This window comes from Stegodyphus dumicola, chromosome 2, assembly GCF_044657685.1.
Source record: "Stegodyphus dumicola isolate Sdum_Otavi_A_Nest chromosome 2, ASM4465768v1".
NCBI lineage: Eukaryota > Metazoa > Arthropoda > Arachnida > Araneae > Eresidae > Stegodyphus > Stegodyphus dumicola.
This window is the reverse complement of record NC_140769.1, coordinates 232,713,291-233,290,006: the sequence shown is the minus strand read 5'-3', so window position 1 is coordinate 233,290,006 and position 576,716 is coordinate 232,713,291. Positions and strand designations below refer to the sequence as shown.

The 576,716-nt window shown below is 32.6% G+C and overlaps 7 protein-coding genes, 2 long non-coding RNA genes and 1 pseudogene across 14 annotated transcripts; 6 read left to right on the top strand and 4 right to left on the bottom strand.

The window, feature by feature from the left end:
- Positions 1-106,559: 106,559 nt before the first annotated feature.
- Positions 106,560-107,564, top strand: LOC118194981 (TD and POZ domain-containing protein 1-like). Its single transcript, XM_035366206.2, has one exon. It carries the CDS (start codon positions 106,560-106,562, stop codon positions 107,562-107,564), a length of 1,005 nt encoding a protein of 334 aa, XP_035222097.2.
- Positions 107,565-137,846: 30,282 nt separating this feature from the next.
- Positions 137,847-375,638, top strand: LOC118194980 (uncharacterized). The gene is made up of 28 exons (XM_085810268.1): positions 137,847-137,850; positions 138,101-138,387; positions 164,906-165,412; positions 180,822-181,188; positions 188,805-189,100; positions 197,259-197,405; positions 250,202-250,417; positions 253,543-253,833; positions 264,509-264,643; positions 270,295-270,402; positions 271,888-272,170; positions 278,922-279,111; positions 285,481-285,687; positions 288,871-289,116; positions 296,642-296,918; positions 305,400-305,502; positions 313,270-313,565; positions 316,685-317,075; positions 320,465-320,557; positions 342,356-342,520; positions 351,777-351,872; positions 355,420-355,530; positions 361,261-361,457; positions 364,404-364,549; positions 364,648-364,690; positions 370,377-370,563; positions 373,741-373,876; positions 374,255-375,638. Exons 1-28 carry the CDS (start codon positions 137,847-137,849, stop codon positions 374,304-374,306), a joined length of 5,577 nt encoding a protein of 1,858 aa, XP_085666394.1. The 3' UTR covers positions 374,307-375,638.
- On the bottom strand, positions 201,839-221,009 carry LOC146998903 (uncharacterized). The gene is made up of 2 exons (XR_015039814.1): positions 220,603-221,009; positions 201,839-203,464 (listed from the first exon to the last, which is right to left on the bottom strand). It is a non-coding gene; the product is annotated as an uncharacterized LOC146998903 (long non-coding RNA).
- A 24,743-nt stretch (positions 375,639-400,381) lies between the features above and the next one.
- On the top strand, positions 400,382-454,141 carry LOC118186024 (palmitoyltransferase ZDHHC6-like). 5 transcript variants are annotated; one of them, XR_015039811.1, is made up of 11 exons: positions 400,382-400,578; positions 400,771-401,019; positions 405,761-405,852; positions 410,894-411,050; positions 411,497-411,628; positions 419,211-419,264; positions 426,804-426,956; positions 429,759-429,946; positions 440,835-440,878; positions 449,202-449,306; positions 453,709-453,845. XR_015039811.1 is itself a non-coding variant. In XM_085811896.1 (10 exons), exons 2-10 carry the CDS (start codon positions 400,780-400,782, stop codon positions 453,858-453,860), a joined length of 1,212 nt encoding a protein of 403 aa, XP_085668022.1. In that variant the 5' UTR covers positions 400,382-400,578; positions 400,771-400,779; the 3' UTR covers positions 453,861-454,141. The 5 variants fall into 5 exon arrangements, 4 of the variants coding, with proteins under 4 accessions (XP_085668022.1, XP_085668025.1, XP_085668023.1 ...); XM_085811896.1 differs by lacking the exon at positions 449,202-449,306 and having other exon boundaries at positions 453,709-454,141; XM_085811899.1 differs by lacking the exon at positions 453,709-453,845 and having other exon boundaries at positions 449,202-451,425.
- A 298-nt stretch (positions 454,142-454,439) lies between these two features.
- On the bottom strand, positions 454,440-456,858 carry LOC118186021 (uncharacterized). Its single transcript, XM_035355999.2, has 2 exons — positions 456,716-456,858; positions 454,440-454,910 (listed from the first exon to the last, which is right to left on the bottom strand). The coding sequence occupies exons 1-2, from the start codon at positions 456,725-456,727 to the stop codon at positions 454,521-454,523; spliced, it is 402 nt and encodes a 133-aa protein (XP_035211890.1). The 5' UTR covers positions 456,728-456,858; the 3' UTR covers positions 454,440-454,520.
- Positions 456,859-462,443: 5,585 nt separating this feature from the next.
- On the top strand, positions 462,444-467,001 carry LOC146998902 (adult-specific rigid cuticular protein 15.7-like). Its single transcript, XM_085811900.1, has 3 exons — positions 462,444-462,560; positions 465,049-465,150; positions 466,711-467,001. The coding sequence occupies exons 1-3, from the start codon at positions 462,549-462,551 to the stop codon at positions 466,780-466,782; spliced, it is 186 nt and encodes a 61-aa protein (XP_085668026.1). The 5' UTR covers positions 462,444-462,548; the 3' UTR covers positions 466,783-467,001.
- A 499-nt stretch (positions 467,002-467,500) lies between these two features.
- LOC118186022 (uncharacterized) lies at positions 467,501-473,956 on the bottom strand. The gene is made up of 2 exons (XM_035356000.2): positions 473,801-473,956; positions 467,501-471,624 (listed from the first exon to the last, which is right to left on the bottom strand). The coding sequence occupies exons 1-2, from the start codon at positions 473,954-473,956 to the stop codon at positions 470,491-470,493; spliced, it is 1,290 nt and encodes a 429-aa protein (XP_035211891.2). The 3' UTR covers positions 467,501-470,490.
- Positions 473,957-473,983: 27 nt separating this feature from the next.
- On the top strand, positions 473,984-476,273 carry LOC118186020 (adult-specific rigid cuticular protein 15.7 pseudogene; annotated as a pseudogene).
- An 8,841-nt stretch (positions 476,274-485,114) lies between these two features.
- LOC146998901 (uncharacterized) lies at positions 485,115-520,617 on the bottom strand. Of its 2 annotated transcripts, none has more exons than XR_015039813.1 (3): positions 520,075-520,617; positions 499,407-499,724; positions 485,115-497,623 (listed from the first exon to the last, which is right to left on the bottom strand). It is a non-coding gene; the product is annotated as an uncharacterized LOC146998901 (long non-coding RNA). The 2 variants fall into 2 exon arrangements; XR_015039812.1 differs by having other exon boundaries at positions 520,389-520,614.
- A 182-nt stretch (positions 520,618-520,799) lies between these two features.
- Positions 520,800-574,134, top strand: Cdk1 (Cyclin-dependent kinase 1). Its single transcript, XM_085811895.1, has 7 exons — positions 520,800-520,916; positions 528,987-529,031; positions 534,474-534,630; positions 538,769-538,892; positions 546,588-546,922; positions 572,143-572,284; positions 573,091-574,134. The coding sequence occupies exons 2-7, from the start codon at positions 528,995-528,997 to the stop codon at positions 573,208-573,210; spliced, it is 915 nt and encodes a 304-aa protein (XP_085668021.1). The 5' UTR covers positions 520,800-520,916; positions 528,987-528,994; the 3' UTR covers positions 573,211-574,134.
- Positions 574,135-576,716: the final 2,582 nt, after the last annotated feature.

Sequence of the window (576,716 nt, the reverse complement as noted above, 5' to 3'; positions counted from 1 at the left end):
TTCTGGAATAGTAATCAGAAAGTTTGTGTTGCCACAAATATTTTTATAATTTAATCCGCTTTGTGACAAAATGTTTCGTCATGTTTCCACCTTGCGCGCACAGTTTAAAACATTCTGTTGCATAATTTAATTCCATATCTAATATATAGCTTTTATAACATTTGGAAACTGCTGTGAACCAAAAATCCTAAGAATTTCATGTCAAATTTTAAATTTATTTGGAGTTGAGCTTATAAAATGTATTTTATTAAAAAAAATCTGTAATGTTTTCGTACATATAATTTTTAGTATTAAAATATTCGTAAAATTTTTGATTCAGTTAAGAAAAAGTGCCTATATAAAGACTTCCATTAAATTTCAAGTATGTAGCATTAGCCATTCTTAAAATATCATGCGCGCAAGGCGGAAACATGACGAAACGTTTTGTCACAAATCGGATTAAATTACAAAAATATTTGCGGTAACACAAACTTTCTGGTTACTAGTTCCCAAAGCAGCTATATTATGTAGTCAGCTATAAAAGGTTGAAAGTAATTGCTTTTAAAATAAATAAAATATCTCAATTCTTGCAACAGTCACATATTCGAAGATCATAAGGGGTTTTAAGGTGTATGAGCTCCCTTAAAATATCCTCCACGAAGGCATTCCTCCCCTTAGGCAGATAGCCCTAGTGTACTCTACCATAATCAATATAATCAAGACATAGATAAAGTATTTCCTGTTTAGCTATAATTCAACAAAACATCACAAATTTCATCACCAAAATTTTAAATACCATCTACCCAAAAGAATCGTTCTTAAATGTTGCAAGTCTTAACGCGCATAAAATTTTACATATCGCAAAAAACATATTACTTTAAAGAATATCTTTCCACTTAACATATTTCTTCTGGAATTTATTAGCAATCAAAGAGATGATCTGAATAATATGTCAGATGTTTCCGCACTGGAATATTTCTGAAAAATATAAACACATTTATGTCTAATGGATATATATATTTATGTCTAAGCGGGCGCTTCATTGAATAAAAGAATGATGGTTTTCTTTTGTTTTAATGAAAGAAAAATATCCTGTGAACTCTTTCACAATTCGAAATTGTATAAAACGAAGAGGCACTTACGAATAATTTATGAGAGAGATGTATTTAAGTTTCTAAAATGAAAAGGTAGGTCAAATTCATTTAAGAAGATCGAATAATAGAGATATAGGAAACTAGTGAGAGGAGAAAAGGATTATACATTCACGTTTTACCCCGGTACTGCAGGCGTTAGCATAATTTGTTGGTGCACATTGGAATCGCAACTGAGGGACGAACCAATTACGACGGTATTCTTTATTATGTCACTTTACCTTTGCTGTAGTTAAGCAAAGTGGTTGAAATTTTTTGTCACCGAATTTCCTCTAAAAAGTAATTAAAATATCATGGATTTCTTTCAAAAATTTACAATGCGAAATTAGATCAAATGTCATTAACTGTAAAGATTTCATTGTCTGATTGAAATAATTTGAAAGGAATGCAAGTACTTTCCGGACACTGAATAACGAATGCTAAATAAAATAAGATTAAAACTCAATGTGACGAGAGATTCAATGCTAGAAGAGCAGTAGAAGCCCATTTGTTCGTACTCAAAACCCCAACTTCGGTTGCGCTATCGATGTGCGCTTAATTAATGACACTTGAGATCTTATTTCTGGGCTATCTATTCCCTCTTCACCCAGTATCGGATATCTACACCATCAGCTGCTGCATCTACAAAGTTCTTGAAATGCAGTAGTATGTTTAATTGCATAAACTCATAGACTCATTCCTCTTTCTATTAAATAATTCAGCGATGGGGCTCACTCACAAAGTGTTTTAACGTGTCCGATCTTTTACAAGTAAAATCAAATTTCTCTTCCATCAATCCACAGAACAAACATCGATTGTGGTTTCTGCACAAAATCAGATTTTTGTTTTTCTAAATTGTGTATTGTTTTTGCTTTTCGTCTTTTCCTTCAAAGTGAAAACAATTTTGCGTTTCTTTTACTTAACAAAAACAGTTTCTATTTTATATCCTTCGAAAAAAAAATTAACATAAATCTGAGTCTTGCAGAACGGTGGCAAACCAGTGCTCCAAATAATTTTCTAAGGCCACTGGAATAAATATTTTCAGGAAACTGGATATTCCAGAATAGTGAATAGTGAAAAACATTCACTATTCTCACATTCCAGAATAGTGAATGGTGAAACATTCACATAATAGTGAAAAACTATCTTCTACTACATGTACTTGCACAAACAGAAAAATAAGAAAGAAAAAAAACCATATTATAATGTACTAATTGCAAAACACCTGTACATTATTAAGAACAGGAGTACATAAACTACAAAGAAAATTTTTTTATTCAATAACCAAAGAGTAAAATAAGATTTCTTTGAATCAGAAATCAGCTGCTGCAAAATATATCAATTTATATTTTCTATTGTAAAACGTTTATGATGGGAAATATTTGAAATACCAAGCAAGTACGTCAGCCATCTCTGATCTCCACTGCACTATAATGCCAGGGATCAAATAAACAGAAAAATTTTCAACGCATTATGCATATAATATTCACGACTCCCATTTTTCTATGTTAACGAGAGGTTACTTGTAGCTTAGTGATGACATATTTTATTCTTCTTTGCAAAAGTGAAAACGTTAAATCTTTCAAGATTACAATTTTTAAATAGCCCCTTACCGGGATGCCCAAAATTAGAGAGCCGCATTTCACTGTCCAAAACTTCATTTTGATACCATCCACTGACGAATAAAGTAGGATAAATATGCAACATGAAGCGTCGGCCAATCATTACGCCTTCCTAAATTATCCCCTGAACCTGCTAATTAGGGACTGGTCGATTTACTCTTGAGGATCGCTGATCCCTAGAACGGAAGATAGGTGACTCCGAAATAAACAACCGTTCATGTTATCCTAAAATTTAATTAAAAATAGTGAAATTAGAGGAAGCTAAGAAAGGTAGTACGTTTCCAGTTTTATGCTATAATGATGTAAACATAGCTGAGATAACTAAAGCGATGGGCTTTCATGGTACTTGTTAATGCTACCAATGGAAGCTGAAGATTAAATTTGCTGTATTTATATTTGATGTATTCAGACACGTAATCCATGTATACTAAGTGGAGTTTTGTGTTCTTAATGATGAGCATCAAAAATGTAGAAAAATAAAAGCACATGTGATAATCTCATCATCAGTTGCTTTATGTCATTCTTGAACGTTAATATGCGGTTCGCGTGAATTTAAAGCAAAACCGAAAGGAAAGTTGAGATACAGAAGAGAATTCGATGACGCTTTAAACTAATGCAGCAATTCTAAAGGATACGCAGTGAAAAATATACTATATGTTATTTCATCATACGAGTTATACTAATGTTATACTCTAATTAATTTAAAATGTTATCTATGAGAACGTATGTGAAATAAATGTAAATATTACGTACGTTCAGTATTATTTACCATAAAATAAATAATCAAAATGCAAACGTAATGGAAAAAAAATCTATGAATTGTTTACTTCAATTTTTATGAAGAATATATTTTAGCATTTTTAATGGGTAACTTAAATAATGATAAAACAATGCATAATAATTCCTTTTTTTATGACCTTGTAGGGATTATTTTAATTTCCTAATAGTTATTATTTTTTATTTTGAAGCCCTTACTTTTAAATTCTTGTTTTCTACCTACAACTCTCTGCCAGAATGAGATTTCAGTATCACGTTTTATGTAAATGAAGTAGAACCACTAATGGGAAAATTTAGACACTTGCCGAGAAGAGCTCAAAGGTTCTCAGTGGAGCATGTTCTGCCTTCGGGCCAGCCACGTCGTTGCTTTAAGCCTATCTTATTACGCGCGGGCGTATTCTTACGTGCTTGTTACTATTTGCCGGTGAAGTTTAATTACGAGCTAACTCGGTTAGTTATCTTTGTACAGCTTGGGCTAAAGTTTAGCTAGCTAGAATTATTAGTTTTTTATTTTCTGTCTGAAGTTAAAGCCGAGGTGGAGGATTTCCTGTAAGGCCGAATAGGGTCTGTCTGTGAGTGTTGAGTAAATGAAAGAGTATTTTATTCCTTTTTTGGACTTACAGTTTAAATTTGAAAGAAGGCCAGGGAATACTCGCTAGACATTTCCATAAAAGTTCAAGTACCCAAGAACACTAAATTATAAAATTTTATAACCCTAACATATATACAAGGAATACAAAAATGTCTGTCAAAACGGAAGTAACTTTTGAAAGTAGACGGCTAGAACTACCTTTTGAAAGTAGACAACTAGAGCTGTGCTGTATCTTATGAGGCCAATTGCACGCCTGTAGAGGTGAATTTTTGAAATAACCGATACTATCATAAAATCTGCACGAAAATCTGCCGTTAGTAAAACCGTAGAGCATCACCTATGTAAATAGGAAACGATGCTGTATATTTGCCAGTAACTTAAAAAGAAGTCATGAAATGTAGTTGCTTTACACTTTTTTTTAATATACATATTATTTAACTTCGTTTCAAAAATTCCTGTCAGATTTTTCTTTCACTTTTACCTTGACGCTCACAAGCAACACAAAGAATAACAAAGAAGAAGATTCAACTAAAAGGGACTGCATTCCGATACATTAGTGATAGAAATATTGAAAACATCTTGTAGATGATAGGATTTATTTCAAACATTTGTCAATGTAAATAAAATGAACTTGCATTATTCCTCGATGTAAAACTAAAAAAATTGCAAAGTCAGTGAAAAAGAATCAGATTATTCTTTCTCTTTTAAAAATACTATTTTTTAAACGTATTCAGTAACTAAAGAATCAGATTATTCCTTCTCTTTTAAAAATGCTATTCTGTCTTAAAAGCATTTATAATTAAGTTCTGCAGTATTTCTTGCTTTTGTCATAATAGTAATGCTCAGAATATATCATCATTTAATAGTATCTTTGTAAACCCTGGATTTAACACATTTTAACGATTGTTCTACCTTTTTTACTTCGAAAGTAAGATGAAAGACATAATAAAACTTTTCGAAAGTATTTGTTAATTACTGTTCTCTCAGTTCAACACTTAATCTCTAAATCAAACCATACTCTGACCTCTAAATCGAAACAGACACTAGAAAGTCTCCAAACTTACAGTTTCCAAAACCACTCGTACAGTGTGTTATTGAAAGCCAGCTATCACGCTAAATGGCTTAGTTTCAAGTCAGGATAGGCTGTGAATACTTGTGATCACGTAAAGCAAAGGAAGCAAGCATTGTTAGTTGAAATAGCAGTGTTAGTTCTCTCGTATAATTAATGGAAAGGAAAGAGAGACACGAAATATGTCTACAGCGTGCTTGGGAAATCATCCGCCAGACACGTAAAAGCAGATAGAGGAGATCTAAACAAGCCGTAGGCCAAAATGATGGTGGTACAGAGCACTAAATAAGCAGAAGATACACTACTTAAAGACATACAATGCTACTTAAAGGAAAGAAAGCATCTGTGCTTTAATTCTATTTACTGAAGTGTTAATATATATAACTAATTATATAATTTTGTGAAACATTTTAAAACTTAATCACAGATCTCTCTCTATATATATGTATATATATATTAATAATTAGCATCGTAATGGAATGTACCAAGATTTAAATCAGCGTGCAGTATTCGTCTTTATCAAACAGTGCGTATTCGAACAATTTTTAGTCTTGCTTCCCATGGCTCGTCTGTTTCAGACGAACAGACTTGAGCAGTGCATATTCGAGCGTTCCGCAGTCTTCCTTCCTGCTGCTCATTTGTTTCAGACAAACGGGCTTGATCAGTGCGTACTCTAACGTTTTCCAGTCTTGTTTCCCGTTGCTCGTCTGTTTCAGACATCCGAAATGTCTGATCTGAACACCATATGATATTTTAGTATCACTTTACTGATACTTTAGTATCTATTTTCACTATATTATAATGTCAGATTCAATTTGTATTGTATTAAAAGACTAACGGACTTGAGCAGAGCATACTCGTACGTTTTTCAGACTTCCTTCCTGTTGCTCGTTTGTTTCAGACGAACGGGCTTAGGAAGTGCATGCTTGAACTTTTTTCAGTTCAGCGTCCGTTGCTTGTCTATTTCAGAGGAACAGACGAATGAATATATATATGTGTGTGTGATGATAAAATTTACCTTGACAGTCGGTAACTTTTCAAGAATCACAAAATCACTTGATATTCCAAATATACCTTCATTACTTGTGGCATTTCACAATGGGGGAGAGGCCATCTGCACCCCACAATTTTGATGATGGCGCAATACATTCTAAACAAAAGCAGCAAAGCAAGAGACGTCCTTCAGCCAGCAACCACAAGCAGAGAAAGACGGTGGGGTAGGATTGCAACAATATTTATAGTAAATTTTTCGTTAATCTGATTGGCTAAAACTTATAGGCAATGCAGAAGTTTCAAGATGGCATAATGCGGAATACGTTTTCAGATATGGCGCAGTTTAGAGAATGTTATTACTTGAGACAAAGTATCCAAATTAAAAATGAGCAATTAAGAGACATTTTAAATTATAATTTTGATTTTAATTTTTTTTATCTTACATATCACCCCTCCAAAGAAGAAAAAGGCTTGGCGACAGAAAAGCCTTTTTAAAATGCATTAAAATAGTAGCTAAACAAAGGAAATACAATTTTAAAAATATAATCATAAAATTTTGGTGTAAATGTTTTAAAATAACAAAATCTTGCAAACATCATTTTTAACGAGAAATGTAAATTAAAAATGCTACTGAAATTTTGAAAGTCTGCAAGTTCCTTTTTCTGTAAACATACTGTAAAAAAGTTCTAATTTTTTCAACAAATAACAGTATTTCATATGTGTGTGTGTGTGTGTGTGTAAGTAAAGACGTATAGCAAGAAATTTAGAACCAATTTTTTATAAAAACCAAAAACTGAAATTCATAAGTAATAAATTTCATAAAATCCTATAAAGGTAAAAATAAGTTTAATAAATGTCAAAACTAAAATGCTTCAAACAAGTAATACTCTAATTTAAAAAAATCACTGAAATGAAGAGAATAAAGAATATAGAAGTAGATGCATTCAATCAACTTCAGTGCCAGTTCGTCAGGAGGAGGAACATTAAAATCAATTGAAATCTCTCTTCTATAAAAAAATCCTTGCTTTTCTGTATCCAGAATTAGCCGATGAACCATTCCAATGTATTTTAATTATAAAAGGTTACCAGAAAATAGGTTTAAAATGGAAATTGGATGTTTATTTCATTTATTAACCTGTTTAAAAAATCATGCTCGAAAATCAAGATATTGTAATACTCCGAAATTACGCGAACTAAAATGCTTCAAACAAGTAATACTCTAATTTAAAAAAAATCACTGAAATGAAGAGAATAAAGAATATAGAAGTAGATGCATTCAATCAACTTCAGTGCCAGTTCGTCAGGAGGAGGAACATTAAAATCAATTGAAATCTCTCTTCTATAAAAAAATCCTTGCTTTTCTGTATCCAGAATTAGCCGATGAACCATTCCAATGTATTTTAATTATAAAAGGTTACCAGAAAATAGGTTTAAAATGGAAATTGGATGTTTATTTCATTTATTAACCTGTTTAAAAAATCATGCTCGAAAATCAAGATACTGTAATACTCCGAAATTACGCGAACTAAAATGCTTCAAACAAGTAATACTCTAATTTAAAAAAAATCACTGAAATGAAGAGAATAAAGAATATAGAAGTAGATGCATTCAATCAACTTCAGTGCCAGTTCGTCAGGAGGAGGAACATTAAAATCAATTGAAATCTCTCTTCTATAAAAAAATCCTTGCTTTTCTGTATCCAGAATTAGCCGATGAACCATTCCAATGTATTTTAATTATAAAAGGTTACCAGAAAATAGGTTTAAAATGGAAATTGGATGTTTATTTCATTTATTAACCTGTTTAAAAAATCATGCTCGAAAATCAAGATACTGTAATACTCCGAAATTACGCGAACTAAAATGCTTCAAACAAGTAATACTCTAATTTAAAAAAAATCACTGAAATGAAGAGAATAAAGAATATAGAAGTAGATGCATTCAATCAACTTCAGTGCCAGTTCGTCAGGAGGAGGAACATTAAAATCAATTGAAATCTCTCTTCTATAAAAAAATCCTTGCTTTTCTGTATCCAGAATTAGCCGATGAACCATTCCAATGTATTTTAATTATAAAAGGTTACCAGAAAATAGGTTTAAAATGGAAATTGGATGTTTATTTCATTTATTAACCTGTTTAAAAAATCATGCTCGAAAATCAAGATACTGTAATACTCCGAAATTACGCGATACGTAGAACCGCTGAAAAGCGTGGTAAGTCGTATTTGCGTAAATTGGGATCTAACTTCGTACTTGGGTATTATTTTAGCTAAATTGAATGGGGGCTTCTAAGTACTGGATTAGTGTGAAAATTTGTAATAAACAATTGTAGTTTTCTTACAAAAACGTTCAACACAAAACAGCATTAAAACAAGAGTTCTACATAAAAGCAAAGTAATTTCTATGCATACGGCTTCATAAAATTGAATCAAATCCTTTGTTGATAAAGTTTATAATCATAAAATAATATAATTAAAGAATATTAAACTCCGTTCTTCGCTCTTTCTGAATAAAAGAATAAAACAGTGATTGCAAGTTACCGACAGTAAAAATGAGAAAAAGAGCAAACGCTATTCGAAGAATGGCTTTATTAGCGATCATACTGAGCTATAAAACATTATCGACTTCAACTCTTCAAATCCTAGCAAGAATGATTCCATTGGATATTCAGCTGGATATTGAAAGTTATACCCAAAGACTGAGTAGAAGATGGTACGATTTTGAACTTATTAACAAAGGGAAACTTGAAAATCCAATTTCGAAATGGTCTCAAAATCCAGCCAAGATTAAAACTTACATATGGAATTCATGTTTCCCTCTTAATAAAGGTTTGGAATTATATTTTCGGGTAGATCTAAAAACGAAGATGGTACTATTGCAAGATTCTGCATTTCTCCAGACGGTATACATATCGAATGATGGTCCTTCTCTCTGGATAATAGATGTTCAGTATGTCAGGCTGAATCAACGGCTTTGCTAAAAGCCTTATAATGGATTAAAAATAACAAAATAAGTTCAAGGATGAATTTAATAATAGTCTAGCAGTTCTGAAGTCAAAAGACACATTTAATATTATAAATAAAAATTTCAAAGAACTTAAAAAGGTGCTATCAAAAACAAATACGAAACTGTTGCATTGTATCCATGGATACCAAGATACCACTGGAAATGGAAAAAAACGAACGAACTTCAAAAATTAGGTATTTATTCAAATGTTACAACACAATGCAAAATCCCACGAGGTTATCTAAGATTAAAAGCCAAGAAAAGGGGATTAGTGGCAAGACATGGACAGAAGATGACACTGGAAGAACAACTTTTAAATTCTCCCCAAAGGTTTCTGAAAATAGGATTTCTTTTGAAATGAAGTTCTTATAAACCATGGAACTTTCCCAAAATGCATCAATAGATTTAATCTGAAAGGATCACGCTGTTCCTGCAGCTGTGGATATTTACCAGCGGGTGCAACACCCATGATTGTAGGATGCCCGAGAATGCTGAAATATCAAAACTGATTTCACAAAAATCGTTAGAACACATGTTGTATAAATTATCAGAAACGAATCGAGGATGATCCGCAATCTCCCGATTCATGGAATGTTTATATTTAAAAGAAGCTGAACTGTATCACTAATATCATTTTGAAATATTGTAATAGTATGTAATTAATTGTATGTACTGCATAATCATCCTTAAGTTTACAATTTACTATATTTGATATTTACGGCAATGTTTGACTTACACTGTAATGAACTATTAAAATGTATTACTTTATCGTACTGTAAATATGTAAATAACGATCGCATTGTAATAAAGATACTGGCAAGGTCAACAAATCTTTGCAAATAGGGAGAATATAAAATTTCTTAATTAATTTTATTCTGAATTTTGGTGTTTACCTTTTACGTTTTCAAACTTTTAGCCTCTAGCTCCAAAAATACCTCTTGTATTGGAGGTGCCAATCGGCTATTCCAATTCTTATGCTGTGTATAAGTGTAGAATAATTACATTGACTGTGAATAAAATTCTAATGTAAGTGCAGGTTTTAAAGATGGTGTGGAGTTTTAAAACATTTAATATAAATTATTGTACTTCAAAGCATATAATTCATTTAAATCTGGTCTGACATATAATTCATGTCTAAGATATATAATTCATTTAAATCTAGTCTGACATATAATTAATGTCTAAGCCATATAATTCATTTAAATCTGAGCAATGTTTTGTTTATCAGCGTTTTCTCAGTTACTGGCAATTTCAAGTGAAAATTAATGATAAGGATAAACATGTAAAATAAAATATCAAAAATACGCAAACGCGTGACTTCGAATTCCCATTAGTTGGAGTATTTCAGAATTTATTTTTTCTTTCTACTGCCGACAATGCTGGCAACGGTTTATCCGAAAAATTTTCTCAATTTTCTCCACGCCGCTCAGTTCGGAATAAAGGGGATCTTAGTTGTTTACTATATTTTCTCCCTCTTTCTAACATGCTTTCATGGTGTAATGGTAGCATATTCGGAGCGTATTCGAGAGGTCCAGGTTCGACTACCGGCGAGAGCATTAGTTCCCCCCACACACACACATCTCCTGCTTTTTTGCCATTTTTCCATCTCCTGCATAAAAATAATCTAATAAATCTACAGTGGCGCCGGTAGGGAATAATTCGTTTGCACCAGGATTTGGCGACTAGGTCATCTCATCCCCAGTCGCTAGGGAAAGTGTATAATTTTCTCCCCGCTTCCAGCATGCCTTCGTGGTGTAACAGTAGCACACTCGGTGCGTATTTGAGAGGTTCAGGTTCGATTCCCGGTGAGGGCATTGCGCTTTTTTCACGTCTCCTTCTTTAAAATAACCTAATGACTGTACAGTTTTTCGCATAGTTACTGCGAAATGTTCCATAAATTTGCTTGCCCAATGTAATGTTTTTATAACACAGATAAATAATATATGATTTAGAGAATATGAATCAGATTTGCTGCAGAGTATGACATTACTTTTTATGACATTACACTGCAAATGAAAAATTAATATTGAATCGTGCATTAGATTTATTTTTGATTGGAAAATCTCTGCATAAGTGTGTTGCAAGAACGCTTCTGACATTGGCCTGTACATCTGCTATTAGAAAACATACAGCAGATAGCAAGCCCAGTAAACCAATCAATTTGTTGCATAATGCATAGTATGTCTTCTAACCAGATGAATACGAAAGTTTATTTTTTGTATTATTGCTATTATGATATTTGAAACTGTTTATCAGAAATGTATATACTTGTGGACACTCATATAATATGTCCTTATATAATGTGTGTGTGTATATATGAGCTAGGAAAGCAGTGGCACTTACGTCTTACCTCTTCTTCAAAGCCATACGCTTTTAGCAAGAGAATGTGAAAAAATGAGCGATGCCCTCTCTGGAACTCGAACCTAGAACTCTCGAATACGCGCCGAGTGTGCTACCGTTACACCACGAAAGCATGCTGGATGGAGGGAGAAATTACCTTGACATGCATTCAGTTAAAATAATACCAATTTAGGTATGAATTTATGAAGCTGGCTTGCATCACTGCATAAGTTAAATTCAATTCTGTCTCATCAGTAGCTGAGTTGAACCCGGGTTCGAACCTAGGCGAACGGACTGGCCGCATCAGTGCGTTTCCTGATTTTCCCCATGTGTAACGTGAATACAAATAAGGAAATCCTCCACTAAAGCATACCTTGTTTATACTGGTAAACTTTTGTATGCTTTGCCATATCCAAATAACCTAAGCTAACCTTAAACTCAATTCCAAATTTCGAAAACTTCTGTGCAGCAATTTTAACCAAAGAGAAAGTATGGAAAGTATGCAGCTTATATTTATCATCTATTTCTTGCCCACTTTATAGCCCAAAATTGTAAAGGAGTGTTAAATATTTTACACTGTAAAACAAAGTTATAGTACATTTAACTAAGCAGCGTACAAAGACTTTAAATCTGTAAAAAAAATTATTCATCTAAAGATAGAACTTAGCATACATTATGAAGAATAAAATATTTCATAAAATTTTACCTTCAGCTACTTCGTGTTCCGTTTACAGCATGAAGTGAAACTCGCATATTGCATTTGACAGAAACAGACAAAAGATCGCCTCTTCTTCTATAAAAGACTTCAAGTGGCATTAAAGCTGCTTGTTTTCAATCCCTGAGCTTGTGGAGTTTGTTTTCGAGAGATTTTGCCTGTCACTCCGATAAAACTTTCTGTCGTAGGTATAAACTGATACTTTTATCTTCTTTTAAAGAGCGATAAAATTTATATTTTGATCGAATTAATGGTTTTTTAAAGGGTTTTCATGTTACAATACTTTAAAAAGGTGTAATTTAACTTTCATTTAAGTTTACAAAAAGGTAAATTATGTTGATACAGTTATAGAGTGATGTTTACTTTTTTTATGAAATTGATAGCCTACAGGATCTAACAAAAAATATTCTGAAAAATATCAAATAATATATAATCTTTGTCAACCTAAGTTTGTCTGCATTCTACGGAGGAGAAAATGTGAAGTTTAAAATTCAGAATATACATTCTTGAAAAGAGTCTGTTCGACAACAAAATGATTCTCTTAAATAGTATTTAGATTTTTTATATTAAAATCAGCAACATGAAGTCATTTCAAATGTTTGGACATCATGTTAAGGGCTGTTTCCTTACCGCGTGCTTTTGTGGTATAATTGGAAACACGTCCGTCTGGCAATTTAGAGGTCCGGAGTTTGAATCCCAGCCAAAGCACTGATGATTCTAAGACTTAAAGATTCATTAACATGAGTTGCTGAATGGGGAAACATAATCGACTGAAATAGCATTTTATATCTCAGAAGATATTGTTACGTTATTTTCTTCCTTTACGTTAGTACGGAGTTCGTGTGGATTTGGAGTGAATAACGACGACACTTGATGAAGTATCGAAACACACTTTATTTACCAATATTAATCAGGACAGCTCCAAAACACTTCTACAGTCGTTGAAGATCTACAATAAACACGAACAATCAGCGATACATCCTTCACACTGTCAGGCAATAACGGTGGAGACAGCTTCACTGCAAAGCACCAGAGTACAACTCCCGACTTTGCTCGGCCGTTCTCGGAACTCCACGTACTCTCGAGCCTCTCCACGCTACAACTCGCGATACACTCGACGACACACAGAGCACAGCTCCCGACTCTTCGGTTCAGTCGTTCCCGAAGCTCAACACGCTCTCTCGAAGATGCAATAACCGCGATACACTACGAGACTCTTTCGGTGCATTCGACGACCCACTCGACACTCGCTGGCCGGCTGTCAACTCGATCGTCTCCGCACGGAATAACTAGATGAGACACACTCTCTCGCACTCTATGCGAGGCACTCATTCGCCCTCTCGACGAGGCACACTCATTGCTGACTGAGGACCAGCAGGGTTTATATAGCTTTCGGTTAGTGCTCCAGCACATTCTGGGCTAAACCGGTAAGAATTCGTTCCAGAAGATTCTCCATCCGTCCATTTTGTCGCCAAACGGGCGATTTGTCGCCAAATGTGGCAACTCTGCCATTTTATGCTATTCCTTGCCATTTTATGGCACCCATAAAACTGCTTTGCGGAAAAGCCAACTTAAGGCGCCTGTACATTTCCTAACGTTATTATAAAATAACAGACTAAAACTGAAAAAAAAAAAGTTGAGAATTTACTTTTTCAGAAATATTGCATTTTCAGTTTTTCTTGTAATATATCATATTGTAAGAAATATGATATATTTGTCATAATGTATTTATCATCCATGTGCCTTCGTCAAATATTGCCATTGTTGTATATTAATTCACTTTGCTTAATGAATTCATGAATGTTAATATTTGTGAACTAATTCTGAATGTGTTAAATTAGTATCATTTAAACACAATTTGCTATTGAATGCCTGAAATTTCTTAAAAAGCTAGAGAAAAGAATTGGCGGCTTTTACAGCTATAAAAAGCGGATGATTTCCTTTCCCAAGCTTTCCCGGGCTTCTCTGCTTTAGGCTCACAAGTCGGCGGACATCTGAGATTCCCCCCCCCCCACCTTAACTTCTAAACTGTGTATGTGTTTCGCTCGTTAGAAGCGAGAACATTTCGGCCTTGTCTAAAATGGAAAATTTTCTTATTGTTTACCACAGCCGTTGACGTGCGAAAACAGGGTATGTTACATTTAAAAGAGGGTTAAGACTTCGAAATTTGGGGGGGGGGGTAAATTATTACTCTTTTCTTGTTGTATGGAGAGAAAAGTAATAAAATAGAATATTTGATTGGATAGATATTAATTTACAGTTAATTTGAGCCAATAGTGAATTTAGAGAATGTTCTTATTTTTAGAGCTGCCGAGCTTTTAAAAGTTGTTGCATGAGAGGAAGGAGAGATTTTTTTGTTTACTTTACTGAATATTCCAAAAAAAAAAAAGAGAGAGAGAGAAATAAGGTTTCGACCGAAATCCGGCGGCCCTAGCGACGGCCGCGCTCTGCGAGTTCAGGTTTCCTGGCGAAAAAGAATGCAACTGTTGCGTTTCTTCACAGCCGTCCTGACCACATATGAAAAGTCATATGAGAATTATTAAAGAGTGACCGTGTACCCGTAGCCGACAACATGAGCTCCTTTCGTGTTCCCGGAAAAGCTCATACTAGCCACTGAAAATTTTTGCTTGAAATTTCGGGTTTTTCATGGCATTTTCTTCTTCTAAGACATACTTTAGAAGCAGGATTCACAGTGTCGCTAACAAGACAATAAGGATGAGGATTATTCGATTTGGACAGCGCAATATGCAACTGCACTTCTTCCTTTAGAGAGTGATGGATATGAAGGGAATTTAGCTAGGAAGAAGAATATTTGATTTGCATAGTGCAACATGCAGCAGCATCCCTTCCTTCACAGACAGGTGGACATATAGGGAATTTCGCTAAGAAGATAACAAATAGTGAAGAATATTTGATTTGCATTAGTGGGACCATTCTCGCTTTCAGAGACTGATATACATCTGACTCTGTTGAGGCTTATCAAGTGGGATATTTGTAATGGAGACCTTATGTGAGTTTTCTTTACAGTATTTTCTAATGCCATTGTTTTTTCTAGTTATGGTCATTTTATTTCTATTTCAAGTTAACTGGTAGAAATGGTAATTAAAATTTTAATTATAGAGAAACTAGATTGTGCTTAGGTGATTTTAAAATTTATGCTTGAAAAGGATAATTATTTACTTATAATTTCTTACGGTAATTGAAAATGATTTGCAACGTGTAAGCTAAGTATCGATATGTTGTAGAAGTATTTAATTATTTGAGGTTTTAAGGGTTTTTGAAATCCAAATGAAATTTAATTATGAAATGCAAATATCTTTTCGGTATCAAACAAAATATTGCACACTAATAAATTATGTTGAAATTGGTAATTCATTTTCTCCCAATAGTGCGTTTATAATAGAAATATTATTTAACAAATTGATGTAGGGGTAATCTGGACAGCTATCTTATGTTAATTATTGATTTATGAATGTGTTTTAATTGTAATTTTTTTATGTGTATTTTAATGGTCTATTCATTTCCCCATATGATCCTCAAGTGAAAACATGGATTCTATCAAAAAGAACGTGGGTAATTTATGGCGGTAGTGTATTAGTGGGATAAATTACTTAAATGTGTATTTGAACTATATGATCGGATTTATTATTTTATTTGATTTGCCGACAGACTTCTTACTTGTTTGGATTATCCTTCACTTGTATTGTGCGGTGTTACATATGCTTACTCGAAACAGCTAAGTATAGTGTTTTGTTTTGATTAACAGCTGGCAAATTTGCAAGTTTTTATCCTTCTTAAGCAAAATGTGAGTAGATATTAAAATTTAGCTACTGTATCCCGTGCAATGTGAGCCAATGTTAAGTTCAACAATCTATGATTAAAATAGAAGACATTTGGAGCCAAAAATTCCGAATATCAAATATTTCTCCTGTCCATATGACACAGAATCGTTCGAACTTATTTTAAAAATTAACTGAAGTTAATGTTATTTAAAGAAATGCTCCTTTCACACATATTATCATTTATTATAAAATTTCTAGGTATAGCTCGACCGCCTCATCCGCGACCATGAGCGCAAACACGTATGCGCCATTCGGACCAATTTATTCTCAAAATAGGGTGGAAGGACGGGGACTTTCTTTCCCTCCAGCATAGCTCTTTCCGGAGAAGATGAGACCTTTCACGTCGCATCAAGTAATACCGTCCCTTTTGGACGAGTCTATGTGTTTTGGCAGAATGCCAACCAGAGTTGCGCTTCAGACGGTCGAACTATACAATGATTTTTAGAATGAAAGTATGCTTGAATTTCATTTTCGAATAATATGATAAAATGTACAAAAACAGATGATTTCATAATTATTTTAGTGTCCTGAACTCATTAAAATATGTTTGCGGGGTTTCTGAGTTCTTCGCAGCAGTGTTCTCTAATCAATTAAGGATAAAATTTTCGGCATGCGAGTTTACCAAAAAGTTGTTTCAGCCACCTATTTGTATAAGATAAAGCGTGTTATGTTTTCTGCGGTAGGTATTACAATAAAGTTATTAATTTGGGAGAAAAGGGTAGACAGAACAAAAATTTCTTAAAAACTCCCCGTTCCCTGGGGGAATTAAACTGAGTCTTCCTGTTTTGTATGTGGGTATGCTAATCATTTCACCATAAAATCGCCAGCAGATTTTTTTTAAATTTTATACATTTATTTTTTTTATTGCTGCCCAATCGGTATAGTGCTTAGCGTCGCTGACTGCTGTGCCGAAGGGCCCGGGTGGAATCCCGGAGAAGGCATGGATGTTTGTAAATGTATAGTGTCGGTGCGGCATGGCGACACTTTAAATATGGGGAGAGCCGAAAGACCTCTTGTGTGGTTTTGTGGAAGGGGAGAGGGGTAGGAGACCCTCGCACCCGTCTCCCCGGGGTGCTTTCCATCAAAATTGGGGGCGGAACTGAGCTAAATCGCACTGTCACCTGAAAGGTGCTCAAGGCTGCTCCCAACGGCAGGCGTATTCTAGCGCTCCTTGCCACAAGAAATTTCGTGGACTTGGGCTGACAACGTCAGACAAGTGAGCATAAGCAACAAATCAACAACAACACTTTTTAATTATAATTAAAAAATTTTGCGTATTATAAGAAAAACGTACTATTCCTTTTCTACATTTGCAGGTTCATGTTTGCTAATGCAAATTTCATTAGCCGATACGAATAATGAAGCCCGGATAATTGTGATTCTGTTACATTTTAAATGCTTAAATGACCTTAGTGTACCACAAGATACTTCAACATTAATCGGATTTACTGTTCACTGCTGCAAGTTTAGAACGAAATTTATAAAGCGGTCTTTTCTGTTATCAAATACATAACAAAATGCACCGCTTATACGGCTCTAAGTTCAGATAAGCTACAACGCAGATCAGTATGTTACATTTCGTAAACCGCTTACTTTTATTATTTGGAAAGAAAATGGCATAGAATGAATAAAATTTTACTAGGAAATATAGCTACTGGAATAAAAGGAATAATTTCTACTCACTCCTGGAGTTTAGACAGAGATGTGGTTACCCAAGCTTAAACATAAATCAAAATGAAATGCTGCAATCCTTTACAGCAAAGAAAAATAAGATTGAACTGGGGTTGCCACAGAGCTTAAGAAAGATCACTTCTAAAAAACAAGTAGCAAGTTGCGCTCACCATTTTGTACCACAGTTTCAAAGAAAGCATGAAGACTGCAAAACTTGACGTTAATTACTAAGTGCTTTTAACATCAGACTAATACTCTAAATTTAACACTTGCGATTTAAATCCAACAAAATAGTACAACAGATCTTTATAATTTTAATTTTCTCTACGTAGTGTGAAATTTTCTTGATGTAAATATTCTAACGTTACAAATGCTTTTTTGTTGTTTAACTACTAACTTGCATACTATCGAATTAATTCTATTTTAATGAATTTGCCGTAATTATTATATTTAAATAATTATAATTCGTTTGGTTAAGAAACAAAATTTTGCCTGTGGTCCGAAGTGCTACAAAATATGAATAATTGATAATATATATAATAACCTTAATACATGTTTTAACCATTGTTGTCCATTTCAGGCTATGGCTGAGAGTGAGATCAAATTGAAAAGTAATATTATTTCGAGTCAATGTAGTACTTTCTATAGAGTGTGTAAGGATCTTAAGTTTTACTAACGTTTATTTTATTTTAAATCTTTACTATCACTTCTTATTTTCTACTTCCGGCCAGAATTATAAGCGTTAACGTAATTATGCAAAGTTTGTCTGACGAGCGCCAAGTATTTAAGTTGTGGCTTTTTGCCAAGCGAGAGAGAGGAAGCAGTTAGTCGAAACAGGCCGCTTACCTTAGAAGTTTTACTCAGTTGCTGGTTGCCTTCCAGGCCAGAGGTTTAATCCTCTTGATAACTTTAAACGTATTGTAGTGTTCACAGTTCTCTGTACTACATACGGCTTCCTGTTAATATAAGGCCAATCTTCCACGTTTATTATTTCAAAGTTAAGAGTTTAGTTTTATTTTTATATTTTTACGTTTAGACCACAAGTAGTGGGTCTTTGTATTCCGAAGTACGGAAGTTATTGTAAATAGAGAAAAATAAAGGGTTTTGTATACCCTTCTTGTGTATCCTGTCTACTTCCCACAGTTATTGAACATAGCTTTAGTAAGCTCTCTGTTCCGAGTCAGGTCCTTGCATGTTCCCGAATAAAGTAAGACGGAACATTGAACCTGATAAGTGAAACTGAAAACAAACGTGTTTTGTTGAATCAAAACCTTTTTGTAAAAGCCATCTGAAACAATTATAAGTCGAATTAGATCAAAAGCATGTTAACATAAATCAAATGTTTGAATTGTTGTGCTTTTAATTTTCGTCCAAAAGTCAGTTTTCGATTCAGCTTGATTTCATAGAAAAAAATTCTACTGCACTTAGAAGCGACCTGACAGAAGCCATTTTTATTTTAATTTTGAGAAACTCTGTGACAACACCTATTGCATATATGCTGTAGAACGCCTTGGCATCAGTCTACATGAGTATCAAACGATTTGAGTCTAATGTCGAATTTTGCTTGTGAAAAATATGCTATTCCTTTTGTGATACGTGTGAACTTGAATACTTCTAAATACTTTTAAATTGCTCAATAAGGAATATTTTACTATTAGGGAAACTTGTCCAGTTCATTTATTTGTCTGAAGAAAAATTCTCATGCAATAATAATTCATTATTTATTAAATCATCTGCTTCAAACAGCAAATATATTTTGCACTATTTTGCTGAAAATATAACTATTGCTGGAAAAAATAATAAAAGATTAGTAATAAAAGGAAGAAAAAATTTTAGTTGGTGTTTTGAAAAGGACAGAAAGCAAATAATTGTAAAATAATTATAAATCTTAAGCTGGTTCTTTGGAAACAAGAGCAATGGATATAAAATCATCGCCTTTTTCATTAATCATTTGACGATTGGTTAAAATTACTGATTTGTTTAGTTAAAGTTGACAGATTTCAATGAAACCTAAGTCACCACCGAAGAAAGTTTTGAATAGTTTTAGCAAAGTTAAAGAATGTTTGAAGGCTGGAAGATTTATTACTCTTTTTGTAACGCATTTTGTTCTGTACTATGAAATCTTAATCTATGTACAAATTGACTGATGTTAAAGGCAGCATTGCTATAAATCTTACTATTACTGTTATCTTTATCGTTGTTGTTGCTGCTAAGTGTCATAAGAAAGGTTTTTCTTTCATTTCCCACATAACGCCTTGAAATGTATGTAAATTATTTCGAAACACGTGTTTGACACAACTTATTCAAAACCTTTGCTCTCTCTAAGAATAATTAGTTCTTTGCTGTCAAATCCGAGACGGCTATTTCTTTTTTAGAAGAATTTATATACATCTTTACACTACATTTTACAAAAAACAAAAATATATTAAAATGTTTTCTTCTAATTTAATCCAATTTGTTGTCACGTTTTTAAAACAACTGTATTTTCTAAAGATTATTTTGCATAAATTATGTAATTTTGCCAATGAAATCCCTCGCGCTTTCGCAGATTGCTGAATACAAAATTATTTATTTAATCTTTTCCAGGCTTAATTGAAAGAAAAAAAACATAATTATTTTTAAGTATCTCAATTTCCGACCATGTAAGACTAATACTTTTAATTACATCTGTGCATTATAAACAATTTTATTTTCTAAAGCAAAGAGATTTTGATAAAATTGATAAACTAACAATGCTTAAAAGTATTTTGGAGTATAAATTTGAAAGGAATGTTGCCAGAACTTGAAATGCATATTTAATGTGCATGCCTGTTATACTTGTATTTTGAGTCTACAGGCAATACAAATTCAATATCAAATTTTTTATTTAAAATGTTTTGTATATAAAAACAATTCAAAATTATTTCATTTTAACTTTAAAAAATTTAAGTTTTTTTAAACATTGATACTTCTCAAAATTTTAGTTAAATGTTTTAAGAATAAATGTAGGAGTTGACGGGAATTAAATAGAATAATCAGAAATAAATGGCTTTCGTTTTGTACACCGATATTTGTTTGGTACATGATTATCCATATAAATTCTTCTGAATAACTAAATAAAATTTTTGGGCAAAAATAACATTTCGTAACCGACACAGACAGCATATATTAAGTACTGATTCAGAAGCCTTAAATTTCGACTCGTATTTATATAATAAGTAGAATTCCAGAATTTTGTTATCCATAGATGCATTTATTTAAGTTTACCTATATTGGTCTCAAATAATCTTCCCACATTACACAGATGTAGCTTATAAAAAATAGAACACTGACGTTTAGTTTTTTCTAACGTTATGCTATTAAACTCAAATGACGTTATTATAAATTGATCGCTCTTGCCGTTAGGTGGCGTTCTGAGCGTCTTTTCTCTGATGTTATTCGATAACTTAACTTTAGTTTCTTGAACGAGAGAAGATTTTAAGCCTAATAATAATTAATAAAGGCGTGTGTCTAATAATAATTAATAAAGGTTTGGTTTGGTTTATTTAATTACGGCAAAGCACACTAGGGTTATCTTCCTGAGGGATGCCTTCGTGGAAGACTTGCTAAGGGAAACTGGCTCATGTACACGCTACACATGGAGAAAACCACGAAAACGCCCATGCAGCCAGCCCGTTCTCGGGATTCGAACCTCAGACCGAACTACCAGTGTTCAGCGACTTTACCGATCGGCCGCTGGTGGGCTAATTAATAAAGGCATGTGCCTAATAATAATGCTTGTAACCATTGTATTATATGTAAATAAATTTTGTGTGTATTAATAATGAACTGCAATCTTTACTTACCTCTGGATTAATGCTCGAACAGAAATCTAATAAATGGTAATGAAAATAGTTACTGCAGACGTCATTTAATAATATGTAATTTTTGCTTCTATGGGAATTGACATGTAATTCAGTGTTCTTGACAGAAGAAATTTTCATTTTCGCTGCTTTAACATTTATCAAAAAAATCTGACATCATTGGCACTATTTTATGCTGTAACGTATGTGTATGTGTGATTATGGCATAGCCTCGAGGGCTATCTGCCTAAGGGAAGGAATGCCTTCGTGGAGGACTTTCTAAAGGAAACTGGCTCGTATACACGTTACACATGGGGTAAACCACGAAAACGCCCATGCAGCCAGCCCGTTCGCTTGATTCGAACCTCGGACCGAACTACCAGTGTTCAGCGACTTTACCGCTCGGCCGCTGGTGGGCTTTATACTGTAACGAATTTTAAAATAAGATACAGAATGTGAAAAGATTTCATTATTTAAAACTAAAAATTTCTTGGCAAATGTAGAAAACCGGCGAAGTTTAGGTTAACATTTTAAATCCTCTTTTCTTCCTTTATACAGATTTTTAGAAATTCTCATTTTAAGAAGTTTCAATTAATCTCTTAAATTTCATTAAATTATTCACCGTTTCCATGGGCACGTTCTGTAAAATTAATTTTCTCCCTCGAATGCCACTCCTGCAAAAATAACGAGTAATTTTAACCATCCTTCTGTTCCTGACTTTAAACAGCGAATATTCAAGCAGTCTTGTGCGCGAGATATTTATTTTTCTGTGCAGGAATTAACCAGCTTGCGAATTAACCGGATCCCATCTAAAAAAATAAGTTTATTTACTGCGAAACAAAATTACGAGTGAAACAAAATTACGTACAAGAAATGCAAAACGTAAAGGAAGAGTGCTAGAATAACAGTACTGCTGACGGATGATACTATAATATTGCGAACTAACTCTTCGTAATCCGAAATATAAAATCATTGTTTAACCTAGAGTTTCTCATACTGTGGATCGCGACACCCATGGTGGTCGCGGGACCTGCAACAATTTTAGCAGTTTTAGTATTTCTCATTATAAAAATTTTACAATTACCAAATATTTTACACAATGTATATGAAAATGGATAAGATAACACAGACAAAGAAAAAACGAAAATGCTTTGACGCATTCGTTTTATAATATAAACGTTCATTTTACTTGCTTTGCACGTGACGCTGTCATTTCGTCTGTTACTTATTTAAAAAAAAATCTCAGTGATAAAAAGGGGTCGCCACTGAAAAGAGTTTAAGAAACCCTGGTTTAATCCATCCGTTAAAAGTAACTTACTAAATCATAAATATAAATTAAGTGTACAGCTAATTAATCTTCTATTTAAGACTGACTCCTAGTGAAGTACAAAGGTAATGTAAACAAATCTAACAACAGGTGATTTTTCTGTTAACTTCATCACTTTCACTTTAGCCCTGACTTATGTTTTTGAAATTTTTATATAAATCACGCCATTTATGCATATTAGCTTTGGTTTTGTTTCACTTTCACGTTTTTTCGTTATAATTATTGAACCTGCTAACTGTGAATTATTGTTGCTGATTTGGGCAAGACAACATTGTCCTAAATGACAAGATGACGCTTTGTAAAATAATGTCACGGATCTTAAAAAGAAATGTTTAAAAAAAAAAAAGAACAGCTTTTAACCAACTATTTTATGCAAGTTTGAGATCAATCGTATGGTTCAAGTTCACTTGTAAATATTAATTTTATTGCCATTATAATTCAGCTTCTTCATTCTTAATGATTGAATGATTGTCCTCTTCCGTTAATTAAAACTTGTTTATTCTGCTTTGAATACTGATTTAATTTGCCTAATCAAGTAAAATTATGCCCCAAATTAAACTGCTAAAAATACAGGTAAAATCTTTATAACATTCTTCGATTACTTATAATATTAGTTATTCCTCTTTAACCTCTATTTTTAATTACCTTTGGATTAACCGTATACGTTATTCCCAGTACATTCCTGGATAATCAGACGTCTACTGTATTTTGATGCTAGTGATTTACTGGGTAGAGGCTGAAACAGAAATCAACAGTAGCATTAATCTTCACAGATCAAATCAACAGAGATCGAAATTCATGTTTTTACTGCGGATACTCATTGCATGTTGAAAGACCATAATACTTTCTTCAGAAATGATTTCATGAGCGACATATACCACAGTAATTAACAATAGAAATTTTACATTTAGATCTGGAGTATCATTTTCCAGGAAGTGTAAAGGTGGCACAGAAAAGCAGGAACATTTGAAAACCCAATAAAAATAGTAGAAATTCCTCAAAAATTTTTGTTGACAGCAACTGAGCCACTTCAACTTACCTTTTAAAAGTCAATTATCCAGCTTATCAACGTTTGCAAATTACGTCCTGTAGATGGCGTCCTCCTGTACGTATACATTCTTCCAATCTGCTTATGAGGTTCCCCATTGATCGCTGCAAAATCATAGCTGAGACATCACCACTTTCGTCTTGAATTTTTTGTTTCATCCAGTGTCCTGGCCGAGTCGTGTATACACGACTCTTCAAGACAGCCCTTCAAGAAAAAAATCACAAGAGGACAAATCTCGTGATCTTGAGGGCCAGAGAATGTCACCAAATCTTGAGCTGAAAAGGTTACCGAATAATTCTCCCATAGCTGCCATTGATTACCTTGCAGTGTACGAAGACATACCATCCTGCTGAAACCAGGTTACGTAAATTTTTGGAAAATTGTTCAATGAATCGTTGTTTTTCTAAAAATATTTTAATGGCGTAAGTACGCTGTTAATGTCCTACTTATCCATGACTTATAAATATCAAGACTACTTACAGGTCAAGGTCCCTATAATGCTGCAAACTGTACATGGCTGCCCCGAACTGCATTTCAAAAGTTCTTGTTTTTCTGTGTTCCCCTGTATTTTCAGACTCTAAATCGGATACTTTCTACCGTCTCTAAAAACGTTCAAATTTGCACTATTGGTGGAATGTAATAAAAAGATGAGCCGTTTTTTGTGATATATTATAAAAATTGAAAATATTGAAATTGAAAAATAATCGTTGTAAAATGTAGAGGTGCTACTAAAGTTTTCCAGTTCTTGTTTAGATGATTCGCGTTAGTCAAAAGGTTGAGAAACGCTGCCTTTAGATCATATTGAATTGCATACACTTTAAGAAATATTTGCATATACCTTAAGAAAATATTCATTAATAAGATAAAATTAAAAACATGAACTGAAAATCAATTTAAAATCTTAAGGTTATTCGGACATTTTAGTTGCCATTGACTACATTGCGGTCGGCCGAGACAATTGCGGTGGTTACCAGAGGCTGACGGCCATGTCCTTAGGTTCGGATTTGTATCCTAACTGCTTTTTGTAGACCTTCAACTTACAGTAATTTTCTAGCCATTCTGACTTTTGTATGTTTTTACGCACATATGAGAGCTGTAGATTCAAACATGCTTCAGACTATTTAGCAAGGAATAAGGCCGAGATGCTATCTTTCAGGTTACTATTTACCAAATTTGGGGAGATGCTGAAGCAGATTGTCTTTCTATCTTTTACTTTGATTTAAAAATCTAGTTCAATCCAGTTTGAAGGCCAACATGACATTCTGACATCGTAACGAATAAGTAGTCTGCATAAATTTTGAAGTAAGCCTTGTTTAATTTAATACTAATAAAGTTTACCTTTATTTTATCCTCGGAACGATTACCACAACACTTTCATTATACTTGAAGAAAGAACTCGACTTTTGGTTTTAAATATGCATATTCCATGACCTAAAAAAGCTTGATAATTCGTGATAAATGGACAATCAATCATCAGAAATGAAGACACCTTCACGATAACGCAAATTTATTTTACACATACACGAATAAAAATATAATAAGTAAATTTTACGTAGTAGAACACCGGCACACTGTGCCGGTTCACGTACACACATCACCTCCTCTTTTCTCTCCGCTCTCGCAACTGCCGATTTTGACAAAGTTCTGTCACTGGCGCTTTTGGCGAAATTCGCACACTTGGTGTTTCTATCAGTTTTTATACTCATAAAACCGGACAGCTCCTGAACCTAAGAGAACTTTGGTTATCTTTATAAATGAACTGAAACTTAACAGTTAAAAATTAACAAAATCTAGCATTTAGTTTTAGGTACTTTTGAAGCTATAACTTATTTTGCGACAGGATTATTGTTATGGTGACGCAACGATCTCTGAGATTGGGATTATTCAATTATGGCAAAGCACACTAGGGCTATCTCGGGAAAAGATCAACCTTCATGGAGAAGGGAAGGGAAAAGGAAGGGATGCCTTCATGGAGGACTTTCTAAGGGAAACTGGCTCGTATACACGTTACACATGGGGAAAACCACGAAAACGCCCATGCAGCCAGCCCGTTCACGGGATTCGAACCTCGGACCGAACTACCAGTGTTCAGCGTCTTTACCGCTCGGCCGCTGGTGGGCCAACGATCTCTGGAAAACACTGTTATGCAACAATGAAATCTATGTCAACATATCAAACGTTCTTCAGAATGCATAACAGAGATTAAATAAATATCACAAATTGTTTAAACAAATGCGACCGTTATGTTTAATTATATACATATTTCAGATAGTTATATTCAAAATTACTAAATGTTGAGTTCATCTGATGCTTGCTTAATCAAATACATTCCGGTAGTATTCAGTCTTATTCATTCATTCATTGTTTATTCTTTGGTGTTTGAAACGTCTGTAACCAGATGCTTCAAAATTTTCTGGATCTTTGCACCACGTCACCTTACATTATGTCACCAAGGTAATTTACCATCCGTGTGGCCTGACAAGTGTTGTTGCTGCACAGGGCGTAAAACCTTTTATTCAGCTTCGGTTTTATCCATAATCACAGCATGTAAAAGTTTACTAAGCAGTATGTGGACTTACACTTGACAGAGATCTAGGCCGTAGGAAGAGAGTCGTTGCATAATTTTCTGAAACTTTGGATACTGATGTTTATCTTTAATTAAAAACCTTTGGAATGCCAGGAGATCAGTTCTTGGGGATTTTATGGCTCCCCTCGTGAACTTTATAAACTGCAATAAACCAATATATCTGAAATAACCCATGGACACCCACTTCTTGAGCATTATTATCACAATTCATTTTAACATTGTGTTGCCAGTACTAATTATAATTATCTCATTATGTTTATCTGCCTATTAATTATGTTTATCTCCTATTTTTGTTGCACCAAATCAGATGTTCAATTTATCTTGTGAATCTCAAATTGTATTCCGACTATTTTGTAATCTACTTATGTCTTACATCATTATTTTAGTTAAATACTGGATGCAGGGCGTACTGTGAGATTGCACGATGTACCATAATAGGCAAACTCTAGACCTTTTGGAAAGCTTCAGTCTATGTAAATTCCTATAAAACTTGCAATTCCCCTCTTTTTTTTTTTAAGAGTTAGTATGGGAAGGCATTACCAGTTGGCCTATGGTACATCGCTGGTGTCCCCCATACTTTTACCTTTACCTTTACTCAGCTTCCGTGCAGAAACCAGATAGCCAATTCGTAAGTTTAGCCATTCAACAGAGATTTAGATTTTTAATTTATGTTTAAATTGTGAAGAAATTGCTTAACAAACTGTTTACTTAAATAAACCTTCTTTTTAGTAATATGACATCCTCATCCTGATATCCTCATTTTGTTTTTATTCATTTGGTTAATGCTATAATTTATAATGTTTTTATTTGCCTATTTGTGCTACTGTAGAGACATCAGGTTATTTCGAAGCAGGAGACATGAAAAATGTGCAATGCCCTGAGCGGGACTCGAAACTCGAGCCTCTCGAATACGCGCCGAGCGTGCTGACCCTTACACGAGGAAGGCATGCTAAGAAGGCGGCAGAAATACCTTATGCTATATCTAACTGCTAATTTTATGAACATTTGCAATATTTTTGTAATTAATAAAAGAAATATCTGATACTACATATTGTGAACACTTTCGCACAAAATAATCGCCTTTTTTTTAATTACGAAACTTATATGGTAACCAATTTTTTAGAACAAAAGAAGACTTCATAATTTACTAATGAATTAACTGTTTTTTTTCAGTTTATAAAATATGATTAGCTTTAGTCTTGTCAATTTATTGAGTTAATCAAAATTTCAACATGTCTCAGAAATTTTGTTCATTTAAACAAATAGACATCTACGAAGTGACTTTATAAAGAACCATTGATCAAATATTTTGAGTACTTGTAACAATGCGTTTAAAGGTGGTAAAAGATGGATGACTGCAGAGAACTTTAGAATTCCATTGCCATCCCAAAGATTTCGTTAGATCGCGCTGTCATGGTTGCCATCCTCTTAGGAACCCTTGACTTCCGGGGACTGTTGGTAATAAAGATTCGAATTTCCTGAGTGTAGCATTTCATGGGAAAGTAATACTTTTTTCTTTGGCTGTGCGGATTGATCCGTAAACTACATTTTACTTCAAACTTTATTACTTTCCATCAAAATTTATTATTTCCTCTTGTTTCATGATTGCAACGTGACATTGTACATGCACTCGAATTTCTAAAGTTTCATTAAAATTTATAAGGCCTTGTAATGAAAGTGATTGCTATCTGTATTGTTGTTCTTTCTTTTTAAGTGTCTTTAGTGTAACGACGGGAATACATTTGACATTACATTATAGATTTTGACTTTTTTTTTGTTTAACATAAACTAGCATCAAACTCCTAACACACTTGGAGCGAATTATCGCTGTGTCTGAAGTTAACAACAGAAACTTCACGAGGTTAAAACAATCTTTCTTTTAAATCAGAACTCTAACATTAAATGCACTTCTCGTGCTAACAGGATCGACCATCACCTGTGGGATGTAACGTAAAGTAACAGCCAAAGTTAAACTTAGTAGTCAAATGACAATTAATTTTAAGTTAGCTCAGAACGTCTCACTGGAAAATGTGGGCGGCAATAACTCAAAACCGAATAATTACAGTTTAATAGAGCTACCAAAACAAAATAACGTGGCCTCCATAGGCAGAAACACGATCTGCCTTACAATCCAAAAACTTAAATTCTCTTTAAATAATTTGCATTCTGATGAAGAAACGGAAAAGAGAAGTGGTAGTAAAAGCTGAAATTATAAATAACTGGTTAATACCAAATAATCGTTATAAGGTATTTCTCCCGCCTTCTTGGCATGTGGTGGTCTGCACGCTAGACGCGTATTCCAGAGGTCCGTGGTTTGATTCCTGGTGAAGGCTTTGCACATTTTTCAACCGCTTTTGCTTCGAAAAAAACCTAATGTCTCTACAGTGGCGCCCGAATTAAAAGTGTGGTGGATGATGATTCTCTCCACCCAGGATTTGGCGATTGGGTTTCCTAAAAATCCCCAGTCGCTCTTTAAAAGGGGGAGCATATAAGTTATTTCTCCCACCTTCTTGCATGCCTTCGTGGCTAGGTGGTCTGCACGCTGGGCGCGTATTCCACAGGTTCACGGTTCGATTTCTGGTGAAGGTGTTGCACATTTTTCAGTTTCTCTTACTTCAAAAAATTTCTAATGTCTCTACACCGTAACCGAACAACCTAATCAAAATAAGTCAAGACAGTCAATCATATTATCAATTTATCACGCCATAAATAATCATAAGGAATTCGTAGATCAGAATCAACAAGAAAATGCACCATTAGATGTTCTGGCTATCCTCAAAGGTGCTTACGAGCAAAAAGAGCCTTTAGTGATACCAGACAATAAATTCGTATAGGCTTGTGTACCTGCTTAAGCATGAGGAAAAACATACGAAAGCTAGGAGAAGGAATGCCTTCATAAAGGACTTTATAAGGGAAATAACTTGTGCTTACACTTCACAGAGAAAAATTGCTAAAACACCATTTACCTAGATCGTTCATCTAGATTTGAAACAAAAGTCTCGAACTATTACTGTTCATCGGTCTTATACATTTCGGTCGATATGGCTGGGCCTGGAAATTTTGTTGCGCCGTGTAGTAGCACATTTTGCCACCTTCTTCCCTCTTAATTATATAGTTTCGGTTCATTTTCTCGGTCTGTGCAAAGTTGGTAATGCCGCCTTGTTACACTGACGGACTCAAAATTTTGATTAGGGATGTCTAACTTGCGACATAATAATGAATCAACCCAAGCTTTTGTAATTAAAGGATAAAATTTTTTTTATGGTCGTTACTAATCCTCTGAATCTGAGCCTCAGCCAGATCAGGTCGACGAATTTTACCATGGCCAAGATGCAAGGAGTAGCTCCGTAGGTGGTAGTAAAATTTTACCATTTCTGTCCCAGTTAGATGAAAACTCCTTTCCCCAAGCAACGTATCCAAGAATCTTCTGCCACCAGTCTCTTGAAAATACTTTCAGCTCGAGGGTATATTAAATGCTCCCATGCCACAAAATATTAAAGTCCCGGACTCAAGACCATGAACCTGGTTACCCTATACGATGCTAATAGGGCGAACTGTAGTATAATTATATAAAAGAACTAGTCTATTTTAGTCTATAACCATAACATATAATATTGGTTCTAATGGCTCTAAGTGTAAATGCAAAGGAGGATATAGAGTATAAATTCATTCAGAAACTTTTATGTTTTTCATATAATACTTTTATATCATCTTATATATTATAATGTATTTACTCCCTTCTTCCAGCATGCCTTTGTGGTGTAACGGTAGCATACTCGGGGCTTATTTGTAAGGTCCAGGTTCGAGTCCTGGCGAGGGCTTGCACATTTTTTACGTATCCACCTTCAAAAGAACTAATGATTCTACAATACGGTGTGTTCATTCTTCCTCTTAGCTATTACTGTTAGTGAAAATTACTTCATGTCCAAATCAATCCAATGCCGTTGGATGAAATGTAATTCCTTATATTATGAATTTCTTTCAGTTAAAATAGTTTAGGGCTATTGGCTAATGGAAAGATTCTGGTACTTACGTATTATCGCAACCAGGTCAAAATTCGCATAAATTGCGAAATTTGACAACCCTACGTGTTATACGTAGTTTTGTGAAAAGAGCATGTGGAGATTCACAAAATTTTCCTGCATTTTCGTGCAAATTTTTACAATTTATGAGAAAATAGCAGTGTACATGGATAAAGTGAAGAGTGTGCGCAATGCCTTTTTTGTGCAATTCTGGGATGTTTTTTAAGTAAAAATAAGTCGATGTGTACATGGTTATGGCGAATACGGTTTTTAATCAGTGCTAAAAGCAATAGCCAAAAGATTTCCGCCGAAAAAATAATTCTGCAACTTATTCAAATTCGAAACCGGAAGGGTTTAATTGCTATTTATATTTTAAAACAAAATAATATAAAAAAAACTGTATTAAAAATTATCTGTAATTAATAAATGTACATTTTCTTTCTATTCATACTTTTTTACTCAAACTTACAAATAGCGTCAAAACTTACGAATAGCGTCAACCTGGTTGCGATAATACGTAAGTACCAAGTTTCTATATTTAAGAGTAAAAGTACTGAGTTCATAGGCCCCCGATTTATTTCAAGCCTAATACGATAGAAACTCTGAACAGCAAATTTAGAATTCAGCTAAAAAGCTAAAGTTGTTTGTTTTGAAGATTAATGGTTTCATCTTGGATACATTAACATTCTTCACCAAATTTGTACGAGGGCAATCCCAAAAAAAAAGGTCTCCTATATTTTTAGATATACAAAGAACCGTTTATTTTCTATAACTGCTACATCACTTTAAAGATTGAAGAATGCTTTATTTTTCAACATAATCGCCATTTCGGTCGATACATTTTTGTAGACGCTGTGGCAATTTTACAATGCCCATGTCATACCAGCTTCCCGCCATGCCCTTCAGGAAGCGTTGAATCATCAACAGTTCAATCTTCAGAAGAATCAACCCGTTGCTGTTTGTGGTCTTCTGTCAGCATACGTGGCACCCATCTTGCACACACCTTCCGATATTGCAACTTTTCCTTTAAAATCCTGTGGATGGTGCTTCTGGAAACCTGAGGAACCAAAATGCAGAGAGTATCCAGAGTGATCCTCCGATCTTTACTCATGAGTTCCTCAACTTTCGCGATTGTCTCGTCGGCAGTTGATGGCCTCCCGCTCCTTTCTTCGTCATGAATTTCAGTACGACCGGCTGTAAACTCTACACCACTTGCGAACGTTTTTGACATCCATGCACGACTGTCCATACACTTCCGTCAGGCGGTGAATTTCAACCGGTTTAACGGTTTCCTATAGATAACTTAACACCAATATAAAATTAAATGAATTTCAGTTCATTGTATGTTTAAAATATAAATATATTAGTTGTAACACATACTTAAAGACTGTTGTCAGAAGAGACAATAGTAAGGTTGTAGAGTCAATAGGTTTTTTTGAAGCAGCATAAGGTATTTCTCCCACCTTCCTAGCGTGCCTTCGCGGTGTAGGGGGTCTCAACGCTGAGCCGGTATTTCAGAGGTCCGTGGTTCGATTCCTGGTGAAGGCGTTGCTAATTTTTCATCTCTTCTGCTTCCAAAAATTACTTAATGTCTCTACAGGGGCGCCCGAACTAAGGGTGTCGTGGATGATGAATCTCCACACCCAGGATTTGGCGATTGGGTCCCCTAAAAAGCCCAGTCGCCCTTTAAAAGTGGGAATATATAAGGTAATTCTCCCGCTTTCCTAGCGTGTTTTCGTGGTGTAGTGGTCAGCACACTGAGCCGATATTTCAGAGGTCCGTGGTTCGATTTCCGGCGAAGGCGATTGCTTGTTTTTCCTCTCTCCTGCTTCCAAAAATTCTAATGTCTCTACAGCAGGATACGTGAAAAATGTGCAATCCCCTCGTCGGGACACAAGCCATGGACCTCTCAAATACGCGTTGATTATGCTTTCACCAAAGGCATGCTGGAAGGAGGAAGAATATACCTTCTAAAGGATGACTGGGGATTAGAGGACCCCAACGCCAAATTCTGGTGGTGAGGAATCATTGCCCACCACGTTTTAGTTCGGGCGCCATTTGTAAATTCATGGGGTTTTTTGAATCAGGAAGCGTTAAACAATGTGAAGTGCATTCGCCGGGACTCGGATCCTGGACCTCTCGAATGCGCGTCGAGTATGCTACCGTTACACAACCAAAGTACACTGGAAGGAGGAAGAAAATACCTTATAAGTTCGTCCGCAGAAATTTCTGATTTATAAAAATGGTCTCCGCATGAAAAAACGTTTTAGAGTTTTAGAAAACCATTAGCTTCCATGATAGGAGTTCTCCCAAAAATTACGATCCAGGGAATTAATTATCAAAGTAACTCATCACAAGAATTTTTTCGTTAAAAATACAGAAGCTGCACATAAACAACAATTTATTCTGTCAGATGTGCTCAAGGATTGGTGCGAAAGGAGTATTGCGCTTTTCAAACGTATTTTAACCACAAAATTTTTGCAGTTAAGGGATGACATCTACTGACCCACGGTAAAGCACTGGTGACCTCGGATAATCTCATTTATTAACTATCCTGTGCAAACCTTTCGGTTAAACGGCGGTTAAAAGTTCATCCATTCGCTATATATTACTTTCGAACAAGCCACTGGAAACCAGTCCTAGCTGAAAGTATTAGATCTTTTACGCTTTGATGCACTGTCTGGGACATGCTCAACAGCAAACGAAAGAAGGCTATTCTGGCGAGTGTCGATGGTCACATAGCTATCGCATAAATATCCAAATTACTCATTTCATTTTAAAATATATCGAGTCTATCAACGTCTCCAAATAACTCACAGAAAGATGCTGCAAGTAGTGAAGCAACCTTTTGTGATGACAAAGTCCAGAAATTAATCCATAAAAATTCTAAAGATCCACGATATTGATTCTTCCTAAGAAAGAGAAAATTCTTAAATTATCTTATCTTGACAGATGTGAAATTTCTCTAGAAATTCGAAAAAGGAAAAATTGTATAATTTGTTTTGCAAACTTATGGAAGTTAATTTCAATATTTTATTTTACGAACAAGAGGATTCCTAGGTAATTTGCTCTGTAGTACGTTATGACGTTATAAATAACACTAGAAAAGTATTTTGTTAATTACATGTATTTTGTGCACATACATTAAATTTTGAATAAGATATATGATTTAAAAATAAAATAGTCATAAAAAGAATCAAGCATAGTATTTCGGATATGCTTAATGTATTACACTCAGAAGTTGCATGGAACACGTCGCTCTTAAAATTTGGAGTTTTAAGAAACAGAAATGATGATTGTTGCTTTGGTTTTTTTCAAAAGTAGGCTGCTGGAAATTTTAATCTTAAACTTCTTTTTCAATTATTTCATTTTTTCTTCATAATGTATTCATTTATTTAGTTCTAAGATTCTACACTTTTCACTTTAATGCGCACAGGGGTATTATATATTTCCATACTTTTTTCCGCTATGAAACCTCCTCATTTAGTGTGCTTAAAATTACTAAGCAATTTTATAAGACATTTCTCCCGTCTTTTTGGGATGCCTTCGTGGTGTGGTGGTCTGCACGCTGGGCGCGTATTCCAGAAGTTCGTGATTCGCTTCCCGGCGAAGGCGAGCGCGGGAACTAAAAGGCTAGGGGATGGTGATTCTCCGCACGCAGGATTTTGCGATTGGGTCACCTGAAAACCCTAGTCGCCCCTTAAAAGGGGGAGCATATAGTATATAAGGTATTGGTCCCGCTTTCTTAGCATGGCTTCATGGTATGGTGGTCTGCACGCTGGACGCGTATTCCAGAATTCCGTGGTTCGATTCCCGGCGAAGGCATTGCTCATTTTTCATCCATACAGCTTCGAAATAACATAATATCTCTACAATTTAAAGAACATAAATGTAATGCTTCTGTTGTATCGCATAAGACACCCGCAGAAATTAACAAAAATATTTTAAATATAAAACCCTATGGTTTGGAAGATGCCCGGTAATTATCTTAAGATTGGATTTTAATTTAATTTTTAATTTAATTTTTAATTCATTTTACTTTTTTCAGTTTTTATTATTTAGTTATGAACAGTAAGAAAATGATGCTTGATTATTTAATTATCTTTTTGTAAACAAACCATTTGCGGACAATTCTTGAATTGCGATTGCCGAAAAACTATATCCAAATCTTTAAATAGCTTTCCTTATCAAAACATTACTCCTTTGAATCAGAGTAGCAACAAAATATGTGATGTCACCTTTCTTTCTAATGGTTTTGCATATATATGGTGAGTAAGTTTAAATTTAATTCATTTAAATATTTTTTTGACATAAAGATTTGATCTTATCATTGCATAAAATTGTAGAAATACTAGCAATGAGCTTGAATTTAAAACCATCAGTTGCACCATAGCTAAAAACGTGAAAAGATTTCTGTAGAGGCGATAAACTTCGCCAACTCAGGTCACAATGAATTTTATATGGACGGTTATTGTTCGGTCGGTCCAACAATGCCAAGATTGAAATTTAGTAATCATTAACTTCATCAGACAGTAAGTAAAAATTTGAGTTAAGTAAAAATTACACCTCAACATTTTAAAAACGTCGCTGTAGAATATCGCAGTTTTATCACGAATACGTAAGTGTGCAGGATTTAAAAGAAAGTAGGGAGCGAAAAATAAATTTCAATGTTTGAACCCAAATAAATATTTAAAAAAATATGTATGGGTCACTTTTATCGGCGTTTGATAAAAAGCAAAACCAATGTCTCCGAAAATAAGCGGAAGCGCCCACTAAGTCTCGGTTAAACGTTATTATAGGAAATATACTGAAATTGCTTTTATTTAATGAAGGCGTTCCAAACGATTATGCATATATAGAGAGATATGAGAGAGTGATAAAAAGGAAGAAATTTAGAACCTGTTTTACAAAAAGACCCCCCAAAGAGTTAAATTCAATACCAATAAATTTTAAAATATCCTATAAATATACAAAATAAGAATTAAAGAAATATCAAATTAAAACCCAAAAGAAAAACACTTGCGTTTCTCTATTCAAAATCAGCTGATGAGCTATTCGAAAGTTTTTTTTTTATTTATTTAATAAGAGTTCATCCTAAAATTTTCCTCGTCGACGCAAGAAAACTTCAATGTGCAATCAAGTAAAAGAATAAAATTAGACCTTTTTCACTGAATTTAAAATTGAACTACAAAAAAATAAATAAATAAATAAATAAACCGAGAACATGAATTTAAAACTTACTTAGATGACGAAGTAGCAATTAAAATATGTTCTACATTTCTTACTTTTTGTCTATACTGATCAATTTTCAGCTGCTTACTGCGCAAAAATACTTTGAATAATTATGTTTTTAAAACGTTTTGGTGATGATGTAAGGTTTATGTTGATTTGTCTCACAGTTAATTTTTAGTTTCCTGAATTTTAGCTTACAACTTCAAGCCAGAACGTATATTTAGAATCGCGTTTGAATGCAAAGGAGGGGAAGTATTTAACTGTAAAGTTCTACTGACTTCGTGAGAGAGCTAGATATTCTGACTAGCGCGCGTTCGCCTTCTTAGGCTACTCTCTCTCTTAAGCTATTATTACGCTTAGCCGTACTTTATGCCTTAATAGCTTCGCCGTTAGTTAGCATTAAGGGGCCAACTCACTAACTAAAAGAATCTTCTTCAACTAGCCTCTTGAAAATACTTTCGGCTCGGCAGTATATTAAATGACCCCCATGCCACAAAGACACTGTACATTTACAACATACAAAATTTCTCTAAAGGTACAGGGTTCAAGACTGTGGGAGCTGGTTACCCTACTACCATGCTAATAGGGAGGAGATTTGAAGTGTAATTATATAAAAAAAACTATAATGTTTGTTTATAACTATGGGTCCTAATCGCTCTATGTGCAGATGCAAAGTAGGGTATATAGTATAAAATAACTTCGAAACTTTTCTGTTTTTCATATATGTTTTAAATCATCTTATATACGGAGGTCATTCTTGGCCTTAGCTGTTCCTGTTAATTACAATTACTTCAAATCCTGTCGAAATTAATTTCAAGCCGTTGCACGAAGTGTAACTGTCTCTATTGTGAATTTCTCTCAGTTAAATGAATGAATTTCTTTCAGTGAAAATAATTTAGAGCTGTATTGGAAAGGTACTATATTAAGAAGTATAAGTGTTAAATTGGCTCATATATTTTGTTTATTACAAGCCTGATAGGCATAGAAACTTTAAAAGACAAATTTAGAGCTCAGGAAAGAAGCTAAAGTTGTTTGTTTTGAAAATTAATGGTATTATTGGGATACCCTATTGTTCTTTATCAAATTTGTAGATAGATTTGTAGGTTTGAACATATTTATTGAACTCTTCTCGTCGCTTAATGCACACAAAGCCATGGCAAGTTTTGTTTCTATTTAAATGCCTAGCTGAAATTTTTTCCTTCGCGTACGAGTCAATAAATTAAATTTTATTTCTTAGAGATGTTTTTCCCTACACCCTACACTCTTGAGGTTTTCATGAAACTTTGCTCTTTATTTTAATTGTAACTGTAGGTACATGTCTAGAGTCAGATTTCAGAAATTGAAGTGTGGTGTTATTTTGTAGCCTGTAATCACTTATTACTAAAACCATTTTTAACAATATATATATGGAAATAAAACAGTTTTTTAAGTTTAACATACAGATTTTCCTTAAAGATTATAACAAAAATAATCGCTCTTGCGACATAGAAATAGCGCTGACACATGTAGGTTTTATCGTTTGTTAAAATATTTATTTTTGTGCCTGAATCTAGAAATAAATAATGAAATGTTTAACAAAAGTCAGTTTACCAGTTTCCAAGAAGAATTGTTTGGTTGCATTGTCAAAATAACTTTCTACGTCTGTTTGCAGTGCAAGCGTCACTCTTAGCCGTTAAAAAAGAGAAGGAAAAAATGTTTTGTTCTTTCCTGAGGGTTTAAAAATGAAGGACATACGAACAAAAAGAATATGAACTTTATTTTGTTTACTCTACGTACTTTGATCTATAAGTAAAAAATTGTGAAGATTTGGTATCACCCAAATTGCTCAGAATTTGAAACCCAAATTCCATTGGGCAACAGTGTTGGGAAAGAACGAGACCAAAGGTTGCGCAATAAGATTTATTGTTTATTCAAAAACTCACAGAGTGTGCTCAAAATGCCGACCACGCGTGTCGTTGCACAGTTGACATCGGCGAAAGAACGACTGGCGCACTCTCTCGAAGATTCCTGGTGCCGTGTTAATTTTGTACGCGGCAACAATCGAGACCTTCAGCTGAGTCCACAGGCGTCTCGTACATTAAAGATTTCATCATCATTCAGATTTCTCGTACACTAAAGACCCAGAAGGAAACCTCCAGTGGGTTGAGGGCCCACCAGCGGCCGAGCGGTAAGGTCGCTGAACACTGGTAGTTCGGTCCGAGGTTCGAATCCCGTGAACGGGCTGGCTGCATGGGCGTTTTCGTGGTTTTCCCCATGTGTGACGTGTATACGAGCCAGTTTCCCTTAGAAAGTCCTCCACGAAGGCATCCCTCCCCTTAGGCAGATAAGCCCTCGAGGCTTTGCCATAATCAGACATACATACATACATACCAGTAGGTTGAGGTCTGGTGAGCGAGGAGGCCAAACCACCGGTCCACCACGTCCGATTCATGGTGCGGGATATGTGGCATTCAAAACGTTACGGACCGTCACGGAAAAATGTGCTGGGGCTCCATCGTGCATAAATCACATGTCTTTCTGGATGGAGAACGGAAGAGTCTGCAATAAACTGGAAAGCACCTGTTCCAAGAAAATACCACCGTACTTCTGGGATTCATACGGTAGTATCTTCTTGGATTCAAGTAGCAACTGGATACCCGTTGGCATGTTGTCCGCGATCACGCGCATAAAGTTTATTGGAGGAAAAACGTACCGTAAGTATCCCTCTTTCTCTCACCCGTATAGGAACTAGAATGTCGAGGATTTCGGCTCTAGGATAAGGTGACTAGATTTTAACATTGGTAAAGCGGGACACCATTGACCGGGGGCGGGTATTGATAAAAAATTTGGTCATAAGGAACAACTAAAATTTCCATAGAACGCAAAAATAGTATTGTAATATATATTTTTTTATTTCAACATAAGTACAATTTATAAATATTATATATTAAAAAATTATGTATAGTATTATTTTATTCTTTGGCATATTTCTCATTTGAGTGACTGTGTTTTAGTAAATTGCTATCGTTGTTTAAAAGGTCATGAAATTTTTCACAAAAATTTGTTAAATTGTATTTCACACACAAAATGGCTTTCAAAGTTTTAACACTTTATTGTGATATTCTGATGTTCACAATTTACTTAGAAACTGAATTTACTTAGAACGTAAAAAAATACGTTCAGTCCCAGCAATTCCTGGTAAGGACAGCGCGTATTCCACAATTTTTAGCGCATTATTCTATGGAACATGGTTTGTTTCAAACTGATGAAATATTTGTAACCATTTGTTGTGTATTGTGATTTTTGCTGATGCCCAAGATTTAGCCTTTTCCATATCAATACGATTTTTTAATAATAATACCTCATTAAAAATATCATTTTCGGAAATATTAATATATGGGAAATTTTGAGTAATATGATAGAATGATTTTTGCACATCATTCCAATTAAGTTCTTGTTTTAATGTAACCCATTGAAAACGTTCAATATCATTTGTAATGTTCTGTCCATTCGTCTATATAATTTATACAGTTACCAGAGAATTTTTTAATGTGATTCATGATATCTGCACGATTTATTGCCTTTTTTTTTTCGAGCCGGCTTATACTATTACGGATAGTTAACGGAAGAAAATTATTTTCTAACCGTTCTTGGCACTGAAATTTTAAATTATTAACTTCATTTGCTACTTCGATTTTCGAAATTTTGTCACCTTCAATAAGTTTTATAGCATTTTGAAAAAGAGCTGCTTGATTGTGTTCAAACTGTAGCCAAAACTGTAGCCAGCTGTTTGAATAGCATTTCATATTGTGCGCTGCGCAACCAGCATTAATTTTGATTAAGGTTCTTCTTTAATTTATAAAAGATATTATACCACTTCTCGCTTTTCCTCCAAAATTTGCGTTCATGTTGTCTGCACAATATGCAATCATTTTACGTTTTAAATTGTTTTTTTACAAAATATTAATAATGGAACTGAAAATTATTATAAAACTTAAATTTTTTACAGAAGACACTTAAAATACTACTCTATCTGAAAATGTGACTAAGCTTATAAAATACTGAATAATGCTGAAATCTATATGGCACTTTATATAATCTGAAAATGTAATATCAGCTTGCGGGCAAGATTACTCTTAAATTAGATGTTTTTTCAAAATATTTTCACCTGTAATATATTTGTTATAGTCTTATTATAATTTTGAACTTTTAAAATTTTAAATATGTATAAATTTTATATTTTTTAAAAACAGTGGTTTTATGTTACTGAAAATAGCATACTTTTTATTACTTTGAGAACCCAGAAAAATAACAAAATATAAATGGAAATTGCAAATTTTAGGTTTAGGTTGTAGCAAATTACATACTGTATCTGTGATACAACTTTCATTAGAATATATTGAATCTTTCAACTGTTATGATTCGCGCAATAATGAAAAATCATGTTTTGAGAAAAATGACTTAAAAGTTTTTTCACACATATTACCTAATAACCATTATTATTGCACCTTAATTTTATACAAAATGAAAAACTTATCACCTAATATTGTTTTCTTTACTTATTTTGTATTTGATAGAAATTTCAACTGCTTACACAACATTCACACTAACATGACAATTCATGTCGTGATGTGAAATTACACCGAATAGCAAAAATGCACAAAATATATCAATACAGATTCATCATATAATAATTATACACACACTATTAGCATTAAAATGCTCCTTAAAGGTATGTTACTCCTTCAGCTTTATGAGTCTTTTTAATTTCATGCAGTTTTGCATGACGCTTGGCGCGACGAGCATCAATCGTACGAGCTATTACTCGTTTCTTCGAATAAGTTACACGTTTATAGTCACTCCTGAATTGTGCAGTAATGCAGTTAATTCCAAGGTGTATATTCAGGTATCTCAGAGTAGATAATCTACCCTTTCTAACATCATTAAAAAGAGTAACTGCTTCATGAACTGCTATTCTGATATGATTCTGCCACTACCAGATGTCTTTGGACATATTTGCCAAATCAAGTTCAGTGACTCATTTGGATTTTGAGTATGAGCTCCAAGACCAGGAGGAGACCAGGAAAGAGAAGGGCCTAGCTCATAGAGCTTTTCCCCCTGAAGCAGAAAGTGAGAAGTGATGACGTAGCCATGATGACACTGAGCGCGCCAATATAATTCACAGCTTGGAAATTAACGCTTTTGAACCATCGTTTAAAATGAGCTGTGTGTGAAAGATAGCTATAATTTGGAAAAGGCAATGTTACTGCTTTGTGCATTTTAGACTGAACCATTAAAAAATTTAATAATACTTACTCGATTTTAAAATAATAGATAAAATGTGCTACTCTTTTAACATAATGTTCCGTGGTTTTTTTTATTTTTATTTGCAGGTTTTTTTATTTAATGCACGTTTATTTCTAATCATTTCTTTATTTGCATGCTAACTGAGAGAATTTTTATACTGCTTCTAAGATAACTATAATAGCAGCTATTTAAATTTACTCAAAAAACAACTTTACATTGACATAGGTTTAAACATATATGACATATATGGCAACATTTCTGCTAACCTACGTTTGATTTTTTGCCTAATTGTAAATTTTACATTGTTATAATTCTCTTCCGATTCAATATAATAGATATTTTTAAATAATTTTGTAATTTATACTTATATCTATATTACAATTAAATAAATGTATATAAGATTGTTACCTTAATTTTGACAAAATAGCTTTATTCAGAGCACCTAAAACAGTTATTTAATTTTTCAAAAGTGTGAGTAAAGGAAGCAGGTCTTTTTATGCCAATTACTTTGATGTTTTATACTATTATATTTTATCAACAATGCTAATCTAGCACAAAATCTAATCAATAATTATTTACAAAGGATACAATAAGAATAAGTTTAACAAGATTAGTTTGTTAAATACTTGTTATTCTTGTTGGTACTATTTTGGTACTATTCATAATACCGAAGATATTATCGATTAACTCATAGATGTCAGATGCTTTCTGATTTCCTGTGGGGTATAGTATACCTTTCGCGGTACTTTTTGAAAATAATGTTTTCTCTGGAGCGACCTTTTGTCTCTCGTTTCCCTTGACCATTAAATAATTTGGTTTTAGTTTGTGACACAATTTGATTTCTTCTCAATCTCTATTTAAAACCTCTTTAATAATATCAAAATTTAAAACAGTTACATCTTCTAAAACAAATCCTTTATCTAAAACGCGGTTTCTCATTAATTTGAGACAGAGCGCGAAATGAGACCTCTGATTAAAACAAACTGCACATTTTGAAAAGAACCAACTTAGTCCAGTTTAGAGTCTTAGCAGAGTTTTCAATCTATATGCATTTCGTCGAAACTGAGAACGCATATTTTTTCTACAGAATACAAATATTCGCCTCTTTCCTTCTTTAGAGTAAGAACATTACTTTGAATTCTTGGACTACACTAAAATTTAGAAAACACTAAAAAATAAAATAAACACCATTTCTTTAATTTGATAATACTAGGTAAAGATATTCCAATTTTTTTCTTAATTTTTTTTCTTTCCGAAAATCATAGCTTTAAGATGACAGAGCTCTTCTTTTTCAGTAATGCATTAATCTGCGTCTTTATAAAAATAGGCTTTATACATTTTTCCAAATTCTCCGATTTGTGCTCCCCCCCCCCAAATTTCGCTATTTGAGATTTTAATTTCTGATAACAATTTCTGTCTAGATGTCGTCCACCTTCTTTGTCGCTGAAAAAACATTCTAAAATTTTTCTTTTCTCTATTTTTCAATACTTTAATACAATTTAATACAATTTTCTAAGGATATTATTTTGTTCTTCAAATTATCAATGCATTCTTGTTTATCCTTAAACATTCAGGATGATCTACATTTTCATTTGTGAGTTTTATTTCAAAATCATTAAAATTTGATTTATTATTGTCATCATCAATTTCGATTTATTATTGTCATCATAATTTACTTTCGGCACAGCATTCCATTTCAACAGTTTCTTTTTGTGGCTATCCAAACAAGCGATTTTTCATATCATCTTCATAAACACTGTATAGAAAATGTTCGCTGCAGATTTTTCCGCTCTTCACATTAATAGAATCTTCTCTTTGACATTTGTGTATCCATTCTTTCGTCAAAAGCAAACTCTCATTTGGATCCTTTGGTCCCATGAAATAAAATATCTCATCCTTTCATACTTCTGTAAGTGCTACGGCACGTTACTGCAGCGCAAAAAGTCATATTACGTAAACGATACTTTACAATACAGAATTTAAAATAAAAACTGACTAAAATTACATATATATAAATTATTTTAAATATATACATTATTAGAAAACAGATATATATATTATTAAAATTAATTTGGGATATGTAACCTCTAGAAAATCGTCTCGCAGCTCGATGAAACTACTGTTTTAAACGCGGGAAATCAGGACAGGTGGCATCACAGTGACGTCAGATAATTGCCTGTTACGTCCGCCCATTAGGCTCCATGGAGGTAGGAAAGGGAGGAGGGCCATTCCGCGCTAGAAGTGAAGCACTGCTTTGAAGCTTGGGTCACCAGACGGGGTGTTCTTTGTTTACATTCAGAAGCTCGCTTGACAAGATTCTGATAGTATTTCGATACACGACAGTTCCATAGAAATCGAAAATGGGACACTCTCTCATGAAAGAAACATTCATAGTGTGATGGATAATAGCAATTTGTATAGTTTACTCAGGACTAAAGAGAAGGGCTAGCTCATAGAGCGTTTCCCCCTGAAACAGACAGTGAGGAGTGATGACGTAGCAATGATGGCACTGAGCGCGGAGATGCAATTGACAACATAGAAATTAGCGTTTTAAATTTGAAGAATCAGCGTTTAAAATGAGCTGTGTGTGAAAGATAGCTATAATTTGGAAGAGACAATGTTACTGCAGTATGCATTTTACACTGAACATTAAAAAATTTAATAGTACTTACTCAATTTTAAAATAATAGATAAAATGAGCTACTCTTAGCATAAAGTTCCTTTTTTTTATTTGCAGGGATTTTTTTTTCTTTAAATGCCTGTTTGTTTCTAATCATTTCTTTATCTGCATGTTAACTAAGATAACTGTACTACTGCTAAGATAACTATAATAACAGCTATTTAAAATTAATCAAAAAAATAACCTTAAATTGGCATAGTTTTAAACGTGTAAGGTTATATATGGCAAAATTTCTGCTAATCTAAGTTTGAGTTTCAGCCTAATTGGAAATTTTACATTAGCATATTTTTCTCCCGATTCATTATAATAACAGCCCCACCAGCGGCCGAGCGGTAAAGTCGCTGAACACTGGTAGTTCGGTCCGAGGTTCGAATCCCGCGAACGGGCTGGCTGCATGGGTGTTTTCGTGGTTTTCCCCATGTGTAACGTGTATACGACCCAGTTTCCCTTAGAAAGTCCTCCACGAAGGCATCCCTCCCCTTAGGCAGATAGCCCTAGTGTGCTTTGCCATAATTAAATACACACACATACACACATTATAATAACATATATTTTTTTTAAATAATTTTGTAACTTAGGCTTACATCAATATTTCATTTAAATAAATACATGTAAGATTGTTATCTTAATTTAGACAAAACAATTTTATTCACAGTACCTAAAATAATTATTTAATTTTTCAAAAGTGGGGGTTAAGGAGGCAGGTCTTCTTATGGCAATTACTTTAATATTATACTTTATAAATATTTTATCTAGAATGCTAAGCTAGCACAAAATCGAATCAATAATAACAGAGGATAAAATAAAAATAACTGTAACAATAACTTAACAGAATTAGTTCTCATTTGAAATATGCTTTACGCTATTACTTCTAAAATGCAATCTAGAAATATTTCAAATCAAAACATATTATATATACTTACTTTTTGTCTCTCATTTCCCTTGACCATTAAATAATTTGGTTTTAGTTTGTGACACAATTTAATTCTCTTTAATAATATAAACATTTAAAACAGTTCCATCTTCTAAAACAAATCCTTTATCTAAAAAGTGGTTTCTCAGTAATTTGAGCCCACCAGAGGCCGAGCGGTAAAGTCGCTGAACACTGGCAGTTCGGTCCGAGGTTCGAATCTCGCGAACGGGCTGGCTGCATGGGCGTTTTCGGGGTTTTCCACATGTGTAACGTGTATACGAGCCAGTTTCCCTTAGAAAGTCCTCCACGAAGGCATCCCTCCCCTTAGGCAGATAGCCCTAGTGTGCTTTGTCATAATTAAATACACCAACACTCAGTAATTTGAGGCAGTGCGCTAAATCTGCAAAAACCCATATTTTTTTCGTTTGGAATACTGGATTTGGAAAATGAGAACTATTAATCGAAATCTGTAACTCTTTCCACAAAGTAGTAGATCCTCTTAAATCAGACACTATTGCTTTCACTTCTACTCTAGATGATTGAATATGTCTTATGAGTGAAAAAAGTTTTCTTCATTGGAGTGTTAAAATAAAAAAATATTGGTTGTTTCCACTGTGAAATGAGACCTCTGATTAAAACAAACTGCACTTTTTGAAAAGGACCGATTTTGGTCCAGTTTACAGTCATAGCAGAGTTTAGAATCTATGTGCATTTCGTCGAAACTGAGAACGCATATTTTTTCTACAGAATTCAAATATTGGCATCTTTCCTTCATTACAGCAAGAACATCACTCTGAATTCCTAGACTACATGAAAATTTAGCGCACCATCTCTTTAATGTGCTAGTGCTAGGTAAAGGAATTCCCATTTTTTCTTTCCAAAAATCGTAGCTTTTAGATGACAGAGCTCTTATAACAATGCAACGTGAAATATCTTCACTAGTCCACCGGATTTTTTCCTTCTTTTCTAGCAATGCGTTAATCTGCGTCTTTGTAAAAATATGCTTTAGACGTTTTTCCAAATTCTCCGATCTGTTCTCTTTTTTCCTAAATTTCGCTGTTTGGGATTTTAATTTCTGAATTTCCGATACAAATTTCTTTCTAAATGTCGTCCACCTTCTTTGTCGCTGAGCAAACATTCTAAAATCTTTCTTTTCTCTATTTTTCAATATTTTATTACAATTTTCTAAGGATATTATTTTGTCCTTCAAATTATCAATACATTCTTGTTTATCTTTACACTTAGGGCACTCAGGGATATTGTCACATAGGGCATTGTCACTTGTGAGTTTTATTTCAAAATAATTCACATTTGATTTATTATTGTCAGCTTCAATTTCGTTCTCGGCCTCAAAATAAATTTTCTTTGGGCTTAATTCATGTAGTCTTTCAAAAGCACTCTGCATTAGTTTTTTCAAATGTCTCCGATTTCTTGGTGTTATTTTGTTTACTGCACACGATAAATTTATTTTCGGCACAGCATTGCATTTCAACAGTTTCTTTTGCGGCAATCCAAGCAAGCGATTTCTCATGTCATCTTCATAATCACTGCACAGAAAATGTTCGCTGCAAATTCTTGCTTTTTCACATTAATAGAATCCTGTCTTTGACATTTATGTATCCATTCTTTCGTCAAAAGCAAATTGTCCTTGGGGAAAGCATGAAATACAATATCTCTTCCTTTCGTATTTCTATAAGTGTTACGGCACGTTGCTACAGCACAAGAAGCCATATTTCATAAAGGATACTTTAAATATAGAATTTAAAAGGAAAACTGACTAAAACTATATATACACAAATTATTTTAAATATTTGCATTATTAGAAAACAAATATGTATGATTAAAATTAATTTGGGATATGCGATCTCCAGAAAATCGTCTCGCAACTGAATGAAACTACAGTTTTAAAGGCGCGAAATCAGAGCAGGTGCAACAGAGGTACGTCAGATTACTTTCGGTTCCCCCCCCCTCTATGAGACTCGCGTCGGCGAGGAGTCGAACAAAGGAATGACCTAGCCCTTCTATTTATCCCTGTAGTTTACTGACATTTACGCAAAAATCACATCTTGGTTATTTTTCGATAACTAACAACAGCGATTTTGATTATGAATTTGTTTTATAAAATTCTAAACTGTTGCACTACAAAAATATAGATTTTAAGAAAATTGCTAAAAGAGATCTGCCAAAATTTATTTTCTAGAAGATTTGAAAAGTTTGAAACTTGATGGCTAAATGTAAATATGAAATTATGTATGTTAAAATATTTGTAATTAGGCACATAGGTCAGATTAAGTTTTTATTAAATAGAGTAACGCATGCAAGGGCTATCTGCCTAAAGAGAGAGATGCCATCGTGGAGGAATTTTGAAGAAAAACTGACCTTTGAGTGGGTATTAAAAATAATACTTATAATTTTCATTCAAATTATATTCATATATATATATTATGTAAAACTTTCGGGTGTATGCTAAATTAGTGTAAATTACTTTACACGAAAAATATAGTGAATGCACAGAAATTAAAGATTTGCACATGCCGGAAATGATAAATAGGAAATATGTATGGGTATTTATATGCATGTGCTTGCAAAAAGCATGTATCTGCCTTTGACAAAATACTTAAATATTCAATAAATTATTTATAAATGTATTTGAAATGAAGAATTTATTCACTTATAAACAACTGTGAAAGTACTGTGAAGAAATCTAATGATTAAATGTATCTAATTTATAATGATTATAAATGTTATCTAAATATAAAAATACCTTAATATTGAATTGTAAACATAAATTGAAATCCTGTTGACAAATACGTTATAAAACTATTTAAGCAAGAATTGTTCGTATTGGAAAGCAATCTGTTAAAAGGTATTGTAAAGCAAATGCTATGAGATGCGCACTTAAGGACGTAATAAAGAGTTTTGGAATATGTATTGTTGAAATGAAGGGTAAAAATAATCTGATAAGTATAATTAAAAGAATTATTCCCTTTACATTTTATAATAACTTAGTTACAAGTTTTAAATAATGCTTAAAAAAAAACTTATTTTTTTTTCTAATGTAATTAACGAAAACTTGTGAAAATATTTCATTCAAATTAAACCATTCTGAGAAAACTGTCCTGTGAAAAGTATAGCATTTAATTCCGTTCAGAATGAAATGTTGTTTAAAAATATGTTGTTTTCACATACTTAGGACTCTGAAGTGTTGTAGAAAAAGAAAATATATACATTTATATGTATATTTGCGACGTAATTACAAAATATTTACACCCGAACGCGTCAAATCCCATAGAACTCAATGGTAAATGACCCAATGTTTTGGTCACCACGTAGGGATCGCCGGTGCTTCAGAGCAGGGTACGGAGAAACTTGTTTAGGGCGACTCCATCTTACTTCCTACCTCCATGTTAGGCTCGCGTCGGCGAGGAGTCGAACAAAGAAATGAGCTAGCCCTTCTATTTATCCCTGTCCAAGACAGCGTTTTAGGAGGTCTGGATGCGACAGTGAGTTGAAAACTGGTTTGATCACATCCATGACTGCCAGTGGTAAGGTTTCTTTATGGCGAAAACCATTCACAAACCCTTTCGCCGAAGCAATTTGGTACTTGCACCATGAGGACTCACCAGTTGAACAAAAATTATGTAATGGGTCACTGTCTGTAGACCGAGTATGAAAATACAAAGCTCAGATAGCATTTCGCATATCTTTCAGTGAATCTCCATATTGGCAAAATTGCATTTCCATAATACAATGACAGTCGACTGATTGCACTATCTGTAAGTCGACCTTTTCCAGATAGACTTTTGCCATCTGAAAGCTTTCGTCCCTTATAATCAGCTTTCAATTTACGTAAGCGAGTGCCCATCCTCTTCTGGATGTGCCCTACACACTCTAGTTTTGACACAGTCACACCTTCATATGGTTTGCTTTCTGTTATGGAAAGAAATGTTTTTGAATCACCAATATAATTGATGTATCTCACACTCCTTGCACTTTGAGACCTCTGAAAAATTTTAACCATTCCGTCAGCTTCCATTTTGGCAGATGAACCGAAATGATTTCTCCTGCAAGTGCGAGAATGGGTTTTCTGCCACTCATCAAAGCCTTCACCAGATCGAGGACCCTTCCACAATTCGCATCCTTTACATGGCCCCTACGAATAAAACCTCTACGTCGATAACTTTTCCACTCTTCAGCACCAATAACCGTACATACACCAATTTGAGATGTATGGCCTCTTGTTTTCCAGGTGTCATCACCACTTATGTCTCTAGAATTACTGAGTGATACTTCTTCTGCTGCTGCATTTTTCATGCTTTCAATTGCAGTCATTTTTGTTGCATTATTGATTAAGTTATAGAATCTGTCATAAGTGTTTTGCATCACAGGAGGATCTAAATCCATTATTCCACAAAATGTTTTCAATGGTTCAAGACCTTGACCAATACAACGCATTGCATAAATAATACGACGATTAATTTCTGCAATGTTCCTTTAACAAGTTTAGTGTTGCTTGTCATCACAACATTTTTGCATCCTTGACATGTCAAGATCATTCTGGAACACAGCCCTGCAGATCTTTTCAAAGTAAATTTTAATTTACCATGGCATACCTTACACACAGTGTTTTCTTCCAAAAAGGAACACGGAATATTTTTATCGACAATCATGTTGCCATCAAATCGATTGCTTTCACTTGAAAAATCAATGTCTATTACATTTAACTTTTTACAAGAAGCATTTGTATTTAGTTCATCTGAATTTCCAGGGAAACTATGTGCAGCTGTAATTTCACAAATAAAAGCTTGGTTTGGGGAAGAAATAGAAAATCCATTATTTATTTCATTTGAAACTGTTGATTTACCAGTTCTGGTGAACTGGTTTCCATGAAATCGGCGCTTTTTTGAACGCTTTCCGAGGCACGTTTATAAGCATTATCAGTCATTTTACGGAGCAGTGCAACTGTTCTAAAATCACAACTGAATGATCATAAGTGACGGAAATAACAAGTGGAGTGATATGGAACACTACTAAAATATAATGAAATGAAAGGAAAAAACAGCAATAAAAATAAAACGCAAGAACCGTTAAGAATGTAAACAAACTACCGAAGAGTTGAGAAATAATATTGCTACTCCATAAATATATCATTAAAAAATAAATTATTAGGCTTGCTACATAACACTTCGAGTAGAAACTGCTGACGCTTTTCGCTTGGACCTTTAAACCTTGTTTACATTAGTTCAGCTGATACAATTTCCTTCATAACTCATGAAATTGTACGAATTTTCGCTTGGGGTTTTTTTTTAAACTGCGCAGAAAGAATCAGGCTATAACATTTATTTATTTTTTTTTTTTTCAAAAAATAAAAAATTTTGATGGTTTAAGGGAAGTATGACCCCTTAAAATACTATGCTCATAATTTTAAGTCGTAAATGTTTCCAAATTTAAAATGTTGAGTAATCTGTTTTAAAATTATTATGCTTAGAATTTTAACTCGTTTATGTTTCCAAATTTAAAATGTTAAGAGACGAACTGTAAAAAACATTCTTTGCATAGATAGAATTTTCAGTGAGTTCGCGTACTGCTTTGAACACGCTTGTCTTAAATGTGCATTAATTCAGTTTTTAATCTTCGGTTTTTAATACTATTCATAGAATTATCTTTTTTATCTAAAGTGTATGAAGTTTGTTTCATTAACCATGTGTTTATTCATTTGCTTTTCGTTCTAGTGCTGAAATAAGGTAAAAGAGTATGAATGATTTATGGCATACGTAATCATCTTATTTTCTCACTGAAATTTATAATTTTTCTTAATAAAATTCATTATATTTCCTTTTTCTTTCCAAAATGTTTGTATTTCTGAATTAAATGAAAAATATAATGTTTCTAAATAAACTTTAAAATGACTTTAAGATGTCGTAATTATTTCAAGTGTGAATAATTGGATTACAAATATAAATCCTCATTTATATTTAAAGGTATGAGTTCTTTATTTTCATTCTGTTATGGTTATGAAATATTATCACTTAAATTTAAACTCTTTCCAATATTCAGAAACTTATTTTTAATATTAGATAAATCTTATTTAAGACGTATTTTCATTCTCTTATGAACAGACTTACCAGACTTCCCGCTTAACTAAAACTATCTCGGTTTGTCATTTTGTTTGACTGGGTCCCGGTCAGTTTGTCTACCTTGTTCTGTTCATTGGTTAAATTTTAAAAGTGCCAAATGTAAAAAATTTACATTTTACAAATTTTAAAAGTACCGTTTTCATAAAAAAACGCTCGCTTTCTAACTTCTTTCCTGCGTGAGTTTGATATTTTGAAGGTCAATGTACCTTAATTGTTTAAATTATGTGCTATGTGCATGAAACTATACCTGAATGTTTTTAAATCAGTTACATTTAGTGGTAAAATCCTTGTAAGGGCGATTTTGAAAATTGTGGAAAACACCAAAATGACTCGTTTACTGCTCATCATAAATACTGCTTTAAGTGCTCATCATAATGTTGCTAAATCCCTTGTGTACCGTACAATAGGATTAAACACATTTACTAATTATTTTTCTTTTATCATTCACTAATTTTGGTTAGTTTGTTTGTTCTCTCAACATAAAAATTAAAGGCTATCAGATAATCTTCAAAATAGGGTTGCCTTAGGTGCGCATTTAAAAGAAACAAATGTTCTAAATTTGATACTATAATATAAAATTAAAATGCGGGGGGCGAGGTTCATTGAACATAACAACTGAATGGTACTTGATTAATTATTTTCATATTAGGGTTGCCATAGGTCTGTATATAGAACGTTCGTAATCCTGGGATGGAGGCAAATGCAGTTCCGATATTTTAAATTTAACGTAGCGGTTTTTCTGTAGATATTAACATGGTAACGGATTCGATTTCTGTTTATAGCGTAAATTTCTTAAAACATGCGAGGAATATCTAGTATTTCTGGAAACATTCTTATTATATGAAATAAGGCGAACAATGCGATATTCCTTGTATGTTCTGTTACACAAATGAGAAATTGTGGAGCTTTTTTGCACTATTCTCATATTTTCCCTGGAATATCTCGAGCATATCCTGTTCAATGTTGGACATATTTACATCCTCGAAAAATCAATTTATTAAAACATTAAGAGAAATTGATAAGAGGTTTTTGTCTTTCTCTTATGAACAGGTTTACCAGGCGTCCCGTTTTAATCAGAAATATTCATGTTAAATAATGTCCCTGAGTATGGATTTCTTTGTCATCTTTCCGTCGGTTATTTAGCAAAATGTTTAAATTGTTGAATATACAAGACATTTGATTGTTGTCAGAATATAGCTGGCATTCCAAATTATTTCTATTCCCGATTTTAAACATCTGAGCAAAATAGGTTTTTATTGTACAGGAAAAATTATTTTTACTATTTGTCTTAGAGAGAAATGGAAAAAACTTTCATTGTAAAGTTTTGGGCTGAAGTATTGAGACTAAAAGAAGATAATAAGCTGTTATACCCAATAGTGAAAAACATTTATTAAATTTGCTTTAACTTGCTTCCGTGGACCCTTTGCTGTATGTTCCTCTAATTATATGAGGTATATATGTCAAAAAGAAGAATTTACTTGAAAGGTAATAAGTTAGATGTTCGCACAAACTGAAATTTATTGATTTTAAATACGCAAATCTACTTATGAAATTTGTGAGTCTGATGACTACTGGTAAAAGTTTTAGAGATAATTTATTATACTTTTGGACCAGCTTACTTTACAGGAAACTTCTTTACAATTTATGAACCATTCTACGATTTCTCACAATTACTATTTCCAAACGTTTGTGATGCATACAGCAAATTTAAGTCTAATACATAAGAATTATGTAAAAAGCCTTCTACTTCAAAATACTTCAAAATGTCTTGCTATTTATACAAAATTTGTAGAATAGAAAATATAAACGCAGTAATTTCCTGAAAATATATACCTCCTTACCCCCACGAAGCAAGCTTAATTTAGCATTTTTTTAATTATTGAAAATCCATGTAGATGGGCACTAAGGGGTGGCAGTCCGCCAGGGGTAGTACACTTTCAGGGGCGACATTTTTTGCGTGAAATCTTGTTAGAGCGTTCTCGTAAGATGGATCGTCAAGGAAGGTGAGGAATAATTAATTTTCCATATAGAATTAAATTTAGGAAACGATATTGTATTTAAAGAAATCACAACGTGATTTCCAAAGGTACATACATTTGTTGTACCTGTTTTACACTCAACATTTTTAAATGCAAATTACGAATATTGACTAACTTATGATCACACTTACATTAACGAGACACAGTTCATTATTATGAAAGATGTATTTCAGTGTTATTTCCATTATTGCCAAAAAATCGAAACATGGAGGAGCAGTCCTTCTGAATTTTTGCAGTTTATTCTAAAATATAATATCCAGAACAAAGTTAAAAATATTTACTGTTGCTAATTTTCGCTTGAACTGTGATAAGTGTCGCTATTTGTGAAGAGCGGTTTTTAAGTACACGTAATTTCGGAAGTATGTAAAAAATACGAATGTATGTTTTCATTCAAGAAACCTTTCTGTACTGTTTAAAATACAGCTAAGTAATCACATAGATATACGCAATGTAATTGACAGTTTTGCGAACCTAAAACAAACAAAATAATAATATAATTTTAAATTGTTAGATTTAAAAATAAGTTTCTTTAAGCAAATTTTAATTTATTTCCCTGCATGTTTTTTGGCACTTTTTGTACTTATTTGTTTGTTTACAAGAGGGGCGGTATAATCAGGGACCGCAGTGGACGGAGAAAGTTATAGATAAGCTAATGTTCTATTGCATAAGTATCAACACTGAGAACGTGTATGAGTGATACAGAATTACACTATCTCAAGCTATTGATTACTTCAATAGAAACATAGCTTTGATTTAAAACATTTTGTAAAATGAAGCTCTTATATTTAACTGTTACTCGTTAACAATTAAAAAAATAGGATATATTAGTGTGATGCAATTAATATTTGTCATTCACGAATACAAATACCTTTTCAAGCCTTACGCTTTTCGTATGGTTTCGCTTTCAGTTAATGGGAAAAGAGGTTAGAAAATTAAATTGGAGAAGCTGATTACATGATTCATTAAATTACTTATCGTGCATAAATTACGTATATTAAATTACTGTATCATATGTATATATTAGCCTGTTCTATAATTAATTATAGAATGGGCTGAAATATATATATATATATATATATATTAGCCTGTTCTATAATTAATTATAGAATGGGCTAAAAATATATGTGATAATACATGATTTTCCTGCATCTTAAATTCAGTCTCACAAGTCTCATTATGTGTATGGAAATATTCAAGATTCGAAAATAACTGATATTCTAAGCAGATCTAGTCTTGAGCATTTTCAAGTGAGATGTACTCAAGGAGCATGTATTTCTTCACTGTTTTGATACATGAGACTGCGAATATTATATATCTCTACAATAAAATAATCAAGTTGCTTTAGCAATTTACCGCTTTATTGTAACCTTACTTTGAAATCTATCCTATTATTAGGTGCGTTCGGCTTCCTAGTGGACTGAAGGCACACCAAACCGATGAAACTTTGATGAAATTTAATTTCCACAAAACACTTCACAGTTTTGAGACTTTTCACACAAAAGTAATCGGACAAGTCTCCTCGCTATGATAGAACTCAATCAGTAGTTACCACTTCAAACTACTGAGAACGTTGAACACAGTGCAGTGCAAAGTGCATTAAAATGCGGAAGCTCGCACGGTAATTTCTCAGTGCCTTGAGCTAAATCTGAAAACGGGCACAGGCATAGGTAGGCTTGTCAAATTTCTGAAATGTTGAACGGGGACACGGGATGTCGCCCCCCCCCGCAACGTCACGTATATTCAAGGGTGCACATCCTTGGCCGGTTTTAGAGGGTAGTTTATTCTCAGTGTTATGAATAAATGGTTACTGATTAGGAACGTAAACCAGGGTTTATAGTAAATGATACAAACATATAAATTTTTATTTCTTACATGTTAATATTTATAAGATCTTTAAGTAAGAAGAAACACTTTGAATGAGGAATGAAACTTTTACATGTACTTTTCATTAGCTAGAACGTTTTTTAGAAAGTCGTTTTTTGTTTTTAGTCTTGTAAAACTCTTTAAAAGCTAATCCAATATTAATTTTATATCTCATCAAGCCTTTGACCGTAAATTCTTTCATCAAACTCCTATCATCAGTCTATGCGTTGTTCATCAAAGAATATATTCTCTCAACTGGTGCTGATGTCCCAGGTCAGCAGAAAGCATACTCAGAAATCTTGATCAGATTGGGGGCTGCTATGTGATTCTCCTTGAAGTGACCAAACAGCCTGAGCCATTTGTCTTCACTTGAAATAATCACATCTCTGGTAGTCTCTTCTTACTTCCGCTGTTCCCAATTTGATTGAGAGCTTTATGATCTTCAGCAACCTCAAAAGCTTCAGTGTTATCTTTTTTCATTACCAGGATGGCCTTGTAAACAGTGTTGATGGGCACATTTCTTGGTCTAAAGAAAAACGCTTTCAGAAACAAAAGAGGAATTTTAATTGCTGTAAGTGTAGTTCTCATTACGAGAGTAGATTCATGAATTGAACAGCTCGCAAGAATCCGCAGGCTCATCCCTCTCAGGAATAGAAGTAGCAACAGTTATTATATTTTTAGTTAAAAAGATGATTAAGATTATCCGAACACTAACAGACTTCAATTATTAAAACCAAATACAAATTACCTGCAGTTAACGTAAAATTACCTGCAGTTACCAATGTAAAATTAAATTGATTTCAGTCCGTTGTATTTTTAAAATATAACTATACTAGTTGTAACACATTATCAAAGACTGCTTTCAGAGGAGACAAGACTAAGGTTGTAGAGTTAATGATTTTTGAAGTAGAATACATGAAAAATACGCAGTGCCCTCGCCGGAACTCGAACCCTGGACCTCTCAAATATGCATAAATATTCTGCCATTACACCACGAAGGCATGCTGAAAGGAAAGAGAATCTACATTATATAATCTTCCTTTTAAAGGATGACTAGGGATTAGAGGACGCAATCGCCAAATTTTGCTGATCATGAAATATTCTCTACAACCTTTCAGTTTGGGCGACATTTGTAGAGACACTTTTTTTTTTTTTTTTTTTTTTTTTTAACTGGAGAAACCCTGGTCCTCTCAAATACGTTTTAAGTATGTTACCATTACACCATGAAAACATGCTGGAAAGACGGAGAAAATATACTCTTCCATTTAAAGGGTGACTGGAGATTAGGGGACCCAATCGCCAAATCATGGTGATAAATCCAGGATAACGCTAAATCCTGGTGATTCACCAATTGTCCAGTTCGGGCGCCATTTGTAGAGTCATTGGGTATTTTTTAAACAGGAGACGTGAAAAAGTGCAGTGTTCTCGCCGAAATTCCAGTCTTGGAGTTCTCGAGTATTTCCACATGGAAAAAACGTTTGCGAAACTCTGCATTAAGCCATTAGCTTTTATTTTACAAGTTCTGCTATAAAAATCTAACCAAGCAATTAATCATCAAAGTAACTCATCACAAGCATTTTTTCGTCAAAAATACAAACGTTGAATATATACAACAAATCCAGTCTCGCAGATGTGCTCAATAATTGGTGCTGGAGAAGTAATGCACCTTTGAAAACGTGTCTTACTCACAGAAAGTTTGCAGTCATGGAGCAGCATCCATTGACGCACGGTAAAGCGCTGGTGCTCTTACTGCTCTCATTTATCAATTATCATGGTTAATCTTTTCGGGTATATAGCGGTTAATAGCACCTTTCGTTCGTCCATTCCCTTTAAAATTTCTGTTTTACGAAACTGAAGGAATGATTGCTGCTTGTTTGGAATAGAAGACTGCTGGAAATTTTGATGATAATTTTTTTTCTCTTTTCTGTATTTTAATTCCTTTTAATATATTGAATTATTTATTTCTTCGTTTCTACACTTCTCTGTTTAATACACACTGGGGTATTATATATGACTTAACGTTTTTACTGTTTATTGTGATCCTTATTTAGTTTTATTTACTAAGTAATTTAAAGAGCATAACTCTAATTTTTGTATTGAATAGCATAGAATCAATGCAGATTTTACGTGTAAAGTACACAAACTATAGCTTACTTCTCCCACTTCGCCCCCCAAAACTTTTAAATGCAGTATAACTATAGCATTAAAATATAGTCTAATAAACTTATAAATAGGCCTCATATTTCAAATAACTTAAAGCCTATTCAAGTATAAATCCAGACCTACATATAATAGCCGTAGCAATTAACAAAAATATTTTAAATATAGAAGCCTAAGGTTAGAAGATGCCCGCTAATTATCTTAAGATTAAATTTTAATTTAAATTCTTAATTCATTTTAATTTTTGAGCTTTTTATTTAGATATGAACAGAAAAAAAACGTTCTTTGATTATTAGTCCAAAGGGGCTTTGTCCCTAAAGGACTATTGTTTTCGTTTTGCGATTTTGCGTTGAATCACTATAAATGTCCGTTTCACTTTTCAAACAGTTGCCACCAAATGTTAGAGTCCTGCATTATATTTGAAGATATTAAAAAATGAAAAATCTGCATAAATGTATGTCTATTTCTCGCATTGTGATAAAACAACGGTACTTAGAGCCATCGAATTTTGAATGACGTAATCCTCCTACGAATATGGGCATGTGGAAGACCAAATTTGAAATTTGTTTTATTATCGATCTCATATTTTCTAAAACTTTAAAGAATTTTAGAGTAACAAACTTCACGATTTAAAAGCAAGCAATGGCAACACTCTGCATGGAAAAAAAAGACCTTTTTATCTCCAGCGCCCCCCCCGCGGAACTGTGTATCGGAAATTCTAAAGATATGCTCATTTTTAAATTATTTTGAGACATTGCTATTGAACTGAATTTTATGGTTTAAGTGCAAAGAGTATGATATTTAATAAATAAAGGTAACACACAAAACGTTAAAAAACAGCACATCTGGGACTCATTTTCTTCTCTGGCGTATTCCTTCCTCTGAAAGGAGTGAGTAGTTATTCGCTGACTACTGACAAAACATTTTCTTAAAATGTATCATAGCGGCAGATGAGATCTGGCATCCACAATATGACTCATGATGAAAGATAAAATGCACAGTAGAAAGAGCTGGTAAGACTGAGGTAATGCTGGTTGCATTTTATAATTAAAAGGGACTAATTCATCATGAATTTATTCCTGAAAGTCAATTAGTATCAGTATTTTTACATACTGTTCCTGAAAGTCAATCAGTAATCAGTAGTTTTACAAGCAGGTTATTTTTCAATCAAGAAACAAGATAAGGCGAGCCAGGAAGGAACGTTATGATTCTGAGCAATGATTTCTTTTACACGAAAAAATGCTAGGCTCCATGCAGTATTGTCTGTACAAAAATATCTTGCTAGGCATTTAGTTTCAACGATAAATATCTCATCATATTCTTCTGACTTATCCCCATCTGATTTTTTCCTTTTTCCAAAATTAAGATGATCATGAAAGGACAGGAATTTGAAAATGCCTCGGATATTATATGAAATGCTATGCTTTGATGCTTTTTATATTCTGGTTTACAGCGGGAATTAATTCCCTTCTTACCAGAGCTTTTCTCAGAATCCCACGAGGGGCCTCTCACATAAGGGCTCATCAAATTGGTCCACCATTAAGGTGTGTACCGTAAGATAAAATATAGTAAAAATAAGAACACATTGTCTCTGAAATCTCACTGGGGAGTAAGGATGTGATGACAGAAGACTAACATTGTCCTATCAGGGGTGTGGTGGCAGTTCTGTGACTCCTGAGCTACTGAACGTTTTTAAGTCCAAACTTTGCAATAAAATTAATACGAAGGTTACATATGTTGATCTTGCTTTTGCGTGTTTGCGCTAGCTAAGAGAAAAAGTTGCAAATGGCCTATTATTCCTGTCTTCTTCAAGTATTTCGTAAGCGAAAGTATCTGCAAAGCCGGCGGATGTGTTCTGTGTAGCTTTATCATAAAATTTAGTATTTATTCTGTGCAGAAAATCAGAAATAAGTTCCACTTTCAGATCAACACGCATATTTTTGTTTCTAACGTAGTATGGAGCTCCGGTGATTATCCGAAGTATCTTGTTTTGAATTTTTTGTAGGGAATAGATGTCTCTTTCGCTGGCGCTTGCCCAAAAATGCTATGAGAATCTTGCGAACGCTTATATACAGTGATCTGAAAAAGGGTTAGGAAAATTGTATGCACTTTTCCTAGCTATTATTTTAATGTAGATTAATGAACTTCAAGATAAGTAAGCTTTTTCTCATTTATAAGAATTATCCGGTTACTTTATTGACGCTCCTCGTACATAAAAAATGAAAATAAAATAAACGATAAATTCATTCTCACTTTCAAAATTTCTATTTCGCATGCTTTCAGCGATCATGAGCATAATGTTTATAGCGGAAGCAGCGGTGCATAAGTAATCCATCCTCATTCTCCCGTTTAGATGACCTTGGTTTTGATATCCTAGCGAAAAGACCGGAATACGTCATTGCTACTCTTACGCAATATGTAAATACGATTTGAAACTGGAAAAGAGTGTCTACTGCGCCATCGTTTTTTTGGTGAAGCCTAGGATCTGGTAAGTTGTATTTTTTCTGGGTAAGGCTTCAATGGCGTGTGAACGCTTGCGTATCGATTGGACCACTACGTATTACGAATGGAAAACTTTTACAGATATAAGTTCTTCTGCAGAATTTCGAAGTAATCCTTCTCGTCCAATAATGTCTACGAAATGGTACCTGAATCACACCGCAGTTTACCAAGGTATGAGCGACTGTGGTCGTTACCATAAGTCAACGATAACTCTGCAACTTCGTCGGGAAAATTATGGTAAAAAACTTCAGATAAAAGGAGTTCTGTACCACGAAAATTATTCTAACATGTCGTTCGAATTGGATTGCATTATTGACAGCGATAGTAAACATGTAACTGTTTTTGTAAAGGATCGAAAATGTTTACCTTGTAGTACCGCAAAGATAATTTGTATAGCATGGATTACGGAATTAACAGAAACGGACGAAAAAACAGTGCTGACTCTGCCAAATTTCTCTAAGTTGTTGTGCGATATGCATGGAATGTATGAAAAGCAGATTCACTCCGACTTAATTGTTAACTGCAAAGGCGTAGAAATCCGTGTTCACAAGTGCGTCCTTTCTGCTAGATCTCCAGTATTTGCTAAGATGTTCGAACACGTCACCACTGAAAGCAGCGACAACCGAATCATCATCACTGATATCGACCCTGATATCCTTGAAGAGCTGATGAAGTTTCTTTATTGTGGTAAAATAAACTCGTCCATGTATTCGAAGATTCATGATTTGTATTGTGCAGCTGAAAAGTATTTGATAACGGATCTCAAAGATACGTGTCGTGATTTTATTACATCTTCTTTTGCGTCCACTACGACAGCTGTGGAAGCGTTAAATTTAGCCGATAAGAATAAGGATGAAGAAATGATGCAAAAAGCCGCCGCTTTTATTGTTTCTTCATTTCAACATGTAAATTCAACATAACTGTTTACTATTCTTGTGTGAGAAAATTGCCCTTTAGCAGGTGAAGTGTATTAGTTCAGTGTATCTGAAACATCACAGTACGAAAACAGTGAGTCACGTGTTTGATATTCCATTAATGTATCCATGAACGCCATTTTGTCACTGAAGAAATCTATCATCCCGGCTAATTCATCGTCAGTAATTGTTGAAATATATACTGATGAATGTAGTGTAATTTTTGTAATTACAAAATGTTTCCCCAATTTTTTTTCGTGTTTACAATTAACTAGAATGCTTTAAACTTGATTTATTTGCAGTTATTTGGAAGTACGTTTAAAAGCAAGTTTTGAACATTATAATTTTTTGCAATTAAGTGAAGGTAAATTATCATTTTATTGTAATATGCGAGTTCCATTTTAAAAATATGCTTATAACTTAACACATAAATGTTTCCATGTTTAGAATGCCACGATACGAACTGTTAAAAAAAAAGTCTTTCGAACTGTTAAAAAAAGTCTTTGATTTCTGATATGCTCGCGTATTGCTTTGAATACCGTTGTCTTAAAAATGTATTAATTACAGTTTTTATACTTTGCAGTCCTCTAATTCTGTTGATAGAATTATCTTTTTTTATCGAAGGTGTATGATGCTTTTTTCATTAATAATGAAAATCATCTGTTGTTGAAATACGGGAAAAGAGTATGAATGAAGTTTGCATATGTAAAATCATTATCTTTTGTCATTGCAATTTATAATTTTCCTTAAGAAAATTCATTATATTTTTGTTTTATTTCCATAATGTTTGTATTTCTGAATTAAATGCAAAATATAATTTTACTAAATAAACAAACTTTTAAATAACTTTAGAATGTAGTAATTATTATAAGGTTGTAATGGATAATGTAGATAAAACTGGGATTTATATATTATATAAATTCTCATATAAATTTGAAGTTATGAGCGTTTTATTTTCATATGATTATGAAAGTATGTTTCAACAGTTTGAAGTCTTTCCATTATTCAGAAACTTATTTAATATTTGAGAAACTATATTTAAGACGTTTTGTCGTTCACTGGAACTGTTCTGGTTTGTCAATAGGTTTGACTGCGTCACAGTCAGTTGTCATTTTTATCCCGGTCATCTAGTTAAATTTTAAAAGTGCCAAATATGCAAGAAATAAAAATAATGCAGCCTCGGGTAAAACGGAGATTTTACAGTTAAATAATCTCTTATTACACTCGCTGCTGCCAATCTAAATATTTCGTATGTAGATCTAAATACTTGTGAACTTTGTTATGTAAACTGGACAGTTATTTATAATTTCAGAAGTTACTATTCTCGCCAAGGGTGTACTCCAACTGCGCTAATGAAAGTTTCCCCCGGGTCCTGCTATAGTCCAACTGCGCCGATCAGAATTTCTTCCCCCTGCTGTTGCAATTTAACTTTCCGAAGCCAATTGTAGCCAAGAGGAAAATAAAAATAAATAAATAGAATTACATATCACAAGACCAAGAAAAAAACTATCTAACAAGCAGGCTAATTACTTGAATAACAGTAATAAATGCGAGAGCTAACAAAGAAAATAAAAGGTATTGGTAAACATACATATTAGCATTACAAACATCTTCCATTTATTATAATAATATCATAAATTAAATAATTATAAAGCATACAAATTATATTTTTAATAAATTACATCAATAATAGTCAAGATGTCTGAACTAGATTGGAAAATTTAATAGAGTGCACTAGCGTGCAAAAAATTATTCCATATAAAAATGTAAGTCTGCTTAAAGTATTTTTTGTGTATTAAAGTAATCATGTGAGTGTTTGCAGAAATTAAATTTAGTTAAATTTAAAAAAAGCTTAGCATGAAATCTATTATAACAACATTACTATGCATTTGGAACACTGACGTATAAATTGTAAATAAATTTAAATTATTATGCTAAGAAGTTTATTCTAAAATTTATCTAGAAGAAAGGAATTAGATAAACAATACTGCAAATTAATATAATCAGTCAGGCCTCTCAATAAATAAAAGTTTATTTTTTTAACCAAAAATTAATTGGGATGCAAAAGTTTGAATAATATACTTGGAAATATCTGAACATAGAATTAATTAGAAATATATAATTAAATTAATAACAAGCTAATTAACAGTACATTAAGCTTAATTTCACTCAATCTAAAACAAGCAATCGATGAGCTCAGCGTAACTGAAGTTTTGATGCTATTTTACGTAGATTTGCGTATAAAATAAAAGTTGAACTTGTGAAACAAGTGAATAATGTACTGATAGTCAACAGGAATTAAAATGCAGTGGTTAAAAATATAACTACTTGTCAGAAGGTATGCAAAGTTGCCATGGCTAGAGAAATTGAATGGTTATAGAAAACTCATAAAGTTAAGCGCTACAGTGTGAAAAGTAAATTCTGGAATAAACATGTTAAGAAAATTAGATGGAGAAATAATCCTTAATTTATTTATATCCATATAAACTCTATGCTTTTGGAAAAATGTTACATATAATTTCCACCGAGGTATCAATTACCGAAACCGAGTTAATTTCTTTCCTTATTTTTTCTTATTAGAGGGATTTGTAAAAAGATATGCTAAGGTAAAGGTGAAAATTTTTGCAATATTTTTAAAGAATAAATTTAAAAAGTATTTTTACTTCATGAACTGAAATTTTTACGCTACATATTTACACAGTAAATAAGTAAAAAAAAAAAAAAAGCTGGAGGATCTCTGGGATTAGAAACTCGGATCGAACTACCAATGTTTAGTGACTTTTCCGCTTGATCGTAAGATCTTTCGAAATTAAGCTGAACAATATATTAAAGAAAGTAGAAGATACAGCACATGTCAAAACAAAAGTGTGCTGAATGATAGATTAACATGTTTGGTGAATGAGTTAAACATAGATAAGTATGCCATACAAATAAGTATGCCATTATGAAATATTAGGAATGTAGCATAAAAGCATCAATGAAGAAGGCAACAGAAATCTAAAACACTGTAATCTATGTATAATATTATCAGTATATGCTATTAATTTCAATACCGCTCAAAAATTTATAAATGAATAATATTATAAATCGCACGAACTCGTTGCATTATAAATTACAACAGTTAGAAATATTATTAGCGTGATTTAGCGACCATCATTGTTAACAAATAATTTCAAGTAATTAATTTTACAAATAAATCAGCCTGAAACTAGGTTAGAAAATAAGCTACATGCTGGAGATTAAGCTATGCCAAGGTGTTAGAAACATCTTCTGTTAACTAGAGTTGTGATGCAAGAATTTTTAAAAATTATCATTTAAATATAAATTCGCGGTTGATCTTTGGATTATGGTAACTTGGTGATTTTTTGGCGAAATTTTGGCGACCAACTCTGCTACAGCAACCCTCTATTTGTTTTTCGCCGCCCTTCACGAAGTAAAGACATGTTTCTTTTCTTTTTATTTACTGAACACTTTTTCCAACAATCTACTAGCCGAATTACACTTATGCTAGAAATTTTATGTAACAAAACTGCTTAATCATGACAAATATTAACTGTAAAATTGGGAAAAAGTGCACAATCGCAAACTCCTTGCGCGTTTTTCAGAATAGCACATACACATAAACCATTTACACGTCGACTTATTTTTACTTAAAAAAACATCCCAGAATTGCACAAAAATGGCATTGCGCACACTCTTCACTATATCCATGTACGCTGCTTTTTTCTCATAAATTAGAAAAATTTCACGAAAATGAATGAAAATTTTGTGAATCTTTAAATCCGGTAAAAAGAACATATATGAAATTACTTGATCGCAAAAAAGTATATACCCTTTCCAAAGATGAACATTTCCACGTATAAAATAAATAAAATATCCAAAAACTTTTACGTCTAAATTATCTATTATATTATAAACGTTACCAACGAATTCATACCGCAAACATTATAAATGGTTACAAATACTTAGTGTCAAATATTTAAATTATTTCCATGCACGTTTACTTCCACTGAAACATATACCAAATTCCTACAAACATATAATTCACAAAATAACTATCATTTAATTAAAATATAATTAAATTCAAAAACACTACTTAAAATATAAATAAGCACATACATTAAATTAATAAAAATTAGCTTACAATCCTAATTACTTTAAACTAAATCATTGCTAATAACAATTTTCCAATAATACCATATTACTTTATTTACTCCTTACATTTAGAACAACGCATAAAAATAATATCTTCAAATAATTAAAAATACTAACTTACCTAATCTTCTTCAGAAACTTGATTACATGGCGGATAAACTTTTCTTATTTCCTCCGCTAAATAAAAAGCAATCGTATGTGCGCCCGTTTCAGGATCTTTAAAATCATACTTATAGTTCACAGCAAGGTACCAAGTAAAATAAATAACTTAATAAAACATCTTTACTTCTATCTCGCACAACCTTAAAAAACAATTATTACTACCCCTTTCAATCCCACTAAATACCCATTTCGAATTCACTTTAGTTAGGGCCATGGGAACCAAAAATTAACCAACACTGTTTCACACAACACAGAATAAAGCTAAATACAAAATTTCCAGATTTTTTCCCGATTCCCCCCCTTTTCCGATTAAAGAACCGTAATTCGTCCATTAATGTCACATGACATATCTCATGATCTCTCATTTCCCTCACACAAAATAATGCGTAATCGGAACTGAGTACTTCTCACATTATTACCAAAGTCCTAGATAGCAACCTTTATCGCCTCCAAAATGTCACCAACTACCAGTTACCATATTCCAAAGATCAGCCAAACAAACCTTTAAATAAAATGTAGTAATTATTATAAGTTTATATTAGGTTATAGATAAAACTGGGTTTTATATATATAAATTCTCATTTATATTTGAAGGTACGAGCGCTTTGTATTCATATGGTTATGAAAATCTGTTGCAACAGTTTCAAGTATTTCCATTATTCAGAAACTTATTTGTATTTGAGAAACCATATTTAAGACGTTTTGTCGTTCCCTTTCGAACAGGCGTAGCAGAAGTCCCGCTTTAACTAAAACTGTCCTGGTTTGTCATTATGTTTAACTGCGTCAAGTCAGTTGTCATTTTTATCCCGGTCATCTGGCTCAATTTTAAAAGTGCCAAATATGCAAGAAGTAAAACGAATGCAGCCTCGAGTAAAACGGCGATTTGGCAATCAAATAACCCTCTTTACTGCACTCGCTGCTGCCAATCTAAATATTTCGTATCTAGATCTGAATACTTGTAAGATCTGTTATTTAAACTAGACAGTTTTTTCAGCTGTTACTATACTATACGCCGACACCAAAATGACCTGTTAAATTCTCATCGAGATGTCGCGTGTATTGCTCACATGGACCTTATAAGAAAGATCCATGACTGCTCATCATAAATGTCGACAAATCCCGTGCGTACCCTCACCCCAGAATGTAAATGACTTACGAGAGCGCTGAGATTTTTGGATAGTAAGACAGCGTATTTCTTGCCACTCGAGGCCACATTACTTCAGTTCTGCCAGCTCTGATTAAGCTTATATATATTTGCCTTTGCGTTATTACTGCCGTTATTTAAATTTACTACGCGGGTTAGAGCGTTTGAGCCATCTTATATTTAGTTGTGTACTCTTTGACTACTAGACAAAGTTTTAAATTTGAGTTTGACTTACTTTTGTTACATTGCCACAAGTGGTGGATGATTCTGTTAGCGCAAGAAGTGCGTTTATGTTGAAGGTGCTGTTTCTTTGAATTTTTATAAATCTCTGTAGTTAATTCAGACTCGGCGATTTTTCGCATCACATCTGTTACGAATTTGGAACTATTTTATGATCCCAAAGTAAACCAAACGCTGTATACTTTTTAATGTTGGCTTTATGTTTTGCCACAGAATTAAAGCATGTAGTCTAATGAGTTTAGGTTTTATATTTTCGTCCAGGTATTTTTTCCCAGAATTTTTAGTAGCATGTGGCTTAATGAATTCATATTTTATTCCTTCATTCGGGTATTTTTTCCTAGAATTTATAATTTCATGTAGGATATGATGGTCAAATATTTTATTTCACATTTAGATTGTTTCATTTAATGTTGGTAATGCTTCAACTTAACGGTAAGTGGTAGATCATTGTTGCGGTATGTTGAGTTCAAATTTCTATTCATCATTTGCGATTATTTTTTTACTGTACATTAAATTTCTAAAATTCCGAAAAGACACTCTTTTCACTAATGAATTAAAAAAGGATTATCCGTTTTGGGAAAAGCGGTTCCTAATCTTTGGATTATGGTAACTTGGCGAAAATTTGGCAACCAACCTGCTACAGCAACCTGCTAGTTTTTCTTTGGACGCTCTTTTGTTTTCACGAAGTAAAGGCATTTCTTTTTACTCAACATTTTTTTCCAACAATCTGCTAGCCGAATTACGCTTATGCTAGAACTTTTATGAAACAAAAGTCCGTAATCATGACGAAGATTAGGTGCGAAATTGGGAGAAAGTGCAGAATGGCACACAGCTTGCCGCGTTTTTAAGAATTGCACATACACGTTATCCATGTACACGTCGACCTATTTTCACTTAAAAGAAACATCTCAGAATTGCACAAAAATGGCACTGCGCACACTCTTGACTTTATCCATGTACACTGCTAAAGTCCTAGCTAGTAACCTTTATCGCCTTACTAAAATGTCGCCAAACTACCTGTTACCATATTCCAAAGATTAGCGAAAGTTTCTATTCGTACTAACAAAGCGGAAGATGAATTGTGCTTTTAAAAATTTTGAAAGAAATTTCACAGTAATGAGAATTACGAATAACTTGTTAATAATAAGATATGCTCAGTTTAGTTCTATTTTTAAGTCTTTGCTATCGTTTGTTAACCCCTTCAAGCCGGGTAGCGAAAACGCGCGCTTATCGCTGAGGCCGACAGTGTCTTACGCGAGCGTCTCTCCAGGGCCGGGGGCTGTTTTGCTACTAAGCCTAAATCCATGAAATTTCCGAAGTATCAACGCATTGTTTAATAATGCTCTATAGAGTATTTAAACGGCTTATGCTTTATAGATATTTTTATATATATACTTTAATTACCTTATTTCTTGTTTAAATGCATATTTGAAACATTTCATTTTAATTACTCACCATTTTATGAATTTTAACATTATACATCTGAAAACTAAATATATTACTTAAAATTCTCTTTTCGTATGAAAAATTTGAAAACAGGGATCTACACACAGTCCTACATTACATTCCTTGCACTCGTAATAACTTATTTGCCGTTTTGGAGGATTTTTCTGGGAATGTGAACAAACGAAGCATCGTCGTCTCATTTTCTTATCAGTCTCTTCTGAACAAAGTTTTGGAAAATGTCGGTACTTTTCCGTTTTGCCTGCGCAAACGATAAAGTCGCCAATAATGGTTTAACTGATGCCAGACGAAATACGAGTATCTTCGCTGGTAACCTTTTACGCCTCAGTTTCAAAACAAGTTGAAGCCATTTCTTATCAGATTGTTTCTTTCAATACTGGCATATAGAATTTTTACACGATATTTAAATTTTATCCCCTAAGGCAATTCACGGTAATAAGTCAATTAGTTCTAAGTCAATTAGAACGCAATTACACCGCTCATCCGAAGGCGAAATCAAGTGTTAAATTCATCAATTCTAATGAGAATGGACTAGCGAAGTAAAGCACTGCGGTTTTACATAATTTCTGAGTAAACTATTCGTACGAATTGAAATAATTCTTGCATTTAAAGTTGTATTCCAAATTAAGATTTAACTTGAAATTAATGTAGATAATTACTGAGCGAATTAGATTTTAATAGCGTAGTTTACGTGAGATGAGATAACTTGGGGTCACGTGATACGAACCGGCGAATCAGGATTTTGAACCATGAAATCATAGTAAATTCTTAAATTAATGTCTTTTTACAAATTTATTGTCTTTATTTATTGGCTTTTTACAAAATTTTAAACCATATTAAAATGTTTATGCCTTCAAAATAAAAAAAAATTCTTAGAATTAACATTTTTTATGTGTATACTGTATGTTGTCGCCAACAAAGTCTGCTTGGTGAGATTTGCGCCGGCGAAACGGAAAAGTACCAAAATGTCTTTCAGTTAATCTTTCAGAATCAATATCAGAATATCAGAATTTCAGAATCAATATCTGAAATATTTTGCATCATTTCTGCTATTTCATGCTCTGTTAAACATTTTCGACGCTTCGACATTGCAACGGTAAAAACAAAGAATTCACGTCTAACAAGATCTAATTATTTTCTAAAAACTGAACTGCAAACCGAAATACCCAACGCTTTAGAGCAAATAAAACTTCTCTACTTACAGTAAACAACTACCACGTGCGAATAAAGTGCGATTTAAAGAGACGTCATAAATCACGCCATTCGGAAACATTTATTTCCCCGTTTGTTTATATAATCAAAAACACGTGTATGTGAGTCATGCTTCTCTCATTTCGAGTAGAAGGTCTAATTTACATGTATCTGAAACCATATGGACATACAGTGCCATCTTGTGGCAGAAATTATAGTTTGAAAAACGTTCCAAAGTACTGGCACAAATACGTGACAGTCGGTAGAGAATGGAACAATCCTCTGGCACGCCTGCGTGTCGGCCGGTAGGTAAGTGCGTTTGTTGCTGCCACGTATACGTGACAGTCGGCGCGAAGGGGCTAACAACTGCTTTATTTAGCATTTCATCATATCAATCATATATACTTATCCTAGTAGGTTTGGTTATTTTTTTTTCCAAAATTGTCCCAGTTTAAACTAAACGGTAAGCCTACATATGAATATAAAAATTTGTCATAGCAGTGTAAATATATTTCTTGAGAATTTTATTTAATATGTTGATTACATTTCATTGCAGAATGTTTTATGTCGAATAGTAGCAATACAAAATATGCGTGAAATTAGCAGTAAGAAAACATCGCCATTACGTAAGCCGATAAAAGAAGACGTATTGGCCCTAATGTATAGCTTTTCGCTCAGATTAAGGCATTGCTTTTTTTTTGTTGTTGTTGTTGAACGCTCGCCTGACGCCTTTGCAGATGAGTTTGTTTTGAAGTTCAAGGTATCTTAAAAGTTTAAATTCTGTGCTATGGGTACATGGAACTACTTGAATAGGTTAAAATCACTTATATTTACTAACTATTATTTTTTTTTCAGTCCGAAGGGGCTCTGTCCCTGGGAATTATTGTTTTCGTTTTACGATTTTGCGTCGAATCGTTCTGAATGTCCGTTTCACATTTTAAACTGTTGCCACCAAATATTATCGATTGGTTTTATATTTGAAGAAATTAAATAACGAATCTACATAAATGTATGTATGTTTCTCGGATTGTGGTAAAAAAACAACGGTACCAAGAGCCACCAAATTTTGAATGACGTAATCCTGCTGCGGATATGGGCATGTGAAAGCCCAAATTTGAAATTTGGAATTTGTTTTATGATCGATTTCATATTTTGTAAAACTTTAACGAATTTTTGATTACCAAACTCAAGGATGATTTCAAAGCGAGCCATGGCAATGTTGTACAGAAAAAAAAAATTTTATCTCCAGCGCGTGAGTTTGTGTATCGGAAAATCTAAAGATATGCCCAGTTTAAAACTAGTTTGTGATATTGCTCTTGAACTGAATTTTATGGTTTAAATGCGAAGAACAGGATATTTAACAAAGAAAGGTAACACACAAAATGTTAAAAGAAAGGCCCCTTTGAACGTAATTTAAAATCTGAAACAGCTGCAATTCCAAATTTTTACTATTCTGGATTTCAAACATCTTAGAAAAATAGGTTTTCATTGTACATAAATTATTTTTATGATTTGTTTTATAGAGAAATAGGAAAAAAAACTGATATTGTAAAGTTTTGGGCTGGAAGTACTCAGACTAAAAGAAGATAACTAACAGAAACACCTTATAGAGAAGAAACTTATAGAGAATAAATTTGTTTTAACTTACTTCCATTGACCCGCTGTTGAATGTTTCTCTAATTATAAGATTCCCAGTATGTCAGAAAGTAGAACTCTATTGAACAGTAAGATAGTACCTTGCCTCTTTGCGTACCACTTTTCTCTTGCGTACCACCGGTTGAGAACCCGTGGCTTAGATGTTCGCATAAACTAAAATATTATTTGTTCTCTTTACACAAAACTACGTATGAAACTTGTGCGGCTGATGACTATTTGTAAACGTTTCAGATATAATTTATTCCATTTTTGGACAGGTTAACAAACTTCTTTGAACCATTCTTTTCTTTCTCACATTTTACTATCTCCCACTTATGCTGATGTATAACTGCAAGTTCTAATCGAATACTCAAAGAATTATGTCAAGAGCCATCGATCGTGTTATATATACGAAATACCTTGCTATTTAATATGAAATTTTCAATTTGTTAGCACAGAATATAAATGCAGTACATCCCTGAAGAAATTGTACACCCTGTACCCCCCACTCAAAAAGTAAATTTAATTTAGCAATTGTTTTTAACAAACGTTAAAAAACGGAGTAGATGGGCACAGTAACATAGCTCGAGAGTGACGGTCCACTCCGGCTGGCACTCTTTTAGTTACGATATTTTTGTGTGGAACTTTCTTTTTATAGAGGTTATTAAGCTGGATCGTCAAAGCAGGGTGAAGAATAATTAATTTGCACATAGAATTAAATTGAGAAGAAAAAGAGTATTTAAAGTAATCGCCACGATATTTTCATAAGTACATACTTTTGTTATACATTTTTATAATGTAGCCATTTTGGTTGATCTTTAGATTATGGTAACTTGGCGATTTTTTAGCGAAAATTTGGCGACCAACTCTCCTACAGCAACCCTCTATTTTTTTTTCCTCGCCGCCATTTTGTCTTCACGAAGTAAAGACATGTTTCTTTTCTTTTTATCTACTGAACACTTCTTCCAACAATCTACTAGCCGAATTACACTTATGCTAGAAATTTTATCTAACAAAACTGCTTATTTATGACAAATATTCACTGCAAAATTGGAAAAAAGTGCACAATACCATACTCCTTACGCGTTTTTCAAAATAACACATACACATAAACCATGTACACGTCGACTTATTTTTACTTAAAAAACATCCCAGAATTACATAAAAATGGCATTGCGCACACTCTTCACTATATCCATGTACACTGCTTTTTTCTCATAAATTAGAAAAATTTCACGAAAATACATGAAAATTTTCTCAATCTTTAAACCCGGTAAAAAGAACATATATGAAATTACCTGATCGCGAAAAAGTATTTACCCTTTCCAAATATGAACATTTCCACATATAAAATAAATAAAATATCAAAAACTTTTACCTCTAAATCATCTATTATATTATATACGTTACCAACGAATTCATACCACAAACATTACAAATGGTTACAAATACTTAGTGTCAAATATTTAAATTATTTCCATGCACGTTTACTTCCACTGAAACATATACCAAATTCCTACAAACATAAAATTCACAAAATAACTATCATTTAATTAAAATATCACTAAACCATGTACACGTTGACTTATTTTTACTTAAAAAAAAATCCCAGAATTGCACAAAAATGGCATTGCGCACACTCTTCATCATATCCAGGTACACTCCTTTTTTCTCATAAATTAGAAAAATTACACGAAAATGCATGACAATTTTCTGAATCTTTAAACCCGTTAAAAAGAACATATATGAAATTACCTAATAACGAAAAAGTATATACCCTTTCCAAATATGAACATTTCCACGTATAAAATAAATAAAATATCCAAAAACTTTTACCTCTAAATTATCTATTATATTATATACGTTACCAACGAATTCATACCGCAAACATTACAAATACTTAGTGTCAAATATTTAAATTTTTTCCATGCACGTTTACTTCAACTAAAACGTATACCAAATTCCTACAAACATAAAATTCGCAAAATAACTATCATTTAATTAAAATATAATTAAATTCAAAAAGACTACTTAAAATATAAATAAGCACATACATTAAATTAATAAAAATTAGCTTACAATCCTAATTACTTTAAACTAAATCATTGCTAATAACAACTTTCCCAATAATACCAAATTACTATACTTCCACCTTACATTTAGAACAATGCATAAAAATAATATCCTCAAATAATTAAAAATACTAACTTACCTAATCTTCTTCAGAACCTTGATTACGTGTCCGATAAACTTTTATTATTTCATCCGCTAAATAAAAAGCAAGCGTATGTGCGCCTGTTTCAGGATCTTTAAAATCATACGTATAGTTAGTTCAAAGCAAGGTACCAGGTAAAATAAATAACTTAATAAAACATCTTTACTTCTATCTCGCACAACCTTAAACACTTATTACTACCTCTTTCAATCCCACTAAATACCCATTTCGAATTCACTTTAGTTAGGGCCATTGGATCCAAAATTAACGAACACTGTTTCACACAACACAGAATAAAGCCAAATACAAAATTTCCAGATTTTTTCCCGATTATCCCCCTTTTCCGATTAAAGAACCGTAATTCGTCCATTAATATCACATGACATATCCCATGATCTCTCATTTCCCTCACACAAAAAAAATAATGCGTGATCGGAACTGAGTACTGCTCACATTATTACCAAAGTCCCAGGTAGTAACCTTTATCGCCTCCAAAATGTCGCCAAACTACCAGTTACCATATTCTAAAGATCAGCCAAAATTTTTTTAATGCAAATTACGAATATCAACTGAATTAATATTAAAGTGAAGTTAATGAGACACGTTTCATTATTAAGAAAAGCTTATTTCAAAGTTTTATTTCCAATATTGCCTAGAAAATCGGAACATGGAAGGGCAGTCCTTTTGAATTTTTGCAGTTAATTCTAAAACATGCTATCCAGAACAAGTAAAAAAATACTGGGTACTATTCTATTATTTTTTGAGGGCCGTAAAAAAATTGCAGGGAAAATGTATGCGCAAAAGCGCCAAATCTAGCAAACGCGCCCATTTAACAGCGCGCCACATCTAGCGTATGCGTTGATTTCAGATTGCGTAAATTTATATAGTTGTATATTTCTTAAGACGCCATTGATATACTAGTTTAATTTTTAAATTCCTTTTTGATTTTAAATCCTTTTTAGATATCCTTTCTATTTAACAATATGGGAATTGCCCATGACTAAAAGTCGGCAATAGAATTTTGAGTAAAGTGCAGAATAACCAACTGCTTGACGCGTTTTTTAGAATTGCACATACTCGGTATCCATGTGCACATCGACCTATTTTCACTTAAAAAAAATTCGAGAATTGCACAAAAATGGCACTGCGCACACCCTTGGCTTTATCTATGCACACATTCACCTATTTTCACTTAAAAAGTAAAAGAAAATTGACAATTGTTTTTACCCTTGTAAAAAGCGGCAAACAAATAAGTGAGCGATTCTGCACTTTACCGAGAATATTTTCAAAGAAAAGGCATCATTCATTATAGAAAATTACGTTTGAACAACCGATAGCGATAAGTCGGTAGCGAAATAGCGATACAGGCATCCATTCAGTTATGTTTAGCAATTTTTATATAAATTATAATAATGATCTGAAATAGTTATTTACTCTTATGCTTCCATTCAGTCATGTTTTAGCCTTTTTCATATAAATTATAATAATAAGAACGTATTGTATGAAATTAACCTTTCATCTAAATTAAATCATCAATCTTAGATAGTTATTTACTATTATACTTCCTTTCTTGCCGCAATTATTAAAGTTGCCGCAATTATTTTTGGCAGCATTGGCATCAACAATAGTTTGGCGATTTTTTACGGCCCTCGAAACCGAATAGTACCAAATACGGTTGCTAACTTTCCCCTTGAACTGTAATAAGTTTCGCTATTGGTGAAAAGCGTTTTCTGAGTACACGCCATTTCAGAAGCAGTTAAAAAATACAAATGCATGTTTTCATTTAAGAACTTTTTATATACTGTCTAACGTACTAACGTAATCAAATGGATCTCTACAATATCATTGATAGTTTTGCGAACCGAAAACAGGCAAAATAATTCTTTAATTTTAAAATGTTAGAATTACAATGTTTCTTTAAAAAAAAGGTTCCTTAAATAAAGGTTCCTTAAATAAAGTTTAATTTATCTCCTTACATGTCCTTTGGATACTTTTTGTGCTTATATTTTTATATAACAAGAGGGGCGGTAAAATCTGGAACCGCTATGAACGGAAAAAGTGCTAGATACGCCACTGTTCTATTACATAACTATCAATAATGAGTAAGTACATGATTGATACAGAATAACAGCATCTCAAGCTATTCAGAACTTCATTAGAAACATAACATTGGTTTCAAACAATATTTTGCAAAATAAAGCCATTATATTTAACTGTTAATCGTTAAAAATTAAAAAATAGAACATATTCATGCATCATGAATGAAAACACCTTTTTCAAGCCTTACGCTTTTTATTGGGTTTCGCTTGCAGTAATGGGAAAGTTAAACTAGAAATTAGATTTAAGAAGCTGATTATATGATCCATTAAATTACTTATCATACACAAATTACGTGCGTTAAATTTACTGTATCGTATATTTTAGCCTATTCTATGCTTAATTATAGAACTGGCTAAAATATATATGATATACACGTGATTTTCGTGCATCTTAAAATCAATCTCACAGGTCTCATTATGTGCATGGAAATATTCACGATCCGAAAATAACTGAAATTCTAAGCAGGTGTAGTCTTAAGCATTTCAGATGAGTGTCCTGAGCCAGCATTTACTTATTCTCTATTTTATAACATGGCGAATATTATATATCTTTACAATAAAATAATCAAGCTGCTTTAACAATTTACCACTTTTATTCCAACCTTACTTTGCAATCTATCATATTATTACGTGCGTACGGCTTTCTGAAAGCTTGATGAAAATCATTTTCCCCAAAACACGTCACAGTTTCGAGACCTCACAAAAGTAATCGGACAGCTGTTTCTCGGTATGACAGAGTACAATCAGTAGTTATTACTTAAAACTACTGAGAACGTTGGACAGAACGCAGTGCAAAATGCATTAAAAGGCGAAAAATCGAAAGGTGATCTATCAATGCTTTGAAACCTGAACCTGAAAGCTGTCATAGGCATAGACATAAGCTTTATGAATGAACTATATACTGAAATGGATGGAATAAATGTCAGTGTCACAAAATGAAAATGCGGATGAATAACGTATATCAAACCCTGGTGTGGTGACACTAAAAGATGGCACAAATTACAAAATAAGCATACAGTAAAATAGAATTAATCAAGAAAGCAAAATCATACAGGTACAAAACATAATGATGCAACTACCATTGAAGTGGACTTATGTCACGAAGTTCCGTTCTGTTTGTGATAATATGAGCTGCAAGAGGCTTGATGGTTTTATCGTCTTGAAGAAACTCGTAGTTGAAAACTTGCGAATTATTGACAAAATCACTTGTATTAAGCCTCATTGAAAAATTTATCGATATCCCTTTTATGTAGTTCTCAATTACCTCTTAGTCTTTATGTTTGATTTCTTTGCGAACAAGATAGCCTGAAACAAATGTTATACCGTAAAAATATATTTTGCACAACCTGAAAATGATGTATTTGATTTTTTTTTGGCTGTACTCCACGGAGCGATAGTGTAACATAAAATAGGACGAGTACATGCAATCAAGATATGACGCTTAGTACGAAGGCTGAGGATGGAATAATTTCCAATTAACATGATTAAAAAAAGGGCTTTACTACGCGCACTCTTACTCTATGGAGTTCAAGAAAGATTCTGGTTAATGAGTGGAGACTGAATCATGGATAATTACTTTGCTGCTGGCATGAACTGCTTTAAGTTTTTTCCAGTACGTCAAAATGCGCTCCAATTCCTTTCACGATAGTTAGAAGGAAACTGCTGCTCTTTCCAATCCTATATACTTTTACTTCGTCTGCTGTGAAATATCTTGTACCTTGGAATTCGTGAAATTGCTATTAGGCATAGCTGATAGTTACATAGAGCCGGATTCAGTTAGACATTGACCGAAACCAAATTTCGCAAAGCCTTGTAACTTTTCCCAATTTCACGCCAAATTTGGCAGTAAAAATTAGTTACGAAAATCATAGCGAGTTTATCTCAATATTAACCCTTTGCGCTCAAGGCGCTTTTCTTACGGGTGAACCAGCAACTCAAGAGTAATCAGCCACTCCCGCTTATATCATGAGTTCCTTATTGTAAACTTAAAATAATTTTAGACACAATAAAACACTTTAAACTCGTATATTTTAACATGATACATATTTTTTTAACTTAATGAAACATATGTATTAAACATTACGTTCTAAAATTTTGCTTCGTATGATATTTTACAAAACAATCTCCAATATGCATTCTTGGCTTGTCGGAGCATGTGTCACAGTAGTATACAGTTTGTAGCCTTTTGGACGTTCTTTGGGAGCAAACCTTGCAATTTTTTTTTCGCCATCAAAATACTATGCAGCTTCCCATTTAGTCGGATCGCTTCAGAAATGTTGTGTGAAGTAGAAGCTGTGCTGGGTTGTTTTTGTCGAAAGTCTCCTCTCAGTTGATCCACTAAAGTTTTCAAATATTGAAGGTGGCGTTCGTTTCTCTGCTTCTTTACTGATTTATAAAGAATGTATGAATTGATAGAGCAGATCTCCAAATTCCCAAAAAATAGTTTTCGCCACCATTTTACGGATTTTCTTAAAAAACAATATGTCGGAGCCAGTTGGTCAGCTCGATCAACACCGCTCATAAATTGATGTAATTTACAATAACATTGGGCTTTTTTATAACGACTTCAATACCACCTCGTAGAGTTCTTCTTCCAGAAGTTATTCCCGCATTATTCCAAGTAGTCAAAGCCGTCACAATCCTCTTGTCCTTCCACGCAAGAACCAAAATATTACCTTTACGATATGGACATGTGGTTCCATTCTCAAATTTTGGCTTTCGTATTTCACACGGCAGGTGCTTTCTATTTGTCATGATCGTCCCAGTTAAGTGGCACTTTTGTTTGCGTAATTCTTCCGCCAATATGTAACTCGTATAATAACGGTCCGTGAACATGTGGTGTCCCTGAACACCGGGAATTTTATCCTGTATCATTTTGTATAGATGCAGCGGTATTCTGGTTGATACCGGTAGATCGGATCTTATCAAAGTCTCTGTTGTTAGAGATCCTTAATACGGCAGAATAGCACAAACGAAGCCGGTATTTGAATCTGCGAGGGTATAAACCCGCATACCCCATTTTGTAGGTTTCATTGGATTGCACGTAATGAATGATATGCGGCCTTTGAATTTGACAGTCGACTCATCCACACAAATCTGCTCTTCGGGTAAAAAATAATTCAAGAAGTTTTCATTTATATACTCGAGGAAACCAGATACTAACTGCAAACGGGTTCTAGGGTTTGTGTTTTCTGAGGGTATTGTCTTGAGGTGAAGTCTCCAAAATATTTGACAAAATCGGTCTCTCGTAAACGTGTCTGAGTAAAACGGAATATAACTAGTATCATTTTTCGACCAGTATTCTTGTATGTTTCTTAGTGGCATTGTCCCCATATTTATGATTGCCTCAATAAACGTCCAAAATTCGGTAACTGTTACATCGTACCATGATCGCCATATAGAACGGGATGATAAGGTCTTCCCTTCCACCTTCCTTGCAGCTTTATTGTTAGTTTCCTACACTATGTCAGTAACTAATTCCTCGGTGAGAAATAATTTGAAAAATCTATTGGTTCTTTTATGTGTGCAAATACATGCGGTCCTACTTGTCTTTTACCGGATACAAACGGTATTCTTCTGGGGATTTCTTCGGATTCTGTGCACACTGTCCATTCTGAAGGTTCAGTCTCTTCTGTACAGTCACTTTGGCTTCCAGATTCACTATCGATTATTCGGATTTTTCGTCTTCTTGCTCCTCTAACGTCGTCACTCTGTTTATCACTTCCGTCTTCGTTCTCATGGGCAAGTTGTCTATGTAGTGATGTAATTTCGTTCGTTATTGCCGAAAAATTAAACTCATCTTCGCTAGAAGTAACTTCTTCGTCGTGTTCCATACTTATTGGGCTCAGTAACTTTCAAAGAAATACTGCGATCGGCAAGAAGGTTAAGTTCGAACTGATGTCGAAGACAGAGTCCTACCCGAGGTCGCAAGTATTTTTGAGATAAGACATTTAATCGCATACGCATTGCAAAGACAACCTTTATTTGAGATAAGACATCCTTATAGCTATTCATACACCTCGTAATATGATCTACAAAAGACCAAGTAGATCTCTCAAGCGATATTCCTTAGGTCAAACACAAATAAACACATCGATTCGAATGGTGCCTCCTCAGGCACCGCTCGAGTTATCGCATCACATGCAGTGGTGCCTGAGAGGCACCGCTCGAGTGCAAAGGGTTAAATGAACGGTAGTCTGCTGTTATAGGGACCGGGTTCAAAAATGTTTGCATATGAGTATTATGTGTGTATACAAACACATGTACACACACATGCATACATTTATGTGTGCACACACGATGACCGGAAAAAACGTCCAAAATTTAAACACGATGACCGGAAAAAACGCCCACAGGAAAAGGGCTCACAGGAAAAATGCTCACAACCGCACACACACACATATATATATATATAGTATGTGCATATACAATGCGCAAAAAAAGAAAGAACAGTTGTAAATCTCCCGGTCCTACTGGGCTGACTGACGAAATTAAACTTGCAACAGTCAAAGCGCACTTAGGATATGTATTAGATTTATACGTAGCAGTGTCCTAATATACGTATTTTGACAAAAAGTCTTATTTTCTAAAGTGGCATGCCAGTTTTTTGCCGTATTACGATTCTACGTCTCAAATTATGCCTAAATATTAAATTTTGTAACATTTAGTCTGAAATTTACGGAGAAATTGAAAAATTTAGTTTGGAGCATTTTTTTTCAGTTTGCGCCAAGAATATTTCACTTCGTGAACTTCTTAATTTATAGCAAACTATTTTCATTTCCTTTTTTTTTTCATTCTACATGAGCAGAATGTGAATGTTTATAGTTTCAAATAATATTGACAACGTGCGAAAACCACATTTGCCATTATTGTTGCTTATAGCGAATATGCCAAACCTCATAGCTTGATAAAATGTAAGTTCACAAATATCTTAGAAAATTTTGAATTAAGAAACCTCTAATTTTTACAGGTATGTTTAGAAATAAATCTACTTTAAGATAATGGTAAAAATGTTATAGTTATAATTCAAAACGTTTTTCGAAAAATTTATAAAAAATATTTTAAAATACAAATTTCAAAAAATAAAATATAAAACATGTGTGAGTTATATTTGGATTAAGCCTAAATTTCGAGTTCTGGGTGAAAGAATCAAGTAAATTTATTTTAAAAAAGGTATATTAATAAATATATATTAAGTTCAATTAAAATAGAGGAGCTAAAATTTTAACAGCTAATTTTTTAAAAACTACTCTTCCGATTTTTATAAAACTTTGCAAGTTGGCATAATTTGGGTCCCAGAATTAAAATATGAAAACAAAAACACTGGCAGGCCATTTCAGAAAACGTCCGATTTTGTGTCAAAATACCAATGTTAGAATAATGCTATATATAAATCTAATATATATCCTAAGTCGCGCTTTCGATACATGGAAAACGCAATATGAATTTCGTCAATCGGTCCAGTAAAACAGGAGATATAGAACTGTACCATTTTTTTTCGCAGTGTAAACGTATATCCTGTCCTGATAACAAAAGAGAAAGTTCCCCTATACCTTTATTTTTCCAGCAATGCTTCTCAGCTGAGGCTTTTCATGTTACATTACACAAGGGATACTACAATTAATGTATAATTTTACTAAAAGTATTTACATATGTGCAAAATTGGTAGCACTGCCCGTTTTCTAGGACATTGAGCAATATATGTGATAGTAAGATACATGTGATGTTAAACTTATACGTGATAGTATAAATCCATCCCAGTTAGATAAATAAACTCATTCTCCCAATTGACGTATCTCAGAATTTTCTACCACTAATCTCTTGAAAATACTTTCGGCTCGACATAATATTAAAACAACCCATGCCACACAGACACCGTACATTTACAACATACCATATTTCTCTGAAAGTTCGGGGTCCAAGACTATGGCAGCTGGTTACCCTACTACTATGCTAATGGGCGCAAATTTGTAGTGTAAGGATATAAAACAACTAATGCTAGTCTATAAATATAACTTATAAAGTTGGTCCTAATCGCTCTATGTGCAGATGCAAAGAAGGGGGTATAATATAAACTGACTTTGAAACTATTACGTTTTTCATATAACTTTTCATTCATCTTATATGTGGAGGTCATTCTTGGCCATCTATGTTACTGTTTAATAAAACTACTTCAGTTCCTAATCAATTCAAAGCTGTTCTACGAAGTGTAATTGTTTCGATTATTAATTTCTTTCATTGAATACAGAATCCTTAGCAGTACATTTAGTCCTAAACACAGTATCCTCCCAATATAGCACTAAATTAATTGGTTATTAACTATATTGGGAGGCTACTATATTTAGGAGCAAAAGTGTTGACTTTTTTAAATTTGTGCCCTTTATTTTAATTGTAACTGTAAGTATATGTCCAAAGTCAGATTTCAGAAATTAAAGTTTGTTACTATGTTTATATAGTATCCTGTGCTCAGTGAATACTAAAATTCAAACCATTTTGATCAAAATGCATATGGAAATAAAACAGTTTTTTAAGTTTAAATTATGGATTTTTCTCAAATATTATAAAAAAATGGGTTTTGCGGAACAGAAATAGCGACAACAGATGCATTAAGCTTTGTTAAAATATATATTTTTGTACCTCAATCTAGAAACAAGTATTGACATATTTCAAAAGAACAGTTTACCAGTTTACAAGAAAACCTGTTTGGCTGCATTGTCAAAATAATTTTCTACGTCTGTTTGCAATGTAAGTGTCACTTTTACTCAAGCACTAAAAAACTGGAGAAGAAAAAAAAGCGCTCTTTATTGAGGGTTTAAAATGAAGAAGCTTTGGACAAAAAGAAGGTGAAATTTATTTTGTTTATTGTACATATTTTGGTCGACAAATTAAAAATTGTGATGACCTGATATCACGAAAAATTATTTTTCTCAACATTTGCAACCTGAATTCCATTGGGTGAAACATTCAGAAAACATTACATTTTCAAACACAAAAGTTTTGAATTATTTTTATCTGGGTTCAAAATATTTCTGCAAATTCAGAAAGACACCAAGAGTTTTAGCTTTTTTCCTCAACTGCTAGAAAATGCAAAGAGTGTTTGAAAAGACATAACATACACTGCAGATAATAAAGCTGTTAACATTTTACATTATTCCAAAACTTTCTTAATTCAGTAGCAAATGTTTCTACTCAACACCGCCTGAACGTTAGGCTAACATGTTTGTCATTTTAATTATAAATGCGCTACAAAATATGTACAAAAATATCTCATTTTTGAGACTTAATATTTCAACGATTCATTTTGATAACTGTACGTTTCGATTCAGAACATTTTCTGTTAGATAACTGAAAGCAGGAAATACCGGACATTCGTATTCATTTGGAATTTCTCGGTAACGAGACTATCCAGTCACAGTCACAATCACATCACCTACTCAGAGTAAAATTACATTTGTCTGACAGTGAAGAAAAAAATTTCCTCCAGCTGCTTAAAAGTTTTGGATGGCTCTGTTCTTGAAGAACTTATGCACAAACAGGATGCTCTGTATTCAAACCCTACTCGTGGATTCACCCTAGACAGTAGAACGTTTAGCGGAAACTGACTGTTACATCAAACTTTCCAAAGTGAATTTTCGAATCTCATATACGAGCTTAGTGCTTGTGTATATGTTTTCTCTTTTTTCGCGGCTACATTATGGATTTAATTATGTGTGCATTATAAATAAACTCGCGCCAGATTTCATTTGCGATGAATTAAGAAACTGTCAACATTATATATTTAAATTCCTACTAAGAGAAAACTCCCGCATTCTTCACTCATCAGAAATAATTCCCAAATATATAATTTTTCTCATAAAAAGGAAAACCTCCAGATAAAATATCATCAAAATGAAGCTTTTCCATCTGAATAAGAAATGTACCAGTTCGCCAAGTTTTTCCCCGCCTTTTGTCTACTCAAGTCTTTTGCAGCGTAGAGTGTATTAAGCCAGCATTTCTCAAACTGTGGTTTGTGGACTACACGAGGTCCTCCGATCTTGCCCTTGCCTCCGAGATTAGCAAAAAGAGCGAAAAAATAAATTCAGATAAACTAAGCTGAAAATCTTAAAGCTTGGAAATTACATATGGAAATTTTCTATCAGTTTTTCTATCAAGACTGATAATTTATGAAATTTAAAACCAGTTACTTTGAACGTGGACGCAGTCCCTCTAGTCTTTGCAACAAAAGAGAAATTTAAATTACTTCAAATGTATTTATCATTCTCAGAGCAGATCCATTCTTGAATAGTTGCGCAAGAAATGGCAGGCTCATCCCTGTCATAAAATATGAGCAATATTAATTTCGTTTTTAACCCATTAGCCGCTGGTGTTGCGTTCACGCAACGGTCACAATAAATGCGTATATAAATATAACTACCTAAGATATTTTATACCAGCAGATGATTTTGTGTAGTGAATATTATGAAGATTATTTCTGTAAAAAAGTATTTGCCTTCAACAATCATTTTGTTTATAATAATTATTCTCATACTTTAAGCAAAATTTTCGACCGGGTATTTTTGCTGAAAATATTTACCAAAAGAATCGCCGTCTTTATGAGTGATCTATTTTCAGTCAAGGACACCGTTTATTAGAACATTACATTAGTCAGATGTTTATATTTGTGTTGGGAAGGAAGGGAAAACAGGTGTTGCGTTGACGCAACGTCAGCAGGAAACGGGTAGTCAATCTCCTTTTTCACTCATTTCTTTCGATGTTCTGGTTCATTTTCTGGTTGTTTAAAAATGCCTAGAACGAGGTGTCTTACATTAGAAGAAGCCCTTCAAAGATTTTTTGGTGAAGAAAAATATGATGATAATGTTAATAATGACCAGAATGAAACTGATATTGTTGTTGTTCCCCCAGAAATTGCAGAGGCTAGTGACGAAAGGAATGGCAATGTTTTAAATAATAATGATATTTTACCAAATTATATTTGCTGAGGAATTTGAAATTCACGTAAGAAGTAAATTTCAGCCTTCTAAAAGCAGTTATAGTGATACTAAAAAGTTTAAAAAGCAGAAGACTGAAATCTTGAAGTGGATAAAAAAGGAACTGTTAGTTATGTCTCAGGAAGAACATGAAGAAAGAGATAGAAGAGAAATTATAAAAGACAAAACACAAGGTAAAACTTGTGCTCATATTTTCGATTTTCGTTTCGGTTTAGACGTTTACTCTCTTCTCGTTGAACAGACAAATATATACGCTCAAAACAAATGCCGTGAATTTATTGCATTTGAAGCCTATATGAGAAGATTTATTGGAATATTATTGTTTACAGGATATCATTCTTTACCTCAAGAAAAAATGTATTCACGTTTCCAGTACAAGAATATGAAGCAGAATTTGCATTTGACAATAGTCAAATTGACAATACTGATAAATTATATGAGGTGACACCGTATCTAAACTTACTAAATATCACCACTTTTTACTACTGGAAATAAAATTTTCTTTTAGATTTCAGACGCGAGAATGCATTATTCCTTTTGCAAACTCCTATTGAGAGTGTAGAATTAGCCAGAAATAGATCAGCAACAGGAAGACGTAGTAAATTCAGCATTCAAAAACGTTGCATGGAGATGATAGACATTTTATCGTTAAGTCCGTTGATAACAAAAGACTTTGTTGTAAAGAGTACCATAGCCAGACTGTTTATAGATGCAAAGTATGTAATGTAGCTTTACATCATGATTGTAATCAAGCTTTTCATGCTTGAATCTTTCAAATGAAATAATCTGTATTTGTAAAAGAAATACAATGTATATTTTAATATTAAATTAATTACAAGTAAAGTGATTTGTAGATTTATAAAAGTTATCCGTAAAAACGTAAAAAAAAGTAATCCTGCGCTCCATTCAAAAGAAACATCACACGAGTACAATCCTACTCACTAAACATCCGTCTTATTCCGCTGACGTTGCGCGAACGCAACACTCGCTTTTTCCACAGGTAAGAGAATTTTTTTTATTTTTAATGTAAATTTATGTTATAAATGCTTAATTTAATATTTGTTATTATTTTCATGAGAAAAGAAACATTCCTTGTAGCTTTGGCCTTGTAGTTAATGTTCCTAACTTGTTCCTTGTAAATAATGGGTTAATTAAAAAGATGTTAAAGATTATCCGAACTCTAATAGCCTTGAATTATTAAAACCAAATATAAATTTCCTGCTATTAACTTAATACCAATATAAAATTAAATGAATTTCAGTTAATTGTATCTTTAAAATATATTAGTTGTAACACATACCTAAAGATTTCTGTCAGAGGGATCAAACGCAAGGTTGTAGAGTCAATAGGTTGTTTTTAAAGCAGGATACGTGAAAAATGTGCAATACCCTCACCGGGACTCGAACCATGGACCTCTGAAATACGCATTGAGTATGCTTTCACTACACCACGAAGGCATACTGGAAGGAGGAAGAATATACCTTCTAAATGGTGATGGGAATTAGGGGACCCAAACGCCAAATCTTGGTGGTGAGGAATCATTGTCCACCGCCTTTTAGTTCGGGCGCCGTTTGTAGAATCATTGGATTTTTTTTAAACAGGAGACATGAAAAATGTGGATTTATGCCGGAGACGTATTGCACCTTAAAAACATATTTTACTCACAGAAATTTTGCAGTCAAGGGGCATTGGTCCACGATAAGGAACTGATACCCTTATCTGCTTTCATTTTATCGAATTCTGGGCAAACGTTTCGGTTATTTGGCGGATAAAAGTTCCTTGAGTTCGTACATTCCCTACATATTACTTCCCAACAAATGCCTAGCCACTGAAAAAGAATCTTAGCTGAAGAATTAGACTTTTCACTCTTCATTGCACTTGGCTGGGAACTGCTCAACATCAAACAAAAAACGTCTATGCTGCCGAATGTTGATGGTCACATAACAGTCGCATAAATTATTTAAATTACTCGTATTCCATTTTAGAATATCTAGAACGTCTCCGAATATCTTACAGGCAGATATTAGCAGAAAGATGCTGTAGCATCATTTTGGGATAACGAAGTTTCGAAATTAATCCATAAATCCTAAAGATCTATGATATTGCTTCTTCCTAAGAAAGAGAAAATACTCAAACAATCTTTTCTTGAGAGATCTGAAATTTCTCTAGAACTCCAAAAAAAGGAAAAATTTGTATAATTTCATATAAAATCTTTTTAAAATTATTTTCGTTTTATTTCACAAACAAGAGGGCTCCTAGGTATATGTGGCTCACTAGCATCCGAGCGGTATCGTCGCTGAACACTGTTAGTTTGGTCCGAATCCCGCAAACGGGCTGGCTGCATGGGTATTTTCGTGGTTTCCCCCATGTGTAACATGTATACGAGCCAGTTTACTTTAAAACGTCATCCACGAAGGCATCCCTCCCTAAAGGCAGATAGCCCTCGAGTGCTTTTCCGTAATGTAATAAACCAAACCAAACCAAACCTAGGTATATGCAGAAACGTCTTTTGTTAATTGCATGCTCTTTGTACATATTTATTAAAGTTTTGAATTATATATATGACTTTAAAACTAATAGAAGCATAAAATTATTAAGCATAGTAGTATTTAGGATAAGGTTAATTTATTGCACTCATAAAAATGAGAGATAAATCAAAGGTTTTTATGGCGTGTGAAACACATTGCCTTTAAAAATTAGTTTTACGAAACTGAAGGAATGATTGTCGCTTATTTTAAATAGAAAACTGCTGGAAATGTTTATCATAAACTTCTTTTTTTCTGTTGAATGTCTGTTATTTGATTTTTTTCTCCTTAACATATTGATTTATTTAGTTCTAAGTTTTTAAACTTTTCCGTTTAATACACACTAAAGTATAATATATATATTATTATTTTTTTACAGTTTCGAGTACTTTATTTAGTTTGCGTTACTAAGTAAATTAGACAGCATAGTAATTGTATTGAATGGCATAAGATAACCGCAGCAATTAACAAAAATCATTTTAAATATAAAACCCTAAGGTTCTGGCCAGTGGTTTCGTATACACGAAAATACGAGGCCCAGTGCAGTATTGTCTGTTTAACAATATCTAAGCATTCAGTTGCAGTAATATATATCTCACTATGTTCTTCAGACTTATCGCTAGCTATTTTTTTTTACTTTTTCCAAACCTTAAGATGGCCATGAAAGGGCATCAGTTTGAAACCCTCTCGGATATTATATCAAATGTTATACGTGTTCTGAGAAAGGTTAGTTCTAGCACTTATACACGGTGTTTCGATGATCTGAAGAATGATTGGGAAAATTGTATGCACTTCTCTGGTGATTATTTTATAGGAGTGAAGAGTAGTACAATTGTCCTGTTACTTTATAAATGCACCTTGTATGTAAAAAATGAAAAAAAAAAACGATGCAACTGATTTATCGCTTCCGAAAATTTATGAGGTTTGATAAAGCCTAAGGCAAAAGTCTAAGCCAAATAAGCGTTGGCAGGGTCCGTTGGCATGCCCATAACGTTTATTCCGTAAGCAGCCGATAAGCATCCCTGTTGTCTCATTTGTATGTCCTTGGTATTGAGATTTTGGCGAAAAGAAAGAAGTACGTCATAGCTTATCTTAGAGGGCGTCCTTCTTTTTAAACATGCCGCCTGCTCGGTATCATGACAATAATGTATAGTGAGCTTAGCATTTGAGGAGGAATTTCGGTCAAATGTAAGATCAGATTTGTGCGGTGTAATTATATCAGATTTCAATGGCGTGCAAACACTTGGGTATCAGTTGGAACACCCTGTTTTATAAATGGGATGTTGAGGCACTCGAAGGTTTGAGGGCAGAATTTCGAAGTCTCCCATCTCCTCCAACAATGTGTACGGTATGGTACTTGAACTACATCTCAGTTAACGATATTTCATCAACGATTACTGTGCAGCTGTGTAGGGAAAATTCTGGTAAGAAACTTCATATCAGAGGAATTGTATATTACCTTTTTAAATATGATACTATTTTCAAGCGTTGCTTGGATTATATTATGGACAGCGATACCAAGCATGTAACAATTTTAGAAAATACTCGGTACCAATTTCCCGAGCAACAAGTAATGGTAAACTTGGATGCATGGATTACAGAATTAACAGAAACTGAAGAAAAATCTGTGCAGCCTCTGTCAACTTTCCCTAAGCTGTTGTGCGATATGCATGAAATGTATGAAAAGCAGGATCACTCCGATTTAATTGTCATCTGCAAAGGCGTGAAAATCCGTGTTCACAAGTGCGTGCTTTCTGCCAGATCTCCAGTATTTGCTAAGATGTTCCAACAAGTCACCACTGAAAGCAACGACAACCGAATAGACATCACGGATATCGACCCTGATATCCTGGAAGAGCTGCTGAAGTTTTTTTATTGTGGTAAAATAAACCCGTCCAGTTATTCAAGGGCCCATGATTTGTATTTTGCAGCTGAAAAGTATTTCGTATCGGATCTCAAAGATATGTGTCGGGATATAATTATATCCTATTTGACTATTACATCAGCTGTCGAAACGTTAATTTTAGCTGATAAGCACAAGGATAAAGAAATGATGCAGAAAGCAATTACTTTTATCGCCTCTTCATTCCAGTACGTGAAGTCAACAGAACCGTGGATAATTCTTCAGCAAGAAAATTCCCCCTTAGCGACTAAAGTTTTATCTGAGGTTGTTGAAAAATCGCATTCCAAACACAGTGATAGTGTGTGACGTATTTTTTATTCCATGATCGATATTTTGTCACTCAACAAATCTTATCATCCAGTCTGATTCATATTGGGAAATTAGTATAATATATGGGAATGAATGCAGTGTCATTTTTGTAAATTACAGATGATTTTTAACAGGTTTCGTGTTTACAATGTTTAGATTGCAGTTATCTTGAAGTAAATTAAAAAGCAAGTATTGTACTTGATTTTTTGTACGTAAGTGACGGTAATATAGCATTTTATTGGAATATGTGTGTTCTGTTTTTACATTATTATGCTTATATTTTAACTCATAAATGTTTTTAAATTAAAAATGCTACGAAAAGAATTGTTAAAGGTATTCTTTGCATAGATATGACTTTCAATTAAGTCCGCGTATTGCTTTGAAAACGCTTGTCTTGAAAGTGCATTAATTACTCATAGTTTTTATGCATCAGTTTTTAATACCATTCACAGAAATCTCTTTTTTATCTAAAGTGTTTAATTAGTAATAAAAACCATATGTTTATTCATTTGCTTTTTCGTTCTGTAGCTGCAATAAGGTAAAAGATTATGAATGATGTTTGTATACGTATTTATTATCTTTTCTCACTGCAATGTATACTTTTTCTTGAGAAAATTTATTAAATTTCTATTTTATTTCTAAAATGTTTGTACTTCTGAATTAAAAATAATGCAATGTAAATTAAATGAAAGTATGAAAGAATGAATGAATGAATGAGTAAATGAAAAATATAATGTTACTAGATAAACAAACGTTTAAATAACTTTTAAAATGTAGTAATTATTTAAAATGTCGTAAATACAAATAACTTAATTAGATTGTTTATATACATGTTCTCATTTTTTGTAAAGTTATGATTGTTTTATTTTCATTCCGTCATGATTATGAAAATGCGTTCATCAATTTAAACTCTTTCCATTATTCAGAAACTTGTTTTTAATATTGGAGAAATCATTAAAAATGTTTGGTTAAAAATATTCTCTTATGAACAGGCTTACCAGACGCCCCGCCTGAATAGTAAATGTTTAATGATGGGGGTCCGTACGTTCGATTAGTTTCTCACTTTGTACCTTTTTCTGTAAAATTTTAAAATTGCTGAATAAAAGGTACAGATTTAATTGTGGTCCGGATATAGCCGGAATTCCAGATTATTTACTATAACGTATTTCCGAGATATAGACTCACTAATCAGAAATGTTTTAAACCAAATTATTTTCAGGTTTACTTTTAGAACAAATATATTATTCAAGGGTCATTGAGAGGCCAGTCATCTTATCCGAGAAACGTAGGTTTGTCTTGTACAGAAAAAATTATTTTTACTATTTGTCTTGCACATAATCAGAAAAAAAATTGGGTGCTAATCCGTTTTGAGGACCGTAAAACATCGGCAAACTCTTGTTGATGCCAGTGCTGCCAAAAATAATTGCGGCAACCCTAATGCAAGAAAGGAAGTATAATAGTAAATTACTATTTAAGATTGTTTTAATTTAGATGAAAGGTTAATTTCATATAATACTTATTATTATAATTTATATAAAAAAGGCTAAACATATCTGAATGGAAGAATAAGGGTAAAAAACTATTTCAGATCATTATTATAATTTATATAAAAAAAAGGCTAAACATAACTGAATGGATTCCTGCATCGCTATTTCGCTACCGAGTTATCGCCAATGCATAATTTCATCTCGTTGGTTGTTCAAACATAATTTTCTATAATGAATGATGAATTTTCTTTGAAAACATTCTATTGCAGATTTTTCGTCATGCGCAAATCCCGAATTGTTAAGTCTATAGGATATCAAAAAAGGATTTAAAAATTAAACTAGTATTTCAATGGCGTCTTAAGAAAGACGGAACTATCTAAACTTACGCAATCTGAAATCAGCGCATACGTTAGATTTGGCGCGCTGCTAAATCGGCGCGTGTGCTATATTTGGCGCTTTTGCGCATACATTTTCGTTGCAGTTTTTTACGGCCATCAAAACGGAATAGTACCAAGAATTAATATTGCATAGTTTTTGTCTGAAGTATTCAGTATAAAAGAAGACAGCAAATAGAAATACCCGGTGAGGAAAAATTATTAATATGTTATAACTTGCTTCCCTGAATGTTCCTCTAGTTATGTGAGTGATATTATGTCAGAATAAAGAACTTCGTTGAAGAGCATTAGTTTATATGTCGCACAAAATAAAATATTATTCATTCTTCTTTTAGAAAACTACTTACAAAAGATTTGGGTCTGACTATTGGTAAAAGTTTCAAGGATACTTTATTTGCATAATTGGAAAACTTACCTATGTATTTAGCTGTCACGAACCATTTTTCTTCTTTCTAACATTTATTCTTCTCCAACATTTGTTAATGCATACTGCAAGTTCTAATCTAATAAAGGACTATATGAAGAACCTTTGTCTACATCGAAATATCGCGCAATTTACATATGAAATCTTCAATTTTCAGCATTGAAAAATCTTAATGCGGAAGTTCCCTTAAAAATGTATCTCCTGCCCCAGCCTCCAGCTTAATTTAGCAATTATTTTTTAAATCTATTGAGAAATCAAACAGATTGGTACAGTGACGTAGCTAAAGAGTGGCGGCCCTACCCGAAGCGAGATTTTTAGGGGCGGCATTTTTCGCGTAAAACCTTCTTTTTATAGGATTTAGTAAGGTGAATCATCGAGGCTGGTGAAGAATAATTAATTTGCCATATAGAATTGAGAAAAACACGAGTAAAAAATATGGAAAGAAATCGCCACTTGATATCTATAGGTACGTGCTTTTTTCATAGCTTTCTTTCTACTTCGGAAAATTTTGAATGCAAATTACGAATATTAACTAAATTATGATTATAGTGACATTAATGAGAAACAGTTCGTTATTAAGAAAGATATATTCGGACCAGAAAAATCGAAATAAATACAAATGTGGTTTTTCATTCAAGAAATTTTTCTTTACTGTCTACATAACAGCTAACATAATCAAATATACCTCTACAATGTCACTGACAGTTTTGCGAACTGAAAATAAGCAAACTAATAATTTTAAAATGTTAAAATTAAACTTTTTCATTAAAAATAAGTTTGTGTTTAAAAATAAGTTTCTGTAAAAATGTGTTTTTATTTATTTTATTTGATATTCTTTTGACACATTGACATACTTTTGATATATATTTTTTGATATCCTCTTGATACACTAACTTGTTTGTGTATCAAGAGGAGCGGTAAAATATGGGATCGCCGCGGATGGCAAAAGTTCTTATATACACGCCACTGTTCTTTTGCATAGGTATCAACATTGACAATTTTACGAATGATACAGAAAAACAACATCTCAAGCTATTTATTACTTCAACAGAAACTTAAAATTCATTTAAAACGAGGCCCACCAGCGGCCGAGCGGTAAAGTCGCTGAACACTGGTAGTTCGGTCCGAGGTTCGAATCCCGCGAACGGGCTGGCTGCATGGGCGTTTTCGTGGTTTTCCCCATGTGTAACGTGTATACGAGCCAGTTTCCCTTAGAAAGTCCTCCACGAAGGCATCCCTCCTCTTAAGCAGATAGCCCTCGAGGCTTTGCCATACTCACACACACACACATTTAAAACGTTATTTTGTCGAGTGAACCTATTATATTTAACTGTAATAATTAAAAAAATAAGGCATTTTCATGCGATGAAATTCGTCAGTCACGAATGAAAATATATTTTCAAGGCTTACGCCTGTCATTGGGTTTAGGTTGTAGTAATGGGAAAATAGGTGTCAAATTAAGAAGGTTATCCGTTTCAATAATGGCCCACCAGCGGCCGAGCGGTAAAGACTCTGAACACTGGTAGTTCGGTTGGAGGTTCGAATCCCGAGAACGGGCTGGCTGCATGGACGTTTTCGTGGTTTTTTCCATGTGTAACGTGTATACGAGCCAGTTTCCCTTAGAAAGTCCTCCATCCCTCCCTTTATGCAGATAGCCATCGTGTGCTTTGCCATAACTGAATAACGCAATCCTTTGAAATAATGGGGAAAAGGCATTAAATTAGAGAAGTTTAATATAATTCATACATTATTTATCATACATAAACTATGTACATCAAATAAATATGCTTTGCATAGATATTATTTTCTATAGTTTCGCATATTGCTTTGAACAATCTATGTCTTAAAAATGCATTAATTACAGTTTTTATACTTAATTCTATCAACAGCATTAAAACACTTACTTTTTTATTAAGGTATAAAGAGTATGAATGATATTTGCATATGTAATCATTATCTTCTATCATTGCAATTTATAATTTTTCTTAAGAAAATTCATGATATTTCTCTTTCGTTTCCAAAATGTTTGTATTTCTGAATTACATAAACAATGTGATTTTACTAAATGAACAAACGTTTAATTAACTTTAAAATTTCATAACTAATAGTAAATAATATAGCTGGATTATATATATAAATTTTCATTTATATTTAAGGGTATGAGCATTTTATTTTCATATGATTATGAAAATTTGTCACATCAATCTACACTCTTTCTATTACTCAGAAACTTTTTTTTTTTACGTTAAAGAAATCTTATTTAAGACGTTTTGTCGTTCTTTTATGAACAGGCTCTTATGAAGTCTCGTTTCAACCGAAATTGGCCCGGTTTGTCATTATGTTTGACAGCGTCAAGGTCAGTTTGTCATTTCTATTATGATCATCTGGTTAAATTTCAAACCTGCTGAATATGCTAGAAGTAAAAATAATGCAGTCTCTGGTAAAACAGCCATTTCGCAATTAAAAAAAAACCCCTCTTATAACTCTTGCTGCTGCCAATCTAAATGTTTCGCAGAACTAAATATGCGTAAGTGTTTCTATTTAAATGCAATATTCATTTAAAATTTAAGCCGTTACTATAAATTTTCCTTTCCGTTTCCTCACTGTAATGTAAATGGGTTAAGAGAGTGTTTAAGCTGAGATTTTTGGATTTTGATACGGAGCGAATTTGTGCCATTCGAGGCTACGTTACTTTGATTCTGCTAGCACGAGAAGTGAGGGGGGTGTTGTTTGAACCTTCAAAAGACTATATTGTTATTTCCCACGCAGTAATTTTTCGCTTTACGTCTCTTGCAAATTTGGAACTAGTTTATGGTTCCAAAGCAAGCCAAACTCCATATACTTTTCAATGTCGGCTTCATTTTTTCCCCAGAATTGTAGCATGCAGCCTAGTGAGTTGAGATTTCAGTCTTTAATGCAATTATTTTTTACTGTGCATTAATTTCCAAGATTCCGAAAAGAAACAGCGTTTGCTGATTCATGAATTAAAAAAACAATTTTCCATTCTGGAGGAAAAGCCTTGTATTCGTACTGACAAAGCGACATACGAACTGTGCTTGTAAGAATTGTTAAAAGAAACGTCACAGTAATGAGAAAATAATAAGGGATTAATCCTTAAGTATTTAGATTTGGCCTTTAAACAGATCTCTTAGATCTTCTACGCAGCATTTGGAGATTTTTGGCGACGTTATGATGAACATTAACCAAGTCATTTTGGTGTTGGATACTTTATTTAGCATTTCATGATTTAAGTCATATAATCTTAACCTAGTGTTTCATTCTCTGTAGTATGTTTTCCAAATTAGTCTAGTTTAAGCAAAAAATACGACGGTAATCCTACTTATGAATATAAAAAGCACTGTAAAAATTTTCTTGGATTGAGTAATGTATATAGTATCTTGATAGAATTTTATTACATAATTTTTATGTTGAATGATAGGAGTAAAAAAGTGTGTGAAATAACAGTTAAAAAACATCGACGTTACGCAAGCCTATTTGCCCTAATAAAAATTTTTGCTCAGAAACACGACCCTGCATTTTCCCGTCGCTTTCTCTAAATAGGCAGGCATTCTGATTTCTCCGCTGCATGAGTTTGATATTTTGAAGTTCAAGGAATCTTAATGGTTTAAATTCTGTGCTATGGGCATGGAACTAATCATGCGTTTAAATCAGTTTCATTTTACTAAATAACAATTTTTCACTTACTTTATTTATTTTTACTCAACATAAAAACTAAAGGCCAACGCATCATCTTCAAAACAGGTTTGTCTTAGTTGTGTTTAAAACAAATAGATGGTCCAAATTTGATACAATGACTTAACATTAAAATGTGTTTTCTTAAAACATAAAAACTGAAAGGTACTTGATTAATTATCTTCATATTATGGTTGCAATGCGTCTGTACTTAGAACATTCGTAAAGCTGATGATGGGCGTAAATGAAGTTCCGATATTTGATTTAACGTAACAGCCGTTTTTCTGTAGATATTAACATGGTAATAGATTTGACTTCTGTTTATAGCCTAAACTTTTCGAGCAATCTTGAAACATGTGAGCACTATCCAGTGTGATATTTCTGAAATTTTCCTAGTACATGAATTGTGGCAGGCATTGCGGTATTTTAAGTATGTTCTGTTATTCAAGTGGGAAATTGTGGAATTTTATTGGACTATTCTCTTGTTTTTTCCTTGAATATTTCAAACATATCCACGTGCTATTTTGGATAGTTTAACGCTTCGAAAAATCTTCTTATTTAATATATAAAGAAATCTGATTTAAGAAATTTTCTTATGCTTTAATTGTTAATAGGCTTACCAGGCGTCCCGCTTTAACCGTAGTTGTCCCGGTTCAGTGATATTTTGAAGTCCCGATCAGTTTGTCATTTTTGTCCCTGATATTTGATAAAATTTATAAATTACTGAATATATAATGCAGATCTGTTTGTCGTCAAGATATACCCAGAATTCCAGATTATTACTATTCCGGATTGGTGAAATATACTCTGTAATCAGGAATGTCTTAAACCAAAGTATTTTCAAATTTAGTTTTAAAACAAATATGTTATTCAAAGTTCAATGAGAGGCTAAACATCTTATTTCAGAGAATAGGTTTGTATTGTGCAGAAAAAAATTTTTACCATTTGTCTTATAGAGAAACAGAAAAAACTGATATTGTAAAGTTTTCAGCTGAAGCGTTCAGACCAAAAGAAGACTATGAAACTTTTGGATCTCATGATTATTGGTAAACGTTTGAGAGATAATTTATTGCATTTTTAGCCAGGTTAAAAAAACTCTTTGAAGCATTCTCTTCTTTCTCATATTTACCATCTCCCACATTTGCTGATGCAAAATGCAAGTTTTAATCTAATACTTAAAAGAATTATGTGAAGAGCTATTGATCTTGTTATTTATACGAAATTTTCCAATTCATTAACACAGAAAAATATAAACGCAGTAGTTCCCTGAAACAAATGTACTCCGGGTCCCACCCCCAAAAAGGCACGCTTAATTTAGCAATTTTTTTTTTTTGAAAAACACCTGTTGAGAGGCAAAGTAGATGAAGACAGTGGCGTAGCTCGAGGGTGACTGTCCGCGCCGGCTGGCACACTTTCAGTAGCGATATTTTTTGCGTGAAACCTTCTTTTTATAGGGGTTAGTAAGCTGGATCGTCAAGGTAGGTGAAGTATAATTTGTTTGCATACAGAATTAAATTGGGAAGGAGTATTCAAAGAAATGGCCTCAATATTACCATAAGTATATACATTGGTTATAACCTTTCTTATACTGTGAACATTCTTTAATGCAAATTACGAATATTAACTGATTTTTGATCACAGTGACATGAATGAGAAGCAGTTCATTATTAGAAAAGATGTATTTCAGAGTTTCATTTCCATTATTGCCAAGAAACTCCAAGCAAGGAGGAGCATTCCTTTTGAATTTTTACAGTTTATTCTGATATATAACGTCCAGAACAAAGTTAAAAATATTATTATACAGTTGCTAACACTCGCACTGAATTGCGCCAAGTGTCGCAATTTGTGAAAAGAGTTTTCTGAATATAAATCATTTCAGAAGTATTTAAAAAATACAAATTTGTTTTCATTTAAGATATCTTTCTGTACGGTCTACAAAACAACTGAAGTAATCAAACAGGTCTCTACAGTATCAATGATAGTTTTGCGAACCCAAAACAAGCAAAAGAATACTATAATTTTAAAGTGTTAGAATTAAAGTTTTCTTTAAAAATAAGTTTCTTTAAGCAAATATTAATTTATTTCCTTACGTTTCTGTAGATGTTGTTTGCACTTACGTATTGGTTTGTGTATTAGGAGGGACATTATAACCAGGGACCGCCATGGACAGCAAAAGTTCTAGATAGTACGCCACTGTTCTAATGCATAACTATCAACATTGCGAAAGTATAGAATTGTTACAGAATAATAGCATGTCAAACTATGACTTCAATAGAAACATAGCACTTGCTTAAAACATTTTTATTCAAAATGAAGCTGTTATATTTATCTGTTAAACCCTATTAATTAAAAAATAGGACATGGTCGTGTGATGCACGTAATATTCGTCAGTCAGTAATGAATACTTTTCGAAGCCTTACGCTTTTTATTGGGTTTCGCTTGCAGTAATGGGAAAAGGTGTTTAAACTAGAATTAAACTGGAGAAGCTCATGATATGATACATTAAATTAATTATCATACATAAATTACGTGCGTTAAATTTACTGTGCATACATATTAAGTTACTCTATCGTATTTTTTAGCTTGTTCTATACTTAATTATAGCGCGGGCTAAAATATACATGAATGATTTTCGTGTATCTTAAATTCAATCTTGCAAATCCTATTATATGCATGGAAATATTCAAGATCCGAAAATAACTGAAATTCTAAGCAGGTCTAATCCTGAGCATTTCAAGTGAGATGAACTCAACCAGCATTTAATTCTTCATTACTTTGATACATAAGACTGCTAATATTATGTATCTTTGCAATTAAATAATAAAGTTGCTTTAGCAATTCACCACTTTATTTTAACCTTACTTTGAAATCTCCCATATTATTACGTGCGCACGGCTTCGTCCATTACAAACTGAAGGCACACAAAACCGATGAAAGCTTGATGAAATTCTTTTCCCCAAAACACTTTACAATTTTGAGACTTTCCACACAAAAGTAATCGCACAGCTCTTCGCAATATGATAGAACACAGTCAGTGCTTACCACTTTAGACTACTGAGAATGTCGAGTACAGTGCAGTGCAAAGTGCATTAAATGGCGAAAGCTTGCTCCTTGATCTCGCAATTCTTTGACCTAACCCGAAAACTGACTTAAGCGTATGCTTTATAACTAAGCTATTGCACGAATATAGCGTTGCCGACTATGGGAAATAATGCTCCGAGGGACATGAGAATATAAAGTTCTGGACGTGAGTAATCGAGAGGAGAAACCAGAGGCAAGGGAAGATAGAAAAATGGAAGATGACAAAAAACTCGAAGTAAGCAGAGAAAAAAATCTGAACTAACTTGAAAACAGAAATGATTTTCGAAACGGATTGGAAGGGATGGAATAAATTTTATAGTTACTAAGTGAAAATAGGGGTGAATAAAATATATCAAACCCTGGTACGGTTACACCTAAAATTTTACATGTTACAGAATAAGCATATACTGTAGAAACGCTATGTCAAAACATAACTCATACAGGTGTAAAATATAATGATGCAACTACCATTGAAGTAGACTTAGTACTCATATACTTTAAAACACAAAAGATCTTCGAATATGCGAGTTTTGCTAGAATTAGGATAACTTATTTTAAAAGCAATTACTTCCAACTTTTTACAACTGACTACATAATATTGGTGCTTTCTGAAATAATAATCAAAGTTTGTGTTGCAACAAATATTTTTTTTATTTAATACGATTTCTGACAAAATGTTTCGTCATGTTTCCACTTGCGCACACAGTTTAAAAATCTGTGTTGCATAATTTAATTCCATATTTAATATATAACTTTCACAGCATTTGGAAACTACCGTGAATCAAAAATTCTAACAATTTCATGTTAAATTTTTATTTTATTTATTTATTTATTTATTTATTTTATTTTATTTTTATTTTTTTTTATTTTATTTATATATATATATATATATATATATATATATATATATATATATTTGAGTTTATAAAATGTATTTTATTAAAAAAAACTGTAGTCATTTCGTGCATAAAATTTTTTAATATTAAAATATTCATCAGATTTTTAGTTCCGCTAAAAGGGTAGTGCCCATATGAAGAATTCCATCCTATTTCAAGTATGTATTATTAGCCATTTTTTAAATATCATGCGCGCAAGGTGGAAACATGACGAAAACGTTCGTCACAAAGCGGATTAAATTACAAAAATATTTGTGACAACACAAACTTTCTGGTTACTAGTTTCCAAAGCAGCTATATTATGTAGTCAGCTGTAAAATATTGGAACTAATTACTTTTAAAATAAATAAAATATCCCTTGCAACCGTCACATATTCGAAGATCATAAGGGTTTTAAGGTGTGTGAGCCCCCTTATGCAACGAAATTCTGGTACACTAAGTGATAATAAGGGCTGCTAGAGCCCTGATGGTTCTATCTTCTTGAAGAATCTCACAGTTAAAAAACTTGCAAATAATTGACAAAATCACTTGCCTTATTGAAAAATGTATCGATGTTCCTTTTTATGTAGTCGTCAATTACCTCTGTCTTAAAGCGTTTATGTATGAGTCCCTTGCGAACAAGATAGTCTGAATAAAATATTATACGTAAAAATATTTTTTGTACAACCTAAAATTGATGAATTTGATTTTTTGTAGCTGTGTTCCAGACAGGGCTAGCGTAACATAAATTAGGACGAATGCATGCAGTGTAGATATGACGCTTAATACGAAGGCTAAGATTGGAATAATTTCCAATTAACATGAAGAAATCTGTTCATGATTTGAAAGAGCTTTACTGCGCGCATTATTAAAGTGCGGAGTCGAAGAAAGATTCTGGTTAATAAGTGAAAGCTGAAGCATGGATCATGGATAGTCACTTTGCTACTGGCATGAACTACTTTGAGTTTTTGCCAGTAAATCAAAACGCGCTTTGAGGTCTCTCACCAATCCTGTATATTTTACCTCATCCGATCCCATCAAGTGTTTGGCGCTTTTTAATCATCTTTGATTTTGCGCCAATAAACTGTCATTCACTCACTCACTGTACCTCATCCGCTGTGAAAATTCCAGTACCTTGGAATTCTTGAAATTGCTATTAGACAAGGCTGGCAGTTACGCAGAGCCAGACACAGTTACACAGGGACCGAAGTACTTACACAGATATTGAAACAAAATTTCGCCACGCCTGACAACGTTTGGCAATTTCAGGCCAATTTGTCAGTAAAAATTAGTCTCCACAACCACCGTTAGCGTGGCGAGAGTTTACCTCAATTTTAAATGAACGGTAGTCTCAGTGCAGAATTTACGTATAAGCTACACAAGCTATAGCTTAGGGCACCAAAAAATATTAAAATATAGAATAAATATAATATTAAATATAGTTATAAAGAGCCCCATATCTGAAATAGCTTAGAGCCTTATCATGTCTAAATCCCTGGGTAGTCTGCTGTTATAGGAACGGAATTAAAAAATGTATCCAAGAATATGTGTGTGTGTGTGTACACACACATGTACGCACATGCATACATTTATGTGTGCACACACGATGACCGGAAAAATACCCACAGAAAAAAGGCTCATAGGAAAAATGCTCACAACCGCACACACACATATATATATATATGTGCACGTACAATGCGCAAAAAAAGATAGAACAATTGTATATCTCCCGTCCTACTGGGCTGATTGACGAAATTCAACTTGCAACAGCCAAAGCGCACTTAGGATATGTATTAGATTTATACGTAGCAGTGTCCTAATATAAGTATTTTGACAAAAATTCGGATTTTCTAAAATGACATGCTAGTTGTTTGCCGTATTACGATTCTACGTCTCAAATTATGCATAAATATTAAATTTTGTAAACTTTGGTCTGAAATTTACGGAGAAATTGAAAAATTTAGCTTGGAGCATTTTTTTCATTTTGTACAAAGAATAATTCACTTGGTGAACTTCTTAATTTATAGCAACCTATTTTCATTTCCTTTTTTTCATTGTACATGAGCAGAATGTGAATGTTTATAGTTTCAAATAATTTTAACAACGTGCGAAAACCACATTTGCCATTATTGCTGCTTATAGCGAATATGACAAACTTCGTAACGTAATAAAATGCAAATTCAAATATATCTTAGAAAATTTTGAATTAAGAAACCTCTAATTTTTACAGGTATGCTTAGAAATAAATAAATCTACTTTAAGATGATGATAAAAATATTATAGGTTATAATTCAAAACGTTTTTCGAAAAATTTATAAAAGTATTTTAAAATACAAATTTCAAAAAATAAAATATAAAAAATTTGTGAGTTATATTTGGATTAAGCCTAAATTTCGAGTTCTGGGTGAAAGAATCAAGTAAATTTATTTTAAAAAAGGCATATTAATAAATATATACTAAATTCAATTACAATGGAGGAGATAAAATTTTAACAGCTAATTTTTTAAAAACTACTCTTGTGATTTTTACAAAACTTTGCAATTTGGCATAATTTGGGTCGCAGAATTAAAATATGAAAACAAAAACACTGGCAGGCCATTTCAGAAAACGTCCGATTTTGTGTCAAAATACCAATGTTAGAATAACGCTGTATATAAATCTAATATATATCCTAAGCCGCGCTTTCGAGACATGGAAAACGCAATATGAATTTCGTCAATCGGCCCAGTAAAACAGGAGATATAGAACTGTACCATTTTTTTCGCAGTGTAAACGTATATCCTGTCCTGATAACAAAAGAGAAAGTTTCCCTATACCTTTATTTTTCCAGCAATGCTTCTCAGCTGAGGCTTTTCATGTTACATTACACAAGGGATACTACAATTAATGTATAATTTTACTAAAATTATTTACATATGTGCAAAATTGGTAACACTGCCCTTTTTCTAGGACATTAAGCAATATATGTGATAGTAAGATAGAAGTGATGTGAAATTTATACGTGATAGTGTAATCCATCCCAGTTAGATAAATAAACTCATTCTCCCAATTGACGTATCTCAGAATTTTCTACCACTAATCTCTTGAAAATACTTTCGGCTCGACATAATATTAAAACAACCCATGCCACACAGACACCGTACATTTACAACATACCATATTTCTCTGAAAGTTCCGGGTCCAAGACTATGGCAGCTGGTTACCCTACTACTATGCTAATGGGCGCAAATTTGTAGTGTAAGGATATAAAACAACTAATGCTAGTCTATAAATATAACTTATAAAGTTGGTCCTAATCGCTCTATGTGCAGATGCAAAGAAGGGGGTATAATATAAACTGACTTTGAAACTATTACGTTTTTCATATAACTTTTCATTCATCTTATATGTGGAGGTCATTCTTGGCCATATATGTTACTGTTTATTAAAACTACTTCAGTTCCTAATCAATTCAAAGCCGTTCCACGAAGTGTAATTGTTTCGATTATTAATTTCTTTCATTGAATACAGGATCCTTAGCAGTACATTTAGTCCTAAACACAGTATCGTCCCAATATAGCACTAAATTAATTGGTTATTAACTATATTGGGAGGCTACTATATTTAGGAGCAAAAGTGTTGACTTGTCTCAGAGGATGTCTTTTATTGCAAGCCTGCTAGGCACGGAAACTCTGACAGGCTAAATTTAGAAATCAGGTAAAAAGCTAAAGTTGTTTGTTTTGAAAATTAATGGTTTTATCGGGGTACCCCAACATTCTTTATCAAATTTGTAGATTTGAACATATTTAATGTCTCATCGATTAATGCGAATAAAAATGAAAAGTTTTGTTTCTATTTAACTGACTAGCTGAATTTTTTCCTTCGGTTATCATAAAAAATGGAATCTTTTATTTCTATTTAACTATCTAGTTGAATTGTGTTTCCTTAGGCTATCATTCAATAAATTAAATTTTATTTTTTAGAAATGTTTTTCCCTACACTCTTGTGATTTTTCTAAAACTGTGCCCTTTATTTTTATTGAAACTATAAGTGTATGTCCAAAGTCCGATTTTAGAAATTAAAGCTTGTTATTATGTTTATATAGTATCCTGTGCTCAGTGAATACTAAAATTAAAACCATTTTGAACAAAATGCATATGGAAATAAAACAGTTTTTTAAGTTTAAATTATGGATTTTTCTCAAATATTATAAAAAAATGGGTTTTGCGGAACAGAAATAGCGACAACAGATGCATTAAGCTTTGTTAAAATATATATTTTTGTACCTCAATCTAGAAACAAGTATTGACATATTTCAAAAGAACAGTTTACCAGTTTACAAGAAAACCTGTTTGGCTGCATTGTCAAAATAATTTTCTACGTCTGTTTGCAATGTAAGTGTCACTTTTACTCAAGCACTAAAAAACTGGAGAAGAAAAAAAGCGCTCTTTATTGAGGGTTTAAAATGAAGAAGCTTTGGACAAAAAGAAGGTGAAATTTATTTTGTTTATTGTACATATTTTGGTCGACAAATTAAAAATTGTGATGACCTGATATCACGAAAAATTATTTTTCTCAACATTTGCAACCTGAATTCCATTGGGTGAAACATTCAGAAAACATTACATTTTCAAACACAAAAGTTTTGAATTATTTTTATCTGGGTTCAAAATATTTCTGCAAATTCAGAAAGACACCAAGAGTTTTAGCTTTTTTCCTCAACTGCTAGAAAATGCAAAGAGTGTTTGAAAAGACATAACATACACTGCAGATAATAAAGCTGTTAACATTTTACATTATTCCAAAACTTTCTTAATTCAGTAGCAAATGTTTCTACTCAACACCGCCTGAACGTTAGGCTAACATGTTTGTCATTTTAATTATAAATGCGCTACAAAATATGTACAAAAATATCTCATTTTTGAGACTTAATATTTCAACGATTCATTTTGATAACTGTACGTTTCGATTCAGAACATTTTCTGTTAGATAACTGAAAGCAGGAAATACCGGACATTCGTATTCATTTGGAATTTCTCGGTAACGAGACTATCCAGTCACAGTCACAATCACATCACCTACTCAGAGTAAAATTACATTTGTCTGACAGTGAAGAAAAAAATTTCCTCCAGCTGCTTAAAAGTTTTGGATGGCTCTGTTCTTGAAGAACTTATGCACAAACAGGATGCTCTGTATTCAAACCCTACTCGTGGATTCACCCTAGACAGTAGAACGTTTAGCGGAAACTGACTGTTACATCAAACTTTCCAAAGTGAATTTTCGAATCTCATATACGAGCTTAGTGTTTGTGTATATGTTTTCTCTCTTTCGAAAACGCCCAGATAAAATATCAAAATAAAGCTTTTCCATTTGAAGAAATGTACAAGTTCGCCAAATGTTTCCCTGCCTTTTGTCTATTCAAGTCATTTGCACCCTAAAGTGTATTAAGCCAGCTTTCTTCAATCTGTGGTTCGTGGATTACACGAGGTCCTCGGATCTTGCCCTTGCCTCCGAGATTAGCAAAAAAGGCGAAACAATAAAACTCAGATAAACTATAGCTGAAAATCGCAAAGCTTGGAAATTACATACGGCAATTTTCTATCACTTTTTCTATCAAGATTGATAATTTATGAAATTTAAAACAAGTTACCTTGCCTATGGACGCCGTCTTTCCAGACTTAGCAACAAAATAGAAATTTAAATTACTGTAAGTGTATTTATCATTACCAGAGGAGATCCATGCATTAATAGTTGCGCAAGAAATAACAGGCTCATCGCTGTCATAAAATATGAGCAATATTTATTTCGTTTTTAATTAAAAAGATGTTAAAGATTATCCGAACTCTAATAGCCTTGAATTATTAAAACCAAATATAAATTTCCTGCTATTAACTTAATACCATATAAAATTAAATGAATTTCAGTTTATTGTATCTTTAAAATATATTAGTTGTAACACATACTTAAAGATTTCTCTCAGAGGGATCAAACGCAAGGTTGTAGAGTCAAAAGCTTGTTTTTATAGAAGGATACGTGAAAAATGTGCAATACCCTCACCGGGACTCGAACCATGGACCTCTGAAATACACATTGAGTATACTTTCACTGCACCACGAAGGCATGCTGGAAGGAGGAAGAATATACCTTATAAATGGTGACTGTGGATTAGGGGACCTCAACGCCAAATCCTGGTGGTGAGGAATCATTGTCCACCACCTTTTAGTTCGGGCGCCGTTTGTAGAGTCATTGGATTTTTTTTAAACAGGAGACGTGAAAAATGTGGATTTATGCCGGAGACGTATTGCACCTTAAAAACATATTTTACTCACAGAAATTTTGCAGTCAAGGGGCATTGGTCCACAGTAAGGAACTGATACCCTTATCTGCTTTCATTTTATCGAATTCTGGGCAAACGTTTCGGTTATTTGGCGGATAAAAGTTCCTTGAGTTCGTACATTCCCTACATATTACTTCCCAACAAATGCCTAGCCACTGAAAAAGAATCTTAGCTGAAGAATTAGACTTTTCACTCTTCATTGCACTTGGCTGGGAACTGCTCAACATCAAACAAAAAACGTCTATGCTGCCGACTGTTGATGGTCACATAACAGTCGCATAAATTATTTAAATTACTCGTATTCCATTTTAGAATATCTAGAACGTTTCCGAATATCTTACAGGCAGATATTAGCAGAAAGATGCTGTAGCATCATTTTGGGATGACGAAGTTTCGAAATTAATCCATAAATCCTAAAGATCTATGATATTGCTTCTTCCTAAGAGAGAAAAAATACTCAAATAATCTTTTCTTGAGAGATCTGAAATTTCTCTAGAACTCAAAAAAAAAGAAAAAATTTGTATAATTTCATATAAAATCTTTTTTAAATTCTTTTCGTTTTATTTCACAAAAAAGAGGGCTCCTAGGTATATGTGGCTCACCAGCATCCGAGCGGTATCGTCGCTGAACACTGTTAGTTGGCTCCGAGGTTAGAATCCCGCAAACGGGCTGGCTGCATGGGTATTTTCGTGGTTTTGCCCATGTGTAACGTGTATACGAGCCAGTTTACTTTAAAAAGTCATCCACGAAAGCATCCCTTCCTAAAGGCAGATAGCCCTCGAGTGCTTTTCCGTAATGTAATAAACCAAACCAAACCAAACCTAGGTATATGCAGAAACGTCGTTTGTTAATTGCATGCTCTTTGTACATATTTATTAAAGTTTTGAATTATATATATGACTTTAAAACTAATACAAGCATAAAATTATTAAGCATAGTAGTATTTAGGATAAGGTTAATTTATTGCACTCATAAAAATGAGAGATAAATCAAAGGTTTTTATGGCGTGTGAAACACATTGCCTTTAAAAATTAGTTTTACGAAACTGAACCTTTCTCCTTAACATATTGATTTATTTAGTTCTAAATTTTTACACTTTTCAGTTTAATATACACACTAAAGTATAATATATATTATTATTTTTTTACAGTTTCGAGTACTTTATTTAGTTTGCTAAGTAAATTAGACGGCATAGTAATTTTTGTATTGAATTGCATTAGATAACCGCAGCAATTAACAAAAATCATTTTAAATATAAAACCCTAAGGTTCTGGCCAGTGGTTTCGTATACACGAAAATACGAGGCCCAGTGCAGTATTGTCTGTTTAACAATATCTAAGCATTCAGTTGCAGTAATACATATCTCACTATGTTCTTCCGACTTATCGCTAGCTATTTTTTTTCCTTTTTCCAAACCTTAAGATGGCCATGAAAGGGCATCAGTTTGAAACCTTCTCAGATATTATATCAAATGTTATACATGTTCTGAGAAAGGTTAGTTCTAGCACTTATACACGGTGTTTCGATGATCTGAAGAATGATTGGAAAAATTGTATGCACTTCTCTGGTGATTATTTTATAGGAGTGAAGAGTAGTACAATTGTCCTGTTACTTTATAAATGCACCTTGTATGTAAAAAATGAAAAAAAAACGATGCAACTGATTTATCGCTTTCGAAAATTTATGAGGTTTGATAAAGCCTAAGGCAAAAGTCTAAGCCAAATAAGCGTTGGCAGGGTCCGTTGGCATGCGCATAACGTTTATTCCGTAAGCAGCCCATAAGCATCCCTGTTGTCTCATTTGTATGTCCTTGGTATTGAGATTTTGGCGAAAAGAAAGAAGTACGTCATAGCTTATCTTAGAGGGCGTCCTTCGTTTTAAACATGCCGCCTGCTCGGTATCATGACGATAATGTATATTGAGCTTAGCATTTGAGGAGGAGTTTCGGTCAAATGTAAGATCAGATTTGTGCGGTGTAATTATATCAGATTTCAATGGCGTGCAAACACTTGGGTATCATTTGGAACACTCTGTTTTATAAATGGGATGATCAGGCACTGAAAGATTTGAGGGCGGAATTTCGAAGTCTCCCATCTCCTCTAACAATGTGTACGGTATGGTACTTGAACTACATCTCAGTTAACGATAGTTCATCAACGATTACTGTGCAGCTCTGTAGGGAAAATTCTGGTAAGAAACTTCAGATAAAAGGAATTATGTATTACGTTTTTAAATATGAAATTATTCGCAGGCATAACTTTGATTGTATTATGAACAGCGATATCAAGCATATAACAATTTTAGAAACTACTCGGTCCATATTTCCCGAGCATGAAATGACGGTAAATTTAGATGCATGGATTACAGAATTAACAGAAAGGGAAGAAAAATCAGTGCAGACTCTGTCAACTTTCCATAAGCTGTTGTGCGATATGCATGAAATGTATGAAAAGCAGTATCATTCCGACTTAATTGTCATTTGCAAAGGCGTGGAAATCCGTGTTCACAAATGTGTTCTTTCTGCCAGATCTCCAGTATTTGCTAAGATGTTCCAACACGACACTATTGAAAGCAACGACAACCGAATAGATATCACGGATATCGACCCTGATATCTTCGAAGAGCTGATGAAATTTCTTTATTGTGGTAAAATAAACCCGTCCAGTTATTCAAGGGCCCATGATTTGTATTATGCAGCTGAAAAGTATTTCGTATCGGATCTCAAAGATATGTGTCGTGATATAATTATATCATATTTGAGCATTACGTCAGCTGTCGAAACGTTAATTTTAGCTGATAAGCATGAGGATGAAGAAATGATGCAAAAAGCAATTATTTTTATTGCCTCTTCATTCCAGTACGTGAAGTCAACAGAACCGTGGATAATTCTTCTGCAAGAAAATTCCCTCTTAGCGACTAAAGTTTTAACCGTGGTTGCTGAAAAATCTGATTCCAAAAACAGTGACAGTTTGTGTGACATATTTGGTGTTCCATTATGAATCCATGATCGATATTTTTTCACTGAAAAAATCTGATCATCCAGGCTGATTCATATTGGGAAATTATGGGAATGAATGCAGTGTCATTTTTGTAAATTACAAATGTTTTTCAAACGTTTCGTGTTTAGAATACACTAGAATGCTTATTTGCAGTTATCTTGAGGTAAATTAAAAAGCAAGTGTTGTACTTCATTTTTTGTACGTAAGTGACGATAATTTAGCATTTTATTGGAATATGAGTGTTCTGTTTTCAAATTATTATGCTTATAGTTTAACTCGTGAATGTTTCCAAATTAAAAATGTTAAGAGAAGAACTGTTAAAAATATCCTTTGCATAGATATGATTTTCAATTAAGTTCGCATATTGCTTTGAACATGCTTGTCTTGAAAGTGAATTAATTATAGTTTTTAATGCATCAGTTTTTAATACCGTTCACAGAGATAGGTTTTTTTATCTAACGTGTTTGTTTAATTATCAATAAAAACCGTAATCAGTAATAAAAACCGTATGTTTATTCATTTGCTTTTTCGTTCTGTTCCTGCAATAAGGTAGAAGATTATGAATGATATTTGCATATGTAATTAGTATTTTTTGTCACTGCAATTTATAATTTTTTGGGGTAAGGTGCAGAATTGCCCACTTATTTGTTTGCCGCTTTTTACAAGAGTAAGAAGAATTGGATTGTTGTTAATTTTCTTTGACATTTTAAGTGAAAATAGGTCGATGTGTACATGGATAAAGTGATGGGGGTGCGCAATGCCATTTTTATGCAACTCTGGGATTTCTTTTAAGTGAAAATAGGTCGATGTGTACCTAGATGCCGAGTTAGTGCAATTCTTAAAAATGCGCCAAGCAGTGGGTAATTCTGCCGTTCACCCATTTTTTTAAAGAAACTTTATTATATTTCTATTTTGATAAACTCCTAGGAGAATCCACACCCTTGTCGATATCCACACCCTTGTCGAATCCACACCTTTTTTGTCTTTGTACTGGAAAAGTGTGCACTGCTTCACGCGTTTCTCAAAATAGCCAACTTGAAAATAGCAAGTCAAAGAATTGCACAAACTAGGTATCCATGTACACATCGACATATCTTCACTTCAGAGAATTGCCCTAACTTTAGCATTGCACACTCCCTTGACTTTACCCATGTATAACATCGATACGCGCCGTATCCAAAATCATTTGCGTCAAAGATGTGGGTAATATTTCTTCAATTTTTGCACTTCTGAATTAAATGAAAAGTGTTATAAACAAACGTTTTAAGTGCAAATAATATAATTAGATTATATATATACAAATTCTTATTTTTATGTAAAGTTTTGATGGTTTTATTTTCATTCCGTCATGATTATGAAAATGCGTCACATCAATTTAAACTCTTTCCATTATTCAGAAACTTGTTTTTAATATTGGAGAAATCATTAAAAATGTTTGATCGTTCTCTTATGAACAAGCTTACCAGACGCCCCGCCTGAATCGTAAATGTTTACTGATGGGGGTCCGTACGTTGGATTAGTTTCTCACTTTGTACCTTTTTCTGTAAAATTTTAAAATTGCTGAATAAAAGGTACAGATTTAATTGTGGTCCGGATATAGCCGGAATTCCAGATTATTTACTATAACTTATTTCCGAGATATAGACTCACTAATCAGAAATGTTTTAAACCAAATTATTTTCAGGTTTACTTTTAGAACAAATATATTATTCAAGGGTCATTGAGAGGCCAGACATCTTATCCGAGAAACGTAGGTTTGTCTTGTACATAAAAAATTATTTTTACTATTTGTCTTGCACATAATCAGAAAAAAAATTGGGTGCTATTCCGTTTTGAGGACCGTAAAAAATCGGCAAACTCTTGTTGATGCCAGTGCTGCCAAAAATAATTGCGGCAACCCTAACGCAAGAAAGAAAGAATAATAGTAAATAACTATTTAAGATTATTGTTTTAATTTAGATGAAAGGTTAATTTCATATAATACTTTTATTATTATAATTTATATAAAAAACGGCTAAACATATTTGAATGGAAGAATAAGAGTAAATAACTATTTCAGATCATTATTATAATTTATATAAAAAAAGGCTAAACATAATTGAATGGATTCCTACATGGCTATTTCGCTACCGAGTTATCGCTAAAGCATAATTTCATCTCGTTGGTTGTTCAAACATAATTTTTTTATAATGAATGATGCATTTTGTTTGAAAACATTCTATTGCAGATTTTTCGTCATGGGCAAATCCCAAATTGTTAAAACCATAGGATATCAAAAAATGATTTAAAAATTAAACTACTATTTCAATGGCGTTTTAAGAAAAACGGAACTATCTAAACTTGCGCAATCTGAAATCAGCGCGTACACTAGATTTGGCGCTTTTGCGCATACATTTTCGTTGCAATTTTTTACGGCCGTCAAAACGGAATAGTACCAAAAATTAATATTGTAAAGTTTTTGTCTGAAGTATTCAGTATAAAAGAAGACAGCAAATAGAAATACCCGGTGAGAAAAAATTATTAATATGTTATAACTTGCTCCCATGGACCCGTTGCTGAATGTTCCTCTAGTTATGTGAGTAATATTGTGTCAGAATGAAGAACTTCGTTGAAGAGCATTAGTTTATATGTCGCAGAAACTTAAATATTATTCATTCTTATTACAGAAAACTACTTACAAAAGGTTTGGGTTTGATGACTATTGGTAAATGTTTCAAGGATACTTTATTTGCATAATTGGAAAACTTACCCATGTATTTAGCTTTCACGAACCATTCTTCTTCTTTCTAACATTTATTCATCTCCCACATTTGTTAAGGCATACTGCAAGTTCTAATAAAGGACTATATGTAGAACCTTTGTCTTCATCGAAATATTGCGCAGTTTATATGAAATCTTCAATTTTTAGCATTAAAAGTTGTTAATGCGCAAGTTCCCTTAAAAATTTACCTCCTGCCCCAGCCCCCAGAAAAGAAGCAAGTTTAATTTAGCAATTAATTTTTAAATCTATTGAAAAATAAAACAGATTGGTACAGTGACGTAGCTAAAGAGTGGCGGCCCTACCCGAAGGGCAGATTTTAAGGGGCAGCATTTTTCGCGTAAAACCTTCTTTGTATACGGATTCAGTACGGTTAATCATCGAGGCTGGTGAAGAATAATTAATTTGCCATATAGAATTGAGAAAAATACGAGTAAAAAATATGGAAAGAAATCGCCACTTGATTTCTATAGGTACGTACTTTTATCATAGCTTTCTTTCTACTGGCGAAAATTTTGAATGCAAATTACGAATATTAAATAAATTATGATTACAGTGACATTAATGAGAAACAGTTCGTTATTAAGAAAGACGTATTCGGACCAGAAAAATCGAAATAAATACAAATGTGTGTTTTCATTCAAGAAATTTTTCTATACTGTCTACATTACAGATAAAATAATCAAATATACCTCTACAATGTCACTGATAGTTTTGCGAACTGAAAATAAGCAAAATAATAATTTTAAAATGTTAGAACTAAACTTTTTCATTAAAAATAAGTTTGTCTTTAAAAATAAGTTTCTGTAAAATTGTGTTTTAATTTATTTTATTTGGTATTCTTTTGACATTTTGTGTACCTAACTTGTTTGTGTATCAAGAGAAGCGATAAAATATGGGATCACAGCTGATTGCAAAAGTTCTTATATACACGCCACTGTTCTTTTGCATAGGTATCAACATTTACAATTTTACGAATGATACAGAACCACAACATCTCAAGCTGTTTATTACTTGAACAGAAACTTAAAATTCATTTAAAACATTATTTTTCAAATTGAACGTATTGTATTTAACTCTAAATCGTTTAACTGTAATAATTAAAAAATAATGCATTTTCGTGCGATGAAATTCGTCAGTCACGAATGAAAATATCTTTTCAAGGCTTACGCCTATCATTGGGTTTAGGTTGCAGTAATGATAGAATAGGGGTCAAACTAAAGAAGGCTATCCGTTGCAATAATAAGGTTAATCTTTGGATTATGGTAACTTGGCGATTTTTTGGCGAAACTTTGGCGAAAATTTGCCGTTTAACCCTTCTACAGCAACCTGCTAGTTTTGTTTTGGACTCCATTTTGTTTTCACGAAGTAAAGGCATTTTTTTTTTAACTCAAAATTTTTTTTCAGCAATCTGCTAGCCGAATTACGCTTATGCTACATCTTTTATGGAACAAAAGTGCTTAATCATGACGAATATTAGGTGCGAAATTAACAGAAAGTGCAGAATCGCCCACTGCTTGCCGCGTTTTTAAGAATTGCACATACACGGTATCACCCATGTACACGTCGACCTATTTTTACTTAAAAAAACATCCCAGAATTGCACAAAAATGGCATTGCGCACACTCTTGACTTTATCCATGTACACTACTAAAGTCCTAGCTAGTAACCTTTATCGCCTTACCAAAATGTCGCCAAACTACTGTTACCATATTCCAAAGATTAGCCAATAATAATTTAATGCCTTTTTAGGCATTAAATTAGAGAAGTTTAATATAATTCATAAATTATTTATCATACATACACTATGTACATTAAATAAATATGATTTGCATAGATATTATTTTCCATAGATTCGCATATTGCTTTGCACAATCTTCGTCGTAAAAATGCATTAATTACAGTTTTTATACTTATTTCTATCAACAGCATTAATACTTACTTTTTTATTAAGGTATATGACGTTTTTTCCTTACGTATAAAGAATATGAATGATATTTGCATATGTAATCATTATCTTCTGTAATTGCAATTTATAATTTTTCTTAAGAAAATTAATTATATTTCTTTTTCATTTCCAAAATGTTTGTATTTCTGAATTACATAAACAATGTGATTTTACTAAATGAACAAACGTTTAGCTAACTTTAAAATTTCATAACTAATTATAAATAATATAGCTGGATTATATATATAAATTTTCATTTATATTTAAGGGTATGAGCATTTGATTTTCATATGATTATGAAAATTTGTCACATCAATCTACACTCTTTCTATTACTCAAAAACTTATTTTTTACGTTAAAGAAATCTTATTTAAGACGTTTTGTCGTTCTCTTATGAACAGGCTCTTATGAAGTCTCGTTTCAACCGAAATTGGCCCAGTTTGTCATTATGTTTGACAGCGTCAAGGTCAGTTTGTCATTTCTATTATGATCATCTGGTTAAATTTCAAACGTGCTGAATATGCTAGAAGTAAAAATAATGCAGTCTCTGGTAAAACGGCCATTTCGCAATTTAAAAAAAAAACCCCTCTTATAAACCTTGCTGCTGCCAATTTAAATATTTCGTATCTAGAGCTAAATATGCATAAATTTTTCTATTTAAATGCAATATTCATTTATAATTTAAGCCGTTACTACAAATTCTGCCTTCCGTTTCCTCACTGTAATGTAAATGGGTTAAGAGAGTGTTTAAGCTGAGATTTTTGGATTCTAATACGGAGCGAATTTGTGCCTTTCGAGGCCACGTTACTTCAGTTCTGCCAGCTCTGATAATCTTTTATTTATTCGGCCTTGCGTATTGCTGCGGACATTTAAATTTAGACCTACGCAGATTAAGAGTTTTTGAACCAGCTTTGATTTAAATTTAATTGTGTAATCTTTTACTACCAGTCTAAACTTCAAATCTGAATTTGTTATTCAAATGGTGGTTGATTCTGTTAACACAAGAAGTGAGGGGGCATTGTTTGAACCTTTAAAAGATTCTATTGTTATTTCCCACGCAGTAATTTTTCGCTTCACGTCTCTTGCAAATTTAGAACTAGTTTATGGTTCCAAAGCAAGCCAAACTCCATATACTTTTCAATGTCGGCTTCATGTTTTTCCCCAGAATTGTAGCATGCAACGTTGTGAGTTGAGATTTTAGACTTTAATGCAGTTATTTTTACTGTGCATTAATTTCTAAGATTCCGAAAAGAAACTGCGTTTGCTGATTCATGAATTAAAAAAACAATTATCCATTCTGGAGGAAAAGCCTTGTATTCGTACTGACAAAGCGACATACGAACTGTGCTTGTAAGAATTGTTAAAAGAAACGTCACAGTAATGAGAAAATAATAAGGGATTAATCCTTAAGTATTTAGATTTGGCCTTTAAACAGATCTCTTAGATCTTCTACGCAGCATTTAGAGATTTTTGGCGACGTTATGATGAACATTAACCAAGTCATTTTGGTATTGGATACTTTATTTAGCATTTCATGATTTAAGTCTTATATTCTTAACCTAGTGTTTCATTCTCTGTAGTATGTTTTCCAAATTAGTCTAGTTTAAGCAAAAAATATGACGGTAATCCTACTTATGAATATAAAAAGCACTGTAAAAATTTTCTTGGATTCAGAAATGTATTTAGTATCTTGATCGAATTTCATTACATAAATTTTATGTTGTATGATAGGAGTAAACAATTGTGTGAAATAACAGTTAAAAAACATCGACGTTACGTAAACCTATTGCCCTAATGTAAAATTTTCGCTCAGAAACACGACCCTGCATTTTCCCGTCGCTTTCTCTAAATAGGCAGACATTCTGATTTCTTCGCTGCATGAGTTTGATATTTTGAAGTTCAAGATATCTTAATGGTTTAAATTTTGTGCTATGGGCATGGAACTAATTATGCGTTTAAATCAGTTTCATTTTACTAAATATCAATTTTTCACTTACTTACTTTTACTCAACATAAAAACTAAAGGCTAACGCATCATCTTGAAAACAGGGGTTGCCTTAGTTGTGTTTAAAACAAATAGATGGTCCAAATTTGATACAATGACTTAACATTAAAATGTGTTATCTTAAAACATAAAAACTGAAAGGTACTTGATTAATTATCTTCATATTATGGTTGCAATGCGTCTGTACTTAGAACATTCGTAAAGCTGATGATGGGCGTAAATGAAGTTCCGATATTTGATTTAACGTAACAGCCGTTTTTCTGTAGATATTAACATGGTAATAGATTTGACTTCTGTTTATAGCCTAAACTTCTCGAACAAGCTTGAAACATGTGAGCACTATCCAGTATGGTATTTCTGAAATTTTCCTAGTACATGAAATGAGGCAGGCATTGCGGTATTTTAAGTATGTTCTGTTATACAAGTGGGAAATTGTGGAATTTTCATGTATTCTTGTTTTTTCCTTGAATATTTCAAACATATCCACGTGCCATTTTGGATAGTTTAACGCTTCGAAAAATCTTCTTATTTAATATATAAAGAAATCTGATTTAAGAAATTTTCTTATGCTTTAATTGTTAATAGGCTTACCAGGCGTCCCGCTTTAACCGGAATGTCCCGGTTCAGTGATATTTTGAAGTCCCGATCAGTTTGTCATTTTTGTCCCTGATATTTGATAAAGATTATAAATTCCTGAATACACAATGCAGATTTCTTTGTGGTCGAGATAAACCGAATTCTAGAATATTACTATTCCGGATTTGTGAAATATACTCTGTTATCAGGAATGTCTTAAACCAAAGTATTTTCAAATTTAGTTTTAAAACAAATATGTTATTCAATGAGAGGCTAAAGATCTTATCTGCGAGAATAGATTTGTATTGTGCAGAAAAATGTTTGTACCATTTTTCTTATAGAGAAACAGAAAAAACTGATATTGTAAAGTTTTAAGCTGAAGCGTTCAAACCAGAAGAAGACAGCAAACAGAAAGACCCAATACTGAAAACGTTTTCTTGCATTTGTTTTAACTTGCTTCCATGGACCCGTTGCTAAATGTTCCTGTAATTATGAGTGACAGTATGTTCGAAAGAACTCCCTTGAACAGAATAATAGCTTAGATGTTCGCACAAACTGAAATATTATTTGTTCTCATTGCACAAATCTACTTATGAAACTCTTAGATCTCATGATAATTGGTAAACGTTTGAGAGATAATTTATTGCATTTTTGGCCAGGTTAATAAACTTCTTTGAACCATTCTCTTCTTTCTCACATGTACCATCTCCTACATTTGCTGATGCATAGTGCAATTTCTAATCTAATAATTGAAGAATTATGTAAAGAGCCTTTGGTCTTGTTACTTATACGAAATATCTTGCTATTTATATGAAATATTCAGTTTGTTAGCGGAGACTCTAAACGCAGTAGTTCCCTGAAGAAATGTCCTCTCTGCCCCTCCCCTCAAAAAGCAAGTTTAATTTAGCAATTGTTTTTAACTACTGTTGAAAAACCAGGTAGATGAGCACAGTATGCCGTAGTTTGAGGTTGTCTTTTCACGCCGGCTGGCACCTTTTTAGTGGCGATATTTTTTGCATGAAATCTTCTTTTTATAGGGGTTAGTAAGGTGGATCGTCAAGGCAGGTGAAGAGTCATTAGTTTGCATATAGAATTAAATTGAGAAGGAAACGAATAGTCAATGAAATCCCCACGATATTTCCATACGTTTGCACATTCGTTATCTTTCTTCTACTGTTAACATTTATTAATGCAAATTACAAATATTAACTGAATTATGGTCACAATGACATAAATGAGAAGCAGTTCATTATTACGAAAGACGCATTTCAGAGTTTTATTTCCATTATTGCCACGAAAATCGAAGCATGAAGGAGCAGTCCTTTTGAATTTTTGCAATTTATTCTAATATACAATCTCCAAAACAAAGTTAAAAATATTATTATACTGTGTCTAACTTCCCACGGAATTGCGGTAAGTGTCACTATTTGTGAAAAGAGTTTTCTAAATATAAAATCATTTCAGAAGTATTAAAAAAATACAAATGCATGTTTTCATTTAAGAAATCTTTCTGTACGGTCTATAAAACAACTGAAGTAGTCAAACGGATCTGTACATTATCATTAATAGTTTTGCAAACCGAAAACAAGCAAAATAATAAACTGTAATTTTAAAATGTTAGAATTAAAGTTTTCTTTAAAAATAAATTTCTTTAAGTAAATATTAATTTATTTCCCTACATGTCTTTTGATAGTGTTCGCACTTATTTGTTTGTGCACCAAGAGGGACGATAAAATCAGGGACCGGCATGGACGGCCAAAGTTCTAGATACGCCACTTTTTTATTACATAACTATCAATATTAAGAAAGTATATCATTGATACAGAATTTTTAATAGCATACTTCAATAGAAACGTAGCATTTATTTAAAACACGTTTTTGCAAAATGAAGCTATTATATTCATTTGTTAATTGCTATTAATTAAAAAATAGGACATATTCGTGCGATGTAATTAATATTCGTCAGTCACGAATGAAAATACCTTTTGAAGTCTTATGCATTTTATTGGATTAGGTAATGGGAAAAGGGGTTTAAACGAGAGTTAAATTGGAGGACTGATTATATGATCCATTAAATTACTTATCATACATAAATTACGTAAATTAAATTTACAGTACATATTTAATTACTGTATAATATATTTGTCTATACTTAATTATAGAACGAGCTAAAAATATATGTGATAATATATGATTTTCCTGCATCTTAAATTCAGTCTCACAGGTCTCATTTTGTGCGTGGAAATATTCAAGATCCGAAAATAACTGAAATTCTACATAGGTCTAGTCTTGAGCATTTCAAGTGAGATGTACTCAACCAGCATGTACTTCTTTCACTATTCTGATACATGAAACTGCGAATATTATATATCTTTACAATAAAATAATAAAGTTGCTTTAGCAATTTACCGCTTTATTGTAACTTTACTTTGAAATCTATCCTATTATTAGGTGCGTTCGGCTTCGTAATGGACTGAAGGCACACAAAACCGTTGAAAGCCTGATGAAATTGCTTTTTACAAATACTACACAGTTCTAAGACTCTTCACACAAAGGTAATCGCACAGCTGTTATCGGTATGACATAGTACTATCAGTAGTTACCACTTCAAATTACGAATTAAACGTTGCCGGCTCTGTAAAATAACGTACCAAAGGCACATGACAATATAAAGTTCTGGACGTAGGTTCTGTCAAGAGGAGAAATCGGAGGCAAGGAGAGGTAGAAAAAGGGAGATGACCAAAAGGGTCAAGGTACGCAGAGAGAAGAATCCGACTTTCTCTAAAACCAGAAATAATCCGGGGAAAAAAACTGCAATGCATGGAATAAATCTCAGTTACTAAGTGAAAATACAGGTGAATAATCTATATCAAAACTCTGGTATGGTTACACTAAAAAAGATGGTACACGTTACAAAATAAACGTACAGTAAATACAGTTAGTTAATCAAGAAAGAAAAATCATACAGGTAAAAATACCATTGATGTAGACTCATGTGACGAAGTTCTGTCTTTGATAATATGAGCTTCAAGAGGTCTGAATCTTCTTGAAAATGAAGTTGTTATATTCAAAACTTGCGAATAAATGACAAAATAACTTGTAACAAGCCTTCTTTTTATGTAGTCCTCAGTTACCTCTATCTTAAAAGTCCTTATTTATGATTTCCTTTCGAACAAGATAATCTGAATCGAATATTATTCTTAAAAATATATGTTGCACAACCTAAAGTTGATGTATTTGGTTTTTTGTAGCCGTGTTCCAGGCAGGGGTAACGTAATATAAAACAGGACGAATACATGCAGTGTAGGTTATGACGCTTAGGAGATATTAAATGAGGCTGAGGTTGGAATAATTTCCAATTAACATGAAGAAATCTGTTCGTGATTAAACGAAAAGAGCTTTATTACGCGCACTGTGAATGCGTGGAGTCCAAGAAAGATTCTGGTTAATGAGTGGAGACTGAATCATGGATAATTAATTTGCTGCTGGCATGAACTGCTTTGAGTTTTTTTCCAGTAAATCAAAAGTTCTTTCACGCTAGTTAGAGTGAAAACTGCTGCTCTCACCAATCCTATATACTACTTTTCCTCGTCTGCTGTGAAATATACTGTACCTTGGAATTCTTAAAATTGCCGTTAGGCATAGCCGGATTCAGATACACATGAACCGAAACAAAATATCGCCAAGCCTGGTAACTTTTGACAATTTCACGCCAAATTTGGCAGTAAAAATTAGTTACGAAAAATCCCTGTTAGCGTGGTGAGAGTTTACCTCAAGATTAAGTGAACGGTAGTCTGCTGTTATAGGGACCGCGTTCAAAAATGTATGCATGTGAGTTATGTGTGTATACAAACACATGTACACACTTGCATACATTTGTGTTAACACACACACACACACACATATATATATATATATATATATATATATATATATATATATATACATACATATATATATACATATATACATATATACATATATATATACGCACGTGCACACATACATTTCTGAATCCTGTCCTGAAAACAGAAGGGAACTTTCCCCTATACCTTTATTTTTCCAGCAATGCTTCTCTACTGCGGCCTTTCATGTTACGTTATACAAGGGGTACTGCACTTAATATATAATTTCACTAAAAGTATTTACATATGTCCAATATTCGTAACACTTCCCTTTCTCCAAGGACATTAAGCACCTTGTAGGTGGTAGTAAGAGATTACCAACTCCATCCCAGCAAGATGAAGAAACTCCTTCTCCCGAGTGACGTATCTAAGAATCTCCTACCACTACTGTCTTGAAATCTTTCGGCTCGACATTATATTAAATGAACCATGCCACGAAAAGACACTGCACATTTACAACATGCAGATTGCTGTGAACGTCCTGGGTCCAAGACTATGACAGCTGGTTATCCTACTACCATACTAATGGGCGCACGTTTGTAGTGTAGTTGTACAAAACTATAATGCTAGTCTATAAGTATAACATATAATGTTGGTTTAAATTACTGTATGTGCAGACACCAAGGAGGAAATAAACGTTCTTTATCAAATTTGTAGATTTGAACATATTTATTGACCTAGTCTCATCGATTAATGCGCACAAAAGCATGGAAAGTTGTGTTTCTATTTAGAATTCTGGTTGATTTTTTTTTTACTTGGTCTATCATTAAAGAAATTAAATTTTATTTCTTAGAAATGTTTTTCCCTGCACTCTTATGATTTTTCTAAATTTCTGCCCTTTATTGTAATTGTAACTAACTGTAAGTATATGTCTAGGGTCAGATTTCAGAAATTAAAGTTTGTTGTATTTATATAGTATCCTGTATTCAGTGAAAGCTAAAATTAAAACCATCTTGAACAAAATGCATATGGAAATAAAACAGTTTTTTTAGTTTAAAATATGGATTTTTTTTTAATTTATAACAGAAAGAAACGCTATTGCAAAATAGAAATAGCGGCAACACATGTAGGTTTTTACATAAGTTTTGTTAAAACAATTTTTGTGCTTGAATCTAGAGATAAGTAATGAAATGTATCAAGAGATCAGTTTTCCAGTTTATAAGAAGAATTGTTTGGCTGCATTGTCAAAAACATTTTCTACGTCTGTTTGCAGTGCAAGCGTCACTCTTGCCCATTAAAAAAAAAACGTTAAAAAAAGAGAAGGGAAAAAAAGATTTCGCTCTTTCCTGAGGGATTAAAATGAAAGAGATATTCTAAAAAAAAAGAGAACAACTTTTATTTTGTTTATTGTACGCACTTTGATCAATAACGTAAAAATTGTGAAAATTTGGTATCACAAAAAATATTTTTCTCAGAATTTGAAACACGAATTCCATTGGGCGAAACATTCAGCAAATATTTCGAAACACAAAAGTTTCGAATTATTTTTCTCTGAGTTCAAAACATTTCAGAAATAAACCAAGAATTTCAACTGCTAGAAAATACAGGAAGTTTTTGAAAAAGCAAAATATGCGCTGCAGATAACAAGGCTTTTATATCTTTATATTATACCAAAACTTTCTTAGTCAGTATCACATCCTACTACTTAACAACAGCTGCACATTAGCTAACATGTTTACAATTTTATTTATGAATGCACTATAAAATATGAAGAAAAATATCCCGTTTTTGAGATTTAATATTTAAAAGATTCATTTCAATCTCTCTGCGTTTCGATTCTGAACATTTTCCGTTAGAAAACGGAAAGCAGAAAATTTCAAACATTAAAATTCATTTGAACTTTCTCGATAATGACAGCATCCAGTTACAGTGACGATCATATCACCTGCTCAGAGCAAAATACCATTTCTCTGATAGTGAAGGAAAAAATTATTTTCAACTGCTTAAATGTTTCGAGTAGCGGAACTGTTGAAGACCTTATCAGAAACAGGTAGTCCTGTATTCAAACTTTACTCATGGATTCACACTAGACAGTATTATAGTTTGCGGAGACTAACTGTTAGGTCTAACTCCAAAGTGCGTTTTCTAATCTCGCATAAGAGCTCAGTGTTTGTGCATACCTTTTCTCTCTTCTCACGGTAACATTATCTATTTCGTTTTGTGCAAATTTTAGGTAAAGCTCGCGCCAATTTTCATCTGCGATGAATTAACCTTCAGCATTATCTATTTAAATGTCGAATAAGAGAAAACTTCCTCATTCTTCAATGAACTAATTCCCAAATATTCAATTTTCCTCATAAAAAGGGAAAAGCTTAGATGAAATATCATCAAAATGATGAATACTTAGGCACAACTTTACGTCATCCCTGATGAAACATTTTTCTATCTGGAAGAAATATACCAATTCGCCAAGTATTCCTTCCCTTTTTATCAATTCCTCAAGTCTTTTGCATTCTGCCAGCGTTTGTCAATCTGTGGTTTGTGGACCACACAAGGTCTTCCGATCTTGCCCTTGTTGTTCTCATAGATTAGGAAAAGATGCAAAAAATAAAATTTAGATGAACTATTGCTGAAAATCTCAAACCTTGGATATTACATAGGGTAATTTTCTATCACTTTTTCTATCCAGACTGATGTTTTACGAAATTCAAAACCAGTTACCTTGCCTATGGACATCTCCCCTATAAATTTAAATTACTGTAAGTGTAGTTCTCATTACCAGAGTAGATCCATGCATTGAAAAGCTGCGCAAGAAATGGAAGGCTCATCCCTCTCATAAATATGATTAGCAATATTTATTTGATTTTTAATTTAAAACATGTTAAAGATTACCCGACCTCTAATAGCCTTGAACTATTAAAACAAAGTATAAATATCCTGCCATTAACTTAATACAAATGTAAAATTAAATGAATTTAAGTAAGGTTGAATGACAAAAGTAGATTTTTTTTTTTTTTTTTTTTTTTTTTTTTTTTTTTTTTTTTAAGCAGGACACGGGAAAAATGTGTAGTCCTCTTGCCAGAACAGGAACCATAGACCTCTCAAATACGCGTTGATCATGCTACCACTACACCACGAAGGCATACTAGGAGGAGGAAGAATATACCTTCTAAAGGGTTACAGGGGATTACGGGATACCAAACGCCAAATCCTAGTAGTGAGCAGGGCCAATTCTAGGGTGTCCGCCGCCTAATGTGCCGCACCTCTAGAAAACTTTTTATATTTAGACTAACACTTAACGTTGACGTTATAAACCTGTATAACATTAAATAAAAATGCAAACATTTAATGTAAAACATTAAATAAAAATGCAAATAAAATTTGAAGTGGAAAACTTTATTTTTTGGCCAGCTATTACGTTATAATGGCGACAAAATACTTTAACAAAATTATAAACAAACAAAATGATTACCTTTGAAATAAAAATAGACATTTTATAAAAGAAATGTAAAATAACAGTATTTGCTCAAAACATATACCGTATATTCTGCATATAACGCGCAACTACGATTTTAAGCTATATTTTTTAATTTTTAGATATATTTGCCGAATATTCTTTCTTTACGAAGAATCATGAAAGATACGTCTGCGATGCTCTTATTCTTGGAAGTCATTTATTTGAAGATTCGTCCCAGGCTTTCAAACAATGGTATACATATTTTTTCCAGGCTTTAAACAATGGTATACAGAGTTGACAAGCGACAAGGAGAACTATATTTGTGTGATTGATGTAAAAGGCATAAAAAAGGTTTACATAAAACAACAGATTACGAAAAATCTCACCTCTTCATAGTGCTTTAACGAGCGGTACAAAATTAAAACCCATGGTTACTTTTTAAAGAAAGATTGTGCCAAAATGTAATTTTCTAAGTGGTGTTTTCGTGTTTACAAGAAAGGATGGTGGGCGAAGACGGCGTAAAATTGTGGTGAGAAATGTCTGTCAAAAGCGTCCAGTTGCCTAAAAGATTTCAGAAAGTCTTTTATTTTGGGACATGTTCATATTCCATCTAATGAACAATATGAAGAAATTGCTGAAAGAATGTAATACAGACATGGCAGTTAGTCCAGGCGTCCATTAGTTCAGTAATATCATGTAGTAGTTCAATAAATGCGTGTATCAACAAAAATTTAAAACGTGGAATACATGGATATCAGAAGGTGAAAGACATTTACAAAAGGAGGTAAATGCTTTATGCCAGTCTAGAAATAGTGTGTCAGTGGATAATAAAAGAGTGGAATGAAATTGACACCGAAATAATTCAAAAGTTATTTAAACAATTTAGTATTTCTGGTAATCTAAATGGAACAGAAGATGATTATTTATTTATGGTTCAGAGTGATAGTGATGGTGAAGATGAAACAGAATTAAATGATACGTCTGAAGATACTTATATAACGGAAGACAAATATAACGAACTTTTCATGTAAGCCGATACTGAAAATTTTTAAACTCATAAGCTGTATCATTTCTTTTAAGTAAATAGCACTTTGCTACATGCAGAAATCTAATTTCTATATGCTCATCTTTCCCTTATTTTTAAATCTACCATTTTTATATTTATATTATATTTATATATTTATAACGCCCACTCGTAAATTTCGGTCTTATTTTTTGTATTTAAAGTGCGCTTTATATACCCGAAATTAAGGTAATCTAATGTGTCATATTATTTCTCAAGTAATTTTTAATTTACTGAAACTTCTTTCTCCTGAAGCCATAGAAACAGGTAAAAGAGCAAAATTTGGAAAACAGGGAATTAGATCATTTTTACTATAAATTATAATACCTCAATTGGCTGTTTTATTCCTGGAAAAATATCTCTGAGTGAAGTGATTTTATTAAAGAGTTGTATGCCGTCTAAAAAATATATTTCACAATACTTCCTTCTTCCTATACCTGTAACTTATTATCTATGATCATGCAGGCTTTCGTGAGATCATCATTAGAAATGATGTGAAACTCATACAGAAAGTAGAATATTGAATAGCACAAATATTTCATTTACAGAAGAAATCGCGTGATCAAGAATTGCAAAATAGAAAGCAGTCTTGAATTGCTGGAAGGGATTTATAACTGATTCATCTCTCCCTCGTAATCAAATTGAACATACCTTTTTCCTGAGCTTCGAGATTGGCAGTTTGGGATCAGTACCTAAATCTCCAGCAAGATTTCTTGCTGAATCAACAAGTATTTTAAAATTATCGTCAGATCTTGGAGAAAATAATTATTTTTTAAAATTATCTAAGCCTTCAATGCATTTCGCTATGTTTAATTCAGAATTTTGAAACATTTTACTCAATACGTCAGTTCTTGATAATAGGATTTTGAAGCATTTTAATCAATACATCAATTTGCTGATTCAGCACCTATTTTTGTTTTCGTGTCTCCACTGGTATCTTTAATTAAGGTATTTAATGCGGTAAAAATGATTTTATGTCTTGTTTTAGAGGTCTAATAGCATTGATATGACTTTCTCACCTTCTTTCACTTAACGGTTTTAAAATTACCACTTTTCACATGCTTTTTCGGGGGAAATGCAATCGATATGAGGACTCAGAGAAATAATTATATGCCTCTTATACCATATAAAAAAAACAGAAATTTCACTGCTGGAGCTGGCAGCGTCATTAACGACGAGAATTAACGTATGAGCCCCAAACGGCAAGTATAATGCTCTAGCATTGATTTCGAGAATCCGGTTTGAAGCCCTATATTTTTCCCCTTCATGTTCGATTCATTATCATAGCCCTGACCCCGTATAACTTTAACTTCGAGCTGCAAACTAGGCAATAGTTTGTCTAATAGAAAATTGCACAGATCTTCTCCAGTAGTATTCGTACTGGAAAAATTCTAAAATAGCTACCCTACCATTAGTAGTGTTCACACATCTACTTTCAAACGTTGTATGTTCTGTGTGACTAATATCTGGTGTAGAGTTGAGAATTATATATTGTAATATTTGGCTTATTTGACAATGCGTGTTATCTCATTACGAATAGATTCGGCTAAAATATAAATTATTTCATTTTAAAAATGCTGTCCTAAGTAATATGGAATACGTGCTTTATGGAATTCGTGCTTTGTTATTTTTGCATTTACTGACATTATTAAGGTGTTGAGACATAAGTAGATTAAATATGGCCAACAATCTCGACTGCCTTTACAAAATTATCATTAGTATCTCTATGTACTAATTATTCCATACTTGTTCCTCTAAATGCCAAATTTTCCTGGTTAAAAATTGTGCTACAGCAATCACACCAAAACAAACACTAATAGACAATTTTTGTTACTTAATTTATAAATAAATGTATCAGGCTAAATAGTTGGTGACAATTCAACGCAGCTTCATCAATTTAATTTTAAAAGCGATTCATACAGGAGGTTTCATGAAGAACCATCAGCTAGATTAATCTTGCTAACATAGAGAAAATAGTAAATATGGTGACACGGTAAGGGGTTAAGTGGATTAGATGATATGAAATTTCATTGGCCAAACTAAGAGAGCCTTAAAATTTCGCGTCAAGGAACATGAGGCATATGTTAGAAAAAAAGAAGCACAGAAATCTTCTGTTGCTCAGCATTGTTGGTCTGAAAAATCACACTTTCAATTTTTCTGCTGCCAAAATTATTCAAAAAACATCTTCCATTGGAGAAATGGATTTTCTAGAGGCATTTCACATTCAAAAAAATCTTTCTGTTGTAGTTAACGATCCTAATTCCAATCCAAATTTGCCTTCGGCCTTTAAAGAAATTATGTTTTAGTTCCTGTTTCATCAACAGATGGCGCCACTTTCTTATTCTTGTCCAGGCTTTCTTATCTCATTTAATCATTATTTCCTATCTTGTTCATTTGCGGTTTTGCAGCTGAGGATGGTGGTTCGGTAAAACCATCGAAACTAGTCCTGTGAAAATTTTGAAAATATAACGTTGATTTTTGTTGTTTGACTTCTGAATTAGTATGAAATTACTCTTCAACTAGGAAATGGATTTTACATGTACGCTGGCAGATATGTATAGATCATGATTAACTTGTAATACATGTTTTCTTTTATTTCTGTTGTTTAGTGCTATGTTGTGAATTTCTTGATTCGCCTATTTGATAATGTGGCATCTTGTTACATTTAGGGCTTTAAAAAACCCATAAAACCCGAAACTATTTAATATAGTACTAAAGTACCATTAAGTACCTACAACATAAAAATAAAATTTAGAACTTCACAAACTTCGCTAACATTAATAATGCTGTGTGAATATTGAAGTGGTTTTCAAACAGGCTTTGCATTGAAAATCATTTATCAAAAGCAGCTGCAAGATTTTTTTTTCAACTTGATACCAAATTAAAATACAAGAGAGTAGTAGTACTACTAGTTTTTAATAGAGGTTTAACATATTCACTAAAACGAAAAAGGGGCATTGTTTATAAGCGTTGTAAAACTATAGACACTAAAATCACTTCTGTCCTCTATTTTATTTTTCTAACTTCTAAGGCTATTACTAAATTGAAAACTTTTAATTTCCCCAAATGCATACTGAATTTAAAGCCATCTACGTCTTAGGTAATATTAACCATATAAGATAAAAACATCGATTCGCAGTGCGCCGCGCCACCAGTGCCGCTGAAACCTTTTTTATTGCAATACTGGCGGCTCTGCCACGAATATTGCTGTTAAATGAACGATGTGGGTAAAAAGTAGACATTAATGGACAATGCACCAACACACTGGGCACTAACATTCTATTTTTCTTAAACTATGCTATCGGGAAATGGGTACTTAATTTGATTTTTCAATAATTATTTAAAATTCATTATATTTATTCGACTTTGAGCAGTTCGTAAAAAATTTTTGCTTCATTGATTGAACTATATGAGGCCTGCGGCTGAACCTTGTTTTGGCCGCCAGCATGCGGTGCACGCGCTGCACACCTGCTAGGATCGGCCCTGGTAGTGAGAAATCATTGTCCATCACCTTTTAGTTCGAGCGCCATTTGTTCAGTCATGGGATTTTTTTAAACAGCAGACGTGAAAATGTTGATTAATGTCGGAGACATATTGCACCTTGAAAACGTGTTTTACTCACAGAAAGTTTGCAGTCAAGGGGCAACATTCATTGGTCAACGGTACAGCACGAGAAACCTTATCTACTCTCCTTTATCAAATCCTGGGCAAACATTTTGGTTATAAGGCGGATAAAGATCCCTTGAGTTCATCCATTCCCTACATATTACTTCCCAGGAAGTGCCTAGCCATTGAAGTACAAGCTTAGCTGAAGTATTAGATGTTTCGCTCTTCGTTGCAATTGGGTGCAACGTGCTCAACACCAAACGGAAAAAGGCTATTCTTGCCAATGTTGATGGTTGTATAACAGTCTGATAAATAAATCAAATTACTCACATTTCATTTAAAAATATCTAGAACGGCTCTGAATATATGATAGGAAGATACTGGCAGGAAGATGCTCCAAGAAGTGTAGCATCATTTTGTGATGACGATGTTTCTAAATTAATCCATAAAGATCCTTTAAAGATCCATGATATTGCTTCTTCCTAAGAAAGCGAAATTTCTCAAATTATCTTTTCTTGGGAGATGTAAAATTTCTCTAGAAATCAAAAAAAAAAAAAAAAAAAAAGAAAGAAAAATTGTATAATTTCCTATAAAAACTTGTCGAAATCAATTTGCATTTTATTTCAAAAACAGGAGGGCTCCTAGGTATTTGGAGTTATTATTAGTTTAGAATTAGATATATGACGTTAAAATGATACAAGCATAAAATTATCAAACATAGGAGTATTTCTGAAAAGTTTAATTTATTGCAGTCGTAGAAATGCTAGATAAATAAAAGGTTTTCATACGGTGCGAAACACAAGACTTTAAAAATAGTAGTTTTATAAAACTGAAGGAATCATTGTTGCTTGTTTTGAATAGAAAACTGCTGCAAATTTGTATCATAAACTTTTTTCTCTTGGTGTTTGTTATTTGATTTTTTTCTCCTTAACATATTGATTTATTTAATTTTAAGTTCCTACACTTCCCTGTTTAATACATATTGGGGTATTATATATGCAGTTTCGAGTCTTTTATTTAGTTTGCTTTACTAAGTAATTTAAAGAGCATAACTGTAATTTTTGTATTGAATAGCATAAGATACCCGCAGCAAGTAACAGAAAACATTTTAACTCTAAGGTTCTGGCCAATGGTTTCTTTCACACGAAAATTCAAGGCCCATGATTGTTTGTTCAACAATATCTAACTAAGCATTCAGTTGCAGTACTATACCTCTCGCCATATTCTTCCGAATTATCGCCAGCTGATTTTGTTTTCTTTTTTAAAAGATTCAGATGGCCATGAAAGGGCAGCAGTTTGAAATCATCTCGGATATTAAATGAAATATTACGCCTATTCTGCGAACGGTTAGTTTATAAGGTATTTCACCCGCCTTCTCAGCATGCCTTCGTGGTGTGGCGGTCAGTACGCTGGGCGCGCATTCCAGACGTCCGCGGTTCGATTCCCGACGAAGGCGTTGCATAGTTTTCATCTTTCCAACTTCCAAACTATCTAATGTCTCTATAGTGGCGCCCGAACTAAAATGGTATTGGATGATGATTCTCCACACCAGGTTTTGGCGATTGGGTCCCCTAAAAACCCCAGTCGCCCTTCAATCCGTTCATTATGGGCGTGTCATATATGCATCAGCAGCAAACATTATCTCACGGCCGGATGTGTCACATTTGACTCGCCATTTAATTCTCTCTATGGCCGGGGTACCACATTTGTATTTTTGGATAGAACATTTAATTAGTGTTTTTTATTGCCGCTAGATGGAGCTGTATGTCTGTTATGGTGAAATATATCGAAAGTTAGGTATGCTTATCTTCATTCCTACGCAATGTCTTTTATTTTTGGTATTTTGTTGCGGAATGAAAGTGAATTCGTGGGTGGGTGTTGAGCAATGTAATGTCTCTGTAACTGCGTCATTTGATATAAACAAATGCACGTGTTCTCGCTGCATTGAGGTACTTTTTATTTTTATTTTTGCCATATATTCGGATAGATGTTCTATCATTTTTTTTTTCTTATTACGTGCTCCGCCCTTAGGCACTACACGGAAAGGGAGGGATGCCCCGTGAAGGTCTTTCTAAGAGAAACTGGCTTGTATCCACGTTACACATGGGGAAAACCACGAAAACGCCCATGCAGCCAGCCCGTTCGCCGGGACTCGAACCCCGGACCGAACTACCAGTGTTCAGTGGCTTTTACCGCTTGGCCGCTGGTGGGCCGATGTTCTATCATTAGAGATTATTTTTATTACTCTTAGATTTTTCCCGGATTGAGATGAATATTTTGTATCGTCAGTAAAACAGTATCTGAACGTAGAATATACACAAATGCTAATTCGTTAGTGTTGAGTAATGTAATGACTCTTACTGCGTCATTTTAAATAATCAAATGAACATGTTCTCAATGCTCTGGAATACCTTTTAATTTAATTTATTAATTTTTCTTATTTTTATTTTTATTTTTTTATCCCCCTTATAGTGGAGTAGACGTTCTATCATTAGCGACTTTTTTTTATTACTCTTTGAGTTTTCCGGCACTGAGACGAATATTTTGTAGCGCTTAGCGTAATTGTTTTTTTTAATGGCAAAACGAAATTGCTCTCTAACCGTAGAACATACAAAAATGGTAAATGAGTCAAATTTGCTGAGTAAACTAGCAGTAGATATTCTATTCTTGTGACATATGCAACGCTGGACTTTGCGTACTTCCATGCTTCAAAGAATATCATACACTTGTCTCTTTTTGAATATCATACACTTGCCTTGAAAGAATATCATACACTTGTCTCTTCTTTCTTCATACACTTGTCTCTTTTTTGAAATATTGCTTCTTTTCGTTGTTTTTACATTGAATTTTTATGAAAGACAGTTTTAATATATTTTAATTTAATTATGTGTTGTGTTAAATAAAATCTGCGATTCTATGGATATTTTTCCATATACACTGGTTATCATAAATTAAGGAAAAATCACAAAAATCACGATTACTGAAAAAGTTACATGTAGAATTTTATCAAACTTACCCACAATATACAACACATAGTAAGGTATCAAATAACATAAAAATAAATTACCAGACAATTATGGTTGTGTAGAACTTAGCACATGTATAAAATGAACAAATCGAAGGTATCAGTTTGCTATATGAAAAGTACCTTCAATAGGGAATATGGTCGCCTCTAGAAGCAATACAGCACATACAGTGATGCGTGATGCTTTCAATTATGCAGTCTATCAGTTTCATAGGAAGCGAAAGCCATTGCTCTTGCAAAGCTGTTGCAAGCGAGGCAAGGGTCTGAGGGGACAGACTGAGAACAGCCAGACGTCTCTCTAAATCATCTCAAACGTGCTTGATAGGATTCAAATCCGGGGATCGAGCTGGCCACTCCATGCGCATAATTGTTTTCTGTTGAAAATAATCATCTACGATGCGAGCCCTGTGTGGTCTTGTGTTGTCGTCCTGTAACAGGAAAGCATCACCTATTGCCCCGGCATATGGACGCACATAAACATAAAGGATGTCATCTCTATAAACCGGACCATTCACGGTTTCCGTTGGAATGACATGGAGGTCTGTGCGTCCACCCAAAGAGATGCCACCCCAAACACAGACACTGCCTCTTCAGTATGCATCTCTTTGACGGATGTTTGACGGATGATAACGGGTTCCGGGTTCTCTCCATATCATAACGCCTACTATCGCTGTCTAGACTAAATCTGGACTCATCCGTAAAGAGAACAGCCCTCCACTGATCATTGCTTAGGCGTCCAGTGGACATGCTGTCGTGCCCACTGCAAACGGTCCCTGCTATGGCGTGACGTAAGCGGCACGCACATGGCTGGTCGTCTCGCATACAGAACACCTTCGTGAAGCCTTCTACGCACAGTTGACGTTGACACCAACCTTCCGGTGGCTGCAGCAAGGGAGGATCTAAGAAGAGTCGGAGTAGCGTTTCTATTCCTGTGTGCACATAATGTCCAATATCGGTCATCAGCGCTCGTCGTAGCAGTAGGCCGTCCTTGGCTGAACCTTTTTGGGATATCATCCCTCTCTTCATCCACCGCCTCATAGAGAAACAACTTCACCTTCTTGTATTTTAAACATTTATTTCACAAACACAAAACTAATACTAAGCTACAATACTAATAACTGAAATATATAAAGTAATAAAAGTGAATTTCGGTTTCATTAATGGCTCCCACGAGCCTTCCCTATGACCTCTCTGTAGGTCTCCCTCTTGGAAACTAAAACTTTTGGCGCTTTCAGATTAAGAGCCAGCGCCCTCTATACATCTTGTTGGTTGGCTTCACCTATACACCACACTCCTAAAGGCGGAATCTGTGGTTTGAAATCGCCTTCAAAGTCTGTGAACAGCAGAAGAACTCACTTTAGCTATCTGGCCACTTTTGTTTGACTTTATCCTGCCTCTAGTTCTCCCAACGGCTCTCCATGGTAGTTCTGCAGGCAAGGAGTTATCGCTATTTTTGTGATTTTTCCTTAATTTATGATAACCAGTGTGTGGGCTAAGGGAAAATTTTATTATTCTAGAATGAGTATTTTATAAAATCTGTAAAGAAAATATAATAACAAAGCTTTAAAATTAATTCTGACAACTACCTGAGCGTTTTTCCCATAATGTACCAAAAAATGGAACAATTGGATCAAAAATTTAATTTATACGAAATTTGTTCCCAAAGTTAGGCTTAGCAGCGCGAATTGCCCGTCCCCACAAGACGACGCATCCGGTTAACGCGCCGTCCCACGACAGCGCTTGAGTAACAGAGATGCCCGTCGTAAACGGGTTAAAAGGGGCAGTACATAAGGTATTTCTCCCGCCTTCGTAGTGTGGTGGTTTGCACGCTGGGTGCGTATTCCAGAGCCCCGCGGTTCAATTCCCGGAGAAGGCATTTCATATTTTTCATCTTTCCTGCTTCCAAAATACGTAATGTCTCTACAAGTTGTAACCCTTATAAAGAGTGTTTCAATGACCTGAAGAAAGATTGGAAAAATTGTCTGCACTTCTGTGCATTACTGTGAAGGAGATAAATTTATTTGAAGATTAGTACGTTTTCTTCTTTATAAGAAACTGTTCGGTTACTTTATAACCGCACCTTGTACGTAAAAATAGAAAAAACTATGTAACTGATCTTCGCTTTCGAAAATTGGTATTTGATTAAAGACTCGAGAAAATGTCGAAGCCAAATAAGGCGTTGCCAGGTGGGTCTGTGAGCATGCGCATAATTTTTATTCGGTAAACAACCCATACGAATTCCTGTTCTTGTTATTGAGATGGTAGCGAACGGACTATTTGATCTCTGTTGGCATAGAATTTTTGCCCTGCGAACAATTTCGGAAAAAAAGTGTTTTAAAAGATTTACCTCACACATTTACTTACGCTTAAATCATCACCAAAATAATGAAAACTCGTGTGAGAATTTAGAAGGAATAAAATATAAATTACAAAGGTAGCAAATAACCTTGGGGTTACAAAATTTAACCATGTGTTTACTGATTAACCGAACGTTTAAAGAATTCTTAAAATTACCTAAACGCTTAATGTTGACATTTTACAAATAAATAAACAAATTTAAAGTTCCAGTAATATCTTTATTACTGAAGTCTATCATTTTATGTAACTGTTGGTATTGTAGCTGGCTGAAAATCAGAAATTTCAATTCGAATCTAGTTGCGGACGAAGTCTTCTTCTGTGTTATTAATTTTTAGAGCAATATGACTTGCAAGAGCAAATTTATTCACGAACAATACCTTTACGGGCAGATTAAAAAAAGCATTTGGTGATAATGAAATGGCAAAGACATCAAACATTTATCATACTTTTGATGATTTTGGCACTTAGATGCTGAATGATGAGCTTTGCAGCCTTTTCAATATTTATATTGCTTAAAAGATAATGATGTTTCTCTGGCGCGACCAAATACTCATAAAAAAATTAATTTTTTCTTGCGCCGTTCTTGCCACATAATTTTCTTTATAAATGTTTTATTTAATTCATGTTATTTTCTTCAAACAATTTTTATGGAAAAATTTCCTTTGAGAATTATATAACATTAAAAATTTAATAGTACTTATACTAACAATGCCGCAGCTACAGTCTGTTACTTTAAAATAATACTTAAAGGCCGTTTCCTGTCCTCCCCGTTTCGATCGTAACATGGACCTCATAAGAGATAGACTAACCCAGTGGGCGGAGCGTGGATCACCCACATGTTCGCAAGAAAGAGTAGGGACGATCTGGTTTACTTTAACACGGAAACCTATGGCGTTTGTATCACATAACTGTTTTTAATTATTAAATGTGATACGTTGTATAAGTGATGAAATTATGAAAGTCACAGATTTTGAAAATAAGATTTAATATATCTCATAAAATTACTTTTTACTGCATTTTGCGCATTTTTTTCAAGCGTAATTCTTGTGTAAATTTCTTTGCTTTAGTAAAAAGGTAAAAATTCTAAACGCAAAACTTATGAACTTATTTTTGTGTACAAATAAAGAAAAGTTAAATAATATTGCTTGAAACTTTAATGATGCTTTGAAACAAATAAGGTAAAATTAAACAAGCTCTGATAATTTTCTTTGATTTTATATGCATTTTCAAGCAGTAGTTTTTAAAATTATTATAACATAACAAGACGATCATTTATTTGATTATATGATCATTAATTATTAACATTATAAGATGATTATTTATTTTAGTAATTCATAAAATTCGGAGCATAAACGTTTCTGAGTGTAAGAAGGGGGGAGGGAAAGATAAACTCTGGAAGCACTCAGATTTGATTTTATATTACGCCCAAAGGAGCGGTTTTTGTAACGTTTTGCGTGTTACCTTTATTTATTAAATATCATGTTCTTCGCAAGTAAACCACATAAAATTCAATTCAAGAGCAATATCACATAATATTTGAAAATGGCATATCTTTAGAATTTCCGCGCTGGAGATAAAAATGTTATTTTCTGTACAGGGTTGTCATTGCTTGCTTTGAATTTGTTGAGTTTGTTAATCAAAACTTCAGTTACAAAATGTGAAATGGATTAAAACAAATTCGAAATTAGGCCGTCCAGGTGCCCATGTTCGGGTGGAGGATTACGTTATTCAAAATTCCGTCGTTTTTTTCACAGTGAGAGAGAAACATACATGCATTCATGCAGATTCTTCATTATTTAATTTCTTTAAATATAATACAGGGCGATAATATTTGGTGGCAAGAGTTTGCAAAGTGAAACCATTTATAGTGAAACAAAGTAAAATGCCGTTTCGAAACTAATAGCTTTTCTGAGCTGCCGCCCATTTTGGCTAATAAAATAAACTCACAATAAGTAAGAAAACTTACGCAGAACTAGAAATAAATTAAAATGATAATCACTATAAAATACTAGCACAATTAATTATTACAATTAAATACAATTTTTAGCACTAGAATAAACGCATAAAAATTATTAAAGTGTTAAAAGTGTTTATCACTATGATGTATTATATGAAATATTATTGAAATAAAACTCCTTTGTAGAATATTATGCTATAATATTCAGATATAATTTAAAAAAATCAGAACAATTAAGAATTTTAAACAAAAACGTTCAAAAATCCATTTTTTTTTTTTTTAATTTTAGTATTTTTTTACTTATTTACACCAATAAAAAGCATAAAAATTGTAAGAGAAAATTGTTTGTTTGAATTTTTTATAAGTTCAGATTTAAAATATTATTTTTTAAAAGAAATAGATAAAAAGTTTCTTACAGCAATGGAAAAGCTAAACAGATATCCAGACCTGAAAGCATGCAACAGCTTTATAATTATTTAGAACATTAATTATGCTTGATACACATGCTAAATTTTTAAAAATCAATCTCAGTTTTAAAAAAATATTTAAAAATTCTAATTTGTGAAAGGAGGCACTATCACCAGCTTTTTCTTGAAAATTATACGCGTTGCAATAGCCAACTAGTTTCTGCAAGTCGTCCCTACTCCTCCTGATGCGGTCAAGGTGACAGCCGGGAATGCGCCAGGGCAAGGGGGAAAACCCATTTGGGTTGGTCTATTTCTTATAATGTCCATGGATCGTAACGGGTGTCGTCATCATCGCATAGCACTTGATTTCTTCACTTCTTTTTGAGTTTGCAGTTCAAGCCAGGCAAGATCATACTGCACAGGATCATTTCTATAGTATGATTTGCGAGTTCAGTGTTCAGTTGTTTTTCATGAAGCTCGTTCGCCTGCTTTCCATGAAGCGTAAGATGTTAAACGAAAATGAAATAGCGGAAAAAAAATAGGCGGCCTAAATCGTTTGCTGCAGCTGTCGTTTCTCGGTTATGAGTCACGTCGGATGGCGAAAAATAACCTTGAAATTTGTTTTTAAAGTAACAGAGTATAGATTAGAAATGAGGCCATATTATCTTCCTACGTTGTAAATTACTAAATTTTTGGCTTTTGTATCGATATTATAAATTACTAGCAACTAATTAACACTAAGAGTTTGGGAGACCAAATTTTGTGGTTGACTTTAAAATAGTACTCAACGCAAAATTTGAAGATTTCATTACGTCGTTAAAAAATACAGGTTGTCCAAGACGAAACGCTCCAATTTGAAACACTTATAATGAACATAATTAACAACCCAGGCAATTTTGTTAAATATGAGATGGAAGATTAGCTATGGAAATTTATATTTATAATGTCCTATCAAGTTCATTTTGATTGTAATTAATTTTTATTTAATTTTTATTGGATATGCTAAAAACCAAAAAAATTGAAAATTTCAAAAAAAAAAAAAAAAAAATATTGAAAAATGGCAACGAATGCTGAAAACCGACAAACCGTGTGGTGATATGCAGGATTAGAGTGCGTTACTGCAATTCAACGACGTTTCCATGAAGCGTATCACATAAACCCTCCCGATGTCAAAAGAATCAAGACGTGGAAAGCAGCATTTCTATAGACGGGATCTGGTGCTAAAAGGCATGGTAGTGGGCCATCAAGAGGAGACTGTGTTCATCGCATTTTTCATATACATTTGCAAGAAATCCTAAGAAATTCGTTCGTATGGCGTCATTGAGCTTGGTGTCCCCAAATCAAACTACGCAAGATGTGCTACGTACTACGCAAGCTCTTAAAGCTTCATGCATGTAAAGTGTAATTGTTTATGAGGTGAAACCCGACGATAAATCCAAAACGCGCAACTTTGCCGTGCACATTCTTCAGCGCTAAAGGATATCAGATGCTAAGCATTCTCTGTACTACTCGTAGGGCACATGTAGAAATAGTGTGATTGAACAAATAAAACTTCATTGTTCACTCTCCATTGTTAGTCCAAAGGGGCTTTGTCCCTGAAGGACTATTGTTTTCGTTTTCCGATTTTGCGTTGAATCGCTATAAATGTCCCTTTCACTTTTCAAACTGTTGCCACCAAATGTCAGAGTCCTGTATTATATTTGAAGAAATTAAATAACGAAAAATCTGCATAAATGTATGTATATTTCTCGCATTGTGATAAAACAACGGTACATAGAGCCATCGAATTTTGAATGACGTAATCCTACTGCGAATATGGGCATGTGGAAGCCCAAATTTGAAATTTGTTTTATTATCGATTTCATATTTTGTAAAACTTTAAAAGGAATTTTTGAGTAACAAACTCAACGATTTGAAAGCGAGCAATGGAAACAGTCTACGGAGGGGGGGGGGGGACCGTTTTGGCGCCAGCGCGCGGAACTGTGTATCGGAAATTCTAAAGATAGGCTCATTTTAAAATTATTTTGCGACATTGCTATTGAACTGAAGTTTATGGTTTAAGTGCGAAGAACATGATATTTAATAAATACAGGTAACACAAAAAACGTTAAAAAAACGCCCCTTTGGACGTAATTTAAACTCTGAAACCTTTCAGATTTTTTTAAAAACTTTTTTTTGTATGAATCTTCTTTATGTATCGAATACATGTATTGTAGACATTTTAACTTAAGACTTTTCGTCTCGGTTCCCCTGTACGTAACTCATATACAGCCTCCGGTAATTCAGATATTATACTGCTGTTATCAATCAGTCGCCTGAATATTTTTTGATTCCTCTTCACACTAAGCGCAAGGATCAAAGCTATGATCGACTGCGCAGGAAAAACCTTATAGCATAGGCAAGAAAAGTTCTAATCTTGTTTTGAGTCACCATAAATTTCAATTAAATAATTATGATATTTAGTTTTACTTTAGCTTAACTAGCTTTTTAATAAATTCTAAATTAGAGGCATTTTTGGGATGGAAATCAAGCCAAAAAATAAGACCGTGTGAAAACTTCAAATTTAATTGTTGGAAATAAATTATAATTTTTCTCTCAAGTTTCTTAATTTAGTGGTTAAAACAGCAATATTTAAATAGCTAAAAGTTAAAATTCAAAGCATTCTTTGGTAGATAGTTTCTGAGCGCAATAAAAATGAGAGACTGAAAAGAAGACATCTGTCTGTTTTCATTTTCGATTTTTAATCACATGGGATATATTTATATACTTGTTAGCAACCTAAGTTAAAAGCTTGTGAACGTGTCTTAAATACATTGTCATACATTACGTCAAGTTTTATTGTAAATATTTTCCCCTTTGAGTTTGTTTTAATTTGCGTAAACGATAAAGCCATAGTCAGATTGAAAATCATCTTAATTGAATAAATTCATATTGAAATATAATTCTGCATTTGGAAACACCCTTATTTTATTAGAGTTCTGTTGAAAGTAGCATGGTACACTGATAAAAAAACATTATTATATCATGCTATTACTAAAATAAATTTATAACGATATTATTGTAGAGGCATTAGGTTTTTTTGATACGCGCCCAGCATGCTTACCACCACACTACAAAGGCATGCCAAGGCGGCGGAAGAAATACCTTATACCATAATTACTATGCTATTTATATTGTGATACATTACTAGTTGAGAATCAAGATTTTTGTGCAGTCATTCGCCAAGTTTCTATGATTTCGCTGAGATAATAAAATAATTGACAAGTGCTGATTTAGAATGGGCAATGAAATATTGTAACAGAAGTATCGGTGTCCTTGTTAACTATTTGAATGTATCATTGATCATTATAGTAGCAGTAAGAAAGAAACAGTAGTTAGTTTGTTTCTCCATTTACATAACATAATAATATTATTTTGCATTCCTGTATTTCTTTGACTAATTTTGCATTACATATGCACTTAATATAAATCTAATGAATCAAATTCTTTTATATTTATTTATAATATTACATTACCCTTTTTCCCCCGCAGCTAATTTTATATTTCTTCTTGTCTTTGCAGTTGGAGGGTCGTTGGCCAACTCCCGGCTAACCCTAAGCTCTCGCGGGGGGACTCCAGTCTCTCTGAAGTCAGCGGGTGGTGGTGGTCCATTGGTAGACGAGAGCGTGCAAGTAGACCTCTCGGCGGACACCATCACCTACGACTCGGATGATGAGATGGTGAAGCGGCGGTCGAGCCTCGTCCTCAGGAATAAAAAAGGCCATCCTATTTACTCTAGAGAAGATATAAGAGAACAGTATTGTATCAACAGAAAAGAGGTAATAATACGTTTACCAATTCTTAATGCTCTTATTGCAGGATAGAAATAGTTTCCAGCCAAGAACATAATTAGTTCAGTGCATCGAGATGTGACTTGCTATGACGAGAAACGAGCAGGAGAAAATAACTGCAAAAGGTTTCGCAATGGCTTATACAGCTGTTTCATTTCTTGAGATTAATGCTCATTTGGCAGTAAAATCATCTTAAGCTTTCAACTCACATGCACAGGTGATATAGTCTCCAAACATATTGTGCCATATTTACTGTCTCCAGTTTCATGGTCAGACAGATGTGTGAAATGCACTCATTTGCCCAATATATCCTTGAGGTTTTAGATAGATAGGCAATGGACCCCAAAGTGCAAAGCTCTCATTCGAAAAATATGTACGCAAGTAGAGAAATCAAATGAGTCATCTTTATTAATAATATTAATATAAGATTAAATTGAGAATAAGTGTTGTGAAAGTAACTGAGATTTACTTACCAAGGGCTTATATTATCTTTAATAAGCCACTTGTTTTACCTTTAAGTTCCTTAGATTCTAACATCAATTCAAGGATGTTTAACACTTCTTTTGACGAAATGTAATTTTAACAGTGCCTGGAAAATTTCTAAAGGTGTTTTAGAACCAAACGTTATTTGTTTCTGAATCCTTCATAAAGTGTTTCTTAATGATATAATATTTTCTTTCATATAAGTATGGAATTTGATTATTTTCTACATATAGCCCATTGTTCTACTTCAGCTCTCAATCCTCCTGCAGTTAAGCTGCTCGAATTACCCGCGTCTCCAAACCAATAGAAACTGTAAACTATGTTGTTGTGTTGTGACTTATCTCACTCGTCTCGAAAGCAGCATCAAAACAAGCTTACGAAATTCATTGTGGCAATGCGTCCAAGACTGCGCCTGTCGTTAGCAAGAGCCTTGAACAGGTGGCAGTCTATACAGGTGACTGCCCGACTTTGCTAAGTTCTGCCTCCAATTTTGATGAACAGCACCACGGGGGTATAGCACCGAGGGTCTCCCACCCCTCTTACCCTACCACCAACCTCTCAATAGAAATTTCGGCTCGCCGCATTGTCCCCATATCGCATAAATACTAACCATGATTTTTCGGGAAATTGAACCCGGGTTTTTCGGTTAGCAGTTAAACCACTATCCCGGTTGGGCCGCCCTGTAATGTGTGTGTGTGTGTGTGTGTGTGTGTGTGTGATTATGGCAAAGCCTCGAGGGCTATCTGCGTAAAGGGAGGAATGCCTTCATGGAGGACTTTCTTAGGGAAACTGGCTCGTATACACGTTACACATGGGGAACACCACGAAAACGGCCATGCAGCCAGCACGTTCGCGAGATTCTAGCCTCAGACCGAACTACCAGTGTTCAGCGACTTTATCGCTCTGCCGCGGGCCGCCCTGTAAAATTTAGTCTTCATAATTTAATGTCTTGCTGCTTAATTTCTGAATAAACAAAGTTAATTTGGATCAAGTCCGTTTACTACTGAAATTTTAATATATACCTCTCCTTTCAAATCCATAATAAATCGTCATAACTTAAATGCAAGGAATATCTGATTTTCATAATTAATAACTCCAGGTAAGAGGAGCTCTGATGTATTCTAAGTGATTACTCTCTTACAGATTTATTATCAAACAGAATTAAAGCGCTTACTACCATAAAATGTCTTTAAGTCAAACTAACTCCGACAATGGAATTCTTAGACAGTAAACGATAAATAGATTAACAACAATCGTACAATCATATCTCACAATTAAGTTGTTTTTCCTACTTGCTTACAAATTTCCTTTTCACATTAACTATTTTACATACATGAGTACTATTTTAACATACTTGTGTGTATGAAATCAGTGACAAAACAGAAGGAGCTAAGAGTTAAATAGACAAACAACTCATAACAAAATATTTCGCAGCGCTTTCAATAAAATTGTTTTGGATACTTAAAATAAACGTTACAATAATTACGGTTGGCAACTTTTCCCCATTTATGCATATTTTATCTGAGGTAAACCCTCCGTTGCTATGAAATGCTTTTGTTTCATTCATAAGGAGTGAAAAATTCTAAAAATTTCTCTAGTATTCGAAAGAATATTCTGTGATCGAACACAAATAAAAAGATATATCTTTCTCATTTTATAACACGTATGCATTTTCTTTTCCGTAGAATATATATAAAATATTTCATGAAACACAAAATACCTTTTATTTTATGAAGATAAAAATGTAGTATATTTCTTTTTCAGATATTTCAAATCTCTCAAAAATATTTCCGATACTGAGATTCAGTATGTGAACTAACTTCAGATGTAAAACATGATTGTGAAGATAGCAACCACAAAATAAAATTGTGCTCTGTTTTTAAATATTCAAGTAGTTCGTCCATTTGATGAGCACATACCAATAACTGATATGAAGCTGAAAAAATTATTCCATTTTAAATATGACATTTTTCTTCAGTGTAAGACCTTTTCTTGTTTTTATAGCAGTATTTACATACCACTTTGTCAGTATGTTAAAGTGTGGAAAATTATACATTCGAATGGTTTAAAAATATTTCCATTCTAGCTAGAATTAACAAACTGTATGTTTGAAAGAATGCTAAGCTGACTGAATTTCATAAATTGTTTTAGTGATCATAAAGTGTACTGATAAATAATTTGGACAAAAATTATATTTAAATAAGTAACATTCGATGCATTAGAAGATAATTTTAATTATAACTTGAGTAAAAGTGCGTTTTCAAGATATGTTATGTAGCGATCTCGTTTCAGAAATAATACTTCTGTTTATTTTGATTCCGTGAAAGACAAGGCGAGTAACTTTTGTTGTGGCAAGCCCTGGAAAAAAAACAAGAAAATTTTAAATAAAATATCCTGGAAAAATAAACAAGACAATTTTTGATAAAGTATGCTTTCGCCTTGTGTGTCTATAGCAGAGATAAATCTTTCTATTGCTTTAAGGAACCGACTCGTTTCCGAGTAATAGCGGTTAATATACTTTGATTTTTAACATTCATTGTTGAAAACAATGATTCATACAAGTATGTGGAACCCAAAACAGTTTTATCTTCTGTAATTCTCTTTTCAAGAATAAAACTTTTGTTTCTGTCAAGTATATACGAGAAATTCTCACTGGATACATTGGAGTTTAGGACAAAATCGTATTAAGATTCAAAATTTATAGCTCCAGTTCTTCTACTCTTTCTTGAACAAATTTTGCAATATATGCATATATTTCAGTTATGTTTACTTGCCAGGTATAAGGGTTGATGAAAAACGTGGCCATTGGTTTGATAGTATTAAACTGTTGAAATCGTTTTTCAAACTAATCCTGAAGTAATTGAAGGTTGATAACAAATGAGGACAAGTGCATTTCTGCTTCGCGTGTCATTTGTTTCATATTCAGGGAATATACTAGTGTTTTCATCTACAGATGCAATATCCAAAACATAAGCTTAGTAAACATAAGCTGAGTTAACAAACTCTGTTATTAAAACTATATATTTTTCTTTTCCTTCCAGCAAAAATTTTAAATAACCAATATCTCAATTATGTGAGAAAATTTAAATCCAACCACTAGCGAAACCCCGTTATTTCAGCAAAATTTTGATTTCGGGTAATGAGATAATTTTATACTTCTTCAGTTAAATTTAGAACTCTTGCAAGAACACTTGCAAGAACATTGAGCCAACGTGCCGAATGAAATCAAGATTTTCAGGACTTTCCTGTGCTGCAAAGAGGCTACTCAAATAAAATTTACTATTTTTGTAACTTTTTCATGATGAGTTCGAAGAGCAATATTTTACCGCACAAAGCTTCTTGGTAGATGATGAAGAGATATACGTAAAGTTTGGAAATGAGTTACTTTCCTTGCAGAGGGGAAAAATCAATTAATATTACCACCCATTGCTAGTGCTTCATCAATACTTATTTCCAACAGCTTGTGTAGAGATACATCTGTCGACATTGCATATACTGTAAATATGTTGTGAATATTATCACCTCTGGTTCGTCCTTTCATAAGCAATATTTTCAGTAGGTCTTCTTCTACAAAAATTATTAAATACTATTCTCATCATAACTGATAACTGCGCAGTGTCTGATATACTTTAAAACTAGTCAAATTGTAATGAGGGCCAGTCAGATATTTCCAAGTCACGTTTTAACTGAGTTTCCATGTCTTTGTATGCATGTAATTGTTTTATGATGGCGTTATCTGCTAGTCTTGTACTTTTGACACAAACTGCTAGTCTTGTCTAATTACAAACTGCTGACATAAGATTACACTGCTAGGTAAGTCTGCTTAAGCTAAGTTAGCTCAAGCTTACGTTTGCTAGGCTGCTAGTCACAAACGGGTAACATAAGCTTACGCTTATTAGGAAATCCTTTAATTAAAGCAGTCGGCTCCAGTTAATGGCATTTTTACATTTTACCACCAACTTAGTAAAAATGACTGCTGGGCGAAAATGTTTGAATTTAGCTGATTTATTTTCTTCTTTCTTTTCAAATGTAAGTGAATAGGTTTCCTTCAAGGTGGCATAAATTGTCTGAAAGTTGACATTCAACGTTATATTTTTTCGGCACTGAAACTCTGCTGCCGCAAAGCTAACAAGCAAATTTATCTTTAAAATTGTCTAGAAAAATTTGATTCATTTTAGACAATATTAAAATTATGTTTTTGGTCTTTTACTTTAGTCACTCATTTTGAGTATAAAATAACAAAGCATATAAAAAATGAAGTAGTAGACACCATCAGTAAAGTTGGAGACAGGTATACTAAGAATGTGAGTATATAGCTAGTAGTAAATAAAATATGGCATTTAGAGGAACAGCCATGAAATGGTGATTTTCCTTCGTATATAACACCACAATGCAAAACAAATAATTACGCTTTGCGCATGGCGCCATCCATGAACAGTGGCATACAGTATAATTGCGCAGAGGTGCATCAAAATTATTTTGATGGATCTATATTTGACATTTTAAAATTTTTAACAAATAACAAGGGCAAAATGTCAAACTGGACTATACCTTCAAACTGTGAGAATTCTGATCAAACCGGGATGCCCAGCAAGCCCATTATGTTCTTTGTAATGTCTAACTGTCTCATGTATCAGCACATTATTTACTGCATTATATTTACTGTATTATATTTCGTACTGTTTTAGGAATTTTTAAATTTTTGTATGAATCAGGATTCAGTTTTCATATTGGTTGTAGTCAAAGCATTTATTTAACTTTTCATTATTTCTTCGAACTCTAATGATGTTTTCCCATTTGAAATGAACATTTATCGTTTTCATATTATCTATTGCACTGGAATAGTTTGCTTTCCTTAGTACAGTCATACAGTTGTTTGTGCTTATACTATGCTTTTTTTTTGATGTTTTGTGATTGTGTTCTGCAGTAATACCTTTCATACTGCTCTATATGCTATAGTTCGATTATTTTTAGCCTTTTCTCCCTTTAATTATTTTCTTTTCATCATCACCTTTTAGTATTCTGTTATTTCTGTTAACAATTATTTTATTCTCCTGTTATTTGAAACGGCAGAACATAACATCTTCGGAAGCTTTCCTAATGACCGTTCACTTAACTGCTAGCTTTGTTCACTTAAATCATGTTAACTCATAATTAAAATCAATTTTTAAGTGGGTATAAAATGTCCTGCCATATCAAACTATCATTTTATTTTAATTCAACAATTACATGTGTACTAAAAATATAATTAATGTTTTGAATTTAAAACCTTTGTTAACTAATACCTTAAAACTCCATAAATTTAAAAAGAAAAATACAGGATATTATTATACATAACTTGTTTAATAATTAATTGGTCTAGACTCTCTGGAGCTTTTTCTATTGATGATAACTTAATGATAGGATCTAACTTCATTAATTGAGAGCATCTTTTCATTATTATGACTTAATGCCACCGACATATAAAATTGTGTACTTCTTGACATATTAAATGTAGTATCAAATAACAGTTTTACTCCAATTTATGACGCAAGTTTTATTTTTACAGGCTTGTGTTATCAAATAAGTACGTAGATTTAGGTGATGTTAATTCAAATTTGGTAGCAATTGCTTTCACAAAGTATCTCAATTTCATTGTATTTCTTTAATTTTTCTATCTTTTAATAGTTAATTTTACAATAGAAATTTATTTTTACAATATATATTTCTATTGTAAATTGGAAAGTAAAATAAAATTTTTAAAAAAATCTGAAAGGTTTCAAATTTTAAATTACGTCCAAAGGGGCGTTTTTTAACGTTTTGTGTGTTACCTTTATTTTTTAAATATCAGGTTCTTTGCGCTTAAACCATAAAATTCAGTTCAATAGCAATGTCGCAAAATAATTTTAAAATGAACACATCTTTAGAATTTCCGTCACACAGTTCCGCGCGCTGGAAATAAAAAGATCCCCTCACACTCAAAGTGTTGCCATTGCTCGCTTTTAAATACTTGAGTTTGTTAATCAAAAATTCGTTAAAGTTTTAGAAAATATTAAATCGATAATAAAACAAATTCCAAATTTGAAAATTGGTCTTCCACATGCCCATATTCGTAAGAGGATTACATCATTCAAGATTCGAAGGCTCTATGTACCGTTGTTTTATCACAATGCGAGAAATACTCATACATTCGTGCAGACTTTTCATTATTTAATTTCTTCAAATATAATACAGGACTCTAACTTTTGGTGGCAGCAGTTTGAAAAGTGAAACGGACATTTATAGTGATCCAATGTAAACGTAAAACGAAGTCCTTCAAGGACAAAGCCCCTTTGGACTAATAAATTTATATCTTGTAGAGTATCGTTTTAATTTTCTAATCTGTTAAAACGCAGTAAATTAGGATTACAGGTCTTTCAAATCCTTTTCCTTGATTATATTCTCTGTTTTCATTTTTGATCCGCAATTCTTAGTACCATTTTTTTCTATGTCACTCTGCTTTATTGATTTAATGATTTTAGTAGTCTCATATATACTGTTTAGTTATGGAGTAGATACTGTTATCCAATCCTTTACATCCATCTTATCTTTTTAATTCCAAATATAAGGTTTCCAGTTAGTTATTTGTATTGAATTTATATCATTTGAACAAATTCTATGCTTCATATCGAAACAGTATTATAAATTTAAGAGGCAACAAATAACGAATCTTTTTACTCAGTGTGCATGTCATTCATTGTACCAGCAGTGAAATATAAGTGTTATTATTGATTCGTTGGTTCAGTTTCATAGAATGCCAGTTGCACAACTGTTATATTTACTTTGACAAAGAATGAATTCTCAAATTTCATTTCGCATTTGTTCATATAATGAGATCCTGGAACAATAAGCTTTAAATACAAGTTTTAACGGTTACAAGCACGCAGTGCTTTTGATATTTATTCAGACCATATTTATTTCGCTGTTTCCAACACACCACTCAAGGAGACACGACCTGGGTCTTTTATTTATCATTTTAATGGGCAAGTTAAGATAATTATGTGCTTGCTTGCTTTAGCCAGTCATTAGGATCTGCAAAGAGATATAATTAAATACGGCGTTAATGACAATCGTTGTTGCATCAAATGAGGTGAATTAACCCCAGGAAGGTCGTTCCTAATGTATCAGATGTTTTGATTTGTTTATTTCATTTGCAAGAATTGTTTCCTGTGTATTTACAATATTTTTGCGAAGCGGCATCTGAAAAATAATTAAATGTTTCTGAAACTGAAGAAAAGTATCTCAACTTCAATGCATTTTTACATAGATTCCTGTTGTAAATTGGAAAATAAGAGAAAATTAAATTATCTTGCAGAGTATCATTTAATTTTGTAACCCGTTATTTTAAGCTGAAGTACTTTTTCTTTCAATTCTCATTTCGCTGCCAGAATGCAGTTTTCTAGCACGCGCAATATTCAAATTAGCTATAAGAAAGAAAATATGTAAAAGAAGGTGTGGAAGGGTGAAATCAGAACGTTTTCAGCCTGCTTAAACACCACGTTGCTATCTGATTCTCTAGCGATTAGTATTCTACGACGTTGAGTTATTCTTGCCAGTAGACTTGTTTACGCCGATTCTGAGTCGGAGCCAACTTGCGCGTAGTTAACCTGTGAAGCCGTTACGCTATACTTAACTTCATTAGTTTTAAGGTATTCATTAACTTTTCATTTAAGCCAAAAGTGTTGGCTTTTGTAATCACAAATTAAGGGTTCACTAATAAAGGGTTTCTTACATCCTTCCACTGACTTTGAAGTACTTTAAAGGACTTGGTGATAATTCACCAAAGAGTCACAACTTAACCGTCTTAACCGTGTTTAGCCACCGTCATTTTATGGTAGCTAAGCATACACGACGTTACAGTCTTTTAAATCTATATGCAGTAATAACTAGCTTAAAAGGTATAATTAGTAAAAGATATATTTAAAGTATTCTAAAAACAACAGCTCCTTGTCTAGATTTGTTCATGAAAGATTAGGATAGTTCTGTTGAATATCCAAATAAAATTCAAGCAATAGATATGAAACTACTAAAATTTGGTAAACATAGCACAGAACTATATATTACGAAGCCAGGACATTAAGTGTGAGCTAGTTCTTTCTAGTTGCAGTATAATAATAAATACAAACACAAGAGGTCGTAAGTTAAATAGCCTTCACGGAAATACATGATTCTCAATTATAGAGTCTTTGTATATAAAACTTCTTGTTAATTCGATTTTGCCTATGTAGGAAAAAGCGCAGATTTTTAAAATTTAGGATGATGGAAGTCGTTAGACTACATTATGAAACAAAAATACCTTCATCTGCGCACCCTTGTCAGAGTAAAATTGCCAATTTTTGTTTTTCGCAAACCAAAATTGTTGCTTGCACTTGTTCGCCTTTCAGTTTCTGAAATGTTTTTGCATAATCATCCAGTAAAATAGCTTAATATTCATTCTGTTCCTATCGAAGGTATGAAAGGCATTGTTCTGAACCCACTATTCTTCGTTCGACATCATATTCTAACTTTGAGTGAAAGACTATAATTTTCTGTGCGCTTATCATAACAACAATTCTTTCAAAATGTTTGACTAGGTTCTACGAAAATGCAATCAGAAATAATTTCCTCTTATTTGTGCTAATTTTTACATTGAACTATTTTTGCTTTTTGTTTATATTAAATTGCTCAAAGATTTCACTTTGTAAATATTTCAAGTACAAATAAAACAGTCGTGGACTTTACACATTTTCGTCAGAGTAACTTTTTTTTGGGGGGGACAATTTTTAATGAATCATATGGTGGGGAAATAGTAGCTTCCATTTAGCAAAGCGGAAGAGAAACACGCCAAGATAAGACATAAAATTAGCAAAGCAACTATCTTGTATTTGGCATAGATTTCGTCAATAGACTAAATTTGCGCCAAGCACAAGGTTGATGAGTTGCTAATTTTATCCATTTATCCATTATTTATCCATTTATCAATTTTAATATCATTCTCGAGTACTGTTTGACCACTGGATATGACTTATCAAACTACCAGACAGGAAACCTCTCTTCGAAAGTATGCGATTTTGCATTCTTCTTAAGGGGAATATCAAGGTACTATGCCTACGAAAACTCACTACATTTCAGTTGTACCACTTAAAATGGAAAATGGAGTTTTGTCAATATCTTGTGATTTGGTATTAGGTCATTCAAAGAATGTATACATATTATGCGATGTTATCCAATCATTTGAGATGTTGAAGAGGGAAAGGTTTTGGAATAGTGCTCTAATTCTAATTGTCAGTTCGGAATATTATAATTGTTTTAATATTTACTGGTATTTAGAAGTTTGACAACCCTCCACTCTAGCAAGTGTCAGGTCCGCATTCTCAGCGCATCAGCCAGTTTTATTGCTTCTGCAACTTCAAATTTGAATATTAGATTTTTTCTTATACCGTCATCTCTGATCCTCAAAGGATGATTCGAATGTATTTTATTAATAATTTGAAATAATGAATATTGAAGATCATTATCGAATTAAATAAGATAGTATAACGTTCAGGACGGTACATTTACATCAAGAAACGCACGCTTTCGGTTGCATGATATACAGATTTGATATACTCATACAAAAAGTTTTGTTAATCATTTTGCCTCAGAAACTAAGGAAGGGGAAACGGCTAACGAGCCCGCCACCAAGATGCAAGTGACCTACCATAGGGAGCATGAGCAATTTAATATCACACTCACAAAAGCTGTACTCTGTAGTACTGGCTGTACTCTAGTAATACTCTGTACTGGCTAACGATATTCGTAATGGGGTTGTCTTATCAAAGCAGGTTTGGGTGAGAGTCACATGCTGGGGATAAGACGTACTTTAGTCTTGGCATCGTTAAATTACATTTGGTGTTGATGTATCTTTAATGGACCCCTCTGGGAATCGACCTCAGTGCGATGAATGGGCTGCAACATTTCCCGAGCGGCGAGCCTGTCACCAAGCTGCGAGTGGCCTCCCAATATGGAAAGGGGCGCTTAAGCAGATCTTGGTGGTACGTTTTAACATCTCACTCACAAGCTATACTCGGAAGTGAGTACTCTGTCCTGTCTGGTGATTCTCGTAATGAGGTCGTCTTGTCATTGGAGGTTCTTGGTGAGTGTTATGTATCAGTGATAGGACGTACTTTAATCTTAGAATCGGTTCATTCCATTTGATTCTGGTGTATTCTTATTGAACAAACTACCTTTTGTACAGAACTGGGTATAACAAAAGACATTTCATACCCTGACTCGTGTTTATATACATTTTAAAATGAAAAATGTTAGATGACTTTGAAATATAGTGCTAACAAAACTCTGAGATGAAATGCAAAATTTTGAATGCCTTTTTTTAACGTCTGGCTCTGTCTTCAAACATCACCCCATTAGCCATAAGTAATTAGCACTAAACTTTAGTTGATATCAAAGCTAAAACCAAAGTTACTGTTAACACGTTACTATCGTTATGAGGTTAATCAAATTTATGCACTGAAATGAAAACGCCAGTATAACTTATAATAGTGGAAACAGTTGCTTTAAAATACATAATACTTGCATTTATATTTATTTTTAAGCGTAATCAAAATTACTAGTTTTATAACTAGTAAAATTACTAGTATTTAGTAATTTACTTATAAAATTACTAGTTTTATAAACATTTACGTATAATCTTAAAACCTTTGTAATGTACGCTTTTGGGAAATAAGAACTTTTCTTGTGAAGAGGCAAAAAGGAGATTTAGTAATATCTGCTAACTAAAAGTGGTTAGAGATTTAAAAAGTAGTAACTCGTTATGTCACTGTCATCTAATTAGGTATCACTGCTGAAGTCTGATGTCCTAAGGGTTTTAATCATCTGGATGTTTCTGGCAAGCAAACAACTATGTCTGTCGTGAATTACATGCATCTCAATGTAACTCTCCAGAGTAAGAATATATTGCTGAAAGTCACGATCTCATTTATTTAATGTTAAATGTTTAGATTTAAGTGCACTGGGATATGAAGCTCTTTCAGAAATGAATAAATGCTTAGAGAATAGTTGAATTATTAAATAAACAGGGTAGTTATAGTTAAAATTAAAATGAATGTTCTCCTTTCTCACCGTGTTTCTTTGTGGTGTAAATGAAATCACACACGGTTGGCAATCAGAAGGTCCAGAATTCGAATCATGGCGAAGACATTGCTGATTTTTCGTGCTTTTTCGCCTCTAAAAACCTAACAGATTTTTCAAGTGGTCCCAATCTAAAATGCCTTTGATGATAATTCGTCATCACTTGTATTTAGCACTTGAGTCCCCTCCTCACCAGTCCCTTCATTAAGTGGACAGCTTAAATAGCATGGTAATAACATAGACATCTTTAAAGTTATCCAGATTTTATTAAAAATTGCTCAGTTGTAATAACAATAAAATCACATTTTAATCATTATATACGTTTTTTTAAAACACTTAGAATAGCGTTTTTCAGTCTATGGTCCGGGAACCACAGGTGGTCCTCTAAATCTGCCGTTGTAGTCCTCTTAGATTTTCAAACAAGACTAAAGATAAAAAATCAAATTAATTATGTATATCCAACTAGAGCTGAAAATCTCAAAGTGTGGAAATTACACATGGAAATCGTCTATCACTTTTGGCTTACGAGGTTTAACAGTTTATGAAATTTATTACCGTTTACCCTACCTATGGACTTCCCATTCTGGTCGTGGCAAAAGAGGGATTTATTGACTATGACTGTAATGCATGCATCCAAACATACAACAGCTATGCAAGAATTGGCAGGTCCATCCATCTTATTATTATGTATACCAATATATTTTTTTTTAAATTTTTGGTTAATACGAGTAAGATCAAGATTTTCCAAATTATCATAACAGACTTAAATTAATAAAAGCTAATAAAAATTTTCTTAATTAACTTCATTATGAATACAAAATTAACTTTAATTATTTCTATTTTAAAAGTATACGTAAATTGGTAAAATATATATGTAAAAAAATTGCTTTCAAAAGTATAGGAATAAAAGGGTCCACAGAATGCTCTGATTTTTAAAACTGACCCTAAATTGAAAAAGACTGATTAGCAAAAGAAAACCAACAAACCAAATTGAAATTAGTCTTTCCATAAATGTATGAAATTTCTTTTCAATGCTTTTATGAATACTTATTTTATAGTATAAGTCACTCACTATACAAATGAGCAAAGTAAAACAAAAGTCAATTGCCTCTTCATTTTCATTTAAAACAGCGGTCGTCAACCCTTAGAACTTCACGGACCACTACATATATAATTTTATATTTGGCGGACCGCTAATACGATTTTTTTAAAAAAACGGTGAATACATTTATATAATAATAATCAGCAAGCTTTAGATTTCCATATCACTGAAAAGGATTCCACGAAAAGCAAGAACAAACCTACAAACGCAAAGCAATATCAATAAACTGACAGTGTTATGCCGCCAATTTTTAATTATTGTTAACTTAGTACTCATCGCTTACTCAGCAATGACGCCATCGATCAACAGTTAGACAAAACAAAAACGGGAACTTCCAGTGATGCAATTATAAACAAGAATGCAGATGGTTCTCATAAAAAATCCATCAAGATGCCTTTTGACACGGAGAAAAACTGTGTTATTAACGACCACTATAGCATATGTCTGTAATTCAAAAGGAAAGAGAATTCCAGTTCGCGCTATTATTGATAACAGCAGCATATATTATTGATAACATTTATTTTAACAAAATAAAAGTTCAAAATAAAAGTTCATGCCAACTCCCACCTTCAAATGTCGCTAGATACACCTGCAAAAGTAGCTAAAAAGTCGCTAAATTGAGAAGGAATTTCGCTGAAAGTAGTATTTATGAATTTAAAAAAAAGTATAGTCCATATTCCATTAAAGGTTTTGTTACTCGTTATTTTTTAAACTCAATCTTTATAAAAATATGAATAATATCCCAATTTTTCCAATTTTCAACCATCAAAAAGTTTTCACGGACCACCAGTGGTCCGTGGACTACCGGTTGGCGACTGCTGATTTAAAAGACAGATAAATTTTCTTATTGTTTGCACCAAGGAGAGTTTAATGTTTTAAGATTTTCAATATCATAGCGTTTCACATCACAACCAAGCAATTGTCAAGATGTATTTTATGATTTGAATGATATTTCTATGCAACTCTAAATTCATTCAACTGAATTCCTAAGTGAGTTTATTTTCTGGTCTAGTAACAGTAATTTAAGGTTTATCTTTCATGTGTAAAAATATGTTCAACAGGCAGTGTCATATATGTTAAAGAATCAGAGCAGTGGCCTAATCAAGATTTCCAAGAGTAAATTACAGAATTTAATTTTTATTAATTAACAAATTATATTTAGTTTACTTTTATGATGGCTTTTCAGTTGGTTAAAACTATACTGACTTTTTAATTTGAAAATTATTTACGGAGAAGTAAACCAAACTTTTCTGTCCCAAATGTACCAGATATTAATTACAATAATGCCGCAAAAGTTCATATGGTTTTGGTATACTACAAATTAAATATATCTTAAATTTCATCAATAGGATATACAGTTGCGATCCTGCTGGCATAGCCGTAGAGAAGCTGCCTTCCATAGCTTTGGATCTGTGTTTGAATCCTGGAGAAGGCATGGATAGTCGTAATTGTATAGTATCTTTCTCTCTCAGGATATTCTCCTTCAAAATTGTGATCAAGTTTAGCTGATTCGTATTATCACTTATATTATCCATAAGACGTGAACCAAACCTTTGCGTATGATAGGCGCAAAGCTTGCCTCTTCGCCGCGATAAAATTCATGGATTTGCTCTAATGTCACTTTCAAGATAAGATTAGATAAGATAAGTCTTTTAAGATAATATTTCGCTTTATGTGCTAATTTGATGTATACTATAACATTAACAAAACGCATACATAGCATAGTTTTATCAAATGTAGTATAAAACATTCTTAAGGAAGAACAGATGTGACTTTAAAAGCTCAAAATGTTTCATATAAAATTTATGTTAACAAAATAAAAGTTCATATTTTCACAGTTATATATGCAAATTATAATAATTTGATAATATATATTAATAATCTAAATTGGTAATATATATAAACATATGTTACCGTGCAAGACCGAAATTGTAGAATGTCGACTTTCACCGGAGAATGTCAACATTCACCAAATACGTCAGTGAAAGATCGAATATTGCACTACATTCTTGTATATTCGGACTGTCACCGGTGTATGTCGACAATCACAGATATGCTCTGGTGAAAGTCGAAAAGAGAGGTTATAAAGTGCCATAATAGTTTAAGTTGTTGCAATAAATAAGATTTGAATCACATAATTTAGTAAGTTTTTTATTACTGTTATTTTATTTTCTCATTTAGAACGTACTGTATAATTAAGTTTTTAACTTCTATTCTTTTCCTTTCCCATTTTGAATGTATTGTGTGTTTTAGGTTCTCATGTTCTCAAGTTGTTATTTCAAGTTTCAAGTGCGTTTATTCGCGACTGAATTACGGAGACGAAAATATAATATTGTTATATGTTCGTGCATGTCGACATTGACCGGTGTAAGTCAGAAATAAGAGTATTTGGAAAATATTTCGGACATACACCGAGAGACTATGTGAATGTTGACATTCACTGGTGAAAGTCGACATTCTCCAGATTTCGGTGTTTCACCGTAACATATGTTTGTATGTGTGTGTGTATGTGTGTATGTAATAAAGCACTTCGAAATAATGATGGCGTAGAATATTGATGCATATTGAAAAGCAAACTCTGCAACAGCAGAAGATTAAATATTTATCTTCATTTCAATTGCCGTTTGCAACCACAGTTCACTTGGCACTCTATTCCGCCTATTGAAGAACATTTACATTTCTGATATTCTTGCCACAGGAAGACAGCAGAGAGGCAACGTCTCAGCGTGGACACAGGTAGAATCAAAAATACGCAGTTAATTCCAGTATGGCAGGTTATTAAGAGAAAGTTTCGGTGAAGTTCCGACTTTGCTACGTCACCAACGTTATGCAAGTCACGTGATATGGGCTGAGATAAAAATGACTCAGTTCAGAAATAGTTATTGCTATTTTTATAAGAGAGAGAAGAAATACCCAAATTTAAAATGAGTATTTACGAGGCTATTGATAATTTAAATTATAATTTTCATTTACATGTTCTCTCCGCCTTCAAAGAGAAAAATGTTTGGCGAGAGAAAAGCCTTTTTAAGAGATAAAGCGCTAAAGCATTAGAAAAGGAAGAGAAGTAATTTGAAAAATACAAATCATAAAATTTTGTCCAAAATAGTTGTTTAAATAACTGAAAAATAAAAGCTTTCATAATATTTTAGAGTCCTATCAAAATTTTCCATCCAAAGGTCTTTGTGTTTTAGAGTCCACATAATTATATTTTTTCAGGAAAGGCTTTTCAAACCTTGTCGCACACTCTCACAGTTATAAAACTTGTCTACACCCATTACTTATTTTTAATAATCACAACAGATTTCAAAATTTCATAACTAATTTTCATTATTGTGATTTATATTTTAACATTTGAGGACTAGGACCTGTTTCGACCCCCAATGGAAAAATATCTAATGTTCAAAAGTTCTAACGTCTAGCGAAAACGCAATGTGGAATTTATTGCAATTCATAGCAGTTGCGAATTTATATCGGCAACCTCTTCAGTATTTAGAAGTGAATCAAAAAAAAAGTGTTGTCTAAGTAACCAGCGAGTAATAAGGATAGGAACGTTCCCTAATTGATATCAAGTGCGCAGTTGAGTGGTCATTAAAAGTATTTTCAATTAAGCCAAGGTCATTTCTCCCTTCAAACACGGGTGCCTATCCGAACTTCGTGAAAGCATATTAAATATCTAAATTTATGTAATATAAATGATTCCACCAATGCTTAAATAATAACAATGTGCTGCAAGTGCAGCTGGAAATATCATATCGAAATTGCTTATTAATATTATTATACTGAAAATCTGAATGCATAATGCTGTTTCTTCTTGTATTGTATTAAAAGTATTTCCTTTTTTTAAGAAAAATCAAAAATTAAATTTATGGCATAAAAATATAAATTTTATAATTAATTAGAATTTTTTTTAATTTAATATTTTTCCCAAGGAAGATTATTAAATTCTGATGTGATTAAATTACTTTTTGAGTTATTTTTAAAATGCTCGAAATAATATTAAGAATTTTATAATTAATAATAAGTAAAATAGAATGCAGCTTAAATAGTTTAGAATACAAGCATGCAAAATGATAAAAAAATGTCTTGATTAATAATATAGGAAACACAGAAAATGTAATATTTAGCATTATCGTAATGAATATTAAAGGCTGCAATAATTTAAAAGCTGAATAATTGTGATGAAATTGAATGATTATAATGTAATTAATAAGTGAAATGGGTATAATTTCATGTTATGGTGATTGAATGTTATAATTATGGAGTGAATAATTGAAAATAAAGTATACAGTATGATGAGGGAGTACCGGTTTAGAAAGAGAGGACTATTATTAACTCTGTATAATAATTGTTCCTTTTACCCTCCACATATAAAATAAACTTTGAAGACTCCTACCTCATAATTTTTTCATATATAATTATTATTATTTGTGTTTCTTTTTTTGTATGTAATGGACTGTGGTTTTAATTTTTCATGTCTGATGAAATGTATTAATGCAGTTCACAAACCACAATTACCTTATGTAAGAAACGGATGCCTTTATAAGCAACTGCCAGAGCATCCCTTAGCTACTGATGAATGAATATATCGGTCAGGTTAAGTGGATTTGCCCATCAGGTGGATATATTAGTATTTAGAGAAAACAGTGGGGTCTTCTATTTTTAATTAAAAAATATCTTAATAATAATAAAAAGCATAATGTTAATAAAGGTATTTCGAATGATAATAAATAGAATAAGAATTAATTATAAAATTCTTAAAATGTGTTTTGATAATATACACTGACTACCAATAAGTATTTGGACACCTGTGCAAATGACGATATCTGCGGTCCTAAGGTACGTCACGGACTCCGCCGTTTTATATCGTTTAGGAAACAGCATCGACTTTAGTCGTATGCAAGATACCTCGCAGTTCGGAGCTCTCTGATTTCGAGAAAGGTATAATTATCGGGTATCACAAATATGGCCGATCCTTAAGGGAAGTTTCTAGCGATCTGAAGTACCCAAATTCGACAGTGGCCTATGTGATTAAGAAGTGGAAGGTGAGCGGTGATTGTCAGAATGTGCCCCGAGTCGGCAGACCAACGAAACTGGGAGATAGAGACCGACGAGTGCTGTCCAGAGAAATTCGGAAGAACCGCACCCAACCGATGGCCCTCATCCGCGAGGAATTTCAACAGGCATCCGGGAGTATTGTTTCAATGAATACCATCCGTAAGGAAGCACATCTGCTTGGTTTTCATGATCGTGCTGCTGCCCATAAGCCTTTGATCACAAAGTCCAACCGCGCTGCTCAGTTAATGTGATGCAAAGCACATCGAAATTGGACCGTAGATCAGTGGAAACGGGTTCTTTGGAGTGACGAATCAAGGTTCACCCTTCACCGTTCGGATGGCAGGGTATGGGTTTGGCGTCTACCTGGAGAACGTCTCCTGCCAGAATGCATTGTGCCAACAGTCAAGTTCGGCGGAGGTGGAATTATGGTCTGGGGGTGTTTCTCTGGTATGGGCTGGGACTCTTGGTCCCCATTCATGGTAAGCTCAACTCCGATGCCTACTGCACTATTTTGGATGACAATGTGCTTCCTACGTTGTGGCAGTTTTACGGGTTGGACCCCTGTTACTTTCAGAACGACAATGCCAGTTGTCATGTTTCGACGTTAACCAAGGCTTGGCATGGTGCCAATGGAGTTCATCGAATGGACTGGCCTGCCCAGAGTCCAGACCTGAACGCTATCGAGAACGTCTGGGACGAGTTCAGGGGTGCACTACCCGTGCAAAATCGGTGAAGGAACTTCTATGTCTTCTCCAAGCCGAGTGGAAGAAAATATCACTAGCTGTCATACAAAGACTTGTGGAAAGTATGCCCTGGAGGGTCCACGCTGTAATTACCTCTCGTGGAGGCTCTACCAACTATTGATTTTGAATAAAGTTAGTTTTTCTTTTCTATTGCAGGTGTCCAAATACTTATTGATAGTCAGTGTACAATTATTAACGGATGTATTCATAATTTGTATATGTATAATATTGCGTGGATAATTTTAAAATGCCTTCCCTAAACAATTGTGGAGATTCTAAACTGAATTATGACAATAATATTTCCAAATTTTATTTTTTTAATCTCACTTTGGTTTCTTTTTAACTAAAGTTTTTCTTAAAATTATTACTGCGGAGTAATGTAAAATTACGTTTAATAAATTTCTTGATTATACAACTTTAATTTTAATTTTATATATTTATTTGTATTATAAGTATGCAATGTAATAGAATTTTTATGCTGTTGCACTGAATTGAAACTTTATCATATAATATTAAAAACCAGTTACCTTTTATAAGGAATAGAGGTTTTTATGTGTCATTTTATTTAATCATCTTACAGCCATCAGTGCGTAGTCACGTTGATTCGCTTGTACAGCCCCTGTCATTCTTTTAAGGGTGATTATTATATTAGATTTTGTTTGTTTTATATATTAAGAGTTACATTGCTCTATGATAAAAAATTCCGAATTTCTTTTTTAATGCGTAAAATATAATTTTAGAACTATAATATATTAGAAACTTTTTTTTTTTGTGTGTGTGTGTGTGTGTGTGTGTGTGAGATTTTTCAACTGATTATAAAATTCATGATTCTCGAGATTCTTCTCAAGAACTCTGAACATTCTCAATGGTTGATATTTCAAATTCAGAACATTTAAAGAAAAACTTTCAACAATATTTCAAGAATTTTACAAACTTATCTCTCAGAGACTTTCAAATTGAACTTTTGATTGAAAGTCCATTTCCAAATTATATATTTTGTTACTAAATTTCTAAATTATATCTCCGTATATTTTCTATATTCAAATATGAAAAGGTTCATGAAACAAATGATGGAACTAAACTCTATGCCTCTGAAGCACTTTGTTTTCTCATTCCAATTGTAATTATAATATATAGTTTACAAAATGTCACCTTCTTTGCTAACCCTAATGCTTTCTTTTTAATAGGCGTTTCTTTCGCCAAGCCTTTTTGTCTTTGAAAGGGACGGCAATTTGTAAATTATAAAATATAAAACAAAATTATTGAATTTAATTGGAACCAATAGGACTCTTTAGACATTTAAATTCATAAATTTTTACTAAACATATCCCCGCTTCAAAGATTCACTTTGCACTATTTTGCGTCACTCTGCCGCATGTTATGTCATTCTTTACCTGTCATGTATCTGCACTGCGACATCTTTAGCCCAATCGCTGCTCCGGATTATCATAAATACTTTCCAGCTATAAATACAACCGAAGTTAGTACGCATTGCTTTTTCTCGATTGTTTGAATAAACCCCGTCTCTCGTTTCACCTTCTTTCTTTATTATCTGAAATGTAAACTGTGTATAGAGAAGTTGTGGAGCGCGTTAGCATCCCTAGTTTTATACAAGTTTTAAGCAAAAAATATATTTCTGAATAATGTTTCCTGTGCAAAATAAAAATGATGTTTTAGCCATCAAGCCAGTTGTGGCTTTCGCACCAGTCTTTATTTCAGCAACAGTCTTCTCAGCCACGACTAAAACTAGTAACTGTGTATATTACAACAATTTAACCTGCGCCATTTCAAAATTAATCCTGATGATACGATCTTACGTAACACAGTAAGTGGTCTAGATGGGCTCGAAAATCCTTAGTTATCCACTATGGAGGCTTAGTTTAAAAGAAGGAAGGTTTCGGTTTGGAAGTTTGGACTAAGTTCCAAATTAGATACGTTATCACCGTTATGTAAAGGATGGAAAGGTGAAATACCAAAATGAAAATGAAAAAGGTTACTGCCAATTAAAGTTAGAAGTTCTGCTTTGCATATTTTTATCTTTACATATTTATATATAAATTAATTGGTATCTTACTTATTCGACTTATGTCTATCTACAAAATATATATATAAAGTCTTGCATGTTTTTATGGTATATGTTGTTTGCTTTAAAATTGCATTTTCAATGGCTTGTTTATCATGAAAAATTAAACCAGTGTTTTCTATATCTTAGGAATATAATCGCAGAACTTTCTTGTCGCTTCTAGCGCCAGTTTTGCTGTAAGTAGAGTCATTTTCAAGATCAAATAAACTAATTATTTCAAATGAATGTACAATAATGCAAATAAACGCAAATATTTACACAAATCTGCAACAGATGTATATGCAATAAATTTATCACATTATAAAAAATATTTGAGTTCGAAATTTTTATTATTTGTGTCACAGGTATGTAACAGTGTTAGAAAACGTCGATTTCGACTTTTAGATGAATTTCTCTTAATTCCTTTTTTTCTTAAGTTATTTTATATGCAAGCAAAATCTGCGATGAAATAGCCTCTTAATGATGCTATTGCTTTATGCGTAAAGCAGGGATATATTTTTAATTTATCTTATGTTGTGCAGATAACCCGTTGATTAAACTTGGCATGGTTCAATAGAAAGTGAGAATGTAAAATATTGGACACGAAATGTTCCTTCACACTGTTGGCTACAGAACGCAATAAACTTCTCTGAGAAACGTTTTCGTGATACTGTGGCATTCTTTACATTCTTACTGCAACTTTTTCTTTTGAAACTGGGAATGTCTTTTCCAATAATATAAGACGATAAATCACTTTCCCGCTGCTTTTTGAGACCTGCTTTGCTTTGTTGTTTGTTCCGATCTTTTGATATTTTGCGTTTCCCACAAGGACTTGAACTTTTCATTTCAAAGGATGCGAAGCGCCATGAGGATTTCTTAGTTGGATTTGCATTCAAAATAGATGCACGTATAATTAATTTTTCAGCAAAAATAAATTTCGTAATAAAACATAACAATTATGATCAGAGCTAAATTTTACTAATTTGTTTCAAATGGTATCTTTATTAGTAAGGAAACTCTAGCCACTCCCAGACGGTATAGTGGTTAGGGTACTATACCGAAGGGCCCGGAGAAGGAATGAATGTTTGTAATGGTATAGAGTCTTTGAGGCATGGGGCACTACAAATAATGGCGAGCCAAAAGTTCTCTCGTGTGGTTTGGTGGAAGACCCTTGGACCACCTTGTTCTCCCTCAAATTAGGTTGGAAGTAAAAGTTCAGCCTCCTTGAGGTGGCAACCACTCTTTACTAATTTTAAAGGTTTAAAAATAAAACATTTTTCTTCATTACAGAAGTGCAAAAAATGCCTTTTTTGGACTCTTGTAACTGAGGAAGAGGGTTCTGTATTTAAACTTTCCAAACTAGTCCTGAAAATTTACAAATATTGCGCTAATTCTAATTGCCTTAAGCCCTCCAATAAATTCACGGACAAGACAACAACAACAAGGAAATTCTAAAAGATAAATAAGAATCTCAAAATAACATTAAATGATTTTTACCTTAATTAATTTTCATTCTATTCAAAATTTTTCTTAATAAAGATTAATTACTGTTTTGAAAATTCTTGTAAAAATATGAACCTAAAAGTGTAAGTTTTGCAGAGTATATATACTTAAAAAAAGAATTTTATTTTTTAGAGTGCAATTTCGACTAGAAAAGTCGATTATTTGATGGAAATGAACTGCTCAAAACTGCCTATTTAAGGGGCATTTTTACAAAGATCAGTGAAATCTCATTAAAATGTTAAGGGTTAACTTATCTGAAATCTCATTAAAATTTTAAGGGTAAACAAGTAAATGTACTTACTGCTCACGAAAGAAATTATTACTTTCTACAAAAAAATAGAATTTTGGATGATTTGTGTGCGCTTGACTATTTCCGAATAACAGAAGTCTCTTCAGCAAAGAAAGGCGGTAAAATAAGATAGACATTTATTGAAGAAATTATTCAGCAACTAAAACGTTTGAGTGAAGTTTTTAATAAGTATTTCCGTAATGAGGTGCAGATTAAATATCAAAATGAATTCTGGAATCAAAATGCATTTACTTAAGACGAGATAACATGAATAACGATTATTGGAGGGCTTAAGGCAATTAGAATTAGCGCAATATTTGTAAATTTTCAGGACTAGTTTGGAAAGTTTAAATACAGAACCCTCTTCCTCAGTTACAAGAGTCCAAAAAAGGCATTTTTTGCACTTCTGTAATGAAGAAAAATGTTTTATTTTTAAACCTTTAAAATTAGTACTGCACATTTGCGAATATTACGCTGATTCTTGTGGCCTTAACGCCTCCAATATCCCATTTATAGTCAATGCACCACTTTAGACCGTGTCAGCAGAAGAATACGAAACTTTTGTTTAAAATGACATCCGCTTCATCGTTGCAAGAAACATTTAAATTTATGTCATTAGTGGAATTCTGGTGCATTTTAAAAAAATGGACATAGTAACTTGTAAAAACGTTGGGTTGGCACTTTTACTGTTTGCAACTAGTACATGACACGAAGTTGTTAGCTGCGTGTGTCGACACAAATTAAACAAGAATTGATGCAACAGACGTAGCATACCTTGATGTCGAACTTGACATGAAAATTAAACTTTCATCTATAAGACTTAATATTAAGTATATCTGCGATAATAAAAAGCAGAACCACTGATCTCATTAAAATTAAAACATCCTGTTTGAACACGTTATTTAAAGAGCTTTTGGGTAAATTTTTAAATTTCGTTTTGAAGCAAATGAATATTATTTGAAATAATTGTCATTTTTGTTGCAAATAACTCGTTTACAGAATGTTGCATTGAATCCATACTGTTGCAGCAAACTAGGGGTTGCATGATAAAAATGGACATTAAAAAGTGTTCCAATTAAAAGATTAAGGAAAAGTTTTAAAAAGACTAAGAAACGCTGCCTTAATAAAGAAGAAAATTGCAAAAGGTAACACAAATGAAGCATAATATATGAAATAATTTTAAATAAAATTTGAAAATACTTGACATAGATTTTTAGTTTCTTAATTTTAATTTGATCTGTTTATGTATCTGCATAATTTTCATCATTACTATAGGCAGTAACGTATCTCGCTTTATTTATTTATTTGAAAACATACAGATTCCGCGTGCACCACATATGTACAACACGGGGCTTACAGCAGTAAGTTAACTAAAACACTAAAAGTTGTCAAATATATTTGTAGACATAACGAAGCAAAAAATATAAATATTATATTTCAATTTTTCTTTTGAAGAATGTCATATATTTTTCTGTTTGGGAGCCGTGTTGCGGTTCATTAGGCATGTTTAAACACTGAATATCACACAAAACTATTATGTCATTCAATTAAAATTTATTTTGCTGATCAGTGTAGTTCAGCAACTTATCTACATACGCCGATGTTTGCTGAAGCTCACTGTTGTTATTTAAACTACAGGGTATTTCTCTCGCCTTCTGCCCACCAGCGGCAGAGCGGTAATGTCGCTGAACACTGGTAGTTCGGTCCGAGGTTCGAATCGAGTAAACGGGCTGGCTGCATGGGCGCTTTCGTGATTTTCCCCATGTGTAACGTGTATACGAGCCAGTTTCCCTTAGAATGTCCTCCACGAAGGTATCCCTGCCCTTAGGCAGATAGCCTCTCGAGGCTTTGCTATTTATCCACACAAACAATTTCTTCCGCCTTCTTGGTATGCCTTCGTGGTGTGGTGGTCCGCACGCTGGGCGCGCATTCCAGAGGTCCGCGGTTCGATTCCTGGGGAAGGCGGTAGCTCATTTTTCATCTTGCCTACTTCCAAATTACCTAATGTCTCTACAAAACTACTGCTTATCCCTAATTTATTTATTCCTTGAATAATATTTCAAACAGTAGCTTGTGCTGAAGAGAGATTGTAGCCTTAATCTCAATAGTCATTTACGAGCCAGTCTTCCCCCTTTTCTTCATTTACATTTGTCAGTCCAAGACGTCATTAATGATTCAAGAATATCCGAGGCTGTAGACTCTTCTCTATCCAAACTTTCTAGATTATCAATAATCAATTTTTCATTTTTTTCCTTTTCTAAATTATAGTTCAGCTGTTAAATGTATTTCAATATAATCCCTTTTATAGCATTTAAACTTATGAATTCCTTAATTTCATAATAATATCTGACTCTCTATCATGAAAAGATGGTTCAGTAGGACTTCTTCGGCTCTTCTCAGTAACTGCATTTTTGGCAATTCCTTTTTGTTAAACAGTTTACTAACTTCTGGGACAAATTTCTTATGGAACCAGTTTGTAAACCTTTTGGTATTTATCCAAGCAAATGATTAAGAATCATAATAAAAAATGATTTTATTTTTTAAATTCATTTCAAAAATTTAATGATATTAGATTTTACTACAATAAAATGCTTCATTCTCAAAATTTCGAAAATATTTGTTCTGCACGTCGTTGTTAATTTCTGTTCAGATGGTTTGTAACTTTTTCCTGTTTTTGTGCTAACGTTTTAGTCGGAAACGTTTTAGTAGAGTTCTAAAAGGTAACCTTCTCATCGGCAATGAAAATTGGATGAAGGGTACTTATCGTTTTCTAACTTAATTATTGTAATTTTTGTAAGCAGTACATATACGACGAGAAAGTTTTAGCAGAAGGTGAATATTGTTCATACTTTGACATTTTCATTTCAATCTGTATTTCTCCAAGAATTCAATTCTCTCCTTCTGTGCGAACAAAGAGAGAAATTCAGATTCTTAACATTGGATAGTTTAAAATTTGCACTATTGGTCTCCGGACATAACAATATCTGATTTCTTGCTAATTTATCCTCTAGAATTCTTCAAGATACCAAGAATAGTTGCTACCGCTCCAGATTTTATCAGTATTTCGGTAGAAAATATTTATACCAATGCAGATTAGCGGCATTAGTGTGTGGGCGTTAAATAAGCTAGAGCTTTACGTCAGCGGTGCCAACCTTGTGCTTGCGAGCACAAGTATTCTCGCCGATCATTTTGTATGTGCTCGCCAGCCCGATTAGGTATTATGAACAAAAAATATTTTAAAACTAACCATTCATTTATATTTCTTAATTGTTAAAATATGGTAAGCATTTAAAGTCATAAGAGATATCTTGCGAGACGTTAAATAAATAATCGACTGCTGACTGATGAACTTGATAGCGAACATGGAATGTTACTGCTTCATTCCGATGTTGAATGGCTCAGCAGGGGAAAAGTACTTAAACGATTTGTAGAACTTCTTTCGTTAATAAAGCAGTTTTGGGAATCCAGAAAGGAAAGTTATAAAGAATTGCACGATAATAATTGGTTATCTGATCTGTATTTTCTCACGGATAAAACAGTTAAACTGAGCAAACTGAACGAAGATCTCTAGGGAAAAGAAAAAAAACCTTTTTTCAATTGACTGGGACTGTTACTGCTTTTCAGATAAAGTTAAATTTGTGGATAAACCAGATGAAAGAAACGAATTTCACCCATTTTTCAGAATTTATCAAGCCATATTAATAACAATAAGGCAATTGAAACAGAGAAATACTCGGAAATCCTAAATGCACTGAAAAATAATTTTGAACTCCGCTTCTCTGATTTCCATAAAGTTCAACCAATATTATTATTCATCTCAAAACCATTTGCCAAAATTAATATTTAATATGTATGACATAAGACTATAAATATGTTTAACAAAAATGTTGATGTTTTCGAAATGTGCTTGCGATAGGCCAAAGGTTGGGCACCATTGACTTAACGCTACACATCCTCGTAAAATGTCTTTTACAACAGACTTTCATCTTTTCTGTAATATGTTTTTTATCAATTGTAACGTGTTTTTTTATAAGAAACACAAGATATTCAAAGAAGTAAAATCTCCATTTTCTTGAAACAAATTACTAAATTGGGAACTTTGAATGAATCATAGAAAATAATCCGTTTTATTTTTCTTGCAGGTCGAAGTTCTAGAAAACGCCCGTTCCCTCAAGTTCCTTGGTTGCTTCCCAAATCCTCAAGAAAGCTCTCCTTGTACGAAGAATTCTATCCTCTTCTCCTGTATCCACAAGAAAAAGCACAAATCTCAGCACCAGCAACAGCGACGGTCCAGCAGCGATGAGAATATTTACGCCCCACCCACCGAAATTGGAAGCCCCACCCCTTACGATACCGACCGAACTTGCGAGACGGACGAAACTCGCTCCAAGGATGACATCTGTAGCACAGATGACGAGGAGTATATTCTGTCCGGCTTTCGGAAGAGGCCAAAAACCTTTTATTGTGATCCAAACAGGTCTCGAGAATCCGAGGTATCTTCAGTTGGCTCTGTCAGGGCAAGAAGGAAACTGGAGAGTTCGGCCAGTTTCGGAAGTCAACAGAGTTATGAAGAAAGCGAAGCCGAGTTTGTGGCAAGGAATGCAAGACGACCTTCTCAGCTGAACATCACAGAAAGGAGTCGGAATGACGTATGTCACTTTGAGCTTATATATGTAGTTTAGGTAATTGATTACGACAGAACATTTTTAACATGTCTGCCTTATAATGACTTGCTTTCAGAAACGAATTTCTGTAGATGAGGGCATTTGTTTATTTGCCTTGCACATGGAAAAAACTTTTAAATAACTAACTTGTTCACAAGGAATTCAATCCTAAACAAATATATCGGTATACTATAATTTTAATCCTTTGGATAATCACAAGGAATGCCTGCGCTTCAATTAATTCTTATATTTGGATAAAAGTTAATTGTCCAGTTAGCCCGCCTATAAGACGCTCTAGCATATAAGATTTTTTAATCTTTGTAATTTAACAGTTCTTTTCTCAAAGGGAAACAGGATTTTGCTTTATAGAAGCCTTCTTATGCTGATATGATGATGTGCAATAAACGTAATTATTTGGTCAACCGTACCTTTGGGGCTGATGCCCCAAGCATATTTTGGTATTGAGATTGAAAAAGCCAAAATTGAAGAACTCTTTCTTAAATTGAACTGTGCTTCATTTAATTCTTGTACTTGGATAAAATTCAGAATAATTTTCCAGCTAGCCCGTTCTCGCATTTAGACAACTTTGTAATTTAACAATTCTTTTCTCAAAAGGAAAATAAGATGTTGATTACACATGCCTTCTGATGCATGAGACAAATATGACAAAGGTATTGTGGAAAGAAAACAATAAATAAATAATTATTATTTGGTCTAGCATACATTGTAAAGTAGGTAGCGTTGAGATTCAGAAAGCCAAAATTTTTCAATTTTGGTTAATTGATTGATAATTTCCTTGATATTTTCAATTATAAATTTTGACATTCTTTCCATATAATCAATATTCCAATACAAATTATGTAACTTCAAGGACAAATTATTTTTCGGATGTGTGAATAGCACGTACAAAGCCAGCAAGTTTCAAAAGCATATTTTAAAGGAAGATGTATAATGTATTAATCGGATCATTACAGGAATGTTATGCAAAAACGTAATTTACATGTACTATTCAAAAAAAAAAAAAAATAGAACGTTCAAACAAAAATAATTGATTCTGACATTTTAAAAATTTAGAATATTGCTTATATTATTTTCAGAACCTGGGTAATAATAATCTATAGGAAAACGTAAAATTGTTCACGATTTATTGGATGAATAAATTTCACAGAGAGTAAGAAGAAACATTTATCACACTCCCATAGTTTATTCAACAAAAGAACACGATATGCAAGTTTTACGAGCTAAGGAAGTAAAGACGTATATTTGCTAAAAACAGGTAAAACACTAGGCAGGAATGAACAACTGCATGCTATTGAATGAAGAGCGATTGTCGTTGCTTTATTTTTCAGAATAATTTACACATATTCAAAATGTTAGATGGTTATTAAATTAGAATTGATTGCTTTTCAAAATTATAATAAACTATCTAAGGTTAAATGTTTAATTTCTTCTCTTGTCGAATAAATTGGAAGTAGTTATTCTCTTAATGCTTTCAATTACCTGTTAAATTCTGCTCATGTGAAATTTAGCCTTTTCGCCAAAACGCAAAATTTGTAAAGCAATATAATTTAGTTTTAATTTCGAAATATGATTAAACATACCAGGCTTGAGAACGCTTCTAACGCTAAAGCAGGTACGTTATTAGAAACCAAAATGAATGACATAAGAGCCAATATAAGTACCAAAATAATAGCAACAATTTAAATGAATTTTAGGATGCAGATAAAATCTTTTTTAAGGTTGCCGCTGATATATTGGCAATATCAAAGATCACAAAGAAGAATAAATCGAGATTCTATATATTATTCGTTTTAAATATCCTATATTTTTTTTCTTTAATGAGCTTTTTTTGCTTTACAATAATTTATAAATATGATTGCGATATTGATGAAAATCCTAACCACTCCCTATTCTCCTTACACCTTTTAAAATACTGAATATGTTTTTATTATTATAATAGCTGATGGTAAAGCAAAGCATCTAATTTCTTTATTACATATAGTGCATCTATAAGCAGTTTTAAAATTTATTCTCGTAATATATTCTACAAAGCATTTCTTAATAAGATATTTCAATTTCCTTCCTAAAATATTTCAACTTATGAACAGAATTTTCTACATAGTTCGTTACTTACGTTGATCCAATGCGCATCTTTGTCTTGGATCCGAAAACTAAAAGAAAATGTTGCTATTTTGCTATAGAGCGGAAAAACTTCAGCGAAATATTTGAAATGTTGTGTAAAGCATACATGAATCACACATTGACATAATCCAATATTTTTTGCTTGTGTAAAGGATTTAATGATGGATGAGAAGATGTTAATAACGAAACCAGCTGTGGTCGTCCTTCTCAAATGATAAGAACATTGGAAGTGTTTGATACCTGTTTCTTTGAAATCGTAGTTCATTGCTTCGAATAATAGCTGATGAGATTAACATCAGCAAAAACACTAGCCACAAAATTATTCTGGAAGATCTTGAAAAACGGAAACTTCTTGTTTCATCCCAGACGCATTAGCTGCAAAACAGAATTTTTAACATCGTAATTTAATCCAAACACGTTTTGACTTAGATGAAACTTGATGCTTTGCTTATGATTCTCAGACAGAACAACTTTCGTTGCCAAAGAAACTTCAGAAATCTTCAAACAAGATTATGTTGGGGATCTTTTTTATATTTTTTAATGGAAAACCATAATTCCAAAATAATTTGTTCCTAAGGGATAGAAGGTAAGTAAAATTATGAAGAAAACTCAATGTGTTAATAAATTAATAACTAAAAAATCTGATGTGTACACCACATGACTTCCTTGTACGGAATAATAAATTATACGCATTTTTTCTTGCAATTTATTTAAACTTATTAGATTGAATTAAACCTGCTTCGCCGACAGCGCATAAATGCATTCTTTAAAATTCACTTTGTTTACCATAGCGACACTCTGGCGCTAGCTTCACTTAACAGCATTATATTTCGTTCATATTATAACTCTGAATGCACAAAATTTATAACATTTAAAGAATTATCTAATCGTTGCCACATGTTCTATTCAAATACTATAATAAAGCTAGAACTATGTATAAAAGAAATTAAGCAAACAAAACAAAAAAGAAACAGTTTTTCACAGACGATTGAGTATTTCTCATTCAATTAATTCCGTTATCACTTCGCGACAAGGCAAAAATGCATAAAAACTCAAAATATCTGTATTAAAAATTACGAAGTAAATTTTAAACGCTTGTTTCCTCGAAAAAAGTCAAGAAAGATTAAGTATGATTTAATTGGCAATAATAAATGAATGCGTTATCTTTGTTTTGCGAAGCTAAGTTTCTCTAAATTGGCAACAAATCCGCTAGTCTCCTGTTTCAAATGTAAACATTAATGGCCGCCATCAAATTAGGCTTAGCGGCACTTAAACAATTTTAAAATTGTTGATAATTCTAAAAATATATATACAGATTTATTAAAGGCACAACCGGAAGATAAAAACAACATAATTCAATCGTTTTAAAGCAAAAAATGTACAATTTACAAACATATAAAAGTAAAGAAACTGAGATCACTGAGCCAGATAACAGAGTGGATATATATTTTTAATATATTTATATACGCTATTATGTAAAATATATATACGCTATTATGTAAATTTATATACGCTAAAATTTATATACGCTATTATGTAAATCTAAAATGTACAATTTACAAACATATAAAAGTAAAGAAACTGAGATCACTGAGCCAGGTAACAGAGTGGATATATATTTATAATATATTTATATACGCTTGGCGCGGCCGATTGAAACCAAAATACGAGGTTCACATCTACATGTTATAGTAGTCTTATATACAAAATTTCAACATTCTGAGGCTACTCGTTTTTGAGTTATGCGAGATACGTACGTACGCACGTACGTACATACGTTCGTACAGACGCCACGAAAAATTCTCTTCAGAATTCATTTTAAAGCAGTTTTTTAGCTTTTTTGGAGGAAAAGAGTCTTTTATTCTTCCTTACGTACAGATATCACGCAAAAACATCGTTAAATTGCATTCGAAAGCGGTCAAAGTGGATATTTTGGTTGAAATATGCTGCCTGAAGCTTTTCGCGATTACAATACTTCTTTTTTACTTCGTACAAGGAAGTAAAAATCTAAAAATATGAAATGAATAACTCGTATCTGATATACCATTGGCCACCTTCTCACAATTTCATTGTCATGAAGTATTTTCTAGCAAAGAAAATTGTCACAGTTTTCTGTCCCACCCTTCACTTAGTCACCAGGTTTGGCACTTGCATACTACTGTCTCTTTGCTAAACAGAAGCCGATCCTGAAAGGTCTTATTTTAATAGCACTGAAAGAAATCAGAAATCTGTAATCAATAAATCTAGATCAGTCCTACGGAAAAATCAATCAACGGTATCAACGTGCCAAGTATTATATAGACTTATAAGAATTATATGAAGGAAGAATATTGTTTGAGTATGAAGAACGTTTGTCGTAAAAACTTCGAATAGGCATTTCTGAATATTACAATTCTTTCTTATTTGTATTCGCTTTTCATTTCTTCATTCTCTACCGTACACATGATAAACGTGCTTGCCATAAAATGTTCGCATTTGTGTTATGTTCAACCAAAACAAGTTTTCGGGAACAGGTGTTCTCAATCAACCATGATTTGCATATTCCTGAAACCAGAAAGCAGTATCCTGAGAAACTTACATGCGAGTAAGAGAAGAGCATGAACGGGCAGCGGTTGAGCGTGTTGCCAGGAAGTGCATTTAAAAACAAATTATTTAAATAATTTATTTCTTCTGGATAAAACAATAACGAAATTAAAAATGGGCGAACATAAACAACAAATTAATTGATGGCAATTTTCCGAACACCCTGAGGCCACATTTTCTGATAGTCTTCGAACATAATTATTACTTTTTAAAACTAAAAATGAGTACTCTGTTCCAGAAATAGTATTTTTACTTTTTTAAATATGTCAGACATAGAAAGGTGAATTTAGAAAAAACAATATAATGAAATTAAGAAAACACAAATATTCGACAAGTAGGTTGACACAACCGTGGGCATTCATTAAATGGCATTTTTCCATGCTTAAAAATATCTTTCTTTATATCAGGCTTAAAACTTCAGAAGTTTAATACTGGAGAAATTCAATTAATTTCAACTGTAATTTAACTAAGCATAATGAAAATATCAGTCAGGGGTGGTTGGAAAAAATATTTTCATAAATGAAATTATGGTCTTAAATATAAACAGGGTCTTAATTTTATTTTTCAGTCTAGAAAGTTTAAATATTACTAAAAATTTCATAATTTTTCTTTCAATTTTCTGCATTAATAACTCCTGTCAATCAAGTAAATTGTCCAGTTCTTGTATTGAATAAATTGTTTAGTTAAATTTTCTCTTCAGCCTAAACGCGGTCTTGAAAAATGCCACCTTTTTCAAACATTTAAGCCATCTAATCATATACCAGACACCTGACTATACTATATTCTATTACGTGAAGTCAAGAGATAGTGATATATCTACTGAATATATATATATACTCATTATGTTTTAAATACATTTTAAGATAGGCATTTCAAATCACTGTGCTAATTGGTTAGCTAGCAACTGGTAGAGACCGACATCCAATCAAACGTGCTCATGTGCAGGAATCAGTGTATCAACTGAATGCTCGTCTAGACGATTTAAAAATGGCAAGTCAATGCATTGAAGTTTCATATGAGTGGCAACAAGCCGATCCTAAACTACTGAAGGCGTTTAGGATCGAAGGCGACGCGCGAAGGAAATGCAGAACATCCTAAGGCACGGAAACTAAGATCGCTCCACAGCAATGAGGTATAAAGAAACCAAATTAATGCCCATCTCGCGGAGCGGAGGTTACCAGATACTGAGAACCCCATTTTAAAGCGCTGCAATGAATGGCGGCAGTAATGGACTCTTCATCACGGGACGTATATATGGAGTTCCTTGGAAAATGGCTATAGATACAGAAACCAATGTTATCGTCATCCGAAAACTCCATGCTGATAACATTGGTGTAACTCCAAACTGTGCTCTGGGATAAAACCGACATCGATGGAAAGTTAAAAAAGAAATTTCTGATACGTCATAATGAAATATCCTAAGAACTATTAACAGCTCGAAAGGATTACCATTAGTCTCGGCACTCGTTGACCTATGGAGGACCGTTATTCGGGTAGGTGAAAGTTGCCGAGGTAAGTTATACGACGAAAGTCATTAGGGAAGATGAAGTGGTTGCAGCATGTACTCTAGTGACCTGCGTTAAACGAACCAACAGTCCTCCAGACGCTGTCTTTGTCTTTTCATGTATGAAATTTTATTTGTACACCGTAATTGCTCATCTAAGGAAGATAATAATCTGATATCATTAAAATTAAGATTAAACATGAAATGCAGTATTGTAACTCGAGCTCTGATTTTTATATTGAGTGAAAATTTATCTTCAATGTCATCATCTGACACTGAAGGCAGAAATGACCAACTGTTTGAAAAGTTGTGCCTGTGTTGACATTATGCAAAATTACTTATAAAATCTCAAGCTTTACACGTGCTCAGTTGCAAACTTTTGTTCTGTTTTGAGTGAGTAGTGTTATCAATGCAAAATGGTGGGGAATGATTTTAAACTTGGCTAAAATGTAGTTGAACATTTGTGAAAGCAGTTTTTAGAAAGTTAGCCAGCTACCAAAATGGTCGACCACGAAATCAGCCTCAGCCGAAACAGTTTTACAGCTGTCACAATAAAATCATGATGCGTTTTAACTGCTGATAAACCCTTTACAAAAGAACAGCATTCAAGAATGAGTACCCTAAAGCTAGCTTAATGATATATATGCTGGTATTTTAAATAGACCAGCTCTGTGCTTTACACTACTAGAAAGAATATGTCGCTTTGATTCATAGCGGTATGTTGCATCAGATTACAGAGTCTGAATTTCTCTTCATAGACCTGGCACAGTCTGGGAGGCAAATTACGGACATTGATTGGTTTATCACGACTAAAAGTCATTTACTCAATCATTTGGCCTAATTTTGTCCATAAAGCAGTTTTTGTTTTATTCAAAATAATCCTTTTTGTTGATAACTTTTTAAAGAGCATCGTACTATGATTCAGTCTCTAGTTCTTTGCTACGATGAAGTAACAAAATTAATGAAATTTCAAGAGATGGTTTATATTACTTTTAATAATAGCTATCAAGAGACACATTTAGATTATATCGATTTTCATTTACTTTTTCGTTTATATTTTATTTTGCTTAAGTATAGTAAAAAAGATAGGATGACAATGGGCATGTCTCAGATAGAATTTAATCTTGATTTCTCAGTCGCTCTTCTAACAAGAAGTCTACAGAATTTGTCACTATTTTTGCCTATTCCATCACCCTTTTATCCGCCGTTGCCAATTAAGAGTAACATCCTGCCCAATAATAGGTTGCTTCTCTTACTATCTTATCGATTTCTATTTCATATGTTGTTTGTTTAGCTTCTTTTCTATACACAGATCACGATGCGATTATATTAGTCTCACAGCAAATTTTTATTTATTTGTTTCTTTAACGTATGTCAGATCTGGTCTTATTGATAATCAATATCATCACACTGATGATATCAACTATTGCTTTTTTGTCGTATTCTGTCTTCTAAGCCAGTAGAGAAAGCTACAAGAAAAACATCCTGAATCTAATACCATTTCCTACAATTATTTCCCAAGAGGATTTGTAACGTTTTCGAGGATAAAAGCAACCTTTTTTAATTTCTCAATACTTAGTACTTTTACTTTTTCCAATCACAATAATATAAAATTTCATACTGTATGCTTTGAAAATTAGTACTTTCAACTATTAAGATCACCAAAATATATTATTTATTTGAAAAGAGAAATACCTTTGTAAAAGGTACGTGAACTGCATGAAATTAAACTTTAAAATTACCCTTTACAAGGATGCTAGTTTTAATTTTAGTAATAATAATTAAGCTGATTAATCTCTGGTACCTTTGTATTGATTTTTAGCCCAAAGGCTCGTTAGCACAGAAGAGCTATTTAATATCGAAACGGCATTTTGCGTCGAATAACTAAACGCGTTTAACCACTCTTCGAATTGTTGCCACCAAATAGTTATTCATGTATTATATTTAAAGAAATTAAAGAATGAAGAATCTGCATGAATGTATGTATATTTCTCCCACTGTGAAAACACAACGGTACCTAGACCCATCAAATTCTGAATAACGTAGTACTCCACTACGAATATGGGCACCTGGAAACTAGAATTTTGTATATGTTTTATTATCTATTTCATATTTTCTAAAACGTTAATTAATTTTTTATTAACAAACTCGATGATTTGAAAGTGAACAGTGGCAACACTGAAGGAAAAAAATATTTTTATCTCCAGTGCTCGAAGCTGCCTATCAGAAGTTATAAAGATGTTCTGTTTTTAAATATTTTAGCCCAAATGCTCTCGAAATGTATATGTGTGTATAAATGAAAAAACGCCAGTTTGAGCGTAATGTAAAATCTGAAGGCTTTCAGAATTAAAAAAAAAACTATAAGCAAAATTATTAGACTTACTAAAACTAATCTCTCGTAATAATAAGCTTATTTTGATTTTTTCCTAGGTCTTTGATGTTTATGAATATCAGACGTTATTTACCTTTGTTATAGTATAATCAAAGGAAATTAACCCACGTTTCTTTTTGGTTTATTCAAGACTTCGTTCAGTTTCACACTTTTTAATGTTAACTTCAATAGTTTTATAAACACTTCTTGAAAAAAGTGCAAGAATTGGCTTATAATTAGTATTTCCTCTGCTCGCAAAAATAAAGAGATTCAGACTAAGCTTTTAAAAACTTTTGTGTTGAAAGAAAATTCTCTTGGGTCATCCTAAAATGAGATAAAATAAACTCTGTCTATAGGTTCTTAGAAAAAAAAATGGAAAGGGTAACGAGAAGTACAAGATAAGTATACATATTGCACATAAATAAAATGTTGTACATAAATATTTATTACTTTCAACGTGAAAATTAATATTGATTTATGTTTAACAAAAAATTAGTATTCTGTCCTTTTCTTGCTGAATTTTGCGTCAAGAGATAATGTCAAGTTGCGAAACTTCTAGAGACATCAGGTTATTTCGAAGCAGAAGAGATGAAAAATGAGCAATGCCTTTGCCGGGACTCGAACCACGGACCTCTCGAATACGCGCCGAGTGTGCTGACCACTATACCACGAATGAATGCTAAGAAGGCGGGTCTTTCTTTTAAAGTGCGACTGGGGATTAAGAGACCAAATTGGCAAAGCCTGGTGGTGAAGAATCATTATCTACCGCCTTTTTTATACGGGCACCACTCTAGAGACACCAGGTTATTTTGAAGCAGGAGAGATCAAAAATGAACAATGGCCTCGCTGGGACTTGAAGTAAATCCCTTTCCTAGAAATTGAAATGTTTTTTATTAGTAAATGTGTGCCTACTTATGCTGCATTTTAAATTACGGCATATCTTTACTAATTCTACTTCTAGAGCAAGAACTCAAAACAATAATAAACGGGAACAAGAATACGTTACCATTATCTATCCCAATCAGGAACTAACATCCGACACAAGATAGTGAAATACTAAACCCTGCAAAAATCAAAGTACGCGTCAGAGCAGTTAGGAAAGAGGGGGGGGGTTAATACAGGTTTTAACGAAAAAGAGGAGCTAGACTTATTAAAAGAAGCCATTCTGGAAAACAAACAGTTAAAAACCATAGTAGAGACCAAACGACCGCAGAAAACAAACCCTAAGGTAGTTAGTTATATATAACATCAATAAAGATCTAAATAAGGAAGAACTACAGGAAAACCTAGTTACCCAGAATAAAGATCTGGAAAACGCAAATTTTCAGATTCTCTTTTCAATGAACGGAAAATTTGGGAAACACTGGGTAGCCTCTATTGACCACAATTCTTTCAAAACAGTAATGAGAAATAAGAAATTAAACATTCAATGGACAAGAAATAACGTTAGAGAATTCCTCCAAATCACGCAATGTTACAAATGCCTAGGCTATAAACCACTCCGCCAAAAACTGTACAGAAAATATGAAGTGTACAAGCTGCGGATCTGAAGACCATCAGAAAAAAGATTGCAAAAAGGAATACCCAATCTGTGTAAATTGTCAAAATATCAATGTGAAATTTAATGTAGGGTTAAACACCCATCACGACAGTCGCGACAGAAAATGTGCATGCTACTTAAGAGAGTTACAGAAATACAAACAGAGAATAAATTATGAGTAAAATCCACGTTCTCTAGATAACCCTACAGCACTCTCGGGGTGCAATTACATATACTTAAAAGAGAACATTTAGAACAAAATAAAGATATAAACATAGTATGCACGCAGGAACCCTACGTAAGAAACAATCATCTACAAGGATTCCCATCAAGATTCAGAAAATTCTACGCAACACAAAATGCCAAAACAGCAATCATACTTACGGACCAGGCACTTCCTGCCTTAGAGGTCATTAGCACAGATAACATCACAGCAGTGCGAATCGAAGGAAACCACTCTTTCCTGATTGTTTCTGTTTACTGCCCTCCATCGCAGGAAATTGAGCCTCGCTAGAGAACTTAATCATAACAAATGATTCTGTCTCAGTTATAATCAGCGGGGACTTCAACGGAAAATATCCATTTTGGAGTCCCACCCAGCCAGACTCAAGAGGTCTCAGGATCTGTGAACTACTAGCAGCCACGAGTTTAGCCGTCATTAACAACCCTGATAGCCTTCCTACCTTCTCTGGTTCCAGGGGTACCTCGTAGATTGATCTCACTTTATTTCGGAAAGAAAATCCAATCGAGATTTCAAATTGGAAAATCCAGGAGGAAGAAAACCCTAGTGACCATAACTACGTCAAATATGACAGCGATAATGTAGATTTACAGAGAAAAACCACCAAAAAGATGAAACTAAGTCATATAGACTGGATGACATTCAGGCAAAACCTCGCAGAACAATAATCTGCAGTTTCACTACCACATACCATCACGGAAATAGATAAACACATAAGAGATCACCACTAAACTCATCCATGAAAATGAGGACACTAAAATATCGGTAATTCGAATAAGAACAACAAACACTATAGAAGCTACCCATGGTGGAATCAGGAGCTCACGATTACAAGAAAAAAAGGTACGAGCCCTACGACGGCGGTACCATCGCACCTCAGGAGACATGCGCACCAAAAACAGAGTCATCTACAAAAAGGAATGTAGTGGGGTAGACTATTAGGAGGTGTTGCAATGTGACAATCTACCCAGATGTATATCTAGAAATCCTTAATTAATTTACATGTGCCCAATATTAACTGGCCTGAATTTTTAGTGGTAGTACATTGCGAATTTAACCCTAGCATCAAGAATAATTAAATATTTCACTTACCCAATAATCCACATGCATGAGACTTGCGGAGACAAATTTCTTTTTCTAATCTCACATTTATTTTATCAAAAACACATTTTCTGGATTAAATATATAGTAGTTATCACACAGCACATTAAATATCAAAATATCATAACTTAGAACACAAAACGTGAGAACCTAAAAATGTAACAGTAGACGAATACCGAAAAAGTGTCCGTTAGCTAATAAGTCGTAATCCACTCGCATCACACATATATGCAGTCGAAATGTTTTCATATTAATTTCGTGCAATGTCCACATGCTTGTTGTACACGTGCAAGATCTTTTTTTACCTTCACTTTTCATTAACACACTTAACAGCATCACGTGGTGACACATCGCTGGTAATGCACATTCTGGAGTCAAACACCTATTGATAATCTGCTTGAGATGTTTTAGAACATTACCGTGGCAGATGGATTTTTAAGCTGAGCATTTTCATCTAAATATATTGCAATTTTTTAGTTCTGCTTCTTTTTATTCAAAAGCACGACGACACTCCATGTGCGAATATGCAGGAACGATGAAACTCCATTAGCGAGATATGCAGGGATACAAATCCGCACAACGTGCGGCGTCGCTGATTGCCAAGTGACAGCAGAAAGAACACGGGCGAAGAAGGGGAAGAAACCAGTCTGTCCGGTGCTTATATACACACGTGCAGTTCCGTGATTAAGATTAATTTTGCGATGACAAACTGCGTGGTGTGAGAAGTTACTATTCTCACAAGGAACAAGCTATTTATAGACGAAAGAGCTTAGAGACCAAAAGAGCCTCTTGGGACACATTCTGGGAAAATCTTCAGATCTCTTCCCCGTTCAGGTCCTACAATGATATCATTAAGGGCAAAAGCCTAGGACCCCTACAACTAAGCTCAATACTCAAACCAGATGGGACAACCACAACTTCAGTTGAAGACACTATTAGAGAAATTGTCAAATATCACTTTCCCAACGATACTCAAGACGAAGACACCCCACATCACAGGAAGATAAAGAGATCAGCAAGCAGCCCTCCAAACACCGCAACTGATCTTCCCTTCACTACCACAGAAATTCGAAAGATCATAGAAACTACCAAAAGGAGCAAAGCTCCAGGCTTGGACAAACTCAATATAGACTTCGTCGAAGAGTTGAGAATCGCAAACGAAAACCAACTAACATATCTCTTTAACATATGCCTTCAAAAAGGCTTCTTTCCAGATGCGTGGAAGAATGCTGAGCTTGTTCTTTTCAAAAAAGAGGGCAAAGACAGTAAGCATCCGAACGCATATAGACCTATCTGTCTTCTCTCCGCCTGAAGAAAGGTCCTAGACAAACTATTAATAACCAGACGTCTCACTTTCCACATGGAGAAAAACCACCTCATGAACAAAGCGCAATACGGTTTCACGAAGGGAACGAGGACCATCGACGCTCTTCACAATCTACAAGAGCAAATACACCATAACAAGCAGCGAGGTCTCCACACGTGTGTTATCTCCTTAGACGTGGCCTCGGCTTTCAACCAACTCTGGTGGCCAGGCCTCAGGGATCACCTCAAACATCTTCAATGTCCTAAGAATCTCTGTCGGATCATAGGCAGTTATCTTCATAATTGTAAAGTTACCAGCGCGACGGGGTCAGTGTCACTCACGACTACTACAGAGGCGCCCCCAAGGAGGGTCCCGTATTGGCCCAATATTGTGGAATCTTATTGCAAATGCTGCATTAGATCTAAATTTCGAAGGAAATGCACAAATCCAGGCCTAAGCCGACGATTTTATCCTAATCATTAAAGGAGGCAATCGCACTGAAATAGAAAACAAAGCAAAAAAGGTATTAGATCTTATCAGTGACCTGGAGCATCAAACTCAAGCTTAAATTCAGCATCGGTAAGACAAAAATTATCACCTTTCCAGAGGGTAATATACTTCTCAATAGCCCACCCCGTATTAAATGGCAGGGCCGAGCACTAAAAAATCACTTTAAAATAACTAGGATTCTTACTTGATAGAAAACTCACCTGGGTACCGCACTTAACGATGATACGAGATAAAACCTGGAATCTCTTTAATAGCTTAAACCGCATTGTCGCAGATAAATGGAATCTAAAAGGCAAACTTTTGAAAGAACTATATCTGCAGGGCATAGAAATGACGATCCTTTACGGCTTCCCCCATCTGGATGACTGGCACGGCAAGGGTTCGTCAGAAGCTACTCCAAATTCAACGCATCACCCTTCTCAAGATCACTATCACATCCACAGCAGCTCTTCAAATCCTAACAGAGGTTCTCCCCCATAGATCTCAAAGCAGAAATTGAATGTGGTACTTATAGATTAGTTCATTTTAAAGACTCCTTTCAGCTCGATGACTCCTCATTCATAGACCAGCGCTCCTTAGAAACGCATTGCCGCTATACTCCCGTCCACCCATCTCTCATGAAAGCTATAAAATGGCCTAAACATCTACCAAAAGGACAGGACTTAAAAAATCTTTTCTGATGGCTCTAAAGTTTCAGAGCAAGTAGGTGCAGCCTATGTCGCTTTCCACAATAATACAAAATTCACTCAGGACAATTCAGACTTAGCGACCACGCTTCGGTTTTCCAGGCTGAGTCCTTCGCTTTAAAGAACGCAGTTCTCTGGGCACGCAACATCAATTTTCCATCCATCAGCTTCTACACGGACTGCATGAGTGTCCTACAGGCACTGAACAAGAACGGCACACAAGCCTTCCACATCTCTTCATTAAAAGAAGTGCTTATTACCCTGTCTTCTTCCAGGCAAGTGTCTCTATGCTGGGTACGTAGTCATCAAAGTACCCAAGGTAACGAAAGGGCCGACTCCTTAGCTAAAAAAGTCACGTCACCCTTTCAATCGACTCAGAGATACCGCTTTCCATAGTCACTGCCAAACAAAAGATCTTCTGCGCCTTTATGTCCATCTGGCAAGCTTGCTGGGGCGACTCAGCAATCGGTCGACACACCTACCCCATCTTTCCCGTGGTTTCCACCAAAAGGCTCAAAACAGATTTCTATCTACAACTAGCTTTCACAAATCATGGAAGATTTCCCGCGTACCTCAGCAGGTTCTGCCATCCAAACGTAAGATGCGCCTGCGGTGCTTCAGCTTCTTCAGCAGACGTTTCACATTACATCCATGACTGTCCACTCACTTCTCCCATCAGAGCCTTCCTTCCTCAGCTCCAGGGATCACATAGCTTCAAAGACTTTCTTCAGGATTACTACTTACAGCTAGGCGTCAGAACTATCATAGAGTATGTCTATTTTAAGAGTAACATAATCATAGCAGATAACCAGGTCTAGGCACCTGACGAAATGTAAAGGCAGCAAGCCTCTACTCACGTATATATGTAAATATCTCTAAACTAACTAACCCTTTTTGCTAATTTTGTACTAACATTCCCAAAAAATTGTAAGCTGGACACCCAAACAAAAGTAATAACTAATGTTACATCTGTTTTTCAATAATAAGGTTGAAAAGATATACAACCAAAAAAAAAAAAAGCTTGCTAGTAAAACGATCAGAATAACATGACTGGCCTGTAGTGCCCATTGAGAGGTGAAGCAGGCGGAATAATAATAAATAATAACATCTTTACTCCGATTGAAGGCAACTGTATTTTACAGTTTTTTGTGTTATCGGCAGAACTGAGTTATTTTGAGTTTCCTGTGATAGTAAAAATTAGTCAAAGACTTAGTTAGTCTAAGTGATAAGTGATTTTTAAGAGGCATGAAGTCAAACTATGAAATACATAGTTTTTGAAAAATAGTAGTATTCAAGACTATCTATTATTTCTGCCTAATTTAGCAGATTTTTATCATGATTTATTTCTATTCCCAGTATTCAGATTTCTAAAAAACATGTTTATTTATACAAGGGGCCTTTTAATTTCAGCGATTTCAACCCAGTAGGAGCGTGGATGAGTTAAACGATTCGAGTGCCACACGGCGGCGAGAAGTTGTAGACGTCGGTCGCATAGCTAAAACACCTGATATCATCCTGGATGATCGGCGGCAAAAGCACGTGAGTTTCGACAATGGATCACTGGTTCGAAGCAATACCGTGGCTGGGGGTCTCGAGGAGGTAGGAGGGGATTTTAGAAGTGGTCCTGCTGCCACCTCTACTCCTCTCAGCTCCCAGAGGAGGGCATTTTCGCCACCCCCCAGGAGGAATCGATCCCAAGAAAGGTTACTGGACGGATTTGTAACAGCTCGACCACCTCTGGAATTCAGTGACAGGCCTTCATCGGTAGCCTCCTATAGTAAGTATTAAATTTCATTTTACGCTCTTGTTTCTAAAGGTACACTAAACTAATGCCATTCAGTCGTTTGGGTTCTACTCCAGTCATACAAATTCTAGTTCCAAAATTAATACAGACAATGCTAATAATGAAAATATGTTTGTGTTTCTCATCATCACCCAAAACTTCCATAATGTGTATTGTTGTGTTTTTCTCTTCTGACACCAATTGTTACGTTATTTTCTTCCTTCACGTTCGTACGTGGTTTGTAACTTTGGAGTGAATAACGACGACACTTGATGAAGTATCGAAACACACTTTATTGGCCAGTATTGTCAGGACAGCTCCAAAACACGTTTTACAGCCGTCGATGAACTACTATAAACACGCTGACACGTTCAGCGACACAGCCTTCACAACTGTCAGGCAATAACGGTGGAGACAGCTTCAGTGCAAAGCACCCGAGTACAGCTCCCAACTCTGCTTGCTCGTTCTCGGAACTCCACGTACTCTCGAGACTCTCCACGCGATGCACTCGACGATACACAAGAGTATAGCTTTCGATTCAGCACAGTCTAAGACAAAACTCGATGATGCACTAAAAGACTCTCTCGATGCACTCGACGACCAACTCGGCGCTAGACTTCGAGACACTCGCTCAATGACTGATTATCAGCTCGCTAGACGAGGCACACACACTCGATACTAAACTATCTCTCATTCTATGAGAGGCACACTCTCTATCAGCTCGCTAGGCGAGACACTCACTAACTGACTGCGGACCAGCAGGATTTATATAGCTTTCGGCTTGTGTTCGAGAACATTCTGGGCTAAACCGGTAAGAATTCGTTCCAAAAGGTTCTCCATCCGTCCATGGCATACCGCCAATTTTGTCCCCAAATGGGCGGTTTCTCGCCAAATGTGGCAGCCCTGCCTTCCCTTGCCATTTTATGGCAACCCTAAAGCTGCTTTGCGGGGAAGCCATGTTACCGCTCTTGTACATTTCGTAACAGTATGTTAAAAATACTTACTTGAACATTATGAAAATTAACGAAAGTTAAAAAAAAAATTAAATTACCATAATTTAGTATTACGAAAATTGCGGCTTAGCTGTATTATTCTTAAGGGAAACAATGAATTCAAAATTCAATCGTGACGATTTCATACATCGTTCTCCTTCCCATTTCGGAATCACGCAACTTACTCCAAGTATACAACCGCGAATTAATGTAAAGACACAGGAGGTAACATGCAACATGTAGGTATGATACAGGAGTTATTTTGCAGTATTTTTTGGCAGCTGCCTTGTTATGCAACTGTTCAATGCCCATCTAATCATCGGGATTCGAATTTTTTTCCGGCTAATTATTTAAGTAAATAAATCTTCGTTTTTTTCCTGAACATTTTCAGTCAGCTTGCTTCTTTTCCAAGATAGGGAATCATAGTTTTGTTAAATATGAATGCATTTGTTTGCAAATAATGCTTGCCAAATTACATGCAACAAAATCCTTCTGCTCCCTATTATTATTATGTAACTACACATTAATAGCAGTTAGTAAATATTTTACCTTACTATTACTTATCAATGTGGATATTTATCCACACTGTCGCTCAGTACAAAAGATAACTACTACAGAATTAAATCGTGCATATTATGATTACATTTTCATTATTCCCTAAAGCTCGCCATTCTTTCTTTCAAATTCAATGTTAGAAAACTATCAGCAAGTTTCAGATTATTGCTTGACAAAATGTTAAAAATTGGTAGCCCTTGAAGCTTGAATTTCGCAAAGACAATTGGAAACTGAATGATGGGGTGAAACATTATCTCAATGACAATGTCAGGATTTTGTTAATGAATAATAAATAATCAAGAAAAAGAGCTATATTGCACGAAACTTTTGCAATTTAAGAGGAACTCTCAATGAACATACAAAATGTATATTTTAGAAAACATTAAACAGCTCGATATTTTTCCTGTTTATAAAAAAAACAGAACGTAGCAGTGAAATAAGAACCCTCCCTAATACATCTACTCAGATATACTTAATGCGCCGAAATCTAATTATTTATAATAAGTGCAATTTTTAACAATAATTTTAAACTTGTAAATGTACTTGTTCACTTACATTATGATACGTAAATTCAGTAAAAACTATTCCGACTTTTACAATCCGACGTGAACTAGGAAGAAATCATTAAAATGCTTCCTCCTGTGAAAAACATTTAGCAATAATTTGTTTTTCCGAATGTTTCATTACTGAGAGACAAATTGCAAATTCATCAGTAAAACATTGACATCCAGCAAACTTATACCACTATTAGGTGCAATTTCAAAATGAAAGAATGTTTTTTCCATCGAATGAAAGAATGAATCATGGCATGAAGGAAATGCTCAAGACGGCTTTCTCTCTCTCTCTCTCTCTTTTTTTTTTTTTTTTTTTTTTTTTTTTTTTTGAGAATAACGGAGTCCCTGTTGATGTCTTTTAGTTAAAAAAAGGCTATAAAACTTATAAAACTTTCCACTAATGCAATGACTTCAATATACTTCGTCCAAATTAAATACTTCCGAAGAAGCAACACTAAATATTGCTTCAACTAATTTTTTATCTTCTTTTTAAATCACCTAAGCTTGCATTAAACTTACGCAAGGTACTGCGTAATTTCCTTTCATTTTGGCTCTCTAATAAAACAAATTTTGGGAAACTTCTGAATTTTATTAAATGTCTAAACATCATAAAAATACTTAACAGTGTTTTTCATTAATAATAAATTTATTCTGAGGAGCTAAAGATCTTTAATTATGTAATGAATAATATATATGAATAATTTAATGTATTTTTCTACGTATATGATATGAAACATATCTTGTATTGTAAAAATTTAAGATGCTTTAATAACAATATTAACGCTTCTTGACGTTTTAGTATTCCAGAATTAAAATAAAGTTATAATAAATAAAGTTCATAGGCAGTACCAAGAGAATACCTTTTTACTTGAATTGCAGCGTGAATGTGATTTTATTTTGTGTTTCTTGAATTTAGTTACACACTGGTGGAGATTTAGAAACCAGCATAAAAAAATATGAGCATGTCCTCAGTTCGCTGCCCCTTGCAGTATGAGCAACGGTCTCGACGACTGTGTGACCGAAAGATTTTGACCATTCAAGACGAATGCAATAAATTGCTAGTGTACGGTCATTTGAAATGATAGCAGGTCAGGAAAATGAAATTCTAAACAGAAATTGTTAAATGATATTAAAAATTAAAATTAATTATGTCGTCATTAACAACTTGTTATTGATTTTTGCGTCAAGGGACATTTCCAGTAATTACACTTGTTAAAGGTAAACATAACTTCTGAGATTTATCTTTACTTAAACAAAAGTAAAATATAATAAAAGTTTCATTTTAAACGTAAAGCAACAAAAAGCTGAAATCAAGGCGTTTATATAACGTTGTTCGTTTAAAGTAAACTCCATTCCGATCCTAACATTGTAACATAAATAGACAGCAACTCAAATATCGTATTTTAACCACAGTTAAATTTTTCCACTAATTTTGCTCTGGTGAAAATTTCGACCTACTTCCAACAAAGAAAACACTTTCTTCTTCCAATATATTGTTAGCTGTTGAAGATTATCAATATTTAACGCTGACTTATCCCACATGGTGGTATTTGAAAGGAACATTTATGATGCTTTTGGGGTTATGGAAACGCTTAGATCTCTACAACTGCGGAACATGGAGAGTGGTTTATAATTTTTTTGACAAAATTATGAGTACACTACAAAATACAAAAATAATTTTGGAATTTGGAATAACGGTTTAGCCACATTTGAGTGGCAAAATTAGGGAAACTCTCGGGAATTTATATGACGTCATACGCTGTACATGGGCCTTATAAGAAACTTCTCTTATAAGGTATGTACTTCTTATAAGGTCTACGCTGCACGCATTGCACTTGCACAGTGAGTGGCCGTGCATCCCCACTCATACGCATTCTCGTCTGGTGGACCGTCCCGACTGCGTATTGGCAAACCGCACATTGAGTTGATCAATGTTAACGAATTTCGTTTACTGCGCATGCTCAATGGTATACCGTTGGCGTGGCAGGAAATACTGGCGACTAAGCATAAGCAACCATTACACAAGCCTGTTCATCATGTAGGTTTTATCGACTATTTACAATTACAATACTACCGAAATTTATTCGTGCTTAATGCATTTTCCTGTGTTTCATTTCATTTTGGTTTATTTTGTTCATAAACGTCGTACTTAATATCAGTTCTTTATAATAATTTCCTTTATTTTAATTCAGTAGTTTAAACTGCATTTATTCTTTAATTTGTTAAAAGTATATACGAATGGAACATATAGTTATTTACCATACGCAATTGCTTTTATTCCTCACAAGTATATTAAATAAAGATTCAGCTAATATATTCTGTAATGTTTCCTGTTTTGTAATCATTCTTAAACGAAAATTTGAGTAGTTTACAATCGATAGTTACCCTCTAAGTAATAAAAGAACTTACAACCTAACAAGTTTTAAAATCCCGAACTGTTTACGCTCAGATAACAGATTATCAACCACACACCATATTTATCTTTTTTTAATATTGTAGCAAAGTCGTAATTACGCCAAATTCTCTTCTGGGCATGCGCAGTATGCGAAATTTGTTTAACATTGATCAACTGAATGTGCAGTTTGCCATTACGTGCCCCGATTCAGTTGCTTGGTGAATACGTTCGTGAATGCTGTACTGTTTGTGAATTTCGTTCCATTGAAATTATTAAAATTTTAAAATGAGTCAACGAAAAAATATCCTCAAACAGAGAAGAAAGCGAACAGCTGTTCAGATAAAACGCTACTATGAAAAGAAAGTACACTAGGCAGCTTTTTATAGCTCTTACATTCATTGTTACACAGTTAATTATATTTTCCATTTCTCGTAACAGAATTTTTTTTCGAAAATTAAAATTCCTGAATCACGAAAAGAACAGTAAGTTTACGCACTAAACCCTAACGGCCGTTTAGAACAGACAGCCTTCCCGTCAATTCTTTTAAAATAAATGATAATCATGTTTTCATCTTTTAAGAACTAAAACCGTAATACATTTAATTAACGAAATTCAAGTAAAAATTAAGGTTAAAATACTCTTAAAGAAGTTCCTGAAACCAATATAAAGATTAAAATGTGCATAATAAAATTGTGTCTGATTTAATGAAAAAAAAAGCGTTTCAGAATAAAATAGTAAACATTTGTTCAGTTTATTTTTTTTAAAAAAAGGTGCTTAAAATTCTTACGAAATTCATAAAACTGAATTTCAAAATAACTTAATATATATATTTAATACTTTTCCTCGATTTATTTTATGCATTTTAATTTTATCATTTCCGAAAGCTGCTATGAGCAAAAAAAGAATAAAAAAAAAGGATAATTTTTTAATTCAACTTTTGCGGCTTTCAGAAGTCTGCGAATGTTTTCCTTTCCTTTTGTAAAAGGGTGCGTAATTTATTGAATATTTAGTATTCCTGTTAATAAAGTATAGGCGAGAACTCATAACTCAATGCTAAATTCTAATTATATTTTTAATATATCATGAACAGCCTGATGCTTTCTAATATAAACATTTTGTATGATTATTAACAGCTATTTTTAAATTACGAAATGTTTTAGTGCAAGATGATCTTTTTCCTCGATTATTTATTCTCTTTAATAAAAAAACTACCGATTTCCCTTGAGAAAATTTTTCTCTTAGTGTTCAGGTTCTAACTTTCTTGCAAAATTCAAAATGATGTATTATCCTAAAAACATATTTCAACAGCTTATTATATAGACAAAAAGCTAGAAACTATGACACTTTTGATATGATATCAGTTGACTTACATTATTATCATTAGATTTATGCATCCCCTGATTTTGACAGACTTTGAACTTCATGAGCAGAATTACAAAACCATTATTTTTATAGCTTTCTAATTTATGCTGACAATTATCGATGTAATAAGACGAATGCATACCCGAATTTGTTTCCCCTTCAGCCCTTTACTTTCAGATATGTATCGTATGATGTATATCTTCTATCTCTACGAACATCCGTTATTTTGAGGATAAGCTAGTTTCATAATTAATCGTAATAATCTTGATATTTTATGAAATTATTTTTCTGATGAAAAATATAATTAATAGTAATTATAACATAGATACTAAATAAAAATCATAATTCAAAAGAAGTATCTGTCGATAACTTCGAACCCAATATCAACTCACCGGGATTCGCCAGAGCAAGGAATATGTCACGAGTGATCACCTGTCAGTCGTTGTTGTTGTTACTAATGCTCACTTTTCTGACCTATAAGTCAGCCCAAGCCCCCAAAATTCCTCGTGGCAAGGAGCGCAAGATTAAGCCTGCCGTTGGCAACAGCCTTGAGCACCAATCCAACTTGACAATCCAAATTTGCTGAGTTCCGCCCCCAATTAAATTGAAAGCACCCCGGAGGAACGGGTCCGAGGGTCTTTCACGCCACTTCCTCTACCACCAACCTCTCGAGAGGATTTTCTGCTCGCCGAATATTTAAAGTGCCCCCATGTCGCAGAACACTATTCATTTACAAATGCCTTCTCCGGGATCCGAACCCGGGCCTTTCGGCACGCTAACCACTATACCGGTTGGGCGGCTTCTGACAATCGTACGTGCCTAAAGTGAAAATATAAAGCGGTAGGCCCAGGCCTAAGAAATTATCTGCAGTCGTCGAGTTCCAGTCAACGTGTCAAGACGTTTTAGAAACAGTTTTAGTTAGAGCGAGTAGAGACGATCGAGACGAAAATATTAGATTATTATTAACATATTAGCAATGTCATTATATTAGAATTAGATGAAAGAACTAGCTTTGCTTTATTCTGACGAAACACATTAGTCATCACGAGTAATTCAAGAGACACTGAGTTTCTCGAGAGGATAATTAGTATGAGCGAAAATTGGTCTGGTGAAAACTCTAATACACCGATAAAAGCAACTACAAATTCGTCAAGCTGACGGTTATCGGTAGTTCTATTATTAAGATTTTAAGTTTTTTTTAAATTAAATTAATCGTTTTTTTAAGAAAATACGTGGTTTCTAATGCCCGTTAATCTGACAGGTGTCCGTAAACCTGCTGTTCCATATAGATAATCCATATAAGATAATTTCATTTTCGAAGAATAAGACGCAAACTTAATTTAAGCTTTTTCTAAAATCCAGTCTTCGATGTTAATTTCAATAAAAAAAGGCTTAACGCATTTCAGAATAACAGTATGAATGAAGTAATCAAAATATATCAGTTGAAAAAGAAGTACAATTTTTGAAGCCCAGACCCGTTTTAGAGCATTAACTATAACTGAAATTTAAACTGGTAAGAAAGATGTCATTCCTTTTTATGCCTAAAGCAGAAATTATGCATTCACATCATTGTTTACAAAATACAACTCCAAGAAACTTCATGCAGATTGATGAAATTATTAAATTACATGAAACTGTAACTGCATCTGTTAGTGAGAATTGCCCATCTTTGTACAGGAAAGCATCATTATTTTGCCATTTCATTCATTTTAATACATTAGTCTTAATTAAATTATCCTTTTTTATGTCCAGGTTATAGAGGAAGCTCTGTACAGCATAGACCTCGTCGGGCGCTTATGAAAACACAAGCTACCCAGACAGAGCTAACATTTAAAGCAAGATTCATGCTTCCAGCGTACTTAACTCTCTCCCCCAGAGCCACTATGCCACAACTGCTGCCAGTGAATCATTATCCACCAAGTCACAGGGCTCATCGAGCGAAGCCTTCTTCAAGGCACAAAACCTCCGTTTCTTCAGGGACATCCAGGATGCTTAGCAAGAGTCAATCAGCGCACAATACGTTAGCGAGTGACGAAAGTGATGATGAGGTAAGTAATCTATGAATTTTGTAGCTTACAGAAATATTTCGGATTAATCCGATTCTGGTAATACAAGAATTTTTGGCCGTCCCTATTTATGATAATGAAGCATTCCTAAAAGAATTGATTCCATAATCTTTTTCGATAAAGGATTTTTCTTCTTCATAAAAAGAACTTTCTTATTTCTTAACGAAATAAATTCATTCATCAGACGAAACGAAATGAGATATGATAAAGTCTCCTAGAAAAAAGAAAGCCTTTATCTTTTCCTTTGTTGCGATTTAAGAAGGAAAGTCAAAAGAAACTCGTAACGAAAAAAGCATAATTTATTTATTTATCTTATATAAATATTTAATAGAATATTCTTGAAACGAAAACTTACATTACCTGTCTTTGAACAAAACAAAATAAGTACTTCTTATTGATACAACTTACACTGTTGGCTGTTAAGATTGCTATATAATAAAGAAAAGCAGTTTAAGTAATTAAATTTCAAATATGTTATAATGGAAGTAATGAAATGATTACAACTTTCGGTAATTTTCAGGTGCAGAACACGCAGAAATCAGCATTCTGAACATTCATACCTTCAACAAAGTAGTTGTACATCTGCAGCTGGTATGCTGGTTAGTGACGAATCACCGACAGAGATGACTCCTGATTTCAGGTTTTATACCAACCAGGGTAGAGTAGTTAGTGATGCTGAATGCCATATTAAAGCACCTGGGCTAAAATACCGAAGAAGGCATACATTTTTGTAACCTATAGTGTCAGTGTGGCAAGGGGCACTCAGAATACATGGCGAACCGAAAGTCTTTTCGAAGTGTTGATGGTAGAGAACAGTAAAAGAGGTAATGCAATGTAATATAATATACGGGTCCTTCTGCACAATAATAATCGGCCTCATGGTCAACGCAGCAAAACTAACACAGATTAAAACATAAATATAATTAAAAACATAAAACCAAAATTTCCAGTATTGTTTCTATTGCCATTTATAAAGTTCCTCAAATCCTTTGCAAAGCTAAACTCTTTCCAATGGTAACCAATGGTAAAAGAGGTGTGAAAAACCCTCGGGCCACTCTCCAGGGTCTATACTTGTGCAACCAATGCTGAATTTCTGGTGTTCCGCCCACTTCTTGTGCCCCTTATATTGACTAGCAGATGTTCATGTGCTAATCTTTTTGAAACCGTTAACTTTCAGTTGGTGAAACCTGAAGAAGGCCCGCCAAGGCAGAAGTCAAACACTTTGTACTGAGGAAACGTATTAAAGTATGCACAGCGTGCGATTTCTTCGCTTGAGTTGACCCAGCAGAAATCTCGAACATATGATTCAGTCCTGAATATTAAAACTTCAGTGATGTAACAGTGCTCGATGAAGTACCGGATCTGCTGACTACAAATGAACAGGATATGCACACAATGGCAGTTCATTCCGTTAATCTAGTTACCGGGCCGGTATAATGATGAAGATTGCAAGTTTCAAATGATCCTTTCTCTCCGTGTCTCCAAACGTGGATATGCCCATCATTATGTTATAAACAAAAATGGGATTCGTCAGAAAAGCGACATCACGCCATTAATGCGTCCATGTCGCTCCACACACCATTGCAGCTACAGATTCACATAGCATCAAAGATATATCCGCACGTGTGGTCTGACAACACTTGTAACACCTCATATTGTCAACAAACTGTGGCTTCAAGGGAAGCTGAAGCAATAGTCGCTAGTCCTTGATGCCACAGACTAGTCATAGTATAAGCCATTGCAGGAGCTATTGCACCGTGCGTGTTAATGCCGTGCAACGCCTCCAGTTTTCTGACCAAGATATGCAATATGGTTATTCGATCCCGAGTAACGATGAGAACAAGATGCTTATCGTCTTGGGTACTAAGAAGCAATTCGTCACTATAGCCCTCCTGTACACATCGATTGCACATTCTCTTAACAATCATTGAATCTTGAACCAATGAGAGTAACTATTACACGGTATGATCGCCAATTTTAATAGACTGCAGCTCTCGCTCAATCAAATCTGATACTTTCAGGTATCAGTTCTCGCTTTGTACACAAAGCGCAATACACCTTCTAACACAAAAAACAACGAATAAATGGAATTTCTATACGCAAAATCAGCATTTCAGTGTCACCCTTTTTTATACAGCTTTGAAGTTTCTCTACTCTTGCATGCAGTGAAATACTAACCATTTGCATATCATTGCGTCTTGTATGTTGTATGCAAATTTCAGGTTTGCTGTACGCTTTCTTCATAGAGTAGCAGTTTTAATGGTCACCACTGTCTATAATAACAGTGCAGTTTCGCATGTTGTCTATTCGCTTAACATGTATCTCATTTATTGGCTGAATAAGCAGAAATAAAACTCCAAATAGCCAGACGAAATCTGAGCAAAATTCATCACGATTATAAAATATGTAGGTAATTAAGTTATAATAAATAACTGGGTTATTGTGTTCTATTGAAAGTTGCAAGTCTTCGACCGGTGAAAATAAAGTAACATTCTTATGGATTTTTGCACTTCTATTTTGAGAACGTGTGATGTCATTTTATCCAAATGACCATCATTTCTATGCAGCAAGTCATTACATCTGCCCTGCGATTTGCATTCTTGTAGTGCACATGCTTCTAGATGGAGAAGTTTAATTGTGAGCTGAGTATTGGATTTTTCTCATTCAACAACTCTTCTTTTACAAATAAAATATACGTGGAAAAATGAAGGATAGAACATTTTTCAGCAGATTATTGCAGTATTAGTCAGAAGCAACTAAGCGTGTTAAATATATTATCTGTTTCCTAACCCAAAATGCAAAGGATATGAAGATTAGAAACTTATCATTTTCATCAACATGAAAAGCATGTAAGGTATATTTAATTTTATAAGAGTTATTTTGAGTTTATGCTTCTTTCCCGTCTCTCCTAGCTTTCGCTTACAGCTCCCTACCAGAATGAGTTTTTAAAATTGCGTTAAATGCAGATGAGAAGAAAAGAGTATTTAAATCAAGTTCAACTGACTTCGCCAGAGAGTTAGGATTCCTGAATAGTGCGCATTTTCCGGTGGGCTACGTTTCTCTAAGCTGTAACTACATCCGGCCGTAATACGTGCCTTTTGATAGTTCGCTGGCTAATTTAATATTACGGGCCAACTAATTTAGAACTGCGTTAGATTCGGCTAAATCTCTTTAGTTAGTCATTAGTTAGTTCCTATTTCTTACATTTTCAGTTTAAGCACAAGTGGAGGCTTTGCTGTGCGCCCTGAGAAAGGGACCGACTTTTTATCTTACTTAAAACGATAATAAAATAGAAAATTTTATAACTTAATGTCAGAGAATTTATTGATCTTATTACCATAATAACCGAATTCAAAGTTCTGTTTAAATTTTAGCATTCCTTACCTTGAAATTTAAGGATAAAATATTTATAGAAAAATATATTCAAAATATTTTAATTACTATTGTACTTCAAAATTGTACGAAAAGGTAATTTGAATTACATGTAAAAGTTAGATTTTGAATTAAACTGTAATTCCGGAATGTATTTTTAAATATTGACTAAACAAAACATATGCGGGCGGTTGCACCAACATGTATCTTAGATTGTCCCTCGTGCACATGGAAGTTGTCCTCCTCTGATTCATTTATATATAAAAATAGATTACAGTAAAATAAGAATATATGTAGGCAAAAAGTTCCTTCTTTGGCCTGAATATGCGTAATGAGAAGTAGGGATGTAAAAGACATCCAACATTTACAATTTATTAGATGCAGCATATTTGGCAATACCCGTATGTTATAATTATCAAGCAAATTCAATATGTAAAATATCCCCACTTTATTTTTAATTTAAAGCCTTTTAATGAACTTTTCTCATATTGAAATATCATGAAAATATTTTTAATTAAAAACAACAAAACAAAAATTATTTTTTGAAGTTATATATGTCGAAGTTACAAAGTAACAAAATGTTTGAAAAGCTTCTTTTAATGTGACTTAACAATTTTATCATTTTAAAATTTAAATTGGTAAAATCATAATATAAAATGACAATCTTTCAGTTGTTTGTTTTCTTCTAACAGCAGCTGAAGGTTCATGCCAAGCGCTGTATAAATTTTCAGTGATTGTGTATTGAACATGATCAAATCGATGACCTATTAAAATCGAAGAGGTGCTTTGTGCAAGGAAATATAGCTTTTTTCAACAATAATACTCACCTTGTAAAAATTATTTTTGCAAGGAAAAATTTAATTTTGTACCTTCATCAAATAATTTGTAACGTCATAAAATCATGTTGTTTTAGGATCAAAAGAATACAGCATTCAACACATTCAAGTTTGTAGCAACAATTGTAGCCACCTTGTAAAAACAAAAAATTAAATTATGTGCACGCAACCAACAGTTGGTAACATCATGAAAACCATGACGTCTTACAGTTGAGGAAATGCAATATTCAAGGAATTAAAGCTTGTAACTGTAATATTACCCACTTTGTAACAGAAAAATATTGCTTAAGAAGAAAGGATGTTACTTTATTCCAACTTTCGGTTTTATATGAATTTAGCCCTGAAACTTTATAAACGCCATTTTATGTATAAAGAGTATTCCATTAAGAATGATATGATTTTGAAACGAAATGCCAGCTATGTCTAAAATTTTATCACTGTCACTAATTTTTATTAGCATTTAGTATGTTAAAACCCTTTCAGGGGCGCAATGTTATGATTTTTTAAAAGTTATGAAAAAGTAAGCATAACGACATGCAATGGTCCTATAGACAACATAAATGAGTTTTAAAAAAAAATTTTTCGTTCCCCTTTATGGAAAGGGGGACCCGTTTCGCCTTGAAACCAGCCGTCTAGAGCATTTAAGACTACACATTTGCTTATTTATCTTTACTTTGCTGAAAAGTATCTGAACGCAACCCAAATTGCAGAGTATACTAGTAAATTATTGAACAACTAATGAAGTAAGTAATATTTGCATAAACACGCATTTTTAATTATAAATAAAAAATTTAAAACAGGAAACAAAAAAGTATGAGACAAAAAGTAACTAATAATGCACTAAATTACTTGCATAAAACTATGAAATATTTTTAAAAATTATGTTTAAAACTTTTACTGTGTCTCTCTATAAAAACTTTATACTGTGTCTCTCTAAAAAATAAGAAATGTTTTCCTAGCTCCATAAATCCTCATCTTTGAAGCCACTCAAATTAAGATATTGTGCAACTGTTTACAGCAGTGATCCGAAAGCAATAAACACAACTGCAAAAAATCTCGCGACTGCGTCATCTGATACTCTTTTCGATGTCCCAGAGGGGCGGTGGTTTCATTCTGAAACCGCAATGAAAACATTCAAAATTAAAAGGGTTCCATTACTTTTTTTTTTTTTTTTTTTTTTTTTTTTTGTGAATTAAGGACATTTCATTACTCATTGATGCCTACTTATAAAATATATTGTGGAAAAATTAAGAATTTTTGAGTTTTTTGTTTTTAAAATGGGTCGAAAAGAGTAGTGTGCATAAGAAGATATTTTTGAATGATTCGTATCAATTAATGGATGCACAGAAAGGTTTGCTGCTGCCATCTGTTATCAGCTTTAAGAAGTAATTTAATTTTAACAGCGGTTTCGAGGGAAAAAAAAAACCAAATTTTCTAAATCTAAAAAAATGTTGAAAATGCGGTTTCAAGGCGAAACCACCGCCCCTGAAAGAGTTAAATAGTTTAATAAATGTTTCAAGAACCAACAAATTATTTTATCTCAGATGACGCTCATTTCTGATTCATTGCATATGTAAAAACAATGTTGCTTTTGGTGTGAAAAAATGCATAAGAGACGCAGGAGAGGCCCTTGCGATGGAAAAAAGTCATTGCAAATACATTATGGCATACTGGCATCATCAGAGTATTGTGTTTTCAAAATAAAGGAAGAAATGCATTTACATTGACTGGTGAGAGATACAGATTAATGATAAAAACATTTTTGTGGACAATTTGAACGACATGTGCTTCTGCCAAGACCGTGCCATATGTTACATTGCTAACGCCATCGATATATCGCAAACCAAGTCTGATGAAGGAAAATTCCACGATATGCAGCTGTTAGTTAACCTCCCAGAATTTGCCATTTAAAACATTGAGAATAATTTTCGTGTGGTTATTTCAAATTAATGGTCTATGCAGACAAAGCAGGAACCCTTGAAACATTTAAACAAAATGTCATAAATTATACTTCAAAATATTATAATTAGATTGGGTGCACCTAAAATAGATTTTATTTCATTTTAAATTCATATTCTTACAGGAACATCCTATAAATGGTGTTTCCGTATTCATCTGACAAAACATTACTATAGGATTATGAGGTCGCAAACTACATTTAGCGGGTGAAAATCGCAAAAATAGACGCCGAGAGGACAGGAAGCCTGACGATGAGAGTGGCCAAACAAATGTCCAGACTAGAAGCACTGTTGTCGAGAAGAAACTTTTGCGTATGCAAATTTCCTATGCGTATGGGGAAAATAAAAGCAGCAAGCAAGTATTCATTAGTTGGCATTTTAGAATTCTTCATTCAGAAACAACAGGTCGGATTACACAAATGAGGAATGTTCGGATATATATCTTATTTACGGGCGAATAGGTGGCAATGGACGTCTAGCACAGACGTTGTACCAAGTACAATATCCAAGAAGGCGTTTTCCCCAACACACCATCTTCATGGCTGCGAGAAACGGGATCCATGGATCCTCATACTTGAAGCAGAGAGAGTATTGCAACGGTTTGCTTTTCTCCCATCGACGAGTGAACAGCCGGTTGCAGCTGAGCTGGGTATTCGTCATAAAATTGCAAGGTCTAACTCCTTGGCGATGGCGACAACTTCCTTTGTGTAGAGTTTGTATGCAGGATACTTATTGGCTCCCAGAATGATTCACAGTTTCCCGCCACCGTTTTATTATCAGATTGTAAGGATTATGTTAATTTTATTAACAGTTAAATTTTGAGTTAAAGTTCCTTTCCTGTCAAATTCGTAACTTCTAATTACTACTTCAGCGCAGAACGTAGTTTTGGAATTATTCTGAATACTTAATGAGGAGGAGCGGTATTTAAACCGCGAAGTTGCTTGCAGAGTGAGAGAGAATCAGATTTTCTGATTTGCGTGCGTCAAAGCTGTTATTACGCTCGGCCGTACTCACGCCCTTGATGAGCTCCGTAGTCAAACAGTTAAGGGCCTAGAATCTTGATGGCTTCGGCTATATTTCTTTAGTTAATCTTAGTTTTAGTTTAATTTTTAGTCTCTTAAGTTCAAGCCCAAGTGTCGGCTTTGATTGTACACTCCAAGGCGGAGTTTTGTTCAGTCTTATTGGAATAATAAAGGGTTAGTTACCGTCACAACCTTCATAACTATTTCAGCGATTTTCTCCCACGTGGTTTAAACGTGGTTTGTGACCTCATGTTTTATGGCAATTTTTCATCCTCTTGATGCCTGCTATCACCTATCTGAATTTCTCGGTCGAATTCTGAAACATGCTGTATAACCCATCTCATTTGCGGAAATTTCTCTTTCTTCAGCCAGGCAATTATTTTAGAATTAACAAGACAATCAGGTGTAAATGAATATTATCTGAGAATGCTAGCGTACACCCGAATAGTAAATAACACGTAAACATTTGGAGAAAACAAGCTGATTATTGTCCTACTAAAATAACTTGGAACAACTATTGTGAAAAATAATTTGGACGCAGAACTCATTTAACACATTTTTCAAAGTAATTCTGCAAAAGGTAATAAAATACATTAGTCTAAAAGAGCTTGAGTTTATTTAATTGATTTTCAGACGATCTAAACTAAAGATTTTAAGCCAAAAAACTAACCTATCTAATCATTTCATTGCAGATGTTATTGTACACGAACAAAATATTAAAATTAATTAGTTCTCTAAGCTGTCTTTAACTGAATATTGGTAATTCGATGCCGGCTTAAATCCCAGCGAATGGGCTGGTTGCAAAGGTGTTTTGTTGGTTTTCCTTGTGTTTAATGACGATATGAGCCACCAAATTCTCTAGCATAGGTTAGAGAACATCCTCTAGCATAGGTACATATACTTTTATTTGGATTGCATTTGCAGTTAACTCTTTTATTTCTCGTCATTGCAGGTGATGGAAGTGGATCTGTCCACCAAACAACAGAGGTTAATCCGGTCTTCTGCTAGCAGGGCTTCCATTCGACGCCAAAAAGCCGTCGAGGAGGAAATTATGGTATCTTTTAAACCAGCAACTTCACCTCCTAGAGGGCCTGTAGAGGTATGGATCGTAATAAAAATTACTCGCTGTTGTTATCTATTTTCATAGGCATAGATATAAATATTATTAGAATGTTAGATAGCACAACATATTTGCACTACTCATGTAATGGCAATAACACTAAACGGGATCCATAATGAATCTAATTAGAATACAGCCCTCAAAACGAGAGAGGGTCTGTCAAGTTAAGTAGCTGTACCTATATTCTTTTTACTGTAAGTGTGATCACTTATTCCAGTTTAAAAGTAGTTGGTAATAAGTCTAGGTATTAAGAGACATTGACTAACGAACGACTAAAACGCTTTTCGTGAAATTTGTCTCTAGAGGATGGTTTATTCCGCTACGGACGTTCTTACTAGCAAATATGAAATAAACATACATTTTATCTATTCAATGCACAATCACAAAAGAAAATTACATCTCCAAAAGGGAACAGAACAATAAGGAATTTTAAAATCCAAAATAGAAAAATTTAAATACAAATTACTTTATGAAGCAAACGAATTAGCGCCTGGATCTCGGTATACAGTTATATCTTATCTATAGAAAACTCGTATTACAAACGTCTCTCATTACGAACAAAACACGTCCCGTAAAATGAACGATGTCCCGAGTTACGACCACTAAACTCCGTAGCAAATCATCTTCAGAGGTGTTTTGAGGTATATTACACGGAATTAACAATCATGGACTTCCCGTATTTCCCACTGTAAATCTCATTAATAAAGAAAGGCAGCAAGTAACCGAGAGGACCATGAATTTGATTTGCAGGAACTTATAGCCCACTGTACTAATATAGCTTAATTATTTATGGCAGCACCATAATTAAGCAATATATACATACAGCATAAGTATTTTTGGTACAGCATAAGTATTTTTGGTAACAAAGCCATGCCTCAGATTAGAACATTTGAAAACGCAAACAATAACAAATCAGATTGAACAAATTTTGAGTGAAACGGAAACTCACTAGGTATCAAGCAAAATCGAGAGCGCTAAAATTTGGTTAGGTTATTAGAAAATGGCAAAGCGCACGAGAGACATCTCTCTAAGAGAAAGTCCTGCCTTCGTAGAGGGCTTTGTAAGACAATTGCTGGTATTTACGTTACACATGAGGAAAATTACGGAAAACGGTCAGCCCGTTAGCCAGAGATTGAAGCAGAGTCAAACACAAAGAATTCAGCAGTCTCTTAGCGCCACTTCGCCCATTGAGTCGAGCGGCACTAAGAGAAGAGAGTTACTTGATGTTTCTACGGAAGATAGCCCCGCTTTCAAAAAATAACATCTCTTTCTCATCCATTTCCGCGTCCTCTCATTTTCTTACAGGTAAGGTTAAGCTTTCGTCAGCTTTATCTTTTTAATATTATATTTATCTTTTTTGTGGTAGATTTAAAGATCTCCATTAGTCTTATATTATACATTTGTGTACAGGATCCTGCTCTAAACTTTAAATAAGCTGATTCAGAAGTCAAACAACAAAAATCAGCGTTAATTCACAAAATTTTCACAGGACTAGTTTCGATGGTTTTACCGAACCATCATCTTCAGCTGCAATCCGACTAAACAAAAGTTAGCTTCATTTTATTCCTATGTTTTCCGTGCTCTTCAAGTTTGCTCCTCCAAACTAGCCCTTGATGAAGAACTAAATTATTTAAAAGCAATAGCTATCGACAGGGGCTTTTCACCCAACATTATTAATCAAGCGGTTAAAAAATTCTCGTCTCAACACACTAAAAGCCACACTCTTGTTTTAGGAGATTGTAAAGATTCTGTTGTCATTCCCTTCTTTCCATCAATTAGCTATAAAGTTGCACATATTTTGCAGAAATTTAACTTTCGGGTTGTTTACTCTCCCATCAATAAAATTCCAACTTCTATACTCAAGGACCCCATTCCGGATATGAATTCCTGGGGTATTTATAGGATTCCTTGCCAGTGCGGTTTAATTTTACATTGGCCAAACTAAGAGAGCCTTAAAATTTCGCGTCAAAGAACATGAGGCATATGTTAGAAAAAAGGAAACACAGAAGTCTTCTGTTGCTCAACATTGTTGGTCCGAAAATCACACTTTCAATTTTTCTGCTGCCAAAATTATTCAAAAAACATCTTCCATTGGAGAAGTGGATTTTCTAGAGGCATTTCACATTCATAAAAATCTTTCTGTTCTAGTTAACGATCCTAATTCCAATCCAAATTTGCCTTCGGCTTTTAGAGAAATTATGTTTTAGTTCTGGTTTCGCCAACAGATGGCGCCACTTGCTTACTCTTGTCCAGGCTTTCTTATCTTATCTAAACATTATTTCCTATCTTGTTCATTTGCCGTTTTGCAGCTGAAGATGATGGTTCGGTAAAACCATCGAAACTAGTCCTGTGAAAATTTTGTGAATTAACGCTGATTTTTGTTGTTTGACTTCTGAATCAGTATTTATTCGGCGTGTTATTGTGTCTTAATTTTAAATAAGCTATTACCTATGATTCAGGAACGGATCAATTCATTTTACATTAATTCCTTTGTGGAAAATAATTTCGGTTTAAGATGATCAACGGCCTTGAAGAACGCGTTAAATTCGTGAACCGAGGTTTTACTATATAACTGGTTAGCTGAGTAAATTGGAAAACGAATTAAATACTTTGATCTTTAACTGCATCCAATTTATTTGCCGCTGTAATGCTGCTAACGGAAATCATATAGCTTCATTTTGCAGATTTAAATTTTAGGACAGAAACAAAATAATTTATCTATCGTTTATTATATTTGTAACAAACAATACTAATTATTTATTCATCAGGAATTCAATTATCTTTAGATTAGAGAATGGTCAGATATTTTTTCGAAAAAACCTTCAGCCACTTTTTTTCTTTTGCGATAAAAAAATATCTAAAATTTTTCCGAAATTTCTTCTTTCCCTTTTCTTATTTTTATCAATAGATTTCATAAAAATGTTATTTTCATTTTTTCGTTTCATGATCTCTATAAAGTACTACTCAGATAAAAGCAAAAGTCTTATTGACTTTCAACCGCTAAAAAAATCATCAGAGTGTAAACGCAGATAGCATTACACTCCCGAAGGAATCATTGCTAATCATCCAAAGGAAAGTAATCCGAGTAATCACTGCTGTTTCAATCCAAAGGAAAGAAAAAAAAAAACACCTAGCTTTTTCCTAGAAAACAAATTACAAAAATAAGAAAACTTCAGTCATTCGAAAATGCTTACTAATAACACGTCACTGCAATTTCAGAAAATTTCCTGTAAATGGATTTTCAAATAATTGAACTCGTATTCGATAATTACTTAAAAAGCAATGAGCGCTCTATCATAACTGATAGGCACACACATACACACATACTCGCACTCATATATACACTGTTGGTCATTAAAATTGCAACATCATGAAGGAAAGCAAATACAGAAAAGATATTTATTGTACATAAATAGTATGGTATGAAGACAAAATGATTAAATTTGTAAGCTTTAAGTTTAGGTATTTACAGGGGTTCAAAATTTGTAGAAACAGCTGTCATCCTCCTCAGCTAAAATGGATCTTACCCAATTAGGCATGGAATCGAACTGGGCTTGGATGACAGACACAGGCAACTCAATCCGTTCTGTTTCAGGTCTACGCCACACTTCATCTACTGTATTAGCTGAAGTGGGGTGGTGGGCCAGTCTCTCAGTAACCTATGGCCAGATGTTTCCAATGGGTGACAGATCTGGAGACCATGCAGGCCAGGTTTTTTCAGCGTGTTCATCAGAGCTTTTCGACGACTGTAACGTGTTTGGGAACTATTCTGGGTTATACTGGCGAAGAAATTGTGCTTTGATTATTCATCAAGTGTTATCATCAATCACTCCAAATCCACGAGTCCGTAGAATGCAACAGTATCATATATAGAAGAACGGTTACTTGTCCATCACCACAGCTATTTATTGCATTGTTATCTGATAACGTATTTTCCAGTTTTGGTGAAATTCGAAAAAGTGTCTTAATTTTATTACTTTTGAGCACCAGTATATATGAATCGCACAGAAATTACATTTAAATAAACATGCAATTTCTGTGTTATTCATATATACTGGTTAACGTTTAACGTTTTAAAAAGCAATATATGCTATTTATGGAAATATATAATATGAAAGATACCAACTGCTTTTGTTAAAAAATAGAGGTAATGATACTGAATTTTTTGTTTTTCTTTTTGTAGCAGAACTTAACTGAGCTAAATTATTAAATTTCGAAGACTTTTAAACATCAAATAAAGTTGAATGAATTTACAACGCATATAAAATGCGACACAGCACAAAACTACATTTTAAACAATTATAAATAGAACTGGAATGCGAGATTTACAATTCGCAACGAAATAAGTAAGAATTTTAAAGAAAGATTTGAAAGACATGATGCAGAACAGCTTATAAGCAATAAAAAATACCTTTGAAGCAAATTTTCTTTTATTAAAAGTACAAGCAGCAGTATAAGAAAGAAATAATTTTAAGTAAATTGGATTTTATTTTTAAAAAATACATTATACCATATGTTAGTAACTACAATAGATTAAATTTCTGATACTAGGAACAAAGATAGCAGTTATCTGTATAGTAATAGCACAAAATGATTACTAAGTTGAAACCATAAGAACAGTAATAAGCACAATTTTGCATTGGAAGAAAATATATTTATCTGAATTTTTAAAGTTTCACTGCAATTTCATTAACACATTTTAAAATTCGTTATGTTCTTACCAGTCGGAAATATTATACTGTTCAGCTCTCGATTATGCAGAGAACAATGAAATTGTATCTAATAATTGTAACCGATATTATTAACAGTTCTTTTTAATTCACAGTCCGAAAATTTCTTCTCAGTTCAGTTATTTTAACTGCATATAAAACCAACATAATTTTACGGTCGGAACATTTACACACATTATTTTTCTAAAAGGAGAACAATTTTTTAATCTATAACATGAAATAATTATTTTCAATTTGATTAAAATTATATAAAAAATATTATTGGTATTTAAATAAACAACATACTTTATTTAAATTCCAGTAATTACAGTAATATCAATTCAAATAATTATTCCAATTTTTGAAAAAACAAAATATGTTTACAAGAAAATCTGATATATCATTTACCATTTTAGTGAAATCAATGTATTTTATCAAAGCTTAGTTATTATTTCTGATCGAAGAGCATAAGAAAAAAAACTGTTCGCACCTGCTTAACCCTTTACGGCACGCTACCTTTTAAAGTCAAAGTTTTTATATATAAAAAAGAAAAATGTATGCAGTCTAATTAGGCCTAAAGGAGTACACAAGTAAAATTTTGTGAAGATTGCATTATTGTTTTAATTCTGTGGCACAATGATTGAATAGAGCTTCGAAAAGAGTGCTGAAACAAGCATTGTTGTCAATGAACTGACCGATGAGATGCGAAGAAGTAAAGAATACAGACTCTCAGTTGTCCTAGGTTATCGATGAGCCCGGTCTGGGCACACCTAGGGTTCGCCTTTTGATTTTAAGCAAGATTTCAGGGTAAAAATTTAAAACTAAAATAGAATAAGGAGAGTAGCATACAACCAAAAAATAACATAGACATTTCTTTTCAAACAATTCATTTTATGCCCTAAAAAATCTGGAAGATTTCTTTGAAAAATGAGGGTCTTAAGAAACTAAACATGGCGAAAATATACGGACTAGTTTGTGTTGAGCTGCCATCTACTATAAATAAAGAAGGTTCAGAGTAACCTATAAATCCTTTTTCATATAATTTTTCTGTGCAGAAGAAAATTTTTATGTGTGTCCAGACCGGACACATTATGCCGCAAAGGGTTAATCATGCAAAAGCAAATCTACTTAATGCCATTTTAGGAAAGGAATAAAAATAAAGTCTGAAGCTGCTTTTAAAAACCATCTTGTATTAAAAAAAGGCGTAACTTAAATGATTGAACGTAGAATTATTTATTCTGCTAAAATAGCGGTCCACAGTATATGTCTTGAAGACGAAAAGAAAAACTTCCAAATTATTATCCAAATTGCCTTGTAATTTTCTTAGACCTAAAAGAAAATAAGAGAACAATTGATTATTCAGAAATATTGATTGCAATAGCACAGATGTCCTATAATATACACGTTTAAAAAAATTAATTATATAAAAAAGAGCTTTCGGTTTTTACATTACTGCCAAAGGGGCGTTTTTTAACGTTTTCTGTGTTACATTTATTATTAAATATCATATTCTTCGCACTTAAACCATAAATTTCAATTCAACACCAATATTGCAAAATAATTTTAAAATGAGCATATCTTTAGAATTTCCGATACACAACCTCATGCACTGGAGATAAAAGTTTTTTTTCCCTCGTACAGTGTTGCCCTTGCTCGCTTTGAAATCGTTTGAGTTTCTTAATCAAAAACTCATGCTTTAGAAAATATGAAAAAGATAATAAAACAAATTTTAAATTTTGGCTTCCAGAGGCCCATATTCGAAAGAAGATTACGTTATTCAAAATTTGATCGTTATTCGCTAAGTATAATTGTTTTATCACAGTGCGAGAGACATACATACATTTATGCAAATTCTTGATTATTTAATTTCTTTAAATAATAACAGAGCGCGGTAATATTTAGTGGCAACAGTTTGAAAAGTGAATGGACGCAAAATGCCAAAAGGAAATTAAATGCTCTTCTGAGCCTTTGGGCGCGCGTTAGCTAAGAAAGAACGAAAATCTGAAAAAGATTCATATTTTAAAACAGTATGAGAGAGTTTGTTGAGATTTTTTTATCCTATCGCTGAGTCGTACCAGACTGCTTAGGCTTCATATAGGGACATGGGAATAGCTTTTCCAAAACCTCATGTAGACAGTAATTTTCCTTTTATTTTGTTTTAAGGTGAAATAAACAAAATTTTGCCAAGTCCGAAATAAAACAGTATGTACAAACTATGCGACGGTTTACTAAGAACTGATATTTGCTTATTTGCTTTGTTACCGGTTATGTCTTTTTTTTTTTTTAGAAAATCACTCTCAACTTTGGCCGATTTCTTCTCATTTTCGAAATATTCGCGAAAAACTGGCACTCAGCGTTCACTTCTGCTTTTAGGTTCTAATACTATTCTAAAGAGTAAACGAACACGGAACATTTTAGTAGTAACTCATAGTGAGAACGCAAGACCGCCGACGTGAATGTAAAATGGGCATGTTTACGCAAGATGGGTGTCGTAAGCAAACGTTGTAATAAAAACATCCAGAGTATAAACCCCCATGTGGTGGTTCTTCGAAATCTTATGTAAACTTATGTCATTAAAAATCATCAAAATTAAAATTAAAAATCATCAAAAGTCATTAAAAAATCATCAAAATCTTATGTCATTAAGATCGGGATAAAACTATTAATTTATATTGATTACACGCAAACAAATAAATGGACACTTCTTTGTATGCATAGATGATTTTTAATATATCAGTTTCACTGATAGGGCTACTAATTAATGATAACTGAAATGAATTCACGATTATTGCTCTTAAATCACTCAGTTTGTTAATTAATAACATAATAAATTTAGGGAAGAATAAATATCTTAGTCTTTGCTTAACGATAGTTGTAGTTGTACATGAAGTTGAAGACTTATCTCACTTTTCTGGCAGTAACATCAAAAACAAGTCCACGAAATTCATCGTGTCAAGGCGTAAAAGACTGCGCCTGTCGTTGGCAATAGCCTTGAGCACCACACAGGCGGCAGTACGAATTAACGAGCGCGTTTCGTATGACCTCAGGACCATCTTGGAATAGCTATAATTTCACCTAAAATCGCGGCATACGTTTTGCGCTTAATTAGAAACGATCGATGCCTTAAAGGCGAACTTTCAAGAGTAATTGAAAATTTTAATCAGTTAATGCATACAATGCCATTTATGGTCTGAGTTCTGAATTTAGCCTAAACATACAAGATAGAGGTCCGTCTTTTGTACACAGAAACAACAAGAAGCCAGAACAAGAAAAATCACAAGACAGATTTAATTTAAATGGATTGTTTTAAATCTTTTAGCCCAGGAATGGGCAAAAGCCGACCCGCAGGCCGAATTCATCTTTTCTACTTTTTAATCAGGCCCGTTATAAAATCTTGTGTAACGACATTTTCATATCTTCCTTACCCTATTTTGTACGCAGACTACCGAAACAGTACCACGAGTGCAGAGGTTTCTTACAAAACATATGCATATACACTATATACGCATGATGATCCCAGCGATCAGCCTAAACAGAGAATCCTAAACAGATTTGATGTATACCCATCCGGCAAAATATATAGTATCATTTCTGGCAGCTTTAATGTAGAAATTATACAATGAAATATGAATATTGTTGAGATAAAAGAACTGATCCTTTTGCCCGCTGTTTATTATACCGAGCCCCTTATTACGTTCAAATTTTCAGAAACTAAAATAAATACATACCAAATAATGGAAAAAACCGCCATTTATTAAACTCACCTCCACTGTTTATAAAACTCAAATTGGCAAAAAGATTCTAGTCTTCAGTGTCAGAATATCTTATTTATCAAAGCTTCTTATAATTCATCCACTTAACGTATTGTGAACCGTGGCTTTATCATTCAGGTATATAGTGCTTCAATAAAACGAATTTGACCGAAACTTTTCCTATCCTCTAGTTCCTGTACCTTTGAGACCGTGTTTTCAACGTTCTTTGTCCGCATTAAATTTCAAAGGGGCATAACTGCTTTTCTTAAAGTTAACCAAAACAATCCTCTACTAGCAATATATAAATAAGTGAGAATTTCTTCTCGAATACTAGTTGATACGAAGTGGAAGTATCCATCTTTTAAGCTTTTCACATTCAAAGTCTTCCTTTTGGGATGGACACATTATGTTCACAGTTTCAAAAAAAAAACTTCATGAAATGCTTATTAGCATTACCGTACATTCACAGTTTTTAAAATAAAAATGTTAATTGTGGGCTTGAAAGAAAAAGAAAAGAAAAATTTGTCACGCTTGTAATCATGAAGTGGCAAATCGACTAAATAGACGAAGGGCAGTTTTTCTGCTGACTATAAACGTCAAGTTTTGAAATTTCAATATGTCACTGGAGAAAGAAATTTTGGAATTTACTATAACCTTGATGAAAAGACTTCAGCCGAAAGGAAAAGAAAAAAAATTTTGAAACAAGAAGGAAGAGGCAGATCAACACGAGAGCAGTAACAGGGGAAAAGACGTTTTAATTAGTTACTTGTGGTAGATGAATACAAGTCACATGAAATTCATAATACAAATAAAACTGGACAGCGTAATATTTTGCCAGAACACACATTAATATTTAAAAGTTAAACAGCAACTAGTTTAAGAAACGAAATGAATGAGTTAACTGTGTTATTAACTTGTAATATGGATCAAACAATTAAGACGACAGCACTGGTCATTGTCAAAAGAAGAAAACCTCAATGCTTAAAAGAAGTAAAAGATTTACCTATAGTAATATTAGTACCTACAGAAAGAAGAATTCAGGGTTTTTTTTAAATAAAGTTGGCGAATTGGTAAATGGAAAAAGTACCTTTACTGATTAGATATGTGCACCACACACATCTCTGATCTCGTTTTGAAAAACAGTGTCGCTTTCTGCAATTACAAATTCTAACATTCTGCCTTTAGGTAATATAAAAGTGTTTCAATGTCATTACAAAAAGGATGTTAAGAAAGAGATGAACAGTACTGAATTTTGTGAAATACAAACGCGTTGAAGGATATAAGTAAGTCGATATCTCAGCTAGAAGCCATGCACATTATAGTCAACGCAAGAGGCTAGTCTACTGAATGAATTCTCTTATTTTAATGCAATACTGTACCCAAGACTCTTCTATAAATACCAGGGCTGTGGATTCAGAGTCAGATTCATGGAATGGGATTCGGAGTCGGGCAGATTTTGGGTTAAAAGGAATCGGAGTTGGAGTCGTTAAAAGCACGTCGACTCAGACTCAAGTTTATGTTGGACGGTTTGAATTTGAAATGAAGTTAAAGTATAACGATTTCATGACAAACCGAGTATTATTTTTATTTATGGACTATATACATTAATAAATAGTTATTTTCTATTTTATTGACATATTAATAAATATATATACATATATAAGGGAGGAGAATGGATGTGATATTTGCCATTATTGATTAAACTGCTTCATTTAGTTACAACTTAGGTAAGTAGAACTCCCAAAATTGAAGCCATTCTTAGAAGCCTGCAGGAAAAGGAGCAATTATTGATCAAGAAATGTGATGGGGAAGTACACATTTGATGATTAGAGATTGTTCGAATTAAGTACATTTTTAGAAGAAGTAGATTACCGTATGTTTCACAAACAGAAAGACAGTGGAATGATCTTGCAGAATTGGAAACACTTCTTTCTACACTGAAAATAGCCTCAAAAAAGCTACAATCCGAAGAATTAACAGGAGGGAAGAATGTGATGTTTGTTCGTTTTGAAATGGAGGTTTTATTGCAAAAGGAATCATTTCTTCAATGAAGAAAAGAGAAACTAGTTTGCTAGGCGCTTGCTAGGTTTAATATATGTAGATCCAAAAGACCGAATTTTGTTGGATGACAAACAAATTAAAAAGGCAAAGAAAGCCATGTATGAACATTCATTAAGAATGAAATTATTCTCAAAACAACTGGAGTATTCAAATCAGGATAGTCAAACTGCAGACATTGCAACTGAGTCTCTATTATCCTCTTCCAATGATAAATTAGATTTTGAGAAATATTTAGATAATATTGGAAAGGCTTAGGCAAAGCGAATGCAAATAAAGAATTAAGAGCCTTTAGATATAAAAATGAAAAATACAAAAAAAAAAAAAAAAAAAAAAAAAAAAAAAAAGAATCTATACGGCATTTGAAGAAATAGAGAAATATGATTGCGCTTGCAAGATACCTCTTTTAGATCTTAGAAAAATCTAGCCTAAAAAGTTAAAAGAAGTAACCCTAACAGTAACAGCTCTTCTTCCTATTCAAGTTAGTGTGGAAAGACTCTTCTTAGCTCTGAAGTTCATCAGATTGGATCTATGGTCCTTTACCTTTAAGATCTTGCCGAAGCTAAACTGTTTCTTAGAATGCCACTTTTTCCATTTCATAATAAATGCTAATTAATATAAATAATTTGCTATGCCATCAATTTTTTTCCTGTAGCATCTATTACTTCTTTTATATTAAAAAATAAGCTGCAACCCATGTGCATATGTTTATATGTATATGAGGGAGTCGTAGTCAGAGACTTTAAAATTCGAGGAGTCGGAATCAGAGTCGGTCATTTTCCCTCCCGACTCCACAGCCCTGATAAATACGAATGTAATCATTAATACAATAAAATTGTTATGACAAAATGTGATAATTCATTAGCATTTAAGCAACCGGAAAGTAATGGTTCGGATTTCTATTATCTCGCTATTATAACCGGAAAGTAATGGTTCGGATTTCTATTATCTCGCTATTATATCATAATCATACTTCAATGGCTTTGGCATGATTTCACAAATATTAATAATAAAAGTTACCGACATTACTTCTGTTCTAACTATGCTTTCAGTTTTTAGAATATTAGAATGGAACTTTAGAACGTTTTATGCTATATCAAGTAAATATTAACTTAATTACTTACAGGCAGATGATTTATGTTGTAGGTTAAATTGTAGAGACATTAGGTATTTTTGGAAGCAGGAGAGATGAAAAATGAGCAACGCCTTCGCCAAGAATCAAACCACGGACCTCTGGAATACGCGCCCAGCATGCAGACCACTACACCACGAAGGCACGCTAAGAAGGCGGGAGAAATACCTTATAAAGTTAGCTTATTTAAATATGAAAATACACATGGGCTATCAGCCAGAGGAGATGAATGCCTTCGTAGAAGACTTTCTAAGAGAATCTGGCTCGTATACACGTTACACATGTGAAAAACTACGAAAGCCATGACGTTCGCCTGGGTTCGAACCAATGTCGAATTGCCCATACTCAGCGGTCTTCACTAAAAGGCAACAGGCGACGCTATTTATCTTGTAAACAGATATTATTTGTCTATTCGAATATAGCAGAAGTTTCACTTGTGCAAAGTGCATTCAACCTTGAAAATCATATGGTATCATTTAATGCTCATTACTGATGCATGTTTTTTATTCTCTATTACACAGCCAGAAATATATCTCGTAGTTAAGTAAAGGTAGTTTACGTACGGAACCCTTGCTATAAAGTTTTATATTTACCATCGAATCTATTTAAATTCAGGGCTTTATAAATTCTATAAAAAGTATCCTTACAAAATTTATGGTTATAATATTATTCTCAATTTCATTTTAGGGTTTTTAAAACCATTTCTATTCCAATGACCGAATAGAGGTAGTCTTATCCCATCAAATAATGCATAATATTCAATTCACATACCTTCTTGGTTCTAAAAACGTTGTACTTCAATATTTACTTAAAACGTATTTACTAAATTATTCACGTGCAAGAATTTAATAAGAGGATTTTTTGAGAGGAGTATAAGCATTTTTAAGAAAGTTATTGAAGATATGGATATAAGAAAAAAAAATGTTTGTGTTTACCTACCAAGATATTTATTTCAGAATACTGCAATTAATATTTTATCAAACGAATAGTAATATTATTTTTAAGTAACTGAGTTGCAGCAAGTGTTAACTATCATCTTTCCTTAAAATGAATCTCAACGATAAGTCATCCTTCGCTGCAGGTGAAAAAATTCTCCTTTAATTAGAAGTATATTATTGTGTTAAGTGATCCACGAAAAGTATGAAATGTTGAGCTGCTAGTTGAAAAAGAAAATATTTTTGTATGTTCTGCGATGCACGAAAGAAAATCTCATTTCGAGTAAGCTAGTTATGAATGAAAACATTTTGGTTAAGTTATTTAGAGTTTATGTGATTACTGCTATTTTTCAGCAGGAGAAATTTATGTTAGAATGAGTAAATTTGAAGCGGATTTAAGTGGTGGAAAAAAAAGACTCAATAACAAAAAAAGTAAATAAATTCATTCATAAGTTGCAGAGACATGAGTAAGTCCTTGCCTCACTTAAGAAATGATAGAAGCTCAATATTGGTGCGTAATAAATTAAATATCATTGCGAAAGTAATACAATTATTTAAAATGCGAAAGCCTATTATTTGCTCTGTTGTTAAAGTTTATTAATACTGTCCAAACAACAAAAACTGTTCATCTAGGAAAATTTGTTCCCTCTCCGTATCTTTTGTTTTTCTTACAAATTTTGAACAGGTAAACCCAAATATGACATTTATTTTTCATTATGAGGAATTGGTTTTGAGGAAATCAGTCACTATATGAAATTGAAGCACTATTTCTAATTAAAGTTTTTACGTTGGTACCGTAGAAAACATTTTAAATGAGAAATACATTACTTCTAATAATTCTCTGCATTTTAAATAAATTGAATTATTCGAAAGAAAAAATCTGAAAGCTTTCAGATTTTATATTACGCCCAAAGGGGAGTTTTTTTAACGTTTTATATGTTACCTTTATTTATTAAATACCATGTTCTTTGCGCTTAAATCATAAAATTCAATTAAACGGCAATATCGCAAAATAATTTTAAAATGAGCAAAGCTTTAGAATTTGCAATACAGTCTCGCGCTGGAGATACAAATGTCTTTTTTTTCTCCGTACAGTGTTGCCATTGTTCGCTTTGAAAGCGTTGAGTTTGTTAACCCCTTCGCGCCGACTGTCACGTATACGTGCCAGAAACGAACACACTTATCTGCCGGCCGACATGCAGGCGTGCCAGAGCATTGTTGCGTTTTCTACCGACTGTCACGTATTTGTCAGTACCTTGGAACGTTTTTCAAACTATAATTTCTGCCAGAAGATGGCACTGTATGTCCATATGGTTTCAGATACATGTACATTAGACCTTCTACTCGAAATGAGAGAAGCATGACTCACATACACGTGTTTTTGATTATATAAACAAACAGGGAACTAAATGTTTCCGAATGGCGTGATTTATGACGTCTCTTTAAATCGCACTTTATTCGCACGAGGTAGTTGTTTATTGTAAGTAGAAGTTTTATATGCGCTAAAGCGTTGAGTATTTTCGTTTAGAGTTCAGTTTTTAGAAAATAATTAGATCTTGTTAGACGTGAATTCTTTCTGTTTTTACCGTTTCAATGTCGAATGTTTAACAGAGCATGAAATAGCAGAAATGATGTAAAATATTTCAGATATTGATTCTGATATTTTGATATTGATTCTGAAAGATTAACTGAAAGACATTTTCCAAAACTTTGTTCAGAAGAGACTGATAAGAAAATGAGACGGCGATGCTTCGTTTGTTCACATTCCCGGAAAAATCATCCAAAACGGCAAATGAGTTATTACGAGTTCAAGGAATGTAACGTAGGACTGTGTGTAGATCCCTGTTTTAAAATTTTTCATACGAAAAGAGAATTTTAAGTAATATATTTAGTTTTCAGATGTATAATGTTAAAAATCATAAAATGGTGAGTAATTAAAATGAAATGTTTCAAATATGCATTTAAACAAGAAATAAGGTAATTAAAGTATATATATAAAAATATCTATAAAGCATAAGCCGTTTAAATACTCTATAGAGCATTATTAAACAATGCGTTGATACTTCGGAAATTTCATGGATTTAAGCTTAGTAGCAAAAAAGCCCCCGGCCCTGGAGAGACGCTCGCGAAAGACACTGCCGGCCTCCGCGATAAGCGCGCGTTTTCGCTACCCGGCTCAAAGGGGGTTTTAATCAAAAATTCGTTAAAGTGTTACAAATTATAAAATCGATAATAAAACAAATTTCAAATTCCAAATCTGAGCTTCCAGATGACCATATTTGGTAGAAGATTACGTTATTCAAAATTTGATGGCTCTAGGTACCGTTGTTTTATCCCAATGCGAGAAAAATACATACGTTTATGGGGATTCTTCATTATTTAATTTTGAACCAACGCAAAATACCAAAACGAAATTAATACTCCTTCAGAGCCAATTGCCCCTTTGAACTAATAAAATTCAGTCTAGTCTTTTAGACGTCAGTCCAATTTCTCATGTTTCAGTTGTACAGCTAGGATATGTATTTTTCAATACAGCTACTTGCCATACAAACTCACTATCATGATGAGACCTTGTCTCGTGATTTCAAATATCTCCAGGCTTTATATTTTATGCAAATAATAAGAAAGACTATAAAGACATTCATTTTTTAAAATATACATTCAAACGTACTTACAGAAACAGCGATTTGAAATTCATTTCTCAAGATAAAATTCAAAATTTTGTTTCTAGCGTAATTCACCTTTTACACAGCCTCTGAGCTCAGCCTTTCTCAAATCCTTTTAGACAGATGAAAGTGGTCTAAAATTGTTTATATTACTCAAACCTCTAGAAGACAGAAATAAGTAAAGCGATCGATACTTATTACGATAACTTACTTAATTAGAACGTTCTTTATAGAAGGCCTCAACAAATATTTGTCATGTGTTTAAATTGTCGTCAGAAAGGCTACTTTACTTTATCCATTTTTAAATATGGACCCACCATCCTTTCATTCCTTCAAAAAAAATTTATTCGAGCAATATTTTTTAAAAGAATACATATTATAGTCTTAACCATATATAGTACAGTATATAGTTCAGTATTTTTCAATAAGAATATAACTACCACTAAGATAAGCATTTGAATTTACTTGCTTAGAAAATGGTAAATTGAACAGGCATAATATGCCTAGATTCTCCTACTGATAAAACCAAGCCTAGATTCTTCTAGATTCGGGCTTGGTTCTCCAACTGAATCGATAATCTAAGGCTTGTCAGCCTAGACTCTCCTACTGATAAAAACAAGGAGGTTATAGTGGGCGGAATAAGCCTGATGTCACAAAAGTGAAGGCAAGGAAATGTCAGCAACGTGACGTTACGACCTACCATGACCGCTATAGAGCGTACGGATAAGACTAAGAAACATATTGTAAAATAAAATGACACTGGTTTTGAGAGTAAATATTAAGCGCCCGCAGGTTCAGAAAAGATCTTCAAGCATAATTGGTACAAAGACCATTGAAAAATAAAGGCTATCGAAACTTCCATTTGGTTTTACCATACATACATTTGTTTCATAGTTACAATTTACACGTTTTCATGTACTACCTAGATTTTATTAAATCTGAAACAGTTCTTTGCAATCCTTGTTATTTTTCTATGCAATAAGCAGAAAACCCTTTAAATTAAGCATTAAACTTAGAACGGAGAAATTACAAGCGGCCCTGGTAAGTCGTGACCATTATACTGAGATGTTTCATGGCTTCATTTTCATTACAGAGAACATACGGGGAAGGCATATTCATTTATTCTAACCGCCTTGGATAAAACGGACCCTGCAAACACTGGTAGATTTTGCAAGTTGAAAACAAATTCATCCAAAAATTCCAGCACTCTATGAATTTCCGTGGCGGTGGATTCGTATTACAGAATAGAATTGCTTCGAAATTTTACCTTAGAATGGTCGTAGTTGTACTACTTTTCAATGTGCACAATTTCAAAAGATCGATACATAATGCACTTTTTTATATGCCAATATACAGCTGTATATAATACTGAATTATTCAGTATTTGCTTTTCTATTTTTATGATGTAGCCGAGGGTGATGATTAGAGAAAGACTCTGTAAGTCAGCGTTTCCCAACCTGTTAAAATTCGTTGGCTATCATAAAAGAAAGAATAAATATTTGCAGAACTCTTGAATCCGTGAAAAACTGTGATGTTTACCTTCCCTATTGTGGAATTAAAGAAATACATTATTCATAGTAATGAATAGAGAATGAACTTCCATGAGAAACACGACGTTACACCAGGGAGAGATCGCGTTCGCTTTTATGTTCAGTGAAAGTCTTCTTTTCTGCAGACTTGAACCTTGGAAAGACTCATAAAGCATAGGTTGTACTGTGACATCCATCGAATGCTAAAATAATCTATTCTTTATAAGGAACTAATGCAGTCAACAGCATCACCATCCGTTGCTGACGGAGGGGGGCTCATGTTCCTGAAACTTTTACCCCACAAAAGCATCCAAACCAGAAAGTAACCACATTTTTAAAAGCGTAGGAAGTTCCATATTTAGAAATAAATAATCAAATGTGTTTATTATTTTTTGACCACATTGTATTTTCAATCGTTCGTACACATATATATGTGATAAAAAAGACAGCAATGTAAGCAAAAATAAGTAAATGAAAATCATAATTTAAACCAGCGATAATCTTTTAATTCACCCCCCTCTCTATTCTAAAAATAGTAATGCCTTTTTCTGGACAGCGTCATTTCTAGATCAATCCCATCTAATACGGCTTGCATAATGCTAATGATGAAACTGCTGCGGAACCGAAACTTTGACGTAGAAAATTCGGAACTTAAAATTTTGAGAACTGAAACCTCTGTCCTGGTAAGCTTCCACATTGAATAACTGCGCACTTCTGCTACCACTCCTGTTATCGCTAAGACGCTACCTGTGTGCTCTCTTCCTATCGTAACAGTATCAAAAATGCAAATGTTCGTGAATAGGCACGATTAGAGTGGCAAGTAAACTGCGGCCGCAAATGTCAATTGAAATAAAAGATGAATATTTAATCTGTTTCGACTGCCAAGTTTGCTGTTCATTACGGATTCAACATTGCTATCTCTTTTTCATCACAATGAGCCGGTAGGATTACCTTATGGGAAAGTACCGTTTCACCGAAAATTTTTAATGCATGTCTGTGGCGTGCCTATTAATTTTATTTTCTGCATTCATAATCAAATTCTCGTTCGTATTCTGCGCAGTTATCCAATTTGGAATTTTACCAGGAGAAGGTTTCAGTTTCCAAAATTTTGAGTTCAATTTCTGAATTAGCTACGTAAAAGTTTCGGTTTACGTTCCGTCTTAGCTTACATCATCAGCGTTATGCAATTCATTTGAGATGGGTTGGCTTAGAAAAAGGCATTACTAGTTTTGAAATTAAGAGGTTATTGCTAGTTTCAATTATAATTCTGATTTAGATAATTTTATCTTATATTTCATATTCTTTCAAAGGTGTTTTATCCCATATTTTTATAGTATTTTGCTCAGGAATTGGAAAGGTGTACTTGTAAACTCACTTGAATTAACTTAATCGAGTCAAAATCTTAATTTAGATTTTATTAAATAAAATTTTCGCTCCAGTATACTGAGGAAACGGAACACAATTCGGATTTCTTTAATTGTTGATGAATATCGAAAAAGGCTAATATCCCTTGAAAATCAGGCCTTTTTCAATGGAATCAGCAATAATTAATTTTCTTCTCATAAACAATAACCTCAATACAATTTTTAAATTACATAAAGTTTTTACTCTGCTTTTTCCGGGAAGATACCTCTGTAGTTATTAGATAATAAGCATTTATCGGTTACAGTTTATATATATATATACATATTAATCACGCGCACACACACATACACATGAGCACAACGGCATAAAAAAACCATCTGTGATACATTTATCACTGTCCATCCGCACGTCAAGAACACTCTCTGTTTTAAATCATACTTACATTTCAAAGGTCAGTTTATTTACTAGGCGAAAAATATTATGCAATCCCAGAAATGTTTTCCAAACTACGCGCTCATTTAATTTATTATTTCCATTTCCTTTTTTTTATTAAAACAGAATTCGGATAAAATAACGGTTTCCTGAAACATACGCAGTTGTTTCGCCGTAATTTATTTTACGAATAACTGCTTTCAAGCACTACTCATTACATTACCCAAAACAAAATAATAAAAAATCTACAAATATTTTTCATATTTCGTAATCAGACAGGCTGAATTCTTAGTTTTTCGTAGAACATGTATTTTCCAATGACGGGATTCTGTCTATCTAAAGCTAATGCTTAATAAAGGGATTAAACTCGATTTCAATTCCCGGTGAATAGTAAATTAGATGCATGAGTGTTCGTGGTTTTTTTCAATATGCAAGGTTGCGCACCTAGTTTCCATGAGGAAGTTCTTGAAAGCATCATTTTTCTTAGGCAGATAGTGTTTTACTGAATGAAACAAGGAAATATAATAAAAAAATTAACCTCTTTTTCTATAGAAAATGAGAAAACGTTGTTGAGAAATGAGAAAACTTAATATGAACCAAATTTAAAGTAAGATTCAGACTCATTTTCTTCAAAGCCCTAAGTTTGGATTTATATATTTTAAAAGAAGTAGGTTAGCACCTAAAACCGAAAGTGATATAATAAGTGATATAACAGAATACTTCTAGGCGCTAAAGATTACATCTTCAATTAATGTTCTTCAATATGCTTTTTAAAGATAACTTCCGAATGCACGTTATGTCAATCATATTTGAATTCAGAAACTGAATTAAAAATATAACATCGCTTATTATTGCTAGGGTAAAAAGAAAACACTTCCTCAAAGAAATCGGTAAATAAACACCGCCAACAATGGCGATAATAGTTCAAACCTGGTTTCGCATGTTCGGAGGTAGCAACCATTCCTCTTACGTTGTTTTTCATTTCACATGTGACTACAACTATAAAATTATGTGTTTGTATTTATATATTTTAAAAGAAGTAGGTTAGCACCTAAAACCGAAAGTGATATAATAGAATACTTCTAGCCGCTAAAGATTGCCTCTTCAATTAAAGTTCTTCAATATGTTTTTAAAGATAACTTCCGAATGCCCGTTATGTCAATCATATTTGAATTCAGAAACTGCATTAAAAATATTTTTAACATCGCTTATTATTGCTAGGGTAAAAAGGAAACACTTCCTCAAAGAAATCGGTAAATAAACACCGCCAACAATGGCGATAATAGTTGAAACCTGGTTTCGCATGTTCGGAGGCAGTAACCATTCCTCTTACGTTGTTTTTGGTTTCACATGTGACTACAACTATAATGACTTACCAATTTTTTTTAAGTAGACCACTGGCAGTCTTAAACATTTATAACATGTAATCTGTATCTGAATTGCGTCTGTATGAACTGTTAATTGTAACTGTATTCCAATGTCGTACTCTGTGAATTTCTCCATATGTCGAGCTTATGTCACCATACTCCTAAATTCTTTAATAGCAGCACTACAGGTACTTGTTATGTGTTAACCCCCTTTTATTTCAGGTTCTTTGCATCAGCTTAAACGGTACAGCCTAACATTTTAAAATTATGAAATAATAATAATCCTCCTTAAATGTCTAAAATCATAACTTCATCATTACTATGTTCTAAAACCTTTTATAACTTCATTCCTAGTTTCCATAACTGAAGTATAATTAAGAAAGTTTTACTATTCGATTAAGCGGTAGGCCCTTGTAGCCCAGGTACTCGGGTGATACAGCCTTCTATAAAGGAACGGCTGCTTGTAATTTTGCATATTGTTGTAGTATCACATTCATTGTATTTGCTCTTATTCACTATTACTTTTTCTGCCGCTGATTAAAAAGCACTCGGCAATAGGAACTAACCTAAACTTAAAAACTTTAAGCGCATTTAAAGGTTATTAGGGTAATTTAATGGCATAGATTTTGGGGAAAAAAAAGAGGAGCCTTTTTCATTTTCAGGGGCATAAAAATCTGAAATAAAAATGAAGTATTGTTAGAGTTTTGTATGCGTATGCAAGATTTTTTGTTAATTCTTTTATAAATTCTGTTGAATTAATTAAGAAATATATTTTAAAAATAATGCGAGTTTTCTTAAAATGTTTTTATAACAACAGAATTAATTAGAAATGTATTTCAATAATAATTCTAACACTTTATTTTTATGTTACATATGCTTAACATCAGGGTTTTCTGCCAACCTGAATTTTATTGTGCTTAATCCTAGATTACGTAATTCTTGGGAACTGCATTAAATAGCATGTTTAATCATCTAATTTTTAATTTTATATCCTTAATATCGTGCTTTTCTACTGACTGATTAATTGTACTAATTATTATGTTGAACAAGCTAAATTTAGCTTACATGTGCTTAGTACGTTTAATCAGCTAATGTTTAGATAAATTTAACTTACATACGCATAATATCACTCAGTGCACTAAATACCATTTCAAAACATTAAATTTGACTTATATATGCTTTATATAATGTTTTATTTCAAAGCTTAACCGTATATCGCTAAAATTTTTAGCGTTGGCAAAGCGTGTCGACGAAAAAAAGAAGCATTGTCGTCAACGCGATCTCTGCGGAAGCGCCAGCGGGTTCTTAGTGGAAGAAAATTTAAAATTATGCAAAATCTTCTCTTGGTCAGGTACAGTATTACGTTAGGTTAATTGGTTAAGCAACTCGAAGGCTATCTGCCTATGAGAAGCAATGTTTTTATGGAGGACCTTTTCAGTCGAAACTGGCTGACATCCACATCACATTTAAGCATAAGCCATAGGAATTCCCTTACATCCACTCTGGTCTTTCGGATTAGGACCTGTATCGAATTACAATGTTTAACGACTTTACCGCTCGGACTAGTACCGAATTACAATATTTACAACTTACACTCTGATGTTTGCCATAGAGCATTTGGCTCTAGTGTAGAACTGGATGCCCCTTCGATTAGCGACAAATTTTGTTCAATTTTGGTGATGGAGCCCCATTCTGGTTACCATTATAGTTTTAACTTTGATTTTTTTAAGTGAAAATGGATTGATACATACATGGACAAAGGCAGTGAGCAATTCCTAGTTTGTGCAATTCTCTGATTTTTTTTTAAATGAAAATAGATCGATGTGTACATGGACACAGAGTTTGTGCAATTCTTTGACTTCTTATTTTGGTTTTGTGTAGCGGCCATCTTGAAATTGTGCCTTCCTAGCGCCGATCTTGACGTCAAAAAAGAATTGCCAAAAAAACAAGAGGCACCCAACTGTAAACTTTTACCAAGCATTTAAACCTTAAAAGATGCTTTCAATTCTGATCTTGCTTTAATCCTAGTATCCGGTGCACACGGGATTTGTCTACTTTCGGCGACTTCTGTGATGAGCAGTAAAAACGGTACATGTACAATCAGTGGTAAACGGGTCATTCAAAGAATATATATAGTTATATATAGTATATACTATGTATATAGTGATAGTATATAGTGTATAGTATACACATAGACGTTCTTTGGGTCATTTTTGGTGTTAGCGATAATTTTCAAAATCGCGCCAAGGCTGCACAGTATACTAAGATTTTACCTTTCTCTTATATTAACTTACCCCTCGCCTGACATCAAAATTAATTCCTCATGTAGCTGATAATACATCTTTTGAACAAGCGTTGAATGACAGATTTCTAATATTATTACCAAATTTCTGACAAATGTCACTTTACCATGGCACAGAAGTACAGAACCAGTTACACATTATTTCTAGAAATATCATAAATGCAATTTTTATTTAATATATAACTGATACTTAATATTTTACGGAGGGGAAAAATTATGAATACACTTCCAGCTCTTAAGACTAATTTATAAAACACTACTTACTTTTAGTAACAATGAAAAAGAAAAATCACATTTAAATTCGTAAAAACAATAATGATGAATGATGAATATTGAATCAAATTTCTGAGGCCGGTTTAATCCTATTATCCGGTGCACACGGGATTTGGCTACTTTTGGCGACTTTATGATGAGCAGTAAAAACGGGACATATACGATGAGTAGTTAACGGGTCATTCAAAGAAAATATACAATTAAACATAGTATATGCTATGTATATAGTATATATACTATGTGTGTATAGTATATATATATTTACGTTATTTGGATCATTTTTGGTGTTGGCGATAATTTTCAAAGTCGCGCCAAGGCTGCACCGTATACTAGGATCACCTTAACATAATATTGTTAATTCACTCATAAGCTATAAAATACGTAAACTTTGAATAAAAAAACAACTATAATATATTTGTTCAAAAATTAAGATTAATTCACATTATTCAAGATGAAAAAGAAAAAGATCAGAAAGATTTAACTATTATTATTTTAGTTAATTAATATATTGCTATTGGAGAAAATATCATTTAGAGTTTTTATGGTTTGCGTTTTTCAACGTGACATACTTTAAAATTTCGAGGCTTATTTTATTAAAGAGATCAATTTAAAATTAATATTAATATGTATTACGAAAAAAATCAAAAACTACTTACACTTTAAATCTTCTTGTAAAGACAAATGAACAGTTTCTACTGGCCATTAATATATCCTTTCATTTTCTTTCGCAACAATAATTTCAATTTATGTCTGCAAGCTTTCATGTGCTTTCGAATCAAAGCATTATTCCAGATCGGAATGCAATCCTGGAGACAAAACGGACACATAGTACCATGCGCAAATTCGCATTTCTCTCCTTTGGAGCACTTCTGAAACATTTCAAACTCTAAACAACTTAGCATGACAGTAGAAAAACTCACCGTTGTTCTTGATTCACACTGCAACGTCTCTTTTGCCATGATATCAAAACGAAAGAATAACGAATTTGAGAATTTTATTCTCTACTACTACCCCTCTTAATCACAGAACAGTCTCTGTAAGGATAGTTTTTATTTGCTATGAAACACATGTAAATAGCCAATAGTACACGAGTATCCTTTGGATCAGCCAATAATATGTTGATATGATTTAACGGAGCAATGAATAAGTGAATGTTGCTGCAATTCTTAGACCTTTTTTTATAGATGTAATTTATGGAGGAGGAAGGAAAACAAAATACTGTAAATCAAATATGGAAAAAATAAGCAAAGCTATTTATTACTAAGAGATCACTTTACACAACAGTGTAGTAACAGTTTAAGGCTTACGTTACTGGGACAACGTGTATAAGTCTCAAACTTCCGTTTTATATTTTTTAAGTGTGTTTGCGTGTCTCTGCGTGTTAGAACCAAAAGTAATACCGTTAAAATTTTTGAAATTACAAAACCACGAATTTTGTAAGCTTCGAAGCTATATAAAAGAAATTTTGTTTTCTAATTGTTTATCTTCGTAAATATTAAATTTCAGATCATTTTTATTGAATGAAACTTGTTAAAATTCAAAATTTGTCTTTAGTTTTCGCCACCATTCTCATCATTCTGCACATCTTTTCTCTTATACGTTCATCCTTTGGTAACTAACAAATATTTTTCTCAAAATAAATTACGTATAGTATAAAGAAAAAAATGGTTATTTTTGATCCTGAGTTGGAAATTTACACTTCTTACCATTGAAATTTCTACACCATGAAAGAAGCACACAACAAATCTGAAACTTACATGAAGGGTGGAACATGCTAGAATATGGAAACATTTAGTGTTTCATTATTTTTATATGCATCATTCATATATATATATGCATTATTCATGCATCATTACAGACCAGAGTAATGACGCATTCAAATTCCGATTTCTCAATTGAAAAATCATTTGTTGCGTGCGCACGAATTCGTAACGGATTGAATGCAAACAGCTCCGATTATAGACAAAAAAAAAATTATTTTTATCAAAAGAAATATTTCATAGCTCTTTAATTTTCCACATACTGTGAACTGTGTACAAGTATGTGTGATACTGTGAACATTTGTACAAGTGTTCACAGTATCACACAATACAATCAGTAGTTACACTTCAAACTACTAATAACGTTATACACAACGCAATGCAAACCGGATCTAAAGAGAAAGTTAATCCGATTTCAGGCTGACTAACAACTCCAACAATAACTAAACGCTCTTCTTCGGCTTCAAATAGATTTCAACCAGCTGCCGAGCTATTTCTAGTACTTTCTTCTTTCCGAAATTACTGTAAAGCAAATGACGGTCGAATTATGGTTACAACTAATATAGTGATCAATTACATTTATTCAATTACAGTACCTATTATGGTGATACAGTCACCTGACTCAAATATCGCCAAATCTTTCGGCGATTTCTTGTCAAATTTGGCGACAAAATAAGTCACGAAAACTGTTGTCAGCTTGTCGATATCTCGCCAAATTACCGGGATACCCATTTACTCAATGTTTACTGGACTTACCCCCGTATTCTTACTTTTCCGGCTTAGCCGGAAAGTCCGGTCTTAAGAGTTCTTAAGAGTTCCGGTCTTAACAGTTGTATTTTGCTGCGTAATTGTAACGCAGAACAATTTCACATATAAATACCCTAAAGCCATCTAACTGTGTACAAAATTCGTTGCACATTTATTCGTTATTTTTGCATTCGACGCCATACTATGTCTCGTATAAGATTGGCTTGTTTTCCCTGTATGGCTTTTAGGATCATGAACAGAGTTTAGTAGAATACTTGAACCACTGAAGTTAAACTCGGCTTTACGCCCAAACTTAAAAATAAATTTGCTGTTTTCTTGAGACCATAGGTCCTGCAAGCTCCAAACAAGTCTCATTATTACTACCGTTTTTAATTGATTAATAGCATATTCTTCTCCTCCAACACATTTACTAGAATACACCCCGGCTAGTACTTGTGGCTGTAGGTATTGTTCTAAAACTTATTTTTCCCCCTTTCTTTCGATTTACTAAATTTTGTACCACATCATTTTAGTACCTATCTACCATCTACAATATCTTCAAAATAACACTTTGCAGTTTCATTATATCTAAATGAGGCGCAAAATTAAGCTTAATAAGCAACTGACTATTCATCCCATGGAATAAGAATTTACAGTCTATGTCTCCGCAGACTGATGTGCAGGGTCACAACAACCTCCACTTAGCAATGGCTTATTTAACATGTATCTTATCATTAACATTTCTATTAGGGATCGAACAGCTGCATCATATACTTTGAGTGAGAAAACTGGATATGTTGCTCTGCACTAAGTATACGCACGCACGGCTTGACAACTCCTATAGTCTCATGGATTGCTAGCAAGATGAACATTGCTTCAGCTCCTCTTGACAGCGTTGTAGACACAAAGATTAGTGCCTACAACATTGCTGTAAGCATGTAGGCACTGATGTTCTATTCCACTCTGTTCAAAGATGGACATGGATGCCTCAATCGTATAATGTTGTCTTTTCTGACGAATCCCGCTCTCATTTCCAACATCATGTTGGGCGTATTCGTATTTGGAGGCGCCGGAGATAATGCACGTTGGAAGCTGAAATTCTTCATCTTCATACCGCCTAAAATCTGGATTAATGGTATGGAGTTCCACTACGAACACATACTGTTCACGTATAATGAGAGTATTCGGTACTGCCCTCAGTTGCGAAATACCTTTACTCTAACCCTCCATTTCAACAGGGCAATGCGAGACTGCATAGACAATGCGAGACATTTTGCTCACGCTGTCCTGTGTTTCCTCAGTGTGTTTGACATCTGCCACGGCTGGCGATAAAAACGAAATTTGCTGTCTTCTTTAAACGTGGGGTCCTGCAAGACATAGAACAGCCACCATTCACGAAATCTTTTTAATTCGTATTAAACTCTAGTTCTCTCATCTGATTGAAACCATCTGGTTAACCACTTCAGAGACTAGTACGATAACACTCGCCATGCAGTATGACAGATGAATTTTGTTACAGAATTAGCTGCATATGACATAACAATAAAATTGACATTGAGAAAATAAATGCAAGAACAGCAAACAGAGCTCACGTTGCTTGCTTGAAATCGTCATTTTTAAGTGCACCGATGGAAGTTTCTTCAAATTTTCTCCATATTCTCAAATGGTAAAATTAAGTGAGCGATTGAAAAGTTTGTGAACTGATTCGCTTGCCTAAATAAATGATAAAATGAATTATTAGCTGATACATTTCAATAAATTACCGGACTCCAATTCAAGTGTAGCAAGGTGTTTTCCGAATCAAAAATATTTTAGGATGTGGTTTTACCGCCTGATCGCAAGTTCCTTTCCCTAAATGGATCTATGACAATAAACTTGTTAGAAAATTTGAGGGTGTATAGAAAAGAAGGAAAGAAGAAGAAAAAAAGAAAAATGTCCAATGGCTTACTGGATTCTTTTGTGTCAAATCTTAATCTTTTTTTTTTTTTTTTTTCAAACTTCTGTAAATACGTTCACATTTTAATCAGAACATCGAAAGCAATGAGAATGCGCCCTAATCATTCTTATTTCCATCAGATGTTCGAGTGTAAGACGCGAAAAGTTAATTAAAAATTTGTAAAACAATAAATAATTTGTAGTCATTCCAAAATTCAACACCTGAGATTATGCAATATTATTGAGATAATTTTTTTTAATTAAAAAGGAACGGACTTATTATACTTGTGAAGTGTCTGTCGCTAAAATAACTGCGACATGTACCGATCACTAAAACACCTGTTTCAGATGTCCCGATCGTTTTTATTTATTTCGTTTTTATACAAAAAAAGATATTTGGCAGAAGGTAGCATTACACTGGATTTCTTCTGTGAATTTTTATACAAGCAGTGCATATTTTCATTGTTTAGCAGTTACGGTTCTACTTTCTAGAAGATACGTAGTCTTAATTAGAAGAAGGCAAAACGCTCGTTTATGGAAGCAGATCAGATCAGTTCGCTCACTGAACTGAATGAGTTCTTTTTTAGGACTAACGGATCACCTTCCTTTAAGATCGGAAACAGGGAATGGATCAAGAGTGATCTGCGATGATCGAGCGAAGAGCGTAAACAGTCGAAGGAGCAATACTATCGGGAGTGCTGACTTTTTCGAACTTCTTGGACCTTCTTTCAACTATAGATTTCCTGAAACCTTCTTTCCACATAGAAGACGGTAAAATTCTGAAATAAAAAATGCTCAAAAAGTTGAGAAATGATGAAAATTATACCCACCTTTAACATGAGAGGAAAGCGTAATGGCTATATTTCCCCCTTAAAATGGGAATTGAGCTTTCCTGACTCGCTTTTAACATGAGCTCTCGGTAGGGGACCTCTAAAAGGTAGGTGAACCTCTTAGTTGTGTAGAATGACCGTTCGCTTGCTCAGTAAAGTAAATTGGTTTATTGCATCAGTTCGGGAGCGAACAGTCCATCTCTAGTCTTAACAAACGCTCCTTGTTCTTACTCGCGATTACGACGATCAAATTTTTCGGGCCCTATCAGCTTCATTTTCCTCTCCTGATCTGGACTAGCTGATTTCTGCCATTTCCGGAAACTCAAGCCTTCTTGTGTGTGAAGATTGTTCCATTTAAGCGTTTCAGAAAAGTTTGATAGTCTCACAAAAGAGGACCTTCGGGAATATTATTTTGGACCTGCCGTATTCGAAACAGATTATCAAATGAGTATTTTTAAAAGTAAGTTACGGGATCATGGCAACAAAAATCATGAGCGTTGATGGGCATGTATGAGATAGTCGATAAACTACTTGAAAGTCGATAAACTATGGCGATGCAACTGTAATAACTGTGAAAAGTGAATATCCATTCGACTGCATCATTTTCTACAAACAGCTTGACTTATATCAGTTGGTTATTTAACTATATAAAGGGCGATCTATTCCTTCAAATTATTCCTGGTTGGAATGACTGGAGCAAATTTGGCAGGATCTCCTTTCATAATTGGCAGGAAAGTATCGAGTAGCCCAAGATAAACCGATCGCAAAGCAAATCAAATCTCTTATGTCCGGTTCGGTTTATCCTAAGCCGCACAATCAGTACCAAATCCCAGGTGACATTTGGTGATATCAATTACCACACGATCCGATACGACTCCAGATAGTCAGTATTTTTTTTGGGGGGAGGAGTTTGAAATCTGAGCATTATTTAATTATGGCTTTAATTACTATCGTCTCATAAATATTGAATATTTTAAATTATAGCGTTGAGATAAAATAAGTAAACATAATTATTTAATATTTGCCGTTTTAAGTTACTATGCTACTTTTTTCATTAATAAAAAATGTCCAATGTCTTCGATTGAATATGTTTCAAGTACTTAACGTGGCATCCATTTCATCCAGATCCATTTTCATTTCGAAAGTAACAATAAGAAAAATTATAATGAGGATTCTTTTATAATATTGGCACTTTTGAGAAAAAGGGACATGCTTTCGCAAGAATTAGCCGAGGCCTTACTTCTGGTCTTTCTTCTCTGTGAATAGATATATTCTACGTTTTCGTTATTGCCAATGAAATCTGAATACGATCTCGTCAGATGTGAAATTTTTGCATTACATTTAATTATTTATAATATGGAAATAGTTTAGTTGCCAATTTTTTTCCTGTGTTGTAGCACTACTGTTCTCTCAATGATGTTTAACTTTCTCTAACTATATGCACATATCAACCAACACACGTAAAATACGTGTGTGTCTCACAAAGAACGTATAGTCGTTTTCTTGTAATTGGAACTATTCAGAATCTTCTCTGGAAAGAAAAGTCAAGTTTATGTTATCTACTAATGGAAGATGTATCATACATTATAATTTCTCCTCTCTGTGACTTAAGGAGGGTACAGACTGTGAAGAAGGTATCTGATTGAATCAAATTTGGATTCTAGAAGCCTGTCTAGAGATTAACAAATGGTTTCAGCAGCTGTTGCCGAAGTCCAAAGTTTGCTTTCGGTTAAATGTTACTTTTACATTCTTTTTTTTTTATTTATGGATACTGTTGCTGATTTCCTCTATTTCTTTTTTTTTCGTCATGACTTAGGCAGTTTCAGCAGCAAATTAGAATATTAAACACATAATTTCAGGCAATTACCAGTTCAGATCTAAATAACTGTCTTGAACTTTTAAAATCTTTGTTTAATATTATAAGGAATACAGTTTGATTTAAGTTTTTTATAGTGTGCTGTGAGACCTCGAGAAATATTGAGGACGCTGGAATTCTTGTGATTCGAAGGCAATTTGAATAATGAAAAGTAATTCTCTCTTCTATCAAAATTAGTGCATCTATTCAAATTTAAGAAAGATCCTGCCAGATGGTATTTCTGTGTCAGTTTTTCTGTTTTAGTCATACTGCTCGAATGGGCTGTATACATTCTATACCTATTTTGTATTCTCAGTCTGGCTCAGTTCTGTTTCTGGAATTATTCTATGTATGTTTTGTATTTTCAGTCTGGCTCAGTTCTGTTTCTGGAATTGTTCTTTGTCTGTTTTGTATTCTCAGTCTGGTTCAGTTCTGTTTCTGGAATTAGAATTAGGGATACTAACAAAATTTTGTGGATGTCTATCCGAGAAAATAAAGGTGGAGACGTACCAAAAAAACTTCGAAGCGTAATATTATGAAACTGAAAAACTCCTTAGGTTGATAAGACTCAATTCCAGACGATTTTAGTCTTCCATGAAGGTTAACATTTTGTAGATGTGATTCGAATTATATTTAGATTTTTAATTATGTTTTAAAAATAATGTTCACTTTCCGCAATGAATGCCTATGAATGTGGTCACTACGAGATGTTTCTCTAAACGTTATCACATTCTCAATACTGGCTTCATCAGTTTTCGATTTTTTAGTTATTGACTGCATGTAATCTTCACATACTTCAGTAGTACTGGTTTTGCTGATTATCATAAGCTTCAGAATATCTGTTATTTTCAATTAAACATCTACTATTTTTAGTATCTTCAGTTTCATTTATTATAGATATATACGCCGTGTTTTCAGCTTAGAATTACATTCGATATTTGTTTTCCTTTCAACGATGTCTAACTATTAATGCTACTGATTTTCAAATCATAATGGCTTCGAAACGTGGAAAATCTTTCTGTCCATTTCACTTCAGTTTAAGTTTCAGATCTAACTATTGTTTAACCGTTTGACTGCTAAGCAATTCTTGCAAGAACGCAGGAAAACTGCGGGACATATTTTGACTTGATGTTGTCAAATAAAACAATCTCATTTAGACAAATATCAATCAATTTTAATCATTCTTTTTGTATTATAAAGCAACAAAGACACACTGAAACTCGCAGCGCAAAAGCGCTACGTCGCGGTTTTCGCGACAAATGAACGTAGCGCTTTTGCGTCGCGTAGCAGTCAAACGGTTAATTTTACAGCTGTTATACTTCTAAATTCAGTACTTCATTGAATAATCATACTATCATGTATCTCTCCTTTGTCAAAATATTTTCTTAGCTTTCCATCTCGTTTCTCGATTCTGCAAGTTTCCAAAATTTTGAGCATTACATTGCGTTACTACGATACCAAATACCTAACATCCATTATTACAGAAAGCGTTGCTACTTCAATAACATTGCCCGAACCGGGTTCAGAACTCATAGTTTAGTGGAAGGTGAACTATGAGTTTTCAGTGACTATAGGATTTCAGTGTTTTCTACACGTTTTCAGTCAGGAATTTTTTACATGAATTCGATGATCAAAATGTATATCAGTCAATATAATAATGTTTTTCGTTTTAGTTTGATTTTAACGAATTATCTAATTTTATTCCGTTTTCCACACCAAAGACCTTTTCTTGACCGCTAGTTATTTGAATCACTGCGAAATAATGCCGGTAACGAACAGGTACTATTGATAGGTACTTCAACAGGTACTTCAGATTATTTCTAAAATGCATTAAAATTTATTCCACTGCTCCATTTTCCTGCCCATGACATGACCTCCAGTAACTAACGAACTGTACGTCACTAGTTATTAAAATTTATATGTAATCAAATAACTATACTTATATTCGTATACTAACGTATAACTATAATAACTATACGGATATTCGTAACTATACGTGATAACTATACGTATAACTATACGTATATTCGTAACTATACGTATAACTATACGTAATAACTATACGTATATTCGTAACTATACGTATGCGTATACTACACCACATCAGTGATCTATCGGATGATTCTGAATGGTATTTTTCGTCATGAATGTCACCCTTGAATTTACCAATATGCTCCGATTTAATTTAAATACGTAATCTAAATATGCTGTATTGTAAGTAGACACAAAGTGATTCTCGACTTGTATGTAACCTGTGAATTTGACGGGCACTAGTAACTAACACCCTTGACGGAATTCGATTAGAATGAATGAGTTGACCCATCTAGATAGCAAGTTTAGGATGACTTTAATAAGCATTGACGGGCATGGCTTATCAGTGATCTTGACGAATATTACTTTACTTCTATTTAATCTTAATATAAATATCTGTCTAAATTTACAACACTGCTCCATAATAGTGCTCTTTGGGTTGACATTTCTACGGAATCATTAGCTTCGAAAAGTACCAGCATGCTGCGATTTATGTTTAAGATATATCGCGATTAACTCCACTATCCCATATCGATGTCCCATGATTGACTCCAAGGAAACCTCAAGCCATAAGGCACCGTGATCTATATCTCTGAAGTATACCGGTATTTTTTGATTGACTTAATTTTAAAATTCTTTGATTAAATAATTTTAAAATTTATTTAAATTTATTCAACAACCTTATACTAGTAATCTATGAGTTCACTTCTGTTAACCATCAGATTATAAATCACTGATAATTATAGGGCTTAAGGATTACGACAATGCTTCGATTTAATTTAAATTTATGTATATCCTTATACTTACTGCACTTCTTTTAAGTAATGACATATGTGTTGAACTCAAATAACCCTGAACTTCTAAGCTAGCGAGTTAACACTTGCTTAAATAGTTTCTTTGGAGACCGATATATCTGTTGGTTTTCATTTTACACTTTTTGTTCTAGAACCTTTATCTGTTTCCCATCATGCAGAGTGGTCCTGCAACTTTTATTGCAAACTTCCGAGATGCATTTATATTAACTACTCTACTTTCAAGCATCGCCAAACACATGTTATCCTGCAGAAGTTGCAAGTATTTCTTGCTTTCCTCTCTCCTAAGATCAAGTTACTTTACACTCGTTTTGTTCTACCATGTCGTAAGGAAATAAGAATGGAATAACGCATGAAAATTAAGTTTGTTTGAAACATCATAACATTTGCAAAGTAATATTTGCTGTACTGCACCAGATGTACAAATTATCTGAAATGTAAATAAATTCTCATACGACATAGACATTTTAAAGAAGGTAGACGATATATTAAATACGCTTTAAAGTAAAGACTGCAGCCACCGATTAACTGAATAAAATACACAATATGATAGATCGTGTTGAACGAAACAATCAGAATGAACAAACAGCATTTTAATAAAGAATATCCATTTTACCCATTTTTAGAAAAGATCAAAGAAAGTTATGCATTGTTAAAATTAGGAAATTGTTGCCTAAATTCTTAAATTCTTCCATCACTGGTGTTATGCCCGGTGTTTACAGTGTTTTTATAAGCAAGCCGGTAAACAACAGCCAAATTATATTATGAAAAGCTTTATTACTGCCTTTTTTCGCCATCTTCCAAAGGAAAAGTACTTGAGTGCCAGATGTCACGGAGATCTTAGTTTGCTTTTACAATCAAATGTCATTCTTAATAAGTTCAAAGCAGACAGTTAAAGTATCAATGCTTAATATTATTTCAGTATTATAAAATACCAGCCACCCTCCGATTCTCAAGAATAATAGAATAACGCTTTAAACTAAAATAGCCATCCAAGGTATCTGTATCCTGTCCAACGTTCATCTCCTCTTTTCAGTTGCCAGTGATCTGTCTCGAGTAATTTTTCACGTGTTAACTCGCTGAGCACTCGAATAAAATTCAATTTTTGAACTGTTTAATTATCTCTTTCAAATTGTTTTGGATTATTCTCATCTTCAGAAACATTACTTGTAAATAAAAATATTCATCAAATGATAACATCCACGTCACACGCATTTTATTCTCTTCGCCCATCTTTTTTCTTCAGTTTTTTCAGAATCATATTAATCAAAATATATATAGCTGAAAATAATAATTAAAATAACAATAAATGATAACTAAAGTAAACAATATCTTAAGCGGCGATTCATAGATCATAATTTAACAAAGCCTATAACATCCTATTGGTCGGTATACATACATACATTGGCGGTATATATTGCGTGAGTACAGGTTCGCAATAAATTAAATGTACACAAAACAAATAATACCTTGATAAAATATATTTTACTAAAAGAAACACTTCGCAGCTTTGTAACTTTCCACAAAATAGTCGCACAGCTCTTCACAGTATCATCACAATATCTTCACATTATCATAGAGTACAATCAGCAGTTACACTTCAAACTACTAAGATCGTTAAACACAAAGCGCAGCTAAAGAGCGAGGCTAACACGGATATCTCAATACTCCGAATTCAGCTCTGAACTAACAACTGAAAGCAGATGCTCTCTCCGGTCTTATATAGTTTTGACCCAGCCACCGAGAAATCTCTAGAACTTCCCGAAATTACTGGAATACATATGAGGGCTGAATACGGTTACAGCCACGTGCAGAATCAATTACAAACACTCAACTACAATACACATTACGGCGTTCCAGAGATCGAAACAAAATGTCGCCAAACTCGGCGACCTTTGGCAATTTCTTACCAAAACCGTCGCCAGCTTGGCGACATCTTGTTAAACCAGCGAGAGAGCCATCCACTCAATGGCGACATCTTGTTAAACCAGCGAGAGAGCCATCCACTCAATGCTAAATAGACCTGCCCTTGCATTCCCACCTTTCCTGCAAAGCATCACTTCTTTAGACCCTCATGCCACGTTATAAGAAAATACTACAATTTAACATATATTTTTACCTAGACACATAAGTCATAACAGTATTAACGAAATCTCAAAATTCACAAATTTAAATATCTAAAAATAAAATTTCACCTCTTTTCCATAATTATAGTTGTAAAACTCAGGATTCCGTTTTAAAGTGCTTTACTAATCTTTGCCATCCATGGCTTCAGAACAAAAAATAATTAAATTAAACACTTTGATTCTTCCTAATGCTTTCGGATGCTGAATATTTAACATTTCAAAGCCAAGATTTTCTATAACGCAAACTATTTTTTATCTTTGGGGGTTTCACTCTAATTCATATAATTTAATTAATAATTTATCATCGTTTCTCTGAACACTGCAGTATTTTTCTTACTAAAATATTTACGCAATTTACCAAAATCCGGAAACAAAGGCACGTAATACTGTTTTTGTTACTCAATGATAGTCAACAGCAAAGGTTGTGAAAGGAAACTTTCCTCCGTATTTTCATGTAATCGAATGAGAAAATCGCGTTCCAAGCACGTATTTCAGAAGATTTTGTTTCCTATGAACGTGATTGCGATAGCTCATTTTTTTATTCGATAGACAGCGAATATAGCGAAATGTTCCAAAATACAGTATAGAAAATGCTCAGGATGAAAAAGGAAATCGGTTGCTTCCAAACTGTTTAGGTCTTTGCCTCGTAAAAGGAAAATTTTAATAAACCATAATAATCAAAATCGTAAAAACAACCTTGTATTTAGCGTAAGTATATTGAAACACTCACTGATTGTCACAAGTACTGTTTAAAGGCAGAGATTATCTGTTAACCGTAAATCAAAATACGGAAATATGAAGTGGATGAACATCGCTTTGAACAGGCACTACTTGAAAGCGCTTCCATGTGAACGCTGACGACCTTGAAATACACGCTAATACTTGTTCTCTTTAAAAGTTAAATCGCTGAATATTTAGCGAACACTGCACCTAGCTTAGGACTATGAGTCCATCTATCGAACATCATCCTCGCACGATTTACCGTAATGCTGTTTATAAACAGCTAAAAACTTTACATATTTTGTATATTTGTATATTTATTTGTTATTTTGTATATTTATAGACGTTATAGCAATGTGTATTTTACTTGTCACTGTGTTCTTTGTTTTGTGTTTCTGGATAATTGCTAAAGAATAGTCTCAAATTGCAATGCAACATAATATTAAGTAGGATAAAGTATTATTGCCAAACTGTTTGAACATTAGAATAAAGTACATTTATTGTTCAGGAAAATACAGAACGTTTTGAAACATACAAAAGAAAATAAATTGTTCCTTTGATACAATGGACGGAAAAATAGAAAAATGCATATGAACGACAATGGGTACCTTTTAGAAAGTTGCAAGTACAAAATTCGTATCATATTTTGCACAGCATTATCCAGTAGCTGTTGAGCCAATTGATCCCACTATTCTGTCAGGGGACGGGTGTTCTTGTTCGTTGGAGGATACTTTTGACCATCAAGTCAACTTCCTAGATAATCCCAATTATTTTTAATGGAGTTTAAATCTAGAGAACAAGCATAGAGCCATACGAGGCATAGAATATTCTGGCTGTCTAGACTATCATGGAAAGTGAGTGTTCGATGATATTGGTGTGTTGTCAGCCATGAAAAAAAATTATCACAGAAAGCAACATGAAGAAAATGAACAAAAGAGGTCAATATAGCTTCATCAATGCATCATTGGCCGGTCATAGTCCCAGTTGCAACCACATGAAGAGGCGTGAGGCAACTGGTCATTACTCCCGCCCATACCCACGATACTGCATCTCAAATATTGGTCCCTTTCCTGGATATTTTCTGGATGATAAGCAGTAGCACTGTCACTCTAGATCAGTTAGCGTCTAAGGTCTGATGATACAGTAGACCTGATCTTATCTGAGAATAATATGGAAACCCAGTTTTTTTCATTTCAGTTGCAATCTCACGACACTATTGCCACCATTGTTCTGCAGTCGTACAATCCTCCTTCTTCCAAGTGTCTAGCTACAGTTTTTTGGGAAATTCTCTGTCCTGTGGTGGCAAGAAACTCATTCGTCACCTGCTGAGCTGAGGTGCACCAATTTCCTTTTGCCGATAAGGCAATGTACATGTCTTCGGACGACCTTCCCCGTGACGCTGGCTACAAGTTCCAGATATTTTAAATGCCTTGCAGAACTGTGCAACAACGCTGAGGACGATCTTGAACTACTTGTAATGTCTGTTATTTTTCGCCCTTCTTCGATCTTTCAAATGATACGGCCACGCATAAATCGATCTAAGTGATGCTCGGAAGCCATACCAAAAATGAAAATTGTCAATTAAATCTTACCCGTAAAACTTTCACTTGATACTACAACGAGTCAGTATGCGTCAAATCTCTTAAACCTTTTATCAGCACTTTCAAGTGGTGAATAGGCAAGGAAATGGAAAATCGCATGTGCACACCTTTTCTTACCATAATCCTGCACTTATTCTAATTTTCCGCATTTTACTTCCCTTCATTTTGTGATTGATACGGATGATGGTATTATCCATCCCTAGCAACTGCCCAGCAGTATATATATATGTAATAATCGTACTTTTTGGCGGAAGATGAAAGAAATTCACTTTTAGTCATGGCCGGAAAACTGCTGCGTAGATAACTGGACATTACGGCGTAGTGGATGATCGCATGGAAATTATAGAAGCACTACCATCTTGATAGTTAAACATCATTTATTCTTGAATGACAAACTTCTTAATACATAACTGTAGAAGACTAGGGTTGTTAAACGCGCCCCATAATTTTAGATACGCAATTACATTTTATATGATGACGAATAGTTAGCAGACGCTGAGCGACAAGCTGACAGCACGCAGGCGAAGAGGTGAAAGATAAACTACGCTGTTATTAACTATTTATACAAGATAGGTGCACAAAGTACAGCTAAACTGTGACTGGTTAAATTTTGGGTTTCAGTTCCATTTACATCATCAGAATTAGATTTTTCTGGAAATTTTGCAGTGCAAAGAGAGTTTTCTATTTTTAGAATTGAGAAAGGAAATTTAACGTTGCTAATTTAATCTTTTACATATTCTTTATTTTTCTTATATATATATATGTACATAATCTGTAAATAGCTGTGTGACTGGGCGATAGATGCAACAATGGACTGCAAATGGTGGCATAGTAACATCTCGCCTAATATGCACCCAATTTTCTTCACACCATTCTTTGAAATTTAAATCTTTAGGCAATAGATGAAGCAGAAAGATGAGTGGCACTTGTTAGTAGACCAAGGAGAAGCGGTAAAGGGATAACGCATTCAGCAAATCATGAAATACATAATTCAGAAGTCAAACAACAAAAATCAGCGTAATATTTGCAAAATTTTCACAGGACTAGTTTCGATGGTTTTACCGAACCACCATCTTCAGCTGCAAAACTAGTCCTGTGAAAATTTTGCAAATATTACGCTGATTTTTGTTGTTTGACTTCTGAATTAGTATTTATTCGGCGTGTTATTGTGTCTTAATGAAATACATAGTCAAAATTTCTTTCATTTGGTTGGATAAGAACTGTCCACATTGCAAAATTACACAAGAAAGCATGAAACAGGTTAATTTTGAAAAGACGCATTCTAGTAAAAGTTATGATAAATAATTTCTATTTTCAGAACAGAAAGAGGAGATACATAAATTAAAATGAAGAATTGTGGAGCTATTGTTAATTTAAGTTATGACTTTGATTTACATACTTCTCCTTCCATATGTAGATACGGATAAGGAACGGGGGACGTGGACACTATGCCTCTACCATACGGTTAATCAGTATAGCACCACGTCCACCATGATCCAGAGAACCCTTAAGACAACACTAATTCAAATACGTGAGCACATAATTGAAAGTGAATGATGAATTACAAACAATTGTAGTATACCTTAGCAGTAAAAATTGTTGCATGTGTGTAAATAACAGGTTACGATACATTTAACATATAATGCGATGTAACTAAGAAGGGATATGTGTTATTGCATAAGACTTCTAACAAGTGATATATAATTATACTTAATACATGATACAGCGCGAGGATAAACTCCTGAAGACAAGTCAAACATATAATTATAGAAAGATTATAATATGATAAAATACAGTACAGTATGATAAAAATGCAGTATAGAATGATAAAAATACAGTAGTTTACAGCAGATTACAGTAATGATGAATACATAGGTATGTACTAATATGTTTGCAGTAAATTACATTGAAAATACTATGCCAGTTAAAAATAAACGTACATATGACATGATACAGTTTAAAATAGTTTAAATACATAGATGTTTAAATTCATAGACAAAAATAGATGTACATATGACATGATACAATTTATAATAGTTTAAAATACACACTGTAAATCCATTAATTAATAGATAAATGATAGATAGAAGTAATGCAAGGCAGTATATAAATACTATGTTGAATATAATTGCATATATATTAATGATATTTTGTTACAAAACATTTTAGACATTTGTATGAAATGCCTAATAAGTAATATTAATACAAAAGATGTAGTAAAACTTTATGATACAATAAGTAAATGCATATGGATATACTGTAGAATATTATAACAGATTGTATATATTAGGTAATGAAGTATAGTTGTGCAGAAGTCATATATGCCGATTCGTACGGGGCTTAATGCAGAATAAAGTTCTGTGATGGTTGACATAAATCCAAGTTTAAAGAAGAGAGCTTATCAATGATACGCACTAGTGTGCGAATTAAGTGGCGTTGCTTTATCAAGAATTTTGAAAAGGTTTGCCAATTGGTGCTGGGAAAAGGAATGTGCAGTTCTGCTGTCAAAGTACAAGTTGTGAGGTAATGATCGGGTGTACCGACCTCCCCGCAGCTACATATGTCAGTGTTACAGATGCCGTGTCTTGCATAATATTGAGGAAAAGGCCCATGTCCGGTAATGTAACGAACTAAAGATGGAGAAGAAATGTTTCGTTCTGTGTTGACGTACGAGAGATGGTAGTACGTACGTTTGCCGGTCAGGCTATTGTCCCATTTGTTTTTCCATTGACTTGAGGCCTGGAGTTGTAATGTCTTCTTGAGATGTGATGTAGGCCACTGTAAGTTTATTTGTACGTCAGCATGTCCGGAGGCAGCCTCTTTAGCTAAATGATCAGCAGTTTCATTTCGTAATAGGCCAGCATGAGCTTTAACCCATTGTAGTTTGATTTGATGTGGTATTTGCTCTTTTAGATCTCTTTGAATGCCTTGTACTAGGGGTGAAGGATGTTCAGCATGTAGAAAGGATTGGCTATCTGTCTTAACAGTTGTTGAGGAAATGAGCTGGCTAATTAGATAACGAATTGCTTCAGAAATGGCAAACACTTCTGCCTGAAAAACAGATTTCCGTGGTCTTAACTGTCCTCTCCATTGGTGTATAACCGTATTGTTTTTTAAAAACGACGTATGCTGCGCCGGTGTTGTCATCTATTTTAGAGCCGTCACTGTAGATTTCGTCTCGGAATTCGAAGTAGCCGAGTCTGGTTGCATTTTAATTCGAACTCCAGCCCCTTGGAGTGATTGATGGATGTGCATTAGTCTCTCATAGTTGATCATCTGTATGTAGATAGATGCATAGATAGCTATGTATGTAACAGTTGCCTGCCTTGATATATGACAAAATCGGGAGGCTCTTGATCGAGGACTGGGCGTTCCGGGAGCTTTATGGCTACACAGCTATGGCATTTTAAACGAACTTCGTATTGACTTACATTTACTTTGTAATGCATAATTCAGTTTACTGAACTATTTATAGTATGATTTTCATGTGAAATGTATTTATATTTAATTAGATATAAGCTAGTTTTATTTCGGAATTTTCTTTCACTTTTATACTGAGAAAATCTTCAGTAATGAAGAAGAGGTTTTATTTATTGAAATATTTTTAAATACGCTGAAATAGACATAGTAATGTACGGCATATATATGTAAAATAAAATTAAATGCAAATAACAATTGAATACGAATTCATTGATTCTTCATAAAAACTTCTACAAATGTCTGCAGTAGATTAAAACAATTCAGATCAAATCAAATTTAATAAGAAAATAATGCTAAAAATCATAAGAAGTGATAATGGAATAAGAAGATTTGGTGATTTTACTGGAAACCGAAAGATATGATGAAAACCTTACAAGGTTACAAGGAAAATATTATTAAGGATTACAAGGAAAAAACTATTAAGAATATTAAATACAATGTAATGCAAAGTTCAACTCAAAAGCTAAGCTCGCACGGAGATTTCTCAGTACTCCGAAGTCAACTCTAAATTAAACACTGGGAACTGATGCTTTCACCAGTCTTTTATAGTTTCCCCCGGCCACCGAGAAATTTCCAGCACCTTACATTTCTCGAAATTACTGGAAGGCATATAACAGTTAAAGTTATATATGTGGGCCGGATACGGCTACAGTTACATATAGGGATCAGTTATAGATATTCAGTTACAGTTACAGTTGTACAGGGATCAGACGACCCTTTGGCGACTTTTGGTGATTTCTTCCCAAATTGGGCGATAATAATTAGACGCTAAAATCGTTGTCAGCTTAGAGAAATCTCGCAAATTTAGCAAGACAGCCATTTACCTCAATGTCCTCTGAGCGTTACGGGTTTAGCCCAGAAATTTCAAAGTTCCTCAAAATGTCATGAATAAGTGATATTTTCTTGATTTTAATTAAAAAATGACTCTTTCATTTTGTACCTTGATTCCTTTTCTTCCAATATACATCCAAACTGAAATCAGATACATTAAAAGCTAGCAGAAATTTTCATGTATAATGAATGTGGAAGGCAACCTTCTGTACGGAATTTTCCGGCCGTAACGCTGAGAATACACTTTCCCTGCAACCTTATTTATCCGCAGGGCATCGTTCTCTTTAAACTCTTCATGTTACAGTATATAAAATTCGTAAGGATATAAACGGAATTCGTTCTCGTAAGATAAAATTTTAATTTCCAACAGCCTCAGATTATGACATTGGTGTTATATTAAGAAAAGTGAAGTTGCTTTTTTTTCGCAATAGACACAGTGTTTGTGTAACATTACCTGTTCATAAAAGTTTACTTTGAATACTACAGGATAAAAGACTTCAGTATCCATTTTGCCATTACATAAATACGAGTGAATCGCGTTATATAGGAACCATATGAAAATGAAACCATATGGAATTAATAGTTGTCATATGGTTCCTATATACTATCGCGTTATACAGGAACCATATGACAAATATTAATTTTGAAATGAAGCACTACAAAAAAATTTACAATAAGTATTTTACTATTTTAGAATAGAAAGAGGACGCAACTGAATTTTAAAGCTTAAGGAGATGAATTAAAGTTAAAATTTTATCGTTTATATGGTGCATTACTGCCGTATAATATAATACAGATTTTGCGCAAGCAACAATTACGTTTTATCTCCAACTTTAGGAAGACTGCAGAATTATACACTAAACCTTTTAAGGGAAGCTCTAAAGAAGAAAAATATAAACCCTTTTATTTGATCCGCTTTAAAAATATGTCATCAAAAGAATACTTTGAGAGAACTTCAGGAACATCCAGTAGTTGCTGAAAAATGCATTGGCTAGTAGCCAAGTGGGGATCATAACAAGCTCTGTGAAGTAGTTGGAAAGGTTATCGAAATTTCCTATTTTTTATCCTCTCCTTTTGTACTAGAAGCATTTTGAATTCTGAAGTATCTTTAACATCCTCAGCTTTTCATTTTATGGCCCTTAGTTTTATGTGCTAGAGAGCTGGTGACATTTAATACAGTTAAAATGAGTAACTGGATGATTCGGGATAAGTTAGAATGGTAGTGGAGTCTTCGTAAAGCCTTTGAAGATATCTTCTTTAAAATTTTAGTATTTGTAATGTAAATTTCAGAAACATCGGTTTCTGAATTGTATATACTAAACTTTATTGTCAAAATAATGTGTTTTGTCGATCTCATCTTCTTTACACCTGCATAAATCAAAGAAACTTAATGTATACGAAACCTAATGTGAAAAATGTAATGTCTCTTCTTTGTTTATTTTTGAAATATTATGATCCTTGTACAGTTTAAATTCGTGCAGAAAACAAATATTTTTTTCACGTTTGGTGTAAATTACATTGTAGACCATTTGACCCATTTATTAATTAATTTTATCAGCAAAAGCTTTCTGCTTTCGTAAAGGGTCTTTTAATCGCGTAGACAATGCAGCTCTTGTTATTTGACATAACAAAACCTTTTATTGTAATCGCGAAAAGTTTCAGGCAGCATATTTCAACGAAAATATCCATTTTGACCGCTAATGAATGCAATTTAACGATGTTTTTGCGTGACAACTCTACGTAACGACAGAATAAAAGACTCGTTTCCTCCAAAAAAATTATAAAACTGCTTTAAATTAATTCTGAAGAGAATTTTTCGTGGCGTCTGTACGAACGTATCTACGTATCTCGCATAACTCAAAAACGAGTCTCAGAACGTTGAAATTTTGTATATAGGACTGCTATAACATATAGATGTGCACCTCGTATTTTGGTTGCAATCGACCAAACGTATATAAATATATTTATATATATATATCCACTCTGTTACCCGGCTCAGTGATCTCAGTTTCTTTGCTCTTATATGTTTGTAAATTGTACATTTTTTTTGCTTTAAAAATGATTGAATTATGTTGTTTTTATCTTCCGGTTAAGGTTTTTATGCCTTTAGTAAATCTGTATGCAATATTTTTTAGAATTATCAGCAATTTTAAAGTTGTTTAAGTGCCGCTAAGCCTAATAATTTTCTTGATGGCGGCCATTGCTTGTTTACATTTGAAACAGCAGGATAGTGGATTTGTTGCCAATCTAGAGAAACTTAGCTTCGCAACAACAAAGATAACGCCTTCATTTATTATTGCGAATTAAATCATGCTTAATCCTTTCTGGAATTTTTTCGAGGAAATAAGTGTTTAAGATTTACTTCGTAATTTTTAATATAGATATTTTGAGTTTTTATGTATTTTTGCCTTCTCGCGAAGTGAGAACTGAATTAATTGAATGATAAATACTCAATCGTCTGTGAAAAACTGTTTCTTTTTTGTTTTGTTTGCTTAATTTCTTTTATGCATCGTTCTAGATTTATTATAGTATTTGAATCGAACATGTGGCAACGATTAGATAATTCTTTAAATGATGTAAATTTTGTGCATTCTGAGTTATAATATGAACGAAATATAATACTGTTAAGTGAATCTAGCGCCAGAGTGTCGCTATGGTAAACAAATACTAGAGTGAATTTTAAAGAATGCATTTATTCTATTGTGGTTTATGCGCTGTCGGCGAAGTAGATTTAATTCAATCCAATAAGTTTAAATGAAATGCAAGAAAAATGCGTATAATTTAATATTCCATACAAGGAAGTTATGTGGTTTACACATCAGATTTTTTTTATTTTAGAAACTCGTAGTTAAAAATAATAAAACCGTGTAATTTTATAAAACAAAATATGTAGTAAAATTATCTAATTTAATTCAGTTGTAAACCGGCATTAATGTCATACGTATTTAGCAAATATCTGATTCAATATTCCTTTTCTAAGCGACAAAGATAATGAGAACCATTCTTTCTAACTTTATTTCGTAAAAAAAGAAAACGAAACTAGAATTAAAAGTCCAACACATGGATCTTCCGCCAGCTGCTTGCTTTAAACAGCAAGAAGCAGTATCACTTCCGGTTGATTGTTTGTAAATAAAATGTAATTTATTGTTCTAATAATCCGAAAAGTTTGTAATAGGATAAATTCTGGGTTATATTTTATAAGTTATAATTTGTCATGTGAAGAAACTGGTTTTCTAAATTTATACCAACATAATCAGATATTTCCCCTTTTAGTTTTACCCGTAATTTTTAAGAATAATGCGTTCTTAAAAAACCCATCGGCTTATTCATAAAATAAGTGGTATACATAGCATAAGTAATCAAAAAAATGATATTTAAATCAGTCTTAAAAAATCAGTTCACATATGCAACTGTAGCAGCAGTAAAGTGCTTACTTCCGAAAATTACTCAGCTTTTCGTTTAATTATGGAAACTTTGTAGAAATCAACTAAATAATCTCAATGTGTACTAGTAATGCAATAATTTTGCCATTGTTTACAATAATGAAATTTGTTACAATATTTCTGTATATTAGAGTACATATATATTATATTTCACACGATACCTACCTATAAAAAGTACTTTTCTTCCTGTTTAGTCTGTTAAAATAGTTGATTATTTTATCAAAAAAACTGAACATTGATATCATGAACTTGAACACTAAAAATGAGGATGTACTGCAACACTTAAAGCCATACCGGAAATTCTAAAGATATGCGTTGGAATTTAAGTGGCGTAACTGCAAAGAAAGTGATGGTTTATAAAAAATTGCTAAAATAACAAATAAAAAAGATGATCAATTTATTAAAAAAACTGAACACATATCATGAACGTTAGAAATACTAAAAAATGAGGAGGTACTGTGGTAATTACGTCATTAATTTGTGAATCAGATAAACTGTGTAACCAGAGGCTATACTTCTACGATCGATGAGATATTTTCAAATGAAAGTCTGAGAAGAATGTGCTTTTAAATTGTTGATAATTGTACAAATATTGCTTCCAGAATTACGAAAGGCATAAAAACCTTAACCGGAAGATAAAAACAACATAATTCAATCATTTTAAAGCAAAAAATGTACAATTTACAAACATATAATAGTAAAGAAACTGAGATCACTGAGCCGGGTAACAGAGTGGATATATATATAAATATATTTATATACGTTTGGTGCGGCCGATTGCAACGAGGTGCACATCTGCATGTTATAGCAGTCCTATATACAAAATTTCAACGTTCTGAGGCTACTCGTTTTTGAGTTATGCGAGATACGTACGTACGCACGTACGTACATACGTTCGTACAGACGCCACGAAAAATTCTCTTCAGAATTAATTTTAAAGCAGTTTTATAATTTTTTTTTTTTTTTGGAGGAAACGAGTCTTTTATTCTGTCCTTACGTACAGATATCACGCAAAAACATCGTTAAATTGCATTCGATAGCGGTCAAAATGGATATTTTCGTTGAAATATGCTGCCTGAAACTTTTCGCGATTACAATACTTCCTTTTTACTTCGTACAAGGAAGTAAAAACGAAGTTTTAATCTGCTTTCGCCTCCAATTTCTTATTCATTATGGATCAACACTTCTACGCCATCAAAATTCCTTCCGGTCATTACTTCTCAGTTTGCTTTTATCACTTATAAAACACATATCACAAAACGTTTTTTATTAAAACACAATTATTCAAATCAGATCTAATTGAATTCCTCTTCTTTATTTTTTGTGGTTTGGGTATATTTTTGATGTATTTATTATTTTTATATTTTAATTTCGTATTTTTTGTATTTATTGGATATTTTGAAATTTATTAGTAAGGAATTTCATTCTTTTTGGGTCTTTGTGTAGAATGGGTTTTAAATTTCTTACTTTTTGTCTATATATAAAACATATATATATATATGTTCTATATTTTTCATTACATTTCTACTATTTCTCTTTTCTGTTTATTGTAATTAGCAACGTTTTGTTCAATTAGCAACATTTTGTTCATTCTTCTAGAATGCTTAGTACTTATGTATATTTTTAAATAGTTTTAATACTTAGGCATTTGCCTTTTTTGTTTTTTCTTACGAGCGTATTTTTTATTTATTATTTCTGAGGGTATAAATGCATATAGAGGGTAACACTGAACTCCTTTGGGACTCGTTGTAATATTAATTATTATTACGGATATTTGTTTAAAACGGTTTTAAGTCTCAAATTATTCAGAGGAACGAAACATGTATTCGGAACTCATTAATCGGCTGGTTTAAAGCTTCAAACACTCTCCGCTTGACAAGTTCTGTTTGAAGCAGTAAACAAGAGAGATTAATATTTTATTTTAATATTTTTTCTTTTTTCACCTTATTTTTGCAATGTTTCATGTGCACTTTTCACTGCTGGTTTGATGAACTTTCATTTTACTTTTAAGTACACCTTCAGGTTTTAGTTTTTGAGCACACCTCGGTTCATGTTTCCCGTACAGTAGGCTTACTTATTACTTCACTACACCTTTTCCTTAGATTGGATAATAGGATAATCAAGATTCCGTTTTACCCATGACCTCAAAAAGTTCAAACAAAACAGATGTTCAAAGCTTCAAACAGAACTTGTCAAGTGAAAAGTGCTTGAAGCCTCCAACCAAGTTGATTATATATATATATGTCTAGGTTGAAGGGGGTAATAAAGAAATATTAACAATACGCGCTACAGTTATATTGTAATCCGTTGAATAAAACTGAAAATTAAATAGGTTTAATGTTAAAGCTATTAACTATGTATCTAACTGCACTCGCGTAACCTTCTTTGCTTTAAAGAATTATCATCTGGATAGCAAATTATATCTTCATTAATATGAGCAAGCTTTAAAAATGCACTGAAAGTTTTTTTTTAAAAGACTCCTCTTAGTTAACAAATTTCTAAAACTCAAATATTTAAATCAGTAAAACACGCGAACTAACTTTTAATTATCAACTTCACTCCAGCTATGGAGCTTCTAATCCCGATTTCTAACAGGTGCGAAATTCACTCATTAATAACCAGTCGATGAAGTAAACATCTCTTTTACTTAGCTTAATAGTTACTGGGATGACTGCCACAAGAGTCTCTAAATTATGTGCAACTTCTCTCGCTATTTAAATTCAAACTAATTTGCATTCTGATAAAGACCTATGAAGAAATAAATGGTACATAAATGTCAGAATAAATAATATAAGGCTTTCAAATATTGAGGTATATGCCAGAGTTTAAGCTTATTAACAAAATGTGATAAATTTATAACAAAAGGTGAATGTAGAAGGCTGCAAGTAAATCGAACTCACTAACCGCTCAGTTACCCAAAATCAAGAAATTTATTGAAAAAGTTTGATAATTTTAACTGAAAACAAAACAGCAATGATTCCTGGTGGAAGACTTATTAATGATCTTTTTTCTAACCAAAAAAATTATATATGTTGTTGCGTTTTTCTTCTGACACCAATTGTTACATTACGTACAGGGTTCATGTGGATTTGGATTGAATAATGACGACACTTGATGATGAAATATTGAAACACACTTTATTTACCAATATTAATCAGGAGAGCTCCAAAACACTTTTACAGTCGTCGAAGATCTACTATAAACATGCTGGAACAATCAGCGACACAGCCTTCACACTGTCAGGCTATCACGGTGGAGACAGCTTCACTGCAATGCACCAGAGTACGGCTCCCGACTCTGCTCGGTCGTTCTCGGAACTCTACCTACTCTCGAGACTCTCCACGTTACAACACGCTACAACTCTCCACGCTACACTCGACGACACACAGAGCACAGCTCCCAACTCTTCGGTTCGGTCGTTCTCGGAGCTTAACACACTCTCTCAACTATGTACTAACTGCAATACACTAAGAGACTCTTCGATGCACTCGACGACCCACTCGGCATCGCTGGCCGGCTGCCAACTCGATCGTCTCCGCACGGACTAACTAGATGAGACACACACATAGTTTGCAAAGTGGGTGAATTTTCTTGCAGTACTGTAGCACGCTGCTTAAGCTGCACATCAGTCTCTCTCATCTTTGCATCACATGCATTTTCAGATGGTTCAGTACTCGCTAACTGCGACTTCACTATCAGTTTCTACCAAATTTACTGTCGCATTTTTGCATTATTTCATCTCTACTTCAAGCATTTGAGAATCAGGAATTTTATTTACATGAATTATTTCTTCACCTCTTTCAGAAGCTTTACAAGCCACTTCATTTATGTTTTTATCTTTGCAAACAGTATTACCACTGTCTCTCAGTTCAACTTCGGACACTTGAGGATGAGAAGCGTCTTCCCCATCTTTTTCTTCATCTTTTCGTTTTCTTTCTTTAATCTCGTAAGATGTTTCATCATTTATTTCTTAAGCTTTCTCGGATACTTCACCAGCTACTTCCTTCATTTCTTCATCCTCTCATTCTTCAGATGCCACTTCCGTCATTTCTGCACCTTCTTTTATAGCTACAGTTTCTTCTGCAAGCTCCACTTTCACCTGTTGGAGTTGCTCTCGCACCCTTTCTTGGCCGACATTTATTTCTTCTCGTCGGGCTTTCTTCTCTTCCAGTCCGGCTTTCATCTCCTTCAGTGCGGCTTTGATCTGAGTTCTCATCTCTTCATATCCAGCTTTTATCTTTTCCCGTCCAGCTGTCATCTCTTCCTGTCCGGCTTTCATGTCAGACCTCATCGTATCATATCCGGCTTTTATCTCAGCTAAAATGTCCATCAAACTCTTCATCTTTGCCATGTCTTTCCTCTGCAGGCGAGTCATTGGCAATCACTCACAAACCCGTGTCGTCGAGAGCATCGCAAGTTGTAGCGTTTAGAGTCTCGAGAGTACGTGGAGTTCCGAGAATGACCAAGCAGAGTCGGGAACTCTACTCTGGTGCTTTGCAGAGAAGCTGTCTCCACCGTTATAGCCTGATAACCTGAAGGCTGTGTTGCTGATTGTTCCAGCGAGTGTATAGTACAACTCCGACGACTGTAAAACGTGACTTTGGAGCTGTCCTGGTTAATATTGGCTAAATAAAGTGTGTTCCGATACTTCCTCAAGTGTCGTCGTGATTCACTCTAAATCTACAAACCCCGTACGAACGTGAAGGAAGAAAATAACGTAAAGATATATATATATATGTGTGTGTGTGTGTGTGTGTGTGTGTGTGTGTGTGTGATGCTTTGGCCGTCAGGTACATGAGTGAAGCTTGGCATCGAATGATGACGAAGAAGTTAGCTGTTTTGATTCCACATCTTTATTCAATTCAAATGGCTAATCATTATTCTTTTTGATTCTCCAAGATTACATATGATTATATATTGGAGAAAAGATTGTATCGTATATGTAATCTTTTCTCCAAGATTATATATGCGATAGTACTTTAAACTAAATAGTATTAGCCTTAAATTTACTGCATCTTACTATTCAAACAAAGAGAGACAGACGGGAAGAGCGGCAGCAAAGATCTAATAGCGACAGGAGAAGAAAAGCGGTCTGACTAAAAATGGCGCGAACTTTGCATTTATAGCAGAGATTACATAGCATGCCAGAATATTTTCGAAATTACTGGCCAAGGGGGAAGATCCTGAAACTGCGGAATGTTAATTAGAGGTTGCCTGCTCGCGTAGAGCAAAGCTATCGTATTTTTTATATTTTACATATATATATATATATATATGGGGGGTGTATAAAATATAAGAGAAAACTAATAATTTAGGAATAGTCCTTTTAATTCTTCATTTTATTTTTTTCAGACCCCTTCCTGTCTTAAACTACTAATTATATGAATCTAGATTATGTTATCTGAAAATTAATTCGTTTCGTGCTTTCTTATGTAATGCTGCAAAGCGGACGGCTATCATATAATCAGATCAAAATTTAAACAAAGGAAATTAAGTCTTTAAATATCGCTGCTACTAAATGCACAACCTTTATTCTGTTTCGCTTGTTGCTTGCAAACACACACATCGTTTGCTGCTCGAGCTCGCCCTTTGTCTAAAAAGATGTGAACTTTATTATATTGTGGGGTGCATAGCGCTTCGTGAATGATGATGTGGGAATGTCTTTAGGCGTATCAAAGCTTGCTTTATTATGAAATAAAACTATGTTAAATGAACGGCCAACTCGTCTGAAAGTTTTACTTCTCCGTTGTGTCGTCTTATGTATATGCGCAGCTTTCCTCTAATCTCAAATATCTACAGAATTATACCGGGTGATCAAAAAGTCAGTATAAATTTGAAAACTTAATAAATCACGGAATAATGTAGATAGAGAGGTAAAAATTGACACACATACTTAAAATGACATGAGATTTTATTAGAAAAGCAATAATTAGAATCTTATCAGAAAAGCAATAATTAGCATAACAAATTAAGACAAAGCAAAGCTGATGTTCTTTACAGGAAATGCTCAATATGTTCACCATCTTTCCTCAACAATAGCTGTAGTCGAGGAATAATGTTGTGAACAGCACTGTAAAGCATGTCCGGAGTTATGGTGAGGCATTGGCGTCGGATGTTGTCTTTCAGCATCCCTAAAGATGTCGGTCGATCACGATACACTTGCGACTTCAGGTAACCCCAAAGGCAATAATCGCACAGACTGAGGTCTGGGGACCTGGGAGGCCAAGCATAACGAAAATGGCGGCTGAGCACACGATCATCACCAAACGACGCGTGCAAGAGATCTTTCACGCGTCTAGCAATATGGGGTGGAGCGCCATCCTGCATAACAATCGTACGTTCCAGCAGATGTTTATCAGCCAGGATTATGCGATTATGTAACATCGGATTATGCGATTATGTATCAGCCAGGATTATGCGATTATGGACGATGCGATTATGTAACATATCGGCGTACCTCTCACCCGTCACGGTAGCAGTTACAAAACCAGAATCACGCATTTCCTCGAAGAAAAAAGGCCCGATAACAGTAACTTTTTTTTTTTTTTGGTTCTAATAAAACCCCATGTCATTCTAAGTATATGTGTCAATTTTTACCTCTCTATCTACATTATTCCGTGATTCATTAAGTTTTCAAATTTATACTGACTTTTTGATCACCCGGTATTACGTTTAAAAAATTGATTTCGTTACATTCATTAATTTTGATGATGATATAAATGTTAACGATGAAGGCTGATTCACAAAGAAAAACAATGGCCGATTCATTATTGCTTTAATTTCTTCAGAATACAATTCTTCACACAAATGTGCATAGCTAAGCTGTTTGCGTGAAGAATTGCTTTCAGGTCCCCTTTTTTAACAAATTTTTCTATTTTTCACATTTTTCAAATAAATAAGAAAAGCGGCATCAACACTAAATCTTATGAAATTTGTAAATCTCTTCTAGTACGAAGATCTTCTGAAGAATGATTTAGTTTTGTTTTTGATTGGTTAGTTTTAATTCGCAAATTTCAGAATTACTATTGTGGTTGTTGTTGGGAGTTATCTCACTTGTCCGACAGTAACATCAGAACAAGCCCACGAAATGTTTCGTGGCTTCGTAAGATTGCGCTTGTCTTTTAGTAAGAACCTTGAGTGACAGTACAACTTTACTCATTTCCGCCCCCAATTTCGAGGGAGAGCACCTCGGTGGGAAGGGTCCAAGGTTCTCCCACCTCTCTTTCTCTACCACAACCCTTCGAGATGACTTTCGATTAGCCGCATATTTAGAGTGCTCTCATGCCGCACAGACACTATACATTTACAAATATCCATGCTTTCTCCGGGATTAGAATCCGAGGCCTTCGGTACGGCAGTCAGCGTCTCTAACCACTTTACCAGTTGGCGGCTCAGAATTATTATTGTTGGAAGAAGCAGTATGTAAAAACTTATTAACTTTATCCCTTCATACATAAATATCATACGATATGGATTAATGTTTGAAATAATGCAGTTCAAAGAAACTTCTAATAAGAAGTTACTATTTTGGGGATATAGATAGAAAATAACCAAATTAAATAAGAGACTTAAGTAACTCTTACAAATTAAAATTATAATTTTGTTTTATTTTTTATTTTGTTTGTTTTATTTTTAAATATAAATCTAGTAGAATTTCTGTTTACCGTTTTCATAGAATTTATAAACAAACATTATAACAGCACTTTAATACTCCCATTAAAAAATAACCGAAACATATAACAGTGCACCGAATGTAAATGACACTGTGTGAAATGCAACACATAATTTCCGTTAAGTAGAATAACGAAAAACAGTGCAATGCTGTGGTTGATGAAACAGAGAATGTGCCATTCTTTTTAAAGAATTTCGCACATTGTCTAAAAGCTATATTAAAACATTTTTTCGGAATGAACCCTGGCTAAAAACATTCCTCACACTTTGATAAAACTTCAAGTAAATAATATGGTTGCCGTTTTTGAAGCACCTTAATTCAGCGTTCAAAACGCAATTATACATCATACTTTAATTTTACTTTTCTTGTTTAAAATTATATTAATGGTGTTCTTGTATGTTTGATTTCTAAGGTTTTAATTGGAGATCGACCGGTTACCAAGACAGTAGACAGGGAACACAGAAAAATTTCATCCATCTGTCGAGAAATCAGCCCTCCTGTCGCTAAAGAGTCTCAGGAAGAATTTTTAGAAAGATCACACGCGGTGGAGATAACTATTCGCACGTGCAAGATTCCATCACAAACCGACAGGAGTAAGGCCGAAGAAAAGAAACCAAGTGCAGCAAAAGTAATTTTTTATCTTAGTAATTAAAATATTGTAAATACTGATAAACTTTATAAACAAATGCTGTCAAAATATGTATAACAATTTGTGGAAAATGTAAATTAATTTAAAACATTTTATTCCATATATACTAGTATGAGACACTTATTTTTAAATTTATATTTATTATCCCTATTTTAAGAAACTCAGCCCTAACACTTTGCCCTAACATAGAGCAGACATTTTGGTAACATCATAGCGAATTTCGGTACTTCCTTATTATAGCAGCCCGCAAAATTTAATCGCTGATGAACCGGGATATAACATATAGCCAGGTAGAAGAACACTTGGTAAGATTTTGGTGAGATATCTAGGTTGATCAGGGATTCCGTCTTGGGGGTTGCTTATAAGAAGGAAGTACCCAATTTATTTATGAACAAAATAAAGCAATAAGCGGTAACGTATTACTTTGAATTTAAGCTGTAGTACGATTTTAGATTGGGAAACGTATTTGAAAATTACCATCCTCCAACTTTAAGCCCAATATAATATTAAGTTTGAAAAATTATAAAAATAAAAATAATTTTATAACCGATATTATAAACTGAGAAATAATTTTACGTAGTTAAATAGTTGTTAATATTAGTGTAATAAACTACCTAATAGAAGAACACTTGGTAAGATTTTGGTGAGATATCTAGGTTGATCAGGGATTCCGTCTTGGGGGTTGCTTATAAGAAGGAAGTACCCAATTTATTTATGAACAAAATAAAGCAATAAGCAGTAACGTATTACTTTGAATTTAAGCTGTAGTACGATTTTAGATTGGGAAACGTATTTGAAAATTACCATCCTCCAACTTTAAGCCCAATATAATATTAAGTTTGAAAAATTATAAAAATAAAAATAATTTTATAACCGATATTATAAACTGAGAAATAATTTTACGTAGTTAAATAGTTGTTAATATTAGTGTAATAAACTACCTAATTTATTGCGAATCTTCTTAAGGTATATATTTCGACGTCTTCACTTTCTAAATTCTAATTTTCATCTTCATTAATACATCAAAACACATCATCCTCGCTTCCATTAACTTACTGGTAATGCAATATTTTGAAAAGGATTTTTTGATAAGTCGATTGTTCAAATCGACTTATAAATCGCCCCATCGCCGGAAACCCGGAGATCGTATAAATAAAATATCAAAAGTTATTCTTTAAATTGAAGTCTTAAATTAAGTTTTAGTTTTAATCCAAACAAAAAGTGCTGCTTAAATTTGAAATAATACGTTATTCGTATTCTGCAATTAAGAATTGAAAGAGTGAGGTTTGAAATCGCTTTTTTCGACTCTTTTATGACTTTTATCCGATTCTGTGTCCCGCATCCTCTAATTGGGGGGGGGGAGATTAGAACAAACAGCAAGAAAAGGCTTCTTTGCACTTTTTAACAAGGTTATACCAAACCACAAAATTTGATTGCGCGGTACATTACATAAATAATGAGCATAATTAATTGTAAAAGATCACGTGTGTCCCTTATCCATTTTATGAAGAATTTGTCTTAGGAATTAAGTGAAGAATGTTTTTTGGGAAGTTTGAGCTGAATTCTAGAGAGCGAGCTCCTCGAAAAATGATCCCCAACCAAATTTCAACATGCAAAGGTCGTTCGCACGTTTTTAGACAATTTTCATTGTAATTAGAGAAATATTTTACCTAAACTTTTTATGTTTTAAATATTCTTTTTCATAACCCTTATTGACTGTCTTTATACTTCGTAATTTTTAACTAGTAATTGATATCAATGTATGTAAAGAGAAGGTACTTCATATTTGAAAATTGGGTATAGAATATGTTTCTGATAATACGTGAAGCTGATCTTAGCATTTTCCTCATTCTCTTTATTTTTAATTTGCCGTTATATGAAAAACCAATAACAATCATAAATCTCTTAGAAAAACTTTCTTTAGATTCCTTGAACCATGTTTTAAGACTTTTTTCTCCTCATTTATGGTAATAAATGGGTCACCTTTTATTTCAGTCATTTAAAGTACATGCAAGATTCGTCTATTTTGACAACAGTTTTCCATTTTTGTCCGGATAAATGTTTCTTATAAAGAATTCCGCAGTGCGTTCTGCATTGTGCTATATGTCATGGAGGCACATTGCGTGTTTTCGCCTTTTTAAAATTGAAATTAGCATTAATCACTTTGTTTACAGTTGATAAGGATCATTTTAATGGTTTTGCAACTTTCCTTTTCACTTGGTGGATTTTTTTTAACATTAAAAAATCTTACTTTTGTAGCATTCGAAACATTCCGTTTTTTCCTTGGATACGTATTTGGAACAATTTTTCCCCTTGAAGCGAAATTTTGACGTTTTTTCCTTCATTTGTTTACAACGTTATCTATCGTAGCTTTAGATAATGGCAAATCATGGCTTTCACAACGTTTCTCAATAACTAGATACGAATAATTTTCTTCGGAAAGAACACAAACATAGCCTTCGATCCATTGCTTTTTTAAAAGAATGGAGTTTGCATGAAAACAAAATTGTCAAGTATTAGACGAATGATTTATTCTTTCAAAAATATACTTGCTGTTACAAGAACAAATTCCACCAGAATTTCTTTTTTACTGCGAAGCAAAATCGTCTAAAAAAAGTGCGGATAGTTAGTTTCTGTATCTGTTTCATTTATTTGGATTTTAATTTGAGCCTTTTGCTTGTATAAGGCTGCTAAAATCTTATGCGTGCTTATCAACTAAAGTTATGAGGATTTGAGCTTCAATTTATCTATAATAGTTTAACGTCATTAAAACTGTCAAAGACCAAACCAAGTTTATATTTAATTTAAAATTCTTATAAAATAAAATTGTGAAATAAGGCTCATGTTATGTGCAAGGAAAAGAAAATATACTCTGAAATTATATTTAAGCATTTTCAGTATTAATACTGAGGATTCCTTTCAGGAAGAAAACACTACAGATTTTTTCTGCTATTTAGTTACAGACTCTAGAACATCACCTAAATATATGATTACAAGAATCTGATAGGCTTAAGCGAATATTTATTAAAAATCTCAAAAATTGTTTTCCTTGTGTAACTAAAAATATTTTATTTATTTATTTACAAAAATACGCTATATTTTAGGTTCCTGAAGTACAAGCCACTGGCGATAAAGCTCTAGAAAAGACAAAACCTCCACATATACAGAGAGATTCTGGGTCTAGGGATACTGATGAGCTTCGTAAAACGTCGAGCGAAGAAAAGCCTTCACCGGAAGAGAGCTCAGAAGTTTCCGGAATGAAAAGCCCATCTGGACATGTGGTCAGACGGAAGCCGGACCAAACAATGGAAAGTTCTTCCGCCAAGTCGAGCAGTGATTCGTCCAAATTTGCCAGTAGGATGGAACAACCGGAATGGATTTCGTCCAGTGCCGAGGTACCTTGTTTTCTCTACTGACATTAAATTATTTAAAGCCGTGAATAGAGAAAGAGAAATGTTGCAAGAAATCTTAAATAGACATTTAAGTTTTCCGAAAACTGTTATTTAAAAAATCTGACGTCTACACCACATGACTTCCTTGTACGAAATTTTAAATTATACGCATTTTTTCTTGCATTTCATTTACGCTTATTAGACTGAATTAAAACTACTTTGTCGATAGCGCATAAACCACAATAAATGCACTCTTTAAAATTCATTATACCAGTTTACCATAGCGACGCCCTGGCACTAGGTTTACTTAACAGCGTTATATTTCATTCATATTATAACTCAGAATGCATAAAATTTATGTCATTTGAAGAATTATCTAATCGTTGCCACATGCTCTATTCAATCACTATAATAAATCTAGAACGATGTATAAAAGAAATTAAGCAAACAAAACAAAAAAGAAACAGTTTTTCACAGACAATTCAGTATTTCTCATGCAATTAATTCAGTTCTCACTTCGCGACAAGGCAAAAATACATAAAAACTCAAAATATCTGTATTAAAAATTACGAAGTAAATCTTAAACACTTAATTACTTGGAAAAATTCCAGAAAGGATTAAGTATGATTTAATTCGCAATAATAAATGAAGGCGTTATCTTTGTTGTTGCAAAGCTTAGTCTTTCTTTGTTGACAACAAATCTACTATTCTGCTGTTTTAAATGTAAACAACATGTCCGCCATGTTATTTAAAAATTAGGCTTAACCGCACTTAAACAGCTTTTAAATTATTGATAATTCTACAAATATTGCTTGCAAATTTCCTAGAGGCATAAAAACCTTAACCGGAAGATAAGAGCAACAGATTTCAATCATTTTTAAAGCAAAAAATGCAGAATTTACAAACATATAAGAGTAAAGAAACTGAGATCACTGAGCCGGGTAACAGAGTGGATATATATATAAATATATTTATATACGTTTCGTGTGCCGATTGAACCAAAATACGAGTTGCACATCTGCATGTTATATAGCAGTCCTACATACAAAATTTCAACGTTCTGAGGCTATTCTTTTTGATATATGCGAGATACATACGTACGTACAGACACCAAAGTAAAAACGTCATTTTATAATTCCTTAAAAAAAAAATATAAATTTTTATCAATAGTATGGGATTTCAAGTTATTGGAATGTGTTGTCCTGTTTGTTGAACTTTAAAACGTTTCAGAGGAATATTCTTTCGTGTTTGAGTCATAGAACGCTTTTAAAATGCCTTCCAACGCAAAATTTTAACGAGCATTTTCATACCCCCAAAAATCATCATTAATATAACGGAAAATAATAGAATTTTTTTTTCTTTCTTTCCTTCTTTAAAACAAAACAAGAACAAAAAAGGGGGAAGGTAATTTATCATTTTTCACACTCTTTTTATAATGTAGTTTCAGTCAACCTAAAAGGAGTGTCATGTTTCCTAAAACTGTGAGAGCCCACCAGCGGCCGAGCGGTAAAGTCGCTGAACACTGATAGTTCGGTCCGAGGTTCGAATCCCGCGAACGGGCTGGCTGCATGGGCGTTTTCGTGGTTTTCTCCATGTGTAACGTGTATACGAGCCAGTTGCCCTTAGAAAGCCCTCCACGAAGGCATCCCTCCCCTTAGGCAGATAGCCCTAGTGTGCTTTGCCATAATTAAATACACCACCACCACCTAAAACTGAGAGAACGTTGTATCGATAATACAACGGCAGAAGGAACCAAACTTCATTAAATTGCACTTACTTGAATCTCAGTTAATACAGCATTTGAAAATAGTATAAAACTACAAAATACCATTAGTATTCCTTTTCAAAATTAGCTGGCTTTAAACTTAAACGTTTTGACGCCTCAAACTTTCGAAAATTGTCTGTAACCTTTTATAATCTGTCATTTGCTTTGAGTTTTAGAATTTAAATGTTGCCCAAATTTTTCCTTTCAGTGCTACCATATTGAAATGATAATGACTCCTTAGAGAAGTTTAAACAGTCCAAAATACACTCATGTCCATAAATTAAGGATAATTAGGAGTAACGCGGAAATCGAACTTTAAAATAAATATATCACCTGTAAAATCACTACACACATCTTCAAGAAGCATATGCAAATTTCACGAAGTAACCAGATGACACCTATGGTACGTCACAATGACGAGAGTGTAAGAGAGTGATATATAAGGAATACAGGCAAAGAAGCAAAATTGTTCGCAGGCGCTTTATAAGCATTTCAGTGCAATAACCGAATAGTTATAACACAAAGGATGCATTTAGATGATTTTTTACGTGGTAGAATTGTCGGCCGTCTGGAATGTGGGCGTACCCAACTGGAAGTATCAGACGAACTTGGAATTGCCCAGAGTGTCATCTCCAGGCTTTGGCAACGATTCCAACATGATGGTAATCTGAGTAGACGTTACAGCACAGGTCGCCCCAGAGTTACAACTCCGAATGAGGACCGGTATTTGGCAGTTACTGCCAAAAGAAACAGGCGGAGCACAACCTCAGACCTATCTCGTCAGCTCTCTTCAGCCATTGGTACGACAATTTCAAGGCAGACCGCGTGCAGGCGCTTAGGGCAGATTCGTCTATATGCTCGTAGACCTGTCAGATGCGTTCCACTTACTGCAACTCACTGTCGACTGCGGTTAGCCTGGAGTAGAGAGCATGCATTGTGGACACCGTAACAGTTGGCTTGTATGATGTTTTCCGACGAGTCCAGGTTTAGCTTGCAGTCTGATTCTCGCCGGACTTTCATATGGAGAGCTCCAGGTACCCGTTACCACCAAGAAAACATCATTGAACGACACCGTTACGGTGGTGCAGGAGTGCTCGTTTGGAGTGGAATTATTCTGGGTTTCAGAACTGACCTGCATGTTCAAATTGGAACCATGACAAGCCAAATCTATCGGGAGGTCATTCTGGAACAACATGTACGTTTGTTTCGGGGCGCCATGGGCGCACAAATTGTGTTTATGGATGACAACGCCCGTCCTCACCGTGCAAACATCGTAAGCGAATGCTTTCAATCGGAGGAAATCACACGTATGGACTGGCCAGCATTCTCACCGGACTTGAATCCATTAGAGCACGTGTGGGATATGCTTGGCCGACGAGTTGCAGCCCGTCAACCTCCTCCTACATGTCTACCGGAACTTCGGAGAGCATTGCTTTTTGAGTGGTGTAATATCCCCCCAAGATCAGATCGATAATTTGATACTCAGCATGCCTAGGCGTTGTACGGACTGTATTGCATCGTCTGGGAGACATACAATCTATTAACAATCATACCAACCATGTAATATTGGTTTTTTGTACATAGGTTTTTTTGTAATTTGCTCCAGGGAGAAAAAATCGCTAATTTTTTTAATAATATCAAACATATAGTATCTTTTTTTGCTCTTTACCTTTTGTTTAATAAATAAGCTTTACAAATAAGTCAAATTTGTTTTACTTCTAACTCTTCCTTTGCCTGATTTTGCATTATCCTTAATTTATGGACATGAGTGTATATTCGGCAGAAGCCTGATGCTTTCGGCACTTGGTGCATGTGGAAAAGTCAGGGAGCTTCTATCACATTCAAGGTTAAGAGTCCAACCAGGTTTTCTAGCTGAGTACTAGTGGTAGTTGGGGGACCAAGCCATTTCGCCATGATTTGTGATTTTTTTCATAGAGTATAGCTCCAGATAATGTGAAGGGCGGAAGAAGATGAGTAAGTTAAAAGACCATAGCCCTTTTGTGCTAATTTGTTTGCTATTTCGTTGCCGTAAAGATCCACATAAGAAAGGATCCAGAGTAAATGGATATTATGGTGCCGGGAAATTAGCCGTAATTTTTGTAGTTTTACCACCTACAAGAATCCAATTATCAAGATGCTGTAGTGAGCAACGGCTATCAGATAAAATCCATAGATCACAAAAATTCTTTTCTGTTAGTATAGCCTCGAGCCCTAAATTGAATGCTATCAGTTCATTCTAATGTTAAATGTGCGTTTCTGGAATGTTCTAGAAGCTATTTATTATATCAGTTGGGATTGATGAGATAAACTGGTGCTTTGTACTTGCTTTTTCTCAGGTAAATACTAAAAGGGTTGTTGTATTGTTTGCTTTGACTGAGTATAGTGAAAACAAAGCAGAGCATCAGATTCATCTCAACCTAAGTCCTAACCTAAAATCGAAGAAACATTTTGAAAAACGTAACAAAGAAAGAATAGGCTAGATGAGAAAATTGAGATTGTAAGAGTTACAGAAACAAACAGAAGTGTGAAACTCACTTCGCGGGCAGGAAATATAACTCGGAGAAAAGGTTTTCCCCACTGTACATGTGTAAAGTTGGTGTCAAAAACATCGCCATTCAGGACTGTAAAGCAGTTTTTATTCTATCTCAAGAATGTAATTTGTCATCAAAGTGAAAGTTGTGCCTAAATCGGAATCTTCCCAGAGAAAATAATTCAGGTTAGAGTGGGTTATTTGGATTATGATAAGGAGTGACATTAAGTTAATGATTAACATTAGGATGATCCCGGCAATAATTCTAATGACTAACATTAGGACTATCACCGGGATCCGAAATTTCCCTTCCAAGACAAAAATGGAGGACAAAAGCATTTTGCTGATTTTGATGCAACTGATTATTACGAATAATATGCCTGGCCATCACTGATTCTAGATTTCTTTTTACGCGTAATCTAGTCAGTTTAAAGAAGCTTGAACTTTCAGAATCTAAGTAGAGATTTATGGACATGGGACCAAAGAAAAAAATGGGACAAAAATGGGACCAAAGAACAAATCTTACTAAAGTCCTGAACATAACAAAGTTGAATATATGATAACATTTTTTAACCTCCAAGACAATCTGGAATTAGGGCATATTTTTAGGTGATCCATTTAAAGAAAGTGGTAAAGTTTATTATGTTTACTTATCACTGGAAATTTTCTTTTCTTCCTTATTGGATGAACGTGTTATATGGGTTAAATAAAGGAACTATAGAGAACTGAAACGCTGGGAACATCTGTACCTCAGATTTTCTTTCTCAAGAGAATGATGATGATGCTCTTAGCGATGTGAATTGCTGAATCAGGTACTTTTCTTTTTCTTTATGTGAGGAGGGTATTATTGCCTGGTACGTGAAACACAAGCAGAGCAACAAAACATTTCGTTTCATTTAATCTTGGTAAGTAAAATCAAAAGAATAGAACATCTTTCGATAAAACGTAAACAAATGAAACCACAGAAGCAAGATATCGAAATCGTCAACTTCGATATCTTGCTTCTGTGAAAACGAAATCGAAAACAAGAAGAGTCAAATCGCAGCAAACAGAGCCGAAGAAACATAAAGAAGATTTCTGAAATAAAGTTTTGAGCTAAACAAACAGATAAGTAGTTAATAATGAATCAAGCACAATAATTCATGTTAACTGAAAAATCATTTGAATGCTGCTAATTTTTCGGAACAGATTTTCCTGAGAAGTATTTCTCAAAATGTAATGCAGTTAAAATGTTAAAAAAAATGGGTTGCAGCTATACCAGTGAGTTATGCTATGTCTGAAGCACATGTGTTTCTTCTCATGATCAAATCATATTTCATTCTACAGGATTTCTGCAGTATGAAAGAATGTATAATTCATTTTTCATTTTTTAAGAATTAATGAACCTCACATTTAAGGAGGAGTAGTTTCCTAAATATGAGACGGAGATTTTTCCTTGTCACGAATGTGAAATTATAGTTCTAAACTATTTTCACTGTGATGGTTGTTGAACGCATTATCCAAGGGCACATATTACTTTGGAATAGCTCATCATATCTATCAAATGTAACAAAAATTTGAAAAGTATCTCATTTTTAGGTTAATTGCTTTAATTTTATTATTAAACCATAAAGAATAATTTACGAAAATAAAGATCAAGAACAAAGTATCAAATGTTGACTATTTTTGAGTACCAAGGCGGCCATGTTTGTTTACATTTGAAACAGCAGAATAGTGGATTTGTTGCCAATCTAGAGAAATTAAGCTTCGCAACAAAAGATAACGCCTTCATTTATTACTGCGAATTAAATCATGCTTAATCCATTATGGAATTTTTTCGGGGAAATAAGTGATTAAGATTTACTTCGTAAATTTGAATATAGATATTTTGGGCTTTTATGTATATTTGCCTTGTCGCGAAGTGAGAACTGAATTAATTGAATGAGAAATACTGAATCGCCTGTGAAAGACTGTTTCTTTTTTCTTTTTTAATTCCTTTTGTACATCGTTTTAGATTTATGATAGTATTTGAACAGAACATGTGGCAATGATTAGATAATTCTTCAGCTGATATAAATTTTGTGCATGCTGAGTTATAAAATGAATGAAAGTGAACCTAGCGCCAGAGTGTCACTATGGTAAACAAATATAGTGAATTTTAAAGACTACATTTATTGTATTGTGGTGTATGCGCTATCGACGTATTAGATTTAATTCATTCCAGTAAGTTTAAATAAAATGCGAAGAAAAAATGCGTATAATTTAATATTCCTTACAAGGAAGTCATGTGGTGTACACATCAGATATTTTAATTTTAACAGTGCTGAAGTACGCAACATAATATCACATTCCTTATCAGGAAGCCTGTGTGCTTCGATGTTACAAATACTTAAAACGGATCTGAAAATTTCAGCACTTTTATACTCTTATAAATATAAATTTTTATGAGTTCCTTCACTTTATCCGACGTATCTTTTCAGGATGAAAATGTAATTTCTGTGACAAAATTTAACGATTCTTCTGAAAAACCTTTTCATTATTTATCTCATAAATCATGAATAGTTTTTGAACGAAACCTTTCCACTGAGGCAATAAAAAAATTTACAAGCACTGAAAAATTATATTTACATATCAGTGAATACTTAAGGGAAGAATGAAATTTTATGATGCTATAAAATGTTGCCTTATCTGTGCGTCAGCAATCGTTTTCAACCATAAAAGAAGTAATACAACTTTAACTTCTGGCGTTCAAATAGAGAGATAAATTAAAAAGAAATGTTGCAAAGGTAATCAGAATGACACTTATTCCAGCAGATATAGATTGTTTTTTATTATTATGAAAGATTTAATAGAAAGTGTAATCGAAAACATTAGGCCAATTATAATACATCCCGCATGCTTTATTAAAGCGCAGTGATAGTATATCAGTTTAGTGCGCGGATGGTCACACGCTCAGCTGTAGCTGTAGTTTTTCATGAAATGTTTCTTGTTAATTAATGAATTCCTCTCGTTCTTTAAAAATTGAGTAAAAATCTTTCCGATTTTTCCAGATGTAATGATTAAAATGAAAATATCCGGATCAAATTCGAGATAAAGAAAATGTTCAGTTATTAAATTTTGCTTAATTTCTGGTATTCATTGCTAACACAGCTGACTGGATAAACGTTTCGCAATTTCGCATTAAGGAATACTAATTCTATATTCTGAGAAGAGGAGATTTTCTAAATCATGTACTAATCATCATTTTTGGTCTTTCGAACACGCATTTATACTTTCTATTGCTGAGTTTATTCTAACCAATTACTTTTAGTTTGACTTCCCCCCCCCTCCTGATTTCAGTTTTCTGCCGGAATGTAAATTTTAATGACGTAGTATGCAAAATCTAAGTGTGTTCAGAAGCAGTGTTTAAGATGCGTTTCAATAGCTCGTGAGGGGTAGTAGCGGAGTTAGTTTCGAGTTTATGCTTGTGTGTTTGAAATAGCTTTCTATTTGGTGTTAGCCACCTTCTTGAGATTATATTGATATTCTAGGCTCGGCTCCGCTGTGTGCAACCGATTTAGTGGTTTAGATAAATAAGGAGCCAGTCATTTAGCCATGCTAATTTATTGTGATTTTATATTTTTATTTTCTGTTCAATTTATTAGCCACAAGTGGTGGTTAATTGTGAGCACTGAGTGAGTGCATCGTGTTACGTTATTTGAAATAAAAAGGGTTATTTAAAACCTTCTTTTGTTGTATCGGTTCATAGCAAGAATTCGCTACGCAGTCCTTCCACGTAGAATCTACTGTGAATAACTCCCGAAAAATACACATAGACACCACACTTCTTATTAATTATGTTGCTTTGAAGGTTTTGTATCCTTAAAGGTTTCACCATTTTAGTTCAATATTGTGAGTTACAATTTTTAGTGCGTCCCTGTCTTCAAATGTATTAACTTGCTGCTGAAAATTGTAAACTACTTTCTCTATATATGGATATATAGAGAGCTATATATATATCCATATATAGAGATAGATAGAGCTATATATATATATATATATATATGGATATATTCTTTATATATGGAGAGCGTCTACCATCTTTTTGCCAAGAATGCAAGACTTTTATGGTTTTTGTCATTATTTTTTGAAGTTTTATTTTGCGTGTATTTTTTGAGATTCAAGAAAATTTTCTTTTCTGTTCGTAATTATTTTAATTCACTTGGGTTTAGATGAATGTGAAATGTTTGTAAAATGAAAAATTAAAAATGAAACTCAAATTTAATATTGACAAAATTAACATTTATTTAGATGATAGTTTCCAAAACTCATATTGTAATGAACAGCTACTTGCTTTGCCATTTAACTATCTGATCGATCCAGTACTAAATAATGTAATGATGTAATGAATCGGCATTTTATTTTTATTCTTCACAATATTCTATTTAATATTTATTCTATCTAGAGACTTTGAAAATATTCTTTTTTACTGAACATTGTAGAGATAAATGCTATGAAGGAGTAGTGCTGTACGAGAGAGAGAAAGACTGTACTTTACGAATATATTTAAAGAAAGCATTTATGATTTACGATTTGAATTTTCATTGATTAATGAGAGTCTTAGAAACTTCACAATGTATACTCAGATTCAAAAATGCTTAATATATTCTAAGAAAACGATCTAGTTTGTTAAACTGCCAATCAGACGGGAAAATGGCTAGTAACTCTGAGTGTTGTACCGAAGGGCCCGGGTTTAAATCCTGGAGAAGGCATAGATGTAAATTGTCTGGTCCTTTATATTAAGCAACTGGGCCCACCAGCGGCCGAGCGGTAAAGTCGCTGGACACTGGTAGTTCGGTCCGAGGTTCGAATCCCGCCGACGGGCTGGCTGCATGGGCGTTTTCGTGGTTTTCCCCATGTGTAACGTGTATACGAGCCAGTTTCCCTTAGAAAGTCCTCCACGAAGGTATCCCTCCTCTTAGGCAGATAGCCCTAGTGTACTTTGCCGTAATTAAATAAACCAAACCAAAACCATATTAAGCAACTGCGGTTCACCTATTAGGTGCTTCCATAATAAAGTGACTACCGCTTCCGTCTTTAGTGGTGGTCAACGCCTATAACTGTTAGTGCCCTCCATTAGAAATAAAAATAAATAAATACATTTTTTTTAATTCTAAGAAAATGTGTTAGTGCTGTTACTGCAAGAAGTCTTACATAAAAAATGGTCGCTTTTCATAATTATGGCAAGCTTCAATAGATAATGAAGTCTCTAGTCTCTGGCGGAAGTTCATACGTTTCAAGAAATTGGAGAGAGCAAGCATGCTCAATTACTTTCCATATAGCTAAAACCATTCTAAACCATTTTCGAATTTACATTGGCAGAAAAGTTGCTTTTTCCTTTGCATGTGATTTATTGAAATAACAATAACACTGATGATCTACAAGAAAAATAAACTATATTTATGAGGCATAATATTTTTACCTTGTTTCTGTTTTTCAATTTCTTTTCAGCCGCCCTGATTGGTATAGTGGTTAGACTACTAGTTACTAGTAATGATTAGACTTACTAGTTACTAGTTGACTACTAGTTACTACTATTACTAGTTGCCGTATCATTGGTACCAGCTTCGAATCCCGGAGAAAATTTGAATGATTGTATGGGAATAATGTCATGAATGCATTTTATGGCGAATCTTAGGTCTTCTTGAGAGATTTGGTAGTAGATGAAGAGTTTCGGAGACCCTTGAATGCATCTCTTAGGGATTCTCTTTTAAAAGTGGAACGGAACTGATCAAAAACATACTAAAGCACCGTGCCAGCGACAGAAGCAATCTTATGTCCTTTGCCATGGTAAAATCCGTGGACTTGTTCTAATGCAATTTTCAGATACGTGAGATAAATCACTGCAACAATAGTTTACTTTCGTTTCGCCTTTTGTTCATTTCAGATACTCATTTCTGAAATATATCAATGAGCGTTTGAAATAAAAAGGCTTCAGAATAGATTTCATGATCACAATGATCTGAAAAATAGAAAGCTAATGAGATATATGAAATTAAATTGCATTTGTTAGTGAAAGTCAGCCGAAAGGCTTGAAGTAGTTGGGCATAAATATATATATATACATTATATTTGAGCTCAAATTAATTACTTCAGTAGCTTGAGCCTAAAATACTGTCCGATAAACGTTTTTCAAAGTGATAATTGTGTTTTGCCTTTATGTAAGCAAAACGCAATTATCAGTAATTGGTAAATGTGCAGGAGTCAATCTGAACGCTTCAGTAAATTTCAGTAGTTTTGAATTAAGTGATGAATCTCTAGTGATAACTCATTAAAAGACCACTCTTAAAATAGCAGTGCATTAAAAACCTATGCAGTGAGATTTGTATTGCGTACCCATTTCTAATGACAGTTCTCTTTCTCAGGGTTCCTGTTCATGTCAAGATTATGCTTCTAACGATGAATCACAGACTATGACAACAGACGACGGCATTTTACATCCGGACATCAAGCAAGCCTTGGAAAGTGCTGAGCGGAGGAGACAGGAATACCTGGATAAAGTAATTAAAATCCTTCACAAGTCGAAATGCTTTGTTTAGAGCCTATTGAATAATCCAGAAATTTTAAATATTGCACTGGTATTTCTGAAATTACTCATTCCTGATACATTTCGAATGCCTGGAAACTGGAATTCTGTAATAAACACGGGAAAATGAAGTACAAGTTGATTGCGAATTTATGCGCAAACAATACGCATAGTTTAACTATAGCAACTTTAAAAATCATATATTAATACAAAATGTTATATTTCAAACTTGTAATAAGTAAATAAGCTACGGTTACTTTTTTCGCATTGTCTCGTAAGGCATGTCTAAACTACTTAAAGTTCTCCGTTTATGCCAAGAAATCATAAGCATGTGTTTACTGTATTTTTGAGACTAGATTATAACTTGCGAAGCGCGACATATCCATATCAGTAACAATACATTTCTTTCAACACACTTCACATAGGATAAATATTATGTATTATATTTGAGGATAAATATTATATATATCACGGAAAGCTCTTCTGAAGCAGACGCAATAATTGGTGTAGAAAATTTAGTGTTGTATTTGAATAATTTCAAGGCTTAGATAAATAATATTGGCATCATTTCGACAGTTCTGAAAAGACTTTTTTACCCAAAGGTACAAAAATTTACAATCCCAAAATATAATCATCTGTCATATCTATTACTTCTGCCTAAAAGACATCGTACATCATCAAGACATCCAACAGTGACCGCCTATAACTCGGATAACCTCCTATGTACTATTTTTAGTGTACGTTTTCCGGTAATTTGTTTCATTTTGGAGAAGAGAAAATAGCCATCCGGACTCAAATCGGTAAGGGAGGAGAGTGCTCTAGTATCTTCCATCGCCACCGTCATAGAAGATTTGTGACAGCATTTGCACTATGATACCATATAATGTCAAGGAAGAGGATGGAATTTGTCACCAGCAAACGCCATAGCTTTTTCTGAGTACTGCACGCACATGATGTCTTAGGGGATGAGAGAATATATCCTATCAAACTCCATGATAATGCGTGGTATCATAATTCGAGAGTTGTCACTGATTTCCTGCAATTGTGGCGAAGTCTGATACTCGAAGACCAACCATAATTATACCGTCTGAATCCTCGTACTTATGATCTCTTCGCTAAAATGTTGAGAAGAACTCATTACAATACCACAGACGAGAGCATCCATGCTTTATATAGGGCTAACACAAATGATTCATTCATTTTGAAAGGGCTATATTTTCAAAAGTATTACGCGTACACACATGAAAAATGTATGAAAGCAACCACAAACTCACCAAGTTTTACTTCACTATTTCATCACGTTTCTCGGAAAACTGGAACGTTATTAACGTTGTTTCATCGCTGAATATCAACTTTAGCGGCGAAATATTCGTCCTCCAATGCTTCCTGCATGTTGGCGCAAAAATCTAGTCGACAGGTGTAATCCTCCGGCTTTAATTGTGGCAGGAGTGTGGTCTGAAATGCAGCCGTTGACGCAAAATCTTCCACACAGTTTTTGTGGTATTCCGAACATGCGGTCAATTGAAAAGACGAACATCTGGACAACAATGCTATGAAATGTATGGAATGAGCTCGATTACGTCTGGACGTGTCCCGTGTCACCAAAGGGGTACATACGGAATATTTGTAGAGGGTGTACAAACTTGGTGAGTTTGTAGTTCTTTTCATATATCTTTCATGTGTGTACAAGAAATACTTTTTAAAAATATAGCCTTTTCAAAACGAATGAATCATTTATGCTAGCCTTGTATTAACCGTTTCGGATCATCAACAGAAGTAGATGTGCTGATGATATACGAATAACTTGCAATAACTTCCGAGAAACTAGAAGACATGGCTGGCGATTGTATTAAGGTACTATAAGTATTTGCACCTATGGTAACAGAATCTTTTCCGAACTATCGACGCATTACCACTACGTTTCATCCAGCACTTGTAATTAATCGCACTGTCACCAAATTCATCCAACATTAAGAAATTCCTTAGATTCGTTTTAAGTTGACAAAATCAGGCCTTATCTGTCAGTTGAATTTATAGAAAAACTTCATGAATTTCGAAACCTTATACCTCTCTCTCCCCCACGAAATGCACAGGACTTCCTGTGAGTTAAATTTCAGACAAGAGTTGATTTTTGCCTACTCTGAGAGTTGAGATTGGTGGGCTTCTTTTCTGTATTACATCACGTCTTTACCATGTTACACATAGCGTCATTCGGGTCAACTCCAGATTAATAGGAAGGGCATATTAACGGGATTCCAGGTAAACTGATCCTTATTAAAAATGTTAAATTTGTTCATTGCAAACCAATGGAAAATTACTATTACAAACCTTCAGAATATGGTAAAATTTCTAAAGGAAATAAAAGGCGAAGAAACAAATGCGTGAGATATCAGCAGGGAATAGAAAATAACACAATATTTAAGAATAGGTTTTAACCAAAGCATAATGTAATTTAATTATATGTAATCTGAAATAAATAAATATTGTTAAGTGATCAACTGAAAACTGCTAAACAGCAAAACAAAATTAAGTACTTTATGTTTTTGTTAAATATTTTATGTTTTAAAAAATATTATAAAAGCAATCACTTGGATAAATATTCCAGATATTCACTGTATCTACCTTCGTAAAGGTTCAGCAAATTAATGTGATTGTATGAGTACACTGTATGCCTGTGCATTAAGTATCTCATACAGTAAATGAAGAATGACTTTTGCAATTGTGGACGAGCTCCGTCAAGCATAAGTCATTGACTACATAAAGAAAGACTTGTTGCCATTTTTAGATGAGCTGACGCCTTGATGGGACGCTGTCAATTTGCTTCTAGTTGCTTACATAATTTGTGAATAGTATGTTTGGAAGGAACACATCTTGTACCAAAATGTGCACGAAAACGTCTTTGTGTTGCCGTCGAATGTTTCGCTTGCTTGAAAAACATCACAACTTTCTGTACAATATTCTAACCCGGTTATTATTCGTCATCTTGTAAACTGTAGTTTCCTAGCAAATTACAAGAATCTCTCCTGACATCAGTTGGATTTTTCATGAACAAAAACACTCCAATAAGCGTTTTTGCATTCAATATATATCATTATATATTCAGTATTAAGAATTTGTAGGACTGTTTTTGATCTGATAATGCTAAGTTTTTCCCAAACCCTAAGAGCCAGAAAGCGAATAGCGGCTATGTCTGAAATAATAGCAAAATTATGTAAAGGTTAAATAAACCTTTTTATTTAAACAGAATGTGAACACAAACGCAATGTCTTGTGCCAGCAATATCAGCAGCTGCTCGTGGTGATGCTTGTAAATAGAACAGTCAAATTTAAATCAAGCGTTGAACACTATTCAAGGACTACACAATTAAATATTACTGGAAGACGACTACCACTGTATTGAGGCATGAACATCAAAGTGTCAGCAGCGATACAACGCAACGCTGAATAATTACAACTATCAGAGCTGGCAGGAACTTACTACGTAGCGTGCGCACGAATCCAAACACACTCTCTGTCTTGAAATTCAAAACCTCCAGTTTAAATACTGGTTAACTCATTTGCATTTTGGGAACGAATACGGAAGAGAAGTTAATAGCAACTGGTTAATTTAAAACAATAACCTTACATATTTTATGGGATGAATGAAGAGTAGAACATTTCACGCGCCACATTCTATATTTTTTCGCGTTTTTGAAGTTCTGCAATTATTCATCTTGCTTCAAAACGACTCCGAGTCGAGAACATTTTCAATTTAAGAAACATATGACTAATTTTAAAATCCATAATAATTAATACTCAATTAGTAATAATAAATTCTGTTTTCATATAAAAAGTAAAATCATTAATGAACTGTACAGCGAATAAGTTTTTTATCAGATGCATACCTAATTAAAAAACTTTAATGCGAGGGAAAAAAGTTAGGGTTGTCTGAAAGTATATTCAGGTGCTATTTCTTTCTTTCCATACTTTGATTTCAGATCTAGAATGACCCCCCTTTCTGCGTCGAAAAATACGAGTATTTTAAGCATGCATCATCTAACTATTCTCTTCAGTTACGTCTTTGTTAGAATTAGGTGCCACATTCCTTTCTTTAACCGTGCAGTGTGTAACTTGGCTAATATGTATGATTAAAAATTTATTATTTTAGAATCTGAAGACTTCAGCGCTTTTCTCTTTGTTATTAAGCAAATGCTTATATCGTGATTCTCCTTGCAAATAATAGGGAAACCGGAAAGTAATGTCGCATTTTTACATTAAATTGAAACGAATAAATTTGTAACAAGTTTTATTTTTAATCAATAATATAATCACCCTCGTTATCAACAACCTTTTGCATCTAATGTGCAGATTTTCAATCCCGGACCGATCAAAATCAATTGGTTTTTGAGTAAAATATCTCGAGAGGACATTTTGGACATCATCCAAATTTTCAAATTTTTTGCCACTAAGAAAATATTGTAGGGATTCGAATAAATAGAAATCCAATGCTGCGATATCGGCCGAGTATGGTGGGTGAGTATGGCAGTACCTCTCACCTCAATTCATTAATTTTTTCCAGTGTTCGTCTTGCGCAGTGCGGTCTTGCATTGTCGTGTTGGGGAATGACGCCTTTTCTGTTGACAATTGATATTTTTCGATTACAGATTATTTCACTCCATCCAATTGTTCACAATAAAGGTCTGCATTAACAGTTTGTCCAGGTTTCAGCAATTCAAAATGAACAATTCCGCGAATACTCCACCAAACACCCAGAATCGCCTTTCGAGATGTAAACCCTTTTAACCCCTATTAAAACTGCTTTTTGAGTTTTGGATTATCATACAGGACTTATTTTTTTGTCTCCACTAATCAAACGATCAAAGAAAGGTTCTGTATGTCGCCGTTGAAGCAATACGTTGCATGTGATGGATAGGTTGGCTTTGTTCTTTTCGGACAGATTATGGGGGACTCAAACACCTTCTTTGCTTATTTTTCCATTCTGCTTTATATGTTCTTGGATGGTCGACTGAGTTTGGTTAAGAGTGTTGGACATGGATTTGCTTCCACTTCTGCCTTTAGCGTGTTGTTGTCGACATGTGCAGAAACGACATTACTTTTCGGTCCCCCTATTATTTAGCTTTCTCCTTTCAGATAGTCCTGATCATAGTGTCTTAGCCAGTGTTATGTCATCTTCTTAACAGAGGATAAATTTGATTAAAATCTAGTTGTTGGCTGCAAAGCACTGCTCTGAAAATGCGATCCAGCTTCTTTATCCTTAGGAACAAAATAAATTTCATTTTATTTCTGATTTTGAGAGGATAGAGTTTGAGACTACTTTTATAATAACTGCATTGGAAATAGGAAGACGAACTCCTTCAATAAAAACAGAATGATAAAAGTTTCTCTTGGGGGTATTAATAGATTCCGAAGATTCTACCTTTGCTTCAAAAATATTTGTAATTTTTTATAAATACAATTTATTACGATATAACCTTATTCCTAAATACAAATGTATCTGAATATAAACATATCTCTACATTTCATGCCAATTAAATATTTATTGCTTTATACGCATAATGATTGAGAGATAATTGTACATAAAAGCATTTTATGAATTTATACTGACTAGAAGAAATTTATTTTTCAGTATCGTGAAGTGAAAGCAAAAAGTGATTCCCGAATGGATGATCCTACTTCCCCAGACAGTGATACATCGAGTAGCATTTTTACTGAAAGAGAAACATCCAGGAGTGAGGTACTAAAACATTATTTATATTACTGAAATCTTTCTTTTCCGTTCTAGATTAAATACACCATCAATCGTGCAAAACTACGTTCCTTGTTCCTGATTTCCATGTGTAATTTCTGAACCACTGTTTCATAGTTTATTTCACCATCAGTATTCACTTTCATGACACGAATAATTTATGGAATGTAGCATATCTTTCATAATATTTTCATGTAATGCTATGATGATGTATTGTCATTAATATTAAGACTGCACAACGGTTTGGGAGAAGCAGCTAATAAATGGAGTAAAAAATGCAGTCTACTTCATTGACCTTTCCAATATTAAATAGAATGAGCAAAAGTAACAGAAAACTATGTGTTGGAGACGTGGTCAATGCAGATGATTTCTTCTACTCTGCACTTATTTACATAAAAATTTACAATTCTTCTGCCACTCTGCAGATACATATTCTAACGTACAGATTTTCTCTCACCCGGCGCATACATTTCATTAATTAGTATTATTAGACATCTACTTCTAATGCCATCAGCGATGAGATGCTCGAGATCCTAGCATGTCCGCTCCTTTCAAGTTAAGCAACGCAAATAAATTCCTTTTATGCGCTGTGCGAAACATAAGAAACGAGGTAAACAGTTTATTCTCAACAGTGAAAAATTCTTTTATCAGTCTATTTCAATAATCACGTATCAGAGGAGGACAGTGTAACGTAATAAGAGTATTCTGCGACCACGGAGCCAATCAGCGCTCGCAAAATTTAAAAGAATCGTATTTCTTAAACCTAGCGCATAGAATTTCTTTTGTTCTGGAGAGCTCTCCTCGCATGAAACAAATCCAAGTTCTATACCCGAAGTCATCGAGATTTCTCGCACCACGCTTCTGATTCGACTCATATATGTTACCACAAGCAAAGCCTCCTGTAGGAACATCGAAAGCACTGAACAACGGCGAGCTATAAATCAGCATCGCTCCGTAGACTTCCACAAGTACTATATTGTATGTACAACCGTTCACACTATAACCGAAATGTACTATTTTGCTTTGAAATTAATACCTCTAAATAAGGGCTTTCACACTATGTACGTTTTTGAAGCATAACAGTGAAGTTCCAAATAGTCTTTCTTGCCGATTTTTCAATTATTGCTGAACTATAAAAACAATCAAGCTAATCCAGCTGAAATTATTGATGTTAATTTTAAAGAAATTAGTTTTTTTTTTCCAGACTAAAGTCCTTTAAACAGAATGCTAGTGTGTTACATTTGTAAACTCGAAAGTTTAAGGAGACTTAGATTAAAATTCAATGTAATAATAATCTTTTATTCCCCCTTTTCTTTTAAGTAAAAAAAAATAGTTTTTTCTTTATGTAGTTTTTTCGTGAAAAATTGAATCCCAGTTTAGCTCATATTTTAACGGCACTGCAAATTTCTTAAGAGTTTTATTAAAAGCTTGACGTATAAATGTCTTGTTGTAATATTATTAATCTTTCTGTAGGTATCCACCAGCAGTTCCAATAGAGTTGCCAAGAGTGAAACAGAAGAAGACGAAAGCTCGGATTATGTCACAGCGACAGATCACTCTCCGCATTCACCTCACAGAATGTTAGCCACAACGCGGAAGAAAGTTCCCACCGATGAAGATGATGTTCCCACTTCCTTCGAGAGCTTCAGTTCCCCATCCAAAAGCAATAGCCACCTACATGTCAAATCCTCCACATCCTCACCATCTCTTTTACCTTATGACGAAGCACCTGCTTCACCAGATCACCATCTCGACGGTAAGAGGAATTTCATTGCGACATTTATCAGTTTTTCTGTGACGAAAAGTGATAGAGGATTATATCTTTAGAAATAGAATAGACATGCATTTTAAAGGACAAGTTTTCATTTCACAGGAATTAAATTACCTACTTTCGTTTTTTACTTGTGCTTAGAGTTGGGATTATGTGATTTAAACAAGACATAAAAATATTTGTCTAATAATTTTCATCTAATCCGGGTTATCCGAATGAATAAGTTCGACGGGACGCCCATTTCGGCATCCTCACAAAGAATCATTTATGGGCTATAAATAAATTAATCATTGATCACAGAACTCAGATAAATAACTTTTGCTCTGCACTATATCTCATTAGTGATCTAGAATATTCTAAGTGCCATTACTTTTTTTAAAATAACTGAGATAAAAAAATAAAAATAAAATACAAGCTCCCCCCCCAAAAAAAAAATCTGAAAAATTTTAGATTTTAAATTACGTCCAAAGGGGCTTTTTTTTAACGTTTTGTGTGTTACCTTTATTTATTAAATATCATTTTCACTTAAACCATAAAATTCAGTTCAGTAGCAATGTCGCAAAATAATTTTAGAATGAGCCTATCTTTAGAATTTCCGATACACAGTTTCGCGCCCGCTGGAGATAAAAAGGTCCCCCCCCCCCGTAGAATGTTGCCATTGCTCGCTTTCAAATCGTTGAGTTTGTTACTCAAAAATTCCTTTTAAAGTTTTACAAAATATGAAATCGATAATAAAACAAATTCTAAATTTCAAATTTGGTCTTCTACATGCCCGTATTCGTAGGAGGATTACGTCATTCAAAATTTCATGGCTGTATGTACCATTGTTTTATTACAATGCGAGAAATATACATACATTTATGCAGATTTTTATTATTTACTTTCTTCAAATATAATGCAGGACTCTAACATTGGGTGGCAACAGTTTGAAAAGAGAAACGGACATTTATAGTGATTCAACGCAAAATCGCAAAACGAAAACAATAGTCCTTCAGGGACAAAGCCCCTTTGCACTAAAAACTACAAGAAACATGAGTGCAAATTCGTACTTACAATGATGCTCATTATGCCCAAGTTGCATATACTACATTTGCAAACTGAAATGAAATAAAAATAAAAAATACGCTTATACTTCACCCATATTCAATTCGGTAAAAACCGCATGCAGATACCAAAACAGAATAAAAACAATGTAAAAACAATTCAAAAACTAATCCAACTGTGCGCTGATAACAGCAACAAGTGACGGTAAGAATGAAAAAAATAATGATGGTAAAAAATGAAATAAAATAAGAAATACGTTTAAACTTCATCTTCTATTAAATTATTAAATTCGGAATAATTTATATGTGCACACACACACACACACACACACACACACACACACACACATATATATATATATAAAATAATAGTTGTAGGTAGAAACATTGCAGCGATCTTGCTAAAAAGTTACCAGGAGCTGTAGCTCCAAGAAATATTTTAACGCAGTATTACAAAAATAAAACTAAGAAGAAATTTGTCTGGAAAAACTGAAAAAAACTGTAAACACGCGAAAAAACCGTTTTCTACCTACTACTATTATTTCATATCATTTTGCAGCATTATGCGCAAAAATTTTTAAGACCAAATAGGTCTTACGTCTAATTACTCGTTAGCTTCACATTTTCTTTTTCAATTTTATATATATATATATATATATATATACTAAAGAAATATTGATTATATTATTTCCTAATATAAATTTAGTAGAAGTATCGAAATTAGTAGTTTTCGAACCAAGTGAATTTAAGGTCATACAACATATATATATACATAAAACATGTGTCGGAATGTGTAAACTTTTATAAGGGAAAACGCTTATTTAAAATTTTTTTAACTTTTTTGAAATTATTAAGAAATTTCTAAAAATTATTTAAAACATATTCAGTATTTCTAGTTCTAAAGATTCAGTATTTCTAGATCTAAATCAGTTCAAAACGCGTGAATTCATATTTAGGCCAAAGGGCATTAGCCCAAAAGGGCTATTAATTTCGTTTTGGCATTTTGCATTGATTCACTATAAATGTTGGTTCACTTTTAAAATTTTTGCCACCGAATATTATCGCCCTGTGTTATATTTAAAGAAATTAAATAATGAAGAATCTGCATAAATGTATGTATGTTTCGCGCATTGTGATAAAACAACAAATTATATCTAGAGCCATCAAATTTTGAATAACGTAATCTTTTATCAAATACGGGCATCTTGAAGCCCTAATCTGGAATTTGAAATTTTTCTAATTATCGATTTCATATTTTTTAACATTTTAACGATATTTTTTAACAAACTCAACAATTTCAAAGCGAGCAATGGCAACACTGAACAGGAGGGGAAAAAAATTACCTCTAGCGCGAGAGACTGTGTATCGAAAATTCTAACGTTATGCTGATTTTAAAATTATTGGCGATATTGCTGTTGAATTGAATTTTATGGTTTAAGTGCAAAGAACATGATATTTAATAAATACAGGTAACACACAAACACACAAAACGTTAAAAAAAGTCACTTTGGGCGTAATATAAAATGTGAAAACTTTCAGATTTTATTTTTTTATAAATAATTTCAAAAATAATGAATAATAGAGCCTGTTTTATTTCCATCTATCCTCTAGTCCGATTAAATAGGGTGAAACACAGCTTAGTTAAAAATTTGTAATTATGAAATAAAAGAATACCGATCTTTTCTTGGCTGACTTTGGGAGGATTAGTCTTCATGTATGTATTGAATTCATTTATTGTTTAACCACATTTCCTTTATTCAGGTTTCGAAATGTTTAGTTAGCTTTAATTTAATTCTTGTTAATTTAATCAGTTCTCTAATCTTACATTTTTAAAATATTAAAATTTGTTAATATTTTTTTTAATTTCGATAAAGTTTTTTTGTTGTACATGTTTACACGTTTCAATTCATGTTTTAATTTATGTGTATTATGCTTGTTCTCTTTGTAAAGTAATAATTTACTCATTATGTATTTGGACAGTAAGTTTTAATTTGCATTCATTATATTAACACATACATACTATGTATATATATGTGTGTGTGTGTAATAAAAGCAAATATATGTAATAAAATAATTTATTACATATATATATATATATATATATATATATTATATTCGGAATATATACATATATATATAAAATAATTTATTACATATATATATATATCCAGGTTTCGAAATATTTAAATAATAAAATTAATATTTAAATAATAATAATAATAAATTAATTCTTAATAATGTCTTAATATTTAAATAATAATAATAAAATTAATATTAAATATATATATATATATATATATATATGTAATAAATTATTTTATTACATATATTTGCTTTTATTACACACACATATATATATATAGTATGTATGTGTTAATATAATGAATGAAAATTAAAACTTAATGTCCAATTTAAATGTTTTAAAAGATTTTTTTTAAAAATTCCAAAAATATTGAATAAGTTATTCGCTAAACCACCAATAACCAATATAACTAAATACATAATGAGTAAATTATTACTTTACAAAGAGAACAAGCATAATACACATAAATTAAAACATGAATTGAAACGTGTAAACATGTACAACAAAAAACTTTATCGAAATTAAAAAAATATTAACAAATTTTAATATTTTAAAAATGTAAGATAGAGAACTGAATAAATTAAAAAGAATTAAATTAAAGCTAACAAAATATTTCGAAACCTGAATAAAGGAAATGTGGTTAAACAACAAATGAATTCAATACATACATGAAGACTAATCCTTCCAATGTCAGCCAAGAAAAGATCAGTATTCTTTTATTTCATAATTACAAATTTTTAATCAAGCTATATCATATTCGGAAATATATATATATATATATATATATGTAATAAAAGCAAAAATTCAGAGGATTATTCATGTAGAAACACTGAGACGTAGAAAGGTAGCAATGTTGGTTGGCGTAATTCATACTGAAGAATAAACTTGGTAGCCGAGTAAAATTAAATTTCATTTTTATTTCCAATTGACATTTGTGGCTACGATCACTTGGCACTCTAGTCGTGCCTAATCACGAACATTTACATTTTTGATACTTTTGCTATAGAAAGGTAGCTCAGCAAAATTACGTCCTAGCAGCTAAAGTGCGTAATTATCCAATATGGAAGCACACGAAGAGGAACGTTTTGGTTTGAGTTAGAAAAGTTTCAGCTCTCAGAATTTAGATTATCAACGTTACGCAAGCATCGTGCCATATATTAATGTAAAAGTGACGCAATCCAGAAATGTTATTATTATTTTTAGAATGAAGACGGGAGTTAAAGGGCTACTATTAATTTTTTATCTGAAAGATAAATATTTTATATGTTACATATATATATATAAATTTGCATTCTATGGTAGGAAACCTGTACGTGTTTTTCAAGTGCACTATAATGAAATTTATAACGTGGTAGAAACTGCAAGAAATCTCTAATCTTTACCATACTGCTTGCATAATGGGTTTTAATTCCGAATATGATGCAAGTAAGTGCGAAGAATTCCTAGAGCACATATACCTTTCTCCTACTTCTAACCACACTCAAAATCTTATCCTGACACGTTTTACAGACCTGTGTTCAGCGAAGACATGATACTTACAAACATTCAGACTTCAATTCAGACCCATCTGCGACAAAGTTATCTTTGATTGACATAAAAGCTTCGATTTAACACTATTGTTTCTATTAGGCTGCTTGTGTCAACGATCTTTCAGCTAGTGTCACAGGCAATATAAACACAATAAATGGGATAATACTGATAGATTCAATGCAGTAGGTCACTGAACTGAATAATGTCCAAGTTCCATTAATTCTTTTCCATCCATTACAAGACTGAGTACTAAGTTCATTGTTACCTTCAATTCAATGCGTTTAATAGCTTATGTTTCTTTGACATTGTTAACTTAATGCTGAATTGAAATTGTGAAAAGTTATTTATTTTATTTTATTTGCTTTGTATTACGTTATTTTCATAGTATTTCTGCTTATCAATTATTTATTCATTTATACCGCCCAGTCGGTATTGTGTTTTGGGAAGCCTGACTGCGATACCGAAGGGCCTGGTTTTGAACCACGGAGAAGGCATGGTTGTAATTATCTGTCCCTTCATAGGAGGCGATGGTGCCTCCATAATAGACCTATTAGGTGCCTCCATAATAAAGAGACCACCACATCTGGCCTTGTATAAATTAATGGACTGTGTTACACTGTAACTGTTCACAATCTGACATTGGAAAAAATTATTATTACATGTTATTAGATAATGATAATTCAAACTATGGATAATTGATTAGTCGCCATTTGCAAACTTCAGGATAATTAGGATTCTGCTTCAAGGATATTAATCTCGTTAGGTAAGGTAACGCCTTTAAGAGCATTAATCCCCTTAGATAATCTGCTTTAAGGGTATACAGTTAAAATAACTATGATGCAATAAAGACATTTATCTAATAAATTAACTTTTCCCGTCTTTTATGCTAGTTATCCAAACTACGTTGCATATGGGATCTATCCTTCTTTTCATAATTTTTCTTTCCAGCTCTTTGGAGTGTTTTTCCTGTAATGTACTTAATAAAGTACAGAACTTGGAAGCTCTTAACCTGTAAATGAGGATCGAAGGTGCTAAACACTGTTTCATTTAAATCCAGTCTAATACTCGTTCGCTGTCATCTTTCCATTTTGTGACTTGATGTGCAGATTGTCTATATCTTTGTAGTGAAATTAGGCTCCGAGTTTACTTTTTAAAGCTCTGAAGCCTGTGTCAGCCATATTCTACCTTGTTCCGTGAGTGCTATATCATTCCAATCAAGGTAGAAATTGTAGAATGTGAATTCCAGACCATCTAGTGGGAAGTAAACTGAATTAGAATCTTTGTACCTTTCCCTTCGTGTAATCAGTGTTCCTGATACCTCAAGGCGACCAACGGATTTGATGTGTAAGGGAAGACTGAACATCTTAAGAATTTTTGACAGCTTAATTACAATTCTGAAAAAAAAAATTTAAGCATGTTTGGGATTAGATTCAAAATAAATGTTCTACTTTTTTAATGTGACAGTTGTAAATGTATTGCTACATTTTGAAGTGAGTTGTCCTGGTCTGTAATTAAATATTTTTAAAGTTACCGATGTGTTATTTCTATTTAATTTCTATGCTGTAGGTTTCGTTAGCTTCGCATTATGTTCACTTTAAAAAATGTAATGCTTGTTATGTATAAATATAAAAGGAATTACGGATTCATTATCAAACTTAAATTATGATTTTATATTTGATGGTATGGATAATGGCTGGATATTTAGCAATAATAAACTGCTTGAGATATTTCAGTATATTTTTAAAAGAATACCTTATTTTTAACTCATCTCATCTCTCTTACAATGAAATTAAACGCAACAAAATATTCGATAGAAATTTCATGAAGAAATCTCATCTATAGAGCAGTAAATTTAAGGTTTTAAATCTCTTGTTCGGTATTGTTTTTGTGTAGCAAAACGTACTAACATTTTTTAATTTCTTATTGAATCGTTTGTATGAATGTTATCTTCAGATTTTGGTAGGAATGGATTTGACTTAAGATTCAAATTAAATAGCTGAGATTTTAACTATTAGCAGAATTTGGGGTATTAAATTGTCTGAGATATTCTTGAAATAATTAAGCTAATTTTCTTATTCAGGTGAAGGAACAATGGAAGAAAGCCATACGCCGACACGCAGACGATCGACGGAAGCAGACGACATCAGCATTTATTCCTCTGCTGCTTTACCCCCTGACGACCTCGAATCTTCAGACGAATCTACGAAGAAAGAAACTCCGCCCACCACGCCTTCAACAGAATCGGAAGAAGGACATATGCCCTTTCTCAAGTAAGTATAACTTTTGACAGGCGAAGCAATAATTTGTTTCAGTGGAAAAACTGAAATGCATAACAAATTACTCCTAGTAAAATGAGATTAATGTTATTTTGTAAGATGATTTTGTGTATGATTTCGATGCTGACAGATTTAAAGAGCAGGAAATTACTTGCAATGGGTACTGTCCTAGGAAGGATTCTTACAAATATTTCTAATAACATTTTCTGTTGTTCATTTCGCGAATTTGAATTAAACAGGAAAACCTCTATTCCAGGGTATTCAAAAAACTAACTTTCTTATACAGCTTTTCATTCTTAAGGATTGATTTTAATTTGGGAAGTTAACAGTATTTTTCAAACGTATTACAAAATTGAGAGATTACTTTTACTGAGCCATTATATGACCGTCTTTTTTTTATAACATGTTTATAGTTAGCTGTGTAGAATTAGACTATTAGAGGCTATTAGAATTTTCGGTATCAGAAACCTGAAGAACATCAATTAAGCTTTCCGGAATCAAACCACGCGTCTTCCACATGGACGTGCTCGCCCCTTACACGGCGAGAATATGCACGAGAGAATGCTATAATTCCTTACGGCTGATTTTTCACAATTATCTCCTCCTTCTACTCCCATGATAGTTTTAAACACTTAGAATGTAAATATGTTTTAGTTATTGGGTGCTAAGAATTTGTCGCTAAACTACCAATTTTTAACTTGGTAATAGCTTCACTTGAATAGGAACATTGCTATTTCTTGTTTTCCAAATCTTCAGTAGCTTCTGGGTTTTTATAACTTAAACAAACGCATGAAAAAGCAAATAAAAGTGTTTCTTGTGTTAATTAAAATTGTTCAATAATACATTCTTCGAAATGCTTTGCATAATTCTACACTTTAATAGCAGCCGTAATGTCAGAAAAAGATTCGTTTTTACGCAACTATGTGCTGTTTAATCTCATAGGTCAAATGCCACACTTTCGTGTTCTACTTAAAGTCTTTTAGAATATATTATTAATGTTGCTAAAGTGTGAAGAAAATACTTATAGAGCAGTTTTTATTTGAAATGTAAACATTTGCAGTCATTAGGTTATTTTTAATCCAGAAGATTTGAAAAATGTGCATTGCCCTCCCTGGGACTCGAACCTGGACCTCTCGAATACGCGCCGAGTATGCTGACCGTTACACCAGGAAAGCATGCTTGAAGTAGGGAGAAAATACCTTATATACTCCCCAACGCCAAAACCAAAACCTGGTGGTGAGAAAACCTGGCGGTGAAGAATCATCATCCACCACGTTTTCGTTCGGCGGTCACTGTAGTGGCATTAGGTATTTTTCAAGCAGTGAGCAATGCCCTCGCTGGGACTCAAATCTGGAACGAATACGTGCCGAGTGAGCTGACCATTACACCACAAAGGCATGCTGGAAGGAGGGAGGAAATACCTTATACATTTATTATCTAATGATGTAAGTAAAATTCAGCATAGCACGCACAATGCTCGCCCCAGTGCTGGAGCTGCTATTCCTGAAAGATGTATCACAGATGGTTCAATAAATCGGGTAATGTAGCTCCAGTTACTGAAGACGTTGACCTCGTAACTGACTGTTGATAAGAGAGAAAAGTGGTGTTAGAAGATGAAAAATCTGATAAATGAGGTAGTTATGGTATGCAAGCGTTCTGTGTTTGGTCAAAAAAATTTCTATTTCTTTGCTAAAATTACTGCAGCTCGAGATATGACATCGAGTCGAATGGTTGAAAGACACTTTAACTTTTTCATTTGCATTGCAACACGAAGTATGCTCTTCGGGATGGAGTCATTTCATGGTTTTTTACTATAGAAAAGTAGGTTAAGTGCTCTAACGACTAAACTGAAGTACTGTAGATCTGGAACATGGACCTTATAAGAGATAGACTAACCCAGTCGGCGGGGCGCGCGTCACCGACATCTCCGCAAGAAAGAGTAGGGTCGATCTGGTTTACTTTAACACTGAAACCTATGGCGTTTGTATCACATAACTGTTTTTAATTATTAAATGTGATACGTTGTATAGTGATGAGATTATGAAAGTCACAGTTTTTTCAAATAGGATTTAATACATCTCATTAAAGCACTTTTTACTGCATTTCACGTATTTTTTTCACGCGTAATTAGTAGGCATACGGTAAACATCTTTACTTTGATAAAACGGTTAAAACTCTAAGCAGAAAATATATGAACTTAATTTTACGGAAAAATAAAGTAAAATTAAATAAGATTGATAGTATGTGATGCTTTGAAATAAATAAGGTAAAATTAAACAAGATCTGATATTTTTTTTTATTTAATGAACATTTTCAGGCAGTGATTTTCAAAACTATAATAACATTACAAAACAATTATTTATTATTAACATTAAAGTGGATTATTTATTTTAGTAATTTATAAAATTCGGAGCATAAAATTTTCTGAGTGTAATGAAGGAAAAAAAAAGATAAAATAAAATCTAGAAGCACTCAGATTTTATATTACACCCAAAAGGAACCTTTTTTTAACGTTTTGTGCGCTACCTATATTTATTGAATACCATATTCTTCTCCCGTAAGCCACATTTGAAACATCGCCCGTAACATTTGAAAACAGCATATCTTTAGAATTTCCGCACTGGAGATAAAAATGTTATTTTCCGTACAGTGTTCCATTGCTCGCTTTAAAATCGTTGAATTTGTTAATCAAAAATCCGTTAAAGTTTTACAAAATATAAAATAGATAATAAAACAAATTCGAAATTCGGCCGTCCAGATGCCCATGTTCGGTTGGAGGATTACATTATTCAAAATTTGATGGCTCTAGATACCGTCGTTTTTGTCACAGTGCGAGAAACATACACGTATTCATGCAGATTCTTCATTATTAATTTTTTAAATATAATGCAGGGCGATAATATTTGATAACAACAATTTTCAAGGAAACACGGATATTTATAGTGAAACAGCGCAAAATGCCGCTTCGAGCTAAATTAACCGTAAATAAAAAAAAATCTTATGCAGAACTAAAAATAAGTTTAAAAAATAATCACTGTAAAATACAAGCAAAATTAATTATTACAGTTAAATACAATTTTAATATTAGAATTAAATGTATAAAAATTAAGGAGTCAAAAGTGTTTATCACTATGATGTATTATGAAATATAATTGAAATAAAATTCCTTTATAGAAATCGTGCTATAATACTCATCTGTAATTTTAAAAAAGCAGCACAATTTAGAATTTTAAACAAAACTTTCAAAAATTCGTTTTTAAATATTTTAGTATTTTTTACTTATTTACACCAATAAAATGCATAAAAATTGCTTGTTTGAAATTTTCTATTAGTTCAGATTAAAAATATAATTTTCTAAAAGAAGTAGTTACAAATTTCCCTACAGCATAGGAAGAGCTAAAAAAAATATCCAGCCCTGAAAGCATGCAATAGCTCTATAACTATTTGGAACACTAATTATGCTTGATAAATATGCTAAATTTTTAAAAATCAATCTCAGTTTCAAAAATAAAAATATGTAGAAATTCTAATTTGTGAAATGATGCGCTACAACCAGCTTTTTCTTGACAATTATACACGCTGCAATAGGCAACCTCTGTTAAAATTTCTGCAAGTCGTACCTGCTCCTCCGGATGTGATCAGGGTGACAGCCGGGAACGCGTCAGGCGAGGGAGAAAACCCATTTGGTTTGGTCTATTTCTTATAAGGTTCGTGATCTGGAGTAAATGACATGACTTATTCCTGAATATTTTGAATAGAGGATATAATAAGTAAATATAGAATTAAAGTACTGCAGCAAATCACGATTCGAATTCTTCTTTCATTTAATTTCATTGTTGTAACAATGTGATAGTACAACTAAAATCGTAATCTACAAAATTTGTAATTCTTATAATGTGTCTGCTTTCCCAGTTCGAGTTTCTGCATCTATATTCACTTTTGCTCTGTATAGCTCGCATTATCTATCCTTAATAAAAGCCAAGAAGTAAACTGTAGAATATTATTTTTGTTAAAAGATAAAAATAAACTTCCACTTTATTCTTTCTAGTGCAGCCGCTCATGTAATACTGACTTGTAATGACATCATGAATGTTTTGCAATTCAGTATTGCTAATGTTGAGTAAAAATGTAAGCAAAGTACCAATATTTTCCTACAAAAAGTTTGATTTTAGAAACATCTTCAGCGTCATTTTTAATTTCGATACGAACAACACAAGCGATCTTTGGGAAAGTTATTTACTAGCCAAAGTGACAAATCTCGCTTGTCTGATATCAAAGCAATACCTTGAAATTCATCGTGGCAAAGAGGCAAGATTGTGGCTGCCATTGGCAAGAACCTTGGGCACCATACAGCTAACAGTACGATTTTGCTTAGTTTCGCCTCCAATTTTGAAGGAGGGAACCCAGGGGGACGTGTCCAAGGGTCTCACACCCCTCTTTCCCTACCATCAATCTCTCTAGAGAACTATATATTTACAAACATCCATACCTTCTCTATGTTTCGAACCCAGGTTTAGCTATTTTCCTTTCCTGTTCGGGAATTTTTTTTATGATACAATATATGAAATGGATATTATTATCATCTTTCCAAAGAGTATTCTCGATGTGATAAGAAATCAGAGGAATTAATGCATTAACATCTTTCTAACTCTGTGTGCTGTTATCAAATCCCCGTAAGCTGTTACTATTTGAATGTTAATTCTGTCATCAATACAGAATGAGTCCTTTATTGGAAAAAAAAATTTCTAGCATTGATCTTCAGATACAGCTTATTTGACTAAAAGATCTTTTTATGTCCTCCCCCCAAAAAGAAGATTTTATTATATTTCCCAGTTACATAAATGCTTCAGTTTTTAATTACCAAAATTTGAAACTTTTACGGCGAAACATCTTTGAGGCATTTTTGTTCATCGTCTGAGGGACCTAAGTCATACAATTCTAACAATCATTCTTTTCAAGAGTCAATTTTTCGTAATATGGAACAAACTTTTATAAAGACTTTCACCAGAATAACGAACGGTTTACTCGTGTTTAGCACCTTTTTCTGAAAAGCTTCCACAAAAAAAATTTACTAAAATTTTCACGTTAGGGAAAAATTGCTATAAACCGAAAGGCTAGCTTAATAGATTTGTATTATTCATTTGAAACCATGGGTCTATGACCAATCGTATAAAAGATATTTTGTTCGTGTAATTATTTAAAGAAACAATGCTTTATATATCTTCTTTTGTAAATCGTTACTTATTTGTGAATGATCAAGCAGTAATGCGTCTTTTTATTTAAAACTGATAAATTATTTTTTAAAGAATTTGTTAAATTCCAAGTCCATCTTGATGCAGTTGTTTGGAAAATTATGTTATTGTAATATTTATTTAGCTAGGCTTACCTGCACAAGAATGTAAATCCTAATATTTATCAGAAGCAGTCTGACTTCTTGTTATCTACTTAATCACGATGATATTCATTTCATTCAATTTATAATGCTTAAATTTCGAATATTGTACGGCAATATGAAGTTGATTTTTGCGTGATTTTCTGCTCTCGAAATGCCTGATAACTGTCTGAAACTAAAATGAAGTGGTAGTTAATACATTTTCAATTTGATTTGGCCAATAGGCTATCATATTAGGTTATATTATTTGAATATGGCAAAGAACACTAAGTTATTGTAAATTTAATACATTCCTTCAATGTGTTCTTGTCATACAATGGTCGGTATATGCGCAGCTAGTAGTTGAAAGACTCATGTTCGATTCTCGGAGGTATTCACTTGAATTACACTCGATTTTTATTTATTTTTGAAACAAATCATATTGATTCAACTGTAACTGTTCGCTTATTACTCAAATATTCCATTTTGGTGGAAAACTAAAATGATAGTTCAAGACATTTACATTTCTTAGTTTATTGGTTCGTTACATAGTATAGGCAAAGTACGCAAAGCCTACCTGTTTAACAAACAAATTCCTTCGAAGACAAACAGGCTCATAGTTGCTTTGCACATGGAACAACTTCCAAAACTACCCAATGAACCATTCTGAGAAAAGAGTTCAAGTGAATACCTCTGATTATCGTACAATGCGTCTGTTTCTTAAGGTTGTTTTAAAAACATCCACACAATAAATAAAGCATTTTATAACAGATAAATCAAGCATCTTCTGAGTTGCTAACTATCTCATCAATGTCGGACAATAGTTTCTTCCAAAGTTCACGCGGATTATGTTTCTGAACTTAACCTGATTCAGAGATTCATAGAATCAGACAAGGGGCATGTGTTTCAAAGACAGCTTGCTTTCTGAAAGTTAGTTTAACTTTTTGTTTCACAAAAAATTTTAATTTGAGTATTTTTTCCCCTTTGTTTAGGTCTCAGCAGGGTACAAGTGGCACTCCGGATTCGGATCGAACCAGCGATATCACGCCTTTATTTGATCCATCTCCAGAGCCACTATCTAGCTTGCAGGAACAACAAACCGTCATCGAGATCCGAAGCGAAGCTACGTCGGAAGAGATATTGTCAATGGGAAACGATTACGATGATGACGAAATGGATCGAATAGATGACGAAGATAGGTATGAATTAATCACTTGCAGTTCCATGGCATATTAATTGTATAAAAATAATAGCAGAAATGGAAACTCGTTAAAGAATTTTCGGCAAGCAATGGAATGCTTTTAATAGTTATTTATGCACATAAAATATGAAAATGATTTTTAGATAATATTCAGCTTTAGATTAGAATATTTCGCTAAATTTAATTGAAATCTAAAACTGAGTCCAAAATATTGTCCATTTAAAGTACAAATTATCATGCATCTATTGCGATTATTCATTTTATTTTAAATTTGCTAGACAGTTATGTGATTTAAAGGAACGTTACAGAATACAAATCGTATGTAGAGATTCTCTTTTTGAACTACGTTATTTAAGTACACTTCGATCATGATTATACGTCAAAAATCCATTCACGTAATCTCCATCTGCAACATTAACACTTTTTTAAAAACTATTAGTTTTTTTAAGATTAACTAAATGCTTAGAAGAAAAAAAGAAAGAAATAGTAGTATAACAATATGGGGATTAGTCTTCTAGCTAAATCACTTCCTCTCCCAATCACTTTCCCTAAAATATTTCTTTATTAGATGGTGAGTCAACACTCTTAGCTTATTGTGGAAACAATAGAGACACAAAGTAAAATATTACACAAATTAAAATAAACTTCATTTCCTAACCACTGATGAGTTAACTTAAAATGATACAAATACAAAATTAAGTCTCATTGACTTTCAGCTACTGGCTAAAACGTAAAACAGTTTATCTGTCTGCAAAATCTACTCGAGCAGTAACAGTACTCCTAATCGAAGGTGCAGTTATCAACTGTGTAAGGCAACCTACTTTACTACAATTCCCACTTACCAAAACCCTTGATAAATATCAAGCATTCACTTTTAACCTAACAGCGGTTTGCCTTTGGTAAGGCAGACAGCAGCAGTAATAGCCAAAATAGCTACTGTAAATTATGCCGGTTATGAATTTTTCCTCTCAGTTCAAACTACGCCGTTAGCCATAAAATTTGCATATACCTCTGGACTAAGAAAGTATGCGACGGAACGAAAGGTAAAGTAGAGACTCAAAAATAAGTCAGAAATGTTAATTAAACTTGAATGTGACATTTGTGTACTTGAATGTGGGGTAACAAAGAAAGTGAAGATAGTATTGATGAAGTATAATAACTGATATTTAATCTATCTCATTAAGAAACATTTCTGTGGCTTTTGGCAAGTCAACTTCTGTAGCAGAAACATCCATATTAAAAACTTCAAATAATACGACTACTGTATAATTTTGTACCAGTTGCATACCGTTGAACGGCCTACCAGCGGCTGAGCGGTAAAGTCGCTGACCGCTGGTAGTTCGATCCGAGGTTCGAATCCCTCGAAAGGGCTGGCTGCCCTTTTGAGGGATTCGAACTCTTTTTCCCCATGTGTAACGTGTTACGAGACAGCTTTCCTTAGAAAGTCCTCACGAAGGCATCCCTACTCTTAGGCTGATAGCCCTCGAGTGCTTTGCCATAATCTAATAAATCAAATCATATTGTTGAGACTGTTTATTTTGACTTTCATTTTATAATATGCTACGTATCACTACGTAGTTTGCGAGGTTACCACTAAGAAGTTTCACAAAAGATATAAAGAAAAAATATTTTTGGAATCAGAAGACAAATAAGAAAATTAATATGTAATATAATGTGTCAAAATTTTTAAGAATCGGTGAAATTATTCAGATAACCTTGCGGTACTAAATAAATAAATAATTTATAAATAAATAATAACTAATCACTTTGTTAATAATTTGATATATAAATAAATAACTGTTGCCACTTTCTGAAAGAACAGAAGGCCAGGAAAACAATCCATCCATTATTTTCCAGCTTGAAGCGATGGATTAGAGGTGAAAATATTTGAGATATATCTGCTTTTTTGTAATTATTTTTGGTTCTGTTGAATCTATTGAGGTCTCGTAAAATATGGTAAAATGTTCTTGGGATGTACTATCCATATTTAAAAACATACGTTAATGGCCAAGTAAAAACTACCTAAGCATTCAGTTTTTGCGAAAATTTGACTGCTTTTCATCGGCTTGTTTTTCAGAAGGCTTAAATTTCAATGCTCTAAAATATTTTATACAAATTAAATGGAAGACCCTATTCCAAAAACGTTAAGATTTTTTCTAACATTTTTGGTAATGCCAGTTTCTTCAGTAAACTATTCCCATTAGTCCACTGAAGACACACCATTGGTATCATAGATTTTTATTTAGTTTAATATAACCTCTTCTTATTTTAAAGCAGATTGCCCATCATTTTCTTTTTTGGGTAGTTTTTTTATGTAAGTTACATATTCTTGGCTTTTATGTCATTTTATGCAGATTGCATATCATTAATCTCTTTATACAGGTTTCATATCATTAATTTTTGTATGATTTTATGTAGATTTCGTAGCTTTTATCTCGCTTTGTTTAAATTGCGTTTTATATAGTACGGCTTTATGCGATTTGCATATTTTTTGATTTCCGTATCATATGACGGGCTTGTATCCTTGACTATTACTTGCTTTTTACAGAGTAGGTTGTGTATTATTCACTGTTTTTAGTTTGGGAATAATTGTGCATGTTATTTACTTTATGGTTTTAAGAATTTACAGTTACAGTTATGCTTTACAGTTATTTTTAACCTTGAAGACTGACTGTTCAATGCTAAGGCCAATAAACTTAGATCTACCTTGACTTTAGTTGCTTTCCTTGTGTTTATACTCAAAGAAAATCTGTCTTCGGAATGTACGATGGGTAAGAGATTCGGCTTCCTAAGAAACACAGTGCTTTAATATCTTCAAGGACCTTAAACTGCTGAGTTGGTAACCAGTTCTGTATGGATTATGTAATACTCTGGGACGGAAGCCAACTCAGCGGATTTCAGGATTTCAGTCAGCGCGGTTACTACTTCTTCCTGCGCGCATAGTACAGCAGCCAGTATTTCCTGATAGTACAATATATCCAATTAATTCCTTTAACCTCCTCTTTTGAGATAAAAGTGGCCACTTTATGCATGTTTGTGAGTTTTTCATCACGTATTGCCCTGAATCTGGGGGAAAAGTAAAAATTTGAGTATTTGCCTAAACAGGTTGCATAATTATTGATTATTATTTAGTTTTATACTCAATCTGGTATAATTAACTTTCATTCTATCTTTATTTTAGCTTTCCAAAAGGTAATGGTAGTCGTAGTGAGCGCGGTGGTGGATCAGAATCTTCTGAAAGCTCCAGCGTACTTTCTGGGCTTCAGGACATTGAAACTGCAGCCAAGATCGGGCAGGGAATTGACTCATGTCGACTACAGATGGGCTCTTTCCCACCATTAGACATTAGGAAGGCAGCTGATGAGCTGTCCACTGTGTCTGAAGTGTCTGAAGAAAGTAGTCGGAATGGTGTCGTACATGTACGAAGGTTAGGCTCTCATTTTAAATTTCACCGCAGCACTCTTTAACAATAAAATGCTCTAGGTATAAGCTTTCAAATTTATAGTAGTTTTTTTTAGTCTGTACATTGTTTTATACGACGAATTCGCTTGTACATGAATTAAAGTTTGAACAGTTTGTGTGAAAGCAAGTGAATTTCGAGTCTTTCGGTAAATGTTACTAACTTGTGCCCTGAAAACGGTAGCTCACTCAGTGCAGGTTTATCCATTGGGCGCTTGGGGTGGGCGCCCAGGTGTTCGGATAAGCTAGACCCAACCCTTTTTATGAGAATATTGTTTTGTTTTTTTTTATTTATATATATATTTATACAATAAAAATATAAAAATTTAACAAATAAAGTTTTGTTTCATTTGTTAGCAAATCCAAGAGCCCCTTCTGGGATTCGCCAGTGCGAAGGGGGCCCGTAGATCTTCTGCGCCCAGGGCCCGAAATGAACTTAAACCGGCACTGAGCTCTCTATTCTATTAGTAAGTTGTAAGTGTTACTTACAATAACGCTTACAGCTGGCTAAATAAATGCAGTGGAATGCTAACTCACAATGTATCATTTGGTTAGACTTAGTCCTTTTTAATTTGCATGAAATCACTGTCTATGTCGAAGATATCTTTCTAAACGATTGAAGACTATGTATAGTTTTCAATATGAAGCTCATTTCCTTCTTTCATCACAAAAGTTTCTTAAATGGTGTTAGAATCGAAACACTTAACAAGTTAAGGAATGTTTTCGAATAACCTGCATCAAAGAATTGTAGTTCTCTTACAAACAATCAGGCTTGAATTTGGAACATACGTAGTAGATAGTTCATTTTTTACATTATTGAAAATGCACTACGATTATGGAACGACACATGGAAATGGGCGTGATTTTATATAGCATAGGTCCATCTTTACTAGTTGACAGGCTAAACCTGAAAACGCGATGCTATCTTTTACCACCTTTACCTGTTTTTATTTTTGTGACGTCTTCTAATAAGATATTCATAATCTTACCTGTAAAGTCAACCATACATGCACTGTATTAGAGACAATATTTTAGATAATCGAGGAAAGGTCTTCATTCTGATTTCTGTAGCATAGATTAAAAGATCGCATTCTATACGTTGTGGTATCCGGCTATCATAAACGCACCGAAGGAAGCAAACTGACAAGGAAATATCTTTCATATTCTATGCAACTACTTAAAATAATGATGACGACTACTGAAAACTAATGATGATCACAAGTCAGGCATTATATATCGCAAACAAACACGGGGCTGTACTCAAGGCTCTTTTACGGATTCTTGTTTGACTTTTACTCAAGTTCTAACTGCAACATGGCCGGACCATACATGTATTTATGCACATGCAGATGATGCCGCACAATAGTTCAAGTTGGAACCACAGCAGAATCCGAAAGAAGTCTGTGATCAGTTCTAAAAATTATGCAGCAGTCTAAAACTACAAATAGCAAGTAACAAATCTTAAATATTTCTGAGGATGAAAATGAGAGGCTCCTTAACACACAGACCCTGCACTGCAGTTCATAGGATCAGATTAAAAATAGTTAAACAATTAAAATACCTTGGTTTAATATTCAACAAAAAAAATTAACCTGGATACAGCAAATACAAGAACTAAAGCAAAGAACTCAAATAATTGCAAGAATACTCAAGCAGATATAAGATTACCAATGTAGGCTAAACCCACATATACAAAACGTGCTTTATCGAACAGTAATTGAAAACTACAGCATAGCATTTGAGCGCAAACCATACTAGCAAGAAACATAGGACATTTATTGAGCATACAGTGGCCCTTTAGCTTAAACATTACAAAAGCAAACGCTCGGCCTCTGCTGATCCCTTAAATGTTCTTGCGGGCCTTACTCTCTTCCTATCCGCATGCAAGCAAAGGCGGTAGTTTAACTGCTCGGACTATTGGGAACTCCAGCTACATACGATGAATATTTATTTATTTCTAGTAGCTGTGAAGAGAATGCAGAATATTTAATAGTGCATCCCTCCTAACACAACTCAGGAGTTACAATTAATATTAACCTTTTGAAGACGGGATGGCCATTATATCGGCCATAGAGTCCTCTCTTTGAAAACACGGGGTTGTCCACTTTAGTGGCCATGTCTTTTTCCCCCATTTTCCAGGCTGAAAAGTGGGGTGAAATGTCAAATTTGACGTCCCTAGGGTTTTAACCACGTATCTCTTTCAAAGGTCTTCCTTTTGCGACATAGATGCACCCCTCTGAGAAATCATTAAATTACACACAAGAATCTTTGTTGCAAATAGGAGGTGATTTCTTAAAGGGGGAAAGCATTAGGTTCAAGATTCCCCGTCCTTTGGCAGCTTTTACTGCTACCAAAGCCCCGGCCTCAAAAGGTTAAACCATTGGAAATTAAACAAACTCTCTATCATCATATCAGATTTTGATATCTTCACTGATGGATCGAAGATAGACGGCCATGTAAAAAGTTTCAATATAGTAATCGATCGGTTGAAGTATATCAGTAGAAGAAAAAACTTCAAATGAAAACAGTTTTTTCTAGGCAGAGGCCATAAGCATCAGAGGGGCAATAAAATACCGGCTACTGAACCAAAACTACCATACCACCATTAAATACTATTTAATGGATTAAAGCTCACATCGGTAACAACGGCAAAGAACTTGCAGAAAAGTGGCGAAGGAGGCAGTGAGTAGATTCTTTGGGAGAATACATAAACATCCAGTTACTGAAATCCCAACCTCAAAAGAAGCCTCAGTCTGAAAGCACTCGCAAAATGGCAAGAACTGTGGGATACAGAAGTATAAGGTTTTCGAACACATTATTATGCATCATACGTTGACTAACAAATATTAATAACCAACCCACATTTAATCCGCTGTGTATCGGCTTATGACACGTTTCCTCTATATTTCGTGCGATTTGGGATCTGTGATACGGATCTATGCTGCTGAGGTGACATAGGTACACCGGGCCATCATATTCAATGCCCACTAACTCAAGACTTGCACCTCAGAATACCAGCGATAAATGTGCAAGCATTCTGCAAATACACGGTCAAGCAGAAACATGTGTTAATCAAAATTACAAAGATCATTATCAAACTCTTCAAACTTGGGACAGACTTCTGCCTTGCAAGGTCCTTCCAGCAACTACAGTCCTATACTGTCATGACAACTGTCCTCTCTCAGGTAGATTACACAGCTTAGATAGCAACAATATCTTGTATTATAATAACTCCATTCAAATGAATGCGTTAGTATCAGTGTTGATTGCACTGAGTTCTGTACTTTACATAATGGTAGATATGGCGCTACATCGTTATGGTAGAAGAATGGTGCTCACGCTCTCCGTCAAAAAAAAAAATCATAATCTTGTAAGGATCTTAAGTTTTACTAACGTTTATTTTATTTTAAATCTTTACTATCACTTCTTATTTTCTACTTCCGGCCAGAATTATAAGCGTGAAGGTATTTATGCAAAGTTTGTCTGGCGAACGCCAAGTATTTAAGTGTGGCCTTTTGCCAAGCGAGAGAGAGAGGAAGCAGTGAATCAAAGCAGGCCGCTTACCTTAGAAGTTACGCAGTTGCTGTTTGCCTTCCAGGCCAGAGGTTTTAATCCTCTTGATAAAATTCAAAACGTATTGTAGTGTTCACAGTCTCTGTGCTACATACGCTTCCTGTTATTATAAGGCCAATCTTCCACGTGTATTATTCTAAAGTTAAATTAGAGTTTAGTTTTTATTTTTATACTTTTACGTTAGACCCCAAGTGGCGGGTCAGTGTATTCCGAAGTACGGAAGTTATTGTATATAGAGAAAAATAAAGGGTTTTGTATACCCTTCGTCTGTATCCTGTCTACTTACCACAATTAGTGAACATAGCTTTAGTAAGCTCTCTGTTCCGAGTCGGGTCCTTGTATGTTCCCGAAGAAGGTTAGAAGGAGCATAGACCCTGATAATCTTATCTTCTAGTAATCTTATTACACACTGCAATCATTTACATGGATGTCTTAATCAGTTTCTCTAAAATTGTTTAAGCCACTTCTTTAAATATGAGTTGTGTCTATTTCCACAACCCTGTGACTCTTATTTTCAATAAAGATGTATTTGTAAGATATTTGAGTACTTTCAAAAAGGCGATTATAATCGACCTTATCAAGTTGTCATTTTACATAGATTTTAACCATTGTGTTTATGTGTAATTCTAGTTTAATTTAATGCATTCGCTTTATTTGTATATAAAGTGTTCTATTATATTAATTTTAATAAAATGAAAGGAATTGTCTTCTGTGATGAGCGTGAAATTTTTGGATATTACCACCATTTTTCGTTACAGCAACGAATTTTATGCTATAAAATTATTCAAAATTATTTATTAAATTAGTGTATAAAAAACCAAAAACAGTAAGATTTTTAATGTGTTAGAGCCCAAACAAGCTTCTGATAAAATTCATTCTAAACATTTCAAAATGTAATTCAACAGGAATATATAACGCTTAATGTTCTCACACTTTTTTAATTCTTCAATATTTCTACACTCCTTTTGCTGTTCAGGCTTTAATTTCGGATTTTCGTACTTAAAACTTTACACTGCTTGAATAGCTTCTAATCCTGCCATATTTTCCAAATACAGACTTACAGAAAAATACTAAATTTTCTTTATTAACATTTGATACTTTAATAGATATATCAATCTTTGATAAATCGTTAATTTTTCTATAATTCTCGAGCGCTTTTGTAGCTTTCAGTTTTGTAGCAAAAACAATGATAATTTTATAGTAAATACAGTTAAAGAAATTTCTTTTGAGTTACTCATATTTCTACAAGTTTCAGTCTATTCGAGTCAGTATTGAGAACTTTATGGCATTTTGAAATACCTTTGTCTCTACTGCATTATCGTTAAATTCTTTTATTTATTTATTAAGGTAACGAAATATTTAAGTAAAAGCGTTACATAATTGTGTTAGACTATTTAACGCTTTATTTGATTTTTTAGTGAAGGTAATGAGTAGTAATTGTCAGAATTTTTAAAATAAAATTCAACTACTGTCTTAAAAATTCTGAACTTATTTTAGACACATTTTTTCTTTGTCATATAACTTGCTTAGTTATATTTATATATGTATTTAATGCTGTCACCTGTAACTTTTTCTTTCTTTTATCGCTTTGCATTTGTACGAATCCTATAGGACATATATCCACTTAAAATCTAAACTATTTTTTCCTCCTATTATGCAGTTTCGGGTAATATAAGTATCACGTGACGTTTTTAAATATGGAGTGGAACAAAAGTAATATTTTAAAGCCGTTGTCTGTTGGTTTTGTAGGGAAAAATATATGTAAATCTTCAAAGAAAAGGAATAAAAAAGTAAAATATGAAATAAACTAAATTCTAATTTATGCCAAATAAAAGTAGACGTTACCTTTCTAAACTAATTTGGGATAAATTGTATAAAATCTAAAGAGCTGTGTAGCGCATTGCTCATAAAAGAAAAGCTCGATTGCTTAATGAGACAGAATTAAGTAATCCATGAAACAACAGGAATGGAAATTTCTTCACATCCTCTCCCCCCCCCCCGAGAATTCTACAAAGGAAGTTTAGAGAAACTATCTGATTTCGTCTATCAAGGAAAAAAATGGAGAAAAATTAATTGCAGCATCATTCGAAAAAGATTAAAATTTCGAATTTAAGAAGTTCAATTCATTAAGAAGATTTGAAATTGACTTTTCTCAATAAATTACTTTCGTTTTTCGAAAACTCATAAAAAGACCGAGTTCGAAGTATTGATAGGGTAACTGCGAGTTTTTGCTGGGTAATTCGAGAAATACGAGATCATATCAGACACATTGCACTTTTCTGTTCTTGAAAATTTAATTATTGTGAGTATACATATCCTTTTCCACCTTATCCCACAAATCTTCAAATGGATTGAAACATGATGCCGGTCAACTAAGCAAGGTATAGTCTTCATAATGATCTGTTTGCCATTTCTGGACTATGTGACTTATTGCCATAAGGTGTTTTGGTTCTACTGGCAGTATTCATCTCCAATGGCTTTATTCATTCTCTTAGTGGATGTACTTCATCAGTGATAATGTACCTTTCATCATTCACGTACTGTTCCACATTACCTGAAGGGCTTACGGGATACACATCTCCCAACCATGCTGATTCTCTTATCTTATAGTGCAATGAAAATACACTCACAGCCTGTGTTCTTGAGTAGTTTTTCAATATTATGCCATCCGCTTGGTGCACTGCTATTTTTACTGCCCTGTTCTTGTATTCTTATTCGAACTGGAGGCATTTGATCTTATTAGCTCTAGATAGTTATCTGCATATGTGTTGGCTTTCGAACAGATCTTTTGGCGTCCGTTTCTGGTAATCTGCAATGTGCGATAAATAATGCATTTATAGATCGCTAGATTTGGTCCCTTATCACAAATAGCAGCAATATTTACAATTAGCCAGCAATCTCTTACCGAACTGTATTTTTATCGCGTTAGACATATCTGGAAGCTCTTTTCTTATTTCGATCAGCTAGTAAGAGATTATATATACAAGCCTTACGTTGAGCCTTACCGTTTATCGTTCAGCAGTGCAATTTTGAAACAAGAACGGCGGCTGAGTTTGAATATTTTATACGTGCGACTGATTCCATTGCACTGCTTCGATACCCAAAATCAAATTCTAAGCCAGTCGAATCGCATTTTTACCCATTTCCTTTCAAACAATATACTTCAACCGCCTTTAGAATCATCTAGCAATGCCTTTTCATACGAATTTACGAATTTTAATCTCTAGCGGGAATCTCTAGCAATAGATTTGTATGAGCTTCTTGGGTAGTAACCAAAATATGAGTATGCTCACTCATGTTATATATATATATACGAGTATATACTACAGTTTTCGTAGTGCTTAAATAATGTTTTTTAATTCCTTCCTTCAATTAGAAATACATAAATATTTCTATTAATTAAGTAGACATTTCGTTAATTCATGATAAAATAAATTTCTTACGTAAGTCCTCATGGGTTTTAAGTTCTGCAGATTATACAAAATGTAATGTAGAATGTTTACATATTTTGTAAGTGTCACTAGGCCAGCTATTCTTGTATAAGGTGTTTGCTTTAGATATTTCCTGGAACATGCTTAAAAGCTTTACTTTTTTCCTTCAGTTAGTTAGTTTGGAATTTGAATTCTATAAATTTGAATATACATTGAGTGTCTTAATAAACGTAATATTTTAATATTTTTCACAAAATTTTCTATGTTTTTGTTTCATCCCTCCATTATCTTATATAAAAATTCACAGTATTTATACTCAGTTTCATTAACGCTTTAGTTTGCCAGCAAAAATTTAATTAAAATTTTATATAGAGCTATGCAGTATATAAAACTTGTATTTGAACTCGTTAAAGTTTAAAATACACTATTTTGTTAATTTGAATTCAGTTCTCCCCTTCTCCTCTCAATAGCGTTTTTTATTTGCCATAGAAAGAAGTCAGAACACAAACCTTCAGAGGGCTCTTCTGTATCAGAAGAACAGCACAGCCATTTCGAAACTGCAAGAGGAGGTTTATCCTCTAAACATTCTTCTTCTTCCGAATATATCCCCTCGGAGACTACCACCCCAGACAGCACAACATCGGGAAGTTTTGTTTTGGATAATGGGTCCTATACAGAAAATGGATCCTATAACAGCTTGTCAAACCATGAAGAGAAAACAGCGGAATCCTCCGGTGGGATAACGGAAGAAATCAAAAGCAAAGAGGTAAGCATTCGTAAATACCAATAAATTACCATATTCTCTTGTAAAAGTATAGGTTTCTATTCCGATTTTTATTTTCCGCTCCTCTTTCTGATAAACTACCATAGTTATCCATGTTAAGGAATATTCTTTGATATCGCCAAGAGATGGCGTTAGGAGTCCATCTATTGGCTTACTTGACCTTTCCCCTTCTGAACACGTGACTTGAAAAAATATTCTTCTTCTTGAAGGTAGAATTTCGATGCACTACGCAATAGAATTCGATTTAGATATTAGCTGGAACTATTCAGTTATTGCCTTTTGAGCCTTAAATATTCGATTCAGGCATTTTATCCAACATTGTATATATGTAAATATTAAGCCTAATTAAAATTTATGGAAAACCCTCCAGGCCATGCATCTCGTCTTTTGGATTATGAGTGATTCGACTTTGATCTAGAACTTTCGTTACATCCATGCTTTTAACTAGTTTAATAAATCATATATCAATTCATATGTCTTTATTTCAAATAAAGTACTTTCATAAAGTTATCCCATAACAAATGGTAGTTTCATTAGATCCTAACAATCCTGCTGATAATAACCAGTTTTGAAATACTACATAAATATACAAACTGTTATGCAAATTTATTACATTAATAATGCACTCAACGCATGAATATTATGCCAAAGTATCTTAAGTCCTGAAATTGACAACTTTCACTTCCAGTTTGTTATATTAACAATGTATAATTAAAAAAAGAAGATTAAATTAATTCTAACCGCAGCATACTTTGAATTATTTTAAACATATGTAATGTATCTTTATAAAACTTCAGTATTTGTTAAGAAATTCTTTCTTCCTTTCTGTTGTGGACTGTAAGAAGTAATTTTATTGCTTAATTCAAATCTGATAAGTTGCAGATTAGCCTTGCTATTAAATAGCATAAGAATCTCTGTATTTTTTTGCTTGTTGTAATCTACCATTTTCAAGACTTAACTGGCACAATTATGCTGTTTGGAATACAAAATCAATTATTCCTAGCAAATACCGATGCATATGATCATTAGTTGTTTCCTTATACGTTTCATTTCGGTCTGGCTATACAGATACATTGCCACTAAGAAAAAATACCTTTACTATTTTTGGAAACAGAAATATTCCTTGGTCACACATTTATGACTAGCAGGTCATAACTACAGATTGTTAATACATCAGAATAATGAGTCACACAATTATTATAAAACCTTAAAAATAATCTCAAAACTCCATTATAGATAGATATTATTTTTAAATCTTTTCTGAATTGCAGTTTCTGAGGTTTCCTCAAGATTCGTTAGTGAGAATTCTGAGATCCTTGTCCTGGAGAATTAGCAGGTTGATCCAAATGCAGTTAGAGCTTCAGCGATTGAAAAACTACTAAACTTCCCTTCACTGTTAATAAATTGGAGATAAATTTTCTTTTTCAAATATAGCGTTCTTTATATTATGGATGTAAATGAATTTAAAGCATAAAGACTATAAAATAATCTTAAATTTCTACTACATTGAAGAGAGTTATTTGTTTGGTTATTTTCTTTAATTTATAATGTAAATTAATTTATTAAACACTGAAGAGAAATTCGTGGTCTGTAACATTATAAGGTATTTCTCCCGCTTTCCTAGAGTCCCTTTGTGGTGTAGCGGTTCTGCACGCTGGGCCGGTATTTCAGAGGTCCGTGGTTCGATTCCCGGGGAAGGCGGTTGCATACTTTTCATCTTTCCTGCTTCCAATTAACCTAATGTCTCTACAACATTTCATTATTACTAAATAATAATTATGCTCAACAACAATATAATACTAGTTTGGGACTATTATCAGTAAAAGGACAGCTGCGAATAGTAGTTTAATCATAACAGTAGTTATTGAAAAGTCCTCTTCATTATAAAAGGAAAAATGCAAGTGACTAATGATTATGAATTATTCATGAGGGGGGTGCAAAAGGTGGGTGCAATTATTTAGAAGCCTGTAATTTTTTCTCTAATGTCTTTGAAAATAGATAGGTGTTCTCTTCGGTGTTTAATATTAATTGAAAACTTCATTCTTTTTTAATAGATGATGTTCCATAAAGTAATACATTTTTAGTACTGTTAATTCTGGAAGCCTAAAGCAAATTTAAACCTTGTTAATTCCTGTTTGCATTTAACCAAAAACACTGTTTACGTTTTAATGTTGATTGTTGCCAATTATTTGTTTTCATTACGAAAGCAACATTCAGATAGTAAGTATTAATGTTGAACCATATTAACTAACCAATATTTAACTTTTTAATTAAGTTATAAGGTATTTCTCCCGCCTTCTTGGCATGTCTTCGTGGTTAGTGGTCTGCACGCCGGGCGCGTATTTCAGAGGTTTATGGTTCGATTCCCGGCGAAGGCTTTGCTAATTTTTCATCTTGCTTGCTTCCAAAAAAATGTACCTATTGTCGCTACAAAGTAATGCAAACGCCTTCGCTGTTTTTACATATCAGGAATCAGAAAGCTGTCTAAAATAATAAACTGTTGAAATCTTAAAGCTTATTAAAGAATAGGATTACTTTAAACATATTACTGTTTATATATAACATATACTATTAGAAGAATATAACATATTACTATTAGAAGACCTCTATTCCTTTGAAAAGACGAAACGAAAAGCATAAAATTGTGACAGTAGACCCACCTATAGGGTCTCCTTTTTTTCTTTCTCCAGTGTAGTGATCGGAAAAATGTCAGACACTACAGAAATTTTTTGCACCGTCTGACATTTTCTCGATATGTTGGAACTTTCCCTCTTGTTGCAACGATGCAGTTAAATGAGTTTCTTGCAAGAAAATGTGAGCTATGTTCATTTTTTATGATAGGAAAAAAATATTTTTTATTCTTTACTCAAGTGAGTGCAATATAAGTGTACCAGTTTCAAGAATAAATTCTGCACATAGTTAAATAGGGTCCAGATTTATCTTCGAAAATATTGCATGGATTCGATTTGATACCATCGTAATAAAATAAGTATTGCAGTGGGCATGCCTACTTTGAACATACTGTAACTTATAAAATAATTAGAGTTTTCTTTTGTATCTGTGAATGTGTACTTTCACAGCTTTTGTATGCTTACTAAGGATAAGAAATCTAAAGACATCATTTCTGTATCATTTTATTGTGTTATGTTCAAGAACTTTTTGTTTGCGTTTACAATCAGCAAATGGATGCAAGAAAGCTCTCTTTGTGCTAGTCATATCTTTTTCTGAATGATTAATCTAGCTTACTTTCGGATATAAAACTCTGTAGAGACATTAAGTATTTTTGAAACAGTATAGATGAAAAATGAGCAACGCCTTTGCCGGGAATCGAACCACGTACTTTTGAAATACACGCCCACCATGTAGACCACTACACCACGAAGGCATGCCAAAAAGGCGAAGGAAATACTTTATATACTCCTCCTTTTAAAGGGCGACTGGGGTTTTAGGGGACCCAATCGCCACATCCTGGGTAGTGGATAATCATCATCCAACACCTTTTTAGTTCGGGCGCCACTGTAGAGACATTAGGTATTTTTTGGAAACAGGAGACTTGAAAAATGAGCAACGCCTTCACCAGGAATCGAACCATGGACCTCTAGAATACGCGCCCAGCGTGTAGACCACTACACCACGAAGGCACGCTAAAAAGGCGGGCGAAATACCTCATATACTCCCCCTTTTAAAGAGCGACTGGGGTTTTAGGGGATCCAATTCGCCAAATCCTGGGTGTGGATAATCATCATCCGCCACACTTTTAGTTCGAACGCCACTGTAAAGACATTAGGTTATGTCGGAAGCAAGAGAGATAAAAAAGGAGCAACACCTTCGCCGGGAATCGAATCACGGGCCTCTGGAATACGCGCCCAGCATGCAGACCATTACACCACGCACTAAGGCCCGCTAATAAGGCGGGGGAAATACCTTATAAATCAAACACATGTTATTGTTCCTTTACTTGGACAATTACTAATATAGCTCTAATTTTAATATAATAATGATGAAGTTGTAAATAGAATTAGTCTAATTTTAGCTCTAATTTTAATTAAACGAAAATGCATAGCGTATATATTTAAATGTATATAGAATTTTTAGAATTAACCGTTATTGATGGATATGCCCTGACGTAGTGATCTACATTGGAATTACGTCGGATATCAAGAAAGGACTTTTGGAATATCAGTAGACTCGAAAATAAATCTTCAAATATTCCAAACTTCATAAAACATACTTCCATCAGTTCTTGTCAGAAGAGTTTCTTCAGGAGAATTTCTTTCTTTCTGTCAGGAGTTCTGTCTTCAGAGTTTCTTTCTGTCAGGAGTCTGAGGTTCTAGTTGAGCTATCATTACAGTTCGAACGTTGATCGATTCAAACTTGCAAGGCCCGCACCATACTACTTAGTGACACAAAATGTTGTAACAAATTCAATTAAACGAAAATGCGTAGTAAAACTACAGCATAAAATACCTTAAACGCAAGAATAAATAAATAAAACAGTACATAACTATAAAAGTACATAAAATAAACCACAATTAAATTAATACAAATATTTATATAAATTTTCTAAAATATAGATAATAAATGCAGTCAAACTTAATTATTGTAAAGGTGAAATTTATAGATATATTCTAATATTCTAACAAAAGAGAAATTATAATGTAGACAGTTTTAACAACAAAACAAAGTAAAATATTGACTTCTAAAGACTTAAGAACACCCGCCGTATTATCATCCCAAGCACAGAGGCCATCGCACGCGCATTTTTTTTCTTTGTTGTCAATTGAAATGTGTTTCTTTAATCGAATATAAAACAAAGCACTCGAAGGTTTTTCTGCCTGCCTAGATTTGAATATACTAGCGATGGCAAAGTTTGAAGTAAGTTTTTTTCAAACTTTGCCATCGCCATTTTTACTTCCTTCTACGAAGTAAAAAGAAAATGTTGTAATCGCGAAAAGTTTCAGGCAGCATATTTCAACGAAAATATCCATTTTTTTCGCTATCGAATGCAATTTAACGATGTTTTCGCGTGACATCTGTATGTTAAGACAGAATAAAAGACTCTTTTCCTCCAAAAAAAATTATAAAACTGCTTTAAAATGAATTCTGATGAGAATTTTTACTGTCTGTACGAACGTATGTACGTAAGTACGTACGTGCGTGTCTCGCATAACTCAAAAACGAGTAGCCTCAGAACGTTGAAATTTTGTATATAGGACTGCTGTAACATGTAGATGTGCACCTCGTATTTTGGTTGCAATCGGCCGCACCAAACATATATAAATATATTTATATATATATCTACTCTGTTACCCGGCTCAGTGATCTCAGTTTCTTTACTCTTATATGTTTGTAAATTGTGCATTTTTTGCTTTAAAAATGATTGAATTATGTTGTTCTTATGATCCGGTTAAGGTTTTTATGCTTTTAGTAAATCTACAAGCAATATTTGTACAATTATCAACAATTTTAAAGCTGTTTAAATGTGGTTAAGCCTAATTTTTAAATAACATGGCGGACATATTTGTTTACATTTGAAACAGCAGAATAGTAGATTTATTGCCAATCTAGAGAAAGTAAGCTAAACAACAAAGATAACGCCTTAATTTATTATTGCGAATTAAATCATGCTTAATCCTTTCTGGAATGTTTTCGAGGAAATAAGTGTTTACTTCATAATTTTACTTCATAATTTTTGATACAGATATTTTGAGTTTTTATGTATTTTTGCCTTGTCGCGAAGGCAGAACTGAATTAATTGAATGAGAAATACTAAATCGTCTGTGAAAAACTGTTTATTTTTTGTTTTCTTTGCTTAATTTCTTTTATACATCATTCTAGATATATTAGAGTATTTGAATAGAACATGTGGCAACGATTAGATAATTCTTCAAATGATATAAATTTTGTGCATTCTGAGTTATAATATGAACGACAAAAAACGCTGTTAAGTGAACCTAGCGCCAAAGTGTCGCTATGGTAAACAAAGTGAATTTTAAAGAATGCATTTATTCTATTGTGCTTTATGCGCTATCGACAGAGTAGATTTAATTCAATCCAATAAGTTTAGATGAAATGCAAAAAAAATGCGTATAATTTAATATTCCGTACAAGGAAGTCATGTGGTGTACACATCAGATTTTTTAGTGTATGCATTGCTAGAATGTGGCATACAGACATCAACTGAGCAAATGCATTTGGAAGAAGGATCTTAACTGGTTGGACGACAGATTGTCATACGCTATGATTTATGTAAAGATATTATATGCGAATCGCAATCATATCGTACTTCAGTTCCTAGGATCAATGTTTTAGGAATTAAAATACCTTTAACGAACATCTTGCATATTGAGTTGTAAATAAATTACTATAATCGGCTTCTGATTTATGCTGCTTCAGATTTTGCCTTTCAGGTAACTCTATTTTACATTCCTTAATGTAATAATCGAGAAAATGTTACCCTTTCTACTGCGTCCCTGCTCAGATTTTTCTACTTTAAGCTATGGCTCTTCAAAAACAAGGTAGCTCAAGGTAGCTCACTGAACAAGGTAGCTCTGTCCGACGTTTAGATCCCGCAAACGAGCTGGCTACATGGGCGTTTTCGTAATTTTTCTCCATGTGTAACGTGTATACGGGCCAGTTTCCCTTAAAAAGTCCCCCACACGAAGGCATCCCTCCCTTTAGGCAGATAGCCCTCAAGACTTTGCCGTAATCACATAAACTAAACTAAACCAAACCTACTTTAAGCTATGTTCTAAAAACAGATCATTTGTGTGACAAAATCAGTGGTAACATAAGCTTAAAGTCACGTTTCAGACGACAGTTATGTCCGCCTGCTTCTTTCAGAGTAGACTATTAGAAATAAATTTTAAAATGAATAGAAAATATAACAGAAAATGAAAGCTTAGGTGGTTGGTAAAGCAATCAACAGTAAAGTTAATTCTGGCACCATTAGTTTTCTGTCAAGTAGAACTTACCCAAGAACGAATTAATAATATCTCAGAGCAGCTACTAATCTTGCAACTAATTTTCGCAGTTATAAAAAGGTTATGGTCATCCTAAGGAGAATTCACCTAAAGTATTTCCTACGAGGCACTATTCGCTAGCAAGTAGTTTTTAATCTCGGTTTCTTCTTATGAATTTCTTCCCAATATCATTTTTATGTACTAACGCTGTTTGGGACACCTCGAAAAAATATGCCGGTTTAAAGAAGTACGAGATTGTTAAACCTAAGTGCAAAAACTTAGATTTTTAAGCGAATCTAAATAGCCTGTATAAGTATTAATTTTTTTTATTTAACATTATTTTTCACAAAACAAATGGCTGTTACTATTCAAAATTAGCATTTAAAAGTACTTACTATTCCGTAAATTAGCGATTAATTTACAATTCTGGTTAAATATTAAGGATTTTGTCCCTCTCTTTTCTTTTTCTCCCCCTCCAAAGAGATGATTTCGAAGACGTTATTTATCTGTCTACATTTGATATTTTGTAGTTATTTCTGCACATCAACCTCTTTAATACATTGCTTCCAGTATATTTGAAAAACTTATGTGAAATGGATATATGCCTAAAAATTACCTACCTGACCTGTCTTACCTAAACATTTCATAAAATGGAAGTCTCTCATTTTGGCAAAATTAGCATTCCAGTAGAAAATCAAATGAGGTCATGGCGGGGAATGAAATGAATATTTCTTATCAGTCCCACCTTTAGCCATATTCACATGATAATCATGTAATTTTTCTTATACTTTAAAAGCCTTAGGAATAAATTTTATTGAAAGTTTCCTCGATTTTTGGCATTTACGTTTAGAATTATTTGTTTTTGGCCACTAGCTTTACGTTTAAATTCAATTTGTCTTGTCATAACTTGGCGCAAACTGTTTCCAGGAAACTGCTTGAATATGTGACGTAGTGCAAAGGTAAATTTTCCGGTCCTCATCTGACTTATCTTATAGAAACGTAAATTCTCTTCATTTGATAGTGGATTGGAATTGTTTAATAATTGAAAGAAGTTAACTAGACACGTAAAGAAATAGTTTTGATCCGGCAGGTCTCTGTTATAAGTTAAGGTAAAAATTAGATTTAGGTCCAAGAGCAAACTGCTGCTTTCTTGTAAAAGAACTTGTGTTCTGCTATGTATGCATTTATTTAGTTTTGTAAATCTTTCTATTACTCTACTAACTGCGGATAAATTATAGCTTATTTATAAAGAACTTTTGTTACTTGCTTGAGTTTTACTTAAATTTGATCGCTAGTCTGAATTAGCAAAAGTATGCTAGTAATTTGCTTCAGATTGATGAAAGACCGGAGGATTTAAGCATTTCTTTACATTTTCGGCTTTTCAAATTACGTTCAATTTACTGATATCCCCCCTATTTATGTCTTAAGATAAACATCTTATTCCGTATTGCTCTAATATATTATTATATGTCACTTTTTAATTTTTTATCTTCTCTTACAGGATGATCAAAAGACAAAAACGGAAGATGAATCAGTGAGTGAAAGTTTCAAAGATACTAAATTGTCTAGAACACCTATTCCATCAGAAGAAGTAATTGAAAAGCGTAAGTAATTTGTTTCGTTTTCTTATTAATTCAGTTTTTGTGTTCACATATTTGTATCAAATCACATATTTTTATCATGTTATAAGATACTTAATTCCCCGTTTCCAATCTAGGATATTAACTTTTCCTTCCTTTTCAAATACTTAAAAGTACCAAAGCAAACTCCATGAAACATATCAAAAATGCAAATTTTTAAAACCTTTTTCTGTGCTTTATCATTTTAGCGTCGTTTTAAATACAAATGTTAACTTCCCTATTTAAAAGTAAAGTAAATATTATCTAAATTTCTGTTTTAAAATGAGATAAATATAATTTTAGTTTTTGTTTATCAAAATTAAATCGACCAACAGATAGCTGATATCTCCATCAAGTTTAAAACATCTTCTTTATAAGAAGGTTTTTCAAAGTTTAGAATCGTATTGATTAATTTTAGTATTTATATGAATATTTGTTATTTTTAAGATGAACAAAGTTCGCCAAAAATTAACTTGAATTTTTTAAATACTTTTTACTGAACATCTATGAAATTACAGTTTATCATCTTTAAAATATATGTCCTGTATCCGAACACAGCGATTCCAATGCAATACCAAACTTCGCAGCACTGAAAGAAATATTCACTTTTTCAGACCTTTGCCACAGCTATATGGACGTTTACAACTGTCCTTTGAGGAACATAAGAAATCGTGCAGAGATATTTCAGGGCTGTATTGTAGCTGGAAAAGCTACAATGTATTTTATCCCTCCTTTCTGCTTGCCTTCGTGGAGTTACGTTAGCACACTCGGCGCGTATTCGAGAGGTCCAGGTCCCGACAAGGGCATTGCTCATTTTTCACACCTTTTTGCTTCAAATGTTCTAATGACTCTACAGTGGCGCCTTAACTAAAAGGTGGTGGATGATGATTCTTCACCACTGGAATTTAATGATTGGGTCCCCTAATCCCCAGTTACCCTTTAGAGAGGAGCTATATAAGGTGTTTTCTCCCTTCTTTCTTCATGCCTTCGCGGTGTAACGTTAGTGAGTGTTCGAGATGTCCTAGTTCTAGTCCCGGCGAGGGCATTGCTCGTTTTTCACACCTTTTGCTTCAAAAAGCCTAATGACTCTACGAAGCGTTGCGAATTTTTTAACAAAATAATTCCTAGCCAGAACAGGGAATCACAACATAGATAACCGTACCACCATTTAGGCATATTGGTTGATTGTCCATGATGTGGGGTTACCTACTACCGGCTATTCCAAGAGGGACCGACCCCAAGCTGCCCTTTATTTCAAAAATTAAAATTTTACAATTTAGAAATTTTACGTAAACATATTACAATTTGGAAAATTTACATAAACATTTTACATATGCATACAAAAATTCCAGAAATTATTTTACATCAACATATTTTTAATATTAGTGTAGGTTCAGAAATATGGAAACGTTTGCAAGAGTTCTATACACTCAGTATGTCTTGTAGTTATCAAGAGTGAGATCCTTTGAGATAATCGCAATTTGTCGAGAGAGATGTTATGAGATTATCTAGTTTATAACGAAGAATTTCCCTAATGCCCATACTTATATATAAGAAAATTCTATGCTGATCATAAAAAATAAAATACAAAATGTTCGATTTCAGTAGAGCAAAAAACCACGATATTTTACTGTAATTTTACTGTAAAGTTGTAAATCATATTCAAGGGCCATACGTAAATTGAAGAGCGGAATATTTACATTTGTGCGTAAATAAAAATAAAATATCACTTTAGAAAAAGGTTCAGGTGTTAAGAGATATGTGGCGATTTCTATCCAGTTCGTAATTCACAGACGAAAACCATTGAAGATTTAAGAGGAAAAAACATCAAGTTAAAACTATTCGAGTTTATTTATTAACCCTTTCCGGCACGCTACCTTTTAAAGTCGGAGTTTTAATAGCAAAAAAGGTAGTAAGTCTAGGTAGAAGGAGTACACAAGTAAAATTTTGTGAAAATAGCACTTATCGTTTTATTTCTGTTGGTGTGCCCAAAGTGGCACACTGATTGAATAGAGCTTCGAAAGGAATGCTGAAACGAGCATTCTTGTCAATGAACTGACCGATGAGATGCAGAGAAACAAAGAATACAGATTCTCAGTTGTCCTAGATTATCGGTGAGCCCGGTCTGGGCACACCTAGGGTTCGCCGTTTCATTTTAGGCAAGATTTCAGGGTAAAAATTTAAAACTAATATAGAATAAGGAAATTAGTGTATAGCCAAATAATTAACATAGAAATTTCTTTTCAAACAATTCCTTTCATACCCTAAAAAAATCTGGAAGATTTCTTTGAAAAATGAGGGTCTTAAACTAAACATGTCTAAAATATATGGACTGGTTTATGTTAAGTTGCCATCTATAGGTTACTCTGAACCTTCTTTATATAATAAAGACGGTTCAGAGTAACCTATATTAACCTATAAATCCTTTTCAATTTTTCTGTACGTACAGAAGGAAATTTTTAGGTGTGTCCAGACCGGACACACTGTGCCGCAAAGGGTTAACTGATCTCTCAGCGCAAACTGAAAATCACATCAAAAATCGTAAATTTTGAAATTAAAAATCGCGTTCAGTAGCTATCGTAAGGGAGTCAAACATGTTGTGTTTAACATTTTCCTAACTGTAACTATAGGAACCCAAGGACCATATAAAAAGATGGATTTCGTTACTTTTATAAAATTGGTATTTTCAAATCTGAAAATGCCAAATCGTGAATGTTGCATCATTAAAATCATTTTTTAAATGGAAATATGTGTCTATGACCAAAGGTTGGAAAGTAAAGACCGAGAAATAGGTAATTTTCTGCGTACGGTGTATATATATGCATTTTCACTACGGATGTTAACAATTATTTTTCTCAAACGCTAAAGTGTCTTAACGTCCTGAGAATTTGTACGAGTCACATTGTTTTCAGCTCTTAAGGCTTGAAAGATTCCCTGTGGGCTGCTCATTCTTAACTCTTTCCTTTTATATTCAAGAACATCTATGACACTTAAAAGGCAACAGAGAAAACCTCGAGAATTTGATAAACCTTGAATTGTCTGCAAGAACTTCAGTACTACAGAACCAGGTTTTTCAAAGTTTCTATTATTTTTCAGAATCAGGTTTTCAAAGTTTCTATTCAGTTTAATTACATACTAGGTTTTCCTTTCCACCTGCCTCGATGCCCGCTTGCCTTTCCTAAATGCTCAGCACAGTGGCGTGTCTAGGTTGGGGCTAGGGGGCAGCATCCAGGAGGGACCAAATTGATGAATGAAATGTTTTCCTCCTTGGAACACAGAAAGGGGCACAAAATCTTAAAGTGTCCCCGGACGCTGAAAACTTTAGCTACGCCTCTGACTCTGCATTACATTCTACAAAAATTTCTTTCTCATTACTTTGGTTCCAGACTGTACATTTAGGGACGTGCTCATAACAACCATATCCTGCTATCATAGAAGTAAATTTTTCATCGGAGGTATAAAGCAAAATTCATAGAGGGATCATGAAGTAAACAACTACTTTTCGCCTAGCTTTTACACTAACAAAATCTGGGCGAAATTACCTTGGCGAGAATTTATATTAAACGTTCCCTTTTCCTTCCTCCAAAAAAGTCTGAATTTCAAAGTAATTTTATAAATAATCAGAATTTAATTGAATAAACAATGTAATATTCAACTGAAATTTACTTGTAGCCAGTCAAATCCTGGCAGTGCTGTAAAGCAGTCAAATGCTGGCAACGTAATCTACACTGGTGTGCAAAAATTAACGACGAGACGGTTTTTTCAATATAACTTTGTACAAAAGCTTTCCAAATCAACACATTTAATACCCTAAGATCCCCAATACGTAAGGACATGAGTAATGTAAGCAACACTTACTAAAAGAGAAATCAGAGGGATAAAAAGAAGCTTTATTGAAAAAGTAGCATGGAGCGCAATGCGACTGAAAGCCGAAACATCCCTGTGATGGGTGTCCAGCAAGAAACATCCGGTCTTTAATAGGGGATATGATCTCCCCTGACTGCTAGGCAGGTTTCACAGCGTCTGCCCATGCTGAGAATGAGGGTGTCAACGAGTTGTTGAGGCATTGCTGCCCATTCGTCTTGCAGCGCCAATCGAAGCTCCGGAATCGTTACTGGTGGTAAGGTACGAGCTGCCAAGCGTCTGCCTAGAAAATCCCATACATGCTCGATGGGATTGAGATCCGGAGATCGTGCCGGCCAATCCATACGTTCAATATCCTCACTCTCTAAGAGCTGTTCGGCAGCTACTGTGCGATGACATGGTGCATTGTCGTCCATGGAAAGGAACTGCGGACCTATAGCGCCTCTAAAAAGACGCACATATGGAAGAAGAATCTCGTTACAATAACGGGTCCCGTTGAATGAACCTGCGTCGAAGATGTGAAGGTCTGTACGACTACCAAGCATGATGCCTCCCCAAACGAGAACACCGCCACCTCCATACCTGTCCCTTTCAATGATGTTCGAGGGATGATTGTGGCTTCCCCGCTCTCTCCAGATGAGTATGCGATGACTATCGCTACTCAGACTGAATCTGCTCTCATCTGTAAAGAGTACTTGTCCCCATTCATTGCCTCTCTAATTCCGGTGTTCCCGGCACCACAGAGAACGCCTTCTCCGATGGGCAGGCGTTAGAGGTACACACCGTCGTGCAAACAGACCACCACCGTGCAGTCTTCTGGCCGCGGTAAAACGCGATATCGGTCGTCCAGTCGCCTGTGTCGTATGTCTAGTGATTTCTCCCGCTGTCTTCCGCCTGTTTCTTCTGGCCTGTAAGGCAATATACCGGTCATCTGTGGGTGTGGTTCCTCGTGGACGACACTACTAAACCCCCGGATAGCTGTTCCTGTAGTTTGAAATTGTCTCCAAAGTCGTGTAACGATGCTGTGAGCAATTCCGAACTCTGCAGTCACACTTGTCACACTGCGGCCTTCCTCCAACTTCCCAATGATTCGACCTCGGGTAAAAGCATCCAGATGTCCTCTAACAGATTGATTATTCGCCATTTCTCGCTGAGGCAGCAACTCGGTGTGATTTTAACTGCTATACGGCGTGCAATCTCTTTGCCAGAAATACTGTCTTACACCGACAACATGCTTTATACTACTCAGACACTCCCCCATTACGTCTACCTGCATATCTGCGCATGTGCTACCGTACATCACCTTACTTAATCTCCTGATTGGTCTTTCTGTCCGCTCTGCCTCTTCGTTCAGCTGATATGCTATTTTTCGACTTCGTCCTTAATTTTTACACACCAGTGTATGTCATTAGTAAGAGACCAAATTTTCGTATAATAATATTTTTGACACATTGAATTTTGCGCGCACAAATCTTCTTCATTAAGTAGCTTTTGAATTTAGAGAGGTTCAATCATCATAGAATTTCTTTTATTTAATGCTCATAAGCTGCAGAGTAAATTTTATGCAACCATGAATTTTTTTTCTGTTCCAGAAGTCTAGCTGAGAATGGAAGGTAATTCAGGGTTCACGGTCTGAATTTTAGTATAATGCTCCTTTTACTGTGTAATTTCGAGTAAAATTCTTATTGAAAATATGTAGGGTCGTTCTCTGTTTTTTCACATATACTAAAGTAGATCCTACAATGAACCTGGCGAATTCTCGAACAAGCGTGAATAAATACCAGCACAGAAGAAGAGTGAAAGTAACCCTTTATTAAATTCAAAATAGTTAACAGAAAGACACGATCTTCGTGCGGTACAATGGCCTCGTCAAACTTGCGGTGAAGCTAAAAATGTAGAATTTAGTTCAAGTCAAAATCTAAAATAAGTAATGCTGGATTGCACGTAAGTTACGCCTAACAGCTTGACTCATAAAAACCTAATAGGCGTGATTATAAATCCGAAATGGCCAAGAGGCTTACTAGCATAACAGCGAAACGTGCGCTAGCGAAAACACGCTCTGAATAACTCAGAGATTCACCCGTTTATTCGCACTTCACTTAACTTTAAATTGACATCCTGGCGAGAAAATGTGAGGGGAAGTTGAGAAGTTCGGTACAGGTATCAAACTTAAAATAAATTTGTTATGCAAAATAAGGAAAACCGTACAGATAGCGTTAAATTATTAAATGTGAAAAATGATCGAAACTTTATATTAAATAATTAGTTTTTTTTTATTTTAATTTTCCGTGTTTATTTAATATACAAGAAATTCCGTAAAATTTTCAGACTATTTATTCTGTGATATCGTTATTGAATACTTATAGCGCATTTTATATTATTAACTCTCAACTAATTTCGTTGCTTACAGTGACATGACACAATCATACGATTTCAAGTTATGTTGTCTAAAATTAAAACGGTAGAAAATTGGAACATTGCGGAATAATTCGGTTATTACTTACTATATTAATTTCATACAGCCATGATTAAGTTTAGACCATGGTTTAATATTCATTTTAGACTGTGTTATTTTAATTATTCTGTAATTGGACCCACCAAGAGTCTAATACTTATTTCAAAACCGTCTGCCGTTAATTTCAGCTTACATTATTGCCTACTAAGTAATTCACGTCGCATTTTCTTTTTTTTTTTACTGGCAACGCAAATATTAAGTATATTTCCTGAGGAAGCTCTAATACAAAATATTTCGTCTCTTAAGTATACAACTCTGGAGTGATTTCTCTGTAGACATTTAATTACTTCAATCGTTATGCGTTATACTGTATACTTATTACTCAAAATTTCTACATTTGCTGACTTAAATTTATTATAAAAATTAAGCTCAGAATTCTAAAATATACTTATTTCTTCTCCGTGAATATTAACGCTTTAACGGAGAAAAATAAATAATTATAGAGTAAACGCATTTTCTCTTGTAAAAGTACAAAACCTTTATAGCATTTAATAAATTCCAGTTTCGAAAAGGTGACTGCCCCCCCCCCTTTTTTTTTTTTTGATTGTTTAGAATTTGTAAATCACCGTGGAATGTCTTTTCGCCAAATAGTAGTTAATCTTTCCAGCCAGCATTACTTGATTAACCATTTCTCCGCGTTTCTCTTCCAGAAATTTCGTTTAGCACTTAATTTAAGCACCATTGTTAAGGCGCAAGCTTTCCACAGTAGACTTCTAATGACTTAATTTCTCAATCAAAGGAATAACATCTTGCTTAGTTTTTCTGTAGGACAATAACTAAACTGCACAAGTGAGTTAATCCTCTGATCGGCCAGGATTTTCCCTAAGAAAGCACAAATTTTCCAAATCTACTATGAGAAAAAATTATTTTCTTGATTTTAATATAAAAATTCTCCTGTTATTTTATACCTGAATTTGTGTACTTTTAATATATTGCCTTGATTTCTTTGACATATTTTAATATTCACGTATATATATGTTCTTACAGATACTGATTAGAGGGGTAAAATTGATCGAAAATATTTTTCTTTGTCGAATTTTTAAAACATATGCTGGAGCTCCTAAAATTTCGCTTTTGTACTGTAGACTTCTAATGACTTAATATGCTAGAGCTGGAGCATAGTAATAGCTTAGAGAGAGTGTAGCCAAAAGATAAACGCGGGCTAGTTAAAATCGCCGGCTCTCTAACGAAGTCAGTGGAACTTCGACTTAAGTACCGCTCTTCTTTCATTTGCATTAACCGCGATTCTAAAAACACACTCTGCCAGGAAATTGTAAGCTGAAATTATAAGGGACAGGAAAGTAGCTTTAATTAAGCTTAAAAACTTAAGATAAACCTTACAACTCTATTAAAGTATGACTTTATGTTTCTAGCTGTTGCAGAAGATCGAAGTGAAGCTGATCGTCAGGGAGCTTCATCTCCAGCCTACAGCGACCAGTCAGATAAGCTTATCGCCTCTTCTATTCTATCCTCCTCTTCTTCAGTTAGCCATAAAGTCCCAAAAGTTTCAGATCAACCTTGGGAACGGAAGAGAGCTCCCAATCAGGCTTTGTCTACTTGGTGCAGTGAAGGAGCGATTCCGAAACAGCGGCATCCTGAAGAGGGACGGAGGAAAAGAGATCGAGCTCGCAATAGATCTGAACCAAGGGAGCACATTGCTTCGCTACAGGTACAGTTAATCTGTCCACCAAATCAGAAACGGATAACATCTATATATGGAAAAACCAGTTTAAGTTGCAACGGGTGTTGATGCAACATTCTGCACAATGTTTCAGTTTGCTAATATTTAGAAATTTCAGTTTGCTAATATTCTTGGAATAACAAACATGGGTTATTACAATTTAATAATTATAGATGAAACTGGCGCCAGTTATCAGATATCTATCATAAGAAATGGGCCATCAGCGACTAAATTCGCTGAACTCTTGCAGTTCGACCTGTGTTTGAGTCCTCGATTCCGAGTTGGCTGCATGAGCGTTTTTGTGGTTTTCCCCATGTGTAACGTGGATATAATCCAGTTTTGCTCAGAAAGTCCTCTACGAAGACTTACCCTCTCTTAGGAAAATAGCCCTAGCGTGCTTTGTAGTAATCAAATGAATTACGCCAAAAACTTTCATGAGAAATTTAATCCACTATTTGAATATTTTAGGTAGCATATTTATGGCTTTAAATCTTTAAGTTACTCAAACTATAGTGCAAGTTAAACACAAATGTGGCTTTCACGAAAACTCACTGAAGTCACTATTCCGCAATATTTTAACTAGAATGGATAAGGCCAGGTGGCGCAATGGCTAGCGCATAGCACAGCAGAACCACAGGTTCGGGGTTCGATTCCCGGGCTGGGCAAGGTCGACTCAGCCTTTCATCCCTTGATTTCCATCACTTGAGTCGATAAAATGAGTACCAAGTTCGCTTGAAGACTAAACAGGGGGTGTCCTGCGACAAGCTGACCACTTGTTCAGGGCATATGCTTACGCACCCCGGGACCCACGGTCAAGACTGGCACTGCAGACCTTGGCCCATTAGGGCTGTGACGCCACTGAGTTTAGTTTAGAATAGAATGGATATAGATGATGAAATGTATGAAAACATATGCGTATTAGAAAGTTTACAAAAATATAGTGATAAACTTTGTTAATTTGCTGTGATCTACAAAATTAACCTGAAAGATTATATATCTTTTTGGATATCAGGCATCCAAAAAGATTCGTGCCACTGGATCGAAAAGTGAAATTCAAATGGAAGGCATCGACGCCTTGTCAAGATGACTTCAGATTCAGACATTCCCGTCATCCATTAGTCAGTGGAGAGTTTTGAAGCTTCTCAGTACGAACGTTTTTTTAATTCCTGGTATGTTGTTTTCAAACCATCGACTCGTTATCTCGCAATACGTCATCTATAATGTCACAGTCTAATGTAATTCTTAATTTGGAAAACGGGTATTTTGCTGCACAAAAAAGAACTGTGTTCTTCAAATAGCAATTGAGAAAAACTAATGAATTGAGCTATCACCTATCTATTTAAATCCTCGTAAATACCTTCATTTTGTAAGTTTCTTTATTGTTTGTTTTTCTGGTGCTTAAAAGTTTGTTACACTTAAGTACTTCCTGCACTTTTAAATCTTTGTTGTCTAATATATGCTCTTATAAGTGCTGTATTATTTTAATGTGTGAACTCCCTTGGAAATGAGTTTTTACAACACATATTTACTACTTGAAGCATTGTTTCCCGCTCAGATATTCATCGCGTTTATCTCCTTAAACTATTTCAAACTTTAATCTAAGGTATATAAACTCAAATTGTGAAATATTAACAATTATCAAGAGAAAAAATGAGAAAATGCAAGCAAAACTTTAGATGTTACCAGAATAATTATATATACAAATACTGAATACTGTACTAAGATCTGTGCATCATATTTTACATTTCGAACAGTTTTTAAAGGAGCTCATAACCCGCGAGAATTAAAATTTATCCATATATTTATAATTCTTGAAATCACTGTACTTCAAAGGGTTTGACTTGTTTGAAACTTTTCCTAAACAAAACTTTCAGTTACTCAACAATTAAAATTTAATTCAAACAACTATAAATGCAATTAATCAACGAAATTTTAATTTAAATTCTATAGCGAAATAGAGTGTAGTTTCTAGTATAATTCTGAAAATTTAATTCGGAGCATTAAAATTAATTCAAATGTATGACACTGAATACATGTGTGATTTATTTTAAGTTAAACTTTCTTATCAGGATTGTTATAATCTTTAGAATGGAAAAATTGCTTTGGTTGGTCCACTGTTAAAACCCGCTCTTAAGGGGACTCATACATCTTAAACCCCTCATGATCTTCAAATATGTGACTGTTGCAAGAATTGGGATATTTTATTTATTTTAAAAGCAATTACTTCCAACTTTTTACAGCTGACTACATAATATAGCTGCTTTGGAAACTAGTAACCAGAAAGTTTGTGTTGCCACAAATATTTTTGTAATTTTATCCTCTTTGTGATAAAATATTTCGCCATGTTTCCATCTTGCGCGCATGATATTTTAAAAATGGCTAATGGTACATACTTGAAATTGGATGGAATTCTTTATATGGGCACTATTTTCTAACTGAACCAACAATCTGATGAATATTTTAATATTGAAAAATTTTATGGACGAAAACATTACAAATTTTGTTAATAAAATACATTTTATAAGCTCAACTCAAAATAAAATAAAAATTTAACATGAAATTTTTAAAATTTTAGGTTCACAGTAGTTTCCAAATGTTATAAAAGCTATATATTAAATATGGAATTAAATTATGAAACAGAATGTTTTAAACTGTGCGCGCAAGTTGGAAACATGACGAAATATGTTGTCACAAAGCGGATTAAAGTATAAAAATATTTGTGGCAACACAAACTTTCTGATTACTATTTCAGAAAGCAGCTATATTATGTAGTCAGCTGTAAAAAGTTGGTAGTAATTGCTTTTAAAATAAATAAGGTATCCCAATTCTTGCAACAGCCACCTATTCGAACATCTTATGGGTTTTAAGGTGTATGAGTCCCCTTAAAAGTGGATCATACTGAATATTTTATTGATTAAAAATTAAACTATATGTTGTGGAACAAAAATCATATTCCCTCTTTGTTAACCGGATTGACTTCAAAATTTTACCAAGGTTCACTTATTCATCGCGGATGCAAATTTGCTTTTTACTTTTATTTTTAGAAAAAATATTAAAATATTTTTACCCAAATAAAATTTAAACAATGTTTCAAAATCTCCTTTTAGTTCTCTAGACCTGAACGTTCTTCCCGTTCCAAGAGTCGAAGTCCGGAGGAAAAACTGAGCGATGACGAAAGTGGAATTCGTTTCGGAACTAGAAGTCTTGCCCCCCTGTGTTCTCACTGCGGCGAGAAGATACTGGATCCACCATTTTCTGCCCCACCATCGTGGGACAGAAGCTACGCTAGACCTTTCTGGGAAACTCCTAGTTCTCATCATCAACCTCTCATATGGAGGCAGAGGGGTTATGGAGATTCTTCAGCAGGTTATGGAACTCATGGCAGGTACGTTGCCGCACCTTATGGAGGGGGTCACTGCCACATGCCTCGATCGTGGTCAACAGAAAGTGGACCGGGAGCATCTGATGACCTCTATCCTGAAGAGGATGAAGATGCAGGTAATTTCAGCTGTTATTGTATTAATGCTATAAAAATCTGTCTCATTATATTATGTAATATACTGTATTAGCCCATGTAAGAAACCAACCCCACGTATCAGATGATGTGCAGTTTTGGAAATGTTTTACAAGGAAACATTGAGATTATTTTTAAGACAGCTTAATGTATAAAATGCTGCAAGTGTTCCATTTAAAAGTGAATAAACTTTTAAATAGCTTAATTGAAATAAAATATCTGATGTGGATACCATATGACTTCCTTGTACAACCTATTAAATTATACGCAATTTTTGCTCCCCTTCATTTAAACTTATTTCCTTGAATTTTATTAGAGATATATTTTTTCATTCAATCAATTCAATTTTTCCTCCGCAGCAAGGCAAAAATACGTAAGAATTCAAAACATCTTCATCAAAAACTGTAAAGTACAATAAACCTAAAATGCCGAATACTGTTACAGACAGTTAAAAAACAATTTCTGCGATTAAAATTAGAGTGTCTACGCAAATTTGATCAATAGGAGGAAAGGAAATTTTCAGTGAACCAAAAATTAAAGCTAAGCTAATTTTTTGGTTCCATTGGGCAGAGAGACACTGAAGTTGTTGTACTAACTGAACTCATTATACTATTACGAATTTCAAATATAAACAAATTCGCGCATCAGCACCGCTTACACTTTTAAATTGTTGATAATTCTACAACTATTGTATGCAAATAAACTAAAGCATTAAATCCTTAGCCGGAACATGAGAACAATATAATTCAAGCACTTTTAAAGCAAAAAATGCACAATTTACCAACATATAAGCATAAAAAACAGAGGTCATCGAGCTGGGAAAGAGGGTGCATATATATATGTAAGATATAATAAACTACAATGGCTTCTATAAGAAATAATTGTCGACCTCAAAATTAACGATTCTAGATTTTATGCTCTGCCCCTAAATTCATCCTTTCTTCCAAATTCAATATCTTTCCTAATTACATAATACTGCTTGTAAAAGTTACCTCAAAAACCTAAAATTAACCAATCACGGCTTAGCTTTCCAGAAAGCATCTACGCAGTGTAAATACTGATTCTTGAGGAACTACGTTCCTTTTTTTCCTGATTTCTGCCATAGAATCAACTGTGCGCCTCTATGCTTCCCTGTCTGAAATGATGTCGTATCTATTTTTGTGTTACATAAATAATTTTTGTATTCAACGATGATTGAAAAATAATTTGTTTGCCAAAGAGATGATTTGAAATGTGTAAAAATAAAGATGGTGATTCTTCAATTCAGTTTTGTTAGCTGCTTCATCAAGACTTTTCCACTCAGCCATGTCTACAATCATAAGTACCGGATTCACCGACTGCGCACTTAAAATATTTTATGTATATATACGTCTGGTGCGTTCGATTGCAATATAAAAGGACGATGCGCAACTAGATGTTATAGCAGTTCCACATACAAAATTTAAACGTTCTAGTGCTAATCGGTTTTGAGTTATGCGAGATCCATACACACGTACGTTCGTACAGATGTCACGCAAAACTTCCATTTTAAATCCATTTTTCAATCCGTTTCGGGAAAATAATCCTTTATTCTATCCGTAGGTACACATGCCAGGAAAAACCAATCATTCAAATAGATTCAAGAGTGGTCAAAATGTATATTTTTGTTGGAATACGATACCCTAAAATTTTCGACATTACAATACTTCCTTTTCTTCCTACAAAGAAATAAAAATTAATTCAGTAAACTTTCCGTAAGAACCAAGTTTTCAGGCTTTTTGTAAATGTGTAAGACCTATCTCTATTATTCCACATAAACTAAATTAGATCCTACAATGAACCTGGCGAATTCTCGCACAGCTGTGAATAAATTACCAGCACAGAAGAAGAGTGAAATATAACCCTTTATTAATTCAAACTAATTTAACAGAAAGGCACAGACAGTGCGTTACACAAACACCGTCCACTTGGGTGGAAACTAAAACGTAGACTATAATGCAAGTCAAACCTGAAATAAATAGTGCAAGAGCGCACTTAAGTTTACGCCTAAGAGGTGGTCTCACAGAAATCTAACCGGCGTGTTACTAATCTGATAAGGCCAAGAGGCTTATTAGCGTGACCGCGAAATAACAACGAAACGTGCGCTTGGCTAGCGAAACACGCTCTGAATAAACTGAGATATTCACAAACTTTAAATTTACATCCTGGCGAGAGAATGTGAGGGGAAGTTGAGAAGTTTAGAACAGGAAATCAAATTTAAAATAAATTTGTTATGCAAAATAAGGAAAACCCTTCAAATGTAGTTGTGTTATACAGGTGATATTCAATATCGATATGTATATATATATATATATTCAAGAAATTCTGATCACTTTCATAGATAGTCTCCATAAAACAATTTACTGTGATAATATATTTTTAATGCAAACGTTAAGCAGTATGCGATAAATATTAACACAGTTTTTAAACATTAGGCAAAGTAAAAATGGGTATTGTTTTCAGATGTGCATTTTCAAGTGAAAACACCTCCTCTTATTTATTCTAGCCTATGCGGTTTTTTTATGTGTTTAAAATTTTAATATAATACTTTACTTAAAATTCTTCCTAACATGTTTCAAACTAAGATTCTTCTATGAGAGATCTCGATATGTATTCATCCAGATTCCAATTCTTTTATCTGTTACCGATAAGGTATCAGTTACAGATCTTTTATCTGTTACCGATAAAGTCACTTTTATTTGCTACCAACTTTTGTAAAATGACTAGTCTCTTCCAGACATTTCTTAATAATTTCATGTTTTGGGTCAACTGAAAGTACATTGGCATACTGCAATCGATGTGTTTTTCGTAATCCTAGTCATACTGTTAACCATTCTGACTCTAGATTGCATTCCATCATCATCACCGAAAATTTTCAGAGTGTTCAATAATAGTGCGTCCATGCCACACTCATTTCTAATATCAGAAATCATATGAATTATTTGCTATGTTCTTTAGAACACATATAGAAACATTAGGTTATTTCTTAAGCAGGAAAAACTGAAAAATGAGCAACGCCTTCACCGGGAATCGAACCACAGACCTCTGTAATGCACGTCTAGCATGCAGACCACAACACCACGAAGGCATGCTAGGAAGGAGGGATAAATACGTATATACTTTCCCCTTTTAAAGGGCAGCTGGGGTTTTTAGGGGACCCATTGGCCAAATCTTGGGTATAGAGAACCATCATCCACCACCATTTTTAGGTCGGGCGCCACTGTAGAGGCATTATTTTATTTCGAAGCAGGTGACTATAAGTCGTATGAAATTAGTATCAGTCTTGTAGTAATTGTATCATATTTAAAACTGATTTTGAATTTTCTGAGCTTCACGTATGTCTCATATTTTACAGGAGTGCATTCAGAAAGTTACAGATCATCATCTTGGATTTATATCTCCGATAGTGACGAATTAGCTGTATGGAAACGCCCTACAGAACCAGAAGGTAGGATACTTTTAGAATAAATACACTCGATTTTTTAACAAAAATATAATTAACTAATTATTATTATTTATTAATTATTTTATTTATCGATACATATTTATTATTAATATTTATGGCTGATAATAAATGTTGTAATAATAATAATTATTATTATTTGTTATTTATTTTTTTCGTTAAAGCGTTATTTATTTTTCCCCTAAGAGTTTTCTTAAAAGTAAGTATATAAAATCAATAACAACATCAATAATAATCAGTGAATATCCACAGAGTTAAAATTATGATAGTTCTTGACGAGAAGCCACAGTGTGATGAATCAGTTTAATAATTAATAGTTAATAAACTGATTTATATTCATCACGCTGTATTTAGTAATAGTTAAATCTAAAGTAATAAAGACGAGAGATTCAAAAGATTTGTTTGAAGTGATTAAATAAAAGTGATAGAAAAACGTTTCAAAGGTTCGACAAAATATGAAAGCAAAGAAATGATACCGCTTTGTATGTATGCTTGCAATAAATTTTAAAAATAATGCTTATTTATTTCCTGATGTTTTTGATAATTTAAAATAGAGTGCAAATTAATAAAATATCTAAATACTGCAGATTTCTTGTTCAGGTAATTTTGAAGTATACCATGAAATTTAACACATTAAAATAAAAAAAAATGTCGAATAAAATTTAGTAAATGAGATTAAGGATGATGAACATTGAGAGCCAAATGTTGTATATCTGTTTCGTATGCTTTACTAGTATAAGTATTTAAAAACCACGCTGAACTTGGCTCGTTAGTAGTCCTCTTTCTTGTCACTAAATTCCTGACCCCCAAACGTATATGAAAAACATTTCCGTTGGCAGTCTTTTAAACGACTAAAGGTCTCAGGAATGTCATTCTTTTGCTTCATTAGACATTTTCACTAATTGCGTTCTGCTCACTTTCAGTTTCTCCGAACTTCACTTTTCAAATTCACTTTCGCAAGTTTAGGTTTTTGTATAGAATTATTATGAAAATCTGTACTCTACAAAATTTTAGGATTGAATTCATAAAACTTTAATACAATTTCATCTTTGTTGAAATTTCTACATTCATTTTTTTTCTGATATTGCATATATTTTGGTTTATTATTATGGGCCTCTGATTGTTTCACAGAATCTAACTTTTGAAACTTTTGACCATGCTTCAGTATTTCAAGCGACAAAGTAACACATAAAGTTCTGGAAATTTAGCTACTGCCGTTTAGAAGTCAGCATTGTACACCCACGGGGGAAGAAAGAACAATGAATATTGTGTAAAAAAGTTGAAAATAATTTGCGTACAGACATGAAGGTATAGCTATACGTGGTGTCGTAAGTCGCTTGCTTCTGCTCGGTATTGTTATTTTCTGATATCGCCATCAATTAGCACCGCGGAGAATTCCAGCACTGCCACGAGTTTAGTATGCCTTGAAGATGATAACGACCTTGGAACTCTATCCTGGTCTTCTTAAGTGGCAGTCGAATACCATATCGTTATAGCAAAAAGACTGTCGTGTAGAATCTGATATTCTATTTGCTTTGTAGTGCAAGCGTTTGATCGGCTGGATAGCTATATATTCGAAGTATTTATGGTGCGATAAGAGTAGATGCAGTTGTTGTCGTGAGTAAAAGCCGCGCTGCGGACATGGATGTAAGCCTAGTGCCCAGCTAGTGTGATCTCAAGAGCTAAACAAATGCTCGCACTACAAAGCAGTTCAAATAAGGGGAAAAGACTGTAACTACTCAAGAAATAATAATTTTGCTCTAGGACAATGTCCGGCTGCACCTTGTTCCTATAGTATTATCAGCGCTATCTGAAATCTTATCCTTGTGCTAGAATATCCTGCATATAATCAAGATTCATATAAGAAAGAGATAAGTGTAGTGTGAGAAACGAACATTTGAAAACAAAATGATGCAAGAACAGTAGAGTTGGCTGATTTCGAAAACAAGAATCTAACTTAAGGCTTTCAACCAGCCCAACGTACTTGTTTATTTGTATTAAAATAAACAAGGTGTATAAATCATACATTGCTTGCTTGGAATTTATATCACTCTCTCTCCTAACAATCATAAATTTACATTCACCTCCGCATTTCTGAGAATTCTCAGGTATGAACAGAATGACTTAAATAATTAAATTAAAGCTAAATTCTTGATGGTTGTCCAGATATGAACAACTGCAATCATAATAAGAAAACTGTTTTCCTATATAAGAGAAATAAACAGTGCCATATATAGCATTACGCTGTTGAAATACGTATCTTAATAAATCGTAATTTCTAGTAACAGACTACTGTTGCCTTAAGCCTCATGAAAATTAGACTAAACCAAAATAATGCACTTGATGATAATGTAGCGATTCTTTAGGTATTAAATTATTTTCCTACGAAGCACGTAGTCCCATAAAAACATGCTTATCCGTCTAAAAATATAAGAACGTAAATAAGGATATGGATCTATGCAAACTAAAAAAACCATCCATGAAATGTTACTTTTATGCAAAACTAAACGCCTATGATGGCTAAAATGTTTAGTTATATTTTTAAGAAAATTATGTAAAAGAATATAGGCAGAGGTTTACATTATAAAGTCATTGCTTTGGGTTTATCTAGAGCTGGAAACATGAAAACATGAAAAACATGAAATCACGTAACATGGAGAGAGAAAATACCTTACATTCTCCCCATTTCAAGTCATTCTTGTCTGAGAAGGCGGGGGTCAGTCGCAAAATTCTAATTGTAAACAATTTTCGCTCACCACATTTTTATTCAGACGCTACAGAGTCATTGAATTTTTTCGAAACTAGGAAACAAAACAAAGATAGAATACTAAGTCCAGGTCTCCCGACTGCTAGCTGTATTGCTTCCAATTACACCAAAGGCATGCGGTAAGGAAGGAGAAAATACCTTGCTAAATAAATAAATGTGTGTGCAAGAGAATTGTATATGGTGGGATTTTTTAATTTACTTATTGAATGCGTGCATTATTACTATGTGTATTAACTTTCTTGTATGGACTGTATTACGAATTTACTGTTAAGCCTGTTTCCTTTAAATGACGTAGTTTGATGCATAAATGTCCTTTACTGAAAACACGTATGTTCGTAATTCTTCCTTACACCACATAAAGGTTCATTTTTTGAATTGATTTCTATTATGTGGTATAAAATGCAACTTCAAAATTATCTAAGATACAGCTAATTAAAAATTTTTAGACCGGATCGAAATATTATTAATAGAAACTAAATATGTTAAGTTTTCCAGGTGTGATTTCTAGAAGATAGCTTTCACATTTAGAAAAATATTAATTCATCTCTTAAACGCTTCATAAAGCAAGGCAGAGTTAGGGGATGTCTCGAGAGTCTTTCCAAATTAAAAAATTTGTATTAGTTCTAAGGATTTCGATGAACAGTTCCGTCTTAGCTGAGGCTACCTGCTTTCCTTCTCTTTTAATCGATTTTGGCTTCCAGGGGCAAAATGAAGCAGAACTTTGGACTTTCTTTCTATGTCGACTGAAAACTGAGTATGGCTTTGAAATCGGAAAGAAATGCGTATGCAGGAAAACTTCGACATTCGGAAAGATTGAAAAGTGTGATTTCTGTTTATGGATACAGGAGCTTATTTAGCAAATTATACAGATATGTTTATGTTTTCATTACTGTTGTACTATAGCCGAGAGGCTGAATGTGTTAAAAGTGCTTTAACATCGGTAATAGACTATTTACTCAGACTGAGTGTATTTCAAATTTTGAGAATAAATAATCATTGTTTTATAGTTTCATAAATTATCAGTATTTTATTGGAAATAATTTTTGCCTTCTGTAAAGAGTGTTTGAATCAGAAATCGTTGCTGCTTTTATTTTCATTTTGTTGTTATTTAAAAACGCAGTTCATTCTGCTTCAACAAGAAGCTATTCAGCGAAATTGTCTAGCAAATAGGTTATATATAACATCTTCATAACAGTTTCAATTCGTTTTACGTTGTATTTTGGATGTTTCTCAGTAGTCTACCAATTTTTGACCCAGTAATTTATAACAATAACGGAAGAAGCAGCTTAGTCAATTCATTACTGCACGTTGTAAATTCTGAATAACTGAAAATGCATGTAACTAGAAAAACTTTTAGGTATAAAATAAAGATTTAAAATATCGAGAAAGGAAAGAAGGAAATCTCGTAATGAAAATCTTCGTAATCTCATTCATTCCCGTAAAGTGGATTTATTACATAATATTATTGCTTATAGCAAGACATTTATAACTCGGAATAAACAGTAAATGTAAATGCTCCAAATAATCTAATAACATTGGATGGAGAATTTATTGTAATCTCCGTCCAATGTAGATTTCATACTCAGATATGTTTCTTCCTGCACTTTAATAAACTATAGCTTTCCCAAAGAAAAAAAAAAGTTTTCATAAAGGTAAGAACTATAGCTTTTTCCAAATAAACAGCTCCGTTTTTCACAGCATTAACGACTTCATTTTAGCTATTTCATCTCAACGTTCCACTACAGCATTGGTTCTCAAACTTTTTTGCCTCATTCACCCCTTTCGCCATTGCTATATGATTTCTGCCCCTCTCCTTTTCAAAATTTGAAAACGGCATGTTCGTTTATTTGAATTTCGATTATTTTCAATGTGTTTTGCATGTAAAACAAGAAAACGTACAGAATTCTTAACAGAATTCTGAGAATTACAGAAAATGTTGTTAAATACCAAAACTTGAATAAAAGTCATTTTTTATATTCATAATCTAAAACTAAATATTTAACAGGTTAAAAAAATGGCTGGCCTTATTCCCTCAAGGGGGAGTTCCCTGTTTGACAACCTCTGTGCTAACTGGTATTTATAAATAGCAATGAAACTGTTGTTTGAATGGTAGATATTTCAATAAGAATCATGCCAATGAAAGTGTCAGTAATAAAGAGTGTACTGCCTCTTCTGTTTCGTTGTACAAATAATACAATATTATTATTATTTGAAAGATATATTAAAGGTGCGCCTTGGTTAACAAGGATTTGTTGATTTCGCGTATACAACTTCATTTTTTCTTTCTTCTATTGATAAAAAATATGTCACGATTTAAAACCAAATCTAAGAGTATAAAGTCTAAAAGAGTCTAAGAGTACCAGGTATAAAGAGAGTCTTTCAAATTTTACATTACGCCCAAAGGGACTTTTTTAACCTGTGTAACTTTTTTTTATTAAATGTTCTTTGCACTTAAACCATAAAATTCAATTCAACAGCAATATCGCAAAATAATTTTAAAATGAGCATATCTTTAGAATTTCCGATACACAATCTCGCGCGCTGGAGATAAAAATGTTTTTTTTTTTTTTTTTTTTTCGTACAGTGTTGCCATTATTCGCTTTAAAAATCGTTGTTAATCGAAAATTCGTTGAAGTGTTATAAAATATGAAATCGATAATAAAACAAATTTCAAATTCCAAGGGCTTCTAGATGCCCAAATTCGGTGGAAAATTACGTTATTCAAACGTTGATGGCTCTAGGTACCGTTGTTTTATCACAATGCTGGAAACATACATACATTTATGCAGATTCTTCATTATTTAAATTCTTTGAATATAACACAGGGCTGTAATATTTGAAAAGTGAACCGACATTTAAAGTTTTAACGCAAAATGCTAAAACGAAGTTAATAGTCCTACTGTGCTAACGCCCTTTGGGCTAATTAGTGTTGACTGACACTTTTAAAAACTTAAAATTTACGAATTGCACATTTTTCAATTCATCGCATTAGTCCCGAAACTTCTGTAGGCTTTTTAAAGGCATTCCTATTTACGAACATTTTTTTAGGTTCATATGAGTTCTTAAAATTGGCGAACCATTATAATAATTCTTAAACTGTACGGAATTCTCTATCTTTGGAGGAACTTTACTTTCACCTCCAAGGAAACGTAGAATTATGTAACGGTTTTCGGAAAGTCTAGAACAGGGATTATCAACCAGGGGAAAGGCTGAAGTGTAAGGGTAAGCAGTGAGTTTGTAGAGACACTAGGGTTTTTTGGAAGCAAGAGAGATGAAAACGTAGCAACCGCCTTCGCCGGGAATCGAACCACGGACCTCTGGAATACCGCCCCAGCGTGCAGAACCACTACACCACGAAGGCACGCTAAGAAAGTGGAAGAATTACTCCCCTTTTTAAAGGGCGACTGGAGTTTTTAGGGGACCCACTCGCCAAATCCTGGGTGTAGAGAGTCATCCCCCGCAACCCTTTTAGTTCGGACACCACTGTAGAGACATTATGATCTTTTGGAAGCAAGAGAGATGAAAAATTGGTAATCGCCTTCGCCGGGAATCGAACCACGGACCTCTGGAATACCGGCCCAGCGTGCAGAACCACATCACGAAAGCATGCTAGGAAAGTGGGAGAAATACCTTATAAGTTTACTATTGCGAAAGAGGAGAGCAAGATTTTAATACACATCTTCATGAATCTGAAAAAATGTAAAAGTTTCATAATCGTAATTGGCTTTGCAAACAATGATAATCTAAAATTAAGAAGAATCGAAAGAAATGTAAACATATATTGTACCTACTATCAGACCAATGATTTGAAATCCAGCTTCTTTTTTATCACACCATAAAAAAAGCTGAATTCCACCAGGCCCAAGCCACGTTTTAGCCAAATATCTGCGGCTGGAAAATCACTGCTATTGTAACGTTAAGAACTGTCATTTTGTCATGGAACTCAAGTTGTAGATTGGCAATTAAGGAACATTGCTGCCACGCTGAATAATATTTGAATTATATTTAAATATTTTGCTGTGTTATAATCACTCAAAAATGAATGAAAACACTTTTTTATAACAAAATGTCGTTTGATGTTTCCCGATTCTAGCCATTCATGTGTTAATGTATGTGTGTAAAGTCATTAGATTATTTTGAAGCAAGAGATATGAAAAATGAGCAATGCCCTCGCTAGGACTCGAACCTGGACCCCTCGAATACGCGCCGAGTGTGCTACCATTACACTACGAAGGCATGCTGGAATGAGGGAGAAAATACATTATTCGTAATATGATAATTCTTGTAGCTTCGTAAGCAATGATAAAAAGTAATAAATGTAAAATAATAAAGGTTGGAATACAAGATTTAGTTTAACATAACCTAAAACGACGTTAAGCAGTTGGTTCTCTCTGTAGATGTAAGTGGGCTTGTCGTATAAAATAACGAAAGTTTTAGTTATCTTAGCTTTTACAAGCACATTCTAAGTAATTTCTTTGTGTTTCACTAATCCCAACTAAAATAATTACTTTAAAAAGAAATACTTTTCTTTCTTTAAGAACTTCAGTTCATTCATATTACCTTTTCATTTAATGATCTTGTTGCAGAAGCTTTTTGATTTCACATTGCAGTATCATTATTTCCTTTTACATAGTCTTTAATTCTTTATCTGACAAAAAAGCTAGAATGAATATCATTGCCAAAAAAGTAGAAAAGAACTCTGGAGATTAATTCCAGTCCTTAGTTTTGTTGCCTGTGAAATTATATTTTTCTAGAAAGTTTTGCATCGATAAAAATAATGACCAACGGAAAGAAATCTTTCTTCACCGCTTAAGGAATCTTTTAGTTTATTAATCTCCCCAGGTATACTTACTTAGATCTGATTGAAAGAGAAAAAATAATCATCTGTCAAGTTTCTTAGGAAACTTAATGAAATACTCCTGGTGCAGGAAGTGAAGTGAAATAAGTTACTGCCAGTTTTCCCCGAGGACAGTTTTTCAAAATGAATGGCATTCGTAATGTTAGATATATGTAGTTCAAAAAACATTTTATGCTATCCAAGTTTGAATGACTTCCTGACTCATTTATCTTAAGTGTTATCCTTTTAATTTCTGATTTTTTAAGAACAATTGATTAACTTCAAAGAAGAAAACTGTCATTTTATAAATTCCATGAATTTAATTAAAAGCATTCGAGTATATGTTATGAGATAGAGGGAGAGAGAGAAAATACAGGATTATTTGCCATTAGAAAAGAACTGTAAAAAGACTTTGAATTTATATTTTATACTAAAGGTTGTTTAATCCTGTCTCAATAAATAAAATTTAATCACTTTTACATTAGTGTAATATTTGTCAGTGAGCTCACATCCACATGCGGAAAGGATTGACTTTCAAAAGGTTATCGATAATGAATAAAAGCTTTGTTTTCTCTTAATTTATTGATTGCTCGACGAAGCTGAAACTAATAAAAATATTGAACCACTAATAACACAGTTATGAAAAGTGTGAAGTACATGGAGTTCTGAAATCTCTCTTTCAACATTAAACTTGTTCAATAGAAAACTTTATAAATGTTTTATTAGGAAATTGAAAATCTAAGCATATTACGCAGGATTGCTAGATTTATTTAGAGCCAAACAGTCTTAATAACAGCACAAAAGTATAAATTAAACATATTTCTGTGTACCTTTTGCAATCACACCTCATAAAATTCGATTTCATCAATACTTATTAAGATTATTACACAAGTAAGTAAAAGATTACACAAACAGGAACAAAACATTCATTTCATTCCTGTTTGTGTAACTATTTACAATATTTAGATTCTTTAGACGTTACATATAATCTGGATTTGAATTTTAATTTTACTATTATTATTTCAACGAAGATACTATTTTTATGAACCGCTCAAATTACAAAGCCTAAACGCTTCATTAGAAAATAAAAAATCTGATGTGTACACCACATGACTTACTTGTACGGAATATTAAATTATACGCATTTTTTCTTGCATTTCATTTAAACTTATTGGATTGAATTAAATCTACTTCGCCGACAGCGCATAAACCACAATAGAATAAATGCATTCTTTAAAATTCAATCTAGTATTTGTTTACCATAGCGACACTCTGGCGCTAGATTCACTTAACAGTATTAATAATTATATAACAGTTAACTTATACTATAATACTTATATAACGGAAACTAAGTTAACTGTTATATAACAAAATAATTATATAACAGTTAACTTATATATTTCGTTCATATTATAACTCATAATTCCCAAAATTTATATCATTTAAAGAATAGAATTATCTAATCGTTGCCACATGTTCTATTCAAATACTATAATAAAGCTAGAATGATGTATAAAAAAAATTAAGCAAACAGAACGAAAAAGAAACAGTTTTTCACAGACGATTGGGTATTTATCATTTAATTAATTCGATTCTCACTTCGCGAGAAGGCAAAAATACATAAAAATTCAAAATATCTATATTAAAAATTACGAAGTAAATCTTAAACACTTATTTCCTCGAAAAAATTCCAGAAATAATTAAGCATGATTTAATTGGCAATAATAAATGAATGCGTTATCTTTGTTGTTGCGAAGCTAAGTTTCTCTAAATTGGCAACAAATCCACTAGTCTCCTGTTTCAAATGTAAACATCAATGGCCGCCATTAAAAAAAGGCTTAGCGGCACTTAGACAACTTTAAAATTGTTGATAATTCTAAAAATATTGCATACAGATTTACTAAAGGCATTGCAGAGGCAGCGCCAAACAGGCGATACGGACTTAAAAACTGTACAGAAAAGCGCCAATTGGCGAAACAGTAAACCCGTTTGGCAAACCTACAGGCTGACGGGGAGAGAAGAATTTTCCCCGGCAGTCAAGTGGAACTACTTCAACGAATGTGTGCGTCTCTGCTTCGCCGAGATATGTGAACTTGTGTACTCGCATCTGTACTGTGCTCTGAATTTCTTAAGCCGTTATAATGTACCCGGAAACTGTTACTTTTCCTTATTAAATTTGATTATTAATTGTAACATGTCTATCTTAACTAAGATTTCGGCTTTCCTAGTTAATGTTAGGGATATTTTCGTATGCACGTGTTATTCGCACGTACATCATTGGTGACCCTGTCCCTCGCTCCTTCTGTTTCGATCCCTAATGACTATCTGTCTCAATCTTTGTTAAAAAAACTAAAAATATGCCTTATTTTGATGCCAATGCTCTTCCTTATGACTGATAAAGGCTCCACCCTATTTATTTCCTCCTCATTTTATCGTACGGATTACACGTGGTTTATCACACTTAAGGAGGATTTACAGGTATGTGGTCAAATTATTTTAATTATCTGTGATTGGTCTTAATTATGTTTTTGTGATATGTTTTGCTCTAAAATTATAGTTTTAATTTAATTATTGATTGTTTAAAATTGATCTTTGGGTAATATTTGTGCTCACACTTTTATTGAGATATTGAATGTCTTCATTATTTTATTCTAAATTGATACTGTTTTGATAAGGTATAGTGCAAAACATTAAGTTTACGATTTACGATATATTTATAATTGGCAACCATGCCAGGATCGGAAGGCCAAACCAACGAGGAATCGAATATGGCGATTCAGGAGCCACAAATCTCACACGTGGCAGTTAAAATTCCCCCTTTATGGAAAAAAAATGTTAAACTTTGGTTTATTCAAGTTGAAAGTAACTTTGCTTTAGCGAAGATTAGTAGCGATAGTACAAAATACAACCACGTGGTTTCTTCGATAGACCCTGAAACTCTTTCCGCAGTATCAGATATTTTATTTAATATCCCAGCGACGGCTAAATATGATGCCCTTAAAGCTAGGTTAATAGTAGAATTCTCAGATTCGGAAAGCGAGCAAATACGCAGACTTATTTCTGAATTGCATTTAGGGGACGACAAACCATCTCACTTATTGAGAAAAATGAGAGAATTAGGTGGAAACTGTATAACTGACGAATTTTTAAAATCATTATGGCTGCAAAGGTTACCTTCCGAGGTGCATGCCATTTTATCAATAAGTTCGGAATCCTTAGACAATTTAGCAAAAATGGCTGATAAGATAGCTGAAGTGCGCACGCCAACGAATAACAGCGTGTTCGCGGTCCAGGCAGCTTCGGCGAGTTCCCCCAGAAACCCTAACGATTCTGGTGCCCCCCTCGAGGAGCTTAAGGCCTTAAGGAGTGAAATCTCTGCCCTAAGTAAACAAGTCGAGCGACTCTCCCGCGGAAAAACGAGGAATAATTTCCCCCGGGATCAACATAACACAGCACGTAGTTTTTCGCGTGGGCATTCCCGAGAGCGTGTGAACAATTATTGTTATTTTCATTCGCGATTCGGTAATAATGCACGAAAATGTCGAGCACCTTGTTCCTTTTCTCAGAACACTACGGCCCAGGAAAACTAGTAGTAGCGGCTGTCGATCGAAATTCATCGGCAGTCGCGCATTCATGTCGTTTACATGTTTACGATAACAGATTAAATTTAAACTTTTTGATTGATTCGGGCTCGGATGTCTCATGTGTGACACCGACTTCTAAGTTTAAGAAAATGCATCCTGATTCGCTTCAATTATTTGCCGCGAATAATTCCAGAATTTCTACGTATGGAACAAAATTGTTAACTGTGAATTTAGGACTTAGACGAAACTTTTCTTGGAAGTTTTTAATCGCCGATGTACCAGTGCCTATAATAGGAGCCGACTTTTTAAGGCATTTTGATCTTTTAATCGATTTAAAACGAGGTAGGCTTATCGATAATACTACGAAATTAACTCGTATTGGTTCTCTTTCCGATTCTAAAAATTATTTTTCGGTAAAGTTAATATCTGGTGATTCACCATATCACAGAATCTTGAAAGACTTTCCGGAAGTACTGAAGTTAAAATCCGATTCGGGTAGAGTAAAGCATAGTACGGTTCATTACATCGAAACAAACGGTCCTCCTGTGTACAGTAAACCGCGTAGGTTAAGCCCTAAGTTATATGAAGCAGTAAAAAAAGAATTTCAATTTATGATAGATCAAGGTATTTGTAGACCATCAAAATCAGCATGGTCATCACCTCTTCATGTAGATTCTAAAAGTTCGGGCGACATACGGCCAGTAGGAGACTACCGAAAACTAAACGCGTGCACCGAACCCGACAGATACCCTATCCCGCATTTACAAGACTTTAATAATACGCTTAGCGGAAAGACAATTTTTTCAAAAATTGATATCGTTCGGGCATATCATCATATACCAGCCCATCCAGATCATATACCGAAAACTGCAGTTTGCACCCCATTTGGTCTTTTCGAATTTCCGTTTTTAAATTTCGGACTGTGCGGAGCAGCTCAAACCTTTCAAAGGTTTATGAACGAAATTCTTGGAGATCTAAAATTCGCCTACGTCTACTTAGATGATATTTTGATATTTAGTGATACGGAAGATGAGCATAAATCTCACCTACGTACTGTTTTTGAAAGATTAACTTCATATGGATTGACAATTAACGCTTCGAAATGTGTTTTCGGCGTTCCGGAAATATCTTTTTTAGGCCATATAATCAATAAAAATGGTACCAAGCCTCTGACGAACAAAGTGGAACCGATACTTAACTGCCCACTTCCTAAAACGGTAAAATATTTGCAGAGATTTTTAGGATTTTTAAATTTTTACCGTCGATTTTTACCCAACGTAGCCCAGAATCAAATACATTTAACTTCGTATTTAAAAGGGGCTAAGAAAAATGATAAGACAATCCTGAATTTGTCTGAGGAAGCGCGGAGTGAATTTCAAAAGTGCAAACAGCTAATCGCTAATGCTGTTCTTTTGGCACACCCGAAGAAAGATGCCCAGTTGGTTTTACAGGTTGATGCGTCAGACTTCGCGATCGGTGGAACGCTATCACAAAACAGCCTCTCGCATTTTTCTCACGAAAGCTTTCGCAGGCGGAAAGGAACTATAGTGCGTATGATCGAGAGCTATTGGCAGCTTAAGCTGCTATCATGCATTTTAAGCATATGTTGGAAGCACGGAACTTTTCTTTAATCACCGATCACAAACCGCTCACGTATGCATTCCGACAGCGTTTGGATAAGTGTTCACCTCGTCAGGCTAGGCAGTTAGACTTTATCTCACACTTCACCACTGAAATTCGCCATATAAAAGGTTCGGAGAATATCGCTGCCGACGTACTTTCGCGTATAGAAGTAATAAGCATGCCTAACCCTATCGACTATGAGGAAATCGCTAAAATGCAAGAAATCGACCCAGAATTACAAACATTGCTTAAAGAGTCAAAAGTTGTACATCTCAAAAAACTTACCTTACCGAATTGTAGCTTACCGATATATTGTGATGTGTCAACAAGTAACGCCCGCCCTTACATTCCTCCGGCATTCCGTGAGAAAGTTTTTGCCACCTTGCACAATTTGTCTCACCCCGGCATTCGCGCATCAACAAAGTTAGTATGTTCACGGTTTGTTTGGTCTTCCATCCGCAAAGATTGCGCGAAATGGGCACGGCAGTGCATTCCGTGCCAGAAAGCAAAAGTAAGCAGGCATACTAGAACCCCGTTAATGAAGTTTCCAGACCAATCACAGAGGTTTGATCACGTCCACCTTGACCTTGTTGGTCCCCTACCTCCTTCTCAAAATAATTATTACAGTCTAACTATGATAGATAGATTTACTAGATGGCCCGAAGCAGTACCCATACCAGACATAACAGCACGCACAGTAGCACAGGCTTTCTATGACCACTGGATTACTCGATTTGGTTGTCCGACTGTTATTACTACCGACCAAGGGCGACAGTTTGAAAGCGGCTTATTTCGAGCCCTTTCCCAATTATTGGGAATCAAGAGGATCAGGACGTCTCCGTACCACCCACAGGCGAATGGACTGATCGAGGAATTCCACCGTCCTTTGAAAGCTGCCTTAAAAGCGCACGATACCAGTGACTGGGTGGCTGCCCTTCAAACGCTGCTTTCAAAGAGGACATAGGAGCAACCACTTCTGAACTGGTGTATGGAAAGACTATACGTCTCCCAGGAGAATTTTTCAATCCGACACCTCCGGATGCGTCCCCCAAACAGTTTGTGGAGGATTTAAAATCTCACTTTGCCAGTGTCCGCCCGACCACGACTTCTAGCCACGGCCAGCGAACATGTTTCATTCATCCACGCCTTCAAAAGTCCACATATGTGTTTGTTCGACACGACGGAGTTAGAAAACGACTTCAAACTCCTTATGATGGACCATTTAAGGTGCTAGAAAGACGAGATAAAACGTTTGATCTCGAAATAAAAGGGACTAAGCAAACGATCTCCATAGATAGACTGAAACCCGCTTTTGTAACCATGGACTCTTCTCAAGTTGCATCCAAGAGTGTGAAAAAAACTTCGGACATTTGTATCACCCGTTCTGGACGATTAATCCGACCCCCGCATCGGTATGTCACATTTCGTTGACACTGCGGAGGGAGTATGCAGCGGCAGCGCCAAACAGGCGATACGGACTTAAAAACTGTACAGAAAAGCGCCAATTGGCGAAACAGTAAACCCGTTTGGCAAACCTACAGGCTGACGGGGAGAGAAGAATTTTCCCCGGCAGTCAAGTGGAACTACTTCAACGAATGTGTGCGTCTCTGCTTCGCCGAGATATGTGAACTTGTGTACTCGCATCTGTACTGTGCTCTGAATTTCTTAAGCCGTTATAATGTAACCGGAAACTGTTACTTTTCCTTATTAAATTTGATTATTAATTGTAACATGTCTATCTTAACTAAGATTTCGGCTTTCCTAGTTAATGTTAGGGATATTTTAGTATGCACGCGTTACTCACACGTACATCAGCATAAAAACCGTAACGGAAGATAAAAACAACATAATACAATCATTTTTAAAGCAAAAAGTGTACAATTTACAAACATATAAGAGTAAAGAAACTGAGATCACTGAGCCGGGTAACAGAGTGTATATATATATATAAATATATTTATATACGTTTGCTGCGGCCGATTGCAACCAAAATACGAGGTGCACATCTACATGTTATAGCAGTCCTATATACAAAATTTCAACGTCCTGAGGCTACTCGTTTTTGAGTTATGCGAGATATGTACGTACATACGTTCGTACAGACGCCACGAAAAATTCTCTTCAGAATTAATTTTAAAGTATTTTATAATTTTTTGAAGATTCTGTCCTTACGTACAGATATTACGCAAAAACATCGTTAAATTGCATTCGATAGCGGTCAAAATGGATATTTTCGTTGAAATATGCTGCCTGAAAGTTTTCGCGATTACAATACTTCGTTTTTACTTCGTACAAGGAAGTAAAAAAGAAAAGAAAATCTGAAAGGTTTTCACATTTTAAATTACGTCCAAAGGGGCGAAAGTTTTAGCATTTTTTGTGTTACCTTTATTTATCAAATACCATGTTTTTCGCATTTAAACCATAAAGTTCAGTTCAAGAGCAATGTCGCAAAATAATTTTAAAATGGAGCATATCTTTAGAAATTCCAATACACAGTTCCACGCGCTAGAGATAAAAATGTTTTTTTCTTCTGTACAACGTTGCCATTGCTCGCTTTGAGAAATATACATACATTTATGCAGATTCTTCATTATTTAATTTCTTTAAATATAATACAGAGCGGTAATATTTGGTGGCAACAGTTTGAAACGTGAAACGGGCATTCAAAGGGATTCGACGCAAAATCGCAAGGCGAAAACAATCAATCAAAAATCAGGGACAAAGCCTCTTTGGACTAATAAGCTAGTAATTAATAATTGGAGTTGAGGGATTTCAACTGCATTGCTAGATTTTATTTAGAATCAGAAATTTAAAAGCTGCATAGCGCCTTGTCATCTTTCTTTTTCTCTAGAGACTCTGCATGCTTTCCGTTTATAGCACCAGTTGACAAAATATCAGTTTGATGAAGATGAAATTAATCTCTGCATACTATTTCAGAAGCGAGCTATATAATGCTCTCAACAAAGATGGATTTTGTTTCAAACGATTTCATTAATATGCATTTTAATTCCGTGGACATTATTCTTATCTTGCAGTGCTACAAATTTTTAAATAAAAAAATATTTTTTCCTCACTTGTAACTCGAGAAGCCTTATAAATTATGTACGGTGTCTTATCTATCACACCCTATGAAATGAATACTTTTATTAGCTAGGGTCTTGTTCTCTCTTTAATGTTATAATTTTTCAATATTGTTCTTTCACGATTCAATATTCACGATTTTAATACTGAGCATCTGACTTAATTGATGATGAGAGATGATTTTGATTAAAAATGCATCTGATCATTTTAGTTCAAAACTGAAATTTATATCGTGGTTAAGAAGATTAAATTAATGTTTTAAGATCCTACAATCGCATCCGAATTTTTAAAGAACTAATTCTTTTACTTCATATTTAGAAGATCTAACAAATGTTCTAACTACCTGAAGAATTTTGAAACTTTTAAGTAAAGGTAATATCGTAAGCAAATGTTACTTTTCATTGCTTTCATTAGAAAAATCTCTTTTGAATGAAGCACAAAAGCGACTGACTTTCTTTCGTTTGGCTGCGTTGCATTAGATCTTTTAATTTGGTTGAAGCATATTAAATCATGCTGATGAGGTACGAATGAAGCACTTGTTTCAGATCAAAAATTAAATAAGTGGCAAAGTTATAATATCATAATACATTAATGCGGAAATTATGAAAGAATACTTAGTGCTTGCTGATTTTGTAATTGAGATTATTTGAATTACGGCAAAGCATGCGGGAGTTGAAGGGAAGAAATTATATCTGTTGTTGTAAAATATCTATCTGTTGAAGGGAAGAAATATTTTCGTGGAGATTTGTAAGGGAAAATGTATCATGTTAACATGATATAGGTCAAAACATGAAAACTTCCATCCAGTCAACCCGTTCGTTGGGATTTGAACTCCGTCGAACTACCAGTATTATGGCTGTGGGCGCTCCGTCGCTAATGGGCCTTTTAAAATTTGTTTCAGGTAGTGTTTGTTGTCTTAGCTGTAAAAGGGTGTTTCAGATTATGCAGCGGTTTATATCAAATAAGGGCCCCGAAATACTTTGCAGAAATGTGAAAGAAGTCAATTAAGGGAGACTGATTAATTCAATGATAAAATAATAATGCATTTTTAATTTGAAATTAATTTTAACAAAGTTTGGGTTTTACCAATAATTAAAAGCAAAAGTATTTAGACAGTTCATTAAACGATTTTATTCATTCAAGTCTTACTGCAAACAGAAAAATCATTTAAAAAATTTATGAGGATATGTATATTATAATTCATAATGTTGGATATTTATAATGTTTCGGAGATGTTCGTAATAATTAATGATGTTAGATTTCACTCACGTTCACATAAGCGCACTTGAATGCCCCAAACTCCTTCAAATGAAATTTTAAGTTCTATTTTCGTAGAAAAAAGTTAATGAAAATGATGATTCTTTCTTGTACATGTGAGCAGCTTTTTCAAATTATAATTTAAATTGAACTTATTGAAAAAAACTTGTAGAAAATTATCAGGTAAACAACAAACGAAATAATTTTAAATTGGTGAATAGCTCTAAAATTCGGTAATAATGTTAACATCATTTCCTATTCTCTAAAAGCACTTTATAGAGACATTAGGTTATTTCGCAATAGTAAATGTGAAAAAAATGAGCAGTAACCTCGCCGGAATTCGGTCCTCTCGAATACGCGCCGAGTGTGCTGACCATTACACCACGAAGACATGCTGATAAGACGGGATAATAGCATATAACTTCATTATGAATTTCTGAAATGTTTCTCTCGCTCCTTCTAGTTAAGCAACAAATTAATTTAAAGCTTCAGTGTAAAATTGCTTTTATAGAGCTCCTTCTAATATTTAAAACATATTGTTTTGAAGAAGAAGAAAGATTGCCCTTGTTTTTGTACATGAGAAAAACGTCTCAATGTTTCTCAAACTCCTTTTAGCCAACTATTGATCATTCCTTTACATCTGCGTCTGCAAGCGAAAAGCATTTTGGAAATTGAGACATTCTCTTGAATTTTCTTCTATGCAGTTCTTTGGAACTGAATGACATAAAACTAGCTAACCAAGCCCTCTGAAGAGATTTCCGCTCCCTGGAAGAGTTGCTTTCATGTCTCAAACTAAATATGCTAAGAAAACAACCTTTACAGGCGCAGTTGTGTAACTTCTAGCTTAATTGAATCAGAACCTTCTAACCTTACAGACTGAACAAGATACAGAGCTCAATTGCAAACATTTCAAAACTACAGAGAAGAGGCTATCTAAAACTATCTGACTTGAAATAATCTTGTGGAAAATTTTGAGAAAAATTATTTATTATTAAGTCGAAATCTCTCAAAATTATCTCACCCTCGTTTTAAGCAAAGCAAGCGCCACTCCCCCCCCCCAAAATGAAGAAATCTAAAATTCGCTACCGTTCCAGTAGGGAGTTTCTTGCTGAACAAATTAATGAATGTAATGTGGCATCGAAGAATAGCTAAAGCTTCAGGTAAACTTAAATAATCGCTTTTTCGGAAAAACAAAACTCTAATTACCTACTGCCATCATATTATTTTTTTATTCTGTTAAGCAAGAAATTTTCTGTTAGTGCATGGCTCTTTTCGCTGCTTGCTTCTTTCTTCTGTTTAAAAAGTTATAACCTAACTTTGTATTGAGAGATTTAGGTATAAATAAAAATTATTTGGATAGCAAACTGAACGTACAAAAGTGCTAATTAAATAGTGCACACCTTATAAGTAAATTTCTGCTTTTTCCTTAGAATAGTAGAATAGTTTTCTTGGGCTCAAAACTGATCAATTTATGACTTTTCGGTGCTTCTGTGGACTTTGAAATAATATTAATCTATTTTCAAAATATTTTCATACCTAGAACATCCATGTTGCATATCATATTTTACTCAAACTCAAAATCCTACAATTTTTAATCGAAAATAAATCTGTACTTAGTACAAAGATTTGTCACTGTTTATACGTTAAATTCATTGTTACCATTTTTTCGAAACATCTTTCTTTATACAAAATAACAGTACCTTATGTTGTTAAATGAACTGTAACTTTTGCCTCGGTACTTGTTTCAAATTACTGACGTGTTAATGAAGCATATTTTTAAATATACTTTCATTTCCGCAGTAACAAATAGGAATTTCTGAAAACGATTCTATTTTTGCGTTTCTTATAAATAAAATAATGGAGTTCCAAAGCTAGTGATACTTCCATCTCTCAACAAGAAATCGATAATTTTTTGATTTCACCGAAAAAAAACTTTCCTTGTACATTCTGTTTCTATCTACATATTGTTTGAATTTGGAATATTTTTAAAAAGGAAAATATATACTATTTTTTCATTTTTCTTGCTGAATGTTTTATCATTTAAAGAAACATGTAAAATCTGGCAAGTATTCATAATGTACAGATTCAGCTCCCTTTTTAAAGCTAAGATTAAAATTTTTTATCTTCGAAATAATATTGTAACACAATGAAATGCTATTATTATTGCTTTTAAATATTTGAAATAATATCTTACTCTTTCCTCCCTGAGGTAGCAAAACACTGTTCTTTCGTAAATATGTATTGATCGTTCGTTAGTAGCTCGTCTGAAAAAGTTATGAATTGACTTTGAAAGACTTTCTTAGAAAGAGAAAGTAATAAATTCCATACGTTTTAAAATCAAATGGGGGCGAATAAACAGTTGCCAGTTTCTGTCATCTCGACATAACAAATACTAAAGATACAAATACTTTCTGCTTCACCGAGTAGTTCGTCTCTCTATTTGATTACTTCTTGATTTTGCTGAAAGTCTCAGATAAGTAAACTGTATCTGTGATCATGTGAATCACGTATAAGATACTTCTTGCGTGAAACGAAAGATGTAGCGTCTAGGGCAAAGAAGAAAAATAGTAATAAATATATGTGCACCGATGATGAGCTTAACAAGGAATAAAACTGGTACTTGATACGAACGAAATTTTATTTGTATTGATAAAAACCACGCTGTTAAATAAGAGATGTATTTTATGTTTGAGAGATTTCAGTGCGGCATTATTTCAAATGCTTTAAGATTTTTCCCGTAGAAATACTCTTCTAAAAATCATACTTAGCCAGTTCACTGTATAATGCTTAAAATACATTAAAATTTAAAATTAAATTTAAAATATTTACTTCACTTGTTATTTCGTTTCATGTTAAAAGAAAATATATTTACTTCATTTTAAGTTACAGAACAACATTTAAATCTTTTAATTACTTTTCGTGAGAAAACCCTTCAATATACATTCAACCTCATACATGTGAAGTTTGCATGTGTTCAAACCTCTCTTTCTCATAAAAATTATTCAAAAATAAAATCATGGCTATATGTAAAGCCGACTTATATTAAGGGAAATGCATTCATGTAGACTGATTTTCTTATTCAGATCAAGTACCCAGTCACATATTCCTTTTTCAAATCTGAATCAGATTAAATTACACATTTAATGGCGTTTGGTAAAAGATTCAAAAACACTAAACAGACTGTTTTATTATATCTCTTTAGAACTGCAAACGTGGCATTTTTCGTTTTCTCATCTAAAGATATCCACTTCTGGCACAGTTACCTCTTCACTTCAGCTGAGAACGTTGGAAAATAACGTTTCTCTAAATCTTCACTTCAGGAATGGCAATATAGTGGTGACAGATCACTTTTAGATAGTATTTAATGCTATTAGAGCAACGTTTATTATCACAGTTGTTCTTTAAGTGTAACTACTGTTTCTTGAGCAAATTCTGTCTTTCCTTCCTCAAGACTCTATACTCATGGTTTTCAAGACATTTGCATAAAGGTCTCCTTTAATTCTCTGCCCATGCGTTGGTAATAATTATTTCCGTAATCGAAGTGGCTAGCTTGCCAGAACATGCTTATTGATATCTCTCATGTTATATCTCTTAAGTACAACTAAAACTTACATATTGAAAAACGGCCTCTTGTTTCACTACCATATGCATATCATAATATTCAGGTGTTTCATTACCGCTCTTCGCAGATTTAAGATAAAATTTAATCCTCACCTCTGCCATTTTTTCCCAGAGATGTTTTCTTCATCTACCCCGAAAACCAAACGTATGAGGAGTTTCTGCTCGCGATCAGATGCTGAAATCCATATCTTTCCAACTGCAGATTCAAATATGACGATGTAACAACCTTCACAAAAATCAGTGCAAGATTGGCATGCCTATTACCATAAAAGAACAATATAGGCAATCTGAAAACTTTTCAATAAGTTATTTTATTATCTTTTGGACAATAAACAGTTATTTAGATACACGGTCGTTGATGTTAGTTCTGTTAATGCAAAATGAAAAGGCAGTAGCGAACAATAAAAACTGTGTTCGTCTGGATATTAAAATATAAAATATATCCATACTGTTATGAAAGAACTTCTTTTTGCAAAAATAACAAGTATATTATTTAAGACACAATAACACGCCGAATAAATACTAATTCAGAAGTCAAACAACAAAAATCAGCGTTATATTTACAATTTGTAATATAACGCTGAGCTTAATTAAATTAATAATAATTAAATTTTGTAAATATAACGCTTTTTTTTGTTGTTTGACTTCTGAATAAGTATATTATTTATTATAAATATTTTCATTTAGTGTGATTTTTCTTCTGCATTTCTAGTGAATTTAGAAAATGTATGTGCTTTTTTATTTTTAGTGACTTTCTGTTTTACATAAAATTCTACAGTTATTCTGCATAAAATTAACTATTTTATAAAATTTTATTATTTAATATAAATTATGTTATTTTTGTGTGCATAACTGGTGTAAAATGTCAACCACGATTGAAATGTTTGTAATCTCTGTATTTAGTTAGATTCTAATCACCAATAATATGTGAATAAAAAGCAATATTCTTTAAATTTTTAGCATAACTTTTCATGCTGTTTTGTGTGTGTTGACCGTGTTCTCTTTGTCCCTAGAGGAAGCTGATGTAGCTTCTCATCCGCCCTTAACGCGTTCGGATTCGGTGGAATCAACCTCTTCAGAACACGAGTTCCTGAAGCAGTACCAGGCTGTTACTCACAGAATGATACATCGCAAGTCTAGTGTTGAAATGTATAAACGAATAGCAAACAGAAGCTTTGGTAAGATTGTAAAACTTCCTGAACAATATACGTTTCATAACTTTACTTTCGTTATTATTCCATTAAATAGAGCACATTATGTGTCTATCGTGTTCAGGACTAATGTAATTGTGAAGCATGTACTTGCAGGAATGAACCGCTCTTAAAAAGAGGAACTGCTTATTTATCTTTCAGAATATATTGGCTATTTTCTAGTCAGATTAGTTGAAATTAAACGTTGGATTAGATCAATTATAAACACTCAGTTTATAAAGTCAGTATTCTGCTAAAATATTATTATGCTTAATATAATAATAATATTATTATGCTTAATTAATTTAATATATTAAGTTTAAAATAAATATTTTAAACTTTAGTAAATGAAAATCATTATTTTTCTGTCAGTTCGAAATTAATTACTCACCGTAATTCTTGCTATCAAAGGAAATTTGTAATAAAAACCATTTGCTTATTTTTATAACTGAATTTAATGAGAAGCAAATGGGAAAAAATGAAAATATTAGGAACTTGCTGCCCCAGGCTTTCAATAGTTCAGTAGGTTGTAATGTAGTCCTTTATATATTCATTGCAAATAGTTTCTGTTCGGTGCTGGTTGAAAATCACCTTCAGAAATATAGCAGAACTGATTTTGGAAACCATGTGTAATTTATGTTTTATATTTAATTCTTTCTAGCATTTGTTTTTAAATTTTATTCCAATTTGCTTTATTTACAAACTTTTATGCATTCCTTTCGATATCAGTACTTTGCAAATAATTAATATTTTTGCTTACGAACTATTATTTTTTTATTTACTTTTTTGTTATTTTTCTAAATCGAAATAAATGACGCAAATACATATAAGAAATTCTTTTAGGTAGAGAGTAAAAAAGTAGAAAAGAAACTGAAAGAGAAGCAAAAAGTAGAAATAGCAAATAAATATAAATCATAGAAATTGAAATAGACAGTTCAGTTTCGAAAAATATTCATTCTTAAGTTAATCGATTTAAACTGGAGTTTAAATAACAGCAATGAGAAAACTTATTTGACACTTTCTGTAAATATCAGAAATAAACATTTTTAATTAATCTTGTTTCCATCTGTTCATTGTTCATCACTAGAATGACTGCTTATCCACTCTAAAATTTCATCCTTGTTTGTACAATCAACAGTAAGAAGCATTAAGATTTTAAACAGGTTTTCAACGCAATGAAATACTGTAGATATTTATTCTTGTTATAAAAGCGGTACAATGAATGGATCAAAAATCGTTTATTATTTCAGATGGCCTTTCAATATTAATAAGAATAATGAAACAATCTAACAGTGGGAAAACTCCTTTAAATTTTGTTAATAATATCTTTCAATCAAAATTTCTGGTCTTAAAATGTGTACTTACTAAATATGCACTAAAATTTAAATCAAAGTTTATATAAATCATCACTGTTGATCTTGAGTCTTGTTTAAGATTCTATCTAAATTAAGTTTACTTTACTGGCTAGATCTTTTGTTGAACTATGAAGCGACTATTCGCTAAGTTCAATCTATATCAATGACAAGACGTAGGAAGGGTGAAAAGACCCATTTAATCAATTCAAGAAGGAATTTAGAGACGGCAATCCTGATGCTTACAAACTTAGCCAGTACTTTTGAATGAAACTGAGAATATAAGTATGAAATTAAAACTGAGTTAATTAATCAGACGAAACTGTACAGAGATAATTAACGTGAGTTGGCTCTTAGCTCTACGACTGACGTAGACAAACTGGAAATTAATATGCACAGCCGTAAAATATCAAGCTTGAATCAGCAAAGCAACTTGCACGAATGGTGGAACACGCTCTATCTGAAGTAACTCAGACACCGAGTTAAGTAGTGTCTTTCTGCCCTATTTTGCATATGACGAGAAACTGAAATATTATTCTGACAAGAAATGGAAATGACGAAAGATAGAAAAGATAAGTAACTGAACAAAACTGGTTAATATAAAACTAAATAATTCGTTACAGCTTTGTTTCTTTCAAACAGAACTTCTGGTCGTAAAATACTATGTACTTATTTATACTAAAGTTAAAAATCAAAATTATGTAAATTATATAACTGTAATGTTATGAACAAATCCTTGTGCCGCCCAACGGGGACAGTGGTTAACAACGCTGACTGTCGTATCGAAGGGCTAGGGTTAGAATCCCAGAAAAGGTATGGATGTTTGTAAATGTATAGTGTCTGTGCGGCATGCGGGCACTCTAATTATGCGGCAAGCCGACCGTTCTCTCGAGAGGCTGTAGTGTACCTCTCGAGAGGACACGTCCCCGGGTAACCTCCATCAAAATTGAGGCGGAACTGAACAAAGTTGTCACCTATATGGTGCTTAAGGCTCTTGCCAACTACATGCGCAATCTTGCCCCTTGCCACTGAATTTCATAGGTTTGTTCAAATATCAGAGACCTAATCTGATGTTACTGTCGATGGTGTGGTATAATCCACAACGCAACAATTAAATTCCTTGTTGGTTTGGGCACAATCACCGCTCCAACTTATGTCATAGATTCTCAAATATGAATAGGGCTTTGGGCCCCTTAAGCTACGTTCAGACGTGGGCGTAAAACACATAGAGGCATAGTCATAAGGCCATAAAATACGGGATATCCGTTCACACCTGCGAAACGGGGTCTAAGTTGTGGCCAATGAGAGAAGCTAAATTTGCGCATGCGTGAATGTGTCTACACCTTTCGCGCGCTATTTTCTAGCTCAATTGATTTCTCGCGCTCGCTCTGCTCGTTTTTGTTATTTTGTGTCATGGCTTTTTCAGCTCAACACAAAGTTTTACTGGTTCAACAGAATGCTCTTTTATCTGCCCTTCTTATAAGCCAAGAGGCAACGGAAGAAGGTAAAAAAAGAAAAATAACGAAATGGTCTAGAAATATTTTTTTGAAAGACCAATACTTGGTTGGCACATATCTTTCTGTGCAAAGCAATATGGAATATTTCTGCATTGTACTGTAGTACTCTCTATACTATAAACATGCAATGCATATTTATATACTATATAAAACCTTCTTCAATTTTTATATATAATTTCTCTTAGGAGAAATACGATATTCTAAATATGCCTAATTAAAAAAAAAAATTCTTGAGGATAACTAACAGATAGCCTGTATATAATATTTTTCTATTTTGCAGGTGCGAAAGCAGTTAAGCTAAAAACAGTACTTACCATACATTATTATTATTATTATTATTTAATTTTCAAATCAAAAGGAACATGTTTCTGTGACAGTGAAACATGTGTGCTTAGCACTCCTTGTTCACTGTCCCTGTCGATCACTATAGTTGTTTACCAGTACTACCAGTATCAATTATCACTAGTACTAGTATCCCACAACTGATCACAATGACCACCAACCACAACTAGTACAATACTAAAAAACGTTCACCCAACAATATATTTTATGCTCAATCATTGAATGCATTTTGCTGTCTTGCCAATTGTTTGTATACATCTATTTTTAATAATTTGCATGTATAAGCCGCAGCCCTGAATTTAATTTCAACATATGCTGTAATTTCTATTTGCGACCAAATCTCAAGAGTAATTTCACACTGACAAATTTTAGGTACCAAGTCTTCAAATGCATCAAAATTTTAAACATTCATACCTTATCCAGAAATTTCTACCAGAGAAATAGCATGAAAATGATCAAAACTCCATTCAAATGATAGTAATAAAGAGTGTATAATAATAACAAATACTATTCATTAAATTATAGTCCATGTTATGAATTATGTGTGCTATTTAGTTTCATTAAAAGTAAATTCCTTTCATGGAGAACGTAATTAAAAAACAGAACAGACAAAACTGGACTTCAACAGGAGACAAAACTGTCTAGACTGTTGGCTGTGTTGTTTTAAGGATATTTCACTACATTTTTTTTCTTTCTTGGAATTCACAAGAGCATTTTTCTCAAAAGATTAATCTTTTATTACTTATACAAAGCTTACACCATTGAATTGACTATTGTGACTATTCTTAAATAAGTGAAAATAATTTTTTTCTTTTTTTTAAAAGTAATATTTTTACTGTTATAAGAAACAGCAGATTCTTGATATTGATTTGATGTTTTAGTAAAATTAATTCATGAAGTTTGTTTGGAAAGAAAATCAGCATTTGACGCAAATAGCAATACAATATTTTAAACTTTTTTAATAAATTTATTCTTAAATACAAAAATAATCAAACAGGAAAAAACTTATAGTAATAATTTTAAAAAAATTATAGACAGAAAGAAAGTAATAATAATAATTTGCACAGAAAAAATAAAATTTTTGCAAGCATGCATTTTTTAAAGAATTTTTATAATAAAATGTAAAATATTGGATGGGATAAATCATCTACAGGATCCTACACAGCGTGCATAATCCTGAGCTTAACTTTCGTTTTACGAGTTTCATCCATATTTTTCAATATAAATTGAAAAACTCATTAAAAAATGCATTAAAAACTCATTAAAAAATGCATGTCATCATCGTAGATTTCTTGCGAGATCAACTCTTTATTTCGTTCGGATACGATTACAACTCATTATTTTGTTCGGATACGATTACAACTCATTCGGATACGATGTGCTCCATATTAAAAAAAACGTCGCCTTCAATGTGACAGCGAACAGCGAAATCGTCTAAAGAAAGCCGCTTCGTTTTAGCTTCACTCTGATTGGTCGACGCTTATCCTAAACTCGGCGCAAAGTTGAAAACTTGGAACCCTATGCCACGAGCCCTAAACCAGATTCTGTGACGTAGCAGTGACTGGTTGCCTTGGCAACGGAGCTCGGCTTTAACCACTTATGCCCTTTACGCCCTCGTCTGAACGGGGCCTTAAGCTGCGTTCAGACGGGAGCGTAAAGGGCATAAGTGGTTAAAGCCGAGCTTCGTTGCCAAGGCAACCATTCTGTGCTACGTCACAAAATCTGGTTTAGGGCTCGTGGCATAGGGTTCAAAGTTTTCAACTTTACGCCGAGTTTGGGATAAGCGTTGACCAATCAGAGCGAAGCTTAAACAAAACGAGCAGAGTGAACGCGGGAAATCAATCGAGCAGAACAGCGCGGGAAAGTTGTAGACACATCCAGGCATGCGCAAATTTAGCTTCTCTCATTGGCCACGGCTTACACCCCGTTCTCGCAGGTGTGAACGAAACTCCCGTACTTTAGACTATGCCCTTTACGCTGGCGTCTGAACGCAGCCTTAGGGGACTTCACTTCCTCCCATTTTATGAAACCGTCTCAGTTATGATCTTTGATTTATGAAGAATGCATTATCTAGCTAAAAAAAAGGTTAGTTTCAACTGTTGTTGTAGAGCAAACAGACTGGCAATGTCTAGCATTGCTTTATTACCTTCAGTGTTCAGTACTTCAGGCGCAGAATTGAATTAACCAAAACCAAAAAAGGAAAAACGCTCTGGTGAGGAAAATGCTCTGGTATCTTATAATGAATGCAATACAACGTTAATTCATTACAGTAAGTAGTTTCCTTTGATCATTGTCATGTTCACAAATAGGCAAGAAACTACAAATCTTATGCGATCTAGCCGCATATAAGCAAGGCAGCACAAAACGCAGTAGTCAAGGAAAATGCCCGTAATTTTAAAGAAAACTAAAATAAAATTTTGAAGAATGGGTAAATGCAAGAAATAAGGAGATATAAACAAAACAAAAAAATGAATAAATCCTTAATTCCATAAAAGCATTCGATACCAAGATAGCTGCATCGTGAGTTAATTCGCTAAGATTTAAAATAGGGGATCTTTAACCCGTGGCCCGCTGAAGGTATTTTAGTGGCCCCACATTTAAATTTAAAGAAAAATTTTAAAAATTTTAATTTCAAGAAAAATTGCCTTATCAGCTTTTTGTCAAAAAAAAAAAATTTTTTTTTCCTCTTATTCTTGATATTTAAAACATTTTATTGGCATGCCTGAATTATTTGGGATAATGTTTTCTGAAAATGACGAATTTTTCAAAAATTTCACTTTATCTTATGTAATATGTGTTCCTTCTGAACTTCAATTAGAATTTATAGATTTAAAGTGTGGCTCTGCAGTAAAATGGAAGTTTCTTGAAAATCCTATATTAATTTATTTTTATTCGAAGTACGCGACCGAAGACAAGTATTCAGAAATTCGTAAACATGCACTCTTCGTGTCGTCTACCTTTGGCAGTGCCTACATATGTGACATCGTTTTAGTAAAATGAAGATCCTAAATCAAAAACAAGAACACGGCTGAAAGACAGAAATTTGGAGGAAACTTTTACAAATTGCAACAACACAGATTAAACCGAATATTTAAACTTTAATCAAGCAAAAACGATGTCAAATTTCACATTGAAACTAAAGTAATTACCATCTCCCGCCAGTAATGTTAATTTTTTTATTATTTTTTTATTGTAAATGCTTTTTGTAACATTGTTCTGTGCAAGTCATCTTTATACTTTTTTTTCGTAGTTAAAAAGAGTTGCAAAACATTTTAATTCGATTTCGGTTTGACTTTTTAGAGCCAATGTATACATATACAAATCTGCAACGTTATCTCTTCGCTTAGAATCAATTGTAGTCTTGCAAAACAAACCTCCTTTTTTTTATGTATGTTTTCTGACTACACTATTTTTTGACAAACACGTGGCTCGCGGATCTTTGTGAATTTATTGATGTGGCTTTCGGGCATGAAAGGTTAAAGACCCCTAATTTAAAACATGGAAATGCAAATGAGCACAGAATGTCTTTCAGATGCCGTTGAAATAGAAATATTGTTATGGGCCAATATCGAAAAGAAGAAAACGATTAAAGAAATAAAACAGTAGATGGCAGAATACAATTTCTCCTGTTAGTTTTTATCCTGACTGTATTCCATTTCCTTAACTGAAAGAGGAAAAAGGTCCTTACTTTGGGTATCAAACAATTATCCGTTTTGTAATTTTTCTCATGAGAGGTTTGCACTTCTTATATTTATTTTAGTTCTTTATTTGCTCCTTTTTCCCTGCAAGATGTTTTATGTAGATAATTCTGCTTTCGCTTATGTCAGCATATATTCTTACATAATTTTATTCCTTTTATAACCTGCAATAGTACTGAACGAATTTTAGTAATTTTTGTCATTCTCTCCTTATGTGAGTATAATATACTACAAAATGAAGACTATCTTAAACAGAAAGTGCTTTTTTAATGTACATGAAAAGCTTAAAAATCCTTCATTAGATATAGTATAAATGTTTAGAGGCATGATATATACTGGCTTTAAATTCCCAGAAATATTGTCAAAATTTTGAATGTTTTAAACTAAAGTAGCGAAACTTGGCGACGTTTGGGTCTGATCCCTGTATTACCGTAATAGGTATTGTAATTGAATAACTGCAATTGATTTCATATGCAACTGTAACCGTACTTGGCCTCATATGCCTTCCAGTAATTTCGAGAAGCGCTAGACATTTCTCGGGGGACGAAGAAAATTATATGAGGCCAGAGAGAGGATTTGCTCTCAGTTGTGAGCTGTTGTTAATTGTTTAATTCAGCGTAAGTTCGGAGTACTGAAATATCTCCGGGTTAGCTTCGCTCTTTAGATGCACTTTGCATTTCATTGTGTTTAACGTCCCTAGTAGTCTGAAGTGTAACTACTAATTGCACTCTGTTATATTGTGAATAGTTGTACGACTATTTTTGTAGAAAGTTCCAGAACTCTGAAGTGTTTCTTTTGATAAAATAAATTTTATCAACCAATCATCGGACCTGTATGCATTCAATCTATCACGAACTCTTACGCACGCAACAATAGTCTCAATTTTATTGTTCCTATTTTTATTTGAAAATGCGGTTTAGTGCTTATCCTTGTCTTTATTAAGGCAAGAAATAATTTTTATAATTAGTCAACTTTTTAATCCTTTTCTTTTAATCAAGCATGGATATAACACAGAATAGATAAAAATTATCTAGAAAATAATGATCAACCGTTCTACTAAAAACAGCAAAGGAAATGAAGCAGAATTTAAAAAGCATTAATAATAATCAGTCTTTACGTTTTTCAGCATGAACAGAGCCAAGAACAAATCGGAGCGTAGACTTGGAGGCATTGGAGCATAGAATCGCAGGGCATAGACTTGTAACGTATTTTTCGTGTTTGTAAGTCTGCGTCCAGGAAAAAAATAAATTTAAAAAAATTGATTAATGACCTGAACTTTATCGCTCGCTGCCAAAGCGAATAATAAATTACGTAAAAGTTTCAATTTCGTTATAAGTCGTCATTTTTTTTTTTTCTTCCGAAGCATCTAACTGATTTTTTTTTCTACTTTTAAAACGTAGAAAAGTTTGTCAATCTAATTAACACTTTTGATTGCAACAGCTGTGATTAAATACTTTTTATATACCTCACCTTATCGACTTTTCCCTGCGTTTTCCTTTTTTTCCTCAGTTAATTATTGCATTACTGAGAATATACTTCATCAGAATAACTTGTTGATGGTAAAAGAAACTAGGTTGCTTGTTGCGTAATGCAATTAATTTACTGGCTGTCTCATGGGTCTTTGAAGCTTCTAAGCGGAATATTTGAAGAAAGCTAATGTGCTAAGGGCTACACCAGCCATAAAAATGTGCCAGTGCCTCATATAGAATTTGAATATTTATTAACAACGCCAGTAACCTATACTAGATCTATGTCTAAGGAAACTGCATTTAGGTTTTCACCTAAAATACATGGGAACAAAATATGATCATAAAACTTATAAGGTAATTTCTCCCTCCTTTCCGCATGCCTTCGTGGTGTAATTGGAAGCATTCTCGACGCGTATTCGAGGGATCTAAAGTTCGAGTCCCGGCGAGGGCATTGCACATTTCTGTTTCCTGCTTTCCCAAAAAATCATAATGACTCTGCAAGTAATGCCCTGACTAATCTTTGAAACTTCCTTTATAAGATGCAGTTGATCTTAAAAATGTATGCTCAGTTGATTTAAGTACGCAAGTCTTATTCACTAAAAATCAACTAATCAGGTGGCATTTTCAAATCACACTTTCGTACATTTTCGGTTATACATTGACGGCCGAGTCACCCCTGGGCTTCCCCAACATTAAATGAACTTACTGAGATTTCATTTGAAATCACTGCCAAACGAAAGTTGAATTTTACTTTACTAAACTTTTTTATGCTTGCCTACTGTTTGTTATTTTTCTTGAACTTAGTTATTGAGTTCATGAGTTAATATCATAACAACTCATATTTTTCATTATTTCGGATGTTTCAGAAGTGGACAAACGAGTTATAGTGCAAAGGAACAACGGAGAATTTGGATTCAGAATACATGGCAGCAAACCTGTTGTCGTTTCTGCGATTGAGAAAGGTCAGATCTCATTTTTATTCTTAATACTATATTATTATTATTAAATCACTATGAAACTTCCTCAGAAAGTAATAGTACGAAATTATTGTCAGCCTTCATAGCCATCGTATCAAAATGCATAGCTTAACACTGAAACGTGTACTGTTACGTAAATGTGTCAACAACTGCAGTTCTTTTCATGCATATCTGTGTCAATCTCAATCCATACTATACTTCAGAAAATACGTTTGCAGTTATATTTTCGATGCATAAATACCTCTATTACGTTCATCATATAATGTTTATGTGTTGATGAACTTGGCTAAAAAGATTTAATTATTTCAGTGACATTTTGAATGATTTTTTTCGTTTATATTAATATTTAAATTTATAGCTTCCGTCTAGAATCCTGTAGCATCTTTCGTCTTATTAATAGTCGATAAAAGAAAAACGCTTAACATTGCACTGTCTTTCCTTAAAATTCACTTAACAGACTGTCTAAATGTATTAACCTGCGTTGACTAATTATAGAGAAACCTTTTGCAAGATCTTGAGCTCAGAATTCTACAGTTTCGGATATTGTATTTCTTGTCGGACACCGAGAGAAGTGCTTTACTAGGGAAGACATTATTTTGCAGTCGCAAGTGGACTGAGGTTAGAAGATAACTGAAAATATCGATTACGTAGAAAAGATGCTAGGAACTTTTGAAGAACCACAAATTCAATTGATAATCCAAATATATCTTTACTACTTGTTGATTACTTTATCAAGTGACACAATGGGGACAGTCTGTGCCCCACAATTTTGATGATGACGCGTTACATTTTTAATAACAGCAACCAACCAGGAAACATCCTTTAGCTATCATGAAAGAGAGAGCGTGGTTGAATTGCAACGGTCTGTACAGTAAATGTTTTTCAAAAAAGTTATTACCACTTTTAGAATAGAGGAGGGGAGTGCCCAAACCAAAAGGAGGAAATAAGGGGTTATTGCTAAGTATAATTCAGAGTTATATATTTTTTATTTTACATACATATTTATATTATTTTTCTTCGGAGGATTATCTATGTTATTTTAGAGACTACTTTAAATACTTGTTAATTTGCTTTAAACTGCTGATTTTTAATTCTTACTCATTAATAGCATATTACTTTCGAATAAAAAAATAATTTTTTACTACTATTTGAAGAGAAAATGTAGCAATACCTGATCCTGGTGATGAAATAACAGAAACCTTAGTATAATGTTTCAGAAATTGCGAAACAGTTCGTCCCGCTTATTTTCAATAATTTTTAAAACATAGCTAAATTTGAAACTGATGAACACCGTTCCTCATATTTACAAAAACGTAGAATTGGACTAATATAAATCTGTTGGAATATGCGTGAGGCTGATAATATAGGTTTGTCAGAGCGTGAAAAGTTTTGAGCTGTCAGAATGAAACTGTTATTTATTAAGGAGAAGAGCAATGGAAGAACAGACACTTGTAACGGCTACGAGAGAAAATATGGAGGAATCTATCATAACGGAAATCCATGAAACTGGACTGATCTGGCATAATTCACATATCACACAAAATAAACGAATCCAGATATAAACTTCTTAACTTCACTTACAGGATATTGAAGAGTAGTGATGAGTCGGTACTACCGAACCGGGTATTTTGTAACGGGTACTGAAAATCGGTACATCCAAGTACCCGTTACTTCAATACCGAAATCGACACTTTTCGGTATTCGTTACTTCTGTACCGAAATGGGTACTTTTCGGTATTCGTTACTTCTGTACCGAAACGGGCACTTTTCGGTATTCGTTACTTCTGTACCGAAACGGGTACTTTTCGGTATTCGTTACTTCTGTACCGAAACGGGTGCTTTTCGGTATTCGCTACTTTGTAACGAAAATATGCGTTATACCAAAAAAAAAAAAAAAAAAAAAAATCACATGAAAGTTGCTTTCGCCCCAATTAAGAAAATACCTTCAAATTTTGGTAATTTTAAAATAACTTCAAAATTCAATCTGCTGATTTTAAACATTTTTATTTTAATCAAAATATGATGTCTTTCACGAAATTGATAGAGCACCCATCGATTTTGCTGCACCTGCACACAAGACACAACCGAAAGCGAAAATGTTTCCATCCATCCACTTCCCGCGCCAATCCTCCCAACCCCCACTGGTCATCAAAGACAATCTACACAAACCCAACACCAGAAACAACCTGCCGCGCTCTCCTGCTCCTCAGACACTTCCGTAGTTGACATGTTTTCTGATATTCAAAATCTTACTCCGTACAGATAACATCAAACACGTGGTGACGTGGCAGAGTTCCTTCAGTGCGCAAAATCGTTAGCTGCGTATTTCGGCACTCCAAATAGTTACTAGGGCACTTCGGTACTCCAAATCGTTACTAGGGTACTCCGGTACTCCAAATCGTTACTAGGGTACTCCGGTACTCCAAATCGTTACTAGGGTACTCTGGTACAGCAAACCGTTACTAGGGTACTCCGGTACAGCAAACCGTTATTAGGGTACTCCGGTACAGCAAACCGTTACTCCGGTATTTCGTTACTTCGGTACTCCAAATCGTTACTTGGGTACTCGGTACTTGAAATCGGTTTTCGGTACTTTTCAAAGTAACGGTTACTTGAGTAACGGGTATTTTGTACCGGGTACATATCTGTACCCGTTACTCTCGTACCGGGTGCAAGAAAGTACCGAAGTTGCCCATCACTATTGAAGAGGTACTAAAATTCCAGTGGTTCAGAAAACTGGCAAAAAGACATTTATAGAACAATGGAAGATGAGGAAAAGAAAAAACCTGTGAAAGTAACCGGAAGAGGAGCTGTAAAGGGCAAACATGCGGTTAATATTTGTTATGCATTTAAAAAGTCAGCTAGGGTTCGAAAACAATGGATCAGTTTTCATAAGTATAATTACAAGGAGAACCTTTGACTAAATTTACAGTTGAAGAGATTCTCAATGAGTCAGATATGAGGACACGTTTGTCTCAATGAGTCAGATATGAGGACACGTTTATTCAACGCAGTTGGTTCTTCTTTCTGACGAGCTTACTTCAACATTTTCGTTTAATCTGTGTGTATCGATGTAAATACATGATCTATGTAAATGACGCTGGCACTCTCTTCATAACAAAAACCTGGGTTTAAAACCGGCAAAAATGTTGTAGACCAGGTTTCAGTTTTTACCAGACGCTTATAATGATTTACTTGAAGAACTTAGAAATGCACTCAGATATACTTTTTAACTAAGTCAAATAGCTATGGAAACAATACTTATGGTCCCGGTATTTCGGGACCAAGATTCGAGCCCATTTTATCGACTGGGTCGTCTTGGTAAAATGATTGTTTAACATATTTGCACTGAAAAATTCGATAGTATTCCATTCTGGTAAGAAACTGAGACTTCTTTGTTCTCTATTTGGGAGAATTATAATATTTCAAAACGTTTATGATTTTGCTCTCGTTACAAATAGCACAAAATTTATCAATTATTTTTATCACCCTTTTTAAAATACAAATAATGACCTTTCCTATTCCATAACAGGAACTCCAGCTGAAACGTGTGGCTTAGAAGTAGGAGATATCATCGTCACCATTAACGGCCTTAATGTTCTTGACGCTACGCATTCTGAAGTAGTCCGCTTAGCTCATACAGGTAAACAAAAATTGTTTTATAAACTTTACCCCATCATTGAAAATATATTCTAATTTAATCGAAAGTGCTGAAGCGAAAATATATTATCCCAAATTTCAATACTTTATACGATGCAAAGTCTTTTCGCTAAAACATTTAATTAGGTAGCTACTTTTGATTTATCTCAGCTTTATAAACAGCTATGGAATATATTTAACCTTTGACAACAATTTATAAATTTGCAAATTTTTAAGCAGTATGAAGTAAAGAGCTCATTTTAATTTACATTACTTTCCAAAAACGTTTAAACTGTGTGCTTGACGTTAAAAACTCAGTTTAACTTAACATTATCTGATACATAAAAGAATTGAAGTGGAATTCATTTTGTAAGCAGTTTTCTAAACATAATAAGAGTATTTCTGGGAATTACATTAATTTTGTAAGTACATTTCTAGCCATTTATGAGCATAACTCTTCAGGATCTGTAATCTAAACCGATATAACTCAAGCAACAAACATTTGCTACTCAGTAATATCAAATGAGATGAAAATCAAACTGATATCGGCTTAAAGTTTTAAAGGTTTTTCTTCCTTCTTACCGCGTGCCTTCTTGAAGTAATTGGACATGTCCGACTCGATCGGAAAGTCCGGAGGTAGAGTATCGGCGAGATCATAGCACATTTTTCACGTTTCTTGTTCCAAAAAAATCCTAATTACTCTAATCTAATTAATCCTAATCAGTCGCACTTTAAGTAAAGGAGGCTAAGGTTTTTCTCTTTCATTACGTGCTATCGTAATGTAATTGGAAAGCAAGTCCAGCTAGCTCGGAATGTCCCGTTTTCGGCTCTCATCCTGGTGACACTGATAAGAAATCCTGATAACTGAAGTTTCATATAAAAATGTGTAGATATCAGATCAACTGGCATCTGTCCATCCTCTTCAATAAACAAAACATTTCTGCCTTGAGAGGGAAGCAAAGAGCCAAATAAGTAGGTGATGCCAACTAAACAGTCATAATCAAAGACGAAGTAAATATATCGCTTTCTATCAAGTGAAATACAAATCAAAAACAAACAGTAAAGATTACAATTTTAAGAGTTCAGTAAAAAAAAATTAGATGTATTTTAACTAATGCCATTAACAGAGGAGGTAGACTAATGTTACTCAAGCAAGCTTGGAGATCTATAGCAAAACCTAAACTTTAATAATACAGCTAAAATTATTATAAAAAAATATTCTTCGGTTGAAGAATTAGATTAATGTTACTCAAGCAAGCTTGGAGATCTATAGCAAAACCTAAACTTTAATAATACAGCTAAAATTAATATAAAAAATATTCTTCCGTTGAAGAATTAGATTTCTTTGAACCCACATTTATGGACCGAATGCAAGTATTTACAGTACCTCCTGCATTTTTAAATTCTAAATGTTTTACTTAACGATTTTAATTCAAATCCAGTTCCTCCCAAATTTTGCAAAATTTTGATCTCTTATCTTTTGTTTTTTCATTTGAATTTTAGTTTGATTTTAGATAGCATTATGTTAATTTCGTTTTTGGCCTCTCGTATTCATTAGGTTCTCTTCTGCCACTGGGTAGATTTTTTTTAGCGAACTGAGCGACGTTGTACGACAAACGTTAACTGAGATATATGATATTAAAATCGGAATTCATATTTAGGAGATGTACGCAAACTGAAGAATAAAAGATTTGCACTTGTACGTAACTAAAAATAAAATATCAGTTTAGAAAAAGATTTCTGTTAAGAGATTAAGTGAAGCATTCCCATGTTAATAACTGAGAGAATATTGATCGTTATAATGTTTTTCAAGATGCAGATCTTATTCACACAGAATTCGTGTTCTAGAAATATTAGCCATCTTCAGTATTGGTAGGTAGCCAACTCTTCACATTACTTGCAGTAGTTAAAGATGAAAAATATTTGTAGTTTAATGAATTCTTTCTATCGTTGCCATATCATGATTCTAAAGTAAGAAACCTTCATGATCATATTAATAACGTAATTTTAGACTTAGGAAACTTATAAATAACTTGTGTGACATTTATCTTCTGACATGCCAAATGTAACAAAATTATAAGTTAAAGACACTATTAAATCACGAAAGAATATCATTTAACTGTATTTAAGGGGAAACCTCAACCTCGAATTATTATAATTCTTTTACTAATGTACCCTTAATGCAAACTGAAAATGACGTAGAAATTCGCAAATTTTGAAATTAAGTATCTCGGTCAATTTTGATCAATTCTGGTTGTGTCAAACATTTTGTTTTTTATTTTTTGTAACGAGCACAAAATTGATCTAAATATAAGTATAGTGACCGGACGAATGTATAAATAAATAGATTTTGTAATTTTTACAAAAGTGATTTCTTTAAATTTAAACTTCTCAAAACATGAAAATTTGGCCCATTTGAAAGCTTTTTATGATTAAAACTATGTGTCTTTTACCAACGGTTAAACGGCGAAAATAAAGGCCGCTTTAAGACTTTCGTGGACATGGTGTGTATGTGAATGAAACTGTGGTTTGATGACACGACATGAAAGATTTGATTATGAATGCGGCACAAACTTGCATTAAAATTTTCAGTGAAAGAGGACTTTTCCCATAATTCACTGTGAACATAGAATAACAAACCCGTGTAGATTTCTTCAGAATTAAAACTGCCCGAAGAATGTAATGGCAGACAATTTTGGAGGCATTGAAATACGAACGCTGAGACGTAGATGCGTAAAAATACTAATTGCGTAGATAATTGATGCTTAGAGCGTCCATCCATTTTGAAGAAGAAGCAGTTGAGCCGGATTAAATTCCTTTTTACTTCCTTGTACGATGTAAAAAGGAAGTATTGTAATCGCGAAAAGTTTCAGGCAGCACATTTCAACGAAAATATCCATTTTGACCGCTATGGAATGCAATTTAACGATGTTTTTGCGTGATATCTGTACGTAAGGACAGAATAAAAGACTCGTTTCCTCCAAAAAAAATTATAAAACTGCTTTAAAATAAATTCTGAAGAGAATTTTTCGTGGCGTCTGTACGAACGTATGTACGTACGTGCGTGCGTATCTCGTATAACTCAAAAACGAGTAGCCTCAGAACGTTGAAATTTTGTATATAGGACTGCTATAACATGTAGATGTGCACCTCGTATTTTGGTTGCAATCACGAAACGTATATAAATATATTTATATATATATAAAAACTGTTACCCGGCTCAGTGATCTCAGTTTCTTTACTCTTATATGCTTGTAAATTGTACATTTTTTGCTTTAAAATTGATTGAATTATGTTGTTTTTATCTTCCGATTAAGGTTTTTGTGCCTTTAGTAAATCTGTATGCAATATTTTTAGAATTATCAACAATAATTAGCGGCAATTAAGTGCCGCTAAGCCTTTTTTTTTTTTTTAAGGCGGCCGATGTTTGTTTACATTTGAAACAGTAGACTAGTGGATTTGTTGCCAATTTAGAGAACTTAGCTTCGCAACAACAAAGATAACACCTTCATGTATTATTGCCAATTAAATCATGCTTAATCCTTTCTGGAATTTTTTCGAGGAAATAAGTGTTTAAGTTTTACTTCGTAATTTTTAATATAGATATTTTGATTTTTTATGTATTTTTGCCTTCTCGCGAAGTGAGAACTGAATTAATTGAATGAGAAATACTCAATCGTCTGTGAAAAACTGTTTCTTTTTTTGTTTTGTTTGCTTAATTTCTTTTATACATCATTCTAGCTTTATTATAGTATTTGAATAGAAAATGTGGCAACGATTAGATAATTCTATTCTTTAAATGATATCAATTTTGTGCATTATGAGTTATAATATGAACGAAATATAATACTGTTAAGTGAATCTAGCGTCAGAGTGTCGCTATGGCAAACAAATACTGGAGTGAATTTTAAAGAATGCATTTATTCTATTGTGGTTATGCGCTGTCGGCGAAGTAGATTTAATTCAATCCAATACGTTTAAATGAAATGCAAGAAAAAATGCGTATAATTTAATATTCCGTACAAGAAAGTCATATGGTGTACACATCAGATTTTTTATTTAAATTCTCATTTTGTGGCCACAATTCACTTGGCACTCCTCTCGTGCCTATTAAAGAACATTTACAATTTTGATATTATTGCCATAGAAAGGAATGTAGCAGCACACACATGATTGGAGAAAGGCGTCTGGCCAAGAGGGAAAAACAAGCAAAAGTGACGCATCAGTTCATAGAAAGAAGAGAGGGAGTCAAAAGTTTCAGTTTTTTAGTTTTGGTTTATAATTTGGTGATTGGTCAAGAGGCATCGGCATTAAGGGTTACAAAAGATTGCATGATTAATTTGAATGACGCAGTTTAGACTCACAGCGCTATTTTTAGGACAGATAAATGAAGTTCCCAAATGAAATAGAAAATAAAAGAGGTTATAGTGAATTAAATTAGAAGTTTGCTTTCATATTTTTTATCTTACACACACACACACATATATATATATGTATGTATGTGTGCATGTATGTGTATGTGTACATAAATAACATAATCTCTGACTACATAGAAAATTATATCTCTGTGCACATGAATAGAAAGAGAGGGTAAAGATTACGTCCAAATAATACAGGATTTAACGCATTATCACGGTCAATTTATAAACCAATTTCAAGCCCTTCAAAATGATTTTCTCTAACTATAAAAATAATAAACGACAAGCAGATGACTAAAAAAGCAAATAAAAATACACACAATGTCTAAATCTTATTTGTATACAGCCTTTTAACATTGGTATTTCGTCAGTATCTGTGTACCTTAATGAATAAATTTGTACCCAAATGAGTCGATTTTGTGGGAGAACCACAGATAACATCATTAAATCATCTTCTTGATAACAATCAGTTCCATATTTCGTTGTCATTCATCCTGTCTTAACCTTAAATTTATCCTTTTACTAAATATTATTGACAACAAAGGGCTCGAAATTTAGCTATATTCGACTGCGAACCTTCGGCGTAACAATGAGTCGGCCATTATTAGCGCGCTTCTGAGCTTCACAAATCTTACATGGTTAATTGTAGCTTGCGAAGCTTCACTGGGTTGCCTATGGTCTGAAACTGGTTGTGACTCGCAGTTGACTGTATCTCTTGCGCACATAAATACACAAGCAAAGATTATTTGAATGTTATGCGGGAAGTAACATAGTATCAAAATCAATTCGTAAAATAACTCATTGCCTTTTCTCAGCGTATAGTTAATGTGGAATAATTTCTCAGTTTTGTTTAACTACATTCGAAGCTTCGTGTTTTTTTAGCATCGCTGAGCATGGATTCCTAAGCCGAAGTTGTTAAATGAAAGTTTTCTTTATAAAGTTTTTGACATCTCTACCTCCTTCTTAACAAGCATGTCTGATGAAAACCAGTAAGAATCAAATGTTAGTAAAAAGTTTTGATCATGTCCCTTTAGTCTACTTAGTCTTTAGTCCCTTAGTCTATGCACCTGGCATTACACTCTAATCCATTTATCACTTATTCCCTCGTGTGACAGTAGTAGGTCATGTCCATGAAAATAATTGACACATGTCTGCGAATCGTAAACGAGATTTTCCAAAGCTTCTATTTATTATTACTTTGCATCAGTGATTCTTTGTATATAAGAGAATTATGTGTGCCTAAAGAAAAGAAATAACCTCTCATAATTTCATGTGCCTGAATCAGCGAAAGAGGAACATGATTTTTTTGCTTCTAGGAACGGAAGTGCTAAAGATGGAAGTAAGCAGGACGTGCCACATGCTTGCTCCAGTTCTTACAGACTCTCCTCCACCCCCTGTATATTCTGGTTACTTGCAACGTTTGAGTGCACGTAGCGTCACTGGACGGCGCTGGTGTCGGCGCTGGTTCGCCGTGAAGTTGGATGGCGTCTTCTATTGGTACAGAACAAATAAGGTAACCGAACAATAAATTGGAGATACAATGTTTATTAATAGAATCGTTTAATACATTAATTTGTTATGCTGTAATTACTTTGACCAGTTTTTTTTTTTCTTAATTCTTCGAAAAATTATGCAGATCAATATCTCACCCAGTATAATTCATTTCTTTCTTTTCTTCACATCATCCCAACATTCGAAACCACGATCGATTTCTTCCATTCTTCATTGTTAAAATTTCTAATAATTTTGTGAAATCTAGTTTTTTTATTATTTTACTCTTACGTCATTGCTATAGGAGGCAAGCTTATTAAAGATCTTAAATACGTAATTTATGATCAGTTTTAGGTGACGAAATGGTCTTGTCACCTGTAACTTCCGATGATAGTAGCGTTAAAAATATTAACAGTCTCACTACAGTATTGTGAAGAGATCTTTTGCACAGATTGACGTTTGAATAAAGCCCATACTAAGCCTTTTGTGAAAGAATTTCTTGCCCTAAATAAGTTACCGCCATGGCGTATCATGCATTTCTCAGTCTTAAGATTTTGAAAAACTATCATTGCCTGATGGTATGTATAAGTTTAAAGCATTTTAAAAGATTTTTTGTGATATATTTGTTTTTAATGCTTCCAAAATTAATGAGAAATTTAAATTTAATCACATACTGCTCAACAGAGGTAAATATTATATACGTTACAATATTATTCATCAGGATATTTTTATTCTTTAAAAAAGAAAGAATGCCGTTCATAAATCTTCGGCGGCATAATTAGTACCTTTGGTTGAATACTTTTCTTAAAAAAACGACATCTTTTGTATAATTATCCTAATTTTGTACGTGAATGTAGTTGCTTCTAATGTCTATTCAGGGATAAAATTATTTCAACTTTAATAGATACATATGAAAAACTTATGGTTAGGGATTTTTACTGTGATTTAGTTTTAAACTCATTATTTTTCTCAATTTTGTATTCGACGTCAAGCTGGATAAACATTTTTACTAGATCAGTAAGTCATTCCCGATCCATCAAACAGCGAATGTAAGAATTTACAGTTTTAGTTTTAAAAATTGTCTTTGATCTTGTTACAGAAACTGGCGTTGTCATAAAAAAATACCAGACCAGTAACAACATCTAAGAAACCAATTTTCAAATTATTTTTGCGTATACATGAGAGTACATCTACTGTAGAATTATCTTTTGGGATTCAAGTTGCTGTTAATAATAATTCACTAAATCAGTCTGCTGTCTCAACATATTCAAAGAAAATGTAGAATCAAGGGGGGGAAATTGAAGCTACGTTTTGAAATGTAAACTGAAAAACTATGCAAAAGATTTTGCTGTTTTATGTTCTTCTGAAAAGACTAAAGTAAATCCAAACATGTGGAATAATTTATACATATTCGATTAGTTCAGTTTATTCCATGTATTCATAAATGACATAATATGAATCATTTGGAACTTGGTGGTGGCGTAATAGATGCGTAGCGAAGAAACTTGGCAAGGCAGGCATGGCCGGATTCAAGATAAGTTTCTTATTGAAGAAAACAATTCTGGTTTCCCAATATTTAGTTCACATCCGGACGGGCATCTTATGCGCCCTACATTTTTGTTAACTCAGCACATATTCAATGAACAAAGAAGGTAGCCGCAAAGCGTCTTGTCAGGAGGAAAGCTTAGGTGAAAGTGTCACAGCAATTCAGAGGAAGAAGGGAGGGATTCATCTCTAACTCAAACTGAAAGTTCGAGTTAAAGATGTTTTGGTTTACAATTATTTAGTGATTGGGCAAAGGTATCTGCATTAAGCATTACTTAAGATCGCATGATTATTTTGAATGACGCAGTGTAGACCTAAAGCGCTATTTTTAAGATAGAGAGAGTCAAATCCCCAATTTAAATGAAATTTAATTTTATTTAAATCCCCAATTTAAATGAAAAATAAAAGAGGTTATAGCCAATTAAAATTACAATTTTGCTCATTTTTTATCTTACATATATATTTATATACGTGGCCATTGTGGCCTTTGAGGCAATGAACAAGCGGATTTTCTTGAAACAAGAGGTGCCAGTTTACTACAACTTTCTAATAGAGCCATTTCTTATTGGAGGATTAAACTGTTTTTAAAAAATTTGTTTATGTCTAATATCTTATGAGATCTTCAGACTTGTACAGCCTTAAAAAGTTGGAGAATGATAAGTCCATCTTCTATTTCCAATTGCCCAAGACGCAATGCAGTTGCTGCTTTCCATCTGTCTAAAGGAGATGGTTGTCTTGGTGCCTGCTCACCTGCACTACATAGGCATTTCAAGCGATCCTATTTGCCCACTTTTTGTGATTCTAGAGAAGAAATGGGCAGGGACCACCTGCTTCGATGTGGGGCTCTTCGTGGTTTCCAGAGGAGTCTAGATACTAGGAGGCAAGAGCACTTCTTAGGCAATGACTTCGGTCTTTTTGTTCTTACTTCTATTATTTGTAACCTCTGTTTATGACATTTTAGTCCTTTGTAACTTTTTGCCTTGCCATTGGAAATAATATATGTTGTTGACCCATTCAGATTGTAATCTGTTTCGGTAAAAACGAAATATAGTGTTCGAAAATAAGCAAGATATATCTGAAAGGAAAACGTATAAATCGTAACATGCAAGATCTCTCTTTCAGCACTGGGACTTCCGTACCAAAAGTATTGTATCCTTTGTTATAAAGCACGCGACGGATATCTGCCCACGAGCAGGGATTGTCTTCTCGGAAAACTTTCTAAAAAAGTCGCTCGTATCTTCTTTACACATGGGTTTAAAACCACGAAAATCAATCATTCATGCAGCCATCTCTTTCGCCTTGGCTGGAACCCATATCAAAATACGAGCATTCAGCAGTCTTAACCACACAGCCATTGGTAGGCCGAAACTATTCTACTGACTAGCCCAAAACTGGATTCAATATTCTCATTTTTCTTTTCCAGGACCATGAGCCCCTTGGTGCACTGGGGCTGCAGAATCAGACAATTAGCCGCGTCCCGGAAGCCGGGGCGCCTCACGCCTTTAAGGTGTCCAAGATCGGAGAGAGCCCCTTTTACTTTTCGGCTGACGATGAGGACACCGCCACTAGGTAATTTTTTTTTAATTGAAATCTAAGATTTTGGACTGTATTCGACTTGAACTCTAGTTGACGGTTTCTAATGCGTAGTTTCTCGTTTTCTTACTTAGATGGATCAGTGCCTTGAACCAAGTTGCTGCGACAGCTTCTCGGGTAAGGGAGAAAAAATCGATTCAAAATATTTCTAGTCTAATTTCTGTGATCGTTATCTATACTTGGTCATGATAGTTTTCTAAAATTATTATTTATTACTCATAATATTATTTATTATTATGTATTACTGCTGCAAATCTTTAATTTTTAAAATTAGGCAAAACTTGACCTTGTATTAACATTGATTCCTGCTGAAAACTCCGATTAAAGACCGCTTCAATACAACTGTGGATCTAAAGTTGTATTGTACATATTCTTAAAGTTCAAATTTGTTTGCTTCTTATCCATATAATACTAACATCTCTTAATTTTCCGCGATAATTTAGAAGTTAGCTTAGGTTATTTGAATACGTAAAAACACACGAGGGCTATCTCTCTATGGGTTGCCTTTGTGGAGGACATTCTAAGGAAAACTATCCCGTATTCACGTTACGCATGGGAATAACTATGAAAGCTAAACATGCACCAAGCAGTTAGTGATAGGATTGAAGCATAGTCGAACTTCCAATATTCAGCGGTCTTAATTGTTCGGCCATTGCTGGGACGCAATAATTTAGAAATCATTCCTAAAAGGCTGTAGATTATTAAAATTATTAATGCAACAATATCATAAGTAAAATTCAGTAAATAAATTACACTTTAGCACTACAGTTCATAACAGATTTTAAAAACACTGCCATTTTGAAAATCAGAACGAATTCACGTTTCAGTGTCTAGAACTAGTAATATAAGTTCGTCATTGAACGAATTAATTGTTATACTTGCATAGTTTTTAATTATGTATTATTAATTTAATTACTTGTCTTCTATCATGCTTTTATGTGCAAATAATAACTGTCAAGAGTTGTTTTCGTTTGAATAAAATTAGTTTTAATTCGCAATAACCAATAAAGAAGCCGGTGGCGCAGTGGCTAGCGCGCTGCGCAGCAGCACCACAGGTCCGGGGTTCGATCTCCGGGCTGGGCAAGGTAGACTCAGCCTTTCGTTCCTTGAGTGGATCGATAAAATGAGTACCAAGATGGCTTGGGGACTAAACACCGAGGTTCTTGCGACAAACTGACTACTTCTCCAGGGCATATGCTCATGCACTCCGGGGCCCACGGTCAAGAAAGCAGATATAGGGCACTGCAGGCCTTGGCCCACTAGGGCTGTTACTCCACTGACGCCACTGAGTGTGTAATAAAGAAACAACAAACAACAACAGCAAAAACGAAAATCGCAAAGACGGCAAAAAACTGCAACAAAGAAAACAAAAATAATAGCATTCAATACAACCTAGATTCTGCAAGTGTACAAATTAAACGAAAAAAAGTCAGAATCAAGCTTATTTAAATTTTCCAGATTCACATCAGTTATTTACAATAGCTGTAAGACGTGGCTGGATTTAAAAGTTCAATTTTCCGTGTGAGATACAGTTTATTTTCAAGTGATACATTTTGTTTATGTTTAATATTTTTGCTTAATTCATAATTAATTGGTTAACAGCTATAGTTAAAATAAGATGCGTAAATATAAATCTAACAAAACTTTTATTTTTTCCAGTTGTATTCAATTAAATTTTGGTAAAATAAAGCAGTAAAATACATGGCTAGGCAATTGCTTCATTGCTCGTGACCAGGGTCAGAATTTCAGCAATAGCATTACATGGCTACTTAAGAAAGTGGTTCGTTATGAAAAACCATTGAAACCTCCTATTGTATTGCGTATCTTTGTTTATTCTATATGTGAAGAATTCTTTCCCGTTGTTGTGCATTCACTTCGTCAACGGCAATCAAGAAACTGCGATGAAAACGCCCATCAGAATGTCGAATGCTAAACTCATCCGTAGCTAAGTAACAAATGACTGAATATTGGCATCTCCAGTGGGCTTGATTGAATCTTGCGAATGCGATTGTTGCGTGGACATGTTCGTGATTTTCCCGTATGTAGCGTGCGTGCAAGACAGTTTTCCTTGAAATTCCTCTGCGAAAGCATGTCTCTTCTTAGGCATACTACCGGCCTCTTGCTTTCCCTTCATTAAATCAGTCGACCTTTCGAATGAAGGTAATTAAGCTTAAAATTACTAGAACTGGATATCATTAAATGCGTCAGACGGTTTTGCGATGTTACATCGTCTTTTTTTTATTATTTCTGTGCTATATCACAACTTCTTAGGCATATAGAGTGCATAAACTAATATTTTATTTATACTTGTTATTCCTTACTTTTTTAATTATAGATTATTATGAATACTTTTTCTTTATAAATCTTCCAATTTTATTTAAGATGAAGCGAATAAAAGAAATTAGGAAAAGCTTTTCTTTGAATTATTTGGAATACGATAAAGCACACAGCTTAGGTTATCGTCTTAAGAGAAGCTGGCCTTCGTGGAGGTTATTTTAAGGAAACCTAGTTCGTGTTTAAGTTATGTGTACTGAAAACCACGAACCTCTAATAAACCAACTCGTTAGTCGGGATTTAAACCCAGATCGAACTGCTAGTGCAACGAATTGACCGCTTGGCCGCTAGTAAGACCGAAAAACTAACAGGGCGTAAAATTTAAAAAGGAATAGGAATGCATTGAAAAGAATAAAAATATACTACTGAAAAATGTCAGTGGAAGAAACTACTACTACTGATGTTCTTGAAGCAGGTTTCGAGTCAAACTTATCAAACTCAAGTGATTCTTCAAATTCAACGAGAGATTAAGGAGTGTAAAGAACAAGGATAATAATGATTTAAAAGATGTTGGATTTTGACAACGTAAGATTAACGATGACACACAAGATCTTTCCCGTATATCAAGGTGCGGGTGTGGCTCCACATTTAAGTTTTGATTTTCCGAAAGTGATTCATGAGGGTTCGCCCGTCAAAGAAATGAACAGGAAACTTTACACCTTGAATGTCTGTTTTTAAATTCTGCCAAATAATAAGAAACTATCGCGGTAGTGGACGATGTTATCTCTTCCCGGGGAAACTCTTTTTCTTCAAATTGTTTGCTGTCAAAAGAACCCTCGAGTTTCTATTTTGAGGATGAATTCAACGTGTGGTGAATACTTAATTTTAAAATACCTTATTTTCAATTTAGCGTAGCCTATGTTCGATTTCTCAATCACTAGACGGAGTTGAAACTATAAAATGTAAAGGATATATGAAGGAACGGAAAACGGTATTTTGAAAATGTATCTCAGAACCTTTGTATGATAATGATATTGTGATGGGAAAGCAATACATTGACGCTTAGAGAATCATCAAGGAAAATTAGTAGAAAAATTGACTTTGTCACATGTACAAATTAGTCGTTGAATTTCAATGGCTTAGATGCAGCTTCTGTTGCTATGATTTTTGTTACTTTAAGAATATGTGAGATTTCCTTTAATTTGAATAACCATTTATTTTATGTTTGGAATCTATATTTTCACTTCTCTCTTTCTGTTTTCTAACCAGAATGCAAATGAGTTCGCTTATATTTAAGTGAGGTTTTGTCCTTTTTAAGTTAAAAAGACCTCGAAGGTTTATTACCGCATTGCTAGGTTTACTACTTCATATGAGTTCCTGTCTTCGGCCTTGCATTAGATTATCGATAGTTCACACCGGTGAATTTCCAATCCAAATTGCTCTGTGTGTGGCCTTTGCCTATGTTTATTTAAATTTAGCTTTAATATTTGACTTACTACTTCGAGTTTCTTTCCTTAAGTGCTGGCGGACTTGTAAGAGCCAGGAGTGACCTCTGTTGATCTTATTTAGTTTAAAATAAAGCGTCTTTTACGCCATTCTTAAGTTTCTGTTCCTACTTTTAGATTTTACCTAAATGAGGTCTATCAAACTTACACGTCAAACTTACACTTAACGTCTACAAAGAGTTCAGTGAAAGTGTACAATTGCGAAAAGGATATCTAAAATCTACAAACTGTAAAATATTTCTTCGTGCTTCTTTTTTCATCATTCCATCGATGAGTTCGTTTGATCGTAGAAATTCAATAGAACTGTTCATTCACTGAGTTCATACCACTTAAATGACACTTTGCGAGGAGTTAATGAGTGTTATAAAGTAGTTACTCGAAATGTTTAAGTACCACGGACTATTTAACGCGTCAAGAAAGGGAACATGAATCCTGGCCTGCTGCTTTTTGGCATTGCAGCTGTTTTCCTTCTCATATTTGCCTGGCCTGTTGGAATCCATTCCTTCTGTAAATTAAAAATACACAGGTTTATTTCTAAACTAAGAGACGGAATATAAAAGAATGTCACATAAACGTTCAGGCTTTAAACGCATTTTAATTAAAACGAGGAACTGAATTAAGAGTTCAGTAACTTTATTCAAAGAAATTATCTAAAAATCTAAGGAAATAAAAAAAAAATCTAAGGATCTCTTGTGCTGAAAGAAAGTAATGAAGAAGACTCACGAATTACCTAATTATCGTACGGAGCTGAACTGAGATGCGAAAGCCTGTTCTTCACTGGGCTCAGTGTTCAAAGAGATTTCAGCAGCTTTATGTTATTGATATTTACGGAAAGTCTCTCACTGAGAAAAAAAGACTTACTATTATTATTATGAATAGCCAGTTATTTTATGGTTTATATCTTTACTGCCACATTCTCGTCGTTTCTCTACCAGAATGCAAATTAGGTTCGAGAGTACTTACGCCGAGGTTTTTCGGACTGTACGACAGTAATCTTGAAAGGCATTAAATATGTCTTTCAAGGAGACTCTCAAAAAATTATATATAAATCTGAAAGACATATAATCAAAATTTCACCTTAAAAATGTGTACTTAGAATTTTAATCCATTACTAACCTATTGCTATTAAACAAAGTTAATTTTAAAAATCTAGTTTAATGTTTTTGTAATACTATCTACATTAAAAAAGTATTTCACTTTTAAATTTATATTGTATATTTAATATAAAATTGAAAACAGGTACGCCTTTATAGTAATTGTTTATCGTAAATAAATAACACTTTCTTCTAAAAATATTTTAACACAAATGCAAAATTTTTTATTTATCCTAAAGAAAGGAATACTTTAAAGTGTCGTCTCAAGTGCTGTTTCATTTTGAGACCTAAACAGTAATTACCTACGTATGTAAAGAATAAGTAACTGTCCAGTTAAAAAGTACTTATGAAATAAACCAATTAGAGTGAAGGTCTCTAATCAGAAAACTTGTTTGGTCAGCCGATTTTATTCTGTATTTCCGAGCAACCCCTTTTTTATCCATTCACCTCTTGTACTTGAGTAATTGTTCGATCTTAGATATTTCTCTTCTTTCCTCCCTCCATATCCCGATATAAAACTTCATACACGTGTTTCAAATACTATCGAATAAACGAAATGCCTTTCAGAAAACTGCTTGATCTGGAGGAAACAAAATTGATGATCCAGTCAGTGAAGAAACGATGTATAGTGCCCATGTATGTCTATAAATGAACTATTTGCAATTATCATGTGCAGGAGTGAAATGAAGCCCAGAAAAAACACATAATTGTAACAATATAACAATTGCTGTTATTGTAACATTATAACAATAGAGTAATAATTGATGCAAAAAGTGTTTTTACTTTGCAAATTTAATGCGCAGAACATTTCGGCAATGACTTTCATGCATCGTAAATAGCTACAGTACGCTGTGCTAGAAATTAAAACATAAGAAAGATCTGTAATCAAATATCAGGAAAATATAGAAATTGTCTTAATCAAACATGTAGGCGGACCCTTACGTGGACGAGAGCCTGCGAAATGCCCAGCTACCCCCAACTTCGATTCCAAACGTCGACTGCCAGGGTCCCTTGAGCAAGTTGAGCCAACGATGGAAGGCGTGGCGCAGGCGCTACTTCCTTCTCAAGGACGCCTCTCTCTACTTCTACGCTGATCGCAACGCCAAAGTTGCCTTAGGTAAGTATTAACTTCTTTTAATTTACTACACTTGGTTGTTGTACAAAGTAGCCAAAACCTCTTAAAGAAGTCACAAACTTATTTAACCGTTTGACTGCTACGCGGCGCAAAAGCGCTGCGTTCATTTGTCTCGAAAACCGCCCACTGCGAGTTTCAGTGTGTCTTTGTTGCTCCGTGGGTGTGAACGTGCGTAGTCTGACCTCATGCGTACTTTGTAACACGAGTGCATTCTAAAATAACTAACTGCTTTGCGGTTTTCGAGACAAATGAACGCAGCGCTTATGCGTCGCGTAGCAGTCAAACGGTTAAATTGAACAAATGGGTCTAATGACTTCATGAAAAGAATCGCAAGGAGAGGGATTTTGAAGATGCTGGATGTAAATATACAATGCTACTTTTTACCAATACAGGTTGTTCCGTCACGGTTAGAATATTTTGTCTATCTGTACCTGGCGTAACGACTGCAACATCACGCAATGTCCAAAATTTTGGTGGCTTGTATGGATAGCTTGTGTGGACTGTCAAGTTGAAAAACTTATCAATATTTGCTCTTTTTAACACATAATAATATCGCTTAAATGAGTAAAGATTACAGTTTAATTATAACAACTGACTGCCGCTTTTAACTAGGCAAAGTAAAAAGTGGCTCGGTGTGGGCCGAATGCTTTCTTCTCGCTTGCTGGTTATTACTGGGTTGCAGTCTTTAAAGCAGTGCAAACAGGCAAATTATTCTAACCGTGACGGAACAGAGGTCATTGTGGCATATCAACAGCTATGATACCAATCAAAGTTCTGAGAATAATATTAAATACTTTCTTCAAATTTCAGATATTCTAAATAGCTAGTTATCTTTGTGTTATATAATATGTAAGGTGTTTTCTTCCTCCTTACCGTCAGCTTTCGTGGAAGCACATCCGGCTAGCATTGGAGGGTCCAGCTTTCGAATCCCGGTGAGGGCATTACATATTTTTCATGTTTTCTACTTCAAAATAAGCCTGATGGCTCTACAGATGAGTTTGTTTCACTTGAATAAATCATTTTCGGAGATACCGGGGTGATGAATAGGTTCGGAATCCTGTATGGATGATTATTATTGAAATAAAATTTACCCTTTACTCCCCCATAGCATACAAAAATCCTAAGCATTAATTTAGAAAACTCCACGTCTTCTCGTTATTAAGAAAGTATAAAACGAAACTTCGAATAACAATGTATATCCTTTCAACAAAAGAATTCTGAGTGATTCTAACGCGAACCTTGATATAATTTCTACTGAGACTTAAAATTTTTAAACATGTCAGCAATAAATCTCAAAGCTTCATTTCATTTAGGCTCTTCTTCCGTAAAGAGAGGAATAAGCTGTCGTAAGTTCGTAATCAAACATATTTTTATTTTTGTGCTCTTGCTATTATTAAAGGTAGGACAAAATGATTCAAATATTGCAGAATAAGAACATCATAAAAGTAACTGATCAGTCGTCCTGCCAGTAATAGCATTTTAAACCTTGGCCTGGAAATAAAAGCAGAACTTTCATAGCAGAGAACTTGAAAGAAAAATTTGCAGTTTCGACACTTTAATATGATATAACAAAAGCAGATTCTCTTTTTCTTTCAATTTTCCGACTTCCTATGACGTATAAACGAGACTTCGCTTTTTTTCTTTTAATTATAATTCCCTTATAATTCTTTGTTCAGGGTAAAAGTACGAAGGTTACTTTTACCCTGTGCAGTTCTACAGACGAACGTGCAGCGGAGAGGTCTTCCTCTCTTTCTCCTTTACCTTAGTTTCATGTGACATTTTCAACTTGACAAGTTTCATTCTGATTCTAGTTGATGGCATTATGGCTAATGACGGAAGCATCAAGATACATATACAGGTACGAGAAATTCACCTTAAATAGAAACGTTAGCAATGCGGTATACGTAAGAAAATTGTTATATCCTATATAATTACGAGGTAAATGAGGATAAAACTCTCGCGCAATCGATTTGGAATATACTCAGATAACTTAAAAACAATATTTGCTAAAGTCTCATCACATCAAATACTCAACTGAGAATAAAGGTTTCTTCACGGTGATATTAAATTAAATTTAGCTGAGTGTTTGTTGAATTATTTTGGAATAATCAATGAAATAATTCCCATAATTTGCGTAATTTATGAAACTATGGTTTCTTTGTGATTTTTAAGAACTGTTCAACAGTAAACATCTGTTTCTTTATAACTGTTTAGTTAAAAATTTTGCATTGGTTTTCTTTTGTTACTCAGAATGAAACTGCTGTTTCTTTTAAAATAGTTGTTTACAGGTTGAACACGTTTGATCAAAGTTAAATGTATTTTTACAACAACAGGAAAATTATTGGAACGGTAAAGTGGAGCTATTGTAGAGACATTAGGTTATTTCGAAGCAGGAGACATAAAAAATGAACAATGCCCTCGCCGATATTCGAACCACGGGCCTCTCGAAAATGCGCCGAGTGTGCTGACCAGTACACCACGAAGGCATGCTAAGAAGGCGGGAGAAATACCTTATCTACTCCCCCTTTTAAAGAGCGACTGGGGATTAAGGGTCTCAATCGCCATACTTAGGTGGTGAAGAATGATCATCCACCACCTTTTAATAGTTCGGGTGCCACTGTAGAGACATTAGGTTCTTTCGAAGCAGGAGACATGAAAAATGAGCAGTGCCCTCCCCGGGATTTGAACCACGGACCTTTCGAATACACGCCGAGTGTGCTGACCGACCTTATACTATCATACGTAAAATGTTAATGATGTCCTCCTTTAAAATGTTTATGATTTTCTTTGCTTAATGATAATTTTTCTTCCTAGGTTACTTCCAGATTAATATTGCTATTGAGTGTAATTATATGTATAGAGAAATACATAGAGGAATAATAATTCCTCTTTGCAAGTTTCAGTTGCACTTTTTAGCAATGTATGATTGTATGTTATAAAGTATTTTCGTCTTTCTTTCCGCGTGCCTTCGTGGTGTAACTGGAAGCACACTCGTCTTCAGCATCAAAAAGATTCTAATGACGCTATAATGTACAGAGAAATGCTTGTTTATATAGTGTAAACTAAAAATGAATATCTGAAGAGTCCAGACGTTCCCATATGCTTTATAAGTAAAATTTCATTTATTTTCTTTTAATATATAAAATCTTCCTTTTTCAGGTCTCTTTCAGTTGCATGGTTATAAGGTCCAAAGCTGTAGTCTTCAAGGAAAGAAGAACACATTCGAAGCTATTCCGCCAGAACCACGGCTGAGGCATCTCTATTTCCTAGCAGATACAGAGAACGAGAAAAAGAGGTCAGTTTGCTGTTTCCAGAGCTTACTTTAAATATTGCATTTACTCCCAAAAATTCAATTTATCTCACAATTTACCACTAATCAATACAATGTGCAGCAAATTTAAAATTCAATCAAAGTGGCTTACGTATTACATGAATTATTAATCTTAACCGAATTAACTGATTAAAATTAATCTTAGTAAAATTTGAATACGTGTTGAATTTTTGCGGTATTTTGGACTAAATGAAAATTGTTTTGCGTAATATGTATTTTCTTTTTATTTTAGAATTTTGTTTAAAAGATATTTCTGATAATGGTCATCTTATGTATAAGTTTTGAGTAATATGAAGCTTTGAATATTCTGTAGCTGAAATAACTCTGCTGTATCTTTTTCAGGTGGTTGGCTGCATTAGAATATTCAATAGACCGTTGGATCAAAATAGGATAACGATGAAGGAATTAAGTATCAAGAAATACACGCAGTCCATAGAAAATTTAAACTCGTGGTCCAATTCATGCTCAGTGAGCCCTATGAAAATGAAATGTTGTAAAATGCTCATTGTAAATGTCATATTGCAAAGATCAATGACGTTTTTTATTAACTTATTTTGCCCTGGAAGATAATCACATTATTATATCTTTGAGTACAGGGCAATAATTGTGTGCATCTGGAGTGTAGTATTGTCACCAGCATAATGTAACAAAAAATACGTGAGATCTCTATATAAAAATTTGTGAAATGTTTTGATAAAGGCAGAATATGGAATGTTTTGGTAAAAGCGTAAAAATGTCGTAAACTGCCCAAATCCGTAAATATTGTGGAAACACTCGTAGGAGCAAATAATAAAACTGACTTTTCGTATTTGCCAAATCTGACTGACCTATTTTTTAATTTATTAATATGCTGAAATTTGTAATCTAAGGTTTTTGACGAGTTAAATTTTGGTTTTTATTATATAAAGCTATAATTTGCACTTTGGAAACTGCATTGAAGAAAGGTTATTATTGCAAATAATATCAGGATCGTTAAACGTAAAGTGATTTTTATAAGGTTCGAAGAAATGAGATGCAGCATTTAGTTATTTTTTGAACATTCCTGCACATTTTATATGGAAACTGCAGGTAAGACATGAATGATTCGAATGGCATTTTTGTCGGAAGAGTTTATATTTCAAAATGAGTTTAATTTACAATGGCAAGAAACAAAGCATATTTTATAAAATAATGATTATAGTGAACTATTTATTTTAGAGTTTGCTGAATATAAGCAAATCAAACGTAAATAAAATTTCTACTCAATCTAGCATATGAACAGTTTTGAGTCTCATTTGATTCGTATATAATATATCAAAATAAGGTATGTTCTTGCCGCCATAGCTAGAAGTTTGTAGGACTGAAATTCTGAATCTATATAGAATTATTGGGCGATTGATTTTAATTATTTTAATTTGCTGCACACGTCGAAGTTACCTTTTTCTTTGTTTTAAATTCACTTTAATTTTAATGTAAGGAAGCTCTCAGTGATATGACAGTATGAATTTTCAAACGTTCGGTTTTTTTGTTTATAACTGTTAGTGATTTGACCTTGTAAATTTTAAAACAATGAGTGTTTTAATATTTACTACTGTCGCTAGGGCTTGGTGCTATTAAAACTTACTTAATAGTAACTACAAAGAAAATTCAACGTTAAGAGTCTGATGCTACATCAGAATACCTCTAGATCACACTGCGAAATAATATAGATCAAAATCTTAGTGATTCATACTAACATCATGCATAACTAATGCTAACTGGATTATTACAACAGTTAGTGCTTCTTCTGTTCTTCTTTCAATTAAAAGCGAAATTAAAAGTATGAAGAATCACATAACGAAAATATAAATGATTTTCTTGCAGTTCTTTACTGGAATTTAAGCAGTACTGCCTTTTAGTTATAACTGTTGTAATTTAAGATGTCATCTTGAAGAACTCGTTTATAATCTTGAATGTCTCTAGTATCGTTTGAAGTCAAATTATTATAAATTTTAGGTAAGATAACTTTTTTGGTGCAATTTTTTTTTTTTGGGGGGGGGGGATTATACTTTGTTCTAAAGCTAAACTTAAAGACTACAGCAATCTGATTTAAAAAGCAACTAAAACAAAATCTTGCATATCTGTGATATTAATTGCGTTTCCACATTAGCATATGCTACACTTTCGAGAAATGTTATCGAAACCTTGCAATAGCTCTAAAATATGTTCTCTGAAATGTGAAAATTTAACAATTATAATTCATATAAGAGCCAAACATTACAATCTGGTAACGAAATGGGGAAAATTTATTTAAAAGACTGCATCAGATTGTTTCTACAAGTCTTTTTAACAACAAATACATGAGCATAAAATCTTTTGCTGTTTTGTTGAACAATCGATAAATATTTGATGCAACATTACATAATACTGCATGTGAAAATAATTCCCATTTGGTCATCATTTAAACAGCGTCATATTACTTAAAAACGCGCTTTAATAACCGAAAATAAAAGCAGTAATAACAATTATTTCTACTTCTAAGATTTCAATAGTTCTGTTAGATTAATGTTTGTAAAAGCGAAGCTAAACCAGTGTAAGATTCTGTAACCAAATAAAAATCAGTTAAATTCTATACCCTGAGGTTGAGTTGTTGTAACACAATCAAATGCAGCATATGAATTCGAATTATATTTTTTGTTTATTTGGCAAGTATTTATATTAATAAATAGCTTTTTTATGAAACGGAGCCAAATTAGTGAAAGACATGTTTTTGGCTTTGTTAGAAAACGAAATTCTGTATATGATATATTTTATTTACAACATATTTTTCATAAGAACCAAAACACCCACTGCTTCTTTGCTAAAAGTAGGTATTGTATGCGAGAAAGTTTATATATTATGTAGTGCATCTAAAAACATTGACAAGACGAAGAAAACGTTTAGAATTACATTAAAACGTAAGTGTAACGAATTACTGATTTGCATTTTTTGAGATATCTAAAGATGTGCTGAAATAATATAATAATATAAGTTATTATATAATAATATAATATAAGTTAAAATTTACTGGACATTTAAGAATACTCTGTCAGTCTTGAGTGAACAATGTCAGTAAAAGTGAAACAATTTGTAAATACTTTTACTGTGCGGTAATATGCATCTGAGAGCTTCAAATATCAGTTTATCAAATAAGAGTATCTAAGTAGGTAGGAAAATATTATATTAAAATTGGGATGTTGTAGCTAAATAGGAAAAGTCTATTGTAAACTTTTATGTATGCCAAATGTTGTTGAAAACCATAAACATATTTAAACGGGTTTTCAAATTAAATTTCCTGTAGCGAATAAATATCTGTGAGCTTAGCGATATTCAGTGATTTTTTTTAAATCAAAATCATATTTATGTCAAAGAAAAATAATATTATTTCAATTAATTTAAAATCACTACATCAGCGTTGTATTTGCATCTTTTATCTTAAATATATGAAAGATGTGATGTTTCCGGAAAACGTCTAATATCCTGTCCGGCTAAAATAAATGACAATGTCACCACAGTTGTGACATGTTCACGCAGCATTATGACTTAAACTGTCTACCAAAGTCCAACAATGCATGTAGCAAAATATGAAAGTTGAAAAATATCTTTAAAATATTTTCAAATTTTTAGTAACCAATAACATAATTTTAAAATTTATTATTCTATTAGATTTACTTATCATGCAGCTTGGAAAAGCTCTTACTGGTTTATGAAATTTGTTAGGTATCAGCTTTAAATCTGAAAGGTGAAAATTCAAGATTTTATGTATGTATTATACTTTTACGGTTTTTTTTTTTTTTTTCCTGAACAGATTTAATTATGGTTATTTGATTAGTAAATCGAAAATAAACGATGATTTGTATATTGCTTCATGAGAGATGTTTAACTAATAATATTTTGGGGGACTTAAGAAAGAAACTTCTAGTGATGATAAATATTGCATGTTGTATAATCAGTAGACATTAGGCATAATTGGGGAAAACATTAATTTTAGTTAAAGTAATTAGCCTTTTCGGAAACCAGTTCGAGACAATTTTGCTGATAAGGAAGAGAAGATGGAGATGGAAGAAAGAAAAATTATACTCGAATTATTCTTATTCATTAATATTTAATTATTAAAATTTGCGTTATTTATTTTCACTGAGTAGTATTTTCAAGAATTCTTTTCTTCTTTTATCAACTGACTAAATTTTTCGTCCAGTTAGCAATGTAAGGTTTTGTGATTTCACAATTTCAGCATTTAGTTGGAATTCTTTTCACCATTCTTAAATTATTTATTATAGAAAATCACATTATTTTGCTAATTTGTTCCCAAGAAACCTAGTTTAGCTATTTATGGTATAGGTTTGAGATGAACATGAGTACAAAATTCGTGATCTGAAGAAAAACATCGTGGCTAGGGAAAAGCTTAGAAGGAGTGAATTAGAGCATTAAAACATCCATTCACCCCAATTTATATTTTACATTTCGATACAATTATCTACAATTGTTTAATAGTTCAGCTGTTATAAGTCTTGAAAGTATAATATTTCGCCAACAATTTGTTATCAAATAACTCTGCTTCGTCGAAGTACTTTTCTACAATGTTAAGCTTTTCTTCTGGTTTTATTATTCTGTATTTTAAGTGGTCCATTTAAAGTTCTATGAATGATTTAATTGCACTGTTTGTGAAATATAATTGGTTAGAAATCCTAAAATTCTTTCATAAACCACTCCTTTTGTAGACTACGTAATTTCTCTAAAGATTATATCTAAAATACCCAGTTATTTGAACGGATTTCTGTTCTAATCCAATGGAAGGAAACTATCGAAATTTATATTGCCTATTTACAAAATCTACAAATATTTTTCCAAACCTGGGACATTTTTCAAGACATATCATAAAATGGGAAACAATGCTAATTATCAGGACTGTCCCTCAGAACTTGGGACATCCGCTAACTTTAGGTACAGCATATGATTGAAATTTTCTACTTAGGTAGATTACTTTTTGTGTGCAGTTAACACTGAAATAAAAATGTATTTAAAAATTTTCCTATTCATTAAACTGAATCATACTCTCTCTCTCTCTCCTTTTTTCTACCTGTGTAAGTTACCCTACTTACAAACTTGCACAGTACAGTGCAAGTTGAATATCTCTCACTAGAAATACCTAGTACCCAAAATGTTTCATATTACACTTTTCCCTCTCTGTAATACAATCAGTCCCTGCCATGAGAAACTCGAATATAAGAAATTTTCAGTTGCAAGAAAGTGAAATAAAATTTCAGTTAGCACAGTGATAAAATACGATGATTATGTTGTGCTTATAAGAAATAAAGAAGTAAGCATTAAATTATGGATAAAAGATATTATCCATAATTTTGCATTTTTCTAAATTTATTTATCAAACAGTATATATTCGTATTTCTTACATTTTATCTCCTAATAAATTTCAAAGTTTATCTAAAAACGGTAACTTAACAGTTTTTACTCCTATTCCTAAGAGTTCATTTCCATTTATTCTCCTAACGCAAAAGAGAAAGTTCTTGTAATTCAGTGTCTTTTGGCATATTAAACTATAAGATTACAGGAAAGTGATTTCGAGTATATGTATTATTTACAGTCCTTTTCAATTCGAATCTGCTAATGCAAAGCGGGCGCGTAAATATTTTTTTTTTGATTTGTCCATACAAGAAGTGTTAACTTCGTAAGATTATATGCATCATTGATTGCCATTTTGACAGGTTTCGTTTTCTCCTCGAGGCAAAAGTTTCATAGCAAAAATTTTCATATGCATACAGCATCCAGCAAAGCGAATAGTTTTAGTAGTTAAAAGTAAAATTAAATCGAAGCTGTGCATATTTAACAGATCATTGATTAAAATTCTCCTAAAGTTTCACCATATTACAAACATTTAAATTTTCCTAAAATGTCATCTCTTTCAAGCCGATTTCGGTCGTAAAAGAATATCAGTAACAACAAAAAAAAAAAAAAAAAAAAAAAAAAAAAAAAAAATGTTAATTCCTCCTCAACATTTTAATACCTATACGTTAAATAAAATAAAACAAAGTATATACTTATTGAATCACCAGGAAATAAAATTATCTCTCTCCTACGCCTATGCCGACACTCCCACGGGTGGATTTAACATCATCAATATCTTTAACTCTGGACTTATTTGCTATAGTAACTGATTATTTATATACCAGCAACTGAAAAGACAATATGCAGAATGATATTGAAAGAAATTGTTCAATCTAAATAGTAGCAATAGAATAATAAAACGGCAGCGTAAGAGTAACCTATTGAGCATTAGGAAATAAGAAATGTAAAAGAAAGATTCAAAACGGATTTTCGAAATTCAAGTCAGTAACTGTTTTTGGCTTTCAACTTCCTCTTCCCTTACTCTGAGCTAATCATGTGTATGGTATCATAATATAATCATGCATATTATGTGTCTAAATGTCTAAATCAGGCTCATTGAAAGAAAATCATTGGATAGACTAGTATTGGAATCTAGACATCACTTCTTGGAACTTAGAAAAATTCTACTCCTGCACGCTTAAGCTGTCGTAATTTTCGAGAATTTCTCTAGCTTCTAGGCCCTTTGTATCTACTTAAATTTATATCTTATTTTATCCTAGTTATCAGCTGTATAATTTGGATCATGAATATCTTGAATGTATTAGATCTCAATTAATTTGTTAAGTTCTTCAGCTTCGGCACAGTATCTGCTGCTTTGTCTGAAGTGATGTTACTGTACTTTTGGCTAGACCTTTTCTCGAATTTCATCTGTTTTGTTTTGGTAAAACAAAATAATCTTCATTTTTTAGCGGATGCTTTGTATTCTGTTGCTTAAATATTAGACTCATAATATATATGAGGCAACATTTATATAAGATCACGTGATTTATTCATTGTAAAATAACCATTTAACTTTTTCTTTCGAAATTCGTAAAAAGCAATTTTATTAGGATCTCGATATTTAACACAACCTTATGAATTGTAACAAGCTATTAAAGTATTCCTAAAGCATTGGTAATCAAACCACTGAATGTGACCGGCACCAATTTCCTCATCTCCATTCTGATCCTCATATTCAAAATATTTCTGCGTTTGTAAACAACCTTTACTTGGCTTGTTTAGAAAGTTCAGGAAAAGATTTTTGGAGTTCAGAAATCTCACTATTTTTCATGGAAATAAATACTATACTTATCGACGAAAAACTTTAACATTAGAAAGTTTAACAATTTCTTCGGAAGTGTCCTTCGATAATCAACAGTTAACAATTTAAACTGCCTTAAACTGGCTATCCGCATTAAGTAAGTGTAGGTATAGTATATATTTGTCTCATAAATGCCTGGCTACTTGTTTGAAAACTCTGACGTCTGCGAATAAATCTTGGTTAAATTTGCGCTGATGATGGTCGCCATTTTCTTTTTCATAGCTTTTGCAATGCTAAGCCTAAATTTACCCAGTTAAGTTTTGTTTCAGAATAGGTAATCAGCGATATGTATTAGTCTTTTCACTTATATAGTATTTTCAAAATTAATTTCCTCATATTAGGAAAGCAATAAATAACTGATGAAAAGTTTTTGGCTTTTGCTTTCCTGCTCTTTTCTTTGCATCTCTGATTTTTTTTAAATTTTGAATATTTTCTAATCCGTTCATCGCCATCTTTATTATTTTTTATTTACATTAATAGTTCAATTTTCTTTAAATATATCTATCTTGCAATACTATTTTCTTTTGTGGGCATGATCAGAAGAAATATTTCGCAGATGACGAAATTATAAGGAGCTCTGTATGTCTTGCTAATGAAAAATAAACTGCCCGTTACGTTTTCATTGTTACTGATCACGTGAGCTCCAGTCAAAATATTTTCACTGACGGAAAGCAAAAAGTTTTGGATTTTCAGATTAGGCATGCTCAATGCGTATGGAATACTTATATATTCTATTTTCTTCTCAACAGCAAAGAGGCTGTCATATCTTCTTCCTTAATACAACAAATTCCTAAAATATTATCATAAAAACAATTGTTTCTTATAAACAGAAAAAATGAAAACATAAAAAAATTGTTCATAAAAACAACTGTTATTGACTTTGATTTATTCAAACGTTTCCTTCCAATGTAAACCTTAGAATAGCTTATTTAAATCTAAATAAAATTCTAATCCTGCTTTGTACCTTTATTGTGCATAAACTGATATTCACGACGTAATTACTTTACCTCAGATATTCGGGATTTTAAGGATATTTTTAACATAGAGGTTTATCTAACAAAAAATTAACCGCAGTTTATGTGTTAATTCCAGAAAACATTTCTGTCGTTTATTTGTATTTTATTTTCCATCAACGCTTAAAATCGGTTTTAGAACATAAAACTAGAAAAAAAGGTCATCTTAAAAGACAGGCTGTTTTTGCTGTTCCATTGATAACTGATAAATTATTTTATGGAAAAAATTTAATAGTCTCTTTCTTTCTTAAATAGCTTTTTTCGAATCACATTAAATTTGACCGAATTATTGTATTGAACTCATTCAAAACTCACACGTCATTCCATCTTATGCATATCAAATAATATTAGACTTCAACAGTTCTTAGTATATAAACCTTCCACACAGTACAATAAAATCATCCGTTTACTGATAATCATTTTATCTCTCAATGCAAAATGTTAAATCCAGTATTCAAGTGTTTATATAAGATGTCAAAGTATAGATTTTTATCAATTAGAATTAATTTTTACGGTGTATAGGCATTTAATGTCATAATCGTTTCATTTATAATTTAGAGCATTTATGAAATATTTAGAAATGTTGTTAAAGAAGTATTTTTGCCCTTAGCTGTCAGTAACGTGAAACAAGAATTTAGAATTTGATGGCTGCTAAAAGAAATTGTTTATATTAATATGTAGAAGAAAGGAAAGTGCATTAATTGTAGTATAGGCTACAAGATTTGATGATAACAAGTAAAGACTTATATTTATAAGAAAAAAATAGTTTATACGTTTTAGTTGAAATTTAAATCTAAAGCTAACATCTAAATTAAAATAACTCTTAACATGATTTTTGATTTAGATTTTTTTATATAGAAATAAAATAAATAATGTAGTTCGATTCTTTCCCATAACTATAACCGATTTATGTCTAAATCGCGAGTCCCCAAACGGGTTATAAACTAATTTAAATAATTGATTTGCTATCTTTCCTATCCTTACCACCCAATGAACAACCAGTTGTTTAACAGCGTAACAGAATTAGAAAGATTTTAGAAACATATGTTATATTATTAACTTTTTATAGAGGTTGCCAATATGCAAGCAGGTAGAGAAATACTGAGAATTGATTAGATGGACATGAACATACTGCAGATTTACATCGTTTTTCAATAGAAGAGGTTAGTTGTTTATCTCAACATCCTTTTTGAGAAATTTCAGTTTTCTGTGGCTTATCACTAGTCTTACATTTTCAGAAGTTGATATATAATTTTAAAGTTATCTGCCAAACACACTGTCTTGTTCCCTAATAAACACTATCATATCACGAAACATAACCGTTCAGCATACAGCCAAATTCTAGAAGGCTTTTGCAATATTTCAGTTTTGGGTCTAGATCAAGTAAAATTTTCTGACGACATTTTCTGCTCTAGAACTTAATGGTGTAGTAATTTATGGCTAAACTTCGTTAATATTTAACAACTAAATTCATCGCACTAATTGTTAACGTTCTAAGCATATACACGTACATTAATATTATTATCATTATTATTATTATTATTTCAGTTGAAATGAAATCTGGTTTTAATGCCACGACCACAAAAGACATACGATTACATTGAACAAAAAAAAAATTATAATGACTGTATTTCATGAACATTCCCATGTTACTGTTAGCTTTTATAATATGCATCTACTAAATTTTACATTGAAGGTGCTTTTAGCAACTATGCTAACTATATTAACTATAAAAAGTAGCCATAAACATCCTCGAAATAAAACAATGAGAGCAATTTGTTATCATTTCGACTTTTACTTTTAGGAACTGAAGTAAATAAGGAGAATGTTAACATGTTAATGGATAATGTTAAAAATTTCAAAAACATTTTTAAAAACTTCATTTTATCTTTAGTTAAAAGTTTTTATTAAATTCATATTCTTTTCAAATCACGTTATTTTTTTAGCACAGAAAAATAAAATCTTTCTGCAATCAGTTTATGCTTTTAAATCTGAAGGTAAATAAATTCTATTTGGGATAAGTTATACTGTAGTTTCTGTGTGTATATACAGGGGGAATCAGAAATCTAGCTACATGTTTGATCGTATTGAGTGATGACAATATTATGGCTTTGAAAAATGAAATAATGCAATGAAAGTCACGTCTTTCAACCGAAGAAAACAATACACAACAATACCAGTCTGTCTCGTAGTACTGTCTTAAAATGCTCATAGTTTCGAACGTTTCCAATTCTTGGCGATTTTTCTGCAATAATGCTACTACGAATCCTTCAAGTTTTCTTTTCTGGATGTTTCCCGTTTTGAGCAGCCTTTTTCCCCATTTATCAACGACAAAAGTGCTGCATTAAAATCCTGTCTCTTAATCTCACGGTATTACTGTCATTTTGGGCAGTGATCAGTTATTAGCCAGAATGAGCTACGCCGGGATAAGTTGCAAAATGGGCTGCTATGCTGCAGCTTTAGCGTATGCACATTAAGCTCCATCTTGGCTTATGATGTAAGATCGAGCATATGAATTTAAATGAAAGACATAAGTTTCAAATTTCATATACCATGCATGATTTCGCTGCATACTCTACAATAACTGCATTTATGCATTTATTACAAACATGTAGTCATAAAACTGACTAACCCTGTATATATGTAAAAAATGGGTACGTAGTATGTATAATTTTTTCTATACCATAACAATTATTTTTTGCAACGATCTTCTGTTTAGAATCCTTAGAACTTGAAAATTAGGAGGTAATTTAACTTAACTGTGACATCTTGAGTAATGTTAATTATGAAGAACCGTATCTGATTTATGTTGTTGTTATAAGCTCGTTGTTGGTCTGTCTCATATTAGTTTTTGCTAGAGGATGTATGTAGCAATGTAAGTTTAGAAACAAATCTATATTCGTGAATATGGGGACCTATGGTAAACCTATTAATATTGTGTCAGAAAAAAGGCAAATATTTGAAAAAGTAGTTAACTTTGTACTATGCTGATATTTTCTATGAAAGTAAAGTTTTGAAAGAATTTGACCGTATCACAATAATTGACTGTAACAACTTGTTTTATAATAGTGTAAAAGAAACACTGTATGTGCTTAGCTTTTGGCTGCAAGGAATATTTTCATCTTAAAGCCAAAAAGTAAGTTGTTCTGAGTGAATGTTATTACCAAACACCGGACATGTTCTGTCATAAAGTAGTACTTTTATATAAACAGTCTTTCTGCTCGACACTAATATGATTATGTTTAAATAGAATAATACAGTTATCCTATATTCAGCGGAAAGTTTTAGAATTCACACTGCATTAGATATATTTTAACTCTCAGAATAAAATCACAGATTTTATTGTTTTACAGTACTTCATATTTGTTAATTCGTTATCAAACTGCTTAAATTTTATAAAGTGCCAATTTTAAAACTGCTGAGTACATGATTAAATACGTCACAAAAACAACGTTATAACAACATAAGTTTTATCTGAAGATGAATTGTTTAATAAATAAATAAAAGAAAAACTGTTTCGAAATTAATGTATGTCTACCAAACAGAATGGCTTCTGTAATTCTGATTGCTCATTTTGCAAACAGACTACGGCAAAATGTGCTGTAAGGGATACACTCTGTGCAGTATTATTTTGATGAGCATTTGAACTTTTGTATCTATATTGTGAAATTCTAATGAATTTAAATGTTATATTGTACGCTGGGAATTCAGCTATGTTTACAATTTAAAAATTCTTACATGTCTTTCCATTAGATAGGCTTCAAATATCTTTGATAGTACTAAAATGCGTTCTTTATTATTATGCATTAAAATTGTATTAGAAGTGTATACAGTATTTAAAAATATGTATGGTTGAAAAGAAAAATTGCTAATATAAATAACAAAATTTATCAAAGATGTACTTAATTATTAATACTATTTTGAGCTTCCATAGTTAGAAATATACCATTTGTTTGTATTAAAGCAAATATCGGAAAAGCATTCTGTAAATTCATTCATTTAATTTTTTTAAATGCCTGTGTTTCATAGAAAAGGGCAATGCAAGTGATTAAATATTTTATATATAAGTAGACGTAAGATGTGATAGCAGTTTTCGATAGAAATATGGTGGTTAGGGAGAAAAAAGAATTTTTCCAAGCATTTCTGTGTGAAAACTAAATTTCATTTTTATTTCAGTTTCAGTAGCTATAAATCATTTCTGCTTTCTTGAGTCTTATACTGTTATCCAGAAAGAAAGAAAGAAATAGGCGAAGCGAAGAAAAAGAGGAAACAAGATCAAAAAACATTGCTGAAAATATGTTATAAAGGTGAAGAAAATGTATGTTTCACCAGTTTTGCAGCATTGCATCTTTCTTGAGTATGCTTACCTTGTAATTAAAACAATTTTTTTTGGTATTTAGAGGCTAGTTTTTAAGTAATATTATTAATTACACTGATGTAATATACGTAATGTAATGGTATCTGTAAGTCTCTTGGGAAATGCAGATTGCATCACGCAGAGTATCGGGTTTCCTAAATATTCCGAAACTCCTCATCTAATGAGAACTTTGAGAAACAAACCTTTTGGGAAAATTTTCAAATTTTATTCATTTCATAGAAAATTTTCTAGTTAATAAATTGCACAGAAGTGTTTGTCTAAGGCAGTTACTGTATTAAAGCAGAAGAATTGGTAATTATATAGTAAAGAGGAAATCAAATTTCGTGCAATCGGCATAAATCAAATACATTATTTTTCGCTTTTAGGCTATGTAAAGATGAATTGATTTATATGATATCTGAAGTAGTGCTCTAAATATATGAGCAAACAAGCTAAGTTAAATTTGATTTGAATTATGTGTCTTAGAAATGAAAATTTCGTTATTGTTTAATTTAAGAAAAAAACTTTTTATTTCATTATACTACACAGTACTTTTATTTTGCTGCAATTCGAACTTAGCTTTTTCTACGTAGAAAATAAAAACTAAATATCAAAATTAATTTTCACAAGTACCTTATACAAATGAGGGTATCTTTCTAGCTCAAAAAATGTATAATTGATAGTGCAACCAGGATATACTGAAATTAAAATTTTCGTTCAAAATCATAACCTTTAAAATATGTAAAACTAGTAAATAACAGTACAAAAAATTTCAATGTATCCACGTGAACGTAAATAATATACATCTCCTTACTGCATGAATCTAGAATTCTAAAAGATATTTTTAAAAATCAAGTTTCTTTAACCAGATGTCATTAATTATAAGCATAATGGAAAATAAAGTATTAATTTATGGGAAATGTTTATGAAAGAATCTTAAAAAAAGCCAAAAATATTTAAAACGAAAAAGCAGTTATAAATGTTTTTAGTGGTAAATTCAGTATTGCTAAAAGGTTGCTCTAAATATATATATGAAGCTCCTAATCCAAACAGAAATTTGGAGGATGGTTAAAAAAGTTCAGATAATTTAGTAAGGTTTAACTTTTAAAAAATGTGAATAACATTTAAACTGAGCATATTAATTTTTGCTGTATTAATTTAGATATATATCAAGCCGAGTTTTCTGATCTAAGCTACGAAACTAGAGAGGAATAAAAAATGTTATTTTTCATGGCAAATCGCGACAATCCTGTGATTATCATTTCTAACTTTTCTTTTTACATCTGCTTTCAATTCAGCATAATTTTAAATTCTATTGTTAGATTCTATAGGCTTGTAACTCTTTCTTTTCACTCCGCAATTTTGAAATGAAATTTGAACTTCGGTTTTATTCTAGTTATTTTGATAGCAATTTTGCAATATCTGTGAATTCTTGAAGCATGCAATATTATGTTTCTTTAATCTGTGCTATTTCGCTATATTTTCTGTTAGTGTATAGAAGAAAGCTCTTCAAAATATTCAGAATTTTAATTACATTTAGTGCTGGAAATGCTTAAAAAATCGAAATTTAATTTGATTTAAAAACTTAACATTAGTGTGGATTGACTTGATTAATATAGATATTTCAATTTGTTCTTTTAAGTTTGTTTGCATAAATAGGGATTTCATAAGCTTCATAAACGAATGCAGCGTATTCTTTTTCTGGTGTAAAAATAAGCGTACCATTAAAGTTTATTAATAAAATTAATTAAAATGTATTTTTCTGAATTTTTTGGTATATTAACTCTATTTAAAAATATACCTAATAAGTAATATAATTGTCAGTACTCTCGATGTTATGTTTCCTGATTTGCCAACAATAATTATAAAATTTTATTGCATTTCCTTGCATATATAGTATGTGGATCTAGTGTTAAATAAGAATTATTACAATAATTATCATTCTGTATTAGTAACCAGTCATAACTTCTCGTTGTTTTAATAACTTATATCCTGGTTGTGACATATATCCTGTTTGGCCCAATGTAAAAGTAATCTGATAAAATTATTTTTTGAAATTATTTATTAAAAAATATATATTGCTGTAATTGCCAAGGTGATTTTTCTTGAACTTATACTGTGTCAAAAAACCACTTGTATGAAAATAAATATTTTACTTGTGTGCCAAATGAAAGTTACCAAGTAAAGAAGCAGATCCTTCAAGTAACATTAAAAAGGGAATAAAAAATATTAAAAATTATTCTGTATGGTAGTCATGGTTTTAAAAGTATTAAACCCTTTTTACGGGAAGCAGGTCACTTGAAGCTCTACAGAAAGTTTCGGTGATTTTGCTCTCCAATCTTCCTACTTATTATTGTATGAATAAGCGAATAAAAACATTTTCACAATTTTTATTAAATCTTGTGATATTTTTGTGTGCAATCATTTCACGGATGTTACGGACACCAAATAACATAAAATTGTCGTACATAATTAACACTTTTAATTAAATTATTAACTTGATGGTTGTCAAAAAAATTAAACTACCAAAATTACAATGTATATTTAGCAAAAAGAAGCTAAAATTAAAACTGGAACAAGAATTGCCTTCAAATTAAGCGAACTTTCCTGAATATTTAATTTAGACTCATCGGGTAAAATATTATACATATTCGCCTTATAAATTATTGCGTTATATTGGTCATCATAATGAATTCAGTGTACTAAACACCCAAATTTCATTTCCAGTGAAAGTGTAGTCCATTATTCTGAAATTCTTAACTTCCCAAACTGCTAATATTCTTCTAATCTTTATTCAGACTATTTTAACAGAAATTTACTGCCAAAAAATAGATGGACAAATAAAAATTCCAGTGATTTTTTAAAAGATATATTATCATTCTGTGAATCAAAAGGCGTTATAAATATATTTATTAATTAAATCAATGGTGTACATTTTAAAAAAATTATCAGCTTCGTTAAAAATTATATAAAATAGATGTGTGATTGAAAAAAAAATTGTGGGATCTCAAAATTTGAATGTCCCATCCTTTGAAAAACAAAATAAAACATATATTTCATTTCACGTATGATAAATCAATTCGTAAGGCAACATTTGATCTCAGTATCTGGCCCACGTATTCATTGCGTACAAAAAATATAAATTATCATTTTATATGCAAAATCTTACAAAAGTTTATGGCTTATTTTAAAACACTTTTCCGCAATTTCCAAGGTCATAGAAAATATAATCTACTTCATAACTCTTAGGGTCGCAGAACCCTTTCTTTTTCCCTCGGTATCTTAAAAATTTAGTATTAGGAAATTAATTTGATCATTGGCCAATTAAAAATATATTTCAGGAGGAATTATATTTGGCATAAGCTCTGGTTAACTACGTTTTGTTGCATTATATCATTTTCGATCTCAATAACATTAATCAGCATAACAAACGTCTCAAAAATCAGCATAAAAAGAAGCTTTTCGACTGAGAGAACAGTATTAGCTTCAAATATTTTAGCTTTCTGAATAATGTTTTTAATGAAATTTTTAAAACAATTATCATTATCTTTACCTTCCTCTGATCCAATTTATTAAATAAGTTTAATTTTTTGAAACTTTAAAAATTCATTCAAACATGTCTTTTCATGCTATAGATTTTTAAAATACCCACTTCATATCGCTTTTTTATTAGTATTGGTTAAGAGATCTGACAATAAAGCGAAGTTAAATATTTATCTTAAGTTCACATTTGTTTTGTTTTAGCATGTTGTATTAGGCATTAATATGCAATAAAGACAGATTTCAATTCATAGTTTAGCTTACTAAAAGCAAGAAAATATTTTTTGGGTGCTCCGATGGGTAACATTTAAATGCATAGTAGTTAAGAGGTTTTTTTTTTTTTTTTTTTTTTTTTTTTTTTTTTTTTTTTCTATGCATGTTTGCTTTCTTTTCGTAAAAGATAAAGATAACAACTTCTACTTGAAAATTGGCATGAAGTCAAGGAGAGTTGTGAGTGCTTTAATTCTTACATACGTCACCATAGTTCATGTGCCTAAATTAAATTAAGTATTATTATCTACTTAATTACATACTTATACCAATAAACTCTTCATTATTATATACTTAGTTCCAATAAAATCTTCAGAATCCAAGCAAGAACTAAAATATCATTCGCATTCTTCTGTATTAAAAAGAAATTTTTAATGTTGCTGAAAATTCGGAAAAAAATTCACATAAAATTTGTTATTCGAATTTGTATTAAATTTCAGCAACCGAAATTACTTTTAACAAATCATGTGTAACTTCTGTTGTTGTGACATGTGCTCACTTGCTGATAGGAACATCTGTCCAAGCCCACGAAATTCCTCGTTGTAAAGAGCGCGAGATAGCCTTGAGCAACAACAGTTGGCAACAGCCTTGAGCACCTTACAGGTGACAATACGATTTAGCTCAGTTCCACTCCCAATTTCGATGGAGAGCAAGCACTCCGAGGGAACGGGTCTGAGGGTCTCCCACCCCTCTCCCCTTACACCAAACCACATGAGAGGACATGTGTAATTTCTAAATTATGTTAGCAAATAATAAATATTAATGAAACGCATCAGCTTTAAAATTTTTCAAAAATCTCACTTAAAATGGTATTTATTTTTAATAAATTTTTTACATGATTCGATAGAAAATGACAAAGGTCTCATATAAAAGTAAATTTTTTTAATTGCATATTAAACTTAAGCTCATCAGTAAAGTTTACTAAGTTACAACCACAGTATTTTCTTTACAGCATTCACAGTAATTTCTTCACAGCATTCATCTTAGAGAAATGATAGATACAGACGAGACTCGGGTCTGTCTTCTTCAGCCCCATTAATTATTTACGGCTAAAACCACAAAACAAGAGAAGTTCAGCTTTAGTTCAATTCTTGGAGTGAAATGTTCATTTTTGATTACATTTGTGCCTTTCCTACATCTTCCTAGCGATAAATTCCGATGCAGTAAAAATAATGCTGCAGCAGAAAAGCAAGGAGACTGACAGATGCAAGGTAGTAAAAAGTGCTGTGCCTAAGATGAAAATTTCAAGAAAAAGGATTTCCTTTCAGTTCAGATTTATCCCCATCAATTAATAATAACCAAATTTGAAATCATTATTGGCTAAAGCATAATGTTAGCATCTACCTCATAAGTGTTATACAAAGATCATACGGCAAGGATTAATTTTGAAATAATGCAGTTCTGATAAATTTATGTAAGAAATTTCTATTTTCAGGATAAAAAAGGGAAATAATTAAAGTAAAATGGAGTGTTAAAAGACTATTGCAAATTAAAGTTGTTATTTTATCATAATTATTTTTTTTTCTCACATGTATTCATCACTCTTTATTAGAAAAGCTGTTTGAGAGAAAAAGCGTTAAAGCATTAGAAAATAAGTACAAAATATGCAGTTTGAAAAAATTGTAAAAGAGAAATATTTTCATCAAGGACATAGATTTCAGAAGTTTTAGATTTCACAATGATTCGTCATTTTTTTGTTTAATTTTCTCATACACTAATGAAACAAATATATGCATAAAAATTATAAGTAACAAGTGATACTTAAATATGAAATTATGTAAATATATGATCAAAAATGATAACTATCCTCAAATTTCCTTTTGAAATATCAGAAAATCGGCCTAAATATTTGGAGTCCATCATCACATTTTCCAAAGAAAAATAGTGATCTTCAGAATGCTTGGAAATTTTAGGCTTGAACATCATTATGAACTTTTACATTCCTTCTGTTGTAATTCTTGTATAAAATTGTCACATTCAATAAAAAACCGAAAAACTTTTGTTTTACACGTTCATCAAATTATGTTTTATTTACTCATTTTCAAATAATACACATTTCTTTACAATAAAATGTACTTACGTAGAAAAATAATGCAATACGTTGTAACATAATATCAAACTATATAAAACGAACAGAGGTCCTCCATAAGCGAATCAGTGTAACTCATTGAACTAATTGAGATGTTGCACAAGGAAGTTGCATTATGAATAAAGTCACATAAAGAAGTAGTTGACAAAAGATTTTAATATTTCTTTTATTCTCGTTGATGAACATTTTAGTGCATCACTGATAAATTAGGGTTAAGAATGTCCATTGTTAAATAATTTTTACACACGACTTTCCGGAGAGAAATGTAACCACAGCAATCTAGCTGTAGAATGAAGCAAAGTGTGAATGTGGCATATCTAAGATGAAAGCTCACTTCAGAATAATTTATTAACTTCAGTTCATATTGTCCCCATTGGCTAATAATAAGTTTTGTTTTACAAATTTAAATTCTTATTGTCTGTAGCATCGCATTTCCACACAACCTTTATGCAAGAACCATTCGAAATAACACGCTTTAGAGAGATTTATTAAAAGCAGTTAATATTTTTAAGAACAGAAAAGGAAACTAATAAAATTAAAATTAAGAGACTATTCCAAATTAAAAATTTAAATTTTGATTTAAATATTTTTTGTCTTACCTAGCTTCCTCCATTCAATGAGCAAATTTTGCTCTCTCTTTCAAATTCTCTTTTTTCTTCTCTTTTCTTTTCTCCTTTCTTCCATCTGAAATGATAACGCTACCACTCAAAATATTTGCTTCCATAGCCTATATTACAGTAGGCTCATATTGTTGAGACAGTAGTTTTTTTTATGCTGAGAGAGAGGGGAAATGAGTAATGCCTTCGCCGGGAGTCGAACCACGGACCTCTCGAATACGCGTCGAGCGCTCTGACCACTACACCACGAAGACATGCTAAGAAGGCGGGATAAATACCTTATATACTCCCCCTTTTGAATGGCGATTGGGGGATTAGGGGACCTAATCGCCAAATCCTGGTGGTGGAGAATCATCATCAACCACCTTTTTTAGTTCGGGCGCCACTGTAGAGACATTAGGTTTTTTTGATGCTGAAAGAGAGGAAAAATGATCTATGCCCTCGCCGGGACTCGAATCACGCGTATCCGTGATTCGAGTCCCGGCGAGGGCATTGAATACGCGTCGAGCGTCCCTCTCGAATACGCGTCGAGCGTGCTGACCGCTACACCACGAAGACGTGCTAAGAAGGAGGAAGAAATTCCTTATAATATAACTGTTGATCTAAACACTATTTTTTTTTTTTTTTTTTTTTTTTTTTTTTTTTGTGCAGAGTAGTATTAATTTTAGTGGATTCGTCCAAAAGGGATTCGAGTTAATAAATTACCGTTTAAGCATCCTCGATAAATTCAGCAGTCTCGGAGAAACACTCTGTCTGCATCTCTTGTTTATTATATAGAAGTTTTCAGGTTAATGGGATGCTAATCGTCATTGTGCCTCAAACCACCAAATACAGTAACCTGTTTATTCTATTTCACAAGCATTTATGTGACATCATTATGAATAAATGGCAAGAATGAACAATGAATACAATAATTTTCCTTTTGGGCATTTTCAGTTGCTTTTCATTGAAAGGTTAGGAAAGAAAAAAAGAAAGGGAGGGAGAAAGGAAAGAAACACCTGCTTACATGGATTAAGAGATTAGAAATTTAGCAATTGCTAAAGGGCGAAGATCCGAAAGGAAATTTTTTAAAGAAAAAGCTATCTTCACACTGAAAGATTTTTATTCGAAAACCATGAAATGAAATAATATTTTACTATAGCCGGCTCTATGAAGTGGCACGGCAATGAAAGATCGGGTCATGAAAAGAAAGATTTGCAAATTAGATGCTTTCAACGATTCACATATTGCTTCTCTGACAGTTGTTTGGTTTACTCACTTCTGGTATCAAGGGCTCACATTGGTAGAATTTTATTACCTGTGATCACGAATAAATCATTGTACAAGTGTTGATTGGGATAACTGCATGTGTTTAATTTGTGAATTTCGGTCTTCTCCCTTGTTTTTCCCATTTATTTTAAATTTAATAAAATAGACGTTCTTCTCGTTAAGCTGTGAGTATTGATAATACTGCCATCTCTATGTATTCTTAAGTTTTGTACCGACATTTATGTTTTACTTAAATTTATGTTTCAGTTTTTTAATCGAAAAGTATCATTTGATGAGACCATGATCCTATTAGAAGCCAAAAGTTTAAATTTGTGTGCGTTTTTTTTTTTTTTTTTTTTTTTTTTTTTTTTTTTTTTTCCCCTAGAAGGTAGATAATATTAAGAAGAAAGAGTATGTATTTTTCCTATTTACTTAGCAATTACAGTAAAAGCCCAACTACCCAGCGTTCAACCACCTTTGAAATATTTAAACAAATTTGTAACGAAAAACTAAGCAAATGAGACTTGCACAGCCATCATAAAGCACAAACAGGACTGTGACTTATAATAAAAATTGTTACTTTTCATATCTGCAGAAAGTAATCAAAATTCCGGATCTTCTCTTAGCAGTGAGGCATTTTCAAAATTACAGGTTTAAGATTTCAAAACCTCATCATCAAGAAAATTGTGCATTATGCTATATCTGTAATCTCTTGATTATATAGCTAAATAAAGATCGGTTAGTTCTTTAAAATGTCGGCCAGAATAACTGGCACAAGTTTGACGAGACCTACGCCAGTTTCATGACCAGCGTGGTTTTATAATCAGATAATATGTTTAAATAGACTTATAAAAATATGTTGTCTTTTATGTTTGAAATGCATATTCTGTGAATCTTCAGTTTATAGTAATCTGGTGACCATCGCACTTCTTCCAATGCTATTTTTCCCAGTTTTGAATCTAGACCGAATTGTGTTTCCACTAGAAATTTTCCATATTCGTACTCTTTTAGCAGAATGAAAATACTTCACTTTTATCATAGAGATGAAACATACATACTAAAATGTTCTAAAATGACTGTTAGTAGAACTAATAGCCCGTAGGTTTTGGGGATAGGGTTGGCGTTTTAATTCTGTGCCTAATTATACATCCAAATGAGTGTTTTTCGTTTTGTTTCTAAGCGTTTCAGCTCAACTAAAATGCTTTGAAATAAAGACGAAAACCTGATGATAAAATGTTTTACAGTCCTCTATTAACTGAAACTAGGATCAAAACTTTTACTGAAAAAGCAGGTTTGGTTTGGTTTATTTGAATATGGCAAAGCACACAATTTCATACGTTTGTCTGGAATCGAACCCAGGTTAAACTATTAGTGTTCAGTGACTTAACTGCTCAGCTGCTGGTGGACCCACTGAAAAAGCAGAACATATATGTAGAAAATTTGTTTCTTCAGAATAAATTTACGTAAATTTAATATTTCAACGAGCTCATTTTAGAAGCATTCAGAACAAAAATGCAGTGTAAGTAGTGTATCGGAGAAACAAATATGTATGAAAGTGTGAAATCCTCTTCCCAAAATATAGATTCTGTACATATTTGTATATGTTTATTGTGCATATATCCCTTTTCATGAATAAAATATATATATGTATATAAAATAATTAATAAACTTTGAAAGAAATTTGAATATAAAATAATCAGTTCCACTTTGACCTCTAAATTTACTATGGAAACTTGGTTAAAAAGATATGAAATTCATAATGTAAAGAATGAAATGGTTCAGTGTATATTAAATTATGAAACATATTTTATTAAATTAATAAAACAGTTTGCCTTATATATATTAAGACATAAAACTGTATTTAGCGAAAGCTTTTGTTTGTGTATGTCAAATTGTTACCTCGAAACTTGGTAACTGTTGATTATCTGCAGACTATCAACTAGCAGTCTTTATTGTCATAAAAATTGTCATTATCCAAATGATCTAGTATGTATTCCGAAAATTAATCGCATACTTTTCCTTCAAAATTTTCCATAATATGAAACAGAAGCATCCGATATTGACGATAATGACAAACAACGTGACTGTCCTTACAATTTTAGACCAGATTTTTTTTCCCCAGTCCTTTGACTTTTCTACTGTAAATGATATTTTTTCTATGTTCATCTATCCAGCATTTTATGAGCTTTCCCTGTACTTTTAAACACATGTATGTTAACATAATCAAAAATGCACCCACATATCCATTAAATGCAATTTTTTACTGATAAACACAAAAACTTCAAAACAATAAAATACTTATGCTGAGATGATATGGGATATTTTTCTTTTCTTCATGAACACCAACATACAAATATTGCACAAGCATTTATGGAAATTCTTAAGATATTGATGAAGTAAGAATTCTGACAATTACGTTAAATAAATTAGAAAATTTTTTCATTTTCATGCATAACAAATAAATAAAAATAGTTTAGCTTTTATCAAACAGAACATATTAGCACAGTTACAAAGATATTTAACGTCATAAAGTCTAGTAATTTAATACATTTCAATGCTTCATCGAAACAATGTAGTAGTATTTCGATAATTATGAAGTTATTTGCATTTCTTGATAGATAAATTTTAATTTATTAATTTTGGTAAGCAGATATATGTTATCCATTCATTCAAGACTTCGCGTAAGTTTCCTGTCATAAGAAATTTTAAGAAAATTTTCCCAAAGAACACAAAATCAACAACGTGATTCACTTGAAAACACGCCGTAAGCAGGATAAGTGGAGTATGTCCACTTCTATTACCAGGTGAAACTAGTCAATATTTCCGTGACGTCAAAAATTCAGAAAGTAGGGTAGGGTTTGGAAATATGCAATGCGCTGTAATGTGATTATAATATCATTGTAAATTAATGAATTTTTAAAATGTTTTAGCATCACTTATCGCTGACACTGTCGGGCATGTTACTTTTCGATGGGGATTAGAATCCGAATACCCGGTGACACACCAATTATCCCACATAACTTGCAAGATTTGCATTCTTTCTGTTGGCGCACTTAATTGTCTATCAGATAATTATCCTGTTACTTTCCAAGTACCACGGGCATTTATTTCTTTCAATAGTTTCCCAAGTCCCTTCAGTACTGTTGGTATGAACATCTGTCTCAGGATCTTTAAAGCACAAACCATAATTTGCGCATATCCTTCGCAGTCGAAGCAGCTATAGGCTTTCCAGCAACCGGAAATAATAGCTGATTCTGGTAAGACATTCTGTTTAAAAATTTCTAAAAATAACTCGGCACCTTTGCTTTTAACCACTCTAAACACACAGTTATCCGTCCCTCTGTCAAGCAAACCAAATACACATTTCCCTCCGACTCTTTTCCCTCTCTGATTTTTTTGCTTATCAAATTTACTTTCATGAGTTTTCTCAATCCCGCCTTCCCCATCTAACATCACATTCTCCTTCAAGCATAGCTCTATGCACACTCCTCACAAAAATTCTTCCAGTCTGTCACAGCATTTTAGTAATACCTTACTCCGACTGTATGAAATCAATCCCGCACTCACCAAACCGCATATATGCAACACACAAAACACTACACATGCTTTATTTACTCTTCACAAACTACGAATCGTTTCAAACAAACGTTGTAATTAGATGCGGCCCTTCGCCTGACTTAACTCTGGACATTTTCTCAAAAACATCCATACAGTTCTTTCGCTCCACCACTGAATACTGGTAGCTCCTTTCGGGGTTTTAATCGTTGTAAACGGGATGGATGCATGGGCGTTTTCATGATTTTTCCCATTTGTAAAGTGTATACGAGACAGTTTCCCTTAGAACGTACTCCACGAAGGCATTCATCCATTTAGGCAGATAGCCATTGAGAGCTTTGCCATAATCAAATGAAACAAACCTTTCCCTCCACCAATTTCATATTCCTTTCATAAACTGGACATTTAATCAACCTTGCAATCAACATTTTCTCCATACACCACTAAATCGCTCTTTTTTACTACTTCGCTCCAAATGACAAATCAAAATTCAGATATTCATCCATACTGCAGAAAGCACCAAGATCAAACATAATCACCAGTGATCAAAAAGTTCTTTGAGCCAAAAAATTCTTTTTATATTTTGGGCAGTTTCAATAAAATACTTTTTAATCGTTTGGAAAATCTTAATAATGCACTTTTGAGCCCTAACACTTTGCGTTAAATGCTAACAATAGCGCACATGAGACATGTATATTTGCAATAGAAGAATCTCTCGCAGTAACAATATAAACCTAACATTTCAATTCATAGCACACAACAACAATAAAACATATTTATAAGAGGAGAAAAATTTCGTGCAGTTACTTATAAACCTAACATTTTTTTTTTTCGAATGGTAGATTATGAACAATTACAAATGTAACCCAGTCCATTAATCTATACAAGGCCGGATGTGGTGGTCTCTTTATTATGGAGGCACGTAATAGGTGGGCCACCATCGCCTTTTCTATGAAGAGACGGACAGTTACAACCGTGCCTTCTTCGGGATTCGAACCCTGACCGCTATACCGACTGCGCGGCATAAACCTAACATTTTTACCTCTTAAAATACAATTTCAATTTTCTTCAAATAGGAAGGCGTAGCATAGTGAGGAGCCATTGACCATTTCATTTTCACTACCCTCTTTTGTCAGTTTATCAGCGACCTCATTACCACTAATATCATGGTAGTACAAGTTTTTGAGACAGATCGTTAATAATACTAACAATAGAATAAATATTATTTTGTTTTTGGTTGCTATGGGTTACCAGACTGGCAGGGTTGAGTTGTAGTAGGCAAGCTGCCACAAATATTAACATGTGATGAAATCCACTAGAGGTGGACGTTGTGTTTCTGAGAGATCTTCCTCAGTCTAAGCAGATGCTGATATACATGCTCAGATATGCTAGTTTCATCACATGCGAACGACCAGTCACTAAGATATTGAAGTGCACTGCGGCTGTCCGATAAAATCCATAGTTCCCCAAAATCACAATCATAAGCCAAGATGGCATCAAACCCCACATTTATCGCAATTAACTCACTCCTGGAGACAGAGCAAGTGCCAGAGCTGCATTGCTTTATTGTAGTTTCAAAGTGAGGATTCTTAATAAAGATACCGCTACCAGTACGATCTTCTGTACGACTACCATCAGTATAGAACTGCACTGCATCCTTAGGAATGCAACTAATAATTTCCAGAGCCAGTTGCCTAAGAAGGTCTTCATGGTGAGTTTGTTTGTTTGCAGTGGATTTCAGATCAAAGTGGAAGAAAACACTCGATAGTCCCACTGAGGGATCAATAAAGGATCTTAGAGATAGAGCGAGAGATCGGGTTCTGAGTTTCTGCCAAGCTAAAAGGGCTGTATTTCTTGAGTCTTTGATTGTTGTGCCAAGTATGGAGATATAACGAAGTACTATGTTTGGGGGCCGTAGCTGTAGATTTTATTGAAATACTTAACTAAATTGGTTCTTCTTCTAATGTGCAGTGGCTGTAAGTTGATCTCGAACAAGACTATACCAGCAGGGCAGCTATTTCTGAGTCCAAGAATAATGCAAGCCGTACTCAGTTGTACACGTTCTAATTTCTGAAGATTGGTTTCAGACGCGCAGGAGTAAATTTGGTAGCCATATTCTAGAACAGGTCTTATGAGGGCAAAATATAAGAAAAGAAGTAAATAGCTCAAGTGAAGAGAGAAAAGTGGCGCAAAAAATACGCACCTCACACTCGCTAATTAACACGTGAACTAAATTGGCGCCAATTCTTAAGTTTGAGGGAAAATTTACACGAAAAAAATAACTCCAAATGCTCTGCCAAACTTTGTTGCCAACCGAGACATCAAAGGTACATATCCGGTGATGACGTAAAACACACTTCCGGGTTCTGATTTGCGGAGTTCTCTAAAACTCTTGTAATAAACAGTTCGAATGCCAAATTTATAATTATTTTATCTAAAGCTTCTTTAAAAAATTTTCTAACTAGGTATTGCTGCGATTTTAATTTTATATATATTGAAAAATATTTTTGCATCTGTTTCGCGAGCACTAGTTTTTAGATTATTCATTTCTTCTATTAACTGTTAACTGTGTTAGAAAATGACACTTTTTTATTTGTTTTTGCCGGGATAATTTGTTTTTTTAATGTTTCGAATTTAATGCTTATGCTGTAGTCTTCAGTATGCATATTGTTTGTAAATATTTTAGTACATGAAAATAAACTAGCTATTTTTATATTTTTTTGTTCCGAAGTATGATCTTCGGATATTTTTCGTTCCTGTAATAGAATTTGGACTAGTAAGTTAACATATTTAATATTTAAATGAAGAGTTAATTCGGTGACATCTTTTTATTTAAAGTTCTGATATTTGTATAATATGTATTAAAATACAGTACTTTCTGATGTCAAAGAAAATTATCTTGAATTTATAAAAATACATTTCGAATTATTGAGTAGTGTTGAGCTTAAATTCTTGCATTCCTTTACAGAAGTTCAGGATGAGTGTGTATGAACTTTTTAATCGCATCTTCCATTGGGGTCCGATAGTTGCAATTTGTATAGTAAATTCTATAACATTTGCCACACTTCACGTTACATCAATGTGGTTGCCAATGTTTTCATCATGGAGTGCTATCTTTTGTCATTTTTTATTTCTGTTTTTTGTTGGATCTACATTATATAATTTCTTCTGTGCAATGTTCATCGGTCCTGGCTATGTTCCCTTAGGGTGGAAACCTGTAAGTATATATTTTATTAATTTTTTAATAATAATATATTTAATATCTTCTTACATTCTGTGTTAATATGCTGTTGATATTCAAGTATCAGAATGTACTAAAAAGGAAAGACAAACTTTGTAATTTAATGAAATGCTTAATTTTTTCCTGTAAAATATTGTCTGATTTTTACTGCATTATAATCAATAATTTGGCAATGGTTTGCTTGTTGTCAAGATCATTAGCTGAGAGTCTGAACATAAATTCCAGACTATCAGCCCTAACATAAAACCACCATTTCAGTTTAGTTTCTTATAAAATTTTCGTGCACAAATCAACAGGATTGTTTGGTTTCTTATGAATTATTTATGCAATTCTCAATTCTAAAATAGGTGAAGGGTATTTTTTATGAAAATGAAGTAAGCAACTGGAATATGAGTTAATTGCCTTTACATTTCTTCTAAACCTGTTCCTGAATAATTTGCATCAAAAAGCATATTTCGATTTGGAAGTTAAGTTGGGAACAGCTTGTGTATAGGACCCCATTGGCGATTTTTTGGCTCTAGTCGCCAAGCCATGGAAAAGCCGTTAAAATTGAAAACACAAGTTAGAAAGCACATTTTAACCAGAAAAAATTTTAGAATATATGTTTAAACAGCAAATTTGAAGGTACATAAGTAAGTAGGGGCATATTTTAAAATATATTGGCAAGTTAAATTGTAAATTTATTATATTTTATTGCATATTGTAAAAGCAGTTAAAATTGAAAATAGATGTTAGAATGCACATTTTAACAAGAAAAATTTTAAATACAAATTTAGAATATATATTTAAACAGTGAAACTGAAAGTAAATAAGTAAATGGAGGCATATTTTTAGCAGTCATACTGAAAATACAAATTACAAGCTGTAAAATTAAAAATAGGAGCTCAGAATAAATGTTTAAATTAAAAATATGAAAATAGGAGTTAAGAATGCATGTTTAAATTAAAAGTAAAGAAAAGTTTGAAAATACACAAGTACATGGAGGCATATTTTAAGAAGCAATATTGAAAATGCAAGTTTTAAGTTATAAAACTGAAAACAGGAGTTCAGAATACATGTTTAAATTAAAATTAAAAGAAATGCTGGAAATATAGTAAAGTTTACAAAATCATGGTAAATTTGCAAAGAAATCCTATACTCTGCCCAATTTATGTCCCTCACAATTTCTAGAAATTTGTTGAATACATCAATATTTTGCTCCTTTGAAGAAAATGACACTTTCCAGTTTAAAACACACGGGAATACAACAGGGTTGCCGAAGTGGAGTACTCTAGAATTTACTGGGTTACCAGAAAAACAACCATCCAAAAAGTGCGCCAAGCAAAAATTGCCAATGGGGTCCTATACTCAAGCTGTAACTTAAGTTGGAAAGAGCAATTATATATGTAATTCTTTGAAGACTAAAAATTTTCAAACAAGCTGTCATGAATTTATTGCATTTCTGGAGGCTAAGGCTTTAACATGTGGATGTCCTTAAATATCTTGACTTCTATATATGGTTTGCTTCCCAAAAAGGTATACATTCAGAAGTTGATACAAATTATCAAGCCTTACTTTTTCCTATAGTAAAATGTTATGAGATCACAAAAATTTTCTCCTGAAGTTATGGTTCAGTTCCATTTTTTTAAAAAAAGTTCTGAGGATCATCTTATTTAAGGCTCTGTTGTGTTGTGGCTGGAATTATACTTTATTTCAAAAACTGAGAAGTATTGGAATCTGGCTCTGGTGCATTTTAAATACTGGTGTTGCAGGAGTTTTGTTTTCTTACCTGTTATGAGTTTAAAGTGAGTCTCTTGTTTATGACTTAAAAAAATCACATTCAGTACAGTTAGTGAATTTGATAATAAATGTGACCAGTTGCATTTTCATCAAGAATGGACATGTTGCACACCAAATGTTAGTTTGTTAGTACGTTATTAGTTGCACGTACAGAAAATGAAATATTGCAACATTTCAAAGACAATTTTGTGTAAAGTTGTTCTACTCACATTTGGAAATTCCAGTACTAAAGGTGAAATTGTGTATTGCCTGTGTTCATGAATCTTTTCGGCCTTGGCATTGACCAAATCTTCTGTGATCACTACTGGTTGGCCTAATCGCAGTTCATCATGGACATTTTCTTGTCCAGCTTTAAAAGCTCTCATCCATTTACACACTTTACTGTCACTCATCGCATTGGAGGCCATACATGTTGCTTATCTGCCGATGGATTTCTGCTGTTAATATGTCCGTTGTTGTCTAAAACTGAATCACTGATAATATTTCACAATTGATGGGCTGATCAGTTTTTTTAAACATTTTTAACTGACATTGTACACAGCACACTGCAACAATACCCAATGCAAATGGCATCTTTTCATGAGCAAGTCATGCAGGGAATCTATATGCATGCACGTTTGAGTGTTTACGCAACATTCGAATAGCTATGGCAATTCAGACCTTAGTTTCCAAACAATGCTCATATATATATATATATAACAAACATCCTCAATATGTAAAAGCAAATTTAAAGTTAATTAAATTTTAAGTAATGAAATTTAATTGCAAATTTAACTTTACTATTCTTTTGAAACAAATTTCACTTTACTATTCTCATATATATATATGTTGTATGAACTTAAATCCATTTAGTGCGAATACAAGTTATTATTACTTGCGCAATTGCTGCAAAGTTAGTTAATAATAATTTATTTCCTAAACAGTATTGATTAATTGATTATATTATCTCCTAAGTTTAATTAAAGTAGAATTATTTTAAAAGTGTGCATCCATACTGGTAAGTTATATTTTGAAAGATGTTTTGAAGTAATTTGAAAGCAAAATGTTAATAATGTTTTAACGGGGACTGGAGTTAAATCATCATATAGAATAATATATCAATTGTAAAAGGAAAAATTAAAACATGTAATTATTGTCATTGATCGGAAATTAGTTGACTTTTCAAGGGGAACAAACCGACTCCCGTTCAATGAACAATAATTGATAAAAATACGTAAATATGAAAGTGTTTCGTCTTTACTCGAGTTATAAGTTAAAGCCAAAACGGCAATTCTAGTCAGGCCAAAAATTTCCGCGAATAGTTGCTATTCAAAGAACTTATTCTCATGAAGTATTTTAGTCAATTCAATTTGGAGTAAAAATCAATTACTGTAGAGAAATCCTGTAAAACTCGAGTAACCGTCCCCGACACTATCATCTTTATGTATTTGAGTACTATATTATTTGTAGAAATTAAACATTGGAAATTGTCATTATGAAATCGAATTCAAAGTAAAGTTGAAATAAACATAGAAGATTATAAAAAAGATAAATAATGCAAACTTTGTAAAAACAAATCAAAGAAAACATAAAAATAATATAAAAATAATATAGAAAATAATATAAATAAGATCAGTGAATGTACATGAAGATATAAAGGCCAGAAAGGTATTAAGTAACTTACATTCTTTCTAGTGGGGGAGTTGGCAAAGTGTTCTCTTCGTGTCTGACTCAGAAGTATAGGGTGTCCGAAAATTCTTAGTGGCAGTAGGGGCTTTGAATAATATCAGTCGGAAAGACTTGGGTGAAGTAATTTATGGTAGTGGGTGGGACTTGGTATTCTTGAGGGATGTATTTTGTGGAGTTCTTAATATATATGTATGTGTATGTATTCAACACTATTAATTTTGTTTTATTTTATTTATATCACAGGAAAAAAATGTAAAAAATACAGTTACCTTTTTCCTTATAGTTTTCAATTACTATTATTTATATTATTATTATAGTGAGTTTCAATTACTAGTTTTAATCCTGGACTGAGATTAGATGATATTCTTTTCTACTAGATGGTATTTGGGTTTTTAATGCAAATATTTGAGAGTTTGCATTGTGTTGCTCAAAATATAAAGTAAAGAGAAAGTTCTGTGAGTAAATTTGATTGTAAAGTACTATTTGAGTATAAATTCTCTGTTTTTTCTAATGAAAATATATATAAGTTATTTTTCATCTGTTTATTTACTGTTCATTCTCCAGCTGTTTCTTTTGGTACTTGTTTATTAGCCAACAAAAGAAATAAGTTATAAAATGTAAAATTTTGGCAGCAAGGTAGCAATTGCTCCATTAACAACCCTCAAATTATATTTAACTGTTTTAAATTCATTATAAATAATGAATAAGAATTACTCTAACACCTTTATGAGTCTATAAATTCCGACAAAATTACTTTAAAAGTTTTAATTTGCTATTACAAATAGTCAGAGTCATCCATCTTTAAAAAAGAAAAGCAAAGAAAGATGTTATATAACCTATTGTAATAATAACCATTAACTATATTTAGTGATTTATCATGTTTCTTGTTCATAAACATGTCACAAAATTATTGTGCACACAATTATGGACTTTTTAAAGGTAACTATTATTTATATATAAAAGTATGTAACAATATAAATTGTATTTTGTGTTTCATCAAATAAGGAGAATCAGATGCTAATATATAACTGCTAAACGTTGTAACAGCTCATGATTATAGTAAGAAAAAATTATTGATTTTTTTTTTTTTTTTTTTTTTTTTAAGTAAAGAAATTAACTATAAGAAATGTGATTTTAAGATTTATGAGCATAAATATTGTTAAGCATTGTTAATTTTCTGTGTTAAAAAAAAAAAAAAAAAAAACACCTGAATGTTAAAATAATTATTTTTATTGAATGAATTTTTATTTTCATTTTATTTAATATTTAGGAGAATCCTGATGAATGTGGTTATTTGCAGTTTTGCACACTATGTTTAGGATATAAAGCTCCACGGGCACATCATTGTCGTAAATGCAAAAGGTACTTTTCTTGATATCTATATTGTATATTTTTCTATTTTTTCTATGTAAATTATGGTTAAATTGTGACTCCATCCTCAGTCACAATTTAACCATAATTTACATAGAAAAATCATTTTTTGAAGATCTTTATATTTTAGATTATTTTTTTTTTATGTAATCCACGAAGCGGCAGAATTTTGGCTGTATATATAAGTAGAAAAGGTAGGCATGTATTGTATAAAATAACTTGGCCTATATCATACAGCCTTTTTTGTCATACATATAATTATTGATTTCAGTGACCAACGTTTTTATATATTAGTTTCATTATCCTGTCCAAAAAATCTCAAAAGTCACCAGCCATAGGAAATTGAAATTTTACATTTGAGAACATGTGTTGCTCTACCATATACCATCAGAATTAGAGATTTAAAATAAAAAATCTCAAAGTTGTAAATCAAGAATCTTTGCAGATCAGAAGTTCTGAAGAAGGTTGGAATTTCATAGTTTTAGGAAGGTACCGCTGTTAGGCTTTTATTTACCTTCTAAATATTTAGTTTAGGAATATAAAAATCTATTTTTATTCAAATTTCTGTATTTATCAACATTTTCCATACTTTTTTTGTTTAATCTATAAAACACATTAAAAAATAATCTAAATGTATATAAATTTTTCGAGTTTTATAAAGGAAGGGGGAAATGATTGTCTAGCAATGGTGAAAGGAGTGCATGGGGCAAAAAAGGTTAAGAACCACAGCTGTAGAGGATTCATGATCTGTACAACTATAAATATACACAATATCTATAAAAATACTGCATTCATTTTCACAATCTATGATTGTATGTACTTCTAATCACAAAATTGTTTTAAATGATGCAAATAGTATTAAAATTATAATAATTTAAATTTAAAAAATCAATTTTGTAAAATTTACAATTTTTTTTACAGCCATCTGTTCCATTTAGCTATGTGTAGTAAAAGTTTATGCTCATTTTAAAACATAAAATGTTTAACTCTTGCACTATAAAAAGTGATCAAAATATTTTGAAATTTTCAGATTTTCAATTGCTAAAGAACAATCATTATTCCTTTTCTCAAAGAGTCAGATTTAAAAAACAACTGGAATAATCTGTGTTGATTTTTTTCCCTCATTTAATATTGTTCAGTGACATTCTTCTATAATTTAATAGTATATAAGATTCTTTAATTCATAAGTTTATTACATTTGATATCCCAAATGTATTTTAGTATAAGTAATTATAAATTTTCAAATGCTAAAAATGTGCTAATAATATTCACATTCAATTTTGTGCCTTTAGGATCATAATCTAATCCTCATAAAAAAAAGGATTAGAAATATTTTTTTAATTTTATATAAGTAATATTAACAACTTTGCTATGGGCCAATACTTCCAACCTGCTACTGTTTGCTAGAACAGGAATTTTATAAGATTCTGTAACTAAAATGTTCTGCTAATCTTTAGAATATGGTAACAGGTAGTTTGGCGACATTTTGGTAAGGTGATAAAGGTTACTAGCTAGGACTTTAGCAATAATCTGAGAATTACACAGTTTGAATCACAGATTATTTTGTCTCAGATAAATGAGAGATTATGAGACATGTAATGTGACATTTTCCGGAAAATTCCGATCGGGATTTTAGCTAATAAGTACTTAGAAACAATTTCGCTGCTAAAGAGCAGGATCGCCCACTTATTTGTTTGGCGCTTTTTATGAGAGTAAAAAGAATTGGATTTTTGTCAATTTTCTTTGACCTTTTTAAGTGAAAATAGGTCGATGTGTACATAGATAAAGTCAAGAGTGTGCGCAATGCCATTTTTGTACAATTCTGGGATTTCTTTTAAGTGAAAATAGATCGACGTGTACATGGGTATTGTGTATGTGCAATTCTTAAAAACGCGGCAAGCAGTTTGCGATTCTGCACTTTCTCCCAATTTCGTACCTAATCTTCGTCATGATTAAGCATTTTTGTTCCATAAAAGTTCTAGTATAAGCGTAATTCGGCTAGCAGATTGTTGGAAAAAGTGTTGAGTAAAAAAAAAAAAAAAAAAAAAAAAAAAAAAACATGCCTTTACTTTGTGAAAACAAAATGGCGTCCAAAACAAAACTAGCAGGTTGCTGTAGCAAGGTTGGTCGCCAAATTTTTGCCAAAAAATCGCCAAGTTACCATAATGTAAAGATTCACCAAATGGGCTTTTTGAAAAAATTTGCATTTCTTAAAACTTTTCATATTAAATGATGAGCAATACTTATCATGGCGTCAATTAATATATTAATATCAGAACTCTGTCTAACAGCTGAAATTTCTTTATTATTTAAGTACCAGTTTAAATATTTCACTATTCAGTTTGTGTACAATCTCTGAATTTTCAGAACACATGTTCTCAGACTTAAATTATGTGTCTTCTGAGTGTTTGTTGCAAGTCAAATGTGTTTAGTTTTATATTTTATAAGTTGACTAAAAAAAAAGTGAAGAACCATATAAAATTAACTTTTTTAATTAAAAAAAAGTATTGAAACTGGAATAGTTTTCTTCTTCAAAACATTCTGAACAAACAAAGACACAATTTAGAGTTTAATGTTTAAAATGATCTCATAAAATCAGTCAAAGCAATCTGTGTCTTTATCAGTCTAACCCGTCCAGGATGCAAGTGAGTAGCCCATAAGTAGTGCAAAAAAAATTGTAAAATCATAGCATCAAAACTACAGACAAGCTTAATAAAAGCTTAAAAATTCAAAATAATATTTATTTTGAGTAGACCAAGTCCAAAAAAACAAAATATGTAAATACAAGCAATCCAGTACATGAAAAAATAATAACATGAAAAATATGAAACCATACTGGACAGAGTAAAAAATGTTTTAAAATTATTTTTAAATTAAAATATCAAGATCATAAACAAGCAAAAAACTAAAATACGAGGGCTATCCAGAAAGTAGATTACGTTTTGGAATAAAAAAATAAACAAAGTGTAGGAAACAAATTTTATTATATACAGATGAAAGCCACACTCAAATACTACTTTTCTACATAGTCACCATACAAATTAAGGCATTTATCGTAGCGATGTACGAGCTTGGAAATTCCTTCGTCGAAAAATTCGGCCGCCTGCGCCTTCAACCACTTCGTTACCTCTTCTTGCCTTCCATCCTGCACAAAACTTGTGGTAACCAAGCTTTTCGCTGATGATTTCGTGCAACAAACTTCGCGAAATTTGTGGAAAACTCAAAGAAAGTTCCGTTATTGTGAAATTTCGATTTTCACGGACTTTAGCATCGACTTTTTCGAGAAGTTCGGCGGTCACTATGCTGGGTCTCCCACTTCGATCTTCGTCGTGAACATTGGTTCGGCCATTTTGAAATCTTATGACCCACTCCACCTTCAGTGATAATGTTGTCCCCATACACTTCACGAAGCTGCCGATAGATTTCTATCGGTTTACAGTTTTTTGCTGTCAGAAACCTTATTACTGAGCGCACCTCGCAGCTCGCGGGATTTTCAATTAACGCAGACATTTCAAACCGTCACAGTATCTGAACGGAGCACAGCACGAACCTCTCACTAGCACGGCTAGATGCAGACTGAGCTGCGCAACGCTCTGACCCCAAGATGGCCGCGCTAGCCCCGCCCCTAGCGGACACAGACGGAAACGTAATCTACTTCCTGGATGGCCCTCGTAGTATAATAATTATTGTTTTCAATTTTAGTGGACAAAGTCAAAAAAACAAAACATGTGAAACAGAAGCAATCGAACATGTGCAAAAATTAATGAGTATTTTATATAAAAAATATATAATAAAATATAAAAAGGTTAGTTAGGTAAAGCAAAAAGTAAAAAAGGTAAGTTAGTTCATACAATCTGTTGTCATGCATGCAAACAGTTTTCTGTCAGAAGATTTGTATGCCAACTTGATACTTCTAGCAAGAAAATAGATTTTCATTATTACCTCATTTTAATTGTGTCAAAATTTTTCTGAAATTAAAGAATATATTGCTTAGTGTAATTATTTTAATAAACCAAGAACAAAATAAGATAATATTCTTTAAAAAATTTTATTGGCAATGCTTTGAAAAGGGAGCCCTACTATAATAAGAACAACATATTTAATGACCGTCAATAAGTCATGTACCTCTTTGCAGAAAACTGTTTGATGTGTATCTTCTTCTAATGGAAAATATCTTGTCTAAATTATTTAAGTTACTTCTCTAGGTATGAAGTAAAGGAGCAAATATTTATGTATATGTTTAAGTATATGCTTATTAAGCATTGTAAAATATTTAGATTATTTTTTTTCCAATGTTGTTGAAGAGAGCTATTTTATTTATGTTAGCTGTTGCTGAAAATTTTCATTAAAAAAATGCATTAAAGTGTTCTAGCAAAAGCAAAAATATTTTATTCTACTGACTGCTGTGTGTTTTATATTCATTTAATTCGAAAAAAAAATGTTAGTAAAAATAGATTATCATTTTAATATTTGCATTTAAAATTGATTAATATTTTTATTTGGTCATATTGTACAGCCATGAATTAGTATATATTTATGTCTTTACTCAGTAATGTGTAGTTTTAAGTACTTTATAAGAATAAATATTTTACAGCGGCCGAGCGGTAAAGTCGCTGAACACTGGTAGTTCGGTCCGAGGTTCGAATCCCGCGATCGGGCTGGCTGCATGGGTGTTTTTGTGGTTTTCCCCTTGTGTAACGTGTATACAAGCCAGTTTCCCTTAGAAAGTCCTCCACGAAGGCATCCCTTCCCTTAGGCAAATAGCTCTCGAGGCTTTACTGTAATTAAATAACCTAACCTAAAATCTGTGAATAAGAATTACCAATTTGACTTTTTAAATTTCATATAATTTGAGTAAAATTTCATCATGCTTAATAATGTATTTTAATGAATGTATTCTCAGCACAATCCACTTTTTTCTGTAGTACTGTGTAACTTTTTTTCTTTAATTTATAAACAAGACATTTTAATCATTCTGTTCAATTTATAAGCCTATTTATATATGATATCTGAAGTACTTTTAATTTTTTAGGTGTGTTATGAAAATGGATCACCATTGTCCATGGATCAATAATTGTTGTGGCCATCTGAATCATGCAAAATTCACATTATTCTTAATTTCAGCTGTTTGTGGTTGTTTTCAGTCATCTGTTCTTCTTTTCTTGGGCCTTTACCGAGCATTTCGAGTGGTAATAATTTATTTCGCTGTCTTCAAAATGTAAATTAATTTGAAAATTTAATTATTGGTTTTAATTAAAAAGCCATAAGGGAAAAAAATTTTAAAAATTAGCTTCTCGATATTATTAATAGAATTATATAAATGTACTATATAAGGAAGATGTTTTTAATAAGTGTTAAAAAATGTGTTAGATTATTTATTTTAACAGTTTTAAATTTCTGTAAAGCTTATCTCATATTGTGTTTAAAGATATATGTTAGATTATTTATTTTAATAGTTTTAAATTTCTGTAAAGTTTATTTCATATTTTTTAAATTCTTGTTTAATAATAAATTTATTAAGTTATTTTGCTTTTTTCTTAATGTTAAGTTTTAGTATTATCATGCTTTGAACTTGTGCAAAAATTCTTTATTATATCTATATTTTATTTTAAATGTAATTTTTTTTTATGTCTAGAACTGGTACTTTTTACATGGAGACCGTACCAGTATTGTATATTTATCATTGTATCAACTAGCTTTCACTGTCTTCAGTTTTGGTTTGGCTTTAGGTGTGGTACTTGCTGTTGGTGGATTGTTTTATGTTCAAGTAAATATATCTGCATTTTTCTATTTTTAAATATCTAGACAATAATAGAAAACAGATTTAAAATACAAACAATAAACAGAGATGAAGAGTATTCTAACATCTTTTCTGAGTAATGAAATTTCTTATTTGCATCACGAGAGGAATACGTATAGATATAAAAAGACATAAGAAAGCAAATTTGTAAGCCTGCAAAGCTAATGCAGTAACGTGAAACATAATGAACTGCTTAACAGTTTCAATAAAATGAAATCATTAAGTACTGTGAGTGTAGAAAATATTTTTTGAGTTTTGATTTTCATCAAATAAAGCGAAAAGCACACTTCCTTTCTATTGCCATTGAATAATAGATGGAATAAACTATTACATTTTTAAATAACAGTTTGAAATCAATATATTCTATGTGCACAATTCTTTTTTTTCTTTAATTTATTCTTTCTCGATAATAATCATGTTTCATAATCACAATAGCTAATGTTCCTGGGTCAATTTAACCTCAGCTTTTGAATATCAGTCTTTTCTAATAAGATGTTAAAAAGGAATATGGAAAATATGTAATTTAGCATTATTTGGTTACCATCATCATCAGCTTGCCTAATTTTCTGTATTTAAAGAGGCATGAATATTTGAAATAGACACTTCATTATTTAATACAAATAAATTTTAATGTCAGAAAGTAAGAAAATTATTGCAATGCAAACATGCACCTCACATTTTGGTAATCTTATAAAATTCAGAAATATCTCTTTATAACATTATGTATGCTTTAATTCCTTGACCAAAAATGTTATGTAAACATAAAAAAATTATTCCTCACATAGGAGAAATGAATAATGTTATTTTGTCTCTTTTCTTCTACAAATGAAATACTTTTGACTATCAAATTTATAAGTGCAGATTGTGAAATAAAAATGTTTAGGAAGTAAATAATGAAATTAAGTCTTTTTAGTAGAAGACAATATTTAGATTTTATCAGAACAGATGTGAATGGCTTTTTGAGTTCACAGCTATATTGAATTTTTCAACATTGAACTGTTTAATGAGGAAGAGATTTTTTTTTGGTGATGCCTAAAATTTTTTTAATGCCTAAAATTTTGTTGTATCATTAATGGAGATTTAATGTGGTAATTTTGTGTAAGCTCTTATAAAATGGAAATAATGAATTCGGTTAAATTCAGCAATGCATAGCATAATCTGGTAATCAGTTCTACCAGTATGCTTGAATATTTAAAACTGAACTAACTGAGGAACTAAATATGTATAAAAAATCACAATTGATTCCAAATGAATAAAACTTGCCTCCCCTCATTTTTCAATAAATAAAACATTAATAAATCCAAATGTTGTTATTAGAAATTTTTTTTAAATGTATGTTCTTCATAATTAATTTTTTATTCTCTAAATATTGCAATATAAATGTCTACACACTTTTCTTCTTTGACCATTTCTCTTCATACATTTCTTTGTAACAATTAATTGCATTGTTTATTGTTTGGCAGATTATAAGTCTATGTTCAATATTGGAATCAATTTCCATAATACACTCTAACAAGGTTTCAACCATTCCAAAAAATTTTTTAGTTGTTCAACTGTACCTTCTCATTCAGATGCTTCAACACTATCATTGTTGTGTAATTTGTCCTCAAATTCTTCATAAATCCTTTATTAATCTATACTAATTCCATTATCTGGTTCATTACTTTTTGATTTGATGTATTCAGTTATGTCGTTGGACTGTAATTCATTAAAAACCATGCTGCTGTTCAATTTCTACAGTGTGATTAGTAACACAAAATAAGTTTCAAAGCCAATGAAATCATTTGATGAAAATGATATTTCTTTCTATTCATGCCATGTTTTGCTTGTATTTTTAATAACATTTCTGGTAGTACATACCAAAATGATGATAGCCTTCTAAAATTCCATTGAAATAGGCTAATTTTCTCCTGTTATAGCTTTTGTGACATGTAAAGAAATGCAGCAGTCTTAAATATTCCAGTGACATCTTGATCCATTAACTGGATCAACTACATTTTATTTGGTAAAAGAAAAGCTGTGTGTATATATTCATGTAAATCATGAGGATCAGTGAAATGGTCTGGGCATTATCTGACATCAATAAAATTTTGTGTTACACTGCAAAAAATCGGGAGTGAACTAAACTTCAAATAAAAAGTTTGTGACCCATGCTTTTATATTTGAATGTCACAACACCGAGAATTATTTTTTTGTAAATCTTCAAGAGCTTTAGAATTTTCTACAGGATTCACAAGCATCAGTTTTATTTGAAATCTCTTTCTTAATTTCCATTTTATAACAATGTGAGACCCCCTTTACTTTTTGAAAATTTGATATCCAGGACAGGTCTTTTCATACCTGCTGTAATGGCATACATGATATAATTTTCCTTCCAGAATAAACACATTTTATCTCTGCTAAATATTTGTTGTTTTTTAACCAACTTTTTTAATGATTTCACTTAATTCTTTTGAATATCTTGAAGCAGCCTCTGTATCTGCACTGGCAGATTCATCAAGAATATGAATATTTTGAATACCAGTGTGTTGCTTAAAACAGGAAAAACAACCATGAGTTACCTTAAAAGTTTCACCATTTCCCTTTATCTTCATTTTTTATAGCATTAGTAGTCTTCAAGTGATTGTAAAAATTGAATGCTTTGGCTTGAATTTCCATTTGACTAAGTGAAACTCATTATTTTTTATTTAAATATTTGATCCATATTGATAATAGTTGCACTGTGTTTAGCATTTGAGTGCATTTAATTTTAATCATTACTTTTGACAGATAAGAAGCCCCAACTATACTGCTCAGGTGAATCCTGGCTTTTTACTGTATGCCAATAATCTCAAAAACTCAAATTGCATACAGGCCAAATGCACAATCTAAAAGTAGTGGACAGGCCAAAATTTAAAAAAAAGGGGAGGAGGAGAAAGGAAAAGTTTTTTTGGGGGGTGTTGTTCAAAGCAAAATTTATCTAAATTTTAAAACATTTTACTACATATTTGTCAGAACCTACATATAAAAATAAAGAAAAAAATCAAATTTTTACTTATTTTCTGCATGAAATCTAAAAGTTGATATCAACAAGATATCTCCATTGATTATAATTTGTAATTGAAATGTATTGACAGGTAAACATTAAAATTTTCACATTGAAATTTATTCAAATAATTCTAATACTGTATTGAGGTAACTTACTTAAACTAAAAGAAATGTATGAAAACTTCTGAAGAGGGAGAAAATTTGACAATAAATAATGAAAGCTATTTCTCTTTCCTTTATTTATTATACTTTCCTATGACGCATACAGAAAAAAATAATATTTTTGTATGTAATTATAAACTTTGTTTTTTACTATAACTTTCAGCTCCAATACCTCATGGCATATTGATTTTCATAAACTTTGTAATCTTAGAGAAATATTATTAGAAAATATCTTTATCACAAATTGTAAATACTCATCGGCAGTCTGGTTCCTTTCGTATACTTATTAATTTTCATCTACAAAAAAACTTTGTACTAAGAAACAAAGAGAGGTTAGTATAAAATATTACTTCCATAAAAATAAAAAACATGCTGTTTGTTGTTAGAAATACTTAAAGCTCTTTTAAACTCCTTCGTGTCTATGTTACACTACCAAAGAAATTTTCACTTATTACACCTGGTAAGTAGTATTTTGATTTTTCAAGATCTTAGCAAATAATCAAACCTTAACAGTGTTGTTTCTCATTGCAATCAGTGCAAGAACTTTATTTATCTTACAAATTATAACTGTAGTTACTTAATAAAGTGAGATAATTAAATACAATATATGTAATTATTATAGTTAAAATACATTTAATAGATAAAATTGAGTGTATAGCACAGATAACACCAAACAGCAAAACATATGTTAGATTATGAAGAATTCAAATGCTGAAATTCATGGCAATTTTGAGCTGATTTTAAATTTTGTCAGCAAAATTTTTTTATCGAACATTCTTTTTAGTCTTTTTATGAAGGTCTTTTATTCCTTTATAGAAAAGTACTATTGTTTAAAGTACATAAAATATTATAATTAGCAATGCTTTCCAAAATATGAAATTCCAGTTAATTTGGCTTGTAAGTTCATCTCTGATGACTTTTGTTCTTTCTTTTATTTAACATTCGATCATTCTTTCCTTCCCCCCCCCTCGGTTTCCCTTTTTAAAGACCCAATGTAATCAATTAGTGTTTAGTGTTTTTTTTTTTTTTTTTTTATAATATTGGTCATTGCACGTTGTGATAAACATGTTGTCATTGCATTTACTGTATCTTGATGGGAACCTTTATGTTCATTACTTACAGTTTCTAATTTCTGCAAGTAAAAATTAAATTTGAAGTTTATGAAAATTGATGTCTTTTATTCCTATGTTTCTACATTTTCAAGTTAATTTTGTAACACTTTGTTTTTTAGCTATTTAAGAAATTTATCTTCTATTTGTAAAGGATTACGGTATCTTGATTAAATGTAGCATCATTCAATGTACCTTCATATTCAGAATCATTCAGTAACTTCATAATTAAAAGAAAAATGTTGTCTTTAAACAAAACAAAAAAAAAAAAAAAAAAGCCATCTTTAAACATGTGTGTACAGTTGTTTGATTTATTTCAGAGCAGGAAATGTGAAACATCATAAATGCCATCGATTTGGACTCCAATCAAATTTAGGATATGTAGTTACAGAGTGTAATGAAGGAGAAAATTTCTTACAGGCTTCTGCACTTAAAAGATGGCTCGGAAGGAGGGGACCCAAGTGGGGAAAATCCTCCGCCCTAAGAATTGGATAACTTCCTCAGGACTATCATAATGGATCCTCTGCAGTTATTGTTTCATTTGGGCTAAGAGATAAAATAATCACAGATACTTACATTGAGTGAGTATGGCCAATACCCTTGGATGGAGGTTTTGGAATGGTGGATGTTTCAGTACCTCCCATCATCACTGTCACAGAAGATCCATGACAATGTCCGCCTTATAACATTGTGCGTTGTTGTGGAAGATAATGGAATTCATTACCTAGAGCCAGCATTTTGGAGGAAATGATGGAAGTTATCGGTGATGACTCCGGTATATTGCTGAGTGACATAAATGCGAGGGTTGATTTCTTGCAGCCGTGGTGATGGGGTAATACACCTGCCATACTCACCCAAGTGTGATTATAATCTCTTCACTGAAATGGAAAAAAAAAAAAAAAAAAAACACTGCAAAGGATCCACTACAGTAGTGCAGAAGAGGTTATCCATGCTCTAAGGGGAATTGTTATGATGCATCACAGAATTGGATGTATTGATGGTGTACGACAGTGGCCTCAAACTCAAACTGCACTTAACCGAAATTTAAGATTTGAAATCAGCTAATAGGCCTCAATAATAATAATATTAGTAATAAAGTTTTTTTAACAAAACAAAACATGTTAGCTAAAATTTAAAAAAAAAAAAAAAAAAACCTCTACTAGATATTTGTCAAAACATGTATGTAAAAATTTCTAAAAAAAATTTCAAAATTATACACCAATTCGGTGATTGGCAATGTGGTACATAATGGATGCATGCTGGAATTCTTATCTGTAGTGTTGTTTAAAGTGAATGTTGTTTCTGAGAATAATCAAGGGCAGAAGTGACAAATAATTGGTAGAAACAAAGGAAATCAAAGACATAGAGGTTGCCCAAAATTTGAGTACCCTTGAAGTATCATATCAAGAATTTGGAGCTGCTTTTGAAGCACTCGATGAGTTAATAGACAGCCTGGTCATGGGCGACCAAGAGCAACAACTTCACCAGAAGGTTGTTTTCTCTCTGTGTTACCTCGAAAAAACCATGAAGCGACTGCAAAAGATTTGGTTTTAGACCTTCCAGCTGCAACAGGAACTCGAATTAGTTATTCCACTATTGCATGAAGGCTTAATGAGTTTGAACTGTATGCAAGAAAACCAGTGGTTTGTGTCCCACTTACTTCAGGTTCCAAAGTGGCCCGTTTAAACCGTTACTGGCATCATGATTCAGTGGAGCCAAGATGACCGAGTCCAAGTACTGTATGCTGACGAGTCCAGACATAGTCTAGGCAGTGATTCTAGATGTGTTGTGATGTGGAAAGAGGAAGGTAAACGCAACTTGCCTTCCCTTGTCCTGGAAATATTGCGTTTCCGTGACCGCGGTGTAATGGTTTGGGGAGGAATCATGAGAAATGGCTGCATTGAGCTGCCTATCTTTTAAGGAAGCTTTGTACCACTCGGAGATATGTGGACAATGTTATGGAGCCCCAAGTTAGACTGTTTAATGGTGCTCTTGGCCCAGAGTTTTTGCTAATGGATAATAATGCTCGGGCTCATCGAGCATATGGTGTCAGAATACTTTCAAACAGAAGATATTATTTGAAAAGATTGACCAACTTACTCACCTGACTTGAATCCAGTTGGACATGTGTGGAATGCCTTAGGGTGCCAGATTTCTCTCTGAACTCTCCAGAAGCTGAAAAGTGCACTTTTCGAAAAGTGGTGTGCAGTTCCTTAAGACTTGATCAACACTTAACTTGTATAAGGTAAAATCAATGAAATCAAGATGTGAAGTATGCATATCTCCCGAGGTGACCGTACACCATATAAAAGAAAACATTTTTCTTTAAGATGTGACTTAATTTTTCCATCATTTTCCTTAAATTTGATTTAAATGTTAATATTTAGCAAATAACCAACTGCCAAACATTGTAATTTATGTTAACTAGTGCTTTTGTACAATTTCTATTAATAATTTTTTATCAAGTATGAGTTAAATTTTATTTTTGCCATTATCCTTTAATTTTGATGATCAATGTACATCACAGCCCCCTTCCTCCTCTTTTTTTTACAGCATTTACAATAGCTGCCCCAAACCTATGTATCCTGTACCCTATGAAAATATTAAAATGTGTATTTGCTTTTTACTCTCCCCCCCCCTTAAGAATGAAAATTATCTTTAATATTTCTTTGATTTTACCTCCTCAACAAGATTTTCATATTGTTTTATTTTAAATGTGTTCTGCAGACCCTCCAGTCATAAATGTCCATCCATGCCTTGTATAAGCATCTATGACTCCTCATAAAATAAAAAATAATCTTCAGACCTTTGATGTGAAAACTGATTGTTTTCTCTGTTTACTTAGCAGAAAGCAATATTAATATAGTTCTTTCCTAAAAATGTAAACTAAATTTTCATGAAACTGGAAATATGTTAATTTTTTTTTTCACGTGCAGCTATTTAACTCTTCAGCATAAGCAATTTGGATTGCAGAAAATGTTGCTAGATTATTAGCAATATTTTTTTCATAAGAAACTGAGATAAAGTTATGCATATGTCAAAATATAGCAAACCATTATTTATCCTTATATATGTATGCCAGTTCTGATTATTAATTTGTTTTTTTAAAAATATTATTCAAAACTGTATTGTATTTGTTACTTGTTTAGCAGTCAAATATATGTTCAGAATTGCTTTTGTATTATCATGTGGTTTGTTCATGTAATATGTATGACAAAAAATTTTGACTTTTTTTTTTTTTTAATTTTCAGATGAAACAAATTATAAGAAATGAAACAAGTATTGAAAACTGGATAGTAATTAAGGTATAATTATAATTTTTTCAGTATTAATATACTAAACCTATGCATTGTGTGGCCCATTAAGGAAATTATGCAATTTTTTTTAAATGATAAATACAAATAAAGCAGTACAAAAACATAAGAAAATTTCATTGAATTACGTAAACCTCTTTTCTTTTATAACAATTTGCAATCTCTTCGTTAGCTGGAAAATTCCATTTTTAAAAAATTCGTAAGGTTTATTCATGAAGAAATTGTCTAGGTGCGGTTTGACAGTCTTCAAAGAAATTAACTCCAGACCATTCAAAGAATTTTGAACTGACCTGAAGAATAAAAATCAGAAGGGTGTAAGGTCTGGTGAATATGTGGAGTGATTAAATAACACCCCTGTCATATTCGTAAGTTTTTGTCTGATATTCAAGAAAATGTAGAATTGAGCATTGTAATAATGGAAGACAATACATCAACAATTGGTTAGTTTTGTGCATTTTGCTTCAATTTCTGCTCTTAAAACTGCCATTTGGGAACAGTATCTTTCCAAATTTATTATCTGATTTGATTGTAGCAATTCATAGTATATAGTTCCTTTGTATTTCTGCCATACACAAAGCATTATCTTTTTGGAATTCAGCTCCCGTCTCAGTGTTACTAAAGGATGATCACTTGGCTTACACCATGTTCTTTTTCAGGTAACATTATTGTGTAGTATCTACTCAGCTTCATTAATGAGCCGTTTCAAAAAAGATGCTCCTTTATTTCATTTCATCAAAGAATCGCATGATGAAATTCAAGCAAGCATATTCTGCTGTGTTAAAGTATGGGGTACCTAGATATCATTGCAGCTTACATGTCCAGTCTTCTTCATATGTTACTGTACTGTACGAGGGATTTTCAACCAGTGAGGGGTGGGGGAGTCAGCCTTTTATTTAGCTGTTAAGTACTTAATTTTAATGTATGAATACAGGAAATTATTTTTATTCAAGTTCTGGTATCTACCAAATTTTGTATACTATTTCTTGTTTAATTTATAAAGCATATTAAAAATAATCTAAATTTAAATATGTGTATGCATTTTTCAAGTTTTGGAAAGGAAAGAAAGAGTGATCATCTAGCTATGGTGAAACAAGTGCATGGGGCAAAAAATGTTGAGAACTTTTAGGAATATTTAGTTTGTCTGGTAGTTCTTAAATTGAATAAGTGGATTTTCAGTGATGGCTTTTAATACTTCCTTATTTACAGAGAATTGTTGTCAAGAGCAGGTGTCATCTTTGAAGCTGAAATTTCTTCAATCTTCCGCATTCATCATCGAAGAAAATCACCTTCAGATTGTGTTATCAGAAATAGCACTTTGTCTGTATATAATGCAAATTTTTTTATTAGGAAGTATTGTAATTGCGAAATGTTTCAAGAATAATATTTCAATGCAAATATCCATTTTCACCGCAATTAATGATTATTTCACCGCTATGCAATTTAATGATGTTTTTGCATGACATCTGTACGTAAGGACAGAATAAAATACCCTTTTTCCCCAAAAAAATTGCAAATCTAATTTAAAATCAATTTTGAAGAGAATTTTTCGTTGAGTCTGTGCATGCGTACGTACGTATCTCGTATAACTCAGAAATGAGTAGCCTCAGAACGTTGAAATTTTGTGTATAGGACTGCTATAACTTGTAGATGTGCACCTCATATTTTGGTTGCAATCGGCCACACATATATACACATACACTCTGTTACTCAGTTATCTCAGTTATCTCAGTTTCTTTATTCTTATATGTTTGTAAATTGTGCATTTTTTGCTTTAAAAATTATTGAATTATGTTGTTCTTATCTTCCAATTAAGGTTTTTATGCGTTTAGTAAATTTATATGCAATATTTTTAGAATTATCAACAATTTAAAAGTTGTGTAAGTGCCACTAAGCCTAATAATTTTTGCCATGGCGGCAATTGCTTGTTTACATTTGGAACAGCAGAATAGTAGATTTGTTGCCAATCTAGAGAAAGTAAGCTTTGCAATAACAAAGATAACGCGTTCTTTTGTTATTGGGAATTAAATCATGCTTAATCCATTCTGGAATTTATTCAAGGAAATAAGTGTTTAAGATTTACTTCATAATTTTCAATACGGACATTTTGTGTTTTTATGTATTTTTCCCTTGTCACGAAGTGAGAACTGAATTAATTGAATGAGAAATACTGAATCGTCTCTGAAAAACTGTTTCTTTTTAGTCCAAAGGGGCTTTGTCCCTGAAGGACTATTGTTTTTGTTTTGCAATTTTGCATTGAATCACTATGAATGTCCGTTTCACTTTTCAAACTGTTGCCAGCAAATGTTAGAGTCCACTATATTTGAAGAAATTTAATAATGAAAAATCTGCATAAAATATGTGTCTATATCTCGCATTGTGATAAAATAACGGTACATAGAGCCATCGAATTTTGAATGACGTAATCCTCCCGTGAATATGGGCATGTGGAAGACGAAATTTGGAATTTGTTTTATTATCGATTTCCTATTTTGTAAAACTTGAACGAATTTTTGAGCAACAAACTCAACGATTTAAAAGCAAGCAATGGCAACACTCTACGGGGGGAAAAAAGAAACCTTTTTATCTCCCTGCGAAACTGTCTATCAGAAATTCTAAAGATATGCTCAATTTAAAATTATTTTGTGACATTGCTATTGAAGTGAATTTTATGGTTTAAGTGCAAACATGATATTTAATAAATAAAGGTAACACACAAAACGTTTAAAAACTGCCCCTTTGGACTTCATTTAAAATGTGAAACCTTTTTTTTTTTTTTTTTTGTTGTTGTTCTTTGCTTAATTTCATTTATACATCATTTTAGATTTATTATAGTATTTGAATAGAACACGTAGAACATAATTCTTAAGATGATATAAATTTTGTGCATTCTGAGTTAAAAAATGAACTTACTTCTCCTATGGAAATTACTAATATTATTAGATATCTCAACATCAAAAAAGCTCTTGGAAGTGATCAAATTACTAATAAAATACTTTGTAATTTACCTAGAAATCTTATCAGTAAATTCGCCCGTATTCTCAATGCTTGCCTTACTCTTAACTATTTTCCTGATCCTTGGAAGCAGGCCAAGATCTTTCTTCTTCCCAAACCGGGTAAGGATGTGATCAAACCTGATGGCTATCATCCAATCAGTTTGTTATCCAGCCTTGGCAAAATTTACGAACGACTTATACTTACAAGATTAGAACCTTTTCTTCAGCTGTTACCTAATGATCAGTACGGATTCAGAAAAAACCTAGTTACTACCCGTCAACTTGTAAGAACTGTTGAATTTGTTGGATCTGCATTCCATAACAAGCAAAGTGTTGCACTCCTTATGCTGGACGTGGCAAAAGCCTTTGACGTGTCTGGCGTGAGGGGTCATCTTCAAGCTAATCAACTTGGGACTTCCCAGAGAACTTATCCTTCTGATTTTCTCTTTCTTGCAGAACCGCACTTTCTCCGTCGCTCAAGGAAATGAAAAATTCAATTCAAGACCTATTAGATCCAGCATCCCACAAGGAAGTATTCTCGGTCCGGTGCTATATCTTTTCTACATATCAGACAATCCACACCCTGATTTGGACAATTATTCTCTGTTAGCATGTTATGCCGATGATATGGCAATTGCAATTAAATCTATCCAAGCAAATCATGCGATAGACAAAATGCAAAATTATCTTTATGCTGTAGAAGATTGGTGTGGTGCACAAATGGACATGTAAAAATCAATGCTAGCAAGTCGCAACTTTTAATCCTCAGCAAAACTAAGAAAAACATCGTTTTTAAAGATCTCTTATCTTTTTCAAGAAGCTGTTCCTTTGGTCACAAAGGCTAAATATTTAGGGATTATTTTGAATGAAAGACTCACATGGTCCAACCACATTAAAAGTGTCAAGAGCAAAGCCATGGGCATCATGTGCAGATTTCTCCATGTCATTAGAAAATATTCAAATCTTAGCTCACGTACCAAAAGACATATCTGTACCACCTGCTTTCGACCAATACTTTTTTATGCTGTTCCTGCTTGGAACACAGTCACCCAAACTCAGCTTCATCAATTGTAAGTAATGCAAAACAAATTTCTGCGCATTATTACTGACTCGCACTTTCTTATCTGTAATGAACTTTTACATTGAGATTTAAAACTTGAGACTATTTCAGAATGTATCAGAAGGTCCAATGAAAAATTCTTCAACAAAGCAGTGCAATGCGACTTCATTAATTACTCTCAAGTCTTTAATTATGAAAATCTCTTTGAAGATAGAAACCTCGGACCACTGGCAGCACACACCTTCATGGGAGGAGATGACAACTTTATCACTTAGCTCCTCAATTGGTACCTGTTTATACTTCCAATGCATCTGATTTTGATGGAAGTTCTTCTGTAGTTTAAATTTTGTTCTTGGAAATTGATTGATTGCTATCGCTGTGAAATGTTTCGCGTTGTAGTGATGAAATTATTGTGTTGTAACATTGTATCCTAGGTTGTTGCAGAATTGCTGTAGTGAATTGTGTTGTATCGTTGTATTGAATTGTGTTGTATTTAGTTGTATTGATTGAGGTTGTTTTTGTAGAATTTGATTTTGTCATTGAAGCCATTACTGTTGAGTATCTTTCTCATATTGTCGTCATAGAAACTGCATCGTCTTGGATCCTTCTTGAAAGCTCTGATCACTTGTCACGTTTTGCGAACTTGTCTGATTGGATTGTCTTGCTCCTTTTTGGTACTTCTCTTTTTCTCCGTTTTCTCATCTGAGATTTTTTTTTTACATCTGGATTTCTTTATGTCATGTGCTGTGCACTTGGGCTTTAATTCTGGAGCCGGCAATGCTGCTCTTCGCAATAGTTCGGTCAATTATAGAGTCTAAGTTAAAAAATGAATGAAATATAACTCTGATAATTGAACCTATGGCCAGAGTGTTGTTATGGTAAACAAATACAGTGAATTTTAAAGAGTGCATTTATTCTATTGAGGTTTATGCGCACTCGACAAAGTAGATTTAATTCAATCCAATAAGTTTAAATGAAATGCAAGAAAAAATGTGTATAATTTAATATTCCGTACAAGGAAGTGATGTGGTGCACACATCAGATTTTTTTCTTTTTAAGTAAAAGAGAATATGATGAAAATTAATTCTAATTTCGTCATTCTTAGCACTGTACTGAAATAAAAATTATGTCACAGCACATAACTAGAATTATGTAGTGGGAGCAGAGAAGACCATATTTACGTATCTACTTCAGTCAGGATCATTTCTTATCATCATTAGCAAAATAATTAGAAGAAATGTATTTGAAAAACTGTAGAACTTTGTGGATGACCCATAAGTTATGTATCAGATCAAAATACATTTCTTGGCTTTCTTCACTATATGTATACATTATTAGTCAATCTTTGAGTAGATCTGTTCCTTAGATAATCAGACATCTTGAATATTTTTTGTGACTTTATTTTACTTATATTACTTTTGGGACAGTAAACTTTATTTGTCACAGTAATAAGGTCATAACTGTGATAAACAAAAGTATATTTGCTCTAAGTAAAAAATTCATGTTCTATTTTAATAGTATTGTGTACAGTGTAGTTTTAGCAAGGAATACATCTGTTTTTGGCATATATTATCCTATTATAATTTGTTTTATATTATTTTGTGACATTTTTATATTCTATTCTTTGAATCAACAAACAGATGAGTAAATTCTCAGAAACATATAGATTTTTTATAGAATGCCTGTAGGAGTAAAACTAATTCTTTTATTACTTTCTGTCATGCATTTTTATGCGAGTTGTTACAGAATTAAAAAGTCAGAAACCAGATGATTCTATACTGGATTCATAATATATCTTGTAAAGAACATATTTTATTAAACAAAAACTTACTGCATGCATTCATAAAAATTGTTATTTGAAAATATTAAAAATTAAATGAATTTAAATTAATTAGACTTGTTACTAAAATAAAGTTAAATTAAAAGTGACTACCACATTTATTGGTCACCTGTGTGGGACAATGCAGTAAATTTGAATAGAATATTAGAATTAAACTGCGAGTTATTTGATGACCTATGGTCACCAGATTGGTGTGGCTGATGGCCACTAGGTTGGGTATTGCAGAGTACATTATTAGTGATACCTTGAAGTTAAACATTACTTAGTCAGTTAGAAGTTTAAGAAATTGATTCTGTTAAACCCTTAATGCACCAATAAAAATTTAAAGTGGTCTTTTTCCCACCAATTTTTTTATTCTTTATTTTAACTCAAAACTGTACTTGATATTCTGTTATATTTATATCTTTAAAAAATACTTGAGTGATATGTAAATGTAATTAATATAATATATTTGAGTAATAAGTATAAAATTATTTGAGTGTATGGATAAATATTTATTTATCCAATCAATATACATTAACTGCTTCCCTGGCAATAGTCCAATAATGTGCTCTGCATAATCCGGACTATTGCCAGGGAAGCAGGTACTTTCAGTCTGAGAGCATTTAAATATTTGTTGAATTTCATTGTGTGTGTTTCAAAGTGCTATTTTACCATTGTATTTGAATCCCCTTTAGTGACAAAGCCCACAAGACTTTAAACAGAAGACATTTTTTGTTTTGAGACTAATGTAATTGTCAGTATCTTCTTCACTTATATTTTCAGTATCATTATCTGCCTCTTCTGCTTTTGTAACATTTAAAACGATATCCACATTTTTAGTCTAAAGGGGCAATTTGCCCTGAGAACTATTAATTTCGTTTTGGCATTTTGTGCCGAAAACTTGAAAAGGCTGTATCACTTTTCAGATCATTCCCACCATATGTTATCGCTCTGTCTTGTATTTAAAGGAATTAAATAATGAAGAATCTGAATAAATGTATGAATGTTTCTTACATTGTGATAAAACAATGGTACCTAGAGCCATCAAAATTTCGATAACGTAATCTTCTATAGAATATGGGCATGCGGAAGCCCTAATTTGAATTTGAAATTTGTTTTATTATCGATTTCATATTTTGTAATGCTTCAACGAATTTTTGTTTAAAAAACTAAATGATTTCAAAGTGAGCAATGGCAACACTGTGCGAAAAAAACATTTTTATCTCCAGCGCACGAGACTCTGTGTCAGAAATTCTAAAGAAATACTCAAAATTAATTTGCAATATTGCTGTTGAACTGAATTTTATAGGAGTACATAGAACATGGTATTTAATAAATAAAGGTAACACACAAAACATTAAAAAAACGCCCTTTTGGACATAATTTTTTTATTTCATATTTTTTACATTGCATATTGTGCTGTTGACTAAAATGCATAAGTATAATTATTGATATTCACAATTAATAATACATGTATCTTTTGTTCATATACTGTGCAAATATTAATTTTTTAGAAGGAGGAATACGCATTGTGGATTTAATTTTGGCCTTACTATCCAACTAATAATAATAATGGCACTGTACTTAAATTTTTAAAACAGTTTCATTCACGCCTGAGATTACCTTTAAATTTATAATTTGAACTTTTCTCAAAGGCACTTGGGAGACCCAGACCAGAAAATTCTCCATTTATCTATCCATATAATGTAGGATGGTGGAAAAATATAAAACAAGTCTTTTGGGACCCTCCAGGTAATGGATTAACAGATTGGCCTCTTGTTGATGGCTGCCATCAATATACATTAACGGTAAGTTACTCTTCTTTGAAAATAGATCTTATAGAAATAAACATATCTTTGGCTTTTTGTAATAGAAAAAAGTTATCTTAAAAGCAAAAATTTCAAATATGCTGTAAGGCATTTATCTCATTAATCTTAGTATAGCAATACCTCATCTTTATAAACTGATATGTTCCTAAATTAGGAATTGGTTAAATAAGGTATAATTAATAATTCTGAACTTTGCTTTTGATGCTGGCTCTGAATATAGGCGACATAGACAGCCACCTAAGGCACTGATTTTTGGAGAGCATCAACTAAGCTGTTCTCACATGTGAAAATTAAGTTAAGGTATTTTCAATTTGAATTATTATTGTGTTTAATTTATGAGACATTTCAGTGCTTCGAGTAGAGGGGATAAGCAGTAATAAAATAAAATAGTGCTAGAAAAACAGTTTGCTTATACATTTATTCAAATTAAATTTTTTGCAACTATTGAATATGGCATCTTATTAAATGTAGTACCAGGTAGCCACAAGAGTAAAAGTTTATGTTTTAAAAATTAATTTATAATTCCAAAGTTTGTAAAATGAAGTATGACTGTTATATTGTAGACATAGTGTTGATTTTTCCGTTAAATCCTATGTGATATATCTGACTTCAAATCTAAAATTTTCTGAAGAACACAAAAACCTTGTCTAAAACTTAAAGGTCTATTTAACTGGAACTTCAACACTGATGAAAACTTAACATCATAAACGAAAACTTAACATCTTGGGTGGAAAACATTCAAAGTGCTTTAAAGTAACAGCTATGCCGGCACGATGAAGAACACTTTCTTTTAAAATACAGAATCCATCTAGCCCTTTCGGCATATATCTCCATTCGCTGGATTCAGACTTCCGCTCCTACGTGTTTTGGACTTAAACGGCCGAACTGGAACTGGACTGGATCAGGACCGGAACTGGGCTGGAACCGAAACAAGATAGGAACCGGAACAGGACTGGATCCAGAACAAGACAGGAACCGGAATCTCTCATCCCCTGGCTTCTGCCTCGGGCAGGTCTATTCTGGCTCGAACTAAAATGAACTGCGGTGCCACTAAGGAAAGCACCTCCTTTTATTGACGGCAGTTGCCGTTACTACAGGCGATTATGCAAATATTTAACACATAGTTAGTCATATATACCTTGTATGGATGTTTCTTTATTAATTTTTATGTAGTTTGAATTTTCATTTTATAGGAATGTAGTCATTTATTTTTATTAAAATTTTGTGAATTCTTCTGTTGATGAAATCTGTAATTTAAAGTTAAGTTTTATTATTCTTATCTTTATCTAATATTACATGAACATGATATTGATGTACTGTGTGTGTTATTTAGAATACGGCTAATATTTATAATTCTTAGCATTCTTTCATTTATTATTGAGCATTATTTTGCATTAAACAAATGCTTTGTAACTTACATTTGCTTCAATCATTATGTTTTAAATCTCATTTTTGCTATTCAGAAGATAGTAAAGTCCATAATTACATAGTTTGTGTATATATATATATAAAAAGAGAGAGAGAGAGAAGAAGAAGAAGAAGAAGAAGAAGAAAGAAAAGAAAAATTGCTTCTAAAATGTTTTGGGGGGTCATGTTTAAGGTAAAATGGGGTGAAATGAGGTTAATTATAAGGATTGTGCAAATGAAACATAAGCCTTTGTGCTAAGTTTCTTGTGTATTTGACATGGTGAACATCAGTTGGCCTACCATTTAGATTGATCAAAGCAGCATGCTGCATGATCATTTGCAGTGCACTTTCACTGCAGAAAAAGACTACTTTTATAATAGAAGTATATCATGGATATGCCCAAGCTTGCTCGATGTGTTGTGATTAAATTCCTGTATAAGTAAACCATACAACCAGCAAAGATCTCTAAGCATGTGCTAATAATTCATGGGGACATCTTTCAAAATGCAGTAAGTGTTCAAAAGGTGTACATATTATTGAGATGGGATGGAATACACAGAAAGTCACCTGAGATAAAGTTATAAATGTGTTTTATAATCACAGAGGGAGCAGCAGTAAAGGCTTTTATAAAGGAAAACTGCCATTCTAGTAAACATAAGCTTGCAGTGACTGTTAATTTAAGAGCTGGTAGATGTACATCCTGTTCTGCTTGAAGTGAATATGATGATGTGCCCTAACATCCATGCAATGAAATGCCCCAAAATCCATGCAGATAGGGTTTGACAACATTTCTTTCATTATTGCAAACAGAGATCAACATTTCTCTTATAGATCATAGCAGGTAATAATAGCATGTAATAAAAATAGATATTTTTTTAAGTGATATTTTTAAAAAATTGAGCAGTCAGAGGGTTAATTGCTGCTTGATAAATCCAAGTTTTGATTATCATTTAATTCATGTAAATAAATATATTAAAGTGTAATTTAAAAGATGGGAAACTGGCATAAATCATAGAGCAGATATATAGCAAGGTTTCTAATCTTAATTACTGCCAGCTGCCTCACCCTCAAAAAAAAAAAAAAAAAGGCTCTGTAATTAAAAAAGTCATTCAACATGATCTGCTATAAAAAATATTAACAAAGATAGTTTTACTTCCATTTATTTTAAACTGTATTTTATGCATAAAATGTTAAAATTAAAATTCATGAAACTGTCGTAGAATAATTATGTATTTTTCTCAATAAGTTGTTATTTTCTCAATGAATAATAAATATGTTTCCAGTTTGAAAAGGTAAAAATTATCTTTAGTAATTTTATAATTTGGAATTTAATTAAGATCTACTGTCTTAAAAAATATTTTGTTGATTTTAAGATTGAACAACTAATTCAGAAAGAAGACAAACGAGCTCGGAAAAAACACTATACAATTGTGAAAAATTATTCTGGTTCATGGTTTCCAATATCTAAGGGAATTAGAACTTGTTGTTCACCTCCATGCAGTGATGAACTACGTATCCCACTATCGGTAGGGGATACTGTTTATGTTACAAGGTGGAGAAAGTAAGTTCCTATTTTTGTGGTTTTGATTCATTGAAAACCAATATGAATTTTAGATTTTATTATAGATGTATAGTCTTTGACTGCTTGCTAAAAGCAGCTATTTGTGTGATATTTTGTATGTTTGCAGGGGCTTTTTTTTTTTTTTTTTTTTTTTTTTTTTTTTTTTTTTTGTAATGTAAATACAGCCCCCCGCCCCAGTTAAAGATATTTTGTTTTTCATGTCTGCCAGAATTGGACCATTGTGATTTTAAGTCTCATAAAGTAGTTATAACATAATTTCCTAATATGAGCATTATCATCCCAAAGGCCAGTAAGAGGGCATGGAGAAGCAAGTGAGCAAATTTGATTGCTAAAACAGTTTGGAAACAATTATTTGAGTATTCGCTTGATTATACAAATATCAAAGTCATGCATCGTTACAGGTATAATTCCAAATTTTATCAATAAACCCTTGATACAGGTTGGTCAAAATTGTATTTTTTTGTTCCTAGACATCAGAATTCATATACTAACATTTTAATATTCTATGGGAAAATTTCACTAATTCATAACTATAAATGCATTTTTTTTTTTCAGGTTTATCATTGTAAGCCCTTTTTAGAAATCATTGATTATTGTCAATTTTTTTATTTTGCATGATAAGTTTTAATTAATAATATGTTGCAATGCAAGTACAATAACTACCTAAATATTATAATGCATGTTCTAAACCTTACCTTCAAAAGACATCTAACGCATAATGGTTGCAAAGGCAAGACAGCATTGAACAAGCATAATGGGGGTTGCGGAGCAAATTGGATATTTAAAAAAAAAAAAAAAAGTGAACTAAAAAAAGATGAAAAACTATGATCTATATTAAAAGAACATGCAGAGAATTTCTAGAAATAGATGTTGGTAATTTTTTTCCCTGAATACTTGGCCAGAGAGGAGGAATATTATTCCTTGTTAGTTTGTTCTGACTTTAAATATTGACTAAAACAGTTTTCTGTGGCTATGTACCTAACAACAACAGAATTTTTTTTTTTTAAATTGCTGATAAAAGTAGCCATAAAATATTGGTTTAATATTTACATTTTAAAAAATTCATATAAAGTACACTGACTACCAATAAGTATTTGGACACCTGTGATAGAAAAGAAAAACTAACTTTATTCAAAATTAATAGTTGGTAGAGCCTCCACGAGAGGTAATTACAGTGGGGACCCTCGGGGGGCATACTTTCTACAAGTCTTTGTATGACAGCTAGTGGTATTTTCTTCCACTCGGCTTGGAGAAGACATAGAAGTTCCTTCACCGATTTTGCACGGGTAGTGCACCCCTGAATTCAGCGATGCAACTCGTCCCTGAGGTTCTCAATAGGGTTCAGGTCTGGACTCTGGGCAGGCCAATCCATTCGATGAACCCCATTGGCACCATACCAAGCCTTGGTTAACGTCGAAACATGACAACTGACATTGTCGTCTTGAAAGTAACAGGGGTCCAACCCGTAAAACTGCCACAACATAGGAAGCACATTGTCATCCAAAATAGTGCAATAGGCATCGGAGTTGAGCTTACCATGAATGGGGACCAAGGGTCCCAGCCCATACCAGGAGAAACACCCCCAGACCATAATTCCACCTCCGTCGAACTTGACTGTTGGCACAATGCATTCTGGCAGGAGACGTTCTCCAGGTAGACGCCAGACCCAGACCCTGCCATCCGAACGGTAAAGATTGAACCTTGATTCGTCACTCAAAAGAACCCGTTTCCACTGATCTACGGTCCAATTTCGATGTGCTTTGCACCACATTAACTGAGCAGCGCGGTTGGACTTTGTGATCAAAGGCTTATGGGCAGCAGCAGGACCATGAAAACCAAGCAGATGTGCGTCCTTACGGATAGTATTCATTGAAACAATACTCCTGGATGCCTGTTGAAACTCCTCGAGGATGAGGGCCATCGGTTGGGTGCGGTTCTTCCAAATTTCTTTGGACAGCACTCGTCGGTCTCTATCTTCCAGTTTCGTTGGTCTGCCGACTCGGGGCACATTCCGACAATTTTAAATTTTGTTTTTTTAATATTTTTAAATCATTTTTGGGTTTTAAACTATTGTAAAATAATAATGTAATAATTTTAAAACATAATTAAATATGTCAAAATTTTATTTAAAATTTTTTTATTAATATTCACAATAGAACAATCTTTTTTTTTTTTTGCACAAAGTAGCTTCTGAGTTTTAATTCTTAATTAATCATGAAATCTGAAGATAAGAAAGGATGAGAAAAGAAAAGCATGTACATTAGAGATTCCTCAGTTTGATGCTTGGTAGTGCTTTTAATATTTAAATTTTTAATTTCAATGTGTTTTGCATTATTGCCTCAATCTCAGATAAGTAATATATCCCTCAAATACTGATACTGTGATTCTGCATTTTAAATATCTTTTCTGGCATCATGTAGGTACTTTATATTGTTGTGTGCGCACGGGTTCATAATAGATATAATGCACAAGTCCAATAAAAGGTTAATAAAATTTATTCTTATCGCAAGAAATATAACAAAATGCTGGAATTTTCCTCGGAGATAATTGTACAATATCACGCAATATAATCAGTAGCCTTACTTTAAACTTCTCAAAACGTTAGAGTACAACGCAATCCAAAGAGAAAGTTAATCTGATCTCACTGCGATTTCGCTTACAATGCAATCCAAAGAGAAAGTTAATCTGATCTCACTGCGATTTCGCTACAATCAACCACAACAGCTCAGTGAACGACTGAACTGAGATGTTTCTCTCTGTCTTTTTAAAGCTTTTTATCAGTCACGAGAGAGTTCTAGTTATTTCCTTTGCTTCTCAGAATTTCTGGAAACCAAAAGAGTAGAATTATGGTTACACCTAACATAGTTGTCAATTACATTTATTCAAATTAAATGTAAATTACCATCATAAACTTTTATTCAATGTTAAATGCACGTGCTCCTATATTTTATTTTACTTTTTCTGGCATAGCTTTCTCTTAAATTTCTCTCGCACTGCATTGCAGGGGGGATTAAAACAGTTTTAATTGTAATTCTGCTAAAAATATCTAACTAAATACAGAATTTGTAACGCTGCTCCCTTCCTAAGGACTGCATATCCCGGACAGTACAATCCCTGAACAGGCAGCTATACCTGCAACTAAGGCATCAATGAAATAATAAACAGCATAAACAATAATTGCAATAAATAGTTTAAAACCAAACGGACCATGGTCTTATACTATTTGCATTATGTAATGTTACGGTAAAAGTAATAAATTCAGTGATTACATAAAATTACCGGTGATTATACATAATCACCACTAAAAATTTGATAAATATGAAATAATTTATCATATTTACCAAATTCAGTGGTGATTATGTATAATCATCGGTAATTTTATATAATCACTAATTTATCATTTTTACTGTAACATATATACACTACATAGCATGGCCATAATAAGGAGCAAACCTGTCATAATGAACGACTAAGCATAGAGGTCGATGACTTATGGATCCGAAATACGATGTCATTCAGCATGTTTAGGACTGTGTAAGGACCATCCCAAGGTGACTGTAGTTTAGGACAGAGTCCTTTCTGTGGAGTCAGATTCCATAACCACACCTTGTCTCCTTTGTGGAATTGATGATCAGTCGTATTGGGTCTTCATCTTCTCCATTGGCAAGTTGACTCACTCTCATGCAAAGTTGTACATCACTTCAAACCGGGCCTGAAGATCTTGAATATATTCCTTAGGTGAGATAATATTGCGATTATAGATTGAAATGTCCTGCCAGGTAGGTTTTCTGTTTGGGGACTCCATTAAATCAATTATAGGTTTAATGTTGCCATCTCCCGGCTGGTCTTTCTTGATTTCTTGGTCACTCCATGGGTCTCGGTCAGCCGATGTTGATGTTTTAATTTGTCATGTGACTGGATTAAGCAGTTTGTATTTCGTTTCAACCCTGGAACAATATTTGCAGCTTTCTGAGCTGGTCTTCTAGACAGGATGTCGGCATTTCCATGTGATGATGGATAGTGATGTCATATTCCTGGAGTCTCTGTATCCACCTGGCTATTTGAAATATAAAAGCCAGTTCAATGATGCATGATCCATGCGGAGTAGGAATTTTCTACCATAGAGATGATGATGAAAATGTTTTACAGCTTTAATATGGTGAGCAAATCTTTGCTACTGACACAGTCATTTCTTTCCAGTGCACGTGGTAATTTATGTGCTCCAGTAAGCCACGACACATTGTTGGCTATTTATTTTTTGAGACAAAACAGCACATGACACTTTCATTGCTTGCGTACGTGTCGAGAATAAATGGTCTGTCGAGCTGAGGATACGTCGAAATTGGAGCAGATGTTAAAGCTTCCTTCAGGTTCTTAAATGCATCCTTACATTCTTTTGTCTACAAGAACTTTTGCTTGCTCTCTGTCAGCTTGTGAACGGATCTTGTGATGGAAGAAAAGTCCTTTATGAATCTCCTATAGTAAGTGCAAGGCCTAGGAAACTTCTCAGCTGATGGACATTTTTGGGGTGTCTCCAGTCTTTAACCGCTGACACTTTTTCAGGATCCATACACACACCTTCAGCAGAGATGACATATCCGAGATAATTAACTTCCTGTCTGAATAATTTACATTTAGCGGGACTCAACTAGATTGGCAGTTTCTGAAACATCTTTCTAAGATTTTCTAGATGTTCTTCAAAACTCTTCGTAAAGATGATGATGTTATCCAGGTATATCAGACAGGCTTCGTAGGAAATACCTTTTAAACCAGTCTCCATGAAGCGTTCGAATGTTGCCAGTGCATTCCAGAGTCCAAATGGCATCACCTTCATGTTAGGTAAAAAATAGTGTGCCACGGTATCAAATGTTATAATATCCAAAATGTAATGATGGAATAGTTTTATGGGGCCCAGTGTGAATCGCAATAACCCATAATACTTGAAAATGTGCAGATGGAAATGTGTGATTTAAAAGAGAAATATGAAATCAAAATAACTTACCCCAAAGGATGGCAATTCAAATAACACAAATCAATTAATATTTATTATATCTTTCACATCATTAAATTTTGAATAAATATTAGCATGAATTAAGCAATTAGCGGCCAGACAAACGAGTGTCAGTCTTAAAATTTTGAATCGGAAATTCTCGTACGAATTATGTATTGTACTCAAAGTAGATAGCACTCCATCAACGTGAAACAAAGTCTCGGTGAGAAACAACAGTCAAAATTTAACGGCAAAAATTTAGTTAGATCGCTCTACCAATATATTTTTTGAAGAAGAACGAGGCGAATTCTTAAATCATCTGGAAAGATCAAGCACGTGTACACGAAGACTTTTCGAAGTTTTTAAGTTGTAGAGCATCATTACTTTTCGGTAGGAGTTAGGTAAAGGGATCTATTTAGTTTAATCTTCAATTCCAATTTCTTTACTAGAAGGAATACCATGGCTCTACATCCAGCACCGGAGATGGCAGTCAAAAACGAGAAGAAAAAAGAAAAAATGGCACACACATCAGCCAGGGTGAGGACTTCCAGAAAACATCCTACACCTTTGGACCCCAGCAGCAGAAACAAGAAAAAACGGTTGTAGCCATCAATTTCATCTTGTCATTTGGCGGTCGCAGTTAGTACACCTGATGCTGAATAAATGTCGAGGCTTGCCTGCACACTTGAACTGCCAAAATCCTTGTTTTGTAGTAAAGGCCGTCTTTTCTCGGTCATCAGGAGGTATCTCTGATTGCCAATATCCATTCTTTAGACCTAGCATCAAAATCCAGAAAGAGAGTCCAGAATGTCATCATTTCTAGGAAGAGGGTAACTGTCTTTCTTCATAACTGTTTAACCAGTGATAGTCAATGCAAAATCTAGTTGAATCATCTTTCTTTCTGGCTAGGATGATGGGGGATACCCATGGACTTGCTGAAAGCTCGATGGCATCGCTTTCTTGCATGTCCTTTAAAAGTTTTCTTGCATCTTTCTGTTTAGCAATCGGTAGACATGTTGGATGTTGCTTGATTGGTGGATGATCCGTGGTGTCGATTCTATGCTGTGTCAAACTGGTTCAACCTACTTCAGAAGACGAACGGGTGAAAACATCTTGAAATTCTCAAATGACACTTTCGGCAGCATTCCTCTCTTCATGGCTTGCATTCTGCAGTAACTGCAATGTAATGCTCTCTGAAGACACGGATTCTGAAGGGTTACTCTTTCGCTTAATCCTGGTCACTGGAGTACATTCTGCAACCACTTCACCTTTCCTAATAATTCTCACTTTATTGCTTATGTTGGCAGCTTTTACTGGGATAACGGACCTCGGTAGGTTGATGAGTGCTGAGGCTACTAGTACTCCTTTCGGGCTGTTACAGTTCTTGAGATATTCTATCATGTAGCAGAAATTTCTGTTTTCGGCTATGTATCCAGGAAGTAAAAATTCTGTTCTTGCTGGTATTATGCTAAATATATGTAAAAATTCTGTAATATATGTAAAAATATATGTAAAAATTCTGTGCTTGCTGGTATTATTAACCAGATATCATCTTGAGATGTGATTTTGTGGACAGATTTAACTCCTTCATCATTAATCCCGAATAGGGTTATGTCTCCAAGAAAGAATGTATTTCATTATTTTTAAAGTCCAAGAAGAAATTGTATTTCCTTAGAAAGTCCAATCTGAGTATGCAAGGATCTGTAATATTTGCCACATATGGTGGTAGGTATGGCCGTATGGTGGTAGGTGACGCATCCAAACATGATGTTAAAGTTTACTTTTCTCTCGATGTGTATCTTCTCGCCAGACACAGTTTGAAGAGTAATACAGGACGGCGTCCAGATAAGTTTACCTTCCAGTTGTTGAGCCAAATCTTTCGGATGATGGTAACATTGGCTTCCGTGTCGATCATCATATTGCAGGGAAACTCCATTGATATGTCCCATGATGGAAAGTCCATTACTGCCGCCACTCACTGCAGAAATGTGAAGTGCTTTGAAATGGGGCTTATCCTTATCCTTCAAATTCCTCTCTGCAATGTGGCTATTAATTTGTTTCCCATGTCATTGCTGGAGAATGGTTTTATTTTTCGTGGTGTGTTTTGCAGTTCCTCTGTACGTGGCCTTCAACAGCACAGTTCCAGTGCTTTAGGATTGTTTCTTTTCACTCCTATTCTATCTTGAGGCACTGACTTGTCTGGTCAAATCATCTGTTTTATTTTCCTTGCCCTGGGGTATTCTGCAATGCCATTGTATGTGGCCTTTAATACCACATTTCCAACACTTTAGAACCAGTTTGTTCTCACTCCTACTCCATATCAAAGCATTGACGTGTCTGGTTAAATAATCAAAAGAGCCATCAATTGATCCACTGGCTCTTGGACTTGCACAGCTCTGATTGGGTATTCGTCTCTATGAGTTGCTTGCTGGACTGCCTAGAATTTCATGGCGTACACCAGAGCACTTTTTAAATCCTTCACATCCGCCATTCACAGTGCTTTCTGTATTTTAGGATCTCGGATGCCGTCGATGAAGTATCTCGGCCACAGGATTTCCCTTGTTTCTGTCGGGAACTCTGAAAAGGTGACATGAGACAGCCTTTCAACATCTGTATCAAGCTCTGGAGTGTTTCTGTGCGCTTCTGTTGGCAGGATTTTAATTGAAGCCTTCTGTAATTTTTTACACATTTCTCAGCAAAGCGCAATTCCAATGTGCCAAAAAAAGCTTCAAATCTAGCCTTTGGTTTTACGAAAGAGTCTGAGGGATATCCGCAACGTCTGCTCTCGGAGAAGTGGCGAGATGACAAGCCTTAGCTTGGGAATCCCATCCATTCACATCTGTTGCTATAGAAAATTATGTCTGATACACTTGCCAGGAGATCTTCATATATGTGGATAGCTTCAAAGAGGGACAGGCAGGCATGGGTAAAAACTTAAAGCCATCTGTATTGCTCCCTGCTATCACTTCGAATTTCTTCAAGGTATCAACTTCTTTGGTGACCTCAGAAACCCTATCATCAATTTGTTGTTGGACAGCAGAAACTCTTCCTTCGATTCATTGTTCCACAACAGAAACTCTCTCTTCTGTTTGCTCTTGACAGAAGAAACTCTGTAATCGATTTAATGTTCCATGACAGAAACTCTCTCTTCTATTTGTTCTTTGACAGAAGAAAATTTTCCTTCAGTTTGTCCTACTTTATTTTCAGCTGTGTGTATTCTGCCTTCAATAGCCTCAGATTTATTTTCTATGCTATTCTCTTTTCATCCTTTCATGTCTCACGTCCATCTCTTCTTTAATGGAATCTTGGCCAGCTTTCATCTCTCCTTGGCCTGCTTTCATTTCTTCTTCAAATGCAGCAAAGGCTGCCACCAACTGCCTTAACTGTTCCTCTATCGCTCTTGTTATTAGTATTCAACCCCACTCTTGATACCAAAAAGTGTTGCATGTGTACGAGTTCATAATATATTGAATGCACAAGTTTGTTAAAAGGTTAATAAAATTTATTCTTATCGCAAGAAGTACAAGAAAATGCTGGAATTTTCCTGAGAAATGTTCATACAATATCACGCAATGTAATCAGTAGCTGTACTTTAAGCTACTAAAAATGTTAGAATACAATGCAATGAAAAGAGAAAACTAATCTGATCTCACCAGATTCACTACAATCAACCACAACAGCTCAGAAAACAACAACTGAACTGAGATGTTACTCTCCATCTTTTCAAAGCTCTCAGTTAGTTGCGAGAGAGTTCTAGTAATTTGCTTTGCTTCTTGGAATTTCTGAAAATCAAAAGAGTAGAATTACGGTTACACCTAACATAGTTGTTAGTTACATATACAGTACAAAGTCTTAAATCCGGACTCGTCAGGACTTCGGCGATTCCGGATTAGGAGTTTTTTCGGATTATAGATCATCAATTTAAATCTGGTAAGATGGCATGCAGAAATTATAAAATTAAAAATATGAAACCATAATTTATGAAATAAAGAGTAATTATGATCTAAAGGGTATCAAGAGCCCACCAGCGGCCAAGCGGTAAAGACGCTGAACACTGGGAGTTCAGTCCAAGGTTCAGTTCCCGCAAACGGGCTGTCTGCTTGAGTGTTTTCGTGGTTTTCCCCATGTATTACGTGTTTATATTCTTATCGCAAGAAGTACAAGAAAATGCTGGAATTTTCCTGAGAAATGTTCATACAATATCACGCAATGTAATCAGTAGCTGTACTTTAAGCTACTAAAAATGTTAGAATACAATGCAATGAAAAGAGAAAACTAATCTGATCTCACCAGATTCACTACAATCAACCACAACAGCTCAGAAAACAACAACTGAACTGAGATGTTACTCTCCATCTTTTCAAAGCTCTCAGTTAGTTGCGAGAGAGTTCTAGTAATTTGCTTTGCTTCTTGGAATTTCTGAAAATCAAAAGAGTAGAATTACGGTTACACCTAACATAGTTGTTAGTTACATATACAGTACAAAGTCTTAAATCCGGACTCGTCAGGACTTCGGCGATTCCGGATTAGGAGTTTTTTCGGATTATAGATCATCAATTTAAATCTGGTAAGATGGCATGCAGAAATTATAAAATTAAAAATATGAAACCATAATTTATGAAATAAAGAGTAATTATGATCTAAAGGGTATCAAGAGCCCACCAGCGGCCAAGCGGTAAAGACGCTGAACACTGGGAGTTCAGTCCAAGGTTCAGTTCCCGCAAACGGGCTGTCTGCTTGAGTGTTTTCGTGGTTTTCCCCATGTATTACGTGTATACAAGCCAGTTTTCCTTAGAAAGTCCTCCACGAAGGCATCCCTCCCTTTAGGCAGATAGCCCTTGTGTGCTTTGCCATAATTGAATAATCCAAATCCTAAAGGGTATCAAAATTTACAAAAAAAAAAAAAAAAAAAAAAAAGCTTAATATTTATTTGTTTACTTTATTAAAAATTTCTTTCAATGCAAGTTGTTTAAGTTGCTTTGTTTTTTGTGCTAATACTTTCTCTTTAATTCTCTCTTCTATAGATCTTGGATCTTATCTTTATAGCTAACTTTAACTACAAAGAGTTCTAACCAGTATCCTGAAAATTATAACCATTTAAACATTTGCTTGGTTTTAAAAGAATTCAAAGATGTACTTCTAGTACATCGTCGCACGAGGCGAAAGTTCAAAATGCGAGTTCATGAGTATGTAAAATAAGAACGAAAAATGTTCTTCGTCTTGTGCTAAGCTGGCGTAGAGGCAGTCAGAGAAATCATGTGATCTTGAGAAGGCACCTGGTTGATCGAAATCAGTAAAGTTCATTAAAAGTTTTTAATTTAATGATAAAAACACTTAATATGTAATAAATTTATGTATATTCCTTTCAAACATCTCTCTTCTATAAAAAATATCTCTTCTCTTTATGCGCTTGCGTAAACGTATTATGTGCATGCATAAATGCATAATGCGTTTACGCATGTGCATAAAGTTTGTAGCTTTGAGGTCCGGATTATAGATCATTCTAGATTATGGATGTCCAGATTAAAGACTTTGTACTGTATTCAAATTAAATATAAATTACCAAGATAAACTTTTATTCAATGTTAAATGCACATGCTCCTGTATTTTTACTTTTTCCAGCATAGCTTTCTCTTAAAATTTATCACGCATTGCATTGCACGGAAAAATAAAACAGTTTAAATTATAATTCTACTAAAAATATATAACTAAATACAGAATTTGTAACAATATGCATGTTTTGTGTATCTTTGTATGCAGGGGAAATGTGTCCTTTTTTAATCATAATTTTATACTGTTCTATTCTATTCTATTGTTTGTTCAACAAACGTTATATTGTTCTAAATTTCAATTTTTCAAGTACTGCTTTATTTTCAGGAGGTGGTTATATGGTGAAAAATGTATTTCTTCCAATGGTTCTGGTGAGTGCATAATTTATTATTCTTTTGTGTGGCTTTGAAAACATTTATTTTATTTCATATGTCTTTTACTAGCTTTTTTTCAGTATTTTAAGAAAATGTTAATAATGGAATGTAAAGTATTTCAAAAATGGTTGCTTAACTAAATGTGTATTGGTTATAGAGGCCAGGCTGCATTTTGAGAGCAAGACAAGTAAAGTAGGTTTTCAGAGTCTAACAGTTATGATCTTGTGATATTTGCTAGTAAAAATACTATGGACCTTGGATCATAAATGCCTAACCTCAAGAACAAGTTATCTGAACAAAAATTTTCGGATAGTGAGAGGAGTCTCAAGTTAAGTTGGCAATGTGTCATTTTCAAAGCTGTGTTTTGATCACAAAATTAACACTCATGGGACCTCTGACAACATCATTTTAATATTTTCCATTACTTAACTCAATAACTCAAATGGTTTACAATGCCATAAATTTAGTGTGGAGAAAATTATGGCCAGATTATACTGTAAGCAGAGAATGTTTTTTGATATCTATAAACTAGGAAGTTAATCATCTGTAGCGATCACGTGGTTCGGTGAAACTTCGGTAGTTGCTCGTGTCACCATCTATTTGCACTGGCGAGAAGTACTATTACGAGTCGAGAAGTGCTGTTCTTTACCATTAGCTTAAAAGAGCTCCATTGCACTAGGTTCAAGAATTCCAACTGTTTTCAAATTTGTGTTGAATTGTTCTTGAGATTGCTACAAATCAAGACATGGAGAAATTATTAGAAGGACCGTCAAAAATGATCTCAACCAAAAAGAACAACTTCAGGAAGAGCAATAAAAGGTGATTGTGGAAGAAATGTCTTCAGAATGGCAATAAAGAAAAATTAACCTAATTTTATAATCAGCAAAATTTGTGCATAACGGCATAAGATATAAGGTTTTCATCCAATGATACCACCTTGATAAATCAGTAGCAAACTATGGCATATGGATTTTAAAAGATGTCTCACTTTAGAAGCATTTTTAAATATAGGCTACAACAAGTTATGAAAAATTTTGAGTGAAACGGAAGCCCAGTTAGTTTAAGCAGAATCAAATAGTGCTTAGAGAAAAGGAAAAGATGCTTCCTAAAGGCAGGTACCTTTACCATCCAAACAATAACATCTTCTTCATAATTTTCCATGTGTGCTGTTTGCTGTATTTTGTACAGGTACAATAAAATTAAGTTCTTATCTATTTTATCCTTTTAATACTCTGTCTTTTTTGTTTTATATTTATTGAATTTCATTAGTTTTGGCTTATGGATTAGTGCATAAAGTGTTGTTGTAAAGTTTAAATAAGCAATCATTTGTGATCCAGGAATGAATTAATCCGTTTTACATTAATTCCTATGAAGAAAATTGATTCAGTTTACAAACATTTTGCTTCACAAAAGAAAGTTGCTCTTAATCGTTATAATTTTTTTATGAAATTTGCAAAAGTATCTCTGGGGTACAAAAAAATTACCAAAATTATATTATTAAAATGCTTTTACTTTGCGAAGCAGCATGAATTTCGGTTCAAAGATTATTTAAAAGCTGAATTTCTTACAATACAAAATTTTACGTATTAAAATATCTGCAAATGGAAGTTTGAAATCCATGCTTCTGTATTGCTGTTTTTCTGACATAAAACATTTTCTTTAGAAATTTGCATTTGATAAATTATCATGAGTAGTCATTTTTGGCAATACCTTTCTTGTATAGTCTCCAAAAGCTTAATTAGTGATATCTAGAGTAATTGTACATTTCTCAATATAATTTAGCTGGGGAAAGCATAGCTCTCATTGATTTTTTTCTCTATAGGATGAGAATAAAAATTTTGTGTTTTATATAGTATATATTTACTAACAATTGTTGTGAGCTGAAAGACTGATTGATTTTTGAACCAGGACTGTGCATCTCCGCCCAGTCATTCAACAGATAAAGTTATCCAATCTCTTTGAAAAACTGTGTTTAATTAAATTCTGTAAAGCTTACAGTTTTCTTTAAATCTAACTTTTATAGTCCCCAGAAAGTTGATATTAATTATTGCCTTATACTGCTTTGTGCTGAGAAATTAATCTGTTTTAAGTTAATTAACTCTTGAAAAATAGAATTATGTAAAAAGTTTTCCTTTAAAAAATGCTTTAATCTTTTTTAAAAAACCAATGCATTTTTAGCAAATAGAATAAATATAATTTATTTTAAATTTAGGTATAATTTAATTTTGAATTTCAGTGTTAAAAATGATGTAATTGAAATGCGGTTATTTAAAAAATTTCATGTTCAAATTAAAGTCGAGTTGAAAGCCCCCCCTTTTTTTTAACATTTTCATAATGATAATAATAGTAAAACTTACACTATGTTTTACTTAGTCAGCTTTTTTTCATTTTACATTAAGATGCTAAATTTAAATCCGATTAGCATTAAGTTTAAAGTGCTAATTGAAAACCAATTTTATATGATGCATTCCCAACTTCCTAAAAGTTTCTATCAAAATCTTCAACACATTATTTATGCATTTATATATTTATTCTGATGAGAATAATGGATTTTTTGTAAATATTAACGAGTTAAATCCCACCAGTATCGAAATGGTCTTGTATACAGGGGTTTTTTTGTTATTATTATAGACAATTTCAATGATCGCACAAAAATTACTAAAATTTTATGCTCAGTATCTCTTAGATTCCTCTAAACTGAAAACAGTAAGAAAGACTGCTGATTATGGCAAAGTATTTGAAAGTTATAAGCCTTCTAGAAAGAAGTAATACTGATTAATAGAAAACTGTATAATTATTGAATTTTTTACCATAAATTTTAAAGCACTTTTTACATTCTTTTGTGTTTGAGCTGTAAGTTAAATAAATATAAATTAAAAGAGCATATACTTTGGAAATGTAATTATTTATATTTAAGACCTTAGTATCTTTTAAAATGCTTTAACATTGAACTATTTTTCTTTTTCATTTTTTCCAAGCATAATTTCATTGATTTCGTCAGTTTTTTTGCAAGTCATATCCATAATGTAATGTTCAGTTGGTAATAAAAAGGAGTGAAAGAAATTTGTTGAATGAAACCTTTTTTACTTTGAAAACGCATACCTTGGGCTGCTGTTCTATATAGGCACTCATGCTATTGAGGCTGTCATATAACATCAGGCAATGTTTTTTATACCCTATCACATATTCTAGTCCACAACCAGAATTAGCAAGGAATTAGTAACGTACTAATATCATCAGGCAAGTTTACTCATATGAATCATTTGCATGTAAGTTGTAGTAAATGCTACGTCATGGTAATTGTTTTTGCTTGCAGTTGTGTGGTAATGGTTATATGCAATAAAGTGAACTGGTAAACTTATTGAATGTTTTTTACAATTATTTTCTTTCCTACCCAATAGATATGTGTTTTTATGTATGTTATAAATTTTATTTCATATTTCAGTAATATAATACTAGAATATAGTAATGTTAGAATGGTAACTATTGAATTCACTTTGGAAAAGAATAATATATTGTAAGTGTTTACAGTAAAATTTACTTCGGTTTAGGAGAATCAGAAATTAAAGGCTGGTTTCCTCGTTGCTGTGCTGTGGAGTTTACCAGTGCAGAATGTGAAGTTTCAAAATTGTCAAAGAAAATATCTTGATAAAAATAAATTATTGAAAAAGCAAGAGAAATTTTGCATTTTTCATATGTTAATAATTATACCATATTTGGTATTATTGCTCAATTAACTAATTCAAATAATGTGATATAAAAAATATTTTAAAAAAGCAATTTAAAAAGCAAATTTTATAGTAATGTTATAAAGTGAATATTTAAATATAATTGAGTTAATGAAACTGACCCTGGAAATAACAATGAAAAAATACTTTTTTCAATTGTAAAGATGATAGATATATAATGTGCCCTATTATCTTACATCTATTTATGTGGTGTAATAATATTAATATCTTCAAATTGAATTCAGCAAAATACAATCATGTTATATAATTGTATATATACAAAAACTGTATATGATTTTTTATTGTTTTTTATTATAAAAATATTTTGTCACATTTTTTGTATAAATAAAAATATTTATTCTTAGTTTATTATGTGAATGTAGTTTGGAAATTTTATAACAAAAATTAAGTTTTTTTTTTTTTATAAATTTTAAGTGAATTCATAAACTTCCATGAAAAATCTTCCTAATGTTTTTCATCATGTTAGTTAAGAATTTATTTTAACAATGATGTATATGTTTAAATTAATGTGAAGTTTACCTAAAAATTATGTAACTAAATTATATATTTAATTATTCCTATTATCTGAAATAAAATAACAGTAAAATTATGTAACAGTTATTGAATAAGAATAATGTTATTTTCATATGTGTATTTATGAGGATACAAAATAATGATTCACAAAGAATGAGATATTGCAGAAGCGTGTATCAAAACCATTCCAGTGGAATAGCTGCCAACTCTCCTGATTTTACTGGGAGATTCCAATTTTTTCATCACACCTCCCAGTCAATCACCAAATCTCTCAATTTTTAAATTTTTAGCCTTTAATAAGAAAAGTGCTTATAAGCAATGAATGAAATTTATTGAGTAATGCAACCTTAATTAGGCAAATTCCATTCCTCCACCTCTAATGATTTTCAGAATAATTTTTTGTGTTACATTTTATTTCATCTGAATTGTATTTTTTTTCATATTACATTTTATTGATCTTATTAAATTTCATTTGATCCAGGTTGTCTTAATCTACTATACATATTTGTAGATTTTTATATTAAGATTCAAGCAGTATTTAACCAGTTAATATTTGTATTTAATTTTACTTCAATATTTGGTATATTTCTAAGTTTATCTGTACAAATACCATGTACATCAGGGATGTCAAACTCATAGGTACACTTGGGCCAAACAAACAAGGTTTAACTTTAGGCGGGCCGCAAAAAAAAAAATCAATATTCATAGAAACGTAGATTTATTTCGAATAATACAATAATAAACATATATATATATATATTTATATAGAAAAGAACAAGAAGAATTTAATGTTTACGTCCTGATACTTGACATCTCTTCTCTGCTATTATCTTTCCTATTTCGGGAGAAATTTTGTTTGCAGTGATAACTTTCAACGCTGACCCAAGGTGAGCATCATTAATACGGTTTCTAATAGGAGACTTATTACCTTTCATGACTGAAAATAACTGCTCGCACCGATAAGTGCTACCAAACATGGAAATAATTTCATATGCAAATTTTCGAGTATTTTCAAACCTGGCTGGTAAATATTTGTAAAATTCAGGCACGCCCACTTCAATGAATTTTGCTTTCAAATTTGAGTTGCATTGAATCTCGATCACCTCCATTTGCATATGGCTGGGTACTGAGTCAATACTTATTGAAAAAAATCAAAGAAAACAAAAAACAAAACAAAAAAAAATTGTCGAGGAACTAAAATCATTAAACCTCGTTTCAAATTCAGTTGTTAAATTTGCAATTTTTTCTGCGTATTTTTTATACGAACAAGTATCATCTAAACTTGATTTGTTCATTCTGCACGTCGGGAAGTGCGTCAAATCTTCATTTTTAAGTTGTTTTTCCCAAACAACTAGTTGACATTTGAATGCTTTAATTATGTCAAACATGTTCGTAATGATATGATCTTTTCCTTGTAACGACAAATTTAAATCGGTTAAGTGTTTGGTTATATCAACCAAGAAAGATAAATCTTGTATCCATATTGGATCGTAAAGCAAACTTATGTCTTGATTTTTCATTTTTAAAAACTGACATATTTCTTCTTTCAAATCCCAGAATTGTTTGAGAATCTTGGAGCAAGATAACCAACGTACCTCGGTATCGTAGGACAAACCCGAATATTGACTGTCTAACTCACTTAAGAAAGCAGTGAATTGATGCTGATTTAAACCTCGAGATCTTATAAAATTTATAACTTTTTTTATATATGACAAAACATTCTCCATATTTATTACTTTCATGTATAGAACTTCTTGATGTATAATACAATGCATATGATGAATGTTTGAACTGTGAATTTCACTAAGTTTTTTTCTTAGTAATGCTACGAAGCCCTTGTTTTTCCCGGTCATTGATGAAGCGCCATCTGTAGCTACAGAATTTAATTTTGCCAAAGGTAGATTGTATTTCTGCAGAAGTCTGAAAACACAAGTAAATATATCTCCTCCTGTGGTAGTACCAAGCATCAGAATTAGTTCCAGTAATTCCTCAAAAATGTTAAAATTCTTGTCACGAGAATGAAGAAACACTGCTAATTGAGCTTTGCCACTAATGTCCGTGCTCTCGTCACAGGCAATGGAAAAACTTTCAAAACTAGATGATTTTGCTTTGATCTGATCACTTAAATTCGCGGCTAAATCAGTAACTCTTTCTGCAACTGTATTTCGAGACAATGAAATTGATTGAAAAGCCTTCACATTTCCAGGACAAACAATTTCTCCAGCTTTCATTAGGCATTCCTTGATGAAATCAACGTCAGTAAAAGGCTTCGAATGTTTAGCTATCAACTCGGACAAGACGTAGCTTGTATGTACCGCCGCTTCACTTTCTTGCAATACTTTACTAAACATGGACTGTTGCTTTTTCACTCCTAACTTGAGCTCTTTCAACTTTTCTTCTCTCATTAATCCTTCGTAATTGTTATATTTCGATTTGTGTTGTTCGTAATGACGTTTAATATTATATAACTTTGGTACATTAATAGTATTATTACATATCAAGCAGATTATTTTATCTTTTTTATTTCACAGCAAAAATATTCTAATTCCCATTTTACTTGGAATATTCTATGTTTGTCAGCGATTTTTCGTTTAATTTTACTACCACTTGGTTTTGATATAGACATACTGAATACAAAGGGCTGGAATAAACACGGTTAATGTTAAAAAGTTAACAAAAATTTATTCTTTCCACAAGAGATAAATCAAAATGCTGAAATATTTCTTCAAAAATATTCTAACAATATCACAAAATGTCAAACGTTTAGCAAAAATTAATTTAAAACAGAGAAACTAATTCTATCTCACAGCGAAATAGCTACAAATCAATCACAGCATTAAGTAAACAAACAGTTCGCCAGAACTACAGCTACTACTGAGATGAGTTGTTTGTTCTCGGCTTTTATAAGCTTTATAATTAATTTCTCGAATATACTGGAAACATCTATAAATATCTGGATTTTTGTGGATGGCAACAGCGATTACGAGATATTTATTTATTAGGTATTAAATGCACGCGCTGTTCTATTTTTAACCTTCCAACGCAGCTGCCTTTTCAAAAATCGTCTGCGTTGCTAAGGCAACATGAAGCAAATCTAATTACAATTCTAAATTAAAAAAAACTAAATAAATAAATAACTATGAAATCCGTAACAATATGAATTAAGTAATAATTAATAATAAAGCAAAGTGCATGCACATGCATACACCAATATATCATACAAAACCATGATTGGAAAACTGAGACCATGAGTTAGGCTTTCGGGGGATGCGTACAAGTTCTGAGTGCATGTGTCCCCCAAAAGCCGAAGGTAGCTGAACGCAAGCTACTCACACGCATTTGTAATTTAAGTAGTGTGTGTGTCAGCTCACTGTGAGTAATCTAACAACACTGAATAAATTATCGTTCATTACTTAGCAGTAAACATTTCATTTTTTTCTTCATCGATATGTTATTTTATTATTATATATTATTATTTGCCAATATATTGGCCGGGCTGCAAAAATATTTGTTGTGGGCCGCGAGTTTGACATCCTTGATGTACATTAATTGTTAATTTTATTTTCACATTATTTAAAAGTACTTTGATAAATAAAAGCAAAGCTTTACCATTCTGTATAAAAGTGTAAGAAATTTTAAAAATTAATTTAGCCAAATAACATGAAATTTAGAATATCCAATTAAATGCTGATATAATTTACATCAGAAATAAATTACAAATAGTTCAATAACCTAAACCATGCATTATAAAGTGAATTAAAAATCAATTTGGATTTCCATTGAAATGGAGTCACCATGCAGTGTGAAAAACCTCGCAAGTTTTTAAGGTTGGCAGCTATGCAGTGACATTTTGTTTTTTATAACATTACAAATACTGCATGTGATGTTGTCACTAAATTATGTAATATCACTTTAAATTATATATAAAACTGTTTTAAGTAAATACCGGTGAATTTTTTAATCAAAAGTCATATCCTTTTTGAATAATATTCAAATAGAAATAGAAATTATGGAAATAAAAGCTCAAGACATATATAAAAAAGTTTCTTAAATTGCAGTGATTAAATATAAAACTCTGAGAAGATCCATGACCTAGAAACAGTGTTCACAAGATTCCAGAGAGTAATCAAAGATCATTGGAAAGTGCAAACTTAAATTGAAAGGTAATTATTTCAGTTAATAAAATACAGAAATCATCAAACTGTCTTATCAGATATTGAGTTCTGTGAGTAGCAGGATAGAAAAAGGCCTCTATGAATGTCTGTAAGTAGAAATGTTGAGGCATAAAAAGGAAAAAAAAAGACTGTGTCAATCACTGACAGTTTTCACCAAACAGCATTATTTAGGTATCGTACTAATTTATTCTTAAATATTGTTACTTTATGTTAAAGGCCTGTCATGCAGTTTGCGAAATTATTGTTTTCTGCTGTAGCGACACAAAACTTTCAACTATTTGATCCACTTATTGAATATTTTATTTGAAATTATCATAAAGAACTGAATAAATTAAATACTCCTGGAACAGTATTAATAATTTTCCTTGGGATTTTAAATTAAAAGATATTTTAAAAGTAATATGTTCACCTTTAATGGTAGGTTAATAAATAGTATTTAACCGCTTTCATTTGAAGTTGGTGTTTCAGTCAATATTTTAAGCAAAATGTATATTCAGATTAAACTGAGTTATGTATGTTATCCAAAATTTGAAAAATTTGTTATGGGGAAAATGTTATTACATGTATTAGCCAAGAATTGAATAAATTTGAAAAAAATCAAGGGATTTGTTAATCATAATTTAATTTGAAATGATAACAATTGTAATTAAGTAATTTTAAATTAATATATTATAAATTTAAAGTTATTTAGAAATGTCTTTGCTAACTTCTTATGTTTCTCATGTTATATATTTCATTTTAATATGGCAGCTGCTTCTAGTGAATTTTAATACAGATTGGGGTTATGCAGTTTGTCTTAGTTAAAAAAGGAATATGTGGTATTAGAAAAGTGTATACCGTATTTGACGGCATATAAGACGCACCCTTATTTAGAAGGCCACGCACAAGGAAAAAAAAGCTGCAATAGTCCGCGCGAAAGCGCGATACTACAATAACTTAAAATGTGGTTTCTTTTAGTTCTCACATTTCGTAAAAGCCAAATAGACAATCATTGAATGCAATTACCAACATATTTTTATTAAGGAAAATTAACAAACAGCAAGCTATTTTGAACATGATATGTAAATTTCAATAATGAATAAATTAATGAACGGCAAGCAATCAAACATAATACAAAATAAAGCCGAAACAACAAAAAACACAGATTCAAGGAAAACGTTGCCTATCATGAAATTAGACTTTAATCACTTTCAAGACCATAAAAATCCTTTTCACTATCATCATCATCGAAAACGAGAACATCGTCATCACTACTGTTTCCGTCATCGCTAGTATCACCTTCTTCGAACAACGCGTCATCTTCTGTTCCGTCCATTACAACAAATAGTTTTAAGCACCGATACTGACACGTTTATACAGAGCAGCACCGATACCAACACGTGTGTCCGCTGAGCCGAAGAAAGTCTATGTAAAGAAGGAAAGGCTCCATAGACGTAATGTGACCGTCGAACCTGTTCAAACTTCGACATCAGCTTTGAGCTTTGGCACTTTTTGGCGACAGATATTTCACGCATGTGTAAAATAATTATGGCAGATGTAGAAAAAGTTATGTGTGCCTAGACCTTTATCCAGGCTAAAAATAGCATTCAGTATTGAAAGTTAACCTGTGTACTTCACGTATAAGATGCAGGTAACTTTTTTGAGACCAAATTTAGGAAAAAAGTGCGTCTTATATGCCGTCAAATACTTTAATTAAATTAGTGTCAGATTTTGTTATTATGTATGTATTCGTCATATTAGAATTTCTGCTTTGAAGTATATCCAGTATTTAAAATGCACCTTTTTAAATTCTAATATATTTCCTAATCAATATGTTAAATGAAAATATGGTTTTCCTAAAAAGTTCGTTCTTTATTTTAGACAACAAATTTTATAAATACTCAGATAATGAATAAAGAGTACAATTATTCCATATCATGTTTACTTGGCATGAAAAATATCTCAGTGCATTGTAAATACATGCATTGGTATAAATTTAATTAAGATTTTCTTCCATAATACAAATATGTATACATATGTAGCACATTTAATATATATAAAAATCGTAATGTGGCTATGTTTTGACTTCTGCAATATTTTGATTTGTGCAATAAAGTTATGAAAATTTTTTGTTTTAGTCTTGAAATTTATTTCAAATGCATCAAAGAACTGTCATTTTTGTAAAGAATTAGGGAATAATTTATGACTATTTGTTCTTAGAAAAGTTAAATATGCATTTTGCACTTTCTAACTGTTAATACTGTGTAACAAACAATAATTTGTTTTGAATTGATTGTATCTACATACAAATATCATAAAAATTCTAAGTTTCTTTCTTGATATAAAAGTTCCAGACCTGAGACTGAAGATATATAAGATAAAGCAAAAAAAAAAAAAAAAAAAAAAGAGAAGTTATTGTTCTTTTGTGCTAGAATGAAGTAATTTACCAGCCCTTTCTGAAAAAGGTACTATAAATTTATATAAATACATGAATTTGTATTTCTGAATACGTAAGATTAAAACCCATTTTTACTTAATTTCTTTATGCTAAATGCAATCACTTGCATTCTTCTATAACAAGATCACAGAGAATTTTTTATTACTTTTCAATTAGTAGTTCATGTTGTACTAAAGTATGCAAATCTTATTTTTTACACCGATAAAAATTATTTTTGTTTTATATTTGGACATAATATATAATTTACTATTCACTGGTGTTCAAAATAAAAGAATTTTCACATTTGATCTATTATATCCAGAACTAGAGGATAAACTGTAATGAAATTTGATACTAAAATTCAAAAACATATGCTGTACAACAGTCATGGTATACATGCATGGTGATGCATAAGACTCCTTAATAGAAGAAGGTATGAACTCCCGTGTCAGTCAGTCCTACTCATGCAGTAATGCTGTTTTCAGGTTTTGGAGGATTTTGAAAGGGGAAAGGTGAGTTGAAGTTGTCCTTCCAAGAGCAGCCCATGTATGTTCTATAGTGCTTAGTCCAGAAATCCGGTAGGCCATTTCATCTGGTTAATATCCTTATTTTCCAGAAAATCATCCACCAAATTAGGCCCGAGTGCACAGGCATTATTGTTCATAAAAATGAGATAAGTGACAAGTGCATTGCTGAAAACTTAAATATGGGGCTCTTAGATTTTGTCTTGTTTTATCAAGCGAAAGTCATAGGAAGGGATAAAGCTTTGAATATACTGCTGAAATAGTCGATAGTGACGTAACATTAGCCTTCGGGCCCGTATCAAAAAATTTTCTGACCTCTTTCACATTTATATCACTCCAAGAAAATCAAAGTTTCTAAAAACTAGATGTTTGTAATGGTGACTTTTACTAGGGCTGGATAAATTATTAAGCAATGTAAGTATGTGCTTAGAGCGTAAAGATAAAGGGGGCACTGCAAAAAATTTAATTGAAAAACTTGTAAATTTCTCCCCTTTTTTTTAAAGATCAGCAAAGTTTAAGAAGGAGAAAAATTGGGACCTTAATCTGTAGAGTTCTTAGTTTTTTTCCGAAGATGAAAAAATGCCCAATGTTCTCGCAGAGATATGAACTCCGGACCTCCCTATAGCTATTCAGATGTGCTTTCCAATTACATTATGAAGACAAGCAATGAAAGCAGCGATAAAATACTTTACAAAGCTAGGCCAAATTAGAATACTACTACATTTAATAGTAATTTAGTTTAGCCTTAAGGTACACTAGCGGTCGAGCGGTAAAGTTGTTAAGCACTGATAGTTCGAATCCCACGAACGGGCTGGCACTTGGGCATTTTCAGGCATGTGTAAAGTGTATACGGGCCAGTTTCTCTTAGAAAGTCCTCCATGGAGGCATCCCCTTAGGCAGGTAGCCCTCGATGCTTTTCAGCAATCACATAGGACTGGGTAAATGCTTGGGCACTGCTTGATTTTAAGCAGACTTATTTTTCTAGCATCAGTTCTTTATGAGATCTTCCTTCCAAGAGGTTAAGTAATGGTGATAAATGAATAAATCTACATGGAAAAGAAATATGCTAATGTAAATATAAAATCTTTAAATTCCTTTCAGAGGAGAAGCAATCGTTGTTTGGTGGAAGTTTTATATAAAATTATACTTTGAGTTTTATATAACATTTGTATCAACCTAATTTTCCCTTCCCCTCCATTAGTTCTAATAAATGAGTAATAACTGTTTCAGACTAGAAAACGGATAGGAAAGTAGGAAAGCACAACAAAAAGAAATTACATTAATAGTGTTACCATGATAGATTTAATTTACAAATATAATTCATATTTAAATGATTTTATAGATTTTCAATAGTTAAATAAGGTATCTGATGTTTGCGTAGGTTCCATATTCATTTACACTTGTCAAATATGTACAGGCAAAATTATTGTCATCTTTTATATCTGATTAGGGCGATGCATGCAATGGTTTCCGCCAAAGACAGGGATACCCCATGGAGGACTTTTAAAGAATACTGCCTCGTTTGGAGAAAAATCACAAAAACTGCCATGTAACCAGTCCACCAGGATTGGAATCTCTGACCGAACTACCAGGGTTCAGTGACTTGGTTGATGGAACCAAAAACTCATTATTATAAGAAATTTTTACAGAACCGCCAATCAAGGGAAGAAGTGTTAAAAGAGATATGCGTTGATGGGAATACTTCAAAGCTTTTGTTAATTTTCTCTCTGATTTTTCGATAAATTAGGTATTATTAAAACATTAACTGTTTCTCATACTTCTCAAATAAATAAATGCATGACGAAACTGAATTGATTTTTAAATGCCTGACAAGCGAACATGAATTGATTTATATATTCCATGCACGAATACTGTCTTAGGCATTTTTGTACAAAGTATATTGCGTATGATTTATTTTTTATTGTTTTTTACATTCATAATTTTTTATCCGAGAGTTCCAAAAATAACTCTCAGGTCTATTTATTAAATGTACGTAATCTTTCTTATTTTAGGAAAATATTCAAATTTTCCCTTAATTTTCAGTACTAAAGCCAAGTACGTTATATTCTGTTCCCACCGTTCCCATAATAATGCAAGCAGTTTCGAAATAGAACGAAGCTTTTAAAGCTAAATTTTTCTTTAAAAGGAAAATATGGAAAATCTAAATAAATAAAGTCAACATAGCTAAAATGAGTGATTTATTGTAACATATTTAATAATTTAATTCAGGACATTTACAAAAGAAGTTGCAGTATAGGATATTTACAAGATTGCCTTGGCAAGTCCTCCTCCAAGGGCGAGTTTTCCAGCTCCCAAACTGAGAAGTCCGTTGCCATAAGCAATGGGGGCAGCAGCGATTCCGTGGCCTACAACACCGGCACCGAGAAGGCCGTTACCGATCAGTCCGTTTCCATAAGCTAGAGGAGCCATGGCGATTCCATGTCCAGCAAGGCCCAACGGAGCAGCAGCAGCAGCAATTCCGGCAGGGGCAATGTGATTGATGGCGGTTTTGGAAGAGGAGACTGCGGGAACGACAGCCGTTCCAACAAGGGCTGGTGCACCAGCTAATCCATATCCGGCTCCATATCCATAGCCGGCTCCTATAAGCCCACTAGCTTGTGTAGCTGCGATGGCAGCGAAGAGTACAAGAACCTGGATAAAAAGAAAATATTGTATTAGTAATTAGCGTTATAAGACTGCAGTGGCATTTTAAAGTTGCCAGCAAACTGTGTAGAAAGATAGCATCATAAAATTTTGTTACTGCAAATATATGTAATCTTCTCACTAGGCCCTTTTTTGCACTTAAAAGTTATTCAGCTAAGCTCTGAGGGCTATGGTCTTAATTTGAAATTTACAAAATTAATTTAAAGCAACTGCTAACGAACGGATTTTTAATTAAAATCGAAAAATTACAATAAATACTTAGATCGTGTCGCATATGTTTACAGAAGATTTTTTGTCATTTTACAAAGATACTGATATCTCAAATCTTTCAAAAAGTAATTTCTGATGTTATGGAATCCTGATTTAGAGAATATATGAAAGATTATTTCATTATATCTTTAAAAACTGCATTCCCTAAAAGTATTGTTGTTGTTGTGACTTAAGAGTGCCGCCATGCTGCAAAGACACTATACATTCCTTTTTTCTCCGCGATTCGAACCCGAGCCTTTCGGTACCGCAGCAGGCTTCCCTAACCAGTATACCGTCTGAGCGGCATTTCTTAAAAATGGTTCAGCGTTCAATTTGCGTTAATTTCCTTCGTAAACAACTGTCAAACGAATTTTAGTTCAATATTTAGATACATCAGTTGTAATAAAAGTGTAGAATTGTTTTGAAAGATTTTTTTTTTTTTTTCCTTTATTTGATGGAAAATGAAACGTCTGAAAAAAGAAATTTTCAATTTATTACATTAAAAAGCTTTTATTATAGCACTTGGCAATTTAAACGGGAAATGATGCACTAAGAACTGTAAATGCGATAAAAAATAGTAACAATGTTTTTTTTAATTATTATTATTATTTTAGCGCAAAGGGCGTTAGCCGAGAAGGTCTATTAATTTCGTTTTCGCATTCTGGGTTGAAAACTTTAAATGTCGGTTCACTTTTAAAATTGCTGTCACCAAATATTAGAGCTCTGTACTATATTTAAAGAAATGAAATAATGAAGAATCTACATAAATTTATATATGTTTCTCGCATTGTGATGAAACAATGGTACCTAGCCATCCAGTTTTGAATAACGTAATCCTCCAGCGAATATGGGCATCTGGAAGCCCGAATTTGGAATTTGTTTTATTATCTATTTCGTATTTTGTCAGACATTAAAGAATTTTTGATTAACAAACTCAAAGGTTTCAAATCACTGGCAACACTGTACGGATGAGAAAAAAAAAAAATTATCTCAAGCGCGAGACTGTGTATCGGAAATTCTACAGATATGCTCATTTTAAAATTATTTTGCGATATTGCTATTGAACTTAATTTTATGGTTTAAGTTCGAAAAACATGATGTTTAATAAATAAAAGTAACACACAAAACGTTAAAAAAAAGCCCCTTTCGGCGTCGTGTAAAATCTGAAGGTTTTCAGATTTTTATTTTTTATTTTATTTATTATTATTATTATTATTATTTTTTTTTTTTCAAGTTATCCTTTTAGTTCCTTAAACCTTTTATATTATTTTATATACAGATCTTCAAACATTAACCCAAGCGTACCTCGACGTAAGTATTTCAAGAAAAAAATTCTATAATTTAAATTACAGAGAAAAGTTGATTTATTTCAATGTAGTTATATAAAAAATACTATATTCATATCATTGTTCAACACTGCCGTATTACTCACTTATTTCTATCTATACTTGCAATAAACAATTCTTTTGGCTGACAGAAAAAAAATTTACCGCCGTTCGGTTAGACGGGATTTTACTGAATAAACAAAGTACATATATACTTACTTTTGCGAACATTTTGAGTTTGTTGAAGTATTCTGCAACTGAAGCGAATGATTTTTAGAGGAACCATAAGCGTTTATATACCAGAGATTCCATACAGGATATCAAAATAAGGTGTGTCGTATGAAACTAGTATGATATAATCAGAAGGTCGAAGCAAGATACCTCTTTCCTTGAAGATCCTTGAAAAGTGATTTAATAACCCCACCCAATGCAGTATAGCCATAAACTATTAAATTTTTTCCCGTTTATCGGCATGGTACATTAACTGATCGCTAAGAACGTGTTATAGAATAAACCTACCAAAAAACATTTCTATAAACTAACCTTGTTAATTAAAAACTAAACAAACAAAAAGCGTTAAAAATCAGCGTAATTTCGCCATCATTATCAGCAAGGCAAATTAAACAAGATTTTTTCTTGTACCACTGAACTTTTAATTCATACTCATATTTTTCTTCTCGTATTTGTCATCCTTACTCATATCTATCAGTATTTAAAATAAGATTGCTTTTACTGCTGCAATTTTGTTCAAAATGTTCAGAACAAAACAATTTGTGGCTAATGCACATGATTAAGAAAATATGCTAACTGATATTGTTAAAAAACGAATACTTACTATGTAAAATAACAATACAATTTTATAATAAATGAATGAATTCCATCAAATTTCTCACTTACATAAGCACTACTGCAAGCGACACTATTAAAAACCTCAATTATTCTTCATTTTATACATATTAAGTTCTTTCCTTGCAAATTAGGAATATGATAAATTTTAAATCTTTATATATAAGATTCAAAACAAGTTCGATAAATTCAACTTTAACTTGTATTTTTCAACATATATTGGGATAAATTTACATTTATAAATTTATAAAGAATTTCAAGCTAATCTAATCACAAATAATTTCATTTTGGATATTTCTGTAGAAGATAATTTTTAAACTAATATATCGTAAATAAATAATAAAAATAAAAAATATATATTTATTTTAGCTTAATTTTTAAATATAAGTAATTTGATTAAAAGGGGATGAAATACAAGTTCTATTTACTTCGAATTTTATTTTAACAGTTTATGTAACGTTTTCCAAGGACTGCAGCGGTTATATGCGTTAGGGCAAAACACACAAGGACAATATGCTTTAGTAATGCTTTTCAGAGATTTACTTACAGTTTTCACCAAAAATTAGAAACTACCTTTCAAGGAAGGAATACTTTCGGGATATCTTCTACTATATTTGTATAGAATTCTTCTTTGGAAAAGCTCTACTGTTGAAAAATAGTGCAACTGTTACTTATACCGAATTTCAATATCCAGAACATTTTTTTAAAATTAAGCTAATTGCATTTTTCACACATTTTAAACTTTTGCCTAATTCAAGTACAGTACAACTCCAGTTCTCCGAATTAATTGAGACCACACTCCATTCGGATAATCAAAAATTCAGATAATTGAATTTTTTTCCAAAGAAAGCTATACGTACACTTTAATCAATTACTGTATGTTGAAAATGGGAGAAAAAGACTATTTTTAAAGAAAAAGAGGTTTTAATGAATTAAAATGAAAAGGCAACATTTTTACGTCCATGTTATATAGCGTACTGTACAGTACTTGCAAGTGCTGAAAGTCATTGCTTTGTTGAACATTTCGGTCTGTTTGACTGTCTTTATCTGTTTTCGGGCAGCCAAGTCGCGCATCCACTTGACAATGAGAAGTTGCATGTGGTCACACTCGGGCTGACGCCCCATCCACTTCAAGGCCAGCAAACGCTTCCCTAGTTGATGATCCCGCGTGTGCTTCAACTTCGACATTAAGATCATCTTCTTTCTCGACACTTTCAGATCACTTATTCATCATTTAGAATTTGAAACTCAGAGTCTAATGAATCACAGACCAACCATTCTGCTGTATCCTCAGCACTAACTTCTGAACATCTAGAAATTTTTAAAAGAATATTTCTTAATTCCTCAAGTGACACGTCATCATATCTTCTCTTGTCTCTCCCTTTTCCTTTGAGTTTCTTTTTCTCCTTTTCCTTCTTTTCTTCGCATGATTCTGAAAAATTCTGAAAGCGATTTGGATAAATTGGAATTGTACTGTAGTATAACAAAACGTCGATTTTTAAAAGTACAAAACTGACTGGCAATCCGGGTGGCAGTTATAAAATAAAATCCGTTAAAATAACAGGACTCACAGCAAACTGTGTTAAAAATTTGTATTTCAAACTTATTTTAAATGATTTATATTAATAATAAATAATTTTTTAATGCTTCTAGAGTCATTAGCTGCTTTTTTTCTTTAAAAAAGAAGGAGACATGAAAAATGAACAATGGCCTTCCTGGGACTCGAACCTGAACCTCTCGAATATGCGACGAGTGTGCTACCGTTGCACCACGAAGGCATGCTGAAAGGAGGGAGAAAATATCTTATATGCTTCAACAATAAAAATAGAAATAGAATTATCCATTTAGTTCTAGAGCACCTAAATAATTTTAAATTAATTTTATTTCTCGAAATTTCAGTATAGTAAACATGCATTTGATCTACACAAAGAGGGCGGTCACTGAAGATATTTAAGTTGACGACATGGGTTAGATTCGATTATTTGTTACGGAAAAATAGTCAAAGAGTTATCTGCTTCCAAAAGGCTAGCTTCAAGGGAGATTTTATAAAATGCATTGGTATTGTCTTTACTAATGGGCAAAATCCTAATAATGAATTATTCATATCAATTTCCAAGAACAAAAATATGACAAAACACTTGTGGTTCACAAGTGTTCAGCAACCGCTCGCTCCACTTGACAGCTGGTGGGCACTTTTCATTTCAAAATGTCGCCCTGTCTTTAAGTATAACCACGAAAATGTCTCCTGCTCAAAGAATATGTAGAAAAATGAAAGGTAGGTATAAAAGAATATGAATCAATTATTTGACTGCGCCAAACATAAATCTTGGCACGAAGTCTAACTACAAATATGAAATGTAATCATAACGATTTATATTGCCTCATGAAAGGAATTTATAGTTTATTAACAATCAAAATAAATTCCAAAACAGATAGAAATTTTGAAGTTTACATATAGAAATGCGTGTAGTTATTCTAAACACTTGACTGTACAGTTATTCATTAGAATAGTGATTCATTCTTAGTTTCGGTTAAGAGAACTCTATCACTGAATTATTTACTTCAGAAAAGTAGAAACTGTAATAGCCATCAGGAAAGAAATACTCTACACCTGACAGACACTTAACAGCCACAGTGACCTATAAGGGGAGATACAATTTACATCCATGCTTTCTCCGGGATTCAAACCCGGACTCTTCGGTATCTCAGTCGGCTCCTCTAACCACTATACCGTCTGGGTGTCACAATTAAAGAAATGTTTTAAATGACGAAAATATTCATGTTTTAGAAATCCCAAATTAAAAAAATACTATTTTCGACAAATAGTGAGATCTAACTTTCAATGCGGTCTCTTGGTTCTATACTTATATTAGGGAAAGTTTTAAACTCTTTATGAAAAAAATAAAAATATAAGAAGTTTGACTCTCGTATGACAAAAATTGACGGGATATTTAATTTCAAAATTTGCAGCTTTTGAAGTCATTTTCAACTTGCTTTGAGGGATCCGTTAATTTAGAATAATTTGAGGAAATAAGTTTAAATGAAGTATACAAAAATATGAATAATTTAGTAGGCAGCACAAAAAAGTCATGTGGTTGTTCACATCAGATTTTTGAATGAAGGATTATGCAGTTATAACCCACCTGCGCGTAAGCTAATAGACCCAGGGCTACGAAATTTGGTAGATAGATGCATCTAGACTAGAGCCACTGCACCTCGAAGCGATTTTTTCAAAATTCGAATCAATTTTTTTTTTTTAATTTTATCTTTTCGATTTTATCGCATCATTTTGAATAGTTTCATTCATTTAGAAATATGGTTTTCGCAACAGTTTTTCATTCAATTGTATACTGGACTGCTGATTGTTGAAAATCAGCACTGTTGCCACCTGGAAAAATGAGGGCGATAATTCTGTGTAGTTTTAAATTTAATGTTTCTCTTGGATGCTATCTAACAGAACCACATCCATCTTTGAACGAATAATCCTGTTTCAAAATTTGTGTTCGTAATTCATAGATTGTGTTGGCTGAATGCAGGTACATCAGATCGGTTTATCTGAAATCTTATCTGAAGTTGAAAGTGCGACACCTGTAGATTATATCTTGAGCAACATTCTTACTCAAAACTGCAAGAAAAACTGAGTAATAGGGTTTTGTTACCGCAATATGGCTTTCGTTCGCTCCAACATAACGTCTTGACACATCCTGTCTATTCGCGAAGCCGTTTCCTTTTAGATTCACCTCCACGAATATGGCATCTGAAAGCCCTAATTTGGAATTTGGAATCTAAATTTTTATTATCGGTTTCGTATTTTGTAACACTTTAACGAATTTTTGATTAATAAACTCAACGATTTCAAAGAGAGCAATGGCAATACTATACGGAAAAAAAAAAAAAAAAAAAAAAAAAAAAAATTAGCTCCAGGGAGCGAGATTCTGTATCGGAAATTCTAAAGATATGCTCATTTTAAAATTATTTTCCATATTGTTGTTGAATTGAATTTTGTGGTTTACGTGCGAAGAACATGATATTTAATAAATAAGGATAACACTCAAAACTTTTGAAAACGCCCGTTTGGACATAATGTAAAATTTGAAAGTTTTCAGATTAGTCCAAAGGGGCAATTTGCCCTGAAGGACTATTAATTTCGTGTTGGCATTTTGCATTGGTTCACTTTTAAAACTGTTTTCACCAAATATTATCGCCCTGTGATATACGAGTATTTAAAGAAATTAAATAATGAAGAATCTCCATAAAATGTATGTTTCTCGCATTTGGATATAACGACGGTACCTACAGCCATCAAATTTTGAATAACGTAATCTTATACCGAATATGGTCATCCGGAAACCTAAATTTGGAATATGAAATTTGTTTTATTATCGATTTCATATATCTTGTAACACTTTAACCAATTTTTGATTAACAAACTCAACGCTTTCAAAGCGAGCAATGGCAAAACTGTAAGTGAAAAAAAAAAAAAAAAAAAAAAAAAACGCCAGCGAGTGAGACTGTGTATCCGAAATTCTAAAGCTTTGCTCATTTGAAAATTATTTTGCGATATTGCTGTTGAATTGAATTTTATGTTTTAATTGAATTTTAAGTTCAAATAACATGATACGCAATAAATAAACACAAACAAACGTTAAAGAAACACCCCTTTGGGTGTAATGTAAAATCTGGAAGCTTCAGATTTTTTTTTTTTTTTTTTTTTAATCTTTTTAAACGTTGTAAGAACTGCTTGACTGCATGTCGATGTATACGTATTTGAGATTAAGTGCGCTGGAACATTTTGTCGCGTTTTAGAATAAAATGTGTATTTTTCCAAATGCCGGAAGAATGATATAAAAAATTTCATGAATGAGTTTTAAAAAAAAGTAGTCTAGTCGAACGTATAAAAATAAAACTCTTTAAAATTAATCAATATACTAAGGCTCAATGTCATTTGTGAAGGAACATAATAGGTGATACTATCTGCACTATATGCAAGAAAACATACCGTTTAAGTATACGGCAAGGGCACGGCATTTATCAATGTCATACTTGACGTAAATCCAGACGAAAAATTTCTTTCCGGTTTTCGCAGTTTTAGAATCAATAACTACTTTTGATAGTTAAAACTGACCTAAAAAACGACCACGCAGAGTATATAAGCTTCAGAGAAGTGTAAGGTTTTTATTCTGAAAATAGAAATCACACATTCATCATGATCGCAAAGGTAAGGCAAGATTTATTTTTATATATATTAAATATCACAAGCGAAATTTCACCTGTCTTTTCTATTTTAAATATAGTTTTAAATTTCCCAATTTTATATGATTTTAAATGAATTGGAATATAGTCTTTATAGGCTTTTACCTATATAATAAGCATAATTTCATTTAAAAGTCTTTAGTTTCTTCTCGAGTTAAGACACCTACAAAAGAACGCACTGAATTGATTAATAAAAATCAAAAGATATTAAGTATGCAGTACTCTCACGAGATGAATTTTCTTCGTACCCACCAAATATTACATGTAAAAACTTCCCTTTTAATTCTGAAACTTCTCCTAATTTTCTAAAAAACGGAAAAATATCCGTGGAATTTATTCTTATATTTATAAGATTAAATCATTAACTTATTTTAATGGAAATTTTTAAAGTAATCATCCATTCTAATACATCTATTACACGTTTGTACAAACGTACAAACATATTCAATATACGTGCTATCATATTTGCAATCTTGGAAATTTTAATTTATTAAATTTATTAGGTTAAAATAATAAAGAACAAAAATTTATTTTTTTATTGTTAAATACATTGTATTAATGACCATTTATATGAACATAAATTTTCTTACAATTCTATTTAAAATAGTGCAGAAATAGAAGTTTTGATCTGAAGATTATTATAATGTTATAAGTGCACATAGTAATCATATTTTGTATTTTTTATTTCCTAAAATTTAAAATTTTAATAATTTTTATTCTATATATATAATATTTAAGTTGCAATGATCGTGAAATTCACTCATAAAACATCATGTACTTTATTTTTAGGATAAGTTTAATAAGTAGAATGTAAATCAAAATTTCGTTCATAATTTCAAGATTTCCATTTTTATAAACGTTGCCTCGGTACTATAAATAAACCATTTATATGAACATTGTCTAACAAAACTACAGTAAATTGTACATTTTATCTCTAATGACATGACGATTTGCAATAAAAATACGTATTAAACTTTACAATTAACGTATTAAACAACAAATACATATTAAACTTTACAACCATAGACATAAAATAATTACTGCGAAAATTAAATTTCTTTTCCATAATTCTATGCAAAATAAAATTGCCTTTCCTTTAGGCTTAGTTTTTCTATACCATTTAGAACAATTAAAATGTTTCGTTCTAAAATATACATAGGACATATCATTTAAAGAAATATTCAGGTGTTTCTTCAAATAAATTATGGACATAATTTTTTATCAAAGGAAAAGATATTTTCATAAAAATGTTAAATTCTTTATATCTACAGATTGATCTTAGATCGAATTTGAAGTAAAAAGAACATAATACTGTTACGATTAGAGATATCTAAGAAATCTATATGGTTATAACATTTATTTAATAGCTTATGCTATTAAGTTTTAGGTTTCTAGTAAGTTTTAAAAAAATTAAAATGTAAAATAAATTTTAATAATTTAATTCGCTTTGATATTTAGGATATTTATTTTAACTTTAACCGTGCCGTTTGAAAATATGTATTTATTGATTGTAGTTATAAAACAAATTGGAAGGAAATACATTACAGTTAAAATCTGATATTTATAAAATTATATTAGCAGATTTAAAGACAGCATATTGTTAAAATTAAATCTAACAGCTAGATAAGTAGGAGCTGAATTTTCTTTTCTGCACTGAATTTATTTTTCAAGTAAATCAGATATTGAAAACAGGTCTTTTTATTCATTAAGGCTATTTGAAGTTCACGAAAGCAATCAGGTTTTAGCATTGCATTCCTTTATAAGTATAGATCCACCAACGACCCAGCGATAAAATCGCTGAACACTGGTAGTTCGGTCAGAGGTTCACAAACCCGCGAGCGGGCTGGCTGCATGGGCGTAGTCCATTAGAAAGTCCTCCACGAAGGCATCCCTTCCCTTAGGCAGGTAGGCCCCGAGGCTTCGCCGTAATGACATAAACCAAACCAACCTTTATAAATAAGCAAGCTTTGAAGCATTACTTACACTTTCGTATTCAAATCAGTTTAAGATACGTTTTAATTCATCTGGAGGGAAACATCTCTGAAACAAATGTACAATTTTTTTCAGTTTTCAGTCATAAATCTTTTGAAATTTGTATATTTCCTATTATTTAGACATAAGTAAATGCAAACTTAATTTCACACCTGTGACTCACAACATAGCACGATCACTTTTTTATGTTTTAGAGCCCTTTAATCAGTTACTTTTACAGGAAGGAGCGTAAAAACAGATCAACAGCGTCTTACACTTCCTACTTCATCTTAAAGATTAAATTTTAAATCTTCACAAATTACTGAAATTTCTTGGGACACATTTAACGTGATGGACGGGCGGGACATTTATGTCCCAGCCCCCTGGAAAAGATTAATTCAATGTTTAACTTAATTATAACTTTATTTCAATTTGTTGCCTAAGAACTTTAATTGAAGTGAATGTCATCTATTTTCTTTCAGGCTGTTTTCCTGTGCTCTGTTCTTGCAGCTTCCTATGCCAATGTTCTTCTGAAGGCACCCCTTGTCAGTACTGGTGTCAGTGCTAGTTCTAGGACACAAGATGTACGTTAATTTTCTTTCAAGTTTTTAAGCAATTACTATTACTGGAATAGCTATTTAATTTTTTTAACAATTGTGTATTTATTAGAAATTTTTAAAAATCAGGTAACCTAACACTAGAATAGTTATTTTAGCTAGTTTTTAGTAATAATTAACAGAAAATTTCTGTTTTTTGAATTTTAACGGAAATGAGAAATTCTGTTTTTTGAGTTGTTAGTCGAAGTACCAATCGCAATAATATATATATATCCTTAAATTTGAAAAGTTTTGAATAAAAAAGGCTTTCAAAAATTACGTAAATCCTTTTTTCTTAATATTATTTAGTTTAGAAAATATAGCCTACTATAGATATTACATCGTATTCTAATGCAGTTAGAACCGAAAACGAAATTAAACCTTTTTATGAAACATCTGAACTCTTATATTTAATTGAAATTATCTACGGCAGCCTTTCATTCAAATGACCACTACCGTCCGAAATGACCGAGATTGCGATGCTGTTTTCTTCCCTTCCCTAAAGTATGCAGTAGCAGGCGCACTTTCCCCAAATGGCATTGTGTTAGTTTATCGCATACAGCTTGACCTAAAAGGCTAGTGAAAGCTTCTTTGTTAGGAAGTAGAAAGGATGTCGTTTGAAATCTTCACACCTCTTTGTACATTAATGGACGGGGAATGGAGAAACGGACGGGACGGGTAATGGATAGGGACGGGCGTTTCGGTATTTTAAGCATGTACGCTAGCGAAAGCTTCTGTTTTCTAAGGATTAAACTACTAATTTGTTGAAAGTAAAATTTTTTTAAAGTTTTCCTTTTTATGTTGAAAGATTTATAATTGTAGACAGAGCAATGAACGAGTAATTTTTGGTTCAATAAGTGCAATGTGATGATAAATATAATAGTAAAATTTTCTCAGCAAATTCTCTCGACTGTTTCTAATATAAGAAGAGTAAACACCAGTTCGTCGGATTCTATCACTTCAGGGTGCTTTTGGCCGGAACTCATAACATAATTTACACATATATTTTGTCTTCATTAAATAATTCATAGAAATTTTAGTTTCTAGTTTCGTTGTTGCCTCTGGTATTTAGTTAAGGCAATACGTTATAAAATTTCCAGTACTATATAAAAGCAAAAGATTCCGTGAATTAATATAATTTAACAACTCGAAACATAAATTATAACTGTCAAGCAATTATAAGCTTTTCTTCCAAAAAAATGGAGTAAGAAATATATTTAAATGCTCTTTATTATTATAATATTTATTTAATCAAAGGAAAGGTAAAAGATTTTTATCTATTTACGTCAAACTTCATTCATTTATTTTCTCTACATAAAAGTAGTCTTAAATCAAAGACGGATATGATTGCTTTGACTTACGGTTAAATAAACTTTTATTTTTGATAAAATATGATGTAAATATGAAGAAACTTCTGCCAGTAGAATCGATAGATAAGAATTCACGCACTGAGTTTGTGTTTCGCTCTGATTATATTTTAAAATAGTTTTCATACAAGCTATTTTGAAGCACTGTCAATACGCTTATAAGTAATTACTTTTATTTTAGGCTTATGGAAACTATGCTTTCAACTATGACATCGTTGACAAACTCGGAGCTTCCAACCAGTACCTCCTATAAACGAAGCCACGGCACGCCGCACACTACGTCACTAAAGTCGTCCTTATGTACAGAAAGCATGGTTGCCACATGAAACCACTTATCGCTGTTATTCCTTTAAGAGGAGAGAAAATGAAAAGTAGTTTTTTATTTCCTTGCATAAGGCTTACTATATCGTTTGGTTTTAAATATATATATTATATGTGTGTGTGTGCAAATATATATATTCCGATTTGATTTCATCGACTGCATTTTCTAATTTCAAATACCTAACCTTACTTTCCTTATATATTTTTATGCTTAAAATAATAACAGTATAGTAAAGAAATTAATTCAACATGCTTCAGATTAGTAGTAATAAATATATACTGAATATCTGGCTGATGCTGGTTTGCTTTCTGAAGAATATATATCTTATTAAATATTTTCTTCCTTAACAAAGAGGATAACGCATAATTAAGCAAGTTTACAATTGATTAACACTAAAAATCCTTAAATTAATTTTAATCAATTTTTAACGGCATTTTCTGTTTCTCATAAATACAAATTTACACATAATTGTTTAGTCATTTTCCGCTTTTTTTTCACTTCAGTGTGGGACTGAATTTCTTAACAGATGAGAAACCTGGAGAATGATTTGAAAAATACTATTTTTTAGCATCTATCAATATTTATTCATTGGTAGTTTTAAAATACGGTAGCAAAACATTTCATATATTTAGGCATTTTAAATTAGATCATTATTTGAGAATACATAACTGCATCTTCCCCAATAATAAAAAAAAGAAAAATTGTAAAAATTCAACAAACTTGACACTTGCTAGGAATTCAAAATTCTTATGTTTCATTCTTATTGTTAAATGTTTGTAACACCCCTTTTGTCTAATTATGTGCATATAATTTTTTTTTGTAACTTGTAAATTTTTGTTCCTGAAAGCATTTCATTGTAACTTATTTGAGAATTTTTTAGCAAATGATAAATATGAAGTTTATATATGTATTTACTGGAATTTTTATCAGGGTAATCAGTAGGAACTTTTAAAACATCTAAATAGATCAAATGTCCTCAATTCTTAGAATTGAAAGAATAACAAGTTTTATGTATTTTCCTATTAGAAATGAAAATAAATATAGCCTGATTGTTAAGATGTAAAGTAAGATTTAAAATTTTCAAAATAATTCAGATTTTTATTAAAGGAAAGCAACACAATTAGGATGCAAAACATATAAAAAGGATTTTATTTATTTATTTTTTTTGGCCTGAATTTTTTGTACCAGTAAATTTATAACTGGAAGTAATAGGAAATGGCATTGCATACTACAGTGGGAAAAAGGGTGGGATGACTATTTATTTATGTAACTTGATGCTACTTATTTTTTATTACAGTTAAGTCTTTTTAATATCAAAATAGTTTAGTATAACTGCATGAAGCCTTACAGCTGGGAAGGATTAAAAATATTTTTTTACTCAATTTATTTTTGATAAGTTTTCCCCTGTATATGTACAACCACATCATTAGAAATTTTAATTCCAAAGTATTTAATTTTAGTTTTGACAGAATTTAGCATGTATTACAATGAAAATATTGTATAAGAATACAGTGAATTTCCTCCATAAAAATGCATGAATATCTATAAAAATGACTCATATGGAATTGTAGGTAAAAACAAATTGTATTTATTTTCTTCTTACAGTGTAAAATTAATGTAATAAACATGTCTGCTTCAATTAAAATAATATTAAAAAATTGCAAGATACTGATTTCAAAATCTAAACAATAGTAATATTAATTGGCAAAGTATTTTATCTTCAAAAATCAATATTTCTCTAGTTTACAATAAATACACCTATTTTGCACAAAATGATATTATATAAGAGACTTAACAACTTTAGCACTTTACTGTCATTAGTTATCTATTACAAATGCTTTTTTTTTTTTTTTTTTTTTTGTGTGTGTGTGCATGCATTTTGAAAGAGTTGGTAAAGATTTCACAACACAAATAGAAAAAGCACTATTTTTTTATTTAACATACTATCTACATTCTGCAAAAAATATTCATTTAGATAAAATGAATTACAAATTAAGTCTGAAGATAATAAGAAACAATAGATTAGTGTCACTATCTTATTTTATAAAGTTTACTAACTTATAAACATAGTATATGTCATTTCTGCTGTATGCATAAATTATTTTTTTAATGTTTTCAATTTCCGTTGCTTATTTAAATTGTTACTTAAAAGATTATCATTCAACTTTTTGCAGTAATTATTTAGAAAAATATTCGTTGATGCTTGTATGATGCTTTTCAAAATAATTTGAGGGTCATGAAGTTTAGGACAGTCATTCAACTCTAAAAAAAAATTTTCATGAAGTAAATTTAGAGTAATTTTACACACTGTAACTCGTGGATTTGCCGAAAATAAAAATTTTTGCTCATATTCATCTGAAATAAGTTTCTTAACAACAATAAAATTGTATATAACAGCATGTAAAATATCAGGATGAGGATACATAAGACCTCTATCAAAAACCTTAATCCATGAATGAATATTTTCATCGTTTTCTAAAGCTAACTCCTTATCAATAGTAATATTGGATTTACATACATCACATTTTATCTTTTTTAGCATACTATAACAGCAATATCCAGCTATATAAGTCAAAATAGGTACATCCAATTTTATGTCGTGTATATCACTATCTTCAACTGTTATTTCATCTATGAATGTTTGTACATCAGTGTCATCAAAAGTTTGTTCTTCAGTGTCTTTAAAATCAGATACATGAAGAGGAATATTTCCAAATTTTGAAGAATTTATTAGGGTTGGTAATGTACTCTGAAGTCTTAATTTACCCTCTATTTCATAAACCTGTCTGATAGAAATATTATGGTGAGCTCAAGCCCTGTACTTACCAAATCTAGCCTCTAACATATCTGTTTGTATTTTTCCAAGTAAAAGGTATTTAAAACCCAATTCATTTATACAATACCTTGATATCTCAATTAAAGCATACGTTGTATGGTATACTGCAAAGTGAGTTTCTTTGGTTAGGCAACCAGAGGTTAAATTCAAATTTTTCCAACTATCTAGCCAATTCAAAAAGTTATTCATAAAAACATATTTTTCATCATTTTCTGCCACAGTGAAAGGTGTTTCAAATACATTATTTTTATGAACCCCTTTAAAAATAGATTTCACATTTACAATTGACCACCATGTGTTTATTATTTTAATAAAGTTTCCAGTTTCTTGGAAATTTATTATTTCTTTCTGCTGCCCAAAAGAAAATAATGCTTCAACAACATTATCATTAAAAATCTGCAATGCAAGCTTTACACTTTGTTTTTCTAAGTTAGTTGGATATAGAGCTTTTATTGTCAGACCATAAGCATACTTTAATAACTTACCAGTTTCAGATTCATGTAATTTTTTAATACAAGAAAAAGATGCAGTTTCAATATGTGAAGCATCATCAAAACTTGGGAAAAACATACTCTGATTATTATTTTTTTGATTTATCCAGTTATTTCTAATGCATTTTAAAATATGCACTGTATCAATAATAAAAAACATTGGCCTAGATTTGTCAACAGGGTTTTGATAAACAATACTAACTTTAGGTGGTTCGGAAAACAGAGACATAGCCTTTTTATTAATCGAATTATTGTCAGTGACAATAGCAATAATTTTAAACCCAATATTTTCTAATCCCACAACAATTTTTTTTAAAAAATATACAAATTATCCGCACTAAATGTTTTCACCGGCAAAATATGTACAACATCCTTATAAACAGATAATAGGCTGCGAATCATGAAAACATATGCACTAGATGCAGCATTTTTGCAATTATATGCCATTCCACACAAATTACCACCTTTATAATCAAATGCTTGATTTAGATGAATTTCATCAATCATTAAAATAACAAGCAGATCTTTTTCTGATAGTTCTTGAAATTTAAATTTTATGTAGCTTAGGAACTTTTGGTTGTATTGGTCATTTATTGGATATATATTAAAATCTGAAAAAATTTTCTGAATGGTCCGTGGATGAGGCATAATAATATTTTCTGAATTTCGAATAAAATTATATGCATGTGGTGAAATTGTGTGAAGTAAAGTGGAAAATATTAGAGAGTCTGCAGAATACCTATATTGTTGTTTTTCTGAATTCAAGTTTGATAGTTGCTCAACGAGAAAATTTATTTCATTGTTTTTATGTGGAATTTTCTCTTTTAAAATTATCATTAATTCATTTACAATTTGTAAATAATTTTGAATACTGTCTTCAGATGAATCATTTGAGGCAAATAGGTCTAATTTCTCTAAAATACTTAAAAGATCTTTAAGGTTGTTAATTTTTGATGGGATTACATATTGCTTCAGTGATTTAATAGGTATATTTCTAATTGCTACAGATATATTCAAATTACAATCAATCAATAATGATTTTAGAATTCTTGGATGATTGTCATTAGAAATATTAAGAATCATAGTATGTATAGGCCTGTGTATAACTATCCAGTTATCTGGTAAATTCACAGTATTAAAACAAATTTTTAGTTCATCTAAATTATAAAACATTTGTTTTTGTTCATACTCTTCCTTTTCAGCTAAGCTACAGGCTAAGGCTTTTTCGAGTGCATCTTGTTCTCTTTTGAGTCTTTTATGCTCTGGTGATTCCCTTGATGAAACACTGGAACTAAGATGACTCGGACCATCAGGAAACAGACTCGGAATTGCACCATTCTTTAAACGAGGATATGACAATGGTATAATGATCTTCTTTCCAGTTTTCTCATCAAAGAATTCAGTTTGCCTCAGAACATCCTCTTGCTTGAAGTGAAGTTCACACACCTTTTAATATGAAAAAGAACAAATAAATAAACATGTATCAAAAGGTTAAACAATTATAAAATCGTAAGCATTCGCCATCCTTTAAATACATGCACAGTCTAATAAGGGTTTTATTGTATTTTTATTTAATCATGGCAAAGCACTCAAGAGCTATCTGCTTAAGGGAAGGGTTACCGTTGTGGAAAACGTTCATCATTTAATTTCTTTAAAAATAATACAGGGCAATAATGTTTGGATGGTAACAATTTGAAGAGATATAGCCATTTAAAGTGCACAACGCAAAAAAGTGATGCAGCCATTTAGAGTGAATAATGCAAAATCTTAAAACAAAACTATTAACTCTTTTGGGCTAAAAAGAGCCATGGATGCTGTCAAAGTTTTGAAAAGTGCAAATAATTAGCACATGTTTGTTGTCATATGTCAAATGCATATAATATAAGTAATATTTAATTGATACATCCTCAGGTAACATACAATTGCTCATGTATATATAATTGCTACATCCTAAATATTTCTTTCTTCAGTTATTTGAAAACAACACTTGGTTATGGAATTACATTCAAAATGGTGATAATACAGTTATAAAAAGAATAAGATTAACCATCAGTTGATGGATAAGAATAAGATTAACCACATTCATTCGTACCATTCAAATATAAAGTTACTGGCTCTTTTTCTAAACATTTTTACAAATGATATGTTCACAACCAGAAGTACAAATTTACTTGTGTGCCTATGAATGTTTATATTTAAGAGCATAAAACATCATTAGTCATTAAAAAAATTCATTTTTCTTGAATTATTGAAAACATGTATAAGTGCTAAAATATGATACACAAAGAAAAAAACAAGAATTTGTATATTTAACAGTTTATTTGCAGTAATTAAATATTTTAGGCTATTCTTATGTAATTTTGGAGTGAAATATTCACATTCATCAATTGTGTTTGACATTATATTACTGTGGAAGGCTCACTAGATTGCTTATTTTCCATATAATTTTCTTAACTTTTTTCAAAAATTTTAAAAGTTATATAACTTATTAATACAATGAAACATTTTCATATTCCACTGCAACAAGTATAAATAAACAAAACCCCTTATATAAGTGTTTTTAGATAAGAAATTAATGTAAATTTCAAGCCCACAAGAACTTACTGCCAGTAGCAAGTGAACCACTGTAACAAGGTAGGTGTTATTGGCATAAGAAACTCGTACTTTTATAGATGTGTGTGTGCATGAAACAATTTAATAGGCTAATTAGGATTTATGCTAACATGTAATGAAAACTAGTAAGCTTACAATCTTAGGCAATATTATTTGAACAAGACAGTTTAATTTAAACACCTTGTAACTTATTCCAGAAATTAAAATAATTACTGTCAAAACTAGTCCATTTATACGATTGTTTTCTTTTACATATATTTCATAATTTTTTTAAGGATTTTAGAATTATTAAAGTTTAGAACACTGCATAATTAGCATTAATTTCCTGTTCACATGAGTTACGAGCAAAATGCATTCTCAAATGCTCCTAGCATATAATAAAGGGGCATTGCATACATTCAGTTTTAAAAATAAAAAAAAAAATAAATAAAAATAAAATAGGTGGAACGAGACTTATCTAAATCAAAAGAAATAGTATACCCAAACAGTTAAATACTTATATCTAAAACAACTTTAAATTAACGGCTTTAAAATTACGACTTGAAGCATTTTATATTTATCTACTTAAAGTTATCATATGAACTTTATAAGGTTGGTGGATTTTCTATTGACTAGTTATTGAGAAAAGGGTCCATTTTATAATCACTTTAAAATTCAGTATAAGCTCTGTATAACATAAATTCCTGAAAGATTAATCACAATCCCAAATCAATGTGCGTGTTATAAAGATCCCGACGCCGAAAATATAAATTACTGAAAGAATTCATTAATAATACTCATTCATAATGGGATAAGAGAAATTTCTGCCTAGTAAATAAATATATAACTATGCTTGTATAGAAAGTAATTAAAACTTCGTTTTATTTTCTATAGTTGAATGCAATGGAACTTTAGTAAATTATTTCCCTTGCATTGAGAATTTTTTGTTTTCGCATTTTCAAGTCATGTTTCTTTCAATGACATTAATCTTTCAGGAATTTTCTAATTTAAAAATGAAATGCATGCTTACCTTTGAATGTTTCGTAGGCTTGAATCCATCTTTTCGTTTGCAGTTCCAAATCCATTGTTTTCTCAGTTGTTCTTCCGTAGGAAAACTAAATACAGCCACCTTCGGGCCATTCTTATAATTTCCTTTGCATGTTGCAACACAGCATTTATGTGGCATAATAAAAAATAAATAAAGTAATTTAAATGAAAAATGTTCTATTAGAGCACACTACACTTTCAAACAACAGTCAGTTCACTACGTTACGACACCGAAGTATATTCTTTCATTCTTTGCCACGAGGAAGATGGTAGGAATGACGACTTAGATGACGTCAGACCGTTCAAGCAACCCTAGAGGCTTGGCTTCGTATATAGGAGGTACTGTTCCCTCCCGATCTGAAGCAGGTGACGGCCATGGTAACAAGAAGGGAACCTATACCATCCACGATATCGATGGCAGAGCTAGACGAGTAGACTATGTAGCTGATAAACTTGGATTCCGTGCTGCCGTGAAGACCAACGAGCCAGGAACCGCTGCCAGCACTCCTGCTGCAGCCCTCATTGCTAGCCCTTACGCTGGACCATCTGTCGATCACATTGCCCCTGTTGCCACTGCAGTCTACGGACATGCTGTTGCCGCTCCAGTTGTAGCTGCTGCTGCTCCTGTTGCATATGGAGGTGTCATCGGACACGGAGCCGCTTTGGGTTATGGTTATAATATGGGATATGGATATGGAGCTGGTATTGGCAAGGCTCTGATCCATTAAAAACATAAATTCGCCGATCTCCCGTAGAGTTTAATTTATTATTTTTATTATGTTATGGTAAATAAATTATTTTATTCCCGTAAAGAGAAATATTTATTTTCAAAATAGAGATTCACATGTTTTTTTCTGAATTTATTTTACAAGGGAAAATATTTTATAGAGTTCAATAGGGTATATGAGTTCCTTCTCTATTATATTTCAGGCTTATATAAATTTACTGTTCATGTATTTTAATATGTGGGCACTAAGTGCTGTCATTCACGAAATTCTTCTCTTTATTAAATTCAGCCTATAAATATTCTTAAAACACACTTAAGAACTACATATTTGTTAAATCTAAAGTAGCTTGTAAGATTCTCACTGGTGTAATTCTCAGTTACTGTAGAAAGTGACGAATCTTAAGAACTAGTTGGCGAATAATCGCTTAAGTTCGTGTGACAAGAAACAAAAAGATGGAAGGGTAACTAACCCTTTATTATTCCAATAAGATTTAACAAAACTCTGTCTTGGAGTGTACAGTAAAAGCCGACACTTAGGCTTGAACTTAAGAGTCTAAGAAATAAACTAAAACTAAGATTAACTAAAGAGATATAGCCGAAGCTATCAAGATTCTAATCGAGTTGGTCCCTTAACTACTTAACTACGAAGCTTATCAGGGGCTTGAGTACGGCCGAACGTAATAACAGCTTGAGAGAGAGAGTGGCCAAAAGGTAGACGCGCGTCAAGCAGAAACTTTGATTCTCTCTAACTCTGCAAGTAACTTCGGGGTTTAAATACCGCTCCTCCTCTTTAAGTATTCAGAAAGATTCCAAAACTACGTTCTGGCCGGAAGTAGTAAGTTGTAGTTAAGAATTTGACAGGAAAGGAACTTTAACTTAAAATTTAACTGTTAATAAAATTAACATAATCCTTACAAGCTTTCCAAAAAGTATGGTGTTAAACTTAATTTAAAATAAGGTACGGGTCAAACGTTTTAGTATCCCAACTGAATTTTTTTGCGAAAGCTTCGGGAAAAGTTACAGAGCATTAAAGGAGTTTACAAATCCAGCAACTAAAAATTTATTATAATTTCAGCTCGAAGTCTAAAGCTGAACTAACACAAATAGAATTCCACTTCTGGTTGAAATAATAAACAATTATTCAATTATTTGAAATTCATACGGAATTAAATTATTTAAAATTCAAATGTAGTTATTTCCTAGCACCCTGCCTTTTTTAATTTTACAACTGCTATTTAATGTTCAAAGTAAAGGGGAACTGATCAACTAATAGAAAAGTCGCTCCAGTTGAACATAAAGAGAGTAGATATTAAGATCGGTTGAAATTGCCAGTTTTCTCTCTCTCCCCTCAATTTAAATTCTTTGTCATGTTTAAAACTGCTCTCGTTTATGTGTTATGTTGGAGTAAACACACAACAAAAGTAAAGTTCAATCTTAACATAAGCAACACTGTGTTACCTGAAATAAACTTTTACAAAACACACTCAAGCATTTTAATTAATTGCATAGATAGGCAATCACATTTTTTAGTGTTTTTTAGCAAAATATTCCATTATATAATTTTTTCCGACATTCGATTTCTCTGTATTTGCTATCTATGAATCCCTCTATGATGTCACATAAATAATTAGGAGTGGGGCTGGCAACATTTAAATGGAACTAACACTCTGTACGAATGCCTAGGCGGCAAGACGATTGCCTCTCTAATCTAGCCTCAAATTAATTTTCGCATGTTCGGTGATACCTAGAAGGAATCATATGGCAAATTTCAGTATTTGAAGTGCCAAAACGATTACACCTTTCCATGAAATCTTTGTAATATATAAATAATTGATATACAGTGAAACCTCGACAAGTTACTCACATCATAGGGCAAGCAATGTCAAGTTATCAAAGTACAAAGAATTTTTTTAAAAAATCTGAAAGTTTTCAGATTTTATATTACGTCCAAAGGGACTTTTTTTTAACATTTTGTGTGTAACCTTTATTTATTAAATATTATGTTCTTCACACTTAAACCATAAAATTCAATTCAACAGCAATATCACAAAATAATTTAAAAAGAAGTTATCCGACACACAGTCTCGCGCGCTGGAGATAATTTTTTTTTTTGTTCCGTACAGTGTTGCCATTACTCGCTTTGAAATCGTTGAGTTTCTTAATCAAAAACTCATAAATGCTTTACAAAATTTGAAATAGATAAGGAAAAAAATTCCAAATTTGGACTTCTAAATGTCCATATTCGGGTGCAGACCTACGATATTCAAAATTTGATGGCTCTAGGTACCGTTGTTTTATCACAATGCGAGAAACATACAGGTACAGGTAGAAGCTAAGCCAGCACCTCCGTAGTACCACAAGTAATTGAGGTATTGTTGAACCTAGCTAACTGTTAAACTTTCCACCCCAATTTTGAGGGAGAACACCCGAACCTAGCTAACTGTTAAACTTTCCACCCCAATTTTGAGGGAGAACACCCCGGGAAAGGGGGGTCCGAGGTTCTCCCGCCCCTCCTTTTTTTACCATCAACCACTTGAGAGGACTTTCTGAGATAACTGACTTCTGGTATTAATAGTGTACACAAACCATATTAAGAAAAGACTGTCCTTGAAAAGTTCAACAACTGATGCTTCCAAAAGTCGAAATGCAAGAATAAATGTCTTTTCTAAGGCGGAAGGTGTAATAAGCAAGTCTTTGGAGCTCTCGTCCATCAGCATTGCGTAGAAAAATGAAATTGTTGGAACGTAAAAAAAAGAAAAAAAAAAAAAAGCTTTAAATTTATAAAAAAAAAATCTGGAATGCTTCAGATTTTAATTTACGTCCAAAGGGGCGTTTTCTTAATGTTTTGTGTGTTACCTTTATTTATTAAATATCATGCTCTTTGCACTTAAACCATAAAATTTAGTTCAATAGTAATGTCGCAAAATAATTTTAAAATAAGCCTATCTTTAGAATTTCCGATACACAGTTCGACGCGATGAAGATAAAAAGATTTTTTCTCCCCCGTAGATTATTGCCATTCCTTGCTTTTAAATCGTTGAGTTTTTTACTCAAAAGTTCGACTTGTTAAAGTTTTACAAAATAGAAAATCGATAATAAAACAAATTCCAAATTTCAAATTTGGGATTTCAAATGCTCATATTCGCAGTAGGATTACGGCATTCAAAATTGCATGACTCTAGATACCGTTGTTTTATCACAATGTGAGAAATATGCATACATTTATGCAGATTTTTCATTGTTTAATTTCTTCAAATATAATGCAGGACTCTAACATTTTGTGGCAACAGTTTGAAAAGTGAACCGACATTTATAGGAGTCCGACGCAAAATGCCAAAACGAAAGTAATAGTCCTTCGGGACTCAGATCCCTTTGGACTAAAAAGGACAAATATACTTTAGTAACATATGGAGATGAATAAGCATTAGATATAACAAATATCCAGTCCGAGTCTTTGGATATGTATAAGAACGTCTCTGATTTTGGCCCTAAGGTGTCTGTTCTTTATTACGTATTTCTTAAATGGTATTAGATTGTTGTTAGGCTTAATCAGATGTTTGCCGTCTGTTAGATTACAGTCAAAAATGTAATGATCAGGGTCACCTCTTTCGCCACATATGCAGAGATCCGTGGGGCACACGCCTCTGTCATGGAAGTAGGTGGGGAAAGGACCGTGCCCTGTGATATACTGATTCAGAACATGGTTATAGTATAGTGCCTCTTGGTCAGTTTTTCAGAAAAAATTGTGGACTCTTCTGACTTGCAATGCAGAATCCCACTCTTCTTGCCACTTTGAGTCGACAATTGCATTCAGTGTAAATTTTAAATGGGTCTTGGGCCACGGGACATGAATTACCTCACTGTTGATGTTAGTCGTTGCATCCTTTGCAAGGAGATGGATTTGTTTGATATTAATTAAAAAAAGGTCAGCGTTAATGAAATCTTTGGGTAGCACTGGCGAAACTTGAACATTGATTTGTTCTTTGCTTGGTAGCGGAGATAACGTTCAGACGTGTTCGGTGTAAATGTTTCACAAATGTGTCGGGAATGTTCAAGATTATGTCTGTATGTTAAAGTTTTAAAACGGACAACAGCAAGTCTAATACCAGTGTTAATGGCACTCTCACGTAACGTGTAAAAAACGTTTTATTAATAACGTCCATACAACTTTCTGCTTGAACATTCTAAATCACGTCTATATGTTACAGTTCTAGAGCGAACAATAGCACGTCTAGTACCGGTGTTAATGGCACTGTCACGTAACGTGTCAAGAAAGTCTGTACAGTGTTCTGTCATAACGTTTTAAATCACGTCTGTATGTTAGTTCTATAACGTAAAATGTACGTCAAATGCCAGTGCTGGTTAAGCTTTTCATAGATAAGTGAATTTATACTTCAATATACATATAGTTTTCGCAAGAATATATATTGGATATAAAGAAGGAAGAACATATACACTTTAGTAGTGTCTATGGGATTTTTTTCAGTAGCAGTTTGATTTAAAAATTATGCTATGGCTGTATAAAAGTTTCAAATGCCACTATGTTTAATATTCATATAAACATAATAAATACATTTCCTAATAATGTGTACATTTCATACCATTTTTTACTCCATACAAGCCTGCGGAAAATTGTTTATTTGCAACATATGACATCAAAAATGTTTGTACTCTTATATCTCACTTTGAAATTTATATTTCAATACAATATTCATGCACCAGCAGCCGAGCGGTAAAGTCGCTGAACACTGGTAGTTCGGTCCGAATCCCTCGAACGAGCTGGCTGCATGGGTGTTTTCGTGGTTTTCCCAATGTGTAACGTGTATACGAGCCAGTTTCTCTTAGAAAGTCCTCCACGAAGGCAATCCTCCCCTTAGGCAGATATCCCTAGTGTGCTTTGCCATAATTAAATAAACCAACCAACCAAAAACCAAAATTTTGCTCTAAAACTACTTTCCTTTTCTGTTAATTAGGCACTGGAAGCAATAAGATGCATACAGTTACTTCTAGAATGCAAAGTTATTGAACAAATTTAAGAAAAAGCATATGACTGTAAATTTTCACATAATTAACATAATTAAATGATAAAATTTTAAGAAAAACGCTGGATTTGTATTTTGCTCTTGCGACTAACTCTCAGTATTGACTGCTGATATATAAAGAAAAGTATTTTCAAGATTTTTATCAGTTCTTGTTCATGTTTACAATTCATACTTCATCCTTAAAAGCAATTTTTCATGCACAATACATTTTGTCAACAATAATAATTTTTCCTGCAAAGGTGGCTAAATTCATTTTTTTTCATATATAGCTAGTTTTATAAGCTATATTTTCCCCAAATATAGCTTATAAAACTAGAAATAAGATTGCAATTAAGAGTTTGTGGGTTTTATCTAGCTTAAAAACTGAAGGTTGCCCATACATGATGCTGCATAAAACTGTACTTTAATACTATTTTTAGTCAGAGTTAACAAATAATACTCCAAGTGTATTCAAGCAGATGCGACCATTTTATATTGATATTTTACCCGAATTCAGTACCTAGCAAACACACGGGTTTTTTTTTCTACGTGTTACGTGAGTATGAGATATTCTGAAATGGTTCTAAAGTGAAATTTAATTATTTCCATAAACTGTTCCCTCACAAAGTTGTTACTTTTTAATTCTCGCCGCGCCCTTTCGAACTGTTTTTTCGCTAAACCAAAATTATTTTCCAAATGCTCTGGACTCCTATCCCACAACAAGCGAGCCTCATACCTCCCGTCTACATATTTCAAATCCTCTTGAAATTGTTTAATTATTCGCTTATTGGCAGTGCACCTTTCCGACGCGCACTCAGAAATTCCTAGCCTTTCAATATCTCAAAGCTGACGAATCTGTTCCGATATTTTTAAGTCCTCTTCCGAATCGATGTGTATAAACAAATCGGTGGAGTCTGACCCTGAACTTAACTTCTTACTCTCTCCCCCACCAATCTACCACTCAACGTCAAACCGAATATGCTTTCTTGCAATACTAAATTGTCTGTTAAACAATTTGCTTTTTCCGTTAAAATGCTGTTCAAATAATCATTCCCAATTAAAATCTGTTACCTCTGCCACTTCACTATCGCAGCTGTCAGATAAGTCAAATTTTTCTTGGCGAAATTTGTGTATGATCTTTGCAGATGGCCTGGGTAATGCATTGGAACATATGCTTTTTACTTCGAGTGCTTCGATGATTAGAGTGATCCCGGCCTTATTTTTTAAAGAAAGTCTCTTCCTTTTAAAATCTCGTACTGGCGGATTAGAAGATGCAAATGTATAAATTCTTAATCTTTCTTTACCAATAGTTGGTAAACTTGCTGTCCTAGAAATAGACTAACAAACGTAACATCTTTCGGAAGCAGAATCACATAACAACCTAAAATTAAATGTGGAATTATTTCTGAGTAATTGGCCTCTCAATGTTTGATAATAAATCACGTCATTAGGAATTTGCTTACTCAGTGTTTCGAGGAATAGTAGCATTTGTCTCTTTTGCTGCGCTCGCAGCATTTTTTATGGATTTATTTTCTTGCAAATTTGCGTCACACAGGCTCTCTAAATGTGACATAGATTTACAACTATTACATTTAACCCACTTTACCTTACAAAATGGTTTTTTGTGACCTTTTTTTAAACAGCACTTGCACTTTAATTGATCATATAACGCTTTGTGTTTCTCTAAAAAATACTCAAGTCGCAGTCTTTTGAGAGGTGAGATTTAAGACAAAAGTCGCACATATAATTTTCGACTGATGTATTAAGCGTCGCCGCTGATACCATTTTCTTTTTAATTGGAGCAACACTCTTACGATAGTTATCAGTATTTCTTTCGCTTGATTTCGAAAGTGTTTGTTGATTAAGACCCAGAGTTAATGACTTTTCGCGCGCTTCTACTTCTCTCTTTAGAAACAATAAAAAATCTGACCCTGTTGACTCTGTGCCGAACTTTTGGTCCTATTAAACTATAACACTAAATCTTGCGGTATACATTTATACAAAATAGGAAGTAATAGATTGCCATAATAATTAAAATTAATATCTAATGTATCTAAACTTCTTGTTTGAACCGTTATTTCATCATGTAGTTTTCTTAAACTGGATACATCACTTGAACGACGTACTGGCTCCAAAGCTAGGAGAACGTTCACATGCGCGCTAACCAATATTTCTTTTTTCTCAAATCTGTCAGTCAAGATTTCGATGGCCTTGTTATAGTTTTATCCTATTAATGGCAATCCGTTTATAGCTTTTGCAGCTGAACCGATGAGTAAAGATCTTAAATAATTAAATTTCTCAACATCTCGAAGCGTATTGTTTTCGTGAATGGCAGGCTTTATATGGAGCCCAAAATTCAGTAAATTTACATAAATCGCCGCTGAAAGTTTTTAAAGTAATGCGAGGTAATTTAGTATTATAATTAGTTTGGTTTCCGAAACTTGTGAAGTTGTTTCGGTTTTATCCACATTTTGAATTTACCTATTGATTTTCAATTTACATCTGATTGATTCGCTGTATTCTAAACAATGTTCTACCTCTGTCTCTAATTTCTGAACAGTGTTTTGAGCATTAATAACTTCCTCATATTTTAACAAGCTAGTTTCTCTGTCGATTAACACTGAAAGTGATTCCTGCAACACTTCTAGGTTCGGATTCTCGCTTTGCAATTCCTCTTTCAATTTCCTTATTAATTTTGTTACACTGGTACGAACCGAATCTCTAATTTTTCTATTTCTCTCGATAGTTTCTTCCAAAACTCATTTTCAAAGACAAATTGCATGCAGATAAAAATGAAATGACTCACCTTCTGGCCTGATGCTACCAAAGACTTGTTGTATGTAATAACTTACTCAATATTCCATACGCGGCATCAGTGGGTCTTGATATGTTATGATATAAAATAAAGACACCTTCCTTTAACTAAAGCTATTTACGAATCAAAGACTATGTACAAGTATTATATACAGATTACAGGATTTCTAGTTCCTACCACTCTTATCAATCTCTCTGGTAAAAAACTCTTAATTAGCTATACATACGGGCGGCGCACCGCCCTCTATCTCTTTTTTCTACATCCACATTCGATCTATGAAAAAGCAACGGTAAGTAAGAAAGTATACCTGTGTTTCTTTCCTTTCTCATTCCAGAAATGAACCATTGTTTGGAACGAGTGGTAAAGGGTGGTGAGAAATGGGTAGTCTGCCGTAATTTCAAATGTTGAAAGATTGTGTCTCCTGTAGCAGAACCTGCTCCACCTCCTTCAAAAGAAAAAGGCATCCCGAAATTTTTTTGCTACATGTACAGTGGAATGAATATGAAGAGAATAATGCATTTCGCGTTGCTCCCTCATTAATACTAATGTTGCGTTGCTCGTCAGTTCATTAATACTAATGTTGCGCCACTTATGGTAAGTAAATTAATTACCTCAGTTAACCCTTTGCGGCACAGTGTGTCCAGCGTGGACGCACCTAAAAATTTCCTTCTGTACGCACAGAATAATTAAATGAAAAAGGATTTATAGATTACTCTGAACCTTCTTTATTTATAGTAGAGGGCAGCTCAACACAAACCAGTCCATATAATTTAGCCATGTTTAGTTTTTTAAGACCCTCATTTTTCAAAGAAATCTTTCAGATTTTTTTTAGGGTATAAAATTTGAAAAGAAATTTCTATGTTATTTTTTGGTTGTACGCTAATCTCCTTATTCTATATTAATTTAAAATTTTTACCTTGAAATCTTGCCTAAAATCAAACGGCGAACCCTGGGTGTGCCCAGACTGGACAACTGAGAGTCTGTATTCTTTGTTTCTCCGCATCTCGGTCAGTTCATTGACAACAATGCTCGTTTCAGCACTCTTTTCGCTCAGTGTGCCACTTTGGCACACACACAGAATTAAGTGCTATCATCACAATATTTTACTTGTGTACTCCTCTAGGCTTAATTAGACTGCCTACCTTTTTTTTTTTTTTTTTTTTTTTAAATCAAAACTCCGACTTTGTTACAAATGGTAGCGTGCCGGAAAGGGTTAATACTTTGTTTGAAAAAGAGTAGCAACGCTTCTGTTTATCGCGAGAGTATGATCAGAACAGCAGTTTTCAAACTTTTAAAAAGAAAATGAGTTTGTAATGAAGCGGTTTGCTGCAAATAATTGAAATAAAATGTTTATGCCTAAAAAGAGACTTTTTGTCTGTCAATTTCAAGCGAGCCGTCTCATTTATCTGATTTAATAAGTATCTTCAGTCTAAAGTAACTAACAACTATCATATACTGCTAACAGCTGGTAAGACAGCGACAAAAACTGATATATAAAAAGCCATTCAGCATATTCTCAAAATGCTGTTCTTCTGGTCTAGCATTTTTTTCAATCGTTGCCCTTCAAATTTTTTATGATGTGATGCGAAAACAGCACTACAGAATTTTCCTGACTCCAATTCAGAGGACTTTTGTTGATGAGATCATGCTACAGCAAGATTTCTCAAACTATGACACATGTATCACTAATGGCCCATTACCTTACTCTGGTGTACAATATTTTTTCACAAAAGATTTGCATGTAAAATAGTGGCTCTTTTGATACATGTCTTTTTTATTTTTATTTAAAACGTTTGAAAACCCCTGATCTATTGCAAGGCAAATGGCAAGAGATCATACTCAACAATGGCAACTGCGTTGACTACATAGATACTCTACTTTTTTTTTTATCTGCTTTTCTTTTTCAAATAAGAAAATGAGACTTTTTGTACATATCCATCCAATACTTTTACAAAAGTTCATTCAGCTTACGGTAACAAAAACATTATGCAGAATTCTCTATTAATTTACTGATAAAATGAAAAGAATAATTTTCTATGAAAATAATTTAATACATTAAACTAATGACACTGAAAACATTTTTCACTAAAAACAATACTTTAAAAATGTTTACGAGATGACATATTTGCTTCTTTAACTTATTTAACAGAAAGAAGAATTACAATATAATGAACTACTTTAATAAAGTATCAAGTTCCTTACATTATATACGTTTAATTTTGTTTAATTTGTTGTTGTTTAATACTGTTAAAGAACAAAGCTATAAAATATGAATGTATGTAAAACTTTGTAAAACTAAACTTTGTTTGTGAAGCTAAATGAAATTTTAAAAAGCTTTCGCTTGACTTTTCAGCAAGCTCATAACATATCATAGTAATAAATTTTAATTATCTCCCAAAAATGAAAGTAAAAGTGAAATGAAAATTCTAATCACTAAAAAAGTGACATGTGATGAAATGAATTACGAGAAATAAATTGAAAGCTCTCAGTGAATGAAACAGCCCGTCTTAAATATGTGAAAGTTTTGCAAACTTTCTTGAATTTGTATTCATTTAAAATAATTAGAGCCTTTTGTTCATAATAAAAAGAATTAAACATATATTAATAGTTACAAATTGATATATTTTCTTAGAGCATTGCATTAAAGTCCAGTTTTTTTAAAAAATATTCTGATTTTATTTTGATACATGCCTCAATTTTAAGCAATACACATAAATTATGTAAAATCACTTAATACACAGATAATTACGATTTTATTCACAAACATAGTTTAAAAGATAAACGAAGATAGTACACCCAACTGTACAGACAGTTATGGAAAACAACACTACAGTTTCTCCTTTAAAGTGAAACTTCTTTGTTGAATATCTCTAAATATGACATTTATTTCCAACCGCATAATTATACTAGCAGTACCAAAATTCACCAACAGCCATGTTCTCTAAAGTAAACATTTATTAGAAGAATGAGTACACAGATTGGACAATTTAAGCTAATTGTCCAATCTGTGTACGTTTTATTATATTGAATATCATAACAACATAATATACTACAAAATAATTAAAAGGTTTATAGCAACAATTAATTAAGCAAACATTAATGATCATGCAAGATAATTAACAAAGACTGTATGACCAAATACTTCTTGAATAGTTGGTTAGTGGTTCCAGTTTAAGAAATGAATCAAGTAAGGTTTAAATTACAAGAATTTGGATCATGTAGTACTTCTCAGTTAAAATATACAAATTAGAAAAAAATTTATATGATCCCTATATTTATATGATCCCTATAGACAAAACCTTTCCATAGCTGAATTAACCAAAACAAAAATTCATTTTCATATTTTCAAAATTATCCAAGATATCATTACTCAAATTTAAGAGCTATATGCAAATACTGATAAAAATAACTACACGTGCTAAGTTGAATTCAAATTCCTGAATGATAATTGTTATGTTAGAAAAACATTATTTTAGAAGCAATGGTTTTAAATTATCGTTTGCAAGATTGCCAATATTAGAAATTTTGAATCTAAAGATATACTTTATACAACTCCTTAAGCAGATGCTCTCTTCTTTGTGACAAAGTGTTTTAAGCCACATAATTTTGACAATTTTTTTCCAGTGCCAAATTTGCATATTATGGATTAGTTTCTTTTCTAAGATCTTTTTTTTGGGGGGGGAGGGTTAAGGAAGAGGATACAAATCAGAACTTTCTTCATAAAGGTACTATAAAGAGAAAATTTGAACTCCAAACACTTTTACTAAAAGTTATACTTTCAAAATTATCAGAAGCTAAAACCTTATTTGTTTAGTTCTTAAACAGACCTACTTTTGGGTCTAATAATAACTATTCCAATGATATTTAGCTGTCCAATCTATTTTTAAAAACATTTCATATAACCATATATACATATTTCAAAAATCGTGTTACAAAATCTTAAGCTCTTTGAGAGTGAACTAACAGATGTCTTCGAAGATCACAGCTCCGACGAAAGCTTTTGGAACACAATTTACAAGAAAATGGGCGTTCACCAGTATGGATGCGCATATGACATTTCAGATTACCCTTTAAATTGGTAAAATATGGACAATACATACAGTGATATAGAAACGTACTTTCTCTTCCTGATGGATTAACTTTAATGATACAATTGGAAGAAAAACCTATAGACAAAAGAGAACTATTAAGGTTTTATTACAAAAACTTATAACATTTTTTTTAATTCATTAGCATAAATATAATATCAAGTTAATTATCAGACTTATTAACATTATTTATAAAGACAGAGACATCTGGTGAAAATTTGTTTGGCAGAATCAAATTTATCAATGCCATTAATTTATAAGCAAAGAGTACACATTACCAACACCAAAACACAAATTTATTTCAATTTCAATATGGTACTAAGATTAAGTAATGATTTCAAGTTTTAAATGTATTATGTTGTTTCTAATAACTGTTAAAAATTGATAAATAATGTTGAACTAAAATTATAAAAAAAAATCCATATGGTTTAAAAGCAGCTAAAACCTATTAATTGTTCTTATTTCATAAGAATTTTACAAAAACAAAAATAAAATAGTATTATTTTATTTAAAAAAACTGTTACAGATTTAAAATAGTATGACTAGAGGCCTTAGTCAGTTGGCTCAGGCCTGATAATGTATTTCCTGATCATGAAATACAACAGTCAAAAGCTTCTAATTACTATTTAGATATAAATTAATCCAGTTACAAACGTCTATGATTTTATAGTACTTTAAAGCCCTAGAATAATACTTCATTGTAATTATTTTTAGTTAATGAAAGAAATCCAAAGAAGTTTTTTATTTTCATGAAAAGAGAAAAAGTGAAGACATTTTTCAACATTTCTTTTATGTAATATTGCAGAAAAGTATGCAAAAAGGTTCCAAACTAGCATGAAAAGGGGGGGGGGTGTCATTTTTAAATATGTTTTGATTGTTTATGCAAATTTATATGATAATGTATTATATTAAAACAAACAATGAAACATTATAATATTTCAACCTTTTCCGTCAGGCAACATGACCTCAACTTTTGACAATGTAACAGGCATGAGAACTATAGGTAAATTACCTAATATAAATGACAATAAGATACTAATAAATGATCAATGGTCTTTCTTTTAAAATCTTATCCCTATATCATCATCTACTAAAATTCTGGTGGTTCAACTTAATAATCACTCCCTCGATCTATGTCTTTACACATTAGCTATTTTCCTAATTTTTGGAAAAAATTGTAGCAAAACACATGTTAGTTATTACTCACCCTATTATCATTTGGTATGATTTGACAGACTTTCTTGAAGGCACTGGAATGCATAAAACTTTTTCCATCTAAATTAACAGTAACCACTTCTTTACTTTATGCGATTTTAACTTTGAACAATGTTATAGATACCTCTACTTTCATAAAGATTGAAACCTGTGTTAAATAACATCCTGCAATTCAGTATGCACTCACTATCTTCCACAATGCTACCTGATACAATACAGCCTGGTGTAACCGTGTGATATAGGGGCCCTTTGTTTACACACTTCTCTTACAAATGTATTATAAATAAATTGCTTTGGCAAGCCAATCTTGACATGCAGAATTACAGAGAGATTACAAAGAGAGCTCAAAGCTTAAAAGGGATAACAAAGATCAGCAGAAAGGTAAAACAAACTATTTATTTTGAAAACTGATATAACACACTGAGTTATTTATTGCTTTTTTATTTGTTTTAATGTAAAATTCCACTTGATGTACATAAGCTTTTTTTATTATATATTATTTTTTGATGTAGATCATTCCTTTCTTTTGTTTTTTTCCTTGATTGAGATGGCTACTGTTGTACGAGTTTCATAAAGATATTCAAGTTTTTGATTAACTTTATCTAGGTATATAATGAAATTGAATGTATGTAATTAACATGAGTTCATATCCTTTACATTTCGTACCAGTTTTGAAAGAATCTAAAAGCTAATTTAAAAACATGCTTCAGTAAAATAAATATATTTTACAATAGATTATAAATTTAGTACACTCATACAATGGTAAAGATGTAATTAACATTAATAACACTCCAGATTCCATAGCATTATAATTAAAAAATCATACGCATAATGATAAAAATATTTTAGTTTTATTAGCTTATTATTACGTAAAAGCTCAACTATCTGGAAGGCAAGGGAAATACCGAATTCCTAACAGTTGAGCATGTAAAAAATGGAATTAATGTCAGAACCACCAAATAGATCAACGGTAAAAATTTCGGCTCTAAAATTATAAAAACAATCATCTTATTTGTTACCAACTTGAATATCAAAAGCTTACATTAAAAAAATTATATAATTTTGAAAAAAAAATTAGTCATAAAAGTTGATGCATTTCGATTAATATGAAATTCAGATGAAATTATGAAACAAATGCAGAAGATATCATCAATCATTCCAATAGAAATTTAAATGAACAGATTGTCCTCTATTTATTTATTTTTTTTCCCCAACGGCAGATTGTGAACAGTTAGAATTTTGTAACACAGTCCATTAATCTATACTAAGGCAAGATGTGGGGGTCTCTATTATGGAGGCACCTAATAAGTGGGCCATCATTGCCTTCTATGAAGGGATGGACACTTACAACCATGCCTTCTCCGGGATTCGAACCCAGGCCCTTCGGTATCGCAGTCAGACCCCCTAACTACTATACTGTCTGGGTGGCTCAACCTTTATTTAGATAGATGATTAAAGAGTTAATAACACATAACTTTAATAATAACATATAGCTCTTAATAATAACATAAAGAGCCATTGTTTATTAGTTTTCAAAGTCACGTAACACAGCATTTTTTAAAAATGCCCAGGTCTTGTAACTTTAGAAGTACTCCATTTCATGAAGTTATTTTAATCATTCATATTAATAATTTTTTCATAATACGAGGAAAAAATTATATTCTTTTTTACAAAAATTTGTACTTCGGTATTATCCCGTCGACCAGGCAAGTAGCACAATTTAGCACCAATTATGAATGATAATGTCTTTTAGAATTCTGCAGTAATGATTGACAACTGGTAACTGTTGCCCAAATTTTCTACCAACCATAGATAGGATAATATGCAAGTACCCAAAAATTACACTGGCTTGTCAAGAATTAATTCAATTTACATTAAAATTATGCCAACCATTATTAGCATTAAATCGCACTGTTTGGCGATAATGTACATGTGTTAACAATATTCAAGTTCTATAATGGCTTTTTCAAATCTCTCATTCAGTAATTTTTTGAGGAAAACTTTTTTCCTAAAAATCTTAAATATCCCAGGTACTTGAACTTTCCAGTTAGTTGAATGCTTGATAGTTGGGCTTTTGTTGTTCTTTAAATATGGGGATCTGGAAAATGCCATTCAAAAGTAACATTTAAGAACACAAGAGTCTAATAAAAAAACAGAAAACATTTTTAGTTTTCTGTTTAAAATTATGATAAAAAAATGTTACATTAAATCTAAAAGCTTACTTTGTGGTAGAAAGAAAGAATACATTTGACAAGTACTTAGAACATCAAAAATGCGAGACAAACTTACCTTGTAATAAAAACACTGTAAGGATTCCATAATAATTATTCATTAAAAATACAAACTATTGCCTACCCCACCAAAAAACAAGCTAAAATGAATGCAGCAAAGAACGATTAGAAAATAATTCAGAATACTTAAGCTATGGTAATTACACTTGTTTTAGAAGAGGCTTACCAATTATCAGTTTCACTTGCAAGAAAGAGTTAAAAACTATGACTTATTTAAAGACTTTTCTTTTTACACAGTGAGTCAAAATAGTAATTAATTATTAAAGAACATTTATATTGGAATATTTTTTAACACCTCCATTATTTTAAATCACAACTGCTAAGATGGTATAAGTAAAATGTTATTGAAGATATTTCATATTTTATACTTTGATAACGATAAATAATAACTTTTGCATAATACTTAATGTGCAAATTTTTTTTATTACAGTATGAGTGAAATAAACAAGCTAAATTTAATTTAGAAACCATTTCAGAAAACATTGCACAAGTATAAAAAGAGTTTTTCTGAATCATATTTCTGTGATATAATACTTAATACATCAAAGAAACTTAGTTATACTGCATACAAGCTCTCAAACATATGCTCTTTCAATACCAAGCGAATGAACTAATGGTTTTAATCAGAGGAAAGGAATATATCCTCGATATAACTATACAAATTATAATTTCCTGTAATTCCAAAATTATATATACCCTATAAATATTTACACAACTTGAATCACATAGCATAGCATGATTACTGTTATTAAAGCTGTTAAAATTTCAATGTTTTAATATTCATATATATACCAGAAGAATCATAAGATGCTGTGACCCAATAATGAAAAATAATCTACATAAATTTAACTCATTTTTTAAAATTAATAATTCTTTTTGATATAATACACAATCAAAGAATACTTTGTACACAATTACAATACAGTATACACTGAATACGAATTCTTTTCCTCTACACTGCATCCCATACCACTGTGTTGCATTAGATTACCAATCCCAATTTAATTAATATTTTAATGAAGGGTAAAAATTGTTGTTTTTTTTTACAATCTGAATAAATACCCCATTTCTTTGATTTTATGATGTAATTTTTCTCCTTTTTAGAATCACAGTTCTTTAAAATTTTACTTTCATGCATTTTGTTCATACAGAAAACGATACCTTGCCAGAGCTTTTGATAGCTAATGAGATGATACCATTAGGATAAAAAATATAAGGAATGATTCATCTAATATAAGCATACATAAGAAACCTGTTGCAAACTTTTCCAGAAATTGTTACAACTTTCAATGACATATGACATCAATCTTTATTTCATTTCTTCTCATCATTTTCAATCAGCTTCATTTTTAATGAATAAAGAATTTTTGTTTTGTCAACTTCCGAAAACTGTGAATATAATTGATCAAAGAAACATTAATTAAATTTTCTTTTGTAATAGTATTTCTGCTAGAAAGCATTTGAAATGTTGCAGAAAGGGTTTCAAGACAAAACTTTTGTTTTAAAATAATAAATAAATGCAAAAGAATTTTTGAATAGTATGAGATGCTTTAGGAAGACAGATAATATGGCAAAGGTTAACCACACTCATCCATTTCAACTAGATCATCCATTTCAACTAATACATTGATCAAATCAAAGAGTTGGTGTTTAGTGGTTTAATATCCTTAATTGTTAAATAGAAGATATTATTGGATAAATTGCTACATCATTTGAATCCTGTCAAATAATTCTGAAAGATAAATTGAGCTTGTGGTGTATTGTGTTTCAGTTGAATTTTTCTAAAAATATGTTCAAGTGGGCCAGGAAATACTTTCTGAAAGTGAATGCTTCTTGAAACACATTATTACTAAAGAAATATGGATCTATGCTTTTGATAGGGAAACAGTTGAATAATCAAGTAAGTGATGTTAAAAAATTGATGCACCACATTAGAGTCTGTTAAAAGTCAAGATAATACTGTTTCCTTCAATTGCCATAGTGTTTATGCATCATGAAATTCTACCAACTGCCCAGATTTGTAACAAAAAATACTATTTATTTTGAGACATTTGTGTGAAGCAATTTGTAGAAAATGATGTGAATTGTGAAATGATGACTCATGGATTTTGCATCACGATAATGTACCCACTCATATAACACTTTTATTATCCATGAATTTTTAGATAAAATTTAACAAATAAAGCTCTGAAAGCTCTCTATTCACCTGATATCACAGCATGTGACGTTTTCTTATTTTTACAATTAAAACTGCTACTTTGTGGTAATCATTCTCAGTCTATTAATGTAATAAAAGATTTTTGCTATGAATCCTGAAGGGTTTTATAAAAATGACTTCAAAACATGGTTCGAGCAATGGAAAAAAATTACTGGCACAAGTACATTGTTAAAGAAGAAGACTAGAGAAGGGATGTAATTAATACTGACCAAAGAATTGAAATTTTTCTCAATACGTTTTGCTCACAATAGTACTTATAAAATAAAAATTATAAACATAGCTCAAAACAACCAGATTCCAAATGTATAGTAGATTCTATCATTAAGATGCAAATATCAACTGACCTGAATTCTGATAATGATTCAAAAAGAGTGTTGAATAACATATCTACTAAAAATTAGGTCATTCTTAAATATTAAATTAGACTGAAATTATAACTATTTATTATTATAAGGTCTTATTTTCTTTAGGTTGATTATACTGAAACTAAGTAGTGTATTTTACAATAATGATCTTTTAAAAAAATATGCTGCTTTTAATTACAGAACTAATGTACACAGAAAAGATTATGAATGAAAATAAATTTTACTTGTATTATTTAACAATAACATTATAATTAGATAATTTACTATATAATTTAAAACTTAAGATTTTTATTTACTAAGCCTCTGATAACTAAGAAAGGCATGCTCTAAGTTATTCAAATAGCATCACTACTCTACATTTCACCTTCATTTTAGACAATTCTATGCACAGAATGTGTATTAGAGTTAAAATTATGTACGACTCAGATTAAAAATTAAAATTAAGTATACAGCGGGAAAGAAGCCATAATAAACATATGATAAACATATAATAAACATATAATATTTTTAAATCCAAAATTTATTTAATACAGTACTTTTTAAAAGAATTTATACATACTCTGAATAATTTAAAACAATTATAAACTTTTAAGTAGTTATAAAAATAAAAATTTTGCAAACTGGAAACAATACATATAATATTAAAAACCATTAGAATTTCAAATATTTGAGAAAATTTCTTCGCTACACTTTGCTTTATGTTCTTTGAATTCATCAGGCCACATAAAAAAGTGATTACACATATTACAAAGACGTTTATGTACAAGCATGTGTCTCCGCAGATGAGACTGGCGTTTGTATTTCTTATCACAAACCTCACATGAGTAAGGACGCTCCTCAGTATGATTAATCATGTGTCCCTGCAAATGAGAACGACAGACAAATATTTTACCACAGACATTACATGTAAAATTATGGTCATATTCCATTTGTAAACTGTTGACTGAATTCTGATAAGGAAATGCAGAAACATGATGTATTCCAGAAAAAGAATCATTTGTTTCATTTCTGAACAAACCTAAAAAGAAAAACAAAATATTTTTTATTTACAACTGATGTCATGACATAAAATTTTTTTAAACAAATAGTTTATAACAATATATGCACAATTTCAATTTACATTCTGCATTTTTCATACAAGGAAATATTAATATGACATTTCTAATCAGATACGATATGAAATTTACAATACAATACGAAATTTCTCATTGTAATTTCTACACTTTTGAAATAATAAAAGAGGTTTTAAACACATAAAAATTTATCATCTATCATTATTTTTTTCCAATATTACAACATTTATAAGCATGTCAGAACCTTTTTTCATAAAATTATAGTATCTCACTTTAGTAAACTCGAATTATGGATTCAAATTTTGAAAGCAAAAATGAAGTTATAGAAGAAAATATATTATTCAAAAGTTTACCATTCAGTTCAAAGCTATCAATTAACCATCACTATGGCAATACCACCTCTGAGGCAAAATGATAAGTAAGTACTCAAACAAATGCTTATCTCTAGCTTTACAAAATTTCATTTTATGAATTAAAAATTGTAGCTAGAAAAAATAATTTATGAATAGTAAGTATTAATTGATAAATACTTAGACACACCACAAAAGAATTAGTTTTAAAATGCAAGTTACTCCTGTATTAATTTATGTTTACTGTATACTTTTACATTAAAATGATATTTTCATACATTTTTTTTAAAACACTATATGAATTTTTTTACATATTACATTGAGTGAATTGTATGTGGAACTCATTCTGATAAGGTAAATTATAAAAAAATTAACTGAATCAGATCCATTCATAAGACTGAATTCCTCCTGCTAACTATAGAAAACATGATTTAATCAGAAATTTGAGTTTAATTGGTTTAAGAATTGATAGTATTGTTTATAGTATATATTAATAAGCTAACTCAATTTGAACAATGAATGCTATCCTGTTGATCAACTAGCACAGCTATTACTATCCTGTTGTCACTGAACCAAAGTACAATTTAACCAACTTTCATTTTGAACTGAATCTGTCTTATTCTGACAGCAGTAAAAACTCACAACACTTGTTTTTATAACATTAAAACTTACTAACTTGTAATCAGTAGAGATTCAAGTTAAAAGTGGAGTAAACTTCAAGGGAAACTGAACATCAGATGTCTTTTAATATTTACCTCCTATTTAAAGGCAGATAAGTATTTTCTTTCTCATAATGTTCTTGTTTATTGTGTATTATAAAATATTTTATATTTAATTTTGATACAAGTTATAATTGTATAATATTTCTATATCAAAACACATGATAAAATATTACATATAATGAAAAATTATAAATAAGATTTAAAAATTATATTTTTATAACATTAGTTCATGAACAAAATAATCAGCATAAAAGATATGACCACAACCACCAAAAATTTTTTTTATTAAATTGCATTGTGTTACTAATATAACAAACACTAATTCTACTTTGATCACATAATTCTGTTATAAAAATCCACTTTTTATGCTTCAGAATATAATTATAGTTGACAGAGATAAATGTATTCAACTAATTTTTTCCAATCACATTTTCATACTTTTACAAAACTTAGAAGAATAAAGCAAAAAGTTATAAACATAACCATAAACACACATGAATAAGATGGCAAATATATGCTTTTACTAACTTTTTGTCCACTGCACACAGAATGCTCTGTCTCCAATATATATATACATACATACATACAGAAAAAAAAAAAAAAAAAAAAAAAAAAAAAAAAAAAGCTTCTTTATAGTTTTGTGTTATTGCCTCTTAAATTTTCACTAAAGTCAGGCCTTTCCTTTTCTGATATTTAATTTACACAAAGCCATACACAATAATTGAAAATAATAATAATTTATAAAAAAAAAAAATAAATGAATAAAATATATGCAATTAAAGTTGCTGAACTTTTAATAAAGCTCCTTTTCTTTCAACCAATATGAGAAAATAATTTAATGCTACTAAAAATATGACATATTTGTTTTACATTAACATCTGCCCAGTAAATTTAAATTATATATAATCTGAAAATAAAAACCTTTATTTTTTACTAAAAATTCTGCTTCAACATCACATCCATTACAATTCAATTATTCCACATTGACTTTCCAGAATAATATGCAATACAGCTAAATAGATTTTATTGTATTTGTTGGAAGCATGACCAATAATAAATTCATCAGTTAAGTTTCATAACCATTATTATGTAATATATTCATCTTCGAATGAAACTATCATATCAAATTACATATATTAAATTTGATATTAAATTACATAATTATTAAAAAAATTTCTGCATTTATTTCATTCTATTAATAACTCTTTAAATCATTATCAAATTTAACAACAGTTAAAAGCTATCGAACCCTAAAGCATTCAGCAGTTAATACAAAAAATGATTTCTTTTTTTACATTACATCCTTTACCCAATGAAAAATTATGTTAAAATACATATACAGTACAAAGTCTAAAAACTGGACCATCAGTTGAAAAAATAAAATATAAAAATATCTAGGAATGAAGTATATTGATTAAAACACCTACTTCTTCAACAAAAGGCAGGATGTGTGCCGTTAATATGATTTTTCTAACTGACATTTCCACGTGTCACATTCAAACACTCGCTGGCTGAGGAAGTAACACTGTGGCCATTGACATTGTATTAATGTTGGCCAGGGTCACATTTTCGGCTATTGAGTAGTTATGGGAAGGTTAGCATTTTTCCATCTGACCTAACCAAGAAATGAAGCTCCAATGTTGCCATCTTACTAGATTTAAAATGATGATCTAAAATCCAAAAATATCCGAAATCGCCGCTGACAGTTCCGGATCTAGGACTTTGCACTGTACATAGTCAAGAGGTTCTCCCTTTCTCTCTTTATATACATACATAATATCAAGTGATAATTAAAGTAATTAAATCAATAAAGGTAGTTATTGATTTAATTTTGCAGTATGCTGTAGAATTTTAATAATCCACAATCTTAATTTTTTAATTTCCAAACTCTCGATTATATATATATATAATCAATACATACATAATCAAAAATGGAAAGTAGGATAAATTTTTGATCAAAAGTAGGACAATTATACATACACACAGCAAACTGATATTTTTATATTTAAATTTTTCTTTGTAATCAGTACTTGGTTGCCAATTTGGCTTTATCATGCTGAAGAAAGAGTGTGCAATGGGCCATTATAAAAATTCATTCATCTTTCTTTTAAAAGTATTACAAATTTATTTGTGGTTATTTATCATTTGTTATGCACCTGTGGTTATTATTCAGAAATCTAATCTGTAATTCGGATGACTAATTATGCTGCAGTATATGAAAGTTAAATCTTTCCACCAACGTATATGCTTCATTCACATTTATTTCATGTCAACAATATTGGATTCTCATACAACATTTATTAGCAGCTTGTTTTGTTGATTACATCATATATAGAGACAGATACTTTTATTTACCTCAAATGCTCTGTTTTTAAAATAAACCTTTGAAAAATATAACATATCTCTTTTGCTCAGAATGTATTAAAAATTTGATTCTGAATCTTATATATTTATAAAATCAAAAACTTCACAGAGAAAGTTTCAATACTTTTGCTAAAATTTCTTATTAAAATGCTTTAATGTACTTTACTTCCTCTTAATAAAAACATGTTACTAACATAACAGATAAAATGCAATGAATTATATAATACATACAGTAAAGGATTTTAAGAAGTCTTTGTACTGGAAATCATATTTAGCACAAAAGCTACTGATATTTGTACATGCATTTGTTTTTTAAAACTCCAAATTTCTATTCTGGGCATGAGTTATCAAATGTCTTTGAAGATCACAATTTCTACGAAATGTTTTAGAACAAATTCTGCAAGAAAACGGACGTTCACCAGTATGAATACGCATATGATATTTCAAGTTTCCTTTCTGGGTGGAAAAGTGAGGACAATATGTACATCTATATACTATCTCTCCCAAAGCACAGCTTTCAGTGATGCATTTCAAAGAAGTATCAGAAGACTTAAAACCTGTGAACCAAAGCAAAATTATTAAATTTTCATATTAAATTAATGGATTATGAACTTTTGCCATTAAATATGTTCTAATTTCATTAACCAGGCATAATGATACCAGAAAATTTAAATAATTTGAACATATAACACTAAATACAGGTAAACAGCTATAATTTTGACACAGATTTGTTCTGAATTTTTGAATTGCCATCATCTGAAATGAAATCTTTAAAAATGGGAGGAGAAAAAAGCATTACATCTTAATGAAAAATTATCTTGAAATATGCATACATAGTGAACAGAATATATAAACATTCAAAATCCTTTTTTTTTTTTTTTTTTTTTTTTTTAAACCTGTCTATATTATCAATACTTATAATTTGGAGTTGTTCCCAATTTGGTGTCATCATATTAGAAAAAGGCTGTGCATCAGGTAAGCATTAAAATTACTTTAATTTATAGTTCAAAGTGTCATTTTAAGCTTTATTTTATTATTTTAGCAGAATTTATCTATGGTTATTTGCTGTGCTATCCCATAATATGAGACAGAATTTACATTCTGAAATTCTGATATATATTCAGTATGTATACATTCAGAAAATTCTGAGATAATTACATGGCAAAAAACTCTTACCATGAAAAATTATAAAAGAAGACATTTTAAAATAATTACAACAGCTATGATCCTTTTGCTAAGGGGAGTGTTTTGAAAATTATGCTCTATAGGATTTATTATCTTTTTATTTTTCAGATTCAAAATATTTTAATTATAAGTCGCCAAAATGGGAAGTTATCCACTTTATAATATGACATGAGAAACTAAAAATGTTTTATTTTAATGCTAGTTCTTAAATATAATTTTAATAATTATCATTATTTAAGTTAATCAATATTATAATGTTTTAATAAATTGTTGAATATTTCTCAAATCTCCAAATTTAAAATTTTGCATAGAAATTTATCTTAAAATCACCAAAATGTTGATAAGTTGACAAATTTAGAGCAATTTAATAAAAAAAATTCATATACCCAAGTGGGAAGAGCTGTTTATGAACTCGTAGCAAAAATGAAATAATTTTGAAATGCTTGTGTTTCACTTATTGTCCAGAAAATGGAATATTGCACCATTTATATTAGAAATAGTACACATTCAAATGATAACACATGAAATACATAGTTATCAGTGAATTGCCAAAAAATATTCCTCCAAAATGCTAATTCACCCTCAGAATAGCAGTTGTAAAAACAGGCACAATTTACAGATGATTAAAATGAAGGATCATCTGTCAATTCTAGCTGAAATTAAGGACTTTTAAGGAATGTAAACCATGTATTATGTGGATAAACTTAGTACTATTATAGACTGATGTTAAGAAAATATACATTATATAAACAAATATTAACTAATTAAATATTGCTTGAATTTTCATAAAAAGGTCTACAGTACTATATTAAGATAATTCAAACAAAAAATCTTTAGTAATTTAGTAAAGGTTAAAAGTTTCAAACTGGGAGATCCCCTAATCTACTAGTGAGATCTGGTAACTATGGTTTTTACATTATCCTATTTAAGAAAAACCTGGTAATAATAAAACACATACAACCTAAAAATATATGTACACTGAACATCAGATCTGAAACAGTGAGATTCCCTGATCTACTAGTGAGATCTGGCAACTGCAGTTTTTTACATTATTCTATTTCCTTTTAAGAAAAACATGGTAATAACAACACATACAAAAAAAAAAAAAAAAAAAAAAAAAAAAAAAAAAAAAAAAAGACCTAAAAATATCTTTACACTGAAAATCAGATTTCTCATGAAAGTTGCTAATATTTGCACATGCTTTTAAGAACATTACATGCATTTGTTTTCAAAACTGTAAACTGTATTCAGAGTGAGTGGTTATCACATGTCTTCGAAGATCACAGTTTCTACGAAATCCTTTGGAACAAATTCTGCAAGAAAATGGACGTTCGCCAGTATGAATACGCATATGATATTTCAAGTTTCCTTTTCGGTTTGAAAAATGAGGACAATATGTACACCGATATATCATCTCTCCCGACGCATTGCTTTCATTGATGCATTTTGAAGAAGTATCAGAAGATTTAAAGCCTGTAAATCAAAGTAAAATCATTGAATTTTTATATTAAATATTCATAAACTTTTGTTATAAAATATTTTGATTTCATTCACTATGCATTATGACATCAGATCACTTAGTGGAAAATAATTTGAACAAATCTATAACATTAAAAACAGGTGGTAATCTAAGCTTGCAAAACCCTGATATTGATTTTTCCTGATTTCATGAGCTGCCATTACCTAAAACAAAACATCTGAAAACAGAAAATGAAAAAAATGATTAAAATTATGAATTTTTAAAATGTACGCAGATACTATTCCATGCATCAAAACATGGATAAGCTTAGGCATGTATAAACTACTGCTTTTAAGTCAACTTTTATTCATGAGCATTATCAATTTGCTGTTAGAAGCAGAAGAAGATCTACACATTTTCGCTCTCTAAAAAAGCAAAACTATGTAGTCTTAAAATAATTCAAATGAAATAGAAATTTCTTATACCTACAACTAATTGGTGTTTAGTTTTCAGTTTAGTTCACCACAATCTCAATTAATTTTCAATCTAATCTAGATTTAAATTTAAAAAAATTAAATAAGTACAGTACAAAGTCTTTAATCCGGACTCGTCGGGACTTTTGGATTAGGGATTCTGGATTAGGGGTTTTCCGGATTATAGATCATCAATTTAAATCTGGACCTAAAAATATCCTAAAAGATGATAAGATGGCATGCAGAAATTATAAAATTTAAAATATGAAATCATAATTTATGAAATAAAGAGCAATTATGATCTAAAGGGCATCAAAATTTACAAAAAAAAAAAAAAAAAAAAAAAAAAAAAAGAGCTTAATATTTATTTGTTTACTTTATTAAACATTTCTTTCAATGTAAGTTGTTTAAGTTGCTTCATTTTTTGTGCTAATACTTTCTCTTTAATTCTATAAACAGACATAATTTCTTGTTCAGTTCTACTGTTCAAGTCCTGTAATTGCTGTGTTGAGAATACCGACTAACTTATCAATCGAAATTTTTTCGTTTTCAATAACCTCTCTGTTACTTTCTTCACTATCGGAAGTGGTACATCGAAACATGCTTTCGCTTTGTAGATCCTTTGGCAGCTCCAGAATCGGAAACTCTTTTTGACATAATCGAAAGTTCAGGCTTACTTTTTATAAAATTGCTCTAACAGTCTGCAAAATATAATACGCCAGATCCAATTAGAAGATTAAGGAACAATGCAATCTGCAACATTAACTGAAATAGATAATTAGATAATTTTATCCTAGCGTATACCGTCCGTTATACATTAAATGCGCATGCGTAAACGTATTATGCGCATGCGTAAATATATTATACGTTTACGCATGCACAGAAAGTTTGCAGCTTTGAGGTCCAGATTATAGATCATTCCAGATTATGGACGTCCAAATTAAAGACTTACCAAATTAAAGTACTGTACTGAAATTAAAATAGACTAAAAAAGTTACTGAATTTGACTTCTAGTATTTTACATCTTTCCCTCTTTTATAATTTCATTTACATAATTTAATTTTCAGCTGTATTTAGATTTATACTAGTCTAAAATGAATTCAAATTGTGTTTATAATATCCAATAACATATATATTAACGGGATTTACAATTTAAAAAAGTGCAAAAAGAAATATTGCAGCTTTGACATGCAATAAATATTCAACTTGTTTAGAGAAATATTTTATTTACCCCCCAGGTTTCAATAATTTGAAATATAAAAACCAATGCCATTTTGATCCTTAGAATTAAACTGAAAATTTTAATATTAATTATTTTAAACTACTTGGATATGCATCAATTATTCTTTTAAAAATTCGTAATAAAATCTTTATTCAACTCCAAAAACAGTAATTAATTTTTTTTTAACAGAAAGTCCCTATTTTTTCATCATGCATGAAAAAATGAATTAATATGAATTTGATTTGTCATTCAACAGTTTCATTTTAAATAAGGAAAAGTATTCTTATAGTAATTAAATGGTCTTTTTTCTTCTACACTAAACCCTATTACAGGTTTGGTCTATCTCGGTGTTTCTTGATTTTCTGCCCCTGATTAGTGATTTTCATTACTGATTTTGAAGATCTTGAATTTGTTTTTTTCCATACAATCTAGCCATCTAGCGCATAATCTTTTCTTCTTACAGAATGTTAAGAGAGTAAATTCTTTAAATGTGAAACTAAATGCAATAGTTCTTTTTTTTTTTCTTTTTCTTTTTAAATTTTGTATTTTAAAGCCACATTCGCTTTTTTTCTTTTTTTTTTCAGTTACACTTTTTGTTCAAAACTTATTTCACAACATAATGAACTAAGAATTAAGGCAATACACACTTGTCATGTTTTCTATATATGACTTGGAAAATTAAATATTTAAAATGTATAGAAAACATAAATATGAAAAAGCCTACAAGTTTTTTACCATAGAAAATTTCCAAAATTTTGTACCATTCTGAATAAGAAATTGTCCCTGTGGCTAAAAATTTTTCCTTTGTCATTGAAAATGAAGCATCTGAATACTTGGGAAGTATCAATTAAAACTTGAAACTACTTTTTCTAAAGATAACACTCACTACTTCTCTACAATTAAATTAACATTTAAATAAGAAGCAAGATTTGTTTCAAATAATTAAACATTAATTAATTAAAAAAATGCAAATTAATAACTACTATCATCTTTTGCAACACTTTCTTTAATAAATTTCTAAACAATAAAATATTTTAATAAATAATTGCATTAATCATCACATTATAAAAATACAAATTGTTTTATGATAGTAAATCCAATTTTCATTTCCCATAGCTCATTTGACGAATAAAAAAAATTGTAGGATAAATCTTGTACAGTGATTATAAGGTCTTCAAAAAGTATTCCGATATGCACATAATAGAATATTATCCATTAGTTAATAACGAAAAATAACTTAGACTTTCACATTTTATAATGAATGCTATTCATAATTTGGAACACCAATAATTATTTCGTACTTATTTATTATTCAAGAGACAGAAGTACATTTGCTGCTAATAACTTGGGCAATAAGCTGAGAAACATCCATTTTTGTTCTCCAAAGGTAATGACTACGGGCTTTTGCCTGGATGCATTTTTCATTTCCGGCACATACTACTAAGTAGTCCACCAAATATCTAAGAGATCCTTAGAAAATCCCCCCTCTAGGCATCCTTGCCCTTTGGCAGACAATTAATATGTGCTTTCAAATAAACTGGCAGACACTGCTTAACAGATAAAACAAATCCACATATAAATAGGCTTGAATAATTCAAGGGAAAATTGTATTTCTAAAGAAGATTAAAAGTAAAAACTGTGCAATCTTCATGTTTTTGCAACCTGACATTAAACTTAAATTCTAATTTTATATACATTTTCAATGTATATTTATACATGAAAACAAGTACAATTTCTTTCTTTCTTTAACTTTTCTGCTCGTACCAAGAGTTCTAGTATTTAGATTTTTATTTGTAAATACTATAATCAATTTTTAATATTATTAAATGTGTCTCCACACATTATTTTATTTGGTAAAGAAAAATAGCCCTAAATATAGCAGGTTAAGATTTCTTATTTTGTCTATTAAGGTAAACTGTTTCCAGCTGAATATTTTTTAAATACATATCTAAAATTTAATTACTCAGTGAAATAGAACATAAACTGCATAAAGAATACAGTTTTGAAGGATGTCTCAAACAATGAAAAAAGATAGTATTAGAAACTATCAAATTCAGTTTGTTTTATGCTGTGGAGTGACATGTATGTGACCCTGCTTGCAAACTATAATATTTCATAGTAGGACATGGCTCCTTATATCACGCCCATTAAGACTTGCATTTTAAAACTGAATATTAGAAAAAATATAAATGGCAAATAATCTTTTTTTTTTAATTGATCATGATATGGACATAAATTAATTATAAATAAAGATAATATGAAATTTAAATTATATTATAAAACATTTTTAAAAATCCCAATAAAATAATTTTTTTAGTGGTGAATGCATTAAACTTTGTGAAAATATAAAAATAAAAATGCAAGTAAGAAATTCTGAAATGTAATTCAGTTGTTTCGGAAATTCTTAATGATATTTTTCGTTATAAAAACTTAAGAACATCAAACACTTTGGCAATAATGGTGCATAATATATAGATCATCTGAAAAATTAATATTTTAGCACATTTATTCAATTACAAAACATCCTTTCTTTAACCATCTATATAAATACATTTAAAAGTGCCCTCACATGAAATAAATAAGTTTTAGGATAAAGCTTACTGATATATTATTCCAAAAATGCAATATACATACTTACTGTGATTTACATGGGAAAAATGAACATCTTATTATTGAAAAATATGGTAATTCAGAACATGCTTATGTTGTGAAAAATTAAATACAGACACAGTAAAACTTTGCGAAAAGTGGGGGTTACATCATTAACAAGTGCACACAGCAAAATTGCACTCTGCAAAGTTAACTTTCTATGAAAAAGAGTTAGGTATAGTTTAGATTAAAAAAATATGTTAGGTATAGTTTAGATTATAAAAAAGTATGTATAATTTACACAAGCCTAATATTATTTTAATTAAAAGGGGACAGGGCCAGATTTAAGCACAAGCTACACAAGCTTAGTGCCCCCCCCAAAAAAAATTAAAATATAGTATAGTATTAAAATATATTATAACAGACTTATAAAGGGGCCCATATCTCAAATAGCTTAGGGCCTTATCAAGTCTAAGTCTGGCTCTGAGGGAGGAAATAAAGATTATTTAAAAAGCTTCTCAATTACTGCTCTAATTAATCAAGTACATACATGATACCCTTATTATTATTATTTTTTTGAATAGCTGGTGATTTTTGCTTGGGACAACAATGTCTGATGTAATTCATTAAATGTTTCACAAACTTTTTCAATATACCTCTCATAAAGTATTCTTTTATTTCTTCATTGGGAACAATCTTAATTTACAAAATTAGAGAGTTCTTGTGCTTTTTCTAACAACTGGTTTAACTTTTTATTAAATTAAAGGCATTTTATCTTTTTAACTATTGCTGCTTTCACAGTTGGTACTATAAGGTCATCCAATCATTTGCAATTTCATGATTGTCATTCTTGACTAAACCTTTGATTTCTCATTCTCTGCCTATTGCTTTGGCAATTTCTATGATTTACTTGGCTTCATTTTTAATCATGGGAAATCCTTTAAATCTGTAGACAGCTTCTGGCCAGCATTGATAACAGCTAGACACACTGTAGCAGACCACATCATGCATGGGCCGAAGCTACTTTGAAAAATCGCTATGCATTGAAATGTGTATGCGATTGCATTAATATTGCATGTAAAATCTCAGACAGCCGGGAATAATTCTCAGCTGCCATCCTCGTCACCAGCACCGCCCCTCTATGTTCTGTACTTGTATCGGGTTAGTCCATATGTTTATGCACATTAAGAGTATGTGTGGAATTCACTATGACGCATTTACTAAAACAATACAATTTTGATCCTGTTGAAACTTGTCATCGTTTGGCTAACATAATATTCAGTTCATCCCCAACTTTTGTAAATATCGAACGCATTTTAGTACCCACAGAAGATGAATATAGATAATCAGTACAAACGTGCTGTGCTACATTTCTTATTTTCGTGTGGTGAATCTGCCAGGTTTGCAGCGATAAAAATTAATAGTGTACATGGTGAACACACTATTAGTTTAAGGACTGCCGAGAAATGGTTTAAAAAATTTAAAGTCAGAAAAAGCAGCATTGATGATGAACCCCTTTCAAGGCGTTTTGAACTGTTAGAACATAATCAAACGATTAGTTCAGAAGTTTATAGTGAACAACTTTGCGGTCTAAACTCAGAATTGATCAAAAAATGCCCATGATTGGTGAATATCAAGAAAGTGTTGTTTCATCATGATAAAGCTAGACCCCACATGGCACGAACAACACTGCAAAAAATTAAAGAAATAAATTGGGAGCTTTTGCCACACCCTGCTTACTCCCCAGATATTGCCCCAAGTGATTTTCACTTATTTCATGCCTTACAAAATTTTTTTACAGGGAAAAAATTAAATTCTAAACATGATGTACACAATGAACTTTCAAGTTTTTTTGCATCAAAACCAGAGTGGGATTAAAAGCAATGGCATAAAAAAGCTGCCTGTAAGATGGCAAGACAATGTAGATAATGGAGGAAAATATATAATTGATTAAAATGTTAAATTTTGTTTTTTATATTATTTAAAAATTTACCCAAAAATGTGCATGAATTTATGGATTGACCCAATAGTTCATTTATTTTAAGTTACCTTTTTCTGTTTATACTCATTTCCTAGAACTGCGAACCTTGATTTATGTATTCTGATTTATTTTATGTATTATTTTTACTGTTTTGCCTTATTTTATTCATGTATTATTTTGCTTTTTAGTATTTTGCCTTATTTTATGTATTATTTTTACAGTTTTATCAGTCACTCTGATTATTGTTCATATATTGCTCAGTATTCATTTATTGTTCACATTGTGGATGGCTATTGTAACCATCTATCTATAATTCTGTAAATATGTAACTGAAATTCTTCTCCTCTCCCACAATGCAACCTTTTTCCATCACTGCAGCACTAACTTACCCAGCATTTGTCTGCACCACCCCCAGCACTCGTCTTGAGCCCAATATGCACCAAGTGTTTTATGTATATGAAGTATATTCTGTCAGCAGGTCTATCTGGCCGATATGCTAATTGCCAAGTGGATCGGCTGCCTCACTGTCGGTGGAAAGAAAGCACTGATATCAGTATCCATAGATGAATTTGCTTTAATGCTTTTTATGCAGCATCTATGTTGTATTGCTTCCAAAATGCCATTAGTGTGTCATACTTTCCTCCACCTTGCATTTTATTTAGAGATGTTAACATGCCTGACATAATAGACTTATGAATGTTTTATGAATATTATGAATATTTTATGATTCTTTGATCCACTGGTAGGACTATACAGTGGAAATAATAAAACCTCAATATTTGGATACAATGCTGTGAGGGCTTCAGTACCATGTCTTGGAGCATTACTGAGAATAGAGAGAACTTTAAAGCTCAGGTTTTGCTGTTCTAAGTAATCTCTGACTTTTTTAATGAATGAATTTTCAAATCAGTCATTAAAGAGGGCTTTTGCAAAGTAGCCATCACTCTGCAGCAAAATTAAACAAAAATAAAAATATAAATTAAATTTTTTGCATTCAGATAAATAATTAAATCTAGACAATTAAAATAATGCATATATGCAAAATCATATTCTGCAAGTCTGCATTCAGCAAATGTTTACTGTAATAAGAATTTTAACCACATAGAAAATTTAAAAAAATTCATAATACACAGTTAGAATTACTCATACATATATCAATGTTCAAAATATTAATTATTTTTAATTTTTTAACTTAAAATACTCCTTTCATCTATCAACATTCGAATTTGAATTTCATGGTGATTATAATTAAAGTTGCAATTATAATTAAATGATTATAATTAAATGCTCTAACTTTAAAACTACTTGTCAGAATGACTTGATATTTTACTAGAACAATCGTGAGGCAATAGAATTTTGTTTGGAAAAAGAAAAAAAAAGGTAGTTCCAAAATGCCAACAGATGGCGTTGTCATGGTCCACATTGCTGTTGGTATGCAAATTACTAGACATAACATGTGTACTACAGACATGGCTAAAATAAACATGCACAGCACTGATGACACACATACATTACCATCAAGACTCTGATGAAGAAGGATCATGCTCTTCTTGTGACACTTTTCTATCAGAATGGTGACTGTGCGTTAAAAGCTATCAGGAAGTCTCAGACATTAAAAGGTTCAAACTCTGGCCCAATGACCACTTATGGCCTGCGGAAAATGATAGATAAATTCAAAGAGACCAGTTCATATGACATGAAACAAGGCAGAGGACAAAAACCAGTTTTGGCAGACGCAGTGGAAAATACGGCCACAGCGCTACATGAACAAACAAACAGTGATGCAGAAATCAGCAGTGCACGGGGAATTAGTCAAATGTTGGATATGCTTATGCATAAAGTCTTACAGAACTTGTTCTATGGTGCATAAAGTCTTACGGAACATCTTGTACCATTATTCGTATAAGATAATTTACATGCAGCAGTTGCTACCTGCTGACCTGGAAACATGTAAATCATTTGCACAACAATTTCTCGCCCGGGCTGAAAAGGATAATGATATGGATGGAAAAGGATAAGGATACGGATGGAATCATAAGCCTTGGAACATTCTGTGGTCAGACGAAGCTCATTTGCAAGGTTCTGTAAATACACAAAATTGCAGGATATGGGTGACCGAGAAACTATTCCTGCTACAGCCATTATCTCTTCACTCTGAAAAAAGTCACTGTGTGGTATAAAATAACACACTGTTTGTCGTCAATCCATTCTTCTTCTTCAAGATCACACTTGCGAGGCCTGTTACTGGCAAGCGGTATGAAGAGCACTTTTCTGTAACCATGTCCTTCTGGCACTTCAGCAACGTCAATGTGTGGATAGCACAATATTCATGCAAGATGGAGCTCCTGCACTCATTGCTACTCGTGTGAATCAGCTGCTGATCGCTCATTTCAGAGATGATAGAATCATAAGCCGCCACTTTCCAACAGCATGGCTGCCATGCTCTCCTGACTCAAACCCGTATGACTTTTGGCTTTGGAAATATCTGAAGAATGTTGTTTACAATGGGCAGATTTCAAGTCTGGCCAACCTGAAGGGAAGCATCACGCACCACATTCATAGCATTAGTACAGACCCTCTGATCTGTTGTGAAACATGCAGTTTTGTGCTTCCAATTAGCAGCAGAACAAGGAGGAGAGCATATTGAACAACTTATGCATTAATCATCTGTAAGGTGTTTGTTTCGTGAAGCTTCTCTTGTCACTACCACTGCTTTCTCTGTAAATACATATTCTTGTCTTTTGGCTAATAAAACTGTTGTAAACCCTTGGAGTCTACTGTTTCCTTTCGGCTATACATTCACAACAGCAGTGTGAACACTGACAGCATCCTCTATCAACAAATTTTGGAACTTTTTTTTGTCTTCGCCAAACAAAATTCCATTAAGGATTGTTCTGGTAAAATATCAAGTCATTCTGACTCACAAAAGTTTTAAAGTTAGAGCATTTTGAAATCCTAACTTTAATTATAATTACCCTGTAATATCCGTATATCCTTCTTTCAAAGTGCTTATTCATGTACAAATTCAAAATATTGCATTACTGTTTTCATCAAACTCCATAATCATTTGACAGAATCCTTACAAGTCTGAGTGGAACTTAATGTAGATATCATAAAAATTTCTTATTAATAAATGAAATCATACCTTTGCCTAATTTTCAACCCTCTTGAAAAATCACTCACCGAGTCCTCTTTCGAACATTACAGATGTCAAATCCTTTCACTAATTTATATTTCAAACATACTCCATTTTACCAAACTTACATTCAATTAGTTTAACAATCACTCCTCTGTGCATCACACATCTCTGTAACAAATTTATATATACACATAAAACATCTTCCAATCTACACAGGCTGTAGAATGTAAAAATCATTCAAGTGTTGCTCAAAATGAAAGATATTACAATAAAACTTTGTGCACATTAAAACAAACTCTATTTTTCAATACAGTTTCCATTGTTATTCAGTCACATAATAGTCACTAGTTTTTCATTGCTGCTCTTGTACTCATCTGTTTCCAATAACCATAATCAAGTAATCCGTAGTGCCAGTATCCTCCGACATTTGAACATACCCATTCATACAAACAGGACACTTATAATGGCTACTAAGTAAACCTTCATTTACACACCAGTCAATTAATGATTTTTTTCTCCAACACATAAGCCCTTACAAATCTTTTCCCATCATTCAAATTCACCGAAGTCACGCAACCAATTATATCATAATAGGGTTTCCATAACATTCAAATACTCAGGTTACCATAAATGAAACAACAACTTGGCGATAAATGAAACAATAACTTAGCGATAAATGAAATACCAACTTAGCAGTAATCCAAGGAGCATCCTTCAATATACTTTAACCATAGGTTGAACTGAGGGAGATCAAAATTGGAATATCTCTCAGATTGTCATATCAAGAGTTTGGAGTCACTTTTAAAGCAGCGATTTAGTTGATAGACAGCCTGGTCAAGGGTGACTAAGAACACTTTCAGGCTGTCACAGGAACTCAAATTAGTCGCTCTACTAGGCTTAACAAGATTAGACTGTATGCGAGAAAACCAATAGTTTATGTGCCGCTCGCTCCAGATCCCAGAGAGGCTCGTTTAAACTGGTGCCATTGTCTTGTTCAACGGAGCCAAGACAACTGCACCCAAGTATTGTTTACTGACAAGTCCAGATATAGTCTGAATAGTGATTCTAGACATTTTTTTTTATCTGCAGAAAGGATGAAACATGCAACTTGCCTTTACCTTGTCCATTAAATATCCTGTTTCCACAACCGTGGTTTAATTGCTTGGAGAGAAATCATGATAAATATTTGCACCAAGCTGCTTATCTTACAAGGGGTTCTGTGACTGCTCGAAGATATGTGGAGAATGTATTGAAACTCCAAGTTAGACATTTTAGGGTTGCTGTTGGTCTGTTAAGTTGGAGTAATGTTAATGTATGACAATGCTCGGCCTCATCGAGGATATGCACTGTTAGAATAGTTGCGAACAGAAGACATCACTCAAATGGTCTGGCCACCTTACTCACTCGATTGAACACGTGTGGGATGCGAATTTTAGTGCACCAAATTTCTCTCCAGACCTCCCAAAAGTTGAAAAGTGCACTTTTAGAAGGGTAGTGTGCAGTTCCACAAGATATGATCAACATTTTGGTAAAATTGAAATCAAGATGTGAGATATGCATATCTGTCCGAGGTTACCATCAGAGGTGTAACTAGGGTTTTTGGCGCCCAGGGACAACTGAAGATTTTGCGCCCCTCTCTCTGTGCCAAGAATGGAAAACATTTCCTTCCAAAATTTCGTAACATCAATTTGGGCCCCCTGAATGCTGCGCCCGGGGACAGACGTCCTCCCTTGCCCCACCCTAGCTACGCCACTGGTTACCATACACCATATTACAGAAGACTTTTTTTTCTATCATTTTCCAATTTCCATAAATTTGTTTTAATTTCAATATTTTGTGAATAATCAACTGTCAAACACTGTAATTTATGTTAATGCTTTTGCACAAGTTTCTATTAATATTTTTTCATGAAGTATGTTATGTTTTATTTCTGTCATTATCCTTTAATTTTGAATACCAGTGTCTACACTACTGAGTGGGTAAACTTAGTAACATATCATATATCATTGTAAAACTAAATATAAATATTCACTGATTGAACATTGTTTGAATCTTCATAAAACGTACAAATTTCTATAGTAGATTAAAACAAATAAGTTTTAAAAAAATTTAAGAAGAAAAATTATCTGAAAATCATTATGGGTAGAAAATGGAATTTGAACAAATTATGTTTCTTTAATTCAATAAATTTCACTCATTGCTAGGAAAAATTTTCCTTAGCAAATGCCAAAAATTAAAAACCATGATTTAGCAGTCTACCCTCAGATGTATTAAAGAGACAAGGAGGGTTAGCCTATATTTTATGGTGCTCCTTGGATTATCGCCAAGTTGTTGTTTCATTTATGGTAACCTGAGTAGTTGAATGTTATGGAAACCCTATTATGATGTGACTGCGTTGAATTTGACTGATGGGGAAATATTTGTAAGGGTTTATTTATAAGGAGCATTTTGGATGTTAGTTATGTGCTTTATACGGTAAAATGGCTGTATGTGATAAGATTAATGTGAAGTTTCTGTATGATTTGGAATGAAAGCGGGAAAAAATAAAAATTAATTGATTGGTGTGTAAACAAAAGTTTACTTAGTAACCATTATAAGTGTCCTGTTTGTACGAAGGAAATGCGTATAGTCGGACGTAAAGATCATTCACATGGCTTTGAATGGGTGTCACAAGAAAGGTTCAAATGCTCAACATATAAAGCATTCCATTAGAAAGGGAACATGGTTTGAGGAAAGTTTTTGGATGCTGTTAAGGAATTTTGTATGCTCCAGAAATTTCTATGCATAATGTGATAAGATGTATTTCTTTTTTTTTTTTTTTTATGCTATTTCATTGTTTGATTTAAAATACAGTTTATTGAGATTATATATTTTTTGTTTTTCTCTAGGTTAGAATTGGGTGCTCCTTCGATTTTTAAGTGAAAATAATAAGTGAAAAAATAGATCAATGTGTACATGGACAAGTTCAAGTCAGTGCACAATGCCTAGTTTGTGCAATTCTCTGATAAGTGAAAATAGATTGATGTGTACATGGACACAGAGTTTATGCAATTCTTTGACTTGGTATTTTGGTTTTGTGCAGCGGCCATTTTGAAATTGTGCCTTGCTGGCGTCGACCTTGTTATCAAAATAGAATCACTGAAAAAACAAGGGGCACCCAATTGTAAACTTTTACCATTTTGTTTTAATTATGGTTTGGATGCCATTTTACTGGGGAGGGGCATTGGATATAAACACGTTTCTCTTCTTTCACGTTAGAAATCTTAATATTATGAGCAACAGCAGGATTTCATCTATAAGTAATCATAAACTATTTTTATAATTATATGTAGTAGTCTTGTTGCATCACACTTATTTTTGGACATACAGTTCCTAAAGGAGCATTTTATAATTTGCTAGAAAGAACACCATTAAACACCTTAAATATTTGATTCATGTTACAATATCTGTTTATTTTATGCGGCTCCTAGTTAAAAAACACATTATGGAATAATTAATCTATGAAATAAAGTTTTTTTGCCTCTTATTTAGCAAACTGTTACACTAACATCAAATATTTCTTTTTATTGTCTTTCTCTAGAAGTACTCAAAAATATATTAAAACCTTGATTATGTTTTAGCATTAACAAAGAAATAGGCTAAATACTCAAATTACAGATGGGATCAATCCAAAATTTTGACTCTGAATTTTTCATATAAAAATAATAATAAAAGGAGAGGTGAAAAAAACTTGGACTTAAACGTTAATATAATTTGTTGTAATTAAAATAAAAGAGGATATTTGCATTTAATGGAGATAAAATTTAAGAACAGTTTTAAATCACTTTTACATTTATTAAAAAGGCACAAACAAAATTAAATACATAGGGTTTTCATCTGCAAAGAACCCGCTGGTGCTGTTGCAGTTTTACTCGCCAAGTTCACCAATGGTTGATTGACGCGGAGCATGATGTATGGTTATGGTTATCAAATATTACAACATAGTAATGATTATCAAATATTACAATGGTTAATCTTTGGATTATGGTAACTTGGAGATTTTTTGGCGACAATTTGGGGACCAACCCTACTACAGCAACCTGCTAGTTTTTTTCTGGACGCCATTTTGTTTTCACGAAGTAAAGGCATTTTTTTTTTTTAACTCAACATTTTTTTCCCAACAATCTGCTAGCCGAATTACGCTTATGCTAGAACTTTTATGGAACAAAAGTGCTTAATCATGACGAAGATTAGGAGAAAGTGCAGAATCGCCCACTGCTTGCCGCGTTTTTAAGAATTGCACATACACGGTTTCATCCATGTATACGTCGACCTATTTTCACTTAAAAAAACATCCCAGAATTGCACAAAAATGGCATTGCGCACACTCTTGACTTTATCCATGTACACTGTTAAAGTCCTAGCTAGTAACCTTTATCGCCTTACCAAAATGTCGCCAAACTACCTGTTACCATATTCCAAAGATTAGCCATTACAACACATGGTTATCAAATATTACAACACATGGAAGTAAGCCACGTAAACGTGACATTTAGTGCATACAATCAAAATAGAGAAAGAATAAGTAACATAAATTCAAGTTAGCAGAGAAAACAATATATTAAGCATATGGAAGTGAAAATTCAAAATTAACCGGTTAAACATGATATACAAAAATTAATTTGCATTGTATTCAAGTTAGCACAGAAACCAATATATAAAGCCTAACAGAAGTAAAATAATCATGTAATAATGACCCTTTTTCTTGGCAAAGTTATCTATTTAATGGGAAAAAATAATAAAATTCAGATGGTTCTTTGAATACCTTTAAATACTGTAAAATTTCAAAATATTCCTGTTTTTTAATCATGCAGTTTCTAAAGAAATTGTGAAAGTATAAAATCAAAAAGCCAATTTTATAATTAATATCTTCATTGCATAATTTCAAAGTACTTCCAAAACTATGATTGAAAATCAATTATGATCACATTAATGAAATCAATAGGTATTCTCATTTAAACAGAAACTTAATCAACTATCTGATTACATAAAAGTTTTTTTAGTAAAAAATTATATTCTGCTCTGACTTTTTTTTTCTTTACTTTAGTTCATGTATTTTACAAAAAACCCAACATATTCACTTTAAATTTGGCATATTAATTTTTATTAAGACTTTCTTCCTTGCTTCTCAGAACTAAACTTTCTTACATGTAACTCATAACAAGAACCAAGGAACGTATTAATTATTATTCAGTGCTTTACAGCTGATATGCAGCAGGCAAACAGTAAAGCGACTGAAGTCTGGTAGTTTGGTTAGCCAAGCAAATGGGCTAGTTGCATTATTGTTTTCATGGTATTCTCAATATGTAACATGGATTCAAACCAGTTCCTCTCAGAAAGACCTCCTTGAAGGCATCCTTAATCTTAGGCAGATATCTCTCCCATAAGTTAAATGAACCAAAACCAACTAATGTATGCTGCTAAAAATTTTATTTAAAGTCCACATTTAATAACATTATATAAAAATTGTGAATATGTTCAAAGTTAGATAATTTTAAATGCATATATTGATATGAATTACATCAATTGCATATATTTATTATATGAATATTTTAAATGTCAATTTTGTCATTAATTATTATTAATATATTTATAGACAACATTTCTTTTTTTGGTACTATGCCATTTTGAGGACCGTAAAAAAATTGCAGCAAAAATGTATTCACAAAAGCGCAAATCTAGCAAATGCACCCATTTAACAGCACGCCAAATCTAGCGTAAGCGCTGATTTCAGATTGTGTAGTTGTTCTATATTTCTCAAGACACCATTGAAATACTAGTTTAATTTTTAAATTCTTTTTTGATATTCTATGTATTAACAATTTGGGAATTGCCCATGATGAAAAGTGTGCAATAGAATTTTGGGAAAACTACAGAATCACCCACTGCTTGACGCGTTTTTAAGAATTGCACAGACTTGGTATCTATGTACACATCGACCTATTTTCACTTTAAAAGAAATCCAAGAATTACAAAAATGGCACTGCACACACCCTTGACTTTATCTATGTACACATCGACCTATTTTTACTTAAAAAGTAAAAGAAAATTGACAAAAATCTAATTGTTTTTACCCTTGTACAAAGCGCCAAACGAATAAGTGGGCGATTCTGCACTTTACCGAGTATATTTTCAAAGAAAAGGAATCATTCATTATAGAAAATTATGTTTGAAAAACCAGTGAGATGAAACTATGCTTTAGCGATAACCTGGCAGCGAAATAGCGATGCAGGTATCCATTCAGTTATGGTTAGCAATTTTTATATAAATTATAATAATAAAAAAGTATTATATGAAATTAACCTTTCATCTAAATTAAAACATCAGTCTTAGATAGTTATTTACTATTATACTTCCTTTCTTGCCTTAGATTTGCCACAATTATTTTTGGCAGCACTGGCATCAACAATAGTTTGGCAATTTTTTACGGCCCTCAAAATCGAATAGTACCCTTTTTTCATTTTACTGTTCAGTTTAACTTTTGATTTTAATTCCACTTTTAAATTTTCACATCGTAATTTTATCAAAGAAGTCTTCTGAAATCTAGTCACAATTTCACTTGGTTAAATCTGACAGGGTAGTTCACAGATGCAACATAAAAACTATGTTTATTATCAGTCACTAAGGATGTATGGATTAGGTAATTTCATGCCATCTGTTTTGTTTATTTCATGCTCATGACTGCATAAGAAGACTTACCTGAAACAAATTTTGTGTCGCAAGAGGTGACATTGAGATGTTTATTCACATATAACTGAGAAGCACGGCCCTAATTAGCACTGTAATTGTTAAAGAAATTATCCTAGCTTTTAATAAGCTTTGTTGCATGTAATGCAAAATTAATTACTTTATCATTTTAAGAATGAGAAGGGTTTGTGTACTTAATGTAATTCAATATGCAGAGCATGTGAGGGCTGGCTGAAAAAGGCATGATTATTTTGTTCATCAGGATTTCAACCTAGATTGAATTACCATTATTCAGCCGTCTTAACCACTTGCAGGACAAATGTAAAAAAAATGCTCGTAATATAATGTAATTAAAAGTTAACTATGTGTTGTATGGCAGGGTTGCTTTGTCAAGTACCAAGGTAGGGAAAACTTAATCTTTTTTTTTTTTTTTTGAAGTGTTTAGTCATTACATGTACTTTCATTTAGAATACTAATACTTCTATTATAAATGTCTTTTTCACTTTTAGGTGTTTTGCTTGTTGAAATTCTCAAAATTGTATTTGATAATTAGTACTATAATAGGTATAAATACAATAGATGCATTCAAGAGTACTGAAATTCTCTTCAGTAGCATTGTTAATAAAACTAGAACACTGTACACTTTTTATTTTTCAAGAGTCATTTGCACTTGGATTCATTACACAAGTAGTGGTTTGCTAAGTTTGATGACTCTGGGAATCCATAAAACTATTCTATCTTAGGCAATTAATAATATTTTTATTTCAATTTAATCATCTGTTGTGTGTCACACCTGCCATTTTCTCAAAGGTTATTGTTGGAAAAGCATTAACAAAATATTATCTGGTTAAAATTTTAAGCCATAAATATGAGCCATAAATGAGGGACGCAGCTCGACCCTCCTGGCAGACTTTACGTAGCCCTATGGCCTTTTTGCGGGCTGCACCAGAGCCAGTTAGACACAACATCTTCAACAAACAGACAAAGAACATAACTAAAAAAAAATAAAAAAAAAAATTAAATTAAAATTTCTATTGCAAGCTTATGATAAATCTTCTCCATCATTTCCTTGGCAAATTTTTTCAGTCCTTTAAAATCATTTAAAATATCATATATATTAAAAACATCATTTTTCTTAAACTCGTTCCTGATATCAGTAAATTATTTACATGTTTCCATATAATGCTCCGCAGTGCCCGGTTCTTTACAGATGTCACAGAGGTCAGACTCTTGTAATTTAAACCTTATAAAATAAAAAGGAAAATGGCAATGACCTGTAATGATTTGATTAACGTCAATGTTTGAATAACATAAACCTTTTTTAAGTTTAACAAATTTCATATAACCTTTATTTCGATCAGACCTTTCCCACTCCTCCCTCCATTTATCATAAATATAATTTTTCATAATAGTCACACCTTTTATTGTTGATTTCTGTACATCAATATAATGAGCATTAACATCAATAATTAAATATAAATATTGTTTAATTATATTTAATTACCGATGTTACAGCCATAAATATTGTTTTATTCTCATTATTTTAGATGACAATAACCAATAATAAAAATAAAAATATTACTTAATTATTTAAAATGCATATTTTGGCAGCCCACGAAATCAAAATATTTTAGGGGTTGGAAACCTTATGGTTCTGTGTGCTTAATGGTTAACAACCGTGTTACCAATTATCATTCACCTCCTCTCGCCATATTTTCCTCAGTGAACTAACATCTGTAACCAAAAACTTCCTTAATTATATGAAAATATTTCTATGTATTCATTGTTAAAAATAAATAAGTGAAGAATAATTTAAATCTGCAAATGCAAAAAACGATGATGATAACCCAACATAAGAGGAATGGTTGCAACCTTCGAACAAGCAAATACTTTGAATTCATTGGGTTACCAGGTTTACATTTACCTGTTTCTTCGCAGAAGTGCTTCCAATGCATAATTAAAACTGTGAATCTTCAGGTTAATTTTTACAACATAATTTGGAAAATTATTAGAATAATTATACAAACTTTGGCGAGTGTAGAATTGGGTGCCCCTTCGGTTAGCAATAATTTAAAAAAAAATTTTGCCGATGAAACCTCATTTCTGGTTACCATGATAGTTTTAACTTTTGTTTTAGCTTCCTGATTTTTTAAAATGAAATTAGAATGATGTGAACATGACAAATTTAAAGCAGTGTGCAATTCTCGGATCTTTTTTTAAAGTGAAAACGGTTGATCTTTACATTATGGTAACTTGGCGTTTTTTTGGCGAAAATTGGCGACCAACTCTCCTACAGCAACCCTCTCTTTTTTTTTCCCGCCGCCATTTTGTCTTCACGAAGTAAAGACATGTTTCTTTTCTTTTTATCTACTGAACACTTCTTCCAACAATCTACTAGCCGAATTACACTTATGCTAGAAATTTTATCTAACAAAACTGCTTAATCATGACAAATATTCACTGCAAAATTGGGAAAAAGTGCACAATACCATACTCCTTACGCGTTTTTCAAAATAACACATACACATAAACCATGTACACGCCGACTTATTTTTACTTAAAAAAACATCCCAGAATTGCACAAAAATGGCATTGCGCACACTCTTCACTATATCCATGTACACTGCTTTTTACTCATAAATTAGAAAAATTTCACGAAAATACATGACAATTTTCTCAATCTTTAAACCCGGTAAAAAGAGCATATATGAAATTACCTGATTGTGAAAAAGTATTTACCCTTTCCAAATATGAACATTTCCACATATAAATAAAATATCCAAAAACTTTTACCTCTAAATCATCTATTACATTATACACGTCACCAACGAATTCATACCGCAAGCATTACAAATACTTAGTATCAAATATTTAAATTATTTCCATGCACGTTTACTTCAACTTAAACGTATACCAAATTCCTACAAACATAAAATTCACAAAATAACTATCATTTAATTAAAATATCACTAAACCATGTACACGCCGACTTATTTTTACTTAAAAAAACATCCCAGAATTGCACAAAAATGGCATTGCGCACACTCTTCACTATATCCATGTACACTGCTTTTTACTCATAAATTAGAAAAATTTCACGAAAATACATGACAATTTTCTCAATCTTTAAACCCGGTAAAAAGAGCATATATGAAATTACCTGATTGTGAAAAAGTATTTACCCTTTCCAAATATGAACATTTCCACATATAAATAAAATATCCAAAAACTTTTACCTCTAAATCATCTATTACATTATACACGTCACCAACGAATTCATACCGCAAGCATTACAAATACTAAGTGTCAGATATTTAAATTATTTCCATGCACGTTTACTTCAACTAAAACGTATACCAAATTCCTACAAACATAAAATTCACAAAATAACTATCATTTAATTAAAATATAATTAAATTCAAAAACACTACTTAAAATATAAATGAGCACATACATTAAATTAATACATACATAAATACCCATTTTGAATTCACTTTAGTTACGGCCATGGGATCCAAAATTTCACGAACACTGTTTCACACAACACAGAATAAAGCTAAATACAAAATTTCCACATTTTTCCCCGATTTCCCCCCTTTTTTAATTAAAGAACCGTAATTCGTCCATTAATATCACATGACATATCCCATGATCTCTCATTTTCCTCACACAAAATAATGCGTAATCGGAACTGAGTACTGCTCACATTATTACCAAAGTGCCAGGTAGTAACCTTTATCGCCTCCAAAATGTCGCCAAACTACCAGTTACCATATTGTAAAGATCAACCGTGAAAACAGATTGATGTGTGCATGGACACAGAGTTTGTGCAATTCTTTGACTTCTTATTTTCTTGAAATTGTGCCTTCCTGGCGCCGATCTCGGCGTCAAAAAAGAATCGCCAAAAAACTAGGGGCACCCAAATTTTTTCTATTTTCCTAGAATCTTTTTAAATTAAAACAAGATGGGAGAAGATTATAGGAAGCATTAGCGCAACAATCATCTCTGGAAATTAAGCATTACAATTAAAATGATTCCAGTGAGGAAAAAGGCAGAAGGTTTTGATTTTTAAAACTTTTCCCAAGATCTGCAGTATTCGAACAACCCATCCTTATGACAAATCCAACGAATTACATACACGCAATTAAAGAAAAGCAGTTTCCGTACAAATATTTGCTATCAAAAATGAGATAAAACGGGACCATCAATTTAAATTTACGTCAAACAGACGTACTCGGCTTAATCCTAGTATCCGGTGCATACGGGATTTGGCTTCTTTTGGCGACTTTATGATGAGCAGCAAAAACGAAACATATACGATGAGTAGTAAACAGGTCATTCAAAGAATATATATAGTTATACATAGTATATAGTATGTATGTAGTAATAATATATAGTGTATAGTATATACATAGACGTTCTTTGGGTCATTTTTGGTGTTGGCGATAATTTTCAAAAATCGCGCCAAGGCTGCACCGTATACTAGGATTTTACCACGTACTCTTCTTAGATCAGAAGCTCAGTTGCATTCAGATAACACATTCTTACAAAATATTTCCAATCCATTTTATACTGAACATATGATAGCTGTTATACTCCTGTTAACTTCTATCAAGGCCAACTGATACTCATCATACACTATATGTTATCATTGCTTCTATCAACACTTCTTGATTAACTCAAAGTTGCACTACTTTCGGAACTACAAGTTTATATTCCACTTTAGTCTTTCTGCAACAAAACCGAGCGTGGTACCTTAAAAAGCTGCTTGTGTTCCCAAAATTAAATGAAGGGATCTGACAGAATAGTAGTTATATTTTATGAAATTTAGTGTAAAATAATAAAAAAATTCCAATAAAGGGTGAAATTTATTTTTGATAATATTTTTAATAAACATTTTCTTCCATCTTCTGCAAGTATTTAACATACTCTTTAACTGCAAGACCGCTAAATTTAATCATTAACTGTTAACTGTAAATTACAATCCAAATAATCGCGCTCTATTTTAAACGGTTTGTCTTTTACTTCGGTTATTAACATTTGATATAGAAATATTGTTCGTTTTTTCTAGTTGTAGTAAGTAATAATGCTTTTATTTTAATAAGTTTAAATACTAACTTTCCGATAAGTAATATATAGTAGTACATAATTTATTCCTCCGTTTTGTTAATGTAATTGTGTAAATGAATGAACGTTATATAAGGATAAATTGTACTGTTTTTGCATTTCCAATGGTTAAAAGTAAATGCTTAAACCTTTTAAGACACGAATAATATATTTTATAAGTGTTTTTATATCTCTATAATTTAAAATTTTCTAGGATAAAAGTGTTCAGTAAAAGTTGGATAATCTGTATATTAGGATTTATTAGATTATGACAAATACTACACTAGGCTATCTGTTTAAAGGAAGTGATGCCTTTGTATAAGACTTTCTGAAGGTCTTATAGTCACGTCTCGCACATAAGAAATGAAGGCTGCCTAATTTTCGGTTTTTAAATCTCAGTTGAATTTCCAAAAATTCTGTGGTTTTAACTGTTCCGCTATACATAGGCTGTTATCATACATTAATTGCCCAAATTCTGTAAATATTATATTGATAAGTTCATCACAAAATAAGATAGCTGAGCTTGGTATTCTTTTATAGCTTCTATTTGAAAAAAATTTTAAGTACAGTTTATAGTTTAAAAAAAATAGTGCATGCTTTTGGTTCAGAGAATTTGCATTTGCAACATTTACATCTGTACAAAGGTTTTGTATAATTATTGAAGAGTACAAGTATTTAAAGGATGATTTTAAAACAATTTGACTGTTCTCTTAGATCTTGGTGAATAATCTTACTAGGATGGTTTTAATTTATAATCTCTTCCACCAAATCTATAATCTTCCCCTTCCAAATCTAAATTTTTCACATTGCTTCAAATGATAAGTTTTAAGAGAACTTCAGTTTATTTTATGAAGGAAAGTTAAAAATATCTAATACGAAGAACAGAGTTGAAGTATATTATTTACATCAAGGGCATGGTCTTGCAGAAATACAGCTATTTAAATGGTTTGTTTAAAAGTTTCAGTAATCTTAGTTTATCATACGAATTCAAATTTCATTCCATGTAACAACAACAACAAAAAAAAAAAAATACAGTTTATATTTAAAATCGAAATAAAGGATACACTTTTTTTTTTGGCTTAATTTTTTTTTAAAACTAAGCTATTTTTTGTTTTTTCATCTGTGTGAATCACTAACCAAGGAAAATTTGATTTTAGATTATAGTTCCTTTATCTGTCTTTAACCAGATCTGTGATGTGGATGGGTAAAAAAGATTTGAATAATTCTGAATACGGGGAGTAAAGAATTGCTGCTTAATGGGAGGGGAATTAAAAAGTTACATAAAATTGAATCTTGACTTTCCACAATATACTTTATTATATTAAATAATAGTTGAGTATTTTATTTTAATAAGTGTATATGCATAGAATCAGTACTCTTCTTAATTCAACAGTTTTAATGCATTTAAATTAAATTTTGTCATGAAGAAGTTTGTACAATTCCTGACTCTAGGTCAGGTGAAGGTTAAAAGTATTTTCAGTCAGTAATATTCTGTAAAAATATCTATTAAAATAAATTTACTATTAAAAAATCTTAAATAAAAGTTTTTTTTCATAAGTGTATATACATATATATGTGTGTACATACTGAAAAAGCAGTTTTTGGAAATGGATTGAAAAGAATCACAATTTTATTTTTATATTAATTTTTCTCTTTGTAGGGCATTAAAAAAATTTAATTTGAACTTTGTCTTGTATAATATCAGAAATATAGCTTTAAGTTTTAAGTAGATTGAGATAGTCTGTAACTTGGCTTCCCCTTCCTAATGAAGAGCTTTTTAAAGCCATCTTTATTATTCTATATCACTAACTTTTATTTCATTTTATTGACAATGTTTCACGATTAATTTTGTTAATTTTATTTATTTATTTATTTATTTTTTACTTAAAGATATCTATATTTATTATTAGTCCGAAGGGGCTTTGCAACTAAAGGACTATTGTTTTCATTTTGCGATTTTGCGTGGAATCTCTCTGAATGTCCATTTCACTTTTCAAATTGTTGCCACCAAATATTATTGCCCTGTATTATATTTGAAGAAATTAAATAATGAAGAATCTGCATAAATGTATGCATTGCAATTTTTCTCGAATTGTGATAAAACAACAGTACCTAGAGCCATCAGATTTTGAATGACATAATCCTACTGTGAATATGGGTATCTGGAAGCCCCAATTTAGAATTTGTTTTATTATCAATTTCATATTTTGTAAAACTTTAATGCATTTTTAATTAACACAAAAGATTTCAAAGCAAGCAATAGCAACGCTGCACAGAAAAAACATTTTTATCTCTGGCGCGTGAGACCGTGTACCGGAAATTCTAAAGATATGCTCAATTGAAAATTATTTTGTGGTATTGCTCTTAAACTGAATTTTATGGTTTAAGTGCGAAGAACATGTTATTTAATACATAAAGGGAACGCACAAAATGCTAAAAAAGCTCTTTTGAACGTAATTTAAAATCTGAAACCTTTCAGATTTTCTTTTTTGTTCACTTTTCTGTCTGAGCGACTTTTAAAATTATTTATATTATTATATTTAGTACTTTTGTTTTATAGCACTTCCTCAGAGAACCCGGTAAATGTAAACATCGTCAACTTTGGCGATAATAGTTCAAACCAGGTAACCCAGCCGATTTATCGTTTTCTCTTGTTCGAAGTTTGCAACCATTTCTCTTGCGTTCATTTTGTTGAAATATCACTGTTGTTCGCATTTGCAGATTTACTTTATTCTTCTCTTATTTATTATTATTTTTTCTGAAATTTTAACAACGAATAGATAGAAATATTTTCGTAGGTAGAGACCAGTTCTCGGTTCGGAATGAAAGGTAAGAAAATACGGCGGGAGGAGTGAATGCTAATTTGTAACACGGCTGTTCACGTTGTGTGTTCTTAATTATTAACAGCTCTAAGAACCATGAGGTTTCCAACCTCTAAAATAATTTGTTTCCGTAGGCCGCAAAAATATGCATGTGCATTTTAAATAATTAAATAATGCTTTTATTTTTATTATTGGTTATTGTCATCTAAAATTATGAGAATAAATCAATTTTTATGGCGTAAAATTTTAACAAGATAATATATTAATGCTTTTCTAACAGTAACCTTTCAGAGGATGGTAGGTGTGACATAAATAGATGATTAAATTGAAATAAAAAAATATTATTGATTATCTAAGATGACAGAATAGTTTGATGCATCACCAGGTCATCAAAATTAGCAAACCACTGCTGATGTAAGGAATATATTGTTTTCTGTGTTAATTGGAGTTTAAGACAAATTTTTTTCGTTTCTCACGTTTAACCGGTTAATTTCAATACATTAATACTAATTTATAATTTTAAATGAATTTTTATTTCCATTATAAATGCTTATATATTGTCTTATGCTTAATAAATTCTTTTCTGTGCTAACTTGAATTTAATTCAAATTTATTTTCGTATATCACGTTTAACTGGTTAGTTTTATATCTACATGCTTATTACCTGTGAATTTTTACTACCATATGCTTGTTTTGTCTGCTAACTTGAATTAACATGCACTAAAAATCACGTTTACAAAATATCACATTTACGGCTCGGCTCATCGTCGATGAACCGCGAGCTTGGCGAGTAAAAATGCAACGGCAGCAACGGATTCTTTCCTGAAGCGCCAACCGGTTCTCTGCGGTTGAAAACCCGAAATAATTGCTATCAGAAGAAAGAAATCTTTTTAAAGAACTGAAGATTTGAAATTTAAAAAAACCCGCAGACTTGACATTAATCCTTAATAGCTGTCACGTATTTAATGAATAAAGGAAGAATGATTTTGTAATGTAAACCACTCAAGAAAACTTCGGCATGCCAGTATTTTAAGTGCCCCCCAATGCCATACACAGACTATATATTAGACATCTGCCATGCATTTTGACATGTTGTGTGTGCATAACAACAGAACAGTGTGTATACACACTTTCGTCCCAAAATGCACAGTAGGTGCATACCAGAAAAATACTTTATATTTTATTCATGTGTAGCACTGTTATATTATTGATTTAAATGTTTCTATTTTATACATAATTTGGTAAAAGTATATTTTAGGGTACCCCTTGGTGATTTTTGATGATACATAGATACCGAGTTTGTGCAATTCTTTGACTTGTTATTTTGTCTTATATAGCGGCGTTTTTTTTTTTGGGCAAATTCGCCGCTACACAAAGCCAAAATAATGAGAAAAATTGCACAAACTCTGTATCCATGTACACATCGACCTATTTTCACTTAAAAAACATCTCAGTATTGCACAAAATGGCATTGCGCAACTCTCTTGACTTTATCCATGTACACATCGACCTATTTTCGCTTAAAACAATCAGAATGTCACAAACTAAGTTTTGCGCACTCCCTTGACTTTGTTCATGTACACATCGAACTATATTCACTTTAAAAGTGAAAGAAGCAGTCAACAAAAAAATATATAATCTGAATAAACTACATTTTAAATCAAACAATGAAATAACATAAAAAAGGAAATTCATCTTTTCACTACACGAAAGAAATATCCAGTTACCTTATTTACGAATTTACGCGTCTTCAGTCAAACACTTCCTAAAATTATCTGAACTAGAATCTGTATATTGAAATAGCCACATAAATTCACAAAAATAAGAGTAAAAAATGTCCGATGTTCAAACATGCGCATTTCCTTCCTCCAAACAGGATACTTAATAATGGCTACTAAGTAAACCTTCATTAACACACCAGTCAGTTAATGCTTTTTTCTCTTTCGTTCCAGATCCTGCAGAAACTTCAAATTAATTTTGCCACATTCAGCTAATTTACCGTGTAAACCACAAAATAACAACATACTAATCCATCACACACAAGCCCTTACCCAAAATCTGATACACACTTTCCAAATTTTTTCCCATGATTCAAATTCACCGCAACCAATTACGACATAATATGGTTTCCATAGCATTCAATTACTCAGGTTGTCATAAATGAGACAACAACTTGGCGATAAATGAAACAACAATTTCGTGATAATACAAGGGGTACCCTAAAGTCAGCTCTAACCCATAATTTTAATTAGTCTCATTAGTAAGTTTGCAATAACCTTTTCTTCATAATATATGCACATACGTATCCATATGTAAAAATGCATATATTGCTAAGAAAAAGTTATTGCAAGCATACATATGAGACTAGTTATGCATGTATAAATTTGTATACAATGTGTATTTTGTGTATCTGCTTGTGCGTCTGCTTTTAGCACATTGACTGCCATGGCACTTTTCAGATTCCACTCCGAGAAGCCAATTCAATTTAATCATACTATATTATTAAAAATACTAATAATGATTTGTAACAATCATTAAAAAGTTTACAGGATATTTTTTTGTAGAAAAAAGGGTCCTATGAATTATCTCGTAGTATGCTTTTGTTAGACAAAGCTCTTCGCAGAAGTGCACTTCGAGTTGATTCGTATAGACATGCTTCAACTTGTCACCTCGGTACAGCTAAAACAATTGCTAAGCAAGTAAATAACTCATAGTGGCACAAAATTGGCAAGTCAAGAAACTACGAGATAACTCGTATTGGGCATCCTGAAGAAGAGTGCTAATAGGAGTTATCTCATGTTAGGCAGTCATCATGTTAAATTGGTATATTTAGATTGATTCTGAGTTTTATTTTGTACTAATGACAGAAACTGCAAGATAACAATTATTTACAAAGTACAGGCATCAGAATTGAATTTAAAAATATGCATTACAAAATTGAATCTGTATCATCTTAAAAACCATATAATGAAAATTTTTTTGCTATTATATGCAGCAACCTATTTTGGAATTTTGAATGGATGGATTCAAAAGAGGTGAAAAATTTGTCCTGATGTGGCTGAAGTTTAATCGCAAATTATACAATTCAACAGAAATTTCATAAGTGATATATTCCTTTATCATGCAAGATTTAATGTACTGTTGATGACATGATAAACTAATATTTTAGGAAAGGGTATTTTCTGAATAGTATTGACAAGTTTAAGTCATGATGGAGAAAAAAAATTAATAAGAGTAATAAATAATAAGTAAAAAGGAAATTTTTACTTATTTCCTTTTAATATGATTATGCTTATATTCATATATTGCATAACTAATCAATTTAAATATTACATGTATGGTCAAAGAAAAGTAAAACAAAATATAAATTGGGACTTGTATGAAATAGTTCTAGATGCTAATACGTATATATTTAAATTTTAAAAATATATTTATGAAACCATAAATTGCATTTTCTTATTGGGCCAGTATGATTGAAAAGAAAAATAATTAGTGAAACACCGTATCGATAAATGAATGAAAATTATGCGTCACTTTTTGCTGGATTTTTGGAGAAAATTAATTATGATACATTTTTTTCTAGAAATAATAAAACATTTCAATTAAGTTAAAGCATTATTGGTAATTTTAGCTTCATGGGACATCATTGTTTATTTATTCCATTTTCTTTGGGGTAAAATTAAATTCTAAAATGCATGTATGTCAGCCGTACTCCTTGAATTAAGTAGCTACCATATGTAAGCCTATGAAATTTGTGCGTCACACATAGATCATATCAAGGATGGGTAAAAATATATTTACAGGTGCCCCTTGATGATTTTTGGAGGTATTCATGTACACATCGACCTATTTTCACTTAAATATCGGAGAATTGCACAAACTTCACATTGTGCACACTCTTGACTTTGTCCATGTACATTATGTCGATCTATTTTCACTTAAAAAGTAATAGGAGCAGTCAACAAAAAATATATAATCTCAATAAACTACATTTTATATTAAACAATCAAATAATATAAAAAAGGAAATTCATCTTGGCACTACACAAAGGAAATATCCACTTGCCTTATTTTAAAATTTTCCCATCTTCAGTCAAATAAAATTCCTTAAAGCACCCAAAAACTTCCAAAAATTATCTAAGTAAAAACTGTATATTGTTGTCACCACATAAATTCACAAAGATAAGATTAAAAAATATCCTCCTTAGGGCTGGTATCCTCCGATGTTCGACCATACTCATTTCCTTCCTAGAAACAAGATACTTATAATGGCTACTAAGTAAACTTTCATTTACACACCAGTCAATTAATGCTCTTTTTCAATTTCATTCAAAATTGTACAGAAACTTCAAATTAATCTTATTACATTCTGCCATTTTACCATTTAAATCACAAAACAAGCAAAGAAATTCCAAACCAACACACCCCACAAGCCCTTACAAATTTTTTCCCATTATTGAAATTCACCGCAATCTCGCAACTAATTACGTCTTAATAGGGTTTTCATAACATTTAACTCAAGTTACCATAAATGAAGAAACAACTTGGCGATAAATGAAACAACTTCACAATAATACAAGGGGCACCCTTAAATCTTCTCTAAACCTAAGAATGATGACAATGCAGTGACTGCTTTAACAAGGAAGTACTATACAAGTATGTTATGCTTTAAAAAATTCCAATAATTTATCATGCTGAGGCCTGCACAGCATTCTTTTGATGCAGTAGCCATCTATTTTTACATATTTTAACAATGTTTGATTTAATAGAAATTCACTGATGCTCATTGGAATAAAACAAAAAATTAATAAGTTGTTTAAAAAAAAGAATATTATCAGTAGTCCCTTTGTTAATCAATTGTTCTGATTATTTATTGTCTGTAACTGAATTTATATAAAACAAGGCTTTTTTTGTAATATGCAATGAATTAAAAAATTCTGTTTAAACATTAAGGATTAATAATTATTTTTAATTTGTCAATGAAGAATCTTTCTAGTTTGTTTGTGAGGAACCAATTTTCCTTAAAATAGTTTTATTTATTTTAATGTTAGTGAAAGAAACAAGTGGTTTCTAAAATGTTTGATTTACATTCTTTCAACAATTATTTCATATAATGACTGTGTATGGTTTGTGAATGATTTTCTGGTAAGGATGTACTAATTCATAATTTAGCTTAATTTACTTTGTATAATTATAAACTAATGGAATTTTTTTCTTAGGTGATACCATGGAAGATTATGTAAAAGTAGAAAAAATTGGTGAAGGTATTTCAATTTTATATTTTATTTTTTCGTGTAATATTATGTTTACTCAGCCCTGTTAATAAGATATAATTGTAAAAAAATCTTATTTATTTTTTTTTATGAATGCTGAGGTTTTCTGGAGTTAACAAAGGTATATTCTATTTAAAATGTGGAGAAATATTTCCGAATCTGTTGTAATAAATGCTTTTGTTTACAAAGTAATTTTCTCCAGACTATTTTGATTAAGCTACAGAAAGGTCTGAAAAGAGCAAAAAATATTTCAGAAAGGAATTTGTGTGAATTAAAGTAGACATGAAATGTCTCTACTAATTAATAGTAATAGATTTAATTCACACAAAAAACATAACATAGAGAAAACTGCGCTGTAAAAGTGCATTATATATAATTACTTTGATTATTTCATATAAATTGTAATGAATATTTATTTTGTACATTATATATAATTACTTTGATTATTTCATATAAATTGTAATGAATATTTATTTTGTACTTAATTTGTGCTGAGTATTTTTTAACACTGCTTCATTATGATGCATCTTTATCCTCTTCATTATGATGCATCTTTATTGAAATATATTGAGCAACTAAACAAAAAGCATGTTTGATGTGTCAATGTTTTGAATAATATGACCACGTAATAAAAATGCAATTAAAAAAAGACTTGAAAATATGCCTGCATAATAAGAAAAATTTCATTGGAGCTTTTTGGATCTTCAGGGACATTACATTAGTACATAACATATGAGGAGTCTTTCTAACTAAGCAACCTAATTAATCTCTCACTTCTTAATCTTAACTTAAAGCTATGATGCAAGTTATTGCTTACATCTTAAGACTAAATGTAAAAGCATAAACACAAAGCAAGTAAAACTTTATTTATATTTGTTTTAATTGCCACTCATGAGCTTTAAATTAAAATAACATGAAATAAAATATGTCTTTTTGACTCTGCAGCAAATAGCTGGAATGTTCAATTCAACTGAATACAATACTTTTATTTTCTGATCATGGCTACAGCATATTTAGGTCAAATAACCTAATCTAAGTCAATTACTCTTGCCACCCTGAACTAATGCTGAGCAGTCTGTCTCACTCCAGCTCTGGATTTTCTGAATGCAAGGCAAATACAGCACTTAGGCCATATGCTCAAATTTGTTTACAAGTCACATGGTTACAGTTCTTTTTTTCACCCCTTGCCAAATGAATCTGCGTAAATCTTTGGACTAGAGATCAGTAACCTTTTTTACTTGGAAGGCGTATTTTAAAAATGTGGAGTTTGGTAGGCACTGAGGGACAGCTACAATAATAATAAAAACAAGTATTAAATCAAGATAAATATATAATACAGGAATATCTCATTTAGTACTGTTAACTGGTTATTCTAAAGTACTGCACTAAATGAATCTGCAGTTCTGCAGGAAAATCAATAATTGGTTCTTATCAAATTTTGTTTAAAAAAACATTTATATATGTACGTAAAAATTAATGTATAATAATAAAAGGGTAAAAAGTGCAATACATAATAGGAGACTTTTATTATTTGTATGCAAAATCAGAAAGTAAAATATTATTTTTTAGCAGAAAATCGAACATTTTTGCATCTTTTTTTCTTCGTTCATCATGCGATAAAGAAATTTTCACCTTGTTTCAAAGCTCCTTCCCCCCCCATTTGAATTATTTTCTTCGATTAATTCACATGCATTCCAAAGGCATTGAATAATTCTTTGAAATTATTCAATGTGAATTTTTTTTCTGTTGCACATTTTCTTTGGTTTCACTTTCTTCTGTGTTGATGAGAGATTCATTCTGACAAGGTTGAGATTCTGTTTGAATAATGTCCATTATATTGGCAGCATCCAGTGAGACAAAGCCTAAATCATGTCTGAGTTTCATGACTTCTGCTGATATTTTATCCATTTAAGCCCCAAAAATCATTAATGCAATTTAATAAAACAAATTTCCACATGCTTCTCATGTTACTTTTGCTCGCTTTATTCCACAGGGTTCGTAGCAGTCCTTATAAGTGCTTGGCGATAATAAACAACTTATAAACAACTTGGCAATATATTTGAATAAAGTCCATATATTTGAAAATAAAATATAAAGGCCCTTATAGGTGCTTACTTCAGGGTTGCCACGCTACCTGGAAAACCTGGAGAACCGGGAAAAGTCATGGAATTCGAAAATTGACCAAAATATTCAGGGAAAAGTCAGGGAATTTAAGTATTTTTGTCAAAATCTGGAAAAGTCAGGGAAGTTCATACAACGATCCAGCCAAAAAAAAGCGATTTTTGCGCCGACGCCGGAAGAGGTAACTTTTTTCTATCTTGTATTTCTTTTTATATCTTGTATTTTTCCGATGATTTCCGGTGTTGATGCAGTTTTTGGACGTCCCTCTTGCGGATCGTCTTCAAGGCTGGTACGACCACTTTTTAATAAACTAGCCCATTTGCAAACCAATGTTTTTGAAGGAGCAGATTCGCCCAACACATTCACCATTTCGGTATGAATTTCCATTGACTTTAAACCTTTCTTTACAAAGAATTTGATAACTGCACGTTGCTGAATTTTATCCATACCTGAAAAAAGGCACAACACGTTAGATATAAAGGGTGGTTAAACAATGAATAAATTAACAGATCGAAATGAAACTTTTGACGTGTTCCTAAGAAAGAACAAATAGGAAAATGCCGTCGAAATTTTAGATCTAATATTGATGAATAGATGGCGCTCCGCGAACTTATTGAACAACCTTGTATATACACTGAAGTGACAAAAGTCATGGGATAGCAATATGAAAATATACAGATGGCAGTAGTATCGTGTAGAAAATGTATAAATGCGAAGTGCTTTGGCAGGGCTTTGATTTGTGTTCAAGTTATTCATGTGAAGACGCTTTGACGTGATTATGGCCGCACGATGAGAATTAACAGACTTTGAACGCAGAATGGTAGTTGGAACTAGACGCATGGGTCGTTCCATTTCGGATATTGTTAGGGAATTCAACGTTCCGAGATCCACAGTGTCAAGAGTGTGTCGAGAGTATCTAATTTCAGGCATAACATCCCACCATAGACAGTGCAGTGGCCGACCACCTGCACTTAACGACTGAGACCAGCGACGTCTGCGTAGAGTTGTCAATGTTCACAGACAAGCAACACTGCGTCAAATAACCGCATAAATCAATGTGGGACGTGTCCAATAGGACAGTGCAGCAAAATTTGTCTTCCTTGGTCTATGCCAGCAGAAGACCGACTCGAGTACCTTTACTGACAGCACGACATTGCCTGCAGCGACTCTCGTGGGCTCGAGAGCATATCGGTTGGTCCCTAAACGAATGGAAAACCGTGGCTTGGTCAGATGAGTCACGATTTCAGTTGGTAAGAGCTGTTGGTAGGGTTCGAGTGTGTGCAGACTCCACGAAGCCATGGACCCAAGTTGTCAACAAGGCACTGTTCAAGCTGCTGGTGATTCCATAATGGTCTGGGCTGTTTTTACATGGCATGGACTCGGTCCTCTGGTGCAACTGAACCGATCATTTACTGGAAATTGATACCTTTAGCTACTTGGAGATCACTTACAGCCATTCATGGACTTCACGTACTCAAACAACGATGGGATTTTTATGGATGACAATGCGCCATGTCACCGGGCCACAATTGTTCGCGATTGGTTAGAAGAACATTCTGGACAATTCCAGCGAATGATCTGGCCACCTAGATCACCCGGCATGAATCCCATCGAACATTTATGGGACATCATTGAGAGGTCAGTTCGTGCCCAAAACCCTGCAACGTCAACACTTTCACAATTATGGACGTCTATAGAGGCAGCATGGCTCAATATTCCTGCAGGGGACTTCCAACGACTTGTTGAGTCCATGCCACGTCGGGTTGCTGCACTTCGCCGGGCAAAAGGAGGACCGACAAAATATTAGGAGGTATTCCATGACTTTTGTCACTTCAGTGTATATCCACTCTGTTACTCGGATCAGTAATATCAGTTTCTTTATTCTTATATGTTTGCAAATTGGGCACTTTTTGCTTTAAAAATGATTGAATTATGTTGTTCTTATCTTCCGGTTAAGGTTGTTATGCCTTTAGTAAATCTGCATGTGATATTTTTAGAATTATTAGCAATTTAAATGTTTTAAGTGCCACTAAGCCTTTTGCAGTGCAGCAATATTTGTTTACATTTGAAACAGCAGAATAGTAGATTTGTTGCCAATCTAGAGAAAGTAAGCTTCGCAAAAACAAAGATAATAACGCCTTCTTTTATTATTGTGAATTAAATCATACTTAACCCATTCTAGAATTTAGTCGAGGAAATAAGTGTTTCAGAGTTACTTCGTAATATGTAGAGTTTTTATGTATTTTTGCCTTGTCGGGAAGCGAGAACTGAATCAATTGAATGAGAAATACTGAATCATCTGTGAAAACCTTTTTTTTTTTAATGTTGTTTGCTTAATTTCTTTTATACATTGTTTTAGATTTATTATAGTATTATAATAGAATATGTGGCAACAATTAGATTATTCTTAAAATGATATAAATTTTGTGCATTCCGAGTTAAAAAATGAATGAAATTTAATGCTGTTAAGCGAACCTAGGGCCAGAGTGTCGCTATGGTAAACAAATGTAGTGAATTTTAAAGAGTGCATTTATTCTATTGTTGTTTATGCGCTAATGACGAAATACATTTAATTTAATCCAATAATTTTAAATGTAATTCAAGAAAAAATGCATATAATTTAATATTCCTTACAAGGAAGTCGTGGTGTACACATCAGATTTTTTAGATCTATTTTCAAAGGAAAAAAGTGCATCTTTCATGCCGGCAAATATGGTAAGTAGGCTACCATTTTTGCTGCTTTGATGCATATTTGGCAATTGCCAGTCAGGACCGGATTTAGATTTGACGGGATTCTAAGCTGTTTGAGATATGGGGCCCTTTATGAAGGATATAATTCAATTTTTTATAGGAGATATGGTACAATTTTTGGGGGTGTCCCCCAAGAAAGTGGGGGGCCCTAGTGCAGTTTATATGTACATCCAACACTGCTGCCGCCTTGTTAACAGAAAATCAGCTCTAAAAGCTTTAAGTAATAAGTTTAAAAATGTTGCACATAAAAAAATCGTTGAAAATTAAATTTTGGAAAATATTTTAAATTACTTTGATGGTTTTTTCAATGAACATAACGTAAATACCCATATAAGAGACTTTATATTTAATTTTTTAATTTTATTAAAGTTTCAGTTTTATAAAATGTTGTAACTTATGTAACATGTTTTTAAGAACTGAGGTTTTTCTATTTAATAAAAAATATTTCCTCTAAATACTCAGAGGGAAGCCTATGTATTTAATTAGAATACGAGTTTTCTTTGTCAACATAAGCTTAAAAGTATTCTATACTATTTTAAAACTCCTTTTTGCAATTTCTAGGCACTTATGGTGTTGTGTATAAGGGAAAACATAAAAAAACTGGAAGAATTGTTGCCTTGAAAAAGATAAGAATTGAAAATGAAGATGAAGGTGTTCCTTCCACAGCACTGAGAGAAATATCAACATTGAAAGAACTAAACCATCCAAATGTTGTTGCGTATGTATAAAATACGATCCTTTTTGATATTTAATTACATTTTGGTCACTCATTTAAATTCCAATGGTCATTTCAAAGTATAGCTGGTGCCTTAAAGAGCAATAAAAGTAGTTTAACCCTTTCCGGACAGCAGGCCAATCTTGTGCTCTGTTGCTAGGAGACGGAGTGCTGAGTTTTCTTGATGTCTCCACAGGATAGTGGGTGCTTGCTTTCTAAGCCTAATTTTGCCAAAACATTCTGCAAATACATTTTTATTCCAATTAACTGATATTTAAAAAAATATTACAGAAAATGCATTTATCTTTATGCTTGGTGAATTATAGAATTAAATACACATAACTTTTGCAGCTTTAATCATATGTATAAACAATGAAAGAAGAATTTTAAAACAAGCTTTCAGCATTTGTTAAACTACAATTAAAATGCTTAAATATAAAGTAACAAATTAACGCAGGCATATCCACACATACATACATTTACAATGAAATTTCCACACATACAATGAAAAATCCACACATACATACAAAACTGTACGATATATTCTGGGGCATGGGTCCATGCAGTCCTACATTACAATCTTTGCAAAGTAAGGTGTTTTTCCCGAAGCTTGCTTTCTCTGTGTAGTTTGAGAGCAAATAATTTAGCTTCTCATTTTCTCTTTCCTCCTATTAGAAACTGGAAAATGCCTTTCTGAAAGGCAAAATGGCATAAGTGCGGCTAATGCTCGAAATTCACATCCTTTTTTCTGACATGACCCTCTCTGCAGTTTCCTCAATTACTTTTAACCAAAATTGAAGTAATAGTCTTTTGTACCATTTTTTTACATTGTATAAACATGAGGATTATAGAACGTAATGTCGAGGAGCTCCAAAAAATGATTTCTAATACCATTTGAAAGATTTTCTATAAGATGTAAGTATTGACTGCATCTCTAATATCCAGTTCTCCCATATTTTGTTTTGTACAGGAGAATGCAGTTTGGTTTCTCTAATTTTTTTTTTGTAATTTTGTTTACTGCTAAAGCCACTGACATTCCTGCTACTCAGATCCTCTTGTAATAAAGCTGCTTAGTCAGCTTCCAATAAATGTTGCTTTTGTTTTGAAATCTTAACCTTAAAAGAAAAAAGATTTTACATTACACCCAAAAGAGCATTTTTTTAACATTTTATGTGTTACCTTTATTTATTAAATATAATATTCTTCAAACTTAAACTATAAAATTCAGTTCAAAAGCAATATTACAAAATAAATTTAAAATGAGCATATCTTTAGAATTTCCGATACACAGTCTTGCACGCTGCAGATAAAAATGTTTCCCCCCCCCCTCTGTATAGTGTTGCCATTGCTCCCTTTGAAATCATTGAGTTTATTAATCAAAATTTCTGTTAAAATTTTACAAAATATGAAATAGATAATAAAACAAATTCAAAATTTAGGCTTCCAGATGCCCATATTGGGGGGGGGTGTACGTTATTCAAAGTTTGATGCCTCTACAGTTATTTTATCACAATGGGAGAAACATACATACATTTATGCAGATTTTTCATTATTTAATTTCTTTAAATATAATATAGGGCTCTAGTATTTAGTGGCAACAGTTTGAAAAGTAAACCAACGTTCAAAGTTTTCAATGCAAAATGCCAAAATGAAATTAACAGCCCTTCTGGTCTAAAAAACTGAAACATTTACCTTTACACAAAAGAAAAAACATCCAACAATCTGAATTTTATAGTTTAAGTGTTGAACCCTGTTCTGCATTTGTTGAATCCTATTCTATAAATGAAAAAGATGAAACTAAATAAAACTGAACTAATGTGAGATAGTTCAGAAAGCCACTTGAAAGAAACAAACAAAAATGCATGTGCACTTTTGTTGCACACTACTAAATTCTGGCATTCCAAACAAATGAAACGGTCCAAGGTCAAATTCAGACATCATATTCCCATTTATCTTGGTATTATGGACATAGGGCACCATCTTTTGGAATTAAACATATTTACATGTTCCATGTTATTGTCACATAAATGTTACAGCTGTCTACCTAGACATTAATAATCTAAGATGCAGATGTCACACTTGCCTGTGTGATAACTGTACTACAATTCTAATGCAAAAGTGTGAAATTATTCCCCTTTTTAATGTTTTGTGGTATTATATTAAGCAAATTTGTTTGCCCAATGCTAGTTATAAGGGTTCTAATTTTATATAGTGTTAAGTTAATGTATATATTAAAAGTCTAAATTTATCATTTCATTCTGGTTTAGTGTGTTGTATTTATTGCATTCATAATTTGAATCTGATCTTGCACCACAACAAATAAATAACCACCTGTTTAATTTTACCACTCTTAAAAAACATCAAGCAGTATGCAAGGTGTCCCAAAACGCCTGCATAAACTGCATAGCTAGATTCCTCATTGGGAGTACATAAAAACTGCCCCAAGAAGCGTTCCTGTATGATCCATAGTTTACGAGAAAAATATGAAAAACAAAGTATGACGTCACTGCCGGTGCAAGAAAAAACACTATTGAACATATCAACAGCAGTATATGCACAATTTAAAGCAGATGTTCAAAGTGTCCGCCGTGGAATGCCTGTCATCACATGTTGCAGCATCGCGGGGTCCACCAAAGTACAAGCAGCATGCAGGCGAGCAACTAAGTCCATTGGTGTAGTCCATTGGTGTTCAACTAAGTCCATTGGTGTTCTCGATACTCCAGTTCCTTGAAATGGCCCCATAGGAAAAAATCCATGGTGTAAGATCTGGCGAACATGGCGGCGATAGAACCGGACCCCCGCATCCGATCCAGCAGCCAGGGTATTCCATATCCAGCCAACCACATACAGGAGCACAGAAATGCCCTGGAGCCCCATCATGTTGGAGCCAAAGTCCCTGTATTGCCACTAATGGTATGTCATCGAGGAACTCGGTTAAGAACTCATTGAGAAACACCAAGTATGACTGTCCTGAGAATCGTTCAGGCAACAGATATGGTCCAAGCAGGCCATCCCCGAGTATGCCGGCCCACATGTTAAGAGACCAACATTCCTGATGTTTCTGCGGCCGGATTGCATGCGGATTGACCTGGGACCACATATGGCTGTTGTGATGGTTGAATACCCCATCACGAGTGAAACATGATTCCTCGGACCACATGATATGTACAATGAAACCAGTATCTGTGTTCTGTTGCTGCAACAGCCATTCACAGAAGCCCACGCGTTTCTGAAAGTCATCTGGTTTCAGACCTTGCATGGTTGTGTACTGAAATGGGTGTAGCCTCTCAGACCGTACAAGCCTGTGCACAGCACTTTTACTCGAAGTCATCTCATGGGCTAATGCGCGTGTGCTTAACTTGGGCGTCTCTTCTACCTGCAGCAGTATTGCATCCGCCTGTGCTACCGTCAGGTCTTCCAGTATCGTGAAGATTGGCTGTTGGCAAGACGCTTCCCGTATTTCGTAGTCTGTCCAGCCTACGGATGACATTGACATTGGGAGGACGGATATCGGCGGGCATACTCCCTAGCAGTTTGTAAAGCATTTCAATTACATTGGCCAAACATCTAGTATATGTTGCAGTAGTCACGAACGGAATACATGGCCACCATACAAATACTACCAGTAGCTGCAAGATGCAGCCTTATAAATACCAGTTCAACGGCGGCTTAACGGCATTCCACGGCGCACGCATGCATGACGAGATATGTGCGCCGAATGTTTTAAATGTTATCGTCTGGAAAGATATGCCAATACTGTTGTGGATATGTCCAATAAAGTGTTTTTTTCTTGCACTGGCAGTGACATCATACTTTGTTTTTCGTATTTTTCTCGTAAACTATGGATCGTACAGGAATGCTTCTTCGGGCAGTTTTTATGTACTCCCAACGAGGAATCTAGCTGTGCAGAGTTTATGCGATCGTTTTGGGACACCCTGTATAATGAAACACCTATTACCATTACAAAGTACTCTGCAACTATTATTATTTGTTCAATTACATTAAAAAATATAGACAATTGCAAAGTTATGTAAATAATGTTTTTCTTTAAAGGGATAAAATATACTGTGTATTAATTTAGTTTCTCGATAAAATTTAACATTAACAATTGAAATAAAATATTGTAATTATATTATTTCAGGCTATTAGATGTGTTAATGCAAGAAAGTAGACTGTATTTGGTTTTTGAATTTCTTTCAATGGATTTGAAAAAGTATCTCGATAGCATTCCCAGTGGACAATTTATGGATAAAGCTCTAGTCAAGGTAAGGTTTTTCAGGGGGGAGGGAAATAGTTGTTTTATTTCTAAAAAGTATAAATTATTCAGATTACTTTAAAATACAGTCTGTCACAAAAAAATATGTGCACCTAGAAGAAATCGAGCCACAATCACAAAACTTGGCAGGAATGTAGTCTGGTAAGAGATATGCAAATGATTTAAATTTTGGCACTAATAAGACAAAGGTAAGCACACTATGTGCATATGAGATGTGTAGCTGGGAGAGTGTAAAAGCATGATTGCTCATGCCGTAGGGCTATTAAAATGACTTTGTTGACTTAAATAGATGGTATTATGACTAGAGATGCTTCAGGCATAACCGACAGCAGTACGAGAGAAGGCGCATACAGTAGTCCTTAGAGAAGCACAGAGTTCGTACGGTCCTTAAAAGTCCGTAGGTTTTTGGAATTGATTTTTGGTCCATTAAAGTCCTTAATTTCGACCAATTTGGCAGGAGGTCCTTAATTTTAATCATCTGAAATTTCAGTCAGTTTTTACTTCTGCCATTTCAAATGTGAGTTAGCATTTTGGACAAATATCTTTGAATGTGTGAATAGGTTCATGGATTGTAATTTGTTCCTATTTCTAATATAAAAGATGGAGAAACTCAAGTTTCTGAGCAAGAAATGAAATTTCGAAAATATTTCATTTTTTCTAATGAAGAGCTCTTAAACAACTTTTTGTGTTTGGGATTGTGAATTCTTTATTAAACGGTTCCAGTTTGTCAACTTATCATGATTTTGGCGATTTTAAGATCAGTTTCTATAGAAAATTTTTAATTCTGAAATCGGGATTCTTTGATGATATTTTTTAAAACATTATAACATTGATCGATTTCATGAAAATAATGCTAATACAGTCAAAAGTGTTAATTTGGACACCCATAATCCGGAATGATCTATAATCTGGACCTCAAAGCTACAAACTTTCTGCGCATGCGTCGCGTCGCCGCATGCACGCAAGACCTTTACGGCTGCGAATACGCGTGTGCGCATGCGCAAAATCCGTTTACGAATGTGCGTTTAATGTATAACAGATGGTATAAGCTAAGCTAAAATTATCTAATTCAGTTAATGTTGCAGATTGCATTGTTCCTTAATCTTCGAATTGGATTCGGCTTATTATTTTTTGCAGACTTGTTAGAGGAATTTTATAAAAGTAAGCTTGAACTTTCAATTACGTCAAGTAGAATTTCTGATATATATTTACTAATATGTAAAGGATCTACAAAGCGAAAGTGTCTTTCGAAGACCATTAAACAAAAAGTGGAATTGCTGCAAAAAATGGATAAAGGCATCTCCTTTGTTTATCTAAACTTTTTTTATCTTTAACGCCGCGGCGCGCAATGCATTGGAAGTTGATCTGTCAGCACTATCCTTATCTTCAGGGCAGATGTTTTTATTTTATTTGGCTTATAATTCCTTACTAAATGTAGTATTTCATCTCGATGTACTCCATCTTTGATATGATTTAAATCAAATTCCTCGTCATTATAATTCGCTTCCGATAGCGAAGAAAGTGACAGAGGTCACTGTCACTCTATCTATAATACGAACGAAAAAATTTCAAACGAAAAAATTTCGATTGACAAATTAGTCGGTATTTTCGACATAGCAATTATAGGATTTGAACAGCGGAACTTTGTAACTGAACAAGAAATTATGTCTGTTTATAAAATTAAAGAGAATGTATTATCACATAAAAAACGAAGGAACTTAAACAATTTACATTGAAAGAAATGTTTAATAAAGTAAACAAATAAATATTAAGCTTTTTTTTTTTTTTTTTTTTTTTTTTTATAAATTTTGATACCCTTTAGATCATAATTGTTCTTTATTTCATAAATTGTGGTCCATTTTGGCGACTTATACAATATTTTGAATTTGAACAATAAACAAGGTGATAAATGCTTAACTTGTGCTTTAGCACAATTTACGAAACAATTCTTTGCAAAAGCAAAACAGCTATGCAATTAATTAAAAATGCCTTCGTTTGAATTTTTTCATGGTAAGAGCTTTTCCCATGTAATCATCTCAATATACATCAGTTTTCTCTGCAAAATTAATTTTACACTTTTCCTCTGATTTTTTTTCCAACATATTACTGTCGCAGAATTGGTAGGGGTAAATTTTCTTTAGGATTTCAGACATTGCCACTTGAAAAGTTTAGAAGGATTTGAAGGCAAGATTTATAGACCCACGAATCTAGAAGATTCCAGAAAAATGTCTTCATGGTAATAACACGTAATGGATGTATTTTACGGAAAGTTTTGATAAACTTTTACTTTTTGGAGAATTTTCGGAAGAACAATGTAAACATAATATTTGAACGTTTTACTTCTGATATTAGAAGTCTTTTTCTTAACATGTTTATCTTCCCTTTTTTTTCTCTACTTTCCACTCGACACAAGCATGAAAATATTGAAAATACTTCTAATCTTATCACATGGACAAGCATTTATAGAAAGGAATTTTTCTATTAATAAAGAAATTAAAAACTGACAGTTCATCTTATATGTCTTACTAGCTGTACCCGCCCGGCGTTGCCCGTGCATTTAGAAAATGCAGATAAGTGAATAGCGCAGGAATAGTAGTGTAGGATATGTAGACTGTCTCTCTCTCTTCCCCCCCCCACAAGCTACAAAAAAGAAATGAATTGTAATTAATCGATTTAATGTATCGTCAAAACAGCAAACTAACGCTAGAATAAAGAAATCAATTGTTACAATCGAACGTTATTTGAAAACAAATAATAATATCAGTGAGTCAAAAAAACCGTGATTAATTAATTATAAATAATAAGCTACAAAAAAGAAATGAATTGTAATTAATCGATTTAATGTATCGTCAAAACAGCAAACTAACGCTAGAATAAAGAAATCAATTGTTACAATCGAACGTTATTTGAAAACAAATAATAATATCAGTGAGTCAAAAAAACCGTGATTAATTAATTATAAATAATTTTTTTTAAATTTTTCTAATTCAAAAATCGAGCTTCGAGGTCTGGTGGCCAGCCCCTTTGTGCTTCCGTATAAAAAATTCCAGGTCCCTGCGTGCGATAGATTTGGCTGGAGAGCTCGGTCAGACAGACAGACAGACACATTACACTTGCTTTTATTATTATAGATTGCATCATCAGTGGCGTAAATAGGGGGGGAGTGTGTGTCTGTCCCTGTGTGCATCATCCATGGGGTGCTGATCTTAAAAAAATTTTATAATGAAATGTTTTTCATTCTTGGCATACCAAAGGGGGCACAAAATCTTCAGTTATCATTGAGCGCTTAAAACCCTAGCTACGGCTCTGCATCATATACATCGCTACGTATTTTCCCATCTGATGAGACTTTTGTGGATCCTGAATTCTGCTGCCTAGTGCCCTCCTAAATTCTAAAATTTTGCCATTTCTAGAATTTGTTGTTCAGCATGTCACTAAATTTTAAAAATTCTGCTACACTGGCTGTGTAACCAGCCCTTACCGTATATCATTTCTTATTTATTGTGGATGTTTATGTTACTAAAGAAATCAAATTAGCAGCTTTTCCTATACATTCTAAATTCATTTAGTTTTTTAGAATAACAGAAATCTTTAATTAAATAGAAAAATTCTAAAATGAAGAGGAAACGTATTGAAGAAAGAAACTGAATACATAAAGGAAAAGAAAATTGTTCTTCAAAGACATGTACAGTTATTGTTATGTAAATTAAGCAGTTGTTTAAAATTTCAGCTCTTGCTATAATATTCCCTTTCCGTTTCCTCACAAGAATGAAAATCATAAATAAATTTTAAGTTTTGGGGCTGTAAGACAGAATTTGTTTTTTTGCCTCTACTTGCATGCTGCATTAGTTCCTACCAGCACTGGTAATTTTTAATTATTTGTCTTTGCGTTATCGCGTCGATTTTGACACAAAACAATCGGACTTTTTCTGAAAAGGCATGCCATTTTTTTTCCATATTTACATTTTAGGACTCAAATTATGCCAAACTACCAAATTTTGTTAAAATCGCACTAGTAGTTTTTTAAAAATTAGCTCTCAGAATTTTAGCTCCTCAATGTTAATTGAGTTGGGTATGTATTTATTAATATATCCTTTTTTTATTAAACTTATTGGATTCTTCCTTTCACATTTCAAAATTTAGGTTCATGCCAAATAAAATTCACCTATTTTTTATGATTTATTTTTAAAATTTGTATTTTAAAACAATTTTTATAAATTTAAAAAAAAAAAAAAAAAAAACTGAATTATAATCTGTAAAATTTTTACCATCATCTTAAAGTAGATGTATTTCTAAGCATACCTGGAAAAATTACAGTTTTTTATTCAAAATTTCCGAAGATATATGTGAATTTATATATTGGCGTATTTGTTAAAAGCGATAATAACGTCAAATTTGGGTTAGGCACTTTGTTAAAATTATTTGAAAGTAGAAACGATGTGACTTTTTTCCCCACCCATGCACAATGTAAAAAGCTAGGAAAGTTGTGACTTTTTCCCCTGGTCCTGCATGATGGAAGGGAAAGGAAAATAGGTTGCCATATACTGAGAAGTAAGAAGTTTGCTAAGTGAATTATTGGCACAACTAAAAAATGCGCCAAGATAAATTTTTGAATTTCTTCGTAAACGTCGCACCAAATTTTACACAGTTTAATACTTAGGCATTATTTGATTTGTAGAATCGAAATGTGAAAAAAATTGGTAAGTTATTTCAGAAAAGTCAAATTTTGTGTCAAAATACATGTGTTAGAACAATGCTATATATAAATCTAAAATATATCTTAAGTCGCACTTTCAAGACATGAAAAATGCAATTTGAATTTTGTCAATCGGCCCAGTAGAACGAGAGATATAGAATTGCCCCATTTTTTCCGTAGTGTACATAGTCGAGAGATTGAGAAGTTATGAGATAAAACATGCAGGAACTAGTAAAGGTATTGATATTGGTTTGCATATTGAAGCAAATTTCTAATTGTTAGAAAAGATGCTTAAGGAGAAGAACATTAATATAAATTAGCTAGAATGTCTGGAAAGGCTTCAAATTAAAAAGATGCATAAATATTTTGTTGAGTATTGTTGCTGCAAAACATAAATGTTTTGTAATTTATAATGTGTAGTTATCTTAATAGTGTTTATGAATCAATTTCAGAAAGTGCATGTATTTTAAACTGTTGACATGTTAATAGATTGTGATTTTAATAGTGCTTTCTTAACAAATATTAAAAAAAATTATTAGTAGCCATTTAAATCTGTAATGACTAAGGGTATCTAACTAGCTAATTTAATTACTTGTAACTAATTGGCCACCCTTAAAACTTATCCCTGCCTATTAAAGTGAGTTAATCTGTACCATGGTCACAAGGTACAACACAAAAATATAAAACTTAATGTAAAACTTAATTCTTTACATCTAGTGAGATTTAAAGTAATACAAAACAACTTATCACCTCTGTGCTTTAGTCGCTTATTGGAACCTTAAAATATATTAAGTGGGTTACAACCCCAAGAACTCTATGCAAAATTATGTCACTAACTTCATCAGACAGACAGAGCACAATTAACTTTCAAAACTTGCCAACTGTGCTTACATTGGGATTTCAGGTTTTTCTGATCAGTAGACGCAAGCAGCAGCGGTGGCAACAACCAGTCTGAAACAAATCGTGCTGATGATTTTACTTCTCATATTAACCTATGCCATTTGACTAAAATCTACCTGCTATTTACTTAACCTCTAAACTGAGCAAGTATGTGACAAAGTGAGGCCTAAAATAAAAATATCAACATAAAGCTAACTATTAGTAAAACATAAATAAAATGTCACTAATCTTCTTCCAAATATGTCCAACTATTATAAAGGTAAAATATTTAATGCTGCCTGATAAATTTTGTAAAGTTGATTTTATTCTCAAATTTGTTTTATAATTATGTTTAATAATAATGCATTCTACTTGTGAATCTATTTTATTCTTAGGATGGTATACCAAAAGTGAAGTTCAGGCATAAATAATATCTTTAATTGAATTTATTCAGGTCCCATTTGTTGATGGATCCTTAATTATTATTGTTAATGGTCCTTAAAAGTACTTAATTTCCATATGGTTCCATTCCATGTATGAACCCTGGAAGCAGGTTGGTTGAACAGCTATATTGCTCGCCACCTCGATCGAAGCAATATGACAGTTGCTCGGTGTTAGCAAGAATGGTTCACAGAAGGCATAGTCAACCGTCACGGAGGGTCAGGTTGTTCCAGGAACACAAATCAGCATGAAGAACATGTAATCATGAAAGTGCCCACTTCCACACCAACAACGTTGCTAGCATTGATTTGATGACATTTATCACCTTCTAGGCATCTGGTGGTAGCGAGGGAAACCATTCGGAGACGACTGGCCAGCATCCATTAAGATGCCTACCACTAACCCAACATCATAGACAGTGTCCACTGGATTTTTGCTGAACTCTGGCAAGCTGGAGTGTGTTCAACTGGAGGTGTGTAATTTTCAGCGATGAATCCTGATTTAGTCACGATGCTGATGTGGAGGCGACCAGACCAGTGGTCTGATCTGGTGCTCATTGAGTGGCATTCAGCAATTACAGAAGGTGCGACAGTGTGGGGAGTGATTTGCTGGAACACACGATCACCTCTAGTCATCCTTCAAGGCACTATACTATGACAGCTCGCAGTTACGTAGACATTTTAATGCTGGTTATACTGCCTATACTATCAAGTTGCCCAATTGCCATTTATCAGCAAGACAATGCTCGTCCACGCACTGTGGGACTCTCTCAACAATGTCTTCAAGGATATGATATATTACCGTGGCCTGACAGGTCACCAGACCTCTCGCCAGTAGAGCACATTTAATGCATGCTTGGAAGGCGACTGCAACTGTCCTGGAATATTGGTGAATTAACTGCCAAGTTGCAAAGATTATGGCATTATCTTCCACAGGGAATCATACATAACCTACTTGATTTGATGCCATGCCGTGTTTTGGCTGGTATAGCTGTCGTAGGCAGCTTGCTACTTACTGATTTGTAACCTTTTTCATGCTATAACTTCTTAATAAAACGATCTTTTGCTCTCGATTTGTAATAATTTTTTCAAATCTCTTCGTACACTACGTACATGTTCAGTTTCGTGATAGTAGTTTGTTTCTTTCTGGGTGCATATATTTTTTTGTGACAGAGTGTATTTGGTATAGTTTACATACAGTATGCTGAGACAGCTGTCACACTGTAATGTGAAATTTTGACTTTTTAAAAAAGGATAATATAAAGCAAATAAAATGGAAAATTTATTAAAAATAGCTGTTGAATTGAAGTTATTTTTTGATACTTCACAATCAGGATAAACAAACAAAATACAGTTCAAAGATCCAGACTTGTTGATACTTTGGGGATTCCAGATTTGTTTCTTAAAATTTTGGAAGTATGTAAAATGATCATACGATGCCAAAAGTTAAATGTTTCCAACAGCTTTCTCATTCAGTAAAGAGACTCAAAACTTGTTATCACTTTTATTACCACAGCTATTTTATGTGTATATTTGTTGTGAATACTAAGAGTTCAACTAATTTGTTTGGATTTATAAAAACTGTAATCTATAAAAGCAAATTAATATCTGCACTTCTTTTGTTATATTATTTGGATTTTTATAAAGCAATATATTTTGATATTTTCAGAGCTATATGTATCAACTCTTGGAGGGTATTTTGTTTTGTCATCGTCGTAGATATTTACATAGAGATCTAAAGCCTCAGAACCTCTTGATTGATGAAAAGGGTGTCATTAAAATTGCTGACTTTGGACTTGCTAGAGCATTTGGCATTCCTGTACGAGTTTACACTCATGAAGTTGTTACACTGTGGTATAGAGCACCTGAGGTGCTTCTGGGATCTCCCAGATACTCTACGCCAGTTGATATTTGGAGCGCAGGGTGCATATTTGCTGAAATGGCAAACAAAACTCCCTTATTCAGAGGAGATTCTGAAATTGACCAGTTATTTAGAATTTTCAGGTATGTTAATCAACTTATATACGTTCAATGAAAATAATTTGTATATTATCTTTATGCTCAGATTTAAATATTTTTGTTTGTAAATGGGAAATTACCAGAATTTTTTCTAAAATATCGAAAAGAATTGCAACAAAATATCATTTAAGTGGGTAGTACCAGAAAAATCACCTTTAGAAAATTCTTATTTTTAATGAGAAGGTAAGTGTAATAATATAAGAATGCTACCAATTAAAGATACTTTCATTAAAAAGATGAAATCTTATTTTTAATGTATTAGAATCATTTGTAAATCATTTTATAACTTGTAAATGGAAAAGTAAGGTTTTTATTCCTTTAAAATATGTAAAGATATTTTTAGTTAATTTTGATTATTTTAAGAAAATAAATTTTTGTAATTCTTATTTATCTATGGGCAGTTTTTACTTCAATTAAATTAATGGGAAAACATGATAAACTTGTCAAATTCTTATAAAATATGTATTTTTAGAGGAAACATTTATTAAGTTTTTAATTTTATGTAGCTGACATAATGTACATCTCACAAAGTAAATACTGAAATATGAAGTAATTAAATTCCATAATTTACCCCTTGTATATTACTTTAAACCCTTGTTGTCACTGATGTTAAATGAAAGCAAAAGCAATAGGTATGTGTTTCCTTAATTAGTGAGAAAACTGACATTGATGGATATTTATACTTCGTTTTCTGTGATGTTGTTATGAGTGGAGAGAACCAAATAATGTTCAACTTATTTCTGTTGCTCTATGTATGTGATCTCAAGCCATAAAAATATCAATTGAATAACACACACACACACACACACACATATATATAGACATTAATAAGAGTGTTAATAATAAGTAAATAAATAAATCTTTTAAAATTTTATTCATTAATGAATTTTGAACTTAGTTTTTTATTTAACACAACCAACTGTACCTTGCTTGGACAAATTATCACCATCATAATCTTAACTAGTGTCTTTCTGTAACTTTATCTCACACAGTATTTACATATTTATGTAACCACCTTGGTGCAATTTGCGATTTCGTATCAGGTGCAAGATGGTAGTTTGTGTGACCTTTTTTTTTTAAATGGTTCCTAAAATATCAATATTTATTGTCAGCTAATAAAAAATATCTGCATATCTAAAGAAAACATACATTAGCATTTAGAAATAAAAATTTTAATTAATAAATAAGGATTACATGATATATTCAAGAAATAAAGCTTGCATTCTTTTCCAAATCTTTATTTAATTCATCAATTTGTTTTCCTTCAAGATTTTGTGGCAAAATTCTGCATTCCAACAGAAATTTTACCATTTCTTCTGTTGCTGACCAATTTCACAAGCACATATTTTAAAATCAAGTTTAAAGCAAAAAAATATAATGATTTGTTTATAAAAAACGTTGAAACAAAACAAATGCATATGGAAATGGCGACATTGTTGACTGAAGAATTGTTATACGTGTTGTCGCTTGAAGAACGATTATGTGCATTGTTGGCAGGGTTTGGCAGATTCTTAAAATTTGGCGACTTCTGCTAAGGTGGTTGCAATAACACAGAAGTACCCTCTCACATAATTAAAATTCAGGTAGTGTTTATTGCTATTGTTGACTAACTGTGAAAACTTAAATGTAGAATTTTAAAAAGTTATTTATTGCTATATATTGAATCTAAATTAACTCAAATTGCAATGAATCTTTAAGATAACCATACTCAGTTCCAGATAATTGTGGTCTTCTGGGAAGGTGGCCATCCTAGAGAACTAATATTTAACACATTTTATCAATCCTCACTTTTTGTCTTTTCAAATAAAAGGATGTTGTCACTAAATATTATTACCATGTATAATTTTTAAAGAAATAATATAGAGAATATAAAAAAGTATGGTAACACGTAAGGAGGTTAGAATAAACGGAGTAAGCCTACTCTGTATGTCCCATGCAATTAAAATGAAGCTATGAAATGGCACGGTATGATGTCACGCTTTATCATGGCTGCTGCTATAAGCAGACTTCTTTACTTTTTTTTTTTTTTTAAACATTCTGTAATGTTTTACACTAGGTACATATTAGAATGCTTGATAGAACCTTATATAGTAAGATGCAAATTATCCATATTCACATTTGAATATATTTAACACAAGCTGTGTATGCGAGCACGGAAATATTACATTTCCAAAATCGAACAATAGGAGCTTTTAAAAAGCATACCTCCGAATGTCAAATTCGGAGTGACAGTGAACTCTGACGCCTGTCTGAATCTCCTCTCGAGCTGTGTCACCACTTTTCTCCTTTGCCTTCATCCCATGAACGCCTTTTTAGAAATGTAGTCCGGTGATCGCTACAGGCAGCCCCCACTGGTGACAGTGAGATTTTAGCTATGCCAGGGACTGAAGTGTACCTGTCAGCTGGAGTGAGTTACCATTGCCAGTGATTCATAATTTGGCGCAGGGTATAGCTGTTGGTGATGTGGGAATCTCAGATTTTGTCCTCGGATCCTCTATTGTAGAGAGGGAAGTTGTGCTTTGAGTGTTTGCGGGTGCTGAGTCTTCAGTGTCTTTTCTTGTAACATATGCTAGTTTAAGCCGATTTATGCTTACTGTCTTAGCTTTGCTTCGTATGGAAATTGTGACAACTTTGTCGCTTCATCTGATCACTTCATAAGGGCTTTCGTATGGCGGTTGAAGGCCTTTTTCCTTTTTTGCTACCTCCGTCCGAAGAAAAACATGACTGCAGGTGGTGTGAAGTCTTTGCTGACGAATACTGCTTGTTCAGTGTGAGGTTGATTTGTAGGAGGAAGAAGGTATTGCATAGATTCATGAAGCTTTCTGGCAGAAGTGACTGGATCTGGGGTTCCAGTAGTAGGGCACAGGAATTATCCTGAAAGACGAATTGGAGCTCCGTACACCATTTCTGTTGTGGTTGCTAGCAGATCATCCTTCCAAGTTGCTCTAAACCCTAATAAAATTGTAGCAATACAGCAGTTCACTGATTATTGCTATGTGCCATGATAGCGGATTTCAGCTGCAGGTGAAACTTTTCAACTTGCAGACTGGTATGGGGATGTGCGGTGTTGATCTGTACCCAGGAACTTGGTAAGTGCATTGAAGAGTAATGATTCAAATTGCCTTCTCTGGTCGGTAGTTAACTGGACTTGGGTTCCGAATCTGAAGATCAAACCCGCATCATAGAAGGCTGCTGCAACAGTCTGTGCAGATATATCTGTTGACAGAAATGCCTCAGGCCACTTAGAAAAATGATTGACACACGTGAAACAGTATCGAAAGCCTTTAGATGGAGGGGGAGGTCCCACGAGGTAAATGTGCACATATTTGATTCTAGCACTAGGTGGTACAAAAACACCAATTTTACTTTTGGTATGGCGTGTCACTTTAGATATCTGACACCCTGAGCACTCATAAGCTCAATGTGCCACATCCACTTTTGTTGAAGGCCAAACATATCTTTTGTCAATCAGCTTTACTGAGGCTTTAACTCTTGGGTGTGAGAGAGAATGAAGGCTACTAAACACTGCTCTACGAAATGACTGTGAAATGAAAGGGCGAATGTGACGAGTGGAGATATCACAGTGCAGAATAACTGAGGCTGACCAATTGGGAGGGGCTGCAGCACTAATGAGGTAGTCGAAATTTCTGATACTATATTTTGCAATTCGGCATCATTGTCCTGCTCATTCTCAAGCTGATAGTAGTCAATAGCAGATGGTGGTATATAGCAGCTATATGAATCCGTAACAGTGCATCTGCTACCACACTGTCTGAACCTTTTCAGTAGCGAATATCAGTCGTAAATTGGCTCGTGAAATCCACTTGTCTTAGTTGTCGTTGGAAGCACTTATCTTTTTGCCCAAATGCAAATATAAGTGGTTTGTGGTCTATGAATAATATGAAATTACAAGCTTCAACCATATGTTGAAAGTACCTTATAGCCATATATGATGCGAGCAGCTCCCTATCATATGCACTGTATCTCTGCTGTGTTGGAGATATTTATTTATTTATTTATTTTTTTATTTATTTATTTTTTTTTTTTGAGTAAAAAGTAAGAGGTTGCCATCCCTTTTCAACTTGTTGGTGAAGAGATGCACTCATAGCTGTATCAGAAGCATCAAGTACAGTTGCGAGTGGTGCCTCCTATGAAGGATGGTGTACTATGAAGTGCCTCCTATGAAGTCCACTAGGACTTAAGAATAGTAAGAGCACAATTTCATATTGGGTCATATAAAAAGTCTCTGCGTTATTTTGCCACTAGATGGTGTTGATGCCCATATCTCTGGCAACACTCAAGCCGATTGGCTTAAACGAACATGTGCTGAAAAGGTGACATTCAGCTTCCATTTTTTGTGAAAATAGTTTTCTAATTTGTTGCTTGTGTAAAAATTTATATTGATTTGGAAATGAGTGAAATATCTGAAGAAATATGTCATGTGATGCTTTTTTACTATAAAGGTAAAAGCCTGCAAAAACATGCCGAAAAATTTGTGAAGTGTACAGTGAGAATGCTGTGAGTGAACGAAGGACCCAGGAATGATTTGCTCGATTCTGTTCTGGAAATTTCGATATCAAAGATTCACCTCACCCTGGTCGGCTAGTCACCGAAAAATTCTACGAAATTTTGCAACTGGTGGAGCAAGACCAGCATGCAAGCTGTCAGGAAATAGCAGAGGCACTAAACATCAACCACATGACAGTTTGGAATCATTTGAAAAGAGCAGGTTACAAAAAGAAGCTCAATGGAAGCAGAGGAGCTCAATGGAAGTGAGGAAATAGCAGAGGCACTAAATATCAATCACATGACAGTTTGGAATCATTTGAAAAGAGCAGGTTACAAAAAGAAACTCAATGTTTGGGTGACCATTGCAACCTGGTGAAACCTGGCACAGTACCGGCCCTGTACTGTGCACAACTTGACCGTTTGAACGAAGCAATACAGAAAGAGCAACCAGAATTGGCCAAAAGAAAGGGAGTTGTGTTCCATAATGACAATGAACGGCCACACACATTTTTGATGCCTCGGAACAAATTGGTGGAACTTGGTTGGGAAGTTTTGATGCATCCACCATATAGCCTGAACCTTGCACTGTCCGACTACCATTTTCTTTGGTCTCTGCAAAACTCTCTTGACGGTAAAAAATTGGCTGACTGGAGAGCCACTGAAAATCACTCACCCAAGTTTTTCGACGATAAATCACAAAAGTTCTACACCATTAAAATTATGAAGCTACCCGAAAAATGGAAAAAGATCATAGATAGTAATCGTCAATATGTATTTGATTAAAATTAATTTTCAATAGAGAAAATTTTTATTCAGAAATGTATCAAAAAAGCACGAAAACTTTTTACATGACCCAATATGTAAGAGATGATACAATGGAAAAGGCATTAGTGAAATAGATAGAAGATCAAAATCAAAAACAGATTCCAAGTGATACTAATGCTATCACAAATAAGGCTTTAAAGATTCATAAAGCAGTTATGAATCAGTCACCATCGACTTCGTCAGATGAAAAAAAGGTATCTTTTTCCTCAAGACATGGTTAGTTTGAGAGATTTAAACAAAGACATTCTTTTCATAATCTAAGATTGAAAGGAGAAAGTGCATCGGCTGATTCAGATGCAGTACAACAATATACAGCAAAATTTGTTGAAATCATTGCCACCAACTCCTACACTTCTGATCATATCTTCAATGCTGATGAGTACTGGTTGTTCTGGAAAAAATGCCTGAAAGAACCTATTTAGCTAAAGCTTACCAATCAGATAGTGGTCATAAGGTAGCAAAAAGTCAGATAACAGTTCTTTTCTGTTGCAATGCTTCAGGTGATTATATAATGATACCTTTGGTTACTAACAAATCAAAAACACCACACTCATTTAAAGGAATAAACATAAATAACCTTCCTGTTTATTGGATGGATAATAAGAAAGCATGGGTTACTGCCATAGCTTTTAACGAATGGTTTCATAACATTTTATTCCAGGTGTCAAAAATTATTTAAGTAAAAAGGGATTGCCTTTTAACCCTTTGCGGCGCACTATATGTTAACATCGGAATTTCAACAAAAAAAGTTGTATGCAGTCTATTTAGTCCTAAAGGAGTATACAGGTAAAATTTTGTAAAAATTGCACTTACCGTTTTAATTCTGTGGGTGTTTCATGAGGTGGAACACTGCGTCGCCAGAGCATTTAAAAGTTCGACTATGCGAGCATTGCAGTGAAGCACGAAAATGAGTAGAAGCGTTTGTATAAGAATGAAAAAACTGTATTATGGCTGTATACATGGTTTCTAGAATATACACAATATTCTTGAATATATACGGATAAATGAGATAAATATCTATATACACAAGTCCTATATACAAAAATATTTACAAATTTTCCTATTTCTTAGCTTCGTGAAATTGTTCAAAGCAAGTCACACCTTTTTGATGGAAGCACAAACCAACTATGATTAAAATAATTAACTACGATTAATTTTAACAATAAAGAAAAATAAGCCTATAATATATATATACACGAAACATATCTACACAATTATTGAAAATAAACGGGAATGAGACTAAAAAGCGACAGCAAAAAATTTGCGCAGGTCTAAGTAAAGATGAGTCAAGCTACTAATAAAATTCCCACCTAAAAACTACTCCCAAAAAATTCGAGATGCCAATATTAAGGCTTTCATAACACAAAACACACCTCACCCCTCAATACTATTTTGTTTGAATTCATCCCCCCTCAAAAACAACGGAAACAGAAAACGTAAACAACGGATGTTCTGATTCGTAACAGCATGAGATCGCTAAAGGCGCATTGTTCCTGCTAATGGAACACCCAGGTTTATTCAATGATTCTGCGTATGGTTTTTGTATGAAAGATTAAAGAAATACAGAACAAATAATTTGGAATACAGCCAGCAAAATTATGCCTATTTTTTTTTCCAAATAAAATATTTTATATCATTAAAAAAATGGAGAAAATTACTTGAAAAAAATGTATTTTAATAACACATAATAAATGAAAATTCTGTGTCTCCTTGTAATATGCTGCTACCTACTGTTTAAAAAGAAAAGTTCAAAGTATATTATAAAGGCATTTTTATCTATTTATGGTTGAATTTAAAGGTTTCAGAAGCGATTCAATTTGGGTGTTCCATGTAGTGGAACACTGAGCCGCAAATGGTTAAGGCTCTTCTATTAATTTATAATGCACCTGGTCATCCTGAAGATTTACAAAACGAAAATGTAGAAGTTTTCTTTTTACCAAAGAATACAAGATCCTTATTACAGCCATTAGATCAAGGAATAATTTTGACTTTTAAGGCACTGTGTATCAAACAAACGTTCAGGTATATTTTAGAACAAATGGAGAATGATGAATCTCTCTTATGGATGCTTGGAAGAAATTTACAATCTTAGACTGTGCTAAGCATGTTGAACTGTCATATACTCAGATTAAAACAATCAGCGCTCAACATATGCTGGAAAGCAATATGGCCAGATGCTGCTAAAGATTAGAGTAAATATTACCATTAGAGCATGAATATTTCCTAATCACTAAATCAGCCCAAACTATAAGAGGAGAAGGTTTTGAGGATTTAGCTCAAGCAGATATTGAAGAAAATAAGATAAATGGCTGACAAAGAACTAAATGAGGATGCGTTAACATGATTCATGAAACAAATAAACATGATGAAGAGCAATCTGAACCAGTTGCGTTTACAGCAAGTCATCAGCGTAGGACTTGAATTTGGAAGAAAATTAGGTAATCATTTTTTGCAATATGACACGAATGTTAAACGAGCTTTTCGATTCCAACGGAAGAAGCTTAGTAAGTGCTTAAATCATTATGTGGAGGTTTACAAATATTTTGGAAAAAAACCTAGGCAATTGTTAATTACGGATTTCATTACAAAGTTTTGTCGATCTGAGATTTTCCCTAATTCGTAAACCATTGAAGCAGAATCTTATCAAGATCGCTCAAGTGATGAAAGTGACATCATACCAATCAAAAAGAAATGACTAATAGTTCATAAAAGTGATGATGGTGCTTAAACTTATAATAATTTTTTTTAAATGATCCTATGATGATTTTCCTAATGTAAAGTTAATTAAATATGTACTTCTATTACCTACATATATTTATTATTTTATGAACGAAGTATAACTTTGTTTATTTTAAGATGTCTTACTTTTGTCTTATATAAATAAATAAAATTATGCACATGTAATGTGTTTTCCATTTTGCACAGCAAAATCGAAGATTTTGATTTACATGTTTTTGTGCAAAATCGAGGGATAGGTGTATTTTGGAAGAGAAGTGACTAGTTGTAAGCTCTGACGAGGAAGCTTTCACTTAAGCCTCATGATTCGTCTGTGAAATAAGATTCACAATTTTCAATCTACATATATGTTGCAACATTGGGTCATCAGTTTTGTGTTTTATACTAGGTACACATTAGAATGCTTGACAGAACCTTATAAAGTAAGATGCAAATTATCCATATTCACATTTGAATTTATTTAACATAAGTTGTTTATGTGAGCCTGGAAATATTACAAACTTTCTGAAACTGAAACAACATGAGCTTTTAAACAGCGTGTCTCCAAACATTAAGTCCAGAGTGTCAGTGAACTCAGACGCCTGTTTGCATCTCCTCTCCTCGAGCCGCGTCACCACTTTTTCTCCTTTGTCTTCATCTGGTTTATGCCTTTTAAGAAATGTAGTCCAGTGATCACTACACATTCTAATTGGTGTTGTCTACATGTTAGTTATTGAACATTTACGAGTCTCGCATTCTAATTTAAATACTTAACATAAAAGATTTTCTACTTAGTTTATAGAAAAATCACAATGATTGTAAATAATTGTTTCAAATTTAATAAAATCTAGGTACATGAAAATGTGTAAGTGATAACTATAAAACAAATGTATACATGGTAAAATCTGGAAGTTTCACTGGTATTTTATATAACTTATGCCTAAAGACACTTTTCTAAGCCTACGAACATAGATAATTACTAGTTGTAATTTAGGCCTATTATTAACCAGAATGCCATGCATTGCACTCTAGTTAATAAAATCAAATTGAAATTCTTTTCTGTAAAGAATAATAACATTTTTGAATACCAACTAATGAACAAATACATAATTTGATTGAATTGGATGCAATGATTTTGAACTAAAGGTGGTGCTTATTGTATGAATCTTTTTTATTGTTGCTCTCATGCAGTGGCATAGCTAGGGTGGGGCATGGGTGCAGCATCCAGGGGGCGCTAAATTGACAGTACGAAACTTTAGAATGAAGTGTTTTCCATTCGTGGCACACAGAAAGGGGCTCAAAAACTTCAGTTGTATTGATTGTATCAGTATTGGTTGGTAATTGATAATAAAGAGATATTAATATAAATTTCAAGGTTTTTAAAATAATTTCATTGTATGAATATTATGCTGTTGTTTAGATATGTCTTTACAATTTTTCTTCTCCTCCCCCCTCCAACACTATTCCTAAGTATTATTAACTCTTAACATACAGAACAGGCATAAGGGGCTCCTTTGTAGAAATTGATTTTGATAAAGGCTTCACAAGCCAAGAAGTTTGGAAACCGCTGATATAGAACATTGCTTTGGAGTAGAGAGAAGAAATAACCACTCGCATAAAAAATAAATTTCAACAACAGGTATTGGCTATTGACACAATTTTTCTAGCATATTGTAGGTTCTGATAAGACTTATAAACCCTTGATTAATTGATATCAGCACAGTTTCATGAAGAACTAAAAATTGTTGCAGTTTGGAGATATCTTGCCAGATTTGTATTTAAAGTGCAGCAATTCAGGTTACCATTCAAATTCATTCTCTTAATTTCAGCAAAAATAATATTTTTCCCTTTCTGTAATATGGAGTCTAATGTATTTCACAATTTATCAATATTTTTAGAAATTTTAAAGTCAGCTTGCCTGCAAAAACTTTGATTCAGTAATTTATGAATTTCATTGCATTTTTTTTTTAAATAAATGGAATAACATTACTATATTGTTAGAATAACAGTAGTACACTTGAATTAAATTTTTGGAGAAAATATTATTAAAATAAAATATTGTATCCATCTGTCATGTTTTAAACTGTCTTTACCTTTCATTTTATATATTTTCAAATATCTTGATTCTGAAATTTATACAAGATAATAAATGCTATAAAGCAAAATTTCTGAATTACTTTTTAGCAAAAGCAAAAATGCTACTGTAATTATATAAAGCTTAATTTCATCTATTTAATTTTTTATAATTGTTTTTCCTGTTTTTCCTTCTGTAATTCTTTCAAAATATTTAGATATTTGTTAACTTTATATGAAAAATTCTTTTTTTTTTCTTTCTTTTTTCTAAATTTAAAAAATCATTTGATTTTTACTATCTCAAAGTTGGCAGGTATTTTAATGGCTATTGAGGTATGGAAAAGTTGTCTTTATAATATTTCAGAGATAAACAGAAAAAACTGAATAAGAAGTGTGTTCACTTCAGACTGAAATGAAAATATTACAGATTTACCATATTGTGTATTTAGACTGTTCCTGCAGTAACAAAGTTTATTCATGATGAATGCCTTGAAGCTCCAGGAGAATGCTAGGGTTAAGGGCTTTAGTGATATTTGAACTAGCATTATCTTTCAATTATCTTTCATTAGGAGAAAGTTTGTACCCATGAACAACATGACAGCGTTTGTGCAGTCTTTAACAGAGGGGGGGGGGGAAGTCACCATTTCTCATGTGTCTGCCAGTGGCTCTTCATCAGAAGTCAGCATTATTTAAAGTGGAGATAATAGTCTAATAGTGGAAGACTTAATGCCTACTATTGGTTCAACCAACATAGCTGTATCAAATGATGTTATTTGTTCAAAGATACAGTATTTGCACTGAGGTCGTCCAACCAAGAGATAGGGAAAACAACAGTCCTTAGTTTTTTTTTTTTTTTTTTTAAACAATTTTTGTTACTTAAAAGTCTTTAGTTTTGGCCAAAATCAGCAAAAGGTCCCTAATTTTACACATCTGACATTTCTGTCTTTTTTTTTTTTTTTTTTTTTTTTTTTTTTTATGACTGCCGTTTTGCATGCGAATTAAATTCACTATCACTAATCTTGACTCCTCTTTTGACATTCAAATAGAAAAAGTGTGGAGAATTTTTTATATGACCCAATATCTTTTATCATTTAACTCGTAGTTTGGTACTGGAAAAATTAGATTACTTTATTCATTTTTCTCCAAGCAGATTAATTATAGGAAGTCTAGTATTGGAATCCATTATACAAAGAACTTTTTTTATAACAGCGGATCTTCTGACTTTATTTTTGTAGTTGTTTTGAAATTAAAATACAATGTGAATACCCTAGTACTGCAATAAAGGCAGCCCTTGAATTTTGCACAATTTGCTATTTTGCACGCTTTTAAAAATCCTCTTTTTTTTTTCCCCCTCTAAAGAAAAGCTTTTTACTGATATTGCAACAATTGTTCACTTTCATGCAGTCGCTCCTATGAAGAATGGTAGCTCACATTCTTTAGCATACTGACTTCTAGGTACCAGACTTCTTGGAATTGTTGTGACTAGCACTGTTGTGGGTAGCACGGCCCAAATGTCAAATACATGCAATTTATTAAAACAGGTTTAGTCTTGTATTAGGGCATGCGTCAAGTTGATGCGTTGTGTTTTTTGCATTTTTTTATGTTTAAATATTTTTCCCTTAGAAGTTTATTAATATGAGTGTGAAATGGAGACACTGCATTGTTAATACAAGCAAAAATATATTAAGGACGCTTAAGCTCTGTACAATCAAACCAAAGATGGAAATAATTAGACATTCTGAAAGTGGTTAATCTTTTGCTCCAGTCGGATGTTCATGTGATGTCTGCAGTAAGTTCAGTTTTGAAAAGCAAGAATAAAATTAAAGAATACATTCAAAATTTTGAAAATATATCCTCAAAGACTGCTTCAAAAGACATGGCAGTGTGACAGATGAAAAAGAAAGATCTTTGTTATTATAAATTAATGACCGACATCAAAATGTCTCTCTCAGTTTTTCATTTATTCGAGCTAAATCTTAGTTTGCATTAAGACTGTATTAACTATATTAAACTAAGACTAGATTAAAAGAAGCTTCTAACATGGTGTTTCAAGCAAGTTATTGCTGGTTCAACAAACTTAAAACAAGATATTGTTTACATAATGTTCAATTCGCTGGAAAATCGGTTGATGCAGATAAAGATGCTGCAAAAGAATTTATTTCTCATGGTTCAAAGTTATTGTAGATGGAGAAAATTCTGTTTGCCAAATATTTAATGTAGACGTGACGGTTTCATTTAAAAAAAATGCCTAATCATACATTTTCTTTGAAAAAGAATCATTTACCTTTAGACCTTCTAAAAAATTAACAACATTACTTCTTGGTGGAAACATAGCTGGTGTTTTAAAATATAAGCCTGTTTTAGTAGTTTATCAAGCAGAAAAGTCCAGAGCATTAAGAGGGAAAGAAAGAACTGCATTTTCATTTGGAAACCTTAAAAAAAAATCTTGGGAAAATATTGGTTCACTTTTCATTTTGTGCCAACAATTGCGTAGTATTGTAAAGATAAAAATTTACAAGTTAAAGCATTATTAATTTTATACAGTGCTCTCCATGGCAACTGAAATCTCTACAGAATTTATAACTGGAAATCAGTGTCTCTTCTTCCTAATACGAGTACTATCTGCTTCATATACAGCCCATGGATCAAACAGTGATAGCTATATTTAATGATATTATCTGAGAACAATAATGAATCAGGCCATCAAGGAAACTATCAGGTAAGGTGGGCCCACATTAAACAGATTTTTGGAATATATGGGAATGAAATAAACAATACTGGAAACTCTCAGTCAATAACAAAAGGTTCCTGGAAACAATTAATCCCATAAATGATGAATGATTCTATAAATTCTGAAGAAACCTTAGAAACTATCACAGATGAAATAGTTAGTCTAATGAACGAACTAAACTTGGACGTCAACAATGAAGATATTAATGAGTTGACTGAATCTCACTCAGTCCTTCTGTCAAATGAATACTTTATTAAGCAGCAAGATTTAAATGAAATAAAAAATTAATGGTGAGGATAAAGGCTGAGAAACTTGTGAAGACTTTGACTGAAAATTTGAAAGAAGCCTTTATACATCTTGAGAAGTTTTTAACCATCATGGAAGAATATGATCCCAATGAAGAACATATAGGGTGATTGAGAAAGACAGCATGTTATAGAACTCTTTATCAAGAAAAGAAAAAAGGTGGTATTCATCTCGACATTTATGAAGAAAACATCCGAAAACAATTTATGCGACTGCATGGAAGTTTTTTTAATATTCTACTTTTAGAATTTAACATTTTGCACATATTTTTAGCAAAGAATTATGTATGAAAGTCGAAGGCTGCCTGTAATCTGTATTGCTTGTTAGCAAAGTAAAGATCACATTGTTAATTTATTTACATCTTTTTACTTTTCTTTTTATAAAACTTAAAATAAATAAATAAAAAAAGTATGCTATTGTAAGTTCATACTGTTTAAATAAATATTTTATCTGAACAAAATCTAATATAAAAGAATATATGTTTAATTTTAAAACCTACACACATGAAAACTAATTTCATTGCTTAACCTTTTCTAGACGGGTGTCCCATATACATTCCCTAAGAATGTCTCTTACAGCCAGGCGTCCCATCCACGCATCACTAGAGATTGCATTCAGAGGACAGGTGATGTGTATACACATTGTATGCTGGAATGTTTTTCTGAAGACCACTAGATGGCATTCTATGTCCATTACTTTTGAAATGAGCACAGTTTTAGGTTCCTGACCTTGAGTTTGATATATTCTGCCTGATTTTGGTATTTTACTTATCAACTGTTGCGAGGGTGTGTGTGGGAGCATAAATAGAGATGGGCTCTTTATCCACATGCTAATACAAACATTCACGTGTCTGAATTAGCATGTGGCGATCATTATATCCAGTTCCTTTTTTTATTCTATTCCCTCCCCCTTTACTATGTACGGTCTTTTAGAGTTACTATGTGAGCTGTTATGTTTTGCATTGACTTATTAGACGAAATATAGATATATTTCGGGCTCTTCTCTTCTTTATTTCGGAAAGCCTCACCTCCTGTCTGTTGTGCGTGAAGGTGCTAATTATCAGAGGAAGAATACACTCATATAGTTAATGAACCATTTACTAACACAGATAAGAGTGATGATTCATTTTCTTAAGAGATAGAAAATGATACTTTTCCATGCTTCGAAATTTACTACACTCAGTCTTCATTTTAAATTTTGTTACTTCTTACTGTAAATTGTCTTTATTGTGTTGTTTTATTAATGTTAAACTTTATTGATGGATTTTATCAATTAAAAATTTGGAATAATTTGAATAGAACTTCTGAAAACTATTTTACAAGATAAGCAATTTTTATACAGTCAAAAGTCTTTAATCCGGACTCGTCGGGACTTCGGCGATTCCGGATTATAGATCATCAGTTTAAGTCTGTTAAGATGGCATGCAGAAATTATAAAATTAAAAATATGAAACCGTAATTTATAAAATAATGAGCAATTATGATCTAAAGGGTATAAAAATTTACCAAAAAAGAAGCCTAATATTTATTTGTTTACTTTATTAAACATTTCTTTTAACGTGCGGATGCGTAAAGCATACCTTACGCATAGCCGAAATTAGAAAATTGCAACCAGAAAACTATTTGATTTGTATTCGTGATATTTATAATGACGAGGAATTTGATTTAAATCATATCAAAGATGGAGTACATCGAAATTAAATACTACATTTAGTAAGGAATTATAAGCCGAATAAAATAAAAACATCTGTCCTGAAGATAACGATAGTGTTGACAAATCAACTTCCAGTTCATTGCGCGCCGCGACGCCCCCCCTTCCCCCTGCGCTGAGCAGCGTGAAATTGATAAACAGATTTCGGAACGGTTAGATAAACAAAGAATATGCCTTTATCCATTTTTGGTAGCAATTCATTTTTTGTTTGATGGACATCGAAACATACTTTCGTTTTCTAGATCCTTTGGGAGCTCCAGCATCGGAAATTCTATTTGACATAATCGAAAGTTCAAGCTTACTTTAGAAAATTGCTCTTACAGTCTGCAAAAAATAATAAGCCGGATCCAATTCGAAGATTAAGGAACAACGCAATCATCAACATTAACTGAAATAGATAATTAGATAATTTTAGCTTATACCGTCCGTTATACATTAAACGCGCACGCGAAAACGTATTCTGCACTTGCGCAGAAATATGCGCAGTCGTAAATGTCTTGGGCACACGAGTAAAACGCCTCTGCTCATGCGTCAATGCGGCGCATGCGCAGAAAGATTTTAGCTTTGAGGTCCGGATTATAGATCATTCCGGATTATGGGTGTCCGAATTAACGACTTTTGACTGTATATATTTTCATGTAAAAAATAAAGAAAAAAGGTTATTAAATGCTAATTTTAACATATATAAGAGCTAAAGTAAGAATCTAAAATGATACCTAAAATTACGATGCTAGAAGTAAGACTTCTTTTCTAATTTTTTTTATATAAAATTAGGCTTAGTGATGCAAAACCACCGTCCTGTATGGTGACTGCGCTTGATTCCCTTCTGTCCCGCATGAGCGCCTTAAACAAAGGTGTGCCATCGCGAAAGGGTTAATTCTGTCTAGGAAAAATATGCTTGTGCTTGTTTCATAAAAATTATGTTTATTAAAATAAGATGTAGTTTGTGATCTGATTTAGTTACTTATTTTTTAGGTGGATTACAAAAACACTAATTTTAAATATGAAAATAACTACAAAAGTTAAGAAAACAGAAGTAAAAATAATTCCATCAATTAATTAGCCTAATAACTTTTTAATTCTAATTTTATAAAACAAAAGCAGGAGTAGTACTAAAAAGGGTGTTTTTTATGTGTCATTTAGTTACCCAGCATGGCAAAAAAAATAATCATCACTTTTATTAATGATAGCCACCATGCTTCTCTGAGATAATACGGAAGCATTTCTGATGTAATACACTGCATGTTATGAAGAATCTTTAGCTTCAAAAACCTCTAGCAGGACTCCGTTGTATGAGTATTAATACCACCTGTAGGACTGACAAAGTTCAAAGACAGTTCCAAAAAATGAAAGTTCTGACAAAATTCTATAAAATTTAAATTTCAATGGTTTCATAGAATAAAAAATTCAATAACTTTTATATTCGACTGTGCAATAGTGCAGGAAAAAGAAATGATTAAAATAACCAATTTAGTGGCACCATCTTAAAAATAACTAACTAAAAGCAGTAGATTGCATACTATATCATAACTTAAAACAAAATAATTGAAAAATCCCTTGCTTGGATAACTGTAAGTAGTACATATTTAGCTTAGATAAAAAGGTCAACTCAGGTATTCCAGATGAATATGATTCTTTTTAGTTCAGATATGGAGTTTTACTATACCATAAACTATAAAATATGTATGAGGCATTTGTTTTAAGTGTCATTTTGATATTGCATCAATGCAAGGTCAATTTTTTAACAATTTTATGTGAAAGCCTGAACCTTAATCTACTTTCCATTTCATTAAAACATTTATCATATTGTGTGACCAGCTTCTGAAGCCATTGTCACAGAAATCTGCCATATGATTTGATAATCATTCTTGGTATCCATAGCCGGGCACAGTTTCTGATAATTAAAGCATTCTGTAGAATACTTCTTGAAGCTTAACAAAATTTCATACATAATGACGAAATCATAAAACGTCAATTTTCTCATACCTTTTGCACTAGCTTATCATTAATGCTGGATGATTACCCACTTTGTCGCTCATCATCATGCTTTATGATTTCAACATTATTTTAAAAAGTGTCTGCAAGAAGTGTTCTGTATGAAATTGTGGTCATGCTGGGTGTAAAAAAATGGTTACGAAATCAGAAATATCTCTGAAGATGGAATTCAGAAGCTTTCATAAAATGAAACTGTTACAACAGATATCTTAGCTCTCTGCCACAAGGTGGCGGCACTAGACAATTATAACCTAATTGCCTGAAAATAGTATGCCAAAATTGAAATAATTTTCATGACTCGAAATTAAAATGTGTGATATTATACCTTGTATTATTTTTTCAAAGATAGTACTTGTATTTGTGATTTATAGGGTTCTAAACTGTAACTCGATAGATAACTGTTCACCTCAGAGTTGTATTGCAAAATTACGCTACTTGTATGTGTTGTTTTTTCTAGTGTCTAGGAAAAGTTTAATTTTGTGCGGGGATTATTCATCATTATTTTTTCAGTAAATGAATATTTAAGCAAATAAGGTGGTATGTCAAAAATGGTGTATTTGCATTGTATTAGAAAAATTCACTTTTTCCCCAGTTGAGAAGGAACACATGCTGTAGTATGACAAATACCTTATTCACATGCTTTCATGTAAAAATTAAATTGTTAAAAAGTTATCTGATGATTTATGTAATATCAAAATAGTGTTTACATGTTTCATAAATGAAATATATCTGCTATCCATGAGTGCAAAGATGCAAGCATTGTTATTATTGAATATGTGAGCTTTCAGATATACTGAATGGTTCTGCAAGAACAACAAATATGTATTTATACCTCATGCAGATTGATTTTTCTGACTACATATAGGCTCATAACATTAAAAGTATCACTACCATACATGGTGCTGTTATGATCCAAACATGTTATTTATGCACTGAAAATACATTTGTTGTGATTGCTGAAAATATAAGTTTTTATCACTTTTATAAAATTAGACTCTAATTTCAGCTATGCAGCAAATAATATGTGTATAGTGTGCCTTTAAAGATTAAAAAAGTGAATTACAGCAAACTTGAGAATTGAAATGTACTCTTTATCTAAAAAATGCAAAAAGTTATCAGTTCCATTCACATTGGAGCAAATTTTCCAGATGAATATGGATGTATGTTTCTAAAGGCACAAGAAATTCTTCTTTAGTGATTTATTGCCTTGCATATAGATTTTTTTAATTTCATTTTGTTTTGGGAAAATTAACTATGTTCTATTAATGATAAACAGCTTATTAATCAAAAATTTAACATTAATTTCATTATTGTAATCTGATTTATCATATAATAATTTCATTTCATAATATATATTCTTAGTTATTTAAGAGTTTTAATATATTGAATTGTGAAGGTAGTGCTTAAGTACCTTATACTTAGGAACAATATTACTAGATAGTTTAACGGTATTTTTCCGTATTTGTAGGGAATGTAATTTCCCCTATAAATTTATAAAAATCGTATTTAAGGATTACATAGTTCTAGTTTTTATGTAATTTGATTTTGTTACTCAATGTTAAGGCAGTCTGGTATGTTATGATTAAAGATATTCTAGTTTGTAAATATATCACAATGATGTGAAAAGTTTTTCTGCTGGTTAAAGAAATAATTGCTTTCAGAAATGATGTTAAAGAAGTGTATGTGTAGGGGGGATTTCAATGTCTCTTATACAGTATCATCTGATGGGCTTGCAGGTGGTGATATTTCTTTTTTTGGAATAATGAGAGTATAATCAGAGTTTTCGGATTCTGATGAGGCTGGAGGATGACATTCAAAGTCTAAAAATTCTGAAGGATTTGTATAAAATTTGATAAGAGATTGCTGAGAATTAGTTTTCTTTTTTTCTCTATATAATTGTCTGTAAGATGATACAGCATCTTCTATAGTTCTACACACATACGAACTCCTTTCAGAATCTGGATCATTTTCTTTATAAATAGCCATAGCTGTTTCCAAGTGTTTCATAGCTTCTTTCAACATTGTTGTAGTTAATGCTCTAATGGGATTTATTTCTTCATTTTCATCTTCAGAATCTTCTAAAGCCCTTTGTTTTTCTAACTGAAGAAAATCATCATTTGTTAATTCTTCATTGTGAGAATCTAGTAGTTCTTCAACATCATTATTATCTATTTCTCTTAGGCCAAGGTCTTTTCCGATTTCAACAATGTTCTCTTGAATTTGTTCAACTCTATCTTCAAATTCTTCATAGTTATGTATACATGCTGGATACAGTTTTTCCCATGTCCTATTCATGGTAGAAGATTTGATGTCATTCCATGCATCTGCTATGTTGCCAATGGCCTTTTTAATGTCATATGCTTTCCAGAATTCTTTGATGGTTTCTGCGGAACCGCTTTCTGTTGCTGCCATAGCCTGGGAAAAAGTTCTATGCAAATAATATGCTTTGAAAGTTTTAATGATTTCCTGATCCATAGGCTGCAAAATTGAATTTATGCTTGGAGGCATGTAAATTACTTTAACATTATCACTAAGGTCATCAAGAGAAGTTGGATGATAGGGTGCACTGTCAATAACAAGTAATGCTTTATTAGCTAGATTATTTTTTCGACAGTATTGTTCAACAGCAGGACAAAAATAACCTGTAAACCAATCACTAAAAATTAATTGTGTAATTTGAGCTCTCTTATGGGTCTTCCATATGACTGGTAACTTATCTTTTGGATAACACTTTAGTGCCCTTGGATTTTCTGAGTGATATACAACAAGTGGTTTTAATTTAAAATCACCCAAAGCATTTCCACCAAGCAAAAGCATTAAACGGTCTTTTGCTATATCAAAGGCTGGCATAGATTGTTCTTCTTTTGGAATGTAAGTTTTAGCTGGCATTCGTTTCCAAAACAAACCTGTTTCATCTACATTGAAGATCTGCTGAGGGGTGTAGCCACCTTCAGCAATAATCATATTAAAAGTTGATATAAAAACACTGGCTGCTTCAGTATCTGCAGCACATATTTCATTACTTATTGTAATGTTGTGTAAATTAGCACGTTTTTTATATCGATTGAACCAGCCTCGACTAGCACTGAAAGGTTCAGCATCTGCCATATCTTTAGTCAAATTCTTATAAATATCCAAGGCTTTGAGTTGAAACCGCTCTAAACTAACTGTTCGTTCATTTTGAATTTCATTTTCATACCACAATGTAAGAAAACGCTCCATCTCCACCATTACAGAATTTCTGTTACGCACGAGACGCACTGTCTCTAAAGGAGTTGCAATTCTTGAAAATTCTTTAATTTTGGCTGAATTGCTTAATATAGTTCGTACCGTTGATGGTGGTAATCCTAAAGCTCTTGCGATGTCAGCCGCTGAACCACCTTGTTCTGAACGCATAATAATGTCAAGTTTTTGTTCTAAGTTAATAGTTTTGCGAGCCCTTTTAACAGACTTCATGTAACTGAAATCATTTTTCCGTTTCTGGTCCACAATTAGTATCTGCTTATCCATACTTACTCAGCCACGACAATCAAAACAAACATTCGGAGTTCAAACGCTATTACATATGCGCACAAGCGTCTGCGCATTCACTCTTACCGCGGTTAGCGTCTAATAAATACAAAACTTTTGAAGGGAGGATAAAGCTATTTAAATTACAGTTGCAAAGGTACTCGTAACAGAAAAATTTAACTAAAATTTTGAATGCTCAACTGTGCCCAAGAGTATTTTTGTTTAAAATTTTCATTTCTTGGAGCGTCTGTTATAAATCATCACTCGATACAAATTTTGTTTCAATATTGTAGCAGATTTAATTAATATTTCCTATTTCGTATGTCCTGCGTAAAAAGGCTGTGATCGTTTGTTTTGCCAGCGATGATCGCAAGCGCTTCCGTCTTCTCCACATGGGGGGGGGGGGAATAAGTTGCGCAGTTGTCGGTAGTTTCCAGCTACATTCTGCGCTTGTTTACGAAGGATCAGGCGCTGTTTTCCGCAAGGAGCTCCTTGGTTTTCAGCCCGTGCAAGTCAATGCATGACACAGCCCTTAAAAAAACTAACTAGCGCAATAGTTAAAGAGTAAATCTTTGAGAAACAAATTAAAATAACTGCTTTAAACCGTACATCTCGCTTGAGGTTTTGGATTATATAGGAAGAAATGTTGAAAACTCTGGGAATTGAAATTCGCGGCATTCGTTAAGATTTTTTTCTTTTTTGGGGAGGGGAAGTGTGTGGCTTTGAGGGATATGAAAGTCTAGTACAACATATCAAAACAAAGTGCATAATGCAAAATTTAAAAAAATAATAATGAAGTTTGAGTAACTGAAGTTTATCCCAAATCAAATCAGGTCGGAAATATAGGTGTACTTCAGGGTATAAAGAAAGGTTTTCAATATAAGGGGGAAATCAGCTGGTTTAGAAATATTGTACGTATGCGTGCAATGTTGGAATTAAATCTTAGTAACATTGGGGGGGGGGAGATTGTTTCAGAGTTAAAGAAAATTTTTTTGGGGTTTAAATATTACTTTTCTTTGTATGCTTTAAAACAATTTGGATAAAGCCAATTTTTTCTAGATAAAAACTTTCTTTTTAAGAAAAATTGTAATTCTCTTTCAATCTCACTCTTTTTTTTTTTAACAGAAAAGTGGGGATATGATAAACCCTTGCGAAAAATTTTTTTAGAGCTGCAGTTTTTATAAGCAAGTACATTTTCCTCAGTTTTATATGAAATAATATTTAATAGCTGGATGGAAATATTATAGAATCTGGATAAATCCAGTTTTTTCCTAGTTGATTTTTATAAAGGAAATTTTTCATCTGAAATAAATACAAAAAAACTTAATTATCTATCTCTCTTTTTTTAACTGGAAATTGGGAATATGATAATGCCCTGTGAGAATTTTTTAAAATAATTTAATAATTTTTTAGTTTTTACAAGCGAGCACATTTTTTTGCAGTTTTATGTTAAATAAAATTTAATGCACAAATAAAAATATAACTTCCTGTGTTATTTAGTGAAATCAATTATTTTGCATTACATGTAATCATCAACTGTGGTACCTGCCATAAAAATCTGTATCTAAAACAGTTAATATAAGTAAATCACCCTATTTGAGCATGTAAGTAATTTTAAACTTTACCATCTTCTTTTGCACACTCAATTAATATGATTTTTTAAACTGCCAAAACCAATGTTCCTAGTGGTATGTTGTTGCTTCTTCTTTACTTGCTCACTTTTTTTCTCTTTTGGGGGGGGGGGATTTCTCAGGCATCAGTTGACTGCAGGATATAAACATATGAAGCATTTCACGATAATCCAAAGCAAATAACATTGAACTATATTTCTGTGCAATGCAGTGACAAAACGAAAGTAACATTAACTGATCATTTTTGTTCTTTCAAAACAAATTGTGGCCCATTTTCAGATTTTGCTGACATATGCTGTCCCAGAAGAAAATTCAAGATAAATTAATATTTAAAGTTTAGTTTGAGCAATGCATTGCATAAAATGACTATCAATATATTTCTACAATTTAAAATATAAAAAAATCAATTGAAAATTTTTAGACACAATTTTATCAAATCAATAAAAATAATTTGTCTTCCGCATCATGTCAAGTCCATTACCTTGAGATTGTTTTACCCCCAATTAATTTGTAAATTTGCCTAAAGGGGGCAGTACATATTCAAAGTAGTCAAACTTAGCTTGAATAGTTTGCCTATGTCGCTGATTATGTACTGCCCCTTTTAGACAGATTTACAAACTAATTTTGGATAAAATGATCTCAAAGTAATGGGACTTGACATGAAGTGGAAGACAAATGACTTTTCTATTGATTTGTTAAATGAAAAAACTTGTATAATTAATTTTTATAATAAATATAACACACTAATAGTTCATATTTAAAATAATTAAACTTCTTTATTTAAAAAAATAAATTAAGTTACAAAACAAAGAGTTTGAATAACATGGAAGAGACAGGCATTTTTGCCTACGATCACACATTTTGAGATTTCTATCTAAAACATTTCAATTGTTTTTATATGTTTTGACTTGTAGAATTATATTTATAGTCATCTATATGCAATGCATTGCTCAAATTAAACTGTAAGCATAATTTATCTTGAATTTTCTTTCTTTTCTTCTGGGGCAGCATATGTTGGCAAAATTTGAAAATGGGCCTTGTACTGTACTTAATTCATTTTGCTTTTAAATTTAGGAGAGTTCTGTCCTCTTCAAAACAGTTTTTTTCCTTATATTTAGCAAAATATGACTAACTGATAATTTACAACTGTATATGTTATATATATATATATATATATATATATATATATATATATATATTTACTAAAGAAATATTGATTATATTATCTCCTAAGATTAATTTTAGTAGAATTATCTAAAAAAAGTGAATTCATAGTTAGTAAGTTTAATTCCGAAAATTGTTTTAAAGTAACTTGAATGTAAATTGTTAAAAATGTTTAACGGGGACTTGAATTAAATCATGAATAACAAAATTTCAATTGTAAAAAGAAATTAAATAAAAATTAAAAGCAAGTAATCATTGCCATTGATCGGAAATTGGTTGACTTTTCAAGGGGAACAAACCAACTCCTGTTCTGAGTAAGACGCGAAGAGAACACTTTGCCCACTTTCCACTAGAAAGAATGCAAGTTAATTAATGCTTTGCCTTTTATATCTTCATGTACATTCCCTTTTCTTAATATATATATTTTAAATTTAAATTATTATTTTTTTATTTGTTTTTGCAAAGATTGCATTATATTTCTTATATTTCGTCATTTTCTAATGTTTATTTCAACTTTGAGTTCTATTTCATAATGCCTATTTCCAGTGTTTAATTTTTACAAGTAGTTTTAAAATGCATAAACACGAGGGTTTCGGGGGACAATTACTCAAGTAATTTATCAATTTTATTGCATAAATTGCTTTTCACTCAAAATTGAATTAGCTTTTAATTTAATTACTTGCTTTTAATTTTTTATTTAAATTTAATTTCTCATTACAATTGAAATTTTGTTATTCATGATTTAATTCAAGTCCCCGTTAAACATTTTTAACAGTTTACATTTAAGTTACTTTAAAACAATTTTCGGAATTAAACTTACTAACTATGAATTCACTCTTTTTAGATAATTCTACTAAAATTAATCTTAGGAGATAACATAATCAATAGTTCTTTAATAAATAAATTATTATTAACTTACTTTGCAGCTATTGCGCAAGTAGTAGAATAACTTGATTTCGCACTAAGTGAATTTAAGATTATATATATATATACGTTTAAAATTTCGGCAATTAAAAAAAAAATTAACTTAAATAAGAATGCTTAGTTTTAAACCAAGTTTGTGATATTTAGGATTATCATGTAAATAGGGGGGGAGGAATATTTTATTCATTTTTTTTTCTGATTAAAAGTACTGTAATCTTGATTAATTTCAGAATTAAATAAGGTTGTTTTTAGTGAAACTTTAAATAGTCTATGTTAAATTTCAGTTACCTTATGTTTATGATAAACTTTATTCATTGAAATTAGAATTATTGATTGTATAAAGATACCATTAAAATGAGAGTTTTTTAAATAAAACTGATATTAAGACGCTGAGAACAACAGCTAAAGTGTTTTTTATTCCATTCTTTATTTTCTGAAAAAAATAAATGTGATTGTAATTCCTGTGTAAAATAGACGTAAGAAAATATAATATAGGAAATTGAAAATTCTTTCATTTATTTGATGAAAATAGCCTACCTGAACAACTAAGAAGCTAACACCGTGGAACATAGGTAATTTCATTTCAGACTCCCTGACGTTTTAAAAAATTATATGTGTTTTATAAAATTTTATTATTATATGTATTTTTCAAAATTTATTATTATATGTGTTCTGCAAAATCCAAGGTATCTTAAAGAATTTTTTGATGCAGGCATCAAAGGAAAATAGCCTTTTAGATGTTTTGCTGTAATTAAACTGCTAACCAATCATAATCTACTCACAAATTAAAAAATGGGGGGGGAAGTGAATAATTTATAACATTTTAGTCACATAATTTTTTCAGAGAAGTTGATTAATTGCTCGTTCTGCATCTTAATACAGTATAAAATAAATGGAAATTGGATCATAATCACTTTACTACCAGATGAAATAGTTAAGAGAAAAAATTATTTAAAAAAAAAGTAGAAAAGGACTTTTTATCTAGAATCTATTTCATGCATGTATCTTATATAGTAAACTTATCATGCCATGTATCTTAAATAATCTTCTAGTTAAGAAATTTCAAATGCTATGCTAATTTGCTTTTTATTTATATTTCATGCCTGTCTCAGAACTATGGGTACTCCAACAGAAGATATGTGGCCAGGTGTGACTCAACTGCCTGACTTTAAAACATCATTTCCAAACTGGAAAAGTAAATCATTATCTGTGTTGACAACACGATTAGGAAGTGCAGGCCAAGCCCTTTTGGAAGTATGAACAACACTGAATTTTGTGAAAATGCCATTTTCATTTTTCTTATTTTCTTCAGAGTTTGTAATTTTATTTATATTCATTATAATTAAGAATTCATTTTGACAAATTTATCAGCCGTAAGACAAAGCAATTGAATCTGAAAAAAAAAAAAAAAAAAAAAATGTACATTTATTTAAAAGTTTGACCACTTTAGAGAAAACATAATTATAAATTTTATGCATATTTATAATGTGTTTCTGCAACATGTTTTGAAATGAATTAAATAAGCTAGAGGTTTACACTGAACGATGGATATTGTGCAAAATTTTCAGTTGAGAACAGTTTCCAAATTTATAATTATCAAAAGATTTCATGTGCATAAACTCGTTAATGTGTACAATCTTATGGTGTTTCAGTCATAAGTCTGTTTACACTAGGGGTGAGGGCATCCCTTCCTTACTTCAGGTATATAGCCCTTGTGTTTGCCTCTATCAGTTAAGCAAACAGTACTGTAAAACAAGCATGTTATCACGGTATTAATCATTTTGCAAATATGTACAATATGTATTAAATCCACTTCATCTTGGATGTTCATTATATCAGTTAATATGTTTATATGCATTTTTAATATTCTCCACTGATCTGATCAGTTTTACTAAATAAATAGTCTGGTATAAATATATGTATAATGTACATTTGTTATTTTTATTATTGTGTAATTAGTTAATTTTCTATATTTTATCAGTACTTTTTATTATATATGTTAGTATGCCTAATTGCTTGTATACTTTATTTTGTTTTAATGCCTTTTATTTAATTTTTAGGAGATGTTAGTCTACAATCCAGGTGAACGAATATCTGCCAAAGAAGCTTTGCAGCATGAGTACTTTGATGACTTTGATAAATCTTCCCTTCCGTTTTACAGCCCTGAAACTGTTTTTTGAAAATCATATAATTTAATGGTGCTCATTTGCTGAAATATCTATTCTTGTTTCAGGTACCATGATGTGCTGTATCTGCATTATACATATCTGTATTTAAGTCATTGTATAAACAAGAAAATAAGTATTATAAATGCACATTTGTATACTACACCCAACAGACTTTTAATAAATATTTTTGTAGAATGATCCAGAACGGAACATTATTTTCACTGGATTAATGAAATGTATATTTTTGATTCCTGTTGAGAGTATAATTTTAGACATTTTCTGAACTGAATCATCTCAACATTCTGCTGCTTTTCATTTATTAATTAAAAAAATTTTTTTAAGTAACCTTGAATACAACATAAGAATTTATTTTCATGGAAAAATGGGAAAAGATTGAGATATTCTTATCATATATGACTGAAATTATTTAAATTTGAACGAATTATATTATCTATTGAAAAAAGCTTTAAATTAGTTTGCCCAATCAGTTGGCTTAAATGCTTTTTATATTATTTGGTTTAATTCATTATTAAAATAGTTAAGTGTGCAATTTTCCTCATTGGTGAAAATACAGCTTTCTCTGTTTATATGAAAACACTTTGAAAATATATAGCATCAGTCAAAAAATGTTTTTCTTGGAGTATAACACTGAAAATTACATGTAAAATTAGTAAAGGACATATAAATGGCATAAAATATCTTAACAATTTGAACATACTGAGTTATATTCTCATCAATGAATGCTGTATGAAATTGAAAATATGATGTGAAATATCTGATTTCATTGCTGTAGAACATATTAAAAAAATTTTTTTTTATTAAATTAGTCTTCATTGGTGTATTCAGTGAGAAAATGTATCAAATCTGTAGTACTGTGTGTTAAGCATAATTAATAAAATATCTGTTCTCATGGGTGGATCTTATGAGAAAATGTTCTATGTATTCTTCTTTGATCGATTCTATGGGGAAATTAATAGAAACTTGAGTACTGTACATGTTGAGCATAATCAAATAATTTTGCAAATTTATATACTTTTATGAATTCTGTGGGGAAATTCATAGAAATTTTAGTGTTATGTATATTGAGCATAACGAATTAATAAAGTAGCTCTGTGTTCTAATTAAATTTAACTAGACATTTTTCTGGATAGAAACTGTAATTATTACTGCCACAGATAAGAAATATCTTTCATGCTTCATTTAATTCATACACTTAAGTTCACATTTGAAAATTTTTTATGTGTGCTAATTTACAACCATTATGAATTATGTCTTATAAGCAGCTAAGCAGTTGTAATTTCAAACATAATAATAAGACAGACATTGAATGCATGTAGATGCGATCGAGGTAATACATGTAGACAAGATATAAAATTTGGAATTTATTCGCTTACTTAATTTATGGTATCAGATCTTTAATAATTATCCTCTAAACCATCTTTAATTTTGTATAACTAAATTAAACTTATTTTCAAATTTTTAATATTGCATTCCTAGCATTTGATTTTCAGGTTATTTAAAAATAGGTGTATTTACTACTTTCAAGTGATTTAATGTTCCTGTTAAAAAAATGATATTGTCTTTAAATTTTGCTCTGAAATAAGTATTTAACACCTGATTATTGTTAAGGCAAAAATATTGTATAATTAATTAATTTAATACGTTTTACAACTTGGAATTAATTTTTTGCCTTTGGAAAATTCTGAATTAATAATCTGCAGTTATTTCTCTCATTTGTCTTCTTGTGTAAAATCTTTTCAGTCATGAATCTTTTCAATCTTAAAAGATTTAATTATATTAAGATCAAAAAATGAATTTTCTTTTAGGTTTAAAGGTAAATGGCATGGAATTCCAATAACCTGTGAGTACCTGTAATCCAATGTTATCAAATCTAACACAAGCCAAAAGAAAACAAAATCGTTGTAATAACATAGTGTTCTGAAAATAATCTATACCTGCACGATCCATTTGCCATAAATTGGTGGTTCCCAACCTTTTTTATTAATGTTTCCCTTTAAGCCTGTCCTGTTCTTGCAAGGTAATGAAGTGTAGGAGTAATATTGCAAGGACAGAAAAAGAGAATGTAAATTAAAGTGTTATCCATCTAAACAGCTATGCATTGAATTACATTCCAAAATGTGTTTTAATTTACCATAATATCTCAATTTAATCTCAGCTATACCACCAATACGGTTCTATGACTAAAGTGCATACAGTAATCCCTCCCTCCCAAAAAAAATGGGATTTAGAGGAAAGCACACATAGATAAAAACCTACATGAATATCTGATTTTTGATGTTCCAGAAGTATGTCTGTTTATATATTTTATCATTATTTTATTTATTTATTTATTATTATTTTTTTAGGTCGAAAAAGCTTTCTTGGTTAACTATAATGTTTCAATGATAAATCTGGAAATTTTATTTGTTTATTTTGTGTGTGTGAAAAGGAAAAATATTATTAAGTTTAAATTCTAGTTATAATGTGATATGGCTAAGACTAAATTTGTATGTATGTTTCAATATTAGAAAACAAGGGCCATTAAATGTTATTTAATCAAAGATTATTTTGAAGAAGTTAATTTTGTAGTTATGACAAAATGCTTTTCAAGCCTGTTTTATTTCTTGAACCAGCAGCTTCGCTGCCAGCCTTCGTCTGGCCTTTAAATATACCGGAAAAATGGCTGAAGGGAACATTAAACGTTAAATTTAAAAACTGCATAGAATTTTACTCTGCAGAAAAACTTCATAAAAAAAAGTTATTATGTATAACAAAATTACAATGAAATAAGCAATATCCCTTAATACAAATATTAATTATCCTAATAAATAAATTAACCAACTTCCCTTTGCAAAATCGTAAGAACTCAAATGGTATAAAGGAGGTTAAGAACTTTGTTTCCTAAAAAAATCACTCAAAACTTTGCAATATCTTAAAAACAGTGAAATGAGCAATAAATAACATAAAAGTATACAAAAAACAACTTTGGTAGACGTGTAATGTTGCGCGCTTCCAACCTGCACGCAACAATAGTGGTGACTGCTAAGAACTGGAAAGTAGACAAAGTCTTGAGAAGGGTTTAAATCCCTTTTTATTCAACTTCAGAAATTACAAATGCGTGCTCTTGACGCTCACAAACTACACCGACCCGGCGGTAAAATAAGAAACTAAGAAAAGAATAGTAACAAGTGACTAACTACGAGGCTCTCTAAACATAACTAACCTCACCACGTTCTAAAATACCGCTGATAATTCAGCAAACTTCTGAATATTACGTTGAAAGATTAACAATCTGCCGAGGCAAGCACACAGGCCGAAACGCGTGGTTCTTCAATTTCTAACTAGCCACCTCCACGCTCGTGAAGCAAGAAAGCACACTTTCGAACTCGTTTCCCTTCTATTTAACTCAGATTACTTCTGGTGACAATTTGAATCCTTGCGCGTTCTACTAAAATTTACATACTCTGGCATTGGCAATTCCAGGGGGTAAGGCTTGACAGGAAAGATAGTTTAAACTT

Bases quoted from the DNA above. Each gene is read 5' to 3' on its own strand.
- LOC118194981 (XM_035366206.2), top strand. From the start codon at position 106,560: ATGGCGTGCAAACACTTGGGTATCATTTGGAACACTCTGTTTTATAAA.
- LOC118194980 (XM_085810268.1), top strand. The intron at 165,413-180,821 runs GTATGTCACTTT...TTTTAATTTCAG, and splicing joins CAGAAAGGAGTCGGAATGAC to CGATTTCAACCCAGTAGGAG. The intron at 264,644-270,294 runs GTAATTAAAATC...TTTATTTTTCAG, and splicing joins GACAGGAATACCTGGATAAA to TATCGTGAAGTGAAAGCAAA.
- LOC118186024 (XM_085811896.1), top strand. From the start codon at position 400,780: ATGAGTGTGTATGAACTTTTTAATCGCATCTTCCATTGGGGTCCGATA. The intron at 426,957-429,758 runs GTAAGTTACTCT...GTTGATTTTAAG, and splicing joins GCCATCAATATACATTAACG to ATTGAACAACTAATTCAGAA. The intron at 429,947-440,834 runs GTAAGTTCCTAT...CTTTATTTTCAG, and splicing joins TATGTTACAAGGTGGAGAAA to GAGGTGGTTATATGGTGAAA.
- LOC146998902 (XM_085811900.1), top strand. The intron at 465,151-466,710 runs GTACGTTAATTT...CTTTTATTTTAG, and splicing joins CTAGTTCTAGGACACAAGAT to GCTTATGGAAACTATGCTTT.
- LOC118186022 (XM_035356000.2), bottom strand. From the start codon at position 473,956: ATGCCACATAAATGCTGTGTTGCAACATGCAAAGGAAATTATAAGAAT. The intron at 471,625-473,800 runs GTAAGCATGCAT...TCATATTAAAAG, and splicing joins AGCCTACGAAACATTCAAAG to GTGTGTGAACTTCACTTCAA.
- Cdk1 (XM_085811895.1), top strand. From the start codon at position 528,995: ATGGAAGATTATGTAAAAGTAGAAAAAATTGGTGAAG. The intron at 529,032-534,473 runs GTATTTCAATTT...TGCAATTTCTAG, and splicing joins AGTAGAAAAAATTGGTGAAG to GCACTTATGGTGTTGTGTAT. The intron at 572,285-573,090 runs GTATGAACAACA...TTTAATTTTTAG, and splicing joins CAGGCCAAGCCCTTTTGGAA to GAGATGTTAGTCTACAATCC.